At 41.8% G+C, this 573,119-nt stretch overlaps 2 protein-coding genes across 4 annotated transcripts; both read right to left on the reverse strand.

The window, feature by feature from the left end:
- Nucleotides 1-2,445: 2,445 nt before the first annotated feature.
- Nucleotides 2,446-36,390, reverse strand: TERF1 (telomeric repeat binding factor 1). Of its 3 annotated transcripts, none has more exons than XM_084619825.1 (10): nt 35,998-36,389; nt 34,301-34,396; nt 22,953-23,083; nt 21,500-21,586; nt 19,039-19,188; nt 15,479-15,588; nt 13,691-13,756; nt 11,545-11,648; nt 10,541-10,614; nt 2,446-3,152 (listed from the first exon to the last, which is right to left on the reverse strand). In XM_084619825.1, the coding sequence occupies exons 1-10, from the start codon at nt 36,185-36,187 to the stop codon at nt 2,994-2,996; spliced, it is 1,167 nt and encodes a 388-aa protein (XP_084475951.1). In that variant the 5' UTR covers nt 36,188-36,389; the 3' UTR covers nt 2,446-2,993. The 3 variants fall into 3 exon arrangements, with proteins under 3 accessions (XP_084475951.1, XP_084475952.1, XP_084475953.1); XM_084619827.1 differs by lacking the exon at nt 35,998-36,389 and adding an exon at nt 35,029-35,972 and having other exon boundaries at nt 2,447-3,152; XM_084619826.1 differs by lacking the exon at nt 34,301-34,396 and having other exon boundaries at nt 35,998-36,390.
- Nucleotides 36,391-58,877: 22,487 nt separating this feature from the next.
- Nucleotides 58,878-364,956, reverse strand: KCNB2 (potassium voltage-gated channel subfamily B member 2). Its single transcript, XM_084621353.1, has 3 exons — nt 364,271-364,956; nt 346,427-347,111; nt 58,878-61,239 (listed from the first exon to the last, which is right to left on the reverse strand). Exons 2-3 carry the CDS (start codon nt 347,003-347,005, stop codon nt 59,068-59,070), a joined length of 2,751 nt encoding a protein of 916 aa, XP_084477479.1. The 5' UTR covers nt 347,006-347,111; nt 364,271-364,956; the 3' UTR covers nt 58,878-59,067.
- Nucleotides 364,957-573,119: the final 208,163 nt, after the last annotated feature.

Consider the following 573,119-nt stretch of genomic DNA (forward strand, 5'->3'; position numbering starts at 1 on the left):
ATTGAGAAAACTGATAAGGGAAGCAATTAATATAAATCAGAAGCTATCAACATTCCTTTTTAAAAAAAATAACAAACAGCTGCCTTCACTTCCTCTCTGAACCAGGTTGGTTTAACCTGAATGGCCTTCTTCCTTGATTGTAGCATTCTGGGCATCTCGTAAAGTGGTCTTAAATAATTCCCAATTTTTTAAATTTTTACTAATTAAGTTCTTCCTCTAAGATGATTTGGCTCAATCATTTTCAGCTTTATGAATTTGGCCCTTTTAAAGCTCCATGTATGTGTCACTGGTGTGGACTTTATTCTGTTTGCACTTGATAAATGTGATCAAGTCACAATCACTTGTACTTAAGTTACTATTAATTTTTAGTTCTCTCGTGAATTCCTCTTTACTTGTCAAGACAAAGTTAGAATTCCCCCATGTTGGATGCAACACTTATTGAGTTAGAAATTGTCATCTATAATATTTAGAAATTCCAAGGATGTTTTAGTACTGGCAACATAAGAGTACCAGCATGTGTCACTGCAGTCCAAGTCCCCCACAATCATTCAGCTTTTTTCCCTATGTGGTGTTGATAATACGCAAGAAGCCAGTCAGCCTGCTGCATAGTACAATCTGGTAGGCTGCAGCAGACACAAACTAATACCCCATATTGCGCTTTATCTGTTAGGACACTGATGCATAAGCTTTCAAGATCATTTTCTTCTGAGTTATAAGTTACTTGGAAACAGGTAAAGCCATTTTTGACAGAGTGCTACTCCCACACCCCTGTTGCCAACTTGATCCTTCAAATTGGCTTTAACCATTAATTTTAACATTCCAGTAATGGGAATCATTCCACCAAGTTCCGTAATGCCAGCTAGATCAAAATTTATGCTCATAAATGAGCAATTCCCATTCCTCATTTGTTACCCAGGCTCTAGCATTGGTGTATAGGCAATTAATTTTTTTTTTTTTTTTTAAAGACTTGATTCCTTGATTTTGTTCTCTACATCTTGATTTTGTACTGAATGCTCATTCATACTCTTCTTTTTAGGCTCCCCCTTTATTATTAATTTAAACACCTTCTTGACTACTCTGACCAGTCTGTCCCTGAGAAGATTAGTCCCCCTTCTATTGAGGTGGAGGCCATCCAAAGTATAAAGGTCCTCCCATCTCTGTAGAGGGCGGACCAATGTTCAACCCTACACCACCACTTACCTAGGCAGCAGCTCACTTCCGGAATCTTTTGACTTCTGTTTTCCTTTGCTCATGGGACAGAGAGGATCTCAGAAAACTGGTTTACACCTGAACTCAGGAGCTCTGATGGAATGCTGATGTATGAACTAGATACAGCAGGAAATCTTATTTAGAAGTCTCAAACTTCTTACATTCAGTATGGTGGCAGGAGGAAGGTGTTCAGGAGAGAGAATTATTGTGAAGAGCCTAATGCAACTTGTTAAAAGAGCCTCAGAATAGGCAGCTCACCATTGAAGTAGCTGTTTGTCATCGTGAACCATGGCTATCTGCCAGACCCATCATGGTGGTACTTGTCTAACCCACAGAACTTAATGATTCCACAATAATTTCTAAGATGACCTGGTGGACAGGGAAGTATCTACAAAGCCTTTTCCTTGAGATTTTGGCATTCTGTACCACAGGTTTAAGACTGGAAGAGACAGCCAGATGCTCCCTAAAAGGCAATAGGTGGCACACTGTCCTGCTTAGGGAGCACTCACTCTTTTCATATGAGCTAATAGCATCCTGATGCACTTACATGAGCTGCCCTTCCCAGAGTTTATCTTCACTAGTTGATGGTGAGAAAATACAGAAGCAGGCCTCTGAGCCAGCTATATCATTCCCTATGCACAATGGCCTGCCATGTGTCGACTAAACAGGCTACCGAACCATATGTCTCAAGCCTTCCAGATCCTGACTGGTAGAGTCAAGGTTGCAACTGGGGGATGGGAGAACAGAGACCCACAAGAGGATTACGTGACCTACAAGTGATAGGTACTATCACAATACTACTCCCCACTCCCGTTCCACCTCATCCCAATTTCCTCTTCTGTGAAAGAAGAGCTAAGATTAATTTTCAGTTGTGCCAGCAGTGTAGGTAACTTCAAAATGGCATCTTTACAAATGGAGCAATGCCGTGAGTATTTCTAGAAAAAAAAACCAAACACTTGCAGACCATTTGGAAAGTATCTTAAATTAGCAATGCAAGATTTTTGTGCAGTCATGCCTGCAGATAAATAAGTGTACAAGCCACTTTGACCAAGATATCTCAAGAATTAAATGCTGGACAGAGATCAAAAACATCACATTGATGCTGCATGACCTACCTTAATCTGATTCTCTTTGAGGATTAAACAAACTGTAATTGCCGATGCAAGCCTTTATGATGTGACTATCTCTAAATGCTTTGGAAATGATGCATATCTTTATAAGGGTACAAATACAGCATACTGTTTTACATTCTATTTACAGCTTTAATATTACATAATTAGTATTTTACAAATTAAGTAAAACATTTACATTTCATGAGTGATAACATCCACTTTATACAGATAAATGCCATCTTTTATGTTAAGTTACATATCTATACTCAAACAAGAGAGGACATACAAATGATGTATACCTTTTATTATTCTGGTTCCACTTTCAGGATGCTAGTTTTGAGACTTTCCCTTGCCCAACCAGAATTAACAAACTACAGTACCTTTGCTTTTCAGAATTAAAAATTCAAAATATTAAAACATTCTAAAGGAAAAAAAAGATGAAGACCGTACATTATCACTTATTGCTTTTCCTAGTATATACATTCATAGAGAGAAACATTAGTCTTACATTACTGTATTAATGAATTCACACCCAGGAAGTTCTTTTATATCAATTTAAACTGCCCACAACACTTTATAACCAAAATTATTGGGAAAAACTAGATAGGTGTCCAAACATTAATCTTCATGGGAAAAGTGGGGTAAGAGTTGAAGTTAGTTCTCACTGTCCAACTAAGCAATGTTTTGCTTGATCATAGTTCTCCATCTGTCTTTTAACATGACACTGGTTCGGTTGTTGAAGTCATAGTGAATCAGAATTTTATTCCAATTTCCCACTCCAAACTTCTTTACCCCATTCTTCAGTCTATTGTCTTCTTCCCAAGTCCATCGCTTTAGAAAGATAACAATTGTACACACTAAATTTTCCTCTGCAGAAAGTTCTAATTTGACACATTTAGTATAAATACCAGAAATGTATGAAAATATTGTTTATATTTCACTTATTAGGTTACATGTATTCATATAATGCTACATTAAAGGTAGGTCAATTCTACATTTTCAGGTTACATCTGATACTTTGGGAGATATTTTCCTGTTTGGGTTTGGTGGATTTAAGTAGATAGCCCTTTAAAATAAATCAATTTGGGCTGCTGAAGTTTCACATAGAATGTCACATAATAAAGACATAGGTGCATTTTGAAAATTCTACCCAATGTCCGACTGGCTTTCAAAATTTACTAAGGAGCCTAAGCTAGACAGGCTCTTGAAAATTTTATCTGTGATGACCAAGACTAACATTAACTGACATGCAGAATGACCATTCAGACAACAGACAGTACTTAGTCAATATGATATATAGGTAGCTATTTCTGTGACAGTTTCACTTGAGAAATAAGTATCAAAAGGCGATGCTGTGTACCAACAGCAATGGCATTTCAAATGTTAGTTCTTTTTATATGTTTAGTACTTTTTATCCAGGATTTTAAATACAAGCACGTGTGTATTATTTCCATTTAAGACAGAGGTAAGCAACTTGCTCAAGGTCATAAAGCAACTACCCATCTGACATCTAGTCATGTGCACTAACCAGAAGACCATACTACATCTAAACTAATCTAAGACTACAGCAGTATATTTAGTATGTTTTGCTATTAATGCAACTATAATGATAGGCCCACAAGTACAAAATTAAACATACAAAATGCATCATAGAATATCAGGGTTGGAAGGGACCTCAGGAGGTCATCTAGTCCAACCCCCTGCTCAAAGCAGGACCAATCCCCACTTAAATCATCCCAGCCGGGGTTTTGTCAAGCCTGACCTTAAAAACTTCTAAGGAAGGAGATTCTACCACCTCCCTAGGTAACGCATTCCAGTGTTTCACCACCCTCCTAGTGAAAAAGTTTTTCCTAATATCCAACCTAAACCTCCCCCACTGCAACTTGAGACCATTACTCCTTGTCCTGTCCTCTTCTACCACTGAGAATAGTCTAGAACCATCCTCTCTGGAACCACCTCTCAGGTAGTTGAAAGCAGCTATCAAATTCCCCCTCATTCTTCTCTTCTGCAGACTAAACAATCCCAGTTCCCTCAGCCTCTCCTCATAAGTCATGTGTTCCAGACCCCTAATCATTTTTGTTGCCCTTCGCTGGACTCTCTCCAATTTATCCACATCCTTCTTGTAGTGTGGGGCCCAAAACTGGACACAGTACTCCAGATGAGGCCTCACCAATGTCGAATAGAGGGGGACGATCACGTCCCTCGATCTGCTCGCTATGCCCCTACTTACACATCCCAAAATGCCATTGGCCTTCTTGGCAACAAGGGCACACAGATGACTCATATCCAGCTTCTCGTCCACTGTCACCCCTAGGTCCTTTTCTGCAGAACTGCTGCCTAGCCATTCAGTCCCGAGTCTGTAGCTGTGTATTGGGTTCTTCTGTCCTAAGTGCAGGACCCTGCACTTATCCTTATTGAACCTCATCAGATTTCTTTTGGCCCAATCCTCCAATTTGTCTAGGTCCCTCTGTATCCTATCCCTGCCCTCCAGCATATCTACCACTCCTCCCAGTTTAGTATTATCCGCAAATTTGCTGAGAGTGCAATCCACACCATCCTCCAGATCATTTATGAAGATATTGAACAAAACCAGCCCCAGGACCAACCCCTGGGGTACTCCACCAAGTACTGCACCGATAACTCCATCGAGTTATCAAATATGATAAAAGAATTTCCAAACCCAACAAAGCTAGAAACCCTCCCAACTCAACCCTCAAAAAAGTCTTTAGTCATAGAGTTAAAGACCAGAAAGGACAACTAGGTCATCTACTCTGACCTCCTGCATATCACAAGACACCAACACCACCTAGCACCTGCACAGTAAAAAAACAGAAATTAGACCAAAGTATTAACTGTATCAGGCTGGATAAAAATCTATGATTAATTTAAATTAAAAAATCAATTTAAAAATTATTTTTTTAAATTGATTTTTTAATTTAAATTAAACACAGGTATACTTTTAAAATAAACCTATTTAAAATTTAATTTGAAACTTACTATAATTAAAATTTAAATAAAAAATATTAAGCAGCACAAATTTTCTGTTGAAGATCAAAGTAAAGAATTGGTGGAAGTCACAGGCTAAGCACGTGGAATCAGACTTTGTTGAAGTGCTAAACTAATTTCTGACAGCAGTAGCCTCTTCTGTCAGAGAATATTTTCTTCATTTCAGTTTATTCAACTACTTCAGTTCAATTATTAGTTCAGGGTGGCCCAACTGGTGGCCAATGGGCCACTTCTGGTGCTCATGTTGTCCACTCCCCCAGCAGTAGCTGCCTGGAATGTAGAGAGCATTGCAGTGAAATGCTGCACATGCCAGAAACCTGCTCTACAAAATGGCGTCCTTCGCATGGCATGACTTCTCACGTACCAAGAGTGCGAGGTCTCGCTGCATGGAGGATGTCATTTTGTGCTACAAAATGGTGTACTCTGTACAGTAGTACTTGTACATATGGTTCATGTGAGGTCACACTGCCTGGAGGACACCATTTCATTTCTGTATTTGGCATGCGGAGGTGCTGCACAACTGCTCATGCACCCCATGTGACTTAAAAGTTGATTGAGTCAAGAAACCAACTGGGAGTTGCAAACCAGGAAAGCTCTTTTTCTTCTTCTGATCTATGATTAGTGTGAGAGGATGAGCTCTATTAGTTCTAAAATCTTGAAGGAAAATCAGTTCAATTTACTAACTGCAGATAATACTTTGTTTTATTCAACAGTTTGCTTTGAATGAAAAACAGGTTTTGATAAACCCTTTTCTCATGTATCAGCATATTTCAGATTTTTTGTATTAAATAAAACTATTTAAAATGCTATTTGTGTGCAATTTTAATCAAATTAGAATTTCCATCCAACTAGAGCTTGACTCAAATCACAAGTAAAAATCTAGTAAATCCACCTTTTTAAACAATTAAAAATATAAAAATGATTAATCCGAATAAATGAAAGAGGAACTATATAATTTCTTAAATAAGTGTATATAGATATGGTGCATCCTCCTGATTAGTAAAAAGTAATACCAAGCTCAGTGTAAAGGCTATGTTTAGATGAAAAAAAACCCAACATACTGGAATGGTTACCAAGCAATGAGAGTCAACCTTTCTTTAGGAAATAACTAAAAAGTAAAAACGCAAAAGATACAAAATGTATTTAAATCAAAGTTTCCAGTTTACTTATTTAAATAATAATTAAAATTGACGATTTAAAATCAATCCACAATGTTCTCATAATATACTATAGCAACTTAACTCTTTTGGACATATGTAAAGATGAATAGGAAAAGAAAAATCCAAAACATAGCCCTTCCTCTGGGAATTCCCTGCTCTCAGAGCATACAAATCTAGGGGAACTGTCAGCTCAAGTGTCCCAGCTGATCTCAACTTTCAGGGTAAAGCATGGAGAGGGCCAACTTTTAATATACTCTAACTATAACTATAAAGCCTGTCACGTTTCAGGTTCAGACATCTCAAATTCCATAAAGAAACAAATGGGAAGTAAATGGAATCTAGTTTTATAGCTCTAACAGGTACCATTTCATTCATAAAAAAAATGAAGCAAACCATTTGGGAGTTTATAGCCCTACTAAAGGCTCACTTTTAACTAGCCTTCCAATGCTGATGTCCACTCCTAAACCTTACCAGTCTCTCAAACAGCATATTGTATACAGAATTAAGCAGATTTTCAAATCACACAGAAAAAAAAAAAAGAGTAAGAGGGAACTAAAATATTCTCTCATAATTTTACTGTTTGCATCATCCCTTGCTGTAATATATCTTAAGTAATATTGTAAGCTGCTTAGAGGAGGAATAGCAGTATGCCTTCTCCGTTTGCTAGAGAACTAGGCAGCAGCAGTAACAGTAACTGGCAGATTTCAGAATTGGACCCTACCTCCCTCTGCTTTTGCCCTGTTCTTTCATAAGGTGAACACATTTTTCATGTAAATCTAAATGTACTCATCAGTTGTCATTTTTCACCCCAGGATCATAAAGAGTTTTAATGATAAAGGAATAACTCTGTAAGGGTGAGTTATTCTGGAAATGCTACCAGAAGGGTAACCATGGCAGTGCTAGCACACTAAACTACATGATTTATGCCGCCAGACCCTTTCTTACTCCTATGTATTATTTAAGAATCGCATTGTGATAGCAACCAGAAAGTACCACTAGGATAGGAGCCTGAGCCTCATTCTGTTAAGTGCTGTAAAAAACACAGACACCATCCCCACCCTGAGTTTACATCCTAAAAATATTTCCATTTCATATAAACTGAATTTTAGTTTAAAATGTCAAGCTTCCTCAGTCCCCTGAGTGTCCCCTTCCAAGCCCATTCCTAAAATGTAGGATGAAGGACTCTACAAACATTGGGACTCAATAGCTTAGATTTATTCAGGGCTAGATTTGTTCCAGGTTAATGCTGCTAGTTACCACCCGTTAAGCCAAATGGCGAATCTGGCCACAAAAAGAGCAAGCCAGTACTGACCCAAATTGAAAAGTTGGTGACAAATAATTACAAAAAGCAAAACTAACAGTTTAAATCCTCTGTGATAAGCTACTACAAACTCCTCTTAAATCCTTTACATATAATTGCTCTTTGGAAACCAGTATTACACATCCTTGGAAGTTAAATTGAATCCTCCCCACCAACCTGTCCAAAAAAAAAAAAAAATCTAAATTTTCTTTTTTGACACAAATAAAGGTCCAATTCTGGATCCCTTGCTTCAGCAGCAAGCCCCACTGATTGCAGTTGGGCTACTCATGGCACTAAAGGACTTCTCACACAAAGAAGGGGTATAAAAGGGAGCTCTCTAGCACCGTAAAATAAGTAAGTGGCACTTGCATCTGTAGAGTTCAATTTACTACTGAAAGGCATTAGAAATTACAGAGGATTTTCCTTTCAATAGTGTTGCATCAGACTAAAATGTAGCTTAACTGAAAAATGTTGCTATGAAAAGCTGAAAACAGGCACTGAACCATTGCAATGAAATGCCATTACAAAACAAGAACAAACAAAGCCAACATTGAAAGAGGGACTGCATGGAAAAGGGAGTTCTAAAAGTCAACAACCCTTTGTGACATTCACAGCATTCTTTAATGCATGCAAACAGTCTTATATAACCCACATAATTATGTGGGTGAGCAGACTCAACTTTTTGGAATACCAAAAACATTGCTCTGTGTAATATGGATACTAGAGATCCCACTGACAAGGACTACTGCACAGAAATAGCAAGGAGATAAAGTATGCATTCTATAGGTTCATGAGAGCAATTGTGTAGAATTTTTTTCTTTCCATTTTTATAAGAATTTAGGAATTTTTCCCATCCCCTACCAACTTTTATCCATTTCCGTCTGTTGTTGGGTTTCTGCATTTTTATAGGGTTGACTTTACCATATAGTTAGGAACTGTAACCATCATAGCTTCTAGTCTTTGTAAGGTATCTGTTCACAACGATCATTAAAGTCAGCACAAGTCTGGGAAAGGTGTTTGTAATTAACTACTGATGCAGAACTACCATAGCAAAGAACAAAATATTGATAATATATACAGTTTTTCTGTATTAGTGAGGAGTGAAAACTTAGCACCAGGTGCAGTATAAGTGTTTTTTTTTAAAATCATGTGGCAATGTGCCAATATTCTTCATGTCATTAAGTGGCAGTTTTTGCTACCTTCATCAATAATGAAACAAGAGGAAAGGGGGCGCTGCTTTGAGCAATTTGGCTATGTTTCTGTAAGAAGGGAATAAATATTTTAAGGCAAACAGATGCATTGTTAATGTGCCCCTCTAAAATTTTGTTTTGATAAAACATCTGTAGCTTCTAAGGAGATTGTAAAGTTTCTGCCATGGTTAAGCTTTGCTTTGAAATTTGTGTTTCAAATCAGTGTTTTAATGTGGTGCCTGTTCCCATATCTAGTCTCTGGGGGGTATGGATTTTGGTGGCTTAATAATGGATCTCTCATTAGTAGATGGTCTAGTTTGAGGATTGGATGTACCTGTAAATTTAACCAGTACTTTGACTTCAATATAGGCTATTAAGGAAGGGAAGAATAAAGGAGCTAGAAGGACATTTATCTACAGCAGTGGTTCCCAAACTTGTTCCGCCGCTTGTGCGGGGAAAGCCCGTGGCGGGCCAGGCCGGTTTGTTTACCTACTGCGTCCGCAGGTTCGGCCGATCGCAGCTCCCAGCGGCCGTGGTTCGCAGCTCCAGGCCAATGGGAGCTGCTGAAAGTGGCGCGGGCTGAGGGACGTATTGGCCGCTGCTTCCAGCGGCTCCTGTTGGCCTGGAGCCGCGATCGGCCAAACCTGCGGACATGGCAGGTAAACAAACTGGCCCGGCCCACCAGGGGCTTTCCTTGCACAAGCGGCAGAACAAGTTTGGGAACCACTGATCTACAGTAAACTGATAGGAAAGTTGTTTTCTCTAGTTATTCTTAAAAATTTGAATTACAAAAATAAGTTCATCTTTTCCTGATGAACTCAAGGTAAAAGGATGAAACAGCTTGTGTCAGGCTGTTGTAAATGACAGTTTGGAGACTCCAGATTTACAACAATCTTGTGCTGTCTGACTATCTCTTCAGAGTGCCCCTCTACGTTGAAAACTGAAGCCTATATTTTAGCTTTAAGAGTTAGAAGATTTTATCATTATTTTGAACGTCGTGACAGTCATTTCAAAAAGTTTACTGTATACCAGATGTATTATTTCAAAACAGTAGTAGTCTTGTTCCCAAGCAAAGTCAAGTGCACTTTAAATACCCTTTTCATAACATCCCTATATTAAGGTCATATTTCTAGGTTTCCCAAAGTTAGGTGGTACTTTAGTTTGTGTCTGTGATGTAACTAGCGTTTAAAATAGTGACTACAAACAGATTTCTACATTTTCTTCATGGATAAGGCCTTTATGAAATGCAGCATTATGGGAAGTTGCCTGTTATCAGACTACTGTAATAGGTTTACTTTGAAAACTCCATCCCAATTATGTATTTTCACCCTTACAATGGAGCACTTTGTTCACTAAGGTGACAGTCCAACATTAAGCCACTGCATGACAAAATCATTGGTGCTGGCTTGTCCAAAGCTCCTGCCAGGAACTGCTGTCTTATAGCAACATACTGCACAGTAACTAAAGTTGGAAAGAATGCTATGTTACATTTCCTCTGATGGAATACCCATACATTTTGTAGATTAATTTTAGGTCCATTTATAGCATAAAACCAATACACACCTGCTTCTTTCGGCGAGTTGGCCTGTGAGACAGAGATTTTCCATCATTTTCAATGTTCTGCAAATCACTGAGACCTAAATTAATAAGGTAAACACTCAAAGATCAATAAAGGTCAATGTTCTGAACCCAATTCTCCACAGTAACATTCACACCCGTGAGAAGCAAGAACAAAGTGAGTGTAGAATATTACTATCTACTTTGGACTATTGTAAGTGTATGTGGGATAAGCACAGTAGAGAATCTGACCGTCTGTTGGGGTACTCAAAAAAGAAGGATACTTACAAACGGCCACTAAATTCCTGCAAGAGATTGTACCAGTAAAAGAATTTTACTTGTACTTTAAATATTTAATGAACAAGAATTCTGAACAGCATTAAACATTTCTCCATTACTACAAATAAAACAGTACAAAAATCTACCTTGTAACTATTTACATGCACCTTTGACCACCTACCCATCTCCCCTGCGGCTTATTTTAACATCCTAAATCTGTGCAGCTTTGCCACAGCTGTCTTTTTTAAAAAGCTAGTCACTGCCTTCCTGTTTCTTCTTCCTCCCCTACAAAATGAGCAATTTCTCCCCAGAATTACCCTAGCCAGAGATCCAGGACAGACACTACTAACTGATTTCCTATAAATAAAATATACTCTAAAGTGCAATAAATCATGAAGTGGAAAGCATAAATCAACTGTTTCCTAGATCTTTTGGTTTGTTGGTGACTTCAAATCTTTTTACAAATTTTAGCTCTTGAAGCTTTAGAATTTGGCCCTCAAATCTGAAACCAGGCAGAATCTTGAGGCACCGTGATTGCGGCTTTCCTGTTCCAAATGCAGACAAAAAATGGTAGAGTACTTGAAGAACAAGCTAATAGCAAATTTCAAGGGAGGAAAACAGTCATGTAGAGGTAATATTTTGAAAGCCCACGAGTGTCAAGAATTTATCTGTGAATTGTTATATTGCATTCGGTGTACCACAAGTCTTAATGAAAGCCACAGCATACTCACTTTGAAGACAACTGGTATTTCTGTGTTTTGTTATCCCATTAGAAGACACATTTTCTAGCTTCCAGAGGGTGTGGCGTGCTAAGGAATAAAGGTGTTTGCGTGACCTGCAAGATACATAAAGATATAACGACTAGACCTGCTGAAACATTCAGGAATACATGTGACAGCTATGCAAGCTGACTTTTCGGTTTGGTTGCTGAACAAACATTTTTTCCAACTGAAACCAAAATTTTCATTTTTTCTTGGCAAAACAAATCATCAATCTGAAGTGACATTTCAAAACTGTTAGTTTCGAAAGTTTCAAAAGAAATAGTTGCCTACATTTCCGTAACTGCTGTTCTTTGAGGTGTGTTGCATATGTACATTCCACTAGAGAGGTGTTTGCACCCTCTTGCAAAGATGTCAGATTTTTTCCCCCCCTCAGAGGTACCCATTGGGGCAGCTTGAGCGGCCACGTGGCACTGTGTGCTGGTATAAGAAGGCAGAGCCACCCCAACCTGTCTCTTCCTTCGTACCTATCTGACTCCAATAGAGAGGGGAAGGCAGGCAGATTGTGGAATACACCTCAAAAGAACAACTGTTGCTGAAAGGTAAAAAACTGTTTCTTCGAGTGATTGCACATGTCAATTCCACGTAGGTGACTGTCACGGAAACAGCTATGGAAGTGGGTTCAGAGTCCATCTAAACAGTGATCACAGGATCACCTGTCTGAAACTGGCATCGTCTCTGCACTGACAGTTGATGGTGTAATGAGAAGTGAAAGCGTGGACTGATGATCAACTTGCTGCATTACAAATATCAACAATTGGTACTCAAGCCAGGAAATCTGCAGAAGCTGCTTGTGCTCTAGTAGAATGTGCCAGTTCTGGAGATGGTAGGGTTGTGTTACACAGTTGGTAGCACAAATAGATGCAGGGAGAGATCCAGAAGGAGATTCTCTGGGAGGAAACTGGATTGCCCTTAACTCTATCAGCAACTGTGACAAAGAGCTGTAAAGAAGTTTGGAAAGATTTAGTGAGCACTCGGTAGAAAGCTAATGCTCTTCTCGCATCCAGTGAGTAAAGTCTTTCTTCATGCTTATGGTGATGGGGTTTGGAAAAAATGTTGGCAGATATCTCGGTTAACATGAAAACTAGAGAGACTACTTTTGTAAGGACATGAGGGTGTGGACAGGGATAAATCTTACCCCTTTAAAAACGGTATAAGGTGGTTCTGATACTAGAGCTCTCAGATCACCAACTCTTTTGGCTGAGGTAATCACAACTAGGAATACTACCTTCATGGAAAGGTGAAGGAAGGAACAAGTCACAAAAGTTTCAAAGTGGAGTCCCATTAGACTAGTCAGGGCTAAATTAAGGTCCCCAAGAGAGATGGGGTCCCGCACTTGAGGGTACAGTCTGGCCATGCCCTTCAGAAATTGATTAACAATGGGGTAGGAGAAAAGGGGCCTATTATCCTCCCGTATACGGAAAGCGGAGATAGCAGCCAAATGTACCCTTAGGGAACTAATGGTCACATTCTGTTTTAGATCTAGAAGGTAGTCCAGCGCAGCTTTCGGGGTGCTTTGTGAGGAGACACAAAGGGGCAAAAATTGTGGATTGGTCCTGCTTGGAGCAGGGGGTTGGACTAGATGACCTCCTGAGGTCCCTTCCCACCCTGATAATCTAGGATTCTATGATGAGCCCAAATGGAGAAGCACTTCCACTTGGGCAGGTAAGTGATTCTAGTCGAGGGTTTTCTACTATTTAGAAGTACATTCTGGACAACTATCACTGGCGGTATGAAGGAACTGGAGGGGGATCGGGGATAGCTCTGCCCTCTTATACCAGCACGCAGTGGCGTGTGGCTATAAAGAGCCCTCAAGCTGCCCGATGGGTACTGCCGAGGGAAAGAAAAAAAAAAAAAATCTCCAACATCTGTGCATGAGGTGCACACAAATCTACAGTGGAATTGACACATGCCATTGCTTGCAGAAGAACAAGCTGTTCTAAATTTGTTTCCTCTTTTTTTAGTCAGCCAAGACTATTCAAGAATTTGGGATGAATTCTCAAAGTTTTGGTTGCCTCAAAATTGCATTTTTTGGCAAATTTTCCATCAAAATTTCACCCAGCTCTAGTAACACACAGCAACAAAAAAAATTCTCTACCTTTTTAGAGGTTCTCTTGCATTCTCTGATGATTCATTTGCAATACTTCTTTGATCTTCTAGATTACTGAAGGAAAAAAAAAAAAAAAAGATAGAAATGTTTAAAAGCCAAAAGTCATCCCCTAGACTTCAGCCCTTCTGTCTAGACAAGTAAACTTATCCTCTCTAATAAAACTTCTAACAAAGCATACAAAGGTTAGCTATGTAGAACCATTAACCTCCTTAGAGACCCATTAGCAGCCTATCCTTAAATCTACCCAAAGCATAAAAAAAAAAAAAAAAAAAAAAAAAAAAAAAAAAAAAAAAAAAAAAAAGATAGACCAGTGGCAATCCCCAGGCCTGCCAAAAAACAAGAATATGTGACTAAATATAATACATGCTTAAAATTGAAATATTAATTATAAAGAAGTCCTTCAAAGAGTAGTATGCCCATATTTTCAAACTTTAATTCTAAACACTTCTTATAGACAAACTATGGAAACCATTTGTATTCTTCAACTAAATCTTCCCTATCCTGTATTCTATCACTCTCTCTCAAGAGATGTAATCAGCGTAAGGCACCATCCTTACAACATTTTGCAATTACTCTTCACGAATAGTCTAATCTGCATCCAAGTTACCTTCCTTAGTGAAATGTTCAGATCAAGCATAAAACAGTAGCAGTGAGGACTACATCCACAATGAAGATCTAGCCCACCATCTTTCTCAGTAAGAAACAACTTGTAGCAGATCTAGGATTTCAATAATCACCTCAGCACATTCAGTCAGAATGAAAAGTGAATGGTCTTCAAGTTTAATCAGTCAAACCTCCACAACATTCCTCATTATTAAAAAGCACATCAGCGCTTTCAAACAGAAGCGTTAAGAAGTTCAACTGATTTGGAGTAGAGCAAACAGTTTTTTCGGTTACTGGTTTGGAGAGACCCAACTACTTTCTACACTATGACTACAACTAGTAAACAGATGACCTAATTTACTAAAGTCATCAGTGAACTAGGGATGGGTTCCTCCCCTCCACTTTGGCAGAAGCATACCAGGGCATGAAACCCTCGTCTCCCTGCTCTTTCCTCTTCATATACCAGTATGTCCTGAATTTGAAGGGCAGGACTAAAAAAGCTTGCGCATAAAGAAAAGTTAAAATAGATTTCAATGTTTTTAAACTGTCACAAGGTTTTGTTCTCTAACATTTGTTCAAGTTAAAAATGCATCTTCAACAAATAGTTACCAAGTCCGTGCCAAGCCCTACCAACTTGTTTTCTGTTGGACATTATCTTTTGGAAGAATTCTTTTACCTCCTTATAGTAGAGCCCTGCGCGGGACTATATTTTTTAATCCTGCTCCCGTCCTGCCCCTTACCTGGTCCCACATTGTTTCTTGCATTTGTATCCTGCTCCCACCCACAAAAAGTTAGATCCTGCAAGAGAGATTAGCCCATGCTACTAAAAAAAACAAAAAAAAAAAACAAACAAAAAACCTACAGTTGGTTAATATATTGTAAAAAAAATGGAATTCACACAATTTTTATATTAAAAGAATAAACAAATCTTGCTTAAATCATGTAAAAAACCACTAACTCAGACAAGTCTTTCTAGCTCTCACTTAGTCTGAGTATTAAAAGTCTGAGTATTAAAACCTTTTTTTTTTTTTAAAATAAAGTTTCCCCACAAATTGCTGCAGTCTGTTTTTTTTTTTTGCAACCCAAAACAAAGTAAATTTTACTCACTAAGCTAATTTCAAGTACCACTGATAAATTCTTACGTGGTTACTGGTATGATGCTCAGTTACAAACCTTTGTTCTGTTTCCAAATTACTTTCATTATTTGTTTCAATACTATTTCCAGGTTTATTGTGAGACATTGTTGCTTCCAGTCTTTTAGTCTCCACCTCTTCTGTGGCTGCCTATGGGGGTTGTAAGAGCAAGTGATGCATTTATTTGAGCATAAACTGCAGCTAAGTAACAACATATATTACTGTTATAACACATGAAGTAGTTACTTTCAAGACATTTCTAATAGTAACATTTTGCCATTATGATAATGCTACTTTGAATATATTTCATTAGGTTACGCATAGAACTAAAGTTCCATCAGAACACTTACCAAAGTTCAATAACCAAAGACATTTTAAGAGAGGAACACATTTGATGCTATGTACATTAATAGTTATACATATTCAAACAAACAAGGGTATGCGGGAGATGAACGTTGTATGTTTTAGAGCAATTCTAAGGGAGCAAATGTTATTATAAAGGCAGATTCAATGGTACTGCTTGTATGAATAGATCATACCGGCTTTCTTGCAATTTTAAATTTAAAACTAAATATCTGATCGCTCAGAATTTAAGAATATTGGTACGACATGTACAGCAGACACTTTTGGTGTGGCTGTAACAGTAACAATTATCATCAAGATATATTTTATACACAAGTGGAGAGAGAAGCAGAAAAAGTGTAATATTCATAGTCAGCTATTTAAAACCATCAATGTGTCAGATAATGCTTGAAAATTTAAAGTTAAAGGGACACATTTGAAAATCATGTTTGTGCCTGAAAATGTTGTACCTATTATTTTTAAAGTTAAAACCCGAGATTGTAACTGACAAATTAAAAAAAAATCATCATCCCCAATTTACTGTGTATGAATTCAGATGGATTTTGTTGATGGCACTTCCTGTCTCAGTACTAGCCTGATGACACTGTCTCCACATTGCTCTGGCACAGCTTACCTACTCGCTCTTTTCAAGGCCCGGCAAGGAGCTCACCAATAGCAGTAGCAGCTGCACTTCTGAAGATTGAGTTTGGTGGTAGTCAAGAAAGTCAATCCTTCACTCTGACCCACATATGGGCCCCCTTTACCCTACCCACCTCCCTGCATGGTACCAGGGGACAATGCAGCCAAGTGAGGTGGAGTTGTGGGACTTCTCTATGCCAGGGAAGTACAGGCATCTCTGTGGGCATTTGCAGGAGGGGAAGGCAGCTGACTGTGCAATGGAAGGAGGGAGCTGTTGGCTCCCCAGGATTCCTCTGCATGTACCAGAAAGTACTTCGGACATTGAAAGGACTAACCTCAGTGATGCTCCTGAAGAGGTTAACAGGGATGGGTAGGAAAGCAGGTGTGGTATACTGTGGGCCTCAGAACACTTGGTGTGGAGCTCCTGGGCCTTCCTGTCTCACCTCTACTGAAGAGAGGCATAGCAACGGTAGGGAACTGTCTAAAGCAGAGGTGGGCAAACTATGGCCCGGCAGGCCACATCTGGCCCAAGGGACCATCCTGCCTGGCCCTTGATCTCCTGGCCGGGGAGGCTAACCCCTGGCCCCCCCAGTACTGTTCCCCCTCCCCCGCAGCCTCAGCTTGCTGCACCACCAGCGCTCTGGGCAGTGTAATTGGCTCTGGCCAGGAGGCTGCGAACTTCTGCTGCTCTGAGCAGCATGGTAAGGGGGTGAGGAGCAGGGGGGTTGGATAAGAGGCAGGGGGTCCTGGAGGGCAGTCTGGGGACAGGGAGTGGTTGGATGGGGCAGAGGTCAGGGGACAGGGGTCCCGGGGGCGGTTGGATAGGCGTGGGGTCCCGGAGGGCCTGTCAGAGGGTGGTCAAGGGACAAGGAGTGGGGGGGGGGGCAGGCGGAGGGGAGGTGGTGGTTGGATGGGTCAGGAGGTTCTGAGGGGGGCAGTCAGGGGTCAGGAAGTGGGAGGGGACAGAGGCCAGCCTGTTCGGAGAGGCACATCCTTCCCTACCCGGCCCTCCATACAGTTTCATAACTCCAATGTTGCCCTTGGGCCAAAAAGTTTGCCCACCACTGGTCTAAAGGGATTTTCTTTGGTGCCCTAACAGGAATCTGAATTTTTTTTAACCAATTGAAAAAGAAAAAAAAAAGTTAGAGCCTGTCATGGATTAACAAAGCAACTGACTGCTCAGCCAGAGCTGACTGGCAGCCCCACAGCTGCTGTGAGGATAAAAGGGCTACAAGGCAGGAGGGTGGGCAACTGCCAGAGACAGAGGGATAGCAGAGAAAGGATCTCTCCAGTAGACTGGTGAGAAGCTGCCAGACAAACCAACCCACCAAAGGGGGAGAAACAGGGCAAGAAGCTGGGGAAGATTACAAAGGTAGGAAGTCACTCAGAGAACAGTAAGGGTCTGTGAAGGGCTAGTGCTGGCTGTTACTAACAAAGGCCTTGGGCTGGAACCCAGTGGAGCGGATGCACCTACCTACCGTAGCCAGGGTCTTTTACAGAAGAAGCTCCTATCTCCAGGAGAATTAGGACTGATTAGCTCCTACTGGAGTGTCACAACTTCTGTTCCTGTATTATCCTAACGGGGACAGAGACTATTGAAGACCTGTCCAGGAGGGGTCAGTTCCTGACAGTGACTTGACAAATGCAGAGTTGGGGTGTGACAGCATAATGAGCAACAGAGACAGGTTGGTGTAGTTCCCCTTTCTGCTATAAGGGGACACTAACAGATAAAGACCCCCTATTACAGTGCTACTTTGAATGCTTTAAGTGTACTTAATACTTTGAATGCTCTCCGCTTCTAAAAAAGTTACAGCAGCTCAGATTTGAGTTAAAAGACTTGTTTCTCTCTCTTCTTTAGTTTTGTAAAATCCCACACAAAGTTTTAGAAGCAATCCCCTGAATTACTCAATTTAAAAAAAGCACACATTAAAGAATTTCCCCTCACTGTTGACTATGTATAGTTTTCATGAATATATCTTTTCAGTATCTGCGTAAAAGAAGATGGAATTTAATAAAGTGTCATCCTGAAAATGAACTGCGGTAGAAGTGTTATTCCTTCCTATTTGAAATCATTGTTGAGATAGATGGTGCATAAGGAACATTTTTATTAGAGAGAGAAGTGAAAATAATTTGATTCGTTAATCGGATATTAACCTACAATAAATGTCTAAGCGGTATAATACTAAAAGTTTTATAGGCTTAAAGAAAAAATAAAGCATGAAATAGCTAGGTACAGTATTTTTAAACAATCTGTTCTAGATGACAAAAAGTGGTCCTCTTACCCATACGCAACTTTAAAAGGATCCAGTTTTAATCAGACAATTCTTATTTTCTCATATTTCTTTTCTAAATAAAGCTCGTTGTGCAATACTTTCATTTCCCACATTAAGAAAATATTTTCTGTAGTAACTTTTGTGAAATTTATTCTAGTATTCGTCTCTCAAGCGCAAGCTTTTCGTTGTTTATTAACAGAACCATATGTGGAAAGGTAAGGCTCTTTTATCTCTAAAAGTGCTCAAGGTACTGTTCTAGTTCAGGAGTTGAGTTGAACATTTTCCATCCCCTTTATTTTGCCTCATCGTACACCATTTTTATCAGTTTTGTGTTTACTCAACATACCTTGATTAGAAAGTTTGTTGAGTTTTCTTTCAAGAAAACATCAATGTAAGACTTGATTTTATCGATCAAGAGATTATAACTGAAGCTCTGGAGGAAAGGCAGATCTGGATCGTTCCCATTAATTATTAAGGCCAGCTTCACTCTTAAAGCCTATAACAGAAAGAAAATTCAGAATATACCAAAAATTCATGTTTTTTATGTAATTATATAAGTAACACCTGCAAATATATTTTATAATCTGCTTAATATCACTTCTCAAATTTCTATTCTACACTGGCTGGAAATGGCAGTTATCAAAAACTTAGAAGAAAGGAAGGCTATTTACTAGTAACTGAGTCTTCTGAAGGTATTGCCTACATAGATCCTTATTTTGGGTTCTGTACCGTGCCTTATGAGTACCAGAACCATTTCAAGGAGTTTACAGTTTGGGCTGCATGAACATTAAACCTATGGATTCCAAAACTTTCCAGAAGACCCTTATTTCCTTTTCACCTTCTTTAAGCCAATCCTACGACTCCAAGGAAATGGGGAAAAGGAGAGTGGAGCAGAAAATTCAAACAACTCCAGTTGTTAGTAAATAAAACTTTTTCTCTTTTATTGCCTCTGCAAATTACCACTCGAAGAGGTTAGCAATTGTTAGTAATATTCAAAAAAAAGAAGAGCCAACTAGTACTAAAGCAATGAGAAAAAGTTGGGTCAAGATGTGACCTGAACTCCAGACATCAGCCTTCCAAATCCTGCAGACAGTACTACAAATTCATGTTATGGAAGCGGACATAGCTTTAAATTCCAACTCCTCCTTGTGCTGCAATTTGTGGTAACTGACACCCCCATAAGGGTGAAAATATCACTTATAAGAGAGGAAGTGAATAGAGCACTCTGCAATGGTTCAGGTGGAAAACTCATGAGTATGACCAGAATAAAATTCAGGTGCCAGGCTTCTAGAAAACTTTCAAGTTTCTTGGAAATGCCAAGTTGCTATGGAACCCAACACAATCCATGCAGAGGAATGTATGGCTTTACCTTGTTTCTCAGCACAATCACCACATGCCTGCTTGTGATTGGTACTAAAGTTTTTTTCCTTTTTAGAGAGTGGTTCTGCTCATAAGAAACTTCATAAAAATGAAAAGTCTTTATTGATCAAATCTGTTCCCTATTGTTGGATCATAGTAAAGAAGTTATGTATTAAAATCACAAATGAGTTTGATTCCCCATAATTAGTAATACACTAGAATTTAAACTAAGAGGTCTCTTGGTTTTTGGTACTGTTTTTCTCCCTCTCTGCGTGAAACTTGCAAGCTGCTAATTGTGTTAGTACATTTAAGACAGAGTCTGTTCTCAAAGCAATTCTTTGTAACAACTACTCACACAGAGACTCAAAGCAATACTCTGTAACAACAGAAACAGCACCCAAAGACTCCCCGCCCTTTTGTTGTATTCATCTCGCTTTGTTAACAATTGTGATTAAAATAGAGATAGAGGATGTATGTGGATGGATGCTTGGTGTGGATAATAACTGAATGATCAGAGAGGTGCCAGCCTAAGAATCCAGTGTCCATCGGCTGAAGAAAGCGTCAAGTGGAAATAACCAGTGGACCCCCGGAGGGCAGACTGGAATCCACCCAACAGCCTCAAGGATGGGAGAATCAAAGAACAAGAGAACATCTAGCAGCACAGAGCCGTCAGGAATGTGCCATCTGCTGATTGATTCAGCAACAGCATGATGAAGCAATTCCCACAGACTGGCATAGGAAGAAATTCCTATAAAAATGGACTCTAGAAAGTGAGAACTTTGGGGTCTGATTCTGCAAACCAACTTCCAGGAGCATCAGACAAGGCCCTGCTCCCTCCTCATGTTCAGGCCACCTGGCCAGTGGCTTGGCATAAGGAACTCTAAGGCTGGTAACTATGATAACAACCTTGCAGAACGTGTGTGTGTGAATATGAAATTGAATGGAATGTTATAGCTATAACTAACTGCTTACTAGGATTCTTTCTGTATTCACAATGAATGTGGCATTTTGCCTTTTCCCCTTTAATAAGATCCTGCTAGTTTTTATTTTATTGGTATAACGCTATGAGTATGACGAGTATCATCTGCTTTAGATACTAATCAGTTTTTATTGCTCTTTACTCCTGTTTGAAAAGTACTGACAACTACTATGAAGAATAAGGTGGATTCTATTTCTGCTTGTGAATCATTAAAATTGTTCACTGAATTCCAGTTATGCTAGTGAAATCCTAATCTAGTCAAAGTTGTATGGTCTAATTCCTGGAAGATCACTCTGACAGCTGGCTCAGTGAGAGAGGCAGCTGAAAGTATATATGGCAAACAACAAACCCCAAAGCCTGATTTTATTTCCCCCATCCCTTAAATTCTATACAAAAATGAAAATATAACAAAAAACCCACACACTTTAAAAACCCGCAAACCAAGACACCCAGAAGTTATCATTATTACCTTATTTGATTCAGATTCTGAAAATAGTCTTTTAAGGACTTCGGTAGCTTCCTTAAAGTATCCTTTCTCTAGGTGGACGGCTACAGCCTATAATGAGGGTAAATACATTGTATCTATAGGATATACTAAAATGCAATACCATTTAGAAAATCTGAAAGTATAAAACTTGTAGAGCTGCAGCTCTACAATGCACCAAATCTAGAGTAAGATCTCCTGCTTAAAATCTGAACTTGAGTTTTAACTGATTCCCCATGATAAGGTATTCTAGTGGGAGAAATTTTTTACTATTAATTTTAGAGCCAGGAAGTTCATTAAAAAGGGGTGTATATTTTGTTATTTTTCTGCATCTAGCTATGGTACAGTGTGGGTAAGTACTTCGCTGTAAGAAACAGAAACAAGAAGTACAAGATTCAAAGAATGATTGCACATTTATATGGATGGCAAGAACTATCCAGAAATAGTGAATATTAAAAAAAGAAAGGGTTTTGAAATGACCCCATGCCCAAGGACTTAAGTCAACCTCAGCTGGGGGTTAATATAAATTTTTGCAGGTGCAGATTATCCCACAACTGTCTATTGTGGTGTATCCTCGCACCTTCCCCTGAAATTCTCATTTATGGTTTCAACAGCAATTACACCTCATCCCACTTGCATATATTTTCCTGTTTTTGAACTAATGTCATCATTTTATTTTTTAAAATCACATTCAGATGATCACATTACAGCTCTTTATTTTGATGGGTAATGTCAATTTCAGAGAGAGAAACCCTGAACATGTTGCAATGTATAGAATGTTCCAGATCATTACAATTAGCAGATAATCATATTGCATAAACAATTTAGTAATTTATTACCAAAATAAGTTTCTTCGAGTGTGTAAATGACACTAGTTCAAAAATCCAAACGTAAAGATTGGTATCTTATAAATAATCACTTCAGCACAATAAAAGTTTTTTCACATCAACATTGACTGTATGTTTGAGAAATAGAATAGCAAAATGGAGCTTCATCAAGAACTTTAAGAAAGGGCTTTAGCTTAAGTCAAGCATAAAAAATTTCAACCCCAAAACAGTAATTTAGTCAGACACCACAGGGGCCTGAAAATAGGAACCTGGAACGCAAACTCAATTCCATGCAGCTACTGTTTCACTAAACAGATCAGATACTAAATTACTCCTGCTGAAATTCTTCTCCACTACCCAATGCACAGAATTAATGTTCCCTGCAGAATTACACTTTTTCACGCAGAATTTGTGATTTTCCTTCAGACAACGTTGTCCCTGGGGGCAGACAACGGGAATGTGACTACATTGGGTTATTTTGATATATAAAATATGCAGAATTCCTCCAGGAGTATAATGTATAAGTTGAACTAGAACTCAGGAAGTTTTCTTTTGAGTATGTGAATTGCTAGATTGTTTAAAAAAATATTTATGCAGATGAACACATATACCTGAATCAAAATTAAGCGATGAATATCTTCATGCAGGTTATCTGGTTTGCTTTGCTCTTCTTCAAGCAATTTCCAAATTGACAGAGCAGATTCCAAAGGTGAAATTCTCCGATCACTTTCAAAGCGATGACCTTAAGGAGAAAATGAAATAAAGTTCAGAGGTAGCTCTTTCTTTTAAAGTGGCAAATAGTAATAGCGTGACACCATTTTCCTATCAGCTGAAATTATCACATTAAATATATTTAATTATATGGGTTTTTTTGTTTGTTTGTTTATATTGTGCATAATGAGTATTGGTGTTTTAAAAAGTTCACGTCTCTTCAAAATATTTTCAGTGTGAGGATTTGCTGTCTTACATTTTCTTCAGATGTGTTCTGCAGAACTGAATGAGAGTCTTTTCAACATTAGCAAAACACGACAGGAACTGAACTCCTTCCACATACTGGTGGCTGCACTACTGTGCCTTTGTTTTTAAAGCAAGTTATACTTCCAGTGTTGTGATTAGCTCAGTATTCTTGCTCAGAGGTATTAAGTTTAAATATGGTTGTTTGTATGAACAGTCTTTATTTTGGCTATATTGGTCTACATATACCTGGAATCTGGCTCAGTTTTTCCTCTTAATTTCAACTGATTAAAATTCTGACTCTCCCTCTTCTCCGTACACACCATACAGAGTAGTTTTGGAAGTTTTTTCTTTCATTTTTTTAGTATCTATCTTAGCAATAGACAGAGTATCATTCCTCCTGAAACTACTGAAATAGATGTTTTAAAGTCAGCCACACTTGATATCACTTACAGTATAGCTGGAGACTCAAAGAAAACTGAAGTGCCCTCAATTTCAGAAAGCAGAAAAATATTTATATAAAAAACACATTTCTCTCTCTCTCTTCATATTGTTGCTTCAGTTACTACTAAACTGACAACTCAGTTGCAACTAGTGGCCTTTCAAAAGCTCCTGTCTTGACATTTATAAAAGAGTCTAAAGAAATCTATTTCTTGGCCACTGCCTGCAGCACCTTCCTGCCAAAGGAGGCATTTTGCCGTGCTTAATGAAGGTGTCAGCTGTAGGCTAAGTGGCTGTTCTACAAATTTCAGAAGTGGATCCACTAGTTCGTCCCACACGTGAGATTGCTAAAGATCTCATGGAGTGTGCCTTAATCCTTTCCGGGAGCACACCTTGATCCCCTCTGATGATTTGCAAGCTTCCACAATACAGTCTAATTTAGTGGTTCTCAACTGGGGTACGTCTACTGCTGGGGGTACGCAGAGGTCTTCTGCGGGTACATCAACTCATCTAGATATTTGCCTAGTTTTACAACAGGCTACATAAAAAGCACTAGTGAAGTCAGTAAAAACTAAAATTTCATACAGACAATGACTTGTTTATACTGCTCTATATACTATACACTGAAAAGTACGTACAATATTTATATTCCAATTGATTTTATAGTTATACAGTAAAAATTAGAAAGTACACAATTTTTCAGTAATAGCATGCAGTGACATTTTTGAATTATATCTGATTTTGTAAGCAAGTAGTTTTTAAGTGAGGTGAAACTTGGGGGTACGCAAAACAAGTCAGACTTCTGAAAGAGGTACAGTAGTCTGGAAAGGTTGAGAGACTCTGGTCTAATCCACCCAGCGATTGAGGACTTGGAAGCTCTGTGCCCCTGGTATCTTGAGTGGAAGAACACAAACAAGGAGCACGAGCCTCTTGTGGATTCTTTATGCTTGAGATAGATGTCAGAAGAACTCTGAAAATCTAAGTGTGCCATCCCTTTTCAGTTGGATAGTGTAGTTTTGGACAGAATGAAGAAAGGTTTCTGGTGTCCTGACCACCAATTTGTCCTTTTGGAACATGTAGTAAGGCTCTTGTATAGACAAGGCTGCCAGCTCTGGTACTCATCTGATGGATGGGACAGCTACCGAGAAACAAGTCTTAATGGGTAAATAAAAGGTTGCCAGTAAAGTCAGAGGCTTGAAGGGATGGCTTGCCAGGATCCCCAAAACTACCAGAAGTCCCATTTTGGAAAAAGTAGCCTGCCCACTGGTCTGGCTAGTCTGACTGCTTGAAAGAATCTAGCTCCCTGTGGATCATCTAGATTTAGGTTGGATATTAGGAAAAACTTTTACTAGGAGGGTGGTGAAACACTGGAATGAGTTACCTAGGGAGGTGGTGGAATCCCCTTCCTTTGGGGTTTTTAAGGTCAGGCTTGACAAAGCCCTGGCTGGGATGATTTAGTTGGGATTGGTCCTGCTCTGGGCAGGGGGTTGGACTAGATGGCCTCCAGAGGTCCCTTCCAACTCTATGATTCTATGATCTGCCAGGAAGCCTGAGGATACTGCAAATAGCACACTTCTAAGAGCACATACCTGATGTGTAATGGTACTGGGCTGAAGGCCTCTGTCTATGCCTTCTTGTAGAAAGTCAAGAATAGTTAGAACTCCTGGATTTCTGGGATATGAACTGTGCTCGACACAGTTGTTGAATCTGCATTGCTTGTGGGGACTAAAGGATCTGGAAGGCAAACGGGCATGCCTCTGCACACATGGTGGTGGGCTGACCACCACTGTAAGGAACCCATATCTGATCAAGGAAGTGGTCCCACACCTTTGAAGTGGTGGTCCCACAGCTTGAAGACTTCTGATGAGTGATTGTGCCCATGGAGTGATCCCTGTGCATGACACCAGGAGTCCTAGCATTTGGAAGTGTAGTCAGATGGTAGGTATTGTGTGGCTCTGCAACAAGAAAATATAATACTGGATGGCACTAGAGAACTTTTCCTGGCACAGATGATTAAGCTGTATGCCTGGAAGAGATTCAGCATCCAAGATGTGGCCGTTTGTGCTGTTCGCTGTGATGGAGCTCTGATTAAGAGGTCATCCATGAGGGTATACAGGTGAATCCCCGGCAACCCAAGTCTACTATCACTACCAAAATTTCTGTAAAAACCCCGGGGGCTGAGGACAGGCCGAATGGGAGTGTTCAGTACTGATAACGTTTCCTGCTGTAGGTGAACCTCAGAAGCCTGTGGTGTCTAGACTAATGGGGATATGGAGATGTGTCTGCTAGATCTACTGAAGTCAGAGTCCCTCCCTCCCCCAGGACTGGGATGACATCACAGTCTCCACCCAAAACTCCTTCATCCACTTGTTGAGCTTTCCGAGGTTGAGGATGGCTCTCATACCTGCCCCTGCTGTGTTTCTGTACAAGGAAGAAGTTGCAGCAGAAACAAAAGAACTTTGCTTTTAAGGGAAACACTAAATACTCTCATAAGCAGAAAAGATATTTTGTTCTGGATCAGATTGTGTTTTATTGTCCAGCTGGGTGACTGGATGAAGAACAGATGGGGTGGAACTCTCAGCTCAAGGGAGTATCCTTGGTTTACTGTTTCCCTGAATCACTTGTTTGTGGTCAATAAAAGCCATTCTTCTAGGAAATGGAAATCCTGCCCCCTAGCTGCAGCTCTGGGTGGAGACCTACATTATCTCTGTCAAAGTAGACTGAGGTCCCTCCAGATTATTCCCCCCCCCCTCCCAATTCCACCACTTTTCCTTGGGGAATCGGTTGTCCCTTCATGAGGCCAAGGAGCGCCTCTCTATGAAGGCTGGTTTATATTCTCTGAGGGCCCTTAGTGGGGAAGGAAGAAACTGTTTGGGTTTTGCCACATTGTCAGCCAACACTTTATCCAGCTTTTCTCCAAAGAAGGAGCCTGTAAACTTTGCCAAACATAGGAGCAGCTTAGAGAGTTTCAACCTTCCATGGTCAAAGCTACTGGTGGCTCCTGGTTACTCCACTGGAAGCCAGGGCTTGGACTGAGAACCTCATTGCACCCATTGAGGCATCAGCTACAAATACTGTTGCTAGGGAGACTCTAATGTGGAACCAAAGTCTGGGTGGTCTCTGTTCTTAAGATCTTTGAGCAATTCTAGCCAGGAAAGAGATGCTCCTGCAAAGCAAGTAGCTACCAGGGACACTCAGAGGACGACAGCCCAGGCTTCAAAGCCCTCTTTACGAGTGGCTTCCATCTTTCTATATATGGGTTCCTTAGGGTAGAACTCCCCCACTGACAGAATAACCATATTCCTGGCGAGGGACAGTGCAATGGCATCAATCTTCAGTGTCACAGTAATAGAGCCCCTTGGTTCTTGAATGTTATAGAGCCTGAGGTTGCTGGTTAACATGAATGCCCTTGTCAGGCTTGTTCCATTCATCCCTAATAAAGTCCTCGGAGGAGTGAAGGGTTATTGCAGCCTTGGGAGGATTTCGTGGGGAGAAATTTAACTTGAGGCTTATTCTCAGTAGCCTGCTCAGGTTTCACAGCTCACCTTCTTCAGTGGACAATCAGCAGGAGGAACAAGAGCCAGAGGACTCATGTCCTGGACTTTTTATGCTTTTACTCCATTCCTGAATTTTCCAAACTTTTTAACGCACTCCCCCAAACCCCCACCCTTAACCCCTCTTCTTCCCCCCCTCCCCCTTTACTCCACACCACCACGTCTTTGCTCCTCCCTCCTGAACGTGCAAGCCAGCTGATTGCCCCAGGCAGGAGGGAGGGGGGGGAGGAGTGAGGACACAGTGCACAGGCTCCCCCTCCCTCCTCAACACCACAAGCCAGCCGATTGCCAAGGGCAGGAGGCAGGAAGGTGCGCCACATCCTCGCTCCTCCCCATGGCTATCAGCTGGCTTGCGACATTCGGGGGCAGGGGGAGGAGTGAGGACTCTGGCAAGGGCAGGGGAGGGAGGACGGAGGCTGCGAGCAATCAGCTGGTTTGCGGTATTCAGGAGGCAGGGGAAGCTTGCACACCAAGTCCTCGCTCCTCCCCCCCCCTCCAGAACTCCACAAGCGAGCTGATTGCCGCAGGCAGAAGGCGCTGATCCCCAGGGTCTGCTGCTGGGCAGGAGGCTGCCAGCTGTGGACAAAGCAGGCAGCCAAATGACATTATAGCGAAGCATTGCACAACTTTAAATGGAGCATGTTCTGTAATTGAGCAGGGATGTAAGATCGAAACAATGTTAAGTGGGGAGTTACTGTACACTATATCAACTGGTTCTCTCTTTTCCACATGCTTGTTGCCCCCCTCAAAGAATTCTAGTAGATTGGTGAGGCATGATTTCCCTTTACAAAAGCCATGTTGACTCTTCCCCAACAAGTTGTGTTCACATAGGTGTGGGACAATTTTGTTCTTTACTATGGTTTCAGCCACTTTGCCCGCTACTGAAGTCAAGCTTACTGGCCTGTAATTGCCGCGATCAACTCTGGAGCCCTTTTTAAAAACCATTTTAAAAATTTTTTAAAAATAGGTGTCACATTAGCTATCCTCCAGTCATTTAGTACAAAAGTGGATTTAAATGATGGTTACAGACTACAGTTAGTAGTCCTGCAATTTCACATAAGAGTTCCTTTAGAACTCTTGGTTGATTACCACCTGGTCCTGGTGACTTATTACCGTTTAATTTATCAATTTGTTCCAAATCCTCCTCTGACACCTCATTCTGGGACATTTCTTCAGACTTGTCACCTAAAAAGAATGACTCAGGTTTGGGAATTTTCCTCACATCCTCAACCGTGAAGACTGATGCAAAGAATTAATTTAGTTTCTCCGCAATGGCCTTATTGTCCTTCCATGCTCCTTCAGTATCTCGATTGTCCAGTGGCTGTAGCCAGACAGCCAGCCCCCCCCCCTCTCAGACCAGCATTGCTGGAAACACAGGAGGAAGCAGGAACAGGGCACTTAACATATATTCCAGCACAGCCTTTGAAGCTGTGAAAGCACAGGTGTGCTGCTACAATGTGCCTCTGGGAACAGATACAACGATTAAGCTCACAGCAGGCAGAGGCCCTGTGACAGACATGGCTGTTAGCCCCTACTAAATAGCGTGATGCACACACACCAACATCCTAGTTGGGAAAATATTTACCCTGATAAAAGAAATGTCCAGTCCTCGACACTTATTGTTTCTCTCCTTTGCAAGTGTAAACTACTCTTGCGAAAGCTGGCGTCACCCCGACAGACCAGCCTCAATTTGGCATAAGAAAGGAGAAAGAGAATAAAGGAGTACAGAGGTATAAGTAGGGGACCTACAGCACCATGATTTTTGAGTGCTTTTCACTATCTATCTGCTGGTCAGATAAGTGACAGCCTCCCAAGGCTTCTGCAGCTAAGAGGGTCCCTACGCCTTGTCCCTTATTCGTCTTTCCGCGGAATTGAGTGACCGATCCTGGCTTGGCACCGCTGGAATCGAGAGATGCAAGGAGGGTAAGAAGCACCCACACCTGATCTCCTATCTTTAGTGTACACATATTTTGAAATAGAGCTCTATACTTTGTTTTCTTTCTTTGGGATTGTGGCTTCAGTTTTGTAACTTGTTTGTGTGTGTAACATCTCTACATTTAAATAAGTAGGCACTAGCAATTTTTGTAACCACATGATTAGAATCTAGCTTAATAAATTTTTGGTAACCATTTATGCATAAGCCTGACTTGTTTTCTCTGGTTTACTGTAAAGCAGCCAACACAATTAAAGAACCTCAGCCGTTTTGGCTCTAAAGCCTGGCCATTAGGTGAGAGTACTAAGAGCCTAGCGTTGAGTTGTGCCGCCTCCACTGGGCAAACTCTTGGGGCACCTGTCAGTCAATCCTGGCTGCCCGCTGCGAAGGAGCTCTGAGCTCTAGCAGTTAAAGTCACGGGTGTGGAGAGGCTCTTAGTGCTGCCATTGGGGCACCTGTCAGTCAGTATTGACTGCCCGCTGCGAAGGAGCTCTGAGCTCTAGCAGTTAAAGTCACGGGTGGTTAGGACCTTGGGGCATCCGTCAGCCTAGCCCGGGCTGCCCGCCGCGAAGGGACAGTGCGTCCTAGCGGTTAAAGTCACGGATGGTATAAACGGGCATAGCTGGCACCTCACCAAACATCCTTGGCCGTCGGCTAACAGTGGCCCAACCGGTTGTTTAGCAAGCTCCCTACTTCTGATGCATTGAAAAATTTTTTTGCTATTACTTTGAGTCTTTGGCTAACTGTTCTTCAAAATTCTTTTTTGGCCTTCCTAATTATATTTTTACACTTCATTTGCCAGAGTTTATGCTCCTTCCTATTTTCCTCATTAGGATTTAACTTCCACTTTTTAAAAGGATGCCTTTTTGCCTCTCACTGCTTTTTACTTTGTTGTTTAGCTACGGTGGCTCTTTTCTGGTTCTCTTACTATGTTTAATTTGGGGAATACATTTAAGTTGAGCCTCTACTATGGTGTCTTTAAAAAGTTTCTATGCAGCTTGCAGAGATTTTACTTTTGATGCTGAACCTTTTAATTTCTGTTTAACTAATCTCATTTTTGTGAAGCTCTACATCTTCCTCCACAGTGCTCTGGACCTTTTAAGACTTGTGGCCCCATAGACCTCCCCTTTTTGTAGGCATCTCCTGGGACTTATCCTGAGTCGAATGGTCAGCATCCTCCTTGATTTTGGAGCCTCTTGCTACTCATGGGGATTCCCAATTCGTTGCAGCTGCTTGGGAACTTGGTAGGGAACTCCATCCGCCTGTGCAACTTATAGCCCCAGGACCGTATAGAGTTAGGGATGGAAAGCTGGGTGCACACACCTCGCCATCTGCCAAGCCTGAGAAGGCTGCCTCACATATAGGGCACATCATGGATTTGATCCATGCTTTCTTGGCTATTCTGCAAAGCCTGTAAGGGATAGAGGAGTCGGCAGGGAGATGCTGCAGCAGAGGCTCAGGAAGGGTTAAACACCCAAGTGGTTAACTGACCCAGGAAGGAGGAGGAATGCTGAGGAGGGATAACACGGCTCCCCCAACACCCAAAAAACTGTGCAGAAGAGTTAAATGCAAAGGAGCAAGGGTCAGAGCAAAAGCAGCCAATGGTAGTTTCTGCTGAACAGGCAAAAAAATCTGGTAGCAAGCAGGAGCAGAGGAGACAGTGGCAAAACACTGATCCGCCTTCATGAGCTGCAGAGAGAGGGGAGCAGCTCAGACATCCAGAATTGTGGGAGACGCTGTACTGCAGAAATATGAAATTCGATATTGTAAACAAATGTCACTCTGGCTTTGCTTGGTTGGACAGGGTCTCTGGAGATTTTTCTGCATCTCTAACTCACTCAGGCAAAACTCCCTTTGAAGTCAGAGGTCCACTGAGGTTTACTAGGGTCTAAGGAAGAAACACTATCCGAAAACAATAGCTTACGCATTTTAAAATTAAGCGATGTAGTTCAGCTTCCTTATCCTCAGATTTACATATAAACACCTTGTTTAAGTGACTGGATATACACTCACACTAAGTTATAAGGTCCTCCATAGAATCCAAATATTTATTGGATAGTTAAAAGATAAAGTGTGGAAAGAAAACCTGTAGCAGGTAAACTTAAAATATTCAAGGTAAAAACCATCATTAACATTGCAAATTGCTTTCATTCTGAACCATCACATATTTACACCAGCATTTGTGGAAGCCAAGATTTGAAATTCTCAAACTGCTAAATGTATAAAAGGGAAAATTCCTCATCTCACCCATACTCCAATGTTACAGAAGATTCCAGATAGCCAGTATTATCTAGTGCTATATCCAGTGCTGCAGAGCATTCAACATTCATGTTTGTGTCAGTTGAGACACAATAGAAGGTAGTGCTGTGCTACACATTAGCAGCAACTGCACCTCCACCTCCTACTAAGGAGAGCCACTTTCCATAGAGACCGGCTAGAGCAGGGGTGGGCAAACTACAGCCCGCAGGCCAGATCCGGCGCATCAGGGCTTTGGATCCATCCCGCGGAATTGCCACCCCCGTGGCGCTGCAGGCCCCGCACTGCTCCTGGAAGTGGCTGGCACCATGTCCCTGCGGCCCCTGGGGCGGGGACAGAGGGCTCCGCATGTTGCCCTTGTCTGCAGGCACCGCTCCCCACAGCTCCCAATAGCCAGGAACGGGGAACCACAGCCAATGGGAGCTTTGGGGGAGGTACTCACAGGCGAGGGCAGCACACGGAGCCCTCTGTCCCCCCTCCCGCAGAGGCCACAGGAACATGGTGCCAGCTGCTTTTGGGAGCAGCGTGGGGCCCAGGCAGGCCATGTGTTTTGGAAGCAAGAGTTAAAGTAAAAAGTAATCAGAACACTGGTGGAAATTGATTATGTCCCTTTTAAGACTGTCTCTGAGCTGCTCTGGATCCAAAAGAAGCCAAAAAAAAGCATCTGTGTTGATGCAAATTACCTAGCTGATAGAGGAAGGAGAGAACTGCCCATAAGGACTCAAATTTAATTATAAAAACTGGGGTGTGAAAGGAAGTTCTTTGGGAACCAACTTCAGGACACAGCCGCAAAGATCAGAGCTGCCAGACCTCACTCTGCCAATGACACCGTGCAGAAACTGGAATCCCCCAGGTGGACCTGATCCTGACTGGCCATCAATAAAAGTTCATCTGTCTTATTGGGAGTGGTGAGCATTGTATGTGTAGCGTGTGCATTTTGTTCTGGTGTTGTTAATAGCGGTTAAGATAGATATTACTGTGTAAGGCTCCTTCACTGGAAAAAGACCCTGCAAACCTGCAAAGGAGTATGCCTTGAGCCCTAGGAATTGGGTAAGGGTAGGTGCATTTCACCCGGAACCCTAGGAACTTGGAAAGGGTGTGTGTTATGCCTTGATCCCTAGGAACTGGGTAAAGGTGGGTGCCCCTAGAATGTGAGAGTAACAGAGATTTTGTATGGGGAACAGCAGCAGTGGGAACATAGGAATTGCCATTCTGAATCAGTCCTGCGATTCATCTAATCCAGTATTTTGGATAAGACAGTCGCTGCACCGGATGCCTCCGAGGAAGGTGCAAGAACCCGCACAGTTAGCGATTTTAAGATACTGGATCTGAGAAGCAGGAATACATACTCCCTACCACTGTGTTGCTTGAAAATCTTCTGTGGTTCACATGACTGGGCATACAATTCTGAAATGTAGATCTGTGGAAGCTATCAATTCTGAGAATACTGGTATGTAACCTCTCTGGAGAGCACGTGATCAATACACACACTACATTAGTACTTACAAAGTCCTTGGATTAGCCTCTGTGTACTCCTGGTGAAAAATGGGCCGAAAGGCTCTGACAATAGTAAGTCTGCCAGAAGCTTGAGTACAGTGTCACAATCAACAAAATGGGCGTGGTCAAACTGGGAGACAATGGGCACGGCCAACCAACGCGGAAATTACTACAATTCCTGGGGAGCTGCTGATTATGAAGCTCCTAAGAAGTCCCAGACATAAACTAAAGCCACCTCTCTTCCCTTCCGATACAAATAACCTGGCACTGCTGTCTGCCCTATCCTGGAATGAATGTCTCCATCAAAGCAAATACCCTGCAGGTAAAGAGGGAGAGCACAGTTTACACCCTGTGCAGGTGTGAATCTGGCTGTAAATACTTTAATCCTTTCTGTTCAAGTGTGTTTTACTCTTTCAGATTTAGCAGCTAAAGCTTTACATCTAGCAACACTAAATCTTTTAGATGGAAATGTTTCAGAGTAGCAGTCGTATTACTCTGTATCCACAAAAAGAAAAAGGAGTACTTGTGGCACCCTAGGAACTAACCAATTTGAGCATAAGCTTTCATGAGCTACAGCTCACTTCATCGGATGGAAATGTAATTTCAGTTGCCCACAACAAATTCTGACTCAATTACTTCTACTGCTTTGAAGATGTATGCTGCCAAAGAAAGTAGGATGGACTCCGCTTACTGTAAACCTGTAGCAATGTAATTGGCCTAGTGGAATAAATTTCATACTTACTAAGAAATGTGAAGAATTCACAAGAGGTTTACAAGATGATGCTTAATCTGGACATTAGTAATGCTCACTTTGAGCTAATTATGTTCTCTACTTTTCTTTATAAAATGTTTTAGTCAGATTACATTTGAAAAGTGCCCACGATACCTTCTCTCTAGTTTGTGTAATGCAGTATCTAAGAAAAATCGCCATTATTTTAAATGACAAAAAATGGTAAATTGAGAGAACCATCCCTTTCCATTTTAAAGGATACTGTTGTGTAAAATAGACAAAAATACATAAAAATGATAAAGATAAGGATACCCTATAATGAAGTATAAAAATACTGTATAATCAAATCAATTTCCATACAGAAAAAACTGATAACAGTTTAAAACAAGAAAAAGTTGAACACTGTCTGAATAATCAGGTGAAAAATATATACCAAAGAAAAGCTATTTAATTATTCAGTTACTAAGAAAAGGGGGAGGAGGAAGGAAAGGAAGACCTCATTTGGTGCACCATGCCAAGTTAGTGGAGAAAAGCATATCAGCTTCATCCAAATAACTGTTTAAAATCAGAATTATATTAAAAAGAAATATTTACCAAGTGTTTTTCCTTCTGAAATTCGTGTCAAAAACTGACACAGGTACACTGTTTTCATCTGATGAGTAGCTATTTTGGACAGGCCATTAATAATAGCTGAAAAAGGAAAGGGTAAACGTTAAATCAGTTTTGTTCCAGCAGTGCCACACTGTGGCTAGATGTAAAAGAGGCACAGAACTTACCATACCTATCTGATTTAAAATACTTTACTAGTTTTCTAACCAAAGTAAATGCTTTTTAAAAGTATTAGCGGTCATTTTCAAAAATGCACTAGTAAATAACTTCCGTCTCCATTACAAAAGGACATAATCAAGTTCACATTTAAAACAGATTACTTGAGATTTACAGCAGCAAACTAGAAGTGACGGAGCACACCAGAGGTTCATATTCTGTAAAATATTTAGCTAAGTTCAGAATCGCACAATACCACATGTAAATGAAAGCTTTTGTTTTGCTCAGAATCTGAAGGGAGATGAATAAAATACAACTGGAGACTTCAAAGACATTTCTAGGGAATATCCCAAAACCATGTGCTACCTCAGAGACAAGGAACAAAGGATATAGGATTACCTAGACAAAAAATTCATTTGTAGCAGTTACTCTTGCTTTGTCAGTCAGTTACCATAGCAACTTTTTGAAAGACAGAAATTTTTCAGTAAAAAATCAGTTTAACAGAAAATGAAGGGGATTACAAATATATAAAATTAATCCAAAAAGATTTCACCGACCTGGTTTCATTTCCAGTGTGGAGGGAAATTGCTGGTGTAATAGCACAAAGAGTCCCTTCCTATTACTGTACATATAAAACTCCCACACAAAAAATATTGAGAAAGATGTATCATGGGAGCAGACGACAACTGAACAAGACGCATGGCAGTAGACAGATGGAAATGGATACAGTGGTTTGCCTCATCTCCCATAACTGTCCCATAGGTCACTAGTGGCCTTTTGCAATCTCCAAGAACCCAGTCCTTCTGTCAGATATTTGGAAAAACTGTAGGATCCATATCCAGAGGACACTGCAGCTGCAGAGCAGCGCTGACAGACAATGGTTCAGAATTCAAATCAACATGATTAATGTAGACAAAGGACAAAAGATGTGTTTCTATACTTAACATGTCGGTTCAGGTTAACTTGATTTTTTTTCCTCAGGATACACTGTCCTGCCTCCCCACCCTAGCATTTTTGTTTTGCATCATCATCCGGCATCTCAACACACATTAATTAACCCACTTTCAAAATGAGTTAATTCACATGCAGAATTATTTCATATCCACTGTTCTGCCCCAGGCAATCTTTCCTCTGCTATCCCACACTGCCTTGCTGGCCACATGTATGCCTCCTACTGCTCTGGGGTCATCTTGACCAGATGTCGCAGTCAAATGCTGGTGCCAGCCGGGCCTCGGCCCCTGACACTGGGGAGTCCTCGGCGTGGGGCGGCGAGCGGCGAGCTGCGCTGGGGCCAGGATCGGAGCAGGGAGGGGCGACAGCTCCGCCGGCGACAAGAGCCACCGCGGGGCGGCCACGCTCGTGTGGGCGCCCAGCCCGGGACCATCACCCGCGGGAAGCCTCCCCACTGCAGGACAAGTGGCGGCCCGGCCTAGCGCGCTGCCCGCGACGCCCCCGCGGCCTCGGCCGAGCCAGACAGCAGGACACGGGCACTCCCGGAGCTGCCGCGACCCGCCGTCCGCCCTCACCCTGCGCCGTGTCCCGGCTCCGCTCGAAGTCCCGCGTGCGCCCCTCCCGGAAGTGCCGGCACAGCGCGAAGCAGGTGAAATCCAGCATCCAGCCCGCGGCTACGGCCTCTGTCTCCGCGAACAGCTCGAGGGACACCGGGGCGCCGGAGGAGCCCGAGCCCGAGCCCTCGCCCTGCACGGCCCCGTCCATCTCCCCGCGGGGCCGCGCTCCCGGCCGCTCCGCCTCGGCCCCGCGTCGTATTTTCAAACCCGCGCGCCAACAACGTCTGGCCTCGCGCCGCCAGTAAGCGCAGTCCGGGCGGGACGACGTCACCCCTACGCGCGTGCTCCTCACTCAGGCGCCGCCTCTTCTGCCTTGCAAACGCCGGCTTCTGCTTGCTTCAATTTAATGCCCCCAAACACGCCCCGTTGCAGAGCCTTTGCCGCCCCCCCGCTAACGTCACTTCCTGTGGCGCGGGGGAGGGACGGACATGGCCAAGTTCACGGCCGCGCTCAGTCAATAAAAGTCTCCCGCGAGTGAGGCTTTGATTGGCTGGGAGATGCCCGGGGGGCGGGAAGAATCTGGGGGGAAGGAGGAGGAGGACGTCACACACCACACAAGCCCAAGGCAGTGACGGGGTGTTGTGTGTGTCCTGGGGTTGGAGGAACTCTCCTTCCGTTTATGGCCCCTGCCGCCGTAGGAAAGCCGCTGCTGGCCCCCTTGTACCCGTCTACTTCTCATGTTTGCGCCTTCTTCCGTGCTGCCCTTCACCCCCGCAGCTACAGCTCAGCTCACCTCACCTCACCTCACCTCCTCCCTCTGGCGCCTCCTCAGCTTCCTGCACACCCACACTTCTTGCATGAAGCCCTTGCTGGACACCAACCCGGGGGCTACGGAGCTGCCGGAGGGACAGTCTGTCAGGAGCAGCAGTTAGGCCAGGTCTATGCTACAAACTTACACCAGTGTGCGAAATTTTTTTTTTAAAAGGAAAATATATTAAAAATATGTTAAAATAATGTTATTTAGATTGCAAAATCAAGCACGCAAAAGCTAGGAAATGCCAAGTTTACACTTGCCTGGGCAACATTTTAATTCTGCTCCTTCTGTGAATGCATTATGATACAGTCTTTAATTATATGATCACATAGTGTTTTTTCACAGGATCCTTGCCTTATTCAGTGCACAGGATTAACCAATTGCTAGATGTTAAGGCCAGAAGGAACCATTAGGATCATCTTGTCTGACTTCCTGTATAATGGCTGGCCATAGAACCGTACGAAATAATTTCTCATAACTTTTGCTTTAGCTATAGCATATCGTTTAGGATATTCAGTCTTGATTTAAAGACTCTTGAGTGATGGAGAATTACCTATGCCTAGGTAATTTTTTCCAATGTTTAATTACCCTCCCTATTAAATATTTGCTCCTTACTTCTGGTCTGAATTTACATGGTTTCCGTTTCCAGCTATTGAAACTTGTTATGTTTATGCTTTCTTCTGGTAGATTAAAGAGCTCTCTACTTTCAGAAATCTCTTCCCTATGTAGGTACTTGTAGGTTGTGATCAAGTCATCTCTTAATCTTCTATTGAATAAACTAAATATACTGAGTTTCTTAAGTCTCTGAGTAAAAGGCAGGCTTTCCAGACTTCAAATCATTCTTGTAGCTCCTTTTTTAAAACCTTTTTCCAGTTGGGTGCATGGACGCACAACTGGGCAAAATTAAGGTTGAATAGGCAACCATATATTGAGCATTTTAACTTCTGAGTGCTTGACTCTGCAACCTAAATAAGAATCTTGTAACATACATTTATTTTGTTTTGTTTGTAATTGTTTATAACTTGTGGACATGCAATAAAAAAGGAGTTTAAAATAAATGAAATATATATTTATATTTATGAAATATAGATATTTCACTCTGTGTTGTCTACCTACAGAGTCTTCATTGGCATAGCTATGCCAGCAGAGCCCCCTATTGGAGACATCATGTAAACCAGCAGGAATTCAGCTGGCATAGCTACACTATATTACAGCATTAGCTAAGATGACAGAAGCACTCTTCTGTTATCATAGTTCTGTCTACACTGGGGGTTTTGCCAACAAAGCTATGTCAGCTACAGGTGTGATTTTTTTCACACTCTTAGCCAACTTAGCTCCACTGGCAAACTTTGTAGTGTAGATGCCGTAGTGAATATTGTTAGCACTTGTTTGATTTGGTTTGTTTATATTTTTGTGGGATTTCTGAAGTTCATATATAGATTCACTCCTCTTTATGCATTATTAAATATTAAACAACTTTTAAATGTAACATTAAACTGATATTTATTACAAAAAGAATATCAGTAGCATGATTCTCACTTAATGTGATGTAGCTGGGGAGACAAACATCAGGGGATTCAGTTTAACGAACTCTGTGAGGATCAGTTCCCCCCTGCAAAGATTAATTCACACACAGAAAAAGAAGTTCAAGAGTATTTTATTCTACCACATTAACTCAACTGTTTTCCTGAGGAACTACATTAAAGAGTCAAACAGAGTTTAAGAGAATGCAGCTGACAGTCTGACCAACTGTACCCACTAGCACAGTTGTGACAATGAGTATACAACCACTGTTGATAGTTTAGTGTATGAAACTTCCATTAACAAGAACAATGGTAACCTAACCCAGTGGACAGTACTGGCAACTGTCCGTCTTCTTTCCAGAAACCAGTATTCCTCACAGTTTTGTGGACTCTTTCCCACGGTCTTTTCAGTAATTTAGGACACGGCCTGCAGTTCTTACACTGAACTTCTGATGAACTTCATCAGAGTTTCACCTGAGCAAGGACATTATGTTGGATCATATTAAAGAAGTTCTGTATTAAAATCACAAATGAGTTTGGTTCCCCATAGTTTAAATTCCAGGTTATTACTAATTAAGAGGTCTCTTGGTTTTTGGTACTGTTTCTCTCGCTCTCTGTGTGAAACTTGCAAGCTGCTAATTGTGTTAGTACATTCTAAGACAGAGTCTGTTCTCAAAGCAATTCTTTCTAACAACAACTACTCACACAGAGAGAGACTCAAAGCAATACTCTGTAACAACAGAAACAGCACCTAGAGACTCTCCGCCCTTTTGTTGTATTCATCTCGCTTTGTTAACAATTGTGATTAAAATAGAGATAGAGGATGTATGTGGATGGATGCTTGGTGTGGATAATAACTGAACGATCAGGGAGGTGCCAGCCTAAGAATCCAGTGTCCATTGGCTGAAGAAGGCGTCAAGTGGAAACAACCAGAGGACCCCCGGAGGGCAGACTGGAATCCACCCAACAGCCTCAAGGATGGGAGAACCAAAGAACAAGAGAACATCTGGCAGCACGGAGCCGTCAGGAATGTGCCATCTGCTGATTGATTCAGCAACAGCATGATGAAGCAATTCCCATAGGCTGGCATAGGAAGAAATTCCTATAAAAATGGACTCTAGAAAGTGAGAACTTCGGATCTGATTCTGCAAACCAACTTCCAGGAGCATCAGATGAGCATCTGACAAGGCCCTGCTCCCTCCTCATGTCCAGGCCACCTGGCCAATGGCTTGGCATGAGCAACTCTAAAGCTGGTAACTATAACAACCACCTTGCAGAACCTGTGTGTGTGTGTGTATGAATGAATGTGTGAATAAATATGAAATTGAATGGAATGTTATAGCTATAACTAACTGCTTACTATGATTCTTTCTGTATTCACAATAAATGTGACATTTTGCCTTTTCCCCTTTAATAAGATCCTGCTGGTTTTTATTTTTTTGGTATAACATCCAGGGTCAGGCACTTAGGGGAAGTCTATACTACAGTGCTACATTGGTTCAGCTGCACCAAAGCAGCTGCACTGCCCTAGCACATCTGATGAAGACGTACTATGCTGACGGGAGAGTGCTCTCCCATCGGCATAACTACTCCACTTCAGTGAGAAGCGTAAGTTATGTCGGCGGGAAAGCATCACCTGCCAACATAGCGCTGGTATGGACAGCGCAAAACTTGTGACGCTGAGGGGGGGGAGGCTTTTTCACACCCCGAGCAACATAAATTAGATCGACTTAAGCAGTAGTGTAGACCTGCCCTTAGATTAAACAAATATAGGGGCCCATTCTGCAACCACTTACTCATTTAAATATTCCTTATGTTAATTCATTTTATGTGCTAAAGACTGCTTGAGTAAGGATTTGCAGAATAAGGCTTTCAAACTATGGGCCAGATTCTGATCTCAGTTATATTGGTGCAATAGGGAGGAACTCCATTGACTTCAGTGGAATTATTCCCAATTTACACTGTTGTTACTCAGAGCAGAATGTGGTCCTAGATCATGAACATTTCCATGACACGGTTATTAGGAACATCTCGGAAACTTTGCTTGTCTAGAAAGCAGAAATTCCAGCTGTTCTGGTGTCTGTAATTTACATTCTTTGCTTAGTTTGCCAGACACTAGCAACTAACAGCTCAGAAACTTTTCCTTCCCATGAAAATAAGGTGTTGAAACTATTGTGATTTTCTGGGTGCATTGGTTAGCTGAACACTATGTGTGTTAAAAGGCTTGAGGGAAAGTAAGGGGTTGGTGATCGGCACAACACTATATTGTGAAAGCATTGAAAATGATGACAGAGGGAAAGAGACATAAATAGATTTATCAGGCTACATGTAAAAGGGGTAGAAAGGATCAGAGTTTGAGGTAATGTCTGAGGATGCAAAGCATGTGATGTGAATTATTGGACAAAACTGAATGAAGTGCTCGCTCAACATCTTGATTCCAAACAAAGAAAGAATAATTTTCTGTCATTAAAAAATTTAAAAGTTTAAAACGGGTACAATTCCTTTTCACTATTATTTTTAATGCTTTATTTTAAATGTCAATCATCGAAAGCTAAATCTTTATGAAAGGTGATGCTTCTGAAAGTATACTGAAAATATATGAGTAACAAAAGGGTTTATTCTGACAGAAATATCAAAATGAATGTCAAGTTAATATATAATAATACATTCAGGTGGTTACAGTTTTTTTCATTCTACAAGCATTTCTGTGACATGATGTGGCAATTCTAGGGGGACAGGAAATGCTAATTTAGCCAAAAATTCCCTCTAAATTTTCCCTTTTGGGAATTTTCAAGTGAAACTTTTTTCACATAGAGTGATATTGTCTACACAATTTATCCAATGGTACATATTTTAAATGATATCCTCATCCTCCTGGGTGAAGATAAGCATTATGGAAAAATCCATAAATATACTCTTCTTTTTATTGTATAACTCTAGAGAACTGATTTGAGGTTTGCTAACTTCTTTGTTACTTATATATATTAAAATCTTATTTTTTATCCTGTTCGAGAACTAGAGCTGCCGCTCTATTCATTTTTTTAATATTTAGTAACCCCATCCCCCTAAACAGTACATTTTCCCAATATTTCATAAGGTACAAAATCTGGAGCCGCATGAAGAGCCTGAGTAAACTGACCTTGCATAAGTGATCCCAGTGGGGACAGGGAGCTAGAAGAATCTTTCCCTCAAGGCAGGGAGAATGAGAGCAGCTATTCTGTAGCTGCTGCCATGAAAAACATCTAACTTTGGAAGCCATGACTGACTAGATTTTGATGACCTAGGTCATCATATACTTTTGGCGTTATTAATAATATTAGAAATTATTAATATGGGAGATCACCAGATACTAATTTAATCATAATTTTCTTTATTAAATCCAAAGTCCAAATATGTAGGATTGTGTATAAACTTTTACCAACACAAATCCAGTTGGCTTTTTTAATCTTTCTTCATAGTTCATGTTTTCTAAACCTTTAATTATTTTTGTTGCTCTCCTCAGGACACTCTCCAATTTATGCATATCTTTCCTGAAGTGTGGTGCCCAGAACTGGACACAATACTCCAGCTGAGGCCTCATCATTGATGACTAGAGTGGAACAGTTATCTCCCATCTCTTTAATATGACAACCTATGAATACACCTCAGAATGATATTAGCCTTTTTTGCAAGTGCATCACATTGTTGACATATTCAATTTGTGAGTCACTATAACTTCCCCATCCTTTTCAGCAGTACTACCACCTAGCCAATTATTCCCCATTTTAGTAGTTGTGCAATTGATTTTTCTTTCCTCAATGTAGTATTTTGTACTTGTCTTTACAGAACTTCACCTTGTCGATTTCAGATCAATTCTCTAATTTTTCAAGGTTGTTTTGAATTCTAATCCTGTCCTCCAAAATGCTTGTAACCCCTCCCAGCTCAGTGTCATCCACACATTTTATAAGCATACTCTCCCCTCTATTATCCAAGTCATTAATGAAAATATTGCAGAGTATCAGACCCTGGACTGATCCCTGTGGTACCCTCCTAGATATACGCTCCCATTAGCATAGGCAACTACTGATAACTACTATCTGAGTATGGTCTTTCAACCAGTTGTGCACACTACCTTATAGTAATTTCATTCAGACCACATTTCCCTGAGAATGTCACTTGGGACTGTGTCAAAAGCCTTACTAAAATGAAGATACACTGTATTTTCAGCGTCTCCGGTCCACTAGCTCAATAATTCTGTCAAAGAAGGAAATTAGGTTGGTTTAGCATTATTTGTTCTTGACAGATCCATGCTGGCTATTCCTTTTAATGCTATTATCCTCTCGGTGCTTATAAACTGATCATTCAATAATGTATTTCAGTATCTTTGCAGGTATCACAGTTAGGCTGACAGGTCTATAATTCCCTGGTTCCTCTTTGTTCCCCTTTATAAAGACAGATATTTAGTTTGCCCTTCTCCAGTCCTCTGGCACCTCTGGGACCACCTGAGCTCCATGAATTCTCAAATATAATTGCTAACAGTTCTGAGGTTGCTTCAGCTAATAATTCCTTAAGTACCCTAGGATGAATTTCATCAGACCCTGCTGACTTGAATATAACTAATTTATCTAAATATTCTTTATGCCGTTCTTTCCCTATTTTGGCTTGCATTCCTTCTCCCTTGTCGTTAGTATTGTGTTAAGTATCTTGTCACAATTAATCTTTTTAGTGAAGACTGAAGTGAAAGAGGCATTAAACACCTCAGCCTTTTTGATGTCATCAGTTATTAGCTCTCCTTCCCCATTATATAGAGGACCTGTACTTTCCTTCATCTTTTTCTTGCTCTCAAAGTATTTAAAGTATTTTCTTATTGCGCTTTATGTCCCTTGGTAGGTGTAACTCATTTTGTGCCTTAGCCTTTCTTATTTTGTCCCTACATGTTTGTGCTGTTCCTTAACAATTCATCCACGTTTCCACTTTTTGTAGGACTCCTTTTTGATTTTCAGGTAAGTAAAGAATTCCTGATGGAGCCATACTGGCTTCTTACTATTCTTCCTATCTCTGGGATAGTTTGCAGTTGTGTTTTTAATATGCCAGCTCTCCTGAACTCCTTTATCTCTTAGATTTTCTTCCCATGGGACCTTAGCTACTATTCTCTGAGTTTGTTAAAGTCTGCTTTTTTTGAAGTCCCTTGTCCTTATTCTGCTTCTCTCACTGCTTCCTTTCCTTAGCACAGTGAAATTGATCATGTCATGATCACTTTCACCCAAATTGCCTTCCACCTTAAGATTTGCAACAAATTCCTCCCTGTTGGTCAGAATTAAGTCTAAAGCGGCTGTCCTCTAGTTACTTCCTCCACTTACGGAAACAAAAAGTTGTCCCCAGTATATGCCAAGAACTTACTGTAAATTTTGCATTTTTCCATATTACTTTTCCAACAGATGTCTGGGTAGCTAAAGTCTCCCATTAGTACTAGGTCTTGTGTTTTTGATATTTCTGTTATTCTAGAAATGCCTCATCCACCTCCTCTTCCTGATTCGGTAGTGTATAGTAGACCCCTACCATGACATCACTGCTATTTTTCCCCTTTTATTTTTACCAAGGACTTTTAACTGCTCTGCCTCTCACCTTCCTTTGTACCTCAGAACAAGTGTATATGTTCTTGATGTACAATGCAACACATCCTCCCTTTTTTCTTGCCCACTATACCTCTCTATACTGATATTCCAGACATGAGATTTACCAGATCTCTGTGATGCCAAGTAAGTCATAATTCAGTTTATGTATGACTATGTTCAGGTCTTCTGGTTTATTTCCTATACTCCTTGCATTTGTGTATAGACATCTAAGATGTTGAGCAAGTTCCCCTCACTGATTTCCCTCTTGTTGCTCCTATGCCCCTATTTTAATTTTCCATGCCCCCACCTGGAACATCTAGCCCTCTATTAAGGTTGCCTTTTTTATGCTCGCTTGTGGGTTTTTGTAACCTGTCCTTTTTGAAGCTAGGTTAAAGCCCTTCACTAGGTTAGCGAGTTGGTGTGTAAAGATACTTTTCTCCTTCTTGGTCAGACGGACCCCATCTCTTCCTAGCAGTCCTCCTTCCCAGAACAGCCTCCCATGGTTGAGGAAGCTGAAGCCTTCCCAGCAATACCATCTGCTCAGCCATGCATTCATATCCAGGATGGGTGTCCCCCTGCCTGGACTCTGACCCTCAACCACGAGAATGAATGGAGAACACCACCTGTGCCCCCCACTCCTTTACCCTCACTCCCAGAGCCATATATTCAGTGCTGATCTGCTCCGGGTCATACTTGGCAGTACTATTAGTGGCCACACGGATGAGCAGCATAGGGCAGTTGCCAGAAGTACAGATGAGCTTTGCCATCTTTTCAGTTATGTCTCAGATGCAGGTCCAGACAGGCAGCATACCTTTCTTGGACATCAGGTCAGCAGGTGGATGTCTCAGCCCCCCTTAGAAGGGAGTCCCTGATCACCAACACCCTATGTATCATCCTCTTGGGTACAATGCCTGTGAGCCACCCAGCCTTGGGGGTAGATGGTACCTCCTCCTCAGCCATTAGGATCTGCTCTTCACTCCCTGTTGCCAGTGCAACATACTGGTTCTCGACCATGAAGGATGGGGGACCTGGGTGTAGAGTGCAGCACTGTCTACCACTAGTTTTGTTGTTGTTGTAAATGATAAGAGTTAGACACAGTCTAGGAAGGCAGTATGCAAGCTCCTCAACACATCTCTACCACTGTACTGTAACCGTGACTTGACGTCACGTGAGGCCATCACTTATGCCAGTATAAATAAGGAGTAGGCTCACTGCAGTTGTGCAGTTACAATGATGTATAACCAGCGTGACATCCTCTTCAAGTTCAGTGAGCCCAGCCGCCAAAGGGAGGACTTCACTGGTTGCTTAAATGTGATCTAGTTACCAGTTGTTGGGCACAACAACTGAGAAATTCTTTATAATGTCTCATTCTTGAATGTAACAGGTTGACATCTCTTTAAGGTCTAATAATATTTTTGGTTCAAAGAAGTTATTTAATCTTTGTGGATGAGGGTGATGCTAATATGCTGATACTTTCCAGCCTTATACCTAGTATATGCAACACTCACCTCCTGCCACTGATCCAGCTGTTAGAAATAAGGTGACATTCCAGGCGATTACAAAGAGTACATTCTATGTGTGCCATCTAAAAGCTATAATAGAGGAGCAGAAACCATAATAAAGGGTAGGTTTCTTTTGTAATGTAAAGCAAGGGTTTCAATAGTAACTAAAATGACAGGGTGTGCTAATGTACTGCAACCTATTTTTTTTTCTTCTGCAATAGGAATAGCTAAAATGTCACAAATGATCCCAGTAGTTAAGGGTAAACGGTTGCTGTGTCAATCCACATGGCTGGGAGGATAGCGCAAAGCATCTGGAGGGAGGGTAAGAAATGAAAAAAAAAACCCAACCATTTATATTCAGTAGAATTTTTAAATGAACTCCCTTTGGCCGTGTTCATGCCTCTTTTGTCTTAAACTTGCTGCAAATAAGGCCCTGCCTTGATGGGCAAAAGGTGTAGTTTTCAGTTGTGTTAACTCAATTACATTAGTTTAATACCATTCAAAAGCCCTGTTAATGCATGTTAAAATGCAGACTACCAAATCTGAAGGCAAATTAGCAACACGTTTCTGCTCCTCTGGCCGTGGTCCCTGGACTATGCAGCATTTTGTTAAAAAAAAGCTTTGAAAGCAGGAGTTTTGTTCCTCTTTGCATTGAAAACATCCATTAATGCAAACCTCTCCAACTCCCTCAGCCCTCAGCGTAATTATCCAGACACAAAGGCCTTGCCTTTGCATTAGAAATGTGTTAGCACATGGTGCTTAAACATGTGGTAGAGTCCTAGGGTGGACCAGGCAATTGTAGTTTTCACGTGTTAGCTGGTCAGGAAGCTCAGGGCCTCTTGGGTTGTGCTGAGTGCTCTCAGCTGCCATGGACTTCAAAGGGAGTTTTTGCCTAAGTAAAGGCGAATGAAAAAAAACTGAGTAAGGAGCTCATGATTTGGTTTAAAAAAGTAAAGAGTTATGTTTTAATAGTCCTGACAACATTTCATTTTACAGATTGGAGGAGTAGTAGTTCTGGAACTAGTGAACATGCTAGATAGCTTCCTACTTACATGCATAGAATTGTGATAGCTTTATTCCTGTAGTCTATTGTGTGCACTAATTCAACCTGCTGGGACTTCAGTGAACGGATGCACATTTGTCAGAACAAACAAATGTTGCTGTATGGCTGATTTTAGTTATTTCCATTACATACGATGCCTGTTGGCTAACTGTCAACATAAACACTACATTCTGTATGAACCATCAGGTTTGAATATATCAAGTAGAAAGGGGGGGTTTGATGGGACACAGTTTGCTTCACTGGATAAGGCAGATAATTAGTAGTCAGAAAATCTGGGTTCTAGCCCTGCCCTCGAAACTTGCTTGCTGTGACTGTAGAAAACTTTTCTGCACCTCATTTTCCCCATCACAGAGTGGGGATAATGATGCTTACCATCCTTAGCGCATTTTGAAATCTCTGCACAAAAAAGCACTTTAGAAGTGATTATTATTATTAATATTCATTATTATATTTTCCCATCTATATCCTATTTTGGGATAGAAGAAGGCTCAAATCCTCATATGGGTCAAATCCTGAGGTCTTTATTCAATTTTTGCTCAGCTTCTAATGCAGCTTTTTAAATTCAATGGTGGTTTGCTTGAATAAAGTTTAAGTGGCAATTGAAAAAGGACCTTAGTGTTGGGCCCATACAGTACATTCAGGCTGCTTCTAATGACAACCTGCCATATGGTTCGTTGCCTTCTTACTATTTTTCTCCAGTGTTGACCTTTAGGTAGTGCTTCAACTTTGCTTGTTGAGTTGACTAGAGGATGATCTCTTTACCCACAACCACTAACCTCAATGCTGTTTGAGTTTGATGCCTGGACATTGCTCCCTTCATGAACTTCTGCAGATGCTTCTGCCTTCACAGTCCATAGGAGATATTGTTTATCTAATTCCCATACCATCAGATATGATGCTTCTCACGAAATAGCCTGGTCTAATGACTGTCTGCTTTCCAACATTGAATCCCCTTTGACTTCATGTTCAATTGCAGATCAATTGCACTGACACCAGATTAATAGTAAAATTTTCTGTACTTATTGTTTATTAGCATCATCAAGTCCATGCCTATCAAATGCTCTGTGGGATGCAACCAGTATAATCAGTTTGCGTATGCTGCTGCATCGGCCCACAGCTCCTTTTTGGATTCTAGAAACTCTTCTGAAGTCAGTGGAAATTTCACACATAGAACAACGGGCACAAAAGAAGGAGCTGCTGCACTTTGTTGGCAGGGGGCAGGAGAAGGCCAGGACATAAAGGTCTCCTACGCCTTGTGCATGGGCTAGGAGATACTTTGAAACACTTGGGACTGCTAAGAGTAATCACTAGGTTTGATTATTTAATACACACCAAAATCTTCTTTCTTTGTGTGCACAGTGTCACACAGAGGGCAGGGTAGGTAAATTGGAGGAGCACTAAGAGGGGTGGAGCAAGGCTTCTCTGGGGCCAGGAGAGAAAGGGAGGGTTGTTTATTGAAAATAAAAGAAAAGCAGAAAAAAACTTACTAATCTGTACTACCAAGATCTATGTGCTTTATGCATTAAGTAGCCTTGAGGTTAAAAACAACACAAAAAGGCTCTTCAGTACAAGAAAGTGTTTACATATGTGTTTGCACAGTATATAACACAATGGGACCCTGATCCTGAATGGGGCTTCTACAGTGATATAAACAATAATAGTAGGAGTTACACATGCACATTAAAGGGCAGAATTTGGCCCTAAATCTTTATTTCATTGTTTTACAGATCAGACATAGAAATTCAAAACAGCTTTCATTTTGGAGAGAAAAATGTTGTATGCATTAGTTTCTAAATGATATAGACTCCCTACTACCTCTGCATATTGAAAAAAAATGAAAAAATACTTTTTCATATACAAAATATGTTTGGTTATATCAAAAACTGTTATTAAAAGGAAACACGATCCCCAGAGCAAGTTATTCCTAATGCTGTTTTCACTTGAGTAGTTTCCAGATTATCTTTCTTTCAGAGTTGTGGGGGGTGTAGGAAGCTGGGTTCACTGCCCATTCAGAGGATGCCAGGGTTCCAAGCATTAAGGCTAATATTGTCAGAAGTGTGGAATAATTTTGGATGCTCTGGCTTCCTAATATTTATTTGTCAGAGGTGTCAAACACCTAAATCTCTCGTTAAGTTGAACTGGAATCCTGGGTGCTCAACACCTCGGAAAATCAGCCTATAGGCATCTCAATTTGGGTGTCCAAAAAGTGAAGCACCCAAGATTAATGGACACTGTTGAAAATTGAAGACACTGCTAAACCTCTCTAGGCTTCCCTTTCCCCATTTGTAAGATGGGGATAATAATATTTATCCATTTGTACAGTGCTGAGGTCCTTGATCTATAAAAATGCAAGGTTATTATCATTAGTAGTAATGTTATAGAGAGAGAACAAACAGCTTAGAAGCCCTGTATTTACTTTCTTGGAAAAATAATGGATTCTGACTTTATTTGCATAGTTGTTTAATTTCTTTCCTTACACATTTTCTACCAGAGCTCCCTGTATGATATTGTAAAATAATGAAATCTAAAGACACTATGGATTATTGTATTGGTATGTATGCAATGTTTAATGTAAAGTGGCTTCATGCAGAGAACTGAAATGAGACACAGATGATTCATTTACACATTTATTTACTAGCCTGCTTATTCTGTCAGACTGAAATGGAGAACAATGCCATTCATTTTACAGACATTTGACATAAATCAAACAGGTATTTTGATGTTGAACAATTGTACAGACTACCACATGCATATTAATATGTTGATTGGTGCAGAAATATTTAGTTGATTAGCAAAATCTAGTATAGCAACAAAAAAAAAATCACATTTCCTTTTTTATGAGGTTAAAATGCAGCTGATATGGAGACATTGATACGAATACCATTAAATGTGAGAAGTTATTATGCTAATGGTGTAAGGTGGGGAGCTGAAAAAAAGTAAACTATTATTAAATGGTATTATCTGCAGAAAGAAATAAAATAAAAAAATTTCTAGTAAATATAATAATAATGAAACAAAGCATGTTTGATGCAATTACCATTGCAAAATGCCCTATGTTATAATTCCCAACTGCACCCCAAGACAAGCAACATGTGAAGCAAAAGCAGCAAATTCTCCCACAACTCTGGGGCATTTTGTAAAGGCAGATGATTGAGGTTAGACAAGACTTATCACATTATGCCTTTATTGTCGAGCGACAGTTTTTTGTAAAGAAAGAGATATGTTGTTAACAGAGCGTTTTACAATGAAATGCTGCTAATCCTGTAAAATGGAACAAGGTGAGGACACTACTATTGTGCCGAGAGAACTTGAAAAAATACTTTTGTGCTTTTTTTTTCTGCAGCATTCAGAGCATTCACAAAAGAATACAAAGTAAAATTCATTAAACTCAGTAAAACTAATTATTGTACATATTACTGTACCTAATACAATAAATAACTTATAAAGATGAAATAATACATATTTTAGTTGATATTTACAATGATCTTAAAATAATAGGTTATGTAGTCAACTCTCAACTTCTTTGTACACTAATCCCTAAATGTTTCATTTTATGTGCATGACTCCCCTTAATGTTAACAGGAGTTAGATGGCTAAAACTCTGCATAACTCTTTGAAAATACGAAGGTATAAATCCAAAACTCTGCCCCTACCAAATGTGCCCTTGATTGTCCCACAACAATGGTTTTTATTTTTCCAGTTTGCAACAAGTGATAGAAACTGTTTGGTTTGCCTCAAGTCACAATAAGTTGCCCAATTCTTCAGTTCTACACAGGCAAAACTCCCATTGGCTTCCTTCCTAGAGCCTGCAGGAACAGGAATAATGACCCAGATCCTCAAAAGGTATTTAGGCACCTAACTCCCATTGGGCCTAAATACTTTTGAGGATCTGGGGCCAACATATTTTGTTTTCTGAACTTCTAGCTCAAGTACCAGTATAAAATATATGTGCTTCCCCTTGTAATTGTACAAAAGTAAACGTCATTTTTTGCTACATTTCAGATGGGCACAAATATACTGTCCAAGGGCCTGATTCTCCACCACTTTGTGTAGCTGTTTAAACTTGTGAAAAGTAGGTGTAATGCACCTCAGGCCTGAGTCTGCTCTCATTCACACCAGTGTAAACGAAGAGTAAGTCTACTGAAGACAAGGAGGTTACATGCTAAATGTATGGCCACCACAGGATGCAGTCACCTGCCCACTCCATTAGCTCCACCATTGCCTACCATACCAACTCGGGAACATTTCGCACCCAGTTTGCATGGGTAAATGATTACCGAAGGTCCAAAGTACTGGAGAATCAGGCCTGAAGTACCAATATCTACTGTCACATGATCAAACCGTTAGCTAATGTCATACATGGGCTTCCTCAGTTCACTTCACTTGGAATAACTAGGAATACAGGTGGTGAGAATTTCACTTTCGCAAATGGTCAAATCCAACTTTTCTTACCCGCAAGTAGTCCCACTGATTTCAAATGGTGCAATTTGCATGAGTAAGAGGTGCAGGACCGGTCAAGGACTGCAGGATTGGCTATATCCCTGAAAAGTGATGGTTGGTATTCAGATATCTTTCCAGTTAGAGCGATAAGACTGTCTTCAGTGTCTATACTGCAATTAAACACCTGTGGCTGGCTTGTGTCAGTTGATTTGGGCTGGCAGGGCTTGGGCTGCTGGGCTGTAAAATTGCAGAAGAAGTTTGGGCTTGAGCTGGAGTCCAGAAAGAGAAGTGTGAGGGAGAATTTGATACCAGCCTTCAACTACCTGAAGGGGGGTTCCAAAGAGGATGGAGCTAGGCTGTTCTCATTGGTGGCAGATGACAGAACAAGGAGCAATTGTCTCAAGTTGCAGTGAGGGAGGTAGGTTGGATATTAGGAAAAGCTATTTCACTAGAAGGGTGGTGAAGCACTGGAATGGATTACCTAGGAAGGTGGTGGAATCTCCATCCTTAGAGATTTTTAAGGCCAGGCTTGACAGAGGCATGACTGGGATGATTTAGTTGGGGGTTGGTTCTGCTTTGAGCAGTGGGTTGGACTAGATGACCTCCTGAGGTCTCTTCCAATCCTAATCTTCTATGATTCTGTGACCCTATGAGGGGGCAGGGTCCCAGAGCCCAGGCTCCAGCCTGAGCCCAGATGTCTACACCACAGTTTTACAGCCCCACCGCCTGAGCCCCATGAGCTCAAGTCAGCTGACATGGGCCAGCTTCAGGTGTTTAATTGCAGTGTAGGTATACAAGTGTCCTTTGATGACACTGTAATTTAGGATACTCATTTTGTTTTAGTGTTCATGCTGAGCCTTGTTCTTCCTTCTGATCACTGTTTGTGACTTCTATTGAAGTCAATGGAGGATCTAAGTGTTACCTGAGGGTAAAATTTAGCCCAATGAAATTAATAGCCCAGACCACTCTTTTGTTCATCAGAGACTTTATGAGTGTTTACATTAACCGTAAGAGTACAGACAATGCATAGAGTGATGAAACATCACTATGAAATTTAATTAGCAGGTTTGGGCAGCATAATGTTTTATTTTGAATTAGGTGAATTAATTAATATTGTGTTCTCTGGAAAATTTTAATTAAGAAGATCAGTATTCATTGGTGTGTTAGTCCCCATCTCTACAAAGGGATCAGCATGGTCCTCTATTAGCCCTCATAAAGGAAATTAAATACCAAAATAATCATTAAAGCAATAATACAGGGCCATATGGTACCACTGATGTTTTAGAAGAAATCCTCATTGAAGCTAATGGGTAATTCTGCTTAAATCAGTGGGACATTTCCCAAAGGTATTCTTTACACTCCCAGCAGAGGAAACACACAGACATGTCTGTTACTCCACCCTTGACTCACCCCTTTGTACTAGTATTACATCTCATATGGTATAACCATGTTCTTTGGGCTGAGATCAGTGTTCAAGAAGGCAGCATGCGATGCAACCAGTATTACCAACTTCGCCTAATCTCTGTTCCCTAAGCAAAGTGATGGAGAAGCTGGAAAGAGTCACCTCCAGGAACATTTGACCTGCATTAGAATCCTAGATCTTTTTCAACTAGGGTTTAGACCACACACTGGACTGAGATGGCTTAGGTTGATGATTTCCTCTAGTCCATGGACAAGGGACAAACATCCATACTTATGCTGCATGATTTCTCAATAGCTTTCAACAGTCAACTAAAAATTGCTTCTAGTATGCCAGAAAGACCTGTGAGGGATGAGCAAATCCACTGAGCTTCTTAGAATGATCATAGAGGGTGGTGATGGGAAATTGCACCTTTGCTGCCACAGGCCTCGCTTGGGCAGTGTTGCGAGAGTAGCCTATCTTATTAAAAATATATGTAAAACTGTTTGGGGAGAGCGTGTGACATATAGCCTCAAATACCAACAGCTAGAGATGGCATCTAGCACTGCTTGTCCCTCAGATCAAATGCTAACAATGCCACCTCCTATTTACCCTGCACCTAAAAGAGATTAATGCTGGGATTAAAAGCTGCTATCTGAAGCTAACCTCTGAGGAAATGGAATCATAGAATCATAGAACTGGAAGGGACCTCGAGAGGTCATCTAGTCCAGTCCCAGGCACTCAAGGCAGGACTAAGTATTATCTAGACCATTCCTGACAGCTGTTTGTCCAACCTGCTCTTAAAAATCCCCAATGATGGAGATTCCACAACCTCCCTAGGCAATTTATTCCAGTGCTTAACCACCTGACACTTAGGAAGTTTTTCCTAATGTCCAACCTAAATCGTCCTTGCTGCAATTTAAGCCCGTTGCTTCAGTGGGAAAGTGACAGTGGGAAAGTGAAAGTGGGAAAGTGAGTCTCTCTGAAAATCTATCCAAAACCTGCACATCAGCCTCAGGTGAGTGGATCTACCAGCATCAATCATATAAACAATCAATAGCCTTGGAATCATCCTGGCATTTTTACTGCTCCGATATGCACATATAGCAATTAAAGACTTTCAGAAACACCAGCTTCTATTTATGCCTTTGCCCCAGCCTATTGTATGCTGACTTTGCCAGGGTTATACTGCTCGACTGCTACAATGCATGTGTTAACAGGAAATGAGGGCAACAGCTTTGAAAGAGCTCTGTCCGGTTCAAAGCGTGGCAAGTATCCCAGTGTTCTGGACACTATAGGGGTTCATCCCTGAATAGAGGATGAAATTTAACTCCCTTCTTCTATTATACTGAGCATGAATCTCCCTGTTTGCAAGACAAAATGCAAGACTTCTCCCTTCATGATAAATTTCTTTAATAAATAAATAATAATTAATTTCTCTATATATTTGCACAGCCGTATCTGCCATTTGGGGGTAATGGGAGGAGAACCAAAGCTCAACAAAGAGACTTTACTGTGAGTTTATTTTTCAAGAAAGTGTTCAAATATTATAATAAGCATGGTGTAAATGTCCAGGTAGACAGACTAGGTAGATGGAGACATAATTCACTGTTTTGAGACTCTCAATGAAGAACCATAGGAACTGCTGTACAAGCACTGTAGGAGAGTTAGGGTCAGAATTAGAGCCTTAATGCTATATTTCATATCCATATTTTCTCATTATCTATGTATAAGACCAACAGATTTTTTTTTTAATTGACAACATGCCTTGTTGACTTACAGTTTCTTTGCCTTTCTTCCCCCTTTATTGCATTTTCACTTCAATAAAGTGGTGGACCTGGGCTGGCTACTGTGAGACAGCCTCTTTCTGCCATTGTTTCATTTACAATGAAATTAAATCTTTTCATTGCCATCAAAGCCAAGATTGTGCATTCGTGAAAATAAACATGTAATCAATTAGGGTGGGAGCCTCTATCAGGCCAACCTGCAACTTTCCTCATTGACTTTGCTTGCAGTTTGGCCTGATAATGACAACAGAATTGAGCCCTTGTGGCAAAGCTATTTTAAAAAGGCAGTAGCATAAGCAGTTAATGAACTACTATGCAAGCACAAGAACTTCAAAGTTCAAACTATTTTAAATGCAATATTCCATGAAATTCTTAAAGAGTCTAAACATGGTATTCAGAATTCTCTCATTTCTAACTCATTTTGCTTGTAAACATAACTAATTTCTATTCTATTTTCACTTATCTATTTGGGATTTAGTTTCAGGATAAACATCATTCCCAATAGACATAAAGAACCTTAAACAAGCTTCTGATCCATATTTATAAAAAAACAACCATTAAAACATGCCAATGTTTTTAATCTACAGATGATATCTATTGTTAATAGGAACTAAGAAACCAATTACTGCTTTGATTTAAAGATTTGAAACAAAAATACAAGGTTTTAGAGACATATTTTTGCTTATGTAGTACAGCAGTAGAAATAAACAGCTGTTCAGCTCAGTGGCTTTGGTATTGTGTCTGATGGCAAACCACCGCTTTAACTTGAGCAATGTTTGACTTCTAAGCCCAGTTGTGAAATGAGAATGCAGTGCATTATATTGCCGCATCAGCATAAGGGTTCACACCTTCTATGAAATGAAGTTTAAAAGGCTTTTGGTGTTTATTAAAAAGGTGTAGTTGCTTTACACAAATTGTGTAGTGCAATAACTTTATTCTCCATATTATATTCTTAAGCCCATATGTTTCCCATATAACCATAGTTTGCCGTATGTATTTACTTTGCACTTTGTGCAATATATCACTTTCTGCCTCTCCTCTGGAACAGTGTCATTTAGACAATCAGAAAACGTAAATCTCTTTTAAACATGTAAGTTTGGCTAAAACGTGGAAAATTAATTACAACTTTGATTCAGAATTTTGAAATCAGTGTAAAAATTTAAAAAATACTCTTTGCCTATGTTTCAAAATCATCTTAATGAATGATCTTCATGTTCCAGGGATGCCAAGAGCCAGACTCCAGTTTCAGTTGCCCGGGTGTGCGTGTAAATCTGGAGTAACCAGAGTACCAGAGTCGCTCTGTTTCTACTAGTATAGAATCTGGCCCCAAAACTCTAAAAGGTCTCCTTCTATTGTAATATATGGCAAATGGGAGCAGACTTGGGTCTGAAATGGCTCAGAAGTCTCAGCAAAGCAGAAAAAAATGTAGGTCAAGTAGTTTTGCATAATTTTAAAGGGATTAATTTTACTGAATCAAATCACCCAGGACCATGCTTCTGATGTATTCTCTGTTGGAGGAAGAGACAGGCCCAGTCCTGCAGCCTTTACTCTGGTCAATATTTTAATTTGGAGTTTTGTATGAGTTAGGTGTTCAGGATTGGGCCCCTTGTTTCTAGGCTAGGCTGGAAATGCCCACTGTGCAAGCCTGTGTTCCTGGAAATATAATTCAGCATGATCAACACTGTGCTACATGAACTAGACTATCATAGAAAACATTTCTAAAGCCTGATCCTTCTTCCCTCAAAAGTTCTAAAATTACTATGACTGTTATTAATGAGAACTACATTGGCTTTGCCTGTTCAATTGCAAGCTTCTGTGCTTCTCTGAACATGTTTCAAATATGATGGCCAATAAGGGCCTGGTCTTGTGATCTTTACTCAGTCAAAGCTCTCACTGATTTTACTCGGGGCCAAATCTCAAAGTCCTTACTTTGGTTTTATTCAGCCCTTATTTGGCCAAACTCCCATTGGTTTCAATGGGAATTTGCCTGCACAAGGCATGAGGGCTTGATTCTACACCCCCTGAGTTCTCAATGACTTTACTAGGAGCAGAATTAGGCCTTGACAAAGGACTGATTTAACTCAGGGGAGTTTTAAGGATTAAAACTCCAATGAGCGCCATATGGTCAGACTCCTGCTCCTGTACAGAAAGCCACTGACTTCAAACGGGCTCTGACCATGTTCAGAGGTCCACCTGTGTGGAGAACGTTGTGGCATCAGAACCGTAGACCTGGGGGGGTTTGCCTGAACAGAGTCATTAACTTGAATGGGAGTTTTCCCTAGGTTAAAACTAAAGGACTGGGCTCCATTTGGACAAAACCTGGTTTTCATTTTGTTGGCTAGAACCTAAAGGCAGATCAAATAGGATTGTGTGATTTCATAAAACTGTACGTAGAAAATACGGACCGACCAACATTTTAGGCATATAAAATGGACTGGCATTTAGTCTTAGTCATTGAAAATATCTACCAGTAAACAATACAAATAAATATAGAAGATTTAACGACTAGAAAACATTCAAGAGATAATTTTTAGAACAGTGAAACAAATGGTTGAAAAGTATTCAGCAGAGTGCCATAGAAATAGGTAAAATTATATGTAGCAATAGAGTTACCTGGACTGCAACTAAGGACAGAAAGTGCATTTTTATTTTGAGAAGTAATGACCAGACACTGATTGGGAGAAATGATATCGTATGCCAGGGTTTCATATCACACAAGAAATCACACAAGAAACACTTGGACTCATTTCGGTAAAAAAAAAAATGTCTTTAAAAGACCAACAATTAAAGATTTTTCTATTTTAAACCAAGGAACTATGCTGTGCTTATTATTTGTTCCAGCCAATTGAACAGGTATTTGGGGTTCTATCTTGCAGCCCTTACATGGGTGAGACCTGAGTAAGCTCTGCATGATCAGCTCTGTAGTCTTTTGGGGAAGGCAGCTTTGTAACAAAAATGTCCTCTCTTCTAAGAGAAGTACACCATGGACTGGATTGTCCCACTCACTTAAGAGAGGGGCAACTCTGTTTAAGTGAATGAAAGCACACGGCTGGATCCTCAGCCTCCGTATATTGGCCAAGCTCCACTGAGATAAAGAGAGCTATGCTGATTTACACCAGCTCTCTACCTCAAGCACTTTTATGGCTCCCATTACCACAGCATGTCAGAGCCTCACAAGCTTTAATATATTTTTTATTACAATACCCCTGTGAGAATTGTTCTTCCCATTTTACAGATGGGGAACTGAGATACAGAGGGGCTAAGTGACTTGCCTAAAGTCACACAGGAAGTTTGTAGTAGAACAAGGTATTGAACCTGGGTCTCTCAAGTACAAGGCTACCTTCCTAACCACTGGAAAATCCTTCATCTCAGGTAAGGAGCTGGCCCACACCATAGCAAGACCACTGTCAGTAAGAAGGGAATCAGGCTCTATATTTCTGAAGTAATCAGAGGAAAATATCAAAATAAAATTATTTGTTTTTCACAAGGAAAAATATTGGCTAGTTTACATTATTGTGAATCTGCTTATTCATCAGACATATGGGGATTTATGAACTGAAAAAATCTACTAGATGAAGCATGTATTTACAAAGATTTATTGGCTCTTTAGTACGTGTAATATTGGTACTTGATAAGAAAAAATGAATAGCTTCATTCATGCAGGAGCTTCATGGGTGCATTATAAGCTAGGTTTGGGTTCAGCATCTTTTTTTTCCAAGGCTGAGACAGAGCTCAAGTACACCCTAAAAATAAAGATGCTTTGGCATTGGGGGGAATGGAGTGGCTGATATTTTTCCTTTAATTAAATGCTTTTTTTCTGTTGATCCATGGAGTGGCAATGGCAACAGCCTTCAAGATAACTGCTCCTCTGACCTCCAGCTGGAACATGGGCACCATAGTTAAAGAGAAAAGAGAATTGTAAGTTAAAGGGGGAAAATGCTAAAAAAGGGCCCTCAGGAGATCATCAAATAAAACAAAAGAAATACAAAAATTCTTCAGCAAAAATAAGAATTGAAAAGAATTGTTTTGAGAGTGAGAAATCCTTGGATATAAACTGTTTCATTCTTGATGGCCATTTAGCCCTATTTATTGCAACGGCAATAATTGTATGGTTTGTATTCTTATTTGATGATGGGGCATTGTTATAAATTAGGAAATTCTGGCAGTGCTTATATAAAATATCAAATGCTTCAATTCTGGTCATTAAATCTTTACTTTTTCTCAAGAATCCTTCATTTAAATTACAAATGCAACAACAAAGTTTGTGCAAATAAAAAATGATTTACAGCACAGATAAACTAAAAATACTGTAGTCCCTTAAATAAACAGATATACTCATGAGCTTTTTAACAGAAAGCAAGATATGTGAGATGCTTTAAGCAGAAGTTGCAATTTTGCAACATAAGTCTGTACAAATCCTCCAGGCAATGTGCTGTGAAGGAAGTACCTGTGTCCCAGGAAACTTGATGTCCACAGATCCTTGAAAACAGTAGCTCTCCCCCCGACCCCAAACTATTTACAAATATATTAATTTGCAAGCTCAAAGCACCTTGTTTCACATCATTATGAATGCATGCATTGACTTTTAATCCTTTCATGTGCAAATTCTAAAACTCCTTGTAACCAAGAGAAAAAAAAAGTTCAGAGTTTAAAATCTGTCTACAATCATAAAGTGAAAGGATCAAAATGTCAGACTTTGCAGAACACTGGCTCCTAATAGAGCTCTCTTTATTTTACTCACTGTTCTTGAGTCATTTTTTTCTCCCCTTTTGTTTGTTTGTTACAAAAAGCAGTCTTGGAACTCTTTACTTAAACAGTACGTAAACTAAACAACTCTTCATGCCATGCAAAAATAACAATTTTATGCACTTTTTTTTGTTTTTGTTTTGAGGCTTCCATGTTTTAGTTCACAGGCATTGCTAACTGTGGTTTTAAGAAGAGTTTTTTTTATTGCTTTTGTGACTAGTCACATGCTGGTTTCACGTGTGGGACAATAACCAGGTTCTCCTGGATTTGAATGAATTTCTGGGGCAAATAAATGGTTTTCCATTTTGTAACTTTCTTGGTTACTGCCCTTCTTTACTTCACTCCCAGCATGGTAAATGTCTTGAGTACAGTTGTGGCCCATGCTTTTGGGTGAAGAAGAGCTGACTCTTGGCTCGTCTGTTAAATGGGTGCCATCACTGTGTTTGTCCCCAAAGCAATTTGTTTTGATATCCTGCTGCTTTTCGTGTTTTACACCAGTGATCTCCATGAAGTCTTCTTCTTCTTCAGTGTCTATTTCAGTAAAGCTTCTCTTCTCCTTCGAAGGGAAAGTGAAAAGCTTTTGTTTGGGAAACAGAGGGGATGATCTTTTAGGAGGTCCCTGGCAAAGCATCGAGGCATCAGCACCCAGCATGACGGGTCTTTCACCTTGGGGTGAATTCTCTTCTAAAAGAATGGTGCTAATATGCTGAGATGTAGACTGTGTAAAGTCCGCTCCTGCTGTTACTGGCAATGGCCTCACAGTGCTTGGTGGAGTTTGTGGAGCACTGCCTCTGTTTTCCTTAAAGTTAACTTTAAGGGATCTAGGTTTTAATGGATTGTTACCTTTTAGAGAACTTTTGGGGCTTTCCATGGCACTGTCAAAACGCAAGTGACCATACAGGACAGTTTGGGAGCCACAACCATCGTTGTTTGCAGCAGTGTCAATTGGCTTATAGTCAAAAGTGACATCTCTAGGGGCAAACGTTTTCTCTCTTGTGAGTGATACAAATGGAGAACTCTTTGTTCGTTGGTTGTCCTCTAGATTAACAGAGTCACTCGGGAATCTCATTTGCAGGTGAGAGCCAAGGTAAGGAGGAAGGGGTGACCTTTCTGTTTCTGTGAAGTCAGTTGCACAACTGGTGAAGCTATCAATACTAGATGTGCTTCTCATGTCTGTTATTACATCTGTATGTCCAGCTGGCAGCTGATCTCTCTGCCCAGTGACCTCTTCCATTTCTATTTCTTCCTCATACTCAGGTGGTTTTGCTGGCTGATCTTGGTAGCCAGCGTTAAGATTAAGCTGAGACTGAGTTTTAGTAATTTCATTATATAACATCTCTAGTTTTTGAGCACTCAGGTGTTGTGGGCTGGACGCAGCAGCAGCAGCATTATTCAATTGCTCATGGGAGCCCTGCTGACTAACTTCCTGATATTTGTTCTCAAAAGACTTATTTGAACTTGTTTCAGACATTGTCCTTCTGGCCCACTTCCACCTGCTCGGAGATAGGTGGTTATCATCAGGTGTATCCTTTGAACTGGCTGGATTGCCAGGCTTTCCTGTGTCCACTGCTACGTCAATGAGTTCCATACTGCGTGCAAAAGCATCTTTCAGGTTCATGGAGACAATGCTTCCATTTCTTTTAGCTCGCTCAAGGGCCTCTCTTCTTTTAATGGCCTTTTCCTGCCGTTTTTGCTCCTTGTAAAACTCAGAGAAGTTATTCACAATGATTGGTATGGGCAGGGCGATTACCAGCACTCCAGCAATGCAACACAGTCCTCCAACTATTTTTCCGAGTAGAGTCTTAGGATAAATGTCACCATATCCTACAGTGGTCATAGTGATGGTAGCCCACCAAAAGGATGCAGGGATACTGGTAAACTTCGTAGCATCTTCATCCTTTTCAGCAAAAAACACAAGGCTGGAAAAGATCATTATTCCCATTGCTAAAAATAATATCAACAAACCCAATTCATTGTAACTCCGCCTGAGAGTGAAACCTAAAGACTGAAGGCCTGTTGAATGCCTGGCAAGTTTAAGGATCCTTAGTATCCTCATAATACGAAATATCTGAACCACACGCCTGACGTTTTGGAACTGCAGCACACTTTTGTTGGACTCTGTGAGGAAAATGGTGACATAATATGGCAAAATGGCCAGTAAATCAATCACATTTAATGGACCTTTGAAGAACTTCCACTTATTTGGTGAGGACAGGAAACGCAGAAGGTACTCCATAGTAAACCAAGCAATACACACAGCTTCAACATGTGCTAACTGGGGGTTGTCATTTGGTTGTCCAAATTCATCTGTTTCTTGAAGCTCAGGTAGTGTGTTGAGAGACAAAGCAATGGTTGACAGAACGATGAACAGAATGGATACAATGGCCAAAATCTGTAAAACAAAATAAACAAGACTCTGGTTAGCAAACCATCCTGGATGCTAAAAGTAAAGGTATTTGTTAGTGGTTGTTTGTATTCTTTTAAAAAAGTGTTAAGTGCTCCAAATAAAGTCAAAATTATCTAAAATTTTTCTTTTCTTTTTTTCCCCTTTCTTTTATTTGATTTTCACAAAGAAAAACTCTAGATTTACCCACACCAAGTCAAATACTGCTTCTCTTACTGACTCCAGAGGGTCTACTTATGAGTAAGGTAAGCATGATTTGGCCTACAATTTTAAAATAAAAAAGGGTTGGTGATATTCATTAATTCAAATTAACTCTACAGGCAAAGAATACAAAATGCCACAGTTTCTGTAATTACATTAAACATTCATCTTTTAGCATTCAGCATTAAATGTAATTATTTTAAACCTTACTCATTGGTGAGAAACTGAATGGCTGATTGTGATGGGGTGTATGACCCCACACTGGGCTTGAAGGGGTTAAAGGGCTGTACTGGGCCCAGATAGCCCCACCTCTCCAGACCTGCAGCGCATGCTCCAACTGAAGAAAGAGTTGAAAAGGGAGCAACCCAGCTCAGAAGGAGGGAGACTGGGGAGGAGGACAGACTTTCCATGGAGGTTCTTGACAAGGATGCCAGAGAAGCCTTCCAGAGGGAGAAAGACTATGTGTTGAGCCTGGTTGTGGCTGATGGTTTTGGTTGCCTTTTCTTTTTGCCTCATATCAGACTGGAGGAGAAAGGCAGACGGGAGGAAGTGACCCACGGAGGGTAACTCAGAAGACACCTTCAGGGGTCAGACACAGTTGACCCTCCTAGGGTCATGGGTCAGAGCCTGGTTGAATGGGTGGGTCCAAGCTCCGCTGCCAATGACCCCTGTTACAGGAGGGACATAGACCTCCTGCCACCTCAGTGCACCTCTGATTAAGAGAAGGACTGGACTGCAAATCCTACTCACAGAGAGGATGGCACTAAGGATGGCAAACACTAGGCCTCCTCACCCCACAAAGCACTCTATTAAACTGATTAACATGTTCTGAAATTAATCATTCAGTTTAGTTAATTTAATAAGTCATAGTGCACACATCTCTCATTTCATCACATATACAATCAAACATCAAGTTTTAAACTAGAAAAGTCTAAACAAGGAAAGAAAAAGAAATGCCTTAAGAGCCTGATCCTGCACCACTGTGAGGCCTATGACAGTTTGGGTGCACTTAAAGAATGAAGGAAATGGCCCTTTGATTAGGCAAAAGCTTGGTTGAGAAGTAAAACCTTATACAGTAGTCTGAAGGCAAACAAAATCAGGTTCTCACAGATCACTGTATAGAACAAGTTCCACGGATTGTCATCTTTTACAAAAAATGCCTTGACCTCAGTCTAAGGAGAAACATTTTGCCATTAATTTTAACGGGAAACAGGCATTTCAATGTCTTGTAGCATTCATTTTGTCAGGAATATCTGGTCATTTCCCTTCAGATAGCTAGCATTATGATAAAAGAACAGAATATATTACAGAATTTAATGGTTCTAGCATTTAGTTCAATTATTTGTAAGATAAAGGAATATGGGCAGCCTTGAAATTATTTATGAACGTTTAACAGTTATGAGAAACAAATCTATAGAAGTATTTTATTTGGAAAAGCATATTTTTTTAAAAAAAGCCGTAAGTAACTCAAGGTTTCCATTAGAAGTACTAATGTTAATTATTTTCTACTTTACTCTTTAATTGATGCTCAGTCAAAGAGCATTTGTTCTCATTTCTCAGAAATGGTTCATTTAAAACCATCTTTTGATGTTTGGTGTTCTTCCAAAGACTCAATAAGGCAGCCAGAAGTGCTCTAATATACAAAAAAATGTGGAGTGCAATATAGCAATATACAAATCTGTCCTACATATGACAGCTAACTCACTGACCCCAATAGAAATAAGAGGTAGGGGGCCATTGGCTTGGGCTAGCTCATACTTTGAGAGGTACATCACTCTTTTCAAGTTGGGCTCTAACTTATAGCAGACTCAGCTCTCTAAACACAAACAAAAAAGGCCACAGAGGTCTGAGAGTCATTCCCAGACATAATCCCCATTTTTTTTCAACTCAGAATAATGTAGAATAAACATACAAAGTAGAACCCATCACACATGCTTTGGAGTAACCCAGACAGGTATGCTTCTCTCCAAAGTCTTTCCTGTCAACCCTCTTCCTTCTGAGGAGAACCATTTATATTAGGGCAATAAGAGCCATCTACTTGTGCTCAATGAATCCTGAACCATCTCTTTTCGTCTTCCTTCGACCCACAGTCCAAGCAGAGGGAGGAAAGAAGCTATGCTCTAATTAATCTGGGCTGTATGTGTCATTACACCTCTATTTAGGGCATTGCTAAGGGCCTTTTCTCAATAGAAAGTCATCCCACTACCGACTCAGGGAAAAAAAGTGAACATTAGCAAACTGCTACAGGATGGCAAGAGAACGTGGAAGGGATAACATTGCATAGCCAGGTACCAATAAGTGATCCTGGAACTGAAATCCTTCATGGCCTGAGGTCAGTTATCAAAGGAATGGATTCCCAAGCAAATCATATTGCAGTGCAAGCACTCCTCACTCAACTGTGAGACATGCTCCAGCTATGTTAGAATATCAGGTTTCACTGTGTAAAGGTTTGAAGCCTACATAAAGCCTGGGGTATTGCACATACCTCAGCATCCTAGAATAACATTGTTGTAGCTTGCACATCCTTGGGTTCTATAAAATATTTAATAACACTATAATTTTATTTAAAAAATGTGAAGGAAAAATAAATACATAATCAGACTTCATATTGCAATACAGAATGTAATGTAATACAGAATATAAAGAGTAATATATGAAATAGCCAGTAGTACAGGACAGAGTTCTATTGAGGTAATACAATCATGAAAGCAGCATTTGTCTAATTTGTCATCAGACTTGGCTTTAGTTAGGGGATGCTGGCCAGGATACAGGGGTTATTTCATGCACTTTTCAAAACGTGCAGTAGGACTAGAGAGGGGAAGATCTCATCTGAGGAATGGGTGACTCTGAAGTACAGGGGTATAGGGGTAAAAATCAGGACAGGGAGTTGGGGTTAATAGGAGCCTATATAAGAAAAAGCCCCAAATATCGTGACTGTCCCTATAAAATAGGGACATCTGGTCACCCCACTTATAACACTGCACTGCAGTGTTAGCATTACATACAAGAAAAAACCCTTTTCTAGGACCTGGACACATGACCTTCTTGTCCAGAGAAGAGAGTGCAACTTAGTGAATCAAGGTGATGCTCCCTGTTATCTCTGAGTCATTTATTTTTGGTGCCCGTTGCTGGTAACATGCAAATCCTGTGTTCACCAGGTGTTTCAGTAAGAGTTGAAAATGCACATGGAAAGGCAGATTTGCAATATGGTAGAATTATAGTTGTCAGCTATATACCTGTTCATATTTTTGAAGGATGTTTAGTGCAAAGGAAATAATTTTGGTTTTCTATAATCATAAAATCATAGAATTGTAGGACTGGAAGGGACCTTGTGAGGTCATCTACTCCAGCCCCCTGCACTCATGGCAGGACTAAGTACTATCTAGAATGTCCGTGACAGGTGTTTGTCTAACCTACTCTTAATAATCTACAATGACGGAGATTCCACAACTTCCCTAGGCAATTTATTTGAGTGCTTAGCCACCCTGCCAGTTAGGAATTTTTTCCTAACGTCCAACCTAAACCGCCCTAGCTACAATTTAAGCCCATTGCTTCTTGTCTTATCCTCAGGGGTTAACAAGAACAATTTACCTCTCTCCTCCTTGTAACAACCTTTTATGTACTTGAAAACAGTTATCATGTCCCCTCTCAGTCTCCTCTTCTCCAGACTAAACAAACCCAATTTTTTCAATCTTCCCTCATCAATCATGTTTTCTAGACCTTTAATCATTTTTGTTGCTCTTCTCTGGACTTTCTCCAATTTCCCTACATCTTTCCTGAAATGTGGTGCCCAGAACGGGCCACAATACTCCATTTGAGGCCTAATGAGCTTGGAGTAGAGCGAAGAATTACTTCTTGCTTACAAGAATCCTGATAATACATCCCAGAATGATGTTTGCTTTTTTTGCAACAGCGTTATACTGTTGACTCATATTTAGCTTGCAATACACTATGACCCCCAGATCCCTTTCCGCAGTACTCCTTCCTAGGCAGTCATTTCCCATTTTGTATCCCAATTGATTGTTCCTTCCTAAGTGGAGTACTTTGCATGCAAGAATTTAAAGTTTTTATTTCATTGGGACTTTGCAGTGTAATTAAAACTGTGCATCATTCCACATGGTATGTTTTAATTACAGGGTGTCCTCGGACTTATGACACCCGACTTACATTGGACGCCACTTATGACGCTTTTCAATTGACTGCCCATTTTGCCCTTACGATGCTTGTTTTGCTCTTATGATGCTAGATTTGTATAAAGTTCCTGTGAAATCACTTCCTGGTTGTGTTATACTGGTATGGAGCTGGAAGTGGTCACTTCTGATTGGCTTTGAGGCAGCAGGATAGCTTGTTGAGTTTTTATGTTTCTTTGAATGCTGTTTACAAAATACAGTGTCCAGTAAATACATTGATGTTGCAGCATTAGTCATCTATAATTCATTTAGTACAAATATCTGGGTTATTGTGAAAATAGTCTACCAAGTCTTGGTGCAGGAATCAATCCCCCCTTCATACCATTGATTCCTTTGGGAAAAACGTTTCAACTTATGATGCAATTCTAAGGAACGAATTGTGTCGTAAGTCCGAGGACTCCCTGTATTGCAATTAATTAGATTTTACAAGTCATTAGGCAAAGCCTGGCAGGGGAGCAATAGTAACAGCAGCAACTGTCTACACAAGAAAGGGTTTGCCAGTATAGCTATACCCTCCCAGTGGAGATACAGCTTATACCAGCAGCAGTTCTTTTGCCGATATACCTTATACCAACAGCCTGAATAAAATATGCTTTACCGGCAAAATGTATTTTTTGCTGGCATAACTGCACCTATACTAGAGCTTCTGCTATGTTGGGTAGGGGTGTGATTTTTTTATACCCTTATCCAACATACTATGAGGCAAAACTTTTAAGTGTAGACCAGGCCTGATGGAGACGAGTGAAAGTGAGAGGGGGAACAGCCGAGCCCTTTGAGAAACAATGCCCTAGAGGTTCAGAGCCAAGCTGCAGCTAAGCTTACGTGTCTCCTCCTCCAGGCTCCTTGCCTCATACTATTTAGTGTTGGAGTGGCTGAACAGAATTTAGGATTACTGAGGGAAATATCTGAGATACGGCCGGGCCACTTGGCCAGAATTTTGTGATTAATTAGGAGATCAAGTAACCAACCTACATAATAAGGTGTCATGTTTAGCATTAAATGAGTAGGTGCCATAAAAAACAGAGGAACCTATGAATAGAGACATACATTTACCGTACATTTTATCCTTTTAAAAGGCTTATTCATTTAACATACCCACACGCATTACAGGCACATATGCAAGTTTTCACACACAAACCTCATTATTCTTGAAATTTGCTTTGGTTCTTTCTTACGCCACATTTCACTCTTGGAAAACCTACTCTCTCGCTGAGTAGTTTAGAACAGCAGCACAAAAGACATTTGAAACAGCATGGCAGTTGAACTATAATTCAAGACAAGAAATAGTTTACTTAATTTTTTCTTTCTGTGTTAAAAATGAATATCATCCATCGATAAAGTGTTAATGGCAACTGATACTATTTAGCTACGGCTACAAAAATAAAATCTCATTCTGTGTTTTAAATATTTTCTGCTAGCCTAATGTTTCTGAAGTAATGTGTGCACAGAAATTTTTTCTCTGTAGACCAATACTTAAACCCTGATCGTGCTTCTATTGAAGTAAATAGTAAAACTCCCGCTGATGTCAAAAGTGCAGTATCAGACCCTTAGTGGGATTCTGTAGATACTGAAGCTTCAATATTCTTATGGCAAGAATTAGCAGCAATCTGTAGGAAATTTGATAGATCTCCAATATTAAACTGCCATTAAAAACTGGCTTTGTTCCTAAGCATCTAATTTACTCGAACTCATTGACCATTATTACAGTGACATAGAAAAACGTTGTTTTTTTATTATACAAAATCTGAAGATCATTACATAGGGGGTACAAAAAGAAAGGAGGAACATAAAGGCATAATGTAATAGGCATTCTTGCATTCCTCTCACTCTGCAACAACCCTTTTTATAAAATTACTTCTGAGGTCACTCTCATTAAAACCAAATTATTGCATGAAGTGGTGGAAAGGACACACTAGATCCAAACTGAAATGCAGCCTCTGTGTCAAGAGAAAATCCAGAGCTGAACTGAATCAGTCAGTATAGGAAATCAGCTTAAATTAGTTTAAATTTGCAATTAGATAAAACGAGATTAGCTGTATTATCCCCTTTGATTTGAGTTCCAGTTACACATTTTTTGTCTGCATCACACATACAACCATCACATTTGGCATCTTTTTGGGCACAGAGAGAAAGGACCGAATGGGCACAGAAACCAAATCTACCCTTTTATCCTCTGGGAGGGAGTTGATGCACCCCTGGGGGAGGGTTTGGCAAATCTGTACTTCACTGCCCTCCCTGTACTCCTCTGTGGACAGAACTTCAGTTGCCAGCCCTGTCAGCCTGGCTTTCACAAGCATTAAAGCTATATACAATTATATTTGTACCAAGTATAATAATTTACAGCCTACAATGTTTGCTTGCAGCTAATGTGAATGCAGGTACAAGTGTGGACCTATGGGCTCCTCAATGTTTTCGTCAGGAAAAGAAGAAAAGCAAACACCAGTATCCCATTATGCTTTGGAAGCATTATTAAAAACTTCTATATTATGAGCAAATGTCTTGTGAAGGTGTATTAGGGTGCAGGGAGTCTCTCTCCCTAAGGCATCTGCCCAACGGTAGGGAAGATATATGCATCCTGGGCTTGATCCAAAGCCCACTGAAATCAATGGAAAACATTGATGTCAACAGGTTTTGGATCAAGCCATTAGGGCCCCACTGAATATTGGGTGGAATGCTCAGATATGCTCCATGGGAGCATGATCAGCTGGTTTATACGCATGGCCCAGCTCTTGGCACAGCATGTACAGATGCTGCTGTTGGCACCTGGTGCTGACAGAAAGGAGCATTCCCAATTGTTTTGTCTCTCAACCCTATGAATCATCCTGTGGGATGGTTCAAGGATGCTCCCCCACACCAGTGTACAACAAAACAGTCAGAGCAGAATTTGACCCCATATGAAATACAGAGATGACCCGAGTTGATTTCATCCCTGCCATGAGCTCTCACAATATGTATGCCATGCTGCTGCGGTGTTACTGTGCCTACAAACCATTATTTGTGATGGGACTTTGACAACACAGTTGTAGCAGCACATCCTTTCCTAAAGTTTCCCTTTTGAAAGTTCACCTCTCTAACATGATCGCTGACTTCAGACTCCTGGGGCAGTCTAAACACAGTGAAGGGGAGGAAAATAATTTAACAGAACAACATAAATTTGATCAAACCCACATTACAATTACAATTAGCACATCTGATGAGACTTTGACAGTGTGTGCAATTACTGAATAGCTTCTCTCTGCTACTCATGATCTCTTTCCTTGATGATATTATTTAAATTCCTGACCTTTCAAGTTCCACTTTTCCCAAAATCATTGTTGTTTTTTTTAAAGGACTCAGCTTGAAATTTCTCCATTGACCTTGAAGAGATATGCATTCAGAATACCATGAACTCCCAATGCAGAAGGCCTGCTCAAGGGCCGAACCACTTAATGCAGCACTTGTTTGGCACAAAAGTGGTACATAGGGTCTTTTTACTGACTTTCTGCGCTAGGTGAATGTCAGGGTAAAGGTTCAGTCTGGAAGTCCTTATTGAGTCCAAACTCAATGAGAGTTTTGATTGAGGATTTGAAGACTGAATCCATAGACACTCGTTCTTTATAACATCCTTAAAGAACATTGTGCATAGTTGCCAGATGTGTGGGAAAAGACCCCTTTCTCTTTTCTACCATTCTGTTTCACAACTTCTGACATATAGCCTCCTCTGCTTGGGACAGTTTCTCATTTCCTGTGTAATAAGAACCATGACCTCTATTCCTTCGGATCCCTGTTTAGCCTCCAGTTTGTTCACAAAGACTTTCTACACTGATCTCCCCACACATATAATGCTGCATCCTTCTTGTTCATCTTCTTGCCCAATACACCGTATTTGGCTGGAGTAGATTTTAAGGGCCAGTTTGCCCCAGGGTAGATTTAAGCATCAGGATTTAACAGGAATATGGGCTGGATAGCCCACTTGTGGCTGAATACAAAGGAGGTTTGGTCTGAGATGCTTGCAAGGCAGGTGTGACAGGGAGCATTATGGATTATGGAGTGGATTATGCCTGGAAGATGGTAAACCAGGAAGTTGCCAGAATCCTTCTGGCCACTGGGGATACTGTGGTCATACACAAGAAAATCAGGTACAGCGTTCCTGAACTTTACAGGGAAGATGTACACATTTATCAGTCACAGGGGCCAATATGTGGTGTAGACAAATTGGAGACTGAATTGGTCAGAGGCAGCTATCAGGCAATGAGGTGAATGGGGAGGGGTGGCCAAACTATTCACTGGCACCTCCAGTGGCTAATACAGGGGCTATGCGCCAGAGGTAAAATTGAGTGAGAGACCTGGGAGATAATTGCTGGGAGATATCTTATTAGCCTGGACAAAGAAGGGAATATCTTATGTTTTCACAGAGTTAAGCACTTTTCATGCATACCTTTGTTCCCCCCTCACAGGGGGAGGGTGAGAGGATTCAGAGGTGGGCTGAATCCTAGCAGTTAGGCGGAAGGGGGTCCAACCCTGAATATTGGTTATTGGGGAGCGGGTTAACCCCCACATTAAAATAAAGAGTGAATGCAGGTGCAGCCTTCTCCTTTACAATTCATCACTGTCTCTGTTTCATTCTCCTTCATGTCCTGATCAACACATATACTGTGTTAAATAGGAAAAATTCCCATTGAAGTCTTAGTATTGCAGTTAATACTTGAAGAATCTATTATAATTATGCCTCACCCTATTAGGATAAAAATAGCTATCAAATCAGCTATGGTAATTTTGTTGTTGAATAGTGAACGGCCATCTCAGATGGAGACATGAAATCAATAGAAAACTGACAGGCAGTATTTAATACAGAAGACATGTTAGTTCATTCTAATAACTGAGGACATGGTCCAAAATGCACTGAGGTCAATAGGAATCTTTCCATTGATATCAGCGGGGTTTGGATGAAGCGCTGAACTTGAATATCACATTATTGACAGATGTTGTATTGATACTAGTTTATAAATATAACACAAATTGTTTAATGAATACAATGATTCAGTGTAATGCGGATTAAAAGAAAAATAAAATATATTTCTAGCTAAAGTTTATGGGTAATATAAGGGACAAATATAGTTAAAATATAATTTGTCATGTTGCTCCAAAATATATGTAAAAGCAAAAGAGATAAGTTTTAGGAGTGGCATGAAAACCAGCAGTTTCCATTTACAAAGTGTTCGCCAGTTCAAGGGTCTTTCTGTTTGTCTTTCATTTGGATTCCATCACTTTCACTTTGGAGTTCAAAAAAAACCGTCAAGGACTCGGAGAAAAATCAGCCAATGTCACAGACTTATGCCTGATGTTGAATGAAAGAATAAAACTCTCCCTGAAACCTATGGGGGAAAAGTGTGGGTTCACTCAAATTTTTGCCCACATTCACTCAAAAGGTCCACAAATCTTGAAGCCTTTTGATGATCATAGGCTGAGTCATACTGGTGTTTGGATTTTGTGATGAAAGCTTTTCTCAGTTCTACTAATTTGCCAGACTGGACAAAGCTTAGCATTATCATTGCCAACAATGTGCTAGACTTTTTGGAACTTCCACATAAATGATGCTGTATGAATGACCATTCCACACTATTGGCACTATTCTGCATTCCTTGCACACCGCAAAAGTCTACTGGCCTTAAGGGTGTTTTAGGTGACCAAGGAGTGCTGACTATCCCATGGTGATAATAATGTATCTAGACAAACACATAGAATCAGACTATAACAGAAACATTAAATAGCAATGCTCTATGGAGCTGTCCATGAAGGTGGTGCTGAATAACTTACCATGGCAAATTATCAGATATAACACTGAAATTGCACAGTTCCATTCCCATGCCTTGTATAAACATAGGTTTTTTGCTATCATCTCTTTATATAAATGAAGATATGAAAATATACTAGCAGTTTATAAGGGTTATATTGGAGTGAGATTTATTTCTGAGACAGAATATCACTGAACTAGGCTGGAAAATGTCTCTAGAGGTGAAATGTTTCTATTTACTGATTGCTGTTAAACAGGTTGTTAGAAATGGCAGGGAAAACAAGGCAGAACCAAACAAGTAGCAGCAAGGAAAAATCAGATAAGAATGATCATTTAGCTGTAATTAATTGTAATATGGTTTGTTGACTAGATAGTATGGGAATCATCTTATTTGATGTACAGATTTATTTTGACATTCCTCATTTTGATACAGGAAACTTGTAGTTTTTTAGCTTTTACTTGAAGCAGAAAATTGGATGTATTTGACTTTATATTTATAAATGCTGCGAACACAGATATTCTGTTACTTGGTTCACCTTCAAGTGAATGTTATTCACATTTGTTGATATTTAAATGGAGTTTATTTAAAGCTGAAATCTCTTAGGCACTTGAATTTACATTTGACTTGAGATTCACATTTAAATTCGCTGTTAAACCATTCTCATTTAATCAACTTTGCCTATCACTGGCCTTGATTTTCTTGAGGTAACATAATACATGGAATACAGCTGATCTTCCAAACTGATGACTGCCATTATCTATCAGACCAATTTTTTTGTTCAGCTACATCAGTGGTTCCCAAACTTGTGAAATCTGAGTCCCCCTTCAGGAAAGTGAAACCAGCCATCCCCCTGGTAACCTGATTATGTATGGTTAAAGGCCTGCCCATCTTAATTCATACATTTTCTGCACACACCTCATCAGATAGTCCTTTGCACGCTTTGAGAGGGGCATGCACCCCCACTTTGGGAAACACTGGTGTAGATAGTCAAATATGATATTTCCTCTTCTTTAATACATGAACTGTCAGACAGTTAATGATACTGACATTTAAAATATCTTTGGCATCTGAGATAACAACACACCTCAGAGCTGTTGTTACAGGCTCTCTACAAACAGTGGCAGATATTGCCGTATCCGTTACACTCACTTGAGATTTTGATTTTTTCCTCCATGGCCATAGCAGCTAGAGACTTAGTTTTTTAAGAAATTGAGGCTGATAATAGAGAGGTCTCTTTGCACCCTGTCCAGCTAACCCTTTGCCTTCTCAGTGGAGAGGTGGGAGCACGCCCAGACATAGGTACACTGCCTTATATGAAAACTCCAGTCACAATCTGAGGGACTTGCTTTCATCACAGCATCCATGGTCCCACAAGGCTATAAAATTTCTTCTAAATAAACACTTTTGTTTTTGGAACCAAAACAATCACAGCAAATTAAGTTTAAAGTTAACCCCTGATATTTATTATTTTTGTTTTACAGCTGTCTTGCTTGTGCTAAATACACCGAGCAAAATTCACTTCTGTATTATTCATGTGTTTTATGAGGCTTAATAATTCTATTAATGGCATGATAATCCTACCAAAAATGAGAACATACTGAAAACATATGAATGCTGATTGTATACGAACTGCAGCCACATTTTCTAAAAGAGGGAGATCATCTGACAATCCCAATTTCATCACTTCTCTATTGATAAATAAATTGTTTGTCATTACTTAACTCCCACAGACAGTTAAAAAATTAGAAAGAAAAGGAGTACTTGTGGCACCTTAGAGACCAACCAATTTATTTGAGCATGAGCTTTCGTGAGCTACAGCTCACTTCATCGGATGCATACTGTGGAAAGTGTAGAAGATCTTTTTATATACACACAAAGCATGAAAAAATGCCTCCTCCCACCCCACTCTCCTGCTGGTAATAGCTTATCTAAAGTGACCACTCTCCTTACAATGTGTATGATAATCAAGGTGGGCCATTTCCAGCACAAATCCAGGATTTAACAAGAACGTCTGAGGAGGGGGGAGGGTAGGAAAAAACAAGGGGAAATAGGTTACCTTGCATAATGACTTAGCCACTCCCAGTCTCTATTCAAGCCTAAGTTAATTGTATCAAATTTGCAAATGAATTCCAATTCAACAGTTTCTCGCTGTAGTCTGGATTTGAAGTTTTTTTGTTGTAATATAGCAACTTTCATGTCTGTAATCGCGTGACCAGAGAGATTGAAATGTTCTCCGACTGGTTTATGAATGTTATAATTCTTGACATCTGTCATAAATATAAAGGGAAGGGTAAACCCCTTTGAAATCCCTCCTGGCCAGGGGAAAGCTCCTCTCACCTGTAAAGGGTTAAGAAGCTAAAGGTAACCTCGCTGGCACCTGACCAAAATGACCAATGAGGAGACAAGATACTTTCAAAAGCTGGGAGGAGGGAGAGAAACAAAGGGTCTGTGTCTGTCTGTAGTCGTCTTGGCCGGGGATAGAACAGGAATGGAGTCTTAGAACTTTTAGTAAGTAATCTAGCTAGGTATGTGTTAGATTATGATTTCTTTAAATGGCTGAGAAAAGAATTGTGCTGAATAGAATAACTATTTCTGTCTGTGTATCTTTTTTGTAACTTAAGGTTTTGCCTAGAGGGGTTCTCTATGTTTTTGAATCTAATTACCCTGTAAGATATCTACCATCCTGATTTTACAGGGGGGATTTCTTTATTTCTATTTACTTCTATTTTTTATTAAAAGTCTTCTTGTAAAACACTGAATGCTTTTTCATTGTTCTCAGATCCAAGGGTTTGGGTCTGTGGTCACCTATGCAAATTGGTGAGGCTTTTTATCCAACATTTCCCAGGAAAGGGGGGGTGCAAGTGTTGGGAGGATTGTTCATTGTTCTTAAGATCCAAGGGTCTGGGTCTATAGTCACCTAGGCAAATTGGTGAGGCTTTTTACCAAACCTTGTCCAGGAAGTGGGGTGCAAGGTTTTGGGAAGTATTTTGGGGGGAAGGACGCGTCCAAACAGCTCTTCCCCAGTAACCAGTATTAGTTTGGTGGTGGTAGCGGCCAGTCCAAGGATAACGGATGTAATATTTTGTACCTTGGGGAAGTTTTGACCTAAGCTGGTAAAGATAAGCTTAGGAGGTTTTTCATGCAGGTCCCCACATCTGTACCCTAGAGTTCAGAGTGGGGGAGGAACCTTGACATGGTGGCACAGTGGTGGGATTAACCTGAAATCATTTTGAGATCCAGTTGAGATTTTTTGAACTAGAAATACAGATTTTAAAAAGGAATTTTTAGGAAGTCCAGAAAGCAGCTTTGAAACTGAAAGCAGCTTGGTTTCTCTCTGCTTTGTGGCCAAGCAGAGACAAAAGGGGATTGTCTTGTGAATTGCAGGTTTTCTTTGCCTGGAGGCAGGGTACTTAACTCCTGCAGGGAAATTCACAGTCTTCCAACCCAGAGGTTTTTTTTTTTCTTTTCTTCCTAAAAGTAAATAGGGGGTGTGTGCTCTACCCATTTGCCTGGAGACAAAAGTGGCAGGGTTTTTTTTAGGATTTTGATTTTTTTTTGTTTTACAAGGAGCACAGGTTTGAAAAGAAATTTTTTTTTCTTTGGGCTGAGTAAGCAGGTTTCCAAGTAGTTGGAGGTTTTTTGCTTTAAATTGGGCCCAGAGCAGAGACAAGGGAATTGTCTTTTTCTGTAGGCTGACAATCACTATCAGAGAATAGGTATTCTATTCCAGCACAGCAAAATTTTACAGCCAAGTTTTGTTTGTTTATTTCTAAACCTCGGGTGTAAAGTTAGTTAAAAACAGAGAGGTTAGAATGGCCAAATCCTCGGCTCGACTACAGCTGGAATTAGCCAAATTTCAGGCTGAGGAAAAACAAAGGGAACATGAAAGACAGATAGAACTCATGCGGCTGGAGAAGGAGGTACAGGAGGCTGCCCACAAGAGGGAAATGGAGGCAAGGAAGCATGTGGAGGAGATGGAGAGGATAAAGGCCCAGCAGAATATACCAACAAACCCTAGCAATCCTTCTCCAGGTACCACTTCCCATCCCAGAAAGTTCCCCACCTACAAGGCAGGTGATGATACTGAGGCCTTCTTAGAAAACTTCGAAAGGGCCTGCCTTGGGAACAACATCTCTACTGACCAATACATGGTAGAGCTGAGGCCGCAGCTCAGTGGACCCTTAGCTGAGGTGGCAGCTGAAATGCCTAAAGAACACATGAACAAGTATGAACTGTTTAAATCCAAGGCGAGAGTCAGAATGGGGATAACACCCGAGCAGTCTCGTCGGAGGTTCCGAGCCCTAAGGTGGAAACCAGACATGTCATTTACCCGACATGCCTACCACATTGTGAAACATTGGGATGCCTGGATATCAGGAGCAAGTGTTGAATCTCCAGTAAATTTGCCCTTCCTAATGCAAATGGAACAATTCTTAGAGGGTGTTCCTGAGGAAATAGAAAGATACATCCTAGATGGGAAACCCAAAACTGTAATCGAGGCAGGAGAGATTGGAGCCAGATGGGTGGAGGTGGCAGAGAAGAAGAAAACTGGTCGCAGTTGGAGCGGAGACCAGAAGGGACCACCCCAGACCACACCCTATTACCGGGGGCCGCCCAAAGCCCCACCTACCTCCCAAAGAACCCTCCAGACCCCTTATCGTCCCACCACCCCGTTCTCCAGCAACCCACCTCGCCCTGGTGACCCGTCAGCTGGACGATGTTTTAAATGTAACGAGCTGGGGCATGTAAAGGCCAACTGCCCCAAGAACCCCAACAGATTACAGTTCATTGCACCGGAATCACACCAGAGGTCCACAGGCCCAGATACCTCCCAGATACCCTTGGAGTGGAGGGAAACTGTGAGTGTGGGCGGGAAGAAGGTCACCGCGTGGAGGGACACCGGAGCACAAGTGTCAGCTATCCATGCTTCCTTAGTGGACCCCAATTTAATCAACCCAGAGATCCAAGTGACGATTCAACCCTTCAAGTCCAACTCTTTCAATTTGCCTACAGCCAAGTTGCCTGTCCAGTACAAGGGCTGGTCAGGAATGTGGACTTTTGCAGTCTATGATGATTATCCCATCCCCATGCTGTTGGGGGAAGACTTGGCCAATCACGTGAAGCAGGCCAAGAGGGTGGGAACGGTCACCCGCAGCCAGGCTAAACAAGCCGTGAGGCCTAGCTCTGTTCCGGAAACTTCTATCAGGGCCCGGTCAGAGGTGATGGACCCGGACCCCAGGCCAATGTCTGCAACAGCAGTAGTGGATCCAGTCCCGGAGACCCAGACGGAACCAGTCCCAGAACCGGAACCAGCCAAACAACCAACACCAGACCCCGTGCCAGCACTGAATCCAGTACTTGGAACCTCAACACCAGAGGGCCCCACCGAACCTGAACTGGCAGCAGCCGATAACCCTACACAAGAGGCTCAGCCGGAGCCTGAATCCCAACATAGTGCACCAGCGGAGAGCGGTTCACAGTCAACAGAAACAGCTCCATCCCCTATATCGCTTCCAGAGGGACCAAGCCTATGTCCCCAATCCAATGAGGAACTGATGTCTCCAGCATCAAGGGAACAGTTCCAGACCGAACAGGAAGCAGATGAAAGCCTCCAGAGAGCGTGGACGGCGGCACGGAGCAACCCACCGCCTCTCAGCTCTTCTAATCGATCCAGGTTTGTTGTAGAAGGAGGACTTTTATACAAGGAAACTCTTTCTGGGGGACACCAGGAAGACTGGCATCCTCAGAGACAGTTGGTAGTTCCAACTAAATACCGGGCCAAGCTCTTGAGCTTAGCCCATGATCACCCTAGTGGCCATGCTGGGGTGAACAGGACCAAAGACCGTTTGGGGGGGTCATTCCACTGGGAGGGAATGGGCAAGGATGTTTCTACCTATGTCCAGTCTGGTGAGGTGTGCCAAAGAGTGGGAAAACCCCAAGACCAGGTCAAAGCTCCTCTCCCGCCACTCCCCATCATTGAAGTTCCATTTCAGCGAGTAGCTGTGGATATTCTGGGTCCTTTTCCGAAAAAGACACCCAGAGGAAAGCAGTACATACTGACTTTCATGGATTTTGCCACCCGATGGCCGGAAGCAATAGCTCTAAGCAACACCAGGGCTAAAAGTGTGTGCCAGGCACTAGCAGACATTTTTGCCAGGGTAGGTTGGCCCTCCGACATCCTCACAGATGCAGGGACTAATTTCCTGGCAGGAACTATGAAAAACCTTTGGGAAGCTCATGGGGTAAATCACTTGGTTGCCACTCCTTACCATCATCAAACAAATGGCATGGTGGAGAAGTTTAATGGAACTTTGGGGGCCATGATACGTAAATTCGTAAATGAGCACTCCAATGATTGGGACCTAGTATTGCAGCAGTTGCTCTTTGCCTACAGAGCTGTACCACATCCCAGTTTAGGGTTTTCCCCATTTGAACTTGTATAGGGCCGTGAGGTTAAGGGGCCATTGCAGTTGGTGAAGCAGCAATGGGAGGGATTTACACCTTCTCCAGGAACTAACATTCTGGACTTTGTAACCAACCTACAAAACACCCTCCGAACCTCTTTAGCCCTTGCTAGAGAAAACTTACAGGATGCTCAAAAAGAGCAAAAAGCCTGGTATGATAAACATGCCAGAGAGCGTTCCTTCAAAGTAGGAGACCAGGTCATGGTCTTAAAGGCGCTCCAGGCCCATAAAATGGAAGCATCGTGGGAAGGGCCATTCGTGGTCCAGGAGCGCCTGGGAGCTGTTAATTATCTCATAGCATTCCCCACCTCCAACCGAAAGCCTAAGGTGTATCATATTAATTCTCTAAAGCCCTTTTATTCCAGAGAATTAAAGGTTTGTCAGTTTACAGCCCAGGGAGGAGACGACGCTGAGTGGCCTGAAGGTGTCTATTACGAAGGGAAATGTGCTGGTGGTGTGGAAGAGGTGAACCTCTCCATGACCCTTGGGCGTATGCAGCGACAGCAGATCCAGGAGCTGTGCACTAGCTACGTGCCAACGTTCTCAGCCACCCCAGGACTGACTGAACGGGCATACCACTCCATTGACACAGGTAATGCTCACCCAATTAGGGTCCACCCTTACCGGGTGTCTCCTCAAGCTAAAACTGCTATAGAACGGGAGATCCAGGATATGTTACAGATGGGTGTAATCCGCCCCTCTGAAAGTGCATGGGCATCTCCAGTGGTTCTAGTTCCCAAACCAGATGGGGAAATACGTTTTTGCGTGGACTACCGTAAGCTAAATGCTGTAACTCGCCCAGACAACTATCCAATGCCACGCACTGATGAACTATTAGAGAAACTGGGACGGGCCCAGTTCATCTCTACCTTGGACTTAACCAAGGGGTACTGGCAGGTACCGCTAGATGAATCTGCCAAGGAAAGGTCAGCCTTCATCACACATCTCGGGCTGTATGAATTTAATGTACTCCCTTTCGGGCTGCGAAATGCACCCGCCACTTTCCAAAGACTTGTAGATGGTCTCCTAGCAGGATTAGGAGAATATGCAGTCGCCTACCTTGACGATGTGGCCATATTTTCGGATTCCTGGGCAGACCACCTGGAACATCTACAAAAAGTCCTTGAGCGCATAAGGGAGGCAGGACTAACTGTTAAGGCTAAGAAGTGTCAAATAGGCCTAAACAGAGTGACTTACCTTGGACACCAGGTGGGTCAAGGAACTATCAGCCCCCTACAGGCCAAAGTGGATGCTATCCAAAAGTGGCCTGTCCCAAAGTCAAAGAAACAGGTTCAATCCTTCTTAGGCTTGGCCGGTTATTACAGACGATTTGTACCGCACTACAGCCAAATCGCTGCCCCACTGACAGACCTAACCAAAAAGAAACAGCCAAATGCTGTTCAGTGGACTGGAAAGTATCAGAAGGCCTTTAACAAGCTTAAAGCGACACTCATGTCTGACCCTGTACTAAGGGCCCCAGACTTTGACAAACCGTTCCTGGTAACCACAGATGCATCCGAGCGTGGTGTGGGAGCAGTTTTAATGCAGAAAGGACCTGATCAAGAATTCCACCCTGTAGTGTTTCTCAGCAAAAAACTGTCTGAGAGGGAAAGCAACTGGTCAGTCACTGAAAAAGAATGTTATGCCATTGTCTACGCTCTGGAAAAGCTACGCCCATATGTTTGGGGACGGCGTTTCCACCTGCAAACCGACCATGCTGCACTAAAGTGGCTTCACACCGTCAAAGAAACTAACAAAAAACTTCTTCGGTGGAGTTTAGCTCTCCAAGATTTTGATTTCGACATCCAACACATCTCAGGAGCTTCTAACAAAGTGGCTGATGCACTCTCCCGTGAAAGTTTCCCAGAATCAACTGGTTAAAATCGTCCTTGAGATGTGGAAAATATTGTTAGTCTTTATGTACTTGGTAGTATATTTAGAGATGCATGTGTCTTATTAACTCTGTTTTCCTAGAGCTCCAGGAAGAAATCCCAGCCAGTGTTTCACCCTAGCTGAGATTTGGGGGGCGTGTCATAAATATAAAGGGAAGGGTAAACCCCTTTGAAATCCCTCCTGGCCAGGGGAAAGCTCCTCTCACCTGTAAAGGGTTAAGAAGCTAAAGGTAACCTCGCTGGCACCTGACCAAAATGACCAATGAGGAGACAAGATACTTTCAAAAGCTGGGAGGAGGGAGAGAAACAAAGGGTCTGTGTCTGTCTGTAGTCGTCTTGGCCGGGGATAGAACAGGAATGGAGTCTTAGAACTTTTAGTAAGTAATCTAGCTAGGTATGTGTTAGATTATGATTTCTTTAAATGGCTGAGAAAAGAATTGTGCTGAATAGAATAACTATTTCTGTCTGTGTATCTTTTTTGTAACTTAAGGTTTTGCCTAGAGGGGTTCTCTATGTTTTTGAATCTAATTACCCTGTAAGATATCTACCATCCTGATTTTACAGGGGGGATTTCTTTATTTCTATTTACTTCTATTTTTTATTAAAAGTCTTCTTGTAAAACACTGAATGCTTTTTCATTGTTCTCAGATCCAAGGGTTTGGGTCTGTGGTCACCTATGCAAATTGGTGAGGCTTTTTATCCAACATTTCCCAGGAAAGGGGGGGTGCAAGTGTTGGGAGGATTGTTCATTGTTCTTAAGATCCAAGGGTCTGGGTCTGTAGTCACCTAGGCAAATTGGTGAGGCTTTTTACCAAACCTTGTCCAGGAAGTGGGGTGCAAGGTTTTGGGAAGTATTTTGGGGGGAAGGACGCGTCCAAACAGCTCTTCCCCAGTAACCAGTATTAGTTTGGTGGTGGTAGCGGCCAGTCCAAGGATAACAGATGTAATATTTTGTACCTTGGGGAAGTTTTGACCTAAGCTGGTAAAGATAAGCTTAGGAGGTTTTTCATGCAGGTCCCCACATCTGTACCCTAGAGTTCAGAGTGGGGGAGGAACCTTGACAACATCTGATTTGTGTCCATTTATTCTTTTAAAAAAAGTAGTTTTTCCTATGCTTCATTGCACAACAGCCTTGATTAGGATCTAAATTTCATACTCTTTGTCTTAAATAACACATATTAACTTAAAGCCAGTTTTATACAGTATTAATGCTAAAGGACAAAACAAAGGTGCTGGTGCTTAACTAGACTCCATTTCTAAATTCCAGGAAAAAGATACCAAATTGGTTTTGGCAGCTGTACAGTAAGATTCATCCATGAGACTCCATTAACATACAGACATTTTATTCAAAGGCAAAAATAACAGTCAGTCAGGAATGGGAGGAGCTGCTATTGAATAATTAATAAAACCAAAATACTCTGCAAATGTAAATTAAAAGGCAGCATCCTTAGATATTATTTTTTAGCTTGTTGAGAGTAAATTGCAAGAAGATTTTAAAATGGAATATTTAGATAAACTAAATGTGATCATTATGAGAAGTTAGGTTGAAAAGCAAAGTGAGATTTCTACATAGAATCCTAGAATATCAGGGTGGGAAGGGACCTCAGCAGGTCATCTAGTCCAACCCCCTGCTCAAAGCAGGACCAATCCCCAATTTTTGCCCCAGATTCCTAAATGGCCCCCCCCTCAAGATTTGAACTCACAACCCTGGGTTTAACAGGACCAATGCTCAAACTACTGAGCTATCCCTCCCACAACCAATGATGCCATAAAAGAACACAATGTGCCTGATATAAACTGGAGTAACCCCATAGAAGTTGAGGTCCCTAATTCTCCCCATTTGGCTGCTTTATACCAGTGAAATGGCTAGATTGGTTATATGAGAATTTCCTTGGTGTAAGATGATTTCCTTTGCGTAAGCTGGAGTAGCAGCTCTACATCACTACTGGCCCAGCCTCAGGTATAGGGCACATGGCTGATAAATAGTGTGTTTTGTGAGGCCATCCCTGGTTGGCCAAAATGGCCCTTTGGCGCTACAGACCACTTGGTGTAAATAAAAGCAGCCTTGAGTCTACTCTAAATTGTGCCAGGCACCAGCCCTAAGATCAGGGAGCTTCAAAAAGTGGCATAAAGCCCTTTTATGTCCTGCGGCAAGCACAATCTGGTCAAATCAGTGAATTTGAGCCAATGTAAGCAGGCCGAATATTTATAGCAGTGAATTTCATGTTAATCTTTTCTGTATCTTACAACGTCAATAGTTTTTTTTATTCTAAATATTAAGGAAAGTATGGGGTCAGATCCTTTCTGGGGGTGGGCAGAGACACAAGCAAGCCAACCTGTAGTCAGGAGTAAGCGCCTGGGATAAAAACTGAATGCCTCTGTTGTGGACTTTTTGAAACTGTGTGGATATGCTGCTTTGTAGACCTTCCATGACAGCAGCTGCAGTGTACATTGGGGCATGGTCAAGTGTTCGTGTACACAGTCCATATGTTAATGAATGCATATTCCATAACCCAGGAATGGTGTCTATACATAGCCCTTTTCAACCCAGATTACCTCTAGTCTTAGTAGTAATAATCTGGGAAAGGGAAGGGCTGTGCACAGAAATGTGTTCCTACTATTGGTATGAAGACTGCACTGAATTGAAGCTGTAAATTCACAGCCAGGCTACAGGTGAACGGTTCTCTTGCAGAATGTATGGAAAGTGATATTGGGTGATCACCCCACAGTCCCTGCTCTTGCTAAAAGTGTGCCCAGGGTCATTGTGTAGTTCTTTTTCAGATGGATCATCCAGAGTCACATACTAGCAAGCTGATGTTTTGCAAGCACATAGTGAATGTTTCTCTGCTAAAGAAGTTCATATCTTGTCCCAAATTTCCCCAATGTTTGGGGTAGTTCAGACCCAGGGCTTGGGCTCAAGCCCATCTCTAGTCTATACATAACTCCAGAATGTTATTTAACCCCTCCCATTGCATAATTGTGGATGAAGTTATTTGTTACATACGATAATTAGCTACCTTTACCATGACATGATGCAGTCTGTGAAGCAGTCACTGACTTAGTTTAATTATTAAAACAAATATTTAAATGTCATCATATCATGTTTTGAAAGATCAGATTGTACCAACTAAAGATTTGATATACAAAACGTATTATCCACCCATCATTTATCAGTTTATCTTACTATGAACTCAAACTAATGGCTTGCGTTATTAAACAGGAAAGCAGGTTTTCAGTTAGGTGAACTCTCCTAATTTAGGCCCATATTTCAGACTAAGCATCTGCCCTGAGTAGCCAGGTCAGGTTCTGAACAGATGGGCAAAGAAAGAATTCTTCCTCCCAAATGGTGGAGAGGCCTAGAGCAGTGCTACACACTTCCTGCATTGTGGAGGGGGCTGATTTGTCTGGAATATCTACTTGCCTGTAAATATCTATTACGCTCCATATCATTACATCCTTCTCACGCTGCAGGGCTTGATTCTGCTCTTGTTGAAATCATTGGGAGTTTTGCTATTGATTTCTATTGGAGCAGTATTGGATCCCCAGATGGTGCTTGAATGTATTGGTAATGTTTATTTCAAGAGTGACTAACAGCAACATGAGATCTTTTCTGCCTAAAGAAACTAAGACTTTGGAAGTTAATAGTGGTATGGAGACATCAGTTAAAGGAGATCTCACAAGGCCTAAGCTAGAGCTTCACAGTCATTCAAGAAAATTTCCCTATTTTAACCAGTAGATGTCTCTGTTTTATCATTCAGATGTTGACAAGGACACCAAGATTTCTGCTAAAAGTGGCTAAGAGTCCTGTGGCACCTTATAGACTAATAACCCACGAAATAATCTGTTCTATGGTAATATATGTATGTATATATATATATTAAAATTTAGAAATGCCTTAATTCTATTAATCAATCCCGGCTGGATCTTCAGATTTGCTGACCATCTGGAGCTCCTGGAGGCTTCAGTGGGAGCTGTGGTTGCTCAGCACCTCTGAAAATCACCCATCTGGAAAAGTCCTATAGAAATTAATAGGGATGAAAGATAATTTAATATAGTTCTATTGAAATTAATAAAAAAATCTATAGTTTGTAATAGAGAATGATAAAACTCTTGAATAGGTTTTTTTGAACCACATCTATAGAATTCTGTAACATGGATATTCAATTTTTATTGAATTCCATGGAAGAATTTCAAGATCCTGTAGAAAAATTATTTTCTACTAGATTTTGCTCCACCTCCCTATGCATAAGAAAAGGCATTAATGTATATAGTAGCATTATTTCCATATCAGTACCTAGAGACATACATAATTATGCTTTTATTTTTAAAAAAATAATGATTCAGGACTCAAAATATTGAAACCTAATTCGAAAAAAAATCAAAACCGGACACAGTGATTTTTAATATATATATGTGGATGTTCCCCATCAGTTTCTCCAAAGAAATAAGACAAAATGTCAGTATTCTAAAATCTTTGTAAAATTGACCTTTTCTTGAATTATAGAAATGTTTTAAAATTGTATCAGGTTTTTACCATATTTCTAGGAATCATGCAGGAGAAGACCATTTTGTAGTCTTTGCCCTTGTTTGTTTTACAGGTAAGAGCCACAAGATTAGTATCTGGATCTGGAGTTTTGGTTCTGCTATGTGGGAGGGTCTTCACATTTGGGATGTTGGATTCAGCCCACTATAAAGAGAAGGCCCAAGTGCAAAATCTGGATCAGGATCTGGGTTCAAACTCTGAACTTTGTGCGGGCTTCAATCCAGATTCTGTGCTCACTGGATTGAAATCTCCTCAGACATTGGTAAAGTTTGAAATTGTCTCTCATAGTAGTTAAGGTATATTACAAAATTTTATGGGCCTGATGGAGCCAAGGGCAGTTTTGCCTAGCTTGCAGTGTAGCTCACATGAACAAAATCCTATTCAGTGATTTAGTGCTTGATTGTGCCTGTTAGGCACAGCCTTGTGTTAGGGGCAGGACTTCTTCAGAAGGAGCACTTCCCCAAGAGAGAACAACGCATGTGCACACTACTAAAGTCCCTCATAAGGTGCAACATATTCCATCCACACAGTGCACACGGTAGCCTGCTCTGCTCCTGGCAAGTGGGGCTAATAGAGCCATGATTCTACTTACTTTTTGCCCTATACTGCCCCTTTTAGAATGCTGTGTGCCCTTGGGTGAATAAGGAGGCAGCAGTCTCCAGGCCCAGAGGAGTGCAATTCTTCATGGCTCCTGTGCCAGTCATGCAAGGGTAGGGAAGTCTCCTTAGTCCCTTGTTCACACTGCACAACTATGTAAGGGTCAGGCACAATAAGGGATATAAGCAGGAAATCTAAAGCTCAATCCTGAAAAGACTTATTACCAGGCACTGTTCCCCAAAAGCACCAACAATAAGGAGTTGACTGCAAAGGGGGAAATCAGTGTTATGTGGCTGCAAGAAAGGGACCAAAATATCTGCTGAATCTTCCTGACTGTACAGTTGACTGCCAGGCCATAGAGACCAAAGATGTTTCCATGACTGTGGCTCTGAATCAGTAGGTCTACAATTCAACAGAGCCTTCATAAAAGAAACAAATCTGAAAATAAATTCTTCAGGTGAACACAGTCATAATGTGGCTATTTCCCTTAACACTGTATACATGAAATTTCTCTTCAAAGAATGGTATAAATATGTTATACTCAGATTGTGCCTTCAGGAAATCTGTTCTGTATATGATGACTATAAAATCTATCTATTTCTTTTAACTGCCTGCATCTGGCAACTTATGACAAAGACTCAGAGTTGTTCCTTCAAATGGAGACCTTGAGGGTGTTTATGTTGCTTACCTCTATCCAGAGATTACACAAAGCTTATGTCTACATTAAAAATGCTGTATTTTAAATAAACCACACTCAGATAAAATGAGGATAGTAAGGATGATAGAGTCCTCTGTTGGCCAATATCTTTACAAGGGGGTTGAGCACTGGACAAGACAGCCTTTAAAGTCAGAATCTGTGTTATTGATTAGTCATTAAGAAATATTAACCAAAGTTACAAAAATCTTTATGAAAATTAACATTTACTGTAGGACGAAAGATGATAAATCCATGTGTCTTTTCATAGATCTCTCTCTCTCTCTCTCACACACACACACACACACACAGGCATGTACACAACACGTACCTTTAGGGGGAGTCTTGGCATAGTTCAAGTACCATTGAGTTACAGCCAGAATAAATTTGGCCTATAATGTGAGAGTGAATAGATCACTACTATATACTCTTCTATATGATTTCTCTGAGATGCACAAAGTTACATTATTTCAGAAGACAAGTTATTTATAATTGCTTCTGCAGGCTGAAACTTTGCTGCTGTATTAATGGTCCTCCATGCCTGATATAGTCTCTGTACATAAAAGTAATGAGGAACACATATTTATCAGAGAATATTTGTTTTTACTGTACTTGCAAACCAACAGACATTGATTTATTTCATTGCTATTAAAAGAAACGTGGTGATTGTACTGTGGCTGGATTCTGGATGTGAAATGATTTATCTTTATAATAATTGAAGTGCATGCTTCTATAATTGTCCCATGCACATTTGAAGGATAAAAGGTGGGAGGTAAGTGATTTGTTGCCCCTGGTGCCATAAATGTGGCATTAGTAATAGGAGAGTTAACGTTAATCTGAAAGCAACTCAATAGCAATGCTGCCTTTTCTGTCATATCAAGGTGCAAAAATTCATGCAACATGGAGTTTAAGGAGTCAGATTATCAGAGTAACTCTGAAGTACCCTTCTCAGTTTTGGTTCTGTCCAGCTGATATGTGAACTGATATTTACAGGAGGAGAGAAAATGCTTTTCACCTTCAAGGTCTTTCAACAATTGCTGGTCAAGGTCTATCTTTGCTTCTACAAGACCCAGTACAGTAGTATCTGAACTTTTGTCTCAATTGTAAATTTTAAAGGGGACTCTAATGTGACACAGGCCATCAAAAGGTTAGGATTATTTAGAGACACTGCATTACATTCACCCAACTGACTCAGGGAAATGTAATTACACCACCTGTAACTAGTCTGCTCCTCCCACACTTGGTAGATGAGTTGACCCTCACTCAGGGACTGTGCTGGGGATTGAGGAAGTAGTTCTAAATGGTGGTGGGGCTCATTGTATATCCTGACTATGCCCTCCTCTCACTGCAGACTGCACTGGCCCCAGGAGAGTCTCCTAGGAAAGGGGAGGTTGCATCATTTTCCGTCACAGTGATAGGGAAAAAAACCCAGAAAGCGACCCTATAATCATGTAAAGCTACGCTGCTGTCTTTTTTCTATGCTTATCTGTCCTTTCTACTTTGTTTATGGATAGAAAGAATGTGAACTGTGTGTAAGCTGCACTCCCTGCTTTTGGGGAGAGAATTCCTTATACAGATATGCCTCCATGCTCTTACCTACCCCAGAACTTCAAACAGACTGGGTTAACCGGTTCGAACTGGAAGAGATATCACAATGTATGTTGAACCAAGCTATAAAAGCTCATCCCTGTTCTTTGTTCGGGGCTTCACCATTTTCCTCTGAAAAGGAATTGGTGAGCCCTTCAGCTGTCGTATTTGCTAGCAATAAAGTGCCTCACTTTATCAAAGAGCCAAGACTCTGTGTTTTGTTTGACTCTGTGTTTTGTTTGGCTAATACAGAAGTCCAGGGAAGGCTACCCTCCTAACCCTAGATGGGAGGGGAACCCTTTTTCCCTAACAACAGCATCTTTCTCTTTTTGTGTATGAAAGCATAAACTGTGCCCCTTGGGCTTTTGGCTTTCCCTGGAATGCCCCTCTGACATTCCTATCACAGAAGGCCTGAGGAGTGGCTTCTCTGCGTGCTTTGGTAAAGCCAGACAAGAGCAGAAATCTTCTGCCCTTCCAGACACAGATTTCTTCGTGGACACGTTGTGGCTGGAATCTGACAGTGAGTCTGACTCATGAGAGGTAGGCACACACATAGCACCAGTGAGCTATTGCTGTGCATCTATAATGGATCAGTTGGGGAAGCATACCATACATAATTCAACAAGACCAAAAGCAACTTCTATGGGTTTTTATCAGCAGGAGGCTTGTTTCAGAGCAGTGTGATTTGGGTAAAATATTCCCCTACAGGCCAGAGAAACCATAGCAAATTTGAACACAGTTTCCAAATCTTTCTCAGTGGAAAGCAAAGTTCCAAAGAGGAAAATGGTGCCAGTGTACTGTATTTCCATTTTTATACTGCTTCCTTTCACACTTGGTCCTTAAATACAGTGAATGGTGCTGATAAAGCAAGGGATGCAAATAAAAGTTCACCTATAGTGTTAAACATAAGTAAAACTAGTAGTACAGGTGTTGACGAACTGTATAACAAATAAGAAACCTGAAATGTAAGTGGCTAGTTTTCCTTCTTCACAGAAATGGAAAAGAAGGGCCCAGTTGATACAGTTACAAAAATATCTCACAAAACTGGGTGACTGGGCAACAAAATGGCAGATGGAATTCAAATGGAATTCACTGTTGATAAATCAAAGTAATGCACACTGGAAAACATAATCCCAACTATACATATAAAATGATGGGGTCTAAATTAGCTGTTACCACTCAAGAAAGAGATCTTGGAGACACCGTGGATAGTTCTCTGAAAACATCCAGTCAATGTGCAGCACCAGCAGTCAAAAAAGCTAACAGCATGTTAGGAACCATTAGGAAAGGAATAGCTAATAAGACAGAAAATATCATAATGCCACTATATAAATCCATGGTATGCTCACATCTTGAATACCGCGTGCAGTTCTGGTCCCCCCACCTCAACGAAGATATATTAGAATTGGAAAGGGTACATAGAAGATCAACAAAAATGATTAAGGGTATAGAACAGTTTCCATACAAGGAGAGATTAAAAAGACTGTGGCTTTTCAACTTGGAAAAGAGATGACTAAGGGGGGATATGATAGAGGTCTATAAAATGATGAATGGTGTGGAAAAAGTGAATATGGAAGTGTTATTTACTGCTTCACATAACACAAGAACCAAGGGTCACCCAATTAAATTAATAGGCAGCAGGTTTAAAACAAACACAAGGAAGTACTACTTTACACAATGCACAGTCAACCTGTGGAATTTGTTGCCAGGGGATGTTGTGAAGGCCAAAACTATAACAGGGTTCATAAAAGAACTAGATAACTTCATGGAGCATAGGTCCATCACTGGCTATTAACCAAGATGGTCAGGGATGTATCCACATGCTGTGGGTGTCCCAAGAGCCTGACTGCCAGAAGCTGAGAGTGAATGACAGGAGATGGATCAGGTTTCAGAGTAACAGCCGTGTTAGTCTGTATTCGCAAAAAGAAAAGGAGTACTTGTGGCACCTTAGAGACTAACCAATTTATTTGAGCATAAGCTTTCGTGAGCTACAGCTCACTTCATCGAATGCATACTGTGGAAAGTTTAGAAGATCTTATTATATATACACAAAGCATGAAAAAATACGTCCTCCCACCCCACTCTCCTGCTGGTAATAACTTATCTAAAGTGATCACTCTCCTTACAATGTGTATGATAATCAAGAACAACGCTTCCTCAGCTCTTGTCCCCTAACGCCCCTACTCTACTTGCGCTATATTGATGACATCTTCATCATCTGGACCCATGGAAAAGAAGCCCTTGAGGAATTCCACCATGATTTCAACAATTTCCATCCCACCATCAACCTCAGCCTGGTCCAGTCCACACAAGAGATCCACTTCCTGGACACTACAGTGCTAATAAACTATGGTCACATAAACACCACCCTATACCGGAAACCTACTGACCGCTGTTCCTACCTACACGCCTCCAGCTTTCACCCTGACCACACCACATGATCCATCGTCTACAGCCAAGCTCTGCGATACAACCGCATTTGCTCCAACCCTTCAGACAGAGACAGACACCTACAAGATCTCTATCAAGCATTCTTACAACTACAATACCCACCTGCGGAAGTGAAGAAACAGATTGATAGAGCCAGAAGAGTTCCCAGAAGTCACCTACTACAGGACAGGCCTAACAAAGAAAATAACAGAACGCCACTAGCCGTCACCTTCAGCCCCCAACTAAAACCCCTCCAATGCATTATCAAGGATCTACAGCCTATCCTGAAGGATGACCCAACACTCTCACAAATCTTGGGAGACAGGCCAGTCCTTGCCTACAGACAGCCCCCCAACCTGAAGCGAATACTCACCAGCAACCACATACCACACAACAGAACCACTAACCCAGGAACCTATCCTTGCAACAAAGCCCGTTGCCAACTGTGCCCACATATCTATTCAGGGGACACCATCATAGGGCCTAATAACATCAGCCACACTATCAGAGGCTTGTTCACCTGCACATCCACCAATGTGATATGTGCCATCATGTGCCAGCAATGCCCCTCTGCCATGTACATTGGTCAAACTGGACAGTCTCTACGTAAAAGAGTAAATGGACACAAATCAGATGTCAAGAATTATAACATTCATAAACCAGTCGGAGAACACTTCAATCTCTCTGGTCACGCGATTACAGACATGAAAGTCGCTATTTTACAACAAAAAAACTTCAAATCCAGACTCCAGTGAGAAACTGCTGAATAGGAATTCATTTGCAAATTGGATACAATTAACTTAGGCTTGAATAGAGACTGGGAGTGGCTTAGTCATTATGCAAGGTAACCTATTTCCCCTTGTTTTTTCCTACCCCCCCCAGACGTTCTTGTTAAATCCTGGATTTGTGCTGGAAATGGCCCACCTTGATTATCATACACAATGTAAGGAGAGTGGTCACTTTGGATAAGCTATTACCAGCAGGAGAGTGAGTTTGTGTGTGTGGGGGAGGGGGGGAGTGAGAAAACCTGGATTTGTGTTTGAAATGGCCCACCTTGATTATCATACACATTGTAAGGAGAGTGGTCACTTTAGATAAGCTATTACCAGCAGGAGAGTGAGTTTGTGTGTGTGTGTGGGGGGGGAGGGGTGAGAAAACCTGGATTTGTGCTGGAAATGGCCCAACTTGATTATCATACACATTATAAGGAGAGTGATCACTTTAGATAAGCTATTACCAGCAGGAGAGTGGGGTGGAAGGAGGTATTTTTTCATGCTTTGTGTGTATATAATAAGATCTTCTAAACTTTCCACAGTATGCATCCAATGAAGTGAGCTGTAGCTCACGAAAGCTTATGCTCAAATAAATTGGTTAGTCTCTAAGGTGCCACAAGTACTCCTTTTCTTTTTAGGAGATGGATCACTCAATGATTGCCTGATCTGTTCATTCCCTCTGAAACACCTGGCATTTGCCACTGTTAGAAGACAGAATACTGGGCTAGAAGGACCATTGGTCTGACACAGTATGGTTGTTCTTATATATTTTCTCAAACCAGGCAAAAGCTATTTTTCCCTTCATATAAAAATATATTGCTTCATTTTTAAAAATTCATTTACTTTCTAACTCGCTGGTCAGTGTGTGTAAAAATTGCCTCTTGGTTTAATATTTCTCACGGTTTTAGAAACTGATATATGACTTACATTATTTGCTTATCAGATTTGGTTTAAGAATGAGTTGTATATTTTTTTCCAGCAGGCCTTCCATTTGCTAAATGGACCCATCAATTCTGGGGTAACATGTGAGTCAGTCTTATCAAAAATAACTGAAGGAGTGGCATTATATTAACCTCTTGGTACTGAGAGTTGGATTAGGGTATTAGGACGACGAGCTTTGATCTACCAGAACTAAGGGATTAAACTGTGGAATGTTTGTAACTCTGCCTGTGTGAATGCATTTACAGTACATCTTTACATACACATTCTACGCACACAGCCCCTGATTCAGTACTCACTGAAGTCAATAAGAAGATTCTCATTAACATGAGCATGTTTTGGATTGGGTCCATAAAGCACAAGTTAAGGATAGTAGAGGAAATCCAAATCCTACACCAAATTGGTGTGTTCTAAATGAAATCTAAAAACTGGGCCTGAAGTCGTTCCTTCTGTTTCGTCTCTGTACATTACCTATTGTTATTGATTCCTGCTACACATGGTCAATTTCAAGTTATTTAGAATCACTGGAGCATAGAAATTAGAGGTGGAAAAGACCTATTAAATCACGTATGACAACACAGCAGGAATCAGTGTGCCTTGTACCGGCAAACAATATTGTAACTGGCTATCTGTGAAACAAAGATATATTTCACAGCTGTAATGTCACCTCAGTTAAATATGCATTTTTAACCTAATAAGACTACAGTATACAAATGGATTAATGTATCAAGCTATACATCAAATTCCGATTAGCTGAGTCACCTTTGCTGTCAAATTCCCATCACTTTGCATTCAGCTGTTCCAAAAGACCTTTTGAAATTGAATTGGCAGAGTTGCTGGGTTGGATCCTGAGCTGTTTTAAATCAGTATGACTCTACTGAAGTCAATGGGACTATACCAATTTATAACAGCTAAGCACCTGTCCCCTAATAGCCATAATTTGTTTTTCTTGTAAAAGTGAATCTTTAGCAGTAGAAATTTCAGCGGGGAAAGAGGGAACACAGACATCTCATATATGAATATACAGAGATAAGTTTTTCTTGTCCACATTTTTTTTGTGATTTATTAAATATATCAGAAACTTTACAGAAACCTTGTGAATAAAGCTACAAAAACATCTCACAGTTGTGAAGATATCACAAGTCACTCAAGCGTCAATAATCCATGAGTTATCAAAACTTGCAGCTAGGCCAACATTTTCAAAACCAGATGCCTTAAATTAGGCATCCAAGTGCATATTTGGCCACCCAAATAAAAGTGGACTGAGTTTCAGAGGAGCCAAAAACCTGTAGCTCCCACTGAAGCCAGTAAATCCATAGTTACCTGGGGAATATCCCTTTAGTGTCTCAGCTTCCTCACCTGTAAAACTGGGATAATAATAGTTGCCAAATACACAGGTGATGTTGTGGGGCTAAATTAAGTTTGGTAATGTGCTTTAAGAGCCATGAACAAAAGGCATGAACATAAGAATGTCCATACTGGGTCAGACCAAAGGTCCATCTAGCCCAGTATCCTGTCATCTGACAGTAGCCAGTGCCAGGTGCCCCAGAGGGAATGAACAGAGCAGGTAATCATCAAGTGATCCATCCCCTGTGGCCCATTCCCAGGTTCTGGCAAACAGAGGCTAGGGACACCATCCCTGCCCATTGTGGCTAATAACCATCGATGGACCTATCCTCTATGAACTTTAGTTCTTACTGGAACCCTGTTATAATCTTGGCGCCTTCACAACATCCTGTAGCAAAGAGGTCCACAGGCTGACTGTACATTGTGTGGAGAAATTTTTCCTTTTGTTTGTTTTAAACCTGCTGCCTATTAATTTCATTTGGTGACCCCTAGTTCTTGTGTTATGAGAAGGAATAAATAACATGTTCTTATTTACTTTCTCCACACCAGTCATGATTTTATAGACCGCTATATCATATCCCCCTTAGTCATCTCTTTTCCAAGCTGAAAAGTCCGTGTCCTATTAATCTCTCCTCATACAAAAGCCGTTCCCCTAATAATTTTTGTTGCCCTTTTCTGAACCTTTTCCAATTCCAGTATACCTTTTTTGACATGACTGAAGCATTGTTATTATCCTGAGCAGTAGGCACTCAGAACTGTGCTGGGGGCAATCCAAATACCTAGATAGATACTGTTACTAATAATTTATAGAAGGTACTGGAAATGATGTCTCTTGGGCCAGTTAGTATTCACCTTGGCTGTGATATCATTCTTAAAAAGTCCTCCTTTGTATGACGTTACTCTACGGCATTACACAATACATTTGTCTTACCAGTTCAACTATTTGTTATTATTTACACTGCATCATTTATAGACAAATAAAATGACAGACTTCTGCCCTGAGGATTTAAGAATCCAGATTAGACATGACACAGAATGGGATGTAAATAAACATAGTAGTGAAGAGAATGGGAAAAGGAGGATTACCAAGTTTAGTTACCTAGCTAGTGGTCAAACTTAACTGCTCTATACAGTGTTTGTTGAGTACCCTTTGTAGGAATGTTTCTACAGTTCAGAATTTCATGACTTCTAGGCAGCTCAAAGATTAACTGCCTGATTTTCAGTTACACTAAGTCCACTTTACACTGTTGTGATGTTGGGTCGCCCTCAAAGTTACACAAGTATGATAAAATTATAATTATATAGTAGTAGAAACAAAGATAGACAAAAGAGTATATAGGTATTGTAAAAAGGTATGAACATCAGTTCCATGCTGTTGAATTTCACTCTGTAACAAATGCAAGGCCAAAGTGCTAATTATTTCAGGCTGGTACAGGACAAAGAGTCTGTGCTGGAAGATGATAACTTTGAGGAAACAATGCTGTTCTTTAAAACAACACCCTGATGCTCTTCCCCCGCGGGGGCCCCTTGTCATGCCTATGTAAATCTTGGTATCCAAAGAGGGAAAAATAGATAGTGGGATAAAACTTGTTAAATGAATCAAGAGTCATAGATTGTGTTGTTAAGTAAAAGAATGAATGATGAGTGAATGGAATTGAGAGGTTGAAGCAGGGAAATAATTGGTTAGTAAATGGTGCCAGCCTATTCCTAAGAATTTCAACCTTGATATTGATGGGCCGAAGAATATGCGAAGTGGAGATAACCGGATGACCCCCGGAGGGCGAACCGGAATCCACCCAAAACGCATCAAGGAAGAACAAGAAGATAACACCTAGCCATCATGGAGCCGTCATGGATGTACCACCTGCTGATTGAGCTCATTGATGGTCATCTCTATTGTAAATTCAGCATGATGAAGCAACTTCCATAGACTTGTATTGAACCAGAGACCTACAAAAATTGGGTCCAGGGACTGTGTTCTTTGAGTCTGGTTCTACGACCACCCTCCAGGAGCATCAGATGTGCATCTGACAATGACTTGGCTCCACTCTCGTGTCCAGGCCACCTGGCCAGTGACTTGGCACGAGCAACATCTAGACTGGTAACTATAACAACCTTTATGTAGAACCTGTGTGTGAATGTCTGTGTGTGCGAATGGATCTATATAGAAATTGCATATAGGAATATTTTGTGGTATTTACAATAAACGTGGCAATTTGCCTTGTCCCTCTTACAAGATCCTATTGGTATCATTTTTATTAGTGTAACAGTGGCACCTGATTTACCACTTTCAGTGGTAATTTAGGCTTTATAAATTATACTTACACCTACTTTAAGCCCCTTTGCAATTACCAGCATGGTGTAGAGGGACCTTAATTTAAATTAGAATCAGGCTCAAAACCAACTGTGATAGCCATTCCTCCTCCTCTCCCTCCCACAAAATGAAATAAAGATCTTTTCCAAGGACAAAAGAAATACTTGAGGTGGGCTAAACACCAAAGCACAATGTGTTTGGATCTGGTCATCACTGTTATCATTTGTGATGATGTGGTTTAGAGTAATTTGTCAGGTTTTGGCACATCTCTAGATTCTTGTCCTCTGCCCTGACAATATCTCTGTTTGGAGCAGCTCTGGCAAAACTGAATTGTTTTTGCAGCTATTTTATGCAAATTCCATGGAAAAAAGAGTGTCTATGTGGTCCACTTGCAGAAAAGAAAATTAACAACAGAAAATTATCTTTTTCCTCTCCCGCTAACACCCACATCAGCCAGCTCAGAAGACTGACATTATTAGTTGTTCTCAGTGGACCATATCTTGACTTCATGTCTGGGCTTTTTAGTTCCCACTGATGTCTTTATAGCTATTGAGAAATCTGTATTAAGACACAGTGTATAACAAGAAACACACACACGCATCCACCCATACCCACACCCACACCCGTACCCGTCTTTTTAGTGATCAGAATGCAATCAGGACACAAATTTAAGAATTCTTTCAATATAAATGCCTTATTGATGGTACTTACAGCTGATCTGCAGAATGCTGTGTTCAAAACGTGTGAGAGCAGCTGATGATGTGTTGAACCAGTTGGTTAAATCTGTACCGGAAAGCCTACATTACCATTGAAAATGTTACCTATTGCTTTGCATGCACGGTTATTTATAGTGCTGTGTAGTGAACAAGAATACCGGGTATTGATCTATATCACACTTTAAATAAAGCCAATCAAATGCCAAATGGAGAGGACAACAAATGCAAATAAAACTTGCCTGGTTCATATGTCATTAGAATACAGTTTATTAAACGTTAATGGGCACTTAAGAGGGATTTCCTCTGCTAGGTTTCTCTCTGGAATATTTCCAAAACTAAAGAAGCTACATTATACTCCATCAAATACACTGCTCCTTCATGATCTATGGTAGGTCATACTTAGTTTCTTATTGAAATGATAAGAAACCATCTTATTTGTATAATACCACCACAACTATTAAAACTAACTATACCTGGAAGCAGGAATGGGAATACAAGTAGCTGTGCAGTAGGAAAAACTGGTGGGACGAACAGATATTGTATAGGAAGAGCAAAGCCAACTCCATGCCCTCAAAGATACTAATCTGATGGAAAGTTTGACCTCAAAAGTAATACACGTAAGGAGGGGCTCCTCTTTCTCATGTTAATTATTTCACTTTAAAAAAAGGGGCTTTTAAAAGAACTTTAGAAGCAAGATCCTGTTTCTAAACCAAATTCTGCTGAGGTCATGAGTGAAAGTGAGTTTAGTGGTCTTCCTTAGTGTTTTGTGCACCTCATAAAACCACTATGCAGTTCAGACCAATTGGCAAGCATGCAGCATTATGTGCCTAGTGTCTGCCCAAGAGAGATTCATGAGTCTAGTGTTACTTTGAGCTTCCACAAGTGGAGGGTAGTATAACCCAGTCAATTTGGTCAGGGAGGGTGTGGAAAGGGGAAGTACCAGCTCCATGCATGCTTCCTGTGCTTTCTCTGGGTCCTCATGGATAGATTGCTGGTCTGTATTTGAAACCAGGACGGCTAAATCCTTTCTGCAGCTTTGTTCCATGATCATACCCAAAGACCAAGTAGATGCAAGTTAATGCTGACCCTGTTTTTTTTAAACTTGTGATAGCTCCCCTTCTATATTGTGAAACACCTTTTGAGAAGGGGTTATGGAAGCAGTGGCTGGTAAGGAAGTCCCTGAAACTTTGGTTCTATCCAAACTGTGCAGCCCTGGAGCCACCAGGACGCTAATGGGGCCTGGTAGCAATGTAGAGGCATGGGGCTTCAATACAGATGGCCATTTCTCTCAGCAGATCTGGGGGTAACCACAAAATATCACTCATCACAACAGACGAATGAAGAAACTCTGGAAGTAATTTGCTGCAGGCATCTTAAAGATGCAGCTTAATTTTAGGTGTCATCTGCTTGTAACTGCATGCTTACACTGTGCTGTGGCGATGGTTCAGTACTGAGTCACACCAAGTATCTGCTAAATTAACTGTAGCTGCCTCAGGTCACCTATGCCATTTGTATTGACTTCCCCTATTATATGCTTTTGGCCAAATTCTGCTCTCTGTTACTTAGGTATTACTCCATGTGTATATCATGGTACATGAGAGCAGAATTTGGCCATTTTACTATTTATGGTTGTGCACAGTAAAAATGAGGAGGGCAAATTAACCACTCAGACAATTCACCCCACATGGTCCATAGAAGACACTTCACTTAATCTAGGATGTCTGATATGGAGGTCTAAAATATCAGAACATTGCCCTGAGGTTACAGATTTTGCAGCAGAGTCACCAAATCTCAGATTTAGTTTTCTACAAAACTACAATTTGTAAATCCCCAGATTTCATGAAAGTAGCAGATGGTTAAAATACATGTCTAACTCATTTCAGTTCTACTCAGTGGAGTTCTTTCTGCATTCTTCATTCTTATTCTTCCTATATGAAATTACTTCTAAACTCACAAAACTGGAAATGGCTTTTTTTCTTCTTCTTTTGGAGGAGGTGGGAAGGGAGGGCCAAGGGAGGCTTATCTTCACTTATCCTCCAAATACACCAGCTGCCAATATGTAATTATATATATAGTCCTATTAAAGATCCATAGTACAGGTCTCTAGTACTGAGAGACCAGGGTCTTAATTTAGTAGCATTTAGAGTTTTGGGCTGCATTGCTGGCAGTAAATTTAGATATATTTACTGTATAAAATAAATTTACTAAATCCTTTATGGAATGTTTTATTATACAAAAATTTGCAGATGTGCCAAATGTAACAAAGTGGATTGGTCTGGAAGATTTAATTAATTTATGTCAGCTCTGGGAGTCTGAGACAACATTACATTCCCGGAGCTTAATTTGGATTGCTAGTGCTTTTTAAAGTAATTAAAAATATAGAGTTAATAGTCAAATAGGGTTGGTCCGGGATGAAATTACTCTACTGGAAAATAAAGTTTCTTTATATGTTCCCTGTGCAATCAGTCACCCAGAACAGTCTTTTCTCAAGCCTCCCTTTCATACAATGGTTAAGAGAATATGCTGTTAGGACTTGATCTTGTTATCCTGCCGTGTACTCAGTCCCCACTGACTTCAAAAAAAGAGTCCCAGGTGCCAAAGAACTGCAAGAAAAAGTAAGTAACATCTCAACATAGTAAGAATTAAAAGACATCTATTGCATGTTGAATACCCACTGATGCTGAAGATTTAAAATGAGAGCTTATAGAATAAATACATATAGACTATATCTTAGGGTTGTTAAACTTCAATAAATTTCAATCTAATTTTATTAACATACCAGGTTTCTTATATCCAATGAAATGTGCATTTGGGATCCATCTTTTTCCCGGTTCATTCACTGTATTTCTCATAACCCCAGGATCCCCTCATTTTGTTCACCGCTTTCCAAGCTGGTCTTACTCCATCTTTATGGGTAACGAAGACTAGGTGAAACTGCTTCCAGAACTGTTGGTACAGCTCTTATTTAGGTCATGCAGAATGGCTTTAGAATAAGACTTGTACTGGGAATCAAACTCAGGTCTCTCATTTAGTAAACTGAAGCACCATAACTAGCTGGCTGCATGAGAAGAGAATAAATCTACTGTTGCATGCCACCATCATATTCACAAAAGGAAAAAAAAGATCCACTATGCTACACCAGTTTCATATTGGTGCAACTCTGTCAGTTTCCAACATAAAACTGATGTAGCAGAATGGAGAATCAGACCCATGTGTCTTTCCAAATTCCTCATCATTCACTATGTATCAGAAATATTGAAAATTAGAGCTGATTGGAAAATGGTAAGCATTTTCTAAGACAATTTTTGAATGCTATAATAAAATTGCTCCCTCCATTTTTTTGGTTGGCTGTTTTTTTTAAATGAAAAAAGAGAAAAATTTGGTAAAGGAAATTCAGTTTTCAGACCAAAGATCGACAGCCAGCCTGGGGCTAGGACCACGCTTCTGGTGATGAACACCAGAATGACAGATTCCGATGCTGAAAAATTCTCCAAGAACATAGCTAAGATAGGTCACCTAACTTGTGACTCTCGAACAGAGTATTTTCCTTGATGCACACATATTTTCTTTTCTAATCTGAGAAACAGAGGAGAGAACCAACAACTTTAAATTCTGAGATAAATGAATCCTCCTTGGGTGGGGTTATACTGTTGGACAGGGAGGGTATTAGAAAAAGAATTCACAGGTAAGAAGGAAATATTCCTTTCTCACAGTCTTCCATGCCTGACAGTCTGTGCAGTGGGAAGTGCAAAGCAGTACTCCCAAAACACATTCAGAAATACTCTTCTCCCAAAGACTGCATCTGAGGAACAAAGGACATCAACTTTGTAGTGCTTTGTATAGGTGCACGGATGACCACGCAGAGGCCTTGCACATCTCTTCTTATGGCGTGCAAGACCTCTTAACCAAAGAGGTTGCTGAGTCCCTCAGAGAGTGGGATGTAATGATATCTGGTTGATTTTCTCCAGATGCTCTATACCTTTCAGAAATACATTCTTTAATTCATGCAATGGAGGTTTTGGAGGCATTCTTTCCTTTTATGAGAGTGATACAACACAAAAAGTATCATGGACCTCTGATAAGGCTCGGTGCACTTTCGACAGATTGTAAGTACCAGTTTATGCTATTCGGTCTCCTTGGGATGTTTTAGGATTAGGACAGAGAGAAGGCAACACCACTTCTTGTGAACTGGGGAAAACTATTTCTTTATTAAATAAGCAATGGATACATCTGAATAATCATTTTATTTTTATGAAAAAAACACAGATGCTCCAAGTTCTGATACCCTCCTAGCTGAGGTGATTGCTACTAACAAAGCCACTTTGAGAGATAGAAAGTAGACTAAAAAAAGCATGTAGTGGCTTCAGTGGTTATTTTGTTAAGGCTTCTAGTATCAAATTTGAGCTCCAGGAAGGGAATCTATATTCCACAGAAGGATTAATAAGCACTGTTGCTCTATGGATCCTTTTAATGTGGGGATAACTAGAGATCTTTGGTTTGTCCCAGTTCAAAATGGTTGTTATTGCAGTGATCAGTCTCTGCAAAGTTTTGGCCTTAATTATGTCATTACTTCAGGTGGAAAGCACATTTTGGCTTGTTGGTTACTTTTGATTAATTTCTACAGCTGCAAATTGATCTCCATAGTCTAATTCACAGATATGTATTATGGATTACACTGCTACACATTGTAAGTCATTGACAGTCTTAAGGATTAATTCATCTTACTGCTTATTATATTTCCTGACATTTTATGCATTTATTTAGTTTCATATGGTATGTAAAGAAAATAAAGATGCATTAAACAACAAACGTGGTAACTTCAGCTTGCTTTTACAGTTATGTTCCCTTTGGTTTTGGATGATATATACAAGATAATAATGCATCTTCCAAATGAATGAATGCTCATACTAAACTCAGGGAGGATGTGTGGGACATATATTGCACTTTCTTCTCTAGAGATAGGTGTCATTTATTCTATTCTCACATCCTTCTCAGATAAAAACAGAAAACAAAGTTGGCCATTGTATTTTGAAACTAGGATTTTAGAATTTTTTTCTTTTTGCCACAGCATCAATTTTGCAATACAGTGTTTGAGCAAGAAGTGTGCCTACTTTTTATACGTGTTAGCACAGTAGAGCCAGTGTGGAAAAGTGACCTGGATTCTGTGCAGCTTCAAACATCATCAACATTTTTGTCAATGGAGTTCCAATTACAGAATCTTTACTATTGGTGATGGAAGGACCAGAAACAATAGAGCATGCCATCCAAGTCTCAGGTTAAGTCCTCGGGGCTGATAGTTACAAAAGCCATCTTTTTACTTGCAAGCAGAGAAATATTGGATATGGAGTCGCTGAGAAACAAATGTGGAGTCCCAAATGCTATTTTATTTTTTTGTTTTACAGATTTACACTTCTGGGTACAACAGCACTTTAAGGACATAAGTCTGCTACTCGTGCATATGCTGAATAATACCTTTCAAATCTCCTGGAGTAAACGTGGGTAAAGATAGCAGAATTGGATCCTAAACACATATGATAGCACAATGAAAGCACCTACCAAGATTTTTATATTCTTATTACAGTCGCATTATACCCATTTTGGAAAGTAGTTTTATGTTCCTTGTAGCAGAACATCTTGTTATCATAACATACCAAATAAAATACACATGCTGACTTGCCAGATGCGGCAGGAATTGATTTTAGTACAGGAAGCGAAAAGGCACAGCTAAAATACCATAATAAGAAATTGCATCTAAAGAACAATATTCTGTCTTTGTCAAAGTGGTAATATAGATTGCACATTCAAACTGCAATATGGTAGGAAAGGGTTTACTAGAACAGATTAAAAAATGCTGAGAAGATATCCTTGAATTGAGAGAGGCCAAAATGAAAATCAGAATGAATTTCTCAGTGATTGTTGAGAGAAACCTATTCAGAAAGTATTCAATATCCAGAATTTTCATAAACTATTACATTGTTTTTCTTGGTCTACTATTATGCTCATCAGTAACAATATTAATACTTATGGTTGACATTTTAGCCCACTGTAGATATTGTAAAGCTGAGAGATGCAAGTGTATATTACAGCAAGCAACTTAAAAAAAAAACCTGTGGCCATTACATATATCACAGACTTTTCTTCTCAGATCATGTGTATCTGAGCAAGAGAGAGTTCCTCTAATTTCAAAAATTCAACTAGCTGTGTGACTTTGGCATAAAGTCATGCCTGGTTATATTTCAATAGTTCTTCTTGATACATTTGGAAGGAAATACTTTAAATTTATGATAGGCAAACTTCAGAAGATTTGGAGGCCCCATTGAGAGGGCTACCCAGAAGTTTGGGGAGCTATTGGAAAATCATTTCAATTGTCCAAACCTGTCAAGTCTGCAAAACTGCATCAGCAGGGAACTTTGGGAATTGTGCTCATTTGGCTGGTCCAGAGAGTTTACTGTGGAGAAGGAAGGTACGTAACAGGGTGGCAGGCTGTGGAAATGCAATGCTCCTCTGAATTATTCCTCATGCCAAGTACTAGAATCCTATATAACGATGCAGAGTAATTACTGATGAGTCATAGTGGCAGACACAACTTAACTCCAAGCAGAATATTAGAGGAGTTGGATTGCCTCTTGCTGGAGGGTAGAGGAAAGTATGGTCTGGGACACAGGAGGTCCTGCAAGAAAAGAACACTAGGAACAGCCATACTAGAGGAGAAAGTAGAGGCTGAAGTTCATGTTTTGCAATTGCTATTTGAGTTATGTGCAAAGCCAACCCCCAGGAAAGGTTTGGATTGTATACAGTATATGTATACTCTGTTTGTTTCACTGTAATCATGTGGCATTTCAGCCCTGCTCAAACAGAACCTTTTTAATCAACTTTAGTTTAGAAAAAAATTAATAAACAACAACTTTGAAGTGGTGGACAATGCCATTTTCTAAACACAACTTTACATGTACTTACAAGTGAGCTTGTTTGCGATTTGACTGAAGCATATAATGTTTTGAGCCATTAAGAAGGTAGTTTTTGCACATATTTACATTTTGCAGCTGTCATTCTTCTGCAGAGCTATTCATTAACCAGAAGAAGAAAATCAATGTGATTAATCACTTGATATGGTAGATGTAGGGTTATTGGAATAGAACATTATTCATGAGATGAATTATGGAACTTTTTTGACCTTGTGTCTTAAATAATTATTATTGATGCAAGTAGATTTGTGTGACTATTCTTTCTGAGAACACACACACACACACACACACACACACACACACACACACAGAAAGCTGCAATACAGGGCAGCTTGCCAATGCTATACCTGTTGTGTGGATAAATAGAGAACTCTAGGGGCCATCAATCCAGCACCTTTCTAAAGCACTAAATTTTCTTTAAAAACTAAAAAGAAAACCCCTTTCTCCATCTTACATTTGTGGATTTACTTTGCCATCACAGTAGGAAAATGTATGGGCCAAATATTGTTTTAAAAATAAAGACCCTTGCTCAATAAAATCTCAGTGAAACAATCTGGGATTAATATACAAATAAATTTACCTTTGTGAAATGTGAATCTATTTGTCAGTTTATATATCCATCTCTTTAAGATTGCAAGCCATACTTTACAAGCAAACAAATCTGAGAAATCCCCTCATACCAACCATATCTATTCTGAATATATGTCTGACTCTGATTCTCAGTCCATCCTGACTCTGACTCATTGGACTTTCTCAACCAAATTGTGCAGTCAACCAGTTACACTAACATCTCCCAGTAGGCCCAAATCCCCTTGCACACCAGTTTGAGGTGTAACTGTATTGACTTCAAGGGAGTTACCTCTCATCTGCATTAATGTGAGATCAGAATCAGGCCCTTGGCAGAACTGATATCATATTGGGGATAAAAGCACAGGAAGCCAGACAGTAAATAGATATTTATGGACTTGTAGGAGAGTAGTGTTGTTCTAGTCACCCAAACACATGAACACACACTTCTTTACACATTAACAGCAGAGCCTGTTTTTGTGGTATTCTGCTGGCTGCCAGAAAAGTTCATCTGAAAGCTTATTTTTCCCTTGAGAGTTCCATCAAATTTCAAGCTCAAACAAGTTAAGAGAATTTTTGAAAAATATACAAACTTTACCTATCTGGCCAAGGTCCTGAGTTGGGTGGGACAGTCCTCATCTGAAACCTCACTGTGTGGAGATGATGTCCCAGCCAGTGTCCCCTGACTGTTGGCAGGTATGCTGTGTGTATATGCATAACAGCATAAAGTCACTGGTGAAGCAGCTGGTTTGGGTAACTGGGAGCTGCAGAAGAGCCTTTTAGTTATCCCGATATGCCAGGTAAAGTGGCAAGGCAAAACAAGCGAGAGAGAGAGGAGAGGAGAGCAAAAAGAGGGTCCCTGCTGGAATGAGGAGGCGCAGCAGTGGAACTGCGGGAGAAGAGACAGTGCGTTCCAGCGGATCATAGAGGAAGAGGCAAGAGAACTTGGGGGAGGGGACGGAAGGGCAGCACGTTTCCAGTGGAATGGGAGAGAAAGCAGCAGGTCCTGGTTGGGGGAAGGCACTGTGTCCCAGATATAATTGGGACTGGAGAAAGAAAGAAGGGGGAGCAAGACAAGTTACCATGAGCAATTGGGCATGGTGATGTGCTCCCTGCACTGGCTCTCAGCTGAACAGAGATCAGTTTCAGGTCTGTTCAAAATTCAAAGCCCTCCACAGGATTGGCTCAGAAATGCTGGAACAATTTTTATTGTGGGGGGTGCTGAAAGCCATTGAAATGTAAACTCTGGATATGATGGAAGCCATGCATTAGGCTGCTGTTATTACTACAAGGCAGGGGGTGCTGCCTTACCCCAGCTCCCCTAGTTCCTGAGCCCTTGGATTGGCCTGAACTACCAAATTCTCTTTCTGCAACTTCAGCTGCATCCCACTGGAACCGTGAGTGTGGAAACTGGGCCTAGATGGCACTCAATCCTGCAAGAAGTAAGAGTGGCCACTGGCCTCACCACTTTCAGAACTACACACAAAACTCATTACTCTGCCATGGAGCTCCCTCAGGAAGTTCTTTATACAAGCAACCACATTAAACCTATAAACTAATCAAGCTGCTTCTCATTCAGGCTGGGAAGGAGGAAAGAACTTGTTACTGCTAAACACTTGGGACATGCTCAGGAACTAAAGTGATGAGGGCTAAAAAGGCTAAGTAGATAGGAGAGTTTCGCAGCACTAGTTGCACCAGAGAAAGCAGTAGTTATGCTTTCCTGGATACTTAGAAGACCCTATCCCAGTCCCTGGTGGCTGCCTTTCTCAACGGCAATAAGCTGCCTGACAACTCCATCCCCTAACGCTGCCTCTCAGTTGTTTCAAGATAACTATGTCATGAGGCTAAAAGTCGTACAGCTCAGTCCTTGAGGGAAGAGGGCAGAGGTGGTAAAGTTGGATAAGGAATAGTGTATTTTTTCAAGGGATGATTTTTAAGGAATCCAGGGCTCTGGGAGCTGCTGGAGGGATATATAGATATAGATGCTCTGGTGAATTTTATATTATTTTCCTCTTTTCTGAGAAAAGTGGAAAACAGTCTAAAATTAATCAGAATGTATTCTCAGTACTCTGGAGCACATTTGGATATTTATCTGAGGCACAGAGTTAAAATTAATCCAAGGAAGATGTATTTAGAAATAACCTTCTTTCTGAAACTTAATATCAAACTCTTGAACACAATTCTGTAAGAACATTAAAATAGACACCCAGAACCAGACTCTTCTGGTTACACCAGGGACTTCGGTGCTGTGGCTCTAGGTGTAACTGAATGTAGCATTTAGTTCCTAATAGCTAATTCGTTTGTAAGATGAAATGAGAAGCTTATGGTGGGCTGATGAAAATGTAAAGCCAGAGTAATATGTTGTAATGAACAGTAAACAAATAAGGCTTGCTCTTCAGAAGTGCTGGGCATTCAGAATTCCAGCTGAGCTCAATGGGAGCAGCAGGTGCTCAACACCTCTGAAAAACAGGACCATTAACATATTATCTCAACCCCTCATGAAATGAGAAATACATAAATGTCCATTTCTGTAGTTAATATGGTCCAGATCCACAGTGGGTATCAATCCACACAGCTCCTTAGAAGTCAGTAAAGCTATGGTGATTTACACAAGCTGAGTATTCGGCCTCATTTAAAAAATTAAACTGAACAGCAAAAAGTTTATGTTTAAGATGACAGGGTCCACCATCAGAGCTCTGGTTTTCTGTGTAATGCCTTTCCATTTCCATTAACGAGCTTTGAAAATAATTAGAACTATTAAATAAAATAAATGAAAACTTTTCCTTTTCCTTTTTATACAGCTCATCAAATAGCTCTTCTTTGTTCCAATAAGCACATAGGTCTTTCAGTGTCTTACAAACAATGCGTAACTATTACGGTTATCTTTAAGGTCTGACAGCGATGTCCCTTCCTTTTCCTTACAGAAATGTTATTTGGCATTTGGTTTTATGCTATTCAGTTATTTGCCTAATGATAGCTCTCTGGATATGGGTACAGTTCATGCACTGCACACATTCCTCTCACAGTGGCAGCTTTGGGCAAAGAGAACTGTGTATGTGGCTACATTTAATATAAAACCCACTTTCACATGCAAGTCTGTGTAAACTCAAGTTAACTAGCCACAGAGATGTCAACAGAGGAGATGAAAAACTGTGGTAGCATATTAGCACTCACTCCAGAAGCAGCATTTTGTCTGACACACTTGCTGTATAGCGACCGACAAAACCACATTCATTTATGACACTCAAAGTGTACTGAATGTATCTACCATGTAACATAAGGTTTATGAGTTAAAAGTACAGGTGAAGAATGCTGAAAGATACTATACTGAGTATCAAAAAAAGGTAGACAAGCACAACCTGTACAATCCTTGTGAGTTAAAAGCAGGTATTAGTTAGATGGATTCAGATTTATTTTCCTCCAGACCTGCTATGTGCACAGTTGGGGAATAAATTTATCTGCTAGCCTGCTCAGTTACTTTAACTTTACACAGAAGCAGTGTACAATCCAATTCCCCTTGAAGTCAATGTGTGAAATCCTGACTCCACTGAAAAATTTCCCATTGACTAGTGGGACCAGGATTTTACTCTCTAGGAATCCAAATTAATGGAATCTTTCCACTGACTTCAAGGCGAGTTGGATCACTCCCTTAGATGCCAAGGGAGAGAGGCCTTACTAATACCTGAAACAGAGAGGCTTTGGTTGCTCACTTGCAGTGTGGACTATACTCTGTAAACAATCTATTAACTATACGCTACTGGGGTAATGATACTAATTCAGACAACCAGATACTAATTCAAGGCATTCTCATTGTTTGGGAAACACATTCCTTGATAAAGTGTGCCATGAAACTTCACACTCCTCCTTCAAAACGCTTCTGAAGACTCATCTTTTACCGGTGAGCCCTATCCACAAATCCTAGCATATTAACATTATTTTGTGCTAAACACACATGGTTTTTTGTTTTGTGAAATGAATAGCCAGTCAGAGGTATATACCATGCCTTGCCCCTGTTTTAACTCTTCTCCTCCTACATTTTCCCTCCTCTCTTTCCTTATTGTTATCCTTTGATGTGCTTTGTCTACTTACAACTGCAGTCTCCTCAGGTCAGGGGATTGTTATTTTAGTCATATACACCTACAATACTGTACAAATGACAAAAATCTCCTGAACCCTAGCCATTGCACAGCAGAAGTATCACAGACCAAGCTGCCTCAGATCATAATCTATCCAAGGCATTCATTATTACTAATAGCCAGTCATCTGGGCATGACCTAGATAAGCTTTGTGGAAGGACACATTTTATATATCTAAAAATAAATACATAAATAAGCCTATTTTCAGTTTCTGTGTAATTGAAAAATAATCTATACAGTGAACGGCTTTGCCTATCCACTTTAAAGGCTCCAATTATCAAACTCTTTTTTATTGACAATCATATCTGTGTTTATTTTAATGGACTAGGATATAATGTACGACATTCGCTTAAGTGACAATGTTATAAAGCTGAAAATGGTTCAGTTCCAAAATGCTCTTAAAGAAACATCAGATGGTTTGTCAACCTCTGCAAGGAAAGAATGAGTAAGTGCTAAGAGTGGCTTCACATCCTTCCTATATTACAGAAATCCTATTACAATTACCCTTAACTGTCCTTTGCCTTCCTACAGTATTTTCCTCTCTGTGTCCTCCATATCTCCACTGGTAAATAATGTTCCAGAAGGTGTCTATGTACAGAGAAAACATAAAAATCCCCACCCAGACCTAACTTCGTAGCTCTTTTCCAAGCAAACATACATTATCCACATTCACTATCTCCTGTTATATATTTATATGTGTGGTAGGGCTTCTTTATACTGCACCTATTCTTATTTTTGTGTCAACTGAACTATTGCATTGAGCCAGAGTGGGCCATTCACACAACTCATATATGGAATAGAAAATCTTCAGACAAGGGTCAGGCACCAATTAAGCTTCCAGAAAGCAAATTTCTGAAGGTATAAAAGTTGTTTTTAGTGATGGACTGATTGCATGTTCCATAGATGGTTAATAATTATAATAACCATCAATGTATTTAATCACATTTTTAACAGTTCTTTAAAATTCTTCATTGATGCCAAAATTCCTTTTTCCTGACTGCAAGTGGAGAGCACGGCTATTTTTTCCAGATTAATGGTCATTTAACTGTTCATACTTTTGTAAGGCTCACTCTAGCAATATTCTCTAATCATCCACGACACTGCCAGTCTTTCCATGTTCAAAGCATATAACTTTGTGGAAACAGGATCAGAGATTAATTGAGTCAATTACCAGCTAGATTTGCAGACACTTCAGAGCACCAAAATTCCTCACTTACTGTACCTATTTGTGTGCAAAACGGCATCTAATTCATCACACTGCTAGCACTGGCAGGCTTCCAGCAAGTTCTTATGCTATCCTAAAGGCCAAATGGAAAGTCATGTGACTTTTGCCAATGAAAATACATTTTTGTTTAATATATTCTTCCGCAATTAACATCTGTTTCTAATATATATATTGTGACAGGGTCAGGCCAGATGGCTGCAGGAGAGTTATCCTATTGGGATCCAGGAAGTGGGCAGGTGAAAGCTCGCCCACTGCTAAAGGCCCCCCTCCCAGCCGAAGGGGAGGATCCACAGGACCTGGAAACCAAATGATTCCGGGGGACAACTAATGAAATAACAGGGACAGAAGTGAGGTCAAAGGGTCAAACGAAGGGAAACTGATGGGGACACCGAGCAGAGAACCCCGGACAGTGCCCACTGCTCCTCGAAGGCATCAAGGGAGCCAGTGGACGCCAACCAGAGGAACTCTGCCTGGATGTGTGAGCGGACGGAGGATCGGAAATAGGCCCCACAGTCACAGGAGGCCCACTCGGCCAACCTCCTCTCCCTGGGTTTATAGATGGCCATTTTAGCCAGGGCCAGAAGGAGGTTGACCAGGAGGTCCCGTGACTTTGTGGGGCCATGGACAGGGAGTGCATAGATAAGGAGGGGAAAAGTGCAGCCAAAAATGTAACAGGATATCGGAGAGGAGCCAGAATAGGGGCTGCAACCTGGTGCACTCCAGGTAAATGTGCACCAGGGTCTCCCTCATGCCACAGAAGGGGCAGGTGTCTGGGACGGGGGTGAACCACGCCAAGTACACACTCGTGCTCACAGCTCCATGAAGGAGCCACCAACTGATATCTCTGGCAGGCCTCGGGACTAAGGTGGAATATAGGCTGGCCCACGGGGACTCCTCACCCTCCAGAGGTGGCAGAAGGTCCCGCGACTTTGTGTCGGGGCGGGATGCAAGGGTGAGAATGTGAAGGGTGTGGAGCACAAGCATGTATAGATGTTTCCTTGGCGCGGTCTGCAAACGAACCGGCTGCAAATTGTGCAGCCGGCTCATGGTGAAGGGGTGGGGGGGAGCTGGTCGGGTACATGGGGAAGGGGCCCAATGAAAAGGTCCAGAGGGCCTGGGGTGGAGGGTGGGCAGGGCATGCCCTCTTGTAGGACTTGGTCGAGATAGGCTGAGTAGTGGGCGGTAAAGCGGCCCTCACCTCCTGAGGTACGTGCCGGGGTTTACGAAGCCTGGAGAGCCCCATGCGCTGAGCGAGTGTCAGGGGATCCAGCCAGTCTCCCCGGTCGTAGTCCAGGAGGTCTCCGACTCTGGTGACTTCTGCCAGAACCAACCTCTCGCGCACCGAGGGGGACTCCACCACCTGCACACGGAGCTTGGGGTTGTGCAGAAGGGGCTCCATGAGGAGATCTGCCCCCTCCGTGGCCACCATGGACCTGGTCGCTGAGAACAGATTCCAGATCTGGAGGAGGTCCTGGTAGAAGACTGGCAGCCCAGAGAGGTCTCGCGGAAGACCCCTCGGATGGGGATAAAGGAGCTGCCGGTCGTATCGGAGCCCTCGGAAGTGGAGCAGGAAGGTGTGCGCCAGTACTCTCCACGCCGGACTACCTGCACTATAAAGGAGCCTCTGCAGGGCCTGGAGGGGGAAGACATGGACTTGAGTGCATAGGCACTTCAGGCCCCACCCTCCCTCCTCCAGGAGCAGATGGAGGACCCCTGTAGAGACCCAGTGCACTCCTGGCCAAAAGAACTCCAGAACTGCCAGCCGGGGGTTGGCCAGGAAGCCCGGGGCTGGGATCAGGGTGTTGAGCTGGTACCAGACCATGGACAGGACTAGTTGACTGAGCACCAGTGCCCTCCCTAGAAGGGAGAGACACTGGAGTAGTCCGGTCCATTTCTGGAACTGCTCTGTCACCCTGCCCTCTGAACAGTGCCAGTACTCTGGCGGAGAGGGATGCATGGCAGAAAGATAAATGCCAAGATAGAGCAGCGGACCTGCGCTCCACCAGATGGCCTGAAGCACAGGTGGGAGGGAGCTCGCCTGCCACCTGTCCCCGACCACCAGGCCAGAGCTCTTGAACCAGTTGACCCAGGCAGAGGAGGCTGCTGAGTAGATGGCCTGGCAAGCCTCCACCCACACTAAAAATCTTGCTGTCCATTTTCTACCTCAAGAGATATTAACTCATAATCTTTAAAGCCCTTTTATAAAAAATGAATGTTTGACTTCATCTTTAGATGAGAACATGTGATAAAACCAGAGTGCTGGACTCAGAGAGTCGTTCTTAATAAAACAGAGTGTAATGCAGCAATAAGAAGTGATCTAATTTAGATTGCTATATTATGGCCTAATGCCTGCAAGTAGAGAATATGATTACAGAAAGCTTCAAGGCTCCCAAAACGCTGAGATGGAATTCTTCATCACATAATGACTCTCTGTACACATGGAAATTTGGCAGATCTTTTCCAAGCTCTCTCTTTGGAGTTAGATTGTGAAGGATTGGCAAATTGATAACACAGCCACCCTTTCTGTTGTTTCTAAAATGAAGCTGAGCCACGCAGACAGACATTCTTATGAGAGGTATTAGTAAACTAAAATCTAGAGAGACTTAAACATCTACCGTTTGGCCCCAGATTGCTTCACTCTTGATTACAGGCATAATAGTACATTTTATTTATAAAGGCCCCCTCGCTCCCCCCAACTCACGCATCTTACCAGGGTACTTGAGGGACTGAAAACACCATTATAGAAATAGCCTGAATATCTTGGTACCAAGGAGTAAAGAATAGCCAAAGAGCCTCTAAAGGGTGAGATCATTTATATCTCACTAATATGTCTGAATTCTTTATAGAGATGGCAGGGCAGGAAGCAGAATTCAATGGCACAGAAAGAGACATTAGCTAATGGTCTGAGCATAGCATGTCTATCATGCTATATCTAGGTTCTTTCAGAGCACCTGTCACCAAAGTGTCTAAGTACTCCCAGATACTAATCCCAGCCCTGTCACTAACTCTCTCTGTGGTCTAAGTAAGTCACTTTCTCTCTTTCAGTTTCCTCCCCTGTAAAAGGGAGGGGAATAAAACATTTTCTTATCTACCTCACAGGGATGCTGAGAGGATTAACTGAACACTATTTGTAAACCTCTTAGAACATGGAGAGCACAATGGGTCCAGTCTGCCAGCCTGACCCACACTGAGGTACTACCCTGCTCTGCAAACAGTCCCATTTTGGTATCCACTGCAGAGTGTGAATAAGGGTGGCAGAACCAGGACTTATGTAAGGGCTATGCATTATCATCATTTGCCGAGATGCTAGATTTCCACATGGGAGGTTAATATTTAACAACAAGGACAGTGAAACAGTGGGAGAAACTGGCACTCTGAATACAGGGTTAATCACAGAATGGTAATGAAGTAAACAATGAGTTAGAAGTAATGCATTTGCGGGGTTAATGGAGTGAGGACCTGAACAGCAGGGTTGAATATCCAGTTCTGTAGTGGCAGAACCCAATGGGGATCATTATACCACAGGATAGTTTCTATCCATAGAAGGCTAATGTCCTCAGAGAGGTCTCTCTCATGGAGTGTTTTAAAACAAACAAAATGGCTCCTACCTGGGGTTTCTTTCTCCCAGGTGTACTACCTGGGGATCCATTTTCATCCCAGAGACTGGCAGCAATACAACTGAGTGAATGGTGGAAGAGAGGAAAGTTCTCCCTAGCTTTGGGAGAGATTGCCATTGCCTCCAATTCCCTTCAGAGTCTCCCATCCTATGAGGGAAGGAAGTGGTTTATATCCTCCCTTCCTTCCAAACATATCTCAGCGAAGAGGCTAGCAAATCCCAGGATTCTTCCTGACTCTCTGAACGAGAGAGGGGGAAACCATGCCTCAAAGCCATACTTTAAAACTCCAGTCCTAGGCTCTGAACAGACTTATCAGTCCAGGTTTCTTCTCAAGCTGCAAAATGCAACTCCAGGAGTACTTCCTCTCTGTCAGTAGTTGTTTCCTTTGTCCCCTGGCTCTGTGTTTGGAAAAAACAACTCTAAATGGAATAGCACCATCCTTTGTCTTATGGACAGTATATCTCATTACATCATTAGCTGAATATAGTGTCTGGCAAATGCAATTTAACACAAATCAGTCTGGACAATGAAAAGCAGGAGCTATAAAAACATTCTTACATTTAGCAGATATTATGACAAGAAAATATGGTATGAAAGTTCATGTAAAAAAAAATCCCTTAACACTAATGTGCTGTTCCAGTGAAAGTGACAAACAAGATGTTAAAGAACAGATTCCTGTGGCAACAGAGAGCCATTGTAGTACTAGTTACCCATCCAAAAACAAACCATAATCAATTTTAAGGGGGTAAATTGCAGTGCAAGCAGAATGGTAACTTGCATTAAATATCAAAGTTTCAGTTGACAGATTGAGGAAGATGGTTTATATTCACTGAAAGAGATGCTTTTATAGTGATCTAATTTAAATTCCTAACAGTATAGAGAGGATTGATAGAACTAATCCAAACTTTTCAAAAAATCAAGGAACATGAAAATGTTAGGACACATAATTTATAAAACTATGAATAAGACGACAGCTTTATGCCTAGGGTAATACGTATAAGATATTCTTAATGAGTCTTTAAAACAAGACTGAAGAAAGAACCAGATTAATTTCAAACAAAAAGGACTGAGGGGTATGATGGACATATAATAGATTTTTTTTTTAAAAAAGTGGGACTCCACAACTTCTCTTGGAAGCCTATTCCAGAGTGTAACTACCCTGATAGATGTTAGGAAAAGCTTTCTAACCTAAATCTGCATTGGTGCAGATCAAGCCCCTTACACTGTGTCCTATCTGCAGTGCACATGAAGAACAGTTGATCACCATCTTAGTTATAACATGCCTTAACATATTTGAAGGCAAGCAGGTCCTCACGCAGTCTTTTCTCAAGACTAAATGTAACTCTCACCACTTCTGGGTGTGGTGTTCTGTGCCATCTAGTGGCACCAAGACCACTTAAAGAGAGAGATAAAATGAGTCTACTCTACAGCCTTAGGTAACAGCCAGTGTGCTTAGCTCATGCTGTAGTATTTCACGCACTAAACTCCAGCGGTCGCTGGTTCAATCCTGCCCGCCAATGACCAGGGATCTGTTGGCATTACAGAAACATGCCCTGTTTTTTTAACCTTTTGTCATAGGTTTGGTTTTCTAAACCATTTATCACTTTTGGTGCTTTCCTCTAGACTCTCTTGAATTTATCCACATCTTTCTTTAAAGTGTGGCACCCAACTGGACACACTATTCCAGCTGGGGTCTCACTGGGGCCAAGTAAAGTGGGACAGTTACCTTCTGTGTCTTATACAATACTCCTGTTAGTATACCACCAGAATATGATCCTTCTTCATAAGTGCATTACATTGTTGACTCATTTTCAATTTATGATCCATTATTACCCTGAGATCCTTTTAAGCAGTATTACCACTTAGCCAATTATTCCCCATTTTGTAGTACTTTGCACTAGTCTTCAGACAGATTTCATCTTGTTGAAATCAGAACAATTCTCTGATTTGTCAAGGTCATTTTGAATTCTATTCCTTGTCCTCCAAAATGCTTCTAACCCCTCCCAGCTCAGTGTCATCTACACATTTTGTAAGCATACTCTCTACTCCAATAATGAAAATATTGGATAGTTCCAGACTCAGAACTGACCCCTACGGGATCCCATTAGATATCCCAGTTTGATAGTAACCCCTTTATAACTACTATTTGAGAATGGCCTTTCAACCAGTTATGCACCCACCTTACAGTAATTTCATCTAGACCACTTTTCTCAAATTTGCTTATAGAAATGTCACATGGGACTGTGTCAAAAAACTTACTTAAATCAAGATATATCACATTTATATGCACAAGTATTTGATTTGCATGTGAAAACAGGCCTTTTGGGAGTGTCAACCAACCAAAAGATTTTGAAAATTTGGCCCTTTCATGATTAACTGAAAGAGCTGAAAGAAACTGCAGCAGACAGTAGAATGAAAAGCTAATCCAAACTCAGACATTTCATTCCTTTCTAAAAAAACAAAAACAAAAACACAATGGCAAAAATCTCTTTGGGTTTACAAAACATTTGAGTGTGAAGCCTTTGTTCTTGGTCAGAAGGACATTGTGATGACAATGGCAATGAGGGTGGTCAGATTTTTGCCTCCAATTTCTCACTACAAGCCTTTGATATCTGAATGGTCTAATTATGCCCTCCAAGGGTAGAACTTGGTCCTAAAAACAAAAGAAAGATGTGCAAAGAGGGCTTATTCCCTTCTGTTTCCATTCCACCTGCCCCCCACTTACAAAGCAGGATCCTCCAATTAAGCTTATATGTGGGGGGGAAGGGAAGTTCCTCCCTTCCTATTGTATTTTAAAAGTTCAGATTTAACTCATAGTTAGGTTAAATATTGAGATGCCCCAAGGTATCCGTATTAAGATAGCGGGGAGCCTACAGGCAGCATGGTTATTTCATGACTTTCCCTAACATTCATGCTGAAGGAAGAAACCTCATTCTCCACCATCTCTCCTCGAAGTATATATTCCCTTTGGTGCCACCAGCTTTGCCTTTGCATTGTTAGAACTTGCATCATTGTTGCTTCTTTTCAAACATAAAAATGTAAATAAATTTGCTTTTGCACTGATTAGGATTTGCCTTCTCATTTGCAGCATCTAACTGAGCTGCCTGCAGATTGGGAGGAACGAGGGGAACTGCATGTGAGACAAGTTCACAACAATGGATGGCAAATCACCCTTGACCCCATGTCAGACTTCTGTTTTCCAGTAAGAGTTACCAAGAATATTTCCAGGCATGTTTCCCAGAGTTTGGTAGTTTCCCTCCCTTCCACCCACCCACCCGTTGGTTAGAAAAAATGGCTTATGGTCATCTCTTAATGCATTATCCACCTTCCATGTGAAAGGGGAGACGCTATGCACACTGAGCTATCCCATATTATTCCTGACATTTTATTATTACATCTCAGGCATACTGTTAGCCAGAGTGGTAAACTCCTGCATACCAGCCCAGCAAAGCTCACAGGGCCAGTGAGGGTCAGTTCACCCAACAGTTGAATGAGCCCAGCAGCTTCATGGTGAAGAATGAAGGAGCACAGATCAACAAAAGAAGAAAGGGAGAAACCACATAGCGCTGGAAAGCAAATCAACTGGTTCTTCAAGCTGCTTTCCTGCAGTAAGGGCCAGTTTGTGACTGACACTGCATGGACATCCAGGGTAGGTGAGGAGATGAGAGGGCACAGTAATGCTACCCCACTCTTTTCTGTGCACCTACAAAGAGGTCAGCCTCGGCCATCATGGAGAGTGCACACACACACACACCTTGCACTAGGCTGGTGCCGCTAGCAGTGCCAGCCTACTCCACAGGTGGCAGGGAAGGGCTTCCTTTCCACACCAGCTAGAGGAGCCAATTCAGCCAGAATTCTTCTCTCTTCTAAAATTACTCCCAGGGCTCTGGGAAGTGCATGCTGGAGAGGGAGCCTTGACATCCCAAGAGTGCAATGTGTGCCCCTCAAAGCTATTGGGGGAATTCTGGGGAAGTCAGACAGAATTCCTCCAGAGATTCAAGCTTCTGTATGGCCCTTCTTCCCCTCCCATAATATGGCCAGTGGCTGAGTGCCACAAATCTGTCTCTAAGTTAGCATTCAGAAGGAAGTCATGACAGCAAACCAGTCACATTTGGAACATGATTTGTTATGGGGAACCTCAGGTTAGTCTACAGTTAGAGCAGTGACATTTTAGAAAGCACTTTCACTCTTTTGTGCATACAATGCCCAATGTGTAAACTCAAGTGGGGAATTTGTGTTCACGCAAATCAACTTGTTCACATGCATTAAGGCCTAATTCTCCTCTGTGCTATACCAGTTTTACCCCTAGACTGTAATGAAGTTGCACTAGGGTAACATGGCAGAGAATTAAGCCCTGGGTGATTTGCACACAAAACCGGCAAGGTAAAATGCAAGGTTGCATGCACATTTTTTGTAATTGCACTTTTAAAAATTTGGGCCTTTGCCACTTAAAGAACAGACATGATCTTGCCTCCAGTATATAGTCTCACAATATTACTGGTGCACTGGCAAAGAACATGTGCAGACGCTATGGGCCTTCTGGAGTTCGTGAGCACACTCAGCTTCCATTCATGTCACTGGATACTGAGGGTACTCATTACTTTATGGGAAGTGTTCAGTACCTCATGCTTTACTTTGGCACTGTGCACCTGCATTGCTGAGGACCAGACAAACTGACACCGAAGAACTGCCCAAAAGGTACCTGGCAGCTATAGGATCAGTGCCTAATATAGGAAGTGAGGAAAAGGGAGGAAAATAGACTGAGCACCAAAGCTCCATGAACAATGGGTGAACCTCTGAGGTTTGGATCAGTCACAGGCTTGGGAGCTTATGTAACCCTTTTTCAAACCAGGTGGACTTGCAAAATTGTGCAGGATCTTGAGTGAGAACAAGCTTTCTTGCAAGAATCCTGGCCCCTCTTTCTTCTGGTTGGGATGGCAGTAATGCAAGAACAGCCTCGCTCATGGTGTTTTAGGATTCCATCCCCAGCTACTGCTAGAAAGTACAGAAATACATGAGTGAAAACATAATTTTCAAAAAGTTAAGTGAACTTTTGTTGAACCTAAAAAACAAAGATTGGGCTGGCTTAGGGTCCAGTTGTGGACATTCATCTCAGTTCCTGCTTTAACTCTAATTTTCAGCTCCATGCTTTTAAAAAATGTCAGCAGAATTGAGAGGGAGGTAGTGAGTGTAAAGACTAAGCCACAAATGCCACTTTTAAGTGTTCTGGTTTCTTTCTCAAAAGCAACAGAATGGCTGAGAGACAAGAAAACCAGTATTGGAAGAGGAAGGCATGATTTAGGCAATACAGTGGTCATGGCTGAATATAATTACCTATGACTATTAGATACATCTTTTCTCCCAGTGTATATTCAGAATATAAATACTTTCTGGTGTACTTCTTATGACCTGGTTCTTTGGATTCAATGATTCTGAGCCACATTCAGCAAAGCAGGTCCAGGGAACTACCAAGTACTCCCGATGGGACAGCTAAACTCATTTCAGAGGAGGATTTAGCCTACTTTTTCTCCCTCCACTGTGGTTCTGTAGCAGAAAGAGGACAGTGCTCCCTAGAAATTTCACTGGCAGGGCCTTCAGAGAACAGCTGCAGCAGTGAACTGTCTAGCCCCATTGACCATTTACTACTGCTCTCATCATCAGTGTAAAATGCCTGTGAAGTCAGCCTGTTACAGCAAAGCCCTAGCTGGGATGTTTAATTGGGGATCGGTCCTGCTTTGAGCAGGGGGTTGGACTAGATGACCTCCTGAGGTCCCTCCCAACTCTGATATTCTATGAAGTGTACACTAGTTAAGAATTCATTTTAGAATTGAGCGAGTTCAGAATTCATTTTAAAAGGAGCTGAGGGTCAGAGCAAAGTGCTACTATATTACAAAAGCACAGGTTACATGGATTAAAAGATGTTTAACTGATACATTTTGAGACCTAATTGTGAAAAAGATTTGGGGATCATGGTGGATAATCAGGTGAACACAAGCTCCCAGTGTGCCACTGTGGCCAAAAGAGCTAATGCAATTCTTGGGTGAATCTTGAGTAGGAGTAGAAAGGTTATTTTAAACTCTGTATTTGGCACTGGTGCGACTGCTGCTGGAATAGTGTGTCCTGTTCTGGTGGCCACAATTCAAGAAGGATGTTGATAAATTGGAGAGCGTCAAAGAAGAACAACAAGAATGATTACAGGATTAGAAAACATGCCTTACAGTGATAAGCTAAATAGATTGACCTCCTTGAGTCTAACAAAGAGAAGATTAAGGAGCAACTGCGTTACAGTCTATAAGTACCTACATGGGGAACAAATATTTGATCATGGACTCTTCAGTCTAGCAGAGAGCATGATCCAATGGCTGGAAGCTGAAGCTAGACAAATTCAGACTGGAAATAAGGGATATATTTTTAATTAGCCATTGGAACAATTTGCCAAGGGTCATAGTGGATTCTCCATCATTGGCAATTTTTAAATCAAGACTGGATGTTTTTCTAAAAGATCTGCTCTGGGAATTAGTTTGGGGAATTTCTATGGCCTGTTATACAGGAGGTTAGACTTCATGATCACAACAATCCCTTCTGGCCTTAGAATCTATGAATTAGAATAAAAAAATCTTCTTCAGAGGGAACACTAGTAAAAGGGATACATTTCCTTCTAGCATTTTTCAGTTACTCAGTATCAAGACACTTCTAGAAATATGTGATCCATTCTAGGCTCAAACTTATATTTGTTGTCACTTGTTATTTACAGAGAATTATCATGGCTTGGCATTAGTTCTATAGTCATCATCATGTTCCTATTATGCCTCTGACGTTTAGGGCAGTGAAGACGCTCCTCCACTCCTGTCTGTTTCTGGCAAATCTTTCAATGGTTCCCCAGCTGTGCCCCAGGCTTTTCAACTTGGCTTCCACAGCTCTTTGCCATGTTGTTTTCAGGCAGTCTCATTTTTGCTTGCCTTCAGCTGTCCATCTGATTGCTACTCTGGTGATAGAATCAGTTTCCATCCGAAGCACATGACCGATCCATCTCCAACACCTCCTGGCAATGATGGTGCTCAGATCCTCTTGGCTGCACTGTGTCAATATATCTTGGTTTGAGATTTTTCTGGGCCAAAAGATACGGAGGATTTTTCTGAGGAAGGCTGTATGGAATGAAAACAGTTTGGACATGTCATATTTTCTCATTCCCCAGCATTCTGCACTATAAAGTAGTATTGAAAGTACACAGCTCTGATAAATCTTGAGTTTGGTTTGGGTGTTGTATTTTGATTTCCAGACTATTGAAGCTCCCGAAGGTGTTTCTGGCTTTATCGATTTTATTCCGGATGTCCTGGCTTGTTCCACCGTCCTGGCTGATGGTGCTGCCCAAGTTTGTGAATATTTCTACATTGGTGAGAACATAATCCTCTATCTGTACTGGTGATGGTGAGGCAATATTAAAGGTCATGATATCTGTCTTATTGGGGCTGATTTTCAGTCCAATTTGCTGACTGAATGCGTTGAGTCGAGTTTGGTCTGGTTTCTATGGCACTCCATGTGCTGGGTGTAATCCACTCCTTTCTTCTCTTCTGCCTGTAGCGTAGACAGGCTTCACTGCTCTGTTTATAAATTCTATAGTAAATACATTTATACGTTCTATAGTATCCTTCCCAATTTTTAATGTAATAAATCTTTAAGTTCCTCTTAGAAAATAGATTCATAAAAAGGGCAGACAGATGGAAGTCCATGTATTGTTTTGTAATATGTCCAGCATTACTTAAACTAGATAAAAACTGAAACCCTGAAGCCTTAAATCTGCCCTTTCTCTCACAAAATCCTGTGAGATTTGGAGAGCTCCATTAATCAAATGACAACATTTAAAAACCAGCACCCAATGCAAAACATGCCGCTAGGACCATGGGATAGATGAATTAATTACCAAGAAGTCTGCAAGAGTAAACTTTAACTCTTTCACACTGACTAAAATGAATTCTGAAATCCCAAATTCCAGGTATTTTTCTGCACATCTGTTACTATTCCACAAGTGCCTATTATATTAGTTATATGCAGTGTTGTTATAGCTGTGTCAGTCCCAGGACATCAGAGAGACAAGGAGATGAGGTAATACTTTTATTTGACCAACTTCTGTTGGTGAGAGAGACAAGCTTTCAAGTTTATACAGAGCTCACCCGCCTTGTCTCCACTGTATTAATGAACATGAAGGAATGAGGTAGAAGATTCCATCCCACTCTCATATAGTCCATTTGATCTTTCTGTGTCCAAGGGTTTTACTTTCCAATGAGAGAACACATCCCAAAAACAAGCATTCGTTTGAGGTTCTTTTAAACATCTTTCTTATATTATGGGCCAGGTTGTGACCAGCTGCATAAAGAGGTAGAGGATGGAACAAGGAATCTCCCACCCCCACCACCATAGTACCTTCGTGCACGAGGCAGACACATCTGCAGCACTGTTGTTGTAGCGTGTACTGCGGGCTGCAGCCCTACAGCACCTCATGCCATGCAAGTCACCTCAAAGGAAGTGTGGAAGAGGCATGGCCCCATTACCTGTCACAGTGGCTATTAGAGCTGATTGGCTACAGCAGCCAGCACATACAATCTTGTGGGTGTGCTTCCCCTGCATGATGGAAGCATTGTGTATTGCTGAGGTAAAGTGCCTCACTTTTCTCCAATGAGGCAGAGCAAGTAGCACTTCCATAGTCTTGCCCTGCATATAGTTCTGCGTAAGAGGGGAAGGTCAGTCTTGTGGGAGTGCTGGATTCTACTACTCACTCTGCCACATACACTCTTTTGTGTATGATCATGTCCAAGTCATTGAGGGTAGAATTTTCAAAGGTGGCTAAGGGCCAGAGTTTCAAAGGTACTTAGGCACCCAAAGACGCAGCTAGATGGCCACTGGGATTTTCACAAGCACTTACATGAGTTAAATGCTTAGCTCCGATTGATTTCAATAGGCATTAAATGCCTAACCTGCTTAGGCATTTTTGTAAATACTACTAGGCATGTACCTGCACCTTTAGGCAACTAAATACCTTTGCAATTCTGGTCCTAAGCATCTTAAGAACCTAAGTGCCATTGACTTTGGAGCTTGAATCCCACAGACTTTCAATTAGACTTAGGTTCCTAAGTCACTTAGGTGCTTCTGAAAATTTTACCCTTAACGTCTGTCACAGCTTCTCCAGCTGTAAAATGGGGATGTACTGACAGAAGTGTTTTAAGACTTAATTCGTTCATGTTTTAAATTCAGTTGAAATCCTGGGACTGAAGGTACTATTAAAAATGCATAGTGTAGGGGTCACCCTTAAAAACTTGCCAGTTTTGCCCTAAATAGATAGTAAGATTCTTTGTTAATTCCTTTAGGGAATAATGCATATACTGAGCCAATCTTGTCTTTCTATCTGAGGCAAAATTTGAAAGTGTTTAAAATGTTACTACACTGTTACTACAATATTACTACACTGAGTTTTGTGTGTTTTACAATCATCAGCTACATGGAGAGTAGAACTAGAAGGAATTATATCAGTTACTTGAGAAGGAATACTATAATAATTAATAAGGATTCCTCTCCTATGAGCCTGCACTGCATTGATGTAATTAAAGTTTCCATCCTTGAATCTTGCCAGCCAGATATTGGCTGGCTGACTGGCTGGAATTTGGGAAACTATTTGGAATACTTATACCTATCATAATGGACACATCCCTGCCTACAATGAAGTCAATTACAGTTGTCATAGGCTTCAGTGAGAGCAAGATCCAGGAGGCTGAATAAAAGGGCTTGAGCAAAGACTCTAGTCACATCACACTAATTAACTCAATTTGGATTTCACCATGGCAACATAAAGTCACATTCAAAGCCTTACACAAATCACTACGAAAAAGAAGTGGATCAGAGACAGTCGCCTACAGGACATTCATTTACTTTTTATTTAAGCATGGACTCGATCTGGATATAAATGTCAGAAGAAGTTATCAAAAATGGAAAATCTAGAGGACAAAAGCAAAATGAATATCTGACATTTAAAAACAAGGGTCCTCAGCAACTCTCAACAAGTTTCAAGACTGGTAATCAACTGTATGCAACCACCGTAAGGCAAAAAGTATGTTTTTGTGTGTGTGAGTTATCACTGAGTTAGACTGGAGAAATAATCTCTTACACTGCCATTAATATCATGAAAAATTAAATTTCAGTGCAATGCCAAAGGGTATTGCATGGACAGATGCAATACTGAGAGGAGAATGAGTTTGGAAGCCTATTCTGTCAGGATTGAGTTTTCTTCTATCTTTTGTAAAGACTGGAAAATACAAAATGTAAAACTCCTGCAGCCTGTAAATGTAAATGGTAACCTGTGAGGAAATGCAAAACAAGAGTGCTTGGTACATGGGAGGCTGGATGTATCTGATGTGCAATAACTACTCAGATAAGGAAGCATGGAGGCAGGCTAGCAGGGGATTAGAAATTAGAAGACCTGTGCACTATTCCCAACTCTGCCACTGATTAAATGTATGAACTTGGGCAAATCACTTAACTTCTCCGTACTTAAGTCCCCTTCTGAAAAAGGGAATACTGGTAATTATACTTTGCTTTCTTTGTCAAGATCTTTGAAATCCTTGAATATTCTTGATGCTCAGAATTTTCAATTTGGGCACATAAAGTTAGTGCCTTAATCCATATTTAGATACCTAAACAAGGGAGGTGATTCAAGTTGAGAGTCCTCATCACCCCTGAAATTCAGGTGCAGGGGGATTTGTGTTCAGCATGCAAAAATGGAGGCATGCCAAATTAGTGAACGCTTAATCTGGTACACGTTACGAGGTCACAGAGGAAGTCTGTAACAGAGCTGGTTGTGAATCCAGTTTTCCAAAGTCCTGTCTCTTCTCTAATTTTCTGCTATACCAAGGACTTAACGACCAACACATCACTGATACCTAATAAGAACAATATGGGACAAATGTGTGGGTAGGTTGACTTTTGGGCCTAATAATCTTGAAAATATCCCTTCAAGTGGCAATGTTGCCAACTCTTATGATATTTGGTATCTTTCTTAAAGCTCCAGCTCCTGGAGCCATGACAATATATATGAATCCCAGAATTCATTTAAAAAATAAAGGATGTTTCTAGCATTTATGGTTGTGGAGAAAAGCTTGAAACAAACTGAATGGACCCTAAAGTTTCACAACCAGAATGTAAATAAAACGAATTCAAAGTGTATTAAAAAACAATCTCATGATTGAAGCCAAACTCATGATTTTGTAATTCTTGGAGATGGCTATACTGGAGTGGGTAAAGTAAACGAATCAGATTTAGACAATGAGGGGCTGAAGTGTTTAGCAATCTCTTCTCCAGTTTCAGAGGACAGAACAGTGTTTGGATGCAATTCTTCCGCTGCCAGGCTACTTGGGAAACTAGTATTTTTTGAAGATTTTGGAATGACTGCTTCAGAACCTTTACAATATGTTTCATTTGCATAAATTAGTCAAAACATATTTTGTTTTGTTCAGTATGCTCTGAACTTTCACAGTTACATGATTATCTGCTCAGATGGTCTCGCAATCTTATTTTGACTGAAAGGAAAATAGTAAACATTGATAAAATAAACCCAGACTGGTAGCTTGGCAACTGTACCATTTGTTAGTGCAAAAGAGACCCGGCTTCAGGACCTCTTTTTATACAGGAAGACTTTATAAAGCCTTTACTGACAAGGTGAGAGACAGTTACCCAAAACTTTAAAGAGGCAGTCAGACCACACTCTTCAGCACACCTTTGGTAGAATGTGGGGATAGGTTTTACTTAGAGCAGGCCAAAAAACACCTGAATTTCTGTCCCGTGGGATTTTTTGAGATTTTGAAATTTCACTTAGTCCCAAATTGACATGAAAAGTTGAAATCTCTGAATTTTTTGTGAGAAAAATATTCCAAAATATTTTTGACCTTATCAAAAAGTTTTATTCCAATAAAGTCAAAATGTTTTGTTTTGACTTTATCATTTTGACTACTATACTCTATTCAAAATTACAGTCAAAACAAAACAATATAATCAAAGATGGAGTGTTTTGACCTTGTGAAAACAAAATGTTTTGATATTTTTCCATCAAAAAGTTTGATGAAATCAATACATCCCCATGAAGTTTTGAATTTGTCCAGTCAGCATTTTCCAAACACAGAATTGTTCTGTTGGAAAATTTTCAACTATTCATAAGCACCTTCTTGCTTCCTACAAGTCAATATTAATACCAACAACATGCTATTTAGAAGATGAAGGTTTTTCTATCCAGCTCTTTTGTATTAAGATTGGGTTACCCTGGACGTATCGAAACATATATGGCCTGTCAACTGCCTTGCATCTTATGTAGTCATTTACCTCTCCGCAAAGTGAATGCAAACTGGGTGTAAAATACCTTCATTCTCATTTAGCAGCATCTTCCATGCATTCAGTAACATCTTACATGCTTTCTGCAAGGCAGTGGAGAACCAGGACTATGAATTCTCCATGTGATCCCCTGGACATCTGGTCTTGGGGCTTACAATGTCCTTGATGGCCTTCTTGCCAGATATATCATTCACACACAAAAAGTGTGCTAAAGCTGCAGCATATGGGCAGGCTGAGGCTGAATGTGGAGGTGGATGCAAACATCACACTTTTCCTTGCAGATATATATCCTGGTACAAGTTTCTTCCATATTAACTGCAGCTTACTTAAATTCTATTTACCAGAGACCTGTTAACCTCTAGTACTTCGGAAGCAAATTGTTTTCTTTGATCAGCTTGAAGCCTGTGCACCCTGGAACCATAAACTTTCACAGTGATTACTCTTTTGCATGCACACCAAATGGTGCTTGTAACAAAGTGCTATGTTTTCATTTGGACAGGTTTCTCAGGCTTCTTAAGATTAGAAAGTATCTGAACTGTTATTACTGACTGGTTCCATAATAAAGCACTGAATATTTTTTCCAGTCTGTAGGCTCCTTGAGAACTCTGGATTCTGCACATCGTGTAACAGTAGCCATTAGAGTCAGTGGATAGTGACTTTTGTCATGTGACAGGGATATTAACCTATTATAACTATGGATCTAGTGTGACTTCTATATTTTGGGGTGGGGGCGGCTCCAGTCAGGCCAATGGAACCATACCTGGGGGCGGGGGAAAAGCAAATTCTGTACCTTCCCAAGGCTTGCAGTTTGGGGGAGCAAAGCCCGCCCCAAATTACACCCATGATCATAGAATCATAGGGTTGGAAGGGACCTCAGGAGGTCATCTAGTCCAACCCCCTGCTCGAAGCAGGACCGATCCCCAGTTAAATCATCCCAGCCAGGGCTTTGTCAAGCCTGACCTTAAAAACTTCTAAGGAAGGAGATTCCACCACCTCCCTAGGTAACACGTTCCAGTGTTTCACCACCCTCCTAGTGAAAAAGTTTTTCCTAATATCCAACGTAAATCTCCCCCACTGCAACTTGAGACTATTACTCCTTGTCCTGTCATCTGCTACCACTGAGAACAGCTGAGCTCCATCCTCTTTGGAACCCCCTTTCAGGTAGTTGAAAGCAGCTATCAAATCCCCCCCTCATTCTTCTCTTCTGCAGACTAAACATCCCCAGTTCCCTCAGCCTCTCCTCACAAGTCATCTGTTCTAGTCCCCTAATCATTTGTGTTGCCCTCCGCTGGACTCTTTCCAATTTTTCCACAAAAAAATTTCCATGATTTGTAAGACTGACTTATGTCTGAAGACTGAGGCCAGGAAATAAAGTTCAGTCTCCCATCAGCACTCATGTGCCTCATACCTTTATTAAGCGGTCCCAAGAGGAGACAAAATCTTACACAAAAATGGAAGAAATTAAATTACCTGAAACCTTCCCTCTGTAAGGGTACCTGGCAGAGAATTGGAAAAGGTGGTTGTTCACTTCCAAAAATTTCCCTGGGTGCTTATTTCACAGGGGAGGCACAAAACAAACCCATGTGACAGCACCGTGACTGGTACATCCCTATCAAGCCGGACACTATTCAATGAAGTTTGAAACAGTGGAATGGGAAGTCTTGTGTGCCTGGGTTGAAAGGAAGTCTGCAAATGCAGATCAACCAGATGAATAACTTGTCTATTGAAAGGATGCACAAGGCATTCTAAAGAATTTGATGAAAAGGTTGATGTCATTCATTAAACACATATATAGATAGAGACCCTAGTGTGCTGCAGAAAGAAAAAGAAAAAGAAAAAATGAAAATCATGATGTGGTAAATTCCCAATACATTATTTGTTTTCAGCAGGCTAACCTGAGTTTTAATTACATACAGAAGGGTTACAATTGAAAGCCTCATAGGGCTCAATTTGCTCCCATTTAAGACAAACCAAGAATCCCGTTAACTTCAGTGGGAGCAATATTAGGTCCTAGTACAGTAATCTACAGTTTTTAATGTGGACTTTTTTTAAGCATCTGAACTTTTTCCCCACCTCACTGACCCTCCATCTTTCTCAAATCCCAGTTTAAGACACATTTTCCTTACTTGTAGTAAAAGCTTTTTGACAAACACAGAATATTTTCCAGGGTGTTTATGTGAAACACCACCAGGATTATTGTAATTACCCTAAATCAAACCTTTCTATTAAAGTATTAAAGATAATTGAATAAGAAGTATTCTGAGTTCAGCAGAGCATTAACAAATCCACAGTGTTCTATAGCTGTATTTGTTCTCTAGTACTGCAAATTGTAACAGCCTGCCCATGTTTATGACTCAAGGTAAAATAATTTTGGTGGACCCAGGAGGCTAAGGAAGTCTTTCACCCTCCTAGCTTAATCTGAAAGCTGACTTTCTTGGGGCATAGTTTTTGGAATGGCGAGTTGTGGACGGTTGGTCCCTATGTCTGCACTGAAAGTCCATCTCCTAATGCACCAGCATTGCTGGAGGAGTGCACCTTTTCCTAGGTGTAGCAAGTCTCACCTCAGGCAGTGCTCTCACAGACGCATTACTTCTTACAAAAAGCATAATGCCTCCAGGAATCTCTGTTTGGCCAGTGCATCTCCTCCTCCCCTCCCCCCCGCAACCCCCACAGCAAGGCTTATACTCTTAGGAGACATAATTAATCCTAAGAATGAAGCCTTGCCTCCTTTGTGACATCACATCGTATTCTTCCTATGCAGTGTGACAGACACTGGGAGTGCTGAAACGCACACAGGACAACATTAAAAAAAGCCACTGCTTTACCCTCAGGAACAGGAGAAAGTTAACTTCAAAATAAAAAAGTCTGAATTTTATACGGCAGAATGCTCTAGACGAAACCTGAATATCCTCAAGATGTTTCAGAGCCCTAGGTAGCCTCCTGGCCCTCAGCTCATAAGTCTTCCTTAAATGAAAAGCCCTTTCTAGGGATGCTCCTGGCAATTCAATACCGAAGTGGACAAATCTCTGGCAGGGTTAGTCCAGACCCTACAGATTTTCAAACGTATGTCTAACAAAGTTTAAATAAAATCACTTAGTTCAGCCCAGAGCCCTAAGTTCCTGTTACAATAAAGCTCACTTCCTTGCAACTTTTCAATAACATTGAGAAAGTTGTTGCCTGAGGGCATGTCTACAGTACAAAATTATGTTAACCTAACTTACATCGGCATACAGCCACTACAGTTATTAAATCACTTGTGTGTGCACACTTGGCTTCTTGTGTTAGCAGTGTGTGACCTCATCAGGAGCACTTGTATCACTTGTATTGTCAGTGTGGAACATTGTGGGATGGCTCCTGAAAGCCAGTAACAATCAACTTAAGCAATGTTGACCTAATTACATTGACTGTGGTGCTACTATATCAGCGTAGAGCGTCGGTGGGAGCCAAATTTAAATGAAGACGCTTCCATGGCTAGGTTGACGGAAGACAGCTTACGTCGACCTAACTATGTAGTGTACACCAGTCCTGAGTTTGGAGAGGGAATGAGAAGCACACACAGAGAAACACACCATGTTCATGAACTGAGGTAGTAAATGGACACATGGAGGCTCTCTAGATGCACAGGCTGGGTATCAATCATAACTTATTATTATTTGTACTGTGATAGTGCCCAAAGACCGCTCATAGGGTTGCCACCCCTCCAGGATTGGCCTGGAGTCTCCCAGAATTGATCTCCTGGTGACTACTGAAAGCAATCCAGGAGATTTTAATAGGATATTTTAAGAAAATGCCATTGTTATATTGGAAAAAAAAATCTCCCAGAATAGCTTCAATCAGAGTTGGCAACCCTAGCCGCTCAAAGACCAGGGCCCCATGGTAGACACTGTGAACAAAATATGAGAGACACTCCCTACCGCAAGTAGTTTGTAATCTAAGGGCCCAAATTCAAGGAGACGCTTAAGCACATGCTTAACTTTAAGTTGAAATGAATGGGACTACTCATCTGCATAAAGTTAGGCATGTGTTTGAATAAATTTGGGGCCTAAGTAATCACTGAGTTGGAGGTGGATAGGAATAACCAATTTCCCTCATACGCTGCAAGGGAGAGATTCTAGTGTTAGAGCTGTTTCCTAAATGCCATGCCTTGGCAGATGACGTTATGTATGGAACTTCACTAGCTTACTCCAGGTTGTAGCCAGTGAGAGATGTCTCTCCTTGATGAATAAACCAAATTCTTCAGCATTATCTTTTAATATTATGCAACAGCCACATTCTATAATTTGAGAACTCAAATTTAACAATTTCCTGATGCTTTGACAGTGGAGAGCATGCTGTCTTTCCCTGAACGGTGTGCTGAATGGATTATGCCTTTCTTCTGAGGGCAGTCTGAATCACTGGTTTAATGTATGCAGCTTATTTCACATAAAATATTTCTATAGTTTACAACCTGGCTGCTTAGTTGCACGAGCAGCATTTTGTTTGCTTCTAATTAGGAGTTACACAATAGGTTTATGATGTGTCATGGTGTCACACGGTCTGGGTCATTAGTTACACTTTCCTCCTTGTAAGATGGCAGTGCTGGCAATGAGAAGGGACATCATCTTTCCAAATCTATACATCATTTCAAACTGCTGACCCACAGAGCTTTCTAGTACAGTGAGGAGCAAGCATCCCATAACACAGCACGTAACAAACAACTTACCCATCCATTTTTTTTTCAAATTTTAAAACAATTTCTTATTCAAAAGATCTGACCTATCCGAAACCACACGGCTTGTGCTCTACTGAACGGCTTAAAAGCCCTGGCTGTCAAAAATTATTTATAGCTTTCGAGGACACACACGTACTGGAAAGCTACACATGCTGCGCTGTGCAGTGGCGGGATCTAATCAGAGGCAAAGAGGGCTGATGGAGCCTCCAGTCTCCCTGAACGGCAACTCTCTAGCCTAGGCAACAGCAGGCTGTGCGTGTTTCTGTAGTTCTGTTAGCTCCCCGATGCTGATCCATAACACGGGAGAGGAATACAACTGCTTAATAAAAGAAACAAAATCTCACATAAGGGTTGGCAGGACCGTGACTTTCCCATTTTGATTGCAGCTTGGGACACCCTCAGCCACGTAGTTTGATGGTTGGGTAGGAGGTGAGCAGAAGAGGTTGATGGCCCAGGAGATGCTTTTCCCCAACCTGCTCCCTAACACAGCCCACACTTAACTCGTTCCTGGAGTCTGGTTTCAGAAACACAGAAATTAACAATACAACAAAGTTCAGCTCAAACCTCCTTCCCAGCCTTCATTGCTCTTAGGTTTCTTATCTCGGGACTGCTCAGCTCACACCACTCTTTTCCCTGGAAAGCCATTTGTATTTCCCTTATAGCAATGTGGTGGAGAATGACCAACATGCCTCAGTGAGTCAGCAGCAACCACTCAACCTTGCTGGGAAAGTATTAACACCTGTCAACAGAGGGGCTGTAATTCAAGGGTGATTTGATGGAGGTTACTGCCAACTTGTCACAAAGTTTAGAAAGAGGGATGTCAGCCTTGGAACACATAACCCTTTACAATGTCTTCCAGGGAGAGGAGAACCTATCCAATTCTCCCCCTTACTCTCCTTTCAAAAAATTGACCCATTCACACAAGATGTAGCGATAGAAGCAATGATGGCAAACAGGACCACCCCTGTCACTCTGACCACTGCCCTTTCTGGATGGTAAACAAGTAGAAAACATGCAGGACCCCCACTGATGGACTGTCAGTACCTCCTTTGAGAAGGAGAGTCTACCCTATAACCTTAAGGAATGCAATAGTCCAAATAATACTAGAGAAACCATCACTGAAAGATAGTGGCACAGCAAACTACTGCTTGGTGTCTAACTTTTCTTTTTAAGCAAGCTAATGGGGAACCTCACAAAAGAGTCTCCAGGGACACCCGTCTGCTCCCAGTATCCTAGAATCTACTCATTGAGTCTTCAGCTCACCAGGTCACCTGAGCCACCAGCGGGCAGCAGAGTAAGCTCAACTAGTTTTCAATAGTCCGACCAGTGTATGACTCAGGTCAGCCCATCGGACCTTACACTCGCACAGAGTAAATCAAAAAGGTCTCTCAATGACAAATGCAAAGTGTGGTCAGCCAGAACTGGTTTATAGTAGAGATAAGATCTTTCCTCCCTCCCCTTCACCAGGAACTTCCATTTGATAGGAGCAGCCAGCCCCTTTTTTATGTTGCCTGCTAAGCCCTGATGTGCTGCTGTCTGCTCCCAGCCCTTCTAACTGCTGGAGTACCCAGACTCCCCGATTCCATCAGCGACACACCTAGGGAAGGCTCTCTAGGCAACCCTGAAGGTCCAAAATTTGCAGCCACTCTTTTCTTAAAGGGGTGCACCAAGGCAGCAGGATCTTCAGCAGGGGGGAGTGAATGCCTGGGACACCCTTCACAAGGACATAAGGCACGTATGTAACAAGTACAGAGACAGAACTTGTTGCTGTGTTGGATGATCTCCTCCTGCCCACAATTAAAGGAAGGAATCTATAATTATCCTGTTGGATCTCTCTATGACATTTAAGATCATTGATCACCAAATATTTCTGAGGCTACAGGCATGAATGGAAGTGTCCTGAAGTGGCTCAGGTCCTCCTCAAACCAACTGTAGGATGATCATTACAGGCAGTTGTTCCTTTGCCTCTAAGGTGCTCCCCTTGTGGAGTCCGAGACCTGTTAGGATGTTGGGGGATGATATTTATTTTTATTACAGTATACTGAAAACTGCCTCACTGTTAATAACCATGTCTCCTGGTGATGAACAGTGTTGTTTTTCTGTGTTGTGCGCTTTTAGTGTTATTAGAAATCTAACGTTGCCTGACAAAGTCAGTTTAGGAAATTTTATTAGCACCCTTCCCAGCTTCTTAAGGCTGTGACTTCTCCAGCTTCTCTCTATCACCTGCAATCAATTACTGGTGTCAGGGAGGTGCTGTCATCCTGGCTGATGAACAGAGCTTGGAGGATACTGAAAAAAAAGGTCTGCCATGAATATTCACTCTGATTTTTAGATTACTTTGCTTTAGCAGTACCTGTGCCCCTTTTGTGCTGCTTTCTCTGAATTTCCAAGTGTTTGAGATTTTTTTGGCATCAGTGTTTGTGGAAACTGAATGCTAAATTTGTAGGTACTAGTATTTGCACTGCTAATGCTTCCATGCTTGTTTAATGAGGCAACAGAAACTTCTGACCCATTATGACTAACCAAAACAGCTCCAATTTTGAACAGTGAATACTCACAGCTAACGGTTCACAATCAATCAGCAGAACTGACTGTGAACTAGAAATACTAGCTGAATAAATGTTAACAGATAAATTCATGGAAATTATGATCTACTTGCGTGGATATTCCAAAAGCAGAACAAAAGGCTAAATTAGTTGGATTAATTATTCATTGCAAATTTATTTATTTAACCAGCTCTACTGATGAACAACTTCCCTTCTCCTTTTGAGTGCTGCCTGACAAGTAAAAGGAGCATTATCTATTTCTGCCCATATTTAAAATTATGTCATGTACTAATGTAAACGAGATGGCAGCCTCTCATTTGTCTTGCTGAGCAGCATGATGGGGAGGCAATAATTAGTGTCAAGAATACATTTATTATTCTTCTCATGGTACATACTGCTGCATCCTTGTTTCACTGCTAGGGTCATCCCTGTACCTATATATATATATATATATATATATATATATATATTACACACACAAGACTCAGTGGTCAATGGCGGATTATGTTTTTTGCTATGTATAGACAGAGCTGTGTGAACCTATTAACAATCCCCTAAATCATCCAGATTCATACTTAATTTTAATATGTATATAAGATAAATTTTTACCTTAAAGTAATACTTAATTGAACTTTTACAACTAGAGCATAAGGGAATAAAAAAAATCACTATTCACTACTTCATCAGCAAAACTTGATTTTTCTACTATCGACTTTTCCATCCTCAAAGATTTAATCTGTTAATTATTCTTATTTTCACAAATTCTGCACCACAGATCATGGAGAAGGGGCATTTTAATTATCAGCAAAACTCAACCCAAATCTGTCTTTAATCTATGTAATACAGCTTTGTATATACACATTTGATACTTAGTACAAGTCCACATTGCAGTGATTCTGGAGAAGTCGAACTACAGTACAAACAATACCAAGTACTTCAGTAGTACAACTAAAATACTCTAAGCAATTACATTCAAAACCACTATTCTTTTACTTCTAGGGACAGATGGGCCCAAAGCAAAGGCCAGGTCCAAACAAAGATCCCATTTTGGAGTGGTCAAAATAGGAACCCAGATCTATCTTTATAATGGAATCGACCAAATGCCTGAATCTGAACATATGCGGACTGTGAACTACCAAAAATCCTGATCTGGCTCTGAACTTTGAGGCTTGAGCCCATTTCTATCAATACACCAGAAGACTTTCCCCTCCCCAGTAAATAAACTGGTAGTTTCCATTTCCTTTGAATTTATTTATTGAGAGATTAGAAGCAATGTCCCCAAATACATTTCTGTATCTTCTGCTGAATCCCCTCAGAGATGTTACAGCAAATAGTTCAAATGGCACTTATATTAGCTCAACATTTTTGTATCATAATCATTATCCCTGCCATAAGAGATAGTGCTTTATATCCTTATAAATCATACCATGTGAAATTTCCAGGACATAATAATGTCACATCTGTCATGATCCCAATAAAAATCTGGTCTAGGAATTTAGCCTGTGGCATTTTGACTGAGTTAGATGGGTAAAACATGAATGTTATGATTTGATAACAAACCGTGTTTTTCCTCTTTTCTTTGCCACTGATGCACTGACATGCACAACAGAATAGAAAGCACTCTTCAGGGTACCTTTAAAATGGGCTTTGGCAGATACATACATTTGAATGAAGGACTAAGGATTTTACACAACCATAAGAATTCTGGCTTCCAATGAAAATCACTCTTTTAAGGAAATGAAGTCTAATATCCCTCTGGAGATGGGTCAGGAAGCTCTGTTTGTAGGTGTATATTGTGGGAGAGGATTGCTTAATAGAGCATGTCTTGGAGACATATGAGGAGGGCTGGAGAGAAGGAGGGGACAAAGGACAAATTAATTTAGAAACAGAGCTGAATGTAAAGATTTTCAGCTTGAAGTTGGATTGAAGTAAGGATCTGTCTATGAAATGAGATGTTACCACATTTCCTCAACTAAATCATTGATTTCTCCTATGTCAATTCCCATCAAAATTTTCTGAGTAGATGTGGGAACCTAAAACGCCTTCTCAATGTTCAAAATGGGCACTACTTCTCAGAGTGTCTAACCATAAAGAAACATAGATTCCGTGTCCCATTAAAAATATACTTGCACCTATACTTTGCACTCTGATAAATCTCTGGGAGTTAGCTCCATTCTCCAACTTTTCAGCCTATGCTAGTTATAAAATTCCTATCAATGCCACCTTTACTACTTCTCTTTGTATCAAAATGAATTGGTTGTTTTTCCCTCTTCCCTTGTAAAAATTAACTATTCTAATATTACTATAATGAATAAACTAATGTGTCTGTATACCACTGTCTTCTACTGGAGAAGATCAGAACTGCTCAGCTGTTTCATTAGACCTATAGTGCTAAACAATGGAGAAGATCTGTGCTGCTGAAAGTGGAGGGTCAAGTTCTGTCTCCATTGTTGCTGTGAAGTTTGAGCATCCACAGTAAGCACTATAGTGAAATCTGTAATGTCCTGAGTGGCTATGGATACATTATTGTTCTATGAAAGTCTTAAGAGGTAGAAATCTTCAGAGGTAGACCCTGCCTCTCCAAATATCATGACAAGCAGCTTGGGAATGACTAAAACACTGCAATAAGTCTGTAACACACCCAACCAGAAAAAACACCCCTTATTCTTACAGGAGCACCACATTTATGGAAATTAATATGATTTTTGCCTGAGTAAGGAGCATTATCAGGGCTTAAGAGGTTTCTCTCTGTTCCCCCATAGGCCAACATCCTAGCTTCAGCCTGCAGTCCAAGTACCAGGTGGATGCAGGGCAGATATGCTGTCTGCTTGGGAGGGAGGACTCTCCTTGTCTCCTACCTGGCCACAGACTGAATACAGGGACACTATGCAAAAAGATAATTTCACTGGCTGCAATAACCCTCCACATGCTTTATACATCCCCACTGAAGAGGGGACAAAACAAAAGATCTACACAGTGGTATATCATCTGGTCTCTTCCTCAGACTGTTCCTGCCTCTTCCCCCTCCAAATGTGCCCTTCCATGCCCCCCGCCCCAGTGCTGCCCCATGCACCATCTGTACCACAGACCCTCAATGAGTATCCTAAACAAAGATTACAAAATTACTGCATTGCAAAAGAAAATCTGGGAAAGCAGAGTGCAGTTCAGCAGTGCCCCAGTGCGCCACATGAGTCTTCCAGAGTCCATACTTGGTTTGAAAGAGTTTTTTGTGCTTTAATCACAGGCTTACAATTTGCTGCCCATGGAAGATCACTTGGGCTTTTCATAGTTTCATCAACTCCTTGTTTTAAACTCTTTGGTTTTGGGAATAGTAACGTTCTTGCATCTCCTATTCTGTCTAAATTTTAGTTTCAATTAACAAACTCTGGAAGTAAGAAGTAATATCTGAGGAGCAGAGTTGTTCCTGAGAAGAGCGGAATTGCTAGCCATTAACCCCACGTGGTCCTCTGTCTCCAGTAAACGTTCTGTGGCTTGCTCAGTATTGTCTGGGTATACTGCAAGAAGGACAGGACACTTGTTATGGGTTTTAATCAGGCTGCAACTTTATGTAACCAAGGTAATCTCCTTGGGAGTTACATTTATTATATAGATCAGTGGTCTCCAAACTGGGGTGCGCACACCCCAGGGCGTGTGCGAGATGATCCCAGGGGGTGCGCAGCCGAACGGCACTCCGCCATTTTTTTTCTTCGGCGGCAGCTCTGCACATCCACGGCTGGTGTTCCCCTCCAGCGGCGCATCTGTGGCAGGACTTCCGGTCTTCACCCTGCGGGTGCGCGAGCCAAAAAGTTTGGAGACCACTGATATAGATGTCTGGGACTACCCAGCAGGTAAACTGTACAGTGCAAGCAAATCCATGCTTATTCAAATCAATTCTCTGGGGCTTCCACCGGCCCCCCTTTGTTTCCATCTAGGTCCCCCAGCCAACCCAGGGCTTGGACCTTACCATCCACCACCCTTGTAAAAGGGTTAAGGAGGGCTATAAGAACTGGGTGGGGGTTGGGTGGCGGCATAGGACTTTGGCTCCCTGCCATACCAATCATAGCAGTCCCCAACCCTCTCCCCCGTTCTGTTCCATTGTCCAGTACCTCCTTTTAAATTCTTTACCAGGCCATTTATCTGGTCACTGGCTGCTCTCCCAATGGAGTACCTGCACTGGACATCTGCCCAACCTTACAAAATAAGTTGTGACATATGGCCTACCACCTTTTCTTCTCACCAGAAAAGGTCCTCCCTTACACCCACTGTGGGGAAGGTGAAAAAACCTCACTCCACCAAAGCCAATTGTGGAGGTGTGGGAAAAATTCCTTCTCAGCCCCCTTTTAAAAGGGACGTCTAGCATAATGCCCACAGCTGGTCCTAACCCAGCCTGCCATTCGCCTCCACTAGGTGAGGGAGGGTGGGTGCTGGCTTTCTTGCTTCGTGGAACAAAGAGACTTGCCCCATCCAGGTGTAATACCTTTATTCACACTCCTGGGGGTGGGGGAGAGTCATTGCTGCAAAGCTGACCACTGAACACCTTTTGTTTCAGCAGTTTCTGACCTCCTTCCTCCCTCCCTCACAAAGCAGAGCTGCCCTTCCTGTGTAAGTCCCAGACAAACTCTGCCCCGCTTTAGTTGTGGTGCAGTCATTGCTATTATAAGTTGCATACAAAGAAAAAATACATCGATTTTGATAAATTTTCTTATTTTTGGGGGGAGGGAATTACTTTGGGACATCAATAATGACTAAACATCACACAATCTTTCAACATCTTTTAAGAGTTGCACATTTTAGAAGTATTTGCATAAAGATGGCACCTGCTACCATATCTTTGTACTTGGACTGTTCTTTACCAGTTGGTGGCCCCACAATCGTTATGTCTACAGTGCCATTGGTGTGCACAGTGTTTTACAGACATTAAAAACAGGCCTTTACCCAAAACAACTTACAATAGAAGGCCTTGATTGGGCAAACACTCATGCAATTTAGAAATGTTGCTCACATAAGTAAGTCCATTTAAACTAGAGGTGCTGGCTTCAATGGCAATGGAGCCCACCTCTCAGGACGTGTTCTGCTTCTCGCAGAATAAGATCTTAAGATCCGATAAAGGAATGAAGGAAGGAATACAAGATAAAAAAACAGAGAGAAAGCCTAATCCTACTGCAGTCAACGGGAGCTTTGACTTTGTCTTTGCTATTAAGACCAGGATTTCACTCAAAGTTACTAAGCAGGTATATTTGTCATTGCTCTAATTAGTTCCAAGGTTTTTTTTTGTTTACTATGTATTATTCGTATTGTTAGTGATAGTGGTATAACACTAACTAAATTAAGACTATGAAGAGAGTAAAAAGAACAGGTATGGGCAGTTATTAATGGAATGTAATCCTTTTGCCCAAGGATCTATTATTTGTTTAGGTCAACTCTCCCAGCTGAACAGTGACATGTATAGTTGACTTAGCAACACTGCAAATAGAAGATGTCCCACTGTGGTCCAAAGTACGGTATTCTGTGTAGACAATTAGTTTCATAGCTAAGTCCAGTCAGTGCAGGCTTTTTGAGATGTTACAGTCAATGTCCTGAGATGTGCACATTAAGTACAGTATGGCTTGCCATTCTGCACTCACTTGTGGTAAATCTGACCAGGGTGCTTACTGGAACTCCATAAGAGAAGAAGCTTGAAGACGTTCAGAAAATGGTTGTAATTACCTCACATAAAAGAGAAAATTTACATCAGAGAGTTTAAAAGTGACATTTATGTAATCATGTGAAATAAAAGGAGACTGTCAGGGTATTTAATATTTTGTTTGTCACTTTGAGCGTAACGTGCCACATTCTAATCTGACTTATATAAGGTTAAATCTGGAGTACAGCTACGTAAATGCAATCAAAATATGACCTATTGGTTAGTTATTGTAGGGCTGCTTATAATTGCTGAAACTGTACTTTGTTAGGGGAAATAAAGAGAACAACTACATGGATTTTGGCAAAAGATAAATAGAAGTGTTCAGCATTTAAGTCATATTTTGAATTTACACAATTTGATATTTCCCTTTAATTAGTAATTGCTTAACTATGTTATGCTGTATTTATTATATGAGATTGGCTTCAGAACATGGGGTTTGATCCCGCTTCCTCTAATGTCAATGGAATTTTACGATTGACTTCAGTTGAAATTAGGATTGGACCTTGCATCCTGTAAAAGAATATATCTGGTGAAAAAATCCCTACATTATGTATATCAGTGGTTCTCAACCAGGATGTACACCTGGGAGTCCGCAGAAGTCTTCCAGCGGGTACATCAAATTATATAAACAGGCAAAGTTAGATTAGTTTTATTCTTTTTATGTTCATTGTTCAACCCTATTACTGATTTTCCATACTCATCTCACAAAATTATTTTGCTGAGTCACAAAAGTATAGTCTAGTAGGCTGCAGTTTATTTACTGTATGCAGCAGATCAAAGTTTAGTACTTTTCTGATTAATACTGTAGGAGTTTAGTGTGGTATTATGGTTTTACAATTTCCAGTAACGTGAAGTAAATCAGATCAAACATATTAATCCTAACTATACTTACCAATAAATTATCTGCAAATTTAAAAATTTCTCTGTGCTGCTGGGTGATGTGAAAACCATTACTTTCCTTTTAACAGCACTGGAATCAAACTGCTTGTTCATTTTATATGGACATTGTAAGTTATATGGGTTAGGAGATAAAACCTTCACATTGATTTTCTACACCTCTAAAAGGCACCCAAATCACTTGCTGTACAGTCAGCATTTGCCACGTACCTTCTCTAAGCTAAAGACATATTTGTCTTTATAGCCTTTCCCCATTCAGACAGAGAGCAAAGCCGTTTGGCTCAACTCCTGTATGTTTAAGAAAACAACATAAGAAGCTGTAACCTATCTGTGATTAGAATTCTAATGAATAAATCTAACACAGATGTGACATGTACACAAACCCAAGGTGCCAAGTTGCCAAACAGTGGTTCTGTAAAGAAAGACTCAACAAGCATTTTCTGAAGTCATCTTCTTTTAGAGGGAAATGAAATATCAGGAAGAGTGTGGCTGGAGTGAATGCTTAATGGATATATACATTAACTGTATCTTTAAAATGTTATCCATGGTACTCTATCAGTTCGTGAAAGGAACTGTACTATAAATGAAAACAGATCCTTCTCAGCCCTTACTCTTCTGCCTACATTCACTAGAGTATACAATTCATTTATGTATCTTTGTGTTCTTCCTGAAGCAGAAGTTTATTTTCCTTACCACTCTTTTGAATGACAATAATCATTAGCATTTTTACACATGTATCTTTGCCAAAATACTGCTGACTTTTATAAAGCATAATAACTTATTGGATAGTTCCCAGTGTCTCCTGGTGTGCAATCCAAGGGCATGCTCATGAATATTATTTTTCTCCCTGATAAAGCAGAATACTGTGATCAATACTAGAAATAAAAATGCCATCCAGTTTGATTCATCAAGTGGAATAAAGACCTCTTGCTGAGAAAGCCATTTGAACGTGGGTTAACTGTGACCTGTGCTCCTCTACAGTCCTTGGAACATCTGGCCATATGGGCTGTAAGCAGATTAATCCAGTGCTTTGTACTCTCCTCCTTTAAACAGCTTAAAGGTTGCTGTTTAAATAGCACGACATGCAACTCTTTTTAAAAAAAAACAAAACAGCAAATATCCAAAATAACTGATATCAAATGAACAACACATTCCAAGGGATATTTTTGGAGCATCTGGGGAGACTAAGTTTATGAAAATTACTATGTTTGGAGGATGGGGTGAAGTTTTACTTTATATATCTAAATGTAATCTTTCCCAAAGTTGTCAAATCCTATCTAGTGTACATGATTGAATTAGACATACAACTTCCACTATTCCTGCTTCCTAGAAATGTAACTTACACAACTATAACCTGGGTAACCAGTGGAGCAGTGGTAAAGGTGGTGGGGTGTGATCAGGTACCAACACTTAGTATGGAGAGAGGCATCATGTCTGTATGAGGGGTGCTGGTAGGAATGTGGTGAACAGTGACTTCAGCACTGCCTGACCAGCGGATACCTTCTAATGTGCAGAGCCTTAAACATACCTCCTCTGGGATGGTGGCCTTTGGCACTGACTGCACCTCCTAGCACTCCCCAATGCTTGCAGCCAAGACATGGCTGACTCTTGTACAGGATCACTGTGCAGAAGAATGGGGCTCCAGGAACGCTCTCTACTCTATAACTCATTGTCATAAATATAAAGGGAAGGGTAACCACCTTTCTGTTTACAGTGCTATAAAATCCCTCCTGGCCAGAGGCAAAATCCTTTCATCTGTAAAGGGTTAAGAAGCTAAGGTAACCTCGCTGGCACCTGACCCAAAATGACCAAATGATGGGACAAGATACTTTCAAATCTGGAGGGGGGGGTGGGGGGAAAGGCTTTCATCTGTCTGTCTGTGTGATACCTTTGCTGGGAACAGATCAAGGATGCAAGCCTCAAACTCCTATAAAGTTAGTAAGTAATCTAGCTAGAAAATGTGTTAGGTTTTTTTTGTTTTGGCTTGTAAATTTGCTGTACTGGAGGGAATGTGTATTCCTGTTTTTGTGTCTTTTTGTAACTTAAGGTTTTGCCTAGAGGGATTCTCTCTGTTTTGAGTCTGACTGCCTGTAAGATTATCTTCCATTTTGATCTTACAGAGTTGTTCTCTTATCTTTTTTTTTGTTCTTCTAATAAAGTTCTGATTTTTAAGAATCTGATTGGGTTTTTTGGGTCTTAAAAATCCAAGGCTGGTTTGTGCTCATCTTGTTTATTCTCAAGCCTCCCCAGGAAAGGGGGTGTAAGGGCTTGGGGGGATATTTTGGGGAAATAGGAACTCCAAGTGGTCCTTTCCCTGTTCTTTGTCTAAAACACTTGGTGGTGGCAGCGTTTTACCTTATCCAAGGGCAAGGATTTTGTGCCTTGGGGAAGTTTTAACCTAAACTGGTAGAAATAAGCTGGTAGAAAGGGGTCTTTCATGAGGGTCCCCACATCTGTACCCTAGAGTTCAGAGTGGGGAAGGAACCTTGACACTCATCTATTCAGGGCCAACCATAACTGGCTGTCTAGATCCTATTGTAATTTTAGAGGTGGAGTGGATTGACAGATGTTGTGGTGAACTCTTCACCACTGTTTTAGTACGGTTTGATAAATATTAGAGGTGCTCACAAAATGGTATTTTCCATAAACATTGTTTTTGAAAGAAATGAAAAAAATATTTTTTTCAATGAAAAACCAAAACCCCAAAATGGAAGAAATGTTTGTTATTTTAGAAGATAGAAAACGTTTCCATTTTTCACTGAAAAAAAAGTTTCAAAGAAATGTAAGTTTTTCGACAAAAATCTTTAAGAAAAAGGCCAATTTTGACAAGTTCTAATAAATATGAAGTCAGGACCAGGCATTTATTTCTTCGCCTTTATCGCTATGGTTTAATTTGTCACAGGACAAAACAAAAACCCACTTTTGAGTTGCTGATCTTGTGCTCCTCAATTAGTTCATGTTTGCTTCTGTCACATTCCTGTCAATTTTCCCCCATGATCATGTTATCCATTAACTACAAGGAAAATGACTTTATTGTTATGTTGGTCTAGTTATTAAACCAGTGTAATTAACGGAGTCTTTCCCTTCTGGATCTGCATACCAGATCAGGCAATTGGTCCGCCTGGTTCATACTCCTTCCAGCAGTGGCTTATACTCTGTACTTCAGAGAAGGATATAATAAAGATCCACAAAACACCTAGCTGATTATGTTGGGGTGGGGTGGGAGGTTCTTCTTGACCCCTGCTGGTGATCACTTGTGCCCTGGAGGATGAAAAAAATCTTATTGCCATTTGCATAGCTAGAGATGTTAGTGGTGGTCATAAAAGATGAGGTTTTAGTTTTTGACAAGAAAGGAAAATAGAAAGGATAGCTTTAAGTACAGAGGTGCTTGAGCTGCACTGGGAGCTTTACTTGATTAAAGATGGCAGAATTTGGCCTCTCCCCATTCCTCTGAATTACAGGTATTTCTACCGCCTCGTGACTTCCCGACCTGCCTCCTTTCAGTTATCAAATTGTGGGTATTTGAGAGTCTCTCTTTTCTACTTTTAGTAGAACATCCTGGGAGAAATGAAGATGTTGTCAGATAACCATGGTGACATGCTTTGTAAGAGTACTGGAAAACAGCTTCAGGGAGCTAGCTAAAGGTTCATTATCATGCAGAGCAATGCTGCATCTATTTCTCTGCATTCCCAATTAATGGGGAAATTATTAGCAGTCAGCACTAAATTAAGAAAAGGAATGATACTTTGATTTAGTTATTGAACTGGTTCCATTAAAAAAGACTCTGTCACTGAGGTGACAATCCCTTTTCCTCATTCTTCTCTGCATTCCCTAATAAGGGACCTGAATGAGAGAACAGTGTGCCAAAGTACTCATCTAAAGCTGATTCAAAGAGCATTACTACAGGTAAGGTACTGTTTCAGGGACTAGTTCTCATCTCTGGCTGGTACAGTACATATTGTCTGCTTATAAAGAACTGTATGCGCCAATGTGCCACCTTCAGGCTCAAAACTGGCACAAAACATTTTATTTGGCTGAAATTCAGTAGCTAAAGACTATGTACCTCAAACTGCCACCAAGACAGTGAGCGTGTGAGATCCATTCTGTATCAGGATCCTTAGACAGTTTAGAGTGAAAAGCATGAAAATGCTACAGAAGTGAGCATGCAATTTTTTTAAAATTAAGCATAGACAGTATTTAATTTACACACAAAAATCTCTATTTTCTTATTACTGTTTCTTATTACTTATTTCTCTCATATGGCACCCATGACAAGAGCACCTACAGCTCTGAACAATAGTGCACAAATCTTAAAGACAAAAGAATGCATTCTACCCTTTCAACTACTACTCCTGGTCTTTTCATACTTGACACAGCAAGAGCATCCTCTCACCTCAGTAACATGATGGACTAACTGAGGGCACTATGTAAGATATGGAGGGTTAATAGCAGCTATTTTGTCTAAGAGCAGAAATCTTTTTGAAACGTTGAGGTATTAAAATAAACTACAGTGCTGCCATAGGCAGTCGCTTTTGTGTGGCAAGAGAAATTTATGCCCAGTGATGCAAGCAGAGAAAGGCTATTCTCTCAGACGATTGACACCTGGGGTGCATCACATGTCCATAAAAACAAAGAGTCTTACTAGGGGTTACAGTGGATGAGAACCTGTATATGAGTCAACAGTGTGCCCTTGTTTCCAAGAAGGCTAATGGCATTTTGGGCTGTATAAGTAGGGGCATTGCCAGCAGATCGAGGGATGTGATCATTCCCCTTGTCATAAATATAAAGGGAAGGGTAACCACCTTTCTGTATACAGAACTATAAAATCTCTCCTGGCCAGAGGCAAAACCCTTTCACCTGTAAAGGGTTAAGAAGCTAAATTAACCTCACTGGCACCGGATCAAAATGACCAAAGAGGAGGCAAGATACTTTCAAAGCTGGAAGGGGGGGAGGGCGGGGACAAAGGGTCTGTCTGTCTGTGTGATGCTTTTACCGGGAACAGAACAGGAACAGAGTATTAGAACTTGTTAGTAAGTAATCTAGCTAGAAATGCATTAGATTTCCTTTTGTTTAAATGGCTGGTAAATAAGCTGTACTGAATGGAATGTATATTCCTGTTTTTGTGTCTTTTTGTAACTTAAGGTTTTGCCTAGAGGGATTCTCTGTGTTTTGAATCTGATTAGCCTGTAAGGTATTAACATCCTGATTTTACAGAGGTGACTCTTTTACTTTTTCTTCTATTAAAATTCTTCTTGTAAGAAACTGAATGTTTTTTCATTGTTCTTAAGATTGAAGGGTTTGGGTCTGTATTCACCTATGCAAATTGGTGAGGATTTTTATCAAGCCTTCCCCAGGAAAGGGGGTGTAGGGTTTGGGGGGAAGACGTCTCCAAGTGGGCTCTTTCCCTGTTCTTTGTTTAACACGCTTGGTGGTGGCAGCATAGGGTTCAAGGACAAGATAAAGTTTGTACCTTGAGGAAGTTTTTAACCTAAGCTGGTAGGAATAAGTTTAGGAGGTCTTTCATGCATCCCATATCTGTGCCCTAAGTTCAGAGTAGGAAAGGAACCTTGACACCCCTCTATTCAACATTGGTGAGGCCTCATCTGGAGTACTGTGTCCAGTTTTGGGCCCCACACTAAAAGAAGGATGTGGAAAAATTGGAAAGAGTCCAGCGGAGGGCAACAAAAATGATTAGGGGGCTGGAGCACATGACTTATGAGGAGAGGCTGATGGAACTGTGATTGTTGAGTCTGCAGAAGAGAAGAATGAGGGGGGATTTGATATCTGTTTTCAACTACCTGAAGGGGGGTTCCAAAGAGGATGGATCTAGACTGTTCTCAGTGGTACCATATGACAGGAACAAGGAGTAATGGTCTCAAGTTGCAGTGGGCTAGGTTTAGGTTGGATGTTAGGAAAAACTTTTTCACTAAGAGGGTGGTGAAGCACTGGAATGGGTTACCTAGTGAGGTGGTGGAATCTCCTTCCTTAGAGGTTTTCAAGGTCAGGCTTGACAAAGCCCTGGCTGGGATGATTTAGTTGGGGATTGGTCCTGCTTTGAGCAGGGGGTTGGACTAGATGACCTCCTGAGATCCCTTCCAACCCTGATATTCTATGATTCTATGAAAGGACAGAGCGTCTGATCCTCAGCTAATGTAAAACTGGCAAAGGTCTACTGAAGTCAATGGAGTCATGATGATTTACAGCTGCTAATTCTCCGGCCCAGTCTTTTGGAAATTAAGATCAAAATCCCAGAAGTTTTCCTGTAGTCTGAGTGGCCAGCACTAAATAGATCTTTGGGATCATCATGTGGTTGAGGGGCAGAAATTCTCCCCTAGGCCCTGGAGTGGCAGTTATTACAGCCATGAGGTTGTTGTGGGACAAATTCTCTGCGCCCATAACTCCACAGAACTGGACAGACTTAAACCAGCATTGATATTAGCCCAATAGCTAAAGCTCTGTGGCTCAATTGTTCCCTCAGAAAGGGGGTTGGTGGAATGACTGGCAGATCAATATAGAAACAGATACAATGTCCCTTTTCCCACAACAAATGTGACTGCAAAGGAGGCCACCACTGCATTCAAAAATTATGGACCATCCGTGCAACCAATTCACCTGGCAGCTGGCACAATGGAACCGCACCAGTTCTACTGCATCCGGGGACCTCTAAACCTGTGTGTGTTTAGCAGAGATGGGGGATGGCACACTCATGATTATCCTTTAAGAGAAGCAGTGATGAACTATAGTTAGTCAGGGCTATTTCTTTTTGGAATTCAGTAGTTTTGTATGAGCTGCAGTTGAATTAAGAATGCTTCTGCTGTTATTTAAGATTCATCTTTACTAATAGTCATATCCTGCAATAATTATAGATCAGTCTTGTGTCTATGCCTATTTATTCCTCACAAAAACCAGGGAAACAAAAGTTAACTCATTCCTTGGGCCTGATTCTTCTCCAAACACTGAATAACATCTCAACTGGGTTACACTGTTTCCCCCCCACCCCCCCGCACACTACTGTAAGTGAGAGGCAAATCAGACCACCCGAGCACAAAGCTTCCTAGCCAATCAGAAATCATGACATTTACATTCCTCTGAACCCCATTTCTTTTTCTGGTTATAACCACCATCCACTTCTTTTCATTGGATTCACTGACTACTCACCAGGACATAGCAATGAAACCCACTTGGGTTAAAAACTCAGTTATTTCCCCATCTTTCTTCTCATTGTTGTCATTAATATAATCAGGATCAAATTTTGCCCTTGAGATATATGGACAGTTCTCACTAATTAGAATGGTGTCCAAAGAGAAAAATAAATAAAGAAAAGAACCTTCAAGCGGGAAAGAGACCTGCCACAGCAAATATTTAACTAGAATGTCTATCCTTCTTGTGGTTCAGTGGGTCCTATGACTTACTGCACCATATAATTGCAGTTATACATAAACAACTAAATCCTATGCTCAAATGTGCAATAGTTAGCTTTACAAGATACTGTACTGCTATTCAGAGAGTCAAGTTTTGACAAAAGTCACCACACAGAATGGGAGCCGAGATGCGGCCTTGTCCCACTATAGGCAAAATAACTGTGGTTTCTCAGATACCACTATGTGGTACTGCTGGCCAATGCTGACTAACAGTAGTCACTGTTAATGCATGCTGATATTTAAAAGAGCAGTATCAAAGCACAAAACGTTCCCAGCTCTTCTTGAGTACACCAACTGCTGGAGATGAAATAGATGTCAATAAGTTAACTACACATATGCTACTCTGAATAGCCTGAGAAGGTGTATCAGAAATTACTCATGTTACCTTGGTTAACAAAACTTCATTTAAAGATACACCGCATGTCATGAGGTTTAGCAACCTCATATTATGAAGGCTAGGGCTAAAATTTTCATTTGCTGTTATGGTAGGAGCGTATGCCACACAAGATACAAGTATTTTTCATCCACTACATGATAAAATTTTGAATACGTGGAGGAAGATAAATCAGCCTCCTATGGGAAATCAGAGCTCTCAAGAAACATTGGACTGGTAATGCATCTTCTTTATTTGTGTTTACAGGAGCTGGTAAGCCCGTTGTTCTTGAGAGAAGGGAATCAAGATTTCCAGGGTGAGCATGAAGGGAAAGGGAAATGTTTGCACCTGAAAGGTAAAACCAACAGAATCTGCAGATAAGACCCATGCAAACTGAAGATGAGAGTTAAAGTGAATTCGGGCTATTCAAAACTGTGTTAAAAAGGCACCAATAGTATTTTCTACTTTAATATGATTTTTTCTTCATGATGTTTTACACAATTTAGATAACAAGTCTTACAATAGCCTAAATTTAGAAGTAGGCCATATTATGCCCATTTCATAGACAGAGAAACTAAACCTGAGGGATTAAGGAACTTGTCCCAACATCCCAAAAGAGCCAGAGCTAATACCCAGAATTAATGAAGTTCCTGACTCTTGATTTTATATTCAGATCACTAGCTCATAGCTCGGTCAGAGACCAATTCCACTGTGCTCATTAAGACTTTTTCAGCTGATACTTAGTAAATCATCATACACAGAAATTGGTTTTGCTTTACAATTTGTGTCTATAGCAAATTGGATTGGTTTAATGGTTGAGGCTTTGCATTACAGCATTTAAGAAAAAAAAATCATACTGGTGTTTAATTAGATTTTGGGTAAAAATAAGTTATTTTCTCTCCGAATGGACAGATCACTCTATTGTATCTAACACTAAAAACAGCTATCAGTGAGTTAAGCAAGAAAGCAAAGAAGATGTTTTTTTTAAATGAGTCCTCAAAATGTCTCAGTAAGAATACCAGAATATTGCAAAACAGATTGCAAATAAGATTTTTACAAATGGGTTATTTTTTGATTGCAAATTACTTAGATCTTGTCTTTTGCAATTTTATTTTTACAGCCTCAACTTTCCCCCTAGTGAAAATTCAAAGCAAGTCTTTTATTAAGATATAAGGAAGTCAAATAAATCAAGGCTTATATGAGGTGGTATCTTCTGATTCTTCTACAAATGACAGGATACCTTTAATCCTCAACTGTTGGGGCACATTCTATATATAAAAGTACGTGGACGAAAAGAAATTGATCCTGAGCAACAAAAAACAAATCATTTAGCTGGTCAACATCTCTCAGAAGTAGGCCCACAGAGAGCAAAGAGTGAAAGTCTTCCTCACAGAGCCAATGACCTTGATGCTAGCTTTGTAATAGTTCAATTTAACTATGCTTGTAAAGGAGAGAGCAAAAAGCCGGACATAAAAGTGTAGCTCTGTGTGTTAAGCAGTTAGGGACTGTCGTAGCCTTATGCACTGTTCTTAATTAAAATTAGTGTGCAACTTGTGAGACATATCTTGGATACTGAGAGATAGTAGAACAATATATTGTTCATTGGAATGTACTTTTTACTGTTAGGTTTCTACCAAAGAAGTGATGTAACTCTTTGATGTGACGGAAGAATACAGCAGACCACTAAGCGACATGTACTTGTGCCTCTTGTTTAATTGGCAGCAGTCAGTCTCAAAAGTTGATAGTGTAAGCACCAAAGCAGTTCAGTTACTATTAGGGCTGTCGATTAATTGCAGTTAACTCACACGATTAACTAAAAAAAATGAATTGCCATAAAAAAAAAAGAATCACGATTAATTGCATTTTTAATCACACTGGTAAACAATAGAATACCAATGGAAATTTATTAAATATTTTTGGATGATTTTCTAAATTTTCAAATATATTGATTTCAATTACAACACGGAATACAAGTGTACAGTGCTCACGTTGTTATTTTTGTTTACAAATATTTGCACTGTAAAAATGATAAACAAGTATTTTTCAGTTCACCTCGTACAATACAATACCATAATGCAATCTCCTTATTGGGAAAGTGCAACTTACAAATGTAGATTTTTTTGGTTACATAACCGCACTCAAAAACAAAACAATGTACAACTTTAGAGCCTACAAGTCTACTCAGTCCTACTTCTTGTTCAGCCAATCATTAAGACAAACAAGTTTGTTTACATTTACGGGAGATAATGCTGCCTGCTTCTTATTTACAACGTCACCTGAAAGTGAAAACAGGCATTCACATGGCACTTTTGTAGCTGGCATTGCAAAGTATTTATGTGCCAAATATGCTAAACATTCATCTGCCCCTTCGGCCACTATTCCAGAGGACATGCTTCCCTGATGATGACACTCGTTAAAAAAATAATGCATTAATTAAATTTGTGACTGAACTCCTTGGGGGAGAATTGTATGTCTCCTGCTGTGTTTTACCCACATTCTGCCATACATTTCATGTTAGAGCAGTCTCAGATGATGACCCAGCACATGTTGTTCATTTTAAGAACACTTTCACTGCAGGGTTGACAAAATGCAAAGAAGGTAGCAATGTGAGATTTCTAAAGATTGCTACAGCACTTGATGCAAGGTTTAAGAATCTGAAGTGCCTTCCAAAATCTGAGAGGAATGAGGTGTGGAGCATGCTTTCAGAAGTCTTAAAAGAGCAACACTCTGCTGTGGAAACTACCGGCATTTGACTCAGATGATGAAAATGAACATGCATCGGTTTGCACGGCTTTGGATCATTATCGAGCAGAACCCCTCATTAGCATGGATGCACGTCATCCGGAATGGTGGTTGAAGTATGAAGAGACATATGAATTTTTAACGCATCTGGCACGAAAATATCTTGCAACACCGGCTATAACAGTGCCATGTGAACACCTGTTCTCACTTTCAGGTGACATTGTAAACAAGAAGCGGGCAGCATTATCTCCTGCAAACAAACAAACTTGTTTGTTTGAGTGAGTGACTAAATAAGAAGTAAGACTGAGTGGACTTGTAGGCTCTAAAGCTTTACATTGTTTTGTTTTTGAATTTTTGAATGCAGTTATTTTTTGTACACAATTCTACATTTGTAAGTTCAACTATCATGATAAAGAGATAACAGTACTTGTATGAGGTGAATTGGAACATAGAATTTCTTTTGTTTTTTATAGCACAAATATTTTAATAAAAGATATAAAGTGAGCACTATACACTTTGTGTTCTGTGTAATCAATATATTTGAAATCAGTATATTCAAAAATGTAGAAAACATCCACAAATATTTAAAGAAATGGTATTCTATTATTGTTTAACAGTGCTGTCATAAATATAAAGGGAAGGGTAAACCCCTTTGAAATCCCTCCTGGCCAGGGGAAAGCTCCTCTCACCTGTAAAGGGTTAAGAAGCTAAAGGTAACCTCACTGGCACCTGACCAAAATGACCAATGAGGAGACAAGATACTTTCAAAAGCTGGGAGGAGGGAGAGAAACAAAGGGTTTCCGTCTGTCTATATGCTGTCTTTGCTGGGGATAGACCAGGAATGGAGTCTTAGAACTTTTAGTAAGTAATCTAGCTAGGTATGCGTTAGTTTATAATTTCTTTAAATGGCTGAGAAAAGAATTGTGCTGAATAGAATAACTATTTCTGTCTGTGTATCTTTTTTGTAACTTAAGGTTTTGCCTAGAGGGGTTCTCTATGTTTTGAATCTAATTACCCTGTAAGGTATCTACTATCCTGATTTTACAGAGGGGATTTCTTTACTTCTATTTACTTCTATTTCTATTAAAAGTCTTCTTGTAAGAAAACTGAATGCTTTTTTCATTGTTCTTAAGATCCAAGGGTCTGGGTCTGTAGTCACCTAGGCAAATTGGTGAGGCTTTTTACCAAACCTTGTCCAGGAAGTGGGGTGCAAGGTTTTGGGAAGTATTCTGGGGGGGGGGGGAAGACGTTTCCAAACAGCTCTTCCCCAGTAACCAGTATTTGTTTGGTGGTGGTAGTGGCCAATCCAAGGACAAAGGGTGGAATATTTTGTACCTTGGGGAAGTTTTGACCTAAGCTGGTAAAGATAAGCTTAGGAGGTTTTTCATGCAGGTCCCCACATCTGTACCCTAGCGTTCAGAGTGGGGAAGGAACCTTGACAAGTGCGATTAATCGTGATTAATTGTTTTAATCACTTGACAACCCTAGTTACTGTCTGTCATGCTGCAGCATCGAGTGGCTAAAAGCCTCAAATTCTAGAGCAAAAATCCTCGCAATAGATATTGAACTATCTGTGCTCTATGTAGGGCCAGTGGATGAAGCTGGTGCACTGCTATCACTTGAGGCCTGCTGCATGTTAGTCTTCACATTCCTCGCTCTCAAAACACTCTCTTCAGCCTCTTTGACTCCGTGGTGCAGTGCTGCTCTCCAGTGTGGGCTGTTGATAGCAGCATATTCCCAGCTTGCAATGTTGATGCTGAAAGCTTTATAGTCCCTCTTGCAAATGTCCTTGAACCTGAGCCTAGGTCAGCCCAGTGCCTGCAGAAGGTGGTCCAAGGCTCACCACCATACAGCAGTATGCTCAGAATGCATGTCTAGTAGGCGCATATCTTGGGTGTTCAATGTTAGTTTCCTGTTATCCCACACAATCTTGGTGAGTTGCCTGAAGTGGCAGTTGATTTTCCAATGAGAGAATTAGGCCTGTCATCTAGAGATAAGTTCTCTGATACAGTTGATCTTAGATAGAAGAACTTGTGCACAACTTCTAGAGTGGTGTTAGCTACTGAAGCTTTTGGTGCAGTCAACATACCTTGTGCCATAATTGTCTCCTTTAGGCTGATGGTTTGTCCTAATGCATCACAATCTAGCCCAAAGCTATTGCAAAGTTTCTGAATCTCCTCTTCACTATGTGTAATGAGCACTGCGTCGGTGGCGGAAAGTTGTTGTTTGGCTTTGCTTTTTGCTCTTAGATGTGCAACGTTGAAGAATTTCCTATCTGGTCTTTTATGGAGATGTACACCCTCAGTGCCAGATGAGAAAGCATCAGAGAGAAGAATATACCAAAGAGTGCTGTTGCCACAACACGCCCCTGTTTGACATCACTGTGGATTTCAAAGCTATCAGATTTATCACCATCATACTGGACTGTAGCCTTCACCCCATCATGGAGGGCCTAAATCAAACTGATAAGAAGTGGGGGGCAACCAATTCTCTCTAACTACTGGAAAAGACCCTTTCTTCTGACCAGGTCAAAAGACCTTGTAAGATCTATAAAGGCCATGCAGAGAAGTCTTTCTTGTTCTTGACATTTTTCTTGTAGTTGCCTTAGTATGAAGACTGTATTGATAACTGATCTACTGGCACGGAACCTGCACTGATTCTCTGGATATACATGTTTAGCAAGAACTTTCTGACTTTTGAGAATGACCCATGGGAATTCCTTGCCAGCAACACTAAGTAGAGAGATTCCTTTGTAATTGTTGCAATCATTCCAATCTCCTTTGTTTTTATACAGCTTTATGATGTTGGCTATTGCCTGACACATTCCCAACAGTGGATTTGGTTCAGTGGGTTTTCTGCCATAACCTTTGTTCAACCAAGAACTAGCTACAAGGCAGCAGTGCCAGGAGTTACTCCTTTGTGGATGTTATTTTCCATTCCAGCAAAAACCCCACCACTCAGTGAGTAGTTGCCTTAATGTGATCTGAGTGGTGGGGTTCCTGGTTTAGATGCCGAGCACCCAATCTGCAGCAGATTGTATTGTGTTATATGGTACCAGTAGCAGGCCTCACACGCTTGACCTGACCCAGGTCTTTTGTTTATAGACCAGATTATAATATAAAAATTAAGCATTATTTTGAAAAAATCTATAACCTATTAAATTGATATTTGCAAAAGTAATTACAAATCCATGATATTAGCATAAAGTGAATGATTATACTGCTTGCTGTCTTACTACATTTTAAAGGGCTAACAGCTGTCCTGTTATAAGTTATTTTGTTCTTACATACAAATTTCTGGACTATTTGGTCCCTTACAGCCAGCAACTGAACCATGAGTGGGTGTGGAACCACTTTGACCTACATCAATCCCCAGCGGTATCCTGGCTGAATCAACCAAAATGCCTCTGGGAGTGTTAGGAAAACAAGTCAGAGAAGGAGCCAAGAAGCCCTTTAAAATACGGCAATCCATGTGTCCCCTTAATCAACCCTGCTCTATAGCCTCATATGGCTGGAGTGGGGAACGTTATCATCTTGGGAATATGGACACCACCAGAGAGCTTCAGTCCTTCCAAGCCAAAAGCACTGGGACTAGGACTGTGAATCCCCTTTACAGAAGAAATGTCCAGTGGGGGAAAGGGTCTGTGTAAATGTAGCTGGAATCTATTGTTCTGGCAGGAAATGGATAAACCTTTGTACTAGTAAATCATGTTTCTATAAAGAGTAATGTCCACATAATTTTATACACACAACAAGAGAATTGGAAAGAGGCTGAGGGTAAAATACAAATGGACAAATGTTCTGTAAATAAAAAGAACTAAGCTAGTATCACACTAGTGCATTAGCCAGCAGTGTAGTGAGAACCTATTCTCACTGTCTCCTCCTCCTCCTCCTTTCACATACTGTTGGGCACACCTACTTGTTGCATCTTAAAGTGAGTCTGTAAACTCTGTGGGGCAGGGACTGCGTATTGTGTGTTTGCATGGCACATAGCACACTGGGCCACTGATCAGGATGGGGGCCTTTGGGCAATATTGTAACACAAATAATAATAAAGTAAATTTTATAAAAATGCATCCATCTGCTGCTTTGGGTGTCGGTAAAATTTTGTAAACAATTACAACCAATGTTTCAAGAGAAATGAAATGGAGTGGGAGGAGATTCGGGTGCACTCTAACAGACCTCTCTAACCTCTGCACCCACCCCATATTTTGACTGGTATGTCCCTTTCCATACTCCTACAACAAGAAAGAGTCTCCAATAAAGTCCATCAGAAAAAAATATCCCATATACTACTGTCCACTGTATAAGCAGATTTTAAAAAAGTGAGGTTTTAAGACAGGCAAAGATATCTGCATTACTTAAGCTCTATCAAAAAGAAAAGGAGGACTTGTGGCACCTTAGAAACTAACACATTTATTTGCGCGTAAGCTTTCGTGAGCTACAGCTCACTTCATCGGATGTTCCGATGAAGTGAGCTGTAGCTCACGAAAGCTTACGCGCAAATAAATGTGTTAGTCTCTAAGGTGCCACAAGTCCTCCTTTTCTTTTTGCGGATACAGACTAACACGGCTGCTACTCTGAAACCTGTCATTAAGCTCTATCAGAAAACTTTCCAAATTTCTTGGAAACCTAAGTACAAAACAGCAGATTTTTTATTCATGACATGAATCTCCATAAAACCCTGGTCTCGTAAAATGAAATGTCAGGGAAAACCTGATGAAATGGCACGATCCTCCCTTAGGGAAAACCTATGTCAGTTAGACGGAATTGTGTGACAGTGTGCATTTCCTGCACACTGTCATTGTACATCTCATTTCAATAGCCTTCTTTATGATAGGCTGGAAAGTATGCAAAAAAAATAGTTGGTGGTGGGGAAACCATTTTCCTTTCCAATAGATTTATTTATTGCATTTATTCCTTTAGAATGCATTTTGATCCTTTGCTCTGGTTTCAAGGCAGAGATCTAGACAAACTGATGAAACTTACATGATTTTTTTTTGGTCCAGACAAAGGGTAAAATTCACCTCTGGTGTAAGTGGGTCCAACGCCATTGACTTTGAGAACTGAATTTGGCCCTTTGGGACCTAATTTGTCCCTGGGCTGGTGCAGCGTCTGTGTCTCCCCAATCTTGAGGACTATCTTAGCATCTGGGGAATAGCTAAAACATAGGACTGCCTGCCCCAGCCACACCTCTGAACTCAGAATGCTCCTATTCCAAGGGCCTTAAGACAGGCTTGGGGAGGTACAGAGCCAGCTCTGCCAGCTCTCGGTCACTATCTAGCTTACTGTGATGGGGATTTTCCTTAGGGAAAAAGCAGCTAAAGAATGAGTATTGACTGGGGTTAGAACTGGTTGAAACCCCCACAGTTTTTAGGGGTTTTTTGTTATTTGTGAAAATTGAATTTTCACTGAAGATGTTTGTTAAAAAAGTTCAATTCAGAAAATTCTGACCCTCTCTAATTGGGCTTTTTAACTGAGTCCACTCATTGCTAGAGCACCTGCTCCGAGCTAGGCCAGGTATAGCAGCTCTCTCGCTTTGGAATGCCCCCTTGCAGACAGTTGCTCCAGCATTGCGAGGGCATCTCTTCCAGTGACTTGGCCCTCTGGCCAAGGTCACCATCTTAAGTCTGCCCCTCCCAGAGTCACAACTGTCCAAACTAAAACCCCCAAAATATCTTTAACACAAACAAAATCCTTCCTCCCTCTCTAGGACTATTCCTCAACCTATCCCCAGGGCTTAGTTGCAGCCCCCGAATGGGCTTAAAAAACCCTTCCAATGGGCTTGTATACATCCTTCCTAGGGGCCACTAGGGGAACCCATTCCCACCCTCTATTCTAGATTCTGGCCCAGGGCCATGTACGAGCAGCTAGGTCTACTCTTATCCCGTGCTATGGCTTTCCCTGGGCCAAATCCTACTACACATTTTCTACCTCTGCCGCTCACTCCATTCCCTCCTCGCCCCCCCCGTCACTCACTCTCCCCACCCTCATTCCCTTGCTCATTTTCACTGGGCTGGCTCAGGGGTGCAGGAGAGGGTGAGGGCTCCAACTGGGGGTGTGGGCTCCGGGGTGGACCCAGAAATTAGGAGTTCAGGGTGCAGGAGGGAGCCCCACGTTGAGGCAGTGAATTGGGATGCAAGAGGGGGTGAGGGCTCTGGCTGGGGGTGCGGGCTCTTGTGTGGAGCCAGGGATGAGGAGCTTGGGGTACAGAAGGGGGCTCTGGACTGGGGCAGAAGGGGGGGACACTGCATGGGATCCCAGGAAGCAGCCAGCATGTCCCCACTCCAGTTCCTAGGCATAGGGCAGGGGTGGGGAACCTAGGGCCCACGGGCCAGATCCGGCTCCGTGGTTAATTTCTTCTGGCCTCGGGGGCCCTAGGTTCCCCACCCCTGCCCTACGTCTAGGAGTTGGGGAAGGGTCATGCTGGCTGCTTCCCAGGAGCCGTGTAGAGTGGAGGCTAGTGGGAGCCTGCCAGCCCAGCTGTGCCACCAACCAGAAAGTGAATGGTGTGGTCAACAGTGCTGACTGGAGCCACCAGGATCCCTTTTTGACCAGGTGTTCTGGTTGAAAACCGGACACCAGGTCTCCTTACATCCTAACCAGTCTATCAAGTTCTCCTGTGGGTCTCCAAATCTCTTCCCTGCTTAATCAGGGTTTCTCCCAGGCCTTCCTGCTTGAAGAGCTTTCTTTACTGCTCTGAGGTGCCTGCCTGCCTGCCTTTCCCACCAGTTCTTTCCCCAGCTTTACCGCCACTCAGGCCTGCCTTTCCCTCTCTACTGCAGCCACCTTCTGCTCTTTATGGGGAAATTGCCTGATTTCCCCCAGGTGGGGCTCATTCTGTAATCAGGTTGGCTTAGCACTGGGCATTCCAGCCCATAGGGCAAGCCACCCTGCTAGAGGCCCTGTCCATGTATCATATGTTTTCTGATACTCTTTCATGTCACATTAATTTCAACACTACATTAGAGTTCTTATGAATCTAAGATGTGTCACCCTACCTGCAGAGCAGGGGTTCTCAATCTTTTCCTTCGCAGGTCCCCCCAGCATGATATAAAAACTCCATGGCCCACCTGTACCACAACAACTGGTTTTCTACACATAAAAGCCAGGGCTGGCATTAGGGGGTAGCAAAAAGGGCAATTGCCTGGGGCCCCATGCCACAGGGCCCCAGCAAATCTAAGTTGCTTTGGCTTCAGCCCCAGGTGGTGGGGCTCGGGCCCTGGGCTTGTATACATCCTTCCTATGGAGCTTTGGCCTTCTGCCCTGGGTACCAGCAAGTCTAATGCTGGCCCTGCTTGGAGGACCCCCTGAAACCTGCTTGTGGCCCCCCCCAGGGGGCCCCGGACTCCTGGTTGAGAACCATTGCTGTAGAGCACAGAACTATCACACACACACACACAAAAAAACCACATGAAAATTTCATCAACTTTTTTCCTGTGTTGTTTTGTCAAAATATGAGAATTTGAAAAATGTTGCCCAGATGTAATAGATAGTCATAGCAAGTGTCTGACAATAATGTCCTACATGTGTTAGAACAGCCTTTCACTAAAGGTAAGACAACAGGAGATGGGTGAAGGGTTCATGTAGCGTTCATGCACCTGGAAACAGTCAGGGCACACCCTGACTGTTGTGTAGGAGCAATGCACACATTGCTCTGTTCTGTCCAAGGACATGGACCATGAAAACATGGACCATCTGGGAAGTCAAAATAAGGACATCAGCCGTGGGAAGCTTCCTCGGCCAAAGCTCAAGGCCTGAGAATAAAGATTGTAGTAGACAGAGGCTAGTAAATAGGAATATTAATCAAAGTCATATTATTTCCTTTGTTGATACCTTTTGCGGTCGGTTGGGGTATATGATGCGCAGGGGGGAGAGAAATAAAAGAGGTGGAAAAGCTGACAGGGGCAATCCCATCAGCAGACCAGCCTGCTTGCTTGCCTAAAGCCGTGTCCTGTCTTGTATTGAACCGCCACAGATGGGTGCTGGCAGCCCCAGACAGTTGCTGGGCTGTGAAGAGGTGCCTCCCAAGATTTATAATGGTTTCTTTTAATTTTTATTTTTTAAACTAAACAAATAGAAATTTGTAAAACAAAAGAGCAAAAAGCTTCTCTACTTACAGCCAAGTGAATGAACAAATGTCCTATTCATGTTCAGTTGGAGTTAGGCCATAATGACCTCAGTATTGGGAGAGGTAAGTGTGGCTTAAATCTGCCTTTAGACCCTCACCAGTACTGAGCAGGGTTGTAGGACAGCTGAGGATCTGGCCACTTATTTACAAGAACCTTGGTAACTCCTCAGGCTAATTGGCATCACTACTCTTTTCACTTTGACGTAATGAGACAGTTGCTGTGTTTTGAAGGATTAGATGACTGAGAACATATTTGAGGATGAACAGCAATAATAGATATTTTGGCTTTTGCTGCATGTCTATGGCACAGCTGTGAATCTTCAATAAATATGTTCTTATTCATCTAAGTGAGAATCACTGATACTGTGTTTAGTCAACACACAGTAATGGTTTAATTAGATCCATATCTGGAACCACTAATTTATAACAGCATCGATATTTAGAAACGATATGCAGGATTGTACGAATATTTCATTTAGTTAGTTGGTAAAATGCTGTAGTTCACTGCATGTTTTACACTGCATGTGTTACATTGCCTGGGAGTATGTTGCACTGCAAAGGGTGCATGACATCTGCTGTGATTCACAGCTGTCAATCAGCCTGGACGTCTGTTCTAATTTTATTCATTGGTTTCATTGCACATTCAGGCCCAGACTGCCTTGTCTGGCCATGCTGTGCTTAGAATAAGGGATGCCAAGGTGGCTTTAGGCTACTTATAAGTTTCTCAAATTCTGAAAGCAGTTTGGCGTGTAAGTTAGAGCAGCCCAATGAAGAACTGGCTTCCGATGGCATAAGACAGATGCCAAGCATTATAGCAGTGCTTTTTGACAATTTCTTCCACTGAATTAAATAGTGTTCTCTTGTTCAACTCCCTTCAGATTTCACTGATGTAATTTTTAAGTAACTTTCTCCAAACACATTGAGTCAAACATATCCATGTGTAGAGAGGGACAGCACAAGGCCCAAGCACTAGTTAGGTCCTACTTAAGGTCTGTTTGGGGCTTAAGAGGTGCTCAGTCCTCACACTGGCCAGCTGAACAGCAATGAGTTAGTCTTTATAAATATTCCTTCATTTGTTGAAGTTCTAACCAATTTTCAATTTCTTTTATTACCTTCTTGCAGTTCTGTTTATAAGGGAGCTTAAGTAATAGAATGAAGTGCTGGTTTATCAAACACCTGTCTTTCCAGTCGATTTGTGCAATAAATAGAATAAAATAAATATGGGGCTTATACAGTAGGCTACATTTTTCTATCCACAGATAGATAAGGAACGGAGAGTAAAACAGAGAAGGACAAGAGTTTTATCCTCCCTCACTTTAGAGCTTCAAGTAGATTAATATGCAGTGTCCACCCATACATAAATGCCACTTGTGGCTGTTTAACAGGGAACACTGGATACCACAAGGCAACAGGCAAATATAATCCTTATACTTTCAGTAAAACTGTTTGCTTAAGCTCTGGTGAACTCGAGTTTTAATGAGAGCTCGTCACAGATGTTGCATGCTGTGGATGAAACTTAACATAGACAAGCTTTAAGGTCTAAAAAACCTAAGCCCTCTGTTTTGAGACCGATTTGATCTTGAGCTTAAAGTAACCATTAAGCTTTTGCAAGATCTTATGGAACCTACCATATCCACAGAACTAGATGAGTATCCAAAACCATATCTAATGGCAATCCCATGGGCTGCCTACTTTATTCCATTCAATCATGCTTTTTCCAGTCAGTGGATCTGAAAAATTAGAGGAAAAAACTGACAGTGCTCTGTTCAATTGTGAGGAAGCAGCACAAAACACATGGATTAAAAAATGAACCCATTTTCAAGGGTCAAGCTAAGCGCTAATAGGTACGTCACTGAACTGTAAGTGATCGAACAGCTTCGCATGGGCAGGCTTGCAGCTGAGAACCCTTATGTCCTCTTGGAACTCAGCAGGGTTTCTGAAGAGCAGACAGCTTACCTTCATTTGATCAAAACATTTATGCAGACTTGCAAAGCTAGGAAGAAGTTGCTTCAGCTGCTGATTCAATAGCTCTGCAGTACCTCAACTGAAAACAAATACTGCACAGAAATGCTTCATTTAAAACAAATTCCCCCAAAGACAGATTTAAGCTACTTTTTGAGCATTACTTCCTGTTCTGATACGTAGGCTGCATCTCATCCACATGGGTCAGAGCAAGACTGCCCTTTGACTTAAAGGTGATTATGATTTACAATAGAATCAAAAACCTGGGGAGTGCAGAGAAGAGTGGAGTTACACCATAGTGTTTCTGTGCTAAAGTTCTCCGGCAGGTTAATGGTTGTTTGGCAATTGTATAAGGTTTCAGTTAGCACCTCCCCAAATGACAGGCAGTATAAACTGGGAAACCTATCAGATGGCATGACTTGTTCCAAATCCTAAAATAATCTAGATGAAGGGGAGAGGGAGTGTCATTTTGTACAGAAGGATAGCTACAAAAAAAAAATTATGGCAGCCCCAGGAAAGGTTTACACCATTAGAAAGGCATGATAGAGGAAAAAAGGCAGGAAGCTGACAGACTCTCAGAGCTTAAAAATTAACTCTTTGGCATATCGTCTCCTTGGCTACCTGGGGAACTCCCTCATCTGAGTTCACAAACCAGGCAGTTGTAGAGCTGTTTAGAAACATTTTAAACAAGAATGGAATTTCAACAAAGAAAAACAATTTTTAGAACTTTTCCACAATTATCCTCTTGACACATTTTCTGACCAGCTCTAAAAGGCGCTCAGGTACCAGTTTTGGCACATCCACAGAACTTCTGCATAAACAAAACAAGTTCAAGAGACTTTTGCAGCCACAGTCAGCAAATGGAGGCATGCAAAAGTGGACATACATGAAAAAAGGCCAGGACTGAACATTTGTAATATAAATATTTTCTGTCAGAATGGAAACTCAAATAAAGCTCAGGTCTATTCAGGAGAAACTCAAGACTCCAAGGTAAAATTCTCCCGAACTGAGGGATTCTATGTATACCATTATCACAATCACTACGGTATTCTCATGAGCATTTGGACACTTTCCTAACTCTGTCCTGAGTTACTGTAATAATATAAGAATGAAAAAGCATAAACCAGAGGAGAGGAACACACCTCTGTTTATGTTGCTGATCCTAAAGGATTCACCTGTACTAAATAGCTCTTTGCTTGGAGTGCTTCTGAAACCTGGCTTAGAATTAACACCTAACTCCCCAGACTGTTCTCTGTTTTGTCTCTTCTTAAAGGTCTGACTGTGAAGGGCTCTGGCAAGGCTTCAAGGCACCAAAAGACCTGTATATCTCATCAGAGATTTCAAAAGCACTATACAGAGGAGCAGAAGTGTTATTTTTCAGGTGGCGAACTGAAGCACACAGCAGTCTAAGATCACAAAGTAAGTCAGTGACAGAACCAGAAACAGAACTGAAGTTCTTTGACTCCTTCTCTGCTGTCCTAGTCACTGGACTATTCTGCAGAAATCACTATGGCCTGTGATGAGACTGTATGCACAGGTCCTAATTTTAAACTGTACCTTTCAGGAGAAGCAGTTCTGGAGGCAGGGAGATGGCTTGGAGAGGAAGGCTTTAAGCTATTTTGTGCTTCCTGGTTCTGTCTCTCCAGTGCAATTTAGACCAGCCCCTAAGTTAAGGGGGCTTCCCAGAGCCACCTGTGAGCATTTTGTTGGTTCTACAGTGGACCCAGGCCTCTCCCCTTTCTACCTCAAAATGCTTCCTCCTCCTCTTCTGGACCTCAGGCTTACCTAATACTCCAGGGCTGTGAGGAGTGGTATTGGGTGGGGCAGCTTTGCCAGTTCTTTGCCACCAGGAAAGCCCCTTACCAAGGAGTATCTTCAAGAAGATGTTCTGCTCCCTTCTGTGCTACAAAGGAGCCACAGCAGGGGAGAGAACTGAGGCTCCTATAACTACAGACTAAATTCTAAGTCTTTAGCCTTATAAAAGAGCTGCTTCTCTAACTGCTTCTGCTGTATTTGATTTGAGCTGCCAATACTCTTCTCTTTCAATTAGAAAAATTAACAACATTATTATTGTTACGAAGCAAGAGTTAATTTTTACATTGATCAGATACATGCTTTCATCCTGTCGATTATGTCACATTTACTCCTGTTATTTTTACACTTATTAATCTGGCATATTTTCCTTCAGCTATCTGTAACTTCATGTTGTGACTATTGCCAAGTTATTTCAGAGCAGTGGTTTTCAACCTGTGGTCTGTGGACCCCGGTGGGGTCCGCAGACTATGTCTAAAATTTCCAAAGGGGTTCTCCCCTCCATTCAAAATGTGTAGGGGTCCACAAATGAAAAAGGGTTGAAAACACTGTTTAGAGAAATTTACAAAGACAGCCCATAACATCTTCAGATGTTAAACCAGTTATTTCAATAGCAAATAAAAACAAAAAAGTATCTTGAAAATTGTATTCTGGAAGGGCTAAGCGATATGGACATGATGAGAATCTGACAGCAAGCTCAGCAATATATAACACAAACATATATTTTCCATTTAGCTCTTAAAGGTGGTGGTCACATAGGTCATACATGGCAAATTGTCAGGAAAATTGAATTTGATTTTGAATCAGTGTAAGCAGTGTCAGGATGAGCTCCACCCTGACATCTGGTGGTGAGGTGTGGCAAGTTGTGGAAAAGAACTTCAGGGGCCGATCTCATTTGCATAGGCACACCCACCACGCCTAGAATGAGACCATAGCTGCCCAAATGGTCACTTTGGCTGCTGTGGGATCCCCAGTGTCTCTGTTATTGGGGCAGGAAGAATAAATTGCTATTACCCTGATTATGGGAACTGTGCTTGGAACTGTACGTGGCCTTTTGTTATGATGGAGGGATTCACCATCAACTAAGTAGCACTCGCTAGGCAAGGGTCATGGGTTCCAAAACTGTGTGAATGGAGAGAGGCTGGGGACAAGTATTAATACTTGGTGGCATGGGCCCCTTGGTGAGGGCCTTACATGCTGATTGCACTTCCTCCTCTCTCCACTGTGGAATATCAGAGCTAATTTTGATTTCATTAGCAGTCTAGTTATAGGCTGCTGAGCTCACTTTGGGCTGACAGTGCACCAGCACTGGGGCTCCCCTACTATAAGCTGAATTCACCTAAGAGCTGAAATCACTGAGTGTTGTGTTAAGTAGTGGGGGAGCCTGAAGATATATTGTGGAGCAATTTGCGGGACGGCTGGTGAAGCAGTTCGACGTGGAGCAGTGTGTGGATGGCAGGAGCTGCTTGTGGGCCGTGGAGCTGAGTGAAGGAGTTCGTGGGGCGGCTGGCGGAGCGGAGCGCAGCTGAGCGAAGGAGTTCATGGGGCGGCTGGCGGAGCGGAGCGCAGCTGAGTGAAGGAGTTCGTGGGGCGGCTGGCGGAGCGGAGCGCAGCTGAGCGAAGGAGTTCGTGGGGCGGCTGGCGGAGCGGAGCGCCGCTATGGAGCTATGGGGCGGTCAGCTTCAGATCACGTAAGGTGCCTCTTACCCCTGTCCCATTTCCACCCAGATTGGGAGGTAAAGCTCCGCCGATAAACTTTCGAACTCTGGGGCTGCCCTGACCAGGGACAGAGACTTTTGGGGCATTGGACTTTTGGGACTTTGGGTGATTTGGGGTTGCTGGACTCAAGAACCAAAGGGAAAAGGGCATGCCCCAATTTGCCTGGGGTGGGGTTGTTTTTGCTCATGGGTTGTGTTATGAATCCTGTTGGTGGTGTTTCCCCAACATAATGCCACATTGTTTCTCTCTGTTATTAAAAGACTTTTGCTACACTCAGACTATGTGCTTGCGAGAGGGGAAGTATTGCCTCTTGGAGGCGCCCAGCGGGGGTGGTATATATTGGTCCCAGGTCACTGGGTGGGGGCTCGAGCCGGTTTGCATTGTGTTATTGGAATGGAACCCCTAGATATTGAACCCGGCCCTTGTTGCTGCCAACTCTGACGGGCAGAAGGGTTACATTTTTGGGGGCTCGTCCGGGATCGCCTGGGTCAGTACCCCTCGCAAGCACCTGTTGAGTGATCCACTACATTGGGAAACAATTTATATTTTTTTTTGTTTGTGCTTATATTTTGAGGAAATTACTGTTTGTATAATGGCTAATATGTCAGGTTTGTTGGGCCCTGGCTCAGCAGCTTGTAGCTCAGAGGCTGCAGCCTCGGCTGATGATTGGACAAAAGCTCTGGGGCAAATATTGGAAAAGGTTGTGCTTCCCCATGCTGAGTCAGACTCTTGTCGTAAGTTAAGATTATTTGCTGGGGAGGAGGAGTTTGAACCCTGGTTAGAGCATACCACTGAAATGCTGCAAGAGTGGGCCGTACCAGATGCAGAAAAGCGAAGATGCCTTATAGAGAGCCTTGGCGGCCCAGCATTAGATGTGATTCGCACCCTGAAGCTCATTGACCCTGGGGTCAGTGTGAAGGACTGCCTAGAGGCCCTTGAACACAACTTTGGGAGCGTAGAGGGCCCTGAAGACAGCTACTGTAAGTTCCTTAATTCCCGACAACAAAAGGGCGAGAAGGCTTCAGCCTACATACAGAGACTGGAGAGACTGCTTCAGAGAGCTGTCATGAGGGGAGCAGTGACTGCTGAGCAGATGGATCAGACCAGACTGGCTCAAATTGTAAGAGGAACTCAGTATCAGAACCCGATTCTACTTCATCTCCGGCTAAGAGAACGACGGGAACATCCCCCAAGTTACTCCCAGCTGATAAAAGAGGTCCGAGAGGAGGAAGAAAGGCAGGCTGCCAGTGAGTTTTGGGAAGCCCAAACATCGGAGCCAGCCAGCACAACACCACTGCAAATGGCCAGTGTACTGATGGTGAGCACCAGAGAGGAACTTGCCCAACAAATGCAGGTCCTGACGGAACGGATAGCTGAGCTGCAAAGTACCGTTGACCGAGTTAAGACTTCTAGGAATAAGAAGCCTCAAACTGTGGCGATTGAGAAGCCCGCACTTAGAGCCACCATCCCCCCCAGGCGAAGGGGGAAAGGTCAATTCTTCTGCTACCGATGTGGTCAGGATGGACACAGTGCTGCCAAGTGCCGTAATGAAGAAAACCCCTCCTTAGTGTATGGAAAGCTGAGGATCAGTTGGGAGAGATCCGGTAGCTGCCAGAGGGTCTGGGGACGGGGACCCCCCAGGTCTGCAGGATTTGAAGATTCCCCCAGAAAAGACTGTCCAGCTGGGATCCCTGCAGGACTGATAGGGCCTCGAGCAGAGGTCATGGTGAGGATCGAAGGGGTGGAGTGTAAAGCAGTGCTTGACACTGGATCTCAAGTGACTATTATATTTCAGTCATTCTACCAACAGATGCTTAGGCACCTGCCTATACAGCCACTGACTGGCCTTGGCCTATGTGGCCTCAGCATGGATGAATACCCCTATCAAGGGTATGTCATAGTGCACCTGGAATTCCCAGAGGAGGTTGCTGGGGTAAGAGAAGAGGTAGACACAGCTGCCTTAATATGCCCTGACCCTAAAGGGACTTCTGATGTGTCTGTGCTGATAGGGACCAACTCCAGTCTCTTCAAGGTACTCGCGGATTACTGCAGAAGGCGGGCTGGGGACCAGTACCTGAATACCCTGATGATCCATACGCTTTGTGCTGAAGCCTATAGGAAAATTGAGAGCGCTAAAAGGGACACATCTGAGCTACCGCTTGGGGCACTGAAGTACGCGGGCACAACCCCCTTAGTAGTGCCTGCAAGGACGGAGCAAGAAGTGCTTGTCATGAGTACCTGTCTGAAAGGCAGTAAAGGGACGTTAGCAATGATAGAGCAGCCGATGGGAGGAGAGCTCCCTGAAGGAGTGCTGGTCCCCAGTGGAGTCATAACCCTACCTGCTGAAGCCCAGGAAAGGGTGACTATATTGATTGCTAATGAAACGAGTCGTGATATTTTTGTGAAGCAAGGACAAAAGATAGCAGACCTCTTTGAGCCTGAGTCGATTGTAAAACCCCAGTATGAAACTCCAGTTTCGGCAATAGACCCAGCAAAGTTTGACTTTGGAGATTCACCAGTGTCCGAGGACTGGAAAGATCGCCTGAGGAAGAAACTTTGTGAAAGATCCAAGGTGTTCTCACTGCATGAGTGGGATGTGGGATGTGCAAAAGGAGTAGAGCACAATATCAGACTACATGACTCTCGACCTTTCAGGGAGAGATCTAGGAAGATTGCTCTCTCTGAGATGGAAGATGTGCGACATCATCTTCAGGAGCTGGCTGCGAATGGCATCATTACAGAGTCCCACAGCCCATACGCCTCACCCATTGTGGTAGTCCGCAAAAAGAATGGGAAAATCCGGATGTGTATTGACTACCGCACCCTAAACAGCCGTACTGTGGTCGACCAGTACACTATGCCTCGAGTGCAAGACGCCTTAGACTGTTTGCTGGGAAGCCAGTGGTTCTCTGTGTTGGATCTTCGAAGTGGATACTACCAGATCCCTCTGGGAGAAGAAGATAAGGAGAAGACAGCCTTCATCTGCCCATTAGGGTTTTATGAGTTTGAACGCATGCCCCAAGGGATTTCTGGAGCACCTGCCACCTTTCAACGTCTCATGGAGAAAGTTGTGGGAGACATGAATTTACTGCAAGTGTTAGTTTATTTGGATGACCTGATTGTGTTTGGAAGAACCTTAGAGGAGCATGAAGAAAGACTTCTTAAAGTGCTTGATAGGTTGGAGGATTATGGTCTGAAGCTTTCAATTGACAAATGCCAGTTCTGCAGAACCTCAGTGAAGTATGTGGGTCACATTGTGTCCCAAGAAGGTGTGAGTACTGATCCTGATAAAATAGAAGCACTCACTACATGGCCACGTCCAAGTAACTACAGAGAACTCAAGACCTTCCTTGGATTTAGTGGCTACTACCGCAGATTTGTGAAAAACTATGCTACGATTGTAAAGCCTCTGAATGATCTTACCAGGGGACATCAGTTCAGCAAGAACAAATCTAAGTCCAAGAATAAGGGGAGGTCCCCAAAGCCTCCTGTGCAGAGACACAATGGCCCCTTTGCACCATTTGGGCCACGGTGGGATGAGAGATGTGAAAGGGCTTTTCGAGAAATCATTACTTGCCTAACTCATGCTCCAGTCCTAGTTTTTGCTGACCCAAGCAAACCATTTATCCTGCATACTGATGCCAGTTTGGAGGGTCTGGGAGCAGTCCTGTACCAGGAAGTGGAAGGCAAATGTAAACCGGTAGCCTTTGCCAGCCGAGGATTGTCTGATAGTGAAACTCGCTATCCCACCCACAAGCTGGAGTTTTTGGCCTTGAAATGGGCCATCACTGAGAAATTTCGAGACTACTTGTATGGTGCTCAGTTCCAGGTGTGGACAGACAACAATCCACTGACTTATGTGTTAACAAGTGCTAAGCTGGATGCTACAGGGCAGAGATGGGTGGCCGCCTTGGCTAGCTATGAGTTCAGCATTCAGTACCGATCAGGGAGAAGCAATGTAGATGCAGATGCATTGTCCAGGCGTCCGCAGGCTCCAGAAGTTGCTGTGATACCCACAGATGGAGTGAGAGCTATTTGCAGTGTGAGTCGCCGAGAGCCAGAGGCCCGTGAAGACTTTCAGGGATGTGTTGCAGAAGCTTTGGGCCTGCCCCCTGAATGCATGCCTTCTGCTTCGGTGAACTATATTGCATTAGACCAATCTCCTTTGCCCATGCTCAATGCGGCTGACTGGCAAGAAGCCCAGCGGCAAGATATTGACATTCGTGATACACTACTTGCCAAAAGGGAGGGGCGAAGCCCAACTGCGGTTGTCCCACCTAACCCGGAGGGTAAACTACTATTGAGAGAATGGACCAAACTAAAACTGATTCAGGGAGTGCTACACCGAATGACCACTGACCCTTTACAAAAACAACGAGCACAACTAGTACTGCCAAAAAAGTACAGAGCCCTGGCCATGAGGGCCCTGCATGATGACTTTGGGCATTTAGGGATGGAGAGGACCCTGGAACTTATTCGTAGTAGGTTCTATTGGCCCCGAATGGCTGAAGATGTTCGCAGGAAATGTGAGACTTGCGCTCGATGTGTTCAAAGGAAAACTCTGCCCACGAGGGCTGCATATCTCAAGAACATCACCAGCAACAAACCTTTGGAGTTGGTATGCATTGATTTCTTGTCTGTAGAGGTAGACAAGAGGAATGTTGGAAACATTCTAGTAGTGACTGACCATTTTACACGGTATGCACAAGCATATCCCACACGTGATCAGAGGGCCACCACCGTTGCTCGAGTATTGTGGGACAAATATTTCTCAGTCTATGGATTCCCGGCTCGGATACACTCTGATCAGGGGCGGGATTTTGAGAGTCACCTTCTGAAGGAGGTGCTGAAGATAGCAGGAATTAAAAAGTCTAGGACAACGCCTTATCACCCCCAAGGTGATCCTCAGCCAGAGAGGTTCAATCGAACCCTATTAGATATGTTGGGAACTTTGCGACCAGAGCAGAAGGCAACCTGGAGCCAGCATGTCGCATTTCTGGTGCATGCCTACAATGCCACAAAGAACGATGCTACGGGAGTCACCCCATATCTCTTGATGTTTGGGCGAGAACCAAGATTACCCATAGACTTGTGCTTTGGTGTATCAGAGGATGGAGATAGCTATGAAACTCATCAGCAATATGTATCCCGACTAAGAGAAAAGCTGCAGGATGCTTATCGCTTAGCTACCGCTGCAGCTCGGAAGAACGCAGACAGCAACAAACATCGATATGATGCTAGAGTGCGTTCGCAGGAGCTCCAGCCGGGGGACAGAGTCCTGCTGCGAAATTTGGGTATTGCTGGCAAACACAAGATAGCTGACAGATGGAAGGCAATACCTTACCTGGTGATGGAAAAGCTGGGAGATCTGCCGGTCTACAAGATCAAACCTGAAGACGGTCCAGGGCAAATAAAGACAGTGCATAGAAACCTTTTGCTCCCTGTGGGGGAATTGGTAAGCACCCCTTGTGAGATGGGCCACGGCAGGGCCGCCGGGCAGAACAGAGGTGCTAGACCAAAGCCGCCATCCAACACAGACAGTGGGCCCCCTGCAGCTAACTTACCCCTATTCTGCACATCTGAGAGTGAGTCTGAGGAGGAAGACACAACCCTGGTGTATCCTGGGATGGAGACAAGATTTCAGTCTCGATCAGCTGAACCAAACGAGAGTTCTCCCTTTTCCGCCCTAAACCCATTGGCGGAACTATTTAGGCCCCTTTCTGATACCCCGGTGCTGCTGATGAGACCCCCCTGTGATGACAAACACAGGTTATTGGACAATGGGGACAGACAGGTAGAGGATGTCCTGGGCACCTTGGACCCTCCAGCGTTAGAACTAGGAGTGCAGGGGCCTACGCCAGTAGCCGAGGGACCCTCCAGGGAAGCCTCTCCATCCGTCACTCAAGAGGATGTTCCCCTTACTTCGGCAACAGAGATTCTCAATAGACGAGACAGGGTGATAAGACCAGTGAAACGGTTAACTTATGATGCACCTGGGGTGACTAGTGAGGAGCCAATACATTTAGCACACAGGCTTGTGGAAGCTAAAGTGGGCTTCCTGAGGCCCTTTGGAGGAAACCAATGAGTTGGTATAAAGGGAGTGTGATTTGTCGGGACGACAAAGTCTCGGCTGGGGGGAGGATGTAAGCAGTGTCAGGATGAGCTCCACCCTGACATCTGGTGGTGAGGTGTGGCAAGTTGTGGAAAAGAACTTCAGGGGCCGATCTCATTTGCATAGGCACACCCACCACGCCTAGAATGAGACCATAGCTGCCCAAATGGTCACTTTGGCTGCTGTGGGATCCCCAGTGTCTCTGTTATTGGGGCAGGAAGAATAAATTGCTATTACCCTGATTATGGGAACTGTGCTTGGAACTGTACGTGGCCTTTTGTTATGATGGAGGGATTCACCATCAACTAAGTAGCACTCGCTAGGCAAGGGTCATGGGTTCCAAAACTGTGTGAATGGAGAGAGGCTGGGGACAAGTATTAATACTTGGTGGCATGGGCCCCTTGGTGAGGGCCTTACATGCTGATTGCACTTCCTCCTCTCTCCACTGTGGAATATCAGAGCTAATTTTGATTTCATTAGCAGTCTAGTTATAGGCTGCTGAGCTCACTTTGGGCTGACAGTGCACCAGCACTGGGGCTCCCCTACTATAAGCTGAATTCACCTAAGAGCTGAAATCACTGAGTGTTGTGTTAAGTAGTGGGGGAGCCTGAAGATATATTGTGGAGCAATTTGCGGGACGGCTGGTGAAGCAGTTCGACGTGGAGCAGTGTGTGGATGGCAGGAGCTGCTTGTGGGCCGTGGAGCTGAGTGAAGGAGTTCGTGGGGCGGCTGGCGGAGCGGAGCGCAGCTGAGCGAAGGAGTTCATGGGGCGGCTGGCGGAGCGGAGCGCAGCTGAGTGAAGGAGTTCGTGGGGCGGCTGGCGGAGCGGAGCGCAGCTGAGCGAAGGAGTTCGTGGGGCGGCTGGCGGAGCGGAGCGCCGCTATGGAGCTATGGGGCGGTCAGCTTCAGATCACGTAAGGTGCCTCTTACCCCTGTCCCATTTCCACCCAGATTGGGAGGTAAAGCTCCGCCGATAAACTTTCGAACTCTGGGGCTGCCCTGACCAGGGACAGAGACTTTTGGGGCATTGGACTTTTGGGACTTTGGGTGATTTGGGGTTGCTGGACTCAAGAACCAAAGGGAAAAGGGCATGCCCCAATTTGCCTGGGGTGGGGTTGTTTTTGCTCATGGGTTGTGTTATGAATCCTGTTGGTGGTGTTTCCCCAACATAATGCCACATTGTTTCTCTCTGTTATTAAAAGACTTTTGCTACACTCAGACTATGTGCTTGCGAGAGGGGAAGTATTGCCTCTTGGAGGCGCCCAGCGGGGGTGGTATATATTGGTCCCAGGTCACTGGGTGGGGGCTCGAGCCGGTTTGCATTGTGTTATTGGAATGGAACCCCTAGATATTGAACCCGGCCCTTGTTGCTGCCAACTCTGACGGGCAGAAGGGTTACATTTTTGGGGGCTCGTCCGGGATCGCCTGGGTCAGTACCCCTCGCAAGCACCTGTTGAGTGATCCACTACATTGGGAAACAATTTATATTTTTTTTTGTTTGTGCTTATATTTTGAGGAAATTACTGTTTGTATAATGGCTAATATGTCAGGTTTGTTGGGCCCTGGCTCAGCAGCTTGTAGCTCAGAGGCTGCAGCCTCGGCTGATGATTGGACAAAAGCTCTGGGGCAAATATTGGAAAAGGTTGTGCTTCCCCATGCTGAGTCAGACTCTTGTCGTAAGTTAAGATTATTTGCTGGGGAGGAGGAGTTTGAACCCTGGTTAGAGCATACCACTGAAATGCTGCAAGAGTGGGCCGTACCAGATGCAGAAAAGCGAAGATGCCTTATAGAGAGCCTTGGCGGCCCAGCATTAGATGTGATTCGCACCCTGAAGCTCATTGACCCTGGGGTCAGTGTGAAGGACTGCCTAGAGGCCCTTGAACACAACTTTGGGAGCGTAGAGGGCCCTGAAGACAGCTACTGTAAGTTCCTTAATTCCCGACAACAAAAGGGCGAGAAGGCTTCAGCCTACATACAGAGACTGGAGAGACTGCTTCAGAGAGCTGTCATGAGGGGAGCAGTGACTGCTGAGCAGATGGATCAGACCAGACTGGCTCAAATTGTAAGAGGAACTCAGTATCAGAACCCGATTCTACTTCATCTCCGGCTAAGAGAACGACGGGAACATCCCCCAAGTTACTCCCAGCTGATAAAAGAGGTCCGAGAGGAGGAAGAAAGGCAGGCTGCCAGTGAGTTTTGGGAAGCCCAAACATCGGAGCCAGCCAGCACAACACCACTGCAAATGGCCAGTGTACTGATGGTGAGCACCAGAGAGGAACTTGCCCAACAAATGCAGGTCCTGACGGAACGGATAGCTGAGCTGCAAAGTACCGTTGACCGAGTTAAGACTTCTAGGAATAAGAAGCCTCAAACTGTGGCGATTGAGAAGCCCGCACTTAGAGCCACCATCCCCCCCAGGCGAAGGGGGAAAGGTCAATTCTTCTGCTACCGATGTGGTCAGGATGGACACAGTGCTGCCAAGTGCCGTAATGAAGAAAACCCCTCCTTAGTGTATGGAAAGCTGAGGATCAGTTGGGAGAGATCCGGTAGCTGCCAGAGGGTCTGGGGATGGGGACCCCCCAGGTCTGCAGGATTTGAAGATTCCCCCAGAAAAGACTGTCCAGCTGGGATCCCTGCAGGACTGATAGGGCCTCGAGCAGAGGTCATGGTGAGGATCGAAGGGGTGGAGTGTAAAGCAGTGCTTGACACTGGATCTCAAGTGACTATTATATTTCAGTCATTCTACCAACAGATGCTTAGGCACCTGCCTATACAGCCACTGACTGGCCTTGGCCTATGTGGCCTCAGCATGGATGAATACCCCTATCAAGGGTATGTCATAGTGCACCTGGAATTCCCAGAGGAGGTTGCTGGGGTAAGAGAAGAGGTAGACACAGCTGCCTTAATATGCCCTGACCCTAAAGGGACTTCTGATGTGTCTGTGCTGATAGGGACCAACTCCAGTCTCTTCAAGGTACTCGCGGATTACTGCAGAAGGCGGGCTGGGGACCAGTACCTGAATACCCTGATGATCCATACGCTTTGTGCTGAAGCCTATAGGAAAATTGAGAGCGCTAAAAGGGACACATCTGAGCTACCGCTTGGGGCACTGAAGTACGCGGGCACAACCCCCTTAGTAGTGCCTGCAAGGACGGAGCAAGAAGTGCTTGTCATGAGTACCTGTCTGAAAGGCAGTAAAGGGACGTTAGCAATGATAGAGCAGCCGATGGGAGGAGAGCTCCCTGAAGGAGTGCTGGTCCCCAGTGGAGTCATAACCCTACCTGCTGAAGCCCAGGAAAGGGTGACTATATTGATTGCTAATGAAACGAGTCGTGATATTTTTGTGAAGCAAGGACAAAAGATAGCAGACCTCTTTGAGCCTGAGTCGATTGTAAAACCCCAGTATGAAACTCCAGTTTCGGCAATAGACCCAGCAAAGTTTGACTTTGGAGATTCACCAGTGTCCGAGGACTGGAAAGATCGCCTGAGGAAGAAACTTTGTGAAAGATCCAAGGTGTTCTCACTGCATGAGTGGGATGTGGGATGTGCAAAAGGAGTAGAGCACAATATCAGACTACATGACTCTCGACCTTTCAGGGAGAGATCTAGGAAGATTGCTCTCTCTGAGATGGAAGATGTGCGACATCATCTTCAGGAGCTGGCTGCGAATGGCATCATTACAGAGTCCCACAGCCCATACGCCTCACCCATTGTGGTAGTCCGCAAAAAGAATGGGAAAATCCGGATGTGTATTGACTACCGCACCCTAAACAGCCGTACTGTGGTCGACCAGTACACTATGCCTCGAGTGCAAGACGCCTTAGACTGTTTGCTGGGAAGCCAGTGGTTCTCTGTGTTGGATCTTCGAAGTGGATACTACCAGATCCCTCTGGGAGAAGAAGATAAGGAGAAGACAGCCTTCATCTGCCCATTAGGGTTTTATGAGTTTGAACGCATGCCCCAAGGGATTTCTGGAGCACCTGCCACCTTTCAACGTCTCATGGAGAAAGTTGTGGGAGACATGAATTTACTGCAAGTGTTAGTTTATTTGGATGACCTGATTGTGTTTGGAAGAACCTTAGAGGAGCATGAAGAAAGACTTCTTAAAGTGCTTGATAGGTTGGAGGATTATGGTCTGAAGCTTTCAATTGACAAATGCCAGTTCTGCAGAACCTCAGTGAAGTATGTGGGTCACATTGTGTCCCAAGAAGGTGTGAGTACTGATCCTGATAAAATAGAAGCACTCACTACATGGCCACGTCCAAGTAACTACAGAGAACTCAAGACCTTCCTTGGATTTAGTGGCTACTACCGCAGATTTGTGAAAAACTATGCTACGATTGTAAAGCCTCTGAATGATCTTACCAGGGGACATCAGTTCAGCAAGAACAAATCTAAGTCCAAGAATAAGGGGAGGTCCCCAAAGCCTCCTGTGCAGAGACACAATGGCCCCTTTGCACCATTTGGGCCACGGTGGGATGAGAGATGTGAAAGGGCTTTTCGAGAAATCATTACTTGCCTAACTCATGCTCCAGTCCTAGTTTTTGCTGACCCAAGCAAACCATTTATCCTGCATACTGATGCCAGTTTGGAGGGTCTGGGAGCAGTCCTGTACCAGGAAGTGGAAGGCAAATGTAAACCGGTAGCCTTTGCCAGCCGAGGATTGTCTGATAGTGAAACTCGCTATCCCACCCACAAGCTGGAGTTTTTGGCCTTGAAATGGGCCATCACTGAGAAATTTCGAGACTACTTGTATGGTGCTCAGTTCCAGGTGTGGACAGACAACAATCCACTGACTTATGTGTTAACAAGTGCTAAGCTGGATGCTACAGGGCAGAGATGGGTGGCCGCCTTGGCTAGCTATGAGTTCAGCATTCAGTACCGATCAGGGAGAAGCAATGTAGATGCAGATGCATTGTCCAGGCGTCCGCAGGCTCCAGAAGTTGCTGTGATACCCACAGATGGAGTGAGAGCTATTTGCAGTGTGAGTCGCCGAGAGCCAGAGGCCCGTGAAGACTTTCAGGGATGTGTTGCAGAAGCTTTGGGCCTGCCCCCTGAATGCATGCCTTCTGCTTCGGTGAACTATATTGCATTAGACCAATCTCCTTTGCCCATGCTCAATGCGGCTGACTGGCAAGAAGCCCAGCGGCAAGATATTGACATTCGTGATACACTACTTGCCAAAAGGGAGGGGCGAAGCCCAACTGCGGTTGTCCCACCTAACCCGGAGGGTAAACTACTATTGAGAGAATGGACCAAACTAAAACTGATTCAGGGAGTGCTACACCGAATGACCACTGACCCTTTACAAAAACAACGAGCACAACTAGTACTGCCAAAAAAGTACAGAGCCCTGGCCATGAGGGCCCTGCATGATGACTTTGGGCATTTAGGGATGGAGAGGACCCTGGAACTTATTCGTAGTAGGTTCTATTGGCCCCGAATGGCTGAAGATGTTCGCAGGAAATGTGAGACTTGCGCTCGATGTGTTCAAAGGAAAACTCTGCCCACGAGGGCTGCATATCTCAAGAACATCACCAGCAACAAACCTTTGGAGTTGGTATGCATTGATTTCTTGTCTGTAGAGGTAGACAAGAGGAATGTTGGAAACATTCTAGTAGTGACTGACCATTTTACACGGTATGCACAAGCATATCCCACACGTGATCAGAGGGCCACCACCGTTGCTCGAGTATTGTGGGACAAATATTTCTCAGTCTATGGATTCCCGGCTCGGATACACTCTGATCAGGGGCGGGATTTTGAGAGTCACCTTCTGAAGGAGGTGCTGAAGATAGCAGGAATTAAAAAGTCTAGGACAACGCCTTATCACCCCCAAGGTGATCCTCAGCCAGAGAGGTTCAATCGAACCCTATTAGATATGTTGGGAACTTTGCGACCAGAGCAGAAGGCAACCTGGAGCCAGCATGTCGCATTTCTGGTGCATGCCTACAATGCCACAAAGAACGATGCTACGGGAGTCACCCCATATCTCTTGATGTTTGGGCGAGAACCAAGATTACCCATAGACTTGTGCTTTGGTGTATCAGAGGATGGAGATAGCTATGAAACTCATCAGCAATATGTATCCCGACTAAGAGAAAAGCTGCGGGATGCTTATCGCTTAGCTACCGCTGCAGCTCGGAAGAACGCAGACAGCAACAAACATCGATATGATGCTAGAGTGCGTTCGCAGGAGCTCCAGCCGGGGGACAGAGTCCTGCTGCGAAATTTGGGTATTGCTGGCAAACACAAGATAGCTGACAGATGGAAGGCAATACCTTACCTGGTGATGGAAAAGCTGGGAGATCTGCCGGTCTACAAGATCAAACCTGAAGACGGTCCAGGGCAAATAAAGACAGTGCATAGAAACCTTTTGCTCCCTGTGGGGGAATTGGTAAGCACCCCTTGTGAGATGGGCCACGGCAGGGCCGCCGGGCAGAACAGAGGTGCTAGACCAAAGCCGCCATCCAACACAGACAGTGGGCCCCCTGCAGCTAACTTACCCCTATTCTGCACATCTGAGAGTGAGTCTGAGGAGGAAGACACAACCCTGGTGTATCCTGGGATGGAGACAAGATTTCAGTCTCGATCAGCTGAACCAAACGAGAGTTCTCCCTTTTCCGCCCTAAACCCATTGGCGGAACTATTTAGGCCCCTTTCTGATACCCCGGTGCTGCTGATGAGACCCCCCTGTGATGACAAACACAGGTTATTGGACAATGGGGACAGACAGGTAGAGGATGTCCTGGGCACCTTGGACCCTCCAGCGTTAGAACTAGGAGTGCAGGGGCCTACGCCAGTAGCCGAGGGACCCTCCAGGGAAGCCTCTCCATCCGTCACTCAAGAGGATGTTCCCCTTACTTCGGCAACAGAGATTCTCAATAGACGAGACAGGGTGATAAGACCAGTGAAACGGTTAACTTATGATGCACCTGGGGTGACTAGTGAGGAGCCAATACATTTAGCACACAGGCTTGTGGAAGCTAAAGTGGGCTTCCTGAGGCCCTTTGGAGGAAACCAATGAGTTGGTATAAAGGGAGTGTGATTTGTCGGGACGACAAAGTCTCGGCTGGGGGGAGGATGTAAGCAGTGTCAGGATGAGCTCCACCCTGACATCTGGTGGTGAGGTGTGGCAAGTTGTGGAAAAGAACTTCAGGGGCCGATCTCATTTGCATAGGCACACCCACCACGCCTAGAATGAGACCATAGCTGCCCAAATGGTCACTTTGGCTGCTGTGGGATCCCCAGTGTCTCTGTTATTGGGGCAGGAAGAATAAATTGCTATTACCCTGATTATGGGAACTGTGCTTGGAACTGTACGTGGCCTTTTGTTATGATGGAGGGATTCACCATCAACTAAGTAGCACTCGCTAGGCAAGGGTCATGGGTTCCAAAACTGTGTGAATGGAGAGAGGCTGGGGACAAGTATTAATACTTGGTGGCATGGGCCCCTTGGTGAGGGCCTTACATGCTGATTGCACTTCCTCCTCTCTCCACTGTGGAATATCAGAGCTAATTTTGATTTCATTAGCAGTCTAGTTATAGGCTGCTGAGCTCACTTTGGGCTGACAGTGCACCAGCACTGGGGCTCCCCTACTATAAGCTGAATTCACCTAAGAGCTGAAATCACTGAGTGTTGTGTTAAGTAGTGGGGGAGCCTGAAGATATATTGTGGAGCAATTTGCGGGACGGCTGGTGAAGCAGTTCGACGTGGAGCAGTGTGTGGATGGCAGGAGCTGCTTGTGGGCCGTGGAGCTGAGTGAAGGAGTTCGTGGGGCGGCTGGCGGAGCGGAGCGCAGCTGAGCGAAGGAGTTCATGGGGCGGCTGGCGGAGCGGAGCGCAGCTGAGTGAAGGAGTTCGTGGGGCGGCTGGCGGAGCGGAGCGCAGCTGAGCGAAGGAGTTCGTGGGGCGGCTGGCGGAGCGGAGCGCCGCTATGGAGCTATGGGGCGGTCAGCTTCAGATCACGTAAGGTGCCTCTTACCCCTGTCCCATTTCCACCCAGATTGGGAGGTAAAGCTCCGCCGATAAACTTTCGAACTCTGGGGCTGCCCTGACCAGGGACAGAGACTTTTGGGGCATTGGACTTTTGGGACTTTGGGTGATTTGGGGTTGCTGGACTCAAGAACCAAAGGGAAAAGGGCATGCCCCAATTTGCCTGGGGTGGGGTTGTTTTTGCTCATGGGTTGTGTTATGAATCCTGTTGGTGGTGTTTCCCCAACATAATGCCACATTGTTTCTCTCTGTTATTAAAAGACTTTTGCTACACTCAGACTATGTGCTTGCGAGAGGGGAAGTATTGCCTCTTGGAGGCGCCCAGCGGGGGTGGTATATATTGGTCCCAGGTCACTGGGTGGGGGCTCGAGCCGGTTTGCATTGTGTTATTGGAATGGAACCCCTAGATATTGAACCCGGCCCTTGTTGCTGCCAACTCTGACGGGCAGAAGGGTTACATCAGTATGAAATAAGGTTTCCAGAGTCTCAGTTTTGCAAGCCAGGATGGACCTTCAATACTGGGAGTGTAATTCCTCCCTGAAAATGTTTCATTTCTGTAACAAAGGGCCTGATTCCTTATTCACTCTACACCATTTTGACACATCTAATTCAAGTGACTTCAATGGCGTTACCCTTGATTTAAATGACAGGAGAATCAGCCCCTGAATTTTGATCCCTGGCTGGTGTCTCTTAAACAGAATATAATCACTAGGATAGCAAGAGATAGGGCAGCCGCTTCTATTCTCTAGTTTTCCTATCATAATCTGGATGACTGCCATCTCTGAATTGGTGAAGTTGTAGGGGAGAAATGATTATTTAGACAAAGCTCTTACTCTGTGAGGCCTTGATGTGTCTGAGTCTATCTTGCTCAGTGTTTCAGATCAGTCTCTAAAGGCAGCTGACTACCCTGTACATGAATATCCTATGCCAGCTGCTCAACTACCCTTCCCCGATGGAAATGTGTGAGGTAATGGCCAGAAACAACTAGTAAGGAAGCTGGTAGAGAATTGGGTTGGATTAATTCCAGAGGCATTCATATGTAGAGAAAAGCTTTAAAAAACGCCTTCACACAGAGATGACCACTCTCTGTATGAATGAAAATTGCACAGCCACTAGTCCTGTATACATCCTCCCTTATGAAACAGCGGCTTCAATGTCATTTTAGAGGATGTTAGCCGGATCCCTCCATATCTTCCTTTCCAGGAAACACACATGGAAATTAAAAGGCTTGAGCACTATTTCTGCACAGATGAAACTTATGTGGCGATATAATGATCAAATCAGATGGTTTCTAACTATAGATGCTCTTCACTACCGAGAGTAATTTTGGTGAGTGCTACTAAATAATATATATCTGCTTGCTGGTTGGTGGTAGAGTGATGAGTTTGCTACTTAAAGCAAGAAGATGTGTTTTACATCCATGCCATACCAAAATTAGGTCCCATTCCTTTTCTTTAAGTAAGAAGAAATAAGACCAATGGTCTGGATGCAATATGATGCCTGTTTAAAAGGACAGATTCCTTTTAATGTTTTCCATACTCACAGAGCAACCATACATTTTAGATTCAGAGAACAAACCAACATGAAAAAACAAAAATAAAGTCTTCATGAAAGACGCACATTATATTTGTCTCCATATAACAGTCCACAACAAACTGAACACAACGTGGTTGCAAATTTAGTATCTATATTTAAGAAAAAAAGTGATCCATGAAACTACAGGCCTGTTAGTTTGACCTAAATTGTATGCAAAATTTTAGAACAAAATTTGAAAGAGTAACTAAGGACAGAGGTAAATAGTCATTGGGATAAACTACTATACAGATGTACAAAAGGTAGATCATGCCACACCAATCAGTTGATCAATTTCAATAAAGCATTTGATACAATTCCACATGGGAAATTATAAACTAAACTGGTGAAGATGGGGATTAACATGAGAATTGAAAGGTGAGTAAGGAACTGGTTAAAGGGACGCTACAGTGGTTCATGCTGAAAGGTGAACTGTCAGGCTGGAGGTAGGTTATTAGTGGAGTTCCTCAAGGATCAGTCTTGGTATCAATCTTATTTATTGGCCTTTGCACAAAAAGTTGGAGTGTGCCATTAGAATTTGTGGATGACACAAAGTTGGATGGTATGGACCAGTATGGAGGAGGACTGTAATATCATACAAGGAGATTTGGATGACCTTGAAAATGTGAGTAATAGAAAAGGGATGAAATTTAATCATGCAAAGTGCAAGATCATGCACCTAGGGACTAACAACAATAATTTTTGCTATAAGCAGGGGGACTTTCCAGCTGGAAGTGACAGTGGAGGAGAAAGACCTGAATATATCAGTTGATCACAGGATGACTATGAGCCGTCAGTGTGATGTGACTGTGAAAAAGGCTCATGCAATCTTAGGATGAATCAGGGGAGGTATTTCCAGTAGAGATGGGGAGGTGTTAGTACCACTGTCCAAGGCACTAGTGAGAGCTCATCTGGAATACTGTGTGCAATTTTGGTCTCCCATGTTTAAGAAAGATGAATTCAAACTGGAACAGGTGCAGAGAAGGGCTACTAGGATGACCAGTGCAATGGAGAACCTGCCTTATGAGAGAAGACTTAAGGAGCTTGGCTTGTTTAGCCTAACAAAACAATGGCTGAGTGGAGCTATGATTTCTCTCTATAAATACATCAGGGGGATAAGCATCAGGGAGGGAGAGGAGTTATTTAGGTTAAGGGCCAATGTTGGCACAAGAACCAATGGATATAAACTGGCCATCAATAAGTTTAGGCTTGAAATTAAATGGTTTCTAACCACCAGAGCAGTGAAGTTCTGAAACAAGGGGAGTAGTGAGGTCAAAAAACCTAACTTCTTTGAAGACTGACCTTGGTAAGTTTATGGAGGGGATGGTATGATGAGGTCACCTACAATGTCATAGGACCCAGCCATGTCAGCTATCAGCAGATATCTCCAACAGTTGGAGATGAGAGACTATTTGGGGCGGGCTCTGAGTTACAACAGAGAATTCTGGCTGGTGAGCCTCACCCATTTACTGAGGGTCTAAAGGATCACCATATTTGAAGTTGGGAAGGAATTTTCCTTCCCATGTCAGATTGGCAGAGACCCTGGGGTTTTCGCCTTCCTCTGCAGCATGGGTCATGAGCCATTGACTGATTTGAACTAGAGTAAAATGATTCTCTGTAATGTGAAATCTTTAAATCAAGATTTGAGGACTTTAGTAATTCAGCCAGAGGTTATGGGCCTATTATAGGAGTGGGTGGATGATGTCCTGTAGCCTGTGATGTGCAGAGGTCAGACCAGATGATCATGGTGGTCCCTGCTGGCCTTAAAGTCTATGAGTCTTATCCCTCTCTACTGCTGCTCCCAAAAGAGGATGACACTGTACTACTGCTATCAGTTACTCCATTAGCTCAAGTGGCAGATAGCTGTGTGGTATAGCTAAAGGCTGATGAACCATGTGGGTGTCAATATGATGCCACATGATGGAATATGTTTTTTTTTCTTTGCTTTTTTAAAAACCTAGCAAATATATAGAGATATAGTCACACAAAAAATATATATAAATATTTTCAAACTAAGGTTGCAAAGTCAAAAGCTAGAAAATGCCAAAATTAAGGTTGCCCATTGCCTGATTTTTCAGAGCAGGTAGCATTATAATAGTACTTAACATATTCAAAGCACAGTCCCGATTGAATTCAGTTGCACCTGTGAGTGCTCAGCACTTCCGAAAATCAGACCCCAGGATCCGAAGTCAGGCACCCAGAAAATGAGGAAAGACAGTTAGAAACCACCTCTGAAAAGTTGTGTGTAAGCAACCTGCATAACATCACACAGGAACTCTGTAGGAATGGCAGGGATAGAATTTCATCCTCTAGGATAGAGTTAAACTGTCATCCATGAGACCTCCTTTTCTCTTCCTGTAACCTCTTGCCTCGTTCACTACACACTTCTAACTTCTGCAACATGTAAAGCAGCAGTCTATAGACAAGAATTTCCTTCATCACACATTTCTGAACCATCTCCTGAGCATCTGCATCCTGTGCACTGAATGAAGCAGGGGTCCTATGAAAAAAGAGTATATGTTTATGTAATGAAAGTATATCATAATGCAAATGCACAAGGAGGCTGAGTTAAGGTTGTGTAACTAAATTGGGAGAGTGTGTTATAGGTTCTACACTGTGCCAGTCTGCAGAGGATGATAAGAGTTGTTACGATCCACAGCTACAAAGACATGATTCCCTTCAACTCACCCTGTAGCAGCTCTGAAGAGGCCTGGTTCAATCCCTGGAATATTAACCAAGGTGCCAGGCCATCACAGTTATAAGGCAACCTTTTCTGGATTTTCTGCTTTTTGAGAGATTGACTTTGCAACCTTAATTATGTTATTTTAACATAGTCTCTCTGTGTGTGATTTTATCTATATTTGCTTGGTATTGCTATGCTGTCGGCATACATCCTCACCTAATAGGCACCTCCTTGTCTCTCATCACTGCATTGCATGGTGTCCTCAACTCTACCACCCCCTGCTGGATTCTCTCTCAGACCTGCAATGCCCGTGCTCTGCCTGCATCATCTCCCAATTCTCTCTAAGGGTATTCTGTGGCTTAACCCTCCAATTGAGCCACATAAAAGTCTAACCCCCTTACGAAGTAGCACAAACAAGACTTCAAATTAATTGACCTTCTACCCCTCTCAGGCTTCACTATTGTTCCCTTGTTGTATCCTGCCTGGTAAACCCTAGACCAGGGCTTCTCTCCATCACAGAGACCTGTCTCCTCTGTAGTCTCTCCCTCCAACTGAACTCCCTCAGTCTACCTATATTTAGCTCTACTTCCTCTGCTCAGGAGGCATTTATGCCCCCCCCCACCCTGTCCCCCACCAAGTGAAGACTATGACTAACTGGGGTCCTTTCTTTGTCTTGAAGGTAATGGAGGTTGAGCCCCATCACATAGTCCCAATTAGTTAGCTGACACTAGTTAACTTAAATGACTAGAGCACAAATGAAGCATTAATTTAGTATTCGTTGACTGACGAAGTGTGTCATTCTACACTGTTTTAGAGTTATGTAAATGATAAATTTGAAGCAGGTGTTTGTAGCATTTACTTGTTAATTATAAGCAAGGGCCCATGAGCATAAAGTTCTATGCTGCAAAAATAAATATTTGCCAAAAAAATGGACAACATCCCCTTGCAATCCAAATGCTTAGTATGAGGTGGAGTTAAATAATTATCATGGGAAATCAAAGGTACTGTGTTCATGAATATGAAGCATAGCCAGAGGGTTTTATTAAAAGAAGACTAGTATGCTCAAATTATTACCTACCTTTGCAGTGGTCCCATTGAGATGTTGTACTTTCAGAACTATATTTTTCACTACTGATTCTTATCGCCACTTAAAATGTTCTTTAAAATATAGAAGTGGTTACTGATGTGACACTCACAGTTCACGTGTAGTTTTTTTTAAATAAAAGTCTTAAAATATGTTGTGTATGTTTCTTAGAAAACTCTTTTGATGATCAGTTAAAATAAATATGCAACATGATTTCGGCAGATAACATCTATCTCTTGAGACCACTCAAGGTAAGTCAGTCTTTATGTATAAGCCGCAAATGTAAGACTTTATAGGGTTCGCTTATAACTCTGATGTAAGTTACCCCTTCTTAGCTCCTCCATACATAATTTTCCCTTTTAATAATTCTAGATATAAATTAACACTTGTTTATAGCACTCAAAGAAGATGCCTTCCAAAAATCATGTTGATACGAGATTAGAAGTTATTAGTAAACGCTGAAACACTTTAGTGTCAAATAATTTGGTTTTGAGAAAAATATTCTGGACACAATAAAACTTGTAACATACACTATTGGTAAAGGACCTGATCTTCCCACCTACTTCACAGCTCACAGTGGTGGGAATGATCTAATTTATGTGACTCCTTTCCAAAGTAGTAATAATCTGCACTGAACAAGTGCTGCTGCTCTGTGATGTGGTTCACTTACTGTGACACAATACAATCCTAGGGTGATCTCCCATTATATGCAAGTGACACACAGCCTGATGCCTGGGCATGTCTCGCTCCATTAGTTCAGAGAGCTAAGGGTTTGACTACTCTGAAGTCTATGGCTATACGGTGATTTACACCAGCTGCGGATCTGTATCTATAACTTCTGTTTTAGTAAATAAAATCTTTTGAACTGAACAACTTAAAATGAATCCAGACTGTAATATAAAATTAGTTTTACCTTCCAAATGACTTGGATCAGCAGAAATCTATTGCTACACAGGATATTTCCTGGCAGCAACATGTTTTCCCATTTCCCACAAAACACTAGTAAAAATATGCCATGAGCCAGATCCTACACTACTTACTAAGGGAAAATTTGCCACTGTAATTAATGGAATAAGGACGAGAGTAGGACTGAGCCCAATGGAGGCACAATCTTATATTGCCGCTTTGTTCGTATGTTATCGGCTTTCTTTCAGAGAATTCCATATTGTTTTATTTAAATGTACTGGCAGCTTGATAGAACTATCAAGATGGTGACTAAAGCTAGCTAGACAAGATATTTTTACTCTATGAAACCAATATGCTCTGGAAGTAAGTCAGTGCTAAGCCTTATACAGTATGCTAAGAAGGATAATAGAATATTAGTGAGGATACACAAATATTATTCCTTTTCTGCAGCAGCTTTTTATTTAAATAAATAAATAAATAAAAATCAATGCAACAGCTTTCATAGCTAATGGATTTTGCTGATAAGCATCCTGCTGCTGCAGTAAAAATCTGTACTTAAATCAAGTCGCTTCAAATTGGGCTGACTAAAGCAGGCAAGATGTATGCTTGTCAAAGCCAACTCCTATTCCAATTGAATTATAGTATTCTGGTGCTGACAGCTGAAGGCTAGAGTTCTGGTTTATCCATTTTTCTTTGATGATAAACACCTTCTCATTTCCCTGAAGGTTCAAGTGAGCACTCAGAAAAACTGAAGAGCCTTGACAATATGCTGCTTATTCTTACATGGTCACTGTCATAAATATAAAGGGAAGAGTAACCACCTTTCTGTATACAGTGCTATAAAATCCCTCCTGGCCAGAGGCAACATCCTGTTACCTGTAAAGGGTTAAGAAGCTCAGCTAACCTGGCTGGCACCTGACCCAAAATGACCAATGAGCGGACAAGATACTTTCAAATCTGGAGGGGGGGAAAAGGCTTTTGTCTGTCTGTGTGATACCATTGCCAGGAACAGATCAAGGATGCAAGCCCTCCAACTCCTGTAAAGTTAGTAAGTAATCTAGCTAGAAAATGTGTTAGGTTTTCTTTGTTTTGGCTTGTAAATTCGCTATGCTGGAGGAAATGTGTATTCCTGTTTTTGTGTCTTTTTGTAACTTAAGGTTTTGCCTAGAGGGATTCTCTCTGTTTTGAATCTGACTGCCTGTAAGATTATCTTCCATTATGATCTTACAGAGTTATTCTCTTATCTTTTTTTTGTTCTTCTAATAAAGTTCTGTTTTTTTAATGACAGGTTTCAGAGTAGCAGCCATGTTAGTCTGTATTCGCAAAAAGAAAAGGAGGACTTGTGGCACCTTAGAGACTAACACATTTATTTGAGCATAAGCTTTCGTGAGCTACAGTTCACTTCATCTGAATGCATCCGATGAAGTGAGCTGTAGCTCACAAAAGCTTATGCTCAAATAAATTTGTTAGTCTCTAAGGTGCCACAAGTCCTCCTTTTCTGGTTTTTTAAGAATGTGATTGGGTTTTTTGGGTCTTAAAAATCGAAGGCTAGTTTGTGCTCATCTTGTTTATTCTCAAGCCTCCCCAGGAAAGGGGGTGTAAGAGCTTGGGGGGAGATTTGGGGGAAATAGGAACTCCAAGTGGTCCTTTCCCTGATTTGTCAAAATCACTTGGTGGTAGCAGCATACTGTTCAAAGACAAGGCGAAATTTGTGCTTTGGGAAAGTTTTTAACCTAAGCTGATAAAAATAAGCTTAGGGTTTTTTTTCATGCAGGTCCCCACATCTGTACCCTAGAGTTCAGAATGGGGAGGGAACCCTGACAATCACTAATTGTGCAAGAGGGCTTAAGTTTGCATTTTCAACCTGAATTTCCAGACCTGCCTGTGCTTTGTTAAGGATGGAGAAAAGTGTGTGGTTTCCTCCATGCAATAACTGTCATATTTACAGTGCTGGGCAACTCCATTCAGTGGGTCTTAAGTCTCTGCAAAGGCATGGAAATAACTTCAGTGGGAGTTTTGCAGGTGTAACAACTTCAGGGCTTGGCTACACTTGTGAGTTACAGCGCATTAAAGGAGCTCTGGGTGCACTAGCTCACTACTCATCCACACTGGCAAGACACGTAGAGCGCTCTGACTCCGTGGCTACAGCGCTGCTGGTACTCCACCTTGGCGAGTGGAATAACATTTTGTGCGCCCCCGCTGGAGCGCTGCCAGTGTGGACGCCCTGGTCTGTTAGTGCGCTCTAATCAGCCTCCAGAAGTGTCCCACAATGCCTGTTCTAGCCACTCTGGTCATCAGTTTGAACTCTACTGCCCTGCCCTCAGGTGACTAGCCATCAGACCTGCCCTTTAAATTCTCTGGGAATTTTGAAAATTCCCTTCCTGTTTGTTCAGCCAGGCGTGGAGTGCTCTCAGCGAATCTTTCCAGGTGACCATGCCTCCACGCGCCAGGCGAGCCCCAGTATGGAGCAATGGTGAGGTGCTGGACCTCATCAGTGTGTGGGGGGAAGGAAGCTGTCCAGTCCCAGCTGCACTCCAGCTGTAGAAATTATGATACCTTCGGGCAGATATCAAGGGACATGATGGAAAGGGGCCATGACCAGAATGCACTGCAGTGCAGGGTTAAAGTGAAGGAGCTGCAGAATGCCTACCGCAAAGCCCGCGAGGCAAACAGCTGCTCCGGTGCTGCCCCTGCGACCTGCCGTTTCTAAGAAGAGCTGGATGCAATACTTGGAGGTGATCCCACTCCACTCCGAGTACTACCATGGACACTTCAGAGCCCAGTTCAACAAGACAGGAGGAAGAGGAGGAGGAGCAAAGCAGGAGCGAGGTTGCTGAGGCAGAGGAAGACACCCTGGAATCCCTAGATGCATGCAGCCAGGAGCTGTTCCCAAGCCAGGAGGAAGGGAGCCAGTCATGGCGGCCGGTGCTTGGGGAAGGACAAACACCAGAGGAGGTTCCCGGTAAGTGGCTTTTATTTTGGAAAGGAAGTTATTCAGTGCAGGCTCTTGGGGCAAGGAGGGTTAGGGCTGCATGCATGCCTAGATGCAGAATAGGGTGTTGATGTGCTCTCTCACATCACGGTAATCGGCCTCAGTGATCTCTTCAAAGGTCTCATCCAGAACTTGGGCAATGTGCTTGCACAGGTTTCTTGGGAGAGCCACTATGGTTCTTGTCCCAGTAAGGCTAACTTGTCCATGCCACTGTGCCGTGAGGGGCGGGGGGACCATTGCTGCACACAGGCAAGCTGCATATGGGCCAGGGCAGAAGCCGCATTGCAGTAGAAGACCCTCCCTTGCTTTCCTGGTCACCCTCAGCAGTGAGATATCTTCTAGGATGAACTCCTGTGGAAAATGTGGGCACAGTGTTCAGTATAGGGGCCCCCTGCTGCTGTTGCCTCTCTCCAAGGCACAGAAAGGACAGTACAGCCGTGAAACAATCAGTCACGCTCGACCCTTTGCTTACTCACCATTTTGGGGCTCCCGTGGGTTATGTGTGCTTGCTTTGGGATGGGCAAATTATGCTACTGTGTAGACTGTGCTTGCCCTTAAGTATGGGGGAATCATTGGTCTGTCTGGTGTGAACAATGCAACACTTAACAGAGGCAGCATTTTGCCTTTACAGATGCAATCTTGAGATCTCAGCCGTCCATGTTTTCACCAGCTGAAAGACTCCAAAAATCAGAAAGAGGCCACGTAGATGCAAGGAAGACACGTTGCATGAAATAATGCAGCATTCAAGTAACGAAAATCAAAAAGTGCAGGAGTGTCGGGACAGTGCAAGGAGGATCCGCCAGCAGAATGAGGAGCGCTGGCACAAAAGCCCGGTGCTCCAGCAGCAAAGCACGAATCGGCTGATAAGCATAATGGAGCGCCAAGCGGACTCTATCCAGTAGCCATGCAGGAGGAGCACTACCGGGCCTGCCCCCCCGCAGCCCTTGAACCAAAACTCTTTCCCTTGTGCCCCCATGTCACCTCCAACCCACTTTCCCCAACATCTGGGTTCTTACCGCCACCAGCGGCCTCCAACACCTGTAGCTTCACCACCCAGCCCTGAAAACTACAACCCTTACCCACTGCACTCAACCCATGTCACCACGCAGTATAGCCATCCTGAAGTGCAGCACTCATTGCACAGCATTCCAGACAGGAAGGCTGAGTATGATAACTGGACATATGCAAATCTGTGATTGTACCGTTCCCCACCCCACACCCTTGCCCTTTCTGTTTCCCAAGCAGTTGTGTCTCTTTTCAATAAATGGATTTTTTGGCTTTGAAAACATTCTTTATTATTGCATAAAGTAAAAGATACCTTAGCCCAGGAAGAAACAGGCACTGCAAGTCAGTGTAGAAAACACAGATTCCTACTAACATTGGAACCACTGCACTTCACAATGCACTTAGACATTATTGGTGGCTTTCAGCCTCATATTGCTCCTTCAAGGCATCCCTAATCCTTGGAGCCCTGCGCTGGGCCCCTCTAATAGCCCTGCTCTCTGGCTGTTCAAATTCAGCCTCCAGGTGTTGAACCTCCGAGTTCCATGCCTGAGTGAATCATTCACCCTTCCCTTCACAAACGTTATGGAGGGAACAGCAAGCGGATATAACCGCAGGGATGCTGTCATCGGCCAGGTCCAGATTCCCATACAGAGAGCACCAGCAGTCCTTTAAATGGCCAAAAGCACACTCCACAGTCATTCTGCACCAGCTTAGACTGTTGTTGAACTGCTCCTTGCTGCTGTCAAGGCTCCCTGTGTAGGGTTTCATGAGCCACAGCATTAAAGGGTAAGTGGGGTCTCCAAGGATCACAATGGGCATTTCAACTTCCCCTACAGTGATCTTCCGGTCTGGGAAAAGAGTCCCAGCTTGCAGCTTCCTGAACAGGCCAGTGTTCTAAAAGATGTGTGCGTCATGCACCTTTCTGGTCCAGCCTGCGTTAATGTCCATGAAATGCCCACGGTGATCCACAAGCACCTGGAGAACCATAGAGAAATAGCCCTTCAGATTAACATTCTCGGAGGCTAGGTGGGCTGGTGCCAGAATTGGAATATGTGTGCCATCTATTGCCCCTCCACAGTTAGGGAAACCCATTTGTGCAAAGCCAACCACAATGTCATGCATGTTACCCAGCGTCACGGTACTTCTGAGCAGGATGCGATTAATACCCCTGCAAACTTGCATCAACACGATTCCAACGGTCGACTTTCCCACTCCAAACAGGTTAGCGACCAATCAGTGGCTGTCTGGAGTTGCCAGCTTCCAGATTGCAATAGCCACCCACCTCTCCACCGTCAGGGCAGCTCTCAATCTCGTGGCCTTGCGCCACAGGGTGGGGGCGAGCTCCTCACACAGTCCCATGAAAGTGGCTTTTCTCATCCGAAAGTTCTGCAGTCACTGCTTGTCATCCCAGACTTGCATGACGATGTGATCCCACCACTCAGTGCTTGTTTCCCGAGCCCCAAAGCAGCATTCCACGGTAGTAATCATGTCCGTGAATGCCACAAGCAAACTTGTGTCATATGCGTTACTCGAGTCGATATCGTTGGAGCCCTCACTGTCACTTTGGATCTTAAGGAATAACTCGACTGCCAAACGTGACATGCTGGCGAGACTTGTCAGTGTACTCCTTAGGAGTTCGGGCTCCATTCCCGCAGACCGAAAGGGAAGACAGAGCACACAGTACAAAAAATGTTGAAAAATGGTGCCAAATGTGGACGGAAGCACAGGGATTGCTGGGATGCGAACCGATGCATCACGGGGTGTTGGGAGAGGACCCAGCATGCTCCGCACCCCCTCCCACTTCCCACAAGCCACAGCGCCAGAGTGGGAAGAGGTTCTCTATGGGATAGCTGACCATAATGCACTGCTCCCAATGCCGCTGCAAGTGCCGCAAATGTGGCCACGCCAGTGCGCTTGCAGCTGTCAGTGTGGACAGACTGCAGCGCTTTCCCTACTGCGCTCACCGAAGGTGGGTTTAACTCAAAGTGCTCTACATTTGCAAGTGTAGCCATGCCCTTAGAAAGGGTGCAAAATAAGAGTAATAGGATGTGTGGGTAAGAGCAGATGAAACTGAGCAACAGAATTTGGCTCTGGATCCAAGTTTCAAAGCACAAGTAGTTTGGTACTATTCAAATCTGGGGTTGTCCCACTACAGAGAAAATGGCCATCCATAAAGTTTGCATGTAGGTTCTGATATAAAGCCCCCACCAACCCCTACAAGATTCAGAAGTGTTCAGGCCCATCTCTAGATGAAAGTAAACAACATGAACATTACGTAGCAATGACATCACATTGGCAAGCAATTTCCCAAGCTGGAAGTGGTAAATGGTGCAGAAATAATAAAGAAAAAGCTCCAGATGTGCTGCTAACTCCTCTCTGAAGCTTAACAATAAATCATGTTACTTAGAAATGCCTGAGTATTGTTTAATTTATTTCCTTGTGGGTGGGTGTTTGTTTTCTTTTGTTTGCTAGTGCAAACATATTGTAAAATGGGTTATTGATACTGAAATCTGTCACTACTGAGACTAATTCAAATGAGACAAAAAATGTTGTTTAAAATGGGAAAAAATCAATAGTGATACATATTGGGTCTGGTGCAGCACAAATTAATCTCAGCTGCAACTCTGCTGAAGTGAAGTGATGTGTAATCTAGTCAATGCAAAACAAAATCATGTAATCAAAATATATATTATAAATCCGTTTATTAAATATAATATATTATGAAAACATGATCATACGTGTTTTCAAGCACTTTCCCTTCATTCTGCCGCAAAGTAGCATTTTCAGCTTGATCACTTTTCTACTGAAGTCAATGGGAGACCTTCCTTGACTTCAATGGGAGCTGGATCTGACTCATAGGGCCAAACTGATATCCTTATTAACAATGAGTAATACAGTATTTCATAAGTAGCCTTGTAGACTTCAATAAGGACTTCACAAACTGACCCTTAATGAGGTGACCACTCTACACAAAAACAAAGTTTGATACATTTGAGACAAGGTACTTTGCGTGGAGACCATACAATTCTGTCTCTGTACATAATAAAATGTTAAAGTGCAATAATACATATTACCATACCCATTACTTGTTATATTGCATTTTGCAAATACTATGCTGTTCTATATTGACTATACTAAATCTGATGTGTTTTGAGATATGTAACATAATTTGTTCAAATATAACAGAGCAAGTTTTATACAGGTCTTGAGGACATCTGAAACCATGGTAAAACTATGTATTTTTACAAAACCCTATCAATTTCAATATGTATTTTGGAAGCATGACCACATGTAAACTTTGAGTAACAGATCTGAATATTTAGGTGCTGGAAATTTGAGGGTTCCCTGCCATAATGGAAATTCCAATTAAAATTTTTCAGTTGGTTCTCTTTGGCCTACCAGGCATGGAACAGTATATTGAGTCTGTTTGGTCTTCTGATTCTTGCAGTTATGGCCCCTCCAGTAGAAACCAACAAAGACCAGAAAAAAAAAATCAACAGACAGCAGCTGAACTGAAAAGTAACTAGTTGAATGATTCTAATAGAGTCCACTGGAATTTCCACTAGAGTCGATCAGGAAGTAGGTCCTTTTATTACTTAGAAATAACAACCTATCTTCCCCCCAAGGAAGCAATTTTGTATGTGTCAAGTTGATTCCTGACAGTAAGTTCAGGAACCAGGGGTTCTTTTATCTTCTTTTTCCCAATGCTAAATTCCTGGGAGGGCTGAACAGAGTGCTAATTTGCTGTCTAGACATTATAGTGAGCAATATAAATGACTAATGAGCCTATATCCAACATGCAGCGGTATTTGATTGGCCAACTTTTATTACTGAGCTGAGCATATCAAACAGACATAAATTCTGTGGGGCAAACACTGAAAAAACCCAACCCCTCATGTCAGAGCAGAGGTCTAGCTGCACAACACGCTGTTCAGTGTATTGAGGCGTCCTTCAGGGATAAATTCCATTTTTCAAAAGTCCTTTCTTTATGAGTGGTATAATGAAGGTAGACACAGAATGATCTAGTTGACTGAGTATGGGATTGAGAACCAGGAACTGTTGTGTGGTACAGGCTGCCACTGACTCTCTCTCTCTTCCTGTCTAGTCCTCTTTCTTTGTCTCATAACAGTCATGCTGGGTCAGACCAATGGTCCATCTAACCCAGTATCCTATCTTCTGGCAGTAACCAATGCCAAGTGCTTCAGAGGGAATGAACAAAACAGGGTACCCTTTGAGTGATCCTTCTCCCATCATCCACTCCCAGCTGCTGGCATTCAGAGGTTAGGGACACCCAGAACATGGGGTTGCATCTCTGACCATGATGGCTAATTGCCATTGATGCACCTATCCTCCATGAACGTAGCTAATTCTTTTTTGAATCCCTTTATAGTTCTGGCGTCCACAACATCCCCTTGCAATGATTTACACACTGATTGACTGTGCATTCTGTGAAGAATTACTTCCTTTTGTTTAAAACCTGCTGCCTATTGGTTTCATTGGATGACCCTTGGTTCTTGTGTTATGAGAAGGAGTAAATAACTCTTCCTTATTCATTTTCTCCACGTCTTTCACAATTGTATAGACATTTATCATATTCCCCCTTAATTTTCCCTTTTCCAAGCTGAAAAGTCTTTTAAATCTCTCCTCATATTGGGTAAGTCACATGTTAATCCCCCAGTCTTATTCCACCCCCCCATTTTTAAACAAAATACTAATACTAGAGATGAGCCCAAGACACAAAGTTTGGATCAGTGCCTTAATCCAAACTTTCCCTATATTCAGGGATATTTGATTCCTATGTTTTAATTCAATCCATTATAGAGACAGGATCAAATCCTGACCCTAACCTCCCCACAGGTTTGGGGATATTTGGATCAGGGTGTTTAGCTTTGGGCTGAGCTCAAAATAATACCCACCTAACTTAAAATGGTGTGGTTCATTAATTTTTATACAGTGCTTGGATAATGTGAATCGATTTCATTGCTAACTGATGTGTTCCAAAATGGTGCCAATCAGTAAGGAAAAATCCTCCCTCCTTCTATACAGGTATGCAACAACTCTGTGGCACAAAAGAACCCAGCTCTTCAGATGGCTTTCTCCAGGGTAAAATACAAGAAGTGATGTGATAGACGAGGAGTACAAGCATGCTTCTGATTGTCCTTCTGTGGGGTGGAGCACTGAGGCCTCCAGCCACAAACTTTGTCACTTTCCATCAATTTGAGGTTCAGACATGCTGACCCAGTATAAAAACTTGCACTTTAAATACAGTTGGATTTAAATATAGTGGTAAGAATTACTCATCTCCGTGTGAATGTTCAGAATAGCAAAAAGAAACGCAGTACTGTGTTTGTCCCATGTACGGTGCATTCAAGGTTACACCACGCAGAGGATGCCATTTTGAGCCCTTGATGGACCTGAGCAGCTGATGCCTGGCAGGCCAGATCTGGCTTGCAGGGCCCCATAGCCCTCGTTACCTTGGGGCCCCTGTTATTGCGTAGGTCTCAGGTGCCTGTCGCCACTGCAGAGAACAATGGCACCAACTGAGCTCCAGAGTAAGAAGGCTCAGTTGATTTAGTGGAATTGCTTCCACTTACATAGAGGCTCAATCTAGCCCAATAAATACAACTTCCTTGTGAGAAATAAAATGCCTACATGATCAACAAGACAACTGATTGATCCTAAGGGCAGAGAGACCAAGAAAAAGGGCTACAGCTTTGCTGGCAACCTGATCCAAGAGCTGGAAGTCTAGGAAGATGGCATTGATCTCTGGCCAATAAGTCTTCCTCATCTCTTTGGCCTGACAGATTCAAGACTGAATGTATTTTATAGCTTCAACATTTTGATGCATGGCATTGGACCTGAGTAGAATAAAACACGAGTAATAAAAAAGGCATCTGGATATCAGCCTGTTTTTTTTTAATTTAGTGTAAGGAAAGTAGATGGGACCCAAACAGTACTACCTGCCATGTTCAAGTCATCAGTATAAATTTAAAGTAAACATGAGAGGGTTGGCAGTGGATATGTGGCTTCATGTTGCTGGACCAATTATGGTAAACAGCTGTTAACTGAGAAAATTGTTGCATCAAATCATGATAAAAAGCACATTTTAATTAAATCTATATGACTTTTCACAGGGATCATGCTTGTATCTGACTTCTTTAAGTGGCATTCCTCTTGAACTTTGTAGTGCTCAGCATTTAGTCCTAGAAACAAACATTTTGAAAGCTTCCTTAAAATTTTCATAAGCAACCGCATTCAGAGATGTTGTGGTTAAGAGGAAAAAAATCAGTGCAGGGTGAACTGCATGAATTGTTAAAACCATCACTAACACATATGACAAAAACATAATTTTGCATCCCTTATTGCTGTATAGACTGAAAATATTATTACTGTTTACTGTTTCCAAACTGAGAGCTCTGTGCATCAAAATAAAATAAATGCATTCTGTTTTATGATTGGGGCATATATATCCTGTAGACTATCCCTCAGCATGGTTATGGACACAGAACTATAACTACACTCCTCACAATGGGCTGATTCTGATCTCTTATTTAGGGATAAATTGGGAATACCTCTATTTAAATCAGCAGAGTCACATCAATGTAAAATTGCTATGCGAAATCAGAATGAGGCCAAAGGCCTATAAGAAAGAATTTCAGGCTCAAAAACTAGAGCTAAATCTGAAGACTTTGGGCCACATTTTGATCTCATTTACACAGAGTGGAGTAACTCTACTGATAGAAAATGGAATTTAGGAGATTTATATAAGTGTAACTGCGATCAAGATCTGGCTGTCGGAATCTGAGTGCAATTTGTTTGTAAGGGCATATATCTACCCTGCAGTATACATACCACTCAAATGAAAATGCAACATTTGTGCAAAATGATAACTGATTTACTGTAAATTTACAATGTGCTTATTAACTCATGAACTCACAGTGTTTGTTAAAATCAGTTTGCTGGATTAGATGACGGTCAGAGTTCATTAGGTAACATTAAAAAAGTAAATTCAGGCATTATATGTATTTAAAGAATGAAGTTACATTTTCAATTACAATTAGGCTATAAAAATGATCTGTGCTTTCTAAAATGATTTCTCAATTAAGAATTATGACATGTAATTTCCAATCAATTCGAATGTACAACTGTTTAGTGCAGATCAATATCAGGAATTCATAATATTTGTTATCTACAAAGGTAAGCCTACAAGCATCTGTTCTTGTTGAACTGCACCAATCCAACTAGAAATTGTTAAGGTATAAATGATTAGAGGCCTATTTTGTGCCAGGTTGTTAGAGCCCAATTTTAGCTGCATTGACCAGATCAGTCCCCAGTTTGTTTTTATTATTTTCCTTTTATGTTTTTACTAGATTTTTAACATTAAACTATTAAGAAGAAATAAAAAACAACTTGTACAGTGCAGGGCTTACACAGGCTGTGCAAAGATCTAGTCATAAGGGTGAATTTCACTCTGAGTCTATTACAATTGTTGAAGATTGATCGAAAGAAAAAACAAAGTGAAAATAGGTAAAAATTTAAAAATGAAATCTGATGCTTTAGTACATACACAGCCAAATAGCTTGAATGACTTCAATTATAGAGAAATGGGTGCATTAAAGATAATGCTGCCCTGGCTACCTCAATTTCTTTCTCATCAAAAATGTATGCAACTGACATTCCCTTCCCCATGAGCTTTTCCACTACTAGGATGTTCCATACTTTACCTTAACAAATAATTTGTGTGTGTATGAGGGTTTCAACTTTCCCTCTCCCCTGAGCAGCTAGCCTAATCCTTGCCACTACCAAGAGAAATCCCACAAATTTGTCAACTCTCCTGTGCCTCCCAGGGAGCAGGCTGCACTGAAATCACATTCAGAACTCTCTCTGGATGGAGTCACTTGTAACTTTTGCAATTATAGTCCCCTATTTAGTTTGATTTTAAGACCCCCAGGGGCCTGATTTTTAGAAGCTGAGTATCTACAGCTCTAATGAACTCAATGGTAACTGTGAATGCTAAGTGCCTGTGAAAAATCAGGTCCCATATAGATGAAATTGACTGTGCAAATAACTGAGCTTTATGTGGAAGAAATGCTCTTTTAGAGTGGTCATCTAATACCATTCTTTGGACTGTGCAGTCCTTCCATAGCAGACTATCAATTACCTGTTTCTCTGCAGCTGAGAGGGCTGTGTCCATACAGAGAGAGGATAGAAGTTGATAGAATATAGGTAGGAATTGAAGAGAAATAATCAAATGGAAAAGTCCCATTCAATTACATCAGTGATGGTGATTGTGAAGTGCTCAGGGAGATTAAAGAAGCTACAAAAATAGAAAATTCAATAATGGAGGATTTCAACTATTCCCATATTGACTGGGTAGATGTCACCTCAGGATGGATGCAGAGACAACATTTCTAGACGCCATTAATGACTGCTTTTTGGAGCAGCTAGTTCTGGACCTCACATGGGGAGAGGCAATTCTTGATTCAGTCCAAAGTGGAGCACAGGATCTAGTCCAAGAGGTGACTATAGATGCTCCATAATATCTACCATAATTTAATTCAATTTAACATCCTTGCGGGGAACGGTGGGGGGATATCAAAGAAGCCCAGCACAGTAGCCTTTAACTTCAGAAAGGGGAACTGTACAAAAATGAGGAAGCTAATTAAACGAAATTAAAAGGAACAGTCTCAAAAGTGAAATGCCTGCAAGTTGCATGGAAACTTTCTAAAAACATCATAGTAGAGACTCAAATTACATGTATACCACAAATCAAAAAGAAAAGTAAGAGAACCAAAAAATGCTACCATGGCTAAATAGAGTAAAAGAAGCAGTTAGAAGCAAAAAGGCATTCTTAAAAAACAAAAACAAACAAACAAACAAAAAACCCCCACAAGTCAAATCCTGATGAGGAAACTTGAAAGGAACATAAATTCTGGCAAGTCAAGTATAAAAATATAATTAGGCAGGCCAAAAAAGAATTTGAACAGCACCTAGCAAGACTCAAACAAACAGCAGACATTTTTTAAATTACATCAGAAGTGGAAGCCTGACAAACAACTAGTGGGGCCACTGAATAATCAAGGTGCTAAAAGAGCACTTAAGGAAGACCAACGCATTGCAGACTGCTAAGAGTTACAAACGGATCTCACAAAACTGGGTGACTGGGCTACACAAATGGCAGATGAAATTCAATGTTGATAAATGCAAAGTAATACACCTTGGAAAACATAATCCCAACTATACACACAAAATGATGGGGTCTAAACTAGCTGTTAACATTCAAGAAAGAGCTTTTGGAGTCACTGTGGATAGTTCTCTGAAAACATCCATCCAATGCGCAGTGGCAGTCAAAAAAGCCAACAGCACGTTAGGAACCATTAGGTAAGAGATAGATAATAAGACAGAAAATATCATAATGCCACTACATAAATCCAAGGTATGTCCACACCTTGAATACTGCGAGCAGTTCTGGTCGCCCCATCTCAAAAAGATATATTGGAATTGGAAAAAGGATACAGAAGGGCAACAAAAACAATGAGGGGTATGGAACAGCTTCCATATGAGGAGAGATTAAAAAGACTGGGACTGTTCAGCTTGGAAAAAAGATGAAGGGGGGATATGATAGAGGGCTATAAAATCATGACTGGTATGGACAAAGTAAATAAGGACATGTTATTGATTCCCGCACAAAATACAAGAACCTATAGATCCCCAATGAAATTAATAGGCAGCAGGTTTAAAACAAACGTAACATAACAAACACACAATGCAGTGTCAACCTGTGGAACATGTTGCCAGGGGAGGTTGTGAAGGCCAAAACTATAACAGGGTTAAAAAAAGAATTAGGTAAGTTCATAGAGGGATAGGTCTATCAGTGGCTATTAGCCAAAATGGTCAGGGATGCAATTCCATGCTCTGGGTGTCCCTAAGCCTCTGACTGCCAGAAGCTGTGAGTTGGTGACAGGGGAAAGATCACTCAGTGATTGACCTGTTCTGTTAATTCCGTCTGAAGCATCTGGTATTGGCCACTGTCGGAAGACAGGATATTGGGTTAGATGGACCATTGGTCTGACCCAGTATGGCCGTTCTTATGAGCCCTCTGATATCATAATTCAAAGGCCCAGGGCAGTGTCCTAGATTTCATCACTTGAGTACTGCCTCTGGCAGTAGTCCCTAGGAGGAGAAGCCTCCTCCTCAGGATACAGATTGCAATCCATGGCCATGGACTCAAGCTGCCTATGGTGCTGAACTCAGTCCCATGCTGGGTTGGGGTGGGTGGGAAGAGAGGCCAGATTTTATCAAAAATTTGGGAGGCTTCAAGATATTGCTCCAGCTCCTCAAGTGGTGTAAGCCAGGATCGATCCACTGATGTTGGAGGCGGTTTCCTGATGTACATCAGCTGAGGATGTGGCCAGTTGTATTTTTCAATGTTAACTGTGTTTGAAATGAAAGTATTAAAAGGTTTTAGTATCTAATATTCTTGGTCTCTGTCTCAATTTAATTTGCACCAAAGCTCTGAAATAGTCTCTGGTGCTTCCTTTTGATGATTCAGTTACAGGGCTAAGAGCGAGTGTGGTTTCAAAAATGAGGATGAAAATATAAATGATGTACGTGGTTCAGGCAATTTAAATAGACAATCAGAATTAGTCACAGGAAAGAATAATTCCTTGGAACTGATTCATATTTGTGTTTTCATGCTTTGTAAATAGGGGTAAACCCAGGTGTCAATTCTATTTGGCTAATTGCATTCTGCACATTTAAATTTCCCCCTTTGCTTTCAGTTGGATGAGGTATTCACTTTGCATCCTAAAATGTTGAAGAGTGGTGCTGTGCACGGTTAGGAAGGTACATTCCACTCCAGCTGGATTTTAGTGATATCTAATGAGATTCTTGTATATACTGTTTTTGTTCTATTCCATGATCTGCAGTTGCCTCACTCAGTGACCTTAGGTATTTAACCCAAATTTTGTGTGTATCATTTTCTCCATCTGTAAAATTGGGATAGTGAAATTTACCCTTCTTTGTAAAGAGTTTTGAGATCTACAGAAGAATTCAATGGCCTGGATAGCGGCTATTTCTTGCATGGTTGTGCAAGGAATAAGAAAGCATAGGGAGGAAGGAAAGGGCTCATTGCTGCTCAGAAAAATAACATCCAGTTACAATCATAGCCCCTGCATTGTCCTGAATGCAATGACTATTCCCTCCTAGTACCCTGATATGCTGGCATCCTCAAGAGAGGTGGACACATGGCCCTGCTCCCCAATCTGCACTAGCCATCTGTTAGCTGGATCTGGATAGGGGAGTATGCTGCACCATTCTTCCCATAGCCTACAATTTCCCCCCTCCATCCTTCCTCCTGACCACAATGCCTCCTGGAGCTACCCCTGCCACAATGGAGGCCAGTGTCTTCAAAACGAAGCCTGGTCCCATGTTAAAGCCTAAGCAGTCGCACTTAGGTGCTGAGATTGTACTATAAAATACCTACAATATAAGAAAATTTAAAAAAGTAATACAAGGAGATCTGATTTTTATCATTTAGCACTGTTATTCCTCTTTTACAGCTTTCTTTGATTTGTCATCCCCATCACCCTCTCTTTGGGCAGCTAGAGAATTCTATCTCAGATTTATATTTTCTGAATTTATTTTCATTCTCATGTGTGTTTGCTCCTTACTCCCTTAAGTGTTTTATAGCCACAAGGTGTATGTAGCAAGGGACTTTCATTTTGCCTGTGGAATTACACTATGCTGCACTTTGGCATTCCATTGCCATGCCATTTAAAATACTGGGTTTGTCCTGTATCATCTTAACTCCTGGTGGTCAGTTTGCTTGGAGTTAGTGTTTTCCACTCCATTCTGTTTTTTTCCTCTTAACTTTATCTTAATTCATCTTTGAGTCTGGTTCAGTATCTTCAAGCAATACTGCTCTGGGGCCCTCGGTTATACAGGCACAAGGCCTATACATTTCAGTGGATTTCTACATATCCCATTTGACCCATCATTTTTCAGCCCTAAATTTGACCTATTTTTGCAGTTACAATCTGATGGGGGAAATGTTCTGCTTTATAAATACCTACTGCTAAATCTTGACAGCCTAGATCCTAAAAGTATTTAGGCACCTAACTCCTATTGATTTCAATGGGAGCTAGGTGCCTAAATACCTAGGAAGATTTAGGTAGACAGCCTTACTCAGTTTTTATTCAGCACTTAATGAGGCAAACTCTCATCAATTATAGTAAGGATTTGAGTAAGAAAGTCAGGTTTGTCCCCCAGAATTACTTTTTAAAGCATCTCCCACTCCACCACTGAGAAATTTTAATAGTACCAAAGGCTGCTGTTGCTGTAGGAGGTGCATCAACACAATGAGCCAAATTCACTTCACTTCTAGTGCCACTGCAGGCACCCATTTTTCAACACCTGCTGCACTGGAACAATTCATTTAACAAACACTACTCCCAGAGATGCATTGACATCAATTAATGACCATGGTGGTGTACAAAGGTCTTTTCTGATGCGGTACCATACAACACTGTACTTATAACAAAAACAATCAGAAACTGTAGAAGATTGTGCTCACCTCCCTGACCTTCCCTGGCTGCTGGGGGCAGAGCTGCTGTTCACTTCAGTTCTCTCTGCCCCCTGTAGGCCATCTGCCTACCTCTGCAGGTCTTCTGTGGCTCAGCCCTCTAGCCCTGGTGATACAGTCCAACCCCTTCCAGGGTACAGCAAACTTAAACAGAAGCAGTTCCTTGATCTTCAGGGCCAATTATAAACAAAATGGTTCCTTAACCTCCTGGGATAAATTCCCTCTCCAGAATTGAATCAGCAGTGTTCCTTCTGAACTCCTGCCACTGATGGTGGTGAGCAACAGGCCCTGGGATAGCCTGGTTTCTTTGGCTGGAGCCTAAGAGCATCTCTCCTCACTCTGTGGGCTCCAGCCAAGAACTGACTTTGCTAGCAGCAGGTAGATCCTTTTATTTTGGCCTGCTAGACCTTGACTGACTGTTCTATTGATGGTCCACAGCCCTTCTAGCTGCTGGAGGAACACCACTCAATGGTTCCCCAAAATGGCTGCTCTTGGAACAGCTCTCTAAGCAAGACTGGAGGTCCAATACTCACTGCTCTTTTTTTTCCAGATGATGATTTTCTAGGGAGGAGAGTAGCATAGCAGGGGCCCTCCAGCAAGGGCCCCACAAAGACACCACATCATAAACACAATTATTTTATTTTCATTCAATACACAGAGAAAAAAAACATTTTTGCCAAATGGAAAAGAATCAAATTGGTTCCAGGAAACAAAAATATTTTAAAGCTTCTAAGAGGATTTTACAAGGAAATGTGAAATCATTTTAAACAAAATACAAAATACTTCATTGTGTCCTTTTAAGCACCATTGTTTACTTCTCATAATAGACTTGTTTACTCCTTTCCTGCCTCCTTTGATCTGACTCTTGAAGTGCTATCCCTGCTCTCTAGTTTTCATTGTAATCTCACACTTGGCCAAAGAATAGAGGAACTGAACAAAGCTGTTGATATGTAAATAACAGCTTTGAAGATGGAAGCACCAAATTGTTCCTAAAAAGAAAAATTGCAGTTGCTTTTTTTTGACCAGATAGGGGAAAAAAATCCTTATGTATAATTCACAGGCTGTCTAAAATCAAAGATTCCATTATCTCTGAAGAATAATCATTTCAGTCAGACAGCAGGCATTTCCAGAGACCTGTGGAAACTGTGTTAAGGGTATAAGTAGTGATGTTTTAAATGTTGACAAAATTGCTTATTTCAACTCTATTTCAGTTTACATGTAGTTCATTTCAAATATCCTTGGATGGGAAATGTTTAATAATTGCTTCAATCATTTTTATCAAGGGAAAGCAAGCAAAAGACCAGATTCTGAAACCCTTAGTCATACTAACTAGCATCTTATTATTCCATGAGTGATCCCATTGACCTCCGTGGGACTATTCTCAGGGCATGTCTTCACTGCCCCCCGGTTTGGACAAAGAGGGTGCCAACAGCAGTGCACACTAAAGTGCTCACGTAGGGGTGTTCACACGGGGGCATTACACCACAGCACTTTTGTGTGCACTGCTATTCATGCTCCATTAGTCTGAACTGGGGGGCATGGATCAGCGTTCATGTCGTACTCCCCATCAGTACCCGGTCTAGGCCGAGGAAGCTAGCGATCCAACCAGTGGACCAAATTGGGTGATGAATCCTGGTCACGTGCCACCTGAACCATGTTGTGCATATGCCAAGAAGACGTCTGAACTGCAGGGCAATGTAAACATGTCCTCAGAGGAAGGAAATGCACAATGAGCCTGATCCAAAGCCCTCTCAAACTATTGGAAAGACTCCCAGTGACTGCACTGGGCTGTGGATAAGGCCCAGTATAAACAGGGAGATCAGATTCTGGACCAAAGAAATTAGAGATTGTGCCCATTCCCCTGCAATTGCAGGCCAGGCCAGTCTTATTCAGGCTATATTCTGATTCAGGCTATATTTCTGTATGAAACCTATTAATGAAAATCCCTTTATCCAGCCCACGGGATGGCAGTTTTCCCCTATAAACGAGACACCAGTGTATGAGTCCAAACTTGTAATCTCTGTGCATCTTTATCTGCAAGGACAGCAGGATGGGCCTTATTAAAGTAGTGGGGCCAGATGCTCAGCTGATATAAACTGCAGTAGCTGCATGCCTATTTATGTCAGCTGGAGATCTGGCCACGGTGATTCCCATTTTCTTTTTGTTGGAGCCCCACTTGTGACAGAGTCATAGATTTTAAAGCCACGAGGGACCATTATGATCATCTAGTCTGACCTGAATAACACAGGCCAAAGAACCTCGCCCAGTAATTTCAGCATCAAGCCCTTTGTGAAAGCCAGCCAGACCTGATTTAAAGACCACAAGTCATCGAGAATCCACCACAGCCCTAAGTAAGTTGTTCAAATATTTAACGACTCTCACTGTTTTAAAAATTTGCCGCTTATGTCGAGTCTGAACTTGTCGAGCTTTAGCTTCCAACCTGGCAGCCGAGCACTCCCTTCTTCCGTATCCTATCACAATTGTCCTGTCTTTACTTTTTTCTTTCCGTTCTTCTACTTTAGCATCTCTTCTTTCTAAGAAAGAAAGTCTCTGCTGTATTTCTAATTTACTGGAGCCTTTTGTGATAAGTTAGCATCTCTTTATCTTCTTACACTGACATCTCCTTTGCCTGTTTCTGCAAACGTTTGCTATTTTTTTCTAAATTTTATTACTTAAAATTTGCTGTTGGGCTATTGGCACAAGCAGGACCACACTTCAGTATAGCTAGGACAGTCACTCTAAGGATAAATAAGAAAGAAAAACTAGGCTTTAATTAGTGTAAAGAATATTTGTCTTTTCTACATCTGCATCTAATTACCACTGATTAAGAAGGGACATTTTCAAGCTCAGAAAGTGTAACCTCAGCTACATATTAATTCTGAAACTGTGCCAGGATGACCAACTTGCTATTTATTTATTTTGTCCTCCAGGCACTTTGATTGCTGTCAAGGTTCCTTCCCCACTCTGAACGCTAGGGTACAGATGTGGAGACCTACACAAACTTTTATCTTACTTTTATCAGCTTAGGTTAAAACTTCCCCAAGGTACAAACTATTTTACCTTTTGCCCTTGGACTTTTGCTGCCACCACCAAACGTCTAACACCGGTTACTGAGAAAGGGTTCGTTTGGAAACGTCTTTCCCCCCAAAAATCCTCCCAAATCTTACCCCCTTTTTTCTGGGGAAGGTTTGATAAAAATCCTCACCAATTTGCATAGGTGACCACAGACCCAAACCCTTGGATCTTAAGAACAATGAAAAAACATTCAGTTTCTTAAAAGAAGAATTTTAATAGAAGAAAAAGTAAAAAGTATCACCTCTGTGAAATCAGGATGGTAAATACCTTACTGGGCAATTAGACTCAAAACATAGAGAATCCCTCTAGGCAAAAACTTAAGTTACAAAAAGACACAAAAACAGAAATGTCCATTCCATTCAGCACAGCTTATTTTCTGAGCCATTTAAAGAAAACAGAATCTAACGCATATCTAGCTAGATTACTTACTAAGTTCTAAGACTCCATTCCTGTTCTGTCCCCGGCCAAAGCATCACACAGACAGACACAGACCCTTTGTTTCTTCCCCCTCCAGCTTTGAAAGTATCTTGTCTCCTCATTGGTCATTGTGGTTAGGTGCCAGCAAGGTTATCCTAGCTTCTTAACCCTTTACAGGTGAAAGGGTTTTTCCTCTGGCCAGGAGGGATTTTAAAGATGTTTACCCTTCCCTTTATATTTATGACAATTGCCTAACACTAATAATGTTTAAGCCTCATTTATCATCACGGAGAATAGTAATTCTTTGTAAAGCAAATGTCACCATCACTTAGCCAGTTCCGAAAACATGGGCAGAATCAACAAATGACCAATCATTAGCCAGAAAAGGGCCCAAGCTTCTGTCACTGAGGGTAAAAGTCCTCTGTAGAGGGCCAGCCCCGAGGCCTATGCCCCACTTACATCCCATTTGAGGGGCACATGTTGGCATTCTACAAAGGAGGGAAATTTCACCCTTTCTGAGCACTGAGACAGAAGCCTCTATGCCCTGGTCTACACTATGAGTTTAGGTTGAATTTAGCAGCGTTAGATCGATTTAACCCTGCATCCACACAAAGAAGCCATTTTTGTCGACTTAATGGGCTCTTAAAATCGATTTCTGTACTCCTCCCCGAAGATACCACCAGGAGAGTAGGAGAGCAGAGTGGCAGCAGAAGCGGTGGATGATGACGGTCATACAGAGGATCTGCGAGGTGGATTCATAGCACTCGATGGAGACGGTTTGCAGCCCTACTGCACTGTCTGCTGAAAACAGTATGGCATCCGCACGGAAAAAAGGCGCAAAATGATTGTCTGCCGTTGCTTTCATGGAGGGAGGGGCGACTGATGACATGTACCCAAAACCATCCGCGACAATGTTTTTGCCCCATCAGGCATTGGGAGCTCAACCCAGAATTCCAATGGGCAACGGAGACTGGGGGAACTGTGGGATAGCTACCCACAGTGCAACACTCTGAAAGTTGATGGTAGCCACGGTACTGTGGACGCACTCCGCCAACTTAATGTGCTTAGTGGGGACACACACAATTGACTGTATAAAATCGCTTCCTAAAAATTGACTTCTATAAATTCGACCTAATTTCGTATCGTAGACATAACCTGTAATATGTACTCTCTTAGTCTTATCCAGCTATTAGAAGGCTACCGGGCAGCGCTCCAATACAAAAGCTTTCACTTCTACATGACCTTAGGGTTAGTGAGATACAAAAGAGCAGAATTAACAGGTTTGCTTCTTCCTCTGGTGGGCACTAGGACTTGAAAGAACAGTCTGGCTTGAAGCACCAAGCTTTGAATCTGGATCCAAATTTTCCCAAAGATTTTGGTTGTTCAAACCCAGATTTTTGGTCCAGGCCCACCTTTTCTTACAAGCAGGAAGAATAAACAATGTTCTCCCATAAACCATCAAACGTCTTCAGTTCCAAGAGGCTATCTACCAGGGCATCATTTCAGAAAAATTCTGTGAGAGGCAAAGTTATGTCAGCATATAGAACATTGTATGTGATTATATTATATCCTTCAAAGTCACTGGTGAGGGAAGGGGGAAGTGGAAGTCATAATGAAGCATATAGACCTATGAAAAGTCTGGGTTAGCAAATCATGGTTTGGGGAGCAACTTCTCCCCTTGCCCTATAGCAAATGATGCCCATGCTATGTACAAGGACCCTGTGCCTTTCCCCTGGGATGTCTGGTGGAACAGTAGTTGTAATACTAGTGGCCACCCAAGTTTGCTTCCATTACCATTGTATTGAATACAGCAGTTGGCTTCATGGAAATGATATCACTGTAACCCTAGTCATCCTAGGCAACATGGAGGCAGGCTTTTCTTCATGACACTGGCTTCTTTGGACCTCTCCCTTCCCTGTTGAGGCTGCACAGAGAGTCTTCCCCCACCCCAATGAAGGGGGTAAACAGAGGAATGATGAAAATGACAGCATGTAGCAAAGGGCATAGCAGTGTGCAGGAGACTCATTTAGGCCCTAATTGAGCAAAACACCCAAGAACTTGTTTGAACTTGTTTGAATCCCACTGAAGTCAATGGTAAAACACATGCTTAAGTCTTTGCTGAATCAGTGCCTGAAATGAGTTTAAACAGCCCCCTGATAGGGGTGTTGGGTTTTCCTCTTCTTGTCCTTGTGCTACCAAAAATGTTCTTGGCTACCTTTGAGCAAAATTTGCTTCACAAAATTGCGAGCAACCTAAAGCAATGTACATTTGATTGACAGGAAAATTAAAATGTAGTGCCAATCCCCAAATAAGTCCCTTTAGGGCCCAGATTAATGACTGGTATGAAGGTACTGGAGCCTGGACTCGCCAGGGGTAACTCACAGTGAGACTGTGAGCTTTGTGAGACTTTCACTTACTCATTTTCTTCTAGCCTGAGCTGAGTTAAAATAGGCTTAAATCTTTGGGCTCTAAGTTTGTCTTAAAAAAAGAAAAAAATATATTGTAATGGCATGTAATAGCAATAATCCTGTTTACCTCTGTGGGCATGTCTACACTGCACCTGGGAGAGTGCCCTCCAGCCTGGGTAGCCAGATCATCCGAACTCGGCTTGAGCTAGTGCACTACAAATGGCAACATAGATACTGTGGTACCAGGGAAGTCTTAGATTCATAGATACTATGGTCAGAAGGAACCATTACGATCATCTAGTCTGACCTCCTGCACAACGCAGACCACATAATCTCACCCTCCCACTCCTGTGAAAAACCTCACCCATGACTGAGCTACTGAAGTCCTCAAATCAGACTTCAAGGAGCAGAGAATCCTCCAGCAAGTGACCCGTGCCCCACGCTGCAGAAGAAGGCGAAAAACCTCCAGGGCCTCTTCCAATCTGCACTGGAGGAAAATTCCTTCCCGACCCCAAATATGGCGATCAGCTAAACCCTGAGCATATGGGCAAGATTCACCATGCCGATACTATAGAAAATTCTTTCCTGGGTCTTGAGCTCGCCACCTGAGCTTCAGCCCAGGGGGTCAGGCGGGCCTGAGCTTGTACGACTAGCCTGAGCCTCCACAAGTGCTGCAGTATCCCCGCTGCTATTTTTAGTGTGCTAGCTCAAGCCGAGCTACCATGAGTCTCTGTATCAGGGCTGGGAGACTCACTCTCAGCTGCAATGAAGACATACCTTACGTAAATTAGAAGATTAAGGCTGCTGCCAATCTACTGAGGAAACAGTGAGGCTACTGTGTAGCACATGGCCTCTGTACATTCTAAGGCAAACCAACTTATCTTTTAATCAAAGCACAATTTCTACAAATAACTTACTGCAGCAGATATTAGTCAAGTGCAAGGTTCCCTCCAACCCACACAAATTAGCCTGAAAAAACCCCTAGATTAATGAAGTAGAAACTGTAAACCTCAGGGCAAACACTGCCTCTTTTCTATGCTTGTGCAGCATCTACAAAGGAACCCCAATCCTGACTGGGGCTTTTGGGCACAACTTGTATATACCTATTTACTGCAGATAATAATAACCTTATTTTACAACCATTTACTTGCTTGAAATTAAAACCAGTTCCTTTAGGTAGAGTGGGGTTTGGCTTGTTCATAATCATGTACAGATCTATTGTGACTTTCATTTAAGGATCTCAAAGCATTTTACAACCAGTTCATTATATGGCTTTTTTTTTTTTAAGTGAGCTTACTCTTCATCTCCAGCTGCACTTTTGTAAGACTGGTTTTAATTAGACATTCAGATATTGTAGCAGAAATACAATTTTTTAAAATTTGGGTGAACAATATGAGTATAAATGATTGGCAGCATACTTGTGTTTTCAGCTTATTACCTCAAAAGGAATAAACAGAATAGTCAAAATGAGGACTAATTTTATTTATTTACTTTTAATCAGTACTAATGGGCACACACATAAAAATGGGAGCAAGCCCACTCGTGCCATTTAACATTTGAAGACCGGTTTCAGAGTACCAGCCGTGTTAGTCTGTATTCTCAAAAAGAAAAGGAGTACTTGTGGCACCTTAGAGACTAACCAATTTATTTGAGCATAAGCTTTCGTGAGCTACAGCTCACTTCATTGGATGCATACTGTGGAAAGTGTAGAAGATCTTTTTATACACACAAAGCATGAAAAAATACCTTCCCCCACCCCACTCTCCTGCTGGTAATAGCTTATCTAAAGTGATCACTCTCCTTACAATGTGTATGATAATCAAGGTGGGCCATTTCCAGCACAAATCCAGGGTTTGTTAAAAAAAATCTTCTACACTTTCCACAGTATGCATCCGATGAAGTGAGCTGTAGCTCACGAAAGCTTATGCTCAAATAAATTGGTTAGTCTCTAAGGTGCCACAAGTCCTCCTTTTCCATTTGAAGACCGTGGTTTGTGAACCTTGCCGTTAAAACGGCCTTGATAATAGGAAATGCCTACAATTTGACTCTGAATCATAGCACTACTAGCAGGAGGATTGTTACAAAAAACAAAGGCCCTGCTGCCCATTATAAACCTTGGCATTGCCTTCAGATAAATGCAGCTTGTCCTTCGATTTAAAGTTACCCATCAAATTCCATCCAGCAGTCTCCATTGTTCACCCTAATGAAAATGCACTTTGTACAGTAGAAGCTGTCTAATTCATTACAGCAGAGACCACTTTCTCAGTCAACCATATAGTACTGGGGAGGAAACAAACCAAATAAAAACAAAAAACCCAACACAACTAAAATGAAACAGAACATCACTTTCTATACAACATTTCACCTGAATTTGAAAACACTGAAAACTCCTTTTAAAAAATAAAAAATGTGGTTCTTTTGTGTAATCAGAAGAAAGGTAATTCTCAAAGTGCTTTGATATATCTGCTCCTTAAAAAGAATCTCTTCTTTTTGAGCTTTATGTATCTAAGGCATCTTGGAACAAACAAAGCAGGCAATTTCTGTGGCTGTCTTTATTTTGCTTCTCTCTCCTTTCAGTTAATATTTGTCCAATATTTGTTAATTATTACTAAAGATGCCATATCAGGTAATGCATTTAATTTACCTACTGAGCCTGAAACTGCAGAATGGAAAATGTATCTATGGATATGCCCCTGTAGGGTAGCAACAGTAGCTTCTGGCTACAGCTACTAAAAATAACTTTCTTGATGCAACAACTCAGGTATGAAAGATTCAGACCATTCATAAGAAATGTAATTAAAAGAATCAAATGGGATGGAAATTCTCTCTTCCTTCACTCTGGCTATTCCTTTAAAATGACTTGATACATTTTTTTTAAAACATGCAAAGCACACAATTTCTTTTGATTTGTTTGGGTCCTACTCATTTTAATGCTTAAAATACATGTAAAAAGAGGTTAAAAATACAACTCCTACGGGGGGAGGGAAGGAAGCCAATTTGTCAAGTCTAAGCAAGTCTAAGCAGAACCTTTGTAACTAGTTTATAGTTTCAACACGGCAGTTAAAAGCTATTGTGCTAATACTGTACTAACAAACTATAGGTAACTGAAACAGTGGTGCATGCTGACTGGGATACTGTAGTTTGCAGCCCTCATATAATAAAATAAAACCTTGTTAAGAGTTATCTAAGAACTAGCTATAAATATACATTTAATTAGATTCTTTTGCGGTTAGTGAAGGCCAGACTTGTGCACCTCTTATACCCACTGGAGAGAAGTTATTTGAGGAGTGGTCCCATGGAAGTCAATGAGACTACTTATGCAAATAACCCCTCAGAACTGGGAGTAAGAGGTTCACAATCTGGCCTCCAGATTAAATACTACAAAATAATGTTCAGACGGATGAGTGGTATTCTGTCTGATGCACAAGTGGCCCCTTTTAGCAAACTGACATCCATAAAAGCAACAGAAGTCAAAAGTAGAAAGCCACATCACGCATTCACTATGGTCTTGATGCTGACAAAAGCCGCTTTCAAAGGCTGAATGAATGCATTTCAACATCAGGTGGTTTTCCTCCATTCCCCCCCTTTCAAAGTATGTTCATGGCAGGCGATGTATTGATACCACGTTTTGATAACACTGGAGCACCCACTGATTTGCCGCAGTTTTGGCCACCTTCCCTTTAAATAGGACTTAAAAAGGACCTGGGACTTGTACTACCCTCTGAATACAGCTGAATTTGAACGGGCATAAATGCACACATAGAGGAAGATATTGGCTCTACCCCAAAGAGTTTGCAGACAGGCAAATAACCAAAGGGATGGAAGCAGAATATAACATACATGCAAAATGATCAGACAGGTGTTTGGCACATGTTTTGTTAATTCCATCTGTATATCTGTACTTAATTTTACTTATACTTTTTTTTTTGCAAATATTTTGACCCTTGTCTTTTTACACTGTGCATTTGTATTTCACCCTAACCATATTCTGTTTTATTTCTAATCAATCCTAGCCTTGCTGGTTTTGTGTTTCGGGGTGTATTTTTCAGGGTTACTGATGTGGTTCTGAATGTAGGTATCTATTTTTGTAATGTATGAGGTAGCCCACATTGCATCTTTGTGGCAAAACATCATCCTCCCATGTCAATGTGCTGTCACAGTGAAATACACAGGGATGGAAGAGAACTTTGACCCTAGGTTTCCTGACTGATGAAAGAAAACAGTGAACACCTGGGACCCATACTAATAGAGACTGTCAACGCCTCCTCTGAAGAGGGAAATCTGCCACATTAAAGCAAGCAATAGTCCAACTTGCGCTTAATTCAGAATGCTAGGATCAGGCTCTTAATGTTCTGTTATATGGTTCCTCTGGGGCTGATTCTGATTCCCTTATTCAAAATGAATGGTACCTTACTGTGAGCTCATCTGTGGTTTTACCATACACAAGGGGCAATGTGTGGTTATGCTACAATGGAGCAGACTAAGAACCAGATTGCAATACAGAGAATTGGAGTGACTCTGGGTTCTCCTTTGCTGGTGCAAAATACTTTCCCTGGTGCCCTGGCTCAGTTGTGCCAAGACTCCCCTACTCTTTACCTCCTGTTCTCCCCCCGCTTGCTCGCTCCCCATCCACACATGTGAGAGGCAGAGTAGCATCTTAATGGAGGCTGTTCTCTTCCCACTGCATTGTTACTTGCAATATGGGTAGCCTGTGCCTGGCAGTAAAGGTGTCCTTTCATCCCTTTACTACTCTGCACAGGTGCATAGCCATCCATGGTCATAGAATCATAGAATATCAGGGTTGGAAGGGACCCCAGAAGGTCATCTAGTCCAACCCCCTGCTCGAAGCAGGACCAATTCCCAGTTAAATCATCCCAGCCAGGGCTTTGTCAAGCCTGACCTTAAAAACCTCTAAGGAAGGAGATTCTACCACCTCCCTAGGTAACGCATTCCAGTGTTTCACCACCCTCCTAGTGAAAAAGTTTTTCCTAATATCCAATCTAAACCTCCCCCACTGCAACTTGAGACCATTACTCCTCATTCTGTCATCTGCTACCATTGAGAACAGTCTAGAGCCATCCTCTTTGGAACTCCCTTTCAGGTAGTTGAAAGCAGCTATCAAATCCCCCCTCATTCTTCTCTTCTGCAGACTAAACAATCCCAGCTCCCTCAGCCTCTCCTCATAAGTCATGTGTTCTAGACCCCTAATCATTTTTGTTGCCCTTCACTGGACTCTCTCCAATTTATCCACATCCTTCTTGTAGTGTGGGGCCCAAAACTGGACACAGTACTCCAGATGAGGCCTCACCAATGTCGAATAGCAATGTCATGCTTTGGATCGAGTAGTCCCACTGAAACCAGTGGGACACACACACAGATTAAGGTTGTATTCAGAGTGAGTAATTTATCAGAATCTGGTCATTTGCTTGTAAGATCCCTGTAGGGAAGGTCAGTGAGTCCTCTTTTTCTCCATAGTTTGTGCATGTTCAACTAATAATAATAAATCATTTTAAAAAGAAACCCAATTATTCTTTGCCTTTAAAGAACTGCAGACATTTTACATATAAAATAACATCTCTGCCCGACACATTTTCACAATGCTGTTTTCTACCCAAATCTTTCTATATTAGTCAGTGTCGTGTATATTCCCCATATTCACATTAATATAGACAGAAGCGACACAGAATGGTCCAATCACTGAATTATTCATACAAAAACATATGTTGCAGTAACACTGCCAAAGTGTTTATATGCAATATGTCAAAAAGAGAAAAGAAAAAGAGATGATGCATAATTTAAAAAAATACATCTTGTAAATCATAGAAGTTGGGAAGAGTAAAGTCCTATGAGATCATCCAGTTCATTTCCCAAACTAACTTAATTTTTAAAACTACTTTTCTCAGTAACACTTCCTCAACCTATTCCACATAATTCTGTTCTTATGGGCTATAGGATCCAGATTCACAATGACCACATAAATGGGGCATTTTCATGTCCTGGTTGTCAATCCTTATGATCTTCAGAGTTGTTGTGTGCTCACAGAATGTATGATCAAACCCAAATATGTTTAATATTATTTATACTGGTTGTGCTTAAAACATGTCAATAGCTTTAGATAACTAAGTAGCATTAACTTGGAATTTGCAATAGTTGCTAAGTCTTGCTTTTAAAGTATTTATGGCCATGTTTTCATTCTAAATCTACAACACAAATTCCGGTGCATCTCAAAATATCCTCTTTTATATTTGTCTTTGGAACAGTACAGATGATTTTCTGTTTATCTGCACTTTTTTTTCTGAGTACCAGTCCAGCGAGCTATCCATTGGACCACACTTCTTTTCATGATGATGATAAAAAGATATGTCTCAATTTCATGGTAATTGTACCTGCATTCCCCCTCTGTGGTTCCCCAAGGACACCCATTTAAAGATTTCCGGCTCCCAGCCTTCACTTCTCTTGAAGTGTCTCACTCTATACTGACTGTGAGTTTTAAGGCTGCACAGCTCCCTGCTCTATATTGTGATATCCCCAGCAAGCCAGTCTGCCTAAAAGGCCAGCACCTCTGCTTTGCTTTCTTTCCAAAGACTATAATCAGTGTACTGCCAATAGTTACAAGTTACCATCCAGCTCCTCCTAAGCAAGCACATTTATTCTTAAAGTGAAAGTATTACACATTAAGCATATTAAAACAATAAAAAAATCTACACACATGGTAAAGAGTTTACCAGAGGTCACCCCCAACTGCAACACAGGGTTCTGGTAGAGGTCAGTTCTTCAAATCCCACAGCTGAGTTTTCCCTGTGGTTACAAATTCATACCAATCTTTAAATCAGAAACCAGAACCCAGGTTGGGCAGATCAACTATTTCTTTATACAACTTGGATATTTGATGTCCAGTCCCCGGGAACAGGTAACTAACTATTTCCTCCGGGTGTAGCTTCAAAGGGCTGGTTTTTTGCATAACCAGAGTTGTGGCATTACCCACTCCCCAGGAAATCCTTTTAACACATATTGTCCCCAAAGTCCATGCTTGTCTGACACATTTCAGTATAAACATCTGAACTCTTTACACATCCTAGGTCTCACATCTGTCACAATATTAAAGGATGGAAATGCCTTCCCATGGTTGGCAATTGCAAAGTTACACTATCAGTTTACTACTCAAGAGCTGCCCATATATGGGGACAGTATTTTCAGTAAGTCCAAAAGCAGAAGCGTTGACAGGAGTAGCCTACTCTTGATACTTACTGTGCAGAAAATGGTGATTATAGGGAATATTTTATTTTTGACAATTTTGAACGCCTTTATGATCTTTCTTTTTTGATCTTTTTCTTTTTAAGAACTTCAGCAGAGACCAACAACTGCAGCACACAAATTTAGTGCTAAGATTAGGCAAGTGACCTAAGAAAGAGAACAAAATGTGCGGCTCTTTCAATCAGAATCTTCTTAAGTGTCTGTTAACAATGCTGAGATATTCACTGTGACATGAGAAATCGCCGTGGGAACTTCCACACTAGTTGTTGGTCTCTGACACAGTGGGGTAAATTTCCAGTTAGTTCTCGAGGGTGGAGGGACTTAGTTGCACTACTCCTACTGACTGTAGTAGCAGAGTGTCAAAGAGTAATGGTTAGCTTGGAAATTCTTCTTGAATGGAATTACAAGAGGGATGAATCTGACCTTACAGTAGGTGATTCCTAGATTTCCAACCTCCTCGTCCAACATCTCCGAAAAAGATAAGCAAAGAGTGTTGTACATAAAAAGAAAGAGAGGAGAAATGGACTGTACTTCCCTCAGAATGGACTTGCACTGTTACTGTAGCTTGAACTGCTCTTAATAAATCAGCAGGCTACTGGCTGCAGCTGTGGGTATTCAGCCATGTTCTCAGCAGGTTTTCGGGGAACTGGGGAAACTACTACATATGGATTGCCTTCCATTACAAAAAACAACTGCTTTGAGGCGTCAGTCAATGTGAGCAAAAACCTTTCTTATTATAGCTGACTGCCCGTTGCTCCTGTCACTAGAACTCTTGTTCACCTTTTTAAACATTTGACCTGTACTTACTGGTGTGATTCCTGGAAATGACTCTTGCATATAGGGATTTTTGACAATATTTGGTAACTTAATTCTGAGACTAATTACATCTGATAGTGTTTTATACATTTTCAATCTTTTGGTGTTTTCCTTTTCTTTAATCACTGACAAATTGTGAAGAACAAAGCATGCTGAATCATACATATAAAAATTATGGAACCTAACATTGACACAAAGGTTTCTTGTTTGCTTTAGTAATGAAACAACCACACACTTCCTTTGCGGAGATGCATGACTCATGCTGATACCAAAATAAAGATCCTGCTTAATAAGTCTGTAAATACGAGAATCTGAGGATTTTCTGGACAAAAGTCAGGATATGCTTCTACGGGCACAAAGCTCTAAAGATTTAGAGCAGGTTGCACAGCAGAGCCAAGAGGCCAGTGAAGAAGCTTGGCAACATGTGACCTCCAGAAGAAGAAGGGGGAATGTCCGGGTTCCAGCAATGCAGACACAGGTAACTAACCGCTTTCATGTTCTATCCACAGGTACCATTGCGGAGAGTGGACCAGATGATATGTCTGGGGGGAGAAAGCAGAAAGAGACTCCGCTGGTTGGAAGGCATGAGATGCACTGTCCTGAGATTGGGGGTTCCACGACCACCACTCTCAAGAGAAGGAGGTGGGTGGTGGTGGTCAGGGACTCTCTCCTCCGGGGGACTGAGTCATCTATCTGCCGCCCTGTCTGGGAAAACCGAGAAGTTGCTGCTTGCCAGGGGCTAAGATTCGCGATGTGACGGAGAGACTGCCAAGACTCATCAAGCCCTCGGATCGCTACCCCTTCCTGCTTCTCCATGTGGGCACCAATGATACTGCCAAGAATGACCTTGAGCGGATCACTGTGGACTACGTGGCTCTGGGAAGAAGGATAAAGGAGTTTGAGGCGCAAGTGGTCTTCTTGTCCATCCTCCCTGTGGAAGGAAAAGGCCTGGGTAGGGACTGTCGAATCGTGGAAGTCAACGAATGGCTATGCAGGTGATGTCGGAGACAAGGCTTTGGATTCTTTGACCATGGGATGGTGTTCCATGAAGGAGGAGTGCTGGGCAGAGACGGGCTCCATCTTACGAAGAGAGGGAAGAGCATCTTTGCGAGCAGGCTGGCTAACCTAGTGAGGAGGGCTTTAAACTAGGTTCACCGGGGGAAGGAGATCAAAGCCCTGAGGTAAGTAGGAAAGCGGGATACCAGGAGGAAGCACAGGCAGGAACATCTGTGAGGGGAGGGCTCCTGCCTCATACTGAGAATGAGGGGCGATCAGCAGGTTATCTCAAGTGCTTATATACGAATGCACAAAGCCTTGGAAACAAGCAGGGAGAACTGGAGGTCCTGGTGATGTCAAGGAATTATGAGGTGATTGGAATAACAGAGACTTGGTGGGATAACTCACATGACTGGAGTACTGTCATGGATGTATATAAGCTGTTCAGGAAGGACAGGCAGGGCAGAAAAGGTGGGGGAGTAGCACTGTATGTAAGGGAGCAGTATGACTGCTCAGAGCTCCAGTACGAAACTGCAGAAAAAACTGAGTGTCTCTGGATTAAGTTTTGAAGTGTGAGCAACAAGAGTGATGTAGTGGTGGGAGTCTGCTATAGACCACCAGACCAGGGGGATGAGGTGGATAAGACTTTCTTCCGGCAACTCGCAGAAGCTACTAGATCGCACGCCCTGGTTCTCATGGGTGACTTTAATCTTCCTGATATCTGCTGGGAGAGCAATTCAGCGGTGCATAGACAATCCAGGAAGTTTTTGGAAAGCGTAGGGGACAATTTCCTGGTGCAAGTGCTAGAGGAGCCAACTGGGGGGGAGCTTTTCTTGACCTGCTGCTCACAAACTGGGAAGAATTAGTGGGGGAAGCAAAAGTGGATGGGAATCTGGGAGGCAGTGACCATGAGTTGGTTGAGTTCAGGATTCTGACACAGGGAAGAAAGGTAAGCAGCAGGATACGGACCCTGAACTTCAGGAAAGCAGACTTCGACTCCCTCAGGGAACGGATGGGTAGTATCCCCTGGGGGACTAACATGAAGGGGAAAGGAGTCCAGGAGAGCTGGCTGTATTTCAAGGAATCCCTGTTGAGGTTATAGGGACAAACCATCCCGATGAGTCGAAAGAATAGTAAATATGGCAGGCGACCAGCTTGGCTTAACGCTGAAATCCTAGCGGATCTTAAACATAAAAAAGAAGCTTACAAGAAGTGGAAGGTTGGACATATAACCAGGTAAGAGTATAAAAATATTGCTCGGGCATGTAGGAATGAAATCAGGAGGGCCAAATCACACGTGGAGCTGCAGCTAGCAAGAGATGTCAAGAGTAACAAGAAGGGTTTCTTCAGGTATGTTGGCAACAAGAAGAAAGCCAAGGAAAGTGTGGGCCCCTTACTGAATGAGGGAGGCAAAAGGGAAGAAGGAGGATCCTGGGAACAACAGGCCAGTCAGCCTCACCTCAGCCCCCGGAAAAATCATGGAGCAGGTCCTCAAAGAATCAATCCTGAAGCACTTAGAGGCGAGGAAAGTGATCAGGAACAGTCAGCATGGATTCACCAAGGGAAGGTCATGCCTGACTAATCTAATCGCCTTCTGTGATGAGATTACTGGTTCTGTGGATGAAGGGAAAGCAGTGGATGTATTGTTTCTTGACTTTAGCAAAGCTTTTGACACGGTCTCCCACAGTATTCTTGTCAGCAAGTTAAGGAAGTATGGGCTGGATGAATGCACTATAAGGTGGGTAGAAAGTTGGCTAGATTGTCGGGCTCAACGGGTAGTGATCAATGGCTCCATGTCTAGTTGGCAGTCGGTGTCAAGTGGAGTGCCCCAGGGGTCGGTCCTGGGGCCGGTTTTGTTCAATATCTTCATAAATGATCTGGAGGATGGTGTGGATTGCACTCTCAGCAAATTTGCGGATGATACTAAACTGGGAGGAGTGGTAGGTACGCTGGAGGGCAGGGATAGGATACAGAGGTACCTAGACAAATTGGAGGATTGGGCCAAAAGAAATCTGATGAGGTTCAATAAGGATAAGTGCAGGGTCCTGCACTTAGGACGGAAGAACCCAATGCACCGCTACAGACTAGGGACCGAATGGCTAGGCAGCAGTTCTGCAGAGAAGGACCTAGGGGTGACAGTGGACGAGAAGCTGGATATGAGTCAGCAGTGTGCCCTTGTTGCCAAGAAGGCCAATGGCATTTTGGGATGTATAAGTAGGGGCATAGCGAGCAGATCGAGGGACGTGATCGTCCCCCTCTATTCGACATTGGTGAGGCCTCATCTGGAATACTGTGTCCAGTTTTGGGCCCCACACTACAAGAAGGATGTGGATAAATTGGAGAGAGTCCAGCGAAGGGCAACAAAAATGATTAGGGGTCTGGAACACATGACTTATGAGGAGAGGCTGAGGGAACTGGGATTGTTTAGTCTGCAGAAGAGAAGAATGAGGGGGGATTTGATAGCTGCTTTCAACTACCTGAGAGGTGGTTCCAGAGAGGATGGTTCTAGACTATTCTCAGTGGTAGATGAGGACAGGACAAGGAGTAATGGTCTCAAGTTGCAGTGGGCTAGGTTTAGGTTGGATATTAGGAAAAACTTTTTCACTAGGAGGGTGGTGAAACACTGGAATGCGTTACCTAGGGAGGTGGTAGAATCTCCTTCCTTAGAAGTTTTTAAGGTCAGGCTTGACAAAGCCCTGGCTGGGATGATTTAAGTGGGGATTGGTCCTGCTTTGAGCAGGGGGTTGGACTAGATGACCTCCTGAGGTCCCTTCCAACCCTGATATTCTATGATTCTATGATTCTATATGTATAGTTGGGATTATGTTTTCCAATGTGCATTACTTTGCATTTATCAACACTGAATTTCATCTGCCATTTTGTTGCCCAGTCACCCAGTTTTGAGAGATCCCTTTGTATCTCTTCACAGTCTGCCTGGGACTTAACTATCTTGAGTAGTTTTGTATCATCTGCAAATTTTGCTACCTCACTGTTTACCCCTCTTTCCAGATAATTTATGAGTATGTTAAATAGGACTGGGCCAGTTCAGACCCCTGGGGGACACCACTATTTATCTCTCTCCATTCTGAAAACTGACCATTTATTCCAATCGTTTGTTTCCTATTTTTTAACCAGTTACCAATCCATGAGAGAACCTTCCCTCTTATGCCATGACTGCTTACTTTGCTTAAGAGCCTTTGCTGAGGGACCTTGTCAAAGGCTTTCTGAAAATCTAAATATACTATATCCACTGGATCCCCCTCAAAGAATTCTAGTAGATTGGTGAGGCATGATTTCCCATTACAAAAACCATGTTGACTATTCCCCAACAAATTATGTTCACCTATGTGTCTGACAATTTTATTCTTTACTATAGTTTTAACCAGTTTGCCTGGAACTGAAGTCAAGCTTACCGGCCTGTAATTGCCGGGGTCTCCTCTGGAGCCCTTTTTAAAAATTGGCATCACATCCTCCAGTCATTTGGTACAGAAGCTAATATGATGATAGGTTACAGACGACAGTTAGTAGTCCTGCAATTTCACATTTGAGTTCCTTCAGAACTCTTGGGTGAATACCATATGGTTCTGGTGACATATTACTGTTTAGTTTATGAATTTGTTCCAAACCCTCCTCTAATGACACCTCAGTCTGGGGCAGTTACTCAGATTTGTCACCTAAAAAGAATGGCTCACGTTTGGGAATCTCCCTCACATCCTCAGCCATTAAGACCGATGCAAAGAATTAATTTAGTTTCTCTGCGATGGTCTTATTTTCCTTGAGTGCTCCTTTAGCATCTCGATCTTCCAGTGGCTCCACCGGTTGTTTAGCAGTCTTCCTGCTCCTGATGCACTGAAAATTTTTTTTGTTATTATACTTTGAGTCTTTGGCTAGCTGTTCTTCAAACTCTTTTTTGGCCTTCCTAGTTATATTTTTACACTTCATTTGCCAGAGTTCATGCTCCTTTCTATTTTCTTCACTGCTTCTTTTACTTTGTTGTTTAGCCACAGTGACTCTTTTCTGGTTCTCTTATTATGTTTTTTAATTTGGGGTATACATTTAAGTTGAGTCTCTATTATGGTGTCTTTAAATAGTTTCCATGCAGCTTGCAGGGATTTTACTTTTGGTGCTGTACCTTTAAATTTCTGTTCAACTAATCTCCTCATTTTTGTGTAGTTCCCCTTTCTGAAATTAACTGCTACAGTGTTGGGCCGCTGTGGTGTTTTCCCCACCATAGGGATGTTAAATTTAATTATATTATGTTCACTATTACCAAGCAGTCCAGCTATATTCATCTCTTGGACCTGATCCTGTGCTCACTTAGGACTAAATTAAGAATTGCCTCTCCTCTTGTGGGTTCCAGGACTAGCTGCTCCAAGAAACAATCATTTAAGGTGTCAAGAAACTTTATCTCTACCTCCCTTCCTGAGGTGATATGTACCCAGTCAATATGGGGATAGTTGAAATCCCCCATTATTATTGAGTTTTTTATTTTAATAGCCTCTCTAATATCCCTGAGCATTTCACAGTCACTATCACCATCCTGGACAGGTGGTTTGTCATACATCCCTATTGCTATATTCTTATTATTCAAGCATGGAATTACTATCCATGGAGATTCTGTGGTACAGTTTGGTTGATTTAAGATTTTTACTTCATTTGATTCTACGCTTTCTTTCACATATAGTGCCACTCCCCCAAGAGCATGACCTGTTCTGTCCTTCCGACATATTTTCTACCCTGGTATTACTGTGTCCCATTGATTATCCTCATTCCACCAAGTTTCTGTGATGCCTATTATATCAATATCCTCATCTAATACGAGGCACTTTTGTTCACCCATCTTATTATTTAGACTTCTAGCATTGGTATATAAGCGCTTTAAAAAATGTCACTTTTGACACATGCCTGCCATTACATGATGTAATTGAATGGGACTTTTTTGTTAGACTGTTTCTCATCAGATCCTACCTGTATTTTATCATCTTCCATCCCCTCCTTATTAGGACATAGGGAATCTCCATTTACAGATCATCCCCTAAGTGATGTCAGAACCACGTGCTCCTCTGCATCTGTCAGCTTTCCCCCAGCCCTTAGTTTAAAAACTGCTCTACAATCTTTTTAATTTTAAGCGCCAGCAATCTGGTTCCGTTTTGGTTTAGGTGGAGCCCATCCTTCCTGTATAGGCTCCCCCTTTCCCAAAAGTTTCCCCAGTTCCTAATAAATCTAACCCCCTTCTCTCTATACCATCGTCTCATCCACGCATTGGGACGCTGCAATTCTGCCTGTCTAACTTGCCTTGCATGTAGAACTGGAATCATTTCAGAGAATGCTACCATGGAGGTCCTGGACTTCAATCTCCTACCTAGCAGCATAAATTTGGCCTCCAGGACATCTCTCCTATCCTTCCCTATGTCATTGGTACCTACATGTACCATGACCACTGGCTCCTCCCCAGCACTATACATAAGTCTATCTAGATGTCTTGAGAGATCCACAACCTTTGCACCAGGCAGGCAAGTCACCATGCAGTTCTCCTAGTCATCTCAATCCTAGCTATCTGTGTTTCTAATGATCAAATCACCCATTACTATTACTGTCTATTCCTAATAACTGGAATTCTCTCCCCTGGAGAGGTATCCTCAGTGTGAGAGGATACCACAACATCATCTGGAAGGAGAGTCTCAACTATGGGATCATTTTCCTCTGCTCCAGTTGGATGTTCTGCTTCCCTGAGACTTTCATCCTCCTCAACAGCATAGAGGCTGCCAGACCAGGGGTGAGACTGTTCTACTGTGTCCCAGAAAGTCTGATCTATGTACCTCTCTGTCTCCCTTAGCTCCTTCAGCTCAGACACCCTGGCCTCCAAAGCCCGTACACTGTCTCTGAGGGCCAGGAGCTCCTTGCACCGAATGCACACATACACCATCTGCCCATAGGGAAGACAATCATACATGGTGCATTGGGTCCAATAAACTGGATAGCCCCCAGTCTGTTGCTGGACTTCTGCCTACATTATCTTTTTATTCCTGCAGCTGGTTCCTTTGTTGTTTTGTTTTTATAAGGGGATGTTTTTTAGCTTAAGTTAAAGAAGTCTAAGGAATGTTAAGTGTATGCACCCCCCCCCCACTCTTTCCCCTTCAAGCTCTCTCGCAACACTCCCTTGTTATCCGCTCCTGTTTGCTAGCTCCTTTGGTCACTTCAGAGTGGGCTTTTTAAAGCCCTGGTCTTCCTGAGTAGCCCTGCCCCATGGTTAAGGGCTGATGGGTGCTAAAGGGCTTAGGGATCAAAGCCGTGTTAAGAAGTTCTCAGCCTTGTCTAGCAGGCCACTAGGCTCAGCACCCTCATGGTCGGCACACAGTCCCCCAAACAAACAGACCACATGGTATATTTCAGTCCAGCAGCAAGCACACCACAACAAACACAAACAGACACACAACAGACAACAAACTTACCCCAAGGGTCACGTAATCACTCCTCCTTCACCTGGAGAAGTCCCTTGCAAAATTCCCCTGTTAGCTGCTCCTGTTTGCTAGCTCCCCAGAACCACAGTGTAGTCAAATGGAACCACAGTGTAGTCAAATGGAAGACTTAGAATAATTATAATGAAATAAATTTAAGATGCTTAACAAAGAAGTTCAAACTCCATCATTAATAAAGAGTCTAAGCTGTTCCTCCAACCTTGGTCCTCTTTGAGCCCTGGACTATCGGACCTTCTTATCTTGGGGCTTTGGTTCATTCTTACATGCAGTGCAGTGCAAACCCAAGCGGCCACACACAGGCTGCTCCCTAGGCCTCTCTCCCATGAGCTTTGGCTCTATCCATCCCTATATGAGCAGCAACAAATGCCCACCAAACAGCCTGTGTAATCTCTTCTTGAGTGGCATTCCCATCCTCCAAAGGGAGGTGAGATGGCAGTAGGAACTCGGGTATGATTTCTTGCCAGATTTTTAGCCAACCAGGAAATGGGGAGATGTAGGTGCAGAGGACAGCTCCTACTCTCTGCCTATGTCCTAACCAATCAGAGCTTAAAGCAGAGTGGACTGGGTGGTAGAGTTGGCCTTCACAGAGCTGACATGTGGACTGGGGAAATTTTCCTAAAACTTCTATTTTACTAAAATTCCTGGGTCATTTTTTCTCCCACTTTTATTTATTTTCCTCAATTAGGCAGAAGTGAATTTTGTGGCTATCTTTCTCACCTTGTCATGAATGTATAAATTTGATTTGGAAATGGTCAAATATACTATTAGTTTACAGAGTCAATTGGCTTCAAGATTTCCCACTTTGGCTTTCAATGTTTTCCTCTTTTTTGTCAATTTCATGGGAATTTCCTTTTAGTTTTTTGGTACAGAGATGTAAAACTTCTTTTTTTTAACTGTTATTCATCACTGCAAACAGGTACCCCATATTAGAGATTGAGTCGTGCAGTCCCAGCTGAGATAGTTCTGCCATCATCTGCAGTAGGAGTTTTTTGTGTGACTGCAGTTGAAATATTCATTTGTTCAAAGATTGATTTTTATCCCTGTTTCTACACTCTCCTATTTAATTTAGCCACTAACAACCTTCAAGTGAGATTATAGAACCTTGTCACAATGCTATGACAGGGATGGAGATCTCCAATAAAAGGATGAAGAACTAATAGGGAGGAGAATACTGAAGAAGTTCAAACCTGAAAGCTTATTATACATAGAAAAAGGATGTGAGGAAAAGGACCATCTTCTGTCAAGAAGCAAGTGCACTGACAAAAGCTATCAGAGACCAAATGAGCTGCTTCTGTAGTATTTTTCTGTCCAGGAAAAGATGAGAGTATTTTAAGTTGGGTGATATACCACCAGTTCTTAGTATGATACTTATGCCTAAAGAGTTTTAAATCCAAGTAATTTTGTTTCTTGTTTATGAAATCACTTTTCTTTTTGCTAGAAGGGAAGTGCTTTTACTCTTCCTTATAATTCCAAGGCAATAAAGGAGTAGGTCAATAAACCTAGAGTTGTCTTTGCTTTGCTTTTCATAGTACAGTATTCTAGGTAAGGTCTCACCAGGGAAGTCATCTCCCTGATCCATCACATGATATATATTTAGCTCTGCAATTTAGGCATTAGAAAATATATGTATAAATAACTGAAGAGACTAAGGAACTGGGAAGAGGCATGCTAAACTTCACTGCTCAGTCAGACTGTTTAAAATCATCTCCTATACCTCATCCTTTATCTGTACATTGTCTAATTAGATTGCAATCTTTTCAGGATAGGACCTGGTTTTTGTACTGTCAGTAAGCTGTCTAGTACACATTTAGTGTTATATTCTTAAAGAATAATAACAATTAAGAATAACTAGGTCTGGTCAGAACATTTTTGTCAATAAGTAATGGGGAAAAATTTTCACTGAAAACTAAAATTCCATGGAATTTTTTTTAGGTCTAAGCCAGCTCTAATCGTAACAATGGCCCCAATTCTGAGCTCCACTAAAGTCCCTTTATGGTTGCTCAAGCACCCTAAAGGGGCCACAAAGGCAGGTAAACCAACACGTGAGGGATAACTGGTCAAGGAGCGTGCCGTGGATGGGAGGATGAATGCTGGGGGAAGGAAAGGATGTGGTTAGACCACTCTATACTTCAGCTATTCTGGGCGGGTGAAGTGGCCAATAGTCAGCTATGGGAAGATGCCATAAACTACAGAGATCTCTGGGGCTACTCTTATTTACACACAAGCTGGGCCCAGAATCCCAAAAGTACAAAGATGACTTATAACCCCCCCCAGGCTATGCCTTCTGAGAGATACAACACAAAATCATGGCCAAAGTCTCCTTGTACCACATGTACCACAAAACCACATTAGCCTTTTGCTCTCATGTTGCGTTGCACACTAAAAGTGTATCTAATTTAATATCCATTATCACCCTTAGGTCTCAACTCTCGTGTTATCTCCCACCAGTCTAATTCGTAACTTTATACCTGATAAAATTATATGATAAAAGATCCTAAGCCAGTTACATTTGTATTAATGTCAGCGATTGATTATATTACATATATATAGAAGAGAGAGGGAGAGAAAGAGGTTCACATAGAAGTAGAAATATAATTTTGCCAGCTAGCATGGAGATACAGAGACCAAACCGTCACCTTTCTGGCTGCCATTTCCTTTGTATTTTGTAACAATGTTAAACAGACCACAATGAATATAGCACAATGAGTGGAAACACTCTATCCCTTTAAAGGTCTTTCAGTCTTAAAAAAACATCAAAGAGAGTGGAGGTGGAGAGGCTATGAATAGAGAAAGGTTCTCCCTTTCTTAAGATTCCCAGATGTTTCCCTGAAAAATGTGTGGATAGCTGAATCCCTGGGGATGAGAGAGCAGCTACAGATTCCCCAAGGAGGCAGGAAAAGAAAAACAAGAGGTAAAAACTTTGAAAATCCCCCTTCATAATCTTGATCTTACACAGTCAGTTATATAATCATAGAAATGTTGGACTGGAAGGCACCTTGAGAGGTCGTTTAGTCCATCTCCCTTGCTGAGGCAGGACTATCCCTAACAGGTGTTTGCCTAACCAGTTCTTAAAAACCTCCAAAGACAGGGATTCCACAACCTTCGTTGGAAGCCTGTTCTAGTTGTGTGTGTCTGCTTTGTTCAAGGTGACTGGACCCTGAATTCCTGTGAGGGTCTACATCTCTATACGTAGTGTGCTTTTCTGTCAACATTCTTGAAGGCTCAACCAAGATGATTGATTAGACAGAACTTGGTTTAGCTTCAGGCACTGTTTCCTTGAGATGTGGATATCTGGTGTGTGCTTTTGAAGTAAGATTATTTAGGGCACCGAGCCATGAATATTTTTTAAATTGTGACCTATTTCTAATCTACAGTACACAAGGGCTCTTTGGATGAGTACAGAATGAAAATGCTTCAAAATCTGTAGTTTCAGGGCTCTATTTTGTCTCTAAAATACAAAACATGATTAATCTCAGTGCAGGATTTATACAATCCGCTTTTAGCCATAGGGATATACTCAGAAAAGGGGAGGGGGAGAAATGTTACATGCCAAATTTATCAGTTTCAACAGTTTATCAACTTTATTTATTGATCGAGTCATATGTAATAATTTGGCAGATAAATGTGGGATTTGCTGCTACAATTTGCAATACTAATACAGACCAAGTACAATGGGCTTTGGAAACAAAGAGGCCAATGTAATTTATTAATCTGTTTAGTTGCATTTTTATTTGTTCTTTCAGACTGAAAGAATATGATAATTACCCAAATCCTGGATTATTTTCATGCAGAAGATTTTACCTCAATGCTTTGTCATATTAAAATCAATGAACCGTCTACATCTGATCATTATTATTTCTACTGTTTAATTGTAAATGGTGTCAATATTATACTGATTCTCCGCTCTTGTATACTTGCACAGGGATCAGCTCATTCTAGCCCTATTATAGGATGATGCTGTGGTGGGAGTAGTGGGAAGTTCTGTGTTTATCTAGAGAGCAGATTTAGCATGGAAAGAAATTGGCCACAGTTCAGCAGACTCCCTGTTTATGTGCCTTAGCCATGACTTCATTTCACCATCTCTGTGCAATAAAATACTATTGAAAGAGCTGTAAAATTAAATGAGATGGGGACTTTTAAAATCTTTTATATAATCTGTTCTTCAGCAAGTGGAAGAGCAAATTCCAATAATCCAAGGGGAGCAAGGTTTCAGTCCCAATTCAGCTTTAAATGAGACTTTGTCCTCTGCTCAGAAATACCTGCTGTGTTCTGAACCTGCTTGACCCTTTCTTAATCATGATTTCTTATCATTTTGACATCCTACAGCCCAGCACTATAACCCCCAAAATGACCTACATATATCTCCCTGAAAAAATACACATTGTCAATTGTGTATTGACATTACTCTCATCTGTCTGGCATGTTTGTAAAGGACCAACTGAGTACTGAAGGATTTAAAATGAATTACATGTGGCCTAGTCTGAGCTTCTCAAGAGGGAGAAAAATGGAACTAGATGGTTGGAAATGTACTGGAAGAATGCAGTGTAAATGCAGTTTTATTTTTGCATAATATTAAAAATGATGAATGGAAACAACAAAAAAATTTCCTAACGCGTATTACAGGAATGGGAAAGCCTGGAAAGACTCCAAGACTGAACCAATAGCCCATGCAGAGGCAAAACAAGAACCTCAAATCTAAAACTCTTTGAACTTAAAGGAAAATAGTACCAATGCTGTCAGAAAACGAGAGGCAGCGTGGTTTAGCGGATAGAGCAGCAGAGTAGGAGCCAGGAGACCTGGGTTCTATGCCAAGATTTGCTACTCACCTGCTCTTTAATGTTGGACAAGTCTCTATGCCTCTATTTCCCCTCCCATTTTGTCTACTTAGATTGTAATTAGTTTCACTCTGGAGAAAAGAAGACCGAGGGGAGACATGATAACACTCCTCAAATATGTTAAAGGATGTGATAAAGAGGACAGTGATCAATTGTTCTCTGTGTCCATTGAAAGTAGGACAAGAAGTAATGGACTTAATCTGGAGCAAGGGAGATTTAGGTTAGATATTAGGAAAAACTTTCTAACTATATGGTTTGTTAAGTTCTGGAATAGGCTTCCAAGGAAGGTTGTGGAATCCCCATCATTGGAGGTTTTAAGAACAGGCTGGACAAACAACCTTTTAGGTTTCAGAGTAACGGCCGTGTTAGTCTGTATTCGCAAAAAGAAAAGGAGTACTTGTGGCACCTTAGAGACTAACCAATTTATTTGAGCATAAGCTTTCGTGAGCTACAGCTCATTTCATCGGATGCAAGGGATGATCTAGGTTTACTTGGTCTTGCCTCCATGCAGGGGGCTGGACTAGATGATTTTTCAAGGTCCCTTCCAGCCCTACAATTCTATGATTCTATGACTGTAAGCTCAGTGGGGGAAGGGACCATCTCTTACTCTGTGTTTGTACAATGCCCAATGTTGTATCTGGGACCCCAATTACATTTGGGGCCTCTAGGTTCCACTGGAATATAAATAAATACATAATAAAATGTCTCCAAAATGTGACAGAAATCTCACAGAATCACTACTGAATCTAGTGACAAACCCAGCCCCGATTCTCCTCCCAACTTCCCATCCTACCTTAACCCAGACCATTTCTACAAAACAACAGCTGGCTTCATAGTTTTATTTATAGTCTTCATGCCACTGACTGAAAGATAATCTAGTTAGTAGAGAAAGGTGTATTTGCCTACTAAGGGCCTCACGCAAGACCCACTGAAGTTCATGCCCTATTTGGGTGGCTGCTTGTGTTGTCTTGTGCCCTATGCATGTGGCATTACAGTGGCATTTATTAAATTTCTCTTGCTACACTATCTTGACCTTGTCAACCTATAATATGACTTAGCATGCAACGATACATTGAGAAATAAGTAATGTACTACAGTATCACTTGGCACTAAATTGGATACTGGATACTTATGGGTAAAACTCTAGTGAGCAGTTACTGCACAGTATACATGAAGTGATAGCTATGTGGCAGTTTAACAGTTACTCAAAATTATTTCTGATTAGGGATTTGTCAAAATTCCCAGATCAGCTCCAGCTGCTACCTAGTCTAGGGCATCACTAATGCCAGCTGCAGGGTGAAGATTGTCAACATTTGTTCAAAGGCTGTAAAGGATTAAAAATCATGGAGACAAAGTACAGCGGTATGAGAGCAAAATAAAAAGTGCCAGGTGTCATCAGAAACCAAAGTTTTGACATTTTAAAAGTTTATGGACCTGGTTCAAAGTTAATTGGGCTTTGGGTCAGGCTTCAGCTGGCTTTGGATCAGGCCCTATATCCCCAAATTTCCTGAGCTAGTCGCAGGTCATTCCATCCAACCTTGATCTTTAGTTCACCATAAGTGCAACCAGTGGGGTACTTCTTGTTTTAACCCAAGCCCCGACTCCTTCCCTTCTCCCCTGCTAAATTAAGAGAAACTTCTAACAAAGGTATAAAACTAGATCCCAACACCCTGAAACAAACTGAGAAGCATTACACTTTGAGAGCTACTGTTGAAAAGTGCTATATAAGAGCTAGGTGTTATTATTACTACTACTATTATAATATTGGGAGAAGTGCTTTTTATTATTACAATCAGGACAGACAGATATTAGGAAAAACTTTTTCACTAGGAGGGTGGTGAAGCAATGGAATGCCTTACCTAGAGAGGTGGTGGAATCTCCTTCCTTAGAGGTTTTTAAGGTCAGGATTGACAAAGCCCTGGCTGGGATGATTTAGTTGGGGATTGGTCCTGCTTTGAGCAGGGGGTTGGACTAGATGACCTCCTGAGGTCCCTTCCAACCCTGATATTCTATGATGCTATGATTCTATGATATCAGGGTTCTAGTTCTAAAATTCCATACATAAAGTGGGCCAGATTCTGTTTCCCTGAAACTTGTGCAATCATTTACACCCGTACAAAGAGCGGATAAAACCCTCCTAAATCAGGCCCTGATTCCTCAAAGTATTTATGCACCCTTTCTTTGAATAGGGATGTTTTCCCAAATCAGAGCCTCCTAATGGTAGAATTTTGCATCTACTTTAGACTAGGATAAATGCCATGAGCAGAGAAACAGAAAGACAATCTGGTCCATTATGTTTTAAGCCATTTTCACTACTAAACAGTGAAAGTTAGAAAACTGGTGTTGTGGGAAGCTAGAAAATTCAGCCAAATAGCAAGAAACCAGTCCTCAGTTAGAAAAGCAACATTGCTTATAACCAAGCAATAGAGAAACAGCCATATCTGCTTAGGCAGAGGTAACGGGAAAAGAAGAAAGATTCTAAAAAGAAGCAGAACTTGGTACAAATATGCATTTTATTCAATATTTCTCTCTCTCTCTCCCTCTCTCTCTCTCTCTCTCTCTCTCTGAACAACACCATTATGAAGTGAGCTGTAGCTCACGAAAGCTTATGCTCAAATACATTTGTTAGTCTCTAAGGTGCCACAAGTACTCCTTTTCTTTTTGTGAATACAGACTAACACGGCTGCTACTCTGAAACCATTATTATTGTTGCATGTGATTATGGATGGATCAGTTGTGGTGTGGGTCAGTGTAAATCTAAATAGAATTGGCAGAGGTCATTTAAAATAATCGGTACAAGTATTATGAAGAATCAATATTTTAGTAGCGCATGGCACTTCTCATTGATTTAAGGGAATCACCTACTGTGCTTCATTATCTTGAACTTAATGTTTTTCAAATCAAGCCCTGAGCACCTCCTAAAGCTGCCTGTAATGTTTCTTTAGTTACTGAGTGCAATCTGAAATGTATAACTTTAAATAATGTAAATGTGACCATTTAATTTTTCCATTGTCATATAGTTTTCTTTTACGTTATGTAATAATACTGGACCAGGCCCCAATTATCTCAACTCATTTCAGAACATTGCCTTCAGGGAGAAGTTTGGGTGAGACCCAAAGGGCTAGGAGACAAATACAAGTAGTTACACTTAATTTAAATGGAGACCATGATGACATTCACATATAAATGTCACCTTGCCCTTTCCTGAGTGTGAGAGACACATGCTGTTCTGTTATATCTCTGTTACAATATGGTACATGGGGGTAGTCTGTGCTGGAAGATATTTACCTGTTGGCATTTGTCTGGAACAGCAGAAGTAAGAGTACAGATTTAGGACTTGATACAGATACCACGAAAGTCAATAGAAAGACTCCCATTCACTTTACATAAATTGCATCTGCTTCTTTTTTACTCATGCTGTGGTCTAGGACAGTGGTTCTCAAAGCCGGTCCGCCGCTTGTTCAGGGAAAGCCCCTTGCACGCTGGACTGGTTTGTTTACCTGCTGCATCTGCAGGTTCGGCCGATTGCGGCTCCCACTGGCCGCGGTTTGCCGCTCCAGCCAGTGGGGGCTGCGGGAAGTGGCGTGGGCCAAGGGACGTGCTGGCTGCCCTTCCCGCAGTCCCCATTGGCCTGGAGAAACGAACCGCGGCCAGTGGGAGCCGCGATCGGCCAAACCTGCGGACGCGGCAGGTAAACAAACCGGTCCGGCGCACCACGGGCTTTCCCTGAACAAGTGGCTTTGAGAACCACTGGTCTCGGATAAACTGCCAAATATGCCTACACATCCATCTCTGCCCCATATCTACAACTCAGTTTTTACTTGATGCAGGGAAAGTTGGGAAGGTTTTCAGACTTTATCTGTTTCACATGATGAACACAACTGATAGCATAAGAAACAATCAGTAACCTAGTAGTACTTTGATTACTTTCATGCCACCATGCACATTAATTATTTGCAATGGCATGACAATACATTGCACAGACATGTGGCCTAAACTACCAAGTCATGCATGTTCCACTTTTGAGGGTATACAATGTACACATCCATAAAAACTCAAGCAATTCAAGAAGGCTTTAAGCCAGTTTTTCCAGAAAAAGAGTATTTTCTCCCCCAAAATCTTCTTTTTGCTTGGAGTTAGGGAAGCAGTTTAGATGAAGTAACCAAAGCTACACCAGAAACTAGTTTGAGACTTTAGAAGGACTGGAAATCTCATGAGAAAGATGGTTCTCATTAGAGATGATTAAGTCCCATCTAGTCAATGCTTGTCAATAATCCGTTGTTCATAATGGGCTGGTATTTTACTGTACAAAGTTAAGTTAAATGCCTGGTTAAGAGTACTTAAAACATGTAACTTAAAGGGTTACTGAAAACTATACAGGCCTGAGGTCCAAGGAGGAGAGGCAGCTGTTTCTTCTGCCTGGAGCAGAAAAAATGTCCTGCTATCTAAAGGCAGATCAGAGAGTCTCATAAAAATGAAATATAAATGGTAACCAGACATCAAAATAACTGAGCAAAATGACTCATCTCAAAGAACTGAGAGAGCCACAACATTTTTGAATAGCAGAATCATAGAATCATAGGGTTGGAAGAGACCTCAGGAAGTCATCTAGTCCAACCCCTTGCTCGAAGCAGGACCAACCCCAACTAAATCATCCCAGCCAAGGTTTTGTCAGGCCGGGCCTTAAAAACCTCTAAGGATGGAGATTCCACCACCTCCCTAAGTAACCCAGTCCAGTGATTCACCACCCTCCTAGTGAAATAGCGTTTCTTAATATTCAACCTAGATCTCCCCCACTGCAACTTGAGACCATTGCTTCTTGTTTTGTCATCTGCCACCACTGAGAACAGCCGAGCTCCATCCTCTTTGGAACCCCCTTCAGGTAATTGAAGGCTGCTATTAAATCCTCCCTCACTTTTCTCTTCTGCAGACTAAATAATCACAGTTCCCTCAGCCTCTCCTCGTAAGTCATGTGCCCCAGACCCCTAATCATTTTTGTTGACCTCTGCTGGACTCTCTCCAATTTGTCCACATCCCTTCTGTAGTGGGGAGGACCAAAATTGGATGTAATACTCCAGGTGTGGCCTCACTAGTGCTGAATAGAGGGGAATAATCACTTCCCTCAATCTGCTGGCAATGCTCCTACTAATACAGCCCAATATGCCATTGACCTTCTTGGCAACAAGGGCACACTGCTGCCTTATAGCCAGCTTCTCATTCACTGTAATCCCCAGGTCCTTTTCTGCAGAACTGCCGCTTAGCCAGTGGGTCCCCAGCCTGTAGCGGTGCATGGGATTCTTCCTTCCTAAATGCAGAACTCTGCACTTGTCCTTGTTGAACCTCATCAGATTTCTTTTGGCCCAATTCCCCAATTTGTCTAGGTCACTCTGGACCCTATTCCTACCCTCTATTATATCTACTTCTCCCTCCCAGCTTAGTGTCATCTGCGAACTTGCTGAGGGTGCAATTAATCCCATCATCTAGATAATTAATAAAGATGTTGAACAAAACCGGCCCCAGGGCCGACTCCTGGGGCACTCTGCTTGATACCCGCTGCCAGCTAGACATTGAGCTGCTGATCACTACCCGGTGAGCCCGACAATCTGGCCAGCTTTCTATCCATCTCATAGAAGATCACAATAAAATAATATATTGATGCATATAGGAAACAGTGCCTTAAGTTTAATTACATTAAGTTTATGTACACTTTTTTGAGTATGTGTTTATACACAGACACACACACACAAGCCTCTGTATAGCTCAGTGGGTCTCAAACTTTTGTACTGGTGACCCCTTTCACATAGTAAGCCTCTGAGTGCAACCCCCTTATAAATTAAAAACATTTTTTTTGTATAATTTAACACCATTATAAATGCTGGAGGCAAAGCGGGGTTTGGGGTGGAGGCTGACAGCTCATGACCCCCCAGGTAATAGCAGTAGTGTGGAACACCATACTTTGACTAGCAAAGACAATTGCTACCTACCCCAATGAGCTGAAGAGAATTTCAAGAATATAAACAGAATAAGACACCAAGCTTTGAAAAGCACAAATGAATGTAGCCATGCTGGGCTCAGCCACTCCCTTTTGCAATATGGCTATATTTGCCAGCCTTAAAGGAATAATAAACAATTAAAAATTTATAACAGCCAGTTTTCAACATTTTATTGTCAGATTCCTAGAAACAATCTGGTCTTAAATGCCGCTAAAGAGAATCTTATTGTGGTCTAATTTCTCTATATAATTTCTTCTCCTCTCAAGCAGACAAGAAGTTTGGGTGAAAATGCAGGCATTTCAGGTCTTCTTTATTAAACAAGAAAAATGGTCAGTGACACTAAGGGTTCTGTAAAGCCATTGCCAAGAAGATCCCTTTTGACCCTTGTCTTCTTGGAGAAAGAAAGCAAAACAAAACCTGCCTCTTCACAAGGACAAGCTGCACTCATGCCACTGTCAACACTTGAGCTGTGTTTTCACTGTCTCAAGATATGGGTTGCAGAAATATATGTAGACTTAATAACTAAATCAATATAAATGAACACAACCAGCCAAATTCATGCCTAGTATAACTCCACCAATATCAATGGAGTTAGCAGGGCATGAGTTTAGCCCTTGGCATCCATTTATATTATTTATTTGAAATCATTATTCGGAGCTGTGAGCTTGGCTTTCTTCTTCCAACCATTCATTTGCTGGTAGGATCAAGGATGGTGCCTCCAGACTGAGAAGTCATAAATGCATGTTTGTCATTAATGGGATTTGCACTGATGTATCACGAAGAACAAAACCACCACTTAAAGTCTTGACAGAAAGAGAACAGCTGGTACACAGTTATTACATGTTGGAAAGGGGGAAAAAAATCTCAGGTTTGCTGGGAAATTGAAGGCAGCACACGGTGTAGTAAAAGACTTGGGTTCAGCATTAGGGCAACTATTTCTTAGATGAGTGGTATAATGTAAAAGTATTACACATGAATGCTATGGGAGGAATGGATGTTCTTCATATGTATGCTATCTGATTGATTGATGTACTGAGTGCTATTGGCCCTTACATTTTAGAAAGCTGGTCACTGAAAGTTAATATTTTTCCAGACTATGTTGGAATGCTTGTACAATCAGCCACTGTACAAGTTTTAAATGAAGATCTGATAAGGTAAGCTGTAAAAGACATGCACAGTGATGAAAAAATAATCAAACAGAGAAATACAGCGAATAAAGGCAAAACTCTTCTCTCTTAGCTGCCCTATAGATAGCTGATGCATATCCCACATTTACTCCTTGCATGGTCTAATGGGATGTTATCAAAGGAAGTGCAATGCAATCATAGCAGGTGAAATGAAATCCATTAGGGACAGGTTATAACCTAGAAATTTAGATCCAATCTATTTTTTTCCAGAATTGAGAGTGGTGCTTTAATATTAGAGCTCTCTAATAATAGTGGAAGTTCTGAGGGTGGCATTGCAGTAGTGAATAAAAACTGCACTAGTGAGTATGGGTCAAAAAGAAGAACTTAGCCCTAAATGAAAAGGGAATAGTATGCATTTGACCAAATGCCACATTTTTAATATTAGAGAAGCAAGCTGAATGAGTTAATATCATTTATTGGACTAAATTCTGTTGGAAAAAGAGACTACACAGAGCTCTTCTTCAGGTCTGGGCTCTGTGTAGCTGAAAAGCATGTCTCTTTCATGAACAGAAGTTAGTCCAATGGAATATATTAACTCACCCAACTTGTCTCTCTAATAGCTGGGACCAACCCAGCTACGACAACACTGCAAACATTTCTAATATGGAACCGGTAGTAAATGAAAAAAAATGATCAGTCCCATAGACTCAAATTATAGTTCACTCTATAGAGGATACACAGAGAATTTTTGCCAAAAAATAGTCTCAGTGACTAAACAAAAAACACCCAATAAATCTGTGTACAATGCTACACTGTTTATACAAGTTATGCCTTTTCCTGTCCTTCGAGAATCTTGAAGGTGGTACATCCTTGATGTATATCATGAAGATCTAGATTTAGGGTAATAAGGTTATAAGTGACTCTGGAGCAGGGATTTTGAACAAGGCTGCCCGATAGTTGGTCCAGAATAGACTCCTCCATTAGTGTTTGGCTTGTTAGGAAAAGCACCTTGCTTCCCAAATGGCCAGCACCTTTTCGCTATTACACCAAGACTAATCTGCTACGGTATTCTCCCAGTATCAATCACCTATTTCTTCAACACTTCTTTTTGCTAGGAAGTAGGAAATGGGAAATTACAAGTGGGGCTTTATCACAAACATCTCCTCCCAGCTAAATATATATGTGGGATTCTGTCCAGAGAGAAAATTAAATAAAACATTCCAAGAACCTTCCTCAACTGAGTGATCATATTGCTGTTTCCTTCATCCTCTTTCCCTCCACCACATTCTTTGTAATCATCTAATTATGCTTAAATGTAGTCTGCAAAAACTCTACAGGGCATGCACCAGGTCTTCTATTTTTCATCTAAGTGCCATGCACATTCATAACACTCTGCAAATACAAATCGGCCAACACATTAGTAATGATCCATTATTTTTTCAATATCTTTAATAAGTTATAGCAAGAGCAAGAGATTTTTTCCTTAGTCAGGATCGAGTAAGAACTTCAGGGCTGGGCCCAAAGATTCCAGTATGCTTCTTCAGTGGGAAGGAAAGAGTAATGATTGGATCGTGACTATGACCAGAAATATCAGTGTCATAGTGATAAGTCTATATTTTCATGGGAGCTCGGTGCTGTGAAAGCAGTGATTTGATGCACATGAGCAAGGGGCTGGTATGAATATCTCTGGGCTATAGGTTCCCTGTTGCAGAGCCAGCTTGGTATGAAGCGTGGCTACGCATTCCACCGAAGTGAACAGACTCTCTCTCTTTTCCTATTGAGAATATATTCATTTAAATAGTTTTAAAAGTAGGGCTTCTTCATGCTCACGGCAAATCTGCAACAGTCAGAGACTTGTTAATAAAGCAGGAATCTGAGAGGAGGTAATACACATACAGCAGCCTTTATTATTCAACTAGAAATAGAAGTAGGGATGGGTAACTTCACCCTGGCTGCAAGCCAAATAACGAAGACACTCTGGGTCAAAGCCCAAGCTGAGAACTGAAAATGGGATTTGAAGTGATGTTTTCACCATGAAGGCTTTTTCTGCAGAGCTCCAGAAGAGACCTATTAATAGGAAACTAACCTTTTATTTCTAACACAGCCCGGAGCTTGGGTCACAGCCCAGAGGACATTTCTTGCCTTATTTTTCATTCCTGGCATGTACTTGGAGAGTTAGTGTTACTCCAGTATACAGTACAAACTACTGCTGTAAAGCAGCAAGTACAAAGTTATCAGCTAGGGACAATAACAGGAGCTATTTCTGAATAATCACCATATTTAATCATTCGATTAGGAGGCGTGCCTACTGTTCTAGGAGGATACGAGAGCTCAGCCAGCTCTGCTACCGCTCCAGCTGGCAATGGTGTGTGCAGGGACAGCCGAGGTAGAACTTGCTGTGCCTAATGTGTTCAGCTATTTTCAGACTTTACATACTAAATCAGAGGGCTCTGAATTACACAAAAGTGCATCATCTTTAGGCTGAATCCTTAGGCACCTGCACAATCAAGGCTGGGCCAAGGAAAATGGAAATATCTCATTGCCACTCTATGTGGGGAGCTGGGAAGGAGAGTGGCTGTGTCTGAACTCTGCAGCCCCTTGCATGCTGCAGATCCAAGCTCCGTAGTAGCTCTCCCAGTGGCAGCATTGAGGGGTGTGTGTAGGTGACCCGGGAGGGTGGAAGTGGCCAGTGGGTCTATGAATTGGAGAGATCCACTGGATCAGACCCCCTGGTAGAAGTTTTGGGGCTTAGTGGGCCACCGTCAGTACTCAAATTAAGCTGCCCTGATGATCCAAGCCACTCTTCAGGGCTGGTGGGAAGACTTCCTACCCAACAGTCACACAATTCTTCTATGCAAAGCCTTTTAAGCAGGCTTGCTTGGAGGGCTAAACTTTCACCCTCAGTGCTTCTTTAGGTTACAACGTTATTAATTTTAACAATAAATTAACAGATAATTACGTTAGCGATAGTGAGAGGGTGGGGATGGTTCAAAGGATTATGGAGGTAATACAGTATTTCAGCTCTGGGCCTCTGAATCTAGCCCAGGATAACAGGGACTGAGAGATGTTACCATCTGATGGAGCAGTTCAGCGTCCTATGGGAAATGCACTAGGAGTGCAATGAGTCCAGTTTCCAGTGCACAGCTGTCTCCATCACAAATCCACCACCTGTTTGCAGTTGTCTTGGAGGCCACTGACAAAACGAGCTACAAAGGCAACGGCTCCTCACCCCCACAGGAGGTCCCTCTATGCCAGGTGAAACAGGGCAGGGAAGCTTGCAGCCCATGCCACAGCTGTTCTGAGGAGAGAGGACTTCATTTGGCAAGGCTATCAACCAGCAAGATTCGCAGACACAGAGTCAGAGAAGTGGTTCAAATGTAAGACCAAGTACAGAAAAATATCAAAATCAAGAGATGGTCCTGAGTTGCGGAGTTATGATCTGAATCCAAACTTCACCCAAAGTTGGGATGTGCTCGTACAAAGCCATTGTTGACAGGTGCTGACAATGCGGTACAAGACACAGAATGAATACAACCTTTGCCCCACAGAGCTTGCGCTCTCGTCAAGAAAACTGAGAAGCTGGGATCCACTGGGAAGCTTAGAGGAAGGAATAACTTAGAAGAGTTTAAAATATTTTTAGAGGCCTGGATTAGTTCAAAATCCAAGAAATCACCATGTATAACCCATTTGTGCAAGATTAATAGAGAAAGATGATGCTGGAAGAAAAAGGGGAAGGAGAAGAGTGCCAACGACTTTATGTAGATTCCAAACCTGGTATTTTCTCATCTTGGAGATTATCCAGGTAACATCTTCAATGAAGTCTGTAGAGCAGCGGTGCAGTACTGCCCTATCCATTAAGATAACATATTCCCGCCCAAAATTAAAGTTAAAGGCCCCGATTCAACAAAACACTTATGCATGTCAGTAACTTTAAGCATATGAGTAATCCCACTGCTTATAGTTACACACCGTCTTAAAGGCTTTGCAAGAGCAGGGCCCTAGTAAGCATTGATTTTATTCATCCCTAACTAGAGCTGTCGATTAACAGTTAACTCAGGCGATTAACTCAAAGAATTAATCGCAATTAATTGCAGTTTTAATCACACTGTCGAACAATAAAATACCAATAGAAATTAATTAAATATTTTTGGATGTTTTTCTACATTTTCAAATATATTGATTTCAATTATGATACGGAATACAAGTGTACAGTGCTCACTTTTTTTTATTACAAATATTTGCACTGTAAAAAACAAAAGAAAGAATATTTTTCAATTCACCTAATACTAGTACTGCACTCTTTATCTCTTTATCAGGAAATTTGAACTTACAAATGTAGAATTATGTACAAAAAAATAACTGCATTTAAAAATAAAACAACATTAAACTTTAGAGCCTGCAAGTCCATTCAGTCCTACTTCTTGTTCAGCCAATCACTCAGCTTCAGCTTCTTGTTCAGCCAATTGCTCAAATTTGTTTGTTTACATTTATGGGAGATAATGCTGCCTGCTTCTTGTTTACAATGTCACCTGAAAGTGAGAACAGGCGTTCGCCTGGCACTATTGTAGTCGGCATTGCAAGGTACTTATGTGCCAGATACGCTAAACATTCATAGGCTCCTTCATGCTTCGACCACCATTCCAGAGGACATGCATCCATGCTGATGACTCTTGTTAAAAAAATAATGTGTTAATTAAATTTGTGACTCAACTCCTTGGGGGAGAATTGTATGTCTCCTGCTCCGTGTTACCCACATTCTGCTATATATTTCATGTTATAGCAGTCTCGGATGATGACCCAGCACATGTTGTTCGTTTTAAGAACACTTTCACTGCAGATTTGACAAAACACAAGGAAGGTACCAATGTGAGATTTCTAAAGAGAGCGACAGCACTCTACCCAAGGTTTAAGAATCTGAAGTGCCTTCCAAAATCTGAGAGGGACGGACGAACAGCACGCTTTCAGAAGTCTTAAAAGAACAACACTCCGACGTGGAAACTACAGAACCCGAACCACCAAAAAAAAAAAAATCAACCTTCTGCTCGTGGCATCTGACTCAGATGATGAACGTGAACATACGTCGATCTGCACGGTTTGGATTCTTATCAAGCAGAACCCGTCTTGGGTTTAAATATATGGTATTCTATTATTGTTTAACAGCGCCTTTACTTGCGCAATTAATCATGATTAATTTTTTTAATAGCTTGACAGCCCTATGCTTAACTAATTAAAAACACAGGCCTCACTTCAGAAAAGCCCTTAAACATGAACTTCACTTTTAGCATTTTGTTAAATTGGTATCATTCTCTAGTGTGGATGCAGTTATATCCACATCAAGGGGTTTTGTTTTTATCCGTGTAGTTTGTTTCTGTTTCTGAAACAAGCTATACCAATTCAAATACTTTCATGGTGGTATAACTGCATCCACACTTGACGGTTACACTGATTTAACTAAATGGATGCCAAAGTTAAGTGTAGACCATCCCTAAAATGTTGGAACTTGATTTAAGAATGGGATGAGAAGCTGATAAATAAAACAAAGTTTGATAGCTGCCAAGTGTCCAAAATGACTGGATAGTCTAACAACGGTAGACACCCAGGGCCTCATCACCGCACTGCTGTCCTTTAACAATTTTATCACTATCAAAGCAAATATCAGACCAGTATGCCCTTTTTTCACAGTGACAAACAATAATTCTCTTTACACAGCTTTTTCATCACCCTTTGGAGCAAATGGCAGGTCAAGTTTGAATCAATGCTAAATACAGCAGGAGAAAAAAAATACACGTGGGGATGGTCCACTTTCTAGCTATTACAATTTCCAACATTATCAGCATAGTAGCACAGCTAACATCCCAAATGGTATCTTAGAAACATAGCTGAAAAGAAACCCTCCTCTGACCCTCCAACCCCCTGGTTCTGTCGTGACAACCTGTCAAAAGAAAAATACGATTCAAATAAGGTATGTTTTCCTTTTAACCAGCCTTCATACCTCAAACATTCCTGCACAGTTCTATGTCATCACCGGAGATGTTCAATGATATTTCTGATCTGAATCTTTGTACTCATCTAGTTTAAAAGTGAGACCAGATATCTATCATGCATTTCCGCTGAGGGATCTAAGCTCTCCCAACTTTGTGATAATGTTTCAACAGGTCTTATACACAATGGTCTTATGCACAAAAGACCAGATCCTCAGCTGGTCTTTCAGGGGTAGTCAATAGGCAGACTGTGGGCCAAATCTGGACTGCCAGATGCTTTTGAATGGACTGTGAAATCTTTTAATTTACTTATTATTGCATGATTGTTATTATTTTTGTATTATTTCCTCTGGAGCCTGGACCTTGACTAAACCTTGACCAAAAAATTTGGACCTTGACAAAAAATAATTGATTACCCTGGTCTTTATTGACACAGATCCTTTGAAGTCAGTGGAGATGCCCCCAGGTGCAGCAGAGAAGGATCTGGCTCAGTAGGTACATTTTGCATATCTTTTACAGCAGAGGTGGGCAAACTACAGTCTGTGGGCCACATCCGGCCCACGGGGCTGTCCTGCCTGGCCCTTGAGCTCCCGGCTAGGGAGGCTAGCCCCCGGCCCCTCCACTGCTGTCCCCCCTCCCATGCAGCCTCAGCTCGCCATGCTGCCGGTGCTCTTGGCAGCGGGGCTGTGAGCTCCTGCTGGGCAGCGCGGCGGCGTGGCTGGCTCTGACCAGGCAGCGCAGCTGCCAGTCCTGCTGCTCTGAGCGGCATGGTAAGGGGGCAGGGAGTGGGGAGGTTGGATAAGGGGCAGTGGGTCCCGGGGGGCAGTTGGGGACAGGGAGCAGGGGGTGGTTGGATGGGGCTGAGGTTCGAGGGGGCGGTTGGATAGGCATGGGACTCCCAGGGGGCCTGTCGGGGTGGGGGTGTGGATAGGGGTCAGGGCAGTCAGGGGACAGGGAGCAGGGGGATTGGATAGTGGGTGGGATCCCAGGGGGGCAGTTAGGGCTGGGGGGGTCCCAGGAGGGATCGGTCAGGGGACAAGGAGCAGCGGGGGTTGGGGTCATGGGTTCTGAGGGGGGCAGTCAGGGGGCTGGAAGTGGGAGGGGGCAGATAGGGGGCGGGGTCCAGGCTCTTTGGGGAGGCACAGCCTTCCCTACCTGACCCTCCATACAGTTTCGGAACCCCTATGTGGCCCTCGGGCCACAAAGTTTGTCCACCTCTGTTTTACAGCCTCACAGGTCACTTATGTTGTTAGGTATAAGAATGTTCCTTACGTACATCAGGTAAAATTAAACGGCTTTATCAGAAGATTTCAGTTAATCTCCCACACTATATGCTATAGCTGTGAAATTTGAAATAATCCTACATTTCTTGAAGTCAAATGAAATCCAGATGGGGAGTTGGTTAAGCAGACATCCTGAACCTGAATTTTTGTTGGTAAATGGTTTCTAACAGCTCCTGTAAATAGACTGCTGCAATAACATACCTGGTTTTTCTATGAAAACCAGCAAGACTTTTCAAGTAATGGGCAAAGCTCTTAGAGCTGGATTCATCATAAAATAATGTATTTGTGAATACTGCATTATATAAAATGTGTTATAGAGGTCTGACTATGAGTTATTAACTTAGATCTTTACAAGGTTTGGATTTGTATTAATCTCTTAGAGATACACAAAAATGATGATCGCTTAGGTAATTTTCAAATAATATTATTGCAGCACACTGGCTATGTTGCCAATGCTGTGCTGATTACTTTTCTAGAGTGACTTTTTTTTATACTAGATAGATATACATGAGCTGAATTTATAATTGCTGTAATTTCTTTCTTTAAAATGCAAAAGATTTGTTGTATTGATAGAATGTGTATTCTAAGTTTTCCACAATGGCATTCCAGAAATATTCCACTGGGGTCCTAAAATGTCTTAATATTATTTAATCATTTTTTGCCAGGTTTGAGTCTTCTTTTATAACTTTTAAAATTTGTTTGCACTTAGGAAGTCTCCTGACTTTGTTTGGATTAACATATGATTTATTTAAAAATCATTAGAGATGAAGACGTAATATTTAGTGAATAAGAAGCTCAGAGTCTGATGCTGATCTCATTTATAGCTGTGTAAATCAGAAATAAATCCACTGACACCCTTGTAACACTGGTGTGAGATCAGAGTCTAGTTTTCAGTGTTTATTTATAAATTGATAACAATGGACCAAATTCTGCACTCATTGAACATAATTTGACCATATTGGGTCAGACCTATGGTCCATCCAGCCCAGTATCCTGTCTTCTGACAGTGGCCAATGCCCAGTGCTTCAAAGGGAATGAACAGAACAGTTAATGATAAAATGATCCATCCCCTGTTACCCATTCCCAGCTTCTGGCAAACAGAGGCTAGGGACACCATCCCTGCCCAACCTGGCTAATAGCCATTGAAGATTGATGCCAAATTTGATCCCAACTAAATTAGTTGAGATTTGCATCTGTGTAACTTAAGGGCATGTCTACACTTACCTCCGGAGCGATCGATCCAGCAGGGGTTGATTTATCACGTCTAGTGAAAACGTGATAAATGAACTGCCCAGCGCTATCCCATTGACTCTGGTACTCCACTGGAGCGAGAGGCGCAGGCGGAGTCCACGGGGGAGTGAAGACACAGCAATAAGTAGATCTAAGTATGTTGACTTCAGCTATGTTATTCACATAGCTGAAGCTGCATTACTTAGATCGATCACCCCCTCTAGTGTAGACCAGGCCAAAGAGGAGAATATGGCTGTATATAGACTAAGATCAAAGTAGTGCTCAGTGAATCACAGTACGTTCATAGTTTAAGTTTGGTAAGGTTTGAAATACTCATTTATATGACTAAGTCCTCAATACTCCAAATCCCTCTTTCCAGGAGCCATCTCTCTTTCTCTCTCAGTCTCGCTGGCCCCCTGATATTAACAAAACCTCAAACATTCCTCTGTGCTTCCTCCCCAGAAAGCTCTCTATTTTGGAGACTCTGAAATGACTCTCATCTGTCCAGGTGCTCTATTTTTATCACACATTCACAAGGTCAGATGTACCCCATAATCAGGGGTGAAAGTGAGCCTGTAGGGGCCGGTACGGCGTACCGGTAAGAACCCGCACCGGCCCATTCCCAGCCCACATTAAAGCGTTGCCGCGGCAGCAGTTTAACGTCCCTGCCCCTTTTGCCTCCCCTGTCGGTGGCCCTACTGGTAGGGTCCGTACCGGCCGGGCCACCGACGGAAGGGTGGGGGGGAAGGGGCAGCAACCTTAAAGTGCTGCCGCAGCTTTAAGGACAGTCCTTTGCTGCAGCAGTGCTTTAACTTCACTGCCCCTTCCCCCTGTTGGCGGCCCTGCCGGTATGGACCCTACCAGCAGGGCCGCCGACAGGGGAGGCAAAAGGGGCAGGGACATTAGCAGAGCTTTAAGGATGGTCCTTTGCCGCCGCCGTGCTTTAATGTCGCTGCGCCCCTCCCGTCGGTGGGGCTGTGGCAAAGGACCCTGCAGCGTTTTAACGTTCCTGCCCTCTTTGGCCCCACCACTGTCGACAGGCGGGGGGGGGGGGGGGGCAAAGGGAGCAGCTGCCCTGGGGCCAGCGATTTAAAAGGGCTCGGGGCTCCGGACACTGCTGCCCCAGGCCCTTTAAATCAACATGGGAACCCTGGGCAGCGTGGGCCAGCCGGATTGGAAGGGCTGGCTAGGGGATGCTGACCCCCCCAGCCCCGCCCCTTCCACCCGAGGCCCTGCCCCTTCCGGGGGCCAGAGCCACCCCGCCCCGCACCGGTAAGTGGCCTCAGTTACTTTCAGCACTGCCCATAATGCATTAGCCTTACCGATCTCAAGCCTGCAACAAGCCTACCAGACAGTGCCATTTCAATGGATTTCAGCAAAAGCAAAAGGTTGATTGGTGGTCAGGAAGTGGGAGGCAGGCACTTAAAAATTCAGGGTGCAGTTCAAGAGCTGGCCTGTATTCAGACTGATTCTTATTTCTTCCCAGCTGTTTCTCCCATTCCTCGTGTGAAGCCATTCTATTCTGGGCTCACAACAGTTACATGAAAGAATGACAAGATCCTTCTCCTGAAATTAAAAATGCAATTCTCAGTCAAAGAACCAAAACCAACCACACTCTCCTGATTGATCCCCCTTTGTATCTGAGCTGGATAAGTAGGTGTTCATTTCGAGGCTCCTTTTAAAAGAGGGCTGCCAATATCTAACAGCATTTCCTGAAATGTTTGGAGGCTTTCCAGTGTGGGTGGCTGCTCAACTGTGCTAGCTAGCAACTCCTTTACAGAACTTGGCAGTGATGTTACTAACATGCAGTGGTCTGGAAGAAACATTAGCGAAATGTAATTCAGAAGAATTGTAAATACTGTGCTGAACTGTTTGTAAACACACATCAGCAGGTAGAATGTTTGGACTGGGTGTGCTGGTGGATTGACTTCTCCACTGGAAAATACCATAACTCACTAGAGAAGCCACGGTCTCAGGCATCAGGGTCTGAAGCACACCTAGTCTCCAGGCAGCCTCATCAGTACACCTGGCCTGCAGCAGGCTGCCTGACTAGCCATGCCACCTGATTGGCTGAAGAGGCCAGCAGGCCAGCTCTTCTGCCAGCAGCAGTGGCTCACTGGCTTCTCAATACTCATGCTCCCCAATGTGCCTGCTCTGATGTTACTTTGTTCCTGCTGCTCCTCCCTTGCAGCAGCCTTGCCTCTCTCCTGCCCCTCCTTGCCTGCTACCCTACTCGCTCTAGTTCCTGACCTCAGGCTTGGCCAATCAGCCCTGGCTCCTGACTACAGCTCTGACCCCAGCCACTAGGCCAGATGCCTGACCTGACCACTAGGCTAGACCACCCTCATCCCTGTCGGCTGATCCATGGAAAGCGATAACATTAGCCAAATGGGCAGAACTAACTGAAGAATCAAAAATATAATTTTTGATCCAGACGGCAAAATTTTGTCTTCAGAGAAGCCATGTTAGCAGCTCTCTGCCAGGTGCTGATCTGCCACTGAAGGCTTCCCAGGCTTCCAGACTGCACTGTGCTGTGCCAGCCCACCAGGGACTATTCCAGCAATGCAGATCAACAGAGCATAGCAGCAGTTGGCAGCTTCTTTCCCATACCTGCCTCTGTCAACCCTCCCTCCTGCCCATTCCCACTCTCACTCCGCTTCTGAACAGGACTGCATTCAACTCCTCTTTGCTCTGCCCTGCCATTTTCTGTCATCTTGTGCTCACCCAGCCTCTCCTGGTCTCCCATTCTCTGATTTTGACTCCTGTCTCTCCCTTTTCCTTTCCTCGCAGTCTTCCTCTCATCCTCTGTTACTTCTATTTCTGTGCTGATGACTAGGGAATACCTACCGAATACACAGTCCATTTTGGTGAATTTCACAGTCCTATAATTTTAAAAATTGTCAATTTCACAGTTTCAGATGTTTACACCTGAAATTTCTCAGTGTTGTAACCATGGGGGGTGTCCCAACCCAAACTGGAGTCGATGGGGGTGGGGTTGCAGGATTGCCACCTTTGCTTCTGCACTGCAGCTGGCAGGGTGTTGCCATGGGTGGCGGGTGAACCCTTGCTTTGGGTAGGCTAGCCTGCTGGCCCCACTCCTTCCTCCCAAGGCCTCACCCCCCCGCATGCCAGCGTTCCGAACCCCCCTCCCACCTCATAAAAGGAGAAGCCCTGAGTTTGAGGGGCCTCCATGAGGATCCCCAGACAACCTGCCCCAGTCACATGGGGCCGAGATGCCACCCCCCACCCCTGACCCTGAGGGCCCGCCCTACCAGAGTTGGGCCAGCCCCAGGCCAAGCTGCCAGCCTCCTTGAGCCGAGCCACCGGCCTCCCACAGCGCCAGGCTGGGCCGAGCCGCTGGCCTCCTGCAGTGCCAGGTCGGCCCCAGCTCTGGTCCAAGCTGCCAGCTTCCCCAAGCTGAGCCACCGGCTTCCCGCAGTGCTGGGCTGGGCCTCCGGCCTCCCCCAGTGCGGGTTGGCCCCAGCGCCAGGCCGAGCTGCTGTCCCCGTAGCCCCAGCTCCTCCCATCCCTGAAGGCCCCGCCCCCCGCTGAGCTGCCGGCCCCAGTGTCCTGCTGAGCCTCCTCAGTCTGCCAGCCGCTGGCTCTCCATGTCCCTCCTCACTCCCCCGTCCCAAGGAGGAGGGACGTGACGAACAGCAGGGATGTGGGAGGAAGGGGGAAGCAGTGGAGGAGGCGGTGGGGGTCTCGGGGTTAGGGCCGGGGCACAGCCCAGTTGTCCGGTGGCGGGGCAGCGGCGGCACCAGGGAAGGCAAAGCCTTCCTTGCCTATTATATCTGCCACCCATGGGTGCTGCCTTCAGAGCTGGCTGGCCAGAGAGCAACGGCTGCTGGCCAGGCACCCAGCTCTAAAGCCAGCACCACCACCAGCAGCAGCGCAGAAGTGAAGGTCTCAGGGTTTGGAGAGGTTGTCACTTTGGAGAGAGGCAGGCTGGCCTTATGGGTGAGCGACCAACCAGGGCCCCATGGTGAGGGGGGCACCATGGTCTTTCCCCCCCAACAGCTAACCCAAGGCCCCTTTAAGCTCCAAGTGCTGGGCCCAGAACTGGGGAGGGGCAGGGCTGGGGTGACCCAGCCGAGGGCTCCTACTGTGCGCCAAGCTCCAGCTGCTAATCCCGGTGGGGCTGTGGCGGGATGGGACTTCCGCTTCCCCTGCATGGGCTGCACCTGGGGCCAGGTCAGACCCACCTCTGGGAACCTCCCCCAGCTGCAGGAAGCTCTGCAGATGCTTGCTGGGAGCCTATCTCTGAAGGCAAAGCAGAAGTGAGGGTCCAACCTTCTTCCACCCTCACTTCCATGCTGCCTTCAGAGCTGGGCTCCCAGCCAGCAGCTGCGGAGCTTCCTGCAGCCAGGGAAGGTTCCAGGAGGTGGGTCTGACCCAGCCCTGGGAATGGCCCCTGCAAGGGAAGAGGAAGTCCTGTCCCTGCCAAGACCAGCCGGGACTAGCAGCTAGAGCCTAGTGCACAGTAGGAACCCCCTCCCTTACGATAGCCAGATTTCACGGGGGAGATCAGATCTCACACTCTGTGATGCATTTTTCAAGGCCAGAAATTTGGTGGGGGCCCTTCTGATGACCCATCCGACCTCTTAGCCACACTTCTCCTTGCCCTCATCTCCTCATTCAACTTGCAGCCTTGGATCAACTCTCTCACTCACCAAAAGGCCTGTTCACTTGACTGCAATTACTGTGGCTCAGTTCCCTTTCTCTGACTGCTATGTGGACAACAACTGAAATAATATAAGCATATAATGGAAGAGAAAAGAAAAAAAGCAACAATGAGATGTTATTCATATACACAAAGAAGCATGGAATAACACTGAAGAAATATCTTATGATTTATGAATGTAAATAAACTTATAAATTTCCTTTCCTTACACACACGATATGTATGTAATATATATATATATATATACATATATTATCTACCAAGCAAAAACAAAACCCAAAACCTAGACAAATAGGTGCTCAGGCAGCTGGAACTCTGGGCCTAAAGCTCCCAAGCCAGGACAGTTCATTCTGGGGGCCAACCAGAATTCAGTACAGTTGAGAGGGATGTGATTGTTTCAAAAAACTATTTTGAAAAAGCACTTGCAGATAAAAAAGTTACTTATGCTTTAAGTACCTTTAAAATATACTTAAATACATGCACTAAGTACAGAATCTTTAAAAGGCTTAAGTGCAAAGTACGTAGAGTGCTTTAAAATACTGATGTGCTTACGTACATGGGAACAATGAATCAGTGAGACTTAAGACTATAGATAAGTTATGCACAGGCTTAAGTGCTTTCCTGAAGCAGGGCCTAAATGACTACACAAGAGGCAATGCACTAGTGAATCAGGCTTCATGTTCCAAACTGCCCCTCACAAATACACGAGAAAGTACAACTCGGTGCACAGGAAATGAGCATGTCTGATCAGAGCAAAGGGGTTTTTTTTTTTGGTTCTTTCCAACAGTCCCCTATTTGTCTGGAAAAAAATGGATTATTGTCTAGCAAAATGTCAGAGATCAAATTCTGCTGCTAGGCTACCAAACACCAACACCACATATCCAATTGGCTTACAGGATCACCTGTCTCTTACTTTAAAAAACAAGCAAAAGAACCAAAAAGCTCACATGAGCTTTAAAAAAAATCTTAGAATGCTATGAATTGCCCATCCATTAATTCTAACAACGACAACAACGACAACAAAGGATTTAAAGACAGAAATGGCTATTATTTAACCAGGTTATTTCTCTTTTGTCCAAAGATACTGTAATTAATAATATTAAAGATGATTTCTTTCTCCATTTATTTAAAAATATTTTAGTATTTCTGTGTTAAAAATACCAATCTCAGAGATTAATAGAACATTTTAATTATTCATTCATTTTTCTGCCGATTTTATATTTAAAAATAATGTTGTCTTGCAGCTTTCCTTTAAAAGTGACAGTTCTGTATTATTTATTCATACTAAGCACATTTAGGGTTAGTCTTATACCAAGAGTCGCCTCCCACTGAAAGTAATGAAAGGACTTCCACTGAGTTTGGTGGGTTTTGGATCAGGTCCACAGAAGCCAATGAGATTACTCACAGTAGTAAAGACTATGCCCAGGAGTGTCTGCAGGTTCAAGCCACCAAATAATAAAACTACAACAAAATTGCATTTTAAACTTCTCTGCGCAAGTTCAATGTTTGACCACTCAGGCTTTTCTCATGGTTCAAATTACTGACTAGCGCTAGTTACAAAACGTTTTTTCACCATGGCAATTTGACAAAACATTTTTTTTTTGTTATCCATGACATTTTTCTTCAACAATTTTCAATGATTTTGAATTGACAGACTGACAGAGCCAGAAGAGTACCCAGAAGTCACCTACTACAGGACAGGCCCAACAAAGAAAATAACAGAACGCCATTAGCCGTCACCTTCAGCCCCAACTAAAACTTCTCCAGCGCATCATCAGAGTTCTACAACCTATCCTGAAAGATGATCCCTCACTCTCACGGATCTTGGGAGAAAGACCAGTCCTCACTTACAGACAGCCCACCACCCTGAAGCAAATACTCACCCAGCAACCACACACCACACAACAGAACCACTAACCCAGGATCCTATCCGTACAACAAAGCCCAATGTCAACTCTGACCACGTATTTATTCAAGTGACACCATCATAGGACCTAATCACATTAGCCACACCATCAGGGGCTCATTCACCTGCACATCTACCAATGTGATATATGCCATCATGTGCCAGCAATGCCCTTCTGCCATGTACATTGGCCAAACCGGACAGTCTCTACGCAAAAGAATAAATGGACACAAATCTGACATCAGGAATCATAACATTCAAAAACCAGTAGGAGAACACTTCAACCTCTTTGGCCACTCAGTAAAAGATTTAAGGGTGGCAATTTTGCAACAGAAAAGCTTCAAGAACAGACTCCAACGAGAAACTGCTGAACTAGAATTAATTTGCAAACTAGATACCATTAACTTGGGCTTGAATAGAGACTGGGAGTGGCTGGGTCATTACACAAATTGAAGCTATTTCCCCCATGTTAAGTATCCTCACATCTTCTTGTCAACTATCTGAAATGGGCCATCTTGATTATCACTACAAAAGGTTTTTTTTTCTCTTGCTGATAATAGCTCCTCTTAATTAATTAGCCTCTCAGAGTTGGTATGGCAACTTCCACTTTTTCATGTTCTCTGTATGTATATGTATCTTCTTACTATATGTTCCATTCTATGCATCCGATGAAGTGGGCTGTAGCCCATGAAAGCTTATGCTCAAATAAATTTGTTAGTGTCTAAGGTGCCACAAGTACTCCTGTTCTTTTTGTTTTTCAAAAGTCAGCCAAAAGTGTCCCACAAAAATAGAAAAATCTCCATTGAATTAAAAAACATTTTCCATCAAAAACATATGTAGACAGAAAATTTTTGACCTGCTCCTAATATTGACCCAATAAAACAAGACTATAATTTCCTCAAACAATGACCTTAAAAATGTTTTAACACTACTGAAAACTCCAGGCTTCTGAAACATTTCTTAAGGATGCAAAGGGAGAAATAGCTGGCCTAGAATCAATGAAGCTGCTGCAAGAAGGTATGAATTACACTTCCATGCACCATCCTCCTAGCTTCCTTGTGCCCCAGGGGGATTCACTCCAGAGGAGGGCTGGTAATGCTTCTGCAGATACTCTCCCCCTCAGGGTTTGTGGGGCAGTTCATTTTTTGGCTAGGGCTCAATAGGCTATTAGATATAATACACTGAATCAGAGCATTCCCAAAGTTGTCTCATTCACATCCCTTTGCCAGACAGTGCCATCCACGTCTGGTACTGCAGTGGCCTCTTATGGACCCCTCCTTGCTCCCTGGCAGACTGTGGAAGCTTTCTGGCACTACTCCTCCCTTTGGCAGTTGTTCTGCTGCCAAGGCCTTGTACTAGGGTTTATTCTGGTTTCTGCCAGCATGAGCCTAAGCTGAATCTGGTCCCTTGTCTAATTGGTTGCAGCACACAGCATCTGACCTTCTGACGTAATTCGGAAAGCTGTTTTTCCATGTTTGTATATATTAAAATGTAATCTGGAGTAAGGGCTGCACAATGTGATAATGGACTATGCTTTTGCGGATGAAACATGCTTTCCCCTCCTCTCACTAGCTTATAGATAATTGTGAGAATGAAATTTCCATCAAAAATTTCTTTGTTTTCTTTCCCTGCATGTCTTTCTGACTGTCTCTGACGTGATGCCCTGGATGAGTAAAGACTGTAAGTGTTAAAGTGCCATTTTGGCAGTAAATTCCAGAAAGCAAAGATATAATGGGCCCATCTTTGACGACAAGATAAATGATGCAAGAAGATAAACTGTTATGAAAATAATTCTACTGATAAAGTTAGGCTGCATGAAGCAGAGTTTGCATGCCGGGTGATAGTACTATCCCCTGTGGCCGTGAGTAATGGACTATCCTCCAGAATTCAGTATTTACCATTTGTAAACTTAGTTTCTATATTTGTTTTGATCTTAACTTTTTCCAGATTAGCTTCCTTTGGTAAAAGTTTGGGTTTAAGTATATCACTACACTCTGCTTCTCCGGTATATAAAAGTTATACGATCATTTAAAGGAAGGAGTTGTTAAGTGACTGTAATTTATGGCTCAGTTGTGCAACTCATGCTCAGTTTGATTCATTCTTTTTCAACGAGTACCACAAAGGAGTCCAAGTGGAAGATCTGGATGTCCTAATATGGCACCCCCTCATTTGAAAACTCGACAGCAAGTGACATTCTATTGTTTGCCTTATCCATTGATTGGATAATTAAAAAGTTTAATGTTTTGATCTGGGTCAAGGATACAAATGGAATACATCAGATTTAATGGCCTTGAGTTTGCTAATGATATTATCTGGCATAAGGAAAACATGGGCTGGATTAATGTCAAAGACAAAGTCCAAATAAAAGATGGCAAGATTTGTTTCAGAATAAATGCAGAGAAGACAAAGATAAAATAAACTAGAAATCTGACTATGAATGAGGAGCAGACACCGATATGATTGATGAGTTGTGCTAACCAGGAAGGAAAGATCACGGGAAATGAAAAAGTTGACAAGCAAATTAAACATGTATTAGCACAGCAGATGCAGCATTTTGAAAAGCTTAACCCTATGAAAATGCTGCAGACTAAATCTCAGCACAAAGGGAAGGCTGAACAAAGCTACTGTCGACTCCTAACAACACTTCTGAACAAGAAGGTGTAAGATTTGAATGTGAAAAGAAATAGGAATAGAAACTATTTACCGGTTTCAGAGTAGCAGCCGTGTTAGTCTGTATCAGCAAAAATAACAGGAGTACTTGTGGCACCTTAGAGGCTAACAAATGTATTTGAACATAGGTTTCAGAGTAACAGCCGTGTTAGTCTGTATTCGCAAAAAGAAAAGGAGGACTTGTGGCACCTTAGAGACTAACCAATTTATTTGAGCATAAGCTTTCGTGAGCTATAACTCACTTCATCGGATGCATACTGTGGAAAATACAGAAGATGTTGTTATACACACAAACTATGAAAAAATGAGTGTTTATCACTACAAAAGGTTTTCTCTCCCCCCACCCTACTCTCCTGCTGGTAATAGCTTATCTAAAGTGATCGCTCTCCTTACAATGCGTATGATAATCAAGGTGGGCCATTTCCACCACAAATCCAGGTTTTCTCCCCACCCCACCCCCCACAAACCCACTCTCCTGTTCGTAATAGCTTATCTAAAGTGATCACTCTCCTTACAATGTGTATGATAATCAAGGTGGGCCATTTCCAGCACAAATCCAGGGTTTAACAAGAACGTCTGAGGAACAGTTGGGGAGGGGAAGGAATAAACAAGGGGAAATAGGTTACTTTTTATAATGACTCAACCATTCCTAGTCTCTATTCAAGCCTAAGTTAATTGTATCCAATTTGCAAATTAATTCCAATTCAACAGTCTCTCTTTGGAGTCTGTTTTCGAAGTTTTTTTGTTGAAGGATAGTCACTTTGAGATCAGAAATCGAGTGACCAGAGAGATAGAAGTGTTCTCCGACTGGTTTTTGAATGTTATAATTCTTGACATCTGATTTGCGTCCATTTATTCTTTTACGTAGAGACTGTCCAGTTTGCCCAATGTACATGGCAGAGGGGCATTCCTGGCATATGATGGCATATATCACATTGGTGGATGTGCAGGTGAACGAGCCTTTGATAGTGTGGCTGATGTTATTAGGCCCTGTGATGGTGTCCCCTGAATAGATATGTGGGCACAGTTGGCAACGGGCTTTGTTGCAAGGATAGGTTCCTGGGTTAGTGGTTCTGTTGTGTGGTATGTGGTTGCTGGTGAGTATTCGCTTCAGGTTGGGGGGCTGTCTGTCGGCAAGGACTGGCCTGTCTCCCAAGATTTGTGAGAGTGTTGGGTCATCCTTCAGGATAGGTTGTAGATCCTTGATAATGCGTTGGAGGGGTTTTAGTTGGGGGCTGATGGTGACGGCTAGTGACGTTCTGTTATTTTCTTTGTTAGGCCTGTCCTGTAGTAGGTGACTTCTGGGAACTCTTCTGGCTCTATCAATCTGTTTCTTCACTTCCGCAGGTGGGTATTGTAGTTGTAAGAATGCTTGATAGAGATCTTGTAGGTGTTTGTCTCTGTCTGAGGGGTTGGAGCAAATGCGGTTGTATCGCAGAGCTTGGCTGTAGACAATGGATCATGTGGTGTGGTCAGGGTGAAAGCTATTACGAACAGGAGAGTGGGTTTGTGGGGGGTGGGGTGGGGAAAAAACCTGGATTTGTGCTGGAAATGGCCCACCTTGATTATCATACTCATTGTAGGGAGAGTGATCACTTTAGATAAGCTATTACCAGCAGGAGAGTAGGGTGGGGGGAGAGAAAACCTTTTGTAGTGATAAACACCCATTTTTTTCATGGTTTGTATGTATAAAAACATCTTCTGTATTTTCCACAGTATGCATCCGATGAAGTGAGCTGTAGCTCACGAAAGCTTATGCTCAAATAAATTGGTTAGTCTCTAAGGTGCCACAAGTACTCCTTGTATTTGAGCATAAGCTTTCGTGGGGTACAGCCCACTTCATCGGATGCATAGAATGGAACATATAGTACGAAGATACATATACATACAGAGAACATGAAAAAGTGGAAGTACCCAGACCAACTGTAAGAGGCTAATTAATTAAGAGGAGCTATTATCAGCAGGGGAAAAAAAAACTTTTGAAGTGATAATCAAGATGGCCCATTTCAGACAGTTGACACGAAGGTGTGAGAATACTTAACATGGGGAAATAGATTAAATTAGTGTAATTACCGAGCCATTCCCAGTCTCTGTTCAAACCTAAGTTAATGGTATGTTGGTTGCAAATATAGACTATTTACCATCTGCCTCAGAAGACTGCTACTGACTGCATAAAGTCCCTATAACAAATAATACACAGAACACAACACAGTATCGTCAATGAGGATATCAGTACCTAGAAGCATATTTACCAGGATACTGTGTTGCAAATAAAAGATGGCTGCTCAAGGAAGCCACCCTAGAGGTAGGTTGACCAGATAACCAGTGTGAAAAATCGGGAGAGGGGATGGGGGGTAATAGACACCTATATAAGAAAAAGCCCAGAATATCAGGACTGTCCCTATAAAATCAGGACATCCGGTCTCCCTACCTAGAGGAAAAGGAAGAGAGAGAGAGAGAGAGAAAAAGTGATTAGGCACAAGCCGCAGAGAAATAAATGGTGACTGTGGAGAGTGTCTGGAAGAGAATCTAATAGGATTCTGTGTTTTTTTGAGATTCTGAATGGTCCAGAGTTTTGCACGACACAGGAAAGACTGAAGATCTAGCAACTGTTGGATACATATCCCCCTCAGACCTCTGTATATCTTTTGAAACAACCATAGTCACAGAACCGGTTAAATGCAAAGAAAATTAGAATTCAGTTTCTGACTGTGCAACATCCAGTTTTTATACAGACTTATGATGCTAGTAAAAAAAACTAAAGGTTAACAGAATCAGACTAAAGTCACATGTCCAGAGACTATGCTACCTGATATCAAAGTGTGAACTAAGCCTTGCTGGAAGGGAAATAGGGCCTAGTTTTCTATAAAATAAAGCAAAGTCAAACAGATCCATGTGCCTACTGAAAAGTAATACTTTAAACCAGTGTGGACTGAATATGCTGGCAAAAGAGACAAATCTGGAATTTTCTGAATAATTCCTACCTCAATCTCCCTTTAAAACCCCTGAATTCCCTCTTAGAATAGATACTTTCCATGAGTTTAAGAAAAAGTTCCAATCTGCAAAGCGGTTTCTGTATCAAAAGTATAGTAGAGCCTTTTATGTTTGTTCTAAATGTAAAGCATTTTTAAAAGTTTAGATTGAGTAAGTATTTTTCCTCTTCATATCACACTTCTTTTCCACTCACATTAGCTATAATCTTTTGGCTTTTAATTTTTTTATCTTGCTTATTTTAGAATTTAACCACATCCCTATAACAGCTCTTTAAAGGATAGGTTTTGTGACAAGGACACCCACCCATACTATGGGGTAGCACATAGTTGTGCTGTCCCAGGAGCATCCCAGAGGAGGAAGTGTAGTTTAGCTTGCCACCCATTCCCTGCCCACCTGCTCCAGGGAAGTAGTAAGTAGGTGCATAACCTTGCTTACTCTTTTGCACCTGAACCCAACCCCCTAGAAGCCCAAAGAGATGCAAGGAGGTAAGGAATTTTCTTATTGCCTTTTGCTTCACTTGCGCAGATGTGTAATTCATGTCAAAATCTAGCCCTAAGAAAAATCCCTCCTTTATTGCTCTCCTTCCCAATCAGGTGACATACTCCTGATGATATCATATATTTTACTTTGTCCAGCATATACTGTCAGGCATAAAATTCCATGTGACGTGTTGGGATTCCAAATGAATATCACATTGGAAACAGATTTGTATGTGGATTAAATACTCCCTGGGTCAGATTTTGCATTCAGTTTTTCTTTTTAGTTAATAGATGACCAAATTGATCTGTGGTTTATGAGGAATAATTCATCTGGGTTGACAATTACCAAAAATATCAATTAGATCAATCAAACTAGGAGCAACTCCAGTTGACCATAGTGACACTTTAAAAATTATGAATACATATTAACTTGATCAAAAACCCACTGAAATCAATTGGAATCTTTCCACTGAGTTCAGTGAGCTTTGGAACAGGCGCTAAGTTAATAGAGAATGATTTGTTTTTTTTCTTTGACAAGTTATGCTTCTTCCCTCCCCCCTCAAAAAACCCCCCAAAATGGATTAATTTTCTGCATCTCTTAGTCACTAGCATTACTTGGACATTTTCTTTGATTATTGTTAAAATAAGAAAATAAATTTAATTATGACCATAAAGGAAAATGCATTAATCACATCAGGATTAAAGAACAGGGATGGTCTCCTCTGAAAACATGCAGAATTATCATGGGTCTCAACTACACAACTGTTCAAAGAGCTGTGGGGATTGATTTGTTAGGAAAAATTAAAAGCAGCAAATATGGACAGCTTAGCCAAATGAAGACGAACTCCCTGATCTGGAACCACTTTTGCAGGAGAATAACTCTATACATGTGAGAAATCCCACTGAGATTAATTGGACTACTCATCTGAGTAAAATTAAACACATGTTTATATGATCGCAGGACTGGGGCTAAGGGTCTGACCCTGCAAATCCTTCGCCAAATATTCTTAGTGAAGTCAACTTGCTGTGATGGGACTTGGGCTCTTAAGTCACTGAAAACATAACCCAATATGATTTTAGATAATGGGATGAAAAGAAATGGAATATCAATGGTGTTAATGGCTTTAAAAAAAAATCTTGGAACATATTTTCATCTGCTTTTGTGTACATTCAAAAAACAACAGCTTGGGGCTAATGCAAAAAAAATTGATTAGAACAGAGGTTCTCAAACTTCCTTGCACTGCACCCCCCTTCTGACAACAAAAAGTACTACACAACCAAGTGGTGACCAAAGCCTGAGCCTGCCTGAGGCCTGCCGCCCTAGGCTGGGGACCTGTAACCTGAGCCCTGCCACCCAGGGTCGAAGCCCTTTGGTTTTGGCTTTGGCCCTGGGTGATGGGGCTCAGTTTTGACTTTAGCCCCAGGCCCCAGCAAGTCTAACGCTAGCCCTGTCTAACTCCACTTTGGGGTCCCGACCCACAGTTTGAGAACTGCTGGATTAGAATATTGATAATGTATAACATGGAAGTGACCAGTCTGTATCTCTGACCAAACTGATTGAAGTTCAAAAAGTAAACAAACACCCACCATGATGAAAAGTATATTAGAATTATTTAAAACTTAGTTTAGCTTGCCTAATCTGAGGGTTAGTAGTAAATAGATCTTTAAAAGATATTTATATTTGCAAAATGTCAACAAATATGAAAACTGATTTAGGAAATGAGATTTTCCTTATTCAATCAGTGTTTATTCAGAAATCAAAATACCAGAATGTTACTACATGGTGTCCTAGCAGAGGCACACATCTGGTGTGGCAAACATAAAAAACAATGAGTGTTTTAAAGGTAACAGGCCTTTCTTACTGTTCTTCATAGAATATCTATATAATAAACTTCTTGTATATTCCTAGCCTGAAAAACCTAAAAGGACAAAAACTAAATTCTGTACATGCCAGGCCAATTTTATATGAAAGCTTCGAATTGGCATTTTGCTTTAACTATCGTTTTGATTGTAGAAAATTCTGATCACAAGAGATCTGCAATATAGTAATTGTTCAGCCTATATTGAAGATCCACAACAGATTCATATACATACACACTCACAAAAGCTGTGTATGTTTAAATACCATTGATTCAGGGTTTTGTGCTTCTGTTGCATTAGTGACAAATTCACTAACAGTTGCAATGACAAAGCTTCCTGCTCACTGGTTAGGGGAAATATCTTGCCTGTTCTACCGTTTGCCGCGTGGATATACTGTACTTGCACAATCATAACAAAGATTGATGCAGCCCTTGAAGCTTATTCTATTAAAAAGATTTTAAAAACAATCTACCATTTACAAAATGATTATCCAAAGGAACTCAAATACTAATGGAAAACAGTTTAACCCTTAGAACACAGGCATTTTCCACTGCCAACAAAATCAGAGCCTTGGAGTACATATGTTGCAATCTACTTTATGTAAACACCCTCCAAAGGGTTACTGTAAATATTGTTAAGTGCAACTGTCAGATTGAATGACTGAAACTCTAATAAATAGGTTCTACTTGGCAGCTGGGGATCCTAAATTTAATGCCAACATGACATCTGCCATTTATAATTGTTTGAATGAAAAAAAGAGACTCAACTGCTATACTGAACCCTCAAGACTTTTCTTTTATCCTCTATTCTGACACCCAGTTCTTTGTGCTCTAGATTTCTTTTCTTTTTTTTTTTTTGCTTTAATAGATTTGTGGAAGGAAGAAGTTTCCAGTCTACAAATGAAAAAGACAGATCATGGCAAAGCAACAGCTTGCTAACTGGTTGCCTTTTGGCCAGCCTATGTATACCCTGCATTTTTAGCAGCACAAAATTTTCAGGGTGGAACAGTGTGAGAAGTAATCACTCCCAGCCACAAAATGGCAGTAAATTAGTGTCCAAATGTATTGATAATATATCCTAGCTCTAAGAAGCTCTGACTTTTAATACTGTTGCAGTAGTGGCTTGTAAGCCATTTAATTTCTCAATGATCAGAGAGAAGGTAGAATTACTTAACAGTAATTCTGTCTAAAGACATTTTAGCAGAGAAATGTGATTTTTTTTAACTTACATTGCGTTATCCAGTAGCACCTCACAAAAATACCTGTACTTCTCCTACTATGTCATTCCAGGAAGTATAACACAATGAAATCTTAAGAAAACATATGTGTCTCCCGCAACTTATGTATTTATGATAGCTCTAGAACCAGAACTCCTTTCATGCACAATTCAGGTACAGCTCCAACAATAGCAGTTTCTCCTTGTGTCACTCAGACCTCCAGGGGTGGGAGAATCATAGAATCATAGAATATCAGGGTTGGAAGGGACCTCAGGAGGTCATCTAGTCCAACCCCCTGCTCAAAAGCAGGACCAATCCCCAATTAAATCATCCCAGCCAGAGCTTTGTCAAGCCTGACCTTAAAAACTTCTAAGGAAGGAGATTCCACCACCTCCCTAGGCAACGCAGTCCAGTGTTTCACCACCCTCCTAGTGAAAAAGTTTTTCCTAATATCCAACCTAAACCTCCCCCACTGCAACTTGAGACCATTACTCCTTGTCCTGTCCTCTTCTACCACTGAGAATAGTCTAGAACCATCCTCTCTGGAACCACCTCTCAGGTAGTTGAAAGCAGCTATCAAATCCCCCCTCATTCTTCTCTTCTGCAGACTAAACAATCCCCGTTCCCTCAGCCTCTCCTCATAAGTCATGTGTTCCAGACCCCTAATCATTTTTGTTGCCCTCCGCTGGACTCTTTCCAATTTATCCACATCCTTCTTGTAGTGTGGGGCCCAAAACTGGACACAGTACTCCAGATGAGGCCTCACCAATGTCGAATAGAGGGGGACGATCACGTCCCTCGATCTGCTCGCTATGCCCCTACTTATACATCCCAAAATGCCATTGGCCTTCTTGGCAACAAGGGCACACTGCTGACTCATATCCAGCTTCTCGTCCACTGTCACCCCTAGGTCCTTTTCCGCAGAACTGCTGCCTAGCCATTCGGTCCCTAGTCTATAGCGGTGCATTGGGTTCTTCTGTCCTAAGTGCAGGACCCTGCACTTATCCTTATTGAACCTCATCAGATTTCTTTTGGCCCAATCCTCCAATTTGTCTAGGTCCCTCTGTATCTATCCCTGCCCTCCAGCGTATCTACCACTCCTCCCAGTTTAGTATCATCCGCAAATTTGCTGAGAGTGCAATCCACACCATCCTCCAGATCATTTATATATGATCATGCTCCATGCTCATTTAAACCTTAATCTCTGGACTGAGGCTACCAACAATTGTGCTTGTAGTAGTTTGCATGGAATAGACATCTTTCCACTCAGAAGTGGACTGAGATCATCAAACTCTCTCCACAGGTTAAATCTGTAATATTATGATACCTATTATACTTTATATGTCTGAAGGCATTTTATGAGCGATGGATGCAAAAACTACATCTGTGAATGTGGAGACATTGCCTGGATTCTCTTTCTTCCTCCTGCGAAATGAATGAGGGAGGGTAGTGAAGTTACTTTTTCACCTCCTGAACTCTGGGAACACTTGGGGACCTGCTTAATCACAAGTGTAGATTAGATCAGCCTCAGGATTGCTCTAGTCTGCACTCATGAGTCTCATGGCTCCCTAGCGATCAGATGGACCTAAGAATAGCAAGAGTCCATTGTACTCTGGTTACTTCCTGCCCACCTCCTCCCTCTGTGGTGGAGCAGAGGAAAGGGTAAGCACAGACCTATTCTGCCAGCTCTGTGCCATATGTATTCCCCAGGAACAGTTCTGCATGCCAGATACCTTCTTTATTCTGCCTGAATGGCATAAAAGGAGCACTGAATCACTGTCCGTTGTGTGCTTGAAGAGAGATGTAGTAATATCATGTTTTTGTCCAGAGAATGTTTAATGCCAAACTGTAAAGACAGAATATAAAAATATTGCTGTTTTACATTAGAAAACCATAAATGATATTATTGCGTAACTCTGGAGCCCTTGCTAAACACCAAACCATTTAATTACATCCTGCTTGCCTGAATTCCCCTATAGTTTCAACTGGATAAAAGATTCTTTACTTCCTATCCTAAGCTGTCGCACAGTGTTGTATACTTTTCTAAACACTTCCCATGTTTTACCTGAGAACTGCCTGAAATTCAGTGGTGGATGAAGTGATTCCTTTATATAGCAATCTGTTAAATTTCTAAACCACTTTGGAACGAAAGCCTCATATAAATATAAGATCATTATAATTCACAGCATTCCAGAACGGCTGCCTCCAGAAGAGATTCTGGCATTGTTACATCATTCCAGTAATGACCATGTTCTGCAGGAAGTATTCTCCAGCAGGAATATATGGGGAATGCAAGGGAGAGATGACTGTTCCTGTGGGCAAGCAAAGGCATGAATGATTAAACACAGTATTAGCCTGACCCATCTGTTAGTGTGTACCTGCATGTCCAAAACAGAGATTGTTTCAAGAGGCATAGTTAGAATCTGGGGTCAGGTTTTGAACGCTCTCAAAGTCTGGGGATGTTCACAACCGGGATCTAGATGTGAGCCCATTTCTAGCCTGGAAGCAAACCACCATTGCATAGCCAGCTGTGACTGCTTTTATCCAGTTCAGGGCTTGCTTTAACAGAAAGAACATATGCATTAATTTGCAAAAAGCAGTGGTGATCTTGCTTCCAATGTCTGGGAATTTTTTGAACTGACATAAAAAGCAGCCCAGACAATGGCTTCTTTCTCCAAGGCTCTTAATTTAATTATAAATTGGGTGACCATATTTCCCAAAGAGAAAATGGGACAACCCCAGCCGCTCGTCCAAGCCCTCCACCGTGAGGCTGTCGCTCATGGAACCCTTCGCACCCCTGCTCTGCAAGGCTGTCAACAGTCCTGGAACCCTGTCCCTGCATACTGGAATACTGCCTACCCCCCACCCCTCAGCTCTGCCTCCCAACCTGCGGGGGAATGGCATCTCTGCTTGCCCCCCCAACTCCCACACATTCCTCTGCATCCAACTCTTTTGACAAAAGTGGGCATCTGTCCCGTTTGCTCTTGCCAACTGATCAAGTCAGCAAAAGCAAATGGGACAAATGCTTCCTTTTGAACAAAAAGTCAGGATGGCCCAGACAGGGCTTAAAAACGGGACTGTCCCAGCCAAAATAGGACACGTGGTCACCCTAATTATAAGGGTTGAGACCTGCTGAACTCTCCTGTAGCTTCTACACTGATGAGTATTCATTTTTTTTTTACTTGTTCTCCCCATGGCTCCAAGACTACAGTTGCTGGCAGCCTGAATTCTCATAAAATAACAACAAATGAAAAATGCAATAAAAGACATGACATAGCTTTTACTAGCTCAATCTAATTTATAATCTAAAAGGCCCCTTTAATATAAAATGTCAACACAGCACAGACAGTTATAAAGCTAATAGAAAATGCAATTAAAGGAAGGAGAATCCAGAGAAGTGTGGGGCTTTCCTAACTGTTTATCCCATTCTGCTCACTGTTTTCCCCCACATAGGATAACATCAGAGAAGAAAATTAACGTATTCCCACTAGTTTTGATTGTATTATGTGTAAAAATAAATGGAAACATAGAGGCAAAGCTCACACTGACTTCAATGAGGCCAGGATTTCACACCTGGTATCTAAGCCCACTCCTTGAACATATTTCACAGGGTTGGATCTCTCACTTACGTTTTTAGTTTGGGCCTAAACTATAAAGTCCAGGAGCTGAAAGGAGAAAAGGCTGCTGGGAAAAGGCAGACACTTCCCGGAGAAAGGGAGGAGTGAGTGGAGACTGCAGGAAGGGGAAAGAGGCTTCAGGAACTGGTAAGCACAGGAATAAAAAGGACCTAGTGGTAGGAAGAAGCCCAGAGATACAGCAGTGAGGCTAGAGAGAGAAGGCCCAGACTGCTGAGCTGAGGGTCCCTGGGCTGGAACCTAGAGAAGGGAGAGGGCCCGGGTTCCCCAATCTGCCACGGAGCGGGTGGCACCAAGGTAGTGAGTGAGAGGACTGCCTAGGACTATAGAGGAGCTATATTCCCCTGGAAGGTTTGGTGACACGGCCAAAGGGCCACACTGTGGTTCCAGTGGCTGCAGACAGACAGCAGAGGCAGGGTGACAATGTGCAAACCGTGGAAAGGGAGGCGTCAGCCTCAAGCTAATCCCCAAAGTACCAGAAGGAGGCGCCAGTCCAGCAGTGAGTGGTGCGCCCCATTACACACATCTCTGAGTTTCTATAGCCATATTTCTCTTTTTTCTCCTTCCTCTTTCTCTCTTTAGTTCACTCCCACCTCTCTTCACAAGATGTCTCATTCTCTGAGAAAGGATGGTCCTGTGTTTAAGGCACGGGATTAGGACTCAGGAAATCTAGGTTTCTTTGGGTGATTGTGGAAGCCAGTTAATCATATTCTGCCTCAGTTCTGCATCTGTAAAAGGGGCTAATAATACTTCTTTTCTCCTACCCTTTGTCTATCTTGTCTAATTATGGGCAGACTGTAAGCCCCTTACTCAGACCAGTGAGCAGATACTTACACGAGAATCCCTCTAACTTCATTGTTACTACTCATGTGAGTAAATGTTCAGCAGTGAGTAAGGGGTTCACAGTCTGTCCAAGAGACTGTTAGTTCTCTGAGGGCAGGGGCTGTCTCTCACTCTCAGACTGTGCATTGCCTAGCACAGTGGGGATCCAATCTCCAGTGAGACATCTACCATGATACACATCATAATAAAGCCCTCATTTGCTCTTCATTCCAGACGTGTTGGCTCTGCCCAGTCTATGGTTTGTTACCTTGGATGGGCTGGCAAGGAAGAAGGACTGGGAGGATGCAAATTCACTTGGTATAAGTCTTAAAGTGACAACTTTAAATAGAAATCAGACCTTGCACCTGGGAACTTTTACCCCACAATGTTCAATAGGTTCAAAACTCTCATAGCACATTTCCTATCATGATTAAATACACTCAATTTTTGTAGATCAGTGTAACATTATTTTAACAACTGAATTTACGGAAATGGGTTATTGAATGAGTTGGTGGAGGTCTATTACCTAATAAATAAAAAAAATCGTTTTAATATAGGTGTTTCAAACTGGAGATGAATACCCAGTAAAATTTATATGGATGAACCAAATCTGGGCCTTTCGATAAGTCACTGTACAGTTGCAGCTCTTATACCAATGGGAAGTATGGCTCAGAGCTGTCGTCATTGACTTCAGCAGACTCAAAGGCACCATGGATTGTAACGTTAGGTAATCTTCAACAGCAAGGTTTTATGAGAAAATTTAGTACTGGATGGTAAATACTTCAGTCCATAACTCCACTTCACACAGCTTTCATTTTCCAATATGACCTTAAATGAAATACAAATTTGGAAAACTTCCCAAAAGCTAAATATTTTCCACTCCTTTCACGAAGTAGCTCCTGAATGGACAATTATTTATGTAACTAATTACTTCATCAACCAAAGCCTGAATGGGAATGAAACCAAAGCAAAAGCTCTTCCAAGTATAATACTCTTTCAGATATGAACTGTAAGGTAATGAAAGGAGATACATTTCTAACCTTGGAAGGAATGTAGAAAGAAAAACATCAGGGTATCATTCCTCCCTTGGATTTTTCACACTGAATACCATGGACCACAAGAGCATGTTCCCCTAGTAAGCATTAGTTCTCCTGCAATGAAAATTCTAAGCTGATGGGAACTGATAATTTTTTAGATTGAATGCATTTCACCACTTTGTCAGTTTCACATACAGTTTTTGTCTGCCATTAAATATTTTGTTCCTGTTTTTACAGAATAAAACAAATTCCATTTTATTGCAATGTTTTCCCCTGTTGCGCATCAGAGATCAGGTATGTCTGAAGTTAAAACTATAGCAGCAAGGAAGGCAAACATTTTGAGTAGCACCTAAAAAGAAGCTATCAAAGTCTGTTGCTGAGATTTACTAAGTCTACGAGGATTTACCATTTTCTTCCTCCTGGAAGGAGGAAGAAAAAATTTTAACCCAAATTTCAAGAGTGGGTGGTGTGAGAATGGACCAGGGGAACAGAAGGCAATGTGGAAGTTCATGTGTCCGTCGACCAAAGGTTTACTATCAATTTATAAATATTTTGAAAAAATCAAAATCAAAATCAGGTACACAAGTTAGTGTAGCCCTGAGCTATGTAAATGTCTGGCACTTGCTCAGCAGACAGGCATGAAACTGGCGGTAAGTGCCAGACATTTACGTAGCTCAGGGCTACGCTAACTTGTGTACTTGATGTTTATTTTTTCAAAATATTTATAAATTGATATTAAATGGGAGGAAGAAAATGGTAAATCCTGGGAGACTTTGCAACAGATTTTGTTCGCTTCTTTTTAGGTGCTCCTCAAAATGTTTGGTAAAAACATGATGCTCGTGGCCAGTGCAAGGAAGGTGTCACACTGAATTTGAGCTGCCCTCTATCCCTAATGAAAGGCCCAGAGTAGAAGAGCAGTGAAGCAGCACATGATCACATTTTGGGCACAGACGGGTTTCTTGTTATATCTGTCTGTGGAGGCAAACTGCAGCTGCCAGTACATAGGGACCTTCTGCACAAGTAGAACAGGCCTGCCATTTTGGGGAATTTAACCGATTTGACTCTACTTGACATTTGACGGTCCGGTCTGTGTTCCCTGACTCATCATGTGAGTGACTATAGTGACACCAGCAACAGACAAAAGAAAGGTAGGACTTTCCAAGACAATTTATGGGACAGCATGAGGATCACCATCAGGTGAAGACCATGTGCAGGCATCTTTTCATCTCGAAGCTAAAACATCCATTTGCTCACATCCACATTGTGCTAACAGAGGCTTCTTTGCATTGAATATAGTATTATTATTATTATTATGCATAACTATAAATAAAATGACAGTTGTTGCTGAGCTTTCCAAAAAGCTGCCATGTTTATCTCCCATCATTCATGGTCCTACTGCTGCCAGAGAGGCTTCATTACCTCTAGCTGGAAAACTGAATGACTGACATCCTGGTGACTAGGTCTGGCTGGAAAACAGGAATTCCATTTAGCAAAAAATTTTGCAAAGGTTTTGTCATTTGCTTTTTCCTCCTGCATCAGAATGAAAACTAGACCATTCAAAATATTTCACGATGACACCGGCACTGAGAGAGACCCACCCTAATGGTTGAAGCACTCTCCTGGAATGTAGGAGGCTCAAGTTCAATTTCTTCCTCTTCCTGTTTTGAAACAGAGACTTGACCCTGGGTTTCCCTTGTGTGTTGGGGCTGTTTGACACTGTATAATTCAATGAGTGAGACTGACTCTAAAGCACTTACCTGGGATGCGGGACACACAGGTTCATATCCCTGATCCAAATCAGGCAGAAGGGGGACTTGAACTTTGTCTCCCACCCCAGGCGAGCATGCTAATCACTGGGCTATTGGCTGTTTTGGGGTCTTACTGTCTCATTTTGACCAGAAATTCCATCCTTGACGTGAGAAGCCTTCCAGATGAATCAGCATTTTCCAACAAAAAAAATGTTTAGTCCAAAAAATTCCCAACTTGTTCTAAGTGTGACGCCTTTCCTAGTAGTGCCCCCCTTTAGAAGTGCCACTGAACTTCAGGAAATGGGTCTGACATTGCACTCTATATGATTTTATGAAGATATGCTAATGAATGTGAATATAAAGTAACTGGAATATGCTTCATGCAAAAGGTCTCTTGTAAGGTATCATTACAAAGCTTATAATCTACTGAATGTGGTCATCCTATTTGTATAAATGTAGCGCTATTGTATCTGAAACTAGAAATATGAAATATAACTCTGAGGTCCTATTGTAATTATGCAAAGTGTGGGCCATTAATGGTGGTTTGGAATCTTGATGGTTCTCATCAACTAGAACAATTGACTGTAGATGGATCTGTTTACTTGTAAGTCTTCCTGTATATGTGTGTGCTGGCAAGTGGATAATGAAGTCTTACAGTGACATGTGATCATGTCACCTGAACTGGAATCCATCTTTAACCTGGTGCTTTTCCATTTAGAAGGAGGGGAGGGAACCCAGAGAGGGACAAAGAATTCCTGCCTTGTGCAAAAACTATATAAGGGGGTGGAACAGAACAAAGGGGGCTGCAGTCATGGGAAATCCCCTAGCTACCACCTGAGCTGGAACAAGGACTGTATCAGGGGAAAGGACTGTGCCCAGACTAAGAAGGTGTCCAGTCTGTGAAAGAAGCTTACTGAAACCTCTCTGAGGGTGAGATTTTATCAGTATTCAGTTTTCTTACTGTATTAGGCTTAGACTTGCATGTTTTATTTTATTTTGCTTGGTAATTCATTTTGTTCTGTCTGTTATTACTTGGAACCACTTAAATCATACTTTTTGTATTTAATAAAATCACATTTTACTTATTAATTAATCCAAAGTATGTATTAATACTGGGGGTGGGGGGAAGCTGTGCATATCTCTCTATCAGTGTATAGAGGGTGAACAATTTATGAGTTTACCCTGTGTAAGTGTTATACAGGGTAAAACGGATTTATTTGGGGTTTGGACCCCATTAGAAGCTAGGTATCTGAGTGCTGGAGACAGGAGCACTTCTTAAGCTGTTTTCAGTTAAGCCTGCAGCTTGTGGGAGACGTGGTTCAGACCTGGGTCTGTGTTTGCAGCAGGTAAGCATGTCTGGCTCAAACCAGGCAAGGGACTGAAGTCCCAAGCTGGCAGGGAAAACAGGCTCAGAGGTAATCTAGGCACATCAGGTGGCAGTCCCAAAGGGGGTTTCTATGATCCAACCCGTCACAATGGGTGTCTGCCCTACCTGGGAATGTGGGGAGGCTTGGATGAGATACCCACAGGCAAGAGAGAACAGCTGGTATTTCAGTACCAGTATCCGGGAGTTCTTTGGAAGTTAGCCGTGATAACTTCAGCCAAAGAGATCCTGAATAATACATATAAAGAATCTGATTGTGGTTGAGTTCAGTGCAACTACAGTAACTACTCTGAGATTGGCCAGAATATGAAGTGTAGGATATTTGGGCTCTTTGCCACGACTTTGAACCAAGTTAACAATAAAGTTTAGCTAGTGAAACATGACAGCTATTATTTTGATTATGTTTTGGAATGGAAGTCCATTATTTTGATTCAAAGCTGTTGTTTAAGGAGCACCAGACTGGGAAAGCCAAAACTACCAGATGGTGTGACGAACTGGTTGGTGCGATGGCTGGTTGCTATAGAAAAGGAAGCTGTACTGCACCCGGGGGGAGGGAGGCCGCTATTTTGCCATCAGGGTGGCAGAGTTTATTCAGAGATCAAGTGGAAAGAAAGCCTTCCTGCTACAGAGTGCAAGCAGAAATGCAGGCAGTTTCCCGCAGCTCAGAATAAAACCATTGTGGCCAATCAGGTATCTATTCCACCCCCTCTGGGGAATCAGCTTCCTGCTGCCAATTAGGCTTGTCCACATCTCCCTCAGAGGAACTACTGATGACTTATTAACCATAATTGGTGGGTTGCTGGCAGCAGCTGCAGGGCTTCTGGCTGTCACAACCAAGGTTTTAACCCTTTAATCGCCAGGCATCATATGGGTTTATCTTTCCTATTGCAGAAGGCAAACTACAAAGAAAATTTGCTAATAAGTCAGAGTTATATACTGTACTGTATACATATAACTCTTTATGGGATTGCTGCATAAATTAGAAAATCCAGTCCTATATGACTCACAGTATACCTGAACCTGAAAGGGAATCTGTTGGAAGTTTAAGTAACACATATTGTACAACACTGGACTCTCCCAAACTGGCATGCTCTTGTGGAGACAGAAACATGTCAGGTAAGAGATTGTTTCAATTAGAGGTTCATAGAAATTAGCCATCAGGGCAGGCTCATGACCAGGGAACCATGTTCTTGCCTCTGGGCCGTAAGCTGTCCAGCAACCATTATTCCCAGAGTAGTTGGTGCAGGCTTTGAGCTGAGAGGCTCATACCAGCAGAGCGAGCTCGTGCCAAACAGTGTTACCACTCACTCTCCTCTAAAAGATCTGGCAAGCCTTTCAGCCACTTGGTTGAACCGACTCTATCAGCCATCTTCCCTTGGGCCTGGTAGGACAGGAAGAACACAATTTACCAGGTCCATTCCTGCATCTGTAGATACCATAAGGGGGACAGATACTGTAGACAGCTTGCTCACACACATAGTAATGCAACACTACGAGGGGAGTCCTAGCATTCCGCTTTTCCTGTGTAGTCACTTTTATTTCATGAATTGCTTTAAAGACATGCCATGCATAAAGCAATTAAACATTGTAAAATGACTATAAAGCACTGTTGATTCATTCAGTTGCCATAAAGGACCTTGGAAGCTGTTTGAAGTAGTAGAACAAGAGGTTTATGCTACCAAACACTAATGCCAAACTGTAAACTAAGCAGACGGCATGCTATTTAAATGGGTGAGGAGTGCCATGTATCTACGTGCAGAGTCACTGAAACAAATTTCACTGACTCCAATTATTTCAATTAAGCAGCTGTGCCCTTTATCATGGTTACAACTATGTGGATCCTTTTGTGTGTGCCTATGTTTTAACATCTCTTAGGCAAGAGTTGATTAGACCATATTCAGTGCTAAGGGCTACATACTGTCTTTGATCCATGCATGGATCCCACAGACATTGAGAGGAATTGAATGTGTGCACTGGGGATAGTGCACATCCCTAGTTAACTAGTTCCTTTCAGTTCCAAGGGGATCCATTTTGTATTAGGAAGAACCTGATTTGAATTGATGCCTCCATCTAATTTCACTGTATAATTTTCTTCATAAGATGTTGCTCAAAATTTTTCTACATTACAACACAGAGTAAATACTGCTACATTTTCAGTAGAAGTGGCTAGAGATGAGTTGAAGAAGTCTGTTCTAAGCCCAATACTGCCTCTATCTAAATGAACAGTAAAATTCCCATGGTCTTTGCCAGTGCAGAATTAAGCCCAGTGCTTGATATACATTGATAGCCTACACTGAGTTGGAGGTGAGATTTAAAAGTGAACTTGTCTTGGGAAGTGATTTATGTCCAGAAAGCATGAAGTTGATGGGACTAGTTACATAAGTAAAGTTACTCATGTTGTCAACGGGTGTGAAGACCAAAAATAAAACCAAACAATTGTACTTTTAAATGACAAAACAACTGCAGCAACAATTTGGTATTTGGAAGTGGTAAAATATAGGCTACCATATGAGATGAAGGATTCACCAGATCCATGTGTGCCCAGCATTTAACACTAAATAAGATCAGACCCATTCAGACCTGTAAGGCCATCTGTTTTCATGCATAAAGCTGCTAGCACTTCAAATGAAATGTATAGTGATTTCTATAATGTATTTATCCCATGACACACTTATACCTCTGCAGTTCAGTATACTTCACTTAATTGGGATGTGCGTAATCAGGATGGTGCCCTTATTAGGAGGTGTCCCAGAGAACCTGTTTAGTCTAATGATAGTGAATGGCAATGACAACTGCTTAACTGGGATAGTATTAGCCAAAATTTCACTTAATGGGATACAGTCAGCCAGTGTCAGGGGGCTAAATGGTGTTTAACTAGGTGTGAAATTCTAAGCTCATGTTCCTTAATAAAGAAATTGTCATATAATAATTAAAAGAAGAAAGAGAGAATAATTGCAGTGACTATTTCTAGTCTTGTGTTTATAGTCAGTACAAGAGTGGGATGAGCAAAAAGAAATAATGCATTTGAAAACATACACCTGTTTTTCTGCTCACAAATTGTCTGTGAACAGATTGCAATCTCAACAACTGTTTTCATTTTTTGCAATAACTAATCAAATAATTTCTGCAAGTAATTCTTTGGCTGTGGCTTATTTGAGAGGAGTCCATTGCAAGATTTCACTATGCTAAAACAGAGTTGTTTTGGTTGGACAGGTGGTAGGTTGCTGATCCCTGATAGGACGAACATACCACTTAGGATCAGGCTCCCAGTGAAAATACTCTTGAATATGAATTTGAAATTCACTAACTACAAAACATTCTGAAATATTTGTTTAAAATGTATTGTTTAATGAACATTAAACACATTCATTTGTCAAAAATATTCTTGGGAAGCAAACACAGAAGGACCACCAACAAAGACTAGGCCAATTTATTTAAAAATGCTAATAAATGTTCATAGAAAATTCACTTGGGGCCCAATTATGACCCATATTGGGTTTAGCTGCGTGATGGGGAGAGCAGCCTATCCAATGCATGTGGATGGAAAAGTACAGGAAGGGATAGGGCATGCGCTGAGCCTTGATTCTGTCCCCATGACCCACCCCAACACATACCTTCCCCAAGTATGTTACATGCCTGCGTATACCTACGGGGCAGGGTGGAACCCAAGAGACAGATTGTGACTCCGAGTCACAGTTTGCTTCTGATGGTGCTCCAGAGGCATTGCAACAAAGTGCTGTCTCATCTACAGGTCTCATGGCAAAGCCACACCTGGGCCCTACATTCTATCCAGAACAATATTTTATATCACTTGGAATCTTTTAGGCTTTTTTTTTATTGCCACTTCTGATCAGGACAGCTTCCTAATCAGGGACAAGGCCCTGCTGACTTATGTCCTCATTAAAAGGATTCTACTGTATCTTTATTACTGTTATATGATTACCTTAAAAATGGTGGGTAAGACTGTTACCTAAGATTAGGTAGCTGTGCAGGGGAGTAAGAGGGAGTAAGTTCTCCACCTTGTAGGCAGTCTGCCCAGATTGCTGTTTGGATTGGGGTGGAAAGCCAGAGGGAAAGGATTGCTTACAAGGTATTTGTTGCAATTATTACTTCAAGAATTCACTATTTGAAGTTTGCTGCTATTTACAGCTTTCTGCTCCCTCACCAGATGCCAAACTCTAATACACAAGATGAAGGCTTCAGTAGGTCACTCATGGTGTGAACACCATGGCATGAATCAAGCCCAACAGGTTAAAAAGTGGGAGAAGATGACAAAATCAAAAGGACCAATTGTGGAAGCACTCCATATGCAGAATTCCTGCCAATATCAATAGGAGTTCTGGAGGTAATCCACTGGCCATTGTACGATGTGTCTGGATACAAGTCGGCTACAGCCCTCAGCTACACAGCATGGCTCTTTAGCTGACTGCTCAGGCTTACAGCTCTGGAGGGCTCCATTCAATTCCCAGTGTCAGACAAGATGGTTGTCAGTGGAAGCTCATCCAGGATTCGAACTGCAGTGGGCGTCAGGTACTCAGGATAAGCTTCCTCTGTCTAAAGGAAATACATAATCCAGGGTATGTCTACACTGCAATTAGACTCTCACAGCTGGCCTGGGCCTGCTGACTTGGGCTTGCGAGGGTTCAGGCTAAGGGCTGTTTAACTGCAGTGTAGACATTTGGGTTTGGGTTGGAGTTGGGACCTAGGACCCTGTGAAGTGGGAGGGTCCCAGAGCTTGGGTTCCAGCCTGAGTCCAAGCGTCTGTACCGCAATTAAACAGCCCCTTAGCCTGAGCCTCGCAAGCCCAAATCAGCTGGCACAGGCCAGCCACAGGTGTCTAATTTAGGATTGCCACCTGTTTGGTTTTTACCCAGACAGTATGGTTTTTGGCTTCTGTGTCCAAGTGGCATTGAGGGTTGCCAGATGTCTGGTTTTTGGGGTGCTGGCAACCCTAAATGCCACCCAAAACAAAAGTCTGGTTACTGCAGGGCAGGGAGAGGTGCTGGGACATTAACCCACGCCAGCCCCTGCTCAGCGGGGGCCACCTCCTACCTGCAGGCAGGCTCCTTGAAACGATTCAGTGAGCAACAGGGGAGGGCAGGAGAGGAGTGGGTGATGGGGGCCAGGACTTGGGTGGGGGAGAAGACGCGGAGAAGGGTCGAGGCCTGGGGGAAGAGGTCAGGCAGGGGGCAGAGTCTTGGGGGTCTTGTTACCTGCAATTAGAAAGGTGGCAACCCTCATCTAATTGCAGTATAGACATACCCTTAGTGGCCAGCTTCTGTTACATATCCCTCTCTGTGCTGATACAGAGAGGATATCAGCCTCAGCTTGAGACCCTGCCTCTTCAGATCAAGCTGTAGAGACGCATACTGTTGAGGTCCCTGGTTCAATCTCTTGTGTCAGCCAAGATGGTGTCCATTACATGTACATTCTTTGCAGTATCAGGCCATGCACCAATATGAAATGGGCATATACATCATAGATGTCTAATTGCAGCTTATTCTGTGAGCTATTGCACTTATCATATGCAAAAAATAAATGGTGTATGTAAAGCCAATGTAGACAATTAAACATTATTGCACTTGATCAAAAATAATTATTCGTTGCACACAAACACATAGATGATTGTATAGTACCTTCTCCTAGATTCATTGCATTTATAAGCCTTATTGACATAAGAGTGGAGAACCATTTTTTCTTGACGTTGTATGCAAAGAACATCTTCAAATGCTGTTGGAAATGTTATAGATATGTGTTTCAGCTGCTTTATATATGTATCAAATTACCTGAAGAGCTCATATCCACCCAAATGAAGACAGCCTCTGGCTAGCAATAGATTATAACACAGTTCTACAATGACATGTTACATTTCTAAATGCAAAAGCCTCGCAAGCAGGACTCAGTATGTCTGATTCTTAGCTGTATTTTACAAGAACAGAAATTCATAAGCCTCTGGTGGGATAAGTACAGTAGCTCACATTCAAACTTTTTCACTAAGAGGGTGGTGAATCACTGGAATGCGTTACCTAGGGAGGTAGAATCTCCTTCCTTAGAGGTTTTTAAGGTCAGGCTTGACAAAGCCCTGGCTGGGATGATTTAACTGGGAATTGGTCCTGCTTTGAGCAGGGGGTTGGACTAGATGACCTTCTGGGGTCCCTTCCAACCCTGATATTCTATGATTCTATGATTCTATGATTCTATGCTGAACCCTGAGGATTATCCAAGCATTTGGACTATTTTTCTTTCACATTTTCTACTTTAATGATCTCCCTCAGTGCAGTAAACAAGAAACATGTGTCTTGGTGTACATAGATTGATATGGGGTATCCCAAAGCACTTCTGAATTGCGCATGAAAACGAGAGGACATAGGAATGTATTCAAACACATACTGAAAAGCATATACGGAACCTCAGCTGTGCAAACTCCAAAGCCTCATAATCTACAGTAGTTTGCCTCCATGTTGGTAATCTTTGCTACGTGTTTGCTGAGTTCTTCGATCCTTGAATAAACCAGCCATAAAAATGACAGAGTGCAGTCACTGTGTAGGCACTGCAGCAGATGCAGTGGAGGGATATGATTGGTTCAAGAGACGACTCAAAGTCTGATTAAGTGTGTGATCTACTGCTGCTGAAGTCCTTCAATGACCTGTCGGCTATTTCTGTGCCTAAGTCATTTGCGAAACAGCTTCAGCGTGTGATGCCCTTGCTGACGCATGCACACACCAACTGAACAAGGTGGCCACTAGCTTCCGTCTCTGAGCTAGACAAAAAGCCAGTGAAATACACCTGTTTTCTTTTATTTCTTGGTTTTTGTTGTTGTTGTTTTCTTTTTCTTTTTTGTTGTTGGGGTTTCTAGGCCACAGAAGGCAGGGTGAAAACTTCATGTTAGATTAGAACGGAGACTTAACTAAAAAAAAAAAAAAGGAAAGAAAGAAGGAAAAAATGTTTCAAGTCAGCTTTAGGTTTCTTGGATGAAACATATGAATTGATTTAAGTCTTCCTCCACCAAGACTTTCAATCTATTTAGAAGATCAAATTCACTATTAAAATATTACATTTGTCTGTTCAATTGTATGATTTCTTTCTTTTGTGCATTCAACAGAAATAGATTCCAGATAGACAAAGATGACCTGCAACATCACCTAAGATGTCTTCAATTTCTGTGGGGGAGATCTTTATAAAAGAAGTCCAGGTCAAAGAGTTTAGTGATAACTTTTGTCAGTGTTATGCTGAACAAATTGTCCTGCCATCCTCAGAGCCCTGACCCTCTGCATTCACAATGACCCTTTAATCTGTACTGTTTCATCATCTCTTTAGTGAAGTATTTATCTACTTCAGTATCCTAGCGGAGTGCAATTAGACATAATTAAACAAAGACTTGCACATAACCAAGTAACTCTTCAGTGAAGATTCATCTAGCTAGGATCCTTTCCTTTGGAGAGAAAGAAATTAATGTATTTAATTATATAATGAGGTTAACATGCTTCTTTAAAAAATGACAAAGAAAAAGAAATGCACTTTTGCTTATCTGAATAAGTCATTACCAAAACCAGCAAACGTGCCAGGCAAATACGAGTACTTTTTTTTCCCCACTAGTCATTGTCTCCTTGTGTCCAGTTCTAGGTCAGCGCTGCTTTTGTGGTTTGAACAATTTAACAATAATTATGATTGCCCTTCCTAAATTGGTTTGGGGCATATGCTGTCCCCTGTTAACTTGAAGAGAAAAATGTCAGAACCACATGTAGACTACGCAGTCGAGCTGCCATTCATATTTAAACGTACTGAAACTACTGTGTCAGAAGAACAGGAAGGATTGAATCAATTATTGTGGTAAGCTAGGTTGCTGACTGACATGTTTTGAATTATACGTACTGGCATGTACAATATTACACAGGAAGATATAATTTGTTTAAGGGATAATGTTCCCAGGAGATGAGTATAGAGAGTTTTGGTGGGTATTAACTGCTGAAGTGAAGCAGAGAAATTTGTAAATCACATGGGCATTTGTTGCAGGCACACTTCAGCACTGTGATCAATGTGAGTCAAATCCTGAAATCCTTACTCAACCAAATCCCTATTGACTTCAGTGGACCTCCTACTACTGCTGAGACCAGAGCTTGGCTTGTTTAGCCTAACTAAAAGACAGTTGAGGGGAGATATGATTGCTCTCTATAAATATATCAGAGGGATAAATACCGGAGAGGGAGAGGAATTATTTGAGCTCAGCACCAATGTGGACACAAGAACAAATGGACATTAATTGGTCATTGGGAAGTTTAGACTTGAAATTAGATGAAGGCTTCTAACCATCAGAGGAGTGAAGTTTTGGAATAACCTTCCAAGGGAAGCAGTGGGGGCAAAAGACCTATCTGGCTTTAAGATTAAACTTGTTAAGTTTATGCAGGAGATGGTATGATGGGATAACATGATTTTGGTAATTAATTGAACTTTAAATATTCATGGCAAATAGGCCCAATGGCCTGTGATGGGATGTTAGATGGGGTGGGATCTGAGTTACTACAGAAAATTCTTTCCTGGGTATCTGGCTGGTGAATCTTGCCCATATGCTCAGGGTTTAGCTGATTGCCATATTTGGGGTCGGGAAGGAATTTTCTTCCAGGGCAGATTGGAAGAGGCCCTGGAGGTTTTTCACCTTCCTCTGTAGCATGGGGCACGGGTCACTTGCTGGAGGATTCTCTGCTCCTTAAAGTCTTTAAACCACGATTTGAGGACTTCAATAGCTCAGACATAGGTGAGAGGTTTTTCGCAGGAGTGGGAGGGTGAGATTCTGTGGCCTGCATTGTGCAGGAGGTCGGATTAGATGATCATAATGGTCCCTTCTGACCTTATTATCTATGAATCTATGAGACCGCAGTAGTTGGCCCAGTATTATCACACAAGGTAATTCTACAAACTATAACATCAAACAATGATTTCTCTTGTCTCACGCCTATTTGAAAGTGGTTCAAATGGTTCTACTCCCTCAGTCAACTTGGCTTAGAGGAATAACTCCTCAAAAGGTGGGTTAGAAAATGCCAAAGTCTATGCTAAGAAGAATGTAACTGTTTCAGAAAACAGCCTGTGTGATTATGGAGTGATGTCATTGGACATTGACAGACAGGCCTTGTCTACAATGGGGATGCTTTTCTATAATGTGCCCCGTTGTTCCCACCAGTGCAGCTTGCTCCAAGCAAATCTAATCAAAAACTGTGTTAAAAATGTTTGTGACACAGGGGTTCTGGTCTACACTAGTGTTCCTAGCTTTGCCACTGGACCAATGTTAACAGTGGTGATAAAATGTTAGTCAACTTGAGTAGCATAGAACAGAATGGCTGAACCCTACTCGTGTTGTGATGTATATATGTACAGAAAGGACATAGCCACACAATGACACACAAATCAAAGTAATAATCATTGTTTGTTTGTTTTTGCTTTTAGAGTTAAACCTCCAGGACCAAATGTTTAGCTGGCCTCCAGCTAACTTCTGATTTTGTGCCTAAAACAGGGCACACATCCACAGCTACAGTTCTGTGGGTATAAACAACAGCATACGCACATTCATAGGGCAAAATCAAGAAGCTACAAATGAAATTTTGGCCCTTAATAGCATCATCTCTCCTTTTTGTCTTCAATATGAATGCGCACAAAGTACAACCAGGACCAAATAGCTCCAAACTTGAGAACATTCAGAGCTTGAGAACATTGTTTGGCCCCTGCCTCTGTAATGGGGTAAAATAAACACCCAGATCTGAGTCTACCAGAAATTAAGTTTACATCTGAAGCTAAACGCTGTGGGTGGCATCCATCTCTAGCCATAAACAGAATGGATGGATTTGTTGGGGGGAGGGAAAATATGAGGGTTCAGCCCTGTCCTTAAGGGTCAGCTCTGCACTGGGACCAGTCTGGAACTGCAGAACCCCAGACAGAGAGAGTGCCCACTGCTGCATTCTTTTAGATGTACAGAATACATCTCACTCCTCATCAGGCCAGCTCTCCTGGACAGGGCAATGTAGCCACCTGCCTTTGGAGTCTCATCCATGAAGAAATTAGTCTCTGGGCTTCAGGGAACTCTAAGACTGTGCCCTGCTGCTATGCAGCAACACAAAGGTATATGGCGGAGGGGGACTTTTGTGCTCTCTCCACCCTTCATGTACCCACAGAGCAGCTGGATAGAGTTTGGCTCTTTATGAGAGAATTGAGAGGGCTTTTCCTGAACATTCGTGTTTTTCTTGAAAGAAAGGAAATTCATTACCATTACCTAGTGTATATCAGAGTGAATGCATCAAAGCTCTATTCAAATCTGAAATTCTCTCCTCTCAGGTCCCCTAATCACTGTAAATAAAACCTGAAAGGCCTAGGAAAAGTTGGAACTCAACTGTAAGAACCAGGGGGAACCCACATGCACTCAGTTTCATCATGAGAGATACCGGAGCTGCCTCTTGAACTCCTGAAGCCCAGCCCTACTAGGCCATAAAATGGATATGGACCCCAGAGTATAAATCCAGCACTAGATTTAGGGCATAACAATGGAGGCTAACATGGAGCACTGTTTCATCATCACTGACAGGGGGCTGGCCACTGGAGACCTTCTCCAGAACTATACAGCAACAAAGGCCGGATTCAGTCCCCACTGACTTAATGGAAAAACTCAATGGGCACTGAACCCAAATGAAGTGAGAAGAATGATCATGCCTAGCAAGACACCTGACTGTTCCAATTACCAGTGATAACCTGCTGATAGAGACCAGGATGTCTTCCTTCTCTGCTACCAGAAATCAAGCTAATAGAGTTTGTCATGAGATTTTTGCCACCATCAATGGGATAGGACAAAGGAGGCCACTCTCAAAGAATCCCGAGCAAAAGTAGGTTCTGATGGAAAATGTGGTGGTGGTGTCAGATGAGAGTGAAAAAAAGAATGTAACATATTCTGTTTGAGTTGGCTGAATCTAGACCAGCAGCTGATTTCAATGATTTCATTTAAAAATGAGAGGGAATACAGCACAAACTGCAATACAAGTGGCTTCCCTTTTCCTTGCTTATACACATCTGATCCCCACTCTGGGTGGCTAATATGGTGGAAGAAAATCCCTCCTGCCAGATTTCCTCAATTCTTAGTGTTCCAATACAGACTTCCTATAGCTATAAAAATGTCTTTTTCCAAATAAACTTCTCTGTAATGATGATTATTGCTGTTATAGTTCCTATAAACTTCTGAGCATCGTCAGATTCTGTTGACCTCAATGGTAGTTTTCAAAATACAACATTAGCAGCAGCATGGCTCTAAAACTTGACCCAGGTGGCAATACACGATACATCAAGATCAATTTTCAACATAATATATCACAGGGAATTAATTAGGTATGCAATTTCCATTAACAATCTGTTAAATTAATTGCATTCCTAATTTTCTGCACAGCAAACTGAAAATATATTCTAGAGTAGTGAATCATTATTATGTCTTTTGGTATTTGCTGTAGTGCCATTAATCATGTTCACTTTGTTTGGTCTTCATGGGGCTATAAAATAAAATTCCATTGGTTCTCCATTGTAGTTTAGTATTAATTAGTATCCACTTTGTGGAGTGTGCTTCTTGACTGCTGAAATGCCTTGGCACTTGTAAGGAAAGGGTCAACTTACAGCTGCATATGGCAGACTGTATAGCCCTGGAATTCATTTTTCCAGCAATAGCACTTGGACCTTTGGATAGTTTTATTGCTTGTCTTCTAGCTCAGACTAAGCATATATTTTGTACTGAAATCTGAGGTGTGACTGCAGCTCAAGTAGACATACCTATGCTAGCTTTACCACAGCCTCCCTAGGCAATTTATTCCAGTGCTTAACCACCCTGACAGGAAGTTTATCCTAATGACCAACTTAAACCTCCCTTGCTGCAATTCAAGCTCATTGCTTCTTGTTCTACCCTCAGAGGTTCAGGAGAACTTTTCACCCTTCTCCTTGTAACAACCTTTTATATACTTGAAAACTGTTATCATGTCCCCCTCAGTATTCTCTTCTGCAGTCTGAAGAGTTTTTTTTCAATTTTTCCTCATAAGTCATGTGTTTCAGACCTTTAATCATTTTTGTTTCTCTCCTCTGGACTTTCTCCATTTTGTCCACATCTTTCCTGAAATGTGGCGCCCAGAACTGGACACAATATTCCAGTACTTAATTTGTAATGAAAGAGGTGAGAGACTCAAACAATGGTTTAATTTTAAATTTTAAATTTATGACTTTGAATGTGCAGTGATATTATTGTCATTACCAATGACAATAATGGCATGGTGTGGTATTGCCACTCTTACTTATGTGCTGCTGCTGGCAGCTGTGCTGCCTTCAGAGCTGGGTGGCCGGAGAGCGGGGGCTGCTGGCTGGGAGAACCAAGGTGCCCAGGCTATGAACTGCCAAAGCCTAGAGTGCTGGGGCTCAACCCTGACAAGCTCCGGCACAAATTAAGCACTGGCCTTATCAGTGCAGAGTAGAAAGAAAGAATTACTTCTCGTGTCTTGCACATAACACTCCTGTTAATACATCCCAGAATGATGCTCGCTTTTCTTGCAACAGTATTATGCTGTTGACTCATATTTAGCTTGTCATCCATTATACCACCCAGATCCCTTTCCGCAGTACTCCTTAGGAAGTCATTTCCCATTTTGTATGTGTGCAATTTATTCCTGCCTAAGTGGAGTACTTTGCATTTGTCCTTATTGAATTTCATGCAATTTACTTCAGACCATTTCTCCAGTTTGTCCAGATCATTTTGAATTTTAATCCTATCCTCCAAAGTACTTTCTACCCCTCCCAACTTGGTATCATCCAGAAATTTTATTGTGTACTCTCTATGCCATTATCTAAATCATTGATGAAGATACTGAACAGAACCAGATCCAGAACTGATCCCTGTAGGACCCCACTCGTTATGTCCTTCCAGCATGACTGTGAACTGCTGATAACTACTCTCTGGGAATGGTTTTTCCAATCAGTTATGCACCCACCTTATAGCAGCTCCATCTAGGCTATATTTTCCCAGTTTCTTTATGATGTCCTATGACTACTACCTACCACCTGACTGGCTTGTTTGGCAGTTAAATAGCTTGCATTCCCAACCCAGTTAAGAAAAGTGTGCCAAATAGTATGACTGAAAACTTTGTATGGGAAAAAAATGGCCTTTCAAGATTTTGAGCACTAGTTCATATACATGGAAATAACATTTTTTTAAACGTCTTTTCCTGTCAAAAGGTTAGAGAGGAGTATACTGGACAATAAGTCAGGAATGACTCTGGGGCAATTTCAGAATATACTCGGAAAGAACGTAACATAAAGGATAAGAAGAAAAAAGGAATGAAAAGCAGAGAAATTGAGAAGGATCCAGAATCTGAAGACATTCCAACTAATTATGGTGAGCTAGAGAAGCACTAGAAAACTGGAGAAAAAACATAGTGCTCATCTTCACAAAAAGAAAGCAGCACTGTCCTGACAATTACCATCACATGGACTTGAGTGACCTATATTGGTGGATGAGAGTGCATCCTGTCAGCTGGGGATGGTATTCCCAAGGAGGGATTTCCTGATGGGATTTACTGCTTTCTCAAGGCATTCAGCTAAGGAAGCATAGCTTTAAAGTGTGCTTGACACTCCATAGGAGCCGCAATGGCAAAGGAAGCCAAGAATATACTTAGATTCAATGCATTTCTTTACTAGCTAGCACTGTCTGCATTTGGGGCTGAGATGGCCAGCTGTTGGCTCTTCAGCAGAAGGAGGGCTGCAGGTGCATCATGGTGCTGTTATCTGGGTACTCTGCACTCTTATATGGGCAGAAGCTGGCATGATCTGGCGGTAACTCAGGCCCCAAAAGTCTAGCTTCTATCAATTGTAAGGTAATGGAACAAATAAATATTAACAGAAAAAATCCTTCAAATTCTAGAACCCTAAACAATAAGCAGCCTGCACTTATAAAGAATAAATCCTGCCAAACTTTATTACTTTTTAGACAGATCATAAAATTAATGAATGAATGGTACCTAGTAGATGCACTCTGAATTTTAGTGAAGCATTCAAGAGTGCCTAAAAAAAAAAATCTTACCCTCCTAATTAATTCAAATTAGCCTGGATATAAACACTATCAGGTGGATTGAAAATTGGCTCAAAGAGCATAAACAAAAGGGTGATGATGAATGGCAATGTATCAGGTAGCGTCTACTGAGGTACCACAGGGATCAGAGTTAGAGTCAGTCTTACTAAATATCTTCATTAGGGGAAATAAACAGTATGTTAATGAAATGTGTAGATAATAAAAAACTGGGAAGAGTTGTGTACATCGGTGATGATAAAGTAACACAAAGGGACTTGATTAGAAATAGGAGCAGCATAACAGTAAATTGAAAAATGCACAATGATACATGTTACAAGAAGGGAAACTTATCTAAGGGTTGCTACATGGAGAAATGGATCAGTATAGATATAGCAGAAATACTTATTCCATTATAGATATACCTGTATAACTCCCCCATGTGGACACTTTACTCCACAATAAAAGTGACTTTATTCTGCTGGTCAATTTAAGCTCTAAAACACTGTAGTGGAGAGGAAAGCTTAAAAAGCAGTAATGCCAAAGGAGACCTAGGAGTGATAGGAGACATCCGCTTAGATGAGCATTTGCAATACAAAAAGGTACCAAAGGAGGTCAATGTGATTTTGGGTTGCATCTGCAGAGGCATCACATCAGGCAGGAGGGAAGACATACACCATTCCCTCTGTGTTACACACCAGTGTGATTGTACCGAGACTATTGCATTCAGTTCTGTTTACTATCAGAAAGATTTTGCCAAAATGGAGAGAAAAGCAACAATGATTAGATGATTGGAAGGGACTGACTCATAAGGGAAGATTAAAAGAGTCCAACACATACAGCTTGTCTAAGTGAAGGCTGAGGGGAGAACACTGTAATGCTCTATAAATATGGGAAGCTATTACAAGAAGGGAGATGAATTTCTTGGAGTGGCACACGGCGGTACATGTAGGAGTACTGGGATGAAATTGAGAAAGGAAACATTTACTCTGAGTGTAAGGGAAAACTTCTTGCCAATTCAAAATAGGTGAAGAGGAAGAAATAAAGGTGCCACTGTTTGGAACATTAGAATATTAGAGAGGCCCAATACTATAAAAGCACTAATCCTGCATTAATTGGGATCCATTCCAGGTAACCAAAGATTGTATATCTCTTCTAGCTTTTATTCATATGATTCTGTGAAGTGGTCATGAAAATGCAACAAAACGAAAAAACGGAGTGGGGAAAAAAATGAATGGTAGAGACAGTGGAGAAAAGGAAAATATGAAACACTAGGAAATCTTAAAAAACTAAATGTAACATAAGTAAGCAGTAATGTGACCACAGTGAGCACAACTTAAAAATAAGGCTAATGGTCTAATTCTTTGAGGTATTTCAATTCCCCATTAATCTTAATGGGAGCTGAGGGCACGCAGCACTTTGCAGAATCAGATTGTATTCAAATTCCACCTACATCAATGGGAGCTCTGAGGGCTGAAGCAGAACATCATACAAAGGAGATTATCTCCCTTTGCTATACTGCTACTTACAATCTAAGGTACATATCACATCGACAGATCCATGCTATTTAAATGAATTGAATACAATTGAAGTTTAGACACTAACACAGTCTGACCCTTGAGACAAAATAACTGCAGTCAAGAGATTAAATTATGAGTGCAAAATCTTTCTGCTGCTCTACAACCTTAACATATGACAGACAGGTAAAGAGGGGATAGCCCTTCGCTATGAGAGAAGCAAAACTAGAGGATTACTCTGAACTAGATTATAAAGTGATACCTGCCCAATTTGTATTCCACACTACATAATGGAAACTGTTCTCAAAATAGATTTCTAATTTCTGTCCAGATTAAATGCAACCAAGCTACTTTACTTGCTGATAATTTATCTAATACTGCTTAGCTGTGCCGTCACAATCACTACAATGAGTTTGACTTGGAGATATCAGCTGTCCTGTAAGAATTCAGAGAACTAGTAACAAAGCAGCAGCCTGCTTGGATTAGACGTACAATAGTGTCATCATTCCAAACAGACATCTGTGAATTCTAACTCTTTAGCTGCCTCATCTGAAATCCTGCTTTGTTTATCCACCCAGTGCTTGATACTTTCCCAGGGACCTGAGTGGAGCCATCTTCTTTATGCCTCAAACTACCCCAAAGACATCTGTGGCTCAACTCTTCCCCACCCCAGCCTGTTACTCTTCCTCCTTATGCCCTGCACTGGAGCAATTTAGCTACCAGATGAGGAAGACAGGGTGGACCTACCTTTACAGCACACACGTAAGCTACAGAAATGCTCTCTCCTGCAAAGGAATTAATTGTGCTCAATAGGACGAACGGGGGCAGCACTTAAGAGAACACAGGGCTTTGAGCATTACACCTGGAAAGTAGGGCTGAAGGTCTCTGTGCCCTTCCTCTCCCTCCCTTGTGGATCTGGTTTGTGAGCCAGGCGCAATCTAGGCCTCACAATTTCTCCCTCCTCCATATCTCTTCTGGTTGACACACTCCCATTTTCCCCTCTGTGTTCTGCAACTAAAAATACAGGTGGGAAAGATCAATTATACCAGGTCATCTTCTCTGTTCCCCCGGAAACTAAAACATAGGCCTTATCTGGTGCAATTTTTAAGGCCATGAGAAGTGGATGTTTTACATAGCAAATACATCTCCACTGAAAAACTCACAGGGACCAATGAAAAAAGAACAATAGCTCCGTGTTTACATTTAATTGCATAACATCTAACAGGATAAAAATTCACTTCCATTCAGAGGATCGCTGCCAGTCCCACTCTAATATAATTCTAAAACATTTCATTCTTTCAGCAAATGATCTCTCTCATAATCCCATATTATGGATGACTTTAGACAGTGATTACAATGGTGCATTATGGCTGCCTGTGTAGTCTTTGTGTCTCGATCTCCTTAATTATCTTTAGGAGACTGGCACAAGTTGCCGTTCTGCCAGCTAAAAAAGATATCTTTAAAATATGATACTGTTAATTCAAAAGCACTGCGTGAAATGAGGAAAACAAGATTTACTCAGACTTGCCCATACAATTATGGATTTTAAAATGGTGAAATTCCAAAAAACAACAACGTAATTACATGTGTAGCACATTATATGTCAGATGCTCAGCTGTTGTAAATAAGCATAACTCTGCTGACTTCAGTTGAGCTATGCTGATTTACACCAGATGAGGATCTACACGTATATCTTTAAAGTGCCCTGAGCAATCATTTAACCTTTTTTTCATGTGGGTTGCCTCTGTAGGATGTTATTTCAGGGGCACAGCTTCCCCTGTGCTGCACTGACACTAAATTTCATTGGCCTGGAACAGAAAAGCTGCATCCTCTAGTTGATACTGCACTCAGAAGGCAGCAGGGCCACAGAAGGCTACACTGTGGGGAAGTTTCCCTCGTTGGTGCAGTATTCTACAGTGATTGCCCAAACACTGTAGTCTCTAGGTGCAGTCAGGGGCTAGACTAGGGGCAATACAGCACCCAGTCCTCTGCTGTAATCAGAGAGTGCTGCCTATCTCTTGTCTCCCTGCCTTGAGGAAGCAGAACTCCTACTTGGCTTCTGCAAGGAGAGCTTCCCTCTTGCTTTAATCAACTTTACCCTCTGCATGAAGGGTTTTGGATCATTATGGTGGAATACTATAGTTCTTTCTTTTTTTAATGAAGGGAAATTTCCCCACAGAGCACACTCAGTGTGCCTGAACCCCAATTTGGTAGGGGCATCCTTCAGTGCTGACAAGGGGTTCGGCCTGTGGTTCCTTAGCTGCCTCTTCTGAGACTCCAAACAAGGAAGTGGGATCAATACTGAGAGCTACCATGGATAACCAGATCTGAAATATGAATTAATAAATATAAATAATATGTAGCCATAACAGAGTGCTTTCCACCTTCAAATCACAGTACAAACATTAACAGAAATGGCCCTGAACCACAACCTCACCAACTTTGCTGAAGTTCAGTTTTAGACCTATATTTTGCAGCTCAGACATACTTCTGTAGCGAGTCTAGTTGGAGTCCTGAACAAACCCAGACTTGGGAACATTCAGATTCAGATCGAAACTCATATTTGAACATCATAGTTTTTAATTTTAATTGGAAACCAAAGGCAAAATAACATTTTAATTAATATTATAGTCCTACTGTGGTTCAAGAACAGAGTAAGACCTCTTTAGGTATAATTGTGTGGGTCACCTTGTGTTTGTATGCATGGCCTTGGTGCTTCTCATGTCCCATTGTTTAATGACGGAAAGTGTTCTTCTCTGAAAATGTTTCCACTATTTGGACCAGCCCTGAGTCTCCACTGTTCACCCTGTCATCCTCGCCCTGGAAGATTCAAAAAGCACATTTTTCCATAGCTCTGTGCTTCAGAAATGAAATATAAAATATACTACTGGAGACAGCACACTTGCTGATTTAAAAGACCTCACAGGAAATGCTTTGAAATTACTTATAACAAATATAGCTGAGAGTTGCTTCTTCTCAGAACACCCTGCAAAATGAGGCTTTGAGAAGAAACAGAGAACAAGCTGTGTCTCTGCACAAACCATTTGACTTCCACCCTGCTTCTTGACTAACTTCACATTTGACAGCTTCTTGGCTTAATATGTAAGCTGGAGAGTTAGCCTCCCAAATCTTGGCCTGGTTCAGCTGCCACTTCAGAATTAGACATTGAACTTGAATTTGGTTTGGCAATTGTAAACATTAGAAACAGCATATGGCCAAATGGGAAATGGTAGGTCTATCACACCAGTCACATAGTCACTAAGGGCTAAGTCAAAGGGAGTTTTGCCTGTAGGCATACAGAACTGAACTCCAGATGTGCACATTCCATGTTGCAAATGTCTGTATTTTCCTAGCTGATTCTGTGTCTGGGAAGGAGCAGGTACTTAACTTGTTGGGTACCCTCAAATCAAAGAAAGGCACCTGGATCAGGAATTTCAAAGTGATTTGTAATTTTGGGTTCCTCAGTTATTGAATGCTCAGCTTGAGACAACTTTGATTGGCATGATTTTCAGAAAGTACTGAGCACCCACCCTATGAACAAAATCAGGCCTCCCACAATTGAAGCACCCAAAATCACGCGTCAGTTTTGAAAATCTTGGCCATACTGTCCATGTCACTACCAGCCGCTCACCAACTAGATAGTGCAAACCAGGTAAAACAAACACGCACCCAATTCTGACTAGCTCTGCAAAATGATTATGTTTTCTTTGTTCTTAATGGATCGAGAAGTGAACTGTACAAATCAAGTCTTACACAGTAAGAAAAGCACAGTAACAAATGGGGTTTATTCATTGTTAGAATTTAATTCATACCAATTAATTACATAATTCTTTCACTGTACTAAAGCAGGCCAGATAATGATATTTTGTTCTAAATGGTTTGAAAGGCCATTGGAGTGGTGCTGCAGGGACTTCCCTGGCCCTGAATGGCCCTGGAAACCCTTTCAGGGGGGAATCCTCAATGTAGAGGGTAGGACAGGCAGGAAGGATAATCCAGCTCTGACTGTATTATATTTCTGGAGAAACCTCCACAGGGCACAAGGCAGGACGATGCCTTCCATACAGTCCTAAAAAAAGTCCTGGGGGAAGTAGAACTGCTCAGGAAACTTGTTTTTTTTCCTGTGCATAATTTAAGTGTAAACTACTTTTCTTTGAATTCTTTTTCATAGAAAAAATGCAAACTACAAAATTTCAACAAAAATGGAATTTAGCCAACCAGCTATTTTTATTTTAAAAAATGTTTTGATAGAAACATTTTCACCCCCTCTCAAGTGAGGTACTTTGTGAAGGTTTCAGTCTCCTTGTGTGTGAGGAATAGGAGAGACACACACAGAGGGACTCTTTGCACGCAGATCACAACTGTACAATGTGGCCCATAATTCAGTTGAAACTGTTTTTCTGCATGAATGACTGAATTTATATTCTTCAGTTATTGTGAATTACTTTTGACGATCACTAAATATGCTAGACAACCCAGTCAATGAGCAAATACATGGTCCCACCAACCATTCCTTTCTTTTCTTATTCTTTATCCTTTCAAAATTAATCAAGATCACTGAGTTCAAAGCTGTCTGCAAAGAGTTACAAAGGGGATCTCACAAAACTGGGTGACTAGGCAACAAAATGGCAGATGAAATTCAATATTGATGCATGGTCACACCTTGAATACTGTGCCCAGTTTTGGTTGCCCTATCTCAAAAAAGATATAGTAGAACTGGAAAAGGTTCAAAGAAGGGCCACAAAGATGATCAAAAATATGGAACGGCTTCCAGATGAGAAGAGACTAAAAAAGATTTGGGGTGTTCAGCCTGGAAAAGAGATGATTCAGGTGGGATATTGTAGAGGTCTATAAAATCATGAATGGTATGGAAAAGTGAATAGAAAAGTGTTACTAACACTTTCCCATAATACAAAAACCAGGGGTCGCCCAAATAAATTAATAGGCAGCAGGTTTAACACAAACAATAGGAAATACTTTTTCACACAGTGTACAATTAACCTGTAGAACTCATTGACATCGGATGTTGTGATGGCTAAAAGGATAACTGGATTCCAAAACAACCAGATAAATTCATGGAGGATAAGTCCATCAATGGCTACTGGCCAAGATGGTCAGAGATGTAATGCCATGCTCAAGGGGACCCTAAACTTCTGACTGCCAGAAGATGGGAAGGGAAGACTGGGGTGGATCTCTCCAAAATTACCCTGTTCTGTACACTTCTGAAGCTCTGGTACTGGCCAGTGCTGGAGATAAGATACTGGGCTATCTGGACCATTGGGCTTACCCAGTATGGCTGTTCTTATGTAGAAAAGGGTAGTTATTTCAGCTAAAAATTGCCACAAATTAGTGAATTAAAGACACATGATTATTGCTAGCCAAAATCTTGTGTTTGTAAAGACTTGACAGTGTGAAGATCTGGTAATAAACACACCTCAGTATAGGCCTCTCTGTTTAAGGGATAATAAAAACAATATCAGAAGGGTCAAACATGTGGCTGGAAGCTAACACATGCTATGAATAGATGCCTTGTTAGCAGAGACTGGCAGTTCATTGAGTTTGAATAAAACTGTAAATCAAGGGACTCTGGAGGTGTGGGAGGAGTGGATTAAAAATTTAACAAAAAGCCTTGGTTTGTTAATTCCATGATCTGTCACATCCCTCCATCTGTGCAAAGCATGTGGGTGTTGAAGAAAAAAATAGAAGGGTGGAGTGTTACAGGGTTTACACTGAGATTCTAGCAAAGCATGGCTGCTTCTGTGCTTTCCAAGCTGTACTACTTCAGAACACCTCTGCCTGCCTACGGAATCAAGTTAGACATATTTATCAGCAGTCAGGCAAAAAATTATTTAAATAGCTGCACTGAAAATGACAATAGACATTTCCTTTCAAGAGGTGCTAAAGCAAAGAAAGATAAAGAAAAACACCATACCGTGAACAGTAATTTGAGTCATCAAAATGGTGTTTGAAACAAGAGATTCTGCAGACCAAAGTCAGGGAGTACTAACCAAAACAATGCCTGCAGTGCTTTCAAAAACCACCCTTTGAAATTCTGTAATACAGGGGAGCTGGAACGAGGAGTGCTGGGGGTGTGGCAGCACCCCCTGGCTGGAAATGATTTCCATCATATACAGGGTTTACAGTTTTGTTCAATGGCTTTCAGCTCCCCGACTATAAAAACTGTTCGAACGCCGCTGCTACAACGAGGATCTTCTGAACGAAAAATGAAACTATATAGTAAAGTTCTAATTCTAGTTATACTCAGAGAGTGAAATTTATCTTCGATAAGCTCCAATTACCATCCACTGCTGATTACTGATTAAATAATTAGTAAAAACCTGATCCTATGAGGTCTTCTAGAGTTGACTGCTTAAAACTTTACAAAATTAATTGAACAATGGATAATTTTTAAAGACAGAAAGAAATGTTTTAAGTGCAATGTCCAGTACTAATAGTGCATCTTTTACATGTAATTTGGTATTACTTGTACTGTTTCATATGTGGTCTGAAATATGCAAAGTCAAACATCCAGACAAATACCAGAAAGTGCTATTTGGTTCATCCCGACTTACAATATTCTTACAAAGAAAAGACCACTGAAAAACTCCCTTTGGCTTTTCACACCAGAGGAAATGGACTACGATGCAAAGCTGCTGACACCAGCACAGCTTGCTAGAAAAAACAGGGATATTAACCAATGGACTTTGTACTAAATTTAATAGGTTCTCACATGCAGGTCTACTTTTGTCATCTACACTTGTTACCAAGTGTTTGGCAGCAGACCAGCTGGAATGAATAAATGAGTAAAGTCAGCTGAATACTTCAATGGTACCGAGCAAAACCAAGATGATCTGTAAATTCTTCCAATGGAAAATGTATCCAAATCTAAAAGATGGGCCAAGCTCCTCCCTACAAATTAGCTTACTTTCCTATTACTAATCAGCATCTCCTATGGCCCAGGCTCCTAGGTCACACTCAAAGTACCCAGCTGTTTGATCCTTGCAAAGTTTCATTAACGGTCTTTCATATTTCATATGGTGGGGAGGGATAGCTCAGTGGTTTGAGCATTGACCTGCTGAACCCAGGATTGTGAGCTCAATCCCTGAGGGGGCCATTTAGGGATTGGGGGCAAAAATTGGGGATTGGTCCTGCTTTGAGCAGAGGGTTGGACTAGATGACCTCCTGAGGTCCCTTCCAACCCTAATATTCTATGATTTGTGATGCCACCTTACCTCAGTAGGAGTTGCTGACAATACAAGCAGCCATTCCAGCTTGTCTCTAAGTGTCAGACTGCTCACGGCATCAAGCTGCAGGTGGCGGACTAAAAACCTATTCAAAACTTTTGAATTATGCAATGATAATTAGTAAGAGCTTTACATATCTCTCTCAACATATTTTGAAAAAAAGCTTTCACTTGAGATGTGGGTTGTATGTGGGACAGATCTCTCCCAAAGGGCTCCAGCTAGCTGGCTGCTAGGCAGGTAAAAGGAGAGGAAGAGCAGCTCTCTGAAACACATGAAGAATCGAAAGGGAGAAATATTTTTCATTTTTTTAAAAGTTCCACGTAAGCAAATGGTGCACACATCTCATTGCACAGCATTAGAAAATACAATCTCAGCAACAAGAATGCATCTTCTTGCCTTGTATATTTGCTTTATGGGCCGAATCTAAAGCCTACAGAAATCAGTGGGAATCTTTTTATTGTCAGTGGGCTTTTGGATCAGGCCCTGTATTTGAGGGAAGTCTTTTTGGAGCTCACAGAGATAGGCAATTAGCCTGGAACAAAAAGGGGAAATCACAAAAGCAAATGTGACTGGAAAACACTTAGGCCCAACTTTTCAAGAGTGGCCACTAACTTTAGATGCCCAGCTTGAGACAACGAGGATGTGATTTGTACAGGTGCTTCTACTGCCTTCAACTTTAGCCTCAGCTGGAACAAGGAGCGGGGTGTAAGCTGCACCACCTCAGGGAGTTGCTATTGGAGGCATGAATGTGACACTGAGAGCTTGCCAGTGAGTAGGAAAGCTCCAACCACTCCTGCCCCCTGCTCCAGGATAGGAGTATGTGGGTACCCAGATCCAAAGTCCAGGTGGCCATTAGACTTTTACTCCCCTATCCAGGCATGAGATCCAAGTCACAATCTAGCCCCTTGGATATGTCTTCACTGCAAATAGACACTCACAGCTGTCCCATGCCAGCTGATTCAGGCTTGTGGAGCTCAGGCTCATGGGGCTGAAGCCCGAGCTCTGGGACTCTCCCACCTCACAGGGTCTTAGAGTCTGGGCTCCAGCCTGAGCCCAGATGTCTGCACTGCAATTAAACAGCCCCTTAGCTTGAGCCCCATGAGCTCAAGCCAGCTCAGACCTTTGGCTGACGTACGATTATCATGGTGTCAAAAATAGGAAGGTGTCAAAACCAGGAAGCCTGCTAAACAACCAGTGGGGCCCCTGGACAATCGAGATACAAAAGGAGCACTTAAAGACGATAAAGTCATCACAGAGAAACTAAATGAATTCTTTGCCTCAGTCTTCACAGTTGAGCATGTTAGGGAGATTTCCAAACCTGAACTGGCTTTTGCAGGTGACAAATCTGAGGAATTGTCACAGATTGAAGTATCACTAGAGGAGGTTTTGGAATTAATTGAGAAACTGAACAGTAACAAGTCACCAGGACCAGATGGCATTCACCCAAGAGTTCTGAAAGAACTCAAATGTGAAATTGCAGAACTATTAACTATGGTTTGTAACCTGTCCTTTAAATCAGCTACTGTGCCCAATGACTGGAAGATAGCTAATGTAACGCCAATATTTAAGAAGGGCTCTGGAGGTGATCCTGGCAATTACAGACCAGTAAGTCTAACGTCAGAACTGGGCAAATTAGTTGAAACAATAGTAAACAATAAAATTGTCAGATACATAGACGAACATAAATTGTTGTGCAAAAGTCAACATGGTTTCTGTAAAGGGAGATCATGTCTTAGTAATCTATTAAAGTTCTTTGAGGGGGTCAACAAACATGTGGACAAGGGGGATCCAGTGGACACAGTGTACTTAGATTTCCAGAAAGCCTTTGACAAGGTCCCTCACCAAAGGCTCTTATGAAAATTAAGTTGTCATGGGATAAGAGAGAAGATCCTTTCATGGATTGAGAACTGGTTAAAGACAGGGAACAAAGGGTAAAAATAAATGGTAAATTTTCAGAATGGAGAGGGGTAACTAGTGGGGTTCCCCAAGGGTCAGTCCTAGGACCAATCCTATTCAACTTATTCATAAATGATCTGGAGAAAGGGGTAAACAGTATGGTGGCAAAGTTTGCAGATGATACTAAACTGCTCAAGATAGGTAAGACCAAAGCAGACTGTGAAGAACTTCAAAAAGATCTCACAAAACTAAGTGATTGGGCAAGAAAGTGGCAAATGAAATTTAATGTGGATAAATGTAAAGTAATGCACACTGGAAAAAATAACCCCAACTATCCATACAATATGATGGGGGCTAATTTAGCTACAACTAATCAGGAGAAAGATCTTGGAGTCATCGTGGATAGTTCTCTGAAGACATCCACGCAGTGTGCAGCGGCAGTCAAAAAAGCAAACAGGATGTTAGGAATCATTAAAAAAAGGACAGAGAATAAGACGGAGAATATCTTATTGTCCTTATATAAATCCATGGTACGCCCCCATCTTGAATACTGTGTACAGATGTGGGCTCCTCATCTCAAAAAAGATATACTGGCATTAGAAAAAGTTCAGAAAAGAGCAACTAAAATGATTAGGGGGTTGGAACGGGTCCCTTATGAGGAGAGATTAAAAAGGCTAGGACTTTTCAGCTTGAAAAAGAGGAGACTAAGGCGGGATATGATAGAGGTATATAAAATCATGAGTGGTATGGAGAAAGTGAATAAGGAAAAGTTATTTACTTGTTCCCATAATATAAGAACTAGGGGCCACCAAATGAAATTAATGGGCAGCAGGTTTAAAACAAATAAAAGGAAGTTCTTCTTCACTCAGCACACAGTCAAGCTGTGGAACTCCTTGCCTGAGGAAGTTGTGAAGGCTAGGACTATAACAGGGTTTAAAAGAGAACTGGATAAATTCATGGAGGTTAAGTCCATTAATGGCTATTAGCCAGGATGGGTAAGGAATGGTGTCCCTGGCCTCTCTTTGTCAGAGGGTGGAGATGGATGGCAGGAGAGAGATCACTTGATCATTACCTGTTAGGTTCACTCCCTCTGGGGCACCTGGCATTGGCCACTGTTGGTAGACAGGATACCGGGCTGGATGGACCTTTGGTTTGACCCAGTACAGCCATTCTTATGTTCTTATAGTTTTATGTGAAGATGGTTTGGGTATTGTGAGCATAGTGCATGCATTCATAGTGACTGTCTTCATCACTAGAATTTATTAGTTACGTTAACTGTATAATTTGACCACAGCACTAACATTTTGAGACAGGTTATATCAATTTTTTAAAAATGTTCGAATTTCCATTGCCTTCATGGTGAAGATTTCAATTATGTTCACATTCTTAGACTTCTTTCTGACTGTGCTCTTTACAGGAATAATCAGGTTAGAAATAAATTTTAATTAGTAAATGCTTCATCAAGCTAAAATTTGTTATAGTAGAAAGAAGAGGAAGGAACAGGGATTGCTGCTACTGAATTTAATGGCACCAATCAACTTTTTTCACAGTGGGTTTTCTAGAAACAATTTATCAGGTAAATGTATTTTTTGTCATGCAAATCATTCTGAACTAATATTATACAAATGTCGTCACGAAAGATGGTGAGTGCTTTTCAGAATGATAATAAGTTTTTATAAAAGATTTGTTGATCTAGTAACTGGTTTTTCCCAGCGTGGGAACCAATGAAAAGTAATGTTCCAAAAAAGTTCACATAATCAAGATCTCAATCTGAACAAATGGGGCCTGATTCTCACTTACACTAATGTCACTTTACACCACTCTGGTAGTTTAAAGGTGCCTTAAAGTGGGTGTAAACCATATTTGCATCCACTCTGAGGTACCTCTACACTGTCAGAACAATGTCAATTGGCCTTTGTGTAAATGCAAATAGAGTCCATTTTCCATTTTATTTCATGTGCATGAGCTCATGGGTTGATCCAGTTAGTGAGGGAGGATGGAGAAAATGGATACCTCAAAACAGCACTGGTAAATACTTTGCAAACGTCTCTAAAAGGTCAACGTCTGATTCGTTGAACTTTTTCAGTCTTGACACAGAAGATACGAACAAGAATATTTCCTACATTTGTAAGAAAAGTGTGAGCTGTGGCAGTTCAGTCAAATCCTGTATTGGCTTTTTTCCACCCAGGCTCCGCCTAGGAGGTCAGCATCTACTGCAGTACACCAAATGTGGCTGTCAATTTGAGAAAACCAGCAGTGATTCTATAATCTCTGGGAGGGAGCTACAGACTCCTGCTTTTCCATCCTTCTTGTACGGTCTAATTTAAAAATCAAGAGCAAGAGTAGTCAGGTACCAAGAATTAAAACAGACCATGCAGCAGGTGTCCATGTAATTTCCATCTAAAAGCCATATACTCCTTTGCTATTCCTGCAAGGGGCTTTCACTGGTGACACTGATGAGTTCTATACGTGGAGTTAAGGCAGTACACAGCCCTTGCTGATCTCCTCCAATGATTATGTATGAAAATCTAAGTATTACTCAGAATCAGGCTGGCTGGAGTGGAGATGGGGAAGGAGTAGTATGGAGAGCAGTGGCTCTAATTCATGGACTAAGTCCATTCTGGAGGAGAAAGAAGACTACTGGGGCCAGCAAAGAGAACAGATAATCTCCACTTAGAATATGGTAGCCAGGTAATCACAAAACACATGTGCCTGATATGCATAATTTATATTTCTGCTGAGATCCAGATTTTGAACAAACAAATATGCTACTCTTGTTCCTTGAGCTGAGTTGCAAACAGGACCTAGAATACTGCCAATCCCAAATATTCAAAAATCATGAGGTAAACCACAAAAATTCATGAGATTAGTTTAAAAATCATGGTGGTTTTTTCAGGGGACGGTTTTGTTAGTTTGTTAAATGGGGGGTTATTTACCTCCTGGTTTTTGAGTGTTTAGGACACAACTGGGTTTTATTCACTAGCTTTTCTCCACAACCATGACTAGAGCTCCATGACTGTCATGGAGGTCGCGGATGTCTCAGATTCCGTGACTTTCCACAAGCTCTGTGATGTCTGCAGCGGCCAGTGTGGCTGACCCAAAGGCTGCCCACACAGCTGAGTCTGGGACCAGCTGGTCAGTGGCCCCTGAGACAGCCACACCAGCCACTGCTGGAGCAGCTCCCCAGCCAGCCGCTCATGCGGCCCCCTAACCAGCCGCACCAACCACTGCTCGGGCGGACCTGGGCAGCTGGCCCCAGGGACTGCCTGAGCACCAGCCCCAGGGGCGGCCAGAGCAGCGGCAGTTGGCGGCCCTGGGGGTGGCTGAAGCAGTCGCTGCTCAGCAGCAGTCACTGCTGGCCACGTGCCCCGCCACCAAGCAGCGGCCCCACAGGTAAGATTTACTCATGAGTATTTTTAGTAAAAGTCACGGACAGGTCACGGGCCATAAATTTTTGTTCACTGCCTGTGACCTGTCCATGACTTTTACTAAAAATATCCATGACTAAATCATAGCTTTAAACATTACCTATGTGACTGCAAATTAGACAACAGAGAACCACACATTGCATGCACAGTTATTCAAATTTTGCAATGTGCAACAAAATACACATCCTCAAAAATTTAGGCAAGTCACCATCATTAGTTTGCAAACATACATCAATTAAATGTGAAATTAGATGCTTTATATAAAAAATCCACTAAATATGTTTCAGATTGAAAATTATTAACTAACATATATGTGTAGCCTTAAAGGCCTATATTTTTTTAAAAAACTTACATATGCTTTAACAGAATTACTGCAGTTTTGTTTACAGCAATGGTAGCTGTACTTATAAATGATCAATTATACATCTAATTGGTCATTTGCATTTGAAATAAACATTAATATACCCAGCGAGGCAGGTATGTGCCTGTATATCTTGCTAAAAAGTTAGGTCCAATGCTTTACAATGAAAAACAAACTATGTAAAAATCAGAATTTTTTTTAGTTACCCACAAAGATGTCAGTTTAGGTGCTCCACTTCTCTTACAATAGCTCATGATATCACTTACATGAAAGATAATATATATATATAGAGAGAGAGAGCCTCTCTCCATATTCCTATATGTCATCAATTATTGCAAGAGAAACACTGAACTCTGGACTTGGATTTTTGGCAGGAAATAAACTTTCTATTTCTCTGATAAGGTCTGCCAGTCACATAGGTTGTGGGAAAGGCAGCGGTCGACAATTTATGGTGAGATGCTCAGGTAGCGTTAATCAGCATATCTTCAATGAAGGTAATAGAGATATGCAGATTTATACCTGCTGAAGATCTAATCTGTGCTGTTTGTTTACAACATACAGAATAGAAACACATTATATGAATGTATACAATCAAAATCCACTGAATGCATCCGATGAAGTGAGCTGTAGCTCACGAAAGCTTATGCTCAAATAAATTAGTTAGTCTCTAAGGTGCCACAAGTCCTCCTTTTCTTTTTGCGCATACAGACTAACACGGCTGCTACTCTGAAACCAATAAAAAGACTGTTTTCAACGTTGATGTTTAGCACTTCATTCCAAGAATTAAATAAGATGAGTTTGTAAAGCAAATATATTAATCTAGCCAGGTTTATATATGGACCTTATCACTGTAGAGCTTGAGCACCATAGTAATATTAATTTATCTTCATGATACCTCTCTGAGATACGGCAGTGGGAAACTAAAGCACAGATATGTTACGTGACTTGCTCATTCTTCCTCCATGTAAATGGGTTTCCATTTTCTCAATAAATAAATACATTTACAAGTGTGTGTATTTGTGTGTGCACACACATTTATTTTTACAACTTTCAAGAACTTTTGCTTACCAAGAGAATGGCAGTTCCGTTATAGATGGGTTTTGGATCAGACTCTATATTCTGTATTTGTGGGGCAATGTAATCAGTGATCTAGCTCTTTTCCACTTCTAATTTTTAATATCTTATAAGGCCCTAACTCTTTAGATTAATAGAATGAGAAGCCACTAAACCGGAGAAAAGTGATAGATTTTTTCTTTTTTAGTTTTGTTTTGTCTTTCTTCTGTTTCGTTCCACATTGTTCCAGTTTTTTTCTTGCCATCGCTCATGTCCACAGCAGGAGTATATTAAGAATTTGATGTTAACAACGGAAAACTAATAAATATTGAGTTTTTCCTACAGGTCTCATAATACAGTACTGTTGAACTAGACACTAAAGGGACATCCACAACCTGACATCAATTTTTATGCAGTGGATGGGAGTTCCGCATTCAAAAAGCTGGATAGATAAAAACCTGGTGGAATAAAGAAATAAACAAGTGACACTTAAATGGCTTGTTATTTATTTATTTTCAGTGGAATTCCAAGTAGCTTTGAAAGCGGATTAGGCTTCTCTTACAGAAGAACTTTCAAACGACAAAATACTTCAGACATATCAGACATGAAACAAATATGTTTATCTTTCATATTTTCATAATTTTCTGACACATATGCTAATTCTCAAAACAAAGAAGGGGAAGGATGGTTTTAGCTAAAGCCCATCCCAGCAATCTAGGCTCTGTTCCTAGCTACATCACAGACTAGCTGTGTGACCTAGCACAAGACACTTAACTGTTCTTCCTCTTCTTCTTCTTCTTTACTATTTGTATTATCATAGCTCCCAGAAACCCTAGTCATGGCCCAGGACCTCACTGTGTTAGGCAATACAAACACACAGAACAAAAAAGATGGTCCCTGCCCCAAAGAGCATATAATCCAAGTCTCAACTTCCTCATGTTTAAAACTGGGGATAATTAGAGCTGGTCAAGATTTTTCAAATAAAGTTTTTAAACTAAAAATAACTTTATGATTATGAATTCTGAAATCTCTTTTGATGAGTTTTTCATACAAGTTATCTTTTTGACACTCATTAACATTTATTTAACTATATTTAAACATTCCAAGCCTAGATTCTAGTTTTATAATGGCTCAACTCCTCCAATGTAAATTAAAAACAAGAAGGAGTCCTTGTGGCACCTTAGAGACTAACAGATTTATTTGGGCATAAGTAGGGGGAAATTACTCACACCTTCTTGTGAACTGTATGAAATGGGCCACCCTCATTACTACTACAAAAGTGATTTTTCCGCCCTTGGTATTCTACTGTTAATTGAATTGTCCTGTTAGACTGACCCCCCCACCTCGTAAGACAACTCCCATCTTTTCCTGTACTGTGTATAAATATACCTGCTACTGTATTTTCCACTCCATGCATCTGATGAAGTGGGTTCTAGCGCACAAAAGCTTATGCCCAAATAAATTTGTTAGATTCTAAGGTGCCACAAGGACTCCTCATTGTTTTTGCTGATACACACTAACACGGCTACCACTTTGAAACCTGTCACGATGCAAATTAAATTACTGCTGACCTTGTCTTCTCACTGATCCCAGATGATGGAGCTTTGTCCCATTACCTATTACTAGCAAGTGATGGATGAAATTCAGAAAGTTCAGATATATATTCAAAGTTTACTTGCATTATCAGAACCCCATGATTATGCAAAATTGGTCTGGAAATCTCATGAGATTCCTAGTGTTTCTACTTCTTTCTAGAAATATCATGCCAGAAGTTGTCTTGCAGATTTAATCTTTTCCAGTCTGAAAGTAGTGTGAATGTGTATCCTTTATCAGAATATTTTAGAATTTCAGAAACAAGTTTCAATTTGATTTTGATTTTAAAACTGAAATATTTCAGTTTGCTATGCTTTAAATGCTAAAAACATCTACTCAATGTGCAGCAACAGTCAAAAAAGCTAATAGCATGTTAGGAACCATTAGGAAGGGGATAGATAATAAGATAGAAAATATCATAATGCCTCTATATAAATCCCTGGTATGCCCACATCTTGAATACTGGTTGCCCTATCTCAAAAAAAGATATATTAGAATTGGAAAAGATACAAAGAAGGGCAACAAAAATTATTAGGGCTATGGAACAGCTTCTGTATGAGGAGATTTTAAAAAGACTGGGATTTTTTAGCTTGGAAAAGAGATGACTAAGGGAGGATATGATAGAGGTCTATAAAATCATGACTGGTGTGGATAAAGTGAATAAGGAAGTGTTATTTACTTCTTCACATAACACAAGAACTAGGGGTCAGCCAATGAAATTAATAGGCAGCAGGTTTACAAAGAAAAGGAAGTATTTCACACAACACACAGTCAATCTGTATAACTCATTACCGGGGTATGTTATGACGGTCAAAACTCTAACAGGATTCAAAAAAGAACTAGATAAGTTCCTGGAGGATCAATGGCTATTAACCAGGGTAGTCAGGGATGGAACACCATGCTTTGAGTGTCCCTAGCCTCTTTTTGCCAGAAAGTGAGAGTGGACAACAGGGGATGGATCACTCGATGATTGCCTGTTCTTTTCATGCCTTCTGAATCACCTGGCATTGCCACTGTCGAAAGACAGGATACTGTGCCAGATGGACCACTGGTTTGACCCAGTATGGCTATTCTTATGTTCTTAAATAAAAAGAGTGTAATGAAGTTTCTAAAAATAGGAGCAAATTTTACATTGAATTTCTGTCACGTAAGAAAGCATTGGACATTTCCCAAAGGATTTTCTAATCTCTGGTAGAGGCTGTATTCCTGAGAGCCATTCTCTCTCTGCCGTGACATTTGCAGCCTATACAATGCATTACATATTAACACACACAGTATGCATTATGTATAGCACATACAAGAGGTCAGAAGAGCTAGAAAAACACATAAATTCTAACTGAGGCTAATTTCTTTTCTATTTTTGGTTAGATTCCCAGACTTCAAACATGATTTCTCCACAGCAAATGTTTTCTTTCTAAAGCTTCTAATTTGCATTATCTTCAAATCTCATTACTTTGGATTGCCACTTGTCATATCAAGGTTTTTTGTTTTTTTTAACCTATAAAAGAGACAGCAATGTATCTGCTTACCAATCTTGCTTAAAAATAAGGCAGCAACTTGCTTCTCAAGGAGGCAAGGGACATTGCTTCTGGAAGTCACACATGGTCACGGCTCACTGGCTGTCATGTTCAGAGAACATTTTTACATAATCTTTATTATAACTCGGGACTTAAACAGATTAGAACATTTCTAAACAGAGAAAAAAATCCTTCTGCGAACCAGCGGAGACAGCTGGGTTCTCTGTGATTAAATAAACTAGACTGGAAATCTGACAAGCTCACTGATAAAAAAGAACCGAACTGATTTGGGAGTGTCATACACATGGAGGACCAGGGACAGAATGGGTAGTTAGCTGCCTCAGCAACAACTTGGCAAGCATGGGGTAACCTTTGTGATTTTTTGCCCTTGAGGTGGCTAGAGCACTATGAAAAGCACTGTTAGATTGTTTACTCCTCACACTAGTAAGCACATACACAAACAGTCCCTTTTGACTTCAGTGGGACAACTCTTGTGAGCAAGAGCTCACCCATGTGAGGAAGGGTTGCACAATCCTTAGAGGGGAGGGATAGCACAGTGGTTTGAGCATTGGCCTGCTAAACCCAGGGTTATGAATTCAATCCTTGAGGGGGCCATTTAGGGATCTGGGGCAAAAATTGGGGATTGGTCCTGCTTTGAGCAGGGAGTTAAACTAGATGACCTCCTGAGGTCCCTTCCAACCCTATGATTAATCCAGCTCTCAATATAACAATACATTGCACCTGTTTAGTTCCTTTTATCTGAGGTTCTCAAGGAGTGATATAAACACCAGTCAACTGTCCTTTCTTACGCCACCACAGTGAGGAATTGCTATATCTACTAGCTGTCATGCACAAATAAAATCACAGGTGCCACCTATGTTGTCCTACCTCTCCCCTCTTCTGCTGCTGTGAACAATTCATTAGTGAATGGTGGGGACTGTGGCATCAGAGGTAAATGGCTGAGGCACTGGGTGACTGGGGAGGGGCCCATAGAGAAAGAGGGCTATTGTAAAGAGAGCTCTTACAGATGGGAAACTGAGTCGGAGAGGTTAAATAATTTCCCCAAGTCAAACAGGGAGTCAGTGACAGAGTCAGGAAATGTACCTCAGAATCTTGACTACCAGTTCCCTGAGCCCAGCACTAAACAACCTGCTTTTTTGACACTGAGAGTCACATTTTCAAAGAAGCTCATGTCAGCCTTTCAATTTGCCTGCTTAAATTTGAAAACCTACTCTTTCATGCACTTCCTGTTTGACTGCTTAGGTCTTGCACCCACAGCATCATTCCTGGAAATATTGCCTCTTGGATTGTTGGGCTGTTCATAGAGTCACAGATTATAATGCCAGAAAGGACCAATGTGATCATCCAGTCTGACCTTCCGGATAATGTAGGCCATAGCACTTTCCTGAATTAATTCATGTTTGAACTAGAGCATATCTTTTAGAAAAACATCCACTCTTGTCCTTTGTTGTTCCTGATAGGTCTGTATTAAGAGGTAGGATGGGAGTGGTGTACTTTCTCACACAGATAGTCTATGTTTGTTGACTGCTCTAACTCCACTGTCAGAATCTTGAAAGAGTCCTCCTGGAAATAATGGCAGATATCCATGGAAACCTTCTACTGCCCTGTGATGTGGTGGGGAGACAGACAGAGTACAGTGTGATGGGTTTTTTTTCATAGTTCTTTTAGAGGAAAGATGTAATTGTCTACAATACTTTTATACTGTCAAGACAGATTGCATAATGTGTTGTGCCACAACTGGGTTGGTATTTTCATTATTCTTTTATATAGCATTCTGCATGCTCCCTTACTGTATATGGCATTTAGTTTTGCAGTTATTCTGCAGAAATGAATAGCTCTGCATCAGATAAATGTGAACCTGGGCGAAAGTCAATATGAATTGACTTACTGTACACTAGAGAAGTGCAAAATGTTCACTCAGATGATAGTGATGAGGGCATGATAGACAAACAGACGGGCAGAGCCATAAACTTGTCTGGTTTAGGATTCTATTTATAAACTCAAAACTCAGACATGATTTGGGGAAAGGTTTGTTAAGGCTTAAAAAGCACTTCAGCAAATCAAAGCCAATTTTCAAGTGAATCAAGGGCGATTCATGTTCTGAGATTGAATACTAAGAAATAAAAGGTTGCAGAAGCACATGCAAATGAATGTGTGCAACTGCACATGTAAATGTGGGTGTGTAACTGCTTATGAACCTCTAATCTCCCTTTCCCAAAATCTGTACTTTTGTATCTTAAGGAAATAATACGAATAAAAATACACTTTTATAAAGTTATTTTCATCCATATCTCTGAAAGCACTTTTCAAAGATGATTTAGCATCTCTAAATCAGGAGAAATTCATGGTATTCCCTGTGATGGTGCAATGTCAAGTGGAAGTTAGAGGTTTCAACTGAGCTGTCAATTTGAGATTTTAGGTTCCTTCAAAACCAAAACCCAAAGGATAACTTGGAGGCGAGTGAAGTCAGATGGATCAAAATGTTTGCATCCAAAGGAAATGTTTGCAGAGATCCCTGTGAAGTGAAACTGCAGAGTTCACCACATTTCTGTTGTGAATAGTTTAAAATCTACATCTCTCTAACTTCTGCTGGAGTTTAGAACCGAAGTGCTGTGAACTGATTAAAACCAAAATGGAACTGTATTAAAATTGTATGATGCTGTCAGCATAATGGCTGCATGTTTCAACAATAACTCTCTTTATTTTAAAATAGAAATGATCATGAGTCATTTGTGTTTGCAGAAAAGCTGTGTCCAAGAGACTTCCCTAAATTTACAAGGCTGTCCCCTAAATAGAATTTTTTTTATTAGAAAAGTGGAGAGAAGTAAAAAGGAAACATCAAGTGTGTGTGTGTGTGAGTGAGAGAGAGAGAGACAACGGATGGGATATTAGGGAAGATGAGAATACAACGAGAAGAGAATGTGGGAGCGGAGGAGATCATAAGGGGAGTGGTATCAGAAGAAGAAAACAAGGGGTGTGAGAAATGTAGGAGGAAGAAGACCAAGGAGAGTGGGATGGGAGAGAAGACAAGTAGTGGGTTGGAGGAGAAAGAGCAGAGAGAGAGCAGATGTGTTGAAAAACAAGAAAGAGAACGATGACTCATCAAGAAACAAGAAGACGTGGAACAGATAGGAGAAAGTGGGGAGGGAGGGGACGGAAAGAAAGGAAAAACGACAGTGACATAGTCCCACTAATCAGCAACTGTATCCCTGACTCCACTGGGAATGTAATTGCTTTCAGAGTGTTGCTAGACATAATTTCCTGTGAATGACAGATTTCAGAAGAACTGTAGGCTGCAGTACATACCGTGAAATGTTCTATTAATCCATTCCTTTAGAACAGGGGGAATGGCAGAAAATCACTGTGTACAACATTGCATGTTATTTTGAGAGAGACATAACACCTTGTTTGGTATGGCATCACAAAACAGATAAACCTGTGACAAAAGCATGTAAATGCTAATCTGTCATTTACAGCTAGTAAACAAAAGCTAACACACGTAAAATGTGCAGTACTAGTAGCAGAGTGGCCTAAGAGACGAGCTTAATTTTTAAAAGGACAGCATTTTCTTTGCAGGCACTATTTCTAACAGAAAAATGTGAACAGTGGTGATCACAAATGTGGGTACTTGAGTCTCTAACTTGCTGGTGGCGGGCTCAGATCCCAGAGTCAGAGGCACACCCTGTCTGATTTTTCAACTGCAGTTCATTCTGCAAAAATGTGGGCACAAATTTTTCAAGAGGTAATTTGCACCTGAAGGAAGCAGGGCCTCAGCCCTATTGAAAATGTACACCGCGTGTGGCAAGAAGTCACACCAATCCTAAACCTATCAAATAATTTTGCCTTTTCTTACACCCTCCCCTTCACTGAGCTTGCATTAGAAAACAGTTACAAACTTTGGCCAGCACCCTCAGCTATGGCTCAAGAGATCAAAGTGCAGCTTAGGACAAAGTTGAAAAAATGTGCTCCCTTGATCATGGGCCAGCTGTTTTCTGGACCAGTCCACTGGTGTAGTGTAAAGAAGCTTGAGGACTGCCTTGAGTCACATTGCTTGACAGTGTTCCCAACAGGGTGATATGAGAGCAAGAGAATGGGGGAAGTTCTAACCATGTCCCTGTTCTCTGGCCATGCCCCATCAGCTGACAGCAGACGTGGGGGGAAACGAGTTTCTATGCCAATAGGCGATCTCCCTACACTGCAGTGATATTCCTGTGGCCATCTACTCCAATTCCAGTGCCAAAATCCACCAGAGTCATAAAGCGGTTGTACTGCAACTCAGGATCTCAGCCTTTCTCTCTCCACTAAATAGGATAACTGGGGCTTAGATTTCAGTTTGAATCCACCCCATCATAGTCAACAGAGTTGCAAGGGGGACTCTGTGAATTTACAGGATGCAAAGAGACAGACAGATCCGTTTATAATAATGTGTCAAATGCTTTGCCTTTCATAGGACTCAACCTGCAGTCCTTACTCAGGCAACACTCCCATCAACTTCATGGACAGTTCACATGACCACAGCTTTTAAACATGGAGAAGTAGCCGAAGAGGGGGTAATCACAGATCTTGTTGTGCCCAGGTGAAGCTATAGAAGGAATGAATTTTATGGAACTTCATTCAGTATCTAAAATTTAATTGAAAACCTATCGGTTTAGCCAATCCTTCCTTCCTTCCCCTCTTTCATTCAATCTCCTAGTGATCCTCTTTGTTGGATTCCTTCGAAGGTCATTATATTTGCTGTTGGTCTCACAGTAATTTCATGTTTGTTTCCTCTTATTTCCTTTTTCTCTTTTATTCTGTGTGTTTGAAAATTTTTTGGATGTATTTTGGATGGATATTTCTTGAACTACATCTGGGTAAAGAAGAAAAACACCTCATCTGTTGAGTTTTAAATGGATGAAACGTATATAGGTTCTCTGCTTCACTATCTCTCCCATGTTATCACAGCTCCGATAGAGTGAAGAAACAAGTCCTATAGGTTACAATATCTAGGCAGGTCTGAGGTCAGCATTAGTCTTTCAGCTATGGAGATCTGAGTTCCAGTTCAGATTAGATCACAAGTAAGTCTGTCAGTCTCAACTTTATCCTTATATCTGTTCACATCATAAAACCATCATGCTACCTAAAATTATCTCTGCTCAATGCTAAAACAGTAGGAGCAGTGCAGGTTGTTGGGATGTAAGTCTGTTAACAGAAGCATATGTGAAAATTGGCAACACTACGGGATGCAATATCTCTATACAGAGCTCTCAATTCTGCTTTTTCAAACAGCACTGAATTTCCTTTCATGTTTCAGAGAAGCCTTTAAAAATATTTGCATAAGAATTCTTTGAGTTAAAAGATTTCTGCACAAGCCTTTAATCACATGTTCCCCCATAACATGTCTAAAAACAATTCATTATATTTCAAACCCATTTATTTTAAACTGAAATCACAAAGCCTTTTGTTTAAATAAGTGCTGAAAAAAGACCTTCTAATTCTGTATGTTACAGAAAGCTATTTAACAATACATTGGGTCACATCACATTCTAGGAAAGGAATTGTACAATCCAGTCTAACAGATCTCTGAAAACATTCAGTTGTACTTGCATTACACTGTTGGGGGTATTCATAGAATAGCATGCGAGAGAGTAAAGAGACCCCATGCAGGAGAAAGGAGGATGAAACCTCACCCCCACCACATAACCACCTGCAGCCTCTCTGTGCCCACTACAGAGAAAATGATCTCCACATGGCTAGGAGGATATAGTCAGAGGAGGGAGGAACAGGTGAATGGCTGTTTTATGCAATGCGATACTTTCTCAGAAGCTTACAATGCAATATACATTACAACTTACTGCTGGCAAGAGATTCTACAGTCGAAGAATGGGGTATTGGTGTACAGCTAATAGAAAGTCGAACACTGTCAGTATGGCAGGCAAGATTGCTGTGTTGCTTGAGGCCTGAGGGAATCATAAGCTGAGTCCCTAGGGAAATGTCCCCATTGTTCCCACAGAAATGCAGGCTTTCGAAAAACGATTGCCAGACCTACCTGCTGGATGAAAGGATGCAGTGGAGTGGCGGCTTGACAAAGGCCATGCGGCTATGTGCATCTGTTCTCCCTTTCTGCGCAGAAGGGGAAGACACGGCCCTGAGTCACTGATGCTGAGCCAGGAAGTGAGTGGTGCTATCATGTTGCTCAACTCAAAAGAAAAGAAATGTTTAAAGAGACACTGTCTTGTCAAGTAGTATGGGCCTGACTTTTATAGTCCAGTCCTTCAAGTGTTCAAATATGATAGTGACTAGCATAGTGGACACAGTTGTCCTAAATCAGGCTAGTAGTCCCATTGACTTCATCAGAACCAGTAAGTGACACTGACTAAGAACAAAAGGAAAAATGAGCAGCCTGTTCCTTCTCCTTGTAACGTGGTTACAGCGCAGGGAAAAAAGGTCACAGATAGTGTGATTTTCCCATTTGTTGGTGACTTTTTCTGTCACCAACAAATGATGGTGGCAGTGATGAGGCGGAACCTGCTGCTGGCAGTGGTCAGCACTCCTTTTTATCTGGGCATTTTTAATCAAAAATCACTAAACCCTGTGACTTTACCATAAACACGGTATATCAACCTGGCATCTACTTACATGGCCTCTATCGCCCTAGTTACCGAGAATCTCACAAACACTAAAATATATATCCTTATAACAGCCCACAAAGGATAGGGATGTGAAGGGAAACAAGAAGGGTTTCTACAGGTATGTTAGCAACAAGAAGAAGGTCAGGGAAAGTATGGGACCCTTACTGAATAGGGTAGGCAACCTAGTGACTGATGATGTGGAAAAAGCTGAAGTACTTAATGCTTTTTTTGCCTCAGCCTTCACAGACAAGGTCAGCTCCCAGACTGTTGCACTGGGCAGCACAGTATGGGGAGGATGTGAGTAGCCCTCAATGGTGAAAGAATAGGTTAAGGACTATTTAGACAAGCTGGATATGCACAAGTCTATGGGGCCAGATCTAATGCATCCGAGGGTGCTGAGGGAGCTGGCTGATGTGATTGCAGAGCCATTGGTCATTATCTTTGGAAACTCATGGTGATTGGGGGAAGTCCTGGACGATTGGAAAAAGGCAAATATAGTGCCCATCTTTAAAAAAGGGAAGAAGGAGAATCCAAGGAACTACAGACCGATCAGCCTCACGTCAGTCCCTGGAAAAATCATGGAGAAGTTCCTCAAAGAATCCATTTTGAAGCACTTGGAGGAGAGGAAGGTGATCAGGAACAGTCAACATGGATTCACCAAGGGCAAGTCATGCTTGACCAACCTGATTGCCTTCTATGATGAGATAACTGGCTATATGGATATGGGGAAAGTGGTGATGTGATACATCTTGACTTTAGAAAAGCCTTTGATATGGTCTCCCAGAGAATTGTTGACTGCAAGTTAAAAAGGTATGGATTGGATGAATGGACTAGAAGGTAGATAGAAAGCTGGCTAGCTCATCGGGCTCAACAGGGGTTGGTCCTAGGGCCGGTTTTGATCAACATCTTCATTAATGATCTGGATGATGGGATGGATTGCACCCTCAGCAAGTTCGTGGATGACACTAAACTGGGGGGAGAGGTAGATACGCTGGAGGGTAGGGATAGGATCCAGAATGACACAGAAAAATTGGAGGATTGGGCCGAAAGAAATCTGGTGAGGTTCAACAAGGACAAGTGCAGAGTCCTGACTTAGGACTGAAGAATCCCATGCATTGCTACAGCTGGGGACCGACTGGCTAAGTGGCAGTTCTGCAGAAAAGGACCTGGGGATTACAGTGGACGAGAAGCTGGATATGAGTCAGCAGTGTGCCCTTGTTGCCAAAAAGGCTAACGGCATATTGGGCTGCATTGGTAGGAGCATTGCCAGCAGATCGAGGGAAGTGATTATTCCCCTCTATTCAGTACTGGTGAGGCCACATCTGGAGTATTGCATCCAGTTTTGGGGTCCTCAATACAGAAAGGATGTGGACAAACTGGAGAGAGTCCAGCAGTGGGCAACAAAAATGACCAGGGGGCTGGGGCACATGATTTATGAGGAGAGGCTGAGGGAATTGGACTTATTTAGTCTGCAGAGGCGAAGAGTGAGAGGGGATTTGATAGCAGCCTTCAACTACCTGAAGAGGGATTCCAAATGAGAATGGAGCTAAGCTGTTCTCAGTGGTGGCAGATGACAGAACAAGGAGCAATGGTCTCAAATTGCAGTGGAGGAGGTCTAGGTTAGATATTGTGAACACTATTTCACGAGGAGGGTGGTAAAGCACTGTAATGGGTTACCTACAGAGGTGGTGGAAACTCCATCCTTAGACGTTTTTAAGGCCCAGCTTGACAAAGCCCTGGCTGGGATGATTTAGTTGGTGTTGGTCCTGCTTTGAGCAGGGGGTTGGACTAGATGACCTCCTGAGGTCTCTTCCAATCCTAATCTTCTGTGATTCTATGATAAAGGTGGGAAAAAACAGTTACTAACCTTTCCTCACAGTTGTTCTTCCTGATGTGTTGCACATGTCCTTTCCACTCTTGGAATGTATGAGTCCCATGCACAGTTGTTGGAAATTTTTCCCCAGTGGTACCTGTTGGGGCAGCTCAAGCACCCTTTGCCACCACGTTCCATTGTGTGCCAGTATAATGGGCCCAATCACCCTGAGCTCCCTCAGTTCCTTCTTGCTGGACAACTCCAATGCAGACAGGCAGGAGGGTGGGTCATGGAATGGACAAATGCAACACATTTTGCCGAACAATAGTTATGAAAGGTAAGTAACTGTTTTTTCATCTTCGAGTGAGTCCACATGTGCATTCCACTCTTGGTGAGTCACATGTCATACCAAAGGAGGAGGGATCAGAGTTCATATACACACAGCTCTTTCTGCACTCCTGAAAGGTAAGAGACTTTGAGATTGATTGAATTGGCAATGCAAAAGTTCCATAGGTGAATTGCTTCCTGACAAAGCAGGGAAGGGTGAGATTTCCCCCCTGCCTTTTGAGGTAAAACATCTGTTGTCTGTGAGAACAAACAGGCTTTTCCCCTTGACATGCTGTAGAAAGGCCTGACAGGCAAGATGGCCAGCCCTTAGCTCTCTAACATTGATATGAAGAGAAAGATCCCTTCAGGACCAAAAACATGGAGTTCAGAGGGGGCCAAGGGCAGACTCATCCGTCATCAATGTCAGTGAATGCTAAGGTGGGCAAAGGGAGTGCTCGCACAAACATTGAGTGGGTCTGTCCACCAGTCTAGCAAACTCAGTACCTGTGAGGACACATAGAGAACAGTGTTCAGATGGTGATGACTTGGTGAATACATGGAGGCCAGTCAACTTTGAAGAATCTTGAGGTGTAACCTGACATTTGGACTACATATGGCATAAAGCCACATACACCAGGAGCCTCATACAGTTTCGGACTGTTGTGATTGGGTGAACCTTGCGATCTACCACAAGAGATCAAATTGTTTGGAATATTGTATCTTGAAGAAAAGCTCTGGCCTGAGTAGAGTCCAGCACTGCTCCTAAAAACTCTATCCTCTGCACTGGACAAAGAGTAGACTTGTCTAAGTTGATCAGTAGACTTCGAGCTTTGAAGGCTGACTGAATGAGTTGAACACTGGAGATAACCTGAGCTGTGGACCGGCCTTTGACCAGCCAATCATCCAGGTAAGGGTAGACTTGTATTCCTAGACACCTCAGGAACACTGCTACCACAGACATACATTTTGTGAAACCTGAGGAGCTGCTGACGGGCCAAAAGGCAGCATGCTGAACTGGTAATGAAAGTGCTTCACTATGAACATGAGAAACTTCCTGTGACCTTTATAAATTGCCACATGAAAGTAGGTGTCTCTTAAATCAAGGGCAGCATACCAGTCTCCAGGAAGGAAATAGTGGAAGCCAGGATGATCATGCAAAAATTTATCTTTTTGAGATATTTGTTGAGCTGGCACAGGTCTAAAATTGGTCTAAACCCCCCCCCCCTTTGCTTTCAGGATTAGGAAGTATTGCGAATAGATTCCCTTCCATTTGTGCCACTGCACAACTTCCTCGAGGGCTCTTACCTGAAGGAGAGACTGAACCTCCTGGATTAGGAGCTCCTCAGGAGAGTGGTCCCTGAGAGGGACGGGGAGAGAGGTGGGAGGAAGGGTAGATATAAATTGGAGGTTTACACTGTTTACTTCCACAGTGCTTACTACTCATTGGTCTGAGGTAATCCGGGATTAAGCCCTGAAGAAGGGGGAAAGGTGGTTTGCAAATCTGTGGAAAATGAAATCTGGCATCCTGGAAACTGGCATGGCATCCTCTAACATCCCATCAAAACACCTGTTTAGCACCTGGGCGTCTAGATGGAGCAGGTATTGTTGTAGAGGCAGAAGGAAGAGGAACAGGTCTATGTCTATAACCCCTACTCTTCTTTCTTTGCAGGTCCTGCTGAGGAGCAGAGGCAGAGTAATAGTGGATCTGCTGTGGGCAGAAGTGCTTTCTGGACAGGGTTGGAGTGTACTACCCCAAAGACTTTAGAGTTGCCTGAGAGCCCTTTGAGTCATGGAGCTTAGAGTCAGTTTGCTCTGAAAACAGCAAAGACCCTTCAAAGGGCAGTTCCTGTAAAGTCTGTTAGACCTCTTGTAGAAACCTCAAGGTTTGCAATCAAGAGCTCTTGCACATGGCCACTGCAGAAGCCGTGGACCACCAAGTCCACTGCATCCAGCGCAGCTTGCAGTGAAGATCTTGCTACAGATTTCCCCTCATGAACTAACGAGGACCCTGCAGGGTGGGAGGATCCCAGAGCTGTGGCTCCAGCCCGAGACCGGAAGTCTACACAGCAATAAAACAGCCCTATAGCCTGAGTCCTGCCAGCCTGAGTTGGCTAGCACGGAGCCCACTGCAGGGTTTTCTTTGCTGTGTAGACATACCTTTGGTGCCGAGTTTGACCAACCGGGTTCTGATGGAGATCTTAGAGCCACCTCAATGAGCAAAAACTTTAGCCTGGACTCTCCATCTTTCCTTGTCCGAGGCTTAAAATCTTTGCAGATCTGGCAATGATCCCACATATGAGTTTCCACCCCCAAAAAACGTCAAGCAGCTTGATTGTGGGTCGTTCATGGGCACTGGCCTCGCACAAGGGACACAGGGCTGGAAGCCTGCTGACCGAGGCATCACTTGATACTGCTGAGTAATGGAAAAAAACCCCAACTGGGGCAAAAAAGTAAACTTACATTATCTACAGTATTAACTAAGTACTAACACTATGAGAGCAAGCCAAGTGATTCCAATGACTGTCATGTGTGGCAAGAAGGAACTGAGAGAGCTTGGGGATGGCTGGGCCCTTTATGCTGGTGGGCAGTGGCACGCGGCAGCAGAGGGTGCTTGAGCCATCCTGACAGATACCACAAAGGGAAAAATTTCCAATGACTGTGCGTGGGGTGTGAACACCAAGAGTGGAATACTCATGGGCAATCACACCAAGCAGAAGTATTACTATTTCAATTTTGCAGATGGGGGATTAAAGCACATAGGGATTAAGTGACAGATCCAAAGCCCACTGAAGTCAATGGGAGCTTTTGCCTTGACTTCTTTGGCACAGGCCCCAGGTGAATTGACCAAGGTCACACAGAAAGTCTGCGGCAGAGCCAGGAACAGAAACCCCATGTTCTAAATCTTGGTCCAGTGCCTTAACCTCAGACCGTCCTTTTATCTCCTGTGTTCTGTTTTGTTATGATATGAAAATGCTGTGCAGATGTGGCACCATTTTTTTCTAGGAACAATATATTTTGCACAAAAAACAGACAGTGCATAAAAACAGATATTAGACTGAAAATACTTTTTATGTTGAGCTTACCAGCTTTGAGTGTCTCCTTAAATCAGACTTAACTCCCAAGATGCTGCCTGGCTTAGCCAGGTTCATGCATCAGATTGATTTCCTTGGTAGTCTCGATCTAAATTGCATGAGTAACGATAAGCCATGATGAATTTTGTTATGTAGCTAGGAAATGGCGCAACGCAGTGAAAGTCGGAGTTCACCTTGATTACACACAGCGCTAAAGAACTTGTGGGTTTGAATCTCAAACCGGATAGTTACATAAAATATAATGAGAATGTACAGTTATGCTTTAGATCCCTTACCAGCCCTAAAATGCACATTAAATACAATCCATGAATAAATCTTTATAGCTGATTTACAAATATGGTGCCAAATCACGCTCCCCATACTGAGGTGAATCGTCCACTGGTAGAATTGGGACTACTCACCTGCAGATGATGATCAGGATTTGACAGCTCTGTGATACTTTGTTAATGTTAATATCCTATATGTGGGATGTGACTTCTAAATCTACCATTTTACCATAAAGATTTCTTTCAGAATGAAAAGTGACAAAGTCAATAGTGAACTTTGTGTTCCAAGGCTCTGTGAAATCACTGCATTGATTCAAAGCAGCTAGTTCTGTCTGTGTGGGCTTTGACATTGCTCCTTCAGCTGACAAACATAATCTCCCAGTGTGCCTAAGCCTTTCCAGACTGATCTTACAAGCTTTGCTCCTCTGTCAATATTCCGCCTCAGGTTTCGTGACCTAGGTACAGTGAATACTTCAGGACATCCAGCACATGGCATCAGACATTTTGATGACACCAAACCTTGTACGCTGCTGTTTAATGACCTCTTGTATTATTTTTGGCTGTTGACTTTCTAAACCCATCAAAGTAGATTACAGCCACTTATAGTGTTCATGTCTTCTGAGTCCTCTGCTCAGCTTAATTCTGCAAGGAAATCACCTTATCTGCCAGAAATTCACCTTTCCCTGCTGCCCCCCACCACTCCCCCGAAATGAAACGTAATTCTTCTGTTGGGCTAAGGGAAAAAACAGCTTTTAACTAAATTACATGATCCTTTTCAAACATCTTTAGATATCCATTTCCTGTTTTCACAAAGGGCCAGATGTTGACACCCTTGTTCACACTGAGTACTCTGTGAGCAGCCCATTGATTTCAATGGAACTATCTGTGCAGTAACATAGCTCTCTGCATGAGTGGCAGAATGTAGCTCATAGTTTTAAAAAATGTTAAGGCTCCCACATTAGGACATCTTGGACCGCAGTGATATTATATATTACACCTCATTAAACGTTTACCTGTTTATTACAGGCTAATAAACAGAAGTACAGCACAGTAATTGCATGTCACTGTACTGCTATAGATGGTGAATTAATTTCAGCCTTGGTGTAAGTGCACACAGCTCGTATTGACTTTAGCTGACAGTTGTGTGTTTATGTCAAGGATCAAATTTAGTCTGGCGACTCCAATTGTGTTTGTTTTATTTTAGATATCAATTAATTTTTCAGTGGGGTGGAGACTATATGTATATGTGTCAGTTTACAGAAAGGATTAGGAGTCAAAAATTATTAAGGGAGTCAATTAAGAATCATGTCAACCCTTTGCCACTACCCCTGTCACCATCTCAGCGTGCGTACCCAGTGTTAAACATATGAGGTCTTAAAACCAAGTTTTCTTCCAGACTTTAACTTGACACAACTTAACTTGTCCAGCTGTACCCTGGGCAAATAATCTGTATCCATCAGTTAATGCTGGGAAAGGACACACTGAGGCTAAAGAAAACGTGAGCTTCTTTCAGCAGTGCTTGTTGTTGTGTGTTCCTAGGTTAGCAGAGAGGTTAACATGAGCAGTATGTTCAGTTGTTTTGTGTTCTTTTCACAGAAAGATAACATGCTGCATTTATGCAGGAGAATTTACGGCTGCCTGACTAAAATTAGATCATCCACATTTATGCTTTGAGTTTATGTCATTATCCCAGGAATGGTGTGGGAGTTTAAACCCATACACTCTGCATACACAGCGAATAGATGTGGACTGCACTGCATAACTGTAACAGCTCCAGAAATTCAGTTCCCAGCATTTAGCTCATTTTGTAATGAACTCAAAATATGACTCCTACAAAGCACAAGGAGGGAAAAAACAGACTAGTAACCAAGTGCACCGTATGTGTATTTACTGGAACTACCAGTCTGCTGCTTAACCACTCCCCAGTCTTGTAATACTATTAACTTAGACAGACGTGTGAACATAGTTATCAGACGTCACTGATGGGCTAAGATATGCAGTAGTGCTAAGCCGCAGCATTTGAGTTTTTATTATACATTGTAGCTCTGAGTGAGTCATGATTTAGCACTAGCTAGACATTTACAGATGGTCAGATACTTAATAGATTAAAAAAAACATTGCTAGATGTAATGACTTTTTATGGATTTTCTTAAACCTTTCAGTGCTTCACTGTGTTGACATATGGGTCTATCAGAGACTTTTTCATAGCTAGATCGTTTGGAATCTGTACTGTCTTTACACTGTACATTTGGCAATAAGGCAATAACGACTAGAAACATACCAAGCTCTCCGCAAATATTTTGAGTAGCTGTCAGACCATGGCCAGTGCTTGGTTTGTGGGTACCACTGATACAGTGCTGTATCACCATGGCAGCTTCACAGATTGCAGCAGAGATTCACTTCTCTGTACATGCTGCAAGACATTTTGAATTAATTTAAGCAGAAAGTGAGCGCCTTCTGCACATTTCCAGTGTGTTCATCTTTAGGTTTTCCTTCTTTTTCAAGACATTCAGTTGCATTGGGCCTTACTAAAGACAGATATACAAGGAGATGGATGACATTATGCAGCTGAGTTCAAAGCAGTCCAAAAATGCAATGGAAAACATGTTAATTGAGTTCAGATACCTATTTTCCAGCATTTTTAACCAACTAAACTGCTTCCTTACATACCTGGCACGTGTGTCAGGATGCAGCTCTTGTGTCACACCATTTCTCAGCTATGTCACAAGTTGATGAGATGACATATCGAAGAACATTGCTGTTTTACACCACAAAAGCTGCAATAAGGACAAGCTTCAGAGGGGCCAAAGAATAATTTGGTGGATCATGTTTGTCTGTTAAAAGCCACATTTTGTTTTATTTGCTCAAACTGTTGTTTGAAACCTGTTTATTCCTCCCAACTTAAGAAAGTGCTTAGAAGTTTTCGAGAGCCTGGATCACATCCTATAGATGGAAAAGCAATTATTATCCCAGACAGCACATAAACAGGAACAGTTCACTTACAAGCAGGAATAAAACCAGGCCCAATTTTTAGGCTAATTTCAGATTCATAAAACCTTCACCTTTTCTTACTCCATGTTACTTTCAGCACAATACAAAATATAGATCTTAGACATCACAGATATGATTCCTCATTGGATCTTCACTGAAACTATGAACAAGCACAGGCAAGACAGCAATTGTTCATCTCGATGAATATTCACAACAACATGTGTGTGTATAATTATGGGGTTGCACTAAATGTTTCAATAAGGCAAACCATTCAGGAGCTTATTAGTGCTTATTTCACCAGGCCTTCAAACAATGCCACTTCGCTCATTCTTACAGCAGATTTGAATTTGTAACATTTCTGCATAATTTCATGAATAATCATACAACACTTTGCCTAATTGTTTTCAGTCTTAATGGGAAAATTAGCCACTAGCAAAATGTTCTTTGGTTTCTCACAGCTTCAGATAGTAATTTGCTTATCTTTGGCTGTGGTCTTAGGTCAGATTAGAACAATGGACCTGATCTCAAGGGTAGCTGCTTTATCTAGCCAGAACAGCTGTGAATTGGAAGCACTTGCAGAATTTAGTGATTTGTGAGCTTTATCCAAAAGTATATATAAAGTTTGAAACACTTTAGGTTCTTTTGTGCTGCCTGTCCTCTGAAGCGTAAGTGCTTTAGTTTCTCAAGACAAATGTTGATCACAAAACAAGAGGCTGCACATAGATTTTCTATATTATCATTACTATTATTATCTGTATTATGGTAGCACCTATGAGCCCTAGTCATGGACCACTACCCTAATTTGCTAAGTGCTCTACACACACATATCTATTTCATATATGACCAAATTCATTACATGTGAAAAATGCCTATAATACATATGAGCTACAGTAAAATACAGACAAAATTAAATAGTGATTTGACTGGTTTCATAAATCTGCAGTAAAGCTGCCTATTCCCATGTTGCCTGACATAAATACCAATATAAAAGCTTATACCAAGTAGTAAGTGATTCTCACAGCAGGAAATGTATCTGAATCAAAACAAACACGGAATTAAAAATGGGCACATCTGAATTTCCTACTGGAAATGGACATGTGGCCGAAATGTGACATCTGTGATAATGGCAGTCTTGAGATCTGGCCTCATAGATTCTTAACCAGTTTCTGCCCTGCTGTAATATAGATTAATTCAATGAAAAAGAATATGATGTAATATGCAACATTTGGCACATATACTAGACAGTCAGTTTGGTTCATTGATTATTTAACCAGCATTTCAGCAGGACACAAACTGCCTTATGATTCCTGACAGAGCACATTCATACAGCCAGTGCCAGAATCTTATCATCATTTCCCAGAAAAATGTCTGCCACCAACAAGAAAAACCCCAACAATCAGCTCATATACAGTAGTTAGATTTCAATTACATTTCACAAATTAAACCTAGTAAGAGCTGCTCATTAACAGCCTGATCCTGCACCATTGAATATATGGGAGCTTTGTCCTCCAGGGGGTGCAGATCAAGTACTAATGTGTGATCATTCAAGAACCTGCACAGAATCAAATGGGGGCAATGACTTCTTTAAAATGCACTTAATTACATACCTCAGTTTGTATATGTGTTGCATGTGTGATTGAGGCGTGACGTACCTTGACTAATAAAAGATGCATGGAAAATATATTTTTCTTTATAGCTGATTCATGCTACAGATCAGACCAGTGTACGAGCTAATTCTGATTGCGTACAGCAGATGCATTTCCTAGATCGATCACACAATGTGATGCATAACATTTTGAGTATCATATTCCTGATGTTTAGATTCTGAGTAGTAAGTATTTTACTTTTAAATCCCATTAACAAGACACAATATTTCCTGTATACTCCCCGTCTTATTAATGACTAATAAAAGAAACAAGGACTTTCACCAAATGCGGTGCTTGTCTTGGACTACCAAGCAGATAAATTATGTACAGACCTTGAGATTATTAGTGAAAATTTAATGCTGGATCTGATTATTTTTATTGACTTTAATGGAAACTCCACATGTATGTACGAAAAAATAATTTGTCCCATGGAATCAAAATTAAAAGGGGGAAAATGCAGTTCCTCCCTCTGATACAGGGAATGTAATTTAAATCCTTTTAAGGCAAATCCCAAATGGAGTTTGGCTTGATTAAGGAGTGAGTTAGAACTGCAAGACTTCGCCATTCTACGGGAGATAGTACCCTGGCAGCTGATTGGTACAAATTAAGGCCCCAAGCCCCAAAACAGTGGTGCCAGTGTTTACAAGCTCAAGACCTGCTTGCACAAAGTCCATTAGGGTAAACTCTGTGCACAGCTGTTCAAGGTCTTAAAATGCTTCTCCAAGCAATGGTTACAAATTACACATTCTTTTTCAGAAAAGCAGTGCGGCGTGGACTCCCTCTTTTGAAGGAATGGAGCAGGATAACGTCCTGGTAACACCCTGGGAATATCCATCAACATCCACACAGCAGATGGGGTTGAGTAGAAAGCTCGGATCTTGGACCTGAATGTACACTTCCTTAAAGTTTTGGAGGATTGCTTGGATCCAGCGTGCAATTGCAAGCACTTATCTAAAATAGATTTGGCTCTCTAACGTGATGATTATTTAGCACTGTCATCATTTTTATGACTCTAGGGTACTGAATCTCTCAAGCAAACAAATCCTTAAAAAACCCAATAAAATGCTTACACAAATTTTAGGTTGCGGAGAACAGTTTTCTTCAGTTTTAGCAGTGAACTAATCAATCATCAATCATCAGTCATCAATCTGTAATAGGATGCAACTGGTGAAATTTTTCACAAAAGGGCATAATATTGTCAATTAGCTAATACATTTGAACCCCTCCGTCTAGCAATCCCAAAAGTCTGTTTTAGTTTATTTGACTGCTGGATGTTTTGTGTGAGTTCAGTCTCTTTTTATTTATCATCTGCTACCTCTGTAGAACAAATCAGTATGGTTTGACTCAGCGGTTTCAACCTGAAACTTTCTTACCTTGAAAACTGATGGATTACAAAATACCAAAAATATAAGATATCACTGTGCATTAGGGTGACCAGGTGTCCAGTTTTCAACCGGTTTTCGATCTGGTCAAAAAGGGACTGTGGTGGCTCCGGTCAGCACCACCAACCGGGCTGTTAAAAGTCCAGTCGGCAGTGCTGCGTAGCTAAGGCAGGCTAGTCCCCACCTGTCCTGGCTCCGTGCTGCACCCCAGAAGTGGCCAGCTGGTCCGGCTCCTAAGCAGGGGGGCCACAGGGCTGCAGGTGCTGCCCCTGCCCCGAGCACTGGCTCCGCACTCCCATTGGCCATGGGGGCAGTGCCTGCGGGCAAGAATAGTGCCGTGCACAGAGCCACCTGCCGCACCTCCGTTTAGGAGGAGGACCTGCTGCTGGCCGCTTCCGTGGCACAGAGGAGAGACAAGACAGGCAGGAAGCCTGCCTCAGACCCCCGCTGTGCTGCTGACCAGGAGACGTGGCAGCTCAGCCGCCAGAAGTAAGCCCACGCCCCAACTCCAACCCCAAGCTCCAACCCTCTTCCCCAGCCATGAGCCCCCCCAATCTGGAGCCCCCTCATGCACCCCAAGCCCCTCATCCTCGGCCCCACCCCAGAGCCCGTACCCCCAGCCAGAGCCATCACCCCCTCCCACAGCCCAATCCCCTGCCCCAGCCCAGAGCCCCCTCCTGCACCCTGAACTCCTCTGCCCACCCTCAAGCCTGGAGCCCCCTCCTATACCCCTAGCCCCTCATCCCTGGCCCCACCCCAGAGCCCACATCCCCCCAACAGAGCCCATACTCCCTGCATCCCAACCCCCTCCCACACCCTGAACCCCTCATCCCTAGCCCCACCCCAGAGCTCACACCCCCAGGCAGAACCCTCACATCCTCCTGCACCGCAAACCCCTGCCCCAGCCTAGAGGCTCCTCACAGACCCTGAGCCCCTCATTTCTGGCCCCACCCCAGAGCCCACACCCCCAGTTAGGGCCCTCACCCCCCCTCACACACACCCAAGCCCAGTGAAAGTGAGTGAGCATGGGGGAGAATGAGCCACCGAGGGAGGGGGAATGTAGTGAGAGAGGGGCGGGGCCTCAGGGAAGAGGAGGGGCTATGGTGTTCAGTTTCATGCTATTAGAAAGTTGACAACCCTACTGTGCATGTGAACCTACGGTTAGCCTGCTACTATCTAAATTTCCAGGAGTTATGAACAACATTAGATTATTTCTTATTTTAAATGAATTTAGAATTGGTGCCAGATGCTGGATTCAAACACCACAGGTCAAGATCCTCTGCTTTTCCATTACAACTAGGAAAGCATCAGGAGATGGAAAAGCTCTGGATCCCATTTCCAATTATCCAAGCCAGTGTGCTCAAAAGCATCAGTTCAGCAGAGAACTTCTGAATGTGCTTTTCTCTTTATTAATTTATATCTCTTTATCTTCAGATTCATTCTTTAAATAAAAAAGTCATCTTCTCATTTTTAAAAAATTGCCTCATTTTCCTCTTCATGACCAAGGTTTTCCCCAGGTATTCACATTTTGCATATGGCATTTCATAGGGAATCTCCACAAAAACACATATAATAGCTACAGTTGACTGATAGGACATTAACTTCAAAGCAGTTAAGCATAGAAGAGACTAATTCTAATGCCGTGTTCTAGTGAGCACAGACAGCATGGCTAAAAGAACAAGAAATGTCTGATTCCCTCTGTTTACTGTGTCACAATCCACTACCCATATGAGGGTAAAGAATGAGGTTTAATAATAACTTGTCCAGTTTTCAAAGGAATTGCTTACGAAAGTTTCCAAGAAACTAGTATTTTGTGTGTGTGTCACCAGATGTGATCATTTTTGGTGGACTGGAATGGAGCAGGGGTTTTTTAAACTGGAGGGGGCTACATGACATTTTGTATCCTCCACTTGCTTTTCTGCAAACTTTTTCTCGAGCAGTTTGCTATACTTTGAAGTAAAATAGGCGAACGTAATAAAAATTACTTCTGGTTTCCCAAGAATGGGCCAGAAATACACTTTGTTTCTATGGTGTGCCATGTTATGGGCCGGATCCTGCAAGATGATGAACATCCAGTGACTGTCCTGAACTCCCATTCACTTAATGTGAGCTGCGAGTGCTCTGCACCCCCCAAGGATATTCACAGGCCTTTGCAGAATTCAGCTCTTATTTTGTAGTCCTATTTAAATTATGCTTTTGAGAACTTTGGGTATGTCTAGATTAGAAATGGGAGGTGTAAATTCCAGCTTGAGGAGACCCTGACCGAACTGGTGTGCCAGAACTAGAAATACAGCTGTGGCGATGCCAGGGGCGAGCCATGCCGAGTACGCCCCTATGGTCTCAGATAGGAGTGTACTCAGGGCGGCTAAGCCCCTCCCACTGTTCACACCACTAGAGCTACACTTCAATATTTAGCACATTAGCTAGATTAGAACTAGCACAAGCCTGTCTCCTTGAGCCGGTGCTGACATCTTCAGCTAGCGTGTCAACAGACCCTAAGACTCCTATCCTGCAAAGAGAACTGCTTGGGCGAAGCTCTGCACCTGCATGGAGCCCTCCTCGACTTAAATGGTTCTCTGCAAAGGCACTGGGGTTCTCTCCAGCAATTCTCTTTGCAGGATTGCAGTCTAAGAACCCAATTCAGCTTTCATTATAGTTAACAGAAAGACTCCCATTGACTTAGGGGGGCACAGAAGCAGATCTTGGAATTTTGCAAAAAAAAAAAAAAAAATTAGAGCACTGTGGTATCTTGGCAAACTAATCATTAAAGCCAAAATTTCCAAACTGGAGGCCTGAAGCTCAACACTTAAATAATCAAAGCACCTAAATAAAAGTAAATTTATGTCACACTATTTGGGATTATAACACATTATAAGGGTTCTACTTTGTCTTTTTTCCTCTGAAACTAGACAAAATTTTTATTTGGCCCTGAGGCTTTGGTATCATAGAGACTAATGAAAAAGCTAGAGCAGCAAGACATTGGTACAGTTTAGGAATAAATTTTGGTTCCCAAGCAGAGTCCCTAGGGCTTACTTCACCAACAGCTCATAAAGAGGGTTTTTTCCCATATGATAAACACTGGAAACTTTGCTGATAAGTTTATGCTTTTATTATTAAAAATAAAAAAAGATAAGAGCTATATTAATGTTCAGCTATAATTATATAAGCAAAATGGGCCTGATCCCGAAGCTCTTACTCAGGCAAAATTCCCACTTATTTCAATGGAAGGTTTTTTGCATAGGGAATGCAGGATCTTTAAAAATAAAAGAGAGAGGATATATTAAAGACAAAAAATAAAAAAATAAGTTTACAAAATGAAATGGCAAAAGTTATGTGAATTGAATGTTCAGCATACAAATGTTAATGCACAAAAGCAAGGAATTACAAAAATTACATTTCTCATACACATACTGGGCCTTTTTCCCATGTGCACTAGCCATTCTTGCAACGTGAAGGACCTTTAAAGTGGATGTAAATGTAACCAATCAGTGTAAAGCACCCTTAGTGTAATTGAGCATTCATTCACTGACACTGCACATGTATAATATTTTGATTACTAATTAGAGTTTACCTGAACATATGCATGCACAATATGAATTACTTAATATTATTAAGATATCCAGAGAAGAAAAATATAAGGTTATTTGTACATTTAAATGCATAACCCTAACTTAGATGAACATTTTCTGTATTTTTTTCTTTTTTAGGAAAACATAGGAGAAAGGCTGGGTTTAATAATGTTGTCATTTAAGTAGCTTCTATGGGCTTTGAAATTCATAATTCAATGAGATGAGCAAGGGGAAAGGATACATTCATAATCCTTTGCTTAATATTAATACTTGGCACATATGTAGTGTTTTTTATCTGTAAACCATAGTACAGACATTACCTAATTATTCCTCGCAATGTGTCTGTCAGACAAAATGAGATCATGTCACTTCCCCTAGGCCACAGAGTAATACATGGCATAAAATTAGGATTCGATTAGGATTAGAACTCAGGAACATTTTACAACTGTACTTAGGCATCTAGACCACACTGTCTCTATTAGATACCACTTCTCTTTTCTGCCACTGTAGTATCACACTTCATCACCACAGGGAAAAGTAGGGCCCATAATTCCCAAAGAATACAGCTTTACCAGTGGAAGCTGTGGTGTAAAGATGACTTGTGTGTATATGATTGTGTCATCTAACCCCGCTGAGAGCATGAGAACTTCCAGTATAATGTACTCGGTTTCCCCCAAACTTCATCTGCCTTTTCTATTTAGAGTGCAAGATCTTTGGTGTAGGGACTGTCTTTTATTATGTCTTTATATAGCACTTAGCACAATGAGGCTTTGATCCCAATGAGGGCCTAGGGTTACCAACTTTATAATATTTAAAAACCGGACATGCAGCAGGAGTGCCGGAACCTCCTCTGCCCCTCCTCTTCCCACTGAGGCCCCACCTCTGCCCTGCCCCTTCTCCCCAATGCCTCACCCCTGCCCTGCCTCTTCCCGCAAGATCCCACCCCTGCCCCGCTTCTTCCCCCAGGTCCTGCCCACCATTCGCTCCTCTTCCTCTGTCCCCCCGTTGCTCACTGCTTTTCCTCTCTCCCCCCACTCCCGGGTCAGGAGGGACTCACCTGTGGAGCTGGGGCTGAGAGCCGCACCTGCCCGATGCAAGTAGGAGGTGGCCCTGGCTAAATAGGGCCTGGCATGGGTGATGACGTGGTGCCTCCCCGCCTTCCCTGCCCTCAGTAACCAGACTTTGGGTGTCCATTCAGTAGACCTAACCGGACACTGTCAGGTCCCCTTTTCCAGTCGAAAATCAGGCACCTGGCAACCCTATTAGTGCCTCTAGATACTACTGGAAAACATAAATAAATAATAATGATGAAGACCTAAGTATTTGGATTGGAGTTCTAATTAACAGAGATAAGCTGAGCCAACACTGCAGAGCCAAACACCTTTGCTGGGGAAGTTTAGATTTGAATCTGAATCCAAATTTCACAGCCCATGATCATCTCTGAAAAATGAAGAAAATCTTTAATCCCTTCCTCCTCTTTTGTGTACTGAAGAATTACACAGAAATCCTCTCTGTGATTTTTTTTCTCCCATAAGGGCTTTGTGCTACCTCTCCAAGCATCAGTGCATTAGGAGATTATGTAAAATGACTGGTGGATGGGATTACTTGCCATCACATGACCTGCTTACACTTGAAATAATCTTTTGATTCCCTCTTTTATCTGCACAAGTTGCTAGCCTAAAGAGTCAGAATGTTGTGTCAGTTTCCTCTCACATGGATAATTTTCTTTCCTTACATTAAAAAAACAACATACCACATATATCCTATCAAGTGATGTTTCAAAATGTCATGAGAGATACAAATAAACCCTGGTCTTTTATGTTTTAGAGTGTTACCTTGATCTGCATTTCATTTCATTGCACTAAAATGCTCAAACTGTCTACTTTATAAATAAAGTTTGTTTGTTTGTTTGATAGATTGTTTGTACTGTATAATAAATAGAAAATATACCATTACTGTCTCCCCTAAAAACCAGTAGGTACAAGCAGGGACTAAAATTTGCTTTAAAAATTGAATTTAAAATATAAACAATTGTGACTTTATTTTTCTTAAGTGGACTTCTAAATCTCAGACTACATTTGCCTCACTGATATTAAAGTCATTTACCCACTGCTATATTTCAATAGCCTATGCACTACTGGAAATGAAATTTTTAATAGATCAGTAAAAAGACAGCAAGATTCAAGGCTCAAAGAGTCAAACTACAAAAATGAAAGTTCAACTTATAGAACCAGCATAGCCACAAGCATGTTCATACAATTTAAGTGTTTGTTTTAAACCAGTAAACAAAGGTGTGATTTCCATTGACCATTCAGTCAAAAAACAGTTTTTCACACAGTATTGCAGACAAAAAAATTGAATTTTAATACCCTCTCTGGTCTTGAACTCATTCTCCACGGTTGTCAACTTTTATCCACTCACACATCTGGTCTGAGGCACCACAGAGTTAGAAACAAGAGGGTAACTGCCTTCCAAATGAATCTTTGTTTTTAGCTAGCCCCTAATAAAATCAACATCCATAGGGTAGCCCGAGCACTACTGCATAGTGTGACAAGCAAGACTTCCCTGTGAACTCTCCCTGAAGCAGCTTTGGCATAATACACTCCCTAACATGTTCCAGCTCAATATTGTCTCTCCACGGACTGTTAGGTCTAATAAGGACTCCTTTCTTTGCAATCAGTCAAACAATTCATGCTTGCATTCAAAGCATTTCACTTGATTTGCTATCCTTTACTTCCATTCTATGACCCTGAAAAAGTAGCTAGTAGGTAGGTAAATGTCTCCCTTTCTCAAACCCACAGACATTAACGCACAACCACTCAGAGCCTCAAAGGTATTTAGGCACCTAACACCCATTGATTTGAGGATCTAGGCCAATGGGACCAAATGATCAAAATCCAAAGGGGCTTTTGCCAAAGGAAAAACAATGATCTCTTGTGTGCAGCCCATGATGCAGCAAAGACACTAACCAGCTGTCACAAAGCAAGGCAGCATTGTCTGCAGCGCTGTTAGAAATAAGCCCCAGCTGTGCTTTGTCTCTGGCCTGGTAACAAGCAGAACTACTGTGATTTGGTGGGGCGGTGCATTCGTCTTGACATTTCCCTCAAGTGCCTTTTTACAACTCCACTTCTATTAATTAACTTCATCTTCTAGCTATACAGGATAACTACCTCCTCTTCAGATATGTGAGAGGCAAAGAATATGTGTGGAGTTGCACTTAGGCTGATTGGCTGTGAGGGATGATGGTACGAGTAGCACAATGTCAAATTTACTGGATAAGGCCATTGCCGTTAAAATTTTATTACAGCTGAGGAAACTCACTTTGGAAGAAGCTTTTTAAAATTTATTTATTTATTTAAAAGCTTCCAAGCTCACTTAAAGGAGCCAAATACAGATAACCACGCAATGAAGAAATAAAAGAGCAAGAGGGGATAAGCTAGATTTATACGACAATGACTGGTGAAGGCTCTATTTTCTACTAAAAAGAAAGAACAAGAGATCACTTTTGATGAGAACAAAATGGACAAGGAAATGCTTTTCCCATAACAGGTGAGTTCTGATATAGCACTTCCAATGGTCTAAATTTGAGAATAGATAGTAGAGCTGGCTAAAACATGGTAAACAATTTTCATGAAAATTTCCCCTACTTTTTCCCCCCAATTTCAAAAAATATTGACCAGCTCCTGCTAAAAATTGAGAATCAGTCGATTTTGATAGGTCTTGGAATAAGTCTGGGGGAAAGCAAAGGAGGGTGAATACCATTGATAAGTGATTTGAAGATTGGGATAGATTCACTTGAGAGAACGCCGTGCATCACAGAAACCCACGAGGACACAGCTGGTGTGCTGCAACCACAGCTTATTACAGCGATGTTATCTTGTGCTGCCCATATCAGTTTGTTGCATCTAGCTGTTGTTGCTTGTCATATACTTAGGTCTTGTCTACACTACAGGGGAAATTCGATCTAAGCTATGCAATTTGAGTTACATGAATAGTGTAACTCAGACCGACATAGCTTAGATCTTAGACCGCTGATGCATCGATCGCCGCTCATTGATCCCCAGGTAGGTGTAGACAAGCCCTTAGACTATAAGCTCTTTGAAACAGGTGTTCTTTTCATTATGTGTGTATGTACAGCACCTAGCACAATGGGTCTGTGATCTGTTACTGAGGTGCTAGGTGCTTCTGCAGTATAAAATAATCATAAGGATAACAGTCAGAGGAGGACATCTTTCCTGCCTTCTTGTGCCAAAGCATAGTTGCAGAGACTGTCTGGCGAACTACTTCTTGCTAGGAATGCCACCTGAGCATTTTGTACCTCTATCTCTTCCCTAACTCATGAGTAATTTACTTGATTTCCTCCCTTTCAAAAATACTCGATCAAACAGTCAAAATACACCTTTTTATTTGTTCATTAACACTGTTCCTCCCCAGCTTTTGGCAGTCATCTGGAAACGTGGCTAGTAGGGCTTGTTAAGGGCCGCAGCAGCAGCATTGATCGGCAAATTTATTTTCATGATTTGACAGCCCCCTCATCTTGACCTGACATTACATAGCACTCATCACTCTCCGTATATACTGACGCTACATCAGCGTGCATAGTGAATACTACATTGTTTAGCATTCTCAGAATTCACAGCTTCTCCTTGGGTAGTAAAACTATTCCCAGCGACACACAGAGCAAATGGGTCCTGAGTCTTGACTAAATGCTGGAAGTTTAAATACTTAACAGCAGGTCACACTTTTCATATCCAGAAGCAGTAGGCAGAGGGATCTGCTCATATTGCTCATGTTTTATTGTCATACACATTGCTCTGACAGAGATGCTGTCAGCATTGAGGAGTTTGGGCCTTTCTGACTGGTAGTTGTGACAATACCACTTCCTTAATTTTCACTTGGAACCATAATTTACAAGAAGAGCAGCTGAAAATATTTGATGAAGCAGGAGAAACAAGAAAGGGTGATTCAATTTTGCTAATCACTCTCTCATTTGAATGAGAAGGCTGAAGCTTCAGATTAGCTACTTCTGTGAGAATTCCTTTTTCCTTTGACCAACAGGCACCGACCGGCAGTGACACCTAAATATTACTGCTATATTTTGGGTTGTACAAAGCGACTAGGATGCAACACGGGGACTCTTTCATTCTGGAAATTCTTACATCATTATCAAATCTGGCACATAAAATATCCCACTCACAACAGCCCCTGTGAGGATCAATTGTGACCAGCCCTGACCTGGTCTTCAGGAAAGGAGCATTCAAGGAGCCTCCAGGCAAGGGCCCATTACAGTTGCTGCCTCTGCATCTGAGGGAGCTCAGGGATAGCGCAGGAGGGGAGAAAGTGGAAGCAAGGCCACGGCTCTGTCCCCCTTCATAGCAGACTATGGAGTAGACTGTGTACTGAGGGAGCAGACTCCATCATCACAGGGAGCTGAGACACCTTTCTGGACTATATGCTTTAGTCAAACACAAGTTACTGGAAACAATACAGGGGGAACTGAGTGAAATTCTCTGGCCTGTGATATACAGGTGGTCAGACTAGATAATTTAATAATCCCTTCTGGTCTTAAAAATCCATGAAAATTATTAGAGGGACAGGGTGGGTGAGGCAATATTTTTCAGTAGAGCAACTTCTGCTGGTGACAGAGACAAGCTTTTGAGCTTACACAGAGCTCTTCTTCGGGTCTGAAAAAGGTACTTGGTGTCACAGCTAAACACAAGGTCGAACAGATAGTTTAGCATAAGTAGTTAGCACATATTCTAGGGACCCTTCAAGGTGAAGTCACCTGTTAACACCCCAGTAATCACAGGACAGACAGGGGGATTAATGGGTTACAGATTGATGTAATAAGCCATAAATCCAGTGTCTCTTTTCAGTTCATGATTTTTAGTGACTAGCAAAATTATGAATTTACGTTCCCAGATTGTCTTTTGAAAGTGTTGTGCAGGTTTCCTTTTGAGGATGAGGACTGGATAGGTCAGTTATAGGGGGTTTGCTTTGTGAAAATTGTTCACCCCATAGGTGCCGACTCTGTGGGTTCTCTGGAGATGAGGCACCCATGGAAAAAAAGTAGTCCCACCAGTCAGCTCCTCTTCCCCCAGTGCCTCCAGCCTGCCTGCGGGCCCTGCCGATCAGCTTCTCCCTTCCCCACCCCTCCAAGCCTTCTGCCCACCAGTGATCAGCTGTTCAGCAGTGTGCAGGAGGCTCTGTGCGGGAGGGGGAGGAGCAGGGGCAGGAAGAGAGAGGGTGGGGCCTGGGATGGAGCAGAGGTCAAACATTCCCTGGGAACTCAGGAAGTCGGTGGCTCTGGTTCATGGTGTTTTTGTCTTTCATCATTTTCCTGGGTGAGTTCATCTGAAAGCGTAGTGATTGTCCGGTTTCATCTACATAGCTCTTACTGGGGCATTTAGTGCACTGAATGAGGTACATCACATGTTGTGACAGGCACGTGTAGGACCCATGGATCCTGAAAGATGTGTTGTGGGGGTTGTTGATCATTGTTGCAGTGGAAACATGCCTGCAGGTTTTGCATCTGTTGTTCTGGCAGGGTCTGGTGCTGCTTTGAGTTGGTGCATCCTAGTCTGTGAGGAGCTTGCTTCTGATCATGGGTTTGGAGAGATTGGGGGGTTGTTTGAAGGCCAGAAGAGGGGCTCAGAAAAAATTTCTTTTAGGATGAGGTCCCCACTGAGTAAGGGTTGTAATTGTTCGATGATGCCCTGTATGGGTATGGGGTGATAGGTGAGAACTAGGGGTGTGCAGTCAGAGGGGGGTTATTTCTGTATTGAAGCGGGTTCTTTGCGGGTATTTGGTGGGGAGACAATAGATATTACAACACAGCATCCATGAAAATTAACAACAGTTTCCTGGCTCCAACCAGAAAAGCAGTTAAGCACATTCTTTATCTTAATACTTCCATGGGACTATTTTTGTGTCTATGTGCTTAAGTGCTTTGCTGGATCAGGGCCTCCTTGCATAACCTCCGCTTTTCATGAGGTGATACAGATCCACATCATCTCCAATTTTCCCCTTAAACCTCTATTCTTTATCTTTTCATTACATAAACTTATTATTGTACTAATGCTTGTCATTAGACTGTTTACTAGCCCTAACTTTGCACTTCCACATTCAAAGCACTTTACCAACATTAACTAATTAGCTCTATAATGCTCTTGTGAGGTAAACATTATTATTTGATATAAAATTAGCCCTATTTTACTTATGGGGAAAATGAGGCACAAAGGGGTCAGTTAAATAGCTTGCCAAAGGCCACACATAAAGCCAGTAGCAGAATGAGGACTGGAACTCTTGACTACTTGCTGCCACTCACCCGTGATGCTTCTCAACTGAGTTTTTCATCCTGCCCTAGGAACCTAACCTTTCCCCTGCAGTCTCACCTCGAGCAGAATTCCATCACTCACTAATAATTTGTCTCCTATTACCTTCCTTTCATTTGCTGCCAGAATACCCAGAGACATAACTGTCTCTTATGTTTGACCTCTCACTCCTCATCAACTCCACAGGGATTCATTCCTGCAGAGCTGCTTTTATTGCAATTCTTGCCCACCGTAAAATAAGCCTTCCAGTTTAGGGATCATTCAACTTCATCTGATGACCTGAAAGGTTCTGATAGGTTTTGGCTGCATAAGTCTGTGCTTTCATGAGTCAGCTGATTCAGAAATGTTCAAAGTATTAGGGGACATACTGTGCTTCAGAAACTAAGGGAAGCTGGCTGCACTGAATATAAACTCTTTCAATTTGCCCAAACTACATTCAAAGAGTAGTCAGGCTGCTGGCTCTCAAGGGAATAGTTTAATAACAGCTTACTGAACAAAAGGAGTTTTCCAGTGAAAAGAGCAGGAAGGAATTAAGAGTCCATGACTATGAGTCAAATATCTTTAAAAGAAAATTCAGACCTACCTGTAGACAACTTTAATCTTTAATCTCTACTTCCAGCTTTCCTTCTTTTTTACTCTCAACTCTTTTTTTTTAAATAAAATCTTCACTCACTTTCCTAACAATGTATTACTGAAGAAATTTGATCAGGTCAAAACGGTTCCTATCATGGACAGCAACTAAATTAGACAAGTATAATGTAATCTACAGCACTTTCTTTTAAACAATAATCTCGGGTTGGACAAATGAACTGTGTGGCCAAGACACATGTGTGCATGCAGACACACACACGCGGTTGTTGGGTTTAGTGTGCGGGTCCTGGGTGGTGTTGGTGGCCTGTGATACACAGGTGGTCTGATTAGATGAGCTTGTGGTCCCTTCTGGCCTTAAACTCCATGATACATACCCAAAAAATACAAAGGCTAAGATTTCCAAAACTGCCTGTGGGATTTGGACAACCAATTCCAATTAAATTTAATAGGAATGGGATGTCCAAATCCCTTAGGTATCTTTAAGAAATCTCTGCCAAAAATTATAAATGGAAACATAATTTGATTGGCTATGGTCAATGAGGATAAACCGTGTCCAGTTTATGTCTGAAACATGTAGACCCATGTTTGCTCAAATACGAAGGATAGTCTAGTGGTTAAAATGCTAAGTTTGGCCTCACAAGAGCTGGGTTCAATTACCTTCTCTGCTACAGACTCCTTGTATGACTTTGGGCAAGTAACTTAGTCTCTCTGTACCTCAGTTCCCCACCTGTAAAATGGAGATAATACTACGTCACAGGAGTGCTATAAGCATAAATTAGTTAAAAATTGTGAAGTGCTCAGATAAATACAGTAATATAAATCAGGGTCAGGTGATCGTGTCTAAATCCCTCATTTCAGACCCAAAATAATGCTAAAAAAATCTGGTGTCTTGTTAAAAATAATTGTAATCAAAAATAAAGAATCATGACACTACAATTATACAGGGAGTTATTTTTGCTAATGGTAGAGATCCTCAAATCATTGCATGGATACTTTATTTGTGTACCTCAATTTGGGCCTTGGCAGATTGAGCGGTATGGTGCAAATCCCCTCTCATGTACATGCAAATCAGGTATCCGCATGTGTACATGGCCTAATAGGTACCTACCTCACCATATGCAAATACCTGATGTGTGCATGCAAATTGGGTATTTATGCAAATAACTTGGATTTGAGCAAACATATGCGTACAATTGTTCCCTGCTTACTCTGAAAATCTGAGCTATAAAGTCTAGGGAAACATTGTTAAGAATTCATAGGAGTAACACAAGTAGATTACTTATGACCCCTTTCTCATTGTTATTAAATAGCTATCACTCTCCTACTGCTCTTTGCCAGAAGTTAAATGATGGCATATTGGAGAACTGTCACACCAGACCCTAATCAACTGCCACCTTCCATTTGTACCCAGCACTCATTGCAACTAGAACCAAAAAGCTCCTGATGATTTGGTAGATAATATATTCATTATTTAAAGTGTTCTGAATTTTAAAGGTCATTCATGTGACACAATGAGTTTTTCCTTTTCACTCGAAAGCATGAGTTTTGTTTCATGGCAGCCTTCATTTACAGCTACTGCTAATAGCAATGTAGGCTTAGGTGAAAGAAGAACCATTTTTACAAGAAGGAATGTAGTAGTACTTACTCAACCCTTGTGAATTGCGTGTTTTGTTTTCAATAAAATTCAACAGATTCGCAAAGCAATAGTGGGTTTTCATCTGTGACACAAAATACTTCCAAAGTACACACTCCTAAATGAAACCTGGAATTCATTCTGCTGGATAATTACCATAGCCTAGTTATACTTTGTAAATCCCAAAACACTTGGTAGAAAGATTTGAGCCATAAAGCGAATTGTGGTTTACCTTGAAAAGTAACCTAACTACTAACTCTGCAGCGTACTTGGATTAATACCCGCTGTGCTAATTTACAAACTAGATCAGAGTGGTTTGTGAACAATTTGTCTATTTTTTTTTTGTCCACTGTGCATTCTGAAACTACTGCGGGGGGGGAGGGAGGGAGGGGGAGAAGAGCGATCGAGAGAGCGAATACAATATTTGAAAGTCCTGTACTTTCATTCTTATAAAGAGCTTTAACCAGGATATTATGAGGGCTTTAATAAAGTAAAGTAGCTTTATATTGGATATAGTGTTATAAATGAGCTCCCTGGAGAGACACAGGTGGAAACAAACCCAGACAAAAATTCCCAATCTTTAATAACAAGCAAAGAAATAGATGTGATCAGGAACCTGTGAGATTCTGAACAGAATGTGTCAGGATTCCGATTTGGAATTACACAGGTTTATGGATCAAAAGTACTGATGACACAGGTACATATGTGATTCTGATGTTGCAAATGACAAACAGTGGAAAACATGGCATATGGCACCCCCTTCTCAACAGCTAAAAGAAGCAACTTGTGTTAGAAATTACATTTCTTTCCACTTCCATGCAGCATAAGAATGTGGCTGCTGCAATATCCCAAATCCATAGTATTCACACATCATACTGAAAAATACATGTATTTCTAGGCAGTTCATGATACTGGGGACATTATACACCTGGCATTATGTTTGACTGCAACAGTAAGTGACAGTGATAGTGGCATGTTTGATCCTGAAATTTTCTGGAAAGCATGCTGGAGCTCTGTCATTCCCTGTCATTAAACCCCTATTAGGAAAAGCAATGGGACTCTTGCTTTCCCTGGTCAATGGAGATGTGGCATGTTTCACTTCCGAAAACACAACTTTAATTATCTGAAGGTCTTGTGGGAGAAAGTTAGCAGAACCAACACCCCCAATTATCCAGGAGATGGGGAGACTGCTCAAGGCTGTCGGCTTCCTCCTCCAAGGCCAGTCTTCTCAGCAGGAACCAACAGTGGGGAAGTAGGGGAGTCTGGGAAGAGAGCTGAACAATATAGCCACTAACAGGCTTTATCTGCCAAATCCCTGATGCACATCAGGATTTCAACATACTAAGATATCCAGTTACTTTCCCACTCTTGTCTCCTCCCTGTTCCTTGGTCTCTTCTTTGGCCCCTCCCCCACTGGCATTAGGGAAGCCATCTACTAACCTTGATTGTCCATTCCATTTTTCTTAAATCCTTATTTTATGAAACAGTGCTGGGTCCTTAGCTAAATTCAGTGATGGCAGGTTTAGGTTTTTTAGTACAGGATGAAACAATAGGTCCTACACCCAGACATAACTGATGCTATTCCAACCAACCTGGAATCTGTCCACAGATTTAGTTTAAATTTTCTTTGGTGTAGGGCAATAGAGATGGGACTTCAGGGCACTGGCCTGTGTCCAGAATGGCCTGTGATTGAGTTGCCCCAGGGAGTACTCCCAGGTGCACAGTGGGAACACATCTGCTGTTACACATCTTGAGAGGGTACAGCATACTGTTCTGTGAAAAGTCAGCAATACGGAGACCTGATCAACCCCCCATCTCCAGATTAAACCAGCTTTGGGTAAAACTCAGGGAGTTCACCACTAAAATTTTTTTAAAAGAATGTTCTGCTGCTGATAAAGCCCACCCCTACCTCAGAAACGTCCCTAAAGAGAGTTATAACCACTGAGGTTGTAAAGTGGAGACACCGAGGCGCTGGGAAATTAGGGAAGATACAGAAAGAGACTCAACAAATGGTAAGGTACGCTCTAACTAGCATTTTTATATTGATCATCTGCATAAACAGAGAGGGTCACAACTAAGTTACAATTTAGGTATGAAAGATAAAATGTAAAAACTTGGGCAGAAAGGAGGACACATAGGTGCCAGTGTGTAATTGGTTAAAATTTCTGTTATTTAGGAGTGTGGGATAATGTGATAGGTTTAGTAAATTTGAAGGAGGTAGCTAGTTTTACCTATATAATGTAAATGAAAACCAATGCTCTTTGGGAACCATTTCCAGACTGCAGTTCAACATCAAGCTACGGGAACTCTGACACCTCTGCATGACCGTGATGTGCAGAGGCATCACCGGGAACCCGCAGATGAGTGCATCCTGTCTGGCCATTGAGTGCAATTTGTCTGTATATTGGGACTGGTACATGTATTCTCTGTGTGTTGCTAATAGATAGATGTTTAAAGCGGAGTTGTTGAAGTCTCTTTCACTGGGAGAAGGTTCTGCAGACAGGTAGAGGCCTGAGGGAAAGGGTGGGTATTTAAATTAACCAGGTTTCTTCCTGAGCCCCGTGGGTAAGGATAGCTGCCTTACACCCTGGGATCTCGGAAGGGAAAGGGTGGGGATGCCTAAATTGATTGGGTCACGCCTTGAGCCCTCGGTAGGGTATAGGAGGGGTGCCCTAAATTGATCAGGGCACGCCTTGAGCCCTCTATAAGGTATAGGTGGGCTGCCCTAGATTTTTGCGGGTAACAATACTGACAATCAGGCCCTTTATTTTACTTTTCTTTTTCATCCGTTAACTCAGTTCCATTTTTTACTATACTGTAAATCTCCTTTTACAGCAACTGTTTTCCAAAATAGCCCTGTTAAGCCCAGGAAATCTACCTTATCTGTGACAACTCACCAAACATGGAATGTCAAAGTATTTGACATCACATAAAAATGTATCAGGCTTTTTCATCCACTGAAAAATGTAAAATTTTTTCTCATGCACTGAATCAAAATTATAGCAGTGCCTGCTATAGTTAATGGTCTGACAACATCCTGTTATAACTCCCTTGGGAGGTTTATCTCAAAATCCTCGGTAGGTTGGACTTTGGCACACAAGGTCTGAGCCTGGAGAAATTTAAGAACAACAATTTAAAAAAAGAAAAAATGTATTTCCCCTTAGTTCTCCAGAAAACAGGGAAACACAGAGCTGTTTTCACACATTCCTCCCCCCGCCACATAGGTACAGCTGTGTATATTCAATAGGGAAAGGAACGTCACATCTCATATAGGCACAACAGGGACAGTAAGGACTGAAGAGGAAGCCTTTGCTAAAAATATCCTTACTTTTGCAGGCATTAGTCAGGCCCTTTATTGTAGCTTTAATGGTTTTTCAGCCGGTAAATGTATTTGCCTTCAAAGAAATGCAGTTCTCCCCCTACTTCCCTTCTTTTTCTGCAGTTCATCTTTAATCAACAGACACCACTGAATGAGAAATCATTCATATGTACATTGCTGTCTGCAAATTGACTGTCACGGGGATTTCCCAAGAAGCTCTAGTTAGCTTATACACCCAAAGGATTTTTCCACCCTTAGAATACTTTGCTTTGATAGTTTTAACCTTGTTTCTGGTGGATAACATCCTTTTTACATAATCATGTAATGTGCAGAGGTCCTGAGCTCTTGGATTTAATTCCTATCTTTTCTAAAAAAGAAGGGGGAAAAAGCAGCAGAGGGAATTATTGCCCTGTCTCCTGACTGCAGTGACGGATGTGGAATCTCCTTTAGCTTGCATATTGCCTTTCAGCTTCATTGAACACCCAGAAGACATCTATGCCTGAACAGTGCAGTTTACAGATGCACAAGCCCTTTCTAGAGAAGTCCTAAGGGAGGATTGCCTCAATGAAAGACTGGCAGCAAAAATTTTTTTAGCAGTGATTGTGTTCTGTTAACCATTCCTTTGTCACAAAAGCTTCAGGCATCCAGGAGGTTTTTAAACACGTTAAACAAAGGAATAGATGCCTGTGATGATGCTGGGGTTACGTTTATTATAAATGCAAAGGTTACACTTAATACGACTCTAACATTGCCATAGGCATGTATCATATACATTATCAGGAGCACTGTGCAATTTTATGTTGGAAGTTTCATACCCCATAGAACAAAATTTTGATTTTAAAATAATGATGAGATCAGCCTCAGAGGAAAAAAATAGTGATCTAGACTAGCTCTCTCTTCAAAGGGATGGAGATTTGTTAGCAGGCAAAAAGGAGGGAGAGAGATTTAAGGCATCTTATCTTCCACACAGTTGTCACTATTACCAGTGACATCACATTATCATAAGAATTGTAGTGGCACAGTATCAATGCTACAGTTAATAGAGTGAAGCCTTTTCCATTCTGAACTCCCTCTATGCTGTTTATAGTAAGTTTATCTAACAAAATTCCTCTTGATCGGAAATCTCTCATCTCTGTTATTCTAATCAAAATACTATTTCTCTTGAATGTTTTTCATCAAAATGTACATGTGCAAAATAAGTCACGACAACTAGATTATGTTCATTTGTACTAGATTCAGCCATGTAAGAACTAAATGGAATTATTCAGCATCTCATGACTGCAGCAACTACAAAGTGCTTTGGGTTAATGTCCTGCATGCAGTACAGTGTCGAACACATGCGTACCCACTTCAGCACTATACAGTACAATGTAACTGAGCCTAATAAAATTCAGAGTACGATAAGCGGACACTGGCCTCAGTTGAGACAAACATAAAAATTGAGTGACGTGAAAGATGAATTCCAACCAAGTGAATATTGAGCAATATGTACTTTGAGGAACTAAAAGCACTTAGAAATATTATACATATTAACAAATTAATCCCTCAACATTCCTGTGTTTAGGGCAGTGTTACTATCCCAATTTTACAGGTGGCAGAACTGAAACAGAGTTTAAGTGATTTGACCAAGGTCCCACAGGGCTACAACTAGCTCTGATCAAAATTCTCCACTGACATTATTTTTTGATGGAACGAAACATGTCTCCTTTCCATGGAAAATTTCTTTTGTTGAAAAACTGAGCATCTGCAAACTCATGTCCTCATTCTTTTGTATGTACAGGTCTCCCTAGCAGCATTACATCTTCCATAATGTATTGTGTCCTCTTACCAACACGGTGTTATCGTGGAAGATGTAGTTCTACTAGGGAGCCCAACCTATAGAGGAGAATGGGAGCATGAGACACCAAAACGGCAATTCCCATGAGGCACCACAGCAGCGTTTTCTAACTCAATTATTTTGGGTTTTGATTTTGCATCTAAAAGTCAAGATTTACTTTAGGGGACCCCCCCACCTCATTTTCTGACCAGTTATAACTATACCCCAGTTAAATTCCTTCTAGGTGCATGCCTTAAACACAAGACCATATTCACCAACACAAGAAGTTAATACATATACTGTTAGAGTCAAAGCATTCAAAGCAGTCTCCACACCACCTCAGTATAGGTCAATACAGGTATTTTCCTTTGAAACCATTTATTTAAAGGAAAAAGAATCTTAAAAGTCCAGAAAAGCCTATATTTTATTGAAAATGGCAAGAGCCTATATTTCCTTCAACTCACGGCAGCCAGTGTGGATGCACTCTTAACGTGCAATCTGATCAGTTAGCTTTGTTAACTTTATTTCAGATGTCATTATGTTAACCTCTGGGGCCATAAACAATAGACATGTACTGACCTTTCACACTATCTCCTGTCGAGAATGAACCAAGATTTTTCTCAATTTTTAAAACAATATTCAAAAATGTATACTGGCAATCTTGCCCATACCATAAAACACTGCATCCTGCTCTTCTTATTTAAACCCTCATTCATCATTTACTAAAGTGAAGAAATCCAAATCTAGATTTTTTGAACCCTTCTGAAGAAGTATTCTTAGAAGTATTCTTAGCCTTTTAAAGAGGCTTGCAGGTTTGCATTTTCAGAGTACCTGATCTAAATTGACTAAGCTCTAAACAGGATCCTTCATCAAGCTGAACTGCTTGGCCTTTTAGTGTTTTTGTGTATCTACTGAGCTATTCCTTAAAACACTCACCATGGCACTCTTATTAGCAGCTGAATACAATGAAGTGTAACACACTATAAAATAACAGAATAACAGACTCCCTGTTGCATAATGCATTGTAAAAAAATCCAGAGAGGCTTAAATCATGAGATAAAAATTGTCAAAAGATACAACTACTGAGCAAGAGAGGTGACTTGAAATGGCAAGAAGAGAATAAGTTCCTATTGGAGCACAATTTTAAAGATTGTTCTTTACAGGTCACTTATTTATTTAGGCTCCAATCCTGCAAATACTAAAGGACATTTCACTGTACACATCAACAGTTCCATTGACTTTGGGGCAGTGACCATACTTTTGTGTGTTTGTGTTTGTATACCACCGAGTACAATGAAGACTTATTTACAATCAAACTTATTGAACAGAATGCTTTGGAGTACCTATGCTGCCAAACCAGAGACAAATCTTTGTATACTTAAATGGAACCCACGGGTATTCCTATAATACAAACATTAAATAATTATCATGGCCAAATTCACTCCTATTATAAATCCCTTAAAATTAATAGTTACAACAGATGGATTGTGCTCCACATCTTTTCAGTAAATCCATCATGGACATTATATCATAAAATACCTGTATTTAAAGACTAGTAAGCTTGTATACATACAACTTTGTAAATTAATAGCTCAATCCTGCAAGGCATGGAACCCCCTGGGCCTGATTCAATAGAGCTTTTAAGCATGGGCATGTGATGTGCCAATGGGAGTCAATGGGAATACTGATGTGTAAATGTGATTTTGTGTTTGCAGGATTAGGGCCTAAGAAATAAGTGACATATGAAGAGAAATGTTTAAAATTGTGCTCCACTAGGAATTCCTTCTCTTCTTGCCATTTTCAATAAAATGAGACATCAAAAGAAGTTTTGTTCTAAACTTATGTTTAAAAGGCTTAGCCTCATTTTCAGATATCTTCATTCCAGAGCACTTGACGCCTTGTGGGATCAAGCCCTAAGAGCTTGCTTGCATTCTTCATGCATCCGACCTCACACTGAGTTTCATAGGAGTTTGGGATGTTTAGTGAATGCAGGACTGGGACATCACCTTTGTTTTCCTTTTAAATATTCCATGCTTTGCTCTTGCATGTTAAATGAAGCTAGGGCCTGATCCAAAACCCATTGAACTCTATGATCATTTTTTCATGGACTTCAGTAGGCTATGGATCAGATACTGAGTGCTTGGTAATTATGCGGAGTTGTGTTCAGTGAGCTCAGACACTTGGAAATGTTTTTAACTTGGAGCTTACACTTCAAGGTTACTCTGGAATTTATACCTGAAAAATTTAAAGGAGAACAAGTGAGTTTTTTTGAAAGTGATGCCATTGCATATAATTACAGCCAGGACTTTACACGCTTTTGAAACTGCTAGAAGTAGAAATAGAAAATGAGATCATTGTTCCCAAAAACAAGTTTATGGCAAGTACTGGATGCTCATCTACTTCTGTTCTCTTCAGTAGCCAGTTATAATCTGCTGATTAACGACAGACTTTGCCTTTTAAATTTAGTCATGGTAAGCAAAGAATCGTTGCACTCCAGCAGAACCATACATTTCACAAAACAGAGCAGATTGATCAGCCTAAAAATTAAACAACTATAAAGTGGGGATTACAGTGCTCTGGAATGAACATATCTGAAAATGAGGCTGTCTTTGAAACATAAGTTTAGAACAAAACTTCTTTTGATGTCTCATTCTATTGCCTTGTAAACATCTTAATTGATTTAGAAAACTTTGATAAGAAGTGAGTCATTCAAATTTGGGATTGTTCCATGAATTCTCTAAAAATATCACCTGGCACGATATGACAATAAGCAAAGTAAAGTTGAATTGAACATTGTACAATGCAAGGAATGTCACCACCCTTCTCATCCAGGGGGCATCCTGTAAGTGACTGACGACATCCGGAACTGTATTACTATTACTTGGCTGCCCTTGGGATAGTTCTGGCATGTGCTATACCTAGGCTATTTTAAGCAGTATCCAACCCTTGTGGTTGCATCAGGAGGGACTCAATGAAAGATGAGTGAAAACACTGAAGCTTAGGTGACAATGTCCTCCAGTGTCCTGCAGTGAAATTTACAACCACCTTAGGGAACAACTGACTTCTAAGAGCCATTCCGTGATTAACTTTGCAGCTGTTGGTCTGTTAAATTACTTATTAGAGGACAGAATAGAAAATCCGTTAGGTAATCGAAGCAAGTTTTTGTATTAGCCGAGTGGGAGGTTTCAGGTAGGAGTTTAGTGGAGTGCAAAATGCCACTTTTAACAAGCACTATACATTAAACATTCCTTAGGGTACAGATGAACCTGAGCCACAAAGTTTGGACTCAGATCAGCCCAAACATAATAACAGTGAAGCAGGGGCCACCTTAATTCCGATCCAAACTTCCTCCAATCTTGAGGTGTCCACATCTAAACTTTGGAATAAAATATACCATTCATGAATGACTGTCAATAATAGGTAGCTGAAATTTGACAAGAAAACAAACAGGATTTGGAGCAGTTTTAAGGGACATATGTCCCCAAAGTAAACCCTTTACATGGCCTTCTGCTCTTTTCCCCATCTGTTCTCAATACTTAGATACAACTTTGCTAGGCCTCTGATAGGTACACACTATTGCATTGTTGTGAATTTAAACAAAAACTCCTTTGTTGAAACTGTTATTCTGACAAATAGGTTTGTCTGGTAGGGTCTACATGTGGACTACTGTATTTATAATCAGAACCTCTACCAGCCCCTAAAATGATTCCTGCTTATTTTATACAAGTCTTGTTGTTGGTCAATAACGTGAAGGGGGTTGTTTGTCAATAACATGAAGATTTTATTGATCCAGCACTAAACTTTCTTCTTAAAGTTCCTTTGCTTCTTAAAACTATTGAAACATATCACACCTAGCATTAGTTCACAGCCTGCATTCTAATGAGATGGAAAGTGAACTATGCACTTTAACTTTAGGGCTAGATTCTGAACTGAGGACCAGAGTCTCAGTTCATGTACATGAGTAATGCTCCCTGGGTTTCAGTAGAATTAAACTGATTTACACCAGCTGAGAATCTGGCCTTGTGATTTTCACACATATGGATCACAATTACTAGAATTGCAAACACGTAGGAGGAGCAGATTGTGGTCTCCACTCACAGAGATAGCTCTACTGGGATGCTGTTGTACTTCCAAAGGTATCTTAAAAAAAATGGTGCAAGTCTCACATGCTGGTCTTCAAATGTTTTGGAGAGTTGAGTGCTTCCAGGGCTCAGCACTAGACATCAGATATTCACATAACTCCCATAAAAAAAAAAGAGCACTCCTGAGTCCAACGAGTGTCAGGACAAATGTCATTTTCTTGATGGAAGAAGCAACACACAGGAACCTCTTTAGCTGCATAGTCATTTGGAAGCCATCTGTCCTCTTGTGCTGTCACCCATCTTACACACAAATCAGAGAGCCAAATGCAAAAACCAGCACTCAGGAACATCATAGGGATTTGTTAGGCTCTGAGCCCCAAATCTGCACGTGGAGTACATTCAGCCATGTACTCTGTGTAGTTCTTGATCTCTGGTAGATGTAGTATTGATAATCTTCAATTAAAATATCACCTGTGTATAATTCATTGCTATTTGTTAATATAAGTCTTAACATTACTTAACTGTTTTCAAGCATCATGCCTGAGAGAACACAACCCAATGGCAAATACTTATAAAAATACGCAAGGGGACTGCAGCCTTTTGGGACATGTGACCTTCCTCTTGGTGAAGTGAAAGGCATAATACTCTGTTTTTTACCACTGAGGCATGACACAATTTAGGTAACATGTCAGAGCTGAAAAGCCAGCTTGTGAGATGCCTTGGACTTGACCAAGAGGCATGCCATATTCTGTAGAATGCTACAATCCTAACTGAAAAATAGTGTGATCCATAGGTACAGAGCACTGCTGGGCTATCCTTAATTTGTCATTACAACTGTCAGAAATAGAATAAGAAGAATGGTGGCAAAGCAAACAATACAGGACTAAATCCTGCCCTTAGCAGAGGTGGCTAGTATGGAGTAAGTTTCTTGTTCTTTCATGAAACCAGCACAAGAGGTATCCTGCTTTATAGAATGAGCTGCATCCAATGGTGAATCTGTGTAATCCACTGCACTACAGAAAGCTCCTGTCTCCCTGTTTGAACGGTGAGAGAAAAAGCTCTCTAGGCACTTCCACCCCACTTACCTTTCCTTGCACAGGAAAATATCACCAGCCAAAGTTTAACACAAAGTATGCAGAACAGATTAACCTGTTCCTTTTTTTCTCTGTATTCCATTTTTTTCCCCTAATAAAATTCACAATCAAGCCCTTTTCATTTTCCTGTCCAGCAGAAGTATGGTTTTCTTGTGAGAGAACTAATAAACAAGGGCTGGAGAGTCAGTGAAGTCAGTTTTCATTGCTCATGATGTGAAAGATCCTTTTTCCCCGCACATTTAATGAATGGAGATATTCCCTGGTGCGGCTGTTTGAAGTCAGTGATAGATTGTCTGGATTTGGCTCACTGTAACTGTAGCCCCAGAATAGCTTTCATACTTGAAACCCCAGAGTTACTAAAAAATAACTGTTGATACCCAACAGGTTACTTTCAAAGGACATTATATTTGTGCTATTCCAATATCAGCAGTTAGCAAGTTCTATTTCTCACAAAGAACTTACAGTACCATAGACAACATCACACGCCCTGAAGGAACCCTTATGTAACGGAAGGTATAAAAACTCCTCCAAAGTAGGACAGATCAAATGGTAGCCCTGTTTTTTCCTGATATTTATACTGATTAAAAAATGCTGAATCATTAGTTACATGATACTTCATGTGCAAACTTCAGAAGATAAATAATCTTTTAATCACCAACTCAGTAGTCAGCATATACAAGCTTTTAAAACAAAATCAATTACCTACTACCAATCCATTGTGTTCTTTGATATGATATATATTGGCATAGCAATAAACTCACTTAGCTTTCAAGACTTTAAAATACTTTAGTTATTAAATTTTAATGACAAGGATAAAATATAATGTCTTTGTTTTACAGTCACATTGGCTGCCATTAAAGATTTGCACAGAAAATGAGATTTGCTTATAAGTGAAGATGGAAAATGTCCTGACTGAAATAAAGGATGAACTGGTGGTAAAATGCCTATAATCCATGAGCATCCATCCAATCTCCCAAACAGATCTGCTGCATCATGGATCTGCTTTGCCATAACTTCATTTTTGCAAGTATTATGTCTTAAAGGCAGTGGTACTGGGAATGAGGACAAAAACACAGCATTACCAGTGCATTCAGATAAAGGCATTGGAGTCGATTCTGTAGCCACTTCATGACAGAATTCCTAATGAACTCAGTGGGAAGTAGAGATCAATAGTAAGTCCATCTATGGATCAGCAATAAAATCAGTTATTAAAACACTCATTTTCAACACAAGCTCGCAGGTATTGAGGTAACCAAACTCTTGTGAAAATTCAGGAATAAATGTTCGTACAGAAGCGATGCCTATCCTTTTAGGAAGGAGGAAGAACCTTATTTCCCTGTCTCCTTCATCCTAGGTCTGTAATTAGACAAGAAAGCATACAGGAATAACACTGCTCTTGAGGACTGGGGGCAAAAAGAACCTTAATATAGGGTCTTGTGGATATTGCATTAGTGTTATTAGTGTAACTAGGCTGACCTTGAGCGTTATACACCCTAAGCCTAAAATAAAGACAGAAGAAACAAAGACATTTTGACTGGGCTGCACAACTCAAGAAGCAAATGTAAAGAAATGTATCTTCTTCCATTCTCATGGTAGCTCTGACATTTGTAATAGAAACATCCATTTGATAATACACTATTTTTCTCGCATAACTACTCCCCGTTGCACTGTGTACAACCAGCTAAATGGCATATATTATTCATTCTTCAGCTCTACACTCTGAAAATCAATAGTGCAGCATTAATGTGGCTTTGTCACTGGGCTAACACCCTGCTTAGCAACCAAAGGGTTAATATATGACTTGCAAAGGAATTTGTATAAATGTTTCATATGACATCCATTTTCATTCCAAAGTCATGGAAAATTAATGGGTGTGATTTTCCCATAGTGCCTGATCAAAAGCCCATTGAATTCAATGTAAAGACTCCCTTTAATTTCAATAGGCTTTGGATCAGACCCATAGGGATTTTATGTTTGATAACTGGCAAAAAAAACACCCCAAAAGCCAAACTGAGTTCACAGTGTTTATCCCACACAGTGTAAGAAATGGATTCAACAACAATCTGTTCATGTCAACTGCTAAGGTGCAATGAAATATCTGAATGAGGATGCAGATATTTGTAGATTAAATGAATGTGATATTCTTTTTCATATTTCTTTGAAAGATGGCAAAGTAACAATATGTTTTAGGTTTATGCTGAATGATATTTCCATATGTTTTTCTTGATTTTCCCTTCTAAAAATCCCTTCATTATTTCCCTTACAAAAAGAAACTTCACCTCTGAACAAGAAGGCAGACAAGCTGTCCTTTGCCAAGCTGACACCAATACGGTTCTGATTGGCTTGCAAACAATGTCCTAGGAATGGTTGAACTAGCCCCTTTTCCCTAGAAATTCAGCAAGTCATCTCAATGACATGTCCAGTCTGGGGGCTTGGCTCATAAACATATAACTAGATAGCAATGCAACATGCTGTTGGAGTGATACTGAGTCAACAAAGACAACAGTTTTTCAATTTTCCTTCTACAGAGGGAATGAGTTTATCCACTACAGCTTCTTGCCCCTTGTTTCAGGATAAATTAATAATTTGCTGTGTGAATATGTAATTACACTTTAAAACAAAGTGCTGAAATTTGGATTTTTTACCTTAGATGAGGATCATGCCATATATCCTAATATGCTATCCAATCAACAGTATATTGTATTAAAGCACATAATGTATACCAATTTCAGTATATCTTGGTTTTATATGAGGCTAGTTCTTCATTTTCTAATGTTTCATAGATTCCAAGGCCAGAAAGGACCATTCTGATCATCTTGTTTGACCTCCTCTACAACATAGATGAGACAACTCCCCCAAATAATTCCTAGAGCAGATCTTTTAGAAAAACATGCCGTCATAGAAATGTAGGACTGGAAGGGACCTCAATAAATCATCTAATTCAGTCCCCTGCCGTGAGGGCTAAGTATTATCTAGACCAGTGCTTCTCAAGCTATCTGATGTGGGGGACGGGCAACTTTTTTTTCCAATGTGCGCGCAGACCGGCAGCCAATGGCTCGCGGACTGGCACCGGTCCGCGGACCACCACTTTGAGTAGCACTGATCTAGACCAGGTGTTTGTCTAACGTGTTCCTAAAAACCTTTAATGATGGAGATTCCCCAACCTCCATTGGACAATCTTGATTTAAAAATTGTCCGTAATGGAGAATCCACCCTTGGTAAATCATTCCAGTAGTTAATTACTCTCACTGTTAAAAATTTATGCCTTATTTCCAGTCTGAATTTGTATAGCTTCAACTTACAGCCATTGGATCATGTTATACTTTTCTCTGTTAGACTGAAGAGCCCATGATCAAATATGTAGCTACTTATGGAATCTAACCAAGTCACCCATTAACCTTCGCTTTATTAAACTAAATAAACTGAGCTCCTTGAGTCTATTACTATAAACCAGTGGCTCTCAAACTTTTGTACTGGTGACCCCTTTCACATAGTAAGCTTCTGAGTGCGACCCCCTCCCCTTATAAATTAAAAACACTTTTTAATATATTTATAAATATAAATAATATATATATATATATAATTTACAAATGGTGAACCAAGTTTGGGAACCCCTGGGCTAGGCCCATTGGGACAATTTCTCTCTCGTTTACATTATTCAACCACAACTTCCATGGGAGTAATTGATCAGATTTTGGCCCACTGAATATTTACATATAATGTATTTACTAGCTGAGGACAGTTGAAAGGAAACTCCAACTGTATAATATGCTTTAGTTCAAGCTACCAACTAAGAATCACATAAAATGGGCAATAAGTCATATAGAAGGCAATTTAAATTAGGCAAATAGGCTTCACACAGCAGCATACAGACAAGCACATTATGCGTTCCATTGCAGCAAAATAGAATAAAACTGTATGTTCTGTGAGTCATGTTCAGCCAGATGAGGGGGAAATCAAGAGGTGAAAAATAAACAAATATGAGCCCTAGTAGGTAAAAACAATAAATCACCTTGATTTTCAAAACTCGCCTGGATTGGGTATTAATACTGTGGGTACCACTTTTTACCTAAATCAAATATATTGCCAGGCCCTTCAAAATAGGCCAAACCAGTGGTAAAGTACGGCGTCAATAAACACTTTGTTCAGGGTTTTCAGAAGTGCTCAGCATTTGCCTAATGCTGTTCCCACTCATGTATGCCAATGAGGGTTTTGCTATTGAATTCAATGGGAGCAGAATTAGACTAATGCAGAGTACTGATGAAAAATCCCACATCCTCTGTGTACACACAATTAACCACCAAGCAAAAGAACGATCAAGAACAAAACCAAACAAAACAATTCTAATAGACTAAAGAAAGGACCTGGGGGTTCACTTTTACCATATCTACTCAGCATTATTGTCTTGCTTTCTAGTTTACAGTATATTTTGGCAGTAGCATGACTCATGGGTATTAAGTACTATGGGCCATAGACTCCTTTCTGACATGAGAAAACAGAGGAGAACCTACAAGAAAACATCCATGCCCTTTCCCCTCTCAAAACTGTAGCAGTATAAAATTATTCTGGCAACAGGCATGGCCAGGGAGCTACAGGTAAGCCAATGATCTCTGAGTTCAAACCCGACAGGCCTCCGTCATCACGTGCATAGGTAGTGTGGTTCTACGGAGCTTTGACTCTCTCTCTCTTGTTCCCGACCACTTGCCAGCAATGCTCGCTATGTTGCTGTGCTGCCATTCTTTCTTCTCTCTACAGGAGCACTCATATTTCTGGTGGTTAGGGGGAGGTCATGCTTACTTAACCGCGCTGCAAAGAATATATGCAGCACTGAGGGACTGACTCCAGCCTGTCCAGCAAGCTGCATAGCAGCTGTATCACAGAAGTGCAGCAAGAAGCTTGATGGCCGCTATACCATACCACTGGATCATACTGTGTAACATGGCTTCCTCAAGACTTTTTTGGTACAGCTTATGCCCATCTGCTTCCCCCTGCTCCTCCTAACGGAGAGGAACATATGGCTCAGAATACTCTACTCTCAGAAGTAGGAAACCCATTTGCATGTATTTTCTAAAACATTCTTTAGAATACCCTAGTTTTTCACTGCCAGCTGTTTACTCTAGTTACAAATCTTTATACACCATGCCTTGACTCCTTAAAGAAAATTTTGTCCAGGCTCAACCCAATAATACAGCCCGTGGTGAAAAATTAAAACAAAACATAATATGCTTTTTAAAATGCCTATTACAAAATAATTTTTAACCAATTCATGGAAATGTTGCCATGCTTTAAATTTGTATAAACTCTTCCATATTTTAAAGTTATTAATATAGGACTGACACCCTAGTACCCCACAAGTGAGAGGGCAAAGCATAGCCAGAGTTAAGCAATATGTGTGTACTAAAGCTCTGCGTATAGTTTAAGTGCTATTAATTTAGGGCCAGATTTTGATGGTCTTGTTCATATTGAGTAGTACCTTATGCCATGAATAGTCCCACTGAAGTCAATGGGACTCCTCAAGAGCTTTTTATTGTAAGTAACAGTACCAGAATCTGGCCCTTCCAGTCCAATCCTGCCTTCTTAACACAGGTAAATTTCCCCTTGATATCAGGAGTACATTTGCCTACTTTGCCTGGATAAAGCCAGCAGGATTGGGACATAGTCTAATGAAACAATCTGATTCCTTATCTCTGCATATTCTGTATATTCATATAGAACTCATTCTGGGTTTCAAAGGTTTTTTTATCAGAGATAATATTGCTATGATATTTGCCAGATAAAAAGCAACCTCCTGGGGGCTAGTACCACTCTCCTGACAGTCAAGCTGATGCCACTTATTAGATGTCCCTAACTGATGAATTGAGAGACAGCCATTTTAAACCTATACAATGCCCCTAATGGAAACAGTACGAACACTCTGAAGTTGCAGAAAACATTTCTTTATAATCAAATAAAATGATTTTATAAGCAAGGAATCTACTAATGTTTCATACTTATACTCGTGGAGAAAGATCAGACATACATGCAGTATACTATTACATGTGTGCATTTGTGTTTATATACAACAACTCTGAAGGTTTATAGTTCATATTTATAGTGCTTCAGCCTGATTTAAAGCTTCCTGAAGTCAATGGGAGGTTTTACATTGATTTCAATGGGCTTTGGAGTAGACATTTAATCAGTTGTATTCACATGATCACATGTAACCTTGTTTTTCTCTATATTAAACATTTTTAGTGAAAGTTATTGATGCATTTCAGATAAACAGGTCATGTACTTTTAATTTTCTAGTGCTTTGGTGTTAAGCATGTCATTTACCCTACCTTTGCAGCCACTGATGAGTTGGGTTTCTCTAGCAAGTCCCAGAGTTTCTTCCTTTTATCTGGGCAACAAGTATTATCAAACTCTTCCCCTTCTCTCTCACGCATTGTCTCTGCCTCTCTCCTCAGTTCCTCATTCATTTGTTCTTTCTTCTGATGATACCTTGCCTGGCAGCAAGATTCTAAATATATCTCATCAATCCCCCAGAAATCAAGCTCTTGGCCAAAAGAGAGAGCACACATTTCTTCCATCATGTGTAGCTTCCCTGTCCTGTAGAAATTCAAAATGGAGGTGAAAGCCCCTGGGTGTCGATCAAAGAAATATTCATTCTCATTCAGGTTATAGTCATCACACACTTCCAGCAGAGAATCATGAGTATTGCAGTCTCTGAGCTTTCCTAATCGAGTCCTTGGGAGTCTGTCCAAAGTCCTCCATAGAACTTCATGATTGAGCCCGCCTACATTTATTTTAACTCTCCTTGAGCAAGTTTTGCTCCTAATGATCTCCACTGGTTCTGGTGGGAGGGAAAGGGTAGACTTTGAAGACTTCCTGTTCATCCCTGGTGGAGCGTTCTCTGCCATTCTGAAACGGATGCAGCTGTGAAGCCAAAGTCTTTATGAGAATGAGCTTGGAGAATACAAATTTTCGAGCAGGATCCTCTTTAGACAGGTCTCCCCATTCCTGGAGCTAGAAAAGAAAAATAAATGGAATCTTGCAACACACCGCATATTCACACAGCTTTTTTCTTATGTGACTATATACCTCCCTTTCTACACTCTCATGTACACATCAGAATATAATGACAAGCGCAGTAATGTTGCTCACTGAGAAGGGAAGCTCTTTTTTGTGGTGGTAGTAGGAACAATGCCCCAATTTCAATAGTTGGGAATGCCAAGACTATTATCAGAGCTAGTCAGAAAAATTCCAGTGAAACATTTTTTGTGAGAATTTGCCGATTCATCTAAAATCAAAATAGTTTGCCAAGATGGTTCTGATGGAGGGTTTCTGCCTGGTTTCCTGCTAGCTCACCTCACTCACTGGAGAGTCCCAGCTTCCAGGGTCCACAGCTCCGGGGTATTCTGCCAGGCAGACTCCTCTGGGTTCCGTGGCTCCATTCCCTTTTGCAGAGCATTTTGACATTTTGGGGTTTTGCTCTGAATTGGAACAAAGCCAAAATTTCAAAATATCAAAATCCTCCATGAAATGGAAATACCTTTCTCTGTGCAGCTCTAGGTATTATTTGATTTATTACATTACTTCATAGCCATGATTCTTCTCATTGACCAAGGAAGGTTTGTCATGTAACTAAAAATAGTTCAGCTCTATTGCCATTATAATCGGTCAAGTTTTCTAGTGCTAGAAACTACTGACTGGCTTACAGATGTTTGAACATCATCCCATGACTCTGTTCTAGCCATTTACATTATATTTTGGCTGCATATTGGAGGAGCAGGCATATATATCACTCTCTATCCTCTCAGAGACCTCCTCTTCTAACTTTGCCTACCTGTTAAGTGGCTGCAGGAACATGATTCCCAATGAATTACAGCATCTTCAGGTTTCTGATAATCCTCAAGCTCATCTTCATTCACTGCCTAATGCTGCAGAATCCTTCATCAAGTGCAGCTGCCCTTCAGCCCCAGTTGGAAATACCAATATCAAACAAGTAGTACCCACATAATCTGGTACAAGTCTCCCACAAAGAATAGTTCTCCCTATGTTCACTTGCTCATTTACCAGACACTGTGTTTAGATAACATGCTGGCTAGTCAAGGGGCAAATAAAACCGACAACCAAGGCTAGACAGACAGGGTCTGCAAAAGAACATAACAGATAGACTGACCGACCTCTTATAGGGAAGATGAGAGCTAGCCTTGTTTTCCATCACTGGATAACAAACTTGTCTTCCTACCGGAGGCCTGACCCTTCTGAACTGGACAGGGATGGTGTCCCTAGCCTCTGTTTGCCAGAAGCAGGGAATGGGCGACGGGATGGATCACTCGATAATTACCTGTTCTGTTCATTCCCTCTGAAGCACCTGGCATTGGCCACTGTCGGAAGACAAGAAGCTGGGCTAAATGGACCTTTGGTCTAACCCAGTATGGCTGTTCTTATGTTCTAAATAACTTCAGTTTAATTACAAATGTGAGTAAGAACAAGTCTTTAATCCTGTTTAAAACACAAAATCTAAAGTTAAAAAAACCCCAGAGATTTTTATCAAATTTATATTTTTTAAAGATTTCCTTTCTTCCTTCAGCAGGCGGAAGAACTCCAAGACGTCTGGGCCCTATCCTGTGATGTACTGGAACTGCCTGCCTTCAATGCCACGCAACATCAGGGAAAGAAAAGGAAAGGGTCTACATCATTTCAGCTAATATTTCACCTCATAAAAACATGTATTTATATTTGTATGCATGTATAAAAAGACACACAAGATTACATTTTTATTCTAAATGTAGAACTTACTGTCAAAAACAAATATCTTAGTAGCTGAAATCATTTAAAAGTCAAAAGGATTCTGCCGTTTCACATTCCACACTGCACAGTGAAACTCCCTCCTGATCTCCTAGAGTAAATGCACTGAGGAGGCAACCCAAAGCTGCTCAGTGCCTATTTACACAAGGGCTTAAGCCTATAACATTTACCTTCATTCATGAAAAAGACACCTGATAACTTCACTTGAGGAGATAAATGTCATATCAAATCAAAGCCCTCAGGCTGGATGTTTCCACTCTGTGCATCTCTCTTTTTTTCCACTGGGCCAGCTCTTGTCTCCTCACCCACCTCGCTGCAGTCCTAAATGTAGCAGACCTGCCATGATAATATTGTGCAGCATGGGGGACCAGCTGCAGATATGCAGCATAGGGCGGGACTTCTACACCCTGCAATCTGCACCCTGTGGTGGCTCTCTGCACAGTACCATAACGGGATATTGGGACTGACAGGGGTAAGAGTTGTGCACTCAGAACTACACAATCCATTCATGCAAGTCTCCACATAGCAGACAAACAGTAGCTACCGGGTGCTCCTCACCTTGAGAGAGGATTCTGTACTGAACTACCCCCCCGGAGAGATTCTCTGTGCATGGCCTGTTCACTTAGGTTTTGTCCAGGGGGCAAGGATGCATATATTTAACATAGAGATGGAGATAAATAGATATTTACCAACTGCAATAACATACATGAATATTTATCCTCACAGAAAGCTGTCTCAATCCTTATGAAAAAATCCTTTAGAACTTAACAGACAATGTTAACTTCTGTATAGGTCTCTCAGACAGTCCTATAGAATTTAACAGGAAACTTTATCCCTGCTATAGATTTAAAAAAAGACTTAGAGAGGTTATGATATTCTTTATTAAATTCAATCAATTGGTTTTTAGAGTCATTTCTATAGAAGTCCATTGGTTTAAGCTCTATTAAATTCTAGAGAACTTAGGAAAATTGTGTAGCCCTTTCCTTTCCTTTATTTGTGTTAAACTGTACTTCCTAGTTTTAGCAACTTTAAGTAAAACTCACTAGAATTCAGTCAGTCAACTTATATGGTTAGGCTAACCATACCCTTATTAGCTTTTGAGATAAAATTACTTTTTTAAAAAAACAAAAGGCAAAACCACATTTGTTTCACTATTTGTGCATCACAACTGTGCCATGGCATTGTTAAATGATGCAAAATTAGACTGCCACTAGCATTGGGCCAAAGCTGACAAAACAAAACATTTTTTATTATGACACCATGATTACTGGTTGAATCTCCAAGTTTCAGGAAATATTTATTTATCAAGAATTTCTAAAATAGCAGCAATGGGTTTGATTCTGCTCACAGTGAAGTCAATGGTAAAAGTCCTGTTAACTTCAGTGTTCAGAAGAATGGGTCCGATACATTATAGAATAAACTCAAGCATTGCTATTGCACATAATAGCATGTCACAATGTGCAGCGTTGTGAAAAGATGAAAAGTAAAACCTCTTCAAAAATCAAAGAATCGTTTCTAATTTGTGTTCTTTATATTGCTGTACATTGCATGCTGCACAACGCATGCAAGTAACAGCTTTTAAAAAATGTTTAAAAAGTATTTGGAGCCTGTGTTATATAAGCCTCTTCATGCTTTTTTGTTGTTTTTTGTTTTCAGAAAACGTTATAAAAATCTCTATTACTGTGAAACTGTTTACAGAGGGTAGAAGAGAGTGTTTGCATCTCTTTCTGTGTATCACACAGATGTAATCAATAGTCTTCACTTCCAGAGAGTAACATTTTCACCTTATAACCCACATAATAAAACACATACAAAATAACCACAAATTTTTAAGCATAAGTTAGGAAACAGAAGTGCACAATCAGGGTTATCTTTACAATTCTTTAAATAGCTTTAAATAAACTTGGCTACCTCCAACCAAACTCTTTGGATATTGCAAGCTTAAATTATTTTACAGCCTGAAAAGGATTTTAATATTTGTCTTTAGCATTTAGTTTACTGGTTTGAGTCTTATAGGTTGGTGTAATTACAACACACTGCTCTTGGGGCGGAGAGTAAAAAGTGTGATTACATCCTTAGCAGCCTATTGCAATAGTAGAGAAAGACACAATAATAAACACAATACAAGCAGCTTTCGATAGAATATATTTTTCTTCCTTATAGTGTGCATGTACGTGTGTGCACATATTACATCAAAAAACCCTAACTTCACTACATTCAAACAATGGTAAGATTGCAAACTCACTCAAAAGTTAGGCAATGCCTGTGCAGGCTTTCATTCAGCCCCCTTGCAGCTTTTAATTCCATAATCAGGATGGGGGATGTGGGGGTGTTCCCAAAGAAGCCCTGCCTCATTCAGTGAATGGGCAGTTATTTAATATTTCTTTTCATCTCATTCAGTGTTTGGTCCCTGGCATTTTTTAATATACACCATTCAAACCATGTCCTAACTATAAAATTATTAATTTCCCCATGGGCATTTCGGTGGTCCTTTCACTATAGTATCTAAGTGCTTTACAAACATCAGTGAATGTATTTTCACAACACCCCTGTGAGGGGCAGGTGTGGTATTACCCCATTTTACGTTTGGGGAACTGAGGCCCAGAGAGATTAAGGTCAAAACTTTGGGCGCTCAACTTGAGACACTGAGGGTACATTTATCCTGCAACAAACAAACAAAATAACCTGCAGCAGTGAGTCTCAGAGCCTGGGTCAATTAACTTGGGTTCACACATTTTGTGCTACAGGGCTAAACATAGCAGTATAGCTATACCCACTCAAGTTGGAGTGGGTCTCAGAGCCCAGGCTCCAGCCCCAGCAGAACATCTGCACTGCTATATTTAGCACCGTTGTGCAAGCCTGAGTCAGCTGACCAGGCCTTTGAGAATTGCTGCCGGGGATTTTTTTTGCAGTGTAGACATATTATTAGAGCTTGGTTTTTCGGAATACTTAGCACTATTTAGCACTTTATATGTTCAAAGCACAGCTCCAATCAACTTGAGTTGCAGTCATGAGTGGCTAGCTTCACATAGGAACACTAGCAAAACCAATCCAATTCCTCTGGAGACCAGATCAATTCCCTTAACCATCAGACCACCATTCTCTTCTCGCAGTCCCCTGACTCATTCCATACACACCTTCCAACTTCTGCAACAAATCAAATGGGACTCCTACAGACAACAGTCTCCTTCACTACACAACCCTGGTTCATCCCCCCGAGCTGGTCTGAATGGGGCAGGAGGCCTGTGCATAAAACAGCATATGATTGTGTAATTGAAGGCTGTGTCATCATCTGCCTATGGAGAAGGTGGATGAATTAGTGGGGTGCACAGCCAACCTTAATTCTGGCATTTCCTAACTTTTAAGTGCCTGACTTTGTATCCTGAACGTTCCATTTTTAGATATATTTTCCTAATTTAAGAACAAAAAAACCAAATCTCAACTAACACAATTTCTATCATGTGGAACAATACTGATCCAAGGTGGTCAAGAGCTGGGTTCAGTCCTCCATATCCACATCGCACATCTCTAACAGAGTAAGTGGCAGCAATAGTAGGCCATTATCCTCTACGTGGAAAAGCCACTAGAGAGGAAAGAAACACGCACATTGCAGTGGGTTTCAGAGCTGTTCGCTAACAGCGGAGGAAACACAGGGTTCAATTCCAATTTCTGGAGTGGAGTGTTGTCTATTGGTTATATTCCTTCTGCTTCTGTGCCCCAAGCCTGTCTCTGTCTCCCACTGTTATCCAGCTCCTAGCCCAGCTCTCTCCCCTCTACTCCTAGCCCCTATTTGCCTCTGCTCCTATCAATCCCACTACTGTCTGGCTCCTCCCTCCCTCCCTTTTCTGCACCTATGTATCATCCAGCTGCCTCCCACATCTCTTCTCCTACCTTCTCTCTAGCTCCTGAAAACCCTCCCTTCCATTTCTCACTCCTCTGCAATCTAGTCAAGCAGCTTCCTCTTCCACAGGATGCTTGGAAACCAGGAAGAAGAGCACTGAGAACTCAGGAGAGACTATCTCCCTTCTCTCAGCTCTGGTGCCACAGCAGTCCCCAGCTACCAGAAGGAGCAATTCAGGGAAAGTCTTGAGTAACCCACATGCTTTATACTGCAGCATTTGACTTTGTTTGGCCCAGAGAAAGGGAGAGAAACAGTGTGGAGGAGACATGGATTTTAGTTGGAATACTCTGCACATGTGCAGGGCAAAGCAACTCAACTACAGGGTCCCAAAACATCCAGAAGTAGGGTGTGGCAGTTACTAGACATGCTCAGTAGCTGTTTCTGAAACAGTGATGGAAGGTTTCGTTGTGGGAAAGGAGACTTGAAGTCCCATGCACAGTCACTAGTTGAAAGCTGAGCCAATCAGAGCTTATGGAGGAAAAGTTATAAATAGATGAGTTAAAGACAGACAGCCCTGTGGGTTCAGCAGGTGGTCCACACAGGACCAAGAGATGTGTCAGCTGTGTGGGCTGGGTCCCCATATCTGTACCACTTTGGATACAGACTATGGTCGTCTGTTTCACCAGCAACTGAGGACCAATCAACCATTAACCCAAGGGCAGGAACGTTGCTAGCTGTGGAGACCTCAGACTGTTTGTTTGCTGAAAGGCTTCTGAATGAGATGCTGACTTTCTCCTCAAGCTGTGAAAAGTCCAGGTAATACACACTGCATACGAAGGCCACACTACAAAGACTGATGAATCATCTCTGAAAAAAGATCAGATGGGAATGTGTTTGTGTCTGTGTGCGCTAAAAAGTATAAAATGTTTTGTTGAAACCATATATTTAAATATATGTGAGAGCAACAAAGTGGGGAAGTCTGTATGAGAAACACAGTAGATTTTACTATTTAATGGTTTTTGTTGAAAAGTTATTCATATTCCATATAGTATTTACAATGTTTTACACTTCTTACATTGCTTTCTATGTCCACTCAAAGGTGGTTTCACTAAGAAAGTGCATGGTACTCTCTCTTTGAGGTGGACTGGAAACTATTAACTAGAGTAGGCTGGGATTTTTTTGACAAAACATTTTTTCATTGGAAAAGGCCAATTTGTCAAAACCAAAACTGTTTGTGGAAAAGGGTCGTTTCAACAAATTTCTAGTTCTGAAAATTGTTTGAAAAAAGGTGTTTTGAAACTGTAGAGATGTCCCATTTCAACAATTTTCAAACAAAAAGTTCTGGTTTTGGGTCAAAACAAGATTTTTGTTTTGAAATTTAAGGTGATTTATAGTAAAAAATGTAAAAGGTCAGTATCAAACCAAAATGTTTTGACTGACCTGTTCTGACTTTGTTCAGTTCACAAAAATTTGAGATTTTGACTTTTTGTCTCTGTCACAGAGCTTAGCAAGCACCTCCTCTTGGCCTTTCACTATGATGGCCATGAGGGGAATCCAAGCTTCTGTACTCTGATGCCCTGGGGTGTGCTAAGCTTCTGAAGCTTCAACAGACTGACGTATGGGTTCCTCCTTTGGCCTCTCTGGAACATTGCCTGGGTACTGACTCTCAGTCTGTTACCCTTTCTCCTCAGCCCAACTGGCCTAGGCCTTCAGGACCAGTGTTGATCCCCAAGATACCCTAGTTACTTAAACACACCCCTGTCCCAGAACTCTGTCCAAAAGGTATGAAGCTTCTGGGTTACAATGTAACTCTCAGGGGCATGCAACAGTTATGGAGCAGTTAACGCAGAGAGCCACTTTTCTCAGAGTCTCCACATTTATTTGATCATACAAAGCACAGGAGAGTACAGATCACACAAGACAATAAACATTCAATGCATGTCCCTGCCTCGTGGCATTCTTTGGGCTGGGGTCCAAGACCCTTGGGTTGTCCAGAGTCCTTGGGGCCATTTGGACTCAGGAAAGCATGCAGGTCCCCTTATCCCATGAGACTGCTACATGCTGGATGACCTCTCCCTCCTGGAGTCCCTCACTCACCTTTCTCTCTCTAGTGCCACATTTCCTCTTCCTCCCCCCTCCCACACCCCATTCCTCTTTTGTTCTATCCTGGTAAGTTTCTACTGTACCTACCTTCTCCTCTCCTTTCAGGGGGGGTTCAGCTAACTTTTGGATTTCTAGGGATCCAGCTAACTCTTTTGTTCCCAGATGTTTGAGTTGTGATAGCGTTGTTAAAGTCCTAAACAGCTTCTATTTGTATCTTTCTGGTGCAAAGCTACTGCAAGACCTGTGAGCAATGGTGGATCCACATTTGCACAGGTGTTCACGATACAGCAGTTTTTCATATGACAACATCACAATATCAATCAGAACTAATAAGTTGTACAGACAGAGCCCCAGTTTATCACAGTCGCAGTGTGGGAACAGGAAAGATTTTCATACAATAACCCTGAGGTTTAACTCTGAAAAGAGAGTTCTGTACCTGGCCTCTAAGTACAGGAACAGAAAGAAGGGGAATGTAATAAACTTGTAGATAATATTGCCTCAGCATCCCCCTACCCTTTTACACCTGCTCAGCCCATGGATGGATCATGTTTAGTACAAACTAACAAACTTCTACTGAGCGTGTGCAAACTGAGATTCTTCAGAGGAATAGAACTAAGATATTTTGGGGATATTTTGGGAAACAGTTTCATGGGGACAGCAAAAGACAAATCCCTGATATGAAGCTGACCCTCCACCCCCCCCCCACACACACATTTCAAGGTCCTTGTCCAAATCATGGAGGTGCAATGAGCTTCTCAATGAAATGCTTGCAAGATTTTTTATTTTTTTAAAGCATGGGCAAATAGTATTTTTCCCCCTAATTTCATCTCTGAAGTTGCTGAACTCTTTTAGCTGAAACTTTAAGAAAGAAAGAAAGAAAGAAAGAAAGAAAGAAAGAAAGAAAGAAAGAAAGAAAGAAAGAAAGAAAGAAAGAAAGAAAGAAAGAAAGAAAGAAAGAAATCAACCTGAGGCACACACCCAGCATGGAAAATGCCAGCCCAAACAGCTAAAGTTTGACAAAATTATAAGCAACTGAAAGATCTGATAATGGAAAGTATTGGGCAACCTTAATTAAAGTCAGTGACACCAGCTCCATACATAAACACAGACACTCGCACAAACACAGAGAGAGAGAGAGAGAGAGAGAGAGAAATGTGAAAACTTAAGAAAAGTAGTTAAACTTTGATACTCCATACATCTATTAAATTATTAAAACATATTTCTTGGTTTTGAAAAATAAAACAGTTGTCCAAGATCTTGCAGACCAGTTTTATGACTGTATGCAGCTGACACTGTAGGGAACACTTTACAAGGCTTTGGAACTTCTATAATCAAGCCTATCCAAGCACCTAAGTCAGTTTGATAAGTTCCTCGTTCTCTTCAGGTTGAGCATGGATGATGAGCTGAACTTACCCAATGAGTAGCACTTAAATTTTCTTTTTTTTTTAAGCCTCAGACAGACAAACCAGACTGGAAAGAATTAGGTAGTTAAGCAGCCTGAAGACAACAAAAGAGGCAATTGGTAGAATGTTCACAAAACCTGGTAACTACAAGTGCTTGAATGTTTTGGCTTATTTAAGTTTTCTGAACCCCCAATAGCACTTGTAATTACTTATTGGATTTTAACTCCAATAAAGAGTGGTAGATCAGCCCTAGGCTCAAGTGTAGTTGACCTGGAGAACTTTAAATAAGCGTGAGCTTTGTTTGCCTAGTTTATCTTTCCAAGTTCAGCTCTTCCATTGTAATTTTGTGTGAAATAGGAGAAACTTTATCAATTCTTAGCTTCTGTGCCTGGTGTGACAATATGATGACACTTCACTGTAGCTTGGACACTAAACTAAACCACTTGGGTTGTTTTTCGATTCCCCGGAATATTCAATTATTACCATAAAAGTGATTGTAAATGTTATGTCTTCTCGTCAGATACCCGCCACAACTGAAAAATACTGCAAACTACTTCATCCCTACCTTTCCTCTCTCCATTCATTCTCTCTCTCTCTCTCTCTCTCTCACACACACACACACACAGACATACAGAAAATATTTTATCACAGCTCTTTATGGATTTTTCAGGCCTCTGGCTCATTTCTTACACTGCAGTAAAAATGCTGGTCGAGGCTGTGGTACAGCAACTCTAGTGCCATCTTTGGGTTTCCAGTTGATCTGATATACCGTAACCTGGCTTCAGACCCTGTCACAACATTGAGTCAAGCCTTGCAAAGATGTACAATGATATTTTATTGCAGGCTAACTCTGGGCCTGTCATTCCTCATTATTAATACTTCATCGTTTGTGCTTTTGACAACTAGCTGGCTACCTGATCCTAGCAAAATCAATTCCAACGTATTCCTGCTCGTTTTATAAAATACATTTCCATTTCATCTAATCTAACACAGTATGTTAGCATGTCTCACAAGGTTTTGTTTTGGGCCTAACTCTCCACAGCGTCTCCATTTTTCTATTCACTTTTGCGTTCTGTTGTTAAGGGCTGACTTACTATAGACTAGCTGAAAACGTGTCTTTTACTGCATATTCATCCTTCTCTGGAAATCTTGGTGTGAGTCAATTGTCACAGGGAACACAGAGTTGAATTGTGGGCAATTTTTTTAGTTTCATAGATCCAGAACTGAATATTTGATATCCTCAGAGTAGGGACTGCATCTTAGTATATATTTGTACTGCAGCTACACTACAGGGCCTTGATTTTGGGTGAAGCCTCGGAGCCATACTGTAAGAAAACTCTGATTAGTATTAATAATAAATTAGATCCCATTTTTGTATTTACTGTTTGACTGGGGTTTTCATAATGTCAACACATGGAAACTGGGAGATATTTTTAATTCAGCACATTCCTTCCATGAGATGCTGTCAAGATTGGTAGGCCCAAAACAGCGGCACCCTTTTGAAAACACTGTCTTCATGAATCTCCCTCTTCCGTGCTTGATAACAATTATCGCTGCCACCAACAAAGTGAAAAAATAAGGAACGAAGCATTTTTCTGGGAGATTATTTATTTAAATTAATGGAAGCAGATTATTAAAGCTGATTAGTATTATTATTTGATTTGTATTAATCTTTAAATAAAAGCAAATCTAAAAGCATAACCATGAATCCAAGTCACTTATCAGAATCTGAAATCAGAACTTGAATTTATTGATGGAATTAACCATTGAATCAGAGCATCCAAAAAATAACAGTAAATTGAAATTCAGAGGAAAGATGGTCTTGTTTGTAAGGAACCAATCTGGGACTTAAGAGATCAGGGTTCAATTTATGGCTCTGCCAAAGACTTCCCTGGGCAAGTCAATTAATATCTATGTGCCTCAGTTTTAACTAGTGCCTTTGTACATAGTTAGAAATCTACACAAAGCCTTAGCAGCAAAGTCTCATCATGGGAAAGCCTTTATCACTAAAAATTAAATAAACAAATATCAGCAGAGGCTTTCCATGCCCTAGCTTGAATCTGGAACAGCCAACACCTTGAACTTCCAGATGTCCCAAATTCTCTGGTGGATACCCTCAAAAAAGTGGGCCTACAAGATGTCCATAGTATTCTGCTAACTGCCCAAGATCTTCCCTTGCCTTCTTCAGCTGTGCTGCATCCAGGATACCATTGGCTTTGGTAGCTGGCAGGAGAGCACTTCTTCCTGGGAACTGTAGTCTAACGTGGGGAGTTTTTACATTTGTTTTGTATTTTACTAAGTCCTACCAGAACTGGGCCTTGCATGAGTTTTGGAAAGGCAGGTATCAGGCTTGTGGAAAGCTGATATCTGAATTATTCATATTGAGATCTAAAAGTTGGCCTAGGAATCCTAAACAAATATGGACATATATGCACAGCCCTATGCAATATCAATGGTATAAGGCATTTTGAAATAAATACATGTTAAAAGGAAAGTCCTTTTAAGGTTGGCATGGTAAATGAGTTAATGCACTAAAACACTTTCTATGTATCAAACCAAAACATTTAATAAAACTTTGAAGCCCCCTTAAATGAAGTCCTGTATAGAGAGGTCAACATTTTAAAACCTGGATCACTAAAGTTAAGCATATAAATTCATATCTAGGCCTACTGAATAATAATGGCCCAATTTACAGAAGTGCTGTACATCCACACCTCCCATTTACTTCAGTGGCAGTCAGCATCTCTGCAAACCTGGCATTTAAGCATTCACTTAAATGTGAATTTGCAGCCCTAACTTTAGGCACCCAGGCTTGACAATTTTGGCCAGAATACAATTTTAGCACAAGACTATGCAATTAGCATCAGCAATGATCAGTGTGGGGAAAGAGCTAGATGGAAATAATCTGGAAGTTGACACCACTGTCAAGGTAAATAATTTTTTTGGGCTATTAACCTTGGCAACCATTCAATGAACACGTTAGACATTGTCACTCATGCATTTGTAATTTCAAGGCCAATCATTGCAGTTCTCTGTTTTAAGTCTGCTTTGAAACATCAGTGCAATTGTTCTAGCTGTAGCAAAATGACTGCAGGTTGGGTACATTTTCTGCTCACGATGTCCTAGCATCTCTCTATAACACTGGTATCCTTGCATCAGCTATCTTTGCATCCATATTAAGTATATGATAACAGACAAGAAGGTTCATGATGTGGGAATTCATCCAGTTAGATTACGGCCATCAAACTCACTGATGACCCAAGTTTTAAAAATCAAAATGCGTAACTGAATTCTCTGTAGAACCAACCTATTGTCTCATTTTTTGCTGCTGCTGCATCTGTTAGTTTCTTCATCAACACTTTCTTTGCAAATTGAAAATAAGGCTATTTTCTAACAGGTTCATATTTAATAAGCTACTTCTTAATTAAAAAATGCTATGAATTGTTTTGAGATGCTTCTTATTAAAACTCCCAGGCAAGTTTATTTTGTATTTTATTGCCTAGAAATAGAATGATAGTAATTGATCTCTATTTGTTAACTTGTTATGTAATCAATGGGATAAACTCATCCTTGGTGTAGTCAACAGATGTCGCATTTTAGGAGTTTGCACTATTAATTTTCATTACAGCTTTACTTTCTATTTCCTGGCCACATTATCTTACCTAAAAAGCGGACATTTTATTTCTTAATTATTTATTTCTTAAGGAACTAACACACAGTACAGAGGCAGCATGCATAAACTACTGCAATGTCACAATATACCAAGGTCTTGCTTTCACTATATTATGGGAACTAGAACTATGGCTGCTGGATACTGCTGGCGGTCACTACATTATGCCCTGCCTGAAATATATTCTTCATGCATCTCACCAGTGTATCTGAAAATATATTGGTCCTTATTCTCCTCACTTTTGTCCATGTAATTTCATTGACGGCTCCTCGGGGTCTGTGAAAGGATGAATGGGGCCATATGGAAACCAGACAAACACTCTGTTTTACCTGTCATTATGGTTAAGAGTAGATTTTCTTCATTAAAAAACCCCCAAGCTTTTATGCCACCAAGCCTTTTCCATTAGTGTTTGCAGGCTGTTCTTGGGTGTGGTCATCATAAATGAGTAAGAATTATTTTGAGTTTTCAAAATAATACTCATGTAGTAAATATAGTTCAAAATTACCCTATTTTTATTGCTTGTAGTTTAAGGTAACAACCACAAGTCCTCAGTTTACAATAATTTTGCATGGCTGGCAGTTGCAAGTTCACAAATGTGTGTGTCACTTGCACTTAGACTATAGTTCATACAAGTAGTTCTCAAGTTCAATGTCACTAGAAAATAGAATGGCCTTCCTAGTCTCTCTACCCATAAAGGGAAATATGGCCATTATAATCTTAACAAATTTTAGATATTCTGACTGATGCATATAATACCTAGGGTTTATGTGGTCATGAAATTAGGTTTATATTCTAACATAAAATCAAACTAGAGGAGAAGACAATGACAAATTTCTATTAAATGAAAATCTTCTTGTTCAATTTAGCTATTTTATTTTAATAATTTTTAAATTAAATCTGAGTAAAAATTAATTGTCATGCTAAATTGCAAGATAAAATAAAAGTCTGTTTGCTACAGCAGACAGTAAAAGAGATGCTATCTGAAAAGGTGCAATGAACAAAAAAACACCACAAAACAGATTCTTTCCATGCTGTTGTAGAATCATGGCCTTAGAGACAGACTTCTTTGGTCATCTACCTTTCAGTCAAACCAGGTTTGTTTTCTATTGTAAAATTGCGTGAATTTTGTCCAGCATAGTTTTGAATTTCCCAAGCAATGGTACATCCACTATTTTTAGGGTGGGAGGGAGAAACTCCTCTAGACATAAAAAAAGCTTTGGTTACGTGATTAAAGGGTTATATTGATTTATTGATAAAAGTTGCAGTCAGAAAGTGGACATTGGTTTCTACCTACAATAGCATGATAGGTAAAAGACATTCCACATATTGAGTGAAAAATCCAATAAATAAAGTTTCCAGTACCATCATCCAAGCCATGAACTAGAAAGAAAAATGACAGTTTCCTATAAGAAACCATACATTTTCTCTCATGATGCCAATATTCTGGTAAAAACGATAATACTGCAGATATAGAGGGTAAAAACAGTTCATTTGTAAAGTTTGTCTGAGTTGGTCATGTTCAGATGTCTACAAAATAGAAAGCCTTGTTGCCAAAAATATGTCCTAGTGAAGTATTATAAGCATACAAAGAATCCACTAGATAGACATCACCCATAATTCTTAAGAACCATATGCATATTGTTGCTAGATAAAAGTTTATAAAGCAAAAACAGAATTCTTTGATAAAAATGACCCATAAAAGTTTAAAAATTCATACTTTTAATTGAGGTATGTGTACTGTCTGGCCAACTTTTACACAAAACCAGTGATTTTTAAGTGCCTCAGAGTTTGGGTCCCTAACTTGAGATAACTCATTCTATTTCCAGATTCTTGAGGATATCTGCACTTCCTAAAAATCAAGCCCCTTTAAAGGTGTCTCAAGTGGGACCCCCCCTAAAATCACTAAGCACTTTTCAAAATGTCATTAATGTAGCTGACTGTTTTCATATGAATCATGCAGAACTGAGACTATATAGCCCTCTCCAGTATATAGTTTCTAAAAGAACAAAATACGAACTAGAATATTGGATGGGATGCCCTCAGATACATAGCTTTAAAAATAATTAGTGCCCCAAGAATAAGATGTTATTTGCACATGTACTAACATGGAGCTCAAGGAACTTGGAAAATTGAGATTTTCTTTTGAAAAGTAACAGGAACACCATCTGCAAACTATTTGGTTGAGTTTCAGTGCTTAATTTGTGCGAGGACTTGCTGGGACTCAGCACCAGCAACTCTAGGTTTGGGAGTTCATAGCCCCGGCACCTCTGGGCTTGTCACATCAATTATGAGAGTAAATCATTCTTGAGCCCCAGCATCTCTTTCATGACAAATTAAGCACTGTTGAGTTCCAAACTCTGGCAAGGAAGTTCCTCTATGCTTTTACCTCTCCTGCTCTTTTTCTCCTTAGCTTGTCCCTGAATGGCAAGCCAGATGTGTGCCAAGTAAATTTGCCAAAAAAAAAAAAAAGTGTGACCATAAATAAATGCATAGGAAATTGCACCATCAAGCCAACAGGAAATTTCAAAATGCTGAATCCAGTAGAAATGATCAGAACAAAATAAAGTTTCATTTGGAACATCGTTTCCTCCTGATCTTGATCCTGAAGACATTTTCATTTTTAGTGTGTGTATACTTATGACTGAGGCTAACTTGAGGCCAGTGCAGCACATCAGTGAGAGTGTCTGATAGAGAAAGGAGGAGGGCAGTGTAGTTTGAGCATACACTGTTTTGAAAACAGCATGTCGAGGTATCCTTTAAAAACAAGGTGGGGCAGCAGAAAATACAGGAGAAACTGGGAAAGGGGACTGGGTGTGTAAATGTCTGAAAGGCCAGGGAGGACTGGGCAATACAAATTGTGTACGAACTTTTTTCCACTGCACCTTACCTTTCTGACAAAGATCACCAGACCGTTAATACCAAATAGAAGATGATCATACAGCCAACAAATCTCACAGCCACCAATAATTGAGTGATCCTACTGCCACTAAAGTCTCTGGCAAAACTCCCTTCAGATGGAAGTAGAATCAGGCCCTACTTCTTGATTTGATGTGTAGTTTTTGTCAGCTCCTGCTCAGCCTCAAGTGCTTGATTCTATTTCTCCACTGAACTGGTTGAAGCATCCTTCAAACACACCACTTGGGTAAACTTGGAGAACTCTGTGGTTTTAAAGCAAAGCTTCCTCACCAAGCAGGTTTCCACTCCCCAAGCCTGTCCAGCTTTGCTGCTATTCTTCCTCATCTAAACCGACCCTGGCAGCTCTTCAGTACTAAAGGAAAGGATTATTGACTGAAATCTCTCTCTTAGGTGTCCTCTTAGTCACAAGGTCTTGATGACTATTTATTTGCTAAGAGACATCTCTTACACCTGACAGTATTAACACACCCTTTATATATAGAAAAATGAAATGTGATTTTAGCACTAATGTGGGAACTGGAGTTAGTCTCATCAGTAATGAGTTAAAATGTCCCAGAAACAGTAAATATACCATTTATTTATATCTTAATCATTATGCAACTTGACTTGAATGAAGTCCAAGAGCTACTATAAATATGGACAGTACATACACAGGATATAAACATAGCTTTATGTACTCATGCATTTAAATATTGCTATAAATCAATAAAATATATGGAGTGGATTATGTATAAACATGCAGCATACCCACATTTATAAATACACACATTTCTAAACACAGTATTGTATATAAAATTACAGTATGCTGCATACTATAGCGGTATGGGTATGTTGAATAGTTTCACTACTTTGATAAGGAAGATCTTTAAGTCACTAGGTACATTGGCAAAGTACAATAACTGATATCTTTTGAGAGATGTAAGGTTTTATTTCATCAGGTCCCCACCAGCAGTATAGTGCACCAGAAAAAGTGGTGAGCATTTATCTTTATATTTCATCAAAGGCAGGAGGTAGAATACTACAGAATGTTATTCTTCCTCTAAGAGCTTTGAAGGAATAAAAATAGAAATCACAATTTTTCGTGTGTATGCTACATGAAAATCTTTCAACCCCATCCACAACGGGGGGATCATATTTATGAAAAACTGAACCTACCAGGCATCCTGTCTAAAAACAGTTCTGTGCCTGGAAACAGCATCGCTTTACAGCTCCTCCAGAAGCATTTCTGAATGTTGCACTTTTGCGTGTGCATTCAAGGAGAAAGCTCCCAGCTACCTTACTTATAAATAATATCTTAAGTCAGATCTGGGCACTGTAAGTCCAGTTGGAGCCATATGGCAGTTTCCATCTTCTTTGCAACTAATATCAGCGTAAGAAGCAGTGGGGATTCATTCTTAGGAAAGACTCCACAGTCGACGAGCAATGCCCCTCCGCTTACCTTATTCAAACACACCACGTTCAGCATAAACACGGGCTGGAGAACCACAAAAGGCTCAGGGATTCCCTCTTTCTTCCAGGGGCCGGTCTCCGATTTCCTGTGCAAGTGCTCTGTTGACAACCCCGCGCAGAGGGGAGAGGTTTGTTTTGGTGGCTTCTTTTCTGATGCTGATTATTTGCTCTGTATTCCTGACTCCTCCAAATCACCATCCCCCCGGGGCGGAGGGGGCTGAGGGAGGACAAAAAAAAGGAAAGCCATCCTCCAAAAAAATCAGTGCAGCGAGCGGCTAGGATTGCAGGCTGAGAAAAAAAGGAAAAGCTCCTCTCGCCCCAGTGTAATCTCCCTCCGACTGCATGTGATGTGGTGGCTGCTGGTGGTAGTGGGTGTTGGTGTGTGTCTGCGGATGTGTGCGCTGTGCAAAGGGAACAGCAGCGGGCCGGGAGCTCGGCACAGCATGGAGTGAGCTGTGGAGACAATCAGAGGCACACGCAGGCACACACTGTGTGCACAGACACGGACTTCACACTTGAGGAGCTCCATTCCCCTTAGCCAGGGTGTACACCCATGCACACCCTCTCTGCTCCTAGCTAGGGTGCACGCATACACACACCCGGAGCAGAAACGCGCGGTCACACAGCCTTCCCCCAGCCATAACACATGGACACAGCCTCACTCACTCCACTTCGCCTGGGTGGGCACACTGCAGCGAGCTCCCTTCTTCAACCAAGGGACACATGCATACACCCTCCCACCAGGCAGCCAGGGTGTACACACACACGCCTTCCTCCTCCCAGTCAGGGTGTGGACACACACCTCTCCAAACACACACACTCGCTTTCCCTCCCTACATACACACATTCCTCTTCCCAGGGAGGTAACACAATCACACACTAACAAATTCAGAGACTAACACGCTCTATTGGCATGACAACCTAAACAAGGTGTCGCTAACGTGAAAGGTGGGGAAACCTTAAATGTCTATGAGATGGTGCAACACAGTGTGCCTCTACACAGAGGAAGTCTCATCCCTTCTCCCCTTTGCCATTATTGGCAAGTTTTGATTGTGTAGCAGGCTGTTAGGGTGCTGTTATTTTTGCTGCCTCTTTCCTCCGCCCTGGGTTTATGCAGTTTTTCGTAATTGCCTTATAACGCAGTCTTGTTCCTGATCATTTGAGGAAATCTCTCTGATGTTCCCTTATATTTTGGATATTGGATTAGAAAGTGATTCTCCGTTTCAGTCTCCCCTCTCTCCCCTTGGTTGCTTAACTGTTCCTCTGGAGGTTTGCCCCGTACTTCCTGTTTCCACTTGCCACCTCTAATTCTGTGAGGGGTAAGAGTCTGCCCTGGTTTTGCACATTTCACTGTTGTGCAGTACTGTAATTTGCTACTATGGAGGTTCTCTGAAGGGATCTGTGGAAGTCTAGCATGTTGCTATTTTTGATCTGTTGTTCCTAGTGCTTATGTGTTTTGAACTAGTGTCTTGAACATACTCAGTTTAGGGTGAGATGGTTAGTGATTTCAAAGCCTGCAAGTGTTCTATAGAACTGGATTGTGTTTTCAGCTGCTTTTAATATTTGGTTCTTTGCAGTAGAGGGAGTATACCTCACGCACACACATGCTGTAAGGGTCTACATGTCTACATAGGGAAACTGAGCAGCATAGCTATCACAAATAATTTCACCATTATAGTTACGCCAAAGTAACTCCCCTGTATGGACGCTATTCCAGAATAAGATTGACTTTATTCCACTCAAGGCAGAGTAGTTATTACAATAAGGTTAATTTTTATTCTGGAGAGTGATTATTCTGGAATAGCATCCACTGGAGGGAATTAAGCAGCATAGCTGTAATGGTATAGTTATTCCATGATAGTTATCCTGGTCAATTTCTCCAGGTAGACAAGACCTTTCCTTTACTTGTTTCCTTTGCCTAGTCAGGACTTTTGCATGCATATACACCTTCCTCTGCTCTGCCACAAATGAGGGCTGGAAGTCAAAGAATTCCTCCTTTCCCATTGGGGAACCTTCGTCTGCTGAAGAGAGGAAAAAGAACAAGACATCTCTCACCAACCTGGGGTCCACCATCATCCAAACCCAGGGGTGAGGGAAGGTACAACATGAGGCTCTCATCAACTGGGGAGGAACAGAGGAGACATCCAATCTTTCTGGTGCAGAATACCTCCTCTCCCATTCCACCTATGGCTCTTCAGAGCCACCTCTCATCCAAAGAGGGCTTATTAGGTCTTTCCCCCTCACCTCCATAATCCCTGGATGGTGCCCAACTAGCCCACTTCCCCTGTGGTCTTTGGAGGATTGTTGCAGGACAAGTACACAGTGTCCCGCTCTTGGGCAGGCCAAAGGTATTTGTAGCCCCACAGCTAAGTCCACCTGACCACCCTTATCCTCAGCAGCCAGAGTCAATATAGCAGCCCTCTCCCTCAGGGCTGTGTGGCCTAGAGGCCTGTTGGGAGAGTGGGCCACCAACCCAGCACTGGGTGGTGGCCACTGTAGGAGGAGGACCCAGGCCCTCCCTACTCAACCAGATCCCAGTCCAGTGTATTTGCCACTGGATCAGCAGTGATCCAACCAAAACACACTGACTTGTTGCTCAGTTCTACAACTGGATCAGTATATAGTCTCCCAGGCTATTTCCTACCCTGTCTCCCAATGCAGTGGTCTGAGCAACTCCGGGGTCTCCAGGTTCCTCAGCCTGTGTAGCTCCTGGTGGCTCCAACCTCTCTTGGGTGTCTTCAGTTAGCCAGGTATTTGCCTGAATCTCAGGGCTTCTGCAGCTCCCGGGCTGGAGTTGGCAATATGCATCCTCCCTCCTCAGCGGTCAGCACTGACAGAGCTGGGCTGCTCCCTTTTATACTGGTGCTCCAGTTGAATCATGCCCAGGAGGAGTGAGGGGCACGGCTTCCTCGGCCCATGGTGTGGCATTAACCCCTCCTTGTCCAGTATGGGGTGGAGGGGGAGATCAGCTCCGTAGGTGGCTTCCCCCTCCTCCTCTACCTCCCACCTCCTCCCGGTTCCTCCACCTAGGAAGACGGGAATGAAAATAGTTAGCTTAGCTAGCTCTTCTCCCCTGCTTGCAATTGGAGTCATCTGTTTTCAGTCTCCTTCCCACATCTGAGATACATTCACTATAGATGCGTAGAACAGTTTTCCTCCTTGCCCTCTAGGGTGACCAGATGTCCCGATTTTATAGGGACAGTCCCGATTTTGGGATCTTTTTCTCATATAGGCTCCTATTACCCCTCCACCCCCGTCCCAATTTTTCACACTTGCTGTCTGGTCACCCTAATGCCCTCATACACAGAAACAGTCTCTGGCAATAGTGCCTCAGCTCAGGGCAAGCAGCCAGTTGCCTCCCATACACCTTTTGCCTACCCCAGGTCTGGATTAGGTACCAGCTGGCACAGAGTTTTTTCTCCCTAGGAGGACTTTCCACTCCCATCAGGGTCTTCTGTTTCTTTTTTATTGGCTTCCCCCACTGAGGTGGCACAGCTCTCACTTCCTCCTCCCAGGAGCTGAATGAGTCACAGCGGCTCGCTTTTCCCGCCAAGTGGGGCAGCTCAAGTAGTCTTTGAGTACGAGTCTCCAGGGAAGGGACTGGGTGATATAGAGATGGGGCCCTGCACGAGTTCTTAAAAACTGTTTGGTACAGGTGCCATAGCTTGGTGCACAATTGCACCCAGGCCCAAGGGCTGTTGCTGCCTCTTCCTCCCAGCTCTGTAAGTGGAGCCTTACAAGGCTAGGCATCATAAAAAACAATAATAGATCAGAGAAAGAGCCCATTTAGAAAGGACAAATCATGGGCAAGATGCCTTTGTTAAATGAACCACAACCTTGGCTTTTTTGGCTGTAAAAATGAAATTGATTCCTTGCTCCTTTCTTCTCCTCCAAGGGACTGAAGAGTTTGCTCTGGATTGAGCTGAATGAATAAATAGAAATTGCTGTCAGGGCAGAGATCCTGTGCATACATTAGAGAGCACCAATATAAATACATTATATAATACATATAAATACAATATAAATACCAATGCATTAGAGAGCACCCCTTTGAACTGAGTGGATGCATATCAATAAAATATCAAAAGAATCTCAGTTGCACAAGCTGATTTATTTCAGATTTGGAAGTTGCCTTGTGTATGAACTTCTAGCAGCTTGTTTTTCTCAGGCAGGCAGAATGCTGCCTGGAGCTCCCAGGTGCACAGGATTCTGTAAGGCTTGAATATAGTGTGCTCCTCTCTGCATCCCCATTGGACTATTTAATTACTTATACAAAGTGGCATAGCTTCAACTGGAGAGTTTAAGGGAGCCCAGCATCAAGATATCCAGAACCCAATGGTTTGAGCACTCACCTGAGAGGTGGGAAAGCCCTTCATCTCATCAGGCAAGGGGGGTATTGAAGTGGAGGCTCTTATGTCCTGGGTGAGTTTCCTAACCACTTGGCTAAAGGTTATAAGGGAAGCCTCTCCCTGCCGTTTTGTGTGGAGTTGGATTTGCACCAATGCTGTTCTTGCAAAGAGAGTGTTCCTGGCTGTGGATCCCATCCCAACCAGAGACAGGCACCTCCCTCCATCCCAATTTAGGGCATGGTCTACACTGCAAACTTTTGCCAGTTCAAGTAACACCAGCATAAACCCACCACAGTTACTGTATTATTTGTGCATGTGCAGACTTGGCTTCTTGAAACAGTGTTGCGTGTACTCACCAGGAGTTCATGTTTCAATGCACTGTGCAGTGCATCATGGGTAGGAATCCCAGGGTGGAACTCGCCACCGTTCAGTACACTGTCTTTTGGGAAGCTTTGATGGGGCAGAAACAAGATGCGCAAGGTTGACTGGGACTGCAGGGTCAAGTTCCCATCATCCAACTTTCTCCACCCCAGAATGCCAGCTCTATCCCATATTTTTTGCACCTATTTTGAAAATCCCATGAACCTGCATGGGACTTGTCACTGTCCACTATCTCTGACAGAACCATGGAGTCTGCACAGCTCTGCACTCTTGTCATGAGCATTGCAAGCACTGGACACATAATCCCAGGTATTTGCAGAGCTGCAAGAAGAGCCACTGGGAACACGACCCTTTCCTAGAGGGCAGATTGCTGAGGAACATAGCTAGAGTCAATTCAGGATAGTTGGTGGAGTTCACAGTGAGCTGCAAATGGTGGGGCTGTGCTTCTGGGCCTGAGAAACTATCGTAATGCATCGTAATGCAGGTTTGGGATGATAAGCAGTGGCTGCAGAACTTTCAGATGCACAAGGCCACATCCTGGAGCTGTGCCGAGCTCATTCCCGCTGTACTGACAGTGGAGAAGTAAGTGGTAATAGCACTGTGGAAACTTGCAACACTGAATTACTACCAGTCAGTGGGAAATCATTTTGGGGTTGGAAAATCCACTGTGGGGGCCATTGTCATGCAAGTGTGGAGGGCCATCCATCATCTCCTGCTATTCAGGACTGTGACTCCTGGCAATGTGCATGACATAGTGGATGGATCTGCAGCAATGGCGTTCGCAAATTGTGGTGGAGCAATAGATGACACGCACATCCGTATTTTGGCACCAGACCACCTTGCCACAGAGTATACCACCAGAAAAAACTACCTTTCTTATATTATTATTCAAGCATTGATGGATCCCCAAGGATGCCACACCAACATCTGTGTTGGCTAATCAAAGAAGGTGCATGAACACAAACTGTTCAGAAAGCTACAAGCAGGGATTTTCTTTCCTACCTGGCAGATTACCATTGGCGATGTTGAAATACTGGAACATTCTGCGAGACCCAATCTAGTTCTTACTCCCTTGGCTCATAAAACTGGTCACCTCAACAGCACCAAGGAAAGATTTATCTACCAGCTCATCAGGCATAGAATGACAGTTGAATGAGCTTTTGATAGATTGAGGGGTGCTGGCATTGTTTACTCACTCGATTGGCTCTCAGTGAGAAAAACATCCCAGTGGTTATAGCTACCTCTGTGTCCTACATAATATCTGTGAAACAAAGGGGAAGAAGTTGTCGCTGGGGTGGAGGGCAGAGGGGGAGTGGCTGTCTGATGAGTTTGAACAGCCAGACACAAGGGCTATCAGAAGAGTTCAATGGGGAGCTACACAGCTTAGAGAGGCTTCGAAGGACCACTTTAACAGCAAGCTACAGTAATGTGTTGTGTTGTACTGTGCTCTACTTGGCCCTGCAGTTTGGGAGCCTGTTGGGGATTGTGTGGTACTTGGTGCACATCTGTGAATATAACACTGACAATGCACCTATTCATTCTGTGGTGCTTGCTGTACATTTATTATTATTACACTGTGTTTGTCTCTGATCCTATGAGTTGTGTCACAGTGTACGATAACAAGTAATTGGGGGCTTTCACTATCCAAACAATAGTTGTATTGTGTAATCATAGAAATGTAGGACTGGAAGGGACCTTAATAAGTCATTTAGTCCTGTCCCTTGCACTGAGACAGGACTAAGTATTATCTAAGCCAGTGGTTCTCAAACTTTTGTACTGGTGACCTCTTTCACATAGCAAGCCTCTGAGTGTGACCCCCATTATAAATTAAAAACACTTTTAAATATATTTAACACCATTATAAATGCAGGAGGCGAAGCGGGATTTGGAGTGGAGGCTGGCAGCTTGCAACTCCCCATGTAAGAACCTCTTGACCCCCTGAGGGATTCCCAACCCCCAGTTTGAGAACCCCTGATCTAAGCCATCTATGACAGGAGTTTGGCTAACCTGTTCTTAAGAACCTCCAGTGATGGAGATTCCACAACCTCCTTAGGTAATTTGTTCCAGTGCTTAACCACCCTGACAGTTAGGAAGCTTTTCCTGATGTCTAGCCCAAATCTCCTTTGCTGCAATTTAAGCCCATTAGTTCTTGTCCTGTCCTCAGTGATTAAGGAGAACAATTTATCACCCTCCTCTTTATAATGACCCTTTATGTCAGGAGTGGGGAACCTTTTTTCTATCAGGGGCCATTGACCCACAGAAAAAAATCAGTAAGGGGCCACACACAGCCCCACAGAGGTGTGTGGGGGGGGAGGCTTGGGGCTTCCCCCCACAGCAGGGTGAGCCAGTGCTCACAGTGCTCGGGGCCTCACCTAGGCTCTGCGATGGGGCCAGAAATGAGGGGTTCAGGGTGCGAGAATGGGGTCTGGACTGGGACAGGAGGTTGGGGTGCATGGCTCTGGCTGGGGGTGTGGGCTCTGGGGTGGGGCTGGGGATGAGAGGTTTGGGGTGCAAGAAGGAAGTCTGGGCTGGGGCCAAAGGGGTTGGACTGCAGGAGAGGGCTTGGGATGCAGGAGGGGGTGCGGCTCTAGCTGGGGGTGTGGGCTCTGGGGTGGGGTCAGGACGGGGGTTGGGGTATGGGAGGAAGTTCGGGGTGCATGCTCAGGGTGGGAGTTTGGGTGTGGGCGGGGACTCAGGGCTGGGTCAGGAGGTTGGGGTGCAGGTGGGTGTGTGGGGCCTGGGAGGGAGTTAGGGTGCAGGAGGGGACTCAGAGGGTTGGGGTATGGGTGGGGGTGCAGGAGAGGGTTCCAACCTGGGGCAGGGGGTTAGGGTGTGGGAGGGAGTTCGGCGCTTACTCCAGGTGGCTTCCGGTCAATAATGCAGCGGGGCTAAAGCAGGCTCCGTGCCCGCTCCGGCTCTGTGCTGCTCTGCTCCTGGAAGCAATTGGCATGTCTGGCCCCTAGGCAGAGGGTCCAGGGGGCTCTGCGCAGTGCAGTTGCTGGCCAATGGGAGTTGCAGAGCTGGAACTGGGGGCAGGGGCAGCACCCAGAGCTTCTCTGATCGCCCCTCCACTTAGGAGCTGCAGGGGCATGCTGGTGAGCCAGTGCTCGTGGCTCCAGCCCCATCGGGGGGTGAGGCTTGGGCAGTTCGGCCCGTGGCATAGAGACTTGCCAAGAAATGAAGCAGCAGGCCGGATGCAGTCCACGGGCTGAAGGTTCCCCACCTCTGCTTTACGTACTCGAAGACTGTTATCATATCCCCCCTCAGTCTTCTCTTCTCCAGACTAAACACACCATTTTTTTTTCAATCTTTCCTTGCAGGTCATGTGTTCTAGACCTTATAATCATTTTTGTTGCTCTCCTCTGGACTTTCTCCGGAGTACCCAGTGTGGTACCCAGAACTGGACACAATACTCCAGTTGAGGTCTTATCAGGGCTGATAGTGTGGAAGAATTACTTCTTGTCTCTCACTTACAACACCCCTGCTAATATATCCCAGAATGATGTTCACCTTTTCTTGCAACAGTATTACACAGTTGACTCATTGTTAGTTTGTGATCCACTATAACCTGCAGATCCTTTTCTGCAGTATTCCTTCTTAGGCAGTCATTTCCCATTTTGAATTAGTACAATTGATTACTCCTTCCTAAGTGTTGTACTTTGCATTTGTCCTTATTGAATTTCATCCTATTTAATTGAGACCATTTCTCCAGTTTGTCAAGATCATTTTGGATTCTAATTCTGACTTCTAAAGTGTTTGCAACCCCTGTGAGACAGTATCAAAAGCATTACTAAAGTCAAGATATATCACATCTACTGCTTCTCCCCTTTACAGAAGGCTTATTATTCTGTTAAAGAAAGATACTAGGTTGGTTTGACATGATTTGTTCTTGACAAATCCATGCTGGCTGTTACTTATTTCCTTATTTTCTTCTAGGTTCTTACAAATTAATTGTTAAATTATTTGCTCCATTATCTTTCCGGATACTGAAGTTAAGCTGACTTGTCTGTAATTCCCTGGGTTGTCCTTATTCCCCTTTTTATATATATGTATTATAGTTACCCTTTTCTAGTCCTCTGTTATCTCTCCCACTCTCCATGAGTTCTCAGAGATCTCTTCAGCCAGTTCCTTGAATATTTTAGGATGTATTTCATCAGGCTTTGCTGACTTGAAAACATGGCCCTGAATATTGGCCCCATATCTCATTTCTGAGGGTAACAAAGGCACAGAGAGCACAGCTGCTGCTGGTCTCCTGTATTCTGTTAGCCTGTTTATTGCAATGGTGCCTGCCAAAGTTATCGCTGACTGGTGTGGAGGAAGAAATAAGGTTGCCATCCTTGGAAACCTTTGGGAGAGGATTGCGGAGTACCTCCAGGAAAGTTTCATTGAGAACTCTCAGGAGTATTCAAGGGACATCCCTTTGTATGTATCCAAACTGCTTCTCATGGTCCACCCGCCTAACTCTTCTAAATGAAATGAAAAGCAGATAACAACTTCTCCTTCATTTTGTTCTACTGCTATCTCTTCTACAACAAGTTAATTAATGAAAAGTCAATAGCTGTGTTTTGCTTAGTTGGGGGCACCGTCAGTATAAGGGGAAATAAATGTACACACTTACTTGAGGTTCCTTCTCCCACAATGGGCTGGCCCATGCTCAACGGCCAGGACTGACTGGACTGTGGTACAGCCTCAAACAGGTCCTAACTTGCAGCATGTTCTCCATCCTCCTCCTCCTCCCCATCCTCCTCTTCATCCTCGCTGTTCATGCCAGGGCCTGTGACTCCTTGGAGGTATCTCTGGTGCTGTGGGCAGGAGGGGGATCTCCATCAAGTATGGCATGCAGCTCTCTGTAAAAGCAGCAGGTCTGCAGCTTGGCACCAGATTTACTGTTACCCTCCTGCGCCTTTTGATATGCCTGATGAAAATCCTTTGTCTTCATGTGGGACTACTGGTGATCCCTGTTGTACCCTTTCTCCTGCATCTGCTGCAAAATCTGCTCATAGATGTCCACGTTTCTATGGCTGGTCCATAGCTGTGCTTGCAGAGCCTCTTCTCCTTACAGGCCCAGAAGATCCAATATCTCTGTCTACTCAGGCCAGAGTATTTCTGGAGCATGTAGTCGGCATGGTCATCCTGGCAGTTGCACACAACAATGGAGAGCAGCTAGATGTTCTTGCCAAGATGGACAATCAGGAAAAGGCTTTCAAAAATTCATTGGATTTTAAAATGGGCTTCCAGTCTCTGTGACCCCTGGGCAGTGGAGTTCATAATTGTGACCAGTGCAGTCAGTGTTGGGCTTCGTGGGACAGCTGCTGGAGGACTGTTAGGGTCAACGTAGGTAATGCAGTGTCTACATTTGTGCTGCATCAACCTAAATACATTGACCATGGCTCAATGCTGCTTGGGGAGGGGTGTTACTATGTTGACATAATTGAGAGCTTACATCAGTGGGAGAATAAATTTTAACACATGCACAACTAGGTTGATGCACGGCAGCTTACGTCTATCTAATTTTGTAGTGTAGACCAAGGCCAGCTAACTCTGTGAGAAGGGTGGGCTTAGGACAGAATCTTCCCCTCAGCATCTGCTATGGGCTAGCTTAGGCAGCTCCCCCCCTGAAGTGCTGGCTTTTGTGGATCGCTTTCTTAAGCATCTATCTCTCCCCATGCATTGTACAGGGAGCCTAGGTGCCTAACTCAGGCTTTGTGAATTCCAGTGGGTGGGTAGCACCTAAAAGTTCAGTTTTGCAAAGTGTAAATTCCTTTGGGGATTTATGCCTTAGTTCTTTATCTATTGAAAAGTTGTACAGTGTTACTTTTAGCCCCTTAAACTTTTGAGCATGAGGTGATCCTTTAGATGGGCCCCATCTCTTCATGTGTTTGTAAGGCCACAGACCTGGAAGTAACATACCTTATGGCAGAACATAGCTTAGTCCATATTCTTTTGACCGAGAGTCCCAAACAGAGTACACTCCAGACATCCTTCCTTCACTACCTCTTCACAGAAGTTGCAGTTTATCTCTGTCCAGGGTCCTAAATGACATTCTAAAAGCAGTCCAATTAAAGTTATAGTCTGTGATCCTTGTGATTCTGATGGTGTTAGCCTATAGATCAGGTATACCCCACACATGGGTGCAATACAGGGGTAACTGGGTGAAATAATGGCTTGTGATATACAGTAGGTAACACTAGATGATCTAATGGGTTTTATGGCCTTAAACTCTACACATCTATGAAATTATGAAGAAAGATTTTTCATTAAATATCATCTCTGATGAGGTTATCCCCCTCTATTATGAAATGTCCATTCTGCTTTAAAGTCATTCGCTGTTATAATCAGTTGCCCTGAGTAAAAGTTCTTATTTGTTCTCCTGTTACCTTTGTTCAAATGTGCCTTTGAGTGTACAGACACTCAAATTGGGTGTTTCACCTACATTTACAGCGTCCCCTCCCTGTCCCTTGGCCTCCAGAGGATTGCTGTGGAAGACATCAAATTTCCACTGCTAATAAACCTCCTTTCTAACATTTCCTGTTCGTGACTGAAGATGTTAGTTTAACAGACAGCTCATTGTCTGCTTTGCCTCTTAGTTAAAAGAAATGGGATTCATAATTCTTAGACTACTCTCTTAAAGTTAATTCTGCTCTCTGTCAAATATGGATTACTGACAGATTACAACTAATGTGTCACAATAATTTAAGCATAAGCAGAGGACTTTTTCTGTGCAATTTGAGGTTGAAGGAAAAAATGATGTAAACTAAGAAAAAGAACTTGAAAGAGGAATGTTCAGCAGCCAATCAGAATCACCAGCTGAATGTGCATGGAGGGTACGAAGCATCCAGGGTTCAGAACTGAGGTAAGTAGCAGGATTTTGAAATAGAAAAACTCTAGAGACAACTAGAGAAAAGGCCAGGTTGTGATCAGTCATTGGGAGACAAGAAGCTGCTTTACTTCTCAATGCACAAGGGCTGACCACAAATGCAGTCCCTCTAAGCAGGGACTACTCACCTCCTCATCCTGAAGGAAAGTAGGAGGGGTGAGGAGATGACGCGAGGCCCCACACTGACCTGTAGGGAACGGATGACAATCTACATCATCTCATCTCCCACAGGCACCCTGGAAAACTACAGGAGAGATTTCTTCTACAAGTCTCCTCAATTCTCCACCCAAGGGCAGAGCAGCTCCACCCCAGAAACCCCTACACTGGGCTTTGCACAGTCTCGCTCTGAGACTTTAAAGGAAACTAAGGAGACTCTTAAGAGTTGGAACAACTGTGCCTGGTTACGTGTGTATCTCTTCTGAGACTGAGATTGCTTCAGAAGAGTATGTGTAAATCAGAGGGGTCGCACACTTTATAGCTTGTTTCAGCTGAGCTCATTTCATGCACCGGGGTTCCTTGCATTTCTTCCCTCCTCTAGTTCAAGCTCCCTGGGTCACCTCCCTGCCAGTGACTCCCTGCAGTTCCCTCCAGTCACCCCTTTCCAGGGGTTCTGTGTACTCCCATTCCCCCTACCTCCCCATTCTCCCACCCCACACTAGCAGAACTGTGTGCACTCTGATTCCGACTTCCGCCCATACCCTTCATCCCACGCAATGCCAGGGGCTCTATGTGACCTCTCTTCCTTCATAACAGGCTCTGCCAATCTCTCCCTGCCACCAGGAGCTCTGTGTGCCCCATTACATTCCTCTCCCACTCTATTCTTAGGTCCCCCATTATTTCCCCATGGCTGGGGATTTTTGTGCATCCTCATTTCCCGCCCCCCCCATTCCTGCCATTTCTTCCTTCCCTCTATACTAGGATCATGCAATCTCTGCCTGCCAAGGATTCTGTGTGCTCCATTCCCCCCTCCTCCCATTTCTACTTCCCCCTTATGCGACAGACTCTCTGTGGCCCCCTTTCCCCATTCCTGGGTCCTCCATTCTTCTCCCCACCCCATGGTAGGAGCTCTGTGTGTACCCCATTCGCTCCTTTCTCTCCATGCCCATCATTACTCCCACATACCAAGGTTCCCCAGTCTCCCCACCCCCATAGCAGAGCCCCCCATTCTCTCCCCATGGCTGAGGCTCTATGTGAGCTCTCATTACCCCCTTCTCCCTATTTCCTCCTCCCTCTCAAGGTAGGGGCTCTGTCTGCCCCCCTAAAGAGCTGGCAGAGGCTTCATGTGTCCCCCATTTTTCCCCTTTCAGTTTTCTGATTTTCCCCCCAAAATCAGTAAGTTACTGGCCACTGACGCGTGACATTCCCTGAAATTTTGGAATTCATTGGATGCAGTGTTCAAAAGTTATTGCATTACACACAGGCAGACAGAGAAATTCTGTCAAGTTGAATGTAAAACCTCAAATAAGGGGAGTTTATGACATCTGCACAATATCCTGATATGTTCCAAAGTAAAAAAAAAATAGACTGGAAATCTAACTTGATGTAATTATTTTCACTTTCAACTTTTTTCCAGTTACTAAAATTAAAATAAAAAAAGTTTAAATGCAAAATGAAAACTATAAATTGAAATTAAAATTAACAAATTAAAACTTCAGGTGTAGAATTCCTGTGGATATCTGCTTTTATTAATAAAATGCACATGCACTACCAGAAAATCCTGAACCCAGGAGAAATAAGTTGCAATAACTTCCATATTACTTCAATTATGAATACCATATTCCGCGTAACAGAATTCTGCTCCTTACGTGTATTATAAAAAATTGCAAGGTAAAATAAATGCAAAAAATGACTGTTAATTATTTTATTTCTAAAGACATGCACAAAAAATTCCTTCTTCCATTGTGCTGTACATTATTCTTATTGAGTAACACAGTAATCTGATTGATCTTAGAATCATAGTATCATAGAATATCAGGGTTGGAAGGGACCTCAGGAGGTCATCTAGTCCAACCCCCTGCTCAAAGCAGTACCAATCCCCAACTAAATCACCCCAGCCAGGGCTTTGTCAAGTCTGACCTTAAAAACCTCAAAGGAAGGAGATTCTACCACCTCCCTAGGTAACACATTCCAGTGCTTCACCACCCTCCTAGGGAAAAAGTTTTTCCTAATATCCAACCTAAACCTCCCCCACTGCAACTTGAGACCATTACTCCTTGTTCTGTCATCTGCTACCATTGAGAACAGTCTAGATCCATCCTGTTTGGAACCCCCTATCAGGTAGTTGAAAGCAGCTATCAAATCCCCCCTCATTCTTCTCTTCTGCAGACTAAACAATCTCAGTTCCCTCCGCCTCTCCTCGTAAGTCATGTATTCCAGTCCCCTAATCATTTTTGTTGCCCTCCGCTGGGCGCTTTCCAATTATACAGCTGTCATAAATATAAAGGGAAGGGTAAACCCCTTTGCAATCCCTCCTGGCCAGGGGAAAGCTCCTCTCACCTGTAAAGGGTTAAGAAGCTAAAGGTAACCTCGCTGGCACCTGACCAAAATGACCAATGAGGAGACAAGATACTTTCAAAAGCTGGGAGGAGGGAGAGAAACAAAGGGTCTGTGTCTGTCTGTATGCTGGTTTCTGCCAGGGACAGAACAGGAATGGAGTCTTAGAACTTTTAGTAAGTAATCTAGCTAGGTATGTGTTAGATTATGATTTCTTTAAATGGCTGAGAAAAGAATTGTGCTGAATAGAATAACTATTTCTGTCTGTGTATCTTTTTTGTAACTTAAGGTTTTGCCTAGAGGGGTTCTCTATGTTTTTGAATCTAATTACCCTGTAAGATATCTACCATCCTGATTTTACAGGGGGGATTTCTTTATTTCTATTTACTTCTATTTTTTATTAAAAGTCTTCTTGTAAAAAACTGAATGCTTTTTCATTGTTCTCAGATCCAAGGGTTTGGGTCTGTGGTCACCTATGCAAATTGGTGAGGCTTTTTATCCAACATTTCCCAGGAAAGGGGGGGTGCAAGTGTTGAGAGGATTGTTCATTGTTCTTAAGATCCAAGGGTCTGGGTCTGTAGTCACCTAGGCAAATTGGTGAGGCTTTTTACCAAACCTTGTCCAGGAAGTGGGGTGCAAGGTTTTGGGAAGTATTTTGGGGGGAAGGACGCGTCCAAACAGCTCTTCCCCAGTAACCAGTATTAGTTTGGTGGTGGTAGCGGCCAGTCTAAGGACAACGGGGGGAATATTTTGTACCTTGGGGAAGTTTTGACCTAAGCTGGTAAAGATAAGCTTAGGAGGTTTTTTCATGCAGGTCCCCACATCTGTACCCTAGAGTTCAGAGTGGGGGAGGAACCTTGACAACAGCCCAAAATGCCATTGGCCTTCTTGGCAACAAGGGCACACTGTTGACGCATATCCAGCTTCTTGTCTGCTGTAACCCCCAGAACCTTTTCTGCAGAACTGCTGCCTAGCCCTTCGGTCCCTAGTCTGTAGCGGTGCATGGGATTCTTCCGTCCTAAGTGCGGGACTCTGTACTTGTCTTTGTTGAACCTCATCAGATTTCTTTTGGCCCAATCCTCTATTTGTCTAGGTCCCTCTGTGCCCTATCCCTACCCTCCAGCATATCTACCTCTCCTCCTAGTCTAGTGTCATCTGCAAACTTGCTGAGGGTGCAGTCCACGCCATCCTCCAGATCATTAATGAAGATACTGAACAAAACCAGCCCCAGAACCGACCCTTGGGGCACTCTGCTTGATACCGGCTGCCAACTAGACATGGAGCCATTGATCACTACCCGCTGAGCCCAGTGATCTAGCCAGCTTTCTATTCACCATATAGTCCATACTTCTTTAACTTGCAGGCAAGAATACTGTGGGGGACAATATCAAAAGCTTTGCTAAAGTCAAGGAATAACATGTCCACTGCTTTCCCCTCATTCACAGAGCCAGTTATCTCATCATATAAGGCAATTAGATTAGTCAGGCATGACTTGCCCTTGGTGAATCCATGCTGACTGTTCCTGATCACTTTCTTCTCCTCGAAGTGCTTCAGAACTGATTCCTTGAGGACCTGCTCCATGATTTTTCCAGGGATTGAGGCTGACTGGCCTGTAGTTCCCCGGATCCTCCTCCTTCCCTTTTTAAAAGATGGGCACTACATTAGTCTTTTTCCAGTCGTCTGGGACCTCCCCCGCTCACCATGAGTTTTCAAAGATAATGGCCAATGGCTCTGCAATCACATCCGCCAACTCCTTTAGCACTCTCGGATGCAGCACTTTGGGTCCCATGGACTTGTGCTCGTCCAGCTTTTCTAAATAGTCCTGAACCACTTCTTTCTCCAAAGAGGGCTGGTCGTCTCCTCCCCATGCTGTGCTGCCCAGTGCAGTAGTCTGGGAGCTGACCTTGTTCCCAGGTGAGCCTTGAGTGGGCCTGACTGTTATAAAAAGACAGTCAGCTGCGAACCAGCTGAGCGGCAAACAGCAGAGAGGCTAACAGAGAGAGTTTGCTTGGGAGTTTGCCTGGGCAGAGCCCACTGAGGCTTATGTCTTGCAGGCTTCTCTGACTAGTTACTACAACTTCTGAGGAAGCTCATAGAAGGAAGGTAATATGGATGGTGAGCATTCAGCTGTTGTGACCTGAACAGGATATGCCATGTTTGTCTTTCTTCCACAGGACAGAAGCGACTTTGTCTGTACAAAGTGCAAGTTGGTCTCCATATTGGAAGAGAAGGTTCAAGGTCTGGAGAAACAAGTATCGACCCTGCATTGCATAAGAGAAACTGAAGATTTCCTGGACAGATGTCAGGATATGCTTCTATGAAAACAACATTCTGAAGGTTCAGAGCAAGCAGCGCAGTGGGGACAGAAGGACGGTGAAGAAATTTGGCAGCATGTGACCTCCAGAAGAAGAAAGGGGAGCATCCATGTACCAGCAATGCAGATACAGGTAAGCAACCATTTTCATGTTGTCTCCACAGGTACTAATGCGAAGAGTGGACTAGATGATACATCTGAGGGAAGAGAACAGAAGGAGGCTCCACCGACCAGAAGGCATGAGATGCACTGCCCTAGGGATGGGGGTTCCACAACCACTGCTCCCAAGAAAAGGAGGCGGGTGGTGGTTGTCGGGGACTCTCTGCTCAGGGGGACTGAGTCATCTATCTGCCACCCCGACCGGGAAAACCGAGAGGTCTGCTGCTTGCCAGGAGCTAGGATTCATGATGTGACGGAGGGACTGCTGAGACTCATCAAGCCCTCAGATCGCTACCCCTTCCTGCTTCTACACATGGGCACCAATGATACTGCCAAGAATGACCTTGAGCGGATCACTGCAGACTACATGGCTCTGGGAAGAAGGATAAAGGAGTTTGAGGCGCAAGTGGTCTTCTCATCCATCTTCCCCATGGAAGGAAAAGGCCTGGGTAGAGACTGTCGAATTGTGGAAGTCAGCGAATGGCTATGCAGGTGATGTCGGAGACAAGGCTTTGGATTCTTTGACCATGGGATGGTGTTCCAAGAAGGAGAAATGCTAGGCAGAGACAGGCTCCACCTAACGAAGAGAGGGAAGAGCATCTTCGCAAGCAGGCTGGCTAATCTCGTGAGGAGGGCTTTAAACTGGGTTCATCGGGGGAAGGAGACCAAAGCCCTGAGGTAAGTGGGGAAGTGGGATACTGGGGGGAAGCACGAGCAGGAGAGCGTGAGAGGGGAGGGCTCCTGCCTCATACTGAGAAAGAGGGATGATCAGCGAGTTATCTCAAGTGCCTATACACAAATGCAAGAAGCCTGGGAAACAAGCAGGGAGAACTGGAAGTCCTGGCACAGTCAAGGAATTTTGATGTGATTGGAATAACAGAGACTTGGTGGAATAACTCACATGACTGGAGTACTGTCATGGATGGATATAAACAGTTCAGGAAGGACAGGCAGGGCAGAAAAGGTGGGGGAGTTGCATTATATGTAAGAGAGCAGTATGACTGCTCAGAGCTCCAGTATGAAACTGCAGAAAAACCTGAGAGTCTCTGGATTAAGTTTCGAAGTGTGAGCAACAAGGGTGATGTCGTGGCGAGAGTCTGCTATAGACCACCAGACCATGGGGATGAAATGGACGAGGCTTTCTTCTGGCAACTAACGGAAGTTACTAGATTGCAGGCCCTGATTCTCATGGGGGACTTCAATCACCCTGATATCTGGTGGGAGAGCAATACAGCGGGGCAGAGAAAATCCAGGAAGTTTTTGGAAAGTGTAGGGGACAATTTCCTGGTGCAAGTGCTGGAGGAACCAAGTAGGGGCAGAGTTCTTCTTGACCTGCTGCTCACAAACTGGGAAGAATTAGTTGGGGAAGCAAAAGTGGATGGGAACCTGGGAGGCAGTGACCACGAGATGGTCGAGTTCAGGATCCTGACACACGGAAGAAAGGAGAGCAGCAGAATACAGACCCTGGACTTCAGAAAAGCAGACTTTGACTCCCTCAGGGAACTGATGGGCAGGATTCCCTGGGAGAATAAGATGAGGGGGAAAGCAGTCCAGGAGACCTGGCTGTATTTTAAAGAATCCTTATTGAGGTTACAGGGACAGACCATCCCGATGTGTAGAAAGAATAGTAAATATGGCAGGTGACCAGCTTGGCTTAACAGTGAAATTCTTGCTAATCTTAAACACAAAAAAGAAGTTTACAAGAAGTGGAAGATTGGACAAATGACTAGGGAGGAGTATAAAAATATTGTTCAGGCATGCAGGAGTGAAATCAGGAAGGCCAAATCACACTTGGAGTTTCAGCTAGCAAGACATGTTAAGAGTAACAAGAAGGGTTTCTTCAGGTATGTTAGCAACAAGAAGAAAGTCAAGGAAAGTGTGGGCCCCTTACTGAATGAGGGAGGCAAACTAGTGACAGAGGATTGTATTGCTCTCCCAGCAGATATCAGGGTGATTGAAGTCTCCTATGAGAACCAGGACCTGTGATCTAGTAAATTCCGTTAGTTGCCGGAAGAAAGCCTGGTCCACCTCATCCCCCTGGTCTGGTGGTCTATAGCAGACTCCCACCACAACATCACCCTTGTTGCTCACACTTCTAAACTTAATCCAGAGACTCTCAGGTTTTTCTGCAGTTTCATACTGGAGCTCTTGTCCCTATCCTTCATCCCCCTACATTATCCTATGGTCTTTTTAGCCTTTTTTGTGTCTTAGACCCTGTCCTGCAATGAGATACATTCAAGCAGCCCCCTTGACCCATGTGGAACTCTAGTGAAGCCAACGGGGTCTAGGGTCTATCTGCACAATCTTATTACAGGATCACAATCTTAATTTGTAAACTCTTTGAAGATAGGATCACATTTTCTATAATGGGAGGTACCTAGCACACTTATGAACACCTTTTGAAATAATAATTATTAAAAATAATCAATATGATATTGCATTTTGCAGTAATTTCATAAGATAGATGAACAATTCCAAATACCTGCGTAAGTGTCACTGATTTGTTGTTGCTTCTGCAGACCTGAAGTTAGTGGCTCTGTAGAGCTTGATTAATACCAGTGGGTGCTGTTAAAGTCAAAGAACTCTTACTTTGTTTAAATTATGTATTCATTCCACAGGCTATCCTGCAGTATATCAAATCTCAGTTGGCATGTTACATGCCACAATCACTTTTAAAGTATTTCTTGTGATATTTTTATACTTACTGTAGCTGCACTGGACATTAAAATACAGTAAGATAAGTGACATTATGTTTAAGAACCCTTTTATTAGATTGGCAAATCTACAGATTAACGTTCTAATCCATCACCTAGGGTCTCTGTGTCCCATTATCTTATCTTAAAAATATTAATACAATTTTAAAAGCTAATATCTGCCATCAAATTCAATGCAGTTATTGTATTACCATACAAGACCATATTGTTCCATCAGCTTGGAAGCAGAAATTATCATGATCTTAAATGGATAATCCTGCTTGGAAACTGGCAGAAGTGACCCAGAGTTCTGGTATTTATTTCCTGTTCTTACTGTAGGGTAAAAGTTGCTTTTAGAACTGTTTAAACACGTGTTTTCACTGGACCCAATTCCTTATTGAGCCTTGTGTATTAACTTGAGCCACTGAAAAGTGAGTTCAAAGTGGGTGTAAAATGCTTCTGTATCAGAACAGTAGTGTTTTGTACTCACTTTATACTAATGTAGATGACTATATAAGGTGCAGGGCAACAGAAGATCAGGCCCTGATTAAATTTAGTCCTTTCTTTTGTTTATCTTTATTCTTTCTTTCTTTTTTTGCTTACTATGCATTTGTTTATTATGCATTTCCTATGAACAGACTTGGATTATTATTATTGTGTTCATTATTTGAAACGGATAAATGGCTTAGTCAACGATATCTCAGTTTATGGATTATTTGCCAGGCCAACAATGTTTACTAGTGTTCATTATTCAAAATTTGGTATTTGTATTGTGAGATTGGTCACCTAACTCACACATGATATTGTTGCTGCTCAGTGATTGGGTGATTCTCAAATTCTCAAGAAGGCAACATAGAGATTTCCATTGCAAATACTTGGGCAGATACATATTTGCTTAAGCATTCATGAGACGGTGGGTGAAAACCTGGCCCTATTGAAGTTAATGGCAAAAATCCCATTTTTCCATAGCACCATTTTTGTAATGTAAATTGCTTGTGCAGCATACCAAATAGGGGATTGGTCTGTGCATATAATTTTAGTAAGTTGCTGTGTAGTGACAGGCACAAGCCATGATAACATATGGCCCTGTTTCTCTGCCTTCCATGCCATTCCCCTTCCTCGGGCTATGAATATTTGTAATAAACACCGATAAATTTCTTACCAGAGTGAGGGAGAGACCATTAGAAAGATGGGAGGGATTAAATCAAGGGAGGTGCTATTAAAAAGTATTTTCTCTTACACAGGTTTTTGTCCAGTGGGACATTTTTCAGGGAACATTTTTCCCAGAGATAGAATTAGTAGGAGATTTATCTAAAGAAGGATTCTTCCAAAACCTTTTATTTTTCAGGAGTTTATCTTGAGAGATACTCCCTAGTACAGGGGCTTTGTTGAGTTTATAAGATGTATTCTATTTTTGTATGATTTGTGACACTTTTTTTTTCACAAAATAAACAGTTCTGTGACACCTAATGGTTACCTACTTTATCATGCACTACACCCACAAAGTAACCACTTATTGTGTCACTTTTCTTGTTAAAAGTCCAAATGTTACCAACAACTGATGTCTCATACTCCATGCTATGCCATACAAGTGTATTTATGATAAATGGTGTGTAATTTACAAAAACATTCTCTTCTGAACTATCTTTTAAAATAAAATCACCCCAGCAAAAATATATTAACCACTGCTGAAGATTGTGTGTATCCCTGGGTTTGCAATGGTCATAGTTCCCACGGTTTGCCCCTTGGATCAAATTCTGTTCTCTTTTACACCAATGTAAATCCTGACTAGCTCCACTGATTTCAAATGAGTTATTTGGAATTTGCATAGCATAACTGAGAGCAGAATTTGCCCCCTGGCTTTTGGCTTGCAACCTTTCACTTTCTGTCTTGTAAAACTAAATCAGATTTGGTTAAAAAAAAGAAATACTCAGATTTCTGCAGCCTGAAAGCCTAAAACCTAGTCCGTGGATTTCTGTAGTCTATGTATTCTGCCACTCCACCCTATCTTTATTCAATTTATCCCTAAGTACAGATGTGCTTAATACCACTGAAAAATTTTTTTAAATGAAAGGCAGAATATACTGGTTCAGCTCTTTGGCCACAGGCTGCTCTTGGTTCACATGTATAACTCCATTGCCGTTACTGAGAGAAATGAGCATAAGCAAAAAGAGGAAGAGACAGATTGTACTGGGCCCAATGTGAAGGTGGGGAGGAGCATAAGGAGACCTTCCTCATACTTTGTTTTCATAGGCAGGTTCTAAATTCTATCACAGTCCCTCTGTTGTCTTGCTAGTGTAATGCTTCCAGGAGTAGGGAAGAGTTGACCCATGATAGTCTCTCTAAATCTATCGCTCAGCAGGGCTGAGAGCCACTGAGGGGGAAACATGCTGCACCCTTCCAAAGAAAGCTGTACTAGAGGATCTCCTCATGCACACTAGGTGGTGGTTGCAGAATTCTGCACCACACCTCCACCATATGCCTGATCCTGAAAGGCTCATCCTGGCTTTAAGTCTGGCTTCCCTTGATATTGTAGCAGAATGCTGTTACCTTTTAAGTTAAACTGAGCTCTAGCAAGCTAGTGTCCTCATTATTACTCAGTTCCCAAAGGTATTTGTTACTGTAAATTGAGACTGCAGTCAGTATTATAATAAACTGAACAATACAAGGTGTTATCATACCATTCACCTGAATGACCAGAATGGGCCAGAAAATCTTAAATAGAGAATGCTTATAAAACTGCCTTCACCATAACACGGGTCTGTGAGCCACATATTTAAACCACACTAAACAGATGAACTTTTCATAAAAAGGATTATAATAGGTTTCATAATACAAATTGCATTGGCCTAACATCAGAAAGAAATACTCTTATAAAAGAGATCTGTATCGCAAGGATGGAGCGTATTAACTGAAACAAATGAATATATTAATTAAATGAATTTAAGTTCATCATCACGAGTAATAGTACAAAAAAAAGCCAAGAATATTCCAATTACTGTATATTAATGCAAGAAGATTTCTGAATACGTTGTCTTGGCAGATGTCCATTAGCATAAAACTATCTCTAATTTAATAATAATGTCTTAAATGTACATATTTTCCCAGATTCTATAAACATTATTACTGTATGTGTTAAGGCTTTTGGTTAGAAAGCAATCCCCTATGTTATTACTATAATCATAATAATATACTTACTTCCAGTATTCTTTATTCTGTAAGCATAGGTCGAATCTTGACCATCGGCACCAATCCACAGAAAGCTGTTTTCTCTCTAAATATAGAGTATTAGATAAAGTACTGTGCATAAGCAGGCCCTTCGACTAGATCATAAGTATTTTATGCACTAGTTCCTTTGGCTATTTTATTACATTGACAGTCTAATAGATTCCAACAGTGCACGTGTACAAAATGCAGTTAAACCAATGCAAATATTTTTAGGGTGGGGCCATAATCCTGTGCTGTGACTGCTTTGCTCTACACTGCCTGCACTAAGCAGCCCTAAAGCTGGTGTAGCCAGTCACAGCCCAGTCTGATCCTGCAGCTGTGTAGAGCCATCAAGAAGGCTCCTATACCACTGCCCCTGTGATGTGTGTAGGAGGCCTAGTTGGAGGAAAGAGGGTGTGCATGTTCTGGTGAGTCACAGCTGCCTTAGCAGATCCTTGGGATCTTTAGCAGCCAGCATATGTTTGAGGAGAGGTCAGCTTCCTGAAATTTATTTTGGGGGACTAGCTAGGTGTACAGTTGCAGTATTGCATCTCTCACAATTTTATCGCAACTCTAGAGACATCGGGGTTTGGTTGTTTTTTTTACCAGCCTCATGAAAGGTGTGAACTCATGAATTTTCCCCTACTCAAAATGGCTACTATCTCCTATTACTGTCCATAGGGCTGACGCCTGCAAAATGGCCACCATTTCACCATAGTCCATCTGCATGTGAAAGTGAGGCTGACCTTCATAAAGTTCCGAAACCTCCTACTCTTTGCAATTAGACTGAAGACATACCGACAGGCAAAACGGTGCCACTCTGTGGTTCAGGGGGTTCAACAGGACACAGGTACTGTGAGGAGCAGCAGAGACACTGGGGAAGATGGGTGGGGAGAATGATTGGGAGCAGGAAGCAGATTTAGGGATTGCAGGGTAATGTGTTGCAGGGGGATGTGGAAGACAGGAGGAAAGGGTAAGAAGGGGAATGCAGGGGGAGGCAGGGCAGGGGAGGAGAGGAAAGTGGAGAGGGGCAGTCTGGAGTAGGAATAGGCAGGGCTGGTGAGGGGAGGGAATAGGAGTGGGGGCAGTGCAGGGGAAGGCAGGCCAGGATGGAGAGGGGAGTGTGCCTGCGGTTACAGAGCAGGAGGAGGCAGAAGAGGACAGTATGTATATGGGGGTGCTGCCATGTCTCAGGCAGAGAATCATAGAATCATGGAAATGTAGGGCTGGAAGGGACTTCAAGAGGGTATTTGGGCCAGCCCCCTGCATAGATGCAAGACCAAGCAAACCTAGGCCATATATGACAGATGTTTGTCCAACCAGTTCTTAAAAACCTCCTATGTTGGAGATCCCACCACCTCTCTTGGAAGCCTATTCCACAATTTAACTGTCCCTAGAGTTGGAATTTTTTTCCTAATATCTAACCTAAATCTCCTTTGCTGCAGATTAGGCCCATGACTTCTTGCCCTACCTTCAGGGGACATGGAGAATGACTGATCACAGTCCTCTTTATAATAGCCCTTAACATAATTGAATACTGTTATCAGCTCACCGCTCAATCTTCTTAGAACTAAACATGCCCAGTTTTTTAAACCTTTCCTCATAGATCAGGTTTTGTAAACATTGTATCAGTTCTGTTACTTACATTCCATTAGCCAAGTCGTTAATGAAAATATTAACTACTACTGGACCCAGGACTGATCCCTTTGGGACCCCACTAGATAAGTCCTCCCAGTTTGACAGTGAATCATTGGTACTTTTTGAGTATGATCTTTCAACCAGCTGTGCACCCACCTTATAATAATTTCATCTAGATGCCATTTCCTTAGTTTGTTTATGAGAATGCCATGTAGGACTGTGTCAGAAGTCTTACTAAAATGAAGATCCATCACGTCTACTACTTTCTTCCAATCTACTAGGCCAATAACTCTGAAAAAGAAGTAAATTAGGTTGGTTTGGAAAGATTTGTTTTTGACAAGTCTGTGTTGGCTATTCCTTAAAACACTGTTATTCTCTAGATGCTCACAAATTAATTATTTTTTAATTTGTTCCAGTATTTTTCCATGTATAAAAGTTAGGCTGACTGGTCTATAATTCCCTGGGTCCCCTTTGTCCCCTCCTCTTTTTTTTAAAGATAGGTACTACGGTTGGCCTCCTCCAGTCCCCTGGGACCTCATGTGTTGTCCAGTTCTTGAAGATAATTGCTAATGATTCCAAGATTGCTTCAGTCAATTTCTTAAGTACCCTACAATCAACTTCAACAGATCCTGCCAACTTGAATACATCTAACTTCTCCAAATATTCTTTAACCTGTTATATCCCTACTTTGGCTTGTGTTCCTTCCTCCTTATTGTTATTATTAAATGTTTTGTGTATCTGGTCACCATTAATTGACTGAAGCAAAACAGTCATTAAACACATCAGCCTTCTTGATATCATCAGTTATGAGCTCTCCTTCCCCACTAAGTAGAGGACCTACACTGTCCTTCATCTTTCTCTTGCTACTAATGTAGTTAAAGAACTTCTTCCTATTGCTTTTTACATCCCTTGCTAGGCATAACTTATTTTGTGCCTTAGCCTTTCTGAGTTTGTCCCCACAAGCCTGTGGTATTGTTTTATACTTCTCCTTAACAGTTAGTCCATGTTTTCCTTTTGTAGGATTCCCTTTTGATTTTCAGGTCATCATGGTCTCTTACGGTTCTTCCTATCTTTCCTTCATATAAGGATAGTTTGCAGTTGTGCCTTTAATATTTTCTCCTTGATCAAGTGTTGTTGCTCCTGAACTCCTTTATCCCTTAGAATTTCTTCCCATGGGGCCTTACCTACCAGTTTTCTGAGTTTGTTAAAATCTGCCTTTTCGTCGAGGTCCATTGTCCTTGTTCTGCTGCCCGCATTCTCTTCCTTTTCCTATAATAATTAAATCTACCATTTCATGATCACTTTCACCCAATTACCTTCCACATTCAATTTACAACCAATTCTTCCTTCTTGGTCAGAATTAAGGCTCTGTACTGAGACCAGTGCTGCTCAACATATTCATAAATGTTCTGGAAAAAGGGGCAAACAATGAGGTGGCAGAGTTTGCTGATGATACAAAGTTACTCAAGATAGTTAAGTCCAAAGCAGACTGTGAAGAGTTACAAAGGGATCTCACTAAACTGGGTGCCTGGGCAACAAAATAGCAGATGAAATTCAATGATGATAAATGCAAAGTAATGAACATTGGAAGACATAATCCCAACTATATATACAAAATGATGGAGTCTAAACTAGCTGTTACCACTCAAGAAAGAGACATTCAAGTCATTGTGGATAGTTCTCTGAAAACATTTGCTCAATGTGCAGCAGCAGTCAAAAAAGCCAACAGAATATCGGAAAGGATAGATAATAAGACAGAAAAGATCATAATGCCACTATATAAATTAATGGTACACCCACACCTTGAATACTATTAAATTTATTAAAATTGGAAAAAGTACAGAGAAGGGCTACAAAGATGATTAGGGGTATGGAACAGTTTCCATGTGAGGAGAGATTAAAAAGACTGGGACTGTTCAGTTTAGAAAATAGACAATTAAGGGGGGATATGATAGAGGTCTATAAAATCATGAATGATGTGGAGAAAGTAAATAAGGAAGTGTTATTTACTCTTTTACATAACACAAGTACTCAGGATCACCCCATGCAATTAATAGATAGCAGGTTTAAAACAAATATAAGGAAGTACTTCTTTATATGACACTGAGTCAATCGGTGGAAGTCATTGCCAGGGGATGTTGTGAAGGCCAAAAGTATATTTGGGGTAAAAAAAGAATTTGATAAGTTCATGGAGAATACGTCCATCAATTAGCCAACATGCTCAGAGACATAGCCCCATGCTCTGTGTGTCCCTAAACCTCTGAATGCCAGAAGCTGGGACTGGACAACAGGGGATGGATCACTCAATAAATTGTCCTCTTCTAGTCGTTCTCTCTGAAGCATTTGGCAATGGCCACAGTCAGAAGACAGGATACCGGGCTAGATGGACCATTCGTCTGAGCCAGCATGGCCATTCTAATCTTATAAATGTAAAGTGGCCTGCCCCTCATTACTTCCTCCACTTTCTGGAACAAAATGTTGTCCACAGTACATTCCAAGAAGTTACTGGAAATTTTATGTTTTACCATATTACTTTTTCAACAGATGGCTGGGTAAAGTCTCCCTTTATGACCAGGTCTTTTGTTTTGGATATTTCTGTTATGTGTTCTGGAAATGTTTCATTCACCTCCTCTTCCTGATTTGGTGGTCTATAGTAAATCCCAACCATGACATCACCCCATTCCCCCCCATTTTTATCTTTACCCAGAGAGTTTCAACTGCTCTGCTTCTCACCTCCTTTTGGACATCAGAACAAATGAATATATTCATGATGCATAATGTAACACCTCTTCTCTTTTTTCCTGCCTGTCCTTCCTGAACAAGTTATAATTTAGTTTACGTACAAATATTTTCAGTTCTTCCTATTTATTCTCCATACACCTTGCATTTGTGTACAGACATCTAACATTTTCAGCAGATTCTCCCTCCCCCGACCCTAATTTCTCTCTTGTTGCTCCTATGACCATATTGTAATTTTCCATATCTCCCCCAATATCTATCCCTCTGCTAAGATCACCTTTTTATGCTCACTTGTGGGCTTTTGTCACATGCCTGATTTGAACTTGCTTTAACGCCCTCTTCACTAAGTTAGTGAGTTGGTGTGTAAAGAAGCTCCTCCCAGGGGTGAACGTAAGCCTAGGGACTTACCGGTACAAGGTTGGGCTTGGGCCGGCTCTGGCCCCTTGAAGGGGCGGGGCCTCGGGAGGAAGGAGTGGGGCTGGGGGAGGTCAGAGCCAGCCGCGGCCCACCCTGTACCAGCAAGTGCCTCCTTCCCCCTCCCCGGGGTAACAGCAGCAGTCGGGGGCTCTGGCAGTGGTTTAAAGGGCCCTGGACGGTAGCGGCAGCTGGAGCACTGGGCCCTTTAAATCATCCCCGGAGCCCTGCCACCGCTTCCCAAGGGCTCCAGCAGCAGGGCTCCGGGTACGGGGCTCCAGCCACCACTACCGCCCCGGGCCCTTTAAATTGTCCCCGGAGCCTGCTGGAGCCCTGGGGAAGTGGCGGCGGGGCTCCGGGGACAATTTAAAGGGCCCAGGGCTCGGCCACCACTACCAACCAGGGCCCTTTAAATCACCGTCCCAGCCCCACCGCCGCTGCCAGGGCTCTGGCAGAGGGGTTCTGGTAGCAGTTTAAGGGGTCAGGGGCTCCAGCTGCTGCTGGGAGTCGCAGACCCTTTAAATTGTGCCTGGGGAAGCCGATCCACCCCGGTATGGTGCACCGGCTCTTGCTGGTAAGCCGTACGGGAGCGTACTGGCTTACTTTCACCTCTGGCTCCTCCCCTTCTTAGCCAGGTGGACCCCATCTTTTCCCAGCAGTTCTGCTTCCCATAACAGCTCCCCGTGGTTGAGGAAGCCAAAGCCTTCCCATCACTGCTATCTGTGCAGCAGTGCATTTGTCCCCTGGATGCACGTATCTCTTCCTGTGTCCTTACACTAAACCAGAAAGATGGACGAGAACACAACCTGGACCCCAACTCCCTCACCCTTTCTCCCAGAACCTGTAGTCACTGATGATCTGCTCAGGGACATACCTGGCAGGATCATTAGCGCCTACATGGATGAGCAGCATGGTGTAGCACGAAGGAGATTCTGCAGCCTTTCTGTAATGGCTTGGATGTGGATCCAGGTAGGCAGAAAACCTCCTGGGACATCAGGTCAGGTTGGGAGACAGACACCTCTATCTCCTTCAGAAGAGAGTCTCTGACCACTACCATCCTACAGCTCCTCCTCTTGGGTGTGGTGGCCATAAGCATCCCAGGCTTGGGGGCAGAAGGCTCTTCCTCTTCATCAGTTGGGGTCTGCTCCTCACCTCGTCTTGCCAGTACAGCATACTAACCCTGGTTCCTGACCGCAGTGGATGGGAGACCTGGATGTGGGGTGGAGCACTGTCTACTGCCCGCTCTGCTTCCTGCGGGACACCACTAACAGACACCTCTCAGACCTGGCTTTTGCCACGGGGACATGCAGGCTGCATTCCCAGAAAATCAAGGCCAGGGCCTGGATGGAAACCTCTAGGGTCAGGATGCCTGGCTGGTGGGGGCCTCTACAGGTGCAGGCAGAGGAAGAGCTAGCAATGACGTTGGTGACACAATGTTTTCCTCTCATTAAGGGTCCTTCCTTGTAGTGTATCTCAAAGTTAAGGGAGAACTCTCAGCCAAACCTCTCCCAAAAAACAAAACATCCTCACCAACCTACCTTCCACTGCTTGTGAAATCTTATTCTTCCAGCAGCCTTTGTCTCACCAGACCACATCTTACCCATAGGGAAAGGGAGTGTCAGGGAAGTGTTACTTCTTGCAAAAGGCTAAACCAATCACATACTGATTTTACTGTGACATGATTGCTTATATGAAATGATTGATAAACATTTAAAATTCTTTAATAGGTACATCTGTAACTCATCAACCCCAGCAAGTAATATCAGTGCTCTGTGTGAATCATGATGCATTAATTAGCACAGTAGTTCTCAAACTATTTACCATCCAGCCCTATTTTTTTAATCAAAGGAAATAAACTAGAAAGGAAGAGAGTCAAGACAATAATAGGAGAAGGACGGCAGTTCCCTTATCTTAGGGGTGAGAAGAGGGTAAGAGGAGCATCCATTTCAACAGCCAGGGAGAGGCATGCATTTTTGTGTACATTAAAGGTTGACTTTTCAGTCTGAAATTGTCTCACACTTTGTCAGAGGGGTAGAGGGGAGTAAAAAGATAGCCCAGAGACCAGCCCAGCTCAAAGGGTCAGAGCTTCCCAGGTAGGACCTACTCCTGCAAACACCATTCCGATCCGAGGCCTGCTGATCTCAGCCGGACCGGTCTCCCCGATCACTCGTGGTCACTAGTAGCGGGCAGCCCGCAGCTGTCCAGTACAATGTGTGTGTACAAACGGCTTGCCTAAGCTAACCAGAGGGGTTCCTGTACTGTTCGCAGGAGATGCCAAGTCTCATGCTCTGCTGCTGGACAGAGAGTCCCTCCAGTTACCCAAAGGTAGGTGGAACCCCAGGGCTCAGGTGCATGAGGACTTGCTCTGCTGAGCTCCTGACTAGAGTCAAAGATAGACTAAAAGACATGATTTGATAGTGTTTTAAATCTGATGATTTTGGGGGCCATTCATGATTGTTGGGGATCTGACTCATAATTTTTGATCTCTTGAGTGGATCCATCTTGTGATTTTTGATCTCTTAAGGATGGCAATACAGAGTTGCCCCAGGAGCTTAGTCTTACCTTTGCAGACACATATACACACTTGTCTGTCAGAGTTGCACTGTGCACTCCTCGGCCACAGCTGAGAATTAGAGCCCATTCATTTATATGTAGTTTGGTAGTTTAAATCTATTTAATTTTATGATTAGAGGAAAGTCTTGTTTTAAGAATGTACATATATGGGACAACATTTTTTCTTATCATTTTCATTATCAATGATCATGTCACATCTCACAAGAAAAGCTGAGCTGGGTTTGTATTTGAATGAGATACTTCCAAAGATCATGTAAGTGCAAGAAGAACCCTTGGGCCCTCCTTAAGGTTGCTCTTCGGCTTTTTTGCACTGCTGGAGTACATAAAGGGGCCACAGAGTTTCCCAGCCTCTGGTCCTTAAGCTTGATTTAATTAGCTGAGGAATTTATGACCGTTATCCAATAACGAAAGGAAAAAATGAAACATTGTGGGGAGGAAAATTTGTTGAATGAATCTTTTTAGCACAAAAGCAGAATAGTTTGATTGACTACCAATGTTTTCCAAAACCGCATGTGAATGTTCTGATATAGATGTTAATTTTGTTAGGGAAATACGTATTCAAGTCTAGTAATGAATCATTTTCACCATCATTCTGCACAACATCATATGGGAATTTAACAGGAAATTAACCTTTCCTTAAAACTAAAATTAGTCACAACAAATAATCCTCCATCTATATATTGTAAGAGCCTGTTCTCCCACAGATGCACAGATTTGCTATGGAGGGATATAAAAGAATAGCACAAGCATGGAGGGACAAAATAAGAATGGCTGAGGCACAAAATGAGTTATACCTAGCAAGGGACATGAAAAGGAATAAGAAGAAGTTCTTTATATACATTAGGAATTGGAAAAGGTTCTGAAAAGGGCAACAAAAATTATTAGGGGTATGGAACAGCTTCCGTATGAGGAGAGATTAATAACACTGAGACTTTTCAGCTTGGAAAAGAGACAACTAAGGGGGGATATGATTGAGGTCTATAAAATCATGACTGGTGCGGAGAAAGTAAATAAGTGTTATTTACTCCTTCTCATAAGACAAGAACTAGGGGTCATCAAATAAAATTAATAGGCAGCAGGTTTAAAACAAACAAAAGGAAGTATTTTTTCACACAATGCACAGTCAGTCTGTGCAACTCTTTGCCAGAGGATGTTGTGAAGGCCAAGACTATACAGGGTAAAAGAACTAAATAAGTTCATGGAGGATAGGTCCATCAATGGCTATTAGCCAGGATGGGCAGGAATGGTGTCCCTAGCCTCTGTTTTCGAGAAGCTGGAAATGGGTGACAGGGGATGGATAACTTGATGATTACTTGTTCTGTTCATTCCCTCTGGGGCACCTGGCATTGGCCACAGTTGGAAGACAGGATACTGGGCTAGATGGACCTTTGGTCTGACCCAGGATGGCCATTCTTATGTAGGAGCAAGAGAAATATGAAGAAAAGTGTATGTACTCTACTTAGCAGGAAATGAGAGCTAATAACTGATGATATCAAGAAGACTGAGATGTTTACTGCCTATTTTGCTTCCGTCTTTTCCAAAAAGGTTAATGGTGACCAGCTATTCAACACGATGAATATTAACAACAAGGGGAAAGGAACACAAGCGAAAATAGGGAAAGAATAGGTTAAAGAATATTTAAAGAAGTTAGTCGTATTCAAGTCGGCAGGACCTCATGAACTTTTTTGTGTAAACAAGTGCATGGGAAATTCACTGTTTGGTCTATTCCATACAAAGCATGTAAGAAGATCAAAATGCAGAATTTTCACATTGTGTTCTTCAGTAAAGTAAAGGAATAATGAGCAGGTAAACCATTTATTCAAATTCTAGAGAGAAAAAAATATTGAACTGTTATCTCCAGGATAAATTCAGTTCAAACATGTGAATGATTTATTGTTTAGTGAAGCATGGCATGGCATTGGCTAAAATAGATCATTATGTCAAAGCATCAACATTCTCTTGCAATAACATCATAGGAACAAAAAAACCCAGAAGCAATAATAGGGTCGTGACACTTGGTAATAGCAATTAAATCAGAGATAAAGACCATCCTTAATTTACACCTTTATGCCATTTATGGTTCATGATATCACACAGTGATCAACGCTTCCTGTGATGTCATAGACCCAAAGGGGCAATTTAATTGCTTGTATAATGCCACTGAAATCAATGGGGTTACACCAAGGCTGAATTTGGCCTGATGTTTACTTTAAAATATCTACAGTATCTATCTAATCAATCATTCTGTCTTTTTCGAGCCCTTACAGAATACTAATCAGTGATGGATCTAAAAACATTGGTGCAATCAGACCATTTTTATGGTCCAAGTGTATATCAGTATGTGGGGTATTAACCATTCTATTTCTGTACCATTAAAATAGCAAGAGGTTTTTTTTCTTAATTTGTAAAAAAGAATAACTGAGATCAGGGTCCTAATCCTGCAGTCCTTGCTCAAGCAACACTCAGTTTGAAGTTTCATCTTCAGTAAATCTTCTTGACTGAGTTAAGAATCTGAACATATGGGGCCAGATTCATTCATGCTAGTGCAGGGAAGTGGAATCCATCCTGCTGTGCCCCCGGGGGATTCATCTGGTGGCTGGCAGATTGTACTATTGCCACCTGCTTCTCTGAGTAGTTTCTACCAGGCAGAGGCAGTTTTCAATTTTGCCGAGGATTCCATAATACAGACAGGGTGTCCTGTCCCCGTTCTGTCCAGTGTCACCCACTTGATCTCCTACACACCCTTTGGAGGAGAAGAAATGTCAGGTTTCTACCCCACAGTAGACTTCCCACTACTAGGGGCCCTGCACCAGGGTCTTTGCTAGGTTATAAATTTTCCTGAAGGGAATCTTCCCCAAAGTTCATAGTAAAGTCTATCTTAAACCTGACTCAGCAAAATGCTCCATATGTGGAACTTCTCTAGAAGTCTGATGGGAGGTTTTCTGTATTATTTGGTGAATTTCTAATATAGATTTCTGGCTGACAACAATGACTGTATAATCACAGATTCAACTGAATCACCTTTGGTCAGTCCGACTGACCTTTGATTGAGTCATGATTTTTTAGACATTTGATTTCAACATCATCATAATAAAACTGTAAAAATCCCATCTGCCCAAGATGGCCAGGAGATCTCTTGGCATCTTTCATCTGTGTATTGGCTTCTGAACATTGTTACAAAGAACGAATTAAAACAAACGGATGCATTTTGCTTCTTTCAGTGACGAGAGCTCTCATTAGACACGAGTCTGTTCCTTCATTATAAAAAGCAGATTCCTTTGAGGGAAAATGGAGAAAAAGCTAAGGGGAATAGTGAGCTTCTGTGTATGCAAAACACACCAAATTACCTCCTCATAATCTCTGCATTCAGAGTCCATGCAAGACCTGCTTTTTTGCCAGTTAATCTTTCATGAAGAAGGCCTAGTGCTAAATCACTGAAGAGTGCTATAGTTTAAATGAATATTGACAGAAATAAGCTCTATATAAAATCTTTGTCTGCTTTGTTCAGTTAGATTGTAAACTGTTTGGGGTAGGGATTGTGTCTTACAATGTGTTTAGGCAGTGCCTAGCATAATGGGGCCACAATCTTGGTAGGAGCTTCTCGGAACTACCATAATACAAATAATAACTGTTTGTGAATAACCTCTCATTTCCAGCGGGATTGGTTGAGACACTCTATATCCACAGTGCTGGACACCCTCTGAAAAGTAAAGTTATTCTCCCATTGAGGTCATCTCCTACCCCCCCGCCCCCGTCACTCCTTTTCATCTCATTCACATACGTCACAAGCAATAGGCAAATATGTTCTCTGTTTGTACTGCTTGGAAAACAGGTTGCTAAGGAAATGGAAATCTTCAAAATGTTTTCAAGAAATTCACACAAGCAAATCTTTACCAATGTGTTATTAAATCATGCAAACCAGAAATGCAAGTGACTGAATGAAAGTTTGTTTGGGGAAAAATGTTGTATTATTTATAGCACCTACATTCAATAGTGTATCTCCAGTGCTATGGAGTAGTGAGGCACAAGGGGTACCATGGGAGGTTTAGTGATTTGAACAAACAGATAACAATAGAAATCCATTGAGAAGCAGCAGGCTAATTAAGACTCTGCGATTTCTTGGCATTCTCTTGGGTGACTGCTCGACTGAAATAAATCGCTCAGTTTTCCGCATGCAGCTAAGTAAAAGGCCATGAATGAAACTGCAGAACTAAAAATGTCATTGCAACAGCCATTCAGAATCCTATGAAGGTATGTGACCCTGCAGATTATGAAACACACTGAAAGGGCCTGGCTAGCTTTGGAGCAATTTTTATTGAGACAAATGCCTTCCGCATTTTATCAGTTTTCTTTGTTTTTGGCTACTGTTCTGAAGAACAAATGGCTCTATTCTGTTGTTACTCAAGCCGGCCAAGCTCTTAAATAATGCAATTATTTACACCTGCTCCCCCTTTTCATGGTTGTCATCACCACAAATAGTTTTCTTATTATAACACCCATATGCTTTGATGTACTGAAGCATTTTGAAATCACAGTCAGTGACTGAAAACTAAAATGAATTCTTACCGAATAATTTCATCAGAACTAAAAGTTGCAATGGTGGATGAACACCAAAAATCAGCATGAGGTACAGCACATGTCATTATGGGCTAGATCCCACTCCTATTGAAGTAAATGGAATACATCTATTCGCTCTAGTGGGAGATGGATCATATCCCATATTACCACCTGGGAAGTCCAAATACTATTCTGATGTAAGAAAAAAGCAACTCACATATAACTTAAGCAAAAACACCTCTGACTGGAGTTTGAAGGAGAAACACTGGAAGTCGGAGGCATGAATAAAAGGAAATGGAAGGTGGATAGTTCTTTTTGGTGAAGAATAAAATCCCAAAAGAGGAAAAGTGAAAAAGCAATTGAGAACTGATATATGTGAATAGCTATATAAACATAGTATACAGGACATGAATCGAAAACTTACTAGAATCTGAAGAAGAATTACGCTTCCAAATGTATTTTATTTCATGTCAGATCTCAAATATAAGGCTTGTGAAATTTACCTCATGAATTAGAAAAAAAAAAGACTTGGATGGACATTTTAGTGAATGGCAATACTACCATTGATTACAAGCAGGGTCTGGCTCTAAATCAGTGAGCATGTTTCTTTGACATGATGAAGCATTCTTGTCATGTCAGAGAAGTGACCTCTTTTGTGGCTCTCATAATGTTCTGACATCCAGAAGAGCAACTGGCTACTGCCACTGTGAATATGAACAAGATTTTATGTGAAAATGTGAAAAATGTGAAAAATAAATAAATAACATAAAAATAGCGCAAGGACTATTGCCATTCTATGTTTATATTTTTATCAGGGTTGTTCAATCAAAAAGAAACCAAAATTTATAAGGAAGTGCATAATAAATGCACTATACTGTGCTGGAATTTTTTTCCCCATAGAAAAATAAGTGAAAACAGAAAATTATTTTCATCAAAATTTTCTACACAGAATTTCAACTTGCTGGCAAACTGAAAAGCAAATATTTTTGGCTGAAAACAAAGTTTCATTTTAGAAATTCCACTACAGTGACTCATGGGACGGGTAGTTCAGGTGCCTCCTACCCCCATTCTCCTCTATGGGCCAGGGTGCTTGACTGGCAACATCTCCTTGAAGCACAATGGTCCCCTCTCTTGCTGAGCCACCACAGTGCATCATGAGAGTCCAGTGCTTGGGGAGCTGGAGCACAGAGCAGAACAGGGCATGAGGCTCTCATACAACACCTCCCATGAGGCACCATGGCAGGATTTCCAAATCAAAAAGTTCAGTTTTTGGCTTTCGGATGTTTTACTTTTTGACCAAAAGTCAACAATGTACATGAAAAGTTTAATCAACCCCTCAATTTTCCATTAAAAGCAGTTTCAGTGGAAAATTTTTGACCAGTGCTAACATGCACCTTATCAACATATCATTGTAAAGGTGTCAGCAGTGCTTAGCTTCATGGATTACACATTTACTGTACACAATGATTCTTTTTATCCCTGGCACAAGTGGGTTCCATTCCACTGATTCAGCAGAAATTCACTTAATTACACCAGAACTGAATTCAAAACCTTCTTTTTTATTTGACTTTTGCCTTCAGCTGTGGATAGGAGTGTTGCTTTAGACCAAATCACTTCTGGGTAATATCACAGAAGTCAGTTGTATCACCAGGGATCTGTGCCATCCAGTATAAATAGACAGTATAAATGTATTTTATATTGTTGAGATCCATCAATAACAGAGTCCCATTTTAGACCACAATTTTTTTTAATAAACATACTTAAAAATGTGGAAGCTTTGATACTTAATGTAAATGCCAACCCGTGCATGGTACATGGTAACCAAATGGTTGGTATGTTGGAGAGCAAAGTGACACCAGCAAATGAACATATAGTTTCTAACAGTTGAAGAGCTGCTTACCACGGACTTTGTTACATTTAGGTCAAGATTGTCCCTGGTCTTTGCAGAAGTGCATGGGGGTTAGGGTTGAGCACTGGAGCCGCTCCCTTGTACAACTTTTGAAAGGGATGATATGGTCCCCACAATCAGAAATTAAAGGAATTGCCTTTTTTGTGTATCCAGAGCACATAAAACATAGCAAAGAGTGAGGGAAGGAGGAAAGGTCAGGCTTTGCTCCCTTTTCCAGTGGCCCACGGATCTGTAGTAGGATGTAGATGGAGATGTCTGTAGCAACCCAGTAATGATGGAGCAAGTCACAAGAGTAAGACTCATGGGAGATGAAAAGGTTTCTCAGTGGCTGGGACGATGAGTATAGTATTGCCCTCTTGAGAAGATCAGAAAGACCTTGGATTTCATCACCTTCAAATCTTAAGTGCAAGACCCACCTGTTTGCTTTAGCTTTTCCTCAGTGATAATAGTCAAAAACCACCAGATTATAAACCAGCAAAATTCAACAAATCAATAACTAGAACAAAATATCTCTCTCTACTTTGGGATGGACAATCAGCACAGCACCTGGCAATGAACCACTGTATTAAGTTCTTGTAAGATGCAATGAACATGGTATCAATACCTAGATAGATTACACATAATTGAATCAAAGGTAAAATATTGTTACCCTATAATAAGAATAGTCAAGAACTGTACTTTGCTTAATAACAGGTCCTTTGTTTAATACACACTTTAAAAAAAAGGAGTTTCGGTACAGAGTTTGGATATAAAACCTAAAAAGGACAGAAAATAAAAAGATATAGGTGGGAAATAAAATATTGGAGTATTGTAAAAAGAAATGTCTATTTAGGGAAACATCTGTGTGTGTTTTATTTTTTTGAGATACACAGGACGACCAGTTTATGATGCCTTTGAAGTGTTTGGGTTTGTAAAGCAGCTTTAAAATAAGTTCCCCAAATGGTAGATTGTTGGTAGATAGTCTAGGCTCGTCTAGGCTCGTTCCTTATGTTGTACCATTTTAGACTAATGCAGTGAACCGAAGTGTCATAAAGTCTTAGGTGAAGGAAGGAAAACAATGAGTGCGATATTGCTATTAAAATGACATATAGTTCTGCACTTGTGTAATTATATTCTAATGCCCTACCCTCACCCAAAAAAGGCCCCTATATTAAGTGGCCTGTTTTACACGTTCAGATGGGTTGGAGAATACAGGCAATTGTTGGACGCTTTCTAATTAGTCTCATAGCATATTTAAATGATCTTGCTTGCTGAAACATAGTTAGGCTTCTGATTTTAGGTTTTAACTGATAAACACTGATAAAACACCCTCTGATGCAAAAATAAAATGTGTTTATCTAATAAACACTGTAAAACACAGGAAATGGTTACCTATATGTATGGGCTTGTCAACACAGAGCAGTAATGTGGACTATTGGGATGTGATTTCTAAAGCACACTAACATGTTTCACATTAATTGGTCCATATAGACCCTGCTGGTGTGCACTAAAGGATTCCTAGTGCACTTTAAGATAGCCCTGTTTGAAACAGTACTATGTCAAAGAACACTAGGGAACATTATGAACAGATCACTCATTACAATATATACAAAGAGATCAACCCAAAACCCAGGTTGAGACTTCTACATAAAACTCAAAAATTGCTAAGAATAAACTACAAAAATGAAAATAAACCCTGAAAACCTGAAATATATTGTAGAAACTCAATATTTACATTTCATCTAACAATCTCTTTCACAGGCTGACGGTTGTAGAATACTTAGTCTTTAATTAGGTCAAACTCTGATGATTCTGTAAGGAACTAATTGCCCCCAAGACTTCAGAAGTGGCCAAAAGAGACTGATTGTAAATGGACATTAAACTACTCTCACCCTCCAGAATTGGGTCCTGCATAATGAATCCAGTTGTCATTGAATGGATCCAGACGTCACTGAAGCCAATGGGAACAGGTTTTGTGTCCAACCACATGGTTGTTTGAAGCAGCTTGTTTTGTTATTGTCCTTCTTTACCTGTTCTGTAGATAAATAAATGACCTTAGCATCCAGAGTTGCTAGTCTAGTGCCTGTGTCACATCTAAACAAAACACCCAAAAAAAAACTAATCAAAAAGCTCTCAAACCATGAGTAGGTTCGGGGATAAGGAATAAATAATGCTTTGGGTTTTTCAAAATTAGCCATAGCCATGATTCATGAAAGTACTTATGCACGCGCTTAAGTCCATTGTTATTCAGGAAAGCATTAATGAATGCCTAATTGGACTTAAGCATTTTCGAAAAATGAAGCACCTGCCAAAGTGCTTTCCTGATCAGGAATGTTTTCCTGAATGGGACCTATTTCTCTAATGGTCAGATCAATAAATAGGACAATAGTTATTCCCCCCACCCCTTATTTTGTTTTTGTTAAGTTTTATCAAGGAATAAAGAAATCTGAATCAGTGTTCTGTTCATGGCACTGTATACAAGGTAAGCACAATACAAGTGTAAATGGTGGCTTTGCTTCTCCTATTTGGCAGGATAATCACCCACTTTAAGATTGTGAAATATGCCCATTTATTACAGTGGTGGGTGCCTTAAATATACCATAATAATAGTAATAAACAGAAAATATTTGTGAAAAAAATTGCATCTTTTGGCATATGTCTGGTCCTGTTTACTGTACAGGAATTATTTACATGCACACTGCCCAGGAGTTTCTCACCCAGTTTCCAATTTATGTAAATAAACAATACAGTTGCCCAACAGTGGTTTCTTTGATCTCTCTACAGATTCATTCTAATATTATTTTCTCCATGGCAACATAGCCCTGGACACTACAGCTTCATATAAAGGGAAAAAGATCTCTTAATGCTTTTGTTCATGAGCATACCAAGCACTAAACCTCCACTGAAACGTTTGGAAGGGCTGGAGGATTTGCTTCTAGCAATGCGTCACCTCCACTTCAATTCTCAGTTGCATTAGTGGCATTGCTCAAGTGACAAGAATAGCAATATTATTGCTTGCACATATATGCATTATAGTTATTTGCATGAGATTGACAGGGAATGCCTGCCTGTCCTCAAAAGCAAACCAAAAAAGGAAAATGACACATGATGTTGCAAAATGGCACATGAATTACCTCACTTTCTGATCTCAACTTGTCTCCCACTACAGCCCGTGTTGTAGACACAGTTGACATACTGAAATTTGAAATGGAACGATCACTCAGAGCGAGAGGAAACTATTCAGCTTGCTAATCCATTGGGAAAATAGCTCATTTCTTTTCAACTGTACATTATTAATTCAAATTAGGCCCAACATTTAGATTTTATAAAAACAAACATTTACAAAATGTAAGTGAATGTAAGGGAAACATTTCCCTAAAAGAAGAATTCCAGCAAAAACAGTTGTTTTAAACACACACCCCCTTTTAGGCAATATTTGCAATGCAAACATTGCAGTTCTGGCAACTGAAAGTGAAACTGACTATATAGAGTTAAAGAGACAAGGTGGGTGAGGTAATATCTTTTATTGGACCAACTTCTGTTGGTGAAAGAGAAACAATTTGAGCTAAACAGAGCTCTGTGTAGCTCAAAAACTTTGTCTCTTTCATGCTAGAAATTGGTCCAGTAAAAGGCGTTCTAATCCTCACTCCCTTGTCTCTCTAATATCCTGGGACCAACATGGCTACACTACAAACAACGTACATAGTGTCAAAGTGACTTCCATGATTTTAATTGCCTAAAATGAGAGAAAGACAAAAGAGTAAAAGAAAAAGGAGAAATAGTGACAAGTAAATTAGATACGTAAAATAATTTCTAGTTTAATAATCAAAGGTGCTATCATATACAGTTTGGGCCTGTGAAATGTCCAATGTCTCCAAAGGTGTTCACAATATATGATTTTTAAATTGATAATGTCTAACTATAGAAGGAAAAGAAATTGCAGACCTGAACACAGGTGTATGAGGGAAGAAAGATAAGACACGCAGAGAATCCAAACAATCCGGTCCAAAGAAAGAGAAATATCTGCTTCATTGTTTGTTGTCAGTCCACCACTGTTAAAATCTACCTGTGGCCTTCTGAGGTCAAAATAGTCCTCTGTTAGGAATAATTTCACTATGAATCATAATGAGAGTTGAAGGCTTACTGATCTTTCAGCCAGCAGTGGATCAGTTGAGGCCATCAGAAATCCTGGCCAGCAACAAATGCAAACAGATGGACATCATACCAAAAGGACTGAGGGTAAAAAATCCATTACAATCTACATACCACACAGACTATGCTGACAGATTGTGCCACACACTCTCAAAGAAACTGCGGAACCACCTGATCAACATCCTATCCAGCAAACAGGGAAAGATTAAGAGTGAGCTCTCAAAACTGGATACTCTCATAAAAAAACAACCCTCCACACAAACTTCCTCATGGCTGGACTTCACAAAAACTAGACAAGCCATTTACAACACACACTTTGCTTCTCTACAAAAGAAAAAGGACACTAAACTATCTAAACTACTACATGCCACAAGGGGCCACAACAGTGGTTCCCTTAACCCACCCAGCAAGATTGTTAATCTATCCAGCTATACTCTTAGCCCAGCGAAGAATCTGTCCTATCTCGGGGTCTCTCCTTCTGCCCCTCCACCCCCATGAACATGATACAGTTCTGTGGTGACCTAGAATCCTATTTTCAATGTGTCCGACTCAAGGAATATTTCCATCACATCTCTGAGCAACATACTAACCCACAGAGACCTTCCTACCAACACTACAAAAAGAAGGATTCTGGGTGGACTCCACCTGAAGGTCGAAACGACAGACTGGACTTCTACATAGAGTGCTTCTGCTGATGTGCATGGGCTGAAATTGTGGAAAAGCAGCATCACTTGCCCCATAACCTCAGCCGTGCAGAACACAATGCCATCCACTGCCTCAGAAGCAACTCTGACATCATAATCAAAAAGGCTGACAAAGGAGGTGCTGTTGTCATCATGAATAGGTTGGAATATGAACAAGAGGCTGCTAGGCAGCTCTCCAACACCACATTCTACAAGCCATTACCCTCTGATCCCACTGAGGGTTACCAAAAGAAACTATACCATCTGCTCAAGAAACTCCCTGAAAAAGCACAAGAACAAATCTGCTCAGACACACCCCTAGAACCCCGAGCAGAGGTATTCTATCTGCTACCCAAGATCCATAAACCTGGGAATCCTGGACGCCCCATCATCTCAGGCATTGGCACCCTGACAGCAGGACTGTCTGGCTATGTAGACTCCCTCCTCAGGCCCTACACTACCAGCACTCCTAATTATCTTTGAGACACCACTGACTTCCTGAGGAAATTACAGTCCATCGGTGATCTTCCTGAAAACACCCTCCTAGCCACTATGGATGTAGAAGCCCTTTACACCAACATTCCACACAAAGTTGGTCTACAAGCCGTCAGGAACAGTATCCCTGATAATATCACGGCAAACTTGGTGGCTGAATTTTGTGACTTTGTCCTCACCCATAACTATTTCATATTTGGGGACAATGTTTACCTTCAAATCAGTGGCACTGCTATGGGTACTGACATGGCCCCATGGTATGCCAACATTTATATGGCTGACTTAGAACAATGCTTCCTCAGCTCTCGTCCCCTAATGCCCCACTCTACTTGCGCTACATTGATGACATCTTCATCATCTGGACCCATGGAAAAGAATTCCTTAAGGAATTCCACCATGATTTCAACAATTTCCATCCTACCATCAACCTCAGCCTGGACCAATCCACACAAGAGATCCACTTCCTGGACACTATAGTGCTAATAAGTGATGGTCACATAAACACCACCCTATACCTGAAACCTACTGACCGCTATACTTACCTACATGCCTCCAGCTTTCATCCAGACTACACCACATGATCCATTGTCTACAGCCAAGCTCTATGATACAACCGCATTTGCTCCAACGCCTCAGACAGAGACAAACACCTATAAGATCTCTATCAAGTGTTCTTACAACTACAATACCCACCTGCTGAAGTGAAGTAACAGATTGACAGAGCCAGAAGAGTACCCAGAAGTTACCTACTACATTACAGGCCCAACAAAGAAAATAACAGAATGCCACTAGCCATCACCTTCAGCCCCCAACTAAAACCTCTCCAGCACATCATCAAGGATCTACAACCTACCCTGAAGGACCACCCATCACTCTCACAGATCTTGGGAGACAGGCCAGTCCTTGCTTACAGACAGCTCCCCAACCTGAAGCAAATACTCCCAAGCAACCACACACCACACAACAAAAATACTAACTCAGGAACCTATCCTTGCAACAAAGCCCGTTGCCAACTGTGTCCACATATCTATTCAGGGGACATCATCATAGGGCCTAATCACATCAGCCACACTATCAGAGGCTCATTCACCTGCACATCTACCAATGTGATATATACCATCACGTGCCAGCAATGCTCCTCTGCCATGTACATTGGCCAAACTGCAAAAGAATAAATGGACACAAATCAGACATCAAGAATTATAATATTCAAAAACCAGTTGGAGAACACTTTAATCTCTCTGGTCACTCGATTACAGACCTAAAAGTCACAATTCTTCAACAAAAGAACTTCAAAAACAGACTCCAATGAGAGACTGCTGAATTGGAATTAATTTGCCAACTGGACACCATTACATTAGGCTTGAATAAAGACTGGGATGGATGTGTCATTACACAAAGTAAAACTATTTTCCCATGTTTATTCCCCCCCCCCACCAACTGTTCCTCACACATTCTTGTCAACTGCTGGAAATGGCCCACCTTGATTATCACTACAAAAGGTTTTTTTTTCTCTCCTGCTGGTAACAGCTCACCTTACCTGATCACTCTTGTTACAGTGTGTATAGTAACACCCATTGTTTCATGTTCTCTCTGTATATAAAATCTCCCCACTGTAATTTCCACTGCAAGCATCCGATGAAGTGAGCTGTAGCTCACAAAAGCTTATGCTCAAATAAATTTGTTAATCTCTAAGGTGCCACAAGTACTCCTTTTCTTTTTGCAGATACAGACTAACATGGCTGCTACTCTGAAAAGTATTGAGATGTTTGCTGAATATTTATGGTATAAAGTGGACAGTGGACGAGAAGCTAGATATGAGTCAGCAGTGTGCCCTTGTTGCCAAGAAGGCCAATGGCATTTTGGGATGTATAAGTAGGGGCATAGCGAGCAGATCGAGGGACGTGATCGTTCCCCTCTATTCGACATTGGTGAGGCCTCATCTGGAGTACTGTGTCCAGTTTTGGGCCCCACACTTCAAGAAGGATGTGGATAAATTGGAGAGAGTCCAGCGAAGGGCAACAAAAATGATTAGGGGACTGGAACACATGAGTTATGAGGAGAGGCTGAGGGAGCTGGGATTGTTTAGCCTGCAGAAGAGAAGAATGAGGGGGGATTTGATAGCTGCTTTCAACTACCTGAAAGGGGGTTCCAAAGAGGATGGCTCTAGGCTGCTCTCAATGGTAGCAGATGACAGAACGAGGAGTAATGGGCTCAAGTTGCAGTGGGGGAGGTTTAGACTGGATATTAGGAAAAACTTTTTCACTAAGAGGGTGGTGAAACACTGGAATGCGTTACCTAGGGAGGTGGTAGAATCTCCTTCCTTAGAGGTTTTTAAGGTCAGGCTTGACAAAGCCCTGGCTGGGATGATTTAACTGGGAATTGGTCCTGCTTTGAGCAGGGGGTTGGACTAGATGACCTTCTGGGGTCCCTTCCAACCCTGATATTCTATGATTCTATGATTCTATGAAAGCTTACAGTAAATGAAGAGAAGACAGGAGGTGTTAAAAAAGGAGTTATCAGTGGCTTTTCAGCCACTCTAAGTTATAGCTCATTTCTGCTGAGTCATCTGATTCTTGTCATTTCATCTATGATTTCATTGTACAGAATGAAACAAAGTACATGGATGTCTGCCTGTCAAGATAATTCTTCCTTATATGTCCCTAGTCTTCTGCAAAAATGCAACACAGAGAACAATTAATTACACTGGATCATTGTTTTTCTCCAGTGTTAGTGACATAGTTTCTAGAAGGTTGTTAGAAAAATTGTAAACCAAATACAAGATTCCCATTTGGTTACATTTGTTTATTTTATCTTTAACTGTATTAAGCGCCAAAAAATTTAGGTGATGACAGTTTAGAAGGAAGATAAGGGATATATAACAACACACAAAGGCATAATCTTTGCAAGTGTTTGGAAACATTTTAATTAAGTAATTCCTTCCTGACTCTCCAGAATACAAGTTCCAGGCATACACATCAATTCATTTTGTCCTTTCAAAGTCAACAAAATTCTCAACAATCCCTGAAGCAGCACTGGAACCAAGAACTTGGCAGAAATCAAAAAGGGATTAGATATTCGTATGGATAAGAAAATAGTCGTTACAATTATAATTCTGGCTAAGAAAAATAAAAAAAGATAAATAGAGAAGAGTTTTACAGTATAAGATGCATAAACCCCCATATTTCAGGGTTTAAGACAACCTCTAGCTACTAAAGATTAAAAGGAAACTTTCCCTGTGGGCAGGTCCTTCCAATAAAGAGATCCTGGAGAATGTTGAGCACTTCCTTTACCTCAGCAGCCATCTGTTGTAGAAAGCTGACATTGATGAGGAAATTCAACACCACTTCCAATGCAGTTTTCGGAAACTTGAGAAATCGTGTCTTTGAAGATTGTGGCATCAAGAATCAACCCAAGCTCCTTGTGTACCAGGCCATTGTTATCCCTTCTCTCCTGTACGGTGCTAAAACCTGGGTGATGTACAGTAGACTCCTCAAGGTTCTTGAATGATACCATCAATGGTGCCTCTGCAAGATTTTCTGAATCAAGTGGGATGACTAACACACCAACCTCAGTGGGTTTCTCTCTGAAGCCAAAACCTCCAGCATTGAAGCTATAATTATTTGCCACCAACTCCATTGGGCTGGTCATGTTCTTTGAATGACAGACAATCAATTCCCAAAGCAGGTCATGTTCTCACAATTGAGCCATGGTAAAGGGACAAGGGAAGGGGGCAAAAAAGTGCTTCAAAGACATGCTCAAAGCCAACATGAAGAAGTACAATATTGACAAATTTATGGAAAACCCAAACCCTTGATGGACCAAAATAGAAAAGGATCTTGTGGCAAGGATCCCAGTATTTCAAGATCCAACAAAGACAACAGGAAATGGATAAAGGGGAAAGGAGGAAAGTCGCAGCCTGACTCAACAATACATATCTGCCCCTTCCGCTGGGGAAATGTCTGCCTCAACTCTGACAAGATCTGGAGATCAGGGATAGGTCTCATTAGCCACTGTGGATCCACCAGCAATAACTGGCTATTATTTTATAGAAGACAATCATCCTCGAACTCTGAAGGATCACCGACAATTGGGGCAGGGACCATCTTTTGTTTGTGTGTTTGTACAGCACCGAGCACAATGAGGTCCTGGCCCATGACCAGGGCTCCTTGGCACTACAGTAATACAAATAAATAATAATAATATTACAAGGTTTCTTATATCTTGGATACAGGACTAGGGGGGTCTGTTGGTCTGATCATGCAAGGAAATTCCTGGATTTCAAGAGTGAAATCCTGGTTCATTGAAGTCAATTGCCAAACTTCCACTGACTTCAGTGGGGCCAGGATTTTACCCCAAAACTTCATCATCATACAAGAGTAGGGTGACCAGACATCCTGTTTTTAAAGGAACAGTCCCATATTTAAGCCCTCCTGCAGGGGTCCTGACATTTTCTTAAAAATGGGCAAATGGTCCCATATTTTCCATCTCCCCGCATCAGTATTGGTGGGTCTTGCTGCTGGCTGGATCCCTGCTTGGCAGCCGCCCGCCCACCACTGGTGACTGGGAGGGTCCAGTGGCCAATGATGGGGGTGGGTATGCAAGGCTGGTGGCGGGGCAAAGCTGCAGCATGCGGGGCCAGCTGCTTCTCCTCTTGGTCCTTCAGTGCAGCCCCGGCTGCATGCTGGCTCTTGGCCAGCAGGGCCTAGCCCCCTGTGCCATTTCTGGCTGGCGCTGGCTGCACTCTGTAGCCTCTGGTGAGTGAGGGCAAGCGCTAGGCAGTGGCCAGTTACGTGTCACCTCTACTACCCGCCCCGTGGCCCTTTACGTGCTCCCCTTCTCTCTGTTCTCTCCCTGCTTTGTCCCTTCACCCCCGCCAGCTCCGCTGCTCCTCCACATCCCGCTCCCGGTGGGGCAGAGAACCAGCTCCTGGTTGGAGCACTCAGCTGACCAACAGCCTGGCCAGCAGGCTCCTTCTTTCTCCCACTGCCTCAGGCTGGGCCGGTGCCCTGGGAAAGGCCAAGACCTTCTGGACTGGGGCACTGGCCAGGAGGAGCCAATCCCCGTGTGTGCCAAAGCCCCACACAGAGCTGGCACAGGGAAGCCTCTCTGCCTCTCAGCTAAGTTCTGGAGTGGTGGGGGGGTGGGTGAAGGGAAGGGGAACAATTTCCAGCCTGTTCATGCCTCAACCCTGCAGGCTCCACAGAAGCCTCCCAGGCAGGGGTTTAGCACCCTCTTCATCTCCCGCCCTCAGGAAGCATGGGGCTGCTCCGTCCCCTAGACACCCTCAGCTGCTGAGACACCTCTCTGGCCAGGTTCTCTGAAGCCCCTGCAGTCAGATTCCCTGGGCCCTGCTGCACAATGCATCCTTAGGGCTTAACCTCTTCCTGCCCATGCTGTAGCCAGGAGACAGGAGGCGGCTGGGTTTTGTCAGTGGCCAGCAGCAATCTGAAGGTGTTAGCTGCCTTTGAACACCATGTGGGTAGGAAGGAACAAGCTGCTTCCAGCCACAGGGGAGCAGGGGGAGAAGAGATGAGCTCTGCAAAGACACGGGACAGGTCATCCATTCCTCTCCCCTCCTGTCCCTTGCCTCCCACACAGTGCTGAAAGGCTGCTGCTGGCCACATTCTGGTGTGAACCCCAGCAGGAATCTGGGGTGGGGGGCATATGACCATGTGTGCCCCCTCCCAAGTGTGGCATCAGGAAGATGCGGCACCAGGTACCAGGAGAGGCAGATCTGCCCCAGGGGCCCAGCCAGGCATGGAGGGTGAAGAGCGCCAGGCAGGGAGGGTCAGGTCGGTTGGTCACCCCCCCCTGTGTGAGAGAGGTGTACAGGTGTGTGGGTGTGTGTGAGCCCTCTCCCTGTGTGAACCCTAAAGCCTATTTTAATCAATTTAAAATATGTTGACTTTCAGTTTCACTGGATGTCCTCTTGCTCTGTTTCTAGCAGACGTTTGTGATTAGTTTGGTCTTGGATTATGAGAACAATGTAGCAGCATGAATTTCTTCACAGGCCAAAAGGTGCTAGGCATCTTGAATATAGATTTGTTAGAGATGTACATTACAGTGGGGTTAATGTTTTGCTGGATTAGATGTATTCATCTACCTTACTGTGCAGACACATTTAGAAACTGTGGCCTAGGGAAAAATATGTCCTGTCTATCATTGATTACATTAATGAATACTTCCTCTGGTCAACACAATGCACTAAATAAACTCTTACATCCTCAGGTCAAGGTCAGCTCCTCAGCATCACCTAACACAAGCAACCAGTTGGACCTTTACCTTGTTAGAGATACTGCTGGAGTAAAAGAAACTATTTTTTCTACCATGCAATTAACTGTATTGTGATGAGAATCTAAAGTAATTCAAAAATACACTATTTTGGGGTAGTGATAAGGAGCGCTAAGTTCTGTTGCAGGTTTATCTTTGAATACTGCTGGCATCTGTCCAGATTAAGCTGACATGCCAGTGCTACCAAAATACAAAGCAGTGCTACCAAAATACAAAGCTATAACACTTAAGCATTGCCATATATACTGAATATCATTACAGAATGAATATTTTGCTTCTGGATGCTATGGACTGTTCTCAGATGAATGCCTCAGATCAAGTTGAAATCAATGTGGTGTTTTGGAGTGGTCACGCTTTGTGAAAGTTCATTCCCTCCAGGCCCCCATACTCATGAATTTAATAGTGATAATGGAGAGTGGACACTTGGAATCGTCCTCCAGTGGCTGAAGTTCATTAAGTCTTATTAATTATTACCTATATGTGAGTGGCCCCCATACCTCAATGAGCAGCTGGGCACCATTGCTGTGCAACGTGCAAACATGAAATTAAAGATTTACATTTCTACTATCTACTTAAATTAAATGGGGCAATATGTGTGTGACTGTGTAAACCTTGCAGAACACAAATTAAACTAAAAATCATTTGGCTAACTCATCGCTATTGTCAACAGTTGGCTGCTGCATTGTGCAAGGCAATACAATGATAATTGGCATTAAATCTCAGACTTTAAGAGCCAGTATTTTCACATTCGTTTTAATGGTCAAACAGTAGTTGCCTTATGTTAGAATCTATATGTCAAAATTCAGTCCAAAACCATGAAGCTATATGAATGCTATTATAGCTTAAAATATCACTCTCAGTGTGGTACAACTGCTGCGGTACAGTCTTCAAAAATTAGAAATAATCTTTGGAATCTATGTCTGTTTTGTTGTTTTAGCTACTCTGTCGTATAGATACTTTGGGAAATACACAATATCTGTATGGGGGTTCTTCAGAGGTGCTGTTCAGTGATAGGAAACCTTTCCACTATAGTGAGAAAAATATTTTTTAATAGTTTCCATCATTCAAAAAAGTAAAGCAAGTAAATAGTATGAGCCAGATCCTCAGCTGCACCAGCGCAGGTCTCAGTGCAGCAGTGGGGGTCTTTACAGTACATTTTCAACCCCATGATCCTGGACACAGCAAGAAGGTAGTTTGGCTCTTGATGCAACTTAGAACGGTCTTTGGGTTGCTCTTTGTGCTTAGTTGCCTGTGGTCCCAAAGGGACTATTCCAGCAGCACTCTTTGGGGAATAGTGATATTCTGGCCACATACCCTTTCCCTAAGTAACTAACTACTTGTATCAGGAGCTAGGTAAATGGGGGAATTCAAGGTAGCCAGTTAATCCATTTTTCCCTCTGCTTTACAGCCCAATTGTAGAAGATCTGGCTCTATACAACGATTATGGCCACACTGCAGAAAGTATTCATTATAAAGGGTATTTCTGAAATGCAGCTCAAAAGTAGTAAAAATTCAGGAAGCTAGTGTTAGGACTCATTAAAGCACACTGAAGTCAATGGGAGTCTTCCACTGACTTCAGTGGGTTTTGGATCAGGTCAAAAAGCCCTATGGCTGCCTTCTTGAATTTCTGTTGGGCTGGTAAAAAATGTGGTAAGTCACTTTGAAATCCAGAAAGCTTGATATTTCATTCTAACATCTTCTTTAAGTGTATGATACTGAAAGAGACCGACCTAGACAATATACAGTAGAAACAGATCCATGCAGCATAATTGTCACTTGTGCTATAAAATGAAAACGGGAGCTGTCTCCTAAGGCTAACACCAACTCTTAAGTAGAGGAGATGAAAAAAGTTTCCATTAAAATGTCATCTTGTACTGTACAGTGTCATGGATACCAAAATTAAATTTGAGCAAATAAGCAAAGGGTCTGAATTAATAAATAACCCATTTTTAAAAGGTCATTTAATAGAGCAGTGTAGAAGGTTGATGAGGCAAAGGATTTTGTTTTCAAGCAAGGTTAGAATAAAAGCCTGATACTTATAGTATGAGAACTTTGAGAAAGCTATAATGCTAGAGGGTAAGACTTAGTGGTTTACCTTTGGACACATGGTGTGTCTACACAGCAAAGAAAAGCCTGTGGCTGGCCCATGCTAGCCAACTCGGGCTCATGGGGCTTGGTCTGTGGAGCTGTTTCATTACTGTGTAGACTTCTGGTCTTGGGCTGGAGCCCAGGTTCTGGGACCCTCCTCCCCCCCAGCGTCCTAATGCCCAGGCACCAGTCAGGGCCCAGAAGTTTACACAGCAATGAAACAGTCCTGTAGCCCAAGCCCGCTGGCTGACAAGGGCCAGCCACAGGCTTTTCTTTGCTGTGTAGATGTACCCTCAAGAGCTACAGGTTAAAAACCTGCTAGTGTCCACACAGACCTTTTATTTTTCCAAAGTAAATAAATGGAGTTTCATGCAGTTTACTGTGTGGGGATTTTTCAGATGAGACCTCAAAAATTTTGATTCTGGCTGTTCAGTATAGATAAATGTGTAGGTATACTTTGTACCCTAAAATTTATATTCACCTTTTTCATGTGCAATTGAATTGTGGGCACAAATCTAGGTACTTGCACTTCTTAGTACCTAGGTACCTGCCTGTGCAAATTGCCCTTTTGAAAATTTACCCTTAACCCCCCCCCCGACACTATTTGTAGAAGTAAGAATATAAGTTGGTGTCCTTTGCAAACAAGAAAAGAGAATTCTCAGTCTATGTATAAGACATGACAAGAACAGTTGGATATAGACAGACTGGGGAGTGTAAGGAAACAATGAAACAATTTTGGTCAGCTTGATAGGTTGTGGCTTCAGCACACCAGCAGCCTAACCATTGTCGAGTTTTTTGTAGCAATCATCACAAAGGAGAAATTTAAGGCGGATTTTTGACGATAAAGGGTTCATTTTTCAGATGTTTGTGGGAAGCTCCCCCCAAGGATAAAAGAGGCAGCATGGGAGAAAACGCAAAGGTGTTTGATATGTAAAAAGATGCATAGATTCCAAGGCCAGAAGGGACCATTGTGATAATCTAGTCTGACATCCTGTCTAACGGGGCCACAGAATTTCCCCCAAATAATTCCTACAGCATGTCTTGATTTTAAAAATTGTCTGTGATGGAGAATCCGCCATAACCCTGGGTAATTTATTCCAGTTTTTAATTACCTTCACTGTTAAAAATTTACACCTGATTTCCAGTCTGAATTTTCTTAGCTTCAACTCCCAGGTATCAGAGCATCATGTTATACCTTTTTCTGCCAGTTTGAAGAGCCCATTATTAAATATTTGTTCCTCTTGTACATACTTATTAATTGTAACAGTCACCCCTTAGCCTTTGCTTAAAGCTAAATAGATTAAGCTTGTTGACTCTCTCTCTCTCTCTCTCTAAGGCAGAGTTTCTAATCCTTTAATCATTCTCGTGGCTCTTCTCAGAATGCTCTTCAATTTATCAATATTCTTCTTGAACTGTTGGCACCAGAACATAGTATTGCAGCAGCGGTTGCATCAGTGCCAAATAGTGAGGTAAACTAATCTACTTCTTCCCTGCTTATGCATCCCAGGATCACATTCTCTCTTTTGGCTACACTGTTGCACGGGGAGCTCAACCCCCAAATCTTTTCAGAGTCACTGCTTCCCAAAATAGTTCCCCCATCCTATACGTATGAACTACATTTTGTTTCCAGATTTATACATTTACAATTAGCTATATGAAAATGAATATTGTTTGCTGGCACACAGTTTACCAAGCAATCCAGATCACATTGAATCAGTGACCTGTCCACTTAATTAATTACCACTCCCTCAACTTGTTATCAAAAACATAATATCATCACTGATCAAAGTTTTCTTCCAGATCATTAATAAAATGTTAAATAGTACAGGGCTGAGAACAGATACTTGTGGGACCCCACTGGAAACATCCCCATTTGATGACTATTCCATGTTTATAGTTACATTCTGAGACCTATCAATTAGCCAGTATTTAATCCATTTTATGTGTGCCGTGTTAATTTTATATTCTATTTTTTAATCAAAATGTCATGTGGTATCAAGTCAAACACCTTAGGGAAGTCTAAGTATATTACCTTTATCAAACTTGCAATCTCAAAAAAAAAAGTGTTTCCATAACGCGTGTTGATTTGTATTAATTACATTATCTTCCTTTAATTCTTTCTGTCCCTTATTAGTTGCTCCATTATTTTGTCAGGCTGATGGGCCTATGATTATCTGGGTCATCCCATTTACCATTTTTAAAAATTGGCACAACATTAGCTTTCTTCCAATCTTCTGCAATTTCCTCCAGTGCTTTAAGACTTACTGAAAAACAACATTAATATTCCAGAGAGTTCCTCAGCCAAATCTTTTAAAAGTCTCTTGGATGCAAGTTATCTGGACCTGCTGATTTAAAAATGTCTAACCTTAGTAGCTTCTGTTTAACATCCTTCAGAGATAACACTTTCTATTCCACTAACATGATATGGTGAGACTCCTCTATTTTTCCCCCACATACAGAACAGAAATATTTACTGAACACATCTGTCTTTTCTGCATTATAAGTTGGCAGTCATAGGCAAGAGTCAAAATCTCAGTAGTGAATGAGAGATGATAGAGTGGGGGAGAGACCTTGGAGGGCCTGAAAAGTGAACACCAGTAACTTATGTTTGATGTAATAGAAAAGACAGAGTCAGTGGGGGGATGCAAAGAGGGGTAACAAGGTCAAAGCAACAGGCTAGGAAAATGATCTTTGCAGCAGCATTCTGAATGGATGTGAACAGGACAAGGTTTCAATATGTCAAGTTCAGAGAGAAGGATGTTGAAGTAATTGAGATATGAGATGGAGGCTGGACACGAGTTTTATCTGTGTGTATGGATAGGAAAGGCCATATCTTAGATATTCTATGCAGAAAGAATCTGCAAAATTTACACATAGCCTAGACATAAGGATCTAGAGAAAGTCAGAGTCAAAAATGACATCCACGTCACGGGCCTGAGTGAGAGGCAGGATAGGGGTGTTGTGTACAATGTAGTAAACTGCATGGAACTTGGAGAAAGGATCATAAGTCTTGGGAGGGAAGAGTTTGGAGGAGGTGCTAAGAAGTCAGTCTGTGTGCACATGACTGGAATGCTCGCTGCAGTTGCAGAATATCTTCAATTAGTTCTCTTAATAAAGAGCCAGTTTAGTTTTAGAAACATGAAATCCTCTTATGTTGTTACCTAGCACATGGTGCATGAAACATGGTGGCAGTGTTCATTGCAAGGAAGAGTCTGATTAACAGGAAAATAAAGCAGCACCTGGAAACAGAACAGGAGGGACTCAGACCACTGGGAATGCTGCACCTCCAGACCAAAAACCTTCCATAAGGATGAAAGCATGAATTGAGTCTGTATACAGAGCTGACCATGGGGGATAAATGTGAGAAAATGACAGTAAAGCTTTTTTTTTACTATCTAGTTGGGAAAAAAGTATGAGAAATGAGTGAGACACCATTGCCAGAAATAGGCCCCAAACTCTGGAACAGCTGATAAAATACTGATGAGTACTGTGACCCCAGACAGAATGCAACTGTAGAGATACCCCCATACTCACACTCACCCCAAAACCAAGAAACAGAATAGGGAATAAATACTTCAGTTATAGAACTGAGACCTCTGGCATCCATCCAGAGCTTTGGTGAAGGATTCCTAATTAGATAGAGAACCATTTGTGGGACATGTGACTCCAGTTTACAAGAGAGATTGTTTTTATCCTTTCCCTGGACAGTTCAGCTGTCCTTGTTACTTGGAAACATTTCTCTAGGCTTAGATCTGCTTCTCTTAACAATGTTAGCCACCAGTATAGAACAAGTACACAGGCTCAAGCTACAGGAACCCAGGAAGCAGGACAGAGACAGAGTGACTGAGAATACAAGCTTCATGGTTCAGTGCGTAATGTGGAAAACAAGATCGTGCAGGGCAGAAAGAAAATGCCCAGACCATGGGCAACAGTGCAAGGGGTGTGGGAAACAGAACCTTTGTGTGTTCTGAGGTCAGTGGAAAAATGCAGGCCTTCAATAAGAAACCCATCAACAAGAGACATTATTGCTTGGATATTAGAGTAGTGACACACAAGAGCACCACCCACTGTTGGGCAGAAGGGCATTCCAAGTCATGGATTTGATCACAATACAGCACCAGAATATCCTCAACATGGGAGAGGCAGGAGAGCAATCCATCGTGGGCTGTGTTCAGCATTTTAATAGAACATAAGGATATATTTCAAGGAGATGGACATCTAGAGGGCAAGCTGAACTTAGAAATAGACATTGATGTGAAGTCTGAGAGACTAACAGAGTTTCATTAGCTCTGGTAGAGCCATGGAAGAAGGTACTGGCAAGCTGCAAAGAAGAGGCATCATCACAGTTGAAACTAGTACAGACTGGATCAGTAGCCTTGTAGTCGTGAGAAAACCTTCAGGTAAAATGAGATCTTCATTGATCCAAAACCACTTAACAGAGCATTGAAATGACATCACTCCCCTTTACCAATGACTGAGGATATACTACGTGATCTATGCAAGGCAATATTGTTAACAGTCTGTGATATCAAGAATGGGTTCTGGCATAGTCAGCTAGTTAAGCCATCCAGCCACCTGACAACCTTTGCCACACATTTTGGCAGGTACCACTAGGTATCAATGCCTATGGGTATCAGCATGGTCCCAAACACATTCCAGACACTAGAGACTCCCAGGCATCAGGATTGTAGCTAATGACATTCTGATTGTAGGAGCAGGAGATATCGAGGAAAAGGCAATCCAGGACCATGATACCTAGCTGCAACAATTCCTCAACAGGCACTGGGAGTGGAATATTAGGCTGCATGCAGACAAACTGAAGCTGAGGAGAACTGAGGTCCCCTACATTAGACCTCTATTGACATCTGAGGGACTCTGACTGGACCCTGAGAAACTGAGGGCCATTGGGGAAATGTCTAGACCTAAGGATGTGAAAACAGTTCAGCAATGTATAGGAATGGCCAACTATCCAGATTCTGCATTTACCTACCAGAAGCCTGTGAACCCCTGAGATGGTTAACACACACATATCAGCATGGGAATGGTCAGAGACCCAAGAATAGGCATTTGAAAGAGTAAAGAATCATAAGTGAAGCACCAGTCCTAAAGTACTACAGCCTTGCAGGGCATCATTACGGTGTGATGCCTCTGAGGGGGCCTAAAAGCTGCTCAGCTACAAAACCAGCAGACCATAGCATTTGCTAATAGAACCCTGACAAGCTCAGAAAGGGGATATGCTCAGATAGAAAAGCAGCTACTGTGCTCTTTGGAATGGAATGATTCCATCAGTTCACCTTTGGGCACAAGGTGGATGTGCAGTCTGATCCCAGGCCTTTAGACAGCACCATGAAGAAGCCACTACTGAGTGCACCAAGCGGCTACACTGCATATTGAGACTCCAGTGCAAGAAAGTCACTACTGGTGGTAGTTAGCCTGAGCAAAGCATACCTTCCAGAGTGCAACACAGATAAACTATGTCCTGCTCCAGAGTTATCAACATGCTACAGTACCTTCGCATCTCCGATGGGAGTCTCCAGGAAATCCAAAAAAGCACCGAATAGGATGGGGTGCTACAAGCAGTAAAACAGTTCACACGGCAGGGTTGGCCAGATGAACAGAAGCAAGTACCTCAGGTGAGGGATGAGCTGTGTGTACAAAATGGGATTTTATTTAAAGTGGACCAAGCAGTAATCCCAGCAGTTGTAAGAGCTAACATCATGATACAGATACATGCTTCCCAGCTGGGTATAGAGGCATGCCTGAGATGTGTCGGGTAGCATATGTACTGCCCAGCTGAGAGCATACATGGAACAAAGCAAGGTGTGCAAAGGGTATAGTGACTGATAGTAGGGTCTCCCTACAGCCTCATGAAATCCCAACCAAATCCTGGGAGAAGGTCAAAACAACCTGCCCACTTTTAATATTAGGAAGTGCACGGTCACAGTAGATTACTACTTCCTTTTCTGGGAGGTAGACACTCTAGCAAGAACTGTGATTGTGACAGGGATATGGCTACCAAACCATCACGTCTTCCACAATCACAGACCACTCTGAGACATTTTGCTAGTAAACACACTTTAGAGTGTCTCAATACCTCTGCCAATACTCTTCAGTTCATCCACACCTTTGCTTTGTTTTCCAGCTTTCTACCCCCTTCTCCTGCGGGGGTGGAGGAGGTTGAGATGCCCCTACTGAGAGATCTCCCATTGTGAGGCTTTCTTAGCCTTCTCTCACTTCCTTTTTCTCTCTCTGTCCTCTTCCTTCACAAGCACTTCCTTCCTGTGCTCTTTGTAAACCACTTGCCTGTTGATGGACTAATTAGCTCATTAACTTCCTTTCCCCAATCTGGCCTAGTAATCAGGCACACCCCTGACCAGTTAGGTCTTCTCCAGGGGGAACGTAATTGGTGCTAATAGTGACCAGAGTGCTGGCTCAAGCTTCATCTCTCAGCATCCTGTAACATACCTCCCCTGGCCTAACAGAAGGAAGTTTCTTTTCCCTTGCTCTACTGTACTGGAGGCTTTATTAGGGCAATCTCTCTCCTTTCCCTAAGGGTCGTAGTCTTGGATCCTCCTATAGGGTCTTGCCGTTCTATATGCACACAAAAAACCACATTTTGTTGGTGGAGGTTGCCCGCATAGCTCTGTCTGCACCCACAGATCCTTATCCCAAGGCCAGCCTGTTGAGTTATTCTCTCTGCTTCCACCCTCTTTGTTTGTCAGGGTTTGCTTTGGCTCTCTTTCCTCCTGGACACTATGGGGGTCTGTTTTGCCCAACTCTCCAAAGAGTTCCAGAGGTGCCTCCTCCCAATATTCTAAAAGTAAGAACTCAACTAACTGTTCAGCCTCCATGGATGAGCTTATGTTACCTCCACTCCTGGATCCTGGATCTTTTTTCATCCTCCCGCTCAGTACCCTTCTTTCCTTTCATCCTGTCTTGTCTTTTTGTACAGCGGCTTCTATCCCTGGTTCATCTCTTCCTTTCCCTTTGGGTATTGTTTCCTCGCTCCTCGGTTTTATTTTTTCCTGCCTGGGTCTCCCAACGCCAGTTTGTCTTTCCAATGGGAAGGGCCTCTAGTTGGTGTTGAACACAATAGGGTGGAATGATCTATCCAGTAACCCAAGGCAGCCTTTTCTGGACCTTCAGGGGTATCTCTGCCACAGGGCAACACATTTTATCCCCATGGGCAGTCTAATTTCAATCTTGCTCCAATTCCCACTATCCCAGAGAGCAAGATGAAACTGCACTCCATGTATGGGCAGTCTCTCTTCACATGTCCTTACTGCCTGCACTGGTAACAGGTCCACTGAATGCATCTGATGAAGTGAGCTGTAGCTCACGAAAGCTTATGCTCAAATAAATTTGTTAGTCTCTAAGGTGCCACAAGTACTCCTTTTCTTTTTGCGAATACAGACTAACACGGCTGCTACTCTGAAACCAGGTAAGGATATGAGTCCCTGTCGGAGATCCTATGGACTCTTCCCTTTTCTCTACACTCTTCCCAGCAGTGGGTTTCCAGGACTTCTTCCCCTGATACAGTCCCCTAAATGGTTGGCCTTCTTTCCCGGAGAGGTCTGCCTCTGAACTCCAGTCAATTTAACTGCTGCATCTAAGGTACCTGGCTGTTGCTGGCTGATCCACAGCTGTATGTTTCAGGGAGGCTCTTCAGGAACTGCTCCAAAATCAGAGTCCAAAATCTAACCCCTACAGTTCAGGTATCCAGTGTCAGCCATGGGGTAGCCCAATCTGTCATCTTTTCGGTGAATGCTCATGGACACAACCCCCTTCCACACAGTCCATTTCACAACTCAGAACTTCTGTCTATAATTTTTGGTGGACAGACACATCTGATCCAGGATAGCTACCTGATAGACTCAGGCCTGCATATTATTTAGAACCATGTAGGCCACTTGGGCTTCCCCACTCAAATAAGGGTCCAGCCACAGGTCCAGATTCCCTGTCCCAGCCTTCACCCGTACCCAACCTCTTGAAGATGCCCCGGAACGTGTTGGAATTGTCCATGGAGCCCATCTTACATAGTCCGGTCCCTGTGTCTGGCTGCCATTTTCCACCTCCGGACTCACCACCCTTTGTAGTAACTGCTGTCTGCACATTTGCATGCTTCCACATGAAATCCTGCATACTCTTTTATTGCTCCATCTGCCAGGCAAGCAATGCCTGCCTCTCCAGGTGGTGTGATTGCTGGAAGCTTTGCATGGTCTTCTACATTTCCCTTTGTTGTTCCATCAGTCACTGCAAGGTCTCCTCCATTGTCCAGGCAGCTGAATCTTCACACTGGCCCCTCTTTAGGAGGTTATCCATTTGAACAAATCAAGGCAACATCCTGGACAAGTCCCTACATGTAATGGGGATGTGGCTACCCTACCCACACCTCTTCTACGAACACAGACTGCGCAGACATTCTTGCTTGTAAACATTGGTGTGTACTTCAAAGTGTCTCAGTCCCTCCATCAATACATATCAGTGAATCCACATCTTTGCAGTGTTTTCCAGCTTTCTGCTCCCTTCTCCTATGGAAGTGAGGGGGAGTTGAGGTGCCTTTACTCAGAACTACCCTTATTAAGATCTCTTAGCTTTCTCTGTCTCTTTCTCCCTCTTCCTTTTCAAGCTTTTCCTTTCTGTTCTATTTTTAAATTACTTGCCTGTTAATGCCCATAACTTCCTAACCCCAGTCTGGCCTAGTGATCAGGCACACCCCTGACCAATTAGGCCTTCTTTGGGGAACCTAATTGGTGCTGATAGTGACCAGAGTGCTGGTTCAAGCTCCATCTCTTAGCACTCTGTCACAGTGATTCAGAAATTGAAGGCACATTTTGCAAGGTATGGCCTAGCTAACACACTTTGCTTGGAAAAGGCTACAGTACACTGCAGTAGTAGTTAAACAATTCAGCATCAAATAGGAAATGGAGCACAAGCCTTCTTCTGCTTGGTATCCACAAAGACCAAAAGGCAGAGTCACCAATAAAGACAGCTAAGAAACTGATGGCAAAGGCAAAACAGACAGGAAGGGATCCCTACCTAGCAATGCTGGACCATTTCAGTACACCCTCCCAAAGACTAGAGTAGCCCTGCGTAGAGACTGATGATCCATAGAATCCTCTGCTTCCTATGAGGGGTAGTCTGCTATAGCTCAGTGGAGGAATGATGGACAGGACAGAGAAGCAGTTAAGAGAACATCAATCTAAGCAGACATCTTCCTACAACAAAGGAGCCAAGGAACTGAAGCCACTATGCACAAATGAACAGATGTGGGTCCAATATCAAATAGTCATACAAAGCAATGGCAAAAGGCAACAATCTAAGCTGCAGTGGGACAGATGAGGTAGCTACAGGTCAGGACAGTGACAGAGACAAAACTGAAGATAACTGTGAAGCAGCAGCAGACAACCAGCAGCCCTGGACAGATGGGGCAAGACAGGGCAGGAGGACTTATAAAGTGCCTCAGCCTACTGATGGCCTAATGTAGGAGAGTCAGAAGAAACAAGGCATATAAGCAACAGAAAAACAGGACCCCATCCAGTAGAATAAAGGCAGCAACAGGGTGGAAGCAACTCCACCAACAGCACTAACACAAACTAGAAGTGGGAGACTAGCCTGAAGAATTCTAGGACACTTGAAGGACTGTGAGGCCTAACAGGCTACAATGGGCTGATGATAAAGACTTTTTCCCCTATGGTGGTCTATGTACTAGTAACTTCTGATCCCAGCAAGTCAGAAAACTCTTGCATAAAAAATACAAGAACAACATCATTAAAGGAAAGATGTAGCAACCTGAATGTAACTTGGAAGAAGGAACGCAGATTGCAGGAGGGAAGAGTTTGGAGGAGACACCAGGAAGTCAGTCTGTTTGCACTTGCTATGAATGCGGTGACCAGAACTGCATGCAGTATTCAAGATTTGGGTGTACCATGGGTTTATATAGAGGCAATATGATATTTTCTGTCTTATTATCTATCCCTTTCCTAATGATTCCTAACATTCTGTTAGCTTTTTTGACTGCTGTTGCACATTGAGCGGATGTTTTCAGAGAACTATCCATAGTGATTCCAAGATCTCTTTCTTGAGCGGTAACAGCCAATTTAGACCCCATCATTTTATATGTACAGTTGGGATTATGTTTTCCAAGGTACATTACTTTGCATTTATTAGCATTGAATTTCATCTGCCATTTTATTGCCCAGTTTTGTGAGATCCCCTTTTAACTCTTTGTAATCTGCTTTGGACTTAACTATTTTGAGTAGTTTTGTATCATCTGCAAATTTTGCCACCTCACTGTTTACCCGTTTTTCCAGATCATTTATGAATATGTTGAACAGAACTTGGCCCAGAGCAGACCCTTTGTGACACCATTCTGAGAACTAGCCACTTATTCCTACCCTTTGTTTCCTGTCTTTTAATCAGTTACTGATCCATGAGAGGATCTTCCCATTTATCCCATGACTGCTTACTTTGCTTAAGAGCCTTTGGTGAGGGACCTTGTCAAAGGCTTTCTGAAAATCTAAATACAATATAACCACTGGATCCCCCCATCCACATGCTTTTTGACCCCCTCAATGAATTCTAGTAGATTGGTGAGACATGATTTCCCTTTACAAAATCCATGTTGACTCTTCCCCAACAAATCGTGTTCATCTATGGGTCTGATAATTCTGTAATTATATAATTACTATAGTTTTAACCAATTTGCCTGGTACTAAAGTTATGCTTACCAGCTTGTAATTGCCTCTGGAGCCTTTAAAAAAAATTTGTTGTCACATTAGCTATCCTCCAGTCATCTGGTACAGATGCTGATTTATATACCACAGTTAGTTAGTCTGCTATTTCACATTTGAGTTCCTTCAGAACTCTTGGATATGTACCATCTGGTCCTGGTAACTTACTACTGTATAATTTATCAGATTGTTCCAAAACTCCTCTAATGACACCTCAATATGGGACAATTCCTCTGATTTGTCACCTAAAAGGATTGGCTCAGGTTTGGGAATCTCCCTCACATCCTCAGTCATGAAGACTGATGCAAAGAATTCATTTAGTTTCTCCTTATCTTCCTTGAGTGCTCCTTTAGCATCTCAATCATCCAGTGGCCCCACTGGTTGTTTAGCAGGCTTCCTGCTTTTGTTTCCTTCCTCTCATGGAGTAAGAAACACAGCCTCTAAGACTTATAATTGCACAAGATAAAGATTAGGGTTAAATTTAATGAGGTGTGGCCCTTTCTAGTCTACTCTTTTCTGTTTTAAATTCTTATGTTGAGTCCATCACTGTGGCATTTGAGCTCCTTTTCTGGCTAAGATTAAATTTGATGATAGAAATCTCATCAGATTAGTCATTCCTTTTCCACTGAAATGTCTGAATGTTACAGTACATTTAGAAAATACCTATGTAAGCAATTGTCAAAATAGTTTGATTTCTGCAAAAGACCCTGCCAAAGTAGGATATAGATAGGATTAGAAAATACAGAATTTGACTTATAACACTGACTTTGGACTCTTTTTCTCCAAGCTTTGAAAGGATTTAATCACTGATTGCTTTTGCAGTAGAATCCCACCTGACTGAATGGTATCAGGCCCTTCTCTTTGGCATGTACATTGCCCTAATCAGTGTTAAGCCATGTGTGCTATACTTTATTTACAAGTCTTAAAATGTTCTGTTTCTATGAAATAACTGTCATATACTGATATATGGTGGCTTTTTCTGCACATAGAGGGCCACCTTCTGCTTTCAGCATGCACCTGCATTAATCAGAGTCACTGTTGCACGCCTCGGAGTTATTCCAATTGGTAATAGTGTAAATGAAAGCAGAATTGGCTCCAATGGGCCATATTTATCCCTAGTATACCAACTCCCCTGAGCTCAATGGAGTTAAATCAAGGATGAAATTAACCATACACACATAGTAACATTTAAGTTTTATGAAACTGAATTTTGAAATTTAAGCCTTGATAATGTATTTTCTTTAGCATTGAAGCAGAGAGAATAGCTGAGGTTTGCCTGAGAATACCAGTCACAATGACCATATTTACTTATTCCTCCTCCAATGTATTTTAACTTGAAGATAGTTTTACAGTTTCTGTAAGGCTTTTTCATAATCTGATTTATGGTGATCCCAAACACTTGGCTAAAAGAAACAAAACATAAAGGGCAAAATTGACTAGGATTTAGTTCTATTTTTGAATATGAAAACCATCGTATGATGCGTTATCTGGCACTAGTCTCAATGCTGGAATAACACTGACTCGCTATAAGGTCGGAAATGAATTATAAAATGTTCAAAGGAAATTAGCTTTTACATTTCCATTCAACTAGATCAGGTACTACAGCACTTTATTTTGAGTGTGTTGTTGATGCAACATATAGTTTTCATAGAAATAGATAGAGGAAGTCATTAACTACCAATTTTAACAGTGATGTGCCAAGCTAAATGTGATGCTGGCAGAGCTGGTGCCAGCTCATGCCGAGACCCTTAGGCCCCACTGAATACTGACAAATGCATAACTGGAAACCAGTCTGTGTGAGTATTGTTAAAATAGGTATTAGATTTATAGAGGTGTGTTTAGTGGTTGGACTTAATTAAATGTTTGTGGGTTGCTGCATGCATTAATCTCACACATAATATCTGTATCCTATGTTATAAGATAATATTTAAGTGTTTGCTTTGTAACTATCAAAGTGATTGCTATGAAACCAGAAACCCCCACAGTCAGAAGAAAATCATCATCAAGTGTGAAATACTAGTTTACCACAAGAGGTAATCTCCTGCCCAACAAGAGAAAGAGTACAGATACCAGACAAACCATTGTGGAACATCAGTGGACAAAAGATTGTTGATTGCTCCCCCCGTACCTATGAAAAGGGGATGTGCACAAACCCTCGTCCCATCACAGTTTGAACTCTGGGCGGGGAAAGAATAAAAACCCCTGACCAAAAATCTGTATAACTAAACTGCTTGGAATTTGGAGAGGGCAATATTTCTAAGCATAAGCAAGGGATCCCCAAGCTGGGTTAGCCCTAAAGGACATATAGAGTTTGCATATTACAGAAGCTTTGATTACTTTTTGAAACCTAAGAGTAACTCATTTGTGTGTGTTTGCCTGCTTTAACCTTGTAAATAACTCATTTATTTTTCCTAGTTAATAAACCTTTAGTTTAATATAGGATTGGCTACAAGTGATTTTTGAGAGATCTAAGAGAATTCTTAATACCTCTGTGAAGTAGGTAAGTCTGCATTATTCTCATAATGACTTAATTATCCAGCAAAAAGCGTTTTGCAATTCTGTGTATTTTTAAGGTGTAACATTTTCAGCACCTAGTGGATCCTCAACACATTTTCCCCACTAGGGCTACCCATAGTTACTCACCTGGCTCATAAACAAGGTACAAACTTAGAAGAATGTTTAAAACTACAGAAATAAAAAGAAGTCTGAGATTTTGGCTATCATGAAACCTATACTGCTTCCTTTGAAAACCTATCTGAAAAATGAGCTTTTTTCCCCAAAAATAAAATTACTGGGGCTGCAATATGAATTGTCTAAGCAGATAAATTAATTTACACCGTCTGTAATTGTCATTGTGTTTTTTTAATAAACACATCTGAACTACATTTATAGTAGGCAAGATTTTTTTCAGCAGTGAATGACTTATTTCCATAACCTAGTGCAGGGATCGGCAACCTTTGGCACGCGGCGCTTCCCGCAGCCCCCATTGGCCTAGAGCGGCGAACTGCAGCCAGGGGGACCTGCGATTGGGCGAACCTGCGGATGTGGCAGGTAAACAAACCAGCCCGGCCCTCCGGGGGCTTACCCTGTCAGGCCACGTGCCAAAGGTTGCCAATCCCTGACCTAGTGTCTTATCATGCCACTCTTATGAGTACTGATTAAATGCTTCTTAGCCTGATACCTGCTCAATAGTGACTGTTTAATTACAATCCTTTAAGCTGCCGTGAGGATGAAGAGAATAAATTATAAGGACCGGCATTTTAATAAGGAAGTTGGGTTTTGTATCTTCACTGCCCTGTTCCCTACCTCTTCCCCCCCGCCCAAAGAAACCACGCACTGTTACATATATGGTAGGCTGTGAACCTTTTAAAAAACTTTTCCCAATAGATACATACACAAAAAGTAATGATTCTTGTTTTAGGTTTTCCCCTTTTTTGGTCTTTGTCCCTTCATGAAGGGAGGTTCACACCTTAAGAGCCGGACATAAAAATTTGCTTGTGGAAGGAGATGCAGAGGCCTATAACTGTCTCCAACATAGTTTCATTTTATTAGCTACAATAAGTGACCAACACATGGTGATTTGGTCCCATGTAGGTAGGTGCTCTAGAGTCTCACGTGTCTTTGTGGTAGATAGAAAGGGGAAGAAATTGCAGCCAGAATTTTCAAGTATGCATTGATCTTGTCCTAGAGTATTTCAAAATGGTCACCCCAAAATTGAGGCACCTACAATCAGGGACCATTTTTGAAATTATTAGCTTCTGTTCCTAGTGGGAGATCTGCTCTTCTTGCTACATGCACAGAAAGGAAGCAGAAAACTTATATACGGTCAACAGTCATAAAGGTCAAGACCATGCGGCCAATCAGGAGGCAGGCAGGTCACAGAACGCTCAAAGATGGTCCACCCACATCTGCAAATTCCCTTCTAATGTGATGAATTGGTATGGTGTAATGGTTACGGCTGTTTCCCAGGAACCCCTAGGCTAGGGTTTGAGCCCACAGTCCTGATATGGAGAATCAAAAATGATCCTCACTAAATTGTTCCAATAGTTAATTACCTTCACTGTTAAAAATGTACACCTTATTTCCTGTCTGCTTGGGGTTAGGGCTTTTGTGATTTTTCAGAGAGGGTCCTCTGGAGGGGATTGGGAATAAAAACATTGTCCAAATTGCATTCTTATGGCAGAAAGGCTTTCTCCAAGAGGAAGTCTGTGATGTTCATAAAGATGGTCAGACTCTGGATTTGGCTGATGTTTTCTGAGAAAGTGTTTTATAATTGGATCTCCTCCATAGAGAATGCTTCGTCCTGGACTTGGTGATCTGCATTGTCCCAGAGCAACAGTGTTGTTGGGATGGTTTAAAAACTGAAATTCGATCTCTGATGCAGCAGGGGGTTGATCCACCAATTGCTTTGAAAATTAGGACCAAGCCTTAAACTGGTGTCAGAAGCTGACTGGGGGTCAGTGGAGGGAGCTGAGCACAGGCCTGACTTACTCACAGTGGTCTGAACCATGGATGAGGTGAGCAGCCACCTTCTGTAACAGTTGAAATCTGTGGATAGTCTTCACATACAACTTCAGATACTATGAGTTACAGTTATCCAGCCTGGATGCCTGGATTATTGTGATCAAATCCTTGTCCAAGAAGAAGGAACAAAGGAAACCCATAGTAAGCTGGAAGTGAAAGGAGGCATTCTTAGAATCAGATACATGGTTATTTATATTTGTGCAAAGTGAATACAAAGCAAGAGTTAAATGCTACCTTATCAGGATGGTAGCATTTCAGACCCACTTTTCAGAAATATAAATGACTCCACAAAGATCAAGGCAGTGGAGAATCAGACATCTAGGGGTTTGGTTCTTGCCACTACAGAATACAAAACACAGATCCAGGGTTTGGGTCCAGGCCTATTTCTATTAGACATACAGTAAGTTGAGAGGTCATGTCCAAAAAGTGAGCTCCTGGCATCTGGCTCAGGCAGCTAATTTTGTATTTTTTCACTTCCAGTTTTATTTGAGTTTTACCTTAAGAATTTGCTGAAGCCAGAAAAATATAATTCGTGGAGGAAAATATATGTGCAAAAAATAAAGGAGACAGGCAAGATTATTTTATAAATTCTTTCAGCCTAGTGGCCTCTCCTATAACATCTCATGAGAGTGATGTTCTATAATGTGAAAGCTGTTTGAAGTTTCAAGTGATAAAAATGATAAATTGCATACAGCTTTAAGCTCCCCAGAACAAAAAACCTGAAGGAATGTCTGCAAAATTGGACTCCATGAAAAACAGTCTGAGAAAAACAGGGAGCTATAGGATGGTCTTATATGCTGGTTTTCCAAACAGTGGCACAATCAGCATTAGTGAGTAAGTTGCTGAATGGAATATATTTTAGATTTTGGAATATAAAACTACTAAAAGGCCACTTAGAAGATCATAGCCATTCCAGGATTTTAATTTAAATGATAGGAATTCTGGCTGATTGGGTCAGATTTATGGAAAATGATATACCATCACTTTTGCATATTGATATAGATCTTATAGAGGAGCATTTAGTAGTCAGGAGAGAAAAATTCTAAATATAGAAAGGATGGAATGATGCTTATTTCATAGTCTTCTAGATGCATGTCCTGAAAATGGCACTTATGCCCAAGAACGCTGTTCTGGAGTGGCAAAGATATATTTTTTCTGGATATTATTCTGATGACATAGAATGTGCATTGGGGAGGAATTGGCTCCATTTACCCCTCAGAATACTGACATTTTCAAGGCTGTCTGGCATACAAATGCTTAGGAGGAAGTATACATACTGTGTGTACATTTTCAGTCTTTAAAGGATTAAGAGACTTTCCTAAGTATAGGCAGACTTTGAGACCTATAACCATGGAAGAAATACATCCAATAAAATTTGGCATCTGATTTCATGGCCAGCTTTTAGGACCCACAAAATCTACAGCTGGCGGGGGGGGGGGGGATTTGTATAAGGTCCCAGTATGCAAACCGTCCCAAATTTCAGGTCTAAATTCTGCTCTATCTTCTAATAGCCACACAAACAGGCAACAGGGGATATTTCTAGTGACTAAAACCATCCTGCTGGAAATGCCGGGGGTGCAGATTCCAAAGAAGTACCGTGGGGTTGTCTCATGCTCACAGGAGTTGCAGCAAACCTCTCTAGATAAAAAGGTGGTGAGGGGGAAAGAAGTGGGGAGTTACTTGTTAGTGGCAATGACTGGACAGCTCCTCAGAGCTGCAAAATACCCACCCCCACACACACACTGCTTTCCTTCCTCCAGCTATGTAGGGAGAGGTTACCCTCCAGCTCCCTGTGGGCCCTACATACTCCCACTTTATTGTAATGGCTTTGTGTCAAATACTGAAAAGTGTTAAGAAAAGGCGAGGGGACTATCTGAATCTCGTGGCGGGAGGGGGAAGCATAGTCAGCAGTTTTAGGGAAAATAAAGTGACTGTACTCAGGCAGGCGAAAGCTACTGCACTGAAAGCAAGTAGTAAAGAAGAAGGGAGCCATTTGTAGGTAATCAATAAATACAAGGCAAGGAGCTGAAGAGGGTATGGAGTGAGAGGAACATTAGGATCCTCCCTGTTAGAAGCGATTGCTATAGATACATTGGAGCCAGGGACTATCCGTCAGTGAGCTCCTAATATGGATGAGAAAGGAAGCTGTTCAGTGGCAGCCTGTTCCAAACAAAAGACGGTCTAGGTTTCTTGTTATAGAGTGTGATTTATGTGGTGGCAGGAATAATTTGCACACAGAAATGGAAGTGTCTGAGAGTTAGGACTTTATCTCATAGTCCTAAAAAAAGACGGGACTTGCTGGTAGCAGATACTCCTTGGGCTCAGTCAGTTGTTGACCTGGGAATGGGGTGCATCCTCAGTGATAATTTTTCCATTGGTTTTAAATTAACTCAGGAGAAACCAGGATAGCAAACTTTCTGTCAAACAGGAAAGCCTATGATTACTAGGTGAACACCTAAAGGGCCAATTAATATTCTGAAGCAAAACAATTTGTGAACATATATTGAATGAACATGTTAAAATTCAGTATGGTAAGAAGAATGTAGAATTACATGGAGAAAAAGGGGCACGTAATGTCCCACTAACTACCTATAGACCGGGAACCTATGTAAACTACGGCACACTGGACTTATGGCAAGGTTGCCTGATTTACACGCTACAGCACTGCAGACTTCAGAGGCAAACTGGATATTTTACTGCAGTGTGAGAAGCATTGAAATAGCTTCAGATCTGGTTTGAGAACCTGATCCTGCAGGGTGCGGAGAGCCTTTTGAGAGTGAGCACCTTCAGCCCAAAGGGAGCTGAGAGGCCTCAACACCTCATGGAATCCAGCCTTTATAGAACTGTTTATTTCATGGTATTGATTGTGTCGTTCATTTAGGATGCGTTTTTCAAAGGAGCCCAGTGAAGTCAGTGCCCAACTCCCTAAGATGCCTTTGAAAATCCCAACCTTAACAGTTAATGTAATTTTTGGTAACAAACCTTTTTTTAAACATATTTTCCTCAGTCGTTTCTGGTTGCTAGTTCCTGGATTGATTGTATTACAATAGCTCTACTTTTTAAACCTGTTTTCATTTGGTGGGGGAATGAGGAGAAGCACAATTACGGCACAAATGGAAATGGCAGGTAGAGTTATTCTATTGCTAATTTTTAATTGGTTTCTGTCTGGCCCGATTGGGTATAATAAATATCTTACGAGCCATAGTGCTTTGTTATCTAACTCCTGGGGTCTGGCTCAGCTGCATCCGGTAAACCATCTCACTTAAACAAGCATACAAAGTTTCTGAGCCTTAACAGCTGGACAAGCGAAAATCAACTTAATAATGTAATTCAATGCCAGGAAACCCAAGGAACCACCCCAGAAATTACAGTCAGAGAAGATATGAAAGCAAGAAAAATCCTGTTTCCTAATTTGATGTTGGCTCTCTTAACTGGATCTCAGTTCCAGCAGAACTTAAGTAAATCAACTAATGGGGCATGTTCTGCACATAGAACAGGAGACCTACACATACAGCTAGGCAGATCTGTCCCAAAAGTGTTTGGTGCACAGTATTTACTTTCTGGCTAATGTAGCTACAGACATAATTTGTACTGATCACCCCAGGAGCATTTGCTCATAAAAAGTCATATATGAACACTAATTCTCTTTCACAACCAGCCATTTTTCTTATTTTCCCAACAACTATCAGTACTCATTATATTTTGTACCCTTTTCTAAAATTCAGGTAGCAGATTGGTGGTGGTGGGAGGGAGCATATACATACCTAGAGACATAGTTTGATGGGCAGTAGATGGACATACTCTGATGATTAAAGCACTGGCCTTGGGAGACCCCTGTTCAAGTCCCTACTCTGGTTGATTCAGAAAGATCTGAAATGAAAAACCTCATCTCTGGAATAAGCAGCACAGGGACTCAAATGTGGGTTTCCCAGCCTGGTGCACAAACCATCAGGGCATATGCATTTTTGACAGCTGCTATGAAAGGGAATTGTCACCCTATGGTTATCTCTAGCTAGACAAGAGGCCTGTGATGGGTTTCCTCCCCATCACCTCTTAGAGGAGTAAAAAACAAGCACACAAAAAAACCCAAAGCAAAACACCCAGTGAGAGACGAGCTTCACACCTGTGGGATAACTGACTGATTGCCTTCAGGCCAGAGGGGGCAGATAGCTGAGGATCCATTGTGCATCTGCACCTTATAAGTAGACTGAAAGAAGTCAGTTGGGAGACAGACTACCTACAAGAAAGGTAGGACTCTCTTGCAGAGAGGGAGGTGCAGAAAGTGAAATAGACTTTTGTCAGGGTAGGGTCTGGAGTAAACAGAGAAGCTGCCAAAGTCCCTATAAAGGAAATGCAGAGAAGAAGCTGAGGGGAGTGGCTTGATTATCTCAAGGAGGGCCAAAGTAGAATTTGTTTTGAGATATTGGGTTATACTGTTTAACTGGTCTTTTGTAACACCAGAAGGGGGCTTGAACTTTTGATTGACCTGGCTGAAGAACCATGCCACAGAAGGCCGAAAGGAGACAGGACATTGTGGGGCCAAGGAAGAGGCTGCTGGGGGAATCACTACAGATGAGCAACTCTGCGGCCTGATGCAAAGGGACACTCTAAAGGTGTGTACAGCCTCCTCTAAAGACCATAACTCTCTCCCACTGACTCCTCTGGAGAATCATGCAGTGCTGGACTCCAGTTGTTGCACAGTGAAGATCAAACCCAACCCCAGCTAAGCAGCTCCATTGTTCAAGGAGCTTGTGCTCTCCGACTGCATTAGAGACTGAGTGCTCTGCCCCTGCCAGGATCAGCCTGTAAAAAATAAGTCAACATCTTTCACAAACAATATACTTTAAGGTTGTTTTTTTATAGGAAAATCCTGTTTTGGTCAAACTGAATTTTGTTTTATGATATTATCAGTTCACAAGAGGATTCCATTTTCCCATCTGTAACAGGGGTGTAGCACAGCCCCCTTTGCTCCTGCCTCTGCTCTGCCCCAAAATCCACCCAGAGACCTTCTGGCTCAGCAATCACTGGTGCAGTTGATTTATAGTGTGCAATCCCACCATATACAGCATGGGGGTTTCAGTCTGAAAGATTTTCCAGCCTCTGCAGCCAGGAGAGACACACTTCTACTCTCTGACTTATTTCCCTCCCCCCCCCCCCGTCTGCCTCCATTTGGCTTCCTTCCTCTGAAGCTTTTATGCAGCCCCAGGGTAATCAAGCTGGCAGCTGTTTCCCCTTTGCCAGTCAGGCACAGGTTTCTCTAGCCAGTTCCAATTTACCTCCCTTAATTGGAGCTTGTGTGTCAGAGGGCTGGCTCAGCAGTTCTTCCCCAGCACCCTCTCACACCATCAAAGCTTTTACTCTTCACACTTTAAAGGTCATCTTACAAAATATTTTGATGCTCCATTATAAATGGTCTAACCTGCCTTCTCTGGGTCACTTTAACAAATCTTAATGAAAATCTCACTTGACCTACACCTGACCAATAAAAATATCTTATCTTGATTGATTGATTGAACTTTTTTCAGTGCAGACAATTCATTCTGAAAGGGTAAGGTTGTTAGTTATTTTCAGCAAAACTAAAAAAAGTGACTTTGGGGCCTCACAATGCATTGATATTTTCACACATAATGGGACAAATAAATGGAAGACTACTAAAGGAAAATGGCAGCAGGTTTCTACCAGATGTCATGAAGACAGATAAATATCTGTCACATATGTGGCACTTGGCTTTATGGGCGAAAGGATATAAAAACTAGTCCCAGTACAAAACATTTAAAAAGCTCAAACACTTTCTAAAACTTTTGTTTTGTTCCTGTATAGTTGATGGTATAGCATGGCAATCATTTGGGATGGCCTGTGGTTTTACTACTTGTAAATAATGCATCCTCCAAAACTCATACTGACAAAGATTTATGGAATACTGTAACACCACATATTCTCTGTCTCTCTACATAGATATTCTTTAAACCATATTATATGTTAGTTCCCACATTTCTAGTGCTGTCTATAGCTCTAATTTAACTTATCAGAGGCAGACATTTCCAGAAATTGTGGGCAGTTAGCATAAAGAATTTCTGCTACAAGCTAGGGGCTTATCAGTTAGAAATAACAGAGGTCGGTGAGAGACCTGGATTTGTGAGTTGATCACAGGAAGACTGTGAGCAACCAATGTGATGTAGCTGTGAAAAAGGCAATTACAATCCTAGGATGTATCAGGGGAGGCATTTCCAGGAGAGAGAGAGAGGTATTCATGGCATTCTAGAAGGCACTGGTAAAACCTCATTAGGAAAACTGTACAATTCTGGTAACCTATGTTTAAGGTAGCTGGACAAATTTGAGTGTGAGTGTATGTTGGGGCTGTTTGTTATGGTAGTAGACAGGGCTCACTTCTGGTTTATGACTTATGTTCTTACATGCTCATGCTTCAGGGTTTTAGCAGGCCACTTGCAGGGTCAGGAAGGAATTCCCCCACTCACACCCCCCCTCCGCCCCGGCCAGTGAATTCTAGGGGGAGTTAGTCTCCTTCGTTTGAAGCAGCAGAGATGGCCATTGCTGAGGATGGGACATAAGGCAAGGGCTCTGAGTTGGCATGAAGCATTCTTTCTCTCAGGTGCTTGGCAGGATGGTTCTTGCCCACATGCTTGGGGTCTGATTGCCATATGTGAGGTTGGGAAGGCATTTTCCCACAGGTCAGATTGGTAATGACCACAGGGTTTTTTGCCTTCCTCTGCTGAGTGTGGGTGTGGGTCATTTGCCAGGATTTTCTGGGTATAGCTCCCTTCATCATTTCCCTGCCAATGTAGGGGCCTTAGGCACTGATGTACCTCAGTCCATCCTCTTCTCTGCCTGTGGCACATAATTGTCTAATCTGGGCCGTAATAGTGTGATCTAATTTCAGTTGTTTGGTGCTGGTGGTCTGTGAAGTGCAGGAGGTCAGAATAGATCTGGTGGTTCTTTCTGTCCTTGAACTCTGACTCTATGGAGAGAAACTCAATCTTGCATAGAAATGAGTGGAAAACCAGACCCCTATGAATGCTGGTTTTAGGTGGGTTTCAACATGTGCTATTTCACTGAGACTGTGCATAATGGGGAGGGGGCAATGGGCTCTAAGTCTCTGAGGTTTCCCCTCATCCTCAGACACTTACCATCATCACTGATCATATTAAAAAACAATATATTAGCTTTCCTAAATTGCAAAAGCATACAAAGTTAATCTCTCTGGTCACTCGATTTCCGATCTCAAAGTGACTATCCTTCAACAAAAAAACTTCGAAAACAGACTCCAACGAGAGACTGCTGAATTGGAATTAATTTGCAAATTGGATACAATTAACTTAGGCTTGAATAGAGACTGGGAATGGTTGATTCATTATAAAAAGTAACCTATTTCCCCTTGTTTATTCCTCCCCCCCACTGTTCCTCAGACGTTCTTGTTAAACCCTGGATTTGTGCTGGAAATGGCCCACCTTGATTATCATACACATTGTAAGGAGAGTGATCACTTTAGATAAGCTATTACCAACAGGAGAGTGGGGTGGGGGAGAGAGAAAACCTTTTGTAGTGATAAACACCCATTTTTTCATGGTCTGTGTGTATAAAAACATCTTCTGTGGAAAACACAGTATGCAGCCGATGAAGTGATCTGTAGCTCACGAAAGCTTATGCTCAAATAAATTGGTTAGTCTCTAAGGTGCCACAAGTACTCCTTTTCTTTTTGCGAATACAGACTAACATGGCTGTTACTCTGAAAAAAGTTAAACTTTTTTGTCAGATTCCAAAACCGGGGAAAAATGTAATAGCTGTTATTTAAAAATGTAATTAGTTCTACATGTTAATTAAACATGAGACAAATCATTAAGAGGACCACCAAGTTGTTAATTTGAACCAGGGAAGATTTAAAAAAGAGTGAGTCTTGAAATGTCTGCTTGAAAAATACAGAATAAGACCTCTGTCACAGAGACTGGGGCTTGGATGAGAGATAGGTAAGGTAATTGGAGATGAGAAATTAAGCAGATAGGGAAATGGAAGAATAAGCTGAGGAATGCAGGGAAGAGGGAAAAGAAGGAGCATTAGCTCTCAGAGAGAGGCATCAGAGGCACAGATTATCTGCTCTCATCTACAACTTCTGGACCTCATCTGACTGAAAATGGGGCTTTCTATTAGACAGCAAGAACCTTATGCTGAGAGTGCTGGTAACCCATAATTCACATTGATTTCAGTGGTGGTTGCAATTGCTCAGCTCCTCTCATAATCAACCCCTTAGAATTTACAACTCAGAATGTAGGCAACAGAATAACACTAAAGAGAATGACACTGATCAAAGGATAGCATTTGCAATTTTCCCTAATGAGTCCTTTTATGATGAATGGCTGGTCTGTTATAGGATGGAGTGCTGGAAGTGGGACAGGGTCCTGGGTGGGATTTCGGTTGGAAACTCTGTGAAACGCAGCAGTTTCTCATAGTTGCTAGCCAGACCAAACATTAATTCACAGACCAAAGCCAGACCAACCCCCAGCCAGACCAAACATTAATTTCTGCTGAATTTTGCTTCGAGTTTATGGATCCATTCCAATCCAGCTCAAAGCAAACTTCATGGGCCATGAACCTATAAGAACTATAGTGTGAAAATAACTATTGGCCCCTCTGTCAGCGTCATCCACATGCTTATGCACAGCCAGCTAATACCTTTTCTCCCAGAGGCTGTCCTGCACTATGTGAAGTTGAGTCTGGGGCCTGCGGCTGGGAATGAGAACCCTTTGGAGAGGCAGGGGCCTGAAACTCTGTCAAGATTTGCCAAAAGATTCAAGGGCCAAATTTCTGGATGGCAATAAATGTTGCCAGATTTCAGGTTTAATTTGCAAAGTTTCACTCAGCTTTACAGAAGAAAACCAAGAACTTCTGACAACTTCACATTCTCAGCAGGGAAATGAAGGGAAGGGTTATCAGGAATACTTTAGAAGGGTACATACTGATGGAATTCTCCCTAAATAGTCAACACTTTCTGTCTTCAAATGCTTGTTCTCAGTGGTTTTGAAAAATCTTCTAGTGTTCAGGGCTCTTGCATCTCTGCTGCTCAAAGAAATGATAGCACTGAGAGCATATTGAAGGAGAATAGCAGCAGTTTCTTGGATTACCACAGCCTAGTTCCATTAATCTGAGCATCCTGGAAAGCCTCCTTTTCCATTATAAAATCTAAATAAAGACTAAAACACATCTGAGTTAATATATAGGGATATGTCAGAAGGGAAAGGGAGTATTCCTTGTTAAATGTCAGCTGAGAATCTTGAAGCCAAATGTTCTATTAGAGATCAGGCTGGTAGCTCTGTCTCTTACTAAGGTTGCCTGACACTTATACTTTTGCCCAACTTTAACCATCTGGGTTGAAATTTTACATGTCAGGCCAAGTTGTTCTGCAAAACTTTAGTCAAAGTAGTTCAGCCATGTCCCAGAATATGGTTAAAATAAAATACATTATTTTGCCCATGCTAAATTATGGTGACCTTTTATTTGAGAAACTCTAGCTCTCTCATGCTTTGGTGCAGGAGCATGACATTTGGCAGGAGGTGGCCTTTGTGAATTGATGTGTTTTTTTGCCATCTTCATGAAAATCGCCACCAAACTTGGAAAGTTCTAAGTCGTTTGTTTGTTTGTTTTTTGGAGGGGTGGCAGATCAGTTTGCATGTGCTGAATAAAGACTTGCTGGTGCTTCACAGCTAAATTTCTTGAAGATTCTGTACACACACACACACACACACACACACACAAACACAACTCAGTCTGCAGTGGCAGGGGCTTAAACAGGACTTTCCTGCAATTAAAGCTCTGGGCTACTGTGATCCTGGTTGGACACCAGGCACTGGAAGGAAGTCAAAGCAAGGGAGCCTGTATCTCCTGTGCTGTCAATGGCTCACCTACTGGGGCCATTAATATACAAAGTTAATATACAAAAAGAATCATTAAGGATTTATATCTACTAACACAGCTAAATTAAGCCAGTGAAGATTGCTTGTTACATTACTTAACATTCCCAATTCCTTACACTGCTTAGTCATTCCCAGTAGCTATGTAAATACATTTATAATAATTTAAAATAAATGCTAGACAGTTAGACAGGCAGCGTGGAGGAGAAGCCAGAGAGATTGGACAGGAAACTGGGAGAGGGAAATTGGAATTGGCTTGGCAAGGAGACTGGAAGCCAAGGAGGGAAATGGTGAGAGAAATGAGAGCCAGTAGGCTGGGGGGAGACAGATTGGACATGGAGAAGGGGAGACCAGGGCTGGCTGGGTAAGGAGACTGGGAACTAGTGGAGTGGAGGTAAAGATATGTTGAGGAGCCAGGATGTGGGGGGAAAGCTGGGACTGGTTGGGCAAAGAGTCTGACTCAAGAAGCTTGGGAGGTGGGGTAGGGGAGAGGCACTGAGATTGTATGAGGACCACAGATGAGGTGGGTGGAGGAGAGAGATGAAATGGAAACAGTATTGCTAACCCCAAAGGATACAAAAATGAATCAGTCCCTCCCAAATCATGGGATTGGCCCCAAAATCATGATTATTTTAAAAGGTTATATTGTGTTTGTCTCTTTTTTTTTTAACTCTCCCAGTACGCGCTCGTGTGTGATAATTTGCCTGGCCAAGGCTCCCAAATGGAGTAAGGTGATTTTTGGCCCCTGTGGCAGGTGCTCTCACCCTCACATCTGCCCAGCTCTGGCCCAACAATTAATTCTGTCCCCACTTCAGTTTTTTCTTGCTCAAACCCCATCACTTCTGTTCCCATATCAGTTCTCTCCCTTCCCACCTTACCTCTGCTCCTCTTGCAGCTCTTCCACAGGAGGCAGGGCAGTGGAGAATGGAGACAATCTGTGGGGATTTTCCTTAGGTAGAGCTGAAATTTGCTAGAGAGCTGGAGCATCTTGTGTCATTGACAGGCTCTAGGCCTACCAAACTCCTGTGAAGAAATGGCAAGAGTTGTGTGTCTCATCCCACCTAGTACTTGTCCCTGTACAGGGTGACAACCTACTATTGCTATAAATTACTCTGTTAGCTCAAGTGGCAGAGGTCTGTGCAGTGGATCTAAAGGTTCCAACCCTGCTGATGACCCATGTGGTTGTCAATATGAAGCCACATAAAACTCTACCCAGTAAGCCCAGAAACTGCCAAAGCAGCGACTGCTGCATGGTGGGGGAGGGAGTAAAATGGGGCTAGTCAGGGTCACCCCTCCCCCCTACACTCCCTGGATCCAGAACTGTTCAGGGGAGACCTCCTACTCTGGTGGGGGCTCGAGGTGATGCCTCCCCTCCGCACCCCCACAATGTGGCCTAGGGAAAATTACAGAGAGAAGCGAGCCAGAGACTATAGCGGGTAGTAGCAGAAGCAGCCAAAACAGGGACCTTTGGACATTCCAGTCAAAACTGTGGCATGCTCTGACTTTCTCTGCCCCGTGGTGACTATCTGTCTGGTTGCTCCAATGTTCCCTCTCCCTCTTCAGTCTCTTTACCTCAGCTTCCCTCCATGTCTGGCCCTTTTACCTTTTTGCCCTCCTTGTCCCCCTCCACCCCTTCCCTTCCCTTCCCATTTACCTGATCCCCTCCTAAATAAATCAAGCTTCCCCCTGTACCCGCTCTCTGTCAAAAAAAAAAAAATCATGGAAATAATATGACCTTTGCTTCCATCACAGTTGACTCTATTAGGCCTCTTCTCCCACCCTATGTCTGTCTTGTCTATTTAGACAATATTGCCTCATTGTTTCCTGGTACTCCCCGTCTATCTCTATCCATCTGTTGTCTCTTGTCCCATACTTAGATTCCCAGGTTTTGGGGATAGAGACTCTTTTTGTTTGTATTTGTACTGCACCTAGCACAATGGGGCCCATGACTTTGGCTCCCAGGTGCTACGATAATACCAACAATCAAAAACAAACCTGATGGAATTTGTTGGGTTTTTTCAGTTTGCTTTTTTAAAAAAACTTAGTTTTCTGTGTTAAATATGTTTCCTATTTTAAAAGAACACTAAGGTTGCAAAATCAAGCACTCAAAGTTAGGAACTGCAGAGTTAAGGTTCCCTGTGCAACAGTAATTCAGCTCCATAGGACTAATCCCCTCCTGTGATTTTTTTGAAACCTTATGGTTCTCTTAATATTTTTTTTGTTTTTGTTTTGGTGTGTCTTGACTAGACATAATATTAGCTTCTTGATTAAAAACAATGTTTTCTTCTAACTGAAAAAAATTAAAAAATGCTTATTAAAGATTCTGGTTGGACAATCTTGGAAAAATTTATTTCCAAAAGTGTTATACACAATCATTATCAGCATGAGCTTCCCAAGACCACATCTATAAATTATCTATAGGCGAGAATGTAATTCCATATCAATAATATTCATTTAAACCTGATCCTCTGAGACTTACATGAAGAGTAATTATGTTGGTAGACTTTGATATAGATACTTGTCCACAGGAAACTGCACTACAACCTCAAAATTAATTTATTTTATTGGTTTTAGTAGTCCAAAACATGCAGCTAGTTTCTTAGAGTATCTTCTGGAGTGGGTAAAATGTAGGGTGGAAGCCATATTGTGAGATATCTATTGTGAGTACTTAATAAGAGGTACATTCTCTTTTCAGTGACATCATAATTTTCACTTGTGTTAATAGAAATCATCTGTGTGCATGGAGAACAACAACATTTTGCAGTTACACATTAGGATCTCAAAGCACCTGATGAACATTAACTAACATAATAGACTGGTTTGATTAAGCAGCTTTGTTCTTCCAAGTGTTGTGATTTTTGGCCTACCTCCCTGAAAAGTAATCAAAAGAATACATTATTCCTGGTTCTTAATCCTTCCAGTTTATAACATTTGGGGTCATTGTGAGGTCAGGCTACTCTCCAATGACAGTTGCCATGTGGGAACATCATGTGATATTATTATCTGGCTTATTTTCTGTGAGTGTTCTGAAATTCTGGACAGGGCAGCAGGATTTGATCATGACAATACTTTAAATGTGATTGAATGGAGCCCTCAATATTTTGTTCCATACTCACTAAGATGTGCCAGGAAAATTGTCCTGTTCCTCATTTCACATACCAATTTGCCACTATTCTGAATAGCATGTTACTAAGGAGAACAATTATTCCACGTTATTATTTAAAGGCCCTATTTCCCTGTCCTTATTACCCTGCACCTCTTGACTTTTTGATGCAACTTTAACAGTAGAGCCCAACTCTCTTTCAAATCATGCAAAATGAGTATTCTACCTTCTGACTAGGGAATGAAGCTGAGGACAAATGTGTGCAAGTTTGATGGTGTAGTGTCGGATATTCTCCCTAGGTTAAATCCTGGCCCCATTGACTTCAATGAGGCCAGGATTTTATCCCATGGAGTCTCTGGGATGCAAACCCAGAGACCAGCATGCTGACATATACCTATCTTAAAGGTTGGTTGGTGCTGGTGGCGAAGGCATAAAGAAGATCAGTGGTCACGTCTGGTACTACATGACTATTAACACACACATTATGATTACTTTGTTTTGATAATATTTTATTTTGGCATATTTGAAATCAAATCTCAGAGACCTAGTTATTCATATAACTCTTGACTTGGTGGAATTTACTATTAATTATTTTCTTTTGATTAAAAACATTAAAGGTTGGAATTATTTGTCTTTGCTCTGAAAGTAGCAAATGTTAAGATTATGTTCATCTAAGGCAGAAATTCCCACTCACATTATGATATACTGTCACTCCAAACACTTTCTGAAGATTCTAATTCTTATAAAGTTGGGGGGCACGCTTTTCCAATATGAAGTGATATGTTGAAACTTCACTTTTAAAGCCTATTAATGGATACAATTTTATAATCTGCTCATTCATGGATCTTCAGTGGCTACAGTGGTCCTTTTAATAGCTGACTCAAAGTGGTAAAACTGAAGATTATACTGAGAAACTTTTCACTTTGTACATGCAAACTATGTGTGATAGCATGCATAATTTAGGTGTAAATCCTTATTTTTCTTTTAATGCTCCTGTTTGGGGAAGAAAATGTAACTGCTTTGGCAATTATTTTGAACTCTGGCAAAGGGTTCAGATTCTTAAGAGAAAACTTAATTTATTTTGTACTTCCTCAGTAGTCAGACAGATTTCAGCTTCTGAAATCCTTTTACGGTATTTAAAAACATATTAGGGTTTTTGTTTGTACTTTTTAAAAAGAAAAAGAATTATAAATGCCATAAGCCAATTACAGTCCCTTTCTATCTGAAACAGAGCAAAACGTGATCCATCCTTCTCTCTCAAGCTAATCTCTAAAATATATTTGACCCTTACACAGTGCTTGAGTAAAAGAGATTGTATTTCTTGAAGCAAAATGGAAAGATGATTCACAAAATTCTAGTCAAGATGACAACTGGACTGATGTCCTTGCTAACTGAATATCCATTTCCAAATGTACTAAATTTAAAGGGATGCAATCATACTGTTTAGTTCAGAGATGGTGTTATATTCTGGCTAGATAGTTGAAATGCATTCTTGCCATAGATGTGTCTGGCTCACAAGGCTGGTTTGTTCACATGGTTTGGACTTCCTGCTCATTGGCTTTTTTGTATGAAAGATGTTCAGTCTATTCTCGGGGCCAAAAATTGCCCTTTCTCCTTTTGAGGTCAATGAGAGACTTGCTCAAAGATCAAGGGTATATAGCTGTTTGTATTTTGGCAGACCTTTCCATTCTGATACCTGAAAGCATAGTTTTGATCTGCAGTATTGATTTGGTAAATCATAAGATTGTATTTGACCTTTATAAATTATGATGTATCGCTATGTTTCTGTGGGTACATTATCAAAGTGGCAGTCCATTTGTCCTTCTCAGGTAACCGACTGAAGGAAAGAATGAACCTCCCGTATTAGAAATAAATAACGTGGAGGGACAAATAAAGGGGGAAGGAAATCAGTTTGGAAGCATTTTAAGATTGACTTGAAATGAATAATTGATATCCATGCAGTTTTATGCTTTAGAAATTGGATTGACCTTTTAAGTGCCTTTCTTGGGGGGGTGGGGGGGGTTATGTGCTTCCCGTTTTTGGAACTGTACTTGACTAACACTGAGCTCCCTATGCACAATGACAGGGAGCTAGAGTCACCATGGCAAACGACACTTCCCTGTGCCAGGAAGGCTTGCAGGACTCCCGATGTGTGTTAGGGGAAGGAGCAGATATGTTGTGGGGAGAGAGCAGAGGGGAAAACACCACTAGAGAAAGGTAGACGATGTTCACCATCAACATCCCTCAGTAGAGGCAGCTAAGTGAACATGCTGGTACTAGTCAACCTGTCCAGTCAGCAACACCAACTATAGTTCTCCAGTTGCCAAAGAGATAGAAGGGACATTGGCAGAAATGGGTATAAACCAGGGGTGAATTTACCTCAGTGACGAATTAAACTGAATGATGACCAGTTCACCTGATTCTGCTACACTTACTCCTTTATTCCATGAGTCACCGCCATTGGATTTAATAGGAGTATTTACAGTATCAAGTGTGTAAGTAGTGGTGGCAGAATCAGCTATGGTTAATAGACACCGATATAATGTAGGTTTATTTTTTTGTATGCTGCAAATTCAGAATAAAAACAACCTACTTACGAACAACCAATCAACACTGAGATTATTTGTATGTTAATTCACCAAGGCAAAATGGGGTAGAGCTGTTGTCTTCCCACATTCACATATACCTTAAGCAATGATTCAGCTATGATCCAAGTATTCACAGAAAGTGAAAGTTCTTGTGGAAAAACATATTCCTAGGTTGAAATGTTCAAACCCCATTGTCTAAAGCTCCCACCAAATATTCATGCTCACATGAAAAGTTACATTTGATCATGCAAAACAGTTAATTGCACATGCAAAGGGACAAACTAAAAAGTGAACTGCTGTCCTGTCTGCAGACAATCTCACTAAAACAGGCTCAGTAGCATCTGCCAAAGCAGACCAAAGGGACGTCAGTTATGTATCTAATATTGCTATTTTTTTATTGACATGGGTACTGTTCACCAGAACAATAACAGTTACTGAATGACAGCATGATTTTCTCCCATCAGGCAGCAATATGAAAACGGTGCTAAGCTATTGACCACTTAGACTAGAAAATAGAACCAATGTGAATTAAAAGAACTCATAGCTGCTGTTTCATGGGGGTGCAAAGAGCATTATAATACCTATGCCATTTAATGGCAGAGAAACAATTAATTGCCCAAGCCATCTGCTGTAAGAAACTCTGCAACTGATTCATACATGGCAGGAGGCGAGTGACTTGTTCAGGCTCTAGCTCTGAACCTGTCATAAACTGGACTAGTCTCTGTTTTCCTCTCTCTATATTTCTGTTTCAGTCAATTGTATGGGATTCCCTCCCCCACAATTATTTCTGCTGCTACAGCTGCTGGCTAGGTAGAAAATACTAATGGAGACACCTGTGTGTGAGAGCTAGATGCAGCTGTAAATGTATCACTGCTGAGCCATCTGTACATGACTCATAATTGCTTAACGTAGCATGAGTTGGGATAGGAGCTGTTTGAGGGAAAATTCATTGCATAGCTAATAAATGAGATGCTTTTCTTTTGTATTGCTTCCCATTTATTGCCTCTGTGCTTCACGATTCTGCTTTTTCTTCCTCCTTGATACAGAAGTTACGCTAAGAAGCGGCTGTATTTGATCCATTTCCAGGTAGTTGTTTTTGTACATAGTTAATGGAATGAAAATTGTCCAGTCTATTTCAGTATTCCATTGGTAATTCACTGGCATTCTAAATAGCATTTATATCCATTCTGGACATTTCAAAAGTGAAATTTAGAATTATGGAGACTAAGGCCATGTCTATACTAGCAAGCTTACAGTGGCACAGATGTACCGATGCAGCTGCGCCGCTGTAAGATCGCTCATGTAGCTGCTCTATGTCGATGGGAGAGAGCCACCTCCACGAGCAGTGGTAGCTATTGACATAGTGCTGTGCATATTACACTTATGCCGATAAACGTTATGTTGCTCCGGGGCAATGTTCCCTCTCATTTTTTATATCCATATCCGGAATGAATTTTGTTATGTGCACCAATGTGGAGGTGATGTGTGGTGGGGGTAGAACCGAGGGGTTCAGAGTGTGGGAAGGGGCTCAGGGCTGGGGCAAAGTGTTGGCGTGTAGGGGGTGAGGGCCCCAGCTGGGGGTGCGGGCTCTGGGGTGGGGCCAGGGATGTGGAGTTTGGAGTGCAGGCTGCCCCAAGGTGGAGCCAGAGGACTCTTCCCCAGTCCTCTCCCCGCCGGCAGCAGCTCCAGGGCCGGGGGAAAGGTGCCTCTCCCCACCGGCAGCAGCTCCGGGATGGCGGAGAGGCCTGCAGCAATCCTGCACACCCCAACTTGCTCTTCTCCCTGCCAGGCCCCTGTGGCTGCACGCCTGCATGGCCCTTTATAGCCTGCTGCAAGGCTGAGTAGTTTAGAGGGAACTTAGCAGCAGTGTGTTTTTTCACACCTTTGATCGACATAAGTTTTGCCAATATAAGTGGTAGTGCAGACATGGCCTAACTCAGCTTGGTGTTGGGTTTTTGCTCTGTTCTTAAAATTAATACTCAGGAAACTGAATCAATATTACCACTGACTGCACCCAAATGTAATGTGGACAGGTGCTGTGCAAGCTTCCCAACAGTTCTGCCAATGTATCTAAATCCTGACCTTCAGAAACTCCTGCTATTCCAGTCATTGGTCTCTTTTTTAGCACAGACAGAGTGAGATGTAGGTTAAATTGGGTGGTGACTATGTGATATGGACAAACAGTTATACGGACTAAGAGAAGTCTAAAAACATTTTATTTTACTTGTACTGACTTGGCAATATTTCAGGGTTTGACTCCTTTAATGAACCCAGAAACCTGGATTTTGACACTATGTTGATTAAGCTTTCAGGCTGAATGTGAGGATTTTGAGGGTAGGAGTAGTTAGGGAGGAAAAAGAATTAGAACAGTGTGCAGGCTGCAGCTGGATTAAGATTAATCCCCTATAATTTTTAAATGTATTTTTTCTTTCCATTGCTGGACCACTAGGTTTTTAGAAGCCTGTTGAATCACAAAATCTGAGATGCTATTGTGAACAGGATTGTTAGTGAGCAGCAGCCCATAGCAATTGTTAAAATCTCTGGTAAAATTTCAGTGGCCACTGCCTGACAATTGCAGGTGCTGATTCCTGAACAGCACAAAGACATCAAAATTAAATATGTATATATTTAAAATAATTTCATAAACAGAGGAATTAAGCTTTTAAAATGTCCTTCCTCCATTTAAAAGGGGAGACCCTGATTCTCCTTTCACACAGTTCTGACACTGACTTTAGTGGAAATACTTCTGATTTACATTAGGCTAAGTGAAAGGACAATCAGGCTCAAAATGTAGGAAATAAAAGCAGTAACAGATTTAGTTGCATTTCTTTGTCACATAACTGCCCTTCTCAAATATTGCAGCAACATATATCAGAAAGCACTCGAGACATGCAGGCTTTTCTGTAAAACTTCACGCTTATATTCTAGTGTGCTGTTTCTTTGAGGGACCAAAATCAACTTAATTAGGTGACCTAAAATACGGATTCAAGTGATTAAAATTTATTCAACTAAAATGAACTTTTTCTCTTGCAGGTTACATAGTTTGCTGTATGCCTCTCATCTTACAAATAGTGAGACTAATAAGCCTAAACACTAGAATGGGACTCTTCTGTAGGAAGAAAAATGGTGGTATAGGCTTCTTTATAATACCTTTCCCCATTCCTGGTGGGGAAAGTGAAAACAAATCTCACCTTTGTGGCTGCACATGTTCTGGGGGAGGTTCTGAAATCCGTGCAGCTCTGAATTCACTTGACAATTGCACAGCCCCTCAAACACAGGCCTGCCATCTCAGGGTGGACATCTGTTTACACAATTTTGGCTCTGTTTCACATAACAAATTTACCACTATTGTCTCTTGGGCATATAAACCTCTGCCTATTTGCTGAGATGGAATGGTGCCCATTTTCTACATGTTGTGCTAGTTTTAGTAGGAGACAACCAAAGCTTTAGGTAGGCGGCTGGCAAAACACTGCCATCTCTTCATGAGAAACCCCTTCTTCTGTGACAGCAATGCCACATTAGTCTCACATGCCTCCTTTACACTCGTTCACATCTGTTGATTCAAGTTCATTAATCAATCTGCTAATGACTTCCTCTTGCCTCCCTTTTCCCACTTACCATTACTTCTGAAAATCCAACACAAGAAGAGGTTATGTGCACTGGGCTAACTAGAGCCACCTCAGTAAAGTAAAATCCATCTCACAAACTGTGTACTGAATAAGAATGTGGGATTTGATTTGACTTGTGTCTAGGCTTTTATTATTCACTGCTTGCAAATACCTTTATAACTGAAATTTTGTACCTAGGAATATTCACAGAAAGCAAAGAAGGCCTGTAATTGATTCCTGTAATCACAGAACAAAATTTGTTTTGGGATGTAACATGATGGATTTAGAGCTGAAAAGGTAGCTTACTAAGGTTCTCTTAACAGTCGCCACTGAAATCTGCGAATACTGACCTCTTCCATGTGACAGTGGTATTAGCCTTCTGTAAGCCTGATGCATGTCACATGACTGGGGCCAGGAAATAAAGATCAGTCTCTTGTCAGCACTTCTAGTTGTCACACCTTTTATTAGGGTTAAGTACTCCAGTGAGGGACCAATACAATGTCCCATAGGTGATCAGCCACAGTGCTTCAATACCATTCCAGCAGTGAAGAAGTCATTGAATATTCATTATAATGACTTTGTGAATAATCCAGAGCTCAAACAGGTTCATAAAAACTATCCATTGAACAACTCTGAATTATGAATAAGTGTGTATAAAGCAGGAGAGAGGAAAGAATTGTTTAAAAATGAAAACTTCTTGTCTATATTTGAGAGACTTCAAAAAAGAAACCTGGAGGAAAGAATACTTAACATAAGTGTCAGAGCTTACTGAGGTGGTAAGTAGAAATAGTGGCTGTTGAGAATTGTACAGTAAGTCAGAGTGTAGCTCTGTTCCAACAGAGAACGGAGGCCCACAGCAAACTCTGGCAAAATGGTGTATCTTTATTTTCTTTGTCAGTTGTAAGCAACCTAAGCAAACCTTCCTATATGATGCCCTAAATCACTCAAAACTGGGTTTGGATAGCCTTACGATATCCAAACCTTTCAGTATCCGGCCAGGCCCTACACCTAGTGGATTTAACTTCCAACTCTTTGGAATTTTGTGTGAATTGACCAGAACCTTAGTTGCTCACCAGGCTCCAAGCTCTCCCTTTAATCGTCACTGGTTTTTAGAGGTGTTGAATAGCAAAACTGGAAGAGGAGTTAATGGATCAAGCCCCCACTACATTGAAGGCTGAATTTCAGTCTACAAACAGCTGAGTCAGTAACACTTCCGGAAAATGCAGATCACCAATCCCAGAATGACACATGTTGGAGTTGGTACAAAGCGTTCAGTGTGTTGGGGGGAGGGGAGGAGAAGAGATGGAATTAATTTCTACATAAGATTACGTCCATCCAGCCTCTGAACAGCTCTAGAAAATGCTGCCAAATCATCCTCTCTGAAAAAGACTTTCTGCCATGTCAGGAATGACAATGGTTACACCCTCTTCAACTACAATAGCTTGCCAAACAAATTCTACGAAATAATGTAGAAACAATTGAACCAGACAAATCCACAAATACAAATAAATAAACAAAAAACCACTTTCCCAAGCTGAGTTTTACCCCAAAAAGGGAATAGAGCCATAGACTCCATGAAGTCTATTAGGGCATAGTTTTCAGCATATGCAAACATGCAAGTAGCAGAGACAATTCATGAAGTCTGAAATGACCAACATGTAGCCGAGTGATATTGGAGACTACTGAATGTATAATACTTCCGGATGAAAGCCTGTCACTCCAAAAGAAATATGTCCCAAGATAGATCTCTGGCAGTACTTAAACTATTTGGGTAGCACTGGAAATGTTGTAAATATTCAGTCACTGAAACAAAAGCTTGTGGTCAGATGTCTAAAATGCCTTAGTGAGGTGCAAAAATATGAGGTGGGAAAGCAAAAACAAAACTCTGGTCAGAAGGTATAAACAGAGCACTACAGCTGCAGCCCAGTGCAGTCTCACAGCTGTACTGCGAAAGTGAGGAATTTTTTAATATTACAGCTTCACAATTATCAATCCTAGTTTTGTAAGAATCAAATATACTTTGGAAAAAATACACAAAAACTCGGTGAATCTAGTGAAGGCAGAAGCTCATTCCTACTTATTCTGCTACAACATGCAGTCTGGTTTACTTAACTTTCAAACAGTTAATCATTCTCTCCCAGAGCCTATTGTAAAAGGAAAGGACAAACAGCTCCTTATTCTTCTATTCCTTTCCTCAGCTGTCTCCATCTGACTTTTGCTGTGACATATCTGCAACCTTCTCCTCAGATTTTTCTGATATCACTATATTCCTCTTACTGAATGCTAACTTTCTCCCGAAAAGGGGATTATGCCAGATATTTACAAACAGGCCCATTTTGCTTAGTGGCAGTTCTTTGCTCTCAATTAAAATGTGCGAAATTGTTTCTTCATGAGGTGTTGCAGAAGTTGCGATACTTTTCAGTTAATTGTTGGCAGAAATAGAACTGTAAACTAGGATGATAATTTACATATTTCCTCCAAGTTTTTTTTTTTTAAATTGGTATCATGCTGACTGTCTGATATGTTGGAAGCCTACTGAGTACAGGAGAGACTAAAAATGTACATAATTGCTTGTGTGTTGTAGCCGTGTTGGTACCAGAGCGACAAAGTAGGTGAGGTAATAGCTTTTATTGGACCAACTTCTCTTGGTGAAAGGGAAAAGCTCTGAGCTTCATAGAGCTCTTCCTCAGCTATGGAGAAGGTAACCAGAGTGTCTAAGCTAAATACATGGTGGGACAGATTGTTAAGCATAAGAGGTTCAAACCTGAGGAAGAGCTCTATGAATCCCAAAAGCTTTTCCCTTCCACCAACAGCATTTGGTTCAGTAAAAGATATTATCACACTTACCCTGTCTCTCTCATATCATGGGACAAACATGGCTACAGCAACACTACAAACAACAATGGAAAATAGTGAATTTTGTCATTTAAAATGGAAACTTCACAGCACAGAGAAGGAAGCCAGACTGAATAGTGACATCTACTTTCTGGGCAGATGTGAGAAACAAATCATCATCCCCAGAGGACTCACCATCTATGAACCTCTGACCACTACATACAACTCCAAATATGCTGAACAGCACTGCAAAAGGACCTCAGAAAAACTATTAGAACATGCGGTGTACTTCATCCCATGAATCAAATGTCCCAACAATGACTTAGTGCGTGAAACCGAACAATCACTGTGCTCTTGAATGAACTCTCACAGAAAAATTATGAAAGACAAAAATACCCTATCACCTGTGGGAGAACACTTTTTCCACAAAGTGATCACTCCATATCTGACCTCTTAACCTTTGTCCTCAAAGGAAACCTGTACACCCACCTTCAAAAGACAAGCCTGGGAACTTAAATGAGTAAAGCTATTGGACACTAAAGATACGTGTGTTTGTAACACATCCACTTGCCTGCTAACCCTTAATTGCCCACTTCATTTCAAGTGGTCTCCTACAGGCTTAATAATCTGTCCCGTCTTGTATTTAGCTTAGATTTTGGTTACAGTTCTCCAGGCCTGAGGAAGAGCTCTGTGATTTGTGAAAGCTTGTCCCTTCCATAATCAGAAGGCAATCCAATAAAAGGTATTACGTACTTTGTCTATCTTAATGTACATGATAGCATTCAGAACTTTTTCAAACTAAGGAACAACCAAGTAGAGTAGGCTAAAGCTGTGATAAAGAGGCAGCTGAATGCAATATCCAGTGAGCTGCTGCAAATTTCTCAGCCATTTTCTGAGGAAAGTCCTAAGAAGAAATCTAGAAATTGGACAAAAATGAGGAAAAATCCACGCACTCTCACCTCAAGACTCACTGCATACAGAAGGTGTTACACTCACAGACAAATAATAACAAAAATATTACAGGGATTCTGAAAGCTTGCTCTGTCTGTCTTATTCATGCTCATTGCCATGGTAACCAAAGCCTTGTCTACAAACAAAGCTGTCCTATACAGGAGGGGAAATAATTAATTCACATGATTAATTTAAAAAAATTAACTGCGATTAAAAAAATTAATCTCAATTAATCGCACTGTTAAACAATAGAATACCAATTAAAATTTATTAAATATTTTTGGATGTTTTTCTACATTTTCAAATATATTGATTTTAATTACAACACAGAACACAAAGTGTACATTGCTCACTTTATATTATTTTTATTACAAATATTTGCACTATAAAAATGATAAAAGAAATAATATTTTTTTCAGTTCACCTCATACAAGTACTGTAGTGCATCTCTTTATCGTGAAAGTGTAACTTACAATGCAGATTTTTGTTGTTGTTACATGACTGCATTCAAAAATAAAACAACATAAAACTTTAGAGCCTACAAATCTACTCAGTCCTACTTCTTGTTCAGCCAATTGCTAAGACAAACAAGTTTGTTTACATTTACAGGAGATACTGCTTTAAAATATTTAAAGAAATGGTATTCTATTATTGTTTAATTTTTTTTAATCGCTTTACAGCCCTAGAAATAAGATATCCTGACCTAAGGCACCATTATACTGATAGAACCTGTAATATGGATGCAGTTTTTACGGCATAGCTATAGATCAGTATAAAAATCACATCTTTTACCAACCTAGTTATAATGGTACAAAATCAGGCATAAGCGCATTTTTAGAACAGGCAATCAGAAGTAAAATGGAAGTGTAGAAGAGTTGACTCATTACCAGCACGTCCCCTTGTGCTTGGGCATGGCATAGCAGTTCTTTCCTCTCTTGCGCTCCCTATTGATGGTCACTCCAATCCTATGGTGGTCTGTCTCTTACTGTAACTCTTCCTTCTGGCCAGGTCATATTTTAGTCCTACCCATTCCAGGATAACAAGTCCAACCAAATAATAATCCATTGTCCTTACATCAGTTTTTGGCCATCTACCATGGGCCCCATGTTCCTGATACCCTCTCGTGCCAGGGCTTTCAAATGTCCTTATCTGTCCCTTTTTATTGTGTGTGGGAGAGTGTGACTTATTATACCTCAAAGTAGCACCCTGTAACCCCCATATTCATTACTGGTATCTGGTTGTGATATTTCATATAAGGCATGCCTTACAAGGTATCATATGAAATGCCATGATCTTCTGAAATTCATTGTTCTGTCAAAATATGTATATTATTATTGTATATGATATTATGAGATTTTTGCTATATGGTTGTTGTTGAAATATGTTGTGAGGTTGGGAGATGCTCACTGCTAGCTTTCCAGTGACAACAAACGATGGTGACCCACACCCAGGCAGGCATTAAACAACCATTGATCAGCAGGGGAATTGTAAACAAGAGATTTACAAATGTAAGAGACAGTTGCTCAAGCACCACACATTGTGGATTACACATTGTGGATTACTCAGCAGGGCCCACCAGGACATGCCTGGGCCAGCATCCCTACCCAGGGACATGGACTGAGAGTATAAAATAAGGGACAGTGGCATCATGAGGCCACCTCTCTCCTCTCCCACCTACGCTGCAGGCAACAAGAACGCTGGGAAGCCAATGACTTTGGATGGAGGAGACTAGTCCCAGGCTGAGAAGGAAATTCAATTAAGAACTGTAACCTGCCTGCAACATCCAGTGCGGTGAGAAAAGCTATTTGATTCAACTCTTGCTTAATCTAAAAGTTTAGGATTTAAAATGCATGTTTACTTTTTATTTTTTTAAGATAACTATCTCTGACCTTTATGCCTACCACTTATAATAACTTAAAATATATCTTTCTGTAGTGAATAAACTTATTTTAATGTTTGGTCCTTACCAGTGAGTTTGTCTAAAGTGCCTGGGGAATCTGCTCGGATTACAAAGGGTGGTGCATGTCCACTGTCCTTTGACAAAGTGGCAAACTAATTTAATGAGCTTGCACTGTTCACGGGAAGGTCTTGAGCAATGTCAGATGGTAAATGTCTGGGGTAAAAGGCTGGGGGGTTGGAAATTCCAGATCCTGCCCTCAGCTGTGTTCCGAATCTACTGCAAGCCTCGCATCGGGGCTCCTGCAAGCAGGCTCCTTGCAATGTTCCACTATCTAGGCCCTTCTGCCTATCTCTTCCAGGATAATCCTCCTGTTCTTGGGTTTGGCCTTTTTCTGGTTCTTCCTCTTTACCTCAAGGCCCCACATAAAGCCTTCTACCTGGGAGGGTATCCCAGCTCTGGTCAGTCCTTCCTGCCTTGATAGCTCCACCCAGCTACTTGTTAGCTGGACTTCATCTTTAATTAGACCTAGCCCATCCTCCAAGTGCAACCAGGTGGGTTAACTGGCCAATCTGGCCCACATTAATCCTTTCACAGCCAGCACTGTGTATACACTCAATCACAGGAAGTTATTGGTTTTGAACAAGGAAGTAGAAGGGCCTATTTGACTTCTATGATAGGTGTGTGACCCCTACCTTTCCCCGTCCCAACGTGCCATGGGTGCTGCTGTCAGCAGTCAGGGAAAGACCCATGTGCACTAAAGGTTGACTTTTCAACCTGAAATGATCTCCCCGCCCCACACACACACACTCTGCCAGAAGGATAGAGGAGAGTTAAAAAGTGAAAGCTGGCTAAAAACATGGGTTGATTTTTAAATCTGATGATTTGTGGGGCCAATCTCATAATTTTATAGACTCTGACTCATGATTTTTGGTCTCTTGGTGTTGGCAGTTCTGCAACTCTCCTTTGCTCTTGTGATTCCAAAGGCTTTGTTGTTGCTTCTTTAATTGGCCGGCTGAGACCCAGAAACTCTTGTCAAATTAAGATTTCTACCTCACCTGCCTTCTAACCTCAGAGTTGCAGTTCCTTCACTGGGCTCCTCTTTAGGTAGATGACAGATGGTCCAGTGGTTAGGGTACTAGCTTGGATTTTGGTCGAGAGCTGGATTCTATTCCTTCCTCCACCACAGGCTTTCTGTGTGGCCTTGGAAAAGTCTCTTAGCCTGTCCATTCATCAGTTCCCCACCTGTAAAATGGGGATAATAGCATTTCCTTACCTCACATGGGTGCTGTGAGGATAAATATATTAAAGTTGTGACTGTTTGGAAGGGTGGGGGGGCAGAAGTACATTAGAGAGGTGGTGCAGCAATGAGTTACCTGGTACACAGTACTGTGCCTAAAGGTACCATCTAGCCCAAAGATTTTAAATGATGTTGCTAGTGCCCAAGAGGTTGTTTTTTAGAGATGCAAATACATGCTTCAAACAGCCCTACCAAGGAAAATATACACTCGATACTAAAAATGTAGGGGTTGGGGAGACACATCCTTCTAATTTCCTCCAATCTTTTTTGTTTATTCTTTATCTATGTTGCTTTTCTATTGTGAACCAGAGTGATAATGTGGCTTCATACGCTCTTCTTAGCCTACTGAGCTGAATTTATTTAGCTTCTGGGCCTCTGCTCTGCTTTTAGCTCCCACACTTTACAGTCAGAGTGACAAATGGACTATATTGTGGGAGCAACATGAAGGACCAGCAGGAGGACATTCTTAGTGGTTCATTACTCTGTGTGGTATGGGACAGAATAATTTTAATAGGGATTCACGGAAAACAGCCCTTAAAAATTGGACTGTCAGAATGATATGTTGTATGTGGTCAAGGCACACATGCACACACATGGTTCACTGCCCTCTAAGACCAGAGTGTAAAAAATTTACATATGACTCTGCTGGTAGCCAAATCTGATCTAGTGTCAGGAAGGTAAAGAACATTCTCCTTTTGCTGATGATCTTGGACATTTCACCTGTAGTCTGATGATGCTGACATCTTAACTATATAAATATTAAACTGTGTAAACATTCTGGAATCATATCAATCTCTAGTTACTTCTAGCTGTATAATCCGTATTCGAATGTCGTATTCGTATTAGCTTCAGTTCTAGGGGACGTTAATATGCAGCTCTGGAGGATGAGTTTGACAATTTCTGAGAGAGAGAGAGTGATAGGGAATTAAGGATTTAAAAATGTAGTAAAGCAGTGTCAATGTATGGCAAAGCTGGACATAAAGTGATGAGCTAAGAAGCATCCTCATTCCTGAAAGCCAGTAAAGCAGAAGGGCAAGATTGTTACCCTAGGCCAGGCATTAACTTTTGGAAGTAAATAGGAAAATGGTCCCCTAATATTTTTGCCTTAGAGCCTGCTTGACAATAGAATGCAATTACATGTACAGCTTTTCAATGAAGTACCATATCCTTCACTAACATGAACACATCTAAAGCACAATAATAATGAATACAACATTTGTTTCCTATAGATGCCAGAATACTATACTTGCCACAGGGCTGTAACTTTCAAAATATGTAACAGAGACTAAATTACTGACATCATTGAAACTGGGTAAGAGATATCAACAACCAAAATAAAAAAAAACATAATGCTGGTGTCCAGCATGACCATCATGTTATGAACCTTAGATTTCCTCTCTGTATTAACCATGGGGATAGTTCTGAACAAATCTGTCAGTATTGCACAGCCTTGTCTCACTATGGTCATCCTCAACAAATCCATCAGCTTCTTGTGTTCTCTCACCACACTCATCGACTTGCTCAGATGTTTTCTATCAGCTTGATCAATTTCTCGGGGATGCCATGCATTCACAAGGCTTGCCATAATCCTTCCTGTCAAATATTATCAAAAGCTGGTCTGAAGTTTATAAAGCTGTTGTAATGGGTTTGGGCTATTCTGTGTACTACTCTGATATCTGTTTTATCCCAAATAGCCGATCTGTCGTACTTCATCCGGGTCTGAATATGGCCTATTCCTCTTCAAGCACTGCTTCCACATCCCCCTTCGTTCTCCTCTGCAATATCTTGGTAAATGTTTTTTCCCAGCATACCCAGTAAGATCTCTATAGACCTTGCACTCACTCTTATTTTTTTTTTAAAGTAGATTGGCACTATTATTGCTTCCCCCATTCACTGGTTGCTTGCTCTTATTTGTAAATCTTGTTCTCTAGCTTGTGCATTACTTTTACTGTGTGTTCCTCACCCGCTTTCAGCAGCTCTGCAGTTATGTTGTCACTTCCTAGCACTCTTTTTTTCTTTTTCAAATTTTCTGTTACAATCTTTACTTCTAAGAATTCTGCTCTCCCTTGTTTGTACTGGGAAGCTTCTTTAGGACCATTTCATCTACTGTGTTCTGTATGTTGTACAGCTCTTCAAAATATTCTGTCACTTATTCTTTGTCCTCAATTATTTGTCTGCACTTATCTTTTGCTGCCAACATCTTTGACTCATATGTCCCACTCAGTCCTCTTACCTTGAAATACAACTTCTGTAGTGCATTTCCCTTCATGTATTCTTCTGCTTTTTATACATTGTTCACGTACTTAGTTGCTTCTTTCTCTCTTCATTATCTCTCTGCTCAACCTGTTGTACTCAGTTCTTAGACTTGCATCTTCCTTTTTATTCTCCTTTAGCTTCCTATGTGTTAGAACCAGCAGGGCTGGAACCTCGGAGCTTTCAGGCTGCTGACCACCGTTGCGTCGCCATGGGCGGCTTAGGCTAGGTGCCCAAGAGAGGACCCTGTGAAGTTGGGTTTGGCAGGAAGTACCACCCAGCAGGACCTGAGTGGCAGCCTCTCACAACACCCTGTTTGGCTAATACCAGTATTTAAACCAGGAAGCCAAAGGGGAGCTGTCTGAGCAACAACACAAACTCCTGCCTGTCTCTGCTCCATGCCCTGCTTGCTATAGATCCTGGACTCTGGCTTCTGACCCTGGTCTGTCTTGACTTCACTATTCAGTTGCTGTCTGTAACTTGGTGCACCACCCAGATCTCTTGGTAACCTGACCCTGCCTGCCTCCTGACACCTGATTTTTGGTTTGCCCTCTGTCCTGTCTCGAACTTTGACCGCTCGGTATTTGACTCAGCCTGACTCCTGCTTTGACCACTATGTCTGAGAGATCTCACCCTGGTCATGACATTCTGTTCATTACGCAACTGAAACACGCATCTGTTATCCACCTTGATTTCTTTGTTTTGGCCTTATAGATGACACTTGACCAGCCGCTCTTAATCCTATTTTTTTACACTATTGCATGTACACTATTGCATTAGAGTTCAATTCTTCTTTCACCGCATGAAATAGCATGTTTGTTATCACCAGGTTGTTACCAAGGCAGAAATTTTCCCCTCTTTCATTTTCTTCATCAAGTCTGAATCTTCCTATTGCTTCAGCCTTGGAAATCCAGTTGGATCCTACTTTCCATTTAAAATCTCTCATCACCAATAACGCATTTTGTGTTGAAACTTTTTGTATTGTTTTCTAAGGATCATTGTCAAATTTGTCAATTTATTCCTTGGGTGCAGCTGAGTTTGGCTCATATACTTATATTATTGTGACTGCACTGGATTTGATTCTGAATTTCACCTTCAACATATGAGGAGATATCAGATTAAATGTTATAAGAGCCTGGCTTGTCTTTGGCTTTAGCACCAATGCGATTCCATCCTGATGTCCAGCATCTTCTCTTCCTGATGTCAGTATACTATGTTCATTGTGGTAGAATTCTCCTTTGCCTTCCTATCTCAGTTTGTACAGAATGATGATTTCCCACTCATACCTTTTCAACTCATGCAGCATTACAAGCGCCTCAGCCTGGCATAATGTTCCTACATTTTATGCTCCAATAAATGTCTTAACCTGTGAGTTTATCATATAATTCTCTGTTCAGTGTATTGTTGTATTTGTGTTTGTTCTGATCACATACCTTTTGCCTCTACCTTGGTTTGTGAGTGGTGAATGTGGCCCTGGTTGGTTTGGGCAATGACCAAGCTGGCCTGCTTTAGTTTTTCTTTCCATTCTTCATTCTGTTTCTATGGTCCATTATTAGCAAAGTGTTTGACCAGGACTCCTTGGCTTTGTGGTTGACCAGTGTATCATAAACTATCTGCAACACTGCTCTGGACTATTTACTAGCCTGTTCCAGCACTGTTTCTGTGAAGGTTATACTCTGTGACTTGTTCTGCCAGCTTTGCCATAGGAGAATTCATGCACTTCAGGGTCCAGATATGCACGTTTGCTAGTGGTTGTCACTGCTAGTTACCCTCACTGGGTTTAGGATGCCAGCCACTCCAAGGTCCTGGGATGTGGCCCTGCAGTGCACCTGCAGTTATTTGGAGCCATTAGTGAGAGCTGAGTGAGTTGCCAGGACCAACTGCAACCAAACCACTGCTCATGGGTGCTGCTGCGTACTATGCAAAAGTACTGCTTTTGAACTTACCCCATGCCATCTAGCCCTGAGAATATCCCTCTCATCTCCAATATGCCTCCTAAGTCTATTGGTTGAGAAGTTCTACACCAATTGAGGATTCCACCATGTTGACAACTTAGGACATGTTTAAATTCCCTTTGTATCACTGGGGTGGCAGGGCCCAGGATTGAGGCCACAATATATAAATGATCTACACAGGAACTCCTCACTTAACGTTCTTGAAATATGTGACTTTAAGCAAAACAATGTCAATCAAATCCAATTTCCCCATAAAAATTAATGTAAAGGGGGGCCATTAAGTTCCAGGGAAATTTCTGTTGCCATACAAGACATTATATACATATACAGTATAAGTTTTAAACAATTTTAAACAAACAATTTAATACTGTACTCAGCACTGATGATTGTGAAGCTTGGTTGAGGTGATGTAGTCAAAGGGTGGATCGTCCGGCTGCTCCTCTTGCTGTTCTTACTGAACTTTCCCAACTCGAAAAAACACATCTAGAGATTGTTGTTTTGCTTTCCTTTTTTTTTCTTGGTAAATTCCTATTTAGCAATTCATTACATGACCAACTCCCTTAACCACTTTGGAACTGCGTTCCCTGTTAGGATTGGCATCACTAAGGATTTGCAAGCCAACTTCAATCATTTGGAAAGCTTCAGAAAGACATTTGGCAGTCAAATTTTGTTGGGTTGGTTCTTCTTTTACTTCTTGGCCCTCTTCTTCCATTGCTCTCATCCCCTCTAGCTGCAACAGATCTTCACTGGTTAGCTCTGCTCCATGTGATTGCAAAAGTTGTGTAATGTCAACTTCTTCCACCTCATCAAAACCCACTTTCTTGGACAAGCCGAGGATAACTTTCTTCATAGCAGAGACAACATCTTTAAATCCTTTTAAGCCATTGACACATTGAGGCCACAACTTCCCCCACACACCATTCATGCATGCCTGAGTGACTTCAGCCCAGGACTCACCAATTTTTATCGATACACTTGCGGATATTGTAGTCATGTCAAAATTGCCAAATCACAGGCTTGCCTTCCCCATTGGTGCCTCTGATGACCTGGTCAAAAGTATGGTGTAAGTTATATGACTTAAATGCAGTTGTCATAAATATAAAGGGAAGGGTAACCACTTTTCTGTATACAGTGCTATAAAATCCCTCCTAGCCAAAGGCAACATCCTGTTACCTGTAAAAGGTTAAGAAGCTCAGCGAGCCTGGCTGGCACCTGACCCAAAGGACCAATAAGGAGACAAGATACATTCAAATCTTGGGGGAGGGAAGGGTTTTATTTGTGCTCTTTGTTTACGGGGTTGATCTCTCTTGGGACTGAGAGAGGCCAGACAGAAATCCATCTTCTCCAACATCCTAATCCAAGTCTCCAATATTGCAACCAGTATCGGTAAGCCAGGCAAGGCGGATTAGTTTATCTTTTGTTTTATGTGAATTTTCCCTGGGTTAAGAGGGAGGTTTATTCCTGTTTTCTGTAACTTTAAGGTTTTGCCCAGAGGGGCATCCTCTGTGTTTTGAATCTGAATACCCTGTATTTTCCATCCTGATTTTACAGAGGTGATTCTTTTACCTTTCTTTTTTTTTTAATAAAATCCTTCTTTTAAGAACCTGACTGATTTTTCCATTGTTCCAAGATCTAGGGGTTTGGGTCTTTGATTTTGTAACAAATTGGTTAGGATATTACTTCTCAAGCCTCCCCAGGAAAGGGGGTGTGTAGGGCTTGGTGGGGCGGGGGGCAGGAGATATTTTGGCGGAAGAAGTCTCCAAGTGGTCTCTTTCCCTGTTCTTTGTTTAAAACACTTGGTGGTGGCAGCATACTGTTCAAGGACAAGGCAAAGTTTGTACCTTGGGGAAGTTTTTAACCTAAACTGGTAAGAATAAGCTTAGGGGGTCTTTCATGTGGGTCCCCACATCTGTACCCTAGAGTTCAGAATGGGGAAGGAACCCTGACAGCAGTGATGGCTCCTTGGCTCATTGGTTGGATGAGTGATGTGGTGTTAGGTGTCAGAAAGACAACTTTGACATTTTCGCACAGGTTGTCCAGGTTGATTGGATGAGCCAGTGCATTATCAATAATTAATTAAAATCTTGAAATCAAGATTTTTCCTTGGCACAGTATTCCTTCCATGCAGGGATGGCATAGAGAGTCAGCCATAGATCCAGTTATCCATGCCTTCTTATTAGATCTCCAAGTGACCGGAAGATGTTCCTTTGAAAATCCCTTGAGAGCTTGTGGTGTTTTGGATTGTTACACTCAGCAGATTCATCTTCATGTCTCCAGCAGCATTACTACCTTCAAGCAAGGTTAGGTGGTCTTCCGCTGCTTTAAATCTGTGCACTTTCTCCTCCTCTCAGGAAACGTAAGTCCGTTCAGGCATCCTCTTCCAGTAGAGGCCCATTTCATCAACACTGGAAACTTGCTAAGGTGAATAGCCACCTTCCTCAGTTATTTTCTTGAGATAATTGGAATTTTTTAGCTGCTTCAGTATTGGCACTAGCCACCTCACCGGACATCTTGATGTTATGCAGGTGGAAGCACCTCTTGAACTGATCAAACCATCTCCGACTTGCAGTGAATGTATGTCTGTGATCCTTCCCCTTGGTCTCTCTTCAAATTGTCATGCGACATTTTTGCCTTAGCTTGTATCGCTAGCAAACGTAGAGGTATGTTCCGCTGGTTTTGGTCCTCTATCCACACTGAGAGAAGATGCTCCATGTTTTCCATCAATCTACTTCTTGATCGACTTATTTTAGTAGCACTAAACGGTGTTACACACCGAGCACTAGCCCTGATCTTGTTGGCATTACTCCGAATTGTTCTCACAGTGGTCGGAGTAAGACCTAGAGCGGTGCCAACGTCTACCATGTGCTCACCTGCATCAAAATGCCTTAAAACATCTAATTTAATATCCAAACTAATGGTTTTCCTGCTTTTCTTACTGCTAGTGGTACTGCTACTGCAAGGCACTCTTCTATCACTTGCTGGGTTTTTTTGACTCATGATGCTGGATCTTGTACAATCACAACAAGCTAGAAATGTTCAGGGAATACTGTACTTGTACCGACACAATGTAAACAACAATGGCTGTTTACTATAGTCTAGTATAATGTCTGTTGCAGTAGTAGTTTCCTCCCGGTCTGCATGAAGAGCGATACATAGCCCTTCACCATTATATTTAAAACGGACTTGCACAGCGTCACTAGAACAATGTTCTGTCACCTCCTTGAGCCCCTTCTCTTTCTTGCTCACACATGTTAGCAGCAGCTCCCCTTCCCCCAAATCTCCCTGCGGTCTCTAATCAGAGGATTGTCTGGGGCCCTGCTCATGAGCTCCCTGAGCTTCTTCTAAAGCAACCAAGTTAATATCAGGTGGGATATTTCCCAAGGAATGCCTTGCTGCTAAATGATGAACTAGCACTCGGCTGAGCCCTCAAGCGTTAACATGTTGTGGTTAATGTAGCCTTACACTCTACAAGGCAGCACTGAGGGAGGCAGGAGGGAGGAGACACAATAGACACATGGCAGAAACTGCAAACACTTCCCTGGGGAAACTGAACGTGGTGATTGATGAACCCATGCTATCTCTCTGGAGCGCACCACTCCCTCCTTCAGACGACGCATGCACGGGTGAACAGGCACCGACTTTACAAAGTGATGGAGGGTGCTCAACCTCCAGCTCTGCCCCAGGCCCACCCCCACTCCACCTCCTCCCCTGAGTGTGTCCTTGCTCCTCTTCCCACCCTGCCCCCTTCCCCCCATAGCCTCTGGAATGCCACAATTCTGAAACAGCTGATTGCTGCGGGCAGGAGGCACAGGGAAGGGGGGGGGAGGCTGTGCGCCTCCTGCCTGCAGCAATCATCTGTTTTGTGGGCATTCAGGAGGCTCTGGGAGAGAGGGGGGAGCAGCAAGGATGTGGCGCGCGGCCTCTCCTTCCCTCCCTGGGCCTCCTGCCCACAGTAATCAACTGTTTCAGGGCATTCAGGAGGTGCTGGGGTGGTGGTGGAGGAGATCCGATCGGGTAGCTGCTGGCCCACCCTGGTTTCAAGCCCCCAAAGCCAAACAACATTCTAAGGAAACATTGCACAACTTCAAATCTGTATGGTCTCTAACAAATCAGGGACATAACAATGAAACAACATTAACCGGGACGACGTTAAATGAGGATTTACTGTTCAGTACATAAAAAAATTGAACAGAAGTGGAGAGGACTGTCGACTGCTTTGGTGTGGTTTGAATAGGGATTTGCAGCAGAAGAAAAGTAGAAATCTCTTTTCAGGGACTATCTTCTCTTCTCTTCTTTTCTGTTTGGATTTTCATGCCCATCTGAGTAACTTCCAGAAAGGCATTAAGTTACATAACTAGCATTTCTCATATATGGTTCCCTATCCTCTCCCTTGACCGTAAGCACTTCTGCCTCTCAGATCTTTCAGTTATATATTTACTACTCTCACCTCTAAGATAGTGCCCACGCTGGGTGCTATTTCAACCACTATTCTTCTAATATTCTTACTTAGGCTTTTGTGAGGGTGATTTCTTATCTAGATTGCTGTAATTTGCTACTTTATGGTCTCCTTAAATACCAAATATCCAATTGTCAGTTGAATCAAGATGCAGAGCTCATCTCCTCTTTGGGGAGGTGCACCCACTTTCCCACCTCTCCCCCACGTATTGATGCCAATCCAAACCATATTCTAACTATTCCGGTGTCTGCCTTCCCTCTTCCCAACTTTCCCTTCCCCCATTTCCCACAACTAAAGCTTTCTTCTAAGTGCAATCAATTGTATGGCTGGCATTGCCCTGCCCTAGACTCAGGTGTTTCTAATTATGTAGGTAAACTATTTCCCTCTGGGTCACTTTCCTCCTCAGCCTTATGCAGCCCCTGCTTTTTTCTTGACCTGGCCTCTCTTCCATGAACACTCTATCTTTTGCCAACATCCTGCCAACTTCATTTTGTAGGCCTCAGTATCATTGGACCAGTGTCTGTATTAAAATCTAATGAGCTCTGGGGTATCTCTTGTACTATGAATAATCAAGGAGTTCCTTATTTTATTTTCCAGCCAGTTCCTTACACCCCTCAAATCCCTTGACACTATTACCTATTATTATTGCAGCATCCAAAGGCCCTCAACAGTTTTGAGGCCCCATTTTGCTGAGCTCTCTACAAACTAAGGTAAAGAGACAAGCTCCTGTCCTGGAAGGTTTACAATCTACAGTCTCTCCTGTCTCTCCATAACTGGCAATACATTTTCTCCCGTGATATCACCTCCTGATTACCTGTAACATCCCCATTGTCTTTGTGCTGGGTCTACACAAAGAATGCCTTGGAGATACCCTGGGTCTGTGTATTTCTCAGGCACCCCTACCGAACTCCGTCCCTTGACAGTGCTGTTTATTCTGGGGCTGTGCTGCCTGGCACCAGGCCCTCAGGAAGAGAAGGGATTGGTAAGGACATTGTGCTGCTGTAACTCCCCTCCAGGTGAACTTTCTGCCACTGAGCAACTGCAACCTTCATTTTGCCTACTTCTACCACTGGAAAATGGAGTGAATAGAACCTCTCCTATGTGCTGTGTTGTCCTTTCGTTTATCCATTTGGATCAAAAGACTTTGGCAGGTGTATCACTTTGTATTTCTAACACAGAGCCCTGTAGTCAACAGTCTTTAAGGGGGAGTAGCTTTTGATAATTACCCCTTTTGTCTGTCTTTTTTCCTGACTTGGAGGGTTTAGCTAAAGGAACCTGTTGGAGTAATTGCTAGATGAACTTTGGTCCCCTGTGGTTTATACTCTTCAAAGTACTTGTCTGTTAATTTAGATGTCTAAAATTATCTTGATCATGGAGACCTTTATATATATCTATAAAACAGCACTGTAAACTTAGTTAGTATTTGAACTGTTTTGTTGCCATCAAGTGGTTTACGGTAGCATTTCATCAAAGGACATACAAGTAATTGTTTTGATAACCTAAGCCAATTGGAAAGTTACCCTAACAACCAAAATTAAGAAAAAAAGGGAATTAAAATGCATGTGAAACATTTATATTATCTCTTCTTCATTTGCAGGTTTTACTTAATGGAGTGAATAAAATGTAACATTCTAACCACAGTAATTACAAAGCAGATGGCAGACAGCTGTCTGGTGAGGAAGTGCCGTTAATTTGCTCTATCCTAGGTTTACTCCACCAAGCATATATCTATTTGTAAGAAAAGTCACAGATAAATGTTTTTGTCCAACATACTCTTTAAATAGGATGACTTCTCTGAAAGATCACCATGCTTTGTTAGAAATTCCTTCAGATTTAGACCCATCTCCCTGCCTCAAACAAAACAAACAAAAAAAGATTTTAAAGCCTTGTTGTTTCACATGTTAGTGGTTTTTAAAAAAAATGTTTTCTTTTATAGCCACACCACTTCCGAAGAACTAGTCTTAGGGTATGTCTACACTACGGAATAAGGTCAAAATTATAGAAGTCGTTTTTTTAGAAATCGGTTTTATATATTCGAGTGTGTGTGTTCCCACAGAAAATGCTCTAAGTGCATTAAGTGCATTAACTCGGCGGAGTGCTTCCACAGTACCGAGGCTAGAGTCGACTTCCGGAGCGTTGCACTGTGGGTAGCTATCCCACAGTTCCCGCAGTCTCCGCTGCCCATTGGAATTCTGGGTTGAGATCCCAATGCCTGATGGGGCTAAAACATTGTCATGGGTGGTTCTGGGTACATATCGTCAGGCCCCCGTTCCCTCCCTCCCTCCGTGAAAGCAAGGGCAGACAATCATTTCGCTCCTTTTTTCCTGAGTTACCTGTGCAGACACCATACCACTGCAAGCATGGAGCCCGCTCAGGTAACCGTCAGCCTATGTCTCCTGGGTGCTGGCAGACACGGTATGGCATTGCTACACAGTAGCAGCAACCCCTTGCCTTGTGGCAGCAGACGGTACAGTACGACTGGTAGCCGTCATCGTCATGTCCGAGGTGCTCCTGGCCACGTCGGCTGGGAGCGCCTGGGCAGACATGGGCGCAGGGACTAAATTTGGAGTGACTTGACCAGGTCATTCTCTTTAGTCCTGCAGTCAGTCCTATTGAACCATCTTATGGTGAGCGGGCAGGCGATACGGACTGCTAGCAGTCGTACTGTACCATCTTCTGCCGAGCAGCCATGAGATGTGGATGGCATGCAGTCCTTCTGCACCGTCTGCTGCCAGCCAAAGATGTAAAAGATAGATGGAGTGGGTCAAAACAAGAAATAGACCAGATTTGTTTTGTACTCATTTGCCTCCTCCCCTGTCTAGGGGACTCATTCCTCTAGGTCACACTGCAGTCACTCACAGAGAAGGTGCAGCGAGGTAAATCTAGCCATGTATCAATCAGAGGCCAGGCTAACCTCCTTGTTCCAATAAGAACGGTAACTTAGGTGCACCATTTCTTATTGGAACCCTCCGTGAAGTCCTGCCTGAAATACTCCTTGATGTACAGGCACCCCCTTTGTTGATTTTAGCTCCCTGAAGCCAACCCTGTAAGCCGTGTCGTCAGTCGCCCCTCCCTCCGTCAGAGCAACGGCAGACAATCGTTCCGTGCCTTTTTTCTGTGCGGACGCCTACCAAGGCAAGCATGGAGGCCGCTCAGCTCACTTTGGCAATTAGGAGCACATTAAACACCACACGCATTATCCAGCAATATATGCAGCACCAGAACCTGGCAAAGCGATACCGGGCGAGGAGGCGACGTCAGCGCGGTCACGTGAGTGATCAGGACATGGACACAGATTTCTCTGAAAGCATGGGCCCTGCCAATGCATGCATCATGGTGCTAATGGGGCAGGTTCATGCTGTGGAACGCCGATTCTGGGCTCGGGAAACAAGCACAGACTGGTGGGACCGCATAGTGTTGCAGGTCTGGGACGATTCCCAGTGGCTGCGAAACTTTTGCATGCATAAGGGCACTTTCATGGAACTTTGTGACTTGCTTTCCCCTGCCCTGAGGCGCATGAATACCAAGATGAGAGCAGCCCTCACAGTTGAGAAGCGAGTGGTGATAGCCCTGTGGAAGCTTGCAAGGCCAGACAGCTACCGGTCAGTTGGGAATCAATTTGGAGTGGGCAAATCTACTGTGGGGGCTGCTGTGATGCAAGTAGCCCACGCAATCAAAGATCTGCTGATATCAAGGGTAGTGACCCTGGGAAATGTGCAGGTCATAGTGGATGGCTTTGCTGCAATGGGATTCCCTAACTGTGGTGGGGCTATAGACAGAACCCATATCCCTATCTTGGCACCGGAGCACCAAGCCGGCGAGTACATAAACCGCAAGGGGTACTTTTCAATAGTGCTGCAAGCTCTGGTGGATCACAAGGGACGTTTCACCAACATCAACGTGGGATGGCCGGGAAAGGTGCATGATGCTCGCATCTTCAGGAACTCTGGTCTGTTTCAAAAGCTGCAGGAAGGGACTTTATTCCCAGACCAGAAAATAACTGTTGGGGATGTTGAAATGCCTATATGTATCCTTGGGGACCCAGCCTACCCTTTAATGCCATGGCTCATGAAGCCGTACACAGGCAGCCTGGACAGTAGTCAGGAGCTGTTCAACTACAGGCTGAGCAAGTGCAGAATGGTGGTAGAATGTGCATTTGGACGTTTAAAGGCACGCTGGCGCAGTTTACTGACTCGCTTAGACCTCAGCGAAACCAATATTCCCACTGTTATTACTGCTTGCTGTGTGCTCCACAATATCTGTGAGAGTAAGGGGGAGACGTTTATGGCGGGGTGGGAGGTTGAGGCAAATCGCCTGGCTGCTGGTTACGCGCAGCCAGACACCAGGGCGGTTAGAAGAGCACAGGAGGGCACGGTCCGCATCAGAGAAGCTTTGAAAACCAGTTTCATGACTGGCCAGGCTACGGTGTGAAAGTTCTGTTTGTTTCTCCTTGATGAAACCCCCGCCCCTTGGTTCACTCTACTTCCCTGTAAGCTAACCACCTGCCCCTCCTCCCTTCAATCACCGCTTGCAGAGGCAATAAAGTCATTGTTGCTTCACATTCATGCATTCTTTATTCATTCATCACACAAATAGGGGGATGACTACCAAGGTAGCCCAGGAGGGGTGGTGGAGAAGGGAAGGAAAATGCCACACAGCACTTTAAGCACAGCACTTTAAAAGTTTACAACTTTAAAATTTATTGAATGACAACCTTCTTTTTTTTGGGCAATCCTCTGTGGTGGAGTGGCTGGTTGGCCGGAGGCCCCCCCACCGCGTTCTTGGACGTCTGGGTGTGGAGGCTATGGAACTTGGGGAGGAGGGCGGTTGGTTACAGAGGGGCTGCAGTGGCAGTCTGTGCTCCAGCTGCCTTTGCTGCAGCTCAACCATACACTGGAGCATACTGGTTTGGTCCTGCAGCAGCCTCAGCATTGAATCCTGCCTCCTCTCATCACGCTGCCGCCACATTTGAGCTTCAGCCCTGTCTTCAGCCCGCCACTTACTCTCTTCAGCCCGCCACTTACTCTCTTCAGCCTGCCACCTCTCCTCCCGGTCATTTTGTGCTTTCCTGCACTCTGACATTATTTGCCTCCTGTCAAGGTTCCTCCCCCACTCTGAACTCTAGGGTACAGATGTGGGGACCTGCATGAAAAACCTCCTAAGCTTATCTTTACCAGCTTAGGTCAAAACTTCCCCAAGGTAACAAATATTACTCCCGTTATCCTTGGAATGGCCGCTACCACCACCAAACTAATACTGGTTACTGGGGAAGAGCTGTTTGGACGCGTCCTTCCCCCCAAAATACTTCCCAAAACCTTGCACCCCACTTCCTGGACAAGGTTTGGTAAAAAGCCTCACCAATTTGCCTAGGTGACTACAGACCCAGACCCTTGGATCTTAAGAACAATGAACAATCCTCCCAACACTTGCACCCCCCCTTTCCTGGGAAATGTTGGATAAAAAGCCTCACCAATTTGCATAGGTGACCACAAACCCAAACCCTTGGATCTGAGAACAATGAAAAAGCATTCAGTGTTTTACAAGAAGACTTTTAATAAAAAATAGAAGTAAATAGAAATAAAGAAATCCCCCCTGTAAAATCAGGATGGTATATATCTTACAGGGTAATTAGATTCAAAAACATAGAGAACCCCTCTAGGCAAAACCTTAAGTTACAAAAAGATACACAGACAGAAATAGTTATTCTATTCAGCACAATTCTTTTCTCAGCCATTTAAAGAAATCATAATCTAACACATACCTAGCTAGATTACTTACTAAAAGTTCTAAGACTCCATTCCTGTTCTGTCCCCGGCCAAGACGACTACAGACAGACACACAAACCCTTTGTTTCTCTCCCTCCTCCCAGCTTTTGAAAGTATCTTGTCTCCTCATTGGTCATTTTGGTCAGGTGCCAGCGAGGTTACCTTTAGCTTCTTAACCCTTTACAGGTGAGAGGAGCTTTCCCCTGGCCAGGAGGGATTTCAAAGGGGTTTACCCTTCCCTTTATATTTATGACACGCCCCCCAAATCTCAGCTAGGGTGAAACACTGGCTGGGATTTCTTCCTGGAGCTCTAGGAAAAACAGAGTTAATAAGACACATGCATCTCTAAATATACTACCAAGTACATAAAGACTAACAATATTTTCCACATCTCAAGGACGATTTTAACCAGTTGATTCTGGGAAACTTTCACGGGAGAGTGCATCAGCCACTTTGTTAGAAGCTCCTGAGATGTGTTGGATGTCGAAATCAAAATCTTGGAGAGCTAAACTCCACCGAAGAAGTTTTTTGTTAGTTTCTTTGACGGTGTGAAGCCACTTTAGTGCAGCATGGTCGGTTTGCAGGTGGAAACGCCGTCCCCAACCATATGGGCGTAGCTTTTCCAGAGCGTAGACAATGGCATAACATTCTTTTTCAGTGACTGACCAGTTGCTTTCCCTCTCAGACAGTTTTTTGCTGAGAAACACTACAGGGTGGAATTCTTGATCAGGTCCTTTCTGCATTAAAACTGCTCCCACACCACGCTCGGACGCATCTGTGGTTACTAGGAACGGTTTGTCAAAGTCTGGGGCCCTTAGTACAGGGTCAGACATGAGTGTCGCTTTAAGCTTGTTAAAGGCCTTCTGACACTTTCCGGTCCACTGAACAGCATTTGGCTGTTTCTTTTTGGTTAGGTCTGTCAGTGGGGCAGCGATTTGGCTGTAGTGCGGTACAAATCGTCTGTAATAACCGGCCAAGCCTAAGAAGGATTGAACCTGTTTCTTTGACTTTGGGACAGGCCACTTTTGGATAGCATCCACTTTGGCCTGTAGGGGGCTGATAGTTCCTTGACCCACCTGGTGTCCAAGGTAAGTCACTCTGTTTAGGCCTATTTGACACTTCTTAGCCTTAACAGTTAGTCCTGCCTCCCTTATGCGCTCAAGGACTTTTTGTAGATGTTCCAGGTGGTCTGCCCAGGAATCCGAAAATATGGCCACATCGTCAAGGTAGGCGACTGCATATTCTCCTAATCCCGCTAGGAGACCATCTACAAGTCTTTGGAAAGTGGCGGGTGCATTTCGCAGCCCGAAAGGGAGTACATTAAATTCATACAGCCCGAGATGTGTGATGAAGGCTGACCTTTCCTTGGCAGATTCATCTAGCGGTACCTGCCAGTACCCCTTGGTTAAGTCCAAGGTAGAGATGAACTGGGCCCGTCCCAGTTTCTCTAATAGTTCATCAGTGCATGGCATTGGATAGTTGTCTGGGCGAGTTACAGCATTTAGCTTACGGTAGTCCACGCAAAAACGTATTTCCCCATCTGGTTTGGGAACTAGAACCACTGGAGATGCCCATGCACTTTCAGAGGGGCGGATTACACCCATCTGTAACATATCCTGGATCTCCCGTTCTATAGCAGTTTTAGCTTGAGGAGACACCCGGTAAGGGTGGACCCTAATTGGGTGAGCATTACCTGTGTCAATGGAGTGGTATGCCCGTTCAGTCAGTCCTGGGGTGGCTGAGAACGTTGGCGCGTAGCTAGTGCACAGCTCCTGGATCTGCTGTCGCTGCATACGCCCAAGGGTCATGGAGAGGTTCACCTCTTCCACACCACCAGCACATTTCCCTTCGTAATAGACACCTTCAGGCCACTCAGCGTCGTCTCCTCCCTGGGCTGTAAACTGACAAACCTTTAATTCTCTGGAATAAAAGGGCTTTAGAGAATTAATATGATACACCTTAGGCTTTCGGTTGGAGGTGGGGAATGCTATGAGATAATTAACAGCTCCCAGGCGCTCCTGGACCACGAATGGCCCTTCCCACGATGCTTCCATTTTATGGGCCTGGAGCGCCTTTAAGACCATGACCTGGTCTCCTACTTTGAAGGAACGCTCTCTGGCATGTTTATCATACCAGGCTTTTTGCTCTTTTTGAGCATCCTGTAAGTTTTCTCTAGCAAGGGCTAAAGAGGTTCGGAGGGTGTTTTGTAGGTTGGTTACAAAGTCCAGAATGTTAGTTCCTGGAGAAGGTGTAAATCCCTCCCATTGCTGCTTCACCAACTGCAATGGCCCCTTAACCTCACGGCCATATACAAGTTCAAATGGGGAAAACCCTAAACTGGGATGTGGTACAGCTCTGTAGGCAAAGAGCAACTGCTGCAATACTAGGTCCCAATCATTGGAGTGCTCATTTACGAATTTACGTATCATGGCCCCCAAAGTTCCATTAAACTTCTCCACCATGCCATTTGTTTGATGATGGTAAGGAGTGGCAACCAAGTGATTTACCCCATGAGCTTCCCAAAGGTTTTTCATAGTTCCTGCCAGGAAATTAGTCCCTGCATCTGTGAGGATGTCGGAGGGCCAACCTACCCTGGCAAAAATGTCTGCTAGGGCCTGGCACACACTTTTAGCCCTGGTGTTGCTTAGAGCTACTGCTTCCGGCCATCGGGTGGCAAAATCCATGAAAGTCAGTATGTACTGCTTTCCTCTGGGTGTCTTTTTCGGAAAAGGACCCAGAATATCCACAGCTACTCGCTGAAATGGAACTTCAATGATGGGGAGTGGCTGGAGAGGAGCTTTGACCTGGTCTTGGGGTTTTCCCACTCTTTGGCACACCTCACAAGACTGGACATAGGTAGAAACATCCTTGCCCATTCCCTCCCAGTGGAATGACCCCCCCAAACGGTCTTTGGTCCTGTTCACCCCAGCATGGCCACTAGGGTGATCATGGGCTAAGCTCAAGAGCTTGGCCCGGTATTTAGTTGGAACTACCAACTGTCTCTGAGGATGCCAGTCTTCCTGGTGTCCCCCAGAAAGAGTTTCCTTGTATAAAAGTCCTCTTTCTACAACAAACCTGGATCGATTAGAAGAGCTGAGAGGCGGTGGGTTGCTCCGTGCCGCCGTCCAAGCTCTCTGGAGGCTTTCATCTGCTTCCTGTTCGGTCTGGAACTGTTCCCTTGATGCTGGAGACATCAGTTCCTCATGGGATTGTGGACCTAGGCTTGGTCCCTCTGGAAGCGATATAGGGGATGGAGCTGTTTCTGTTGACTGTGAACCGCTCTCCGCTGGTGTACTATGTTGGGATTCAGGCTCCGGCTGAGCCTCTTGTGTAGGGTTATCGGCTGCTGCCAGTTCAGGTTCGGTGGGGCCCTCTGGTGTTGAGGTTGCAAGTACTGGATTCAGTGCTGACACGGGGTCTGGTGTTGGTTGTTCGGCTGGTTCCGGTTCTGGGACTGGTTCCGTCTGGGTCTCTGGGACTGGATCCACTACTGCTGTTGCAGACATTGGCCTGGGGTCCAGGTCCATCACCTCTGACTGGGTCCTGATAGAAGTTTCCGGAACAGAGCTAGGCCTCACGGCTTGTTTAGCCTGGTTGCGGGTGACCATTCCCACCCTCTTGGCCTGCTTCACATGATTGGCCAAGTCTTCCCCCAACAGCATGGGGATGGGATAATCATCATAGACTGCAAAAGTCCACATTCCTGACCAGCCCTTGTACTGGACAGGCAACTTGGCTGTAGGCAAATTGAAAGAGTTGGACTTGAAGGGTTGAATCGTCACTTGGATCTCTGGGTTGATTAAATTGGGGTCCACTAAGGAAGCATGGATAGCTGACACTTGTGCTCCGGTGTCCCTCCACGCGGTGACCTTCTTCCCACCCACACTCACAGTTTCCCTCCGCTCCAAGGGTATCTGGGAGGTATCTGGGCCTGTGGACCTCTGGTGTGATTCCGGTGCAATGAACTGTAATCTGTTGGGGTTCTTGGGGCAGTTGGCCTTTACATGCCCCAGCTCGTTACACTTAAAACATCGTCCAGCTGACGGGTCACTGGGGCGAGGAGGGTTGCTGGAGAACGGGGTGGTGGGACGATAAGGGGTCTGGAGGGTTCTTTGGGAGGTAGGTGGGGCTTTGGGCGGCCCCCGGTAATAGGGTGTGGTCTGGGGTGGTCCCTTCTGGTCTCCGCTCCAACTGCGACCAGTTTTCTTCTTCTCTGCCACCTCCACCCATCTGGCTCCAATCTCTCCTGCCTCAATTACAGTTTTGGGTTTCCCATCTAGGATGTATCTTTCTATTTCCTCAGGAACACCCTCTAAGAATTGTTCCATTTGCATTAGGAAGGGCAAATTTACTGGAGATTCAACACTTGCTCCTGATATCCAGGCATCCCAATGTTTTACAATGTGGTAGGCATGTCGGGTAAATGACATGTCTGGTTTCCACCTTAGGGCTCTGAACCTCCGACGAGACTGCTCGGGTGTTATCCCCATTCTGACTCTCGCCTTGGATTTAAACAGTTCATACTTGTTCATGTGTTCTTTAGGCATTTCAGCTGCCACCTCAGCTAAGGGTCCACTGAGCTGCGGCCTCAGCTCTACCATGTATTGGTCAGTAGAGATGTTGTACCCAAGGCAGGCCCTTTCGAAGTTTTCTAAGAAGGCCTCAGTATCATCACCTGCCTTGTAGGTGGGGAACTTTCTGGGATGGGAAGTGGTACCTGGAGAAGGATTGCTAGGGTTTGTTGGTATATTCTGCTGGGCCTTTATCCTCTCCATCTCCTCCACATGCTTCCTCTCTTTTTCCCTCTCCTCCTCCACATGCTTCCTTGCCTCCATTTCCCTCTTGTGGGCAGCCTCTTGGTGTTGTTCTGCCTCCCTTTCTTGTTCCTTCTTCAGCTGCATGAGTTCTATCTGTCTTTCATGTTCCCTTTGTTTTTCCTCAGCCTGAAATTTGGCTAATTCCAGCTGTAGCCGAGCTGAGGATTTGGCCATTCTAACCTCTCTGTTTTTAACTAACTTTACACCCGAGGTTTAGAAATAAACAAACAAAACTTGGCTGTAAAGTTTTGCTGTGCTGGAATAGAATACCTATTCTCTGATAGTGATTGTCAGCCTACAGAAAAAGACAATTCCCTTGTCTCTGCTCTGGGCCCAAATTAAAGCAAAAAACCTCCAACTACTTGGAAAACTGCTTACCCAGCCCAAAGAAAAAAAAAATTCTTTTCAAACCTGTGCTCCTTGTAAAACAAAAAAAAAAAATCAAAATCCTAAAAAAACCCTGCCACTTTTGTCTCCAGGCAAATGGGTAGAGCACACACCCCCTATTTACTTTTAGGAAGAAAAGAAAAAAAACCTCTGGGTTGGAAGACTGTGAATTTCCCTGCAGGAGTTAAGTACCCTGCCTCCAGGCAAAGAAAACCTGCAATTCACAAGATAATCCCCTTTTGTCTCTGCTTGGCCACAAAGCAGAGAGAAACCAAGCTGCTTTCAGTTTCAAAGCTGCTTCTGGACTTCCTAAAAATTCCTTTTTAAAATCTGTATTTCTAGTTCAAAAAATCTCAACTGGATCTCAAAATGATTTCAGGTTAATCCCACCACTGTGCCACCATGTCAAGGTTCCTCCCCCACTCTGAACTCTAGGGTACAGATGTGGGGACCTGCATGAAAAACCTCCTAAGCTTATCTTTACCAGCTTAGGTCAAAACTTCCCCAAGGTAACAAATATTACCCCCGTTATCCTTGGAATGGCCGCTACCACCACCAAACTAATACTGGTTACTGGGGAAGAGCTGTTTGGACGTGTCCTTCCCCCCAAAATACTTCCCAAAACCTTGCACCCCACTTCCTGGACAAGGTTTGGTAAAAAGCCTCACCAATTTGCCTAGGTGACTACAGACCCAGACCCTTGGATCTTAAGAACAATGAACAATCCTCCCAACACTTGCACTCCCCCTTTCCTGGGAAATGTTGGATAAAAAGCCTCACCAATTTGCATAGGTGACCACAAACCCAAACCCTTGGATCTGAGAACAATGAAAAAGCATTCAGTGTTTTACAAGAAGACTTTTAATAAAAAAATAGAAGTAAATAGAAATAAAGAAATCCCCCCTGTAAAATCAGGATGGTATATATCTTACAGGGTAATTAGATTCAAAAACATAGAGAACCCCTCTAGGCAAAACCTTAAGTTACAAAAAGATACACAGACAGAAATAGTTATTCTATTCAGCACAATTCTTTTCTCAGCCATTTAAAGAAATCATAATCTAACACATACCTAGCTAGATTACTTACTAAAAGTTCTAAGACTCCATTCCTGTTCTGTCCCCGGCCAAGACGACTACAGACAGACACACAAACCCTTTGTTTCTCTCCCTCCTCCCAGCTTTTGAAAGTATCTTGTCTCCTCATTGGTCATTTTGGTCAGGTGCCAGCGAGGTTACCTTTAGCTTCTTAACCCTTTACAGGTGAGAGGAGCTTTCCCCTGGCCAGGAGGGATTTCAAAGGGGTTTACCCTTCCCTTTATATTTATGACACCTCCACACATTCGTCTGTGCTCTGACAGTGTGGGAGGACAGCATGAGCTCGGAGAACATTTCATCGCGAGTGCGTTTTTTTTTCTTTCTAAGCTTCACTAGCCTCTGGGAAGGAGAAGATCCTGTGATCATTGAAACACAGGCAGCTGGTGGAGAAAAAAAAAGGGACAGCGGTATTTAAAAAGACACATTTTATAAAACAGTGGCTACACTCTTTCAGGGTAAACCTTGCTGTTAACATTACATACATAGCACATGTGCTTTCGTTACAAGGTCGCATTTTGCCTCCTCCCACCGTGTGACTACCCCCTCAACCTTCCCCCCTCCCTGTGGCTAACAGCGGGGAACATTTCTGTTTAGCCACAGGCAAACAGCCCAGCAGGAATGGGCTCCTCTGAGTGTCCCCTGAAGAAAAGCACTCTATTTCAACCAGGCGACCATGAATTATATCTCACTCTCCTGAGGATAACACAGAGAGATAAAGAACGGCTGTTGTTTGAATGCCAGCAAACATACACTGCAATACTTTGTTCTACAATGATTCCCGAGTACGTGTTACTGGCCTGGAGTGGTAAAGTGTCCTACCATGAAGGACGCAATAAGGCTGCCCTCCCCAGAAACCTTTTGCAAAGGCTTTAGGACTACATCTAGGAGAACCGCAAATGCAAGGGCAAAGTAATCCTTTCACATGCTTGCTTTTAAACCATGTATAGTATTTTAAAAGGTACACTCACCAGAGGTCCCTTCTCCGCCTGCTGGGTCCAGGAGGCAGCCTTGGGTGGGTTTGGGGGGTACTGGCTCCAGGTCTAGGGTGAGAAACAGTTCCTGGCTGTCGGGAAAACCGGTTTCTCCGCTTGCTTGTTGTGAGCTATCTACAACCTCCTCCTCCTCATCATCTTCTTCGTCCCCAAAACCTGCTTCCGTATTGCCTCCATCTCCATTGAAGGAGTCAAACAACACGGCTGGGGTAGTGGTGGCTGAACCCCCTAAAATGGCATGCAGCTCATCATAGAAGCGGCATGTTTGGGGCTCTGACCCAGAGCGGCTGTTCACCTCTCTGGTTTTCTGGTAGGCTTGCCTCAGCTCCTTCAGTTTCACGCGGCACTGCTTCGGATCCCTGTTATGGCCTCTGTCCTTCATGCCCTGGGAGATTTTGACAAAGGTTTTGGCATTTCGAAAACTGGAACGGAGTTCTGATAGCACGGATTCCTCTCCCCAAACAGCGATCAGATCCCGTACCTCCCGTTCGGTCCATGCTGGAGCTCTTTTGCGATTCTAGGACTCCATCATGGTCACCTGTGCTGATGAGCTCTGCATGGTCACCTGCAGCTTGCCACGCTGGCCAAACAGGAAATGAGATTCAAAAGTTCGCGGTTCTTTTCCTGTCTACCTGGACAGTGCATCTGAGTTGAGAGTGCTGTCCAGAGCGGTCATACTGGAGCACTCTGGGATAGCTCCCGGAGGCCAATACCATCGAATTGTGTCCACAGTACCCCAAATTCGAGCCGGCAATGTCGATTTAAGCGCTAATCCACTTGTCAGGGGTGGAGTAAGGAAATCGATTTTAAGAGCCCTTTAAGTCGAAATAAAGGGCTTCATTGTGTGGACGGGTGCAGGTTTACATCGATTTAAGGCTGCTAAATTCGACCTAAAGTCCTAGTGTAGACCAGGGCTTAGTCTTGTTGCGGATCCTCTGATTCTCATTATGTAGAAAAGTCATGCTTCTGAGAGCACCACTTCATTATTTATTTATGTTGCATTGCTTCATTGTAGACACAGCAGAAGTTTGCGCAGTATAGAGTGAAATGGTTCATATTTTTGTATTGGTGAAATCGGTTTGAAAAAGAACAAGGCCAGTCTACTTCTCATCTTTGTTGTGTGTTTTCAATTTTGTGCTTAGTTCACGACTGAATTTTCTGCAGCAGTACTTCAACATCTAACAGGGTCTTTTTTCATTATTTCCACATTTTCCCCAAATGCCTCATTTCTGATAACTGCAGGGACTTCTCTACAGACGGAGCTAGTAACAGGGAAGATTACAAAACACAAGACTTTTATAAAGAAATGCAAAAATGACACTTTGAGCAGTCCAGTTGCTTTACAACTCAAATAGGTAGCAAACAGACCTAGCTGAATGTTTCCCACCGAGCTGAGAGTTGTGTATGTAGCCTGACACAACATATAGAACGGTATGATGAGATTGCCTTCAATGGCATACGGCCAATCCACGACTGCAATTAGCAAATATAAGACAAGGTGAACAAGGTGGGTGAGGTAAATAATTTATTGGACCATCTTCTGTTGGTGAGAGAGACAAGCATTTCAGCTTACACAGAGCTCTTTGTTTTGTCAGCTTGTCTCTCTCAGCAACAGAAATTGGCCCAATAAACGGTGTTACTTCACCCACCTTGTCTCTCTAATATTCTGGGACAGACAGGACTACAACAACACTTCATTAGCAAATATCTCCAGGGGCTGGAGATAGGACACTAGATGGGGAGGCTCTGAGTTACTACAGAGAATTCTTTCCCAGGCTTCTGTCTGGCGGGTGTTGCTCATATGCTCAGGGTCTAACTGAGCACCATTTTTGGGGTTGGGATTGGAACAGACAGTGGGTTTTTTTACCTTCCTCTGCAGTGTGGGGCACAGGTGACTTGCTGGTTTGAACAAGAGTAAATAGTGAATTTTCTGTAACTTGAAGACTTAAAATCAAGATTTGAGGACTTAGTAGCTAGGCCAGAGTTTATGGGCCTATCTCAGAAGTGGGTGGATGAGGTTCTGTGGCTTGCAATGTGCAGAAGGTCAGAGTAGATGACCATGATGGTCCCTTCTGGCTTTAAAGTCTGTGAGTCTATGAGAATACCAGGAGAACAAAAGTAGAATGATGGTCTTATAATTCTATTAAGGGTATTTTTCTGGTGACATCGTAAACTATGACAGAGTGAAGCTAAAAAGAAAGTGAATAAGTGCATTCATTTTAGGGCTGAGTGAATAAGTCATATAGTGATAAATAATGTATTCAAAGCATTCTGATCACAACTTGTCCACTAGCAGATTGCATCTTTGAGTAAATGTTTATTTGCTTCCTATTATCTGTGACTAATTCTTGTTCCATAGATTGTTCACAACCTGCTACAAGTATTTGATAGTTGAGCTGCATTGGTTAGTTTTCATATTACTGCTTCTGATGCCTGGTGGATTGAATGGGCTTACTCTTCGACTTAGACTCAGATTTCCAGTAAACAATCCTTTTTACAAGTTCAACATTCATTTTCAAAGAATATGCTCTAAAATTTGATTAAAATGTGCTGTTTCCATGAATATTCCTAACAACCAACCTGTTCACTAGAAAATTCACAGAAGGGGTACAGACAGAGGCGGGAAGGTCATTCCATTTTGTATTCAAGCAAGTATTCACTGAAGTCATTTTGTGGCAACTTACTCAGCTTCACTTCTTTTACACTTCTGCCATAAGAATGAGAATTACTCCAAGTAATCTGGATTGTATTGGAAGGATTGTGGACAAGTGACCCAGCATTGTCATACTCCGAGACTGTAAAGAAATGTACCTTCGGTAGAAAAAACAAAATGTACTTTCAGTTTAAGAAGCACGCTTTACATTCTCAATGATACACCAGGTGAATTAAATATGCAAATGAGAGATACATATTTAAAATCCTGATAGGTTCTGAAAAATGTGTTTCAAAACTCTGGCTCTTGAAAAACTTTTGAAACCATCGAGTTAAGCACATAGCTAACTTATATAACTGAGTTATTAGGGTTACTCTCCCCTCCTCTAGGTTACACTCACAGGGTGCATCTCAGTTCAAATTAATCATATTTCTAACTATTATCTGTAAATCTAGTAAAAAAATAAATTGTTACTTTTAATGCACCCAAACCAGGTCTGATTTAAGGCAATGTGGTGCCCTCAGCTATTGTACATTGTTCAATCATGGCCCCAGTCTCAAGCTGTGACTCTGCCTCCATGCCATGCTTCCACTCCTCCCTGCGGTAGCAGCAGGATTTAAAGTTAAGATGAATGGGACAGCCTACACTTCCTTGAGCTATTATTCGAGGGTGTCTGCAGACTCAGACAGGCAGTAACAACACTGAGGTCACAATGTGAAGCTCTTATTTATATACAGGAAGGACAGAAACATTTTTTTTTAAATGTGAGCTAAGATTCTGTTCTCCTCAGGTGACTCCCAAAGCTAGGGCCGTAGGTTCTGGCCTATCTCTTAATCTGGCTCTGAACTAAACCAGTTTCTAAGATCACACACATTCTTAATGTTATTTAAAGGTATACAGAATTTCCTTTATCTTTACTCACTGTAAGGAATATAACAAAAACATGACTTCAATAATCACTAAAAGTAACCTTTTTATAATTAACATCAGCAACAGGGGATGTAGAAACTGAAACACATTGAAAAGATTGGAATTTTTTAAAGAGTAGATAAAGGCATGATAAAGGTATATAAAATATCAAATGGCATTGACAGGCTAACCAGACACTCCTGATTAACCTCACTCATTAGGCAAGAAAAAGGGGACATCCTATGAAATTGAAACGCAATACATGATAAAAAGAAAATACTCATTTAATCAATGCATAATCAACCTGCAGAACTCATTGCTACAAGAAATGATTGAGGTACAGAGCTTAGTAGAACTCAAAAAAGGATTAGACATGTATATGGATAATAGTAACACACACAGTTATGTCAGATAGGATAAAACACTGTCCAAAGAATATAAACCCTCCTACCTGAAATTATAAGCCTAGCACTGCCAGACTGGGATAAGTGGGTAGAGAAAACTTCCCCTTTTGGCTGGTTATTTCAGAATTGTCCTTAGCAGGTTTTCTTGCACCTTTCACTGTTCTAATTTGGCATAGGAATTCCTATATTCCGATAGTCACAAAATAAAAAAGTGATGCTGTAACATTTTAAACTGAACAGATAATTTATATTAATGGAAAATACATACATCCCTAAATAACCAATTTAAAGAGTTAATGGTATTTTTTGGCTTTCTTTTGTTTCTATTTTAAACATTGAGACTCTGAAATTTAACTCTGCTGAAGTGTGATTTTTTTTTTTTGCAGTGATAGAAATGTTGGTTTATTAAATGCCTTCATGATTTTGTGCATCACTTTCTTAGACCACTGGGCACTGCATGGTGTAAGATGCTATACTGGTATCTGTTTTTCATATTTATTTTCCAGTTTGAGCGCTCAAATAATGACGCTGGATATTAGGAGCTGAGAGTAAGGAGATGACATAGTTGAGAAAAAATAGATAAAACTTATATTTTAAATGACAATTATCAGATGCAAAGAGTGAGTAACGTAATTCCTGTCATTTTAAAAATAAGCACAATATCTAAATAATAGTCTCATTCTGCATATTTTTTATTATTGACTTGTTTATGATTCTAATCATGCCCTTCATCAGGTGGCTTGCAGCATAGGAATTCAGGTTCTCTGAATCTAAAAAGCATGAGTCTCAAAATAGTTGAGCTAAAGGACCAGGTCTATGTGCTCACAAGCAATAGCAGAGTCATAAATCTCTTTACGTGGTCCAGCCACTAAGGGGGAACAAAGGCTAATGTGATTAGGTGGTAGTACCCTGTATTTGATAGGTACTTTCCAGACAGACAAAAAGAAGTGATATTAGCTCATTAAGCAGGGCAAAGGGACAGAGTTACAAAGCTGAATTTGATACCATAACAAGCAAAGAGCCAGTGAAGGGATTAAGGCCTTGGTTCAAAAGGTACTTAGGCATGTGTCTAATTTTAAGCATGTAAGTAATATTATTGTCTTCAGTGAGGCCACTTATGTGCCTAACGTTAGAGTTGTGCTTAAGCACCTTGTTGGAGCGGGGCCTCAGTAAAGGGGCTGAAATGATCAAATCCCCAGGCAAAGAAATGACTTTCACTGCAGCATTTTGTGTGGATTCGAGAGGGATAATGTGGACTTTAGAAAAGCCAGAGAGGAGAGTGTTGCAGTAGCCAAAGTGGGATATAATGGGGCCTGAATGAGAGATTTATCAGCGGGGATGGAAAGAAAAGGTTAGATCCTGGAAATGGTTAGGAGAAAAAAGTGACAGGAGTTGGATATAGCATGCATGTGTGGGGCAAAGGGTAAAAACTAACTGCCAGAATAAAAGCCTGAGTGACAGGGCAGATGGTCACATTATTGACATTGATAGAGAGTGAGTTATATTAAGATGATGATAAACTATCCAAGACATGTTGGAGACACAGGCTGAGATGCAGGACTGGGGAGAAGGAGGCAGATCAGGGATAGAGAGGGTATAAATAAATAATACTGTGTGCTTTTAGGACCCGAGTTTACATTATCAAAACTCCATTTGAAGTTAAATGCAAAATTAGGACCAAATACTACAGCACCTTTCATCCAAGATTTTCATTCTGGTGCATTACAAACTCTTGCATATGGCATATAATAGATTTGTGAGGCCGGTGAAGTACAATTGTACCAATACTGGATACACAGAAATCGATCCAGCATAAAATTAGTTCTAATAGATCAAGTGTGTACATAACTTTCAACTCTATGACTCAAATGTGGAACTTAGGTCTTGAAAATGTGTGAAAGATAATATCAAAAGACATAAAACCAGACTTTTTATTTATTTGGTCATTTTAAAGCACAATAACCATAATATCTAAGCACTTGTACATAATAATGAGAAACATACATTATAAGGCTACCCATTATAATTAGAAAAGCATTTCCAGCAATAGTTGAGCAGGAAGCTTAAAATTTTTTGGGATTCATTTCTGTAACACATTTAAAGTTTTCTGTAACTTCATTTTAATGAATCCACATTTCTAATGCCAATCAATAAGAGGTAATGGGAGACAGAGTTGATCTTGGCCTAAGATGAATAACTTACCCTGTAATCAAGCACAATACAAGAATATCTATATTGTGCGGTGTTATATTACTCCTAATGTTTTCGAAAGGTAGCAAAGCAGGTTTCTCAAAGCAATGTGGTTAAAATATGCAGGGTTTAATACTCTATTGGCCAGCATCTCTTATAATCATTTATACCAATGCAAAGTGATTGTAAAGCACTATCAATCTGGCATGCAAATGACCATGCATGGTGCAGGGAAATGGAGAATCAGGCCTGTGAACTTTCTCTATGATTTGATCCATAATCTGGAATGACTTTCTGCTTCCTTCTGAAGACCTGAACAAGGGCTCTGTGTAGCTCAAAAGCTTGTATCTTCCATCAACAGAAATTGGTCCAATAAAAGATATTACCCCTCCTACCTTGTGTCATCTTCTTGCTAGTTAGCCTGACAGTTCTCTAGTTTCCAAGTGCATAGTGAAAAAGCCAAATAGAAGCCATGGGGCAACAGGAAGTGAAAATGAAAATGTCAGCTAAGCATTATAAGGGAGCTGCCACAAAAAAAGCTGTAACATGCTGAAGAATTCAAACCTGCATTAAAACTGACAGAGACTTGCTGTGATTTACCTATATTTAGCAACAGGAAATCCACTAGCAATTATTTATCATACGATCAAGTAATGAGGACTTAACATGAATTTTGCTATTATGTGCAATAACAATTGGCCCGGTCCCGTGGTCCCGAGGCTTGGAAAACTCCCATTTAAGCAAACAGGGGATTAGCTTGAATGAAGAGTGAAGGATCAGGCACCCCTTATCATTTCTAGAGAAACTTTAAAGCATTAATTTTCATTTCATCAATTTCTTAATATTGGAAAGTGTCTCTAGGCCTTCAACAGCTAGTTGGAGGGGTAAACTTGCAGATTGCAATGGCTGACATACTATTCCTCCCTCCTCAGGAAAACAAATGTCTTCTCTCTATGTTAGGGTCGTTTTTCATTTCACAAACATTCTTACAGGCAGTTAGAGACTTTCTTGAGAGATAATCTGATGATCCCTGCTCTGGCTTTCCTCTTTTAAATACAGTTGATCAGCTGATGAGTCAGCTGTTCCACAGTCTATTTTGCCATCTGCTTTGGTTTAGGAGATGGCTCCAATTATGAGTAAGAATTTGGTCTGTTTCTCTTCTTTTTCTTGTGTTACTTGTAAGTAGCCTCCTCCAGGAGGATGAGGAGGGAGAGGGGAGGGCACTGGGTTACCAATCATTTGAGAAAAAAAAGGTTGTCACTAAAATAAATAGTAATTTAGTAATGTCAGCATAACTTGGTATTTGTTTTCTTACTTCACACAGTTCCAGAGGGCTATCTGAATACAGTACTTTTGATTTGTCATTGCTAGGATTATTTTGATGGTGGAATTAATGGATTATGTAACAAATGAAAGAAAAGTTGTACAAATCAGCAATTGCTGAGGAGAGGAGACAAGTTTTCAGATGAGCCCACTAAAAATCACATGCACTTGCTGTACAGACAGTCCCCAGCTTCTGTATTTATAAACAGACATTTGCATTTGGAAATCCAGTAACTACATGTGCTAATGTACAGCTAGATTTGAAAATACCTGACCTGGGTATTCGTGTTTGTGTGTGCAAACAGAAGGTGCTGTGGATACACCTGCTGTGTCCACACCAGGAAATGAGACTTGTGAAGACTCTTCAATATGTATATTGTTTTGCATTTGAAGTCAGTAAGAATTTAAGGTGCTGATCCTCAAATCTGGCCAAGCTGTATTCAGCACTGGAGTTGAGAAAATTAGAGGAGGGAGAAGGATTTTTTGGGCAGCAAAACTATTCTCAAATCTGGGGAATAGTTTTGAGCTGAAAAAAAAAACAGAATATTGGGCGGGGCGGGGGGGATGTCAATGTTTCATTTCAATATTTTTGAAATGAACTCCTTTGAGATTTCCTTTCAGAACAACATTTTCTAGATTAAATGTTTCAAATCAACATTTTGTTTAAAAATGTCAATTTCAATCAACATTTGAAACGTTTTGTTTGACCCAAACAAGGTTCTGGGGTGAGTTTTTTTTGTTTGGCTAGAAACTGAAAAAAATCTGTTCCAGTTCAAAATGAACCTGTATTTTTTTTTCTTCAGATTTTTGGGTTCATCCACCGAATTGACAAATCATTTATTTGCTCAGCTCTACTCAGCACTGGACTCAAACAGGACTTGATATCTTTATTTCTACCTTCTCTCTGGGTTTGTTGGGAGCCAGTTAAACAGAAGCTCCTCTTTACTTATCAAGGGAGAGCAACGTCTGCCCTAAACTACTGGCTAAGAGTATCATGTGGCCTGGCTAAAGTAAGGAGGAGCTTCTATTTAAACAGGTCGGATGATTAAAGATGTGTGCACTTAGAAGGCCCTGACCAACACCAGCAGTCAAGCTTCTCATTAAGAGAGCTTATACGGTTGCTGCTATGGGACCTGAAGAAACAAACACACCGTTGTGGCAAACAGTGTTTGAGACGGGTCATGGGAGCGGGGAATTAGGGATTGCTAACTATGCCTGTACCTGCAAGAACGACGTGGTGGAGAAACACGCGGCCAGACTGCTGGGCCAAGATTTGTCTGAGACTCCGGACCCCAGCCAGGAGAACCCAAATGATTCAAACAAAGGGCTGTACGGAGATGAGGCACAGGTATGTTGTATGTAAGAACGTTCAAGGGATGGTTTGCCAGGGATCCGTTCACCGGTGCTTGGTTGGCTAGAGCCTTTTGGATCATGTCTGCACAGAGACATATTGCATTTGTTGTTGTTTGTTGTTTTTAAAAGCTGCATGCGGGAGCGGTCTCTTGACACACAGTGTAAAAGGTTTTAAAATCCTGTTATGAAAAAGTACAAAGATGCCTTACACACATTTCTCATTGTAAATTTTTCAGCAGCTGAGTGATGGTTCTTCGGAGCACTTGGAGGTTCTGGACACCCAACAGCTCCGAAGGGCTGAGCAGATCGGGCCCGATCTGTTTTTGCCCAGACCCAAAACCAGATGCTCAACAGAATGCTGAAACAGAGGGGGACACTTATTCTATAGGCCTGTACTGTCTGAGGTTGAGGGGAGAAATTCAGTATTAAGCCTGTGTGAGTTCATAACCGTAAAATTGTGATGTGTGCAATTTCGCATGCGGCTGTGCACGGCATCATCAAGCACTGCCGGAGAGAGAAACAAAATGACGATTGCCCTGGATGCACCATAGATGCCCCCAGTCAGAGGCATCATGATTGTGTGTACTGGTCTTTAGATGATGTGAACTGTAAAATTTAAAGAAATTAGCAGTAATTTGTGTATGGAGAGTGTGTTAAATATCATCATCACATTGGGATGCGCTGCAGTGCCTCTGTTTAACCCAGGAACATTTAGGTCTAGGGGCAGAATTGGTGGACAAAGAGACAGAGGCCGAGGACTCAAATAATGTTTTAGATGAAATCATCAAACCGACAGATAAATGTTTAATGCGAAATGTTGAACGTCTATTTCATTCAGCAAATTACAAAATCTTACTAAGAAAAAACACTAAAAGTTAGAGCATGTTTTGGGAACAAAACAGGGCATGTTGTAAAATAAAATGTCAGGTGAAAATAACAGTGTGAAGCGCGTTTTTATGGAGTTCAAGGGGTGTGGGATATGTCAAAACGGAAGTAGGTTCCCCTGTAGTATACATGCAGTTAGGTTACAGTTTGTCAAGAACAACAAGAGGTATATAAGCAGCTTGTTCTTCTAACAAAGACCCACCCAGCCCTGGTGTTTGTGCATGAGGGATATAGGCTGTTGGGGCACCTGGACCATTGCCAAGCAGCCCCAGAACCCCTCTTAAATCATACCGTCTCCCGCTTCAGCTGTACCTTTTCATTTCCCCGCCCCAGGCCCTCTGGATTAGGACTTAATCATGACCTCTCTGATTTCAACAACCTCTCAGGTCTCTCGTCCACTGGTTCGTATTATTAAATACAGCATCTAGGGCTACAGTTTGCATAAAAGTGTTTTATAAAAGCAAACCAAAAAAAAATATTCTCCAGGGGCTGAGGCAAGATAATGATAAACAAAATTGTAATTGTTGCTTTGCAGGCACTGCTACAAAGTATCTTTAAGTTTGTTTTTGTTAATATTTCTGATAGGCTGTAGGATGGGGGAGATAATACCTCATAAAGTGGGAAAATGTTTCCGACTGAAAAACGCTTGCCCGTGCTAAAGCATAACCACTAACACAGACTGGCTGCCTACGAAACTGATTCACTAAAAGAGTTATCAACATTCCCCCTAAAACTCAGGACAGCTTTCTTACCCCTTTCTGTGGCCGTGTGGGGTTTTTTTTGTTTGTTTGTTTGTTTTTGTTTTAAAATTTGTTTGTACTCGCTTTAGATTTTAAAAAATATTAGAAAAGAAGAAAGTGGGGCGTGGGGTAGGGGATGAGGAGGAAGGTGTGTGGTGGTAGGGAGGGTGGGGGGGTGCAGACTCCTTAACTCTGGTAAAAAACAGCTAACCTTTTTTTACATAAGCTAATTTTGTTCTTGTGTTTTTTGTATAAATCCAAATTTTAAAAAGCAATCTTGGGTATTTTTTTATTAATTTTGTTTTTTGTTAAAACACATATGTAAACTCCCTTCAGTTGCCAGTTTTCATATTCTTACCCGTTGCTGTTTTGGTACTTTAAAAACACTATTTTTAAAAGGCTAGGCTAGTATCTTAAGCCTTTTTAGTTCACTAAACTTCTACAAAATATCCCTAAGGGTGACCTTGTTTTGTTACAGCTCAATCAATATTGCCTTTTCCTGTTAAACTTTAAAACAAACAAACAAACATAATGCTTCAAATAGGCCTCACTGCATACAGAATATCCTTTAAAAAGGTCATGTTATGTTACATCTCAGACAATGCTGTATTTTCATGTTAAATGTTAAAAAAAACTTTATATAATGAAACACTGCGTGTTTAGCAAGTGTTAAAAGTGTGGAAGGAAAGTTGAGGGGTGGGGTTCTTCAGATAGCCTATCTCTGAGCTTCATGCAGTCAAAAAGTGAAGTTTTTTGTCTTTTACAATCAGTAAATGGAATAAAATACTTGTTATAACTTTCACAAAGTGTCTTTGAATGCAATCTCACCTTTTGTTAAAATTTTAACAGCATTTAAGAAGTTAGGAAAGAAGTCTGTGTAAAAAAAAAAAAAAAAAAAAAACAACCCGAAGGAGTTACCCCTAGAACATTTTTAAGGCAGACTATAGTCTTGCCACTGGCTAGTCTAATTAGTCTTATCTGTTTTTAAAACATAGAGAAAGCCACAGCTCCAGCCTGTGATGTATTATTTTAATAAAAATCTATGGACCCAACACAAACACAGGAGCTTGTACCTGTGTCTCAGCACAGGGGTTGCCAACATTTAAAAACAAAGACATTCTGATAATGCAACAGAAACATTCATACTTAAATCTAAAAGTTCTAAGAAAATGAAAGCTTAATATAACTTTCACATGGATTTGTTAAAAAATGGGGAGGAAAACAAATTTCTCTGATCCACTGGATTACAGAATAAGGGGAATATACACTAGCTGTTACTGAGCAGACTCGGGGACAAGAGTAGCCCCGGGATTGAGCATTGTTTTGTGTCTTGTGTTAATAAATTTGACCCTGGGATAAAGGGCATTATTGGACCCCCCCCCAAAAAAAAGCCTGTCTGGAGTTTATTTAAGAAGCTTCTGAAAGGGGAAAATTCAGGCTGCCTGCCTGCAGAGAGACCTCAGACCATGAGGGGGTGTTTGGGAGGTAGCATCTATGACATTTAGAAATAACATTTTTTTCATAATACTTTAAGACATCTAGCATGATGCAATGTTATGGTAAGGCCAGATTGTGACATTGCCAGAACCCTGCATTGGAGACCTTGTAGAGGGTGACCTGTTCCAGCTACTTGCATCTGAAGATGTGGGTATTCACCCATGAAAGCTTATGCTCCCGTACGTCTGTTAGTCTATAAGGTGCCACAGGACTCTTTGCTGCTTTCACAGATCCAGACTAACACGGCTACCCTTCTGATACCTGCCCAGCAGTAGCTCTATGAACCATCATACCAGACTCAGGCACAATTCCTGTTAGAGGCCAGGGAGCCCAACAACTGGGTCTCTCCTGAAAAAGGTGATGTATCTGCCCTCCTCTGTGCTCAGTCAGTTCTGCAGTCTGATACAGGGGTGAAAAGGGGCTGCACTAACAGTGTCATTAGCTCTGTGGAGTCCTTGCAATCCCTGAGAACATGGACAGCTGCTGTGTCTGGCCCCTGTATGCAGAGTTCAAGGGAAGGACGGTCCTTGCACTGTCAAGTGCACCAGAGCATGTGGAAACACCATTATTCCCTTAACATTTTGAAATCTAGGATCTTGTATTATGTATTTGTGAAAAATATCTCAGCAGTAGTGGCAAAGATATGGGGAAAACTCTGGATGGGACATAATATGGTTAATTCCTACTTCTATTCTGCCTTCTTGCCTTGAACACAAGCAGAGTGGGATGGCCAAGGTAAGAGACAGAAGTTTAAAAATATGCCATACATATTTGGAAGAATACCAGGCCAGGTAAAAGAGAATGCATTGTTTACATGTTCTCACTTATTTTATTTACATTGGTAAAAATGTAGTGTGTGTGTGAAAGGCTGATAGCACTGGAAACTGACATACAGTGTCTCTGACAGCTGCCAGTCAAATACCATGGTGAGGTGTGCAGTGTAAGCACCTAAATAGCTAGACAGGTGGTGCCAGAGCACACTTCTCCCCAAAACCCTCCAGGGTGCTGCTTCAGAAGTGGAATGGCCACCTATAAAGAGAGGAGTGTGGTTTAGTCTCCATTCACATCACTGCTGAGGTTTCCAACCAGTCTCAGAGTAATGATTATTTCTCGGAGCAATTTTCTGAACAAAGGGGTACCTTTTTCTATTCTAACTGGATAAGTGCATAGATCACACAGCTCCACTGTGGAGTCTGGAATAGCATAGAAACTGGACATTCAGGGACAAGACAAGAAGAACATTGCACACTAATTGTTCATGACAATTTATCTTGTAAAAGTATTGCATGCTTGTTTGTGGTATTCTTTATTTTGGAAGTAGTTGAAAGAACAAACATCATAGTATTAACCAAAGATCACCCAAGAGCTAGAGAACATAACCACAAAGAGTAAATGAGAAACTATGGATTGGTAGTTAACAAATTCCTACATCAATCACATCAGTATTTACTGATGATAAACTGTTTTACAATTTGCTAAGTATTTAGTTGGCAGAGGATGAAAAAGAAGTCTGCTGTTGATTTTGGCACAGATATTTAATGTTACACAGCAAAATCACTATGAGTATTGTAGAAGCTGCATATGAAAAAATCTGCAAACAGCTCTTTGGGTGTGTAAGTGATTAAAATCCCATGTACTTCATTGTTTAAGGTCAGTTGTAAACAGAGTTAATACATTCATTATACTTGAGTCTGTGTTCATATATCTCAGTGGATTAGCTCTTGCTTCTTCTCTTAATGTTTCATCTGCAATAGATTATGCCTCAAAACAAAGAACTTTAAAACATTACTGTGGTTACTCTTTGGTTATGGTTGAATACAAATTCCAACATCTTCATGCTCTGCTGTTTTATAGAGGTGATAACAGTACAACGTTAAACATGAAACAGAATGAATTCTTAGCTGTCAAAAAGTTATGCCAAGAATGGCAAATCAATATCTCCATCAGGTAGGTATCCTTGTGTGGTATGTATCTCCCTGAACATATTTTTATAATCTGCCACACAGTGATTAGTCTCTATATGTGAAAGAGTTAAATTCCAGTTGCTTTCCCTGTTTGAAGAGTAATTAGGTAAATTATGACAGATAAGATATGTATCTTGGGTGAAATCCTGGCCCCATTGAAGTCAAAGGGAAAACTCACATTGACATTGGTGGGGGTAGGATTTCACCCTTTATTTATTTCTAAGGTGTCCATCAGCTTTGAGCCAAATTCTTTGCTAGCGTAAATGGGTGCAGCTTCACTGAGTTCAGTTAGTTATATGGTTATGTTAACTGAGAGTTTTATCCCCTGGTTTCTAAGCACTGGTATCTGTTTGCAGTCTACAGTATTGTTTTCATCAAGGCATTCCTGAGTGGACTGGATTATTACTGTACATATACACACACTGATGAAGAATTGCAGATAAGTGAGAGAAATTTATGTTTATTCTCCCCATGTACACTAGTTAGGAAAGCTGTGTCCAACACTGAAACCCCCCCTCCCAACAAAAACCCAGACATCAGTAAGTAAAACACAATACCATGTCTGTCTTTTGGTTCAGAATGAATACGTCTTTACAAACAAAGATTTGCACTGAGAGGTGTGAAAGCCTACCCCTGCTCCCCTGTGGAGATCCAATGACTTCACTTGGGCTCCATACAGGCACAGGAGTCCGCCCTCACACATCTCATGGCAGATTAGTCCCTAAAAGCTCAGCCTGACTCCTACTGACTTCAGTAGAGTTACAGATCCTCAATATCTCTTGAAAACCAGGAACAATGTGTGGCAAGTTAGGCACCTAAAGATTGAGGCCCACTAAATTAGTGGCCCCTTCTGAAAATGTTGCTGGGGCATGTATGAAGGATATATGTGTGTGTTAAGCTGTGATTATATTTTTTAGTGATAGTATGATTTGAGCAAATATTTTATTTATAGTATTCATATTTTGAATGGGCACTTGGGTTGAAAAGGGAAAAGTGGAAAGAAGATGTGATAGTGGGAGTTAATTATTATTATTTTATTTGTATTCCAGTAGCATGTAAGGGCCCGTGGGCTGCTGCGCTAGGCACTGTACACACATAGAATGGAAGAAAGTCCCTGCCCCAAAGAGCTTACAATCTAAGTAGATAAGAGACAAACAAAGATAGATAACCAATAAAAAGCCACTTGCTAAACACATAGAACAATAAGAATGGTGAGAGTGAAGTAGGTAAGTGGGGGGGGAGAGAGGAGGGTGGGAAGCAAAGTAACTGGTTAAAAGATAGGAAACAAAGGGTAGGAATAAATGGTCAGTTTTCAGGATGGAGAGAGGTAAATAGTGGTGTCCCCCAGGGGTTTGTACTGGGACTAGTCCTATTTAGCATATTCATAAATGATTTGGAAAAAGGGGTAAACAGTGAGGTGGCAAAATTTGCAGATGATACAAAACTACTCAAGATAGTAAAATCCCAGGCAATCTGTGAAGAGCTACAAAAGGATCTCTCACAACTGGGTGACTGGGCAACAAAATGCATATTGGAAAACATAATCCCAATGATATGTATTGTGGATAGTTCTCTGAAAAGATCCACTCAATGTGCAGCAGCAGTCAAAAAAGCAAACAGAATGTTGGGAATCATTAAGAAAGGGATAGATAATAGGACAGAAAATATCCTGTTGCCTCTATATAAATCCATGGTACGCCCACATCTTGAATACTGTATGCATATCTGGTCAACCCATCTCAAAATAGATATATTGGGCTTGGAAAAGGTTCAGAAAAGGGCAACAAAATGATTAGGGGTATGGAACAACTGCCGTATGAGAAGAGATTAATAAGACTGGGACTTTTCAGCTTGGAAAAGAGACGACTAAGGGGGGATATGATAGACATGTATAAAATCATGACTGGTGTGGAGAAAGTAAATAAGGAAGTGTTATTTACTCCTTCTCATAACACAAGAACTATGGGTCACTAAATGAAGTTAATACGCAGCAGGTTTAAAACAAACAAAAGTATTTCTTCACACAACGCACAGTCAACCTGTGGACCTCTTTGCCAGAGGATGTTGTGAAGGCCAGGGCTATAACAGGGTTCAAAAAAGAACTAGATAAGTTCATGGAGGATAGGTCCATCATTGACTATTTGCCAGGATGGGCAGGGATGGTGTCCCTAGCTTCTGTTTGCCAGAAGCTGGGAATGGGCACCATGGGATGGATCACTTGATGATTATCTGTTCCGTTCATTCCCTCTGGGGCACCGTGCATTGGCCACTGTCGGAAGACAGGATACTGGGCTAGATGGACCTTTGGTCTGACCCAGTATGGCCATTATTATGTTCTTAAAACAGAGAGGGGGGTGGAATTGGACAAGTAAGGGATTTCATTGGTAGGAAAAGGAAGTGATGAAGCTGGATCAACAACCAATATTATTAGAACAATTTTTTTAAAATGCCTGTACTCTGGGTACACTGCCAGAAAAGGGTACACTGCCATAAAAGACATGCAGCATGGCCCTGGTTGGCTGACCTGGGCTTGTGGGGCTTGGTCTGCGAAGCTATAAAATAAAAGTATAGACTTTCAGATTCAGGCTGGAACCCAGGATCTAAGACCTTGTGAGGGGGGTGGGTCTCAGAGCCTGGGCTCCAGGCCAAAGCCCAAATGTCTACACTGCTATTTTTAGCCCTGCAGCCTGAGCCCAAGTCAGCTGTCCTGGGTTTGTGAGGCTGGTGCTGTGGGTTTTTCTTTCCTTAGACGCACCCAAAGGCTTCAGAGCTGAGTATCACATCATGTAGCAATATAATAAACTAACCACTACAGACCCAGTTCTGCAGTTGTACCACACTCAAAACTCCTGTTAAAGTCAGTGAAAGTTTTGAATGTGCAGCAAGTATATATATCATTAAGAAAGGGATAGATAATAGGCCTTATAGAGTACCCTCTAGAGGTGCTCCTCCTTCCTTCCACAGGTGTCCTGGCTGTAGCTGAATGAAGGAAGCAGAGCTAGAAACTCAGCTCTCCACAGACTACTGAGAAGTACTCAGAGAACCATGGTTTTGGCAGTCTTTGGTGCAACATATCTCCACTAACAAGGACAGGAGCAGGACCCAGGCAAGAGCTGTCACTCAAGGAAAGTATTTATACTGAAGCTTCACCCCCCTTTAATCTTTTTTGTCTTCTTGTTCTGGAAGTATAGAACCTATGTCTCAGTGCTCCTTTTCTTTTTCCTTGCCCTTTTCTATTTGTATAACTTAGATGCCTCTGCAGCAATTTGATTTTAACTGCCTTGAGCCATGTGAACAATCACGACTTCTATCCTATCATTGCTTACTTGATACACTTACTATAAATGCTATATTAAATCTGGGGATTCATTTATTTTTTATTATAAACCTAATAGAAGTGTGTTTATAGGCGAAAGAACAGAGATTTCATTTGATTGAATGTATGAGTCAGTTCCCTGTCCTTTTTAAAATAAAACAAGTTTTATTCCCCAATGTGAGGAATGGGCTGGTGGTTAGGGTGCAGTCTTTGCCTAGGAGATGAGGATTCAATTCCATGGGGTCCCACAGATGTTCTGTAAGGCCTAGTATTGTCATTTAGTGTGTTTGTGCCTCAATTCCCTGTGTCTGAAATGAGGATAATAGCACTGCCCTACCTCAGAGGGGTATTGTAAGGATGAATAAATGGAAGATTGTGAGGCACTCAGATGCTATGGTAACAGGGGTATACAGGTACCCAAAATAGATACATAGATACTTGAGGGAAGCAGAGAGCAGCAGTAACTTTGATACATAGACCAGCCAACCTTCCACTACCATAGGATGAATGTTCATTTTAGCCGAGTTTCTGTTTAATTTAAATAAATAACACAATTAGAATTCTTGTTTAAATTGTAGTTGCTGTTGTTTAAATGTCTGTAGTTGCAATTGACTTTTTATGTGGGTGAAAATGATTCCATATCATTTGGAAGCTACAATTTTTGTTTTCTGGAGATGGAGAGGGTGAACAAATTTAGTTATACGTATGCAGCATGTGTGGAAGATGATTGGACACTGGTATGCTTTTTAAAAGTTAGTCAATTCACTGATGAGGGAATTAAGTTTGTTTTGAGCAGTCAGTTGGGAACTACAATACTCAGGAAAGTATGAATTGCCATATTTAATCAGACCAATCATTTATCCAGTACAACATCCTGTCCCTGACAATGGCCTGTACTAATTGCTTCAGAGGAAAAACCCTGCAGTAGGCAGTTATGGAATAACCTGTCTCCAGGGAAAGTTTCCTCAGAAATAATTAGATGTTGGCTTATATGCTGAAGCTGGAGGGATTCATAGCCTGCTTTTTTAATTTTTAGTATTCTAACAGTGTTATACTATTTTTTTCTAGTACTGTTTTACACTCTGCTATTCTCGTACTGTTTTAATTAACATTTATGAGTTGATAGTGCTTCCACTGTACAATACATGACATCATATGCAGCCGTATTTAATTTAATTTCCCATTGAGTTCAGTGGATGTTAGGAGTCTACATACATTAGAGGATCTGGGAGTAGACTTCCCTTCCTCACATCACCCTATCCTATATATTCTTCCATTGTCCCTATCCAATGCATGCCCCACCAAGCCAATACTGACCACTCAGAACCCACCATGTCCAATCCTTCTGTGGGGATAGGTGTCTAACCCCTGCTACACGTGTCCTCCCCACAGACAAAGAATCTCTCTTCTAACCTGGACTCCTCACCCCCACCAGCTGAGCAGAGGAGCGGTACAACTGTGCCCATGCCACCACCCAGCAGGTGATAGAGAGATCCTTCAGCATCTCCCATAACTCCTGTGGGACACTATAGTACAGTCCCAGATGGATCTTTCTGGCGTGCTGCATTTTGCATAACATTGCTAAGTAGTGGGGGATTCCTGTTCGTGAGGGTACACACACACACACACAGAAGAAGGAGCTGTTAGGAGGAGAAAGAGTAACAGCTTACAGCTGCCAACAGCTTACATCTGCCAAAGTCGGGCAACACCAGCATCCATGATGGGTCATGTGCATGAAGCCCACTGTCCCTGGTTGACAGAGGAAGGAGAAACTGGGAGCAAGAGCTGTTCTAGACCATCAACAGGTCTTAGCAATCTTAGCAAAAAAGAGGGGGTGGTCCAGAAAGAGGGAAAGAGAAAGTCAAGGTTAGGGGCGGAATAGCTTCTTCTGTGGGGGAACAGGGTGGGGAGAAAGAGAAGGAAGGCCCCCAGACAGGGAGAGACAGGGAAGGGTGTGGGTCACGAAGCAGGTGAGGAGCTGGGGAGGAGGGGCAGGAGAGAAAGATCAGAAGGAGAGGACCACACTGGGAGCTGGAGGGGGAATAGCTGAACATAAATGTAAAAATACTACGGGTGGGTAGCACTGCACTCCGAGGAACAAGCCATTTGTCAAGAGCTGACCAAGTGGCTAACAGAGAAAAGGGATGAGGCGCTTGACAAATGAAACTGAGAGACAAGCAGAGATTGATGAAGGGCCTGGACAGGATGAGAGTGCTCGATGGAGGAACATGGAGGGGCTTCAGGGTTCAGAGGAGAATATGAAGAGGGGAAGGGCATGAGAAGGAATAGGAAGAGGAGGCCAGAGGGGAGAGAGAAAATGTCAGAGGTGGACAGGGATTAGGGGAGCAAGAAGGAACAGAAGGTGAGTGAGGAGGGAGTAGATAGGAGACAACAAGAGGAGAATGGACAGAAGAGATAGGACAGAGAGCAGGAAGAGAGAGAAGAGGAGGGCCCAAAGAGAAACGGATGGGGGGAAGGACAGTAGAGCAAGGAGAAGGAGAGTAGAGAGACGGTTGGGGAAGAGGGAAATCTGCAGCATAGCCAGGCCCCATGTGATGACAGTGAACGTATGAGGGTGCTGGGGTGGGTGCTGGTCTCCAGCAGAGCCAAGTGGTAAATGCTGAGACCCTGCTAGTGTGGGTTGAACGTGCACCTCCTGGTTATGGGTGACCATTAGCATCAATGCATCAGCTATGCCATTAACCACTGCAATCTGGGTGTCCAGCACCTCATTCTGCGATGAAATGGCCTTGTAAACCCAGCCTTGGTGGACACTGTTCATGCGTGCCTCTTTGAGCTGTTCATCCCAGCATTTGATTGAGGCCTTTAGCATGCCCTGCCTCATTCTGGTTGATAGGGAGGCTGGAACAATCTTGCATCACTGGGGCAGGGCCTCCTTCATCACCAGAACTAGGACCATGTGCGGGACTTAGTGGATTCCCAGATTCTGGTGGTGTCTTTTCTGAGTGTGTCCTTGCAATCTATTTAAGATGTGTACTTCACAGATAGTTTGTGTGTCCCTGTGCTGCCCAATGTGGGAAACTTATTAGAGCAGAGTTTCACTGGAGCCATTGTCCTGCATGACCATCTGAGTGTGGGGTCAGGCTTGTGCCTGTCTGAGTCACAGCTGTTGTCTGGAGGTCTGGCTGGACTATGTGGCTCCCCACTTAGCATGCTAACTTGGTGGAGTGCAGTGTTGTTCCTGTTTTCTTGGTGGATTTGAGCAGGGGGGGGCCACCTCCCAGATGGCTATCCTAACCACCGGGCTATGGAGAGTCTCCCCCTCTCTCTCTTTTTGGCCCAATGACTTTTTCATTATTAACCTACAGAGGACCAGTCATTGGGTGAGAGAGAGAGAGTGGGGATAACTGTGTAGTGCCATGGTTAGGGCACTCACCCAGGAGGTGGGAGACCCTGTATCCGGTCCCTCTATTCCAGTTACTCATTCGTTATTTATCTACAGGGAAACAGTTTCAACAGGAGAGACTGAGGAAGGCTGACATCAGACTACCCCATGGCTCAGTGATCAGACCATTCTTCTGAGAGATGGGAGACTCCTTTTTTAACTCCTTTCTCCCCACCAGATAGAGGAGGGAATTGAACCCAGGTGAGTGCTCTAACCACTGAGCTAAAAGTTTTCTAAGGCTGGGGTGCAGTTTTGTGTGATGCAAGGCAGGCACCTAATTCATTCCTGTAGGAAATACGTTATGTTCTTAAGCTGCCTGACTCCAGTTGGTGGGTTCCCATTCGTGCATCTCAAGCACAGATAGGTGCCTCCCTGCAGCCCAGACTTAGGAACCTATCTCTGAGAGAGGGGTGGGGTTTAGTACACACCCTTCTCTTTGGAGCTTCCCATTGGCTGGTGTAGGTGGCTTCCTGCTAACTTACTGGGTTGGTGGATTGCATTCTCAGGCACTTATCTCTTCCCATTAACTCTCTGGAGGTCTTGGGGGCCTACCTTAGCTTGGTGGATTGTTCTTGTGATTTTTCTAAGTGTCTAAAAATTAGACATTGTGATGCTGAGTGTTGCAAGGCCTAAATTTCTTTGTGGATCTCAGGGTTAGTCTTCCAATAAGAACATCCCTGGTTGGAACCGCTCCTTTGACACTGCTCTTTCTTTGCTTCTCTTCAAAAGGCTCCTTGTGCCCTTTCCTGTTCCTATGCACCTGTGCTAGTCAAAGCAGCACTTGCTCCTTAATGTTTATTTCCAAAGTGACACTTTTGTAATTACATAAGCTGAAATGGAGGACAATAAGCATTACAGGATAAGTCGCAGGAGCTATTAATAACCTAAGAACTGCTGTCTTCATTAAGTAAGGTTTTGCAGGGAATACAAAGGATCACATGTGAATAAATGCAGATCATGGGAAAATTGGCACAAAAACAGCAATTTTTTTATCGATAATACCATCTCATAATATAATGGACAACAAACGAACAAGCACTTCTCAATAACATACCCTTATTGCTCGACTACATTGGGGAAATGCTGCCATCAGCTGGTTGACTGAAAAATGTTAGCTCTAGACTTTTTTAGTTACTATTGTTATATTTGAGAAAGTAACAGACTGCAATCCCACACTAATGGGTATTTTCCTGAATTACTGTTGTGAATACACAGTGCCTCTTGAAACTAGTTGTTTAGCATTCTTAGTTGATGCATCCGATGAAGTGAGCTGTAGCTCACGAAAGCTTATGCTCAAATAAAGTGGTTAGTCTCTAAGGTGCCACTAGTCCTCCTTTTCTTTTTACATATTTCAAGGGAAATTTCAATGTGAAGTGGCTCGTTAACACCCCTGCAGTCACAGGGGGCAAAGGAAGGAGAGGATGTTAGTGGGTTATAGATTGCTAAATCTATTCAGTGTCTCTATTCAGTCCATGATTTTTAGTGTCTAGCAAAGTTATGAATTTAAGCTCCCAGGCTTGTTTTTTGAAGGTGTTGCCCAGGTTTCCTTTCAGGATAAGGACTAAGAGGTCAGATTTAGATGTGAAAAGTGTTCACCCACAGGTGATGTGGTGTTTTTGTCTTTCATCATTCTCTTGTGTGAGTTCATCTGAGAGCGTGGTGATTGTCTGGTTTCACCCACATAGTTGTTGTTGTGCCATTTAGTGCATTGGATGAGGTACGCCATGTGTTGTGACAGGCATGTGCAGGATCCATAGATCTTGTGCTGTGGGGATTGTTGATCACTGTAGCAGTGTATAGGGTTCAGTAGATATACAGCACCCTTTGATGTATCCTGTAATTTGTTCCATGTGTATTTCTAATAGGAAACTGACATTTGAAATAGTTTAGTTTATAAAACTCTTACATTTGATCTGAAAGGCAATTTATTTAAATACATCACAGTAAGGACGTCCCCACTGAAATTCTTGAGCACCAAAATATGCTTGTCACTGCAGGATTTTCCTTGTTCGTGAAGTCAGATAACTATTTCTGGAAGCTGCCTAAACTAATACTCAGTCAGTATTAACAGGACAATTGCTTTTGTACAGCTAAGAAAATTCCTGCTGCCTAGGTAAAATGGAAAGTTATACTTATAGGGTATGTTCCCAGTAGAAGCAGGTCACTGCACTGGCAAAAAATAATAAAGGTGTAAAAAAGCCCTATTATTTTAATTGTTGGCTATGCATAATATTAAACTATTTTTTAGATTTAGTTTTTATGAGGCATCGTAAGTACATTTCCATTTTCTCTTTCTCTGTGGTTGTGCTAAGTGTAGTTGGAAAGTGATGAATACTGGTGGATATTCTACTGCAACATGAGCTATATGTCTGTGGAGATCCAGGCTGTTCAAATGATCAGATGCTGCTTTTCATCTTCCCTGTTTTGTTATTGCTTCTGGTGCTTTGGTAAGCCTTGCCATGTATAAACCAAGTCAGAGTGATGCTTTTTTGTCCCAACGGAAGATTATTCATCGAGGATTATCTTCATCTTCTTGCAACAGGATAGCTCATACAAATTGTGGTTGAAATTCTTGAGTGATTAGGAGCTCCAGGAATCTAAATGCACAGCTGAGGAGAAGAATGTTTAGATTAGCCTTATTTGAATTTGTTGCAGTGAGTTGCATTAATAGTGGAATTTGTAAAACTTGTTCTTTTACTCTAGTTATAGATAGCATTTTTTTTTTCATTTTCAGTAGTGCTTCATTTCTGTTAGAGGCAAAGTTTAAAGTAGTCTCAAGAAATACTAGATCTGCCATTGCCCTGGGATGGAATTGCTTTTGCTCATAAGGAAATCACAGAACTCAAAAAGCTTGTTTAAATATGTTTATAAGGCAGTCCTTGCCAGAAACTGAATAATCCCTATTGCTTCACAGGGTTGATTTTTGGGGCCCGTGAAGTCTGAAAACACAGTGGGGCTTTATGTGGGAGTAGGGAAGCCAAAACACAATCTTGATGACTGTCCCCAAAATTCAAAGGGAAGTGGGGAGGAGGGGGAGTGGATACAAAAGGGAGTGGGACAGGGGTTACCAGGGGAAGATAGGTACCATTTACAGGGAAAGAAGAAAAGGCTGGTGTTGTAATGGAAACCACCAGGGGATGAGGGAAAAGGGCACCTAGACCCCAAGCCATCAAAGCACTTAAGCATGTGTTTAACTTTAAGAATGTACTTAAATCCCACTGACCAATAATTAGTTCTTTGAAGTCAGAGTTAGAGAGATTCCACAAAGAATGTGATACTCCCAGATTTTCCTATAACAAGGCAAGAGCTGTTCATTCAGGTTTTAGAGGAACCTGAATACAGAAGAAAACTGGCACTCATGATTCCTGGCTTGTAGAAGAATCCTTTTGAGGTTCTCACATGGAGCAGACACTCCAAATGCTTGCTCAAAATAGAAGGAAAACTGCTGTACCTGCTTTATATCTCAAATGGAGCAAAGAGCCTCTAATCTCCTAATTTCTCTCTCTAACTGCCACTTACTCAGTAAAGCCCTGATTCAACAAAGCACATAAGCATGTGCTTAATTTTCAGCGTGTGCTTAAGTCCCTTTGTCTTCCAGGATCTTTCAACAATAAACATTTCGGTGGGAACTGGGCACCTGACTCCTTTAGCCTCCTTTGAAAATTCCAGCAATAATTTTGCACGTAAGGTTGGGATGTCTTTGCTGGGATCATCTGTTTTTCTATTTTTTCCATCAAAACCATTCCAAACTCTGGCATCCTTCCTAATTGTTTTAGTCAATGCTGACATTTGAGAAGAATTGGCTGGTTCATAATAAGCAAACAGATCCACATGATATTGATACTTAACTTTTGCATCTGCACCTATTGCAGAAATGTAAACATTTGGAACGATGAGCCAATCAGCATATTGTTTTCAAGGTTGATTTTACTCTAAGACTTGAAAATTAACATGTAAAAATCTACCTGAATATAGTGAGAACATATATATTTTTAGTGAGGGACTTTATCAAGGGCTTGTAGCAAAGCTGAATGTATTATACTATCACTTCTTTATCCACTAGTTTATTGACTTCCTCAAAGAATTCTAGCAAGCTGGCGAAATATGATCTTATTTTACAGAGCTGTGCTGGTTTGCCAAGCCCATCAATCTCTTTTATCATTTTAATTCTTTCAGCTAATTTATTTGGTAGTGGAGTGAAGCAAGTGTTATTGTTTTTTAGCTCCCAGAATTGTCCCATGCTCTTTTTTTTAACGATAGGTGCAAATTGACTATGGCCTGGGCAGAGACAAACACAATCACCTGACCTTGACTAAGATTTGGTTGTTTCAAACTAAACGTAACACTTCAAAGAAAAGGCACCTGAAAGCTGAATAAATTAAAAGTTTTGGTATATGGACTTGGGCTATAATCTCAAAATAATCCATGATCATACACACAGTATGTGATTATTTACAGGTTCTGGCTTTTATTTTATACATGAAAGAATTAACAAATCTATAACAGTTACCAAATACCATAGAAATATTAAAATGAAAAGAAAATTAAAGAAATACTATGTTTACCTTTTGCTATTCTCTCAGTTTTGAGAGTGAACACACAGATCTCCAACTGTCCAAGGAATCCTTGTTGGAGATTCACAACTAAGAAGAATCAAAAGAACATTCTACAAGCAATAGGCAGACACCATAAGGGTGTATTTTCTTCCCAGAGCCAAGAACCAAGCCATCACTCTGAGATTGGGTAGACTTCTGAAGTCAACTGGCAAGGATCCATTGGTCATATCACCACTGTGTCATGGGATATTTCACAGATGATAGATGACTTCAGGGAACTCGGAAGCATGCTGAAGAAGAAGAATGTCCAAGATTCTTCCTGTCCCATGAGAGAAGAAAGACAGAAGGCAGAATTTCTGTAAGTGAACCCCTGGCTAGATATGTGGTGAAGAGGGCAAGGGGGATTGGTTTGGTGGAAGATTGGTCCATCCTCTATGGGGAGAGAGGGCTGTATAGTTTCGATGGCCTCCATCCCAGCAGAAGGGAAACCAATCTCTTCTAGGACTGGCTGCTACAGTAGTAAGGAGAGTTTTAAACAAACCACAGAAGGTGAGGGTAAAAAGGGGGAAAGATATGAGACAAAAGGCCAAAGGCTGGAAGTTGAAACTAGACAAATTCAGACTGGAAATAAGGTGTACATTTTTGCAGTGAGGCTAATTGGAACAATTTACCTAGGTCGTGGTGGATTCTCCATCACTGGCCATTTTTAAATCAAGATTGGATTTTTTTTTAAAGGATCTGCCCCCAAAAGGAATTATTTTGGGGGCAGTTCTATGGCCTGTACTATACAGGAGGTCAGACTAGATGATCATAGTGGTTCCTTCTGACCTTGCACTCTATGAATCTATGAACTTAATGGTGTCAGTTTCACTTTCAAATTCTTAGTTCTGCAATGCTTGAATTACACATATTGAAGGTATGTGTTTTGTTTAAAAAGAGCTAAGCAGTAAAAAATCATATACATCTGACAGGTTTCCATGCCTCCTTTCTGCTTTATGGCCCACCCCAGGTCTCATTTTTTGACATGTGCATTTTTTCAGAATGGCCGATAGAGCTAAAAAGCTTTAAAAAAAATTCATTTAGTTTGTTCTTATTGGATACATTAGAACTAAATGGATAAATAGAACTTTCATACCTTTCCCTCATTTTAAGAGGAATATGATTTTTCCCCATTTAGTGCAACTCTGCACAAAGTCTAGTACGCAGGTGCACAAAGTCTGAATGACATAAGAATAACATATCAACATGCATTTTCAGAGAAAAACCTTGTAATAGATTTAATACTTTTCTAAATAAAGACATTCAATAATTTATAAAATCTTGGTATCAGCAGAATAAAGAAATGTTAAGACAAAAATATGTTAACATGCATTTTTTTCATTTTTAGAGAAAAATAACTTTAATACAGTTAGTACATTTTAAAATAAACTCACTAAATCAGGAGTGGGCAAACTTTTTGGCCCGAGGGCCATATCAGGGTTGAAAACTTTATGAAGGGCCAGGTAGGGAAGGCTGTGCCTCCCCAAACAGCCTGGACCCCGCCACCTATCTGCCTCCTCCCACTTCCCGCTCCCAGAGTGCCCCCCTCAGAACCCCCGACCCATCCAACCCCCCTGCTCCTTGTCCCCTGACTGCCCTGACCCCTATCCACACCCCTGCCCCTAACCGCCCCCCAGGACCCAACCCCCTATCCAACCCCCCTTCTCCCTATCTCCTGACTGCCCCGCCCCCCAACCTCCACCCCATCCAACCACTCCCTGCTCCCTGTCCCCTGACTGCCCCCCGGGACCCCCTACCCCTTATCCAACCCCTCCCCGCCCCCTTACCATGCTGCTCAGAGCGGCAGGAGCTTGCAGCCATGCCGCCGCACTGCCCAGCAGAAGCGGCAGGCCAGAGCACTGAGGCTGCAAGGGAGAGGGGACAGCGGGGGAGGGGCTGGGGGAGAGCCTCCCAGGCCAGGAGCTCAAGGGCCAGATGTAGCCCGCGGGCCATAGTTTGCCCACCTCTGCGCTAAATAATTTACAAAAACCTTAACCATGGAATAAAGAAGTGGTAATACACATACATGTTAACACTCATTTTTAGAGGAAAATATTTTATATTCTATTAGTATATTTCTAAATAAAGTCGTTAAAACAATTGTACAAACTCTTAATGATAGAGGAATAAAGGAGAAGTATTAATATATAGAGAAGCATGCATTTTCAGAAAAAATAATTGTATTCAGGTAGTACATTTCTCAATAAAGCTGATGAAACAATTCCACAAAGGTCACAAAATATTAGTGATAGAGAGCAAAGCTGTAACCACAGGGCTAGTTGCATACTCCAAGGGACAGGCAACTTTCAGAGATGACCAAGAAAGTTTGAAAACATCCAGAAAGGGTAAAAGGCAGAGAGAAGAGAAAAGCATCTCAACCCACAGACTATTACTGGTCAAATGGCAGAAACCCCTGTCCCGAGAGCTTGTGACAAACCATGCCCTTCGAACCCTCTGATTCTGTGTCTGCTTGGCTAGTCAATCAAAAGGTCGTGTTAACCAAGGGGCCTCTTTTAAAATGCATCCCATTTTCCTGTGTCATTCTGAACACAGCACTTGATGGTTTATCCATTGATATTTAATTACTGCATATTTTTTCAGTCACTGTGAACACAGCACTTTATTTATTGCAGCGTATTAAAATGTACATTGGAGCTAAAATATCAAACAAAAGGAATGTGCATGTTGATTTCCTTATCAGCCTTTTAACAAAATCTATGCAAATTTATCAGACAGCCTTATTTGTTTTCAATCCTGTACCAAATTTCTTCTTTCTACACAGTAGCTTTAGCATTTGTCTATAAAAAATGGTAGACAGACCCTAATGAAAGACATGCCTAATCTTTATACCAATTTCCCTTATTCCATTTACTTAAAGTAATATATTTCTTCATCACCTTTTATATTTATTGGAAATAAGTGCCTTTTGACTTCAGCTGTGTGCAGGCCCCTGAATTTAAATCCTGTGAAGATTTTTGAGATCCACATAACATCCCCATGATTTACAGAGGAGTTTTATAATTAAAAAAAAAGTTAAAAAAGACAAGCTATATTTTTGTAATTGTGTGAAGGAGACAGATAAAGACTGCCCCCTCTGACACTGTTTTCCTAGGCCTGGTCTATACTACAGCGTTGGATCAATTTAAGGCAGTTTACATCCACCTAGCTCTGTAAGCATCTACACTAAAATGTAGCTCCCACCAGTGTAACTCACCCACTACACTGACTTAACTAATAACTCTACCTCTGCAAGAGGCGAAGAACGTAAGTCAATGTAGTTAGGGTCGATGCAGTGTCAGTGCAGATGCTGTGTTACTTACATCGACCATTGCTGCCTTCCATCCCACAAGTGCCCCACATTGGCAGTTAAATAGGGCAAGTGCTCCTGGTGAGGACGTGCACTGCCAACCCAAGGATGGTAGTATGGACCTGTAAAACTGATTCAATTAATGCAATGGCTGTATGTCAATGTAACTTAGTTTGACTTAATTTTGTAGTGTAGACTTGCCCTGAAACATGTCCCCCATAACCTCTCATCCTTTTTCCTAGGAAAACCACCTTTTGCAATGTATTCAGCAACATATTTTTTTAATCATGGGATTAAAATTATATAAAATGAGACTTGAAATAAAACATTTAAAAGCTATACTATTCCAGCCTTTTAAACATAACATGCATCTGTTTTTACATTGGATCTATATATTACACCCTAGAAAGGCCAAGAACAGGAAATTGCTAAGTTTACATCAGTTGCATAATTAAATAATTATCATTCTGCACCAGAGAGTCAGGTCCCTTTTGCATCTCAAGTTTAGCAAAGCTTTGCCTCAACAAAGTGTGTAATATGCAAAATCTCCTGTAAAAATAGTTTATACAGATATAGTTTGTAATTTGGGAAGAAACAGGTGTCTTGGCAATAGCAGTGTCCCCATTTACAAATGTGTGTTTATAAGTTTAAAAACCTCGACTCATAGCTTTCTAATTGTCTAAAGTACAGACATAAATACAAGGGAATGTCAATATATATTATACCCGATTTTACATCTGTGTTTGCATAAAAAAATAAAATTCAAGTCATGGATTTCTAATGGCTTGAGATAAAAACAAGGGATTTTATGTGGGGTTTATGGGGTTATGTAGGCCATTCTTTCAATATCCTTTTGCTAAAGAAATTGTTTTTAATAAAGGACTAAATAAAATGAGAAGGAAAATTAAGTTTTAAAATGTAAACTATACCACCCTTTTAAAATAAAAAATGAAAAACCTGTGTTAGTGTGTTTTACAATGCTATTATGTATTAGTTAACAAAAAAAAGACGTCAATACCAGGATATTTCTAAATTTAAAAATTTGTTCTTTGGGGGGTTCTTTGTATGGATTAATTTTAAACACCCTTTCTTTGAGCCATTACAAGGAATGTTCCCTTTTGAGATATATTTTTATATACAGAGAACTTGGCATTCAGTCATAAAGGAATTATGAAAGGTTGCTGATTTATTTCCACATATGACTTTTGCCCAATGGGAGACAATGACACGGGAAGAGAAAATACTTTGTGTGTGTGTGTGTGTGTGTAATACATGTGGTATTTAGTAATAAATGTTTGAATTTTATTTTAAATAGACTGATGAGGTTTTCTTTGAATTTTCACAAGATCTGGTAGAAGGGTTGACAAGTTATGTAATATGTTACAAAATTATGTTTTATCTGTGAAATAACTGTTTTAACTTTTTGTTTACCTTTTAATTTAAACCAAGATAGAAGTCAAACTCAAGAAATTATAGTTGTTCCTGATAACCAACAAGGTAGTGTGTGCTATTATTTTTAATGATACTCCAACTCTGAAGTGTATTTTAAAGTTTTGTTTTTTCTCTTTTATATATGAATAGCTCCTATTTTGGTAAAATTCAAATTTTTGTCATTGTTCCTGATAACTCCACAAAACAGTATACACTAACATTATTAATAATATTGCAAATATAAAATAACTGTATTTTAAAGTTTGTTTTTCTCTTTATTATTGGAATCAGATCAAGGCAGCCTTCAAATTTAAAACTATGTACTTATTTCTGATAATACCCAAGAATGTATTGTTAGTATTCATAATTATTTGCAATAAACGGTATTGTTTACAATAAGGTTGTGGGAAATGTTGATGTTGCTTAGTTTTTGAAATAACTCGATATTAAAGTTTTGCTTTTAATTTAAATATATGCAAGGCTTTACAATGCATTAAAAATCATTTGCCCGTACTAATTACAAATATTTTAATATTATAGGGGTTCAAATATGATTTTTGTACAATATAAAGTAACACTGTTTTCTACTTAAAGAAGCAGGATGTATAATTACCAAACTGTTTTTGCAGACTTAAGGAATTAAGTTAGACTCGGATGTCCCTCATTCCACACCCCTCCCCCCTTTTTGTTAATGCTAAAGTTTGGTTTTGTTTCACTCAAAATTAATTTGAAATAAACATGATAATGCATGTATAAAGTTTTTTTTTTAATTATCCTCTTTTTTTTAGTGTAAAAATGTGTGTTGTTTTTACAACCCTGCTAGACATTTACATACTAAGGAAACATTACTACAGGAATTTGCAAAGTTGTATCTTAACTTGGATAGCAGACTGTTAAGGAGCAGGATTCTGTCTCAGAGTGGCCAACTGCTTAAGGTGCTGGGCTTATAACCCAGTGGTCTGTATGTCTGAGCAGGTTTCTGACATTTTAATATAATTAATAAAGGCCTAGGATTTTGTTTTAAACTTCTAGAATATTTTGCTGAATCCTAAAAGGGTTTATATATGTTCTTTGTCAGACTTAAACATTACCCACCCAGGCACACTACAGCAACAAGAAGAATGCTCACAGGAACTAGCTTTAAAAAGGGCAAAGATAACCCCTGTTTTAAGAAATTCAAGAGGTTCAGAGTCAGCTACAGTTTCCAAGGATGGCCAGACTAGTGGTAAGCAGCGCCCACACAACAGACTGTCCATACGTGCTGTTCATAATTCTGATTTTTGAACAACTCAGTACTTCCAGGGCACGCCTTACACATAACCCTGAGGACCCCAGTCTGCGGTGCATTTCACAGTGTCTGGAAGGTTAAACATTTCTGACTCCTCAACAGTTACAAACCTGAGTGGGGGTATTGTAGCAAATGAGCAAAGATCTGCAGCTGTTAGATGTGCAATAGAGAAAAAGATTAAAAATCTATTTTTCGAAGTATTTCAAAAACTGGATTCTCTGAATGAGAGGGAGACCTTAAAACAAGAAATAACAGAGACTTATGAGTTGCTTATAGGGTTGGTTAAAGCTGAGGATGGTAAAGTGAACATAAGAACGGCCATACTGGGTCAGACCAAATGTCCATCTAGCCCAGTATCCTGTCTTCCAACAGTGGCCAATGCCAGGTGCCCCAGGGAGAATGAACAGAACAGGTAATCATCAAGTGATCCATCCCCTGTTGCCCATTCCCAGCTTCTGGAAAACAGAGGCTAGTGACATCATCCCTGCCCATCCTGGCTAATAGTCATTGATGGATCTATCCTCCATGAACTTATCTAGTTCTTGTTTGAATGTTGTTATAGTCTTGGCCTTCACAACATCAGTCTTGACTACACATGAATCCTGAACATATAAAGGGGAACAGGAGAAAAGGTGAGAGACGTCTAAAATATTGAGGGGAAGAAACTTAAAAAAGCAAAAACACTTGGAAGAAAGATTAAAATCACATTGGGAAGAAGGGTACGCTCATAAAATTCCCCCAGACAAAATTCCCCCAGGGAAATAGATCTGCCTAATCCAGCACTTCAGGAAAGAGTACAGATAACTTTAATCCCGAATCAGAAGGAACGGTTGTAGTCCCCTCTTCCCCAAATTCTGAAGGAGCAGAAGGTCCTGTTCCTGATGAACCTGGAGTGTGTGAGATGGTGGGTAAGACATCAAAGAGCATTTAACACTTATAGTATTTTCAATAATGTTATTTTGCTAATTGGTAGAGAGTGACAACCTTCACTCAGGTGATCAGTATTCAAATTCTGCTGGCGGAGTTTGAAACCCAAATAGGCCCTGCTGATTTTGTACAGCTATGTTTAGATGATCCAGGGTTAAACCACCCTCTCTTTTCTCAAAGGTGACTTTGGAAAGACATAAATGCTGCAGATTTCTTAAATAACATCATCAACATTTTGCAGAGTAATGCAGAGATAGTGGGAACTGGTACTCTATAGCTGATTACGACAGTCCTTCGAAAGAGGGAAGGCAGGTTGCTAGGCCCTTAAAGATTATTGTGCATTGTTAAAATTATCCCCAAAAAGGAAATATTTAATTGATTTAAATAACCAGAGTAATAACTTTTGTTTTCTTGGTAGCATCCTGGCCTGTTTATCAAACGAAAACCCCACAGATGCACAACTATTAGAAAGGGATCAACCATCTCCACCAGAATTTAGGGTTTTACTGATGTGAGCTCTTCAGAAGAACATTTAGTATTATTAAAGTATTAAAGTAATGTACCATGAAGGAGAGGATTGACACATTGTCACATCAGGTTGGGAATGGTGCCCCTAAACCATGTTTATTCTGTTACTTATCAAACATTATAATGGTATCCTAAATATCAAAGCATTCATAGGGCACCATATTTCTGCATGCATTGCCATACTTTGTATAGCCACAATCATCATGCCTGTAAAAAAAATCTGCCATATATGTATTAGCACAGAATGCATTGAAGTGTATGGGGAAAGGATGAGATGTCCCAGCTGTAAGCTATTTTGCAGGTCCAAAGCCTGCGTAGAAAGACAGGGGGAAGATGTTAAAAAGAACAGAGGTTAAAAAGACCTTCATCCCTTTCAGAAATGTACCTCCTAAAAACAGAGGTTTATTCCCAAAGACTTGCAATTCTCTTAATCCGTTTCATGCTCTGAAGATTCATCAGATATCTGTCAAAACCAGAGGGAAAAAAAAGCACATTTTAGATTCTTCATTGTAGTAATTTGAGAGAGAGAAAGAGAGAGAGAGAGACCAACAATCTGAAAAACTTTCACTTCTACCTTGAGCATTCTCTTGTCCATTTTTAAATCATCATCCCACAGGGTCACTCCATTAGTCTTACTCTTGCTGTCCTCTGCCAATCTTGTCTTCACATCCTCGTCCATATCTTTTGTCTTTGCTCCCAGCTACTAAAACACACCCATGTAATTTTACAGCAGTTTCTTTCAAAATGCTCTATGCAATGTTACCTCAGTATCCACCTCTTGCTCAGGCTGCTCAATATTCATTGGCAGTTTATTCCTCATCCTGCTAGTAATGCAGCATGGGCATGGCTTGTGTGACCCAAGAACCCCTTAATGCCAGCTGGCAAGGGGATTACAGGAATGTCCTGAATCTGGTATGTACATTCTGGTTCACCAAAGAATGTCATGTGAGGGCTAAACTGAAAGCTGGGGTCACACTGGTCATGAATACAGTTGTGAAATGTATGTACAGATACTATGTAAGAAATTATGTATATATACTGAAAATACACTCTTAGACTCTATATCAAGGTATGAAGCACCAGCAGAGGTGAAAAGAAAAAAGGTTTTCTGTCAGACAAGAGATATTTATTCACCTGTCTCTCTGTTAGGATGTAAATTAAGCACTGTTAGCTAACACAATGGATATCCATTTACATATGAAGTCAACAAAGAGATGTGAAATCAATAGGGAAGCAGTACATAGTCTCAAAGTACAGACAATGAACTTTGCGGAGAATAAGTAGAAGGCAAAGAAGACAAGCCCTCCTCCTGCACCCAGGAAGTAAATGGGCAGAGCATTCACATTCATGAAATGCCAACCTTGGCTGAAAAGCTGCAAAAGACATTGGGTGAAAAACTTTAGGCATAATGTTAACCTGTTAGTTAATTTTAGTCTCTAGAAAGTGTGTTATGATTTTGTTTTATACATAAATGTTTTGTTTCCAATATCCTTACTCACTATCACTTGAATCTGGAATCTTTTTTTAGTAAACTTATTCTTGTTTTCACTATAAATATATATAAGAGCTGTGAAATTGAGCAACCTTCTGGACCAGAGCTGAATCTTACAAGCTGGTGTATATACTGGTCCTTTGGGGATAGCAGACCTGGTATTTCTGTGAGTAGCCATGACAAGGCCTAGATATCATAGGGAAATGCCTCAAAGGGACTTGGGGACTGGGGTGCACCTATTATTAACCACCAAGTCAAAGTAAGGGCTGGCATAGCCCACAGGAGAGTGCTTGAATGGCTAGAAGGCTGTTGGTATTAGGAAGCTGACGCCCAGCTAAGTACAGGCAAGACTCCCTCATGCTAGAGTCCTGGGTACATATCAAAAACAAAACAACAAAGAAAAGAAAGCTGTTTTCGACTCTTAATTGTGATAATTTTTCAGAGACAGAGGGGTAGTAAAAAAGTCAGTGGCTTTACTGTAATAACATTCGCAAAAAGAAAAGGAGTACTTGTGGCACCTTAGAGACTAACCAATTTATTTGAGCATGAGCTTTCGTGAGCTACAGCTCACTTCATCGGATGCATCCGATGAAGTGAGCTGTAGCTCACGAAAGCTCATGCTCAAATAAATTGGTTAGTCTCTAAGGTGCCACAAGTACTCCTTTTCTTTTTGCGAATACAGACTAACACGGCTGTTACTCTGAAACCTGTCATTATGCAAGGCACTGCATTTAGCCATATGGAGTGGAAATCTATCAACTGCATGAAAAAACTTGGCAGTTTCCACGGTATGCATCCGATGAAGTGAGCTGTAGCTCACGAAAGCTCATGCTCAAATAAATTGGTTAGTCTCTAAGGTGCCACAAGTACTCCTTTTCTTTTTGTGAATACAGACTAACACGGCTGTTACTCTGAAACCTGTAATAACATTGTCATCTGTCTCTGGATCGTCAAATACTGACTGGCTCCTGCTGTCCTCCAGTGGCCTCCCAGCTACCATGCTCATGTATTTGGGCTATTCATCCTATTTCTATCAAGAAATACATAAATACATTTAGCTTTTTATAATTTACTGCAACTTCTTATAAAATTCTGTAGATGCCTTACCTCATACCTTGACTCTGTCTGCTCTGAAGCAGTCAAGAGGCTCCTGGCACCCTCTCCTCAAGCATGTATGGTACAGTTATGTCTTTTTCCCCATTTACAGGCATGGTTATCTCCTTAGGATCTCCCTGCTTCTTTGGCTCAATTTCTAGATGGAAAACAGCATTCAGTATCAGTGCTGCCAGTTCAGTGAAATAAGTGTAGGTAGGTCATCTTTTCTGATCATGAGCAGGTGCACCCAAAGGCAGTTCAAGCTTCTTGGAGCCTGTAGGTGTCTTCCAAAAGACCATAATCCAACCTTTAGGCTCCCTTTCTAAGATCTCTTGCGAAAAAGCCTGGCTTTATACACAAAGGTCAAACAGTTTTCAGTTAGTGTTTTTCTAGTGCCCCAGTCAGCAGGAGACCATTTCTGACAAACTCAGCCAAAAAGATTCATTTTTCAAACATCCAACAGTCAGTAGCCACACCGCAACCATGCTGCAGATATATTCTAGTTGGCTCAGGCAAAGGGGGAGGTATGTTTGCGCTAATGGTCATGTGGTTAAAATTTATCCTCTAGTTGGCTCAGCAGGTGAGGTGTGGTTGCTTGCAAACCCCCAGAACTGAAGTTCTGCCATTTGGCTGCTAGTAGTCAATGGGGTATCCCACTTTTCTTTTCTCTTTTTTCCATTATAGATTTTTAAAAACTTTCTTGGACAGCTCTGAAAGAAGACTGTAAAACAACAAGGTAAATGCCGCGAAAGCTAATTTTTCACACTCTATCACTAATATTTTGTGGTCTTTTTGGAATTGTTTAATCAGCTTTATTTAAAAAATGTACTATGTAAATGCATAAAAACATTTTGCTTTGAAAATGTGTGATTCTGTATATGTTTTAATACTTCTATAGTCCTCTGACCATAAGACTTTATTTAGTAATAAACTAACTACGTAAAAAAAAAATTCCTCTTAAAATGGGGAAGAGGCATAAAATCTCTATTTACTCTGTTATTTATAATGCTCCAAATAATGATAAATTAAATAATGTGTAAAAATTGTTTTTTTTTCATAATGGCCTCTGGGTCCAAAAAGAAACCTAAAGGCTCTGGGAAAGGGATGAAAGGGTAGGAGGAACTTCCAAAATTATACAGCCTGCTCAGTGGACAAAAAAAGAAAAAAAAAGGGTGGGGAAAAAAGGGGCCACGCAGTGTAAAGATGTGCATTCATTGGCACACTATCATGGCAGAGTGTCAACATTTATATAATGAATAAAGGTACAGCTTTTTTTAAAAAAAATACTAAGCTGTTTCCATTAGATTTTTGTTTTTAAATGCCATGGGCAGATCTCTCCTGGTTCTACAATTTGCAAATCCTCCCTTTTGTAAAGTCAGAATTGTGGGTTAAATGTGAGCTGACAGTATCCTTTTAGGACCTGATTTACAACAGACTATGACCCAGTAATTTTCGTCCTCAAATAACTGTGCCTGCATTTTTGCATCTAAAATACACTGCAGAAACAAACATTACTAGTTAGAACCTAATGACCACTGTTCCTGCTCAGCTGTGCGTGTGTGTACAGAAGACATTTGTACAGAAGACATTTTTTGCACACATGGCCTGTCAAAAATTAGAGGGAACATTGTTAATGACCTGACTTCTAGGTACAAAGAACTAGTTAAGAGCCAACTTCTCTTTTCTGATGCAGTTCCAATGAAGTCAATAGAACTGTGACAGTTTACACCAGCAGACAACTTGATTCTACATGTCTAACTGCTATTATTTGTGCCGACTATTCACTAGGAGAAACATTTTTAAAATAAAGTAATAATTGAATATGCAAACGTACAGGCCATCTCTGACAATCCAGTTTTTAGTGTTATTTTGACATTTGTTTTTAATTAACATTATTTTAAAGAAGATGAATAAAGGCATAAAGTACATTTTACATCTAGAGTGAATTGGATTCAAATCCAGACCAGATAAGTAGTGAACAAAAGTAATCATTTTATGGTTGTTCAGTATCAGGTGAAACGAGTTGTTGGTCTCCTTTCCATTTCTGCTGGACAGGTATCCTTATTGTAAAAACCACCAACAAAACAGGCACTAGCTGGCAGCTTAGTTAAGTTTCTTTGAAATACTCACTGGACATGGAGATACATTGTCCTTCCAGATGGGTGTGAAGGCATATTAGCAGGCCAGAGGACGGAACCTACATTGCTGCTGACTTCATTTTAATGGTTGGCAGATAAATATGGGCATTCACTCTCCAAGACAAGTTTCATCAACATTAACAATATTTTGAAAGCTTATTGGTTAATTTGTAAATATTATCTTAAAAAATACGCTATCCAGATAATACTTGGCCACCAATGTTGTCATAAATATAAAGGAAAGGGTATCCACCTTTCTCTATACAGTGCTATAAAATCCCTCCTGGCCAGAGGCAACATCTTGTTACCTGTAAAGGGTTAAGAAGCTTAGCTAACCTGGCTGGCACCTGACCCAAAGGACCAATAAGGGAACAAGATACTTTCAAATCTTAGTGGGGGGGTGTCAAGGTTCCTCCCCCACTCTGAACTCTAGGGTACAGATGTGGGGACCTGCATGAAAAACCTCCTAAGCTTATCTTTACCAGCTTAGGTCAAAACTTCCCCAAGGTACAAAATATTACCCCTTGGACAGGCCGCTACCACCACCAAACTAATACTGGTTACTGGGGAAGAGCTGTTTGGACGCGTCCTTCCCCCCAAAATACTTCCCAAAACCTTGCACCCCACTTCCTGGACAAGGTTTGGTAAAAAGCCTCACCAATTTGCCTAGGTGACTACAGACCCAGACCCTTGGATCTTAAGAACAATGAACAATCCTCCCAACACTTGCACCCCCCCTTTCCTGGGAAATGTTGGATAAAAAGCCTCACCAATTTGCATAGGTGACCACAAACCCAAACCCTTGGATCTGAGAACAATGAAAAAGCATTCAGTGTTTTACAAGAAGACTTTTAATAAAAAATAGAAGTAAATAGAAATAAAGAAATCCCCCCTGTAAAATCAGGATGGTATATATCTTACAGGGTAATTAGATTCAAAAACATAGAGAACCCCTCTAGGCAAAACCTTAAGTTACAAAAAAGATACACAGACAGAAATAGTTATTCTATTCAGCACAATTCTTTTCTCAGCCATTTAAAGAAATCATAATCTAACACATACCTAGCTAGATTACTTACTAAAAGTTCTAAGACTCCATTCCTGTTCTGTCCCTGGCCAAGACGACTACAGACAGACACACAAACCCTTTGTTTCTCTCCCTCCTCCCAGCTTTTGAAAGTATCTTGTCTCCTCATTGGTCATTTTGGTCAGGTGCCAGCGAGGTTACCTTTAGCTTCTTAACCCTTTACAGGTGAGAGGAGCTTCCCCTGGCCAGGAGGGATTTCAAAGGGGTTTACCCTTCCCTTTATATTTATGACACGCCCCCCAAATCTCAGCTAGGGTGAAACACTGGCTGGGATTTCTTCCTGGAGCTCTAGGAAAACAGAGTTAATAAGACACATGCATCTCTAAATATACTACCAAGTACATAAAGACTAACAATATTTTCCACATCTCAAGGACAATTTTAACCAGTTGATTCTGGGAAACTTTCACGGGAGAGTGCATCAGCCACTTTGTTAGAAGCTCCTGAGATGTGTTGGATGTCAAAATCAAAATCTTGGAGAGCTAAACTCCACCGAAGAAGTTTTCTGTTAGTTTCTTTGACGGTGTGAAGCCACTTTAGTGCAGCATGGTCGGTTTGCAGGTGGAAACGCCGTCCCCAAACATATGGGCGTAGCTTTTCCAGAGCGTAGACAATGGCATAACATTCTTTTTCAGTGACTGACCAGTTGCTTTCCCTCTCAGACAGTTTTTTGCTGAGAAACACTACAGGGTGGAATTCTTGATCAGGTCCTTTCTGCATTAAAACTGCTCCCACACCACGCTCGGATGCATCTGTGGTTACTAGGAACGGTTTGTCAAAGTCTGGGGCCCTTAGTACAGGGTCAGACATGAGTGTCGCTTTAAGCTTGTTAAAGGCCTTCTGACACTTTCCGGTCCACTGAACAGCATTTGGCTGTTTCTTTTTGGTTAGGTCTGTCAGTGGGGCAGCGATTTGGCTGTAGTGCGGTACAAATCGTCTGTAATAACCGGCCAAGCCTAAGAAGGATTGAACCTGTTTCTTTGACTTTGGGACAGGCCACTTTTGGATAGCATCCACTTTGGCCTGTAGGGGGCTGATAGTTCCTTGACCCACCTGGTGTCCAAGGTAAGTCACTCTGTTTAGGCCTATTTGACACTTCTTAGCCTTAACAGTTAGTCCTGCCTCCCTTATGCGCTCAAGGACTTTTTGTAGATGTTCCAGGTGGTCTGCCCAGGAATCCGAAAATATGGCCACATCGTCAAGGTAGGCGACTGCATATTCTCCTAATCCCGCTAGGAGACCATCTACAAGTCTTTGGAAAGTGGCGGGTGCATTTCGCAGCCCGAAAGGGAGTACATTAAATTCATACAGCCCGAGATGTGTGATGAAGGCTGACCTTTCCTTGGCAGATTCATCTAGCGGTACCTGCCAGTACCCCTTGGTTAAGTCCAAGGTAGAGATGAACTGGGCCCTTCCCAGTTTCTCTAATAGTTCATCTGTGCGTGGCATGGGATAGTTGTCTGGGCGAGTTACAGCATTTAGCTTACGGTAGTCCACGCAAAAACGTATTTCCCCATCTGGTTTGGGAACTAGAACCACTGGAGATGCCCATGCACTTTCAGAGGGGCGGATTACACCCATCTGTAACATATCCTGGATCTCCCGTTCTATAGCAGTTTTAGCTTGAGGAGACACCCGGTAAGGTTGGACCCTAATTGGGTGAGCATTACCTGTGTCAATGGAGTGGTATGCCCGTTCAGTCAGTCCTGGGGTGGCTGAGAACGTTGTCGCGTAGCTAGTGCACAGCTCCTGGATCTGCTGTCGCTGCATACGCCCAAGGGTCATGGAGAGGTTCACCTCTTCCACACCACCAGCACATTTCCCTTCGTAGTAGACACCTTCAGGCCACTCAGCGTCGTCTCCTCCCTGGGCTGTAAACTGACAAACCTTTAATTCTCTGGAATAAAAGGGCTTTAGAGAATTAATATGATACACCTTAGGCTTTCGGTTGGAGGTGGGGAATGCTATGAGATAATTAACAGCTCCCAGGCGCTCCTGGACCACGAATGGCCCTTCCCACGATGCTTCCATTTTATGGGCCTGGAGCGCCTTTAAGACCATGACCTGGTCTCCTACTTTGAAGGAACGCTCTCTGGCATGTTTATCATACCAGGCTTTTTGCTCTTTTTGAGCATCCTGTATGTTTTCTCTAGCAAGGGCTAAAGAGGTTCGGAGGGTGTTTTGTAGGTTGGTTACAAAGTCCAGAATGTTAGTTCCTGGAGAAGGTGTAAATCCCTCCCATTGCTGCTTCACCAACTGCAATGGCCCCTTAACCTCACGGCCATATACAAGTTCAAATGGGGAAAACCCTAAACTGGGATGTGGTACAGCTCTGTAGGCAAAGAGCAACTGCTGCAATACTAGGTCCCAATCATTGGAGTGCTTATTTACGAATTTACGTATCATGGCCCCCAAAGTTCCATTAAACTTCTCCACCATGCCATTTGTTTGATGATGGTAAGGAGTGGCAACCAAGTGATTTACCCCATGAGCTTCCCAAAGGTTTTTCATAGTTCCTGCCAGGAAATTAGTCCCTGCATCTGTGAGGATGTCGGAGGGCCAACCTACCCTGGCAAAAATGTCTGCTAGGGCCTGGCACACACTTTTAGCCCTGGTGTTGCTTAGAGCTACTGCTTCCGGCCATCGGGTGGCAAAATCCATGAAAGTCAGTATGTACTGCTTTCCTCTGGGTGTCTTTTCCGGAAAAGGACCCAGAATATCCACAGCTACTCGCTGAAATGGAACTTCAATGATGGGGAGTGGCTGGAGAGGAGCTTTGACCTGGTCTTGGGGTTTTCCCACTCTTTGGCACACCTCACAAGACTGGACATAGGTAGAAACATCCTTGCCCATTCCCTCCCAGTGGAATGACCCCCCCAAACGGTCTTTGGTCCTGTTCACCCCAGCATGGCCACTAGGGTGATCATGGGCTAAGCTCAAGAGCTTGGCCCGGTATTTAGTTGGAACTACCAACTGTCTCTGAGGATGCCAGTCTTCCTGGTGTCCCCCAGAAAGAGTTTCCTTGTATAAAAGTCCTCTTTCTACAACAAACCTGGATCGATTAGAAGAGCTGAGAGGCGGTGGGTTGCTCCGTGCCGCCGTCCAAGCTCTCTGGAGGCTTTCATCTGCTTCCTGTTCGGTCTGGAACTGTTCCCTTGATGCTGGAGACATCAGTTCCTCATGGGATTGTGGACCTAGGCTTGGTCCCTCTGGAAGCGATATAGGGGATGGAGCTGTTTCTGTTGACTGTGAACCGCTCTCCGCTGGTGTACTATGTTGGGATTCAGGCTCCGGCTGAGCCTCTTGTGTAGGGTTATCGGCTGCTGCCAGTTCAGGTTCGGTGGGGCCCTCTGGTGTTGAGGTTGCAAGTACTGGATTCAGTGCTGACACGGGGTCTGGTGTTGGTTGTTCGGCTGGTTCCGGTTCTGGGACTGGTTCCGTCTGGGTCTCTGGGACTGGATCCACTACTGCTGTTGCAGACATTGGCCTGGGGTCCAGGTCCATCACCTCTGACTGGGTCCTGATAGAAGTTTCCGGAACAGAGCTAGGCCTCACGGCTTGTTTAGCCTGGTTGCGGGTGACCATTCCCACCCTCTTGGCCTGCTTCACATGATTGGCCAAGTCTTCCCCCAACAGCATGGGGATGGGATAATCATCATAGACTGCAAAAGTCCACATTCCTGACCAGCCCTTGTACTGGACAGGCAACTTGGCTGTAGGCAAATTGAAAGAGTTGGACTTGAAGGGTTGAATCGTCACTTGGATCTCTGGGTTGATTAAATTGGGGTCCACTAAGGAAGCATGGATAGCTGACACTTGTGCTCCGGTGTCCCTCCACGCGGTGACCTTCTTCCCGCCCACACTCACAGTTTCCCTCCGCTCTAAGGGTATCTGGGAGGTATCTGGGCCTGTGGACCTCTGGTGTGATTCCGGTGCAATGAACTGTAACCTGTTGGGGTTCTTGGGGCAGTTGGCCTTTACATGCCCCAGCTCGTTACATTTAAAACATCGTCCAGCTGACGGGTCACCGGGGCGAGGTGGGTTGCTGGAGAACGGGGTGGTGGGACGATAAGGGGTCTGGAGGGTTCTTTGGGAGGTAGGTGGGGCTTTGGGCGGCCCCCGGTAATAGGGTGTGGTCTGGGGTGGTCCCTTCTGGTCTCCGCTCCAACTGCGACCAGTTTTCTTCTTCTCTGCCACCTCCACCCATCTGGCTCCAATCTCTCCTGCCTCAATTACAGTTTTGGGTTTCCCATCTAGGATGTATCTTTCTATTTCCTCAGGAACACCCTCTAAGAATTGTTCCATTTGCATTAGGAAGGGCAAATTTACTGGAGATTCAACACTTGCTCCTGATATCCAGGCATCCCAATGTTTTACAATGTGGTAGGCATGTCGGGTAAATGACATGTCTGGTTTCCACCTTAGGGCTCTGAACCTCCGACGAGACTGCTCGGGTGTTATCCCCATTCTGACTCTCGCCTTGGATTTAAACAGTTCATACTTGTTCATGTGTTCTTTAGGCATTTCAGCTGCCACCTCAGCTAAGGGTCCACTGAGCTGCGGCCTCAGCTCTACCATGTATTGGTCAGTAGAGATGTTGTACCCAAGGCAGGCCCTTTCGAAGTTTTCTAAGAAGGCCTCGGTATCATCACCTGCCTTGTAGGTGGGGAACTTTCTGGGATGGGAAGTGGTACCTGGAGAAGGATTGCTAGGGTTTGTTGGTATATTCTGCTGGGCCTTTATCCTCTCCATCTCCTCCACATGCTTCCTCTCTTTTTCCTTCTCCTCCTCCTTCAGCCGCATGAGTTCTATCTGTCTTTCATGTTCCCTTTGTTTTTCCTCAGCCTGAAATTTGGCTAATTCCAGCTGTAGTCGAGCTGAGGATTTGGCCATTCTAACCTCTCTGTTTTTAACTAACTTTACACCCGAGGTTTAGAAATAAACAAACAAAACTTGGCTGTAAAATTTTGCTGTGCTGGAATAGAATACCTATTCTCTGATAGTGATTGTCAGCCTACAGAAAAAGACAATTCCCTTGTCTCTGCTCTGGGCTCAAATTAAAGCAAAAAACCTCCAACTACTTGGGAAACTGCTTACCCAGCCCAAAGAAAAAAAAAATTTCTTTTCAAACCTGTGCTCCTTGTAAAACAAAAAAAAAAAATCAAAATCCTAAAAAAAAACCCTGCCACTTTTGTCTCCAGGCAAATGGGTAGAGCACACACCCCCTATTTACTTTTAGGAAGAAAAGAAAAAAAAAAAACCTCTGGGTTGGAAGACTGTGAATTTCCCTGCAGGAGTTAAGTACCCTGCCTCCAGGCAAGAAAACCTGCAATTCACAAGATAATCCCCTTTTGTCTCTGCTTGGCCACAAAGCAGAGAGAAACCAAGCTGCTTTCAGTTTCAAAGCTGCCTTCTGGACTTCCTAAAAATTCCTTTTTAAAATCTGTATTTCTAGTTCAAAAAATCTCAACTGGATCTCAAAATGATTTCAGGTTAATCCCACCACTGTGCCACCATGTCAAGGTTCCTCCCCCACTCTGAACTCTAGGGTACAGATGTGGGGACCTGCATGAAAAACCTCCTAAGCTTATCTTTACCAGCTTAGGTCAAAACTTCCCCAAGGTACAAAATATTACCCCTTGGACAGGCCGCTACCACCACCAAACTAATACTGGTTACTGGGGAAGAGCTGTTTGGACGCGTCCTTCCCCCCAAAATACTTCCCAAAACCTTGCACCCCACTTCCTGGACAAGGTTTGGTAAAAAGCCTCACCAATTTGCCTAGGTGACTACAGACCCAGACCCTTGGATCTTAAGAACAATGAACAATCCTCCCAACACTTGCACCCCCCCTTTCCTGGGAAATGTTGGATAAAAAGCCTCACCAATTTGCATAGGTGACCACAAACCCAAACCCTTGGATCTGAGAACAATGAAAAAGCATTCAGTGTTTTACAAGAAGACTTTTAATAAAAAATAGAAGTAAATAGAAATAAAGAAATCCCCCCTGTAAAATCAGGATGGTATATATCTTACAGGGTAATTAGATTCAAAAACATAGAGAACCCCTCTAGGCAAAACCTTAAGTTACAAAAAAGATACACAGACAGAAATAGTTATTCTATTCAGCACAATTCTTTTCTCAGCCATTTAAAGAAATCATAATCTAACACATACCTAGCTAGATTACTTACTAAAAGTTCTAAGACTCCATTCCTGTTCTGTCCCTGGCCAAGACGACTACAGACAGACACACAAACCCTTTGTTTCTCTCCCTCCTCCCAGCTTTTGAAAGTATCTTGTCTCCTCATTGGTCATTTTGGTCAGGTGCCAGCGAGGTTACCTTTAGCTTCTTAACCCTTTACAGGTGAGAGGAGCTTCCCCTGGCCAGGAGGGATTTCAAAGGGGTTTACCCTTCCCTTTATATTTATGACAGGGGGGAAGGCTTTTGTTGTGCTCTTTGTTTACGAGTTTGTTCTCTCTTGGGACTGAGAGAGGCCAGACAGAAATCCAGCTTCTTCAACCCAACCTAATCCAAGTCTCCAATATTGCAACCAGTATCGGTAAGCCAGGCAAGGCGGATTAGTTTATCTTTTGTTTTATGGGAATTTTCCTTGTGTTAAGAGGGAGGTTTATTCCTGTTTTCTGTAATTTTAAGGTTTTGCCCAGAGGGGCATCCTCTGTGTTTTGAATCTGAATACCCTGTAAAGTATTTTCCATCCTGATTTTACAGAGGTGATTCTTTTACCTTTTCTTTAATTAAAATTCTTTTTTAAGAACCTGATTGATTTTTCATTGTTCTTAAGATCCAAGGGTTTGGGTCTGTGTTCCCCTGTACACATTGGTGAGGATTATTATCGAGCCTTCCCCAGGAAAGGGGGTGTAGGGCTTGGGGGGATATTTTGGGGAAAGACATCTCCAAGTGGTCTCTTTCCCTGTTCTTTGTTTAAAATGCTTAGGGGTGGCAGCATACTGTTCAAGGACAAGGCAAAGTTTGTACCTTGGGAAAGTTTTTAACCTAAGATGGTAAGAATAAGCTTAGGGGTCTTTCATGCGGGTCCTCAATCTGTACCCTAGAGTTCAGAGTGGGGAAGGAACCCTGACAAATGTCCACAAAGACAGAATTCAAGAAAAGCTATATTCCAGCTCATTAGAGAGAGCCTTATTACAAGGAAGAAAAGGGATTTAAATGTGTACTTAATGAATTTGCTCATTCTGCAAGAGTTTATTAGCAATACATATTTCCTGCTGATTACATGAGTTATGAGGAATTCCCTATTCTGGGAAATAACAAAACATAAAGTGAAAAAATAAACCTAAGGAGGAAGCAAATGTATTGTGAAAAAATAAAAAAAAAGTTAATTAAACCGATCCAGACACAGGATACGATGCAAAAAATAGAGCCAAAAAATACAGCACCAACATTAAGAGCAAATCATGAATCTATTACTCAGAGTTGAGATGGGTTGAAATGGTTTAAAGACATTAGACTGCTTCCAAACATCCGAATGATACAGTCATTATGAAGGTACTTTGCTTGCAGTGCACCAATACATGAAAATGCAGAATCACACAGTGAAAACTACAATTCAAACTTAAAATTCCTAATAAATTGAGTGACAATAGCACTTCATAATTACTCTATACTACCCCTCTCCTTATTGTTCTCTTATATGCCCCATTTGATACATGTTTTTTAAAAAATTGAATAGTATATTATTACCCCCTGTTAATCCAAGCAGTTAGCTAAAATTCAGGGTCCTGAGGATTGTTTCCATTATGGGGAATAATTGATGACGGAGTCAGATTTTTTTTTATACAATCCTATATTTTTACAAAGAATGTATGAAGTCCTTTTCTCCTGAACACATAGGTTTCAAACAGCAGGGGACAGTTTCTTTGCTCATAGTTCACAGCCCCTTTCCAGCCAGCACTTTGCACTAAAGCTCTCTCTCTCTAGGCTTTTCTCAGGACCTCATTCCTAGTAATTGTTCTGGCCATGTCCTTGGATTTCTGTTGCTTCTTTCTCTGATTCTTCAGTATTTCTTCTGCTTTTCTCTCTCTTACACACAGACACACACAAAATATCCAGCAAATCTGCTCCATGCCCCAGTTCAGATTCCTGAGCAGCCTCCATTTCTGCCTGTGTTTTGTGTGGAGCTGCCTGTTCAGTGATGTTTAAACCAACCCATAACAAAATACTGCAGCATACATGAAGTATTTTGTTATGGGTTGGTTTAAACTTCACTGAACAGGCAGCTCCACACAAAGAGAAAAAACATACAGCCTATATGGAATATGAACCTCAGGTTAAATGTAATCTGTATCTATCTTTATTGAGAAAGATTTTCAAAGACACAAAGAACAGTTAAGTGCCAAAGTCCCAAGGAATGTCAGTTGGAGTTGGGAACTCAAGTCCGATTCATAACTTTGAAAATGACCACCATTTGTCTAATACTTAAATCTATATGGAGTAAACGTGTTTCAACAGTGAACTAAAGCATGGATAAGATTTATTTAGTTCATATTTTTACTGTTCTGGCATATTTACTTGCAAGTTTAGAAACCACTTCTCTCTATATAGAAAAAAACATTTTGCTGCTCTTATTTGCCCTCAAATTTAAAGTAATTTTTTGCCATGTGAATGTGGTCTGATGCTTGTGGTAAGAATTACATTTTGAAGTGGTCAGTAATGCTTTTTCTTTGCTAAACTTCGAGTCTACTATTCTCAATCACTTTCAAGATGTTTCATTTAAAAAAAATTTTTTGTAAGTGAAGCAAACTTCTATAGCTAGTAGTCTGCATTATAAGCAGTCTGCTGGCAATAAAAGCTTTAAAGTGACATTTTGATCTCACAAACTAAAGGCAAACTTATCTCAATATTATTGTCCTCTGAGGACTGAGGTTTTGTTTAATGGCATTGTTCAAGGCTTTCAGCCACAATTAGAAGTGGCTTCTTGACTTCCTTGACAATTAAAAACTACTTTAGGAAATAATTTGCTTTATTGAATGGGATGGGGAAAGGGGTTAGAAACACATTCTACCCTCTGGGTCAATACTCAGTACCAGCACAATGTTGTCTATTAGCAAAGCGAAAAGAGCCAATACACAGGAAAGGAGGTGAAAAAAGGTGTTATATAAACCAAAAGTTTAATCTTAGTTATTAGTGAGACCTCATCTAATTTTTTCAGATTACAAAATTGTGATGATATTTTTGGTCAAAATTTTAAATTTCAATGAAAAAACAAGAAACATTTTGCCCAAATGTTCTCAATTTTCCCTCTTCCAACCCCCTCTATAATTTGTTTGTTAAATGTTTTTAGGAATCTAAATAAGTTGCCTATTCGGGTCTAATGGGAATGTAATGGGAACTGCTGGTGTTCAGCTCCACTTGAAATTAGGCTCTCTTTGAGGGGGAGGGTCCACACCCGAATGTCTACACTGTCATTTTACAGTCCCGGTGCCCAAGCCTGAGTCACCTGTGGGTATTAAATTGCAGTGTAGACATACTCTGAGAATATTACTGCTGCTAGCTAATGGAGACACTCCTTTACTTCAAGTGGTTAGAGGCTCATGCTTTTAATGCCAAATATCAAATCCTGTAGACAGTCCAACTGGGGTCAGTTATGCCTGGTTTTAGCCATTGTGGGGTTTGCCTGGCAGTGGACCATTCAAAATAACATGTCAGAAAGGCAATCATATGTCAGGAATAGAGAGGAAGATTTGCAGATACAATAACTGAATCTGTAAGAATGGCCAGGGTTACCCCAGGATAAGGCGTAGAGACATAGGAGTAGGGTGTATGTGCCCTAAAGTCAGTGGAAAGACTCCCAATGATTTCAGAGAATTTTGGCTTAAGCATTATGTTCCAACTGAAGAATTTTATTATTGATGATAAAGTGCAAGACAAAAGCAGCCCAGCTTGATTTTCTGAAGACATCTTGAGTTTTAATGGGTAGCAATTAAAAAAAAAGCCATTTTTAACTTGTAAATAGAACAAATTTGAGTGGAATTCACTGATACAATAAACATGGAACTCCAGGCTGCTAGTTCTGCAAACTCCCTTCTCTGAGTAGAACACTTTAACACAGGGTTGTGGTATAATCCTGCAAGCCCTCTGAGTAAAACAGACTCCATAGCATAGGTTCTATGTAGCAGGTAAGTCCACTTAAGCTTTATTATTATTGTTATTTATTATTTGTGGAGAAATTGGAGAGAGTCCAGCGAAAGGCAACAAAAATGATTAGGGGTCTGGAACACATGACCTACGAGGAGAGGCTGAGGGAACTGGGATTGTTTAGTCTACGGAAGAGAAGAATGAGGGGGGATTTGATAGCTGCTTTCAACCAAAGAGGATGGCTCTAGACTATTCTCAGTGATAGCAGATGACAGAACGAGGAGTAATGGTCTCAAGTTGCAGTGGGGGAGGTTTAGATTGGATATTAGGAAAAACTTTTTCACTAGGAGGGTGGTGAAACACTGGAATGCGTTACCTAGGGAGGTGGTGGAATCCCCTTCCTTAGAAGTTTTTAAGGTCAGGCTTGACAAAGCCCTGACTGGGATGATTTAGTTGGGATTGGTCCTGCCCTGGGCAGGGGGTTGGACTAGATGGCCTCCAGAGGTCCCTTCCAACCCTGATATTCTATGATTCTATGATTCTATTTTGAGAACTTAAGTGAGACAAAAGTGGTGCCTAGAGCTAGTGTTGGTGAACCACCCATAGGTCAGTTTCACTAACTGACTGCAGAGCTCACATTAACTTCAGTGGGAGTTCTGCATGGAGAGGGTTTATAGGACCAGGCACTATGGGCCTGATTCTCTTCTCACTTTCTCCGTTGTAAATCGAGAATAACACTAGTGAGGTGAACAGAGCTATCAGGATGTAAAACTAGTGTCAGTGAATGGAGAATTAGGCCCCATGTTGTTAAAAAACATAAATGATTTATGGACAGTCTTTCAAAAGAGCTCAGCATGTTCAAGCCATAAGTGTTGCAATGGGAGCTGCTAAAGGCTGGGCACTTTGAAAAATCTTGCCTTTGGAGACTAAGACAACTCCAGTGGAGTTTGAGGCACTCTCTCAAACTGAAGCCAATCATTTAAAATGAGGGCACTGTTTTGGGCCTAAACAAAAATAAAGTACAAGGCAGAAGGAAAGAATAATCTTTCCAGTTCCCTTTGGAAGCACACAAGCTACTCTACAAGATAACAAATCTGCACTTAAGATTCTGTAATCACAGTCCAATGAAGATAATCCATCAGTACCAAACTATAGATAATCTGTCTAACTCAACATGTTAAAAATCTGGAGTGTTTGAAGTGGCACATTTCATGAGTACATAGTAGTACTGTATTATCCACTTCTCCCTCCACCCCCACCCCATCAAAAAAAAAAAAGTATAAAAACGAGAGAAGCTGAAAACGTGGGGAATGCTGACCACTGGGAATGAAAACACTGGGAATGCTGAATCACTTAGGACTGAGGTCATCTAAAATTTTATCTAGAGGCACCTGTACACTGAAATCTTTGTGTTTAACACATATTTGATGCTGACACAATGCATTAATCATCAACAGGGCGGAATATTACTTTGAAAAGACCTTTCTCCTGACCTTTAATCTCAAGTCCTGGGAGGAAGCAGGTCTATCCAAAGTAATTGGGTGGCACAAAAGAAGAGTGTAAATTGACACGTGGGGGATTTGTAAGAATGAAATATAAAACAAGACTAAAAGTGTAGAATCAGCCATTTTGTGGTATAGGCAGATTTTCCATTTGCCTGTAACATCATTCACCCAGCTAATACTTTCAACTCAAATATCTAAAATAGGCCTGAAATGAGATGAACAATATCAAAATTCTGTGTGGTAAAATGAGGTCAAGAACATTTAGTCCCTTTCTTTTCTACCACAATCCATTAGTGCACTACACCTGGCGCTTGGGTAAATATCTTAGTCTTGTGGTAAATTGAGATTTTAAATATTCTATTATATGATTGAAAAGAGAGAATGTGTACACCAGATGAGTATATGAGAGTAGGATCCATGAGTTATTTTCACATGCTGGGGATGGCTCCCAAGTGGTGTAATGAAGCGAGTCCGATCATTTTAGTTTTCATAGTTACTTTTTCTAAAAAAGTGAAATTAACCTCACAGAAGGAATGGTCTCAGTTGAGAGCCATATGCTCCAGAGTGTAAGGATCTGTGGACTAGAATGCTGGTCTATAGAGCCTGGGACGGCTGACAGTCCCCCAGTGCCACCGGGAGGCATGCAGAGCCACAGCCAGGGACGCTTTGGAGAATAAGCATCCCAGGAAGTACCACCTAAGGGACCCAGAGTAACAGTACCCTGCATCCTCTGATTCGCCCTGTACCCTATCTAAACCTGGAGGGTGGCCCAGGAGGTTGTCTGGGCAGCGAGGCAAACTCTGGGCCTGCTGCAACTTCAGACTCCACCTTGTTGCCTGATCTCTGGTTGCCAATCCCAGCCTGATTACGACCCTGACTCTTGCATCCTGGCTCTGATGTGGTACTACCTCTGGTCTCTGACCCTGGCCTGACACTGACCCCAGCTTTAGCAATTCCTCCAACTCCTGCTCACTGACTACTGTCCCTGACTTGTGGACTCCAGCCCATCTGTGACTGCTAGGCCAAACTTCCCACACCCTTACACTGAGGTGTAATATTTGCTGTGAAACAGATTCCCTCTGTGGCCTTGGGAAAGTCACTTCACCTCAGTGTCTCAGATAAGCAGTCTGTGAAATAGGCCTGTGGACAGGGATGGTAATTTCTTGAAATAACCTGGACAAACCATATGGAATTATGTTAAACCTTACTGAATTAAGTCTCTTAGGAACTCATTGTATTAAAAATGCAAATGTGTATTGTAGGATTGCATGTAACTTGTCTAGGAAATGTGATTAATGTAAACCTTAGGAAGTGTTATGCAATTCAAAGGACTCTCTTTTAAACAATCAGGTAAGATCAGAATGAACTGTTAGTTGAGTAGTGTGGTGTTGCTAGATCCAGTATGGCATGCTGGGAATTGTAGTCTTTGAGTTAGTAAAAACTAGCAAGAAAAGTGTGTGTGTGTGTGAGAGAGAGAGAGAGGGCTGGCATCAGGGACTACTGATGCAACTGCTTCTGGATCTGCATGGTGGTTCTAAATAAATCCTAGTTGGATTTCACCCTTTCAGTCTTGACTCCCACTACTCAACATACTGGTGATGAGGAGAGCTTTCCTGACCCTGAATGATATAGAATTCTGCCAGTAGGGAGTACGTATTAAAGGCAGTTACAAATAAGCAACCAAACACAGGAATGGGGCTCATCAAGTAGCACACTAAGTATAAGCTTAGTTCACTAAGTGGCACACGGCCAAACTATTGCAAGTAAATAGATTCAGGCTGTATAGGAACTGCTGAACTGATGTCCAACATTAATTGCACTGCCCTAGGGCTTCCCTCCTGCTTCCATTCACACTCAAAACAGTAACATCAGGCACATGCAGTTAGTCAAAGGGCACATTGTCTCTACCCCATCTGGCACCACTACAACACATACTCCAGGCTCCACCTTTAACAAGAGGGGGCCCTTGGCCATGGATTTGTATTTATTCACAAAATTAAACTTTCACCTAATGTGACACTTGTATGAAAGAAGTTGCACCATCTACCACTCTCAGTTAGGGATGCTGTATTGCAAGAACTTAAAAAATTAGTACAGAATAGTGGTACTGAAGAGATTGCATTATCTGAATGGGTCCCACTGATAGTGGTGACAAACAAGAAGTGAAAGGAATACTAGTGGCACCTTAGAGACTAACCAATTTATTTGAGCATAAGCTTTCGTGAGCTACAGCTCACTTCATCCGATGCATTCAGTGGAAAATACAGTGAGGAGATTTATATTCACACAGAACATGAAAAAATTGGTGTTATCAAACACACTGAAAGGAGAGTGATCACTTAAGATGAGCTATTACCAGCAGGAGAGCGGGGGGCGGGGGGGGGAGAGAAAACCTTTTGTAGTGATAATCAAAGTGGGCCATTTCCAGCAGTTAACAGGAACGTCCGAAGAGTAGTGGGGGGTGGGGGAAATAAACATGGGGAAATAGTTTTACTTTGTGTAATGACACATCCACTTCCAGTCTCTATTCAAGCCTGAGTTAATTGTATCCAGTTTGAAAATTAATTCCAATTCAGCAGTCTCTCATTGGAGTCTGTTTTCAAAGTCTTTTTGTCCACCTTGATTATCACTACAAAAGGTTTCCCCCCCCCGCTCTCCTGCTAGTAATAGCTCATCTTAAGTGATCTCTCTCCTTACAGTGTGTATGATAACACCAATTTTTTCATGTTCTGTGTGTATATAAATCTCCTCACTGTATTTTCCACTGAATGCATCCGATGAAGTGAGCTGTAGCTCATGAAAGCTTATGCTCAAATAAATTGGTTAGTCTCTAAGGTGCCACTAGTACTCCTTTTCTTTCTGCGAATACAGACTAACACGGCTGCTACTTTGAAAGAAGAAGTGGTGACCCTAACAGCATCCTAATGCAAGAGGGCAAGGGGTTAACTGACATCTGGTAGTGCTTTAAGTGAGCTCAAGGACCAGAGAGCCAACAAGGGGAGGAGATAACCACTCAGCATCACAGCAGGGGGAGGAGACTGCAGGAAACGGAACAATTTGCATTTTAGCAAACACCAGCAGGGGAAGGAACCAGCATAGCACTTCCTTCACCACCAAACTCCATGTCGCCTTCCTCACAGCTTGAATGAATTTTACTTTGAGGGGTAATCTTCAGAAAAATCTATCGCAAAGGTGCACTGGATGATAAAACAAGGGCTAAAAAACCCAAGTTATCTTTTACCTAAGAAGGCAAAGGAACCAAGCACTTTGGACTTTGTGGGCAATCCTGACCAGGGGGGTGGTTGGCCATCTTGCCCGAAACTACCTTGAACAAAATCTATAACTTGTTTTGTTAATTCTTAGCTTCTATAAAGCACTTTTCACTTTTATTTGCTTGTAACCATTTCTAACTCTATTCTTTGTACTTTAACTCACTTACAATCCTTTCCTTTTGTTAATACATTTGTTTTACTTTTAATCAGAACTAACCCATCTCTGTGTTTGACTTAAAGTGAATGTTAACTCCAGTTAATGTGGCAAGCTGGTGGATATTGCATCTTTAAAGAAACAAACAAACCTTAATATCTCTTTGAATGGCCCAGGAGAGGGCTGGATATTGCTGACCATATGGTTTTGGGAAAATCTGGGACTGGACAATATTGGGGTTATCTTGCCAAGTGTAATCAAAGCTGGTGGAATCCAGAATGTGGCAGTGGTGTAACAAGCAGGCTGCTGGAATCAGAATTGCTAAGCCAGAGCTGGTTAACACAGAGACATTTTTGTATGCTGTTCATGCTTGTATGATCGCTGGGAGCATCCAGACAAAAGAGCTACAGTAGCAGATCATTTTGAGGCAATTGTGAATACAGGGCAGGCAGCGAAACCCTTCACTGGTCTGGATTGCACCCCAAAATGTGACAGGGACTTACTTCTACACTACATACAGATCACAGCCCTTTTATGACATTGTTAGCTTCTAAAGAACTCGAATGAGTGGAAAGCCAAATTGCTAGATGGCCAGCAGGACTAGTGTCTTTCACGAATGCAAGAGTATGGGTAGGAAATTAAAAATGTGACAGCTGACTGCTTGTCCTGCCTGAACTTGCCTTCACCTCACATACAGATAGATGACAATAAATAAGTAGTAGACTTATAAAAGGCACTTTTACAGGCATTACATAAGAACAATTCAAAACTGTTTGTGTTAGCATACCTGATTCAACAAAGATTGCGGGAACTGCTGATGGTAAAATGGCCACAGAACCCCAAATGCTTTAATTTGGTACCTTACTTTATAGGTACACCATGATTTTTTTCTACAAGATGGATGCGTGATATGAAGTACTTATCAGTTAATTGTGCCAGATGAACAGCAGCCAGAATTCACACATCTGGTATGTGACACACATCAAGGAACTGTCAGAATGAAACAGTGTCTACAGGATGTGAATAGGTGGCCCAGAATGGATGTTTAAGTTATAAAAAACATGAGTTACTTGCCAATTACATGATAAGATGGTAGTGATGCATGTGCCACCCTTACAACCTATTCCTCTTGAAGACGCGGCATGGGAAAAGATTGACATTGATACTATAGGTCCCTTCGACAATGCACCCAGTGGCAGTCGCTACACTATCACCCTACTTCAGTAAATGGAAGGAAGTGGTGTTTGTCACAGGTTGCCTCTGCTACAATGATCAAGTTTTTGTCAGCCTTTAGCAGGAAAGGGAGCCTAAAAGGATTAGCATCGATAGTGGAATGCAATATACCTCACTGGAATTTGAAACTTTCTGGAACAGAGGAATATTAGATATAGAAAATCATCCATGTATTACCCTCACGCTAATGGAGAAATTAAACAATTCAAAAGAATTTTGAAAGATAGTCTGTAGACGGCTATGTTGGAAATAAAAGCGTGGACAACTTTTACTACTGATTTCTTACAGATCGACAGGGCTATGTGCCAGGCCACAACGCAAGTCACCTGCTGAATTATTGCATGGTAGAGACTAAATTAAATATTGCTGGATTACACAGGCCTACATCTGATATATCCATGCAGCCAGATATGACCAATGGTTAAACAGAAACACCAAAAATATAAGATGTCTACAGATAAACACCAAGGCACTGAAATTCAAATGTGGTTTGTTTATACAAGTACAAAAATTTGGCATCTTACAAAAAGGAGTGCCCATGTTCACATCTCCATTGAAAATTGTTGTGAAAAAGGACCATACACGTACAAGCTGTCAGATGGTTGGGTATGGAATGCTATTCCTCTTGCACTTGTTTACCATGAACAAAGCAGATATGTTTCAGACAATCTAACTTGTTTAGATGATTTTATTTTGCCACTGACAGTATAGGATAACTGACAGGACATTGGTCCTGACAGACATGTTATCAGAGCCAGACAGCCACCTGTATGGACTAGAGAGTGTTATGTAATTATTAACAAAAAAATGAGTCTTTTGTTATAATTTGTAGTTTAATTATAGTTACATAACCATTTCTTCTTAGTTATTTGCTAATTACTTTATGGGTGTTTGTTAATACGGTAGCAAGTTATTGTATTATTATTGTTGTAAGACTGGGATTGTTCCTAAGATAAAGGGGAATGTGGTGTTGCTAGATCCAGTGTTGCATGCTGGAATTTATGGTCTTTGTGTTACAAAAACTAACAGGAAGCAGGGAGTGTGTGTGTGTGTGTGTGTATGTGTGTGTCACAGCTGTGGTCAGGCACAACTGCTGCAACTACTTCTGAAGAAGCATGGTGGTTGTCTAAATAAAACCGTGTTGGATTTCATCCTTTTGGTCTCTACTTCCACTAAGCAACAAGTAAGTTTCCTAGGAAATACTTGCAAGGAGGAGAATGCAAATGCCCATTTCCAGATCTGATCTCTTGAAGCTTCACCCTGGGAGGAGACCTTTGTCTACAGATTATGTATTCCCTGGATGAAAAGGCCCAAATGGCATAAAAGAGGAACTCACAGATTCATGGGTGTTCTTGTTCTGAGCAAGGCAAAAGGAGTTATGAACTTGTAATCACAGGAAAACCCCTCTGTAGGGTTTGAAGGACAGCTTACCTGCTGAAGTTGGGGGTGATCTCAGTTTATTATAATTCATTTAGGTTCTTTATTGTTTTAATATGTTTTCTCTGTAATGTGTGAATAATTTGAACAACTGTATTGTCAAACTTGAACTGAACAAAAGTATTGTCAGTGTTAGGCCTCAAATTTCTGGAAGCTCTGAAAAGCAAGCTTTGCAAAAGGAAGCTAAGACTTGTGGTCAAAATACACTGCAACCAGACAACAATCTATGCGGACTCCTATGTGGTAAAATAATCTAAAACTCAATTGGCTACAGGGAAATAAGTAAGCATAAATTATACAGTCAAAGCAACAACGCTAACCACACTGAGAATTTGGCCTACCCTAATTGGTTGGTCTGTTTTAAAATATGGCCAACAGATCAGATAAAAGTACAAAGGCACGGGACTGTGTGTGTGTTTCGGTCATAAGGGAAACCTTACCCACAGCCCCTGAACCAAAGGGACGTGCACTTCTCGACTGTCTGTACCTGGCCAGTGTGAAAAACGGCCAATTGAAGGGTAACGTATTTTCAGACGAATTCAGGGTAAGTTTGTGGAGTAAAGAACTCTGGTTGCATGCAGTATAAGTTTATGGAGTAAAGAAGTCTGGTTGCTCGAGCTGAATTGATCTCAAATCTGTATTGATACTATAGCGTTAAGAATAGTAGTAAGTAGCTGATGAGTAATACTTTACATGTACTTGTGCTTGTCTTCAGTATAACTTGCCATTTATATTAATCCTTATTCAGCGTTGGTCTTTATTCTTGCTTTTCTTATTTTGTCTGTGTTGCCTTTATAGTCGAAAGTCATTAAAAACCTTTTTTGATGAATAATCAGTAGTTTTAATTTTTCTTATATGTGTACTACTCAACCTCATTACATCTGTGTTCGGTGGTGGGAAGTAACAATCACCCAGGGCCCAATTAAGGTGTCATGGTGTCAGAGTGGGATTGTAAAATCTGGGATAAGGGGACGCAGTCAGACACTTAACCCGTCTGCCCTGAGACCCATAAGTCTCTAAAGACTCTGCGGCATAGTTTACCTTTTGTGCCATTGTGCCATCCCTTTGATCTACAGTGATAATGTCAGCGTCAGCATAAGTTATAAAAATTGTCTTGTGCTGGGGTTGATGCTTGTCACTGAGAATTTACAGTTCTCCCCAGGTATTAAGTTCTGTGGCAGGTCCACGATTGTACGGTTTTATTTCCCCCCGTGGTATCTGATGATTAGCTAAATGAGTTTATGGTCCGATCCAGAATTTATTTCTTCCTGGATTTTTTCTGGCCTTTGTTTTTTGTTTGCTGTTGGAGTGATTTGTTATCTTTCTTAAAATGTAAGGTATTGCAAACTATAACTATGGCTGCTAAATGGTTAAGACAACATGCCACAAAATTGGTGGGGCGAGTAACAGTAACAAGGAAGGAGTTAAAAAAAATCAAAAGAAGCTACACAGCCCTGGAATGCTCCCATTCCCCTTGCAGGGTGGCAAGCAGCCCCAAAACAGCCAGCACAGGAACGGAATAAAACACTGGAAACAGCTGAAAGGAACCTTCAATAAATACATGTGCCGTCCCCTGTTATAAATATTTTTGGTAAACAGCAGGCTTCAGGTAGCTACCCTGTGCCTGAAGAATGGGGAGAGAAATGGAAAAAGGTGGCCCTAGCAAAATTAAAAGATGAAACTGGGTCCACTGCATTGCAACTACCACCTTATAATAAAAGCCAGGTTCCAGTTAAACTTAAACTGAGACCTAGACTGGTGCCTATCAGAACGGGACAAGTTAGTGCACAAATGGAAAAAGTAGCACACAATCCTTTCACTGAATTGGTAAATCAAATGAAGGAAAAAATGGAACAGTTCACAGAGCACATTAGGAGACAGGAGCTGTGACTCAATTGCAGGGGAGTGAATAAAAGAGAATTTCAAAGTAAAAACCCAAAATTAATTGGGTTAACACCTAAAATTGATGCATTAAGACATGGAGTTGCCCCAAAACAGTTAACTACAGCAAAAAGGAGCACTCCTGTCATCCATTTTGCATGCACACAAAAGCAACAGACCCTGGGGGAACAAATTCAGGTTTTACAAGAGCAGGTAACTACCCCTACTTTCCTCTCAAAGACAGGATAAGAACCATGGGCGTAGTTCCCAACTGTGCAGGTTCCCAACTGCTTTGACCCACGGAACCACACTGCGCTCATATCTAAAAATATAACCTTCTTTCTCAAATATTTGTACATACCAGTTAAGTTTTATCCTTTATATGCTTTCTCAGTTTGCTAAACTGGCTGCTGCCGCCTGTACTTTAATCTCGCTACCTTCCTAAGTTGCTCTTCACCCCCCATTTCACCCGCCTCTCCTCACTTTGACTCTATCTCTTTGTTTTAAAAGTTAAAAGTTTTAGTTTTTACTGAAACCTCCAAAGGATAAAGCAATTGAAAACAGAAAACAACAAACAAAGAGAAAACAAGGTGAAAACTTTACATAAATCCAGTAAATTAATTATTTTAACCCTTCAAGAATGCAACAGCTGGAATTATTCCTAATTTTCTTAAAGATATGATTGCCAAGCAGCAAAAATGCACACTCTTTTCTTATTTCCATATAGCAAAGTTTTAAAATAACGTTAAATGTGAAGTAATGAAAAATGCCTTAAGTTACTAAATTAATACAACAAATTTTGCAAGTAATTATATGAATTTATAATTTTAAATTTTATCAATTTTTATTAAATGTTTTAAATAACAAGGTAATAACTTGCTTATTTAGATGTTTAACCCTTTTATTTATTTTGTATTTTGGTTTGCCTTATTTTGTATAGTTATAAATAGAATTCTAGCACCATTTGTTTTTAATTGTAAGTTTGTCCTGTATGTCATGTGTGTTGTATGTTGTGTGTGTCACGTGACTATTTTTTATTATTTTTATTTTGTTGCAACAAAAGTAAATTTTATACCCTTTTAAAAATATATGTATATGTGGTACCACACTATTTTAAGATCATGGTTGGGATACAATTGTAGTATTATTAGCACCAATTTTTTGTGCAAAGTTTTGTGCAAAAGATTTCAGTTACAAATATATGTACATATATTTCTGCCTCAATAAATAATGCAATTGCAAACAAAAGAATTCTCTTTTATCAATCACAGTTGTTTTGTTTTTTAATTTTTTTATTTGTTATTCAAAGAAAAAATGTAAGGGAAAACCTCAACATTAAGGTAAAGATAATACAAACAAAATGTCAATTTCTTGTGTGGGCTTTTTATAAACTTATTTACACTTTTGAATATAGTTATAAGAATATGATAGCACAAATGTTTAAAAATAACAATTTTTGCATAAAGCTAACCAAATAATTTCAACAGGTTTCCACCTTTGGCTCCCAAACATAACAAAGCATCATGAAAGTTTAATATCCTCAAAGTATTTGCATGGACCTATATTTAAAATTTATTTTGGTTTAATTTTATACGCTTTTCTTTTGTTATGTTATGTTAATGGGAAGCAATGGTTGTTAAAGTTTGTGCTTCTAAACAGTTAACAAGAGTAAAGTTGGTATCACAAGAAAATTAACTCTAAAAGGCTTGTTGAAATTATGTTACTGACTCTTTTTGTGAAACAAAGTGTTCAGCAAGGGAAAGCAATACAACTTCTCATACAAGATTGTGAGCATTTATTTTAGCCATTAAGCATTACATTTAGTATAAAATATTAGTAATGCACCTCAAATGAAAATAAATGTCTGTACAACAATTGCAAAAAGTATAGTTTGTGTTATACAAGACTTGGTCCCTATTACATTGTAAACACACTAAATTAATCTGTGTATTAAATTTGGGTTACTAAAAACAAAAGAAATGTAAAAAACAAAAACAAAAACAAAAACAACCAACCTTTATTATGTTGACTAACTAGCTGTTTAAGTTGCATCCCACCAGAAGATATCACACCAGAAGATACCACACCACAAAAATACCAGATGATATAAGTATACAGTAAAGAAACCCCCAAGCACCAAGAAAAAAAATGAAGTGCTTTATAAATAAAAGACGACCAAATACACCTCTATCTACCATATATGGACAATTAAGTTAACAATCAGCTAAAAACCACATAAAGGCAAGAAAAAAACAAATTAGTAAAAAAATATAAGTTACACAGCAACTACAAATTGGGTAAACAAATTCCCTGTTAGTACCAGTCAAAATCATTTAAAATCTATCTTTCTATAGTTAATAAACTTATTTTAACGTTTTATCCTTACCAGTGAATTTGTCAAAAGTGCTTGGGGAACCTGCTCAGATTAAAAAGGCTGGTGCATAGCCACTATCCTTTGACAAAGTGGCGAACTAATTAATGAGTTTGCATTGTTTAAGAGACAGTCTTGAGCAGTGTAAGATGGTACATTTCTGGGGGTACAAGGCTGGGGGCTGGAAGGATTTGCTGGTCTCTCCCTCTCTATAGTTCACGAATGGCTTGGAGGGCATTCATGCAACTTAGCTGGGTGAGTCTCTTCATACTGGCTGAGTGATAACAGTGCCTGCAGGGGTTTGCTGCTTTTCAGTGGCAAAAGATTGTGAAAGACAGCCCAGGCTGGAGAGTTAAGGAGGCACAGTGGTCCCATAGTTCCAGGTTGTATCCCGGCAATCCTGTCACAGCAGTTCATAGCTTCTGAGGAGAAGGCAAATCAGGCCTACTGAGGCAGTTTGTGTTGGTGGGGAATTCAATGTTCAAAGTGTAAACAGAGAACTGTGCAGCCTGGGAATATCGGACTCAGTAGGGAGAGAGACATGGGTCTCTGCCCAAGAAATGTTGACAGCTTGTTGGATATGTGCAGTGGAAAGGCTAACAATTGTTACCTATCTCATAACTCTATAGGGATTACTCAGTGTTTGTAAGGTGCTTCGAAGTTCAAATAAGTTAAGTATTGTAACTCTCTGCACAACATACAGTGTAAATATGTTGGTAGAAGTTAAATTATCTGCACCCATGTAATTCTTTCTTTTCACAATTTATCGCCCACTTTAATACAACCCACTTTGCATCACTCCTGTGAATTTTTTATCCAGTTTGCACTCATACCTCTCAACTGATTTTCCCCATCTCATCCTTTGGAGTGGCTGTTTTCCAGTCTCTTCCGTTTGTGGAAGTTCTCATGTAAAATGGCATGATGGATAGAGCTGGGCAAGTAATGGTTTTGCCATTTCACAAGATCTTGAAGGGTTTTTTTTATCACAAATTGGGATGAAAGATTGAAATCTGAAATTTCGATGAACTGATAAGCTGAATTTCAAATCAGGTCAATCAAAACATTTTGCTTTGATAATTTTGAAATGCTTCGTTTCAACTTTGACTTTTTAAGAACTTTTCTTTCTTATAAGTTCAGTAAAATTTTGAAATGAAAAGTCATTCTGAACTAGAAAATGAAACTTTTTTGTTTCAAAAATGTCAAAACAAGACAATTTAAAAAAAATTAGGATTGGAAGATTTATCAAAACTGACCCAGCAATTCCTGTTTTGACAAATTAACATTTTCCAACAAAAATGTTTTCTCAGCAAATTCCCGACCAGCTCTAATGAGGGATTACATGCTTGCCTTATAGAGTTTAGGAGCCTAAAGAATGGATTATCTTGCAAACTTGCCTTATGGTGATATTTCACTCTTTCTAGCTTTTCTACCAGTTTTTTTTTTCACAGAAATATAGCAGATTTTGAACACTGGTTAGATTTATCAGTTTTGCAAAATTGCAAAATTTAAATTTCTGCACGGTATGTATGTGGTGGAGGGCGGGGGAGAATGACAATGTTTTATTATTATAATTTGCTTCCAAACTTCACAGGAAATTCCAAGAGGCTGAACCCAATTAAATTTACTAGACCCAGAGAAAATAGGAGGGCAACCTTCCTGTGTGTCTCACATTACCAGATAGTTCTTGCCTTGTCCCCCTGGAAGTCCTCCTCAGAAGTGTAGGGTTACATGGTATACTTTTGGATATGGTCTGCCTAAGAGTAAATAGAATTAGAACTCTTCTTAGCCATTTCAACCTCAGACAAGAATGTTAGGGCAAATTATATGAAGAAACAGCTGAGAAAGACAGAGATAACTCAAGACTATATAGTTGGGGAAGAACCCTTTCAGAGGGCCAAGAGAGAATTAAGAACCAAACTTAAGGATACTATTTATTGACAGAACTGAGGAGTTTTATTTTTCTTGTCAATCTAGAAGTTGTGGTTATAATGTGACTGGTAAAAATAGAGGTCTAGACAATCAACTTGTGTAAATTGGCTCCACTGGCTTCAATGGTGCTATGCTGAGGAGCTGGCCACCTGTGTAGTTGCCACCTGTGACTCGCTAAACTAAAATTTATATAATAGAACAGAACTTATGTAAAATGTCATCACTGACCAGGAGTTACCACAGAGGATCAGCTGGCCATACCACAGTTATTGCCTAATACTTTGGTTAGAGAACTATCTCAAACCACTGTGTGGTTGCATTGGTGAATGCTCACTTTTTAATAGGAGTGTCTTAACCAATGACATAACTCATTCCCCAGACAATCTGCTATCCTGTTTTATGCTCAGCATGGGGGTGCAGATATTATGGAGCCAGTTACAGCTCCCTACTTCTCTGGACCACTCTGCCCCAGCCCAAGCAACTATACACCACCTGTGGATTGTCAGAGTGCACTATACTCCAATCATACCTACGCCTTCCCTTGCCTTCCACTAAATCTGCATTTTGAGGTGGTGCTAGTCCAAGTGTTCTGGCTCTGCACCATCTGAGAGCTTCCTTGTGCTAACGGAATTCTCAGCTGGCCTGGTTAACTGCTTCCCAGCCTTTCTGCACTATCAGAGTGCTGCAAAGGAGTCAGAATGTAGGGGAAAGTCTGGCCCCTTATTCTGAGTCCTAAAGAGATCATGAGGGAATTGACATTTATAACGATATTTATAATGCAGTTTCATTTCTCATATAATAGTGAGGAAAGACTGTTTCCATTTTTAGAAAAGACACACTTGCCAAAAGAGACCAAGTATTATTATAACTGGACAAAGCCAACCAATGTGCATGAAATTCTAAAAGACCTTGAGAAGCATAACAAGGAAAAGGAGATGGACTGTAGTTCTTTTTGAATACAACTATTATAAAACACACAGTCATGCTACCAATAGAATAAATAGGTATTTTGCCATTAATTTGAATGGACTTCAGGGCCCAGTGCATTGAGATATTTAAGCATATCCTTTGTTTTGAAATCAGTGGCATTACTCATGTGCTTAAAATTAAGCACATGCTTAAGTGCTTTCCTGAACTGGGCCAGAAATCAAGCCATTAGTGGATAGATTTCTCTATTTTTGCTGGAAACCTTAAATTACTCCCTTGAGATAGGTTTAAACACTTAGAAGTTGGGAAAAGAGCAATCCCTGTGTACAAATTCCCACTTCATTTATTTTATAAATTGGTTAAAATATTATTTACCCGATTGCAAGATTATTTATTCAGCCTAATAAACCCAGATTTAGGTGAGATTTGAAAATGGTCTTTTCCTGCATAACATTGTAGTACTTTGCTAAATAGGGATGGACTTAAACACATGTTTAAAATTTAGCAGATATTTGAATACTTTTGCTAAATTAGGACTTTAGTGAGCGTCAGATGAAGGTGTGACTCCTCCTGGCTGATTTGTGTAATTATAGACTTTGGAGTCTTTTCTAACAGTCTAGATTGCAGCTTCCACTCTATTTTTTCTCTTGGTTTATTCAACACAGGAGGATTGTCTGCAAATATTTACTTGGCTCCTAAGGGAGCATTTGATTAGTAATGAGCTGATGTGCGGTGTCAGTGAAGGATGGTTGTCACTTAATGCTGTTTTTATGTACTGTGTAATGAAATTTACACCGGAGGGTTATAACAGTTTTTGCTGCTAGAAGTATTACCATCTGATGGAGTCTGGTTTTTACTGTTTAATAAAAATAACTAAGGTATATCTAGTTTGGTATTTTTATATCTCATTTTAGGCTCAGATTGTGAGCAGCCCCTGCCCCACACAAGAGCAAGCATAAGGCTTCCTTCCACCCCCCACCCATTCTATGTCTGTGCAGGTGCTGCCCACAATAGCAGTCCCTGTGCTTCAGACTTTCTGGTGTTGATAACATGTGTGAGTCTGTTATGATGCTCTATGAATTTCCAGGGGAGGGCTGGGTAAAGGGCAGGGCAATCACCCTGATATCTGCTGGGAGAGCAATACAGTGGTGCACAGACAATCCAGGAAGTTTTTTGGAAAATGTAGGGGACAATTTCCTGGTGCAAGTGCTGGAGGAACCAACTAGGGGCAGAGCTCTTCTTGACCAGCTGCTCATAAACCAGGAAGAATTAGTAGGGGAAGCAAAAGTGGATGGGAACCTGGGAGGCAGTGACCATGAGATGGTCAAGTTCAGGATCCTGACACAAGGAAGAAAGGAATACAGCAGAATACGGACCCTGGACTTCATAGAATCATAGAATATCAGGGTTGGAAGGGACCTCAGGAGGTCATCTAGTCCAACCCCCTGCTCAAAGCAGGACCAATCCCCAATTAAATCATCCCAGCCAGGGCTTTGTCAAGCCTGACCTTAAAAACTTCTAAGGAAGGAGATTCTACCACCTCCCTAGGTAACTCATTCCAGTGTTTCACCACCCTCCTAGTGAAAAAGTTTTTCCTAATATCCAACCTAAACCTCCCCCACTGCAACTTGAGACCATTACTCCTTGTCCTGTCCTCTTCTACCACTGAGAATAGTCTAGAACCATCCTCTCTGGAACCACCTCTCAGGTAGTTGAAAGCAGCTATCAAATCCCCCCTCATTCTTCTCTTCTGCAGACTAAACAATCCCCGTTCCCTCACCCTCTCCTCACTATCTCCCCTCTGGAGGATAGTGTGGATTGTACCCTCAGCAAGTTTGCAGATGACACTAAACTGGGAGGAGAGGTAGATACGCTGGAGGGTAGGGATAAGATACAGAGGGACCTAGACAAATTGAAGGATTGGGCCAAAAGAAATCTGATGAGGTTCAACAAGGACAAGTGCAGAGTCCTGCACTTAGGACGGAAGAATCCAATGCACCACTACAGACTAGGGACCGAATGGCTCTGCAGCAATTCTGCAGAAAAGGACCTAGGGGTTACAGTGGACGAGAAGCTGGATATGAGTCATCAGTGTGCCCTTGTTTCCAAGAAGGCCAATGGCATTTTGGGATGTATAAGTAGGGCATTGCCAGCAGATCAAGGGACGTGATCGTTCCCCTCTATTCAACACTGGTGAGGCCTCATCTGGAGCACTGTGTCCAGTTTTGGGCTCCGCACTACAAGAAGGATGTGAAAAAATTGGAAAGAGTCCAGCAGAGGGCAATAAAAATGATTAGGGGACTGGAACATATGAGTTATGAGGACAGGCTGAGGGAACTGGGGATGTTTAGTCTGCAGAAGAGAAGAATGAGGGGGGATTTGATAGCTGCTTTCAACTACCTGAAAGAGGGCTCCAAAGAGGATGGTTCTAGACTGTTCTCAGTGGTAGCAGATGACAGAACGAGGAGTAATGGTCTCAAGTTGCAGTGGGGGAGGTTTAGGTTGGATATTAGGAAAAACTTTTTCCCTAGGAGGGTGGTGAAGCACTGGACTGCGTTACCTAGGGAGGTGGTGGAATCTCCTTCCTTAGAAGTTTTTAAGGTCAGGCTTGACAAAGCCTTGGCTAGGATGATTTAATTGGGGATCAGTCCTGCTTTGAGCAGGGGGTTGGATTAGATGACCTCCTGAGGTCCCTTCCAACCCTGATATTCTATGATTCTATGAAAGGCATGGAAAACGTGACAGTTATGGGAGTCTTCTGGGGGGACGTATTGTTAGTTGGGGATCATGTTGAAGAGTTTGCTGAGTTCACGGCAACTGTGCTTTGCTGAACCACCACATCAGTTCCACTAACTAATCAGTCATACCACTATTATGCAAACACACCACCAGCTTGCACAAGCGACTTCCCTAATCAATCATCTCCCCCACTGCAGGTGTGTGCGCATACACACGCACACGTGTGCTTTTTTGTGTCTCATCTGTTTGTATTTTGTACATGAAAGGTGTCAGATTTGATAGTTGTAGAAAGTGACATTATCTTATACAGGTATGAGAGGTGATAACTATGGTGTCCTGGTTAATACTTCCCCTTTCAATAAAATAAAATAGGTTTTAATGGTAAAGCTTTCCTTTGCTCCTGCTGAAAGCATAGTGGATGCCCCATTTCTCTACATAAATTCTACAGTATCAGCTTCTAAATTATTGAAGTTGCTTTAGAATATATTGAGTGGAAGCCGTTATACCGTAAACCTGTTTTCTCTTCTTGCCTTTGAAAAAGGCAACTGCTTTGAAATGCAGAGATTATTCATCCAAAAGTAAGGGTGATAAGAATGTGTTTTGAACCCACTCATTTTGAGGGTTTGATTTCTCTGACGATATAAAAACATCAATAAAAAGTTAATAACTAAATTTCTGTGGCTTCCACTTCTGTTGTTCCCTTAATGGTGTATATGGTTGAAGAGACTGCAACCACCAGGCTCTCACTCTCTTCTTATAGTCAGGTGATTAAAACCTAGGAGATATTTTGGAAGTCTGAAATGTAAAGAGAGTTTTCATTCATGTCTCTTCTACCATGCATATCATGTATGCTCGTGCTTCAAATGCCTTCTGGTAGTTTTAAATTACAGTACAGAAAAATCCTGTTTCCTTTTGCTGTCCAGAAAACTGACAGGAAATACATGTGTCTGTCTTTGGAGTGTGAAAATCAGTCTTTTTGAATGAGTAGCAAAACTAGAGATATTTTCCCTTTTTAAAAAAAGTGTATTCGGATAAACAAACATACAGTATAATAAACGAAAAGTTACATATTACAAAAATAACAGAAAACAGATACAATTAAAATTGAATGATTTGTTACTATGTTCAGACCCCCAAGATTCAAGAAGGTTCTTAGTAGTTTGCTGTAGCGGGGTAGTCACCCCGCTCCAGCCCTGAAGGGGTTAAAGCAGCCCTGGAGAGGGCTGTGGCTGGGGGAAGAGGGGTGAGGACAGCTGTGGGAAGCTGTGTGAGTAGCTGACCACAGCTGTGGCCAGCTCAGTCAGAGCCCCGCTGGCCCTTATAAGAGGGCTGTGGGCCAGCAGCAGAAGAATCTTACTCTAGCCCTGGAGTGGGAAGGGCTAGCTGCCTGAGAGCAAGGTACCTTAAGTGGAGCAGTGTTGGGGAAGGGCAAAGGGAGCTGGTGGTGCTCCAGCCTGGTAAACACCCAGGCTGCAGGCCTTGATAAAGGCCCAGAAAGGTACTGAGGCTGCAGAGAGGCAGCCTGGGAATAGGCAGAGGTAGCTGGTCCTACCCCTTGCCAATGATGAGTCGAAAGAATAGTAAATATGGCAGGCGACCAGCTTGGCTTAACGGTGAAATCCTAGCAGATCTTAAACATAAAAAAGAAGCTTACAAGAAGTGGAAGGTTGGACATATGACCAGGGAAGAGTATAAAAATATTGCTCGGGCATGTAGGAATGAAATCAGGAGGGCCAAATCGCACCTGGAGCTGCAGCTAGCGAGAGATGTCAAGAGTAACAAGAAGGGTTTCTTCAGGTATGTTGGCAACAAGAAGAAAGCCAAGGAAAGTGTGGGCCCCTTACTGAATGAGGGAGGCAACCTAGTGACAGAGGATGTGGAAAAAGCTAATGTACTCAATGCTTTTTTTGCCTCTGTCTTCACTAACAAGGTCAGCTCCCAGACTGCTGCACTGGGCATCACAGCATGGGGAGTAGATGGCCAGCCCTCTGTGGAGAAAGAGGTGGTTAGGGACTATTTAGAAAAGCTGGACGTGCACAAGTCCATGGGGCCGGACGAGTTGCATCCGAGAGTGCTAAAGGAATTGGCGGCTGTGATTGCAGAGCCATTGGCCATTCTCTTTGAAAACTCGTGGCGAATGGGGGAAGTCCCAGATGACTGGAAAAAGGCTAATGTAGTGCCAATCTTTAAAAAAGGGAAGAAGGAGGATCCTGGGAACTACAGGCCAGTCAGCCTAACCTCAGTCCCTGGAAAAATCATGGAGCAGGTCCTCAAAGAATCAATCCTGAAGCACTTACATGAGAGGAAAGTGATCAGGAACAGTCAGCATGGATTCACCAAGGGAAGGTTATGCCTGACTAATCTAATCGCCTTCTATGATGAGATTACTGGTTCTGTGGATGAAGGGAAAGCAGTGGATGCATTGTTTCTTGACTTTAGCAAAGCTTTTGACACGGTCTCCCACAGTATTCTTGTCAGCAAGTTAAAGAAGTATGGGCTGGATGAATGCACTATAAGGTGGGTAGAAAGTTGGCTAGATTGTCGGGCTCAACGGGTAGTGATCAATGGCTCCATGTCTAGTTGGCAGCCGGTGTCAAGTGGAGTGCCCCTGGGGCCGGTTTTGTTCAATATCTTCATAAATGATCTGGAGGATGGTGTGGATTGCACTCTCAGCAAATTTGTGGATGATACTAAACTAGGAGGATTGGTAGATATGCTGGAGGGCAGGGATAGGATACAGAGGGACCTACACAAATTGGAGGATTGGGCCAAAAGAAATCTGATGAGGTTCAATAAGGATAAGTGCAGAGTCCTAGGGGTGACAGTGGACGAGAAGCTGGATATGAGTCAACAGTGTGCCCTTGTTGCCAAGAAGGCCAATGGCATTTTGGGATGTATAAGTAGGGGCATAGCGAGCAGATCGAGGGACGTGATCATCCCCCTCTATTCGACATTGGTGAGGCCTCATCTGGAGTACTGTGTCCAGTTTTGGGCCCCACACTACAAGAAGGATGTGGATAAATTGGAGAGAGTCCAACGAAGGACAACAAAAATGATTAGGGGTCTGGAACACATGACTTATGAGGAGAGGCTGAGGGAACGGGGATTGTTTAGTCTACAGAAGAGAAGAATGAGGGGGGATTTGATAGCTGCTTTCAACTACCTGAGAGGTGGTTCCAGAGAGGATGGTTCTAGACTATTCTCAGTGGTAGAAGAGGACAGGACAAAGAGTAATGGTCTCAAGTTGCAGTGGCGGAGGTTTAGGTTGGATATTAGGAAAAACTTTTTCACTAGGAGGGTGGTGAAACACTGGACTGCGTTACCTAGGGAGGTGGTAGAATCTCCTTCCTTAGAGGTTTTTAAGGTCAGGCTTGACAAAGCCCTGGCTGGGATGATTTAATTGTGGATTGGTCCTGCTTTGGGCAGGGGGTTGGACTAGTTGACCTCCTGAGGTCCCTTCCAACCCTGATATTCTATGATTCTATGATGAGTGGCCATTATAGACTGCAGTCTGCCCCAGTGAGCAGGGGCTGGATGATGACTGGCAGTAGCCACTGAGGCAAGGTGGAGATAGAGGGTTGGGGGTTTCTCTGGGAGGGGAGACCCAGAGTGGGGGTACTGCAGAGAGCAGAACCCCAAGCTAAAGGGCACTGGGGCCCAGGAGGGATATGGGGGCCTGTGGCAGGCAAGACACCGGCCTGCAGAGGGTGCTCTGTATGCTGGAGAGCTAATTCCCTGGACAACCAGCAGGAGGTGCTGTACTGGTGAGTCATTGCCTAGCTGCATTTGCTAATAACTGTAAAGAAATACAAAGAAAAAGGTTTGCAGCTTGAAGATATCCTGAGCTTTGGCTCTTGAGTCCAACTTGTGGTTGCAGGGATGGGGTGGATACTTTGTATATAGTATAACATGCAAGAAATGAAAACTTTTAAAAAATACCTTGTTTATTCCACTTCCCTTCTGTGTATATACACAAAAGGAAATATCACATTTCACTTCTCCAGTTTACAGCAGATCTAAACTGTTTATAGATGTACTTGGAGTGGTGTACTCATGGACCGAGGTAAAAAAGGGGAAGAAGAAAGATACCAAATATTCCTGATCTTATTTCACCACATAGTATTTTTATACTCCTCTCAGAAGTCAGGAAGAAACTTGGGCCTGGAGCAATGAGTGGGTACAGGCTGGGGCTGGAGCAAGAGGCAGAGACAGGACCAAGCACAGCTGTGAGCTAGGAATGTGTTCAGCAGCAGCTAGTCTGCTGCTGAGCTTAAGTATCAGCCTGCTGATTCCTGCAACCAGTTTGGTGGTGCAGTCAATCAGACACCTTCTGTCAGGACCAGCTGCATTCATTAGAGCACCAGGAGACTGGCTCTGCTGAAGGTTGGTCCCTGGCAGAACCTAGCATCTCTCATTGTGTGGAATTATCTGTATTACTTTTTTCTTTTCATTAGAAAAGCTCATTCACATCCAAGACCACCTCAAGAGACAAGACATAAAACCTCAGGTTGGGGCCATAAACTTTCCCTTTCCAAGAATTCAGCCCATTCTGAAAAGAATAATCATAAAACCACTGACAGCACTTGGGATCGCCACTAGAGACTCTTGACTTTGCCCTTCCTGGTTGAGGAAAGATAGCTGAGCACAGCCCGGATGACATCAGCACCTACTCTGAAGAAGGAATTCTACCTCCCATACTTAAACATGCCATAGCTTGTACAATGCTAAATCCACTCTTTCAATTCCTGTAACCTTGCAAACTATCACCCGCTTGCTAACCTCCCTTTTTTAAGCAAGCCGATCAATAAGCTAGCTAAAATTAGTCTTCAGGATAACCTCCCTTCTACCAATGCAGCACCAGTTACACTAACGGGTAACCTCTTCTTGTTCATTGCTGGGGGAAGTACATCTATATTTCTCCTGCCAGGCCTCTGCAGTAGAGCAGAAATCCGAATTCCCAGCCCATGGGACATTCTGAAATGTTGATATTTGTTTTCATCACAGTTGCAACAGAAAGCTGATATATATCAATTTTTCATGGAATGGAAAGTTCTAAAAAAATTCAATTAAAAATGGCTAACAGTTTTGTTGTGCATTTTCAGTCCAAACTAAACATTTTGATATTTCCAAATGACATTTCTCATGTGGCTCAGCAGCAGAGAGACCACAGTGCATTGCAGGAGATGTGGCCTGGCTGGAGAGACCACCACATGGGAGAGACGGGCACATGAGCTGCACCTACCATGAAGCAATGCAGAAGAATAGGGAGATGCGGTCTAATGTTTAACTGACTCAAAATGAAGTGTGTTGTGTCAATTCAATAAACTGAAATATTTCATGGTTCATTATTTTCTCCTGCTATTTCTAGACTACATTGTGTTCTATCCTCCCTTCCAAGATCCCATGGATACTCCATACAAGGTAGGGAACCTGGTGTAGAAAGTAATATCTCTGAAATGTCTGAGAGGTTAGGAGACAAGAAAGAAAACAGAAATAATTGGCAGTGAAAGAAGCAAAAGTAGCAACACCTTGAGTCAGATTCTCAGTTGGTATAAATCAATCTACCTCCATTCACTTCAACTGAGCAATGCCAGTTGACACTAGCTGAGGATCTGTTCTTTATATTTATTACATCATCTTTCAGCCCACAGAAAGGGATGATCAAAGGTCGGATCCTTGGCCCCCCAGGCCGAGAGTACCAAAATATAAAAGTGGTGAAATGCTATGGCCTGTGCTCTGCAGGAGGTCAATTTAGATCATTATGGTCTCTGCTGGCCTTAAATTTTATGAATCTAAGAGGCAAAGACAGAGTAGCAGTCAAGGCTGTAGGCCACAGCTAATAGCTGAAGTGCGGCCAGCTGCCAGGTGGGACAGAACTGGAGGATGAGGTTTTTCTGGGGAAGGGGTGAGACTTAAGGTAGGAGGAAAAATTTGTAGGGTGATCCCAAAGTTTTGGTGGATTCAGGTCTTGTTTGTTCTTATTCCAACCCTGCTAGGAACATCCCAAATTTATTTGCATACGATATACAGTTTTTAGGGATTACTCATCAACTATTGAAATCCTCTATGTCAAGGGTGAACACAGCATCTATTCTGTGCCAGCAGTATTACCCAATTGTTTTTATTACCCAATTGTTTTTTTAGCAGTATTACCCAATTGTTGGAGGAACTTAAACTAAGCATGTAAGAATCCTGCTGGGATACAAGATTGCTGATCTTTATTAGTGTTTAAAATGTCCCCAGCCTTTTAACAGATTCAGCAGCATCAATTGGTACTCGCAGGTATCCTCTGGAGATATACATTCTTATTACCCTTAGCCTTATCCTCCCTGTCACTGGTTGCATCTTGTCTTGAATGAGATTGTAAACTCAAAGGCAGATATCATGTCTGTCTTAACTGTCTGTATTATGCTTAACACAACAGCACACCAACCAGGGCCATGACTGGAACTTTATCTTTGTACAAATAAAAAAATGACTAGGTCTGGTTACATTACAAACAATGGATCTGCATGTTGTGCGTGCCTCAACACTAGTTTTTCCTAGTGCCGGTACATGAACATCATAATAATAGGGTGAGGCTGGCTCCCGCAAAGTCTTTGTATTCTCACTTGGACTCTGAATTTATTCTATATTTATAGGCAGGCATTTCTACAGCATTCAGCATCTGAGCACCTACAGTAACCTAATTCTGGAACATATATTTTAAAATATGCCTAAAAGAAAGTCCTCTAATTTAAGTGGGTTAATCTCTTTGGGCAATCTAAAGAGGGGGGCATGATTGCACCTAGACCTCTTTTCTAGGATATGGGCTTGTTTTAGCCTCTTAGTTCAGATTTCTCCTCTGCCTCCCCAAGACCCCATCCCAGCCAATTCCTTTTTTTATACAATTACCCCCATCTTTTTCTTTCACCATTTCTAAGCCAATCCCTCACTGTTCTCTTCCTACCAAGTTCATGAGTTTCTACCACTTCTCTTTTGGTAAGAGCTTTGTTTTGTTTTATCTATTCCTTTCACTTGCTGGGATGTTTCTTCTGCATTTTTGGAGACCTTTACACTTAGCAGTTTGGGTTGGGTGTTTTGGTATGATTGTGTCACTCAGTCATCTAGAACTGCTTCATACTGTGTCAGCTGTATAGCAAACTGGATACCTTTTCCCTGTCTTTGTTTTAAAGGCAAAATGTTTCTTACTAGTGTGTAAACATAACTGTTTACTTGTGAGACTAGAAGGACCCTGAGCTACTGCAGTTTCTTGGGTAAACACATAAGACAGCAGATTTTAAACACAGTACTTAATAACATACTATATCTTAATATACTGAAATGGCTCCTTTGGATTAGACTCTATCAAACAAAGTTTGTTCTCATCTGTGTTAGATAATGAGTAACACCCACAGAAAAATTGTATTCACAGGTTGTATAAACAAAGACAGAATTTATAACGGAAGTGCAGACACCACTTTACCCATGCTAGGGAAAATGGTGCTGTTATAATAAGTTTACTTCACAGTTCAGGCTCTTTTTGGGGGGGGAGGGGGGGAGCACATTTTTTCAAGGTAGTAAGTGTATTGAGGTGGCTTTCATTCCAGGCTGGCTCTTTTTTTAATAGCTCTTGAGCATAATAGATGTTCCATTAATAACACCAAATTGTAATTCTGAGATTTTGTAGGAGAAGTCTCCAGCTCCCTATTTCTTTTCTATAAAGAAGTGTCCCTGTCCAACTTCCTTCCCTTCTTCAGATTGTTAGTCAAGCCTATAGATGTCCAGGCAACATCTACTATGTAAGTGTTTGCTTTTTGTATCTAATGTGGAATTCAGTTGAATTTTTCATCTTCTCTTTGGAAAGCTATTTTATTCCGCTGAAGATGACTGTTTGCATGGACCATTTCAATTGATGATTTTGCCACGTGCAATAAGATGTCATTTTATTTTTTGTTAATTACCAAAAGAACACTGAAACAAAGTGCAACTGTATCTCTGTTTAATTGACTGCGGTCTGGTTCACATTGCCTTTTTTCCTGCTATATTTTTAATCTGAACTAAAAAGGAAAATTCCATCTCATGATGTTTGCAAGAACATCCTTAATAGTTAGAATTAGAACATAATCCATATAATAAAGTTGTTTGCATGGTCTATACTACAAAAGACACTTAGTGCAAATTTACCACACTGATATCTCCTCTATCTACCCTATGTTCTATTTAGGGTACGTCTGAAATGTAAGCCCACAGTTAATAGGACTTGAGTCAGCTGACCTGTGTTAGGGAACCTTGGACTTGAGCATCTACATTGTATTTTAACCCTAGGTTCAAGCATGTGCTTACACTGCAGTGTAGACATACCCTAAGAGTACTAATTCTACCCAGAACTCTTTTCCAGCTTTCTGAGTGGTATATCCAGGAGTCTGATAGACCTACAAGAAACATTTTTACAAATGGATTCTCACTCTCGCATACATGTCACCACTCTCATCTGTCACCCTTCAAATCCCTTGCAACCATTCATATGCATAGTATCACAGCAAGATAATTACAGTTTTTGATAGTAACTAATGATCTTAGTGACATTTTTAACCATGCTCACAGGAATATAATTTTTCCAATAGCTAATCACTCAGCAAATGCTAAGAGTGAAGTTTTACTGCAATCATGTGAGTTGCTGTTCAAAACTCCAGTACTAATCAATTATCTCCTCAATTTGCTACTGACTCAATTAGACAGTGAGATTAATTTAGCACAGTGGCCTCCCAAAACAGACATTTTCAAATTTAGTACTGCATGTAAAGCTGGCATACTGTAGAAAGACATGTAATTTCTTAGGGGCTATGGGAGTTAGGCACCTAATTTTAATTGTTTCATCTGCCTTAGACTCCTTTGAAAATCCCAGTTTAGAGGAAATAATACACAATTGCCTACTCCTGTTTTATAGAAAAAATAACTTATACAATTACATGTACATATGAAAAATCAGATTATTTCCCACTGGCTAAACCAGAAAGAGTCGAGAGGTAGCACTGGCACCTAAAATCAATTACTTGCCAAATTTTTTCCCTTCTAATGTTTTTTTTTAAAATTCTGCTTATTCAGAACTAGAGCTGGGAGAAAGGGGTGGTAGCAGTTCATGAACATTCATTTGAAATGTTTTGCCAGTTTTGTGTCACATAATTGCCTCCCTAAATTTTTTTATTAATTTGTTACAAAATTTAGAAGGCTGAATGTTTTGCAACAAGACCCACAAAAACTCAGACTTTTTGTGTGAAATTTCTCACTTGTGAGCTTTGAAAATCTGCAGGCTTGGTGACCAACTGACCTACTCAAGTAGGTCTTTGTTACACATACAAACACGGGTGCCTCATTTAATCATGAATGACAGAACTTTATCCACTAACTTTCTGTGAAATAGTATATGACTGAGGATCTGGTTTCCTGAGTTCCTGAGATGAAACCTTCAGTGAGACCAAAGGGAATTAGCACAATTGTTTCATTAAATGTTTACATCTGAGAATCTGCTGCGTTGTCCCACAGGCCCATTGCTAACTGAATCAAAGAGATTGATTTACACAAGGGGCTGGTCTACATTACCGAGTGAGGTTGACACCTCAACCTAACTCTGTAAGTGTCTACACTAAAATGTAGCTCCCACTGACATAACTCACCCACTGTACCGACTTAAGCACTACACCTCTTGTGGAGGTGGAATTAAGTCGATGTAGTTAGGTCAACGCAGCATCAGTGCAGACACTGCATCCACTGTTGCTGTCTTTCAGAAACCGTCCCAGAATGCCCCACACTGGCAGTTAAATCAGTGCAAGCACTCCTGGTGAGGACGCACACTGCCAGCACAAAGAGTGTAGTGTGGACATGTAAAACCAATTCAATTACTGCAGTGGCTATACGTCAACATAACTTAGGTCAACTTAATTTTGTAGTGTAGGCTTGCCCTAGGACTGCACTTTACAAGTATAGCTAAGTGCTCCCAGTGTGGATGCAGCATATACTGGCAAAACTATGCATTTGACAATATAACTTATTCCAGTCCTTCACCCCCACTCCTTTCCTGTGAAATAAACTATATTAGCAAAAGTGTTGTCTACACTAGGGCTTTTGCCTGTAGAGTATGTTGGTCACAAATTGCACCTCATCATACCTCTGACATAGCTGTTCTGGCAATTTTCTAGTCTAGAAATGGCCTGAGTCTCCAAACCAATTCTGCAGTTGGGTCAAACACATGGCAGCATTTCTTAATATTCTTAGCCACTAATTGTGGCTATTGAAAGGGCACAACATCAGAAAATGGGGTTTTAATGAATATTCACAAAACACTTCTTGAGGTATTTGTCTAGCTTTACCATATGATAGTCTACCATATCAATATCTGTTAAGATACAATTCCCAATAAAAGCTACACCTTTTGCTGCTTGTTAGTGTTAGGAAATAGTGGGGTTTCTCTCTAATTTAAAATCAAGAAACCAGCTACAACTTCTTTAGAGTTCTATTTTCATTTCTGATTTCAGCCATTTTCTTGCATCATATGCTTTGATGTATGACATCTGCATGAACCCGTGTGCCTTATTTATGTCAGACTTGCATGCATGTTGAAATGAGGCATATTTCAAGTATTTATCAACATTTTTCATTCCTGAATGCAAATATAAAATAAGTCTGGGATACAATACCTATTATACATAAAGAAAGTTCAGCACATGAATTAATTAGACTCAAAGGAAAAGAAGCTCACAATTTATTATACTTGTTTAATAGTTAATGTAGGATATCTAGAAACATTTAGCAACTCAGTAAGTACTGAAAAAAATACAGGTATGTCAAGGAATCAGTCCTGTATATTTTATCTTTTCAGTTGTGAAAACCAGGCCAAATTTTACATTGCAATCTGCTCCCTTTACACCTCACTGGTGGCATAAGCAGGCCAGAAACATGATGGAAACAGCCATAATAGTCCTAGTATATTAAAGTTCCCAATGCACCATACAGTTGCTGGAATGGCTCTTTGCTACGTTGCTACCTCCCTTGCAGCTTCCAAGGGTGTGCTGGAGACAGTTGTAGGTGTTCTTACTAGTCTCAGCTGTGAAACAGCCACTAGTAGACTGTTGCAACCAACGTACATTAGAGTTTTGAGATTGCGTTGATTTATGCCAGGGGCCAGGATATGGAAAAAACAAAGGGTGGGTTTTTTAAGGCACTTCTAATTTTCCTAGTTTGGCCAGGATAGAGAACCTGGGCCATAATGATTTGGTTTGAAATAGTTTTGTCAACAAACCTTAATAATTTAAGGCCAGATACTGATGTCCTTGCACATATTGAGTAGTATTTTGCTCTTTGAGTCTAACGGGACTGCATGAGGAGTAAGATACTACTCACCATGTATACAAGTATCAGCATTTGCCCCTTAGTATTTCCAAGCTACTAAGTAAAAATTAATGTAGGATCTGTCTACGAAACAAATGTGTAATAAATTGGTTGCAGTGTGCCTTCAGCAATCTGTCTTAATTAACTAAGTCTACAACAAAATATAAGAACTTCCTTCTTTTATGTGAACCACTCAGCCAGCCAGAAGCCATTGCAATGCAAGTATTAAGTTCCCTTTACACAGGGGTTATCTTTATATTTATACCCCTTAGCCTGTCAGCAGAAACAAAAATTCCCCTATTTCAACCAGGTAACCATGAATGATTTCACTCTACTGCGGCTAACACAGAAAGATATAGACTGAATGTTGCTTGAATGCGACCAAAACTAAGGACCATTAGCTCCCATGCTTTGTGCTTCAATGATACCAGAATACTTGCTACTGGCTTGGCATGGTAAAGTGTCCTACCATGGAGGACGAATAAGGCAGCCCTCCCCAGAAACCTTCTGCAAAGGCTTTCAGAGTACCTCCAGGAGAGCATCCCAATTCTTCAGGGCAAATCAAACATTAAACACAATTGCTTTTAAACCCTGTACTGTATTTACAAATGTGCACTCACCAGAGGTGCCTTCTCCGGCTTCAGGGTCAGGGATCCCACCTTGGGAGGGTATTCACTCCAGGGTGATGAAAAAGTCCTGGTTGCTGGGGAGAATGGATTCACCGCTTGCCTGCTACGCATTCTCCTCCTCCTGCTCCTCCTCCTCTTCCTCATCCCCAGAATCATCCTCCCTGTTGCATGAGACTCCCCACCCTTGCAGGTGTCCATGGACAGTGGTGGGATAGTGGTCGGGTCCCCCCTAGACTGCCATGCAGCTGATCATGGAAGCAGCATGTATGGGGCTCTGACCTGGAGTGACCGTTTGCCTCCTTTGTCTTTTGGTAGGCTTGCCTGAGCTCCTTAACTTTCACACAGTGTGTCCCTGTTGTAGCCTGTGTCCAACATGCCCTGTGAGATTTTGGCAAATATATTTGTATTTCTTCTTTTTGATCGGAGTTCGGCCTGCGCAGATGCTTCTCCCCATACAGCAATCAGATCCAGTGTCTCCCTTTGGGTCCATGCTGGAGCTCGTTTGTGATTCTGGGGGGACTGCATGGTGGCCTGTGCTGCTGAGCTCGCCACGCTGACAGGAAACAGGAAATGAAATTCAAAAGTTCCCAGGGCTTTTCCTGTGTACCTGACCAGGGCCGGCTCCAGGCACCAGTGTTCCAAGCAGGTGCCTGGGGCAGCAATCTGCAAGGGGTGGCAGTCCGTGTGCCGTTAGGGCGTTTCTGCAGTGGCGGCAATTCTGCGGCAGCCTCTATCTTCAGCCCCCCGCAGCAGCAAATCATCAGCAGCTCCCATCTCTTCAGCTGCTTGCGGTGGCAGCAATTCGGCATGCTGCTTGGGGCGGCAAAAAGAGCCAGTCCTGTACCTGGCTAGTGTATCGGAGTTCAAAAGTGCTGTCCAGAGCGGTCACAATGGAGCACTCTGGGATAGCTCCCAGAGACCAATACTGTCAATTTGCATCCACACTACCCCAAATTCCACCCAGCAATGTCGATTTTAGCGCTTCTCCCCTCGTCAGGGAAGAGTACAGAAGTCGATTTTAGAGCTCTTTAGTGTCAACGGAACTGGGTTGGTTGTGTGGATGCAGGTCGATTTAAAAATGACTAACGTGGCTAAATTTGACCTAACCCCATAGTGTAGACCAGGCCTTAAGTTGACTCAGTGTTTATGGATACCAATAAGCTGCCCTACTGAACTTCTTTAACGGTGATGTGCCTTTAATCAAGTTTTCCAGCATTCCATCATGTTAGCATTTGCCTCTTTGTTCTGACATGTCCATTTAGTGGTGCACCTGAACTGGTCTTAGGAAAAAGCATTTGCAATATTCCTGCAGTGCTAATGCCCTTTGATTTTAACAAATTGTCAGGGAAGCATCTCTTCCTTTCTGGGTCTCTGTTGGTTCAACAACCTGCTTTGCTTTCACCCCACCCTCATGCCTGCCCTGTCCCTTTTCATCCTCACTAAGCAATTTCTATTGCCCCATCTCAAATTGGCCTGCCAGTAGCGCATTATCTAGCTTCCCCCTTTCCCTATTAGCCAGCACACTGCTACTCCTTCTCCTAGTTAATCAACACTCCTGAAGCTCATCTACCTGACTTACAGCCAGTTTGTCCCTCACAGCTCACCAGTCTCCCCCTCCTCAAAACTGCTTTTGTCCCTTTGCTCTGGCTCCTCTCTTCACCTGGCAATCTCTATCCTTCTGGTCCCACATCCCTCCTGCCAGCTCCTTACTACTCCTCCTCCCATCCTCTGAATCCTTGCTCTTCTGGCTTCCAAACCCCAGTGTTCTTCTTCCTTCAGTATTGAGGCATATTGTAAGTACTACACACTGATAAAGGAATAAAAAGAAATATAAACTGTTCACAAAGAAAGAATCAGCCTTTAATATACCTGGAAATAGGAATCATGTCACTCAGCAATACTAATCTACCTAGCTCAATGCTATCATGTATATGTAAAACCTGCAACTCTATTGCCCTGAGAGCTCTGTAGCATCAGTGGTGCACGTTTTTAATATAAGCCCACCTTCTCTGCAGCTTCTCTACTGGCACAACAGTGTTACAAAATATCCCTCCTTTGATTATCTTGTTCATCTGGCAAAAGCAGCTTCTCAGTATTCCCTCCACCCCACCCAACTTCCACACACATCTCATATTTCAGGCTGCTGCAAAGACCTGTGCCCTGACATAACATTCTCCATTGTTTTCTCAAAGATTGGGGAGAACACACTAGTCATTTTGCAGATGTATTTAAGATCATTAATGATAGAAATGTAGGGCTAGAAGGGACCTCGAGAGATAATTTAGTCCCTCCTCCTGCATTGAGACAGGACCAAGTATACCTAACGCTGCACATTAGTAGACATCTCCATTTCCCTGTTAGTCTGCCAGAAGCATATTTCACCAGCATCCTTCTCCTGATGAGAGGAAGGATGATCCAGTGTTCAGGGCTTGGGCGACTAGGGTACAGTTCCCTGCTGCACAACAGATTTTCTGTGTGACCTTGGGCAAATCACTAAGGTCTACTGCTAAAACTTAGGTTAACCTAGCTAGGTCACTCAGGGGTGTGAACAATTCACACTCCTGAGAGATGTAGTTAAACTGACATAAGCCCTGTCGTAGACACTGCTAGGTCAACAGAAGAATTCTTCCGTCAACCTAATTACCACCTCTCGAGGGGTAGATTTACTACTGTGTTGCTATTGTAAGGGCTGGTCTACACTGGAGACTTACATTGGCATAACTATATCTCTTAGGGGTGTGACAAATTCACACCACTGAGAGAAACAGCTACTCTGACCTCACTCCCAGTTTAGACAGCTTCCATTAACCTAGCTACCATCTCTTGGGGAGGTGGATTACCTACCTGATGGGAGAACCCCTCCTGTTTGCAGAGGTATTGTCTACACTGAAGTGTTATAGCACTGCAGCTGTGCTGCTGTAGCAGTTTAAGTGTAGAGGTACCTAAGGTCTTGTCTACCCTACAAAGTTTTATCAACACAAGTTATGCTGACATACAGCCACTACTGTAATTAAACTGCTGTTGCATGTCCACAGTATGCTCCTTCTTTTGGCAGAGTGCATCCACAACAGCAGCTCTTGCATCGACACAGAGCACTGCACTGTGGGCAGCTATCCCACATATAGGAGGGACATGTGGGGTCAAGTCCCCCTCGCCCCCTCCCCGACTGGCCTGCAAGGGGCGGGAGGGAGAGGGGCTCTGTCCTTCTCTCCCTGTGCCTTTTTCTCCCAACACATTCGGTAGCTCTCCCTGGCAGTGGGGCAGGGAGTGGGACAGAGATGCTTCTGCTTCAGAGAGCCGGGCTGGGAGACAGTGGTGGTCTTCTCCCTGCCTGGGCTCGGCTATTGGGGACAGGGGCTGAGCATGCCAGGAATGAGGGAGGGGACTCCTGGAGGCCAGTTATTGCAATGTAATGAATGCATTGTCTACAGTTGTCAATCTAACCTTGCTGCAAAAAGCTCTGTGCCTCTCGTCAAGGTGGTTTTATTTTGCTGGCAAAGGAGGAGAGTTTTATTGGTGGGAGGGGCCTTGTAGTGAGTACACCTCCACTGTTTTGTCTACAAAAGCTGCCTTTTGCTGACAAAACTGTGTAGTGTAGACAAGGCCTAAGTATTTACAGTACAACAGCATAGATATTGCACTGCAGCTGTGCCACTGTAGTGCTTGTAGTGTAGACATACCCTTTTTAGTCTCTCAGTGCCTCCATTCCCCATCTGTAAATTGCGGATAATACTTCCCTACCACACAGGGGTGTTTTGAGGATAAATACACTGAAGATAGTGAGGTGCAGGTAATGGGGAACATGTGCCTTAGATAAATGAGGTGACAGATGAGGATCACTTGTCCATATTGGAGTAGTTGTGGTTTGACTTTAATACCAGAGCAACATCAGGTAGGCTGGATTCCCCATTTTTTTCTGTCCTATGAGAAATTCTGAAATTTTGTCTTTTCATTCAAGTTTGAAACAAAATCAAATTTTGAAATATCAGAATTCTCATGGAATGGAAATTCCATTTTCCAAGCAGCTCTAATTGATATTGACATCAGCTGCCTACACAAATACCAACATTTTCAAGAATTTCAGTGTGTTATGATGGAGGTGAATGGGATTCTTGTCCCACATTATATCAGAACATTTAATTATTTCTGACATTTCAAAATTAGATTTTGTTCCAAATTGGAATCAAAAGACAATTTCAGAATTTCTTCCAGAACAGAAATTCTGAACATTTTTGATTTGGAAACACTGAAAGGAGATTCCATTAATAACCTTACTACAACTGTGAGCCCCACTCCCTCTCAAATCCCTTAATTTGTAATATTACAGAAATATCTTACACCAAAAGTGGTTATCACTTAGGCAGTGGTTCTCAAACCGTGGGTGTGTACGCCAAAGTGGGTCACAACCCTGTATTAATGGGGTTGCCAGGGCTGGCATTAGACTTGTGAGGCCCAGGACTGAAGTCAAAGTCTGAGCCCCTTTGCCCTCTCCACAGTGATGGATACTTGCCTATGGATAGAATAGTGCTATAATGTTAGGGCAAGATCCAGCCACAGAAATTTCATAGTTGTTTTGATCATTTCAAAGTGGGCCAACTATTCATTCTCAGTTCTCTTTAATCACAACCTTATCCCACTAATAAGTAGAGCTGGACTTGAGCAACAGTTCAGATACCATTTGGCACAAATCAGTAGGCTCAAGAGATGAACTTTTGCATCAGGAGTTGCTTTGTTTTTAGATATTTTAGATTACTATGTTGTTTAGATTAGATTACTGTGTTTTATACATTTCTGTTTTGTCCTCTTTCTATACAATCAAGTGTGAAAACAGCAAAGATAGAGAATGCACTACTCTGAACTACAAAACACCCTGGTTTGAAAATGCCTTCTGGAACTGATGGACTGTGAAACCAGAAGATGAGTTGGGAGACGGAATATTTTGAAAAACTCCCATAATCATTTGATCGTGGCACCCAGTAAATGAGGCAGTATAACATACTGTTGTGAGCCAAATTTCTCCAGCCTACACAAATACAGTTGTGCAGTTTGGTATGTGATTAGACAACTTGGTTGAAATATGATTGTGCTAGGAAATACTGTTCAGTATAGATGCGCTAAACCACACAGACTGTTCCCATATCAAAAAAGCATATCAACAGTGGTTATGTGTAGTATGATTCTTTCTGTAGAGCAGATGAGGCCTAAGATGCATTAGCCCTGGTCTATATTATGAGTTTAGGTCGAATTTAGCAGCGTTAGATAGATTTAACCCTGCACCCGTCCACACGATGAAGCCATTTTTGTTGACTTAAAGGGCTCTTAAAATTGATTTCTGTACTCCTCCCCGACACAGGGATTAGCACTGAAATTGACATCACCTGGTCGAATTTGGGGTAGTGTGCATGCAGTTGGATGGTATTGGCCTCGGGGAGCTATCCCAGAGTGCTCTACTGTGACGGCTCTGGATAGCACTTTCAACTCAGATGCACTAGCCAGATACACAGGAAAAGCACTGGGAACTTTTGAATTTCATTTCCTGTTTGGCCAGCATGGCGAGGTCATCAGCAGAGGTGACCATGCAGTACCAGAATAGCAAAAGAGCTCCAGCATGGACTGAACGGGAGGTATTGGATCTGATCGCTGTGTGGGGAGATGAATCCGTGCTATCAGAACTCCATTCCAAAAGACGAAATGCCAAAATATTTTAAAAAAATCTCCACGGGCATGAAGGATAGAGGCTATAACAGAGACCCACAGCAGTGCCATGTGAAACTTAAGGAGCTCAGGCAAGCCTACCAAAAATCCAAAGAGGTAAATGGCTGCTGCATGTCAGACCTCCAGACATGCCTCTTCTATGATGAGCTGCATGCAATTCTAGGTGGTGCCCCTACCACTACCCCACCCCTGTACATGCACCCCTGCAAGGGGGGAGTCTCACACAACAGGGAGGAGGATTTTGGGGACGAGGAAGATGAGGAGGATGAAACAGTTCTCCCCAACAGCCAGGAACTGTTTATCACCCTGGAGCCAATACCCTCCCAAGGCGGGCTCCCGGACCTTGAAGGCAGAGAAGGCACCTCTAGTGAGTGTACCTTTGTAAATATAATACATGCTTTAAAAGCAAGCGTGTTTAATGATTGATTTTCCCTGAAGACTTGGGATGCATTCGCAGCCAGTACAGCTACTGGAAAAGTCTGTTAAGGTGTGTGGGGATGGAGCGGAAATCTCCAGGGTTATCTCAATGAAGCTCTCCTGAAAGTACTCCCAAAGCCCTTGCAAAAGGTCTCTGGGGAGGGCAGCCTTTCTCCATCCTCCATGATAGGACACTTTACCACAGCAGGCCAGTAGCACATAGTCTGGAATCATTGTATAAGAAAGCATGGCAGCATATGGTCCCGGTGTTTGCTGGCATTCAAGCAACATCCGTTCTTTCTCTCTGTGTTATCCTCAAAGTGTGTAACCTGGTTGAAATAGAGGAATTTTATTAAGGGGACATTCAGAGGTGGTGGTGACATTCAGAGGTTCCTGCTGGGCTGTTTGCCTGTGGCTGAAAAGAAACCATTCCCACTGTTAGTCATGCGGTGGGGGGAGGGATGAAGTGATCATCCCAGAGAATTGTGTGTGTGTGTCGGGGGGGGGGGGGGCAACCTTGTACCGAAAGCACATGTGCTATGTAATGTTAACAGCTTGGTTCACCATGAAAGAGTCTACCCATTTTTCTCTAAAATGTGTCTTTTAAATACTACTCTCCCTTTTTTTCCTCCTGCAGCTGCAAATGTTTCAATGCTCCCCCTATCATCTCCGTCCCAGAGGCTAGCACAGATAAGAAGGCAAAAAAAAATGCACTCACGATGAAATGTTCTCTGAGCTCATGGAGTCCTCCCGCACTGAAAGAGCTCAGCAGAATGTGTGGAGGCAAGCAATGTCAGAGTCCAGGAAAGCACAAAATGAACGCAAGGACAGGTGGCGGGAGCAGGAGGAGAGATGGCAGCAGCGTGATGAGAGGAGGCAGGACGCAATGCTGTGGCTACTGGAGGATCAAACTGACATGCTCCGGCATATGGTTGAGCTGCAGAAAAGGCAGCAGGAGCACAGACTGCTGCTGCAGCCATTGTGTAACCAACCGCTCTTCTCCCAAGTTCCATAGCCTCCTCACCCAGATGCCAAGAACGCAGGTGGGGGGGGGGGCGCCGAGCACCCAACCACTCCACCCCAGAGGACTGCCCAAGCAACAGAAGACTGGCATTCAATAAGTTTTTTGAAGTTCAGTGTGGCCTTGTCCTCCCCTCCTCGACACCTCTCCTAGGCTACCTTGGCAGTTATCCCTGTATTTATGTGACAAATTAATAAAGAATGCATGAATTTGAAACAACAATGACTTTATTGCCTCTGCAAGCGGTGATCAAAGGGGGGAGGTTGGTTGGCTTACAGGGAAGTAGAGTGAACCAAGGGGGCAGGTTTTCATCAAGGAGAAACCAACAGAACTGTCACACCATAGCCTGGCCAGTCATGAAACTGGTTTTCAAAGCTTCTCTGATGCGCAGCGTGCCCTGCTGTGCTCTTCTAACCGCCCTGGTGTCTGGCTGTGCGTAATCAGCAGCCAAGCGATTTGCCTCAACCTCCCACCCCACCATAAACATCTCCCCCTTACTCTCACAGATATTGTGGAGCACACAGCAAGCAGTAATAACAGTGGGAATATTGGTTTTGCTGAGGTCTAACCGAGTCAGTAAACAGTGCCAGCGCACTTTTAAATGTCCATATGCACATTCTACCACCATTCTGCACTTGCTCAGCCTATAGTTGGACAGCTCCTGACTACTATCCAGGGTGCCTGTGTATGGCTTCATGAGCCATGGCATTAAGGGGTAGGCTGGGTCCCCAAGGATAACTATAGGCATTTCAACATCCCCAACGGTTATTTTCAGTTCTTGAAAGTAAGTCCCTTCCTGCAGCTGTTCAAACAGACCAGAGTTCCTGAAGATGCGAGTGTCATGTACCTTTCGCGGCCATCCCATGTTGATGTTGGAGAAACGTCCCTTGTGATCCACCAGTGTTTCCAGCACCATTGAAAAGTACCCCTTGCGGTTTATGCACTGGCTGCCAAGGTGGTCTGGTCCCAAGACAGGGATATGCTTTTTGTCTATTGCCCCACCACAGTTAGGGAATCCCATTGCAGAACAGCCATCCACTATGATCTGCACATTTCCCAGAGTCACTACCCTTGATAGCAGCAGCTCAGTGATTGTGTTGGCTACTTGGATCACAGCAGCCCCCACAGTAGATTTGCCCACTCCAAATTGATTCCCGACTGATTGGTAGCTGTCTGGTGTTGCAAGCTTCCAGAGGGCGATCGCCACTCACTTCTGAACTGTGACGGCTGCTCTCATCTTGGTATTCCTGCACGAAGTTTCATGAAAGTGCCCTTACACATGCAAAAGTTTCACAGGCACTGGGAATCATCCCAGATCCGCAACACTATGCGGTCCCACCAGTCTGTGCTTGTTTCCTGGGTCCAGAATTGGCGTTCCACGGCATGAGCCTGCCCCATTGCCACCAGGATGTCCAAACTGCTGGGGCCTGTACTTTGAGAGAAGTCTGTGGCTATGTCCTCACTCTCGTCACCGCGCTGCCATTGCCTCCTCGCCTGCTTTTGCAGGTTCTGGTTCTGCACATACTGCCGGATAATGCACGAGGTGTTTACAATGCTCATAACTGCCGTGGTGATCTGAGCAGGCTCCATGCTTGCCGTGGTATGGCGTCTGCAGGAGAGCAGAGTTGCAGCGGAAGTGCTGGCTGACGACAGATGCCACGAGAATAGATATTTATAGAGAACGACAAGAGGACCTGAGAGGTGGATTCAGGAGAGCAGAGTTGCAGCGGGAGCCCATGACAGCCAACATGGAGAAATTTGCTATCGAGACAAGAGCAGCAGAGCAGAGTTGCAGCGGAAGCGGTGGTTCAATGATGACGGTTAGCAGTCCTACTGCACTGTCTGCTGAAAGCAGTATGGTGTCCGCACGGAACAAAGGCATGAAACGATTGTCTGCTGTTGCTTTCATGAGGGAAGGGCGACTGACGACATGTACCCAAAACCACCCGCGACAATGTTTTTGCCCCATCAGGCATTGGGAGCTTACCCCAGAATTCCAATGGGTGGCAGAGACTACAGGAACTGTGAGATAGCTACCCACAGTGCAATGCTCCGAAAGTCAACGCTAGCCATGGTACTGTGGATGCACTCCGACTTAATGTGCCTAGTGGGGACACACACAATCGACTGTATAAAATCGCTTCCTAAAATGACTTCTATAAATTCGACCTTATTTCATATTGAATACCCATTAGTTCAAACAAACCAAACAATTTTGTGCAGTTTCAAAGTAAAATAGAGAAAATAAAGTGCAATTTATATTTCAGAAAGAAAGTACATGCAATTCTTTCTACTATTCCATATTGCATTAGGTATTGATCACATTGTGCTTTTATACACTAATTCTGTTTTTTTGAAACATTTATTCGTACAATGGATCTCAATAAGTAGACTACATTCTTGTCCACTGATGTTTGGATTATCCATTAAAACCAATTAGTTCACTGCAAATAGGTAAACAAATACCCTCTAGTGACCACCTACCAAATCTAAAACTGCTCTGTGATATCGCATTAGAAAAAATTTCTGAAATGCTAGGTATATTTATAGGTACATTTGCAGCTCATAATGAAAATGGATGGGTTTAGTCAGATGTTAAAAAAAATTTCTTTAAGAGTCACTTTATGGATATTGATACTCCTCCCACTTTGTCCATTACAGGGACACTTTTAGTAAATAAAAATTCTCGCAAACAGTGCAAACCACCCTGTGACATAACTGCAGGATGCATGCTCGATTGGAACCACTGTATAAAAGTATCAGCAAATCAAGATTCAGAGAGTCTTATTTTTGATATCTTTATGTAGGTGTTACTATCAAAAGATCATCAGCCTCTGCAAATCTCTCTGAAAGGTAAGTATAATATTGTTTTTCTGTAGATCAAATAAAATTGCAGCCTAGGCATGTTACTCTTTTTGTTTGTTTGTTTGTTTTAAAATATGCTTCTTTATACTGGTTTCAGAGTAACAGCTGTGTTAGTCTGTATTCGCAAAAAGAAAAGGAGTACTTGTGACACCTTAGAGACTAACCAATTTATTTGAGCATAAGCTTTCGTGAGCTACAGCATCCTAGAAGTGAGCTGTAGCTCACGAAAGCTTATGCTCAAATAAATTGGTTAGTCTCTAAGGTGCCACAAGTACTCCTTTTCTTCTTTATACTGTAAAATACAAGATGAATTATCTTGCAATTTATTTTAGATATAAATTTAGCATAATTTTGAACTAATGAAGAATCTGTATTCTAAGTGCCATAATGAACGTTAATAAAATCCACTTTCTCCTAATAGAAAAATGAGATTAATATGAAAATGTCAGTTCTTTAATACACCACAGAATGACTTTTCATCATGTAAACTTGTTCACTGAGTAGCTTTTTATTTTTACCATAAGAAATATATTGTTTCTTTCCTTAAATAGATCCTAGTAAGCATTGCTGCCTTAGGAAAAAAAGTATATCTAAACAAGGCATGTCAGTTACTAGTACATTAATTATAGTTATACTAAGTATTGTTTGAAACATAATTAATTATATTTGCTTCTGGAGAGGTTATGCAGTTATTAGATAAGAATAATGTAGCTGTGGTAATGATCAGTTCATTTCTACTAAACACACTATGCAGCATAAATATTTCAAATAGGTCCCCAATTCAGTGTTGTACTCTACTCAGCATGCAGGACTTGCCCCTGTAAGGTTTTAAGCACTTAGGCCCTGAACTGGTGAAGCACTTATTGAACTTCAAGCAAATGAGTTGTCCCATTGACTTCAATGAGACTCCTCATCTGCTTAGATTGGGAGAAAAGTGGTCAGTGCCTTGCTGCATTGAGCCCACAGGACATATCGTACAAACTGTCCCACTGCCAGAGTGCTGGATGAAATCCATTTCATGCAGATGAAGGATTTGTTTGTTTTTTAAAATGTGTTTAATTATTGATTACCTTCTTGGGTCAACTGACATGTCAGAATGAAAGCTGACCCATCACTTGGAGTTTCCTGAATTCTGCTGGTTTAATCAGCATAACTAATTTTAAAAGGAAATATATATAATTTCCATTTCATATTTCCAGATTAAATCCATAGTAGATTTTCAACCATATATAATTAGTCAAGTCTAAAGCAAAACTATAACCCAATTTTAAATGTATTTTTCTTTGTTTTTTTAATGAAAGCAGAGATTTCATTTGATACGTTTGCAATATTTTGCAAGAATCCTTTTGACTACATATTCTACATTTTTAGCACGTTTTTCCCATCTCACCCAGAAGAATCACTTAATGGACTAAGTTCAGCTCAGTGGGGTATTGGTGGAGTTGCATCAACATAACTGAAAGCAGAATTATTATGATTATTTGTTATTTATATTACAATATAAATAGTCATGGATGAGGACCCCATTGTGCTAAGATCAATATATACATTTTTACTGACATCTTGAATGTCAAATGATTGATCAGATATTCTTGGGAAGTAGGTGACAGCAGTGTAACCTGCCATAACCAGTATGTCTCATAATTGTACTCTGAAAAATGGATGTCCTATTTGAACTATTCCCAGCCTGTAGTTTACAGACTTCTGGTGACTTCTGGTGACCTGCAGAGAGCAAGCTTCTGCTAGGATGCTGGTTCTGTTCTTTGCTTTCAGCTGCTTCTCCAGGTGCCCAGGTTAATTACTGAAAAGGACATAGAGACCTATAAAAGCTGTTAGAAACAAGGAGGAGCAGCCTGATGGCCATTGATACACTGGAAAGTTGAAGAAATTGGTATCTGTTGTTAGTATGGAAAAGGAAAGGAATATCAGCAGACTCAGAGGAGAAGAGAGCCAGATGGCTACACAGTATGTCCAGAGAGAAGGGAAACAAGTGGAAGTTAAATATATGCAGGGAAGGAAAGGAGAAGAAGAGTATCAAGCAGTCTAGAACTATAAGCAGGGAAGCCAGGGAGAAAGGAACAGAAAGGTGAGAGAGGGCATGAAATAAAGAGCAAAAAGAGTGATTAATTTTTCAAAAATAAAAAACCTCACTTATTGCATCAAAAACAGTTCAGAAAATATTAGCGTATGCTACTGCTAATATTACTTTTCCATGTAACCAGTTACCAGTGGGACGTTGCATACCTGCACATGGGTTTGGGAGGGATGGAAATGGTCCATGCAACATTCTATGGATCACCTGTGAGAATGAATAAGTTTGAGAACCTCTGGTTCATTGAAACCTGCTTCCAGGATATAAGCACAGTACTCCATACTAGGATAGTGGCACTAATGAATTCTCCTCTGAAAATTATGGACAAGGAAGGTATGTAACTGTACTGCCATTTTTATTTAAATCTGCAATTTTACAAGTTGGTATAGCACTCAGAAAAAGCTCTTTTCTCTCAATTTTAAAATAACAGTGCAAGTTCCAAGTTTTCTGAGTACTATTTTTTTCTGATATTTTTCTGATATTTTACATATTGAAATGTATTTACATTTCTATCATTTCAATTGCTAAATGTAGTTACAATACATTTCTGGAAGGCAGTTACGCACTTTATAAAGAAAGGACAACAGGCAGCTCACACAATAGAGACTCCAGGACAACCGGCTTAGAATTCATTATGCATTTTCAATAAGGAATACAGAATGCATTGGAACATTCAACTGTCCAATAAGAACTGAAACAAACATAGAAGCACTGAGGACTCAGTCCTATTTATTATGCCTTTCCAGTACTCAATACAGTAAAACCAGTTATAATCTTAAGCAGTGTGCTGAATTATTGGGTCAGATCCTCCGCAATAATTAGGAACAATAATTAGGAAGAGGCAATAATTAGGAACAGGCACTAACTGTAAGGACCACAATGATAGTCTAGCACAGTGGTGTACGCAGCCTGTCAGGGTAAGCTGCTGGTGGGCCACCAGACTGTCTGTTTACATTTGCATGGCCACCTGCAGCTCCCAGTGGCTGCAGTTCACCATTCCTGGCCAATAGGAGCTGCGGGAACCAGTGTGGGCATGGCTGCCACTTCCTGCAGCTCCCGTTGGCGGTAAATGGTGAACCGTGGCCACTGGGAGCTGTGGGGTTCCGTGCAAATGTAAACAAATGGTCTGGCGGCCCGCCTGCAGCTTACCCTGACAGGCTGCATGCAGTCTGTGGGCCACAGGTTGCCCACCACTGGTCTAGCATGTGTAGCTGATGTGGAAGGGTCAAGCTAAGAGCAGGCAGTAGCACTTTTCGATTGTATCACAGCTCAAAAAATCTGAACAGAACTGTCAGAGGAGTAAACATACAGACCCCGCAGGAGACAGAAACAGAGCCAGAACTAAGCATCAATATGTCACAAGAACACATATCCATTAAGCAGAATCTGTCTCCTTTAAGCAGCAACCACTGTAATTGACTTAATTATTTGTCAGGCTTCAATTGACGCCCTGTGAGATATCCTGATTAGGGATATATTTATTAGGTGGAGGGGCCTATATTCAGTGTGAATACCTATTAACTTCAGGTTCTCATGTTTCATATTTCTACCTCATCAGCTTTGGAAAGTGCAAAAAAATCTCACTGTCTATTCAAACTTTTTTCATTTCTCCACATTTATGTTACAATATTCTAGGGCAGTACTACAGTTCAAGATCTTGTTTTATATTCCTACTGTATATTTTAAAAATATTTTTCAGCATTTAAGGATTTGGTGATAATATCCATTCTTGTTTTCCAGTCCCCATTTTGATTTTATGAGGCACATTAGACATTTGTTACAGCAAGTTAAGCCACTTTCTTGAAAGCAATCAGTGTAGTCCTTAGTAAAATTCCATTAAGAGATAATGCAGTAAAATGATTCATGAGATTTGTGCAAAGTTTTAAATTAAATTCATAGTTAAAAGAAACAGGATTATGCAAAGGAAAAGACAAGTATATAAAGACAATATTGTTGTTCTTTAAGGTCAAGGAGTACCAGTGTGCTTATTACAAACTACTATGGGACCATAATTTTGTAAATCTAGACAGTGGATCAAATTAATCTCTGGGTAACTCCATTGACTTCAGTAGAGTTATACCAGGAATTAATATGGCTTATTCAATTAAGTTAATAATGTAAAACTCTAAATAATATTATTTTACATATAAATATTTTACAATATTCCTATCTGTCAATACTGCCAAATGGGATCACCTTCATACTAAAAATGATAGTGTAATCTTTCCATTTATTTATGCAGGGCTGATTTTGCAGTGCCTATGCCTATGAAACTTGACTTCATTTGAAGTTTTGCCTGCCTTGGGCCCCAGTATATTTACCACATGCAATTCAGTTATTACAGTCATATTTTCAATTAAATTTTTCTCTGTGGAATTTTGATGTACTAATGGAGCGATTATTTTACCATTAGTGAGCTCATATCTGAAAGAAAATGGTATAAATGTGTTTTCAGTCCACTCTAAGGAAAATGATTCTAAGAAGAGTTACTTTTTGACTGCTTGTTTGAATTACTTTCTTATGTCAAGTCATTATGTAGAAATCTGAATCTGTGGTCAGTAGGCTTATGATTCCATTTGATTCCTCTTGGGAACTAAAAATGTTCATATTATTTTTTCACACTCCCAACATTTCCTCTACACATCACCGTAAGACTTCTGACAGTGATGGAAAAAGAAAACGGAAACATAATCAGTCTCAAGAATATCACTAAAACCAGTGTAACAGTCTAATGTTGGCACTTTATTTGGGGGCATAGCCTGCCATTGTTCCACACAAGGAATTCTGGCTGAAGTCCATGGGAATTTTATGTAAAAGGGGATGGCTGATATGATCCTAACAAATATTAGTTAAATAGAAACCACAGATTAGTTCTTTGGTATACTATGCTCTTCATAACAAAGCAAACACCCCTGCAGAAAATAGCATTTATTTTTTTCTTAGTGTAGTTAGAAAGTCAGATGTTTTGTTGTATTTCTAATAAATATAGGAGTGTACACTAAAACAAGGGCCCCCATTGCCAAAGCCACTCTAGGAATTGCTCTTAGCGGTGGCTGCGAGCGTTATTGCCTGCTCTTGATGGAATTACTGGGGAAGTGCTCAGAGATGGGGATGCAAGTATGCTGTGGGGATCATTCATCAATGGCTGTTTCTACACTTTTATGGAATAGGTCTCATGTATGGAGCAAGGCCACCCCTTTAAGCTATCTGAACATGCTTATTTTGAGTTAGAGTGCTGCCAGCAGTGCTAATATCCACCCATGCCCTCTGCCCCCTGTGCTCAGGAATACTAGACAGCCTTTCATGTGGCTCCTGAACAGGCAGTAAGCTCTGGTGGAAAGAGGCACCTGTTCTCCCTTAATATGCTCACCCGGGGAAGCCATTATTGGACTTAAAGTGTGTATTTACATGGTATAGATCTTCTGACACTTTATTGTGAGCGCTATAACAATTCTTCTATGCTCTGCTTGTCAATTTGGTGACCCAGCTAATGAACTATTTTGTTTTTAGCAGTATACAGTTGTGCTACTGGGTACATGATTAGATGATCATGGGAAACTGGGGGCTATGTACTACCCTTGATCCATACATAGAACTTCCAGTGATGTCATTTGCAGATCCACACATGAATTGAAAGCAAAATGTAACACTGTATTTCCCTTTAGTATTACGTTTGCACTTATTTATAGTTGCTGAAGTCTCAATGACCTCTGTGTATGCTAAAGACTGCATAAATTCCTCCATAATTCGTTTCACTATTCCACTCTTGGTATACTTAAGCCCAAACGCTTTAACGTAAATCCACTGGGCTAAATCCTGCTCTCAGTTATAATACTGGAATACCAGGGTAACTCATCTGACTCCCAATAGATTCACATTGGTGTAAATGGGAACAAAATTTGGCCCATCTATTGCAAGAACTACTGTACAGTAAAAGCCAAAGGTTTTCCAATCTGGATGACTTCAGTGAGAGAGCTGCTGGGCTGTCAGTATATTTGAATATCACTCTACTTATTCAGGTGCCTACATATAGATTAGGAACCTAACTTTACGCACCTATTTTTGAAAATCCTGGCCATGTTTTCCACACTAACCCCTTTTACTAGTTGACCATAATTTTCTTTAAAACAATACAAATTTTAGTATGAAACTTTCCATGATTGATTTCAGCCTGAATGTGATTTTTGTATAATTTTTAACCAAATTTGATTTAGCCTTCTTTTAGTCATGTCAGAATGAAAATAAAATCACTTTTTTCTAGGGCTGTCAAGCAATTGAAAAAATTAATCACAGTTAATCACGCAATTAATCGTGCTGTTAAACAATAATAGAATACCATTTATTTAAATATTTGTGCATATTTTCTACATTTTCAAATATATGTATTTCAATTACAACACAGAATACAAAGTGTATAGTGCACACTTTATATTTATTTTATTACAAATATTTGCACAGTAAAAACAAAAGAAATAGTATTTTTCAATTCACCTAATAGAAGTACTGTAGTGCAATCTCTTCATAATGAAAGTTGAACTTACAAATGTTAAACTTACTTCTCGCCTTACTGCTCCCAGCTGGGAGCGGGGGTGGAGGGGGCAGCTGCCTGGGGCTTTTCCCTTCTGGTGGGAATATCTGTGCCTGGAGTCCAGTCAGCTGCTGTGCTCCTGGTGAGGAGTGGGAAGCAGGGACCCCGGGGGCAGTAGTGCTCCCAGTGGGGGACAGTTCTTCCGTGATATTAACAAGAATGATCGTAAGGAATGCAGTGTCTACCCATAAGTCCTACGGCTCTCATCAAGGTGGTTTTATGATGTCAGCATAGCAGGGGAATTACATCGGTAGGAGGAGCATTTCAGTGCGTACACCGCCATTGTTTTGTCAGAAGAAAGCTGTTTTTTGTCAACAAAACTGTGCCGTGTAGACAAGGCCTAAAAGTAAAGTCTTGAAAGGAGAACAAACAGTATTGCAGTCTATACTGAGCTCTGAGAAACAGTGTAACCTACAAATTACTTACAACTCACCATTTCGGAGACGGCCTTCTTCATAATTAATTAACTATTCAGTAATTCATACTGCTAGGCATTAGTGACTTCCCCTCTGAGCTACTGTAGTGTATGAGTGACCACCCTATTTGCTTCAGTCACAATTAATTGTAACAATAAGCAGGTTGTTAAATAATTTATAGAGACCTTTATGACATTTTTGAAGATTCATATAGTACATATTAGAGCATGTGCAGTAGAACTTCCCCCCTCCCCATTTTTTAGGTTCCCTGAAAGTTAACATGAATAAAGCTCTAAACCATTTTAACATTAAGACTCTCATACTTCTTAAGAACATCTTAGATAAGGCTACTTGAGTTAATAACCCCTCTGTTAAGGTCTCCTAAATTCAGGATAACTCAGTAAGGACCCCAAGGTTAAAAGTGTCTCAGTTAAAATTGCTTTGGTGCTTAGGTACTTA

Source organism: Lepidochelys olivacea (assembly GCF_965140295.1).
Source record: "Lepidochelys olivacea isolate rLepOli2 genome assembly, chromosome: 2".
Lineage (NCBI taxonomy): Eukaryota > Metazoa > Chordata > Testudines > Cheloniidae > Lepidochelys > Lepidochelys olivacea.

Excerpts from the sequence above, each read along its gene's own strand:
- TERF1 (XM_084619825.1), bottom strand. The coding sequence starts at position 36,187 with ATGGACGGGGCCGTGCAGGGCGAGGGCTCGGGCTCGGGCTCCTCCGGC. Across the intron at positions 10,615-11,544 it reads AAATACCAGTTGTCTTCAAA|GTCTCAGTGATTTGCAGAAC; the intron begins GTGAGTATGCTG and ends TTATTAATTTAG. Across the intron at positions 3,153-10,540 it reads CAACTCGCCGAAAGAAGCAG|CGATGGACTTGGGAAGAAGA; the intron begins GTGTGTATTGGT and ends ATCTTTCTAAAG.
- KCNB2 (XM_084621353.1), bottom strand. The coding sequence starts at position 347,005 with ATGGCAGAGAACGCTCCACCAGGGATGAACAGGAAGTCTTCAAAGTCT. Across the intron at positions 61,240-346,426 it reads ACTCATCAGTGGCTGCAAAG|ATTTTGGCCATTGTATCCAT; the intron begins GTAGGGTAAATG and ends TTTGTTTTACAG.